We start from the raw sequence: 576,716 nt of genomic DNA, 5'->3' as shown, positions 1-576,716 counted from the left end.
CCCTCCCTCCCCCCGGCTGAGACGGGCCAGGCTTCTGCACCATTCCCAGCTCCCGGGAGACAGGTGGGGCCCCACAGGTGGTGGGAAGCGGGGACTGCCCGGAGCCGGAAGTGCACTGGGGTCCGGCCAGGGGGTAGAGAGGAGCAGGGGGGTGGGGCCGAGGAGGCAGCAGGGGGCAGGCCAAGACGAGCAAGTGGTGGGTGGGGGGGAGCCAGAGGCGTCTCGGGGCGCAATGCAAGTGGAGCAGGCTGGCTCCGTAGAGCCACTGGAGCCATTGTAAACCCAGGACTGATTAATACTGGCCCTGAACGTAAGTATCTACTTATATGTAACTTATATGAGCATGATCTAAAGCCCATTGAGGTCAATGGGAGTCTTTCCAGTGACTTCAGTGGAGTTTGGACCAGGGCCTAAATGTCTTGTGACCAACTATTCATAAAGTTTTGGAATCAGGCCAGAGTAGCGCCTCGTCACTGTCTTCTGTGAGCGACAGCTGTGAGCAAGGGGAGTTGGCTCAGGGCTTGTATGTGCTGACCCCGATCTGCCTGCGTGGCTGGCAGAGGGCTAACACAACCTACAAAAATGTACAAAACCTATAAAAGAAAAATCAAACTACTGTTTGATGACAAATGCATCTGAGGCCAGTAGCTTTGCAGGTCTGGTTTGGCTGAGGCTTGCCGGTTTCAGAAATGCAAAGAGACTTTCTTTCATATCTGGAAAAAATTGCTTTCAGATCTGATTGCATGTGCCAAATTTCAGACTGAAGGGAATATTTTACAGCTGAGTGCATTCAGTAAAGTTTGGGGCAAACAGCGTTTGGGATATTTAAAAAGAAAGAAAGAAAGTCAAAAGGAATTTGACCTCTATTTTGGCTGGACTGCTAGCACTGCCTTTGTCAGATGTTTGCAGTGGCATCCCATGCTGCTTACACTCCCTGGGCAATTTATCACAAGAGCAGAAAAGCCTGACTGACTCAGTGACTTGTACCTTCTTTCTGTGGTGTGAAGCCCAATGGTGTGGCTTTCCAAGTGCTCTATGGTTTCATGTGCAATAGCTGGTTGTGAGAGGGGCCAGATCTTGGCTCTCTGGATCTCTAAGAGGTCTTATTCATCCCCAGACTAATAAAGAAAATGTATGAACAGAGGAGCCAAGAATGTTAGAGGGCAGAAGCTTTTCCTGAATTATGCGTTTAGCATAAGTTTTGGTATGCAGGCTGACTGGCCTGGCTGCGGGGGGTTCTTCAGGGGCATGGACGGAGATGCCGGGCCACAGAGTAGCGACCTGCTATTCTCCATCCCTCAGCATGCAGTAGCCTCCTCTGTTCCTGTGCCCTGGGAAAAGTGGGCAATGGCTGGTGAAATCATGCAGCAACAGGACTGCTATCCCCATCCCTCCTCCTCCCACTGCTCTGAGGCACCCCTCTTGCATGGGCTCCCCACACATGTTCACTCTGTGCAGCACGACCATACGCATTCCAGTGCAGCTGGGGTCCTGCACAGCCATGGAGGTAGAGTCAAGATTCCCCCTTCCACACCGCGATTAGATAGTTTCCAGGTTTTCTCTCTCTTTTTGGAACAGCATTTTCAGGAAACAGTTTACATATATTAACAACTAGGGCAGACTGTGTGCGCTGACTTCTGTTTATTACACTAATTCTGGTCTCATTCTTACCCTGTGTTCCCACCCTCCCACCTTTATCTGTCTGTATCTACCTGTTTTCTCTCATATTGTAAGCTTGTTGGGGCAGGGACTCCCTTTTTGATATCTAGTCCAATCTTATTTAGCCCAATAGGGCCCAGAATGCTGCGAATAAATAATAACAAGCCAATAATAATCTCTCCAAATGATTGCCCTTGTGTCTCTCAAACGCAAGGATTGCTTGGATTTCCAGTCCTCGACAGCGGTGCCTGGAGCAGTCCAGTGGGACTCCTAATGCTCTAGTTCGGACCATTCCCCTTTGCCCCCACTGAGAACCTTTGTTTGCATGAGTGAGCAAAATATCATTTGTTTTCTCTTGCTGTGGGAAGGATGGGAGAGAAGATTTTGTAAATCTTGCACGGCCTGGTAAATTATCGTGACAGTTCTGCATGGCTGATTTACTATCCAATTAAAAACATTTTCATTTCCCCTTGCAATTAGCATGAAGACAGCTAATTCATGCGGGTAGTGTATATGCTGAGGACCTCATACTTACCTAGAAATACCAGTTGTTGTAATAAAATTATTGTTAGTGCAGAAAGTAAATGCAGCATTTACATACTGTAAATAACTAGCTTGAGAAATATAACTGTAAACTTAAAAAAAAAACCCGTTACCTCTTAATAATAAGTAATATTGTAATGCTACATTATCTCTTGTACTGACTACTGCTCACATCCTGCAAACATTCATGCTTGTGCTTAGCCTTACACAGGTTGTTGTCCCTGCTCTTGATTTCAGTAGGTCTACTCACTTGTGGAAAAGTAAATGTGGATAAGTGTTCTGGGGATTAGGGCATGTCTGTGGCTGTGTCCCCCTCCCACCCTTTGTCTGCCTAGTCTAGCCTGTAGATTCTTCTGTGTGTGTGTGTGTATCTGTGTCCATTCATACGAAGAGTAGCCAGTGCAATGGAATCCCAACTGGGAGACTCTGTGCACTGTTGGAATACAAATAAAGTTTCACTGAGACCCTGGGTTGGCCCTTTATACCACTAACATTGCATTGGTTTTAAAAAGTGTGATGTAGTAGAGTTTCTCTGAGCATGTATTTCTGATCTGGATTTATTTTTTATGGTTCTTCAGATTTTGCTGAGTGTGTTGTTGGGAAAAGAGTAGTTCTGGGACATTTACCTGGCGGGGAATCAAAATTATTATTGTATCTAGACTCCAAGTGGGAAAAGATACTCTTTGTTTGACTCATTCATCCCCATCACAGAAGCTAACAGTGTGTGAGTGGGTGAATTCAAATGCAGCCCATCTATGCAAGGAAAAAATACAAAGAAACACCTATTTTGCTACAGCCTATGTATTGAAGTTTGAGGTGGTGGTCATCTGCTGCAGAAACTAACCTGATAATTAAAGTACATGTAGATTCGGTTTATGCTATAACTCTGTAAAGTGGTGTTGATCATTGGAATCCAGATGACCAGTGGCCAAATTCTCCTCTGACCAGCGATAGCTTCTGGTGGTCTAATGCCGTTGGTGGGTGAAGGGCAGTTGAATCAGAGCCCAGACTAATTGTAGATGTGAGTTTTAAAGGTGAATTTTGCCAAACAAAAATTGCAGGACTAGAAGACTGTAATGGGTAGACCAGATTTGGATACATTTTAACCAAGGGTTTTAATGAGGCTTTTATGTGAAAAAATATAGTAGTTGTCAAGCAGAATATCCTTAAAGCCAATATTTGCATAACTGTGTACTGAGATAGCGTAGATCAATGCAAATAGCACTTCCGCTTCCCTTTACATGACATTTCTAGTTTTCTCTCCTATTTTCATAGCTATAACAAACGTTTTATTGGCCCCCAAATTTACACTTTTATTATCATCCCAGGGTGCATATCTGGTGTAGAGTCACCCGTAATGCTGTTAATTAGACATATCAAGTATTACCTACCTTCTGTACTACCCACCCCCTTGCCCTCCTTAGCCATAGCTGCAGTGGCTTTGACTGGCTCAGGTCTATATAACAGATTGAAACGCCCCTTCCTCTTTCCCAAAGGCCACAAATAGAAAGAGCACCTTCATGCCTGGGAATTAAAAGCTGGAATCCCATTGCTAATTAATGTGATTGTAGTTCTTAGTCCAGCTGACATGGAATGCTTCTCTCACAAATGAACTAAGATTCCACAATCCAACTTCTTGCTGAACCAGTGCACCAGCTGCTTCTTTTAATAGTATCATCTTATTACCACAAGCTTTATGACCTTGAATAGTGGGACATCTTAGGTGAGCTCTCTCCTGTAGGCAGAGGAGAACAGATCTGTCGCTCTTTGTTCACTAAAAATAAACAAACACTGAAATCCTAAACCATGACAAGTAATACAATCAGCTTGAGAAATGCATTATACATATAACCGAATAGCTGAACATCAAGCTTCACTTTCTCTCGCTTTGGCCACAGACATTCTGTAATACTTTGGGAAAATATGAATCTTGCTGTTGGTTTAGGCAATGAGTCATTAAAAGCAACTGGAGACTTTATTTTCATTGCAAACTTTTTTTAAGGCCCTAAAAGTTTTCAAACCAAATGTAAAGTTAAATTTAGTTCATAGATACTTAAATATTCGTTTTATGGGCTGGGCAAAATTCTTTCCCCCAATATTCACTCACTACTTGAAAAGAATTTGCTCTAGCAGTGCTCATGTCTTTTGTGCTCCTTTCTGCATGCGTTTGTCTGACGCAAGTTTCACTGGCAGGGATTCACAGAAAGAGAATTGCAAAGGTGTCTGTTTGAGCTTGTACAGACACTAAATTTTAGTTTCTCACATGCAAATGTTTCAGCAGGAAGAGCTTGCACACTTACCCAATCTGACAAAAAGACACATTTACGTGAACGTTTGGACTGTGCTTGGAACACCCAAAGGGCTATTAATGCTGAGAATCATTTGAAAGTTCTCAGCTCTTTGAATTTCCAGCATTTTATGTATTACTGTAGCTCTAGGACATAAAGGATGTGGAAACTAATAGCACTTCAAAAGCATTCCTATATGTGGTGCTCTCTATTCAAAATATTTGAGTTACACCTGTGTGAGACGCATGCCTTTTTGTACAAGAAATAGCTAAATCACTGCATGACTGGCTGGCATCATTACAGATTATTTTAACATAGGCGTTTTATAATGCTCATCGTTGTGGTATTAGCCATCAGTATAGAGCCCTATTGTGCTGTATAAAAACACAGGAAACAATAGTCACTTCCCCAAACAGCACACAGTTTAAAAAGCAAGACAAAGCATGTGTGCCAGTGCCACTTCACTAATTAAAAATCTTTCCTCAGTATCCCAGGAAAATGCGTGTGGCTGAGCAAACCGATTGCATGTCGTGTTGTGTGTGTGACACTGGGCTGAATTCAAATGTGTTGCATGCACAAGGTTTTGTTTTTGTTTTTCCCACACAAGGCTTTTCAGCTCAGCGAGAGAACATGAGACCCCTGAATAGGGGGTGAGATGTTTTCAGTTAATAAATGGCTAATATATGCCAGGAACCAGAGTGTCACAGGGGGGTCTGACCCCTGTAAATGAAGCAGGCCTGGTGTCTTTGTGCCAGAACAAGTGTGCTCAGGTTGGCCAATTAAGAAGCCAGGGTGACACCGGGGGCTATAAAGGATCAAGGAGCATCTGAGGGTGGCGTAGATCCGGCGAGAGAGAGACCTGGAAGGCAGGAGACTGGTGGCAATCTCTGAGGAAAACTGCAGAGAGCACAAAGAGGGAGGAATTATTGGGAAGCCAATGGAAGATCTGGCCAGCGGACTCTCAAGAGCCAATACCCGTGGCTAGGAGTCTGAAAAGGGCTAGAAGCCCATGGAGGGGCTAGATGGCTGACTCACAGCCTGACTCACAGCCAGAGGGTGAGAAGGGCTGAGGGGGAGAGGGAATCAGTAGAAGGGCGGCTAGCCATAGCCAGCTGCCCTTTCAGAGGCAGAATGTCATGGCTGAAGAGGGCTGAAGGCTGAAACCAGTAGAGGGAGATGCCTGCTGGTGCTCAGCACCTAAGGGCTGAAGCCAGTGGTCTAGGAAGGGCTGAAGACTGGGAGCGAGGCTGTATCGGAGAGCTGGGGCATGGCAAGGGACACTGGGGCTGTACCCAGGGCCAGATTAACTTTTTTGTGGGTCTGTCCCTGAACATATTTGTGCGTCCCAATGGGGAACGACTGTACCACACGGGAGATGGACACAGAAGTTGTCTTTCACACAGCACACAGCTGCATAGGCTTAATTTACAATATTTACAAGTTTAAGTTGCAGATGGATGGAGGTGGCTGCCACCAGGGAACCAGCAATGGGAGCCCCAGGGCAAAAAAAACACGCACACAAGTATACATCAGATACATTATAAAAGAAAAGATACAAAATAAAACACAGTGGGTAAAAACAGCTAACGAAAGCCAAAGCAGCCAAAACAATGGCCATGTGCTGCTCCCACTGGAAGGGAACCACCACACTAGCTCACCCGACCCATTTCGCATACCAACTACCAGGGCTTGAATTAAAGGTTTTATGAAAATAGGACAGATTTAAAAGATTCTTTCAGAATAAAAAATATGAAAAACTGTAATACATTTTATGTACAGCATCATTATTCACACTAGTCTTGCTAGTCCTTCCATCCAGGCAGAGAGGCACAGAGACTAGGATCAGAACCAGCTTTGCCCCCAAAAGACAGAGCCAACCCTCCAAAACAGATTAGACCCACATCCCTCCCCAGATCGAATCCCCTGACTGAACCGGACCCACATCCCTCCCCAGACTGAACTCCCCAAACTGAACTAGACCCACATCCCTCCCAAGACTGGACCCTCTGAACTGGACCAGACCCCCTTCCAGCCTGAATGGGAACAGACCCCTCTGTGAACTGACCCCTCTCGACTTGAGCTCCCCACTGCCTACCTGAACAGGGCTCCTCCCGAACCTCTATTCCTGAACCAGACCTGCCCCCCAGAATCCCCAGGCAGACTGTTCTCAGGAGAGCTGGGGCGTGGGGCAGGACAGCGGGGCCGTGCCGGAGAGCTGGGGTGTGGGGAGGGACACCGGGGCTCTACTCGATGTACTGTCTGGACTATGGTTGTTGTGGGCCTTGGCATTGGGACTTGGTGCACGTGCCCAGGGCTTTCTCATTTAATAATAACCCCACATGGGCCTTTGTGCTCAGAAACCTGCTTGGATTATTTCTGGGGACTGTGAAGGGTGGAAACCTGGGCCGTGAGCTGCTCCAGGTGGGGCTGCCTGTGTCCCTTCTCTTAAAAGGAGAAGTCTTATTCTGTGGCCTGGCTCTGAATCCACCGTGGGGTGTGACTCAGGGGCTGTGAAGTGGATCCACAGGTGTAGCATCCGTCTTTAGCTAAAGGACAGGCCCCAGGACACAAGCTGATGCTGTGGAGGCAGAGAAGGGGTGAGTCTGTGGCTGTTACTCCACTGGGTGCCATGGGAAGTCAGGTGATCGCAGTCTCTTCTAGGCTTGTCGACCAGGTGTGGCTTCCTGAAGAAACAGAGCTTGACTCATCAGGAAGTTGATCAAGGAGCTGATGCGCACGCTAGAATTGGCCTGTACAATCTGCCCATCTTGACCTGTACAGTCCAGCATTACAGCAACCCAACTTCACATTGGGATGTGGCTGTAGTGTAATGCTGCGTTCTGTTTCCTCTTAGCGGTGGGCTGCAAAGGCTTTACACCACCTGTCTCTGTCCCAGCCTCCGCGCCCCACTCGCTGAGCCACCTGTGCAGCAAAGATGCACTCAAGGAGCCGCTCCAACAAGTGAGATCTTCTCTTGCGTCAGCGGCCGCCCATTCCAGTTGGTGCTGCTCTCTCTCCTTGTTGTGTCTTGCTAGGGGTGTGACCCTGCCGCAAACACATGTTGAAATGATGCGCTGCTTCATTTTAGCAAGCTCCTCCCCCTCCCTTTTTGCACTGTGAGCGTCTCGTGTCCCTGGAGAGCTAAATATAAGACTCTTATTTCAGGGCCTGCTTACGGTGCTTAAAGCTGGTGTCAAAAGCAGTTCACGGCCTGGAGAGAAATTACTGAGTGTAATTCCAGAGTGCTGATGAGGCATTTCTCTGGGTTCCTAGTCATGTGGGCAGGCCTGCTGCTGCTGCAGAGTTCAAGTAATCAAAGTACAAACACATAAGAACGGCCCTACTGGGTCAGATCAAAGGTCCATCTATCTCAGTATCCTGTCTTCCAATAGTGGCCAATGCCAGGTGCCCCAGAGGGAATGAACAGAACAGGTAATCATCAAGTGATCCAAGTCAGTCAGATGGAGCCAGGAATTAGCAGTGACACACAGAGAGGAAAAGTGCCAGGTAAGATAATGGTGAGCAATTCCTGTGGCACTCAGACCTCAAACCTTCCTGCTTCCAGGCCAGTTCTCACCACCTCATTACAAAAAGTCATCCCTGACCTAATTTGAGCCTATGATGCGGTATAGCCAGTACTTAGATCTCAGGAACAATCATTTAAGGGTGTATCATATAAACCTCTGCTTATGAACTGTTAATAGCGGGACAGTTACCTTGAAGGGAGCCGAGCCACTGAAAAGTCAAGTGACTTCCCTGAGGTCACACAGCATGGCGGTGGCAGAGTCAGGAATCCAGATTTCCAGCCTCCTGCTTTACTCTCTCAATCAGCCTGGATAAAACCTTTTCACTTCCCCACTCCCTGCAAAAAAACACCCTTCTGTCAATGTTCATCTGTTACATTGTACATAGACACTCAAATCCGCTCCCTGGCTCCCTCCTCTGTGCTTCAGTTCCAAGTTGCTGTACAGCCCTGCTCTGGCTTTTTGAACTATGCCCTTATTTCCTCATAGGCTTCTTCCAACCTCCATCTAGGTAACTCTTCATACCAGCCCCTGCAGCTGGAGCTGCCTCCCATTCAAGAGTAATCAAGTAGTTAGAGGGGACTGGGAGTTAATAAACCGGTAGTAGCCCCTTGACTATTTACCAGCTGTGTGACTTCAGGCACATCCCACAACCTCTCTCCTTCAGTTTCTCTGTAAAATAGGTATAATACTTCAGCATCTTCCATAAAGTGCATGGTGCTCCTCTGATGGAAAGTGCTGGGTAAGCATGAATTTTTTATTTGATTACTCCTCCATCGAGCCCCTCCTGAAAACACACATTTCCATCTGCAGAGCTTCCCAGGGCCCTTCTCCTCACCAGCAAGGACTGCATCGCGGGTTAGAGTTTGGGTTGCTGGGTTCAGTGTGCATGGTCTGCGCTATGCAGGAGGTCAGCCCAGGTGAGCTGGCCTTGAACTCTGTGATGCTGTTGTGTGCATCTCAGCTACTGTAAGCACTGAGGAAAACATTTTGAAAAGCACCTAAGTCACTTGGGAGCCTTTGTCCCATTTTCCAAAGTGACTTCTACACTTACGGCCCTGGTCCTTGGAGACAGGTGCCTAACTCCCATTGATTTCAATGGGAGTTAGTCGGCTAAATACCTTTGACAACATGGGCCTAAGTGCCTAAGTCACTTTTGGAAAATAGGGCTGTAGATCCTTTTCAACCCCATTCCCTTGTCATGTATATGTATGTGTGTGTAGAAAGCACTATGTAAAGTAACAGGTAATCTCCCCACGCCCATTCCTTGAGCGGCTTCAAAATGAGCTTTTCCCGGGTTTGCCCAGAATCTTTTGTGACAAAGCATATTCACGGCACAGGCACTACCTGTCAGCCACCTCCATTAGCATGATTGAGGTTTCCCTCCTGAAAGGCTAGATCAGTGTGTGTGTATCACAGTGGGGCAGGGAAAGAAGGAGACAATGTTACCAAAATCTGTCTCCCCATTGACCTTACCATAATGGCTCAGAGCTGTCAGACCTGCTGTCACTGTTCAGATGTTCTTTGTCAGCTTTGTTCCGTTGCCTCGGAGGAAATACTCCTGTCATATGTTACAATATGCTGTGTAACTAACTGATACATATTTCCACAGGCTGTTTTATCTCCTCCTGTGTCTAATGCAAAACAAAAGCTGCTGTATACAAAAGTTTTCTTAGCATTTGCTCGAGAGGACATGAAACAATGGCTATTTTATGGGGTATATAAATTCTCTTCTGAGTTGTGGGCCAACAGGCTGCCAGTGGATCCATTTCTCTCTCAGGGAGAAATAAAAATTGCACTTCTGAGGGTCATATATAATAAATGGCCAGTCCTTCATTACTAGAATCATTGCTAAAGGAATAGGCCTGCTTGGTGACTTACATACACACCACTGGAGACAATTAACTTAAGCTTGAATAGAGACTGGGAGTGGATGGGTCATTACACAAAGTAAAACTATTTCCCCATGTTTATTTCCCCCCCTCCCACTCCCCACTCTTCCTCAGATGTTCTTGTCAGCTGCTGGAAATGCCCACCTTGATTATCACTACAAAAGGTTCCCCTTGCCCCTCGCCCCCGCTCTCCTGCTGGTAATAGCTCATCTTAAGTGATCACTCTCACTCTCACTTCCCACCGCGAAGATAAAAGGCCAAGACAGCTGATGCATATTAGTGGTCTTTTAATTTAAATACAACATCTGCTGCATAGTAGAGATAGATCTTTATATGAAGGTTGAAAAAAATCGGAGAGCTACTTTTAAAGTTGCCCCTTAAGACCGAGGGCTCCCCATTACGGGGGACAAAGGGGGGCGCTATTCTGGAGCAGCTTTCACTGAAAATAAATTATGAAAATTATTATGTCACATGCTTTATAAGCTGAAACTAGAGTTTGTTAAGAGCATGCCTGTTTGAAGGAAGGATGGCCTGGTGCTTGGAGCATTGAACTGGGACTTGGGTTCATTTCCTGGTCCTGCCACAGACTCCTTGGGCAAGTCATCAGGCTGCATCTCAGTTCTCTTTCTGCACCATGGGCTGATCATACTCACACGGTGAGGCTTGCGCAGATGAGACAGTGGTAAAAAGGGAGAAGCTATAACCATACTTGAACTGACGCAGACCATGCTGGAGCTGCCCCATTGGAAAGGCACATGTTTCCGTAACGATGCTGCTTAAGGCATCTCAGTAGGGAACGTAGCCAAAGATTGCACCGGTGTCGCAAAGGCAGAGGTTCCCTTTCAATGTAATAGGTTAAAATGACCCTCTTGGGGAGGCAGGAAATCCCAGGTGGATTCAAACCTGTGTGGATAGGCGATGTTGATTGGCGCCAAGCTGTGGCTGTCACAGAAAACCTCAGCACCAGATGGTAGCGTGCGTAGCGTATGGTTAAGAGAGGCAGACGCCGGAGTTTGAGGAAAGCTGTGTGAGACGACAGCACCTAAAGCAGTGAACAGTCTGAGCTACAGACAGTCTGTAGCCTCTTCAGACTTAACTAATGATGGATTCAGGGAGAAAACTAATTCCCCGGGAGGCTCGGCTCCCAATCTTTTCCTCCATAGTTGGTGGCTGGGTCATTAAGTGTTTGATTTGGCCTGGAGCTGGCTTGGTGTGGGGGCACTGGTCAGACCAAGGCAATGATTTTCTGAGGCCACTCAATCCAGTACCCTGCCCGTCTTCACAGCCATTGGCTACCACTAGCCTGTGGCTGTATTAAACCTTTGTGTAACTGTTTCACAAAGCCACTATCTGCTCTCAGCTTTGCCTGGAGTGGGTTTTACAGATATAAAACCTTTGGAAGCTAGCAGACTGCTATGTGGCTGTGTCAATTTCAGGAATGTATGTCTGCATGCTGCTTTGAAACTATAAAGGAAAACCCTTGGGTTGCTTTCACTATGTCAGCCCCTAGTTGGGCTGTCAGCAAGGGCGTGGTCCCATCGCTTCCTGATGGACTTCGGGTGCATTCTCTTTGGATGAAGGAGCCTGGCCGATGGCTGGGGATCAGCACTTTGGGCATAGGTGAGAGTGTACCAGACACGTCCATGGGAGATGCTTAGGGCATGGGTAGAATTGCTTATGTACAGGCAGGAGAGTCTGGTTCTCTTGTGCTTGGACTGGAAGGGGATCCCAAGGCAGGAGACAGTGCACTGTTAAGTGTGGGTGGGACTTTTTGATTGTTCTCCACTGGAAGGGGATGTTTGCGCTTTGAGGGACCTCAGCAATAATATGTGATACCTGTCATGAGAGTTGTACGTGTCATGCTGAGCTATAACTGAAGCTGCAATCGTTCCTCCCAGTACTGCTACAGGGCTGGCTGCAGTTTGAAAGGAACTCACCTGCCCTGGGTAAGAGCGTGTGAACACAACTAAAAATGGGTACATGTCTGGGTTAAAATGCCTGCAACTCATACAGCTCATATACAGCTGCTGAATAATCTCAGAGTGGCTTGCACAGAGCCAGCCATCAGCTACTGTGGCTGCTGTCACTAAAACGTTCCAAAACCTGGAGTCATTCTAATTCACACCTGACTAGGGCCTCAGTGAGTCAGCCAGTGAGTGACTGCACTGGCCTGAATTCAAATGTGCCTTTTAGGTCACAAACAGGGAGGAGGTTGCTGTTCTAATTTGAGTCTAAAGAGATGCTTGGGCAAATCACAACCCCTCCTCCCCCAACCAATTTATCACCTCTAGCAGCTTCTACTCAGAAGTATTTCGGGTCAGGGGAGCTAGCACAGTGGCTCAAAGCTTAGCTCACAGAGCTGCTGTCTGCAATGCACCTGTCTCTTGTGAAAACGGACTCCAAAACACACCACCAAGCTGCGTTTTTTTCCCCTCTCCCTTTGAACTTATTAAACTATGGTCTGACGAAACGTGTAAGTAGAAAACCCGTGGGCATGCTACCCCGCCATTAGCGATGCCTGCTGTATATGTTGGATGAGCAGCATTGGCTCACCTTTGCACTATGCTCTGAGCCAAGGGACCATCTTACCAGGCCAACAGGCGCTGCTATCGACCAATGTTTCTCAATGACTGGTCCGTGGACTGGCGCCAGTCCCTGAGATCTCCCTGACACTATTTAGGAAGGCAGCAAGCCAGTCCCTGGCATCAGAAAGGTTGAGAAACACTGCTATGGACAACAGTAGCATTTTCATTCCCCTTCTCTGTGGTGACCTGCTTGGAGAGAGCCATGTTCTCATGAATCAGTGCTAGTCATCAAAAATGTTTAAAGAACTCATCTAAAACATACGGTGGAGTGGGAAAAAGAACCTCAGCTGATCTCCAACAGATCAGCTCCATTGTCCTGGTGGAGTGAGTGGAAGCTGCGGTGCAGCCAGCAATCTCTGACCATGGAAGGGCCCAGCGATGTGAATTGTAGTAGGGCTGAAATTTCCAAAGCCCCCTTGAGGATTCGAAGGCCAAAGTCCCATGATTTTTATGTGCCTAAATCCCTTAGATAGCATTAAGGAGTACTTGTGGCACCTTAGAGACTAACAAATTTATTTGAGCATAAGCTTTCGTGAGCTACAGCTAGCATTGAAACTACACTTTTAAACGGAGATTTTCCCAAGAGTCCTGTGGCTCACACTCTTCTGCCTCCCAGGAGCTGGGACTTTCAGTCCATAAAAAAATACATTTACTTGCTGGGGGTTGGAGTTGGGAATGGAGTGGATTACGATTCTCTGACCTGGGGAAGCTCTCGTACTCATGACATGCAGGTACAGCAGTTTGTCAGAGCAAGGAAACTCTTCCCCTCTCACCCCATGTGGCTGACAAGAGACTTGGGGCCCTCTTTAAAGGGAAGTCCCAGGGATTGCTTTAGTTATTTTGAGGGGCTCTTTTTGGTAGAGGGCTGAAGTCGTTGTCAGGGGGAAGCCCAGGAGGAGGCCGAAGGCTCTGCATTGCTTGGGAGGAGGGATAGTGGCAGAAAAGTTGGAGTAAATGCAGCGGAATCAGCAAATATTTCCGTTTTTCCAAGTCAACCCCCTTGAACCTACCTATAGTTCATGTTAGCCTCTGCTGATCCTTCAGCCTGGCTAATCCCCCAGTCAAAGCCTGAGTAGTAGCACACAAACAAGGGGACATTTTGCAGAAAGTTCCCTGTGCAACAGACGCAAGGCTAGGATTGCGAGTTGTTCCTCCTCTTGCACTCCTCCCAAGAGTGCAAGGGCCCGGAACCTCCCCATCGCAGAGAACGAAAATGTGCCACCAGTTTGTGACAGCTGCAGTGGTTTTGCTGACTGAAACTGTAGAAGTTGAGCATATCCTGTAAGTCCGTGGGTGGAGTTCACAAAGCTTTTCTTGCCTTTTCTTCTCGGCAAAGAGAACACGACGTTTCTCTGACTAGATCTAATCTGAGCCTGCCTGCACTATGTGAAAACAGCTCATGCTCAAAGCTGTTCTTTATAGGCAAGGAACGAATGTAATGGTTTCTATATTCTTATTTTGAAAGACACACATTCATATCAGAGAGACAGCCTGGCCTAGCGGGGAGGGCACTAGACTGGGACATGGGATAGCTGGGTTCTCTTTCCAATTCTGCTGATGATCTTGGGGAAGTTGCTTCCATGCTCCGTTTCCCCTCCCTCTGTCCCTCTTGCCTATTTAGAGTGAACATGAGAATGGCCCTACTGGGTCAGACCAAGGTCCATCTAGCCCAGTATCCTGTCTTCCGACAGTGGCCAGTGCCAGGTGCCCCAGAGGGAATGAACAGAACAGGTCATCATCAAGTGATCCAAGTGGAAGCTCCTTAGGGCAGGAACTGTCTTTTATTATGTATAAGTACAGTGGGACCCTGATCTCCGCTGGGGACTCTAGACATGACTGTGATACAAATAATAATAAAAGCCAGCCCAGCAGAGCACTACGTTATGGGACCTAATGCTGAAATGGCATCCACAATCTCTGTAAGATGATCTCAGGGTAGCTTTCTACAGTAGCCCAGAAAGCACCCTACCACCACCTGATAATATCTTGGAATGCTGATGGAGACTTTGATTTACAGAACTTGGTTTGCACTTGTTTAAAATTAGTTTCTGTTCCTCGCTTGTTCGACGGGGCAGCTGGCCATTGCTGAATGGGATAATGAAGCCACCCAGCAGCTGGGAGCTTCAGCCCCACTCATGATAAGGGAGCCCTGCCCAGGTTGCCGGAGTCACCACTTATGCTAAAGGGCTGATGTCTGACGCCAGGCTCTGCTATAGGCAATGGTGGTGGAGGAAGATGTGGCTAGCCTGCTTCCCTGCCCCGGAGACAGAGGGACCGTTTTCGGGGAGGGTCACTTGGAGAGCTGCCTCCTCTGTAAAGTAACATCCCCCTTCTCAATTGCTGTCCACTGCAGGGACATGGACCCACTGTCTGCACTCCTCTCCCCTCTCACTAGGCCACACTCTCCATGCAGCTGCAGGACCCTCTTCTGGGACCCCCCAGCCCCTCAATGCATGCCATCCAATGCACCTGGTCCCCCCACTGCCTAGCTGAGCGACACCCCTCTCAAAACCAAGGGAAAAATGGGGGTGTCCTCTTGCTGTCTGGTCTTGCCTCTGAGGGTCCGAGCCCTACAGCGTGTGTTTGTAACGCCATCTGTTCCACTCTGCACTGCCAGCGAGACCATGTTGGCTCCAGTCCTTCGAGGGAAGCTCTCCCGGCATCAGCCAAGCATGAGGGGGGTGTATGTGTGTGTGTGGAATTGCTCCCAGGCCAGGCAGAGACGAGGAACTGTGCTCCCCCTGCACTTGCTGTGAACCTGAACTAGCATCAGGCTAGCCAAACCCATGTCTACCCTCTGTAGTTCTCAGGAGTGTGTAGTGCGGGGGGGGGGGGCATTGTGGCCCAAGGCTGTCTTTGTATAGGCCAGAGAGGAAGGGTACTTCTGGGGTTGGGGTGCTGACTGGTTCAATTCCTGCACCAGTGCAGGGTTCCTGAGCAAGTCACTTCCCAGACCCAGCTCCTCAAAGGTATGTGGGTTCCTAACGTCTATGGAAGTTAAAAATCTAAATACCTTTAAGGATCTGGGTCTTCGCTGCTCTGTGCCTCAATTCCCCACCTGGAACATGGAGATAGTAGCAATGCCCTACTCACAAGGGGGTTGTGCGGATCAATACCTACAGATTGTGAGGTGTGCAGCTGCTGCCTCTGGGGGCTGTATATGTACCCGAGATAGCTACAGCCTCACTTCACTCAATCTCGTCTACACAAACATTTAGCTCATGGCAAGCTGGGGTATAAATCAACTCTGTGTTAGCTTGCTGCACACTAACTGTCTGTGTAGACCCTGCTGCCATGCACTAACAGTTCCTAGTCAAGTGCACTTTGATCTACTCCTGATTCAGAGGGGACAGATCACCACCGAACTGTTAGTTCGTGTCAGCAGGGTCCACATAGACACTTAGTCCATGGGAGGCCGGTGTGGGGGAGATTCACACCCCAGCCTGCTCTGACGAATTGTTTGTGTAGACAAGCCCTCAGTACAGCTACCTGAGAAACCTAGAAGCAGAGCCAAAGTATTACTGAACCAAACTGAAGCCGGAGTGAGCATTCCTGGGCCCCAAGTTATTGGGGGATAACGAAACCTATCAGGAACAATTTTCCCACTCACTGGAATAAACCTAAACATATAAGATTTCACTAATTTTGAGTTCAGAGGAACATTAGCATTCCCAGAATGACCAAGGGGGAAAGCAATCCCCATTAAAACTTAATCCAGAAGAAGCACTGTATGCCCTGAAATGATCTTGAGAAAATGTGAGTAAGCAATCAAAAATGTCTGGGAGGGAAGCAGTGCATTTCTGGGAGATTACAGCTGGCTGTGTGGCTGTATTGTATAATAGGGACAAAGGTGAAATGTCTGGAACCACTAGAGAAGTATATTCAGTTCTTTACTAGAAACTGGAACTGTGAGAAAGTTAGGAGAAAGAGAGGGGAAAAGAGAGAGGGAGTGAACATTTTTGTCATTTGATTTTTTTGTTCTATTAAAAAATAACCCAAAACTTTTGTTTTTCAGGCCATCTCAGCAAGAATGGCCATATCCCCAACACATTTCACAGTTTCATAGGTTTTCAATACAAATCAATTTCTATGGAACGGCTCCCATCTGAAATTACAGAATTGCCATTGTTTTCTTTGAAGACAGGGCCATTTTGAGTGAAATGAGGCATGTAAAACCTCTGCAGACTGTCACAGTGTTCTTGTGAAAATAGACCACTTTTTCCTATTCCAAACACAATATAAAGCCTTTCATTTTCAAGGATTTTTAACTTAACCCCCCCCAAAAAACCCATGCATCTCTACTAGAACTGCATTGCCTGGAGTGCTTAGTGCTGGCATCAGACAGAATTAGTAAATGCAGATTAGAAACACCCAGTGTGTATATTTAAGGTGGTATTGAGGTGGATATATGCAAGCACAAAACCCAATGATAAAGCCATTTCAGTCCAGGATCTTAATGTCATTCCTGTTGCAAGAATTGAGCCTACAAGTGTAAAAAGTGAGTGAACTTTATAAATTGTCACAACGACCTTGTTTAAAAAAAAACTGTAAGAAAGAGACAGAGTAAATTAGCCCAGAAAAAAAAAAGACCTCATAATATAATTCAAGTGTTAAGATCATGCCTGGTAAACAAGAACAGCGTGGGATTGGAAATCAATGAACCAAAATTGGTGTGTTGGAAATTAGGCCTAATTCGTGGACAAATAATGAGGGGATGGGCTATTCCACGCATCGCTGCTTTTTGGGTCCTTAAGGAAAGAGACTTTAGGAGAAAAACTGGCTCCTAAAGCAAGCTTCACCATTCTGGCTGCCATCCCCAATGTCTCATGGGATCCTGGACTGTCTGTATTCTAATCCTGAGTGATGTCCTGAACAGACCAGGCCAGGGAGAGGGAGCCACTTCCAACAGCTTTAGCTAAATCCCAGTGACCACCTGGGATGTGAGTTCTTTTCCTCCCCGCCCTTAGGTCATCTCTTTCCCATTCCTTTCCTTTTCCCCTCTATCTCATGAGAGTCTGGCTTAGCCAGCCAAAACTGTGCCTTTTGCAACACAGCAAAACCATCTCAGCTAATTTCTCTTTTCCCCAAAAGGACCATTCTTACCATCTTTGATGCTGTGTAAGAGACTGTTAAACAAGGGGATTTTTTTTCCCCTCTGAAAATCTCTCCAGTTAAAGAGAGATGGAACAAGGGATGTGTTAAAACAAAAGCCTTACTTAGTTCTTTACTTTTCAAATGCTTTACCTGCTTTTCTGTATCTTTAATTCAAGGTGAACAGAGTTTTTTATGGTGTATTTGCCATGGTGCTAAGCAGGCTGAGGTTTCTGTGTGCCAAACCCTGAAACTTGTGTAATGTGGGACAGTTTGACACTTTGGGCTCTTTTATTCTACGTTTGTCATCCTATCCCTCTATTCTGACCCATACTCTGCGTGTTTGCTTAAACCCTCCTGGGGCTGATTGAGTGGGTCACTTCCATGAATGAGAAATGAAACCTCTCTGCTCCTGGGCTGCTATGTAATGCCAACAGATTTTTTTTTCTCTTACATTCCTGCAAGCCTTGGGTCACACTTTACAGAAGGTGACGGAGGAAAGATTTTGTTTCCATTTAGAGGAAGGATGGTCTTGTGACTGAGACCTGAGTCCTGTACTTGTCTCTGCCACAAACTTTCCATGTGATCTTGGGCATATCCATCAACTCCCTCAGTAAAATGGAACAAACATTTCCCTACATAGTTGGCATGTTTGTGAGGAGCTTAGATTCTCCAGTAGCTGAAATAGAGAAATGTCTGTAAATAAAATGTATGAACAATTGTATTGAATATTAAGTAAGTGCCAACGGGGTGCTTAAAGTTAAGCTCCTAAATCTATATTTAGTGGGAGATTTTCATGGGGGCATAATAGTCTCTGAATGAGAGTTTAGCACACAAATACCCCTTCGTGCCTTTGAAATCTCCCACCTAAGATCCTATATAAGTTTGGCACCAACTGACTTCAGTGGAAGCTACTGGGAACTAAGAATGTTTGCAAATCAGGCCACTTATTTAAATGCCTAAAAATGGACTTAGGTTTTTATTTTTGAAAATCTTGGCTTCATTGAATAGCTCCCAATTGTGTCACAATGAGAATAACACTCAAGTACTTGCAGGTGACAAGTGCTGATTGTGTGAATAGCTGTACTTTTCCCTGCAATTCTCGGCTGCAGAAATAAATAGAACTTTTGCGTAGTTAGCAAGTCAGTGACAGGGAAGTTATATCTGAAAGACCATTAGATATACAACTTTGCTTGCTTGGGTCCTTATTCCCAGGGCAAGAGAGTCTCTTGTAAAAGCTTTTCTAAAGGTCGTACCATATTGCAAAAATTTCTGCCTTCAATTTAACTGCAGCACATTTCTGCAAACTTGATCTAATTGTAATAATACTTAACTCTGAAACAGCACAGTGCAGTTTCGTTATGCTGCATTACAGGCCCTAATTCATTTTTATGAACATTTACTCACAGGAGTATTCCCAATGGAGTACATGGGACTACTTGCATGAGTAAATGCCAGGCAGACCAAATGAACATTCATTTTAACTGAGGCCCTCACTAATTAATACATGTCATATGATGCTAGTTTTGTGGAAGGGTTCAGTTCCTTAGAGGCTGTGAATTGGATTTCAAAGTCTCAAGATGTTTGTTAAAATGATATTCTGTGTGAGGTGGAGGAGAGGGGTGCAGTGTGTGGAAAGCCAAAGGCCCAACTTTCAGAAAGAGCCTCTAATTTGGGGTGTTTCCGTTTTTGGGCATCCAATGTGAGACATTCAGGGTCTGATTTGCAAGGGCACCCCAGAACTCCAGAAAGTTAGTGGGTCTTGCAAGGGCCCATTGCCTCTGAAACCAGACCCTAGATGGCTCAAACTGGGCACCCAAATATCCAATATATTGATTGCTTTTGACAACGGGAGCCTAAGCAAATCTGTTGATCAACATGAAAACTTTCCCCAAAACCTTAAAAGACTTGTCCACCACCAAAAAATTAAGACTTATCTTCCAGACTCATCGAAAGTGTGTAGTATCTGGACAATAAAGTTATCAGTTTATTTTGTTTGGCACTAATCTTCAATGCTGCATAAAGGAGCCTAAGTTTAGAATTACATTTGTGATGATATCCTTTATTTACCCAGGAAGGAAAATCTATCTGAGACAAGAGCCTTGTTCCAGGTTCCAGCCAAGAGAGTGGTTGAATACATTTTACCCTACACATTTTTACAATGCACCATGTGGGTCTGTAGGTCAACAAAAACAATAGAACATAACATTAAGTTACAGCAACAGATTAAACCAAACACTGGAAATGACATAAAATCTCTGTAATGCCCAAGAACAATCTTCAGCAACAAAAGAGTCCAAGGTTGATGTCAAGCTTCTACCAGTAATTCCTTTCAAACTCTCTAATCTCAAATCCTCGTGTTGCAAATTCTAAATCCAATTATTCCCCTCCCCGCTAAATTCTAGCCTAAGTCTGTGAATGTAAAAATGGAATACAACTGGGAGCTGAAAGCACACCTGTAAATCCTCCAGGTCAGATCCTGAACCCCATACACCAGTGAACAGTGACTCAAATAGGAATTTTGCCCTATTATGTACAGCAGGGGCACTGGAATGGGGCAGGGGCAGAGAGCATGGCCCTATCACTTTTAGCAGTCATAATGGTGAGCGGGGGGGGAGGGAGAGGAGCAAGTGGGCAGGCAAGGTCTTGACAGGAAGGGGCGGGGCAGGAGTGGGTCCTTGGGGGAAGGGGCAAGGCAGGGGCGGGGCAATGTGGGGGGCAGAGTCATGGTTCAGGCACCAGTGAGGCCCCTCCCCACATTTTTAGGGAACTTCCACTGTTCCTTTGTTTAAAAATGAGGACTTTCAGCTAACGCATCTCTGACAATAAATGGCCTGTGATGTCACCCAAAAGTAGGTGACCCTTCAGAGGTTCACAGGCATTTCTTGGTTTTGGCTATCTCTGTGAGAGATGCCCCAAATTCACCATCCATTTTCATGCCACAGACTTTCCATAGACTTGACCTGAGAAGAGCTCTGTGTAGCTCGTAAGTGTGTCCCACCAGTCACTGACAGAAGTTGGTCCAATAAAAGATATTACCTCACCCACTATGTCTCATCTTTATAATGTCATTATAGATGTTCACCATACAAATTCAAAGCAATACAGAGACCTCAAATCATCCAGAAAGGTCTCAGGGGATATTAGACACCTTTGGACAGCTAGGCCAGGATTTTCAAAAATGGATGCATGAATTTTGGCTCCCAAGTTGAGTGCCAGGCACTTAGATGACCTGATTTTCCAAAGTTTTGCACATCCAGCAGTGCTCATTGGCTTTAGTAGGAGTTGGTGAGTTGAGAAGAGAGAATGATTCATTTTTTTGGTTTGGTGCGTAACAATTGGTCCCCCCAAATGGAAATTCTAAATTCTTAGTCCCCAAAACAAAAAATAATTAAAAAAACCTTTTTGTTTCAGATTGAACAAAACATTTTGTTGGACCTGAAACAATCTGTTTTCAGCTTTTCGTTTTTGGATGTTTGGGTGTTTTTGACCCTTTTTTGTTTTGTTTTTCTAATTAAAGTGAGCTAAATTTTCAAACAGAACCATTGCAAAGTGAAAGATCAAAACATTTCATTTTGAATTTCTCATTCTTTCATCTGAAACTATTGTCCAAATTTGATCCAAATTCATGAATTATTTTGGTCAACTCAAAACTGATTTTTTCAGCAAATAAACTAGTCATCTGAAAATATTCATTCAGTTCTGCTGGTGAGTGCTCAGCACTTTTGAAAGCCATGTCATTTCGGTGCCTAAAGACAGACTTTAGAAGTCTAACTTCATTGACAGAATAAGTAGCCTAACAGGCTATACTCTTATACACTGATGTATCTGAAGACTTATGCATTGACAACAAACCTGGGAGATTTATTCAGCTATCCAATAACCTGGAATTTTGGTTAACCAGCCTTTTGGTAATTAAGGTTTGAATGCATTTGTGACAGTCTGTACCCGGATGTTCACCACATTTATGAGACTATGATAAATTCTGTACAAAGTATGCCTTGTGAGGTATCATTTGAAAACTCATAATTTGTTGATTATTATTGTCCTGGTAAAATATGTGTGGCAACATTGTATGTAAAGTTATAAGTCTACTCTCTGATGTTACTAAGGCATATCCCAAATCTGGGGAAGCAGCCCAAGCTAGTTCCTCAGAGACAAAAGGCAGACTGACTCCTCAGCCAGGTGTCAACAAAATCAAATAAACTATCAAATGGCAGGAAAAAGGGTGAGAGCAAGAAATTTACATCTTGGCAATGAAACAGCTTGAAATTCCCATGCAAACAGACTTTCTGTCTCCTGAACTCGGCTGGAGATGATTTTCAAAGAGGAAAATGACTATAAGAAGTAAGAACAGAGGACACAAATGATCTGTCCCTTCATCTCGACTCATGGCACCGACAATGCTTGAAAGACAAAGGAAACATCATTGAACTGGGGAATAATCCTGGCTGAAAGATTCATCCAGTAAGACTGCTGGAACATGTGGTGAGAGAGATCCTTTACTTTGAATTCATTTTAGTGTGTTAAGTTAGGTATTAGTTTACACTTTGCCTTTTATTTCCTTGTAGCCAATTCTGACTTTTATGCCTCATTACTTGTAATCACTTAAAATCTATCTTTCTCTACTTAATTAACATTTTTTTAGCAAAACCAATGGGTGTTAGGATTGAAGAGTTTGGGAAACTCCATTTCAGAAAACAGGGTTTGTGCATATCATTCATTTCGATTAATGAAATGACGGACTTTATGTGAGCTTGTGTTGTCCAGGAGGGTGCTGGGCAGTACAAGATGCACATTACTGGGGAAAGTCTGGGACGTGGAATTTGCTGATGTCACTCTGCAGTATAATTCAAGGCTGGCTGGCTGATGCACTCTTGCAGTATAATAGGGGGTAATTTACATGCTGAAAGCTGTGTGAGCTGGCCAGAAGTGGGTGCGCTCATATCGAAGGAGTGCAAAAGGCCGCCCTGGTTGGACAGGTTGGTCCATTAGTCCAGATTGTGCCCTGGGTAATGTCACAGCATTGCACCTGGAAAAGTAAAACATAGGTGGTTCAAACATGACTACAGACGTGTATGTCTGACTGTGGTCACATTGCTTACCTCTGGATATCACATCAACTTGGCTAAATCATGGAAATAACATGGGTCACCCCCATTTAAAATTCATAAAGTGACTGACCCAGACACATTTCTGGCATTGTAATGAATGAGTGCAGGGAGATCCAGTTAATTTTATAAAGGTTTAAGACTGTGCAATTAATGTAATATTTAACACAAATCTTCTTGCAGAAAATTGTATTGGATTCTGGTTTTTAGAGACACTCATATGCAGGTGGGTGTATCTTCATTGCCAGCTGGCATTATGACAAATTTGTTCATTTCACAATGCCTCTGCAGAGAAAATTCATCTACGTGCAGTCATCAGTCATCATTTACGCCGACTATTCGTGATCATATAATTCAATGTGACTTTCCAAAATTCATGTAGGGCTTCATCTTGCTTGATACTGGGGGCAGGAGGAAGATCCATATGGGAGAGGAGGCACTGCTAACTGACAGGCCCCACCCCTTCCCAACTGCAGGCCATGTCCCCTGCCCCCTGTCCCCGAGCACTTAGCCAGTGGCAGGTTGTGAATGGAAGGGATTGCCTGCTCCCAACTCCAGCGGCCTCTCCAGAACTTTTCAACGGCAATACAGGACTGTGGACTACTGTAAAAATCGGGTCCAGCTTTGGGATGTCCCACACAATGCAGCACCCGTGAGAGAAATCAATGGGAGGAGCCCTTATTACTAACAACCCCCCATTCACTGTAATTATTATTTATTAATGTATTTGTATTGCGGCAGCACCTAAGATCCTGATCATGGACCACTGCACTAGGCATTGTACAAACACAAGTTGTATTAATATTCACTCTTTCTGCTGGAACAGGTTTATGGTGGTTTTTCCTCTGCCCAATCAGAGAAAAATTCAGCCCCGCTCAATAATGTTTTCAATGTTAAAAAAAAAGGGAAAAAATGTTTATTTTTCATGTATCTAATAAAAAAAATTAAATATCTATAAAAGGACCATTTTTGGTGAAATATGAAACGATGTGCCAAAGTAGACAAATATTCTACAAAAAAATTCAGTTTTGAAAGCAAAAGGTCATTTTTTATTTTAAAAAAATTTGGTTGAAAAAAATCTGGGCCAGCTCTCGCCAACACAAGGCCACATTTAACTCCCACTTCCACTCTGTTCTGAGGGCTTCAGTGGTGGCTATGAGTATGTCTACACTGCAGTTAGAGACCTGTGGCTGGCCCATGCCAGCTGACTCAGGCTGGAGCCTGGGATTTAGGACCGTGAGAGGAGGGAGGGATCCAGAACTGGGGCTGCAGCCCAAACCTGAACGCAGAGACCCACATGCACAGGCCAAGGGCAGGTGTATAATTTCAGCGTAGATGTTCCCTTTGCCTTGTGCCGACTCTCTGCACAGGGGCAAATTTCCAACCACAGCAAATGATACAATTTTCTTCTGTTAAGAACCCCAGTTAATAATGGACTTAATATATAGAGTTTTATGAAATCCTGGTCCTTATTATTGTATTTTCGGATAACAGACCCATCCTTTCACTACCATTTTGAGACCGATCTATGTAGTTTGGACTCCAGTTCAGCAAAGCACTTAAGTATATGTTTAAAGTTAAACTGAATATGTTTAAGTGCATTATCAAACTGGGGCCTTAGCTGCCAAGCTAATAAATAACATTTGCATAATCAAACTGTTCTATAGATAATTCATAGTCAGCTGTGGCTAGATAAACACTTCACACATACAGTAATAATTGTATTAAATGCAGGATTTAGCTGTTCCATACATCTAAATAATACTTTAATCGTTCATTCATCCACTGATTCGTCTAAAATTTTGCAGAGAAGAGAGTGATTCGGAAGTGGAGGATTGTTGTTCACATCTGTTAGAATCATAGAATCATAGAATATCAGGGTTGGCAGGGACCTCAGGAGGTCATCCAGTCCAACCCCCTGCTCAAAGCAGGACTAATCCCCAACTAAATCATCAGCCAGGGCTTTGCCAAGCCTGACCTTAAAAACCTCTAAGGAAGGAGATTCCACCACCTCCCTAGGGAATCCATTCCAGTGCTTCACCACCCTCCTAGTGAAAAAGTTTTTCCTAATATCCAACCTAAACCTCCCCCACTTGCAACTGTTGGATGATCTGATTTAAATAAATACAGAAACAGGGACAACGGAATTAAATTTCCAACAGAAATCAAATTGAAATTATTACTTGACAGAGAAGTTGCTAATGCAGCCAACAGTGCAAACTACTGTAGTTCCAGCGGGTTTTTCAGAAACATGGGGACCTAGCAAAGTATTTATTATTATTAATAATCATAATTAATTAATGTTCTATTTCCTTAGAGGTATGCTAGAGACTCTGCAGGGGCTTTGCCTGCTCTGGTGGGGAGGAGATTATACTGCACAATGGTTTATGTTAGCACCTGTGTAGATTAGTGCAAAAGGAGTTGGCATGTGGTGTATTTGCATTCAGTAGTTTTTATTGGAATTCAGCGGGAATACTCCCAGGTTTAAAGTTAGGCATGTGCTCTAGTGCTTTGCTAAATGAGAGCCTCTATGGTCTCCAGACAGAGCACAGATGGCAATGTATTTAAATACAAATATTTGGCATGGGATGGGGGCACTCTGCCTTGTTACCATTACCCCTTTTCAACCCAAATGTCTGGGAGTTTGGGGCTTTGCAGGTGTGCCCCTGGGGATAGAAATTGACGACGGAATCTTGCCCTGTATTTTCTTTGACACAATCTTGTTTATTCATAAGGACTGTACAAAGTCCCACATCTCTGAATGCAGGGGGGACCCAAAATCAGGGGATGACTTGTTTGTGCACAGCCCCAAGACTCTTTGCCAGCACATGACCCAGGAGGCCTTTCTCTAGTTTCTTGCAGGGTCATGCGCTTGTCCAGGCTGTCCCTCAGCCTGCCTTCCTCTGGCTTGTCCCGTCTCCCTCCCTCAGGCTCACCTCCCCCCCACCCAAACAGTTCCACCAATCAATGCCCCAGCACCACCATTTTAAAGCCCAGCAGTTACACGACTCACGTTCAACTCAAGGCTTCCATGTGCCTGTGTTTTTGGAAGCTGTTGCCATATTTTCATCCACCTGATTACAATGGCTTCTTTACATTTATGCTGAATGGAAGGCAGCAGGGACATTTCACCCATAACAATGTTCACCCATAATATTATGGATCCCCTGTCAGGTGTATTGTTGTACGTTTTCAGTGCCATATCGCATGCAACCTCAGTCCAACAACAAAACAATCAAAAATCTCCAGGAAGCCTGAGCAAGGTGCTGCAGAACTGACAGTATTTGCTGTAGATTCATTTTCTGCTGTACATGCTGATTGGAAGTTGGTAAAAATGAATTGACAGTGATTGTTTCTAACAAGTGGCATCGCTGCACAGCAGAGGCGGTCCAGGGGCAAATAAATAAATAAATATTGACTTCAAATACAGAATGTGCCGGCCTCCTTTTGCACTAAAACAAACAGGGGCTAAAACGAACAGTTCTGCAGCCAAGTACATACCTAGACCTACTAAAGCTAAGTTAATAATAAATTAGTAAATGCTTAATACCTTGAATCAGGGCCATAATCTCTATAGGATAATAATAATAACTAGCATGGAACAAACAATCCATACTGGGGACATGATTCTGGTTCCACTGATGTCAATAGGAGATCTGGCCCCTGGCTTGCATGTTACATTCTTTTCCCTTTTCCTGCATTTGTCTCACCTATGTAGCCCCCAGTCCTGCAATGCAATGCTTGCGGGCAGACCCTTGGACCTGTGCAGAGCCCTATTGCCTACACACATCACATTGCAGGGTCAGCGTCTTAGACTATAAGCAACCTGGGACAGGGACTGTCTTTTACTATAGTCTTGTACAACATCTGCCACAATAGGGCCCAGATCCAGACTGGCATCATTCAGAGCTACTCTAACACAAACACCACCACCAACAATAATAGTGTGTTTTGGATGCAGACTCTCCTGCCCATACGGCCACCTTGCAAAACAAAATTCACAGCGGCAAGATGTTCAAACATGCATGTGTACTATCAGCCAAAACAGTGGGAATGAAGTCCTGACTGGGACGGTAAATAAAGCATTCAAATTCTCTCTAGTGACTTAAGGCAAATTTTATATGCCACTCAGTTAATTGTGAGGTCTGAAGTGCTTTGGATCACAAGCATTGTACAACAATTGCCCAAGAACCAGAATACTGTTGTCTGTATCTACTGTGAAAAAAATGTACCTAGTAAAAATTGGCTTGGTTTTCTCTTTGATAAGCTAAGTAGATTGAACTCTTTCAATCTCTCCCTGTAAGGAATTTTCCCTAGCCTCAAATCAGTTTTGTCGATCTGTTTGCCAATTTTTCAACATCCTGTTTAAAATGTGGCCTTTAGCACTTGACTCAGTATTTAGTATCAGGCTCATCAATGCCACACACACAGAAGTTCAATTACCTTTCAACTCACTACACCCCTGTTTATGCATCCAAGGGTCGCATTAGCACTTTTTACCATAGCATCCCCACTGGGAGCTCATGTTGAGTTGTTTGTCCGCTATGACCCCTAAATCCATTTCAGAATCCCTGCTTGCCAGGATACAGCCCCCGCATTCTGTAGGCATGGCTGGCATTCTTTGTTCCTAAATGTATTTTTTTGCATTTGGCTGCATTAAACTTACCTTGTTTGAATGAGCCCAGCTCACCACGTGCTCCAGCTGACTCTGACTATCGACCCTGTCCTCATCACTAGTCACCACTCCACCAGTCATTGTGTCATCTGCACATTTTAGCAGCAGTGCTTTTCTATTGACTTTCTGATAGAAATGTTAAATAGCCTCAGGCCTACTACGGGGACCTACAGACGCTCCAGTCGATGGGGATTCCCATTTTACAACTACTTTGTGAGCTCTATTAGCTGGCCAGCTCTTCATCCCGTTCGTAGTTGCTCTGTTGATGTTGTATAGTGCTACAGAGTGCGTGCAGCACCACGTCAAATGCCTTACCAACGTCTAAGTCTATTACATCCAGGCCGTTACCTTTATCAACCAAACTTGTAACCTCATCAAAGAATGAAACCAGGTTTGACTGACAAGACCTATTTTCTATAAAACTGCATTGACTGGCACGAATTATATTCCCATCCTTGAATTGTTTAGCAGTTGAATCCCATATCAGCTTTTTCCTTATGTTGGCTGGGATTGATGTCAGGCTAAACGGCCTGTAATCAATTCAGGTCAAACGTTAGCCTGATACCAGGTTCCTGAAATACCCCTCTCCCCTAGAAGATAGTGTCTGTCAACAGGGCGGAAAGGAGAACTCGGGTGCAGTTGTGTGTCCTCCTCCTCTTGACTATGCCACGTTTATGCCTTCCTGATTCTGGGCAGTCCTGGGGAGGAGAGGGTTAGGAGAGCCCAGGGTTAGGGTTAGCCTTAGGGTTAGGAGAGCCCATTTCTGGCTGTCTATGGGTGGCAGTGCTGCCCAGAATCTCCACGGGGTAATATTCTGTGGCTCTGCCCCACCTGTTCTGGCTCCACCCTGCCACAGCCCCTACAGCAGGCTGGTGAGGGGTTCCCACATAAGGTACTTTCTGTGCTGGGACAATTCTCCCCAGGCCAGCTCATGGGCTTTTCCACTCCCTCTACATTGCCACAGCCTCAGCTTGCAAAAAAAGCTACCATCGTTCTGGGGTGTGTGAACAGGCATGACGTATGTAAGACCCAGGAGGTAACTGTTCTGCTGTCCTCAAACCACTGGTGAGGCCGCACTGTGACTGTGTCCAGTTCTGGGTGCCGCACTTTTGGAAAGATGTGGACAAACTGGAGCGAGTCCAGAGGAGAGCAACAAAATGGATTAAAGGGTTAGAAACCCTGACCTGTCAGGAAAGGTTAAAGAACCTGGGCATGTTGCATCCTGAGAAAAGAAGGATGAGGGGGGACCTGAGAACAGTCTTCCAATACATGAAGGGCTGTTATAAAGAGCACAGTGACCAATTGTTCTCCATGTCCACTGAAGGTAGGACAAGAAGTAATGGGCTTAATCTGCAGTAAATGTGATTCAGGTTAGATATAAGGAAAAATTTTCTAAATTTATGTCTTCACTAGAAACGCTGCCACAGCACTGCTGGAGTGCTACCTACTTACGCCGACAGGATGGGTTCCTCCTATCAGTTTAGGCCAGTGGTTCTTCAAACTTCAACCCCCTTCTGACAACAAAAATTACTACACGATCCCAGGACGAGAAAGTGAAGCCTGAGCTCGCCCAAGTCCCGCAGCCCTAGGCGTGAGGGCCAGGGCCAAAGCCAAAGCCTGAGCCCTACCGCCCCGGGGAGAGGGCCAAAGCAGAAGCCCAAGGGATTCAGCCCCAGGTTGGAGGAGCCTGTAAGCTGAGTCCTGCCACCCAGGGCTGAAGTCCTCAGGCTTCAGCTTCTGCCCCAGGTGGTGTGGCTCGGGCTTCAGCCCTGGGCGGTAGGGCTTTGGCTTGGGGCCTCAGCAAGTCTAACGCCAGCCCTGGTGACCCCATTAAAAAGGGATCACAACCCACTTTGGGGTCCCAACCCACTTTGAGAATTGCTGGTGTAGGTAATCCACCTCCAGAAGAGGTAGTAGTTAGGTTGATGGAAGAAAGCTTCCATTGACTTAGCGCTGTCTACACTGGGGGTTAGGTTACCTTAACTACCTCGCTCAGGGGTGTGGATTTAATTTTCTTGTGTAGACCAGGCTTAAGTGTAGTTAAGCTCTGAAACAGGCTTCAGAGGAAGGCTGTGGATTCCCCTTTAAAGATCAAGTGGACAAACAGCTGACAGAGCTGGTCTAGGCTTACTTGGTCCTGTCTCAGTGCAGGGGGCTGGACTAGATAATCTCTCAAGGTCCCATCCAGCCCTACAGTTCTATGATTCTCCAGCCCAGGTAGGAGAATCCCTCCCCTAGTGCTTTAGGGGATCCTGCTTATGGATGCTGGGTGAGCCTGCACATAGTCAATTGCAAAGTTAGAGCCGTAGCAGGGGAATCACTTATTCAGGAGAGCAGTTGCTGCTTTTATACTTTAGGCCTCAATCCTGCAAGGATCTCCAGTCAGGTGACCCTCCGCCCCTGCATGGAGCCCATTGGCCTAGTCTGTGACCCCTTCACAAAAGAGGGTGTTGGCCTTTGGATACAGACAACTGACCTGAACGTGGCCCCCAAATGGAGAGGGCTGTTGATAACATCAGCAGCTGGCAGCAGCCGTGGGCAGGAGCTGCTGTTGGACTATATACTCCAAGGACCAGAGGTTTCTTAATTATTTTCAGTTTTTTATGGATCCATTATTCTTCCCTCAAACACTAAGGAACAAGGGTCCCCCAGCCCAGATAACTTGTACTGACACGCTACTTGTCTATAGCTAAAAATCTCTCTCCTGGTGCCTTATTAACAGCAAACACATTAAATTACTCTGCGTCACACCATCTCTCTTGTTCTGTTTTCATGGTTAATTTTGGCAGACGCTTTAGGTCAAGTGGTCCCAGCGATGATGGCTCTATTAACCTCACCACTGAAAAGCAAATTACATCGCTCTCGCTGAATGTTCCCATGACACTTAACGCAGACAGCGGCTGTTCGGCTGCATCAATAAACTGCCAATTTGGAAAGCACTGGGCAACTGCCACGTTAAATGTCAAGCTCCTGAGCTGGCTTTGCATGAGCGGGCCTCTAATCTTCCAGACCTTTTGCTGCTCACATACAGAAGATAGAAGAGGGCTGGGATGGAACTGATGTGCCACAGAAAGGGGCAGAATACCATTCTAAGGAGAGCAATAGACGATGAGGGCTTGAATGAGCCTATCACTATGCTGACATCAATCAGACTACCTGGGTGAGTAAAAGCTCATATTTGTGCATACGGATTTGGTTGCACAACCTATCCCTGAAGGTGTGAACCATAGTAAGAGCATGGCGCACAAGTGAAGTAAAACACAAGGTAGTTATTACTGTCCAGCCTTGCCGCCATTGAAGTCATAGACTTCAGAAGCAGCAGGACTTGACCCCCTGCACTGACAATGATTTCTGATACATGTGGTATATGGAACAGGTGTGAAAACAACATAAGGGCAGTGTGGGAATTTGATCTGAACTCAGCCTGGAAAGCCTTGGTTTGACAGCATGGAGAATAACTGACAGAATAGAAGAGTCCTAAATCCCAGTGCTGTACTGGCAGACCCCTGTGCTCCGAGGAACAGAACTTGAGTGACTCTAAGGGGACTCTGGATGGAGTGAGGTTCATTGTGAATAAGCGTATTGGCATCTGGCGCCAGATCTGTAAATTATAATTCAGTGATGTAGTTAAACACAACTAAACGGCAATCGCAAGCACAATGGTCACTATTACACTGTATATTTTCTTATCAAACATTATATATTGGGCTGGGTTTTAAGTGTGCGTATGTGTGTGAGAGAGAGTGAGTGCACACTTCCTGTGCTTGTCTAAATATCCTAGGGTGGACGTTACATTTACAATGGTGATTCCAAGTTTTCTTCTCTGGGTCAGAGCCCCTTATCGCCACTGTAAAGTTGCCTGGCACACAGGAGACACTTGCCCTGGGTCAAATGGAAAGATTCAGGAGCCCGACAATGCTGGCTTGGATGCTCAGAGCCGAATGCCCTGCATACCCGGTTTGATTTCAGACTGTGAAACAGAGGGATTTTCACCAAGAGCTCTGCAAAGCGAGCCTTCTTAACCCTCATGCTGCTGGAGCCTAGCACTCCAACTGCCTTTCTCACCTCACTCCAAAGAGCTCATTGTCAGTTAATCACCCTGACTAGCAAACTGGAAACTGAAGGCAAAAGGCAACACTAAGCCCTCTCGCTCCAGGATGTGTTCTGGAGGTGACACCACCAGGCAGTGCTCTTTGTGACAGTCAGCGATGACGAGCCTGCGACATGAACAGATTGGGCCTACCGTGCACATAGGGGCATGGGATGGGGGGGCCAAGATCATGTCTTACCATTACAAAGCAGCATCTGAACTCACTCTCCTGGCGTTTCTCCAGCATCACATACCCGCCAGTGACATCAATCCCTGCGGCCAGTAGGCTGCATTTTAATTTGACACCCCCTCCCCAACATGTGCCTTGACAGAGGATTCCTGAGTTCTAATCCCAGCTCTGAGAGTGGCTTGAGCAAATCAGAGAACTCTGCCTTTGTTTTCTCAGTCGGAAAAAGGGGGAAAATAATCCCTACCTGCCTTGTGAGGGGTGGGGGGAGGGTTAAATAATTATCACTTTTAAGTGTTTTGATGCTGCAATGTCCTCATTATAATGACTACTCCTCTGGCCGGGGAGTAACCATACAAGGACCCCTCAAATAGCTGTACTGGTGCTTTTCATCCTGACTGAAAAGTTGGAGGCTTTCTAGTGCTCTTAGAGATGGATGCTTGGGGCTTGGCTAAAGAGGCAGGATGGGCTTTTAGTTAAGGCAATTGACTAGGGTCTGGAATCAGTTCTTGTTTCTGCCACCGACTTCTTCTGTGCCCTTGGGATGTCACCTCATCACTCTGGGCCTCAGCGCCACATCTGTAACATGGGGATAATAATGCTTCTGTTGTGTTTAGACTGTAAGTGCCTCAGGGCAGGGACGGCCATCTCCTGCGGGTATGTTCGGCACAATGGCATTTATATTATATAGCCCTAATTTGGGCTGGGGAGGGCTCTAGGTGCTACCCTAATATAAATAGTGCGCTAGTGCCTGCTAGCCTCTGTGCTCTTCAATTTGTACTGCGCACTAGAAATTTTAGCAAGCACTTTTCTCTGCCCGGCCGGGGAGCGTCTCACGGGTGTCCTCAGAGAGCCCAGGCATTCTGAGCACGTGCCGATGTTTACCTTAAACCTATGAAGCAATGTCCTGAATGCTGAATACTAAAAAGATAGCAGTTCCCCAGGAAGAAGCAATGGATTTTTGCCCCCCTCGTTGAGCACAGTGCAGCCATTCAGCTTGCTGCCACATTGTTTTAATCAAACCCTGCAGTTATTGTAACCCACTGAGCAGCATTTACAGTAGTAATAACCGCCATGGAACGGGTCTTGTCACTCCAGTTAATGGTGGGCTTGCCTTCACGGAAAGCAGTTATCAACAGCTGGCAGCAGTGGCTTTCCCAGAGTGGTTTGCTTAAGATCGCATCATTGAAATGCTAATAGACGGCTTTATAATAGGTTTTGTTTTCAACTTGACTTTTTAATACTGATCATTGAGCTTTAAAATGGTAGCAAATGTTTGCAGCGGTAGAAGTCACGCCGCTAACGTGGCAGCTTTTACTGAACGCACAGATCACTTTTAATCCAGGGGATTTGGGCCCATGGAATGTCCCCTCTTCTGGCTGAAGGAGAGACTTTTTCTTTGTAGTGGATAGTTTGTGCAGCAAAACTTTAAACTGCTGTTTCAGTCAAAGATTAGTGTTATTATGCCCCAGCCACCCTGGGCTGTGGTCTCATTGTGATGTGCACTGTACAAACCCAGATAGACAAAGTGCCTGCCTGGGGTGGCTAGCAGGCAAGAAGCTATCTCATTATTCTGCCTTATCCAGCTTTAAACAATCTTGAGCAAGAGTACAGATAGCTGTTGGAGCCCGAGCCTGTGCGGTGCTAGTGGAGAGTGTAGCTGGAAAACATTACCCCTCTGTTTTCTGTGCAGGACCCATTTAAATGTCTCGGCACTCTTGTGCCAAATCCACAAAGGGATTTTAAGGCACCTAACTCAGTGCCTATAGACCTTTGAGGACCTGGACCTTTGTCTGCAGAGACCACAGTCATTTTGTCCACACAGTTGCTGCAGCACGTTACACAGGAAATGTGTTCACGCATGTGCACACACAGACACATCCTTTCTTTCTGTCATTCTACTTCATCTACAATAAAAGTCATTTATTGCACAGGCTGATTGATCTGTCTATGGAAACAGAACCGTGCTGACTGTCTGAATGCACTACTGACTTCAGTGGGAGCAGAGCAGAGTCCTTCGGACCTAGTGCTGAGAGATGTCAAGCACCTGTAATTCCCAGTTACAGCTGGCTGTTCAGCATCTCTATGGAGATGGATCTCAGGCCATCCAATTTGGGAAGTCTGCAAAACTGGGCCAGCACTATCCTGAGCTGAACAGGCTCTCGTGTGAGATTTCCTGCTTCCCCGGAAGTGGCATGAGACAAGCCTGTCTCGTCCTACTTCAGCCCTTCTGCTCCAAGTGCCGACTGAGGAAACAGCAACTAAAAATGTTTCATGCCTCCAAAGAGACATAGATTATTGCTTATTTTATCCTCCCTGATGTGTCCACCTCATTGGTGAATCAGCATGCTGCAGGATCATACAGAGATGGGGCAATCTTCCATTTTGATGCAAATAGCTGAGCGCTGTACTATTCTCTGCTGCTCAGCCCATGGCTAGACATTAGAGCCAGCCCTAACATCTTTGGGGTAGGGATGCAAAACCATGTGTATGCCTCATCCATCCCAAATATAACATATCCTTTCCCACCATGGTCTTAACAGTCGGCCGGCCTGAGGGTTTTGGTGAGGGTGAGTGAGAAGAGCCTTTGGAACACACACCAAATGGAACTAACAAAGTACGTAGATACATACATATGTACGTATGTGTGTGTGTGTATGAGTGTGTGAGAGAGAGACAGAGATCTAAGCCCCGCTTCTCCACCCCCTGAGCCCCACCTCTCTGATCTATGAGCTCCAGTCTGAAATAGAGCCCAACTACCTGGTTCTTTAACGCCTTGCATTCTGTTTTCATTGGTTGACAATTTCCAGGCTGTCTCCCCAAGGGAAAGGCCTAGAAACTTTTTAGTAGAAAGAAAGGTGGGAGTATCTTTCAAATTTCTAGTTGCCTTAGGTTGGCTGGGAGGAGTGGAGCAGGACCGCAGGGTTTGTAAAGCCCCAGCGCTGGCGCTGTGGCCTGTGATTACTTCCCATGGCCCCTCCACTGAGTTCTGCAAGACTGCATGTCTGGAAGCGAAAGCAGAGCTTGGCTGGGGGGACTGTGATCTCAGTCATGCACTTGCTGGCTTTAGTTTGTTCTTTAAAGCAGGAAATGCACTTGACGCTCCTGGCAGGCGCTGCTGACGGCACTCAGACCATCATTCTTGTTTCGTTTGTGGCTAACACAGGGAATAGGTGCTTGAAGACAGGAAACAGCAAATCTGTATGATTCACCCTGCACTTTAGTTTGCTGGGGGAGGAGAGGCGGAAACACTTATTTCTCTCTTAAATGTTTCTCTCTCTTTTGGGGCCCTGATGCCTCTTTTTACGGCCCTGAAATAGATGCTGGGCGAGCAAATCAGGGCCCTGACACCACCCGTTCCTTTGTTGGATGTATGAGCAGTATCACATGGCATCCGGCCCATCTCTGACCCAGAGACAGAACTGGGAGTTGAGCCATGTATGGGTGAAGCATGCCTGATCTGCGTTCTCAGCATTCTCCATTGGCTACATCCACTTTCTGCTGCTTCCCCTGGAGACAGAGAGTGCAGGCCTAGCCGTCCCATGGCTGTTTCATAGCTTTCAGGCTAATTGTCTAGTACGACAGTTACGATCGCTTTAGGCTGCTGGTAAAAGAACATGGTAGAAAAAGAGACAGGGAATGTACAGGAGAGTCCAAGTCCTTGTCCTGCCTCTCACAATGAGTCAGCGTGAAACTTTGGACGAATCATGGACACACTGTAAGCTCTGTTTTCCATCTATAAAATAGTAACCCTACCTCCATTCTAGATCCGTGAGACAAGTGACATGCAAGGCTGTCTACACTAGCACTTTTGTCGGTATAATGCATGTTGCTCAGGGATGTGACAAAAATACCCCTCTGAGCGGCATAAGTTACACTAACAGACATGCCAGTGTGGACAGCGATATGTCAGTGGGAGATGCTCGTTTCGGTGGTTAATTATGGTGACGGGAGAGCGGCTCAACGAGTGATCTTACAGTGACTCAGCTGCATCATAGAATCATAGAATCATAGAATATCAGGGTTGGAAGGGACCCCAGAAGGTCATCTAGTCCAACCCCCTGCTCAAAGCAGGACCAAGTCCCAGTTAAATCATCCCAGCTAGGGCTTTGTCAAGCCTGACCTTAAAAACCTCTAAGGAAGGAGATTCTACCACCTCCCTAGGTAACGCATTCCAGTGTTTCACCACCCTCTTAGTGAAAAAGTTTTTCCTAATATCCAATCTAAACCTTCCCCATTGCAACTTGAGACCATTACTCCTCGTTCTGTCATCTGCTACCATTGAGAACAGTCTAGAGCCATCCTCTTTGAAACCCCCTTTCAGGTAGTTGAAAGCAGCTATCAAATCCCCCCTCATTCTTCTCTTCTGCAGACTAAACAATCCCAGCTCCCTCAGCCTCTCCTCATAAGTCATGTGCTCTAGACCCCTAATCATTTTCGTTGCCCTTCGTTGTACTCTTTCCAATTTATCCACATCCTTCCTGTAGTGTGGGGCCCAAAACTGGACACAGTACTCCAGATGAGGCCTCACCAGTGTCGAATAGAGGGGAACGATCACGTCCCTCGATCTGCTCGCTATGCCCCTACTTATACAACCCAAAATGCCATTGGCCTTCTTGGCAACAAGGGCACACTGCTGACTCATATCCAGCTTCTCGTCCACTGTCACCCCTAGGTCCTTTTCCGCAGAACTGCTGCCGAGCCATTCGGTCCCTAGTCTGTAGCGGTGCATTGGATTCTTCCATCCTAAGTGCAGGACCCTGCATTTATCCTTATTGAACCTCATTAGATTTCTTTTGGCCCAATCCTCCAATTTGTCTAGGTCCTTCTGTATCCTATCCCTCCCCTCCAGCGTATCTACCACTCCTCCCAGTTTGGTATCATCCGCAAATTTGCTGAGAGTGCAATCCACACCATCCTCCAGATCATTTATGAAGATATTGAACAAAACGGGCCCCAGGACCGACCCCTGGGGCACTCCACTTGACACCGGCTGCCAACTAGACATGGAGCCATTGATCACTACCCGTTGAGCCCGACAATCTAGCCAGCTTTCTACCCACCTTATAGTGCATTCATCCAGCCCATACTTCCTTAACTTGCTGACAAGAATGCTGTGGGAGACCGTGTCAAAAGCTTTGCTAAAGTCAAGAAACAATACATCCACTGCTTTCCCTTCATCCACAGAACCAGTAATCTCATCATAAAAGGCGATTAGATTAGTCAGGCATGACCTTCCCTTGGTGAATCCATGCTGACTGTTCCTGATCACTTTCCTCTCCTCTAAGTGCTTCAGGATTGATTCTTTGAGGACCTGCTCCATGATTTTTCCAGGGACTGAGGTTAGGCTGACCGGCCTGTAGTTTCCAGGATCCTCCTTCTTCCCTTTTTTAAAGATGGGCACTACATTAGCCTTTTTCCAGTCATCCGGGACTTCCCCCGTTCGCCACGAGTTTTCAAAGATAATGGCCAAGGGCTCTGCAATCACAGCCGCCAATTCCTTCAGCACTCTCGGATGCAATTCGTCCGGCCCCATGGACTTGTGCACGTCCAGCTTTTCTAAATAGTCCCTAACCACCTCTATCTCTACAGAGGGCTGGCCATCTCTTCCCCATTTTGTGTTGCCCAGCACAGCAGTCTGGGAGCTGACCTTGTTAGTGAAAACAGAGGCAAAAAAAGCATTGAGTACATTAGCTTTTTCCACATCCTCTGTCACTAGCTTGCCTCCCTCATTCAGTAAGGGGCCCACACTTTCCTTGGCTTTCTTCTTGTTGCCAACATACCTGAAGAAACCCTTCTTGTTACTCTTGACATCTCTTGCTAGCTGCAGCTCCAGGTGCGATTTGGCCCTCCTGATATCTTTCCTACATGCCCGAGCAATATTTTTATACTCTTCCCTGGTCATATGTCCAAGCTTCCACTTCTTGTAAGCTTCTTTTTTATGTTTAAGATCCGCTAGGATTTCACCATTAAGCCAAGCTGGTCGCCTGCCATATTTACTATTCTTTCGAGTCATCGGGATGGTTTGGTTTCAATTCCGCTGTGCTGCTATGAGCTCACTAGTGTAGTCATGGCCTAAGTCTAGAGGCTCGTCTACACTTGAAACCCTCTGGTGGCACAGCTGCTGCACTGTAGTGCTTCCGTGTAGACACTACCTAGGCCATTCTAGGTGACGTGGCCAGTTACCACTTCTCCAGGGGTAGGAGGGAAGGCGAAAATAAAAGCTAGGGGAGGAGGTTTGTGGGTTATAGCTTATTGTAATAAGCCATAAATCCAGTGTCTCTATGAAGACTATGATTTTTAGTGTCCATCAAAGTTATGAATTTAATGTCCCAGGCTCAGCTTTTGAAAGCCATGTTCAGGTCTCCTTTAAGGATGAGGACTGAGGTTAGTTATGAAAAGTGTTTGGCTGCCGGGCATTTGGCGGTTTTGTCTTTCATCATTTTTGTGTGCAAGTTCATCTGAGTGTAGTACTCGTCTGGCTTCATTCACATGTTGTGGTAGCCACATGTAGGATCCATGGATCTCAAAAGGTGTGTCATGGGTGGTTTTGATCATCAGAGCAGTGGAGATATGTCTACAGGTTTTGCATCTGTTGTTTTGGCTGGGGCTGGTGCTGCTTTGAGTTGGTGTGCCCTGGTCTGTGGGGAGCTTGCTTCTGATGATGCATATAAAGAGGCTGGGGGATTGTTTGAAGGCCAGAAGTGGGGGTCCAGGAAAGATTTCTTTTAGGATGTGGTCCCCATTGAATTTGGGCTGTAATTGTTTAATGATACACCATATGGATTCCACTTGTGGGGTGATAAACAATATCCCCTCTAATTTTTTACATCCATGTGTAGAATGAATTTTGTTATGTGCACCAATATGGAGGTGATGTGTGGTGGGGGGTGGGATGAGGGGTTTGGAGTGTGGGAGGGGGCTCAGGGTTGGGGCAGAGGGTTGGGGGCTCTGGCTGATAGTGAGGGCTCTGGGGTGGGGCTGAGGATGAGGGGTTTGGGTTGCGGGAGGGGGCTCAGGGCTAGGGCCGAGGGTTGGGATGCAGGGGGGTGCAGGCTGCCCTGGGGCTGTGGTGGCCTCCCCCCAGCCTTCTCTCACCACAGCAGCCCAGGGGAGAGGCGCCTCTCCCCACTGCACTCTTGTGCAGCCCTTGATAGCTTGCTGCACAGCCATGCAATTTAGAGGGAACTTAGGTGGTAGGTAACAAGTAGGGGTGTGTAGTCAGGGGGTTTTATTTCCATATTGAAGCAGGTTCTCTCAGTGTATTTGAGTGGCCTGTTCCACGATGCAATCTACTTCTCTGGTGGAGTCTCCTCATTTGGTGAAAGTGGTTTTAAGTGTGTTAAGGTGTATAGCCCGCAATTCCTCCTCACAGCATATTCCGGGGTATCTGAGTGCCTGGCTGGAGGGAACAGATTTCATAGTGGATTTGGGGTTGTTACTGGATCTGTGAAGGTAGGTGGGGTGGTCCGTGGGTTTCTTGTATATAGTTAGCTATAGGGTTCTATTGGGTGGATGCTTTCCACAAAGTGATCACACTATATCTGACCTATCAGTCCTCATCCTCAAAGGAAACCTGCACAACACCTTCAAAAGATGAGCTTGGGAGCTTAAATTCATACCTTTGCTAGTCACTATAAATCACAGACTGACCAGAGTCACTCGATTTTTGGTTTATTACAGCAATCTAGAACCCCATACCCTGCCCCCCTCCTATTTTTTCCTCACCCTCACCTTTCCCCCTATGTCTGGAGAGGTGTTAATTAGCCACTTCACCTTAATGGTTCCTTAAAATGTGTGTTAACTTCTTATACTAAATAATCTGTTCCAACCTGTACTAAGCTGTGACACCGAGTACATTTCCCTGACCTGAAGAAGAGCACTGTGTAAGTTCAAAAGCTCATCTCTTTCACCAATAGAAGTTGGTCCAATAAAAGATATTACCTCGTCCACCTTGTCTCTCTCTAATATTCTGGGACCAGCACGGCTACAACCACACTGCCTACAATCATCAGCATTTCTAAATGCTGTACTATAGGAGACACTGATACATGGCTGAGCATCAAAGTGAAATCAGTTCAAAGTAGGACTAAAGTCCCTTCCCTTATTCTAACCCCGAGTCTTTTACACAAATGTGACTTCACTCCCCTTCCACTCCATTATTTAGGGGAGACTCAGGAAGAGATGAATGTTGATAGGAACGGGTAGGAATAAATAGTAAATTTTCAGAATGGAGAAGGGTAACTAGTGGTGTTCCCCAAGGGTCAGTCCTAGGACTGATCCTATTCAACTTATTCATAAATGATCTGGAGAAAGGGGTAAACACTGAGGTGGCAAAGCTTGCAGATGATACTCAACTGCTCAAGATAGTTAAGACCAAAGCAGACTGTGAAGAACTTCAAAAAGATTTCACCAAACTAAGTGATTGGGCAATAAAATGGCAAATGAAATTTAATGTGGATAAATGTATAGTAATGCACATTAGAAAAAATAACCCCAACTATACATACAATATGATGGGGGCTAATTAGGCTACAACTAAGCAGGAGAGAGATCTTGGAGTCATCGTGGATAGTTCACTGAAGATGTCCACGCAGTGTGCAGCAGCAGTCAAAAAAGCAAACAGGATGTTAGGAATCATTAAAAAAGGGATAGAGAATAAGATGGAGAATATCTTATTGCCCTTATATAAATCCATGGTATGCCCACATCTTGAATACTGCATACAGATGTGGTCCCCTCATCTCAAAAGAGATATACTGGCATTAGAAAAGGTTCAGAAAAGGGCAACTAAAATGATGAGGGGTTTGGAACAGGTCCCAGATGAGGAGAGATTAAAGAGACTAGGACTTTTCATCTTGGAAAAGTGGAGACTAAGAGGGGATATGATAGAGGTATATAAAATCATGAGTGGTGTGGAAAAAGTGAATAAGGAAAAGTTATTTACTTGTTCCCATAATATAAGAACTAGGGGCCACCAAATGAAATTAATGGGCAACAGGTTTAAAACAAATAAAAGGAAGTTCTTCTTCATACAGTGCACAGTCAACCTGTGGAACTCCCTGCCTGAGGAGGTCGTGAAGGCTAGGACTATAACAGGGTTTAAAAGAAAACTGGATAAATTCATGGAGGTTAAGTCCATTAATGGCTATTAGCCAGGATGGGTAAGGAATGGTGTCCCTAGCCTCTGTTTGTCAGAGGGTGGAGAGGGATGGCAAGAAAGAGATCACTTGATCATTACTGTTAGGTTCACTCCCTCTGGGGCACCTGGCATTGGCCACTGTTGGGAGACAGGATACTGGGCTGGATGGACATTTGATCTGACCCAGTATGGCCATTCTTATGTTGATTATTCTCTGACCATGGCAAGATCAGCCAGATCCTCTGCTGAGACAGCTTCAAAACTTGGGGCCCAGAGTTGAAGAACCTGCCCCTTGGACCCTGGACTCTGTAACAGTAATAGCAGGAGCTAGCGTATGCTGACCCTTGCCATGTGCTGGGGGCTACATAACCTTCTGTAACCCTGGCAGGCGTCAGGTATCTGGAGCCAGGAATGAAAGTAGAGTCTCTTACTCCCATTGCTGTGTGTCACACCTTTACTATAGGCCCCGTGGACTGCAGTGTGCCAGTCAATCAGAGCTTCCACAGCATGACACAGAATATAGTCACCAGCCTAAAAATAGCCCTGCAGGCTCACACTAGCTCATCGTCTCACATGGTACTGTCCCCGTGAAGTGCATTCATGCCCCCCAGGATTCCACCAGAAAAGGCTACTGCTATCCACTGGGGTTCTCTTCATTCATACTGGAAACATTGGCTACTCTCTCCCCCTGTCCCATGCAACACCCAGTGTCACAACTACAATCTCCGCAGTCAAGAACCACCTCTGGCATCTATCTGCACCACTGCTGGGCCAGAGAGGACATCCTCTTCCTAGAGAGCACCGGTACCCAGCCCTGGTGGCCCATGCCATGTGGTCCCACACCAGGCTTCTTCTACACCATTCTTCCCATTCTGTGTCCTCCTCCCATCTCCTTTATTTCTCCTGCTTGTCAGGTTGCTCCTCTCCTATTGTGCTCCCATTCTTTGTTGTTCTCTGCCCAGGTCTGTTTTTCTATTTCCCTGGCTCCCTCTTCTCCTCTTGTCCTGGGGGGTCCCAATGCTGCTTTCCTCTCTTCCTCCCATTCTATGTCACCTGCACCTGCGGTCAGACTGAACCAGCGTAGGTGGGCACTGAGTAGCAAAGGGAATCTTACGGGATTCCCAGCCCTTGAGAGTTTTGCCACCAGCAGAAGGAGGAGAAGGCTGATGGTTTTCTTGCTTCCTGTCAAATAGGCCTTATTCCAAGCACAATAAGTGGTCATGGATCACAATGTGAGCCAAGACATGTTCGACCTAGCTCTTATTTTCCCTGACCTCTCATTCTGACTGCAGGTGGGGAACAGGCAGAACAGCTCCTAAGTACTAAAGATCCTGTTTACAGGCAAAAGTCCTTGGTACCAAACAGAGGAGACACACAGAGCATGTTGATATAGCCGCTGAGTTGTCTGTAAATAGAAGGTTTCTCTAAGTTTTCCATGACTTGTCAGTTGCTCCGTACCATCCTCTCCAAGCCTGACATTAAATGCCGGTGTGGCCATGTGAGGCAGTGCCGTTACACACCAAGGCAGTGTTTCTTTGCTTCTAAAACAAAAGCCTTTCAAAACACTTGGCAGCCTCGACCTTCAAGGAGAGCAAAAGAGAACAGTTGGTTTTATCATGTAGTGGGGATGAAGAAAATTATTCTGCTCAGCGTACCCTGTCAGTGTCAGTGCAGTACGGCAGCGAGCCTGTAAGATTTGTTAGCCGAGGCGAGCGGCCTTTTACATGAAAATATGCTGAGAAAGGTGGGTGTGTAAATTGCAGAAGGAAATACAGCAGTTTCTTTGCTAGCCCTTTCTAGCCAGGGTCCTGCTGCTCCCTCCAGCACTAGCCCACTGCTAATGAATAATACTTGACACTTCTCTAGAGCCTTTCATCCAAGGATCCCAAAGCTCTTTACAAACATGAATTAATGGCGCCTCACAGGTGATCGACAAGTATTATTACGCCTCTTTTACACATGGTAAGTAAGTTTACAATTGTCCAAGTCAGGATTCGGGACTCCAGGTCATCTGCTCTGGCCACAGGGCAGCACTGCCGTACAATCCAATGACGCCTCAAGGCTTTAGAAGGACTTACAGTATTTGGTGTTGTACGTAGGGCACCAGTGGAAATGCATTTTGCCCATCATATTATGCCAGAAGGCAATAGGTAACTCAACTGAGCTGTAGCTCATGAAAGCTTATGCTCAAATAAATTTGTTAGTCTCTAAGGTGCCACAAGTACTCCTTTTCTTTTTGTGAATACAGACTAACACGGCTGCTACTCTGAAACCTGTCAACTAGACTTTGCACATGTCATTGCCTTCTTCACTTGCACCTGATAGTGGGAAGGCTGCCTGCTCTGGGGAAGGTCGCTATCCATCAGTATCTGTAGGATGTGGGGATGTAGTGAGGGGAAAGTGACATGGCTGGAGTGCCATTGCACTCCAGCACTCCCCAGCAGCTGAATGGTCCTCTATGGCTGCTCTGAGTTACACCAGGAGCCAGATTGTGCCCTGGCTGGCCATGAGATTCGAGAAGAGCAAAGATGGATCAAAGACACTTTTGTGCCCTCTCCAACCCATTCGGCTGCACTGATCAGAAATCCCGCAGAGCGGAGGATCAGGCTGTCTGTACAGACAGATCACTGGCAAATTCTTGGTCTGTTTTCTAGGATTGTACAACTCGACAAGCATATACTCAAGTAGCAGAGCACATTCATTTTCATCGGCTGACTTGCTGAACTCCAGCTGGTAACTCCACTGTCATTGTGCAGCTATCAGAGTAGCAGCCGTGTTAGTCTGTATTCGCAAAAAGAAAAGGAGTACTTGTGGCACCTTAGAGACTAACAAATTTATTAGAGCTCACGAAAGCTTATGCTCTAATAAATTTGTTAGTCTCTAAGGTGCCACAAGTACTCCTTTTCTTATTGTGCAGCTAGACTGCTTTCATGGTTGGATATGGAACTGGGAGCCAGGAGGCCCAGCTACTGGTCCTGGCTCAGACTTTGGACACATCACTTAGTCTTCCTGTGCCTCAGTTTCCCCTTCAGACATAAAACTTTGAGGAAGAGAAGAGAGGGAGGATGGGTCAGCCACTAACTCAGCCACTCTACCTTCAATTCCCTGCTTTGTCACAGACTTCCTATGTCATTTTGGGTAAGTCCCTTAGGGTTTGTCTACACTGCAATTAAAAACCCATGACTGGCCCCTGCCAGCTGACTCAATGCCACGGGGCTCAGGCTAAGGGGCTGTTTAATTGTGGTGTAGATGTTCAGGCATGGGCAGGAACCTGAGCCCTAGGATCTTGCAAGGTGGGAGGTCCCAGAGCTTGGACTGACACCAAACCCCAACAGCTACACTGCTATTAAACAACCCCTTAGCCTGAGCCCGCTGGCAGGGGCCTGCTGTGGGTATCTAATATCAGGGTAGACATACCCTTAGTCTCTGCACCTCAACTCCCCCTCCTATAAAATACAGATAGTAGTACTGCCCTATCTCCAGGGGTGGGGTGAGGTGGGGTCATTGGATGGATGAAGACATTAAAGATTGTGAGACGTTCAGGTACTACAGCCTTATAAATAGTTTTGAGGTTGTTGGTTGGAAAGGCATTGCTCATGTGCAAAGTATTAGTGTACAACGCTGCTTAATTAAATCAATACTGGCCAATCGATGCAGCACAAAGTGCAACAATATAAACACAAGCTGCTCCTCTGATGTTACAAATACCTGGCCAAATACCTGTAACCAATGTATTTGATATAGAGGGTCTGTCAGGTCTGAGACAAGAGCTGTTTGCAAAGAATGGGGGATACTTTGCCAAGTGGCCTTGCGTCACAGTTCTCCACTCACATTTCCAGGCATACTTCATTTTGCAGACGTGTAATTAATGAGCAGATTTTGCAGGAGGCAGGCTGGGCCTTAGCCCTTCTGAAAATTCAGACTCTGCAGTATGATCACTGCCCAAGCAGACTATTGCTCATGCAAAGCAGGCTGTTACCCATCTGCCTGCTTGATATGGGTTTTGCATACAGGAACAAAACTTGTGGGCCCAATTCTAGAGACTAGCATTAAAAAAATTTAGCCTTTATTGTTGTATTTTATAAAATATTAGCAGCAAAGTGTTTAGGAGCAAAGCTCATTCTGTTCCATGAGTCAGCATACAAGCATGAAAAAGTGCTTCCTCTCTTCCCCTGGGTTACTGCCTTTTCTGCCTCAAGTGGATCTTTCCCTAGAGGAGTATCAATTTAACATGACTTGTTGCCATGAGTGACGTAGATTCAAACCCACCAGTTTTATCTCCCTATGAGGCAATGCATGCCACACCAATTCAGCCTGAAAAGAAAACCATCAATCCAGCCACTAATCCTTGGCCAGCTAACTCAGTATCTCTCACTCCCAAACCACCAGGCTTCTACTGGCATCCTGTCATGAGACGTGTCCAGGAAAGAATCCTTTCAGTGAAGCTCCCTGCCCTGACTGAACACTGCAAGCACAGGTTTGAGTCACAAGCAATAGGTGCCTTGCTAGACTGGTTTCTTTGTGAGGATCCCTTGGGAACAATCCCAGTGATTCCCCCTCCCTGCCTCTTTCACTGCTAAAATCCTTTAATTTCTGGAGTTTGTCAAATTCCAGCACATCAATCATGTAGATTTAGTGTAAAAAGCCACCTCATTACTCCAGACTCAAGCCAACTGGGCTGTTTACATTGGCACAATGACAGGGGGCTAATCTTGCGAGTCTGAGACAGTTTCATCTGATACCATTACGTGGCTTGGCTGCTGGTGCTGCAGCCATTACATTGCTCTGCCATGGAGAAAGGGGTATACTTGGGCTGGAGACAGACTCCGAAGGAACAGACTGCAGGGATGACCACAGCGTGCTCGGGTGGGGGCGTGGGGTGGAAATAAGATAACAGCTGCGGCCTTCTCCAAACATACCCTCCCCGGCCAACCCATTGGCGCTGGGGGTTAGTAGAATTCCATTCTCCAGCAGGAGCCAAAGGAAAGATGCATTTTCCCTTCTTTTCCAGCTCACTGCACTATGGAGTGCAAGGAAGAGCAGAGTGGATGGGTGTGGGGAGCATTCTAGTTGTAGTGAAGCTGGGTTTAATGGGAAAATTTACAATCTCCACCTGCCATGCAAAAGGCTCATGAGCTACCTATTGCCTCAAAACAGAAAATAACCTCCCCTAGCAACTGGCCAGGGCTCACAAGCCTGCAGATTGCTTCTAAGACACATAAGGAGTGTTTTCCTTCAACAATTTGTCATTGAGGTAATGCTGGCTTGGAACCCAAAGACATCATTGCACCAAGATCACTCCGCTTTCCAACCCACGCCCGAGCTTTGTAGATTTCATGCAATGGCTATTTATCTTGATCCCAAGAGAAGTCGATAGGACTGCAATTATTTATCTTCTAGTACCCAGAAATGAGCTCGGCATTTCACAGGGGGCCAACAGTCCCTACTTGAAAGAGTTCACCATGCGCATCCTGGCACCAGACATTATAGCAACGGGACTACTCCCATGAGTAAGGATCGCAGTACTGAGCTAGACCACCCTCCCCTATTTTCCACCCCAGCTACAGTAGACACCAGCCATTCCTGAGCCCTGCACCATTGTTAGAGCAGCTCATTCCAGAGAGACGGTAAGAAACCAAGACATCTCTTTGACTTTACATCCATCTAGTGAGCTGTAGCTCATGAAAGCTTATGCTCAAATAAATTTGTTAGTCTCTAAGGTGCCACAAGTACTCCTTTTCTTTTTTCAATCACTATTTACTGTACCAGAGCGTCTTCAAAAAAGCAAACCGTAGAGACAGCTCTTGACGACGTGTATGCTTTATCCCATGTTGCAGAGGCCTTAAGGTCCTGCCAAGAATAACTGAAGGGCTCCTGCAAGACAGAGCACAGTGGCAGGTGCGAATGATCTCATTTGTGAGTCGCACGTCCAGGCAGGATTGAGCTGCAGCTGCCAGCACGGCTTGAAGAGTTTCATTGAGCAGGACATCAGTGAGTAGAGTGAAGTAATGTGACTAGAATGAAGTGGAGTGAATAAGCAGATTGGACATTTACACACATTGTTAACCTCAGGAAAGAGAAAAAACAGGGGAGGTAAAATGAAAACAACCCCATTGTGATGTAACAGCACACAAATTATTTACCACCCAATCATTCAAGTGTTTAAATGAAAGTGAAACAAACTGCAGTTAGACCTTCATTTAGGTGTGAACCCCCGCCTCTTGACAGAGACTGTGCCCATCTCGGGAAATGAAGACTCCGGCTAGTTAATTTCCTGTCTGGTTGCTACAATAAGCTGACCCCATGCCAAAGCATATGTCCGACTCCTGGTCTGATCAGTCCTCATCTCATCCTGTTTTGCTACTGGGTATGTGGGGTATTTGGAAAGAGCTCTGCATTGAGCACTTTGGGCCAAGAAACAGTCAATCTAGGCATAGTCAGTGAGAAAGAGAAACTGGATACATTCCTCCAGACATCCTGCCAAGGGGAATCAGGCTTTGCCGAGTCCATTAAGCTGGGGCCCCTCTGTCTTCTGTAAAAAGAAAAGGAGTACTTGTGGCACCTTAGAGACTAACAAATTTATTAGAGCATAAGCTTTCGTGAGCTACAGCTCACTTCATCGGATGCATTTGGTGGAAAAAACCAGAGGAGAGATTTTTATATATATATATATATATATATATATATATATATATATATATATATATATATATATATACACACACACACACACACACAGAGAACATGAAACAATGGGTTTATCATACACACTGTAAGGAGAGTGATCACTTAAGATAAGCCATCACCTCTGTTTTTTCCACCAAATGCATCCGATGAAGTGAGCTGTAGCTCACGAAAGCTTATGCTCTAATAAATTTGTTAGTCTCTAAGGTGCCACAAGTACTCCTTTTCTTTTTGTGAATACAGACTAACACGGCTGCTACTCTGAAATCTGTCTTCTGTGTGAGTCTCTATATTGCATGTTTCAGAGTAGCAGCCGTGTTAGTCTGTATTCGCAAAAAGAAAAGGAGGACTTGTGGCACCTTAGAGACTAACAAATTTATTAGAGCATAAGCTTTCGTGAGCTACAGCTCACTTATCTGAGTGCCAAGTCTTGACACTATTGGAACTGGGGAGGGAGGTCTTCTGTCCCCTTTGATGCTGCATTTTCCGAGTCCTGTTTCAAGCAGCCTTCTGTTAAACTTTCTGAGATGCAAGAGCAAAAATCTTTACATTAAGGAGGCGGCACTTGCTCTGTTGCCAATTGTCAATAATGCTTCAAGTTCATTGCACTGGAGGAACATTAGAGAGAGCTAGAGGCATTGATCTAAGGCCCCAGGCATTTCAAAGGCCCTCAGAAATATTCATGGGAGATGGTAACATTCTCTTAGCTGATTAATGTAAAGAGCAGACAGGCTTGCAGATACCTTGGTGAAAGGGAGGAAAAAACCCTTTGCCAGCATGTCAGGAAATAGAGGCTGTAGGCTGCCATTAATCTTCCGAGAGACAATAGAGAGGAGCTGAGAGGAAATAGAAGCATTTGACTTGGAAACAATCTAGCCTATATTTTCCCCTCTTTCTTCCTTCCTTTGGACAGTATGGGCAATCACATGCCAGTACGGTTTTGTTTCAGTGCTTATCTACCCCTCTGCTGCTATCCCAATTCTCTGCTTACAGCTTCTTAAATGACAGGTTTCAGAGTAGCAGCCGTGTTAGTCTGTATTCGCAAAAAGAAAAGGAGTACTTGTGGCACCTTAGAGACTAACAAATTTATTAGAGCATAAGCTTTCGTGAGCTATAGCTCACTTCATCGGATGCAACCAATGAAGTGAGCTGTAGCTCATGAAAGCTTATGCTCAAATAAATTTGTTAGTCTCTGAGGTGCCACAAGTACTCCTTTTTCTTTTTGAGAAGGGTTCTAGTTGCTCTTGGGTGAAGACCACGCCAGAGGTCTATGTGAGGCTGGTGTCATTCCATGGGCATTCATCTACTGTCCTGAAATTCCAGACTACAGTATTCAGCACCCCAAGGGACTTAGGTATTTGGGCTGTAACATACAGTGCAATAAAAATAACTCACTAATACTGGGGCGTTTAGGCTAGATAACTGAAGGGCACAAAATTATTGCAGTTTCATTTCCAAACATGAGACCAATGCAGAGGGTACACGTGTGGGATGCCAGGGCATAGCTCATACCAGCAGAGAGGAATGATGGGCTCACGGCTAAGCACCTGCTGGTAATAGCTCATCTTAAGTTTCATAGATACTAAGGTCAGAAGGGACCATTCTGATGATCTAGTCCGACCTCCTGCACAGCGCAGGCCACAGAATGTCACCCACCCACTCCTATGAAAAACCATACCCATGTCTGAGCTATTGAAGTCCTTAAATCATGGTTCAAAACTTCAAGGAGCAGAGAAGCCTCCCTCCAGTCAACCATGCCCCATGCTACAGAGGAAGGCAAAAAAAAAAAAAAAAAAAAAAAAAAAACCTCCAGGGCCTCTCCAATCTGCCCTGGAGGAAAATTCCTTCCCGACCCCAAATATGGCAATCAGCTAAACCCTGAGCACATGGGCAAGATTCACCAGCCAGATACCCAGGAAAGAATTTTCTATAGTAAATCAGATCCCATCCATCTAATATCCCATCTTAGGGGATTTGGCCTATTTACCCTGAATATTTAAAGATCAATTACTTACCAAAATCCCATTATCCCATCATACCATCTCCTCCATAAACTTATCAAGTAGAATCTTAAAACCAGATAGATCTTTTGCCCCCACTGCTTCCCTTGGAAGGTTATTCCAAAACTTCACTCCTCTGATGGTTAAAAACCTTCGTCTGATTTCAAGTCTAAACTTCCTGGTAGCCAGTTTATACCCATTTGTTCTTGTGTCCACATTGGTGCTGAGCTTAAATAATTCCTCTCCCTCTCCTATATTTATCCCTCTGATATATTTATAGAGAGCAATCATATCTCTCTATAAATATATCAGAGGGATAAATATAGTGATTTAAGTGATCACTCTCCTTACAGTGTGTATGATAAAACCCAATGTTTCATGTTCTCTGTGTGTGTATATAAATCTCCACACTGTATTTTCCACTGAATGCATCCGATGAAGTGAGCTGTAGCTCACGAAAGCTTATGCTCAAATAAATTTGTTAGTCTCTAAGGTGCCACAAGTACTCCTTTTCTTTTTGCGAATACAGACTAACACGGCTGCTACTCTGAAACCTGTCACTAGGACCTAGGTTCAATTCCCCGCCATGCTTTTCTTCTGTGACCTTGGGTAAGTCATTTAATCTTTGTGTGCCTCAGTTGTCCACCTGTAATGTGGAGATAACAATGCTCCCTTTCTCCCACACGAAGATTGTAAGCGCATCGGGGCAAGGACTCCGTCTGTGCAGCACCCAGCACAATGGGGCCCTGCTCTTGGCTTGAACTTTAAATACTACTATAAACACAAATAACATAGCGTCTGATCCTACTTAGTGGGTATTTTGCTATTGATTCCAATGGGGGTGAACAAAGGGTCTTTTCTAACCTCCTTGGCTGTGAGAATAGGGACTGCAGCAGGCAGCCAGGTGGTGGAGGACTGAAACACGCAAAAAAGGGTTAATTGTCAGAGAGCCAGCAACAATCCACAAAAATTAGGACACAGCTCTAGACAGGAAGCCGCTCCTTACACTCTCTAGCTTAACATACATAAGCAGCTAATTGGGCCAAAGTAAGTGGCTATTTTAGGGCTGAATTTTCAAGTCACACTCCCCAGACTTAACATTTATATGGAATAGTCATATTCAGATTCCAAGGCCACTGTGATGCAAGAATAGGATTTGTGCACACAAATATGGGGGGTTGCCAGTGTAACAGATGTGCGCACAAGTGTGCGAATGCTCCAACCATATTATGCTGTGGAATCTGGGCCCGAACAGACACACCGTCAATAAGGGGAAAACTGCTTGGATTCATCCTTCCTCTGAAGCCTAGACATTACAGGATAAAGTACTTTAGAGGAGACAGATTCTGCCAGAGTTCCAGCTGGCAGAGATAATACATATGATTGCAACTAAAAGTTTCTCCACTGCCTGATCGCAGATGGAAGATTTAGATAACCGTCCTCTGCCTTCACATCAAAATCCTCCAGTTGCTACAGACTTGCTGTAAAATTGATTCCCTGCTTTGTGTTTGAAAAGCCTCACGTGAAATCCAAGAAGTGCTAAGTGCTGACTAAGTTGGAGCTGCTTGGGTGACCTGCAAGACACAACCGGATTTCCACCATTAATTAGTTCTTGCATCTGTTTATCCTGAAGCCATTAATAATCCCAGCTTCATAACAAGAACAGCAAAGCTGAGAAGTATCCAAAGGGCAGCTCATGACTTGAGGGACATCTCATGACCGTTGAAAATAAACAGCCAGGCTAACTTCTGAGTTACTCGAGTACTAATGATCGTGCCAAGATATTTGATGCAGAGGCCTAACCCATGCCCCTGTCGAGGTTCTTGGAACTTGTGTGCATCCGCTGGAAGCTTTGGGGATCCTATGCAGGGATCAGCAGCACCTGAATGTGCCATGCAGCTCCACTCTGTGAGCCTCTCTGCAGAGCTGTTGGAGGCAGGACCATCCTTAGGATTTATGGGGCCCTATGCAGTATTATTATTATTAAACGGGTGCCCCTATACCCAACGGCTGCGAGCCCGGGGTGGGCGGGTGGGGGAGGGACAAGGTAGCAAAGACACCAAGCTGCCCGGCCCACCTCACGGTGGCGGAGCATCACAGTTTCCTGCAGAGAGCCCCGGACCCTCTCCCTCCCACAGAACGTGCAGCACCAGCGCATTCGGCTCTGTAAATACGACCCCTGCCTAAGGCCACTGCAGTGCGCGCTAGGTGTGCGGGAGCCGACTCGCTCTTACCTGCTGTCATGGGCAGTGGGTGAAGCTGCCGCTTGGAGAGACTAGCTCCCCGGCCCCCTCTTCTGCCTGTGGCCCCGCCTATCCTCCACCCATGCTCTGCCCCAGGCCCCACCCCCACTCTGCCCAGGCCCCGCCCCTCCCCTCCCCACTGTCTCCCTCCTCTCTCCCCTCCTTGCTCACCCCCTTCCAGCCAAATCCCCGAACCAAAATGAAGCAAATGACATTAGAAAGAAATTGCAGAAGGGTGGTTTTTTCAAAAAAAAAAAAAAAAAAAAAAAAAAAAAAAAGGAGCATGTTTCCCACTGCGTGCCAGAAGGTGAAAACTAGATATACAGAAGGTATCTAATTAAAAGCACTAAATTTAGGAATAAAAAAAAATGTCAGTCACAGGTATTTTGATATACCCTGAAGTTTGTCCGAGATTTATTTGCAAAAACTCTGTAGTAAGGGCAAGCCAGCTGTCCTGCTAAATACAACATTAATTATGGAATACATGATGCAGCTCTTCTCTGTTTTACATTTTTTTAATCAGTATTTCTAAGCTGATTTTATATTTTAAAATGTACTCTTAAGCCTTCATAAAGTAACCATTCCAGATTACTACACTGAAACAAAGACATTATTTTAAATTAATCCGTCACGGAGGTTTAGTGTGTTCATAACAATGTTCATTGCTTTTAGAAAAAGTGAACATTAATTTTCTGTGTTTGATTTCCATAACAGACATATTTATGAAATTTCACCAACTTTAAAAAAATATATGTTTCCAAAGATTTTAGGCATAACAAATGTCTTACTAAAGGTACTGATTTTGCTCTTAAAACTAGTTCATCAAATAGTCAGAAGTAAAGAAAGGGAAACTCGTTTGTCCAGCTATCTGGAAGGAAAGGGGTGTTGTCCCTTTAAGGGCTAGACTCTCTTCAACAGGGGAGCGAAAGGAGAAAGGGATGGACAGAAAGGAGAGGAAGACTTCGGAAGCAAAGTTTTTGTACTATAATAATTAAAATTAAAATCTGTATTTTAGATAAGAGTGGTCTTTTGAAGGATTTATTTAAAAAACTGCATGTCCAAGCATTTAAGGCTAAAGATGAATACTCAGATTATGGATCTAAAAATCAATGCAAAGGTATTTTAACTCCTATGCAGTCCTGGGGCAAGTCATGGGAAAGAAAGGTGAGAGAAAAGGTTTGCAGATTCTGCCATTGCGGAGAAATTCCCCACTGCAGCCATTAGCCGTTTAAGAGATGGAAAGAAATCAAATACCCAGCTGCCTCCCTGGCTATGTCCCTGCTGGGTTTCTTGGGGTGAAATGAATCAGCAGTCACAGCTGGGACAAAATACAATGGTATTTCTTTGACATCTCAGCACAAAAGGTATTCAAGGGTGTTTGCTTGTTGGTAGGGGCTATGGAATAAATATCTGGGGAGCATACAGGGAGGGAGGTAAAATCATCAGTTCCCCATGGGACAATCGCTGTGTATGAGCCACATTCTGATCGCAATACTTCAGTGAGAACCTGGAGTAAGATCATAGATCTCAGTAGAGTTATTGACCTCCAGGTTTCAGGATAGCAGCCGTGTTAGTCTGTATTCGCAAAAAGAACAGGAGTTCTTGTGGCACCTTAGAGACTAACAAATTTATTTGAGCATAAGCTTTTGTGAGCTACAGCTCACTTCACTGGACCTCCAGGTTGTTCTGTGGGTTGGGTCCTTTGCCCCAATACAGCTCAGCCAGCGGAGAATCCCCCTGCCATAAGGAAAGCCCCAGGAGGTGAAGAACTGGGGTAACTGGCTCTCTGCTGCCCCGCCTCACATCCCCTGTTGCAGGGGGCATGGTGGGGGAGGGACTGGTTAGTGCTAGTTGGAACAGAGTAGAGAGTGTTGTAACTTATGCTGTGGGGTCATGCTGCACCTTTGCCAGACTCAGGCTAGTGGGGCCTACAGGCAGGTATTACGAGGGTCCCGTCTCCTGCACAGCTCAGCCGTGGATCAGGGCCACCAACTTCAGTGGTGTTGTCTGGATTTACACCCGGATGAGGATCCTGTGATTTGCAGGACACCAAGGGGACTCCACCTGCTGGGACAGTCAGAGTCGAACCAGGAAGGATGGTCTGTGCAGGACTCAGGAGCACGGACCTCCCCAAGGCACATGGCATTTGTGCCGAGTTCTCCCTGCCATAGACACCGACTCGATGGGTGCTCTGTGGCTCAAGCATCCATCAAAAAAATAGGGGGGGGCTTAGCACCCGCAGGGCCAGATTAATCTTTTGTGGGCCCCAGGACCTGGACTGTGGCCTCGCCCCACGCTCTGCCCCAAGGCCTTGCCCCCAATCCCGCTCAGCCTCTTCCCCCCCGCTGCTCTGCCCCAAGGCCCTACCCCCACTCAGCCTCTTTCCCCCAAGGCCCTGCCCACTGCTCACAGGGGGGGGGGGGGATGAGGGGGCGGAGAGGAGCACCCACTGGCAAAAACAAAAGTCAGCCCCTGTGCTCTCCACGCTGGGCCTTTCACCGATCTGGGTGGGAGAACACCGGCTGCTGAGCTCTCCCATCTCACTCAGCAAACACAGCGGGAGCCCGTCGGAGGCCTAGCCTCATGGCTGGCCTTGGAGTTTGCTGTAGTGCGGAGATGGTGCTGCACCCCAGAGTCCTGCCCTGGCTGCGCTGTGCTGTGCTAGCCATGGGCTCAGATACATGGGATTGTTTAATGATGCAGACCCAGCCCTTCCTCCTCTTTTCCTCCCTGCCCTAGTATTTGTCTCTGAGCTCCTGGGGGGTGGGGAGGCACCTAACTACCACCCACCGTTTGCATTGTCTGTGCCTGCCACGAGTCAGTTCCCCAACTCCACCAGCCTCTGGCAACACAAGCCCTGCCTTGCTACTCTGTGGGCCCTGCTTTCTGTATCTGTTAGTGACAGGCACACTCACTTCCCCACCCAGAGTCCTCCAAGCATCTCCCTCGGGCACCCAGCCCTGCACACTCAGACTTCCCAGATCCTGCTCCCAAAGGCAGCACACCCCAGCTTGCCAGTTACACAGTAGATCACAGCTCCCCTTAACACACTGTGCTTATCCCCGATTCCTTTATTAACACATCTAAGTTTATTTAACAGAGATTCAAGTGGTAGCAAGCAGAAATATTAGAATCAAAATAAAACCATAACATGCTGTAACAGGGTGGGACTCACCGCGCCAGCACCTTCTGCTGGTCATCTTGCAGATCAGCTCCACAGGTCAGTCTGCCGACTCTCGGTGGTGTCTCGCCCACTGACACTTCTGCTCCTGGACCCATGTTGTTCCAAGGACCACGGTGTCCTCTTCAGGACACAGCCCTCCAGCTGTGCCACACTCTGTGCTCCCTCATTCCGGGGGACTGTACCACAGTCAAATGGTCCAGACATTTCCTCAGTGGCACATGGGGGTGGGGGACCCAGTCCCTCCCATTACTCCATGTCCCAGCCCAGGGACCCTGTATATGGCAGTTACACACTGTGTCCCCTCCAACCTCTCTATTTCCCTGGGCCACTTCTCCACAGCCCCAGCACCTTCTTCACCTTTGCCTCAAGGCCTCAGCTGGCAACTCCCAACCACCAGCCAGGAGCTCTTCCCTAGCTCCCCTGGTCCTTGCTAGCAGCACAGCTTTATCCAGAGTGCTGGCTTTCTTCTGCCTGCAAGGCAGCTAGTCCTTCCTTCTTGAGCTCCAGAGAGCAACAACCTACTCTGTACTGCAGCTCTTCTTATATGGGACTGCCCGGCCCCTGATTGGCTGCTCCTTGCAGCTCCTCTCATATTGGCTGCTTTCCATGCAGCCTCCCTAGGGCTCCATTAACCCTTTCCAGGCCAGTGTGGGGCGGATGCTCCATCACACATGCCTACTAGATCCTATGCTTAACTCCCAAAACACAGTCATGTCATATAGAGCAAAAGCTCAGCCCAAATCCTTCCAGCATATTACAGCCTGGGTTGGCTGTGGTCCTCAGTTCAGAGACAGCTATGCTGTCCTCTTGCACCCTCCAGGAAAAGAGGCAGAGTTGGTCTCTGTCTCTACAGAGATAGTCCACAAATCCTGTGTGTTCGCATGCAAACAGGAGAACCCTCACAGCTTGTGTTGTCCTGTCTCTAGTCTCCCTGAAGGCTTTGCAATCACTTGATTAGCATTTTGCTCAGGCTTTCGCTGTGAAGTATACAGTACTCAGTTTACATGTAGCCTAGACCAACAGGTGAACATCTTCTGCCTGCCATCTTCTGAGCTTGTTTATTCTCTTCTGGGGACTGGCCCCAGCTCGGACCTTAAAACACGATGTTCAGTATATGTACACACAGTCCCTTACATATTATCTGTACAGACATTTCACAATGATTATGACAAGTGTGACACAGGCTTTTGTAGAGACCTTCATGCTAGTTTGCCAGAAAATCATGTAGATACCAGACCAGGGGATCTGTATAGCCCTTGTTCATCTTTGTGCCCTCTGCCAGTGGGCACCAGGAGCTCCCTAATCACAGCTCCCTCTCCTAAAGCATATGTTGGAGCTTTGCTATTGCAATCATGCCAGCCCAACCCAGACACACACATGCACCCCTTCACCCATCTAGCACTCCTTCCTTCCCTAGGAGTAAGGAGAGCAGAAGGGAGAGGTAGGATGTGGATCCATGCCCTAATCTCACGGTCAGCCTGTCGTGTTCACAGAGTTATAGACTAGCCCCGTGGCTTCTAGTGGCAGCAGACTGTGCTGAAAGGCAGGGGATTGGAGCTTAGGTCCCATATATCCCAGGATCCAGGACTGCTGCAGAGACACTGTCTGGGCCTCATTCCCCTCTCTCTTCCACCACCATAAAGCAGGAGTAATTCCAGTGAAACCACAGGAGTTACAGCAGTGTAAAAGCCAGAGGAGAATCAGGCCCCGTGTGCCCAGCTCCTCAGAGGGTGATAAAGCACCATATGTCCTCACTGGCGGGGATGAGCTGCCTTCCCAGGATCAGGAACAGCTGCAGCCACATGGCCTAGGGAGGCCGTAAGGGCAATTCAAAGGGATGGAAGGTGGGGAATATTCCTCTTCCCCCAGAAGAAAATACAAGGCCATTTATTTGGTCAGATCTCTAGGCGACCCCTTTAATAAAGGGAGACCCAGCTGGGACGGTCCAAAAGAGCAAGGGTGATTTTAGACACCTGGGACGTGACTTCTGAGCACCGTCTGCCTGAGCGATGGAGAGATAAGGGCAGCGCACGGCTCCCTGCCTTCAGACTCCACCTCCTCAAACACATTCATGCTGTAGCCAACACCACGAGCAGCCTCCAACCTTCCAGCTCAGGCAGCCTGTAATGATTTACCGAGCCCTTCCCCTCTTTGGGGCTGGGTCAGTTACATTATCCCCCCATCAGAACTGTCTGGTAGCCTATGACAGAGGTTCTCAAACTGTGGTCCACGGATAGTTCCCTCCAAGGTGCATGCCTGGGGGGGGCTCATACAAGAAAATGGAGGGCCACCCATCTAACTAGTGGCAGGCAAGGTTCCACTAATTAGGGCCTGGACAAGACGCACATGTAATGTGAGGTGGTGGCCATGGGGGAAAATAGGGGGTAGGTGGGAGGAAGCAGTGGGGTGAGAAGAGGGGATGGAGGGAATTTGGGATGTGCAGGGCTGCAGCAGCCAGAGAAAGAGGTGACTTTCCCCAGCTCCAGGGCTGCAGCTGCCGGTGAGAGACAGCCCTCCTTCCCAGCCTCAGCTCTGTGGCTGTTGTGGTGGGGGAGAGACCCTCCTTCCTTCCCAGCCTCAGCTCGGGGGCTGCTGCGTTGTGGGAAAGAGGGCACATCCATCACATTAGAAAGGTAAGATGACTGACATTAAAATATGAGTTGTGTGCTTTTATTTGTAGAACAAAAACATTAATTATTATTAATGTTTTTAATATAGCGCTTTTATCCAAAGCACTTTACAATAGTTAGCTAACGGTACAAACAACATTTGGAAAGATCGTTAAGTGGTCCACCAAGACACTCAGCAATTTTCAAGTGGAAAAAAGTTTGAGAACCACTGGCCTATGAGATATGTAGGTGATCCTAGGCTGGTCCCAAGAGGACAAGTCTCTATCTCCCAGAGACTGCCACTACAATTAGCACTCACAATGGAGAGGAAGAGTGGCTTGTACATCAAACTGGCATTCAGGAGGTCTGCTCTGGGTTCAATTCCCAGTACTGCTCCAGATTCCCTGTGTGACCAGGGTCAAGTCAATTAGTTTCTCTGGGCCTCATTTCCCATCTGTACAATAGGAATAATAATCCTTCCCTCACTGAGCCCCAGGGGGGCTGGAAGGATAAATTCATTAGTATTTGCCAAGTTTCTGGATACTAGGGTGGCCAGTCTAAAGCAGACTGTGAAGAGTTCCACGCAGTAACTCACAAAGTTGTGAGTCTGGGCAACATGGCAGATGAAATTCAACATAAATGTTAAGTAATGCACACTGGAAAAAATAATCACACATATAACAATGGGGTCTAAATTAGCTGTTACCACTCAAAAAAGATCTTGAAGTCACCATGGAACAGTCTCTGAAAACTTCAGCTCCATGAACAGCAGTGGTCAAAAAGGCTAACAAAAAGTTAGGAACTAAGAGAAAGTTAGAAAATAAGAGAAAGTATCATAAAGCCACTATATAAATCCATGGTGTGCCCACACCTTGAATAATGCGTGCAGTTCTGGTTACCACATCTCAAAAAGGATATAGTGTAACTGGAGACAGACAGGTAACTGGAGGCAGCAATGATTAATCTTGTGACTTTGGGGGGGTTAGATTCTTGAGCTTCAATTCTTGGGGTTGGCCATGTTGTGTACCAGAAAGCCGCTGACTGATGTGCTATTCATGGGGGGGCCGGACTGAAGTAACAAGCTCCAGTCACAGAAAAAAAAAAAACTTAAAAATCCAAAATTTTAAATTAACTGTATATAAATTAAAAAAAAAAAAAGAAGAGAGTAAAAAGATCCAACAACAAAGATCTTCCATAAAGTACCTCCCACAGATCCCAGTCTGTCCAGGTGACTCTTCCTCCTATAACTCTGATTTCTGACTGGAAGCGAAGGATATTTATAGAGGGCTTCCCGAACCAGAACCCTTTGCAGGAATGGGAAGTCCCGCCTCTGTCTCTCTGGATGATTGACAACCCAACCAGCCAATCAGCTCTCTTTACCTCACTCCTTGTTCTTTAAGAGCTTCATCTCATTACAGCCAACAACATGCTGGACTCTGTACCAATGCAAACAGGCAAAGGAGATACAGTTCCTATCCAAAGAGTTTACAATCCAAGGGCCTGATTCTGATCTCACACCACACCACTGTGAAATTGGCATGACTTCAGTGATTTCAGCTGAGTTATTCTTGATTCCTTAAGCACCTCTTTGGCATGTTAGGAATGCATGGCTTTGTCACAGTGAAAACTATTCTCTCAATACAGGAAATACCGTCCTAATCCAATGCTGTGCTCAGTGCAAGACTCTAGGAGACGGCGGGGGGCGGGGGGAGGATTTTATCACGAGACTGGTGCAGTCCCCCCTAGGTGAAATCCTCAGGTGGCCAGTCAAGCCAGTTTCCAACCTTTTGTACCCCAGCAATGATGGGAGCAAAGACCAGGCACAAACACCCATGTCCTAAGAAAGTTCAGATGTAGCAGTTAAAAACAGCAGCATAAGAATGGATCTAAAAGCCCCAGCAGTGATTCCAAGTTCACCCTGCTGTACTCAGGGGTTACAGACCTTGAAAACCACAGCTCCCTGAGTGCTATTATACCCTGGCACGCCAGGCTGAGGTGAGAGCAGAAAGAGATCCTTCATTTGGAATCAGCTCCCTTCGATTTGGTGCAATAACACCAGTTTAACAGGAGTGTTTATACTCACCTGCCCAGCCCTTCCACCCCCTAACCTGCATGGCGAGGATGGGAGGCTTGTGGGAGCAGAGGAAGGTCTGGCCATGAGACCTCCAAGCCCTGTCAGTGAGGGTTTGTCTACAGTGCAATAGAACACCCACGTCAGCTGACAGGGGCTCAGACAGGGCAATGTAGACATTCAGGCTCAGATTGGAGCCAGAGCTCTGGGACCCTCCCTTCTCACAGGGACCCAGGAGCTCAAGTCTGAACATCTACATAGCAGTTTTTTAGCCCTGCTGCAGCCCCAGCCTGAGTCAGCTGACGGGGCAGCCGCGGATGGTTTCTTGCAGCACCAAGATGACTCCTACCATCCTCAGATGGTGAATTCCCTGAGTTTGCTGGGTCTGTGTGTGATGGAGGATGGCAGCCCCACTGAGCAGGTGTCATCTCTCCTCTCTTTTTTTCTGTCCAGCACCTCTCAACCAGCCAGTCCTGCCACATCACACACTGGGCCTTAAGCTACAAACCTCCAGCAGGCTAGCTGTGCTCCTTTTCTTTTTGCGAATACAGACTAACATGGCTGCTACTCTGAAACCTAGCTTCTGGGAGTCGCTCTCTAGATCCACAGCGCTCAGAAAAGAAGTGGATTTTACTGTTTACATGGCCAGTGATTCCAGCCATTCCCCTGTGTTGGTCCTCGGTGCTGCAAAGGCAGTGCGGACACCTGTGACTCATGCAACTCTCTGCTGGGTGTTCAAAAGGAAAGGGCACAAACCGCAAAGGCAGGACCAGGGAGCTCTCACCCTCCAGGCTATGCTGGAAACACCACACGTTGCGTGCGCGCGTGTGTGTGTGTGTGTGTGTGTTGAGCTAATTCTTGATCCAACCCCGGCCAAGCCCAGCTCTCCAAAGCAATGCCACAAATCCCCAGAAAACCTAAACAAGACTAAAATAAAACAGCCTTGCTCTGACCTCTGCAATAGGATTTCTCTCACTGTGACATTCCAGAGTCTTGCAGCTCTCAGTTCTCTGTGATACCCAGCGACAGCAGGGCAGGGCAGGGCTAATGTGGAAGTAGCTGTGCATGCAGTGGCAGAGGATCTTAGGTCTTCTTCTTATGGTGCAGTTTTTAATTGTTACATCAGAAATTTCTTGGAGTAAGACAGTGTGGGCCGGATCCTCAGCCCAGTCATTCCTCTGGTGGAAAGAGGATGGAAAGCTGGCTTGACTGGCTACCTGGAGTTTCCTATCAGGGTGGTGGTGGGGAAATCCCTGGGAGGTATAGAATTGTAATGATTCTAAACTCTCCCATCACACCCCTGGAGAAGGGGGCATGTTTGAGGCAAAGGAAGAAGGAGCAGAGCCTGGCTGCACTCCAGCGATCTCCACCTGGCCTAGCAAAGGGAGTGTGCTGGATCATGGATCTTTGGGGAGAGGGGGGAATCTTACCCACTGCTTATCCAAATTGCACTGAATCAGCACCTGCTGCTGACCCCAGGATTGGAGATCACAACCTTTGCCCCATTGGCACCTGGGCTAAACATAGTTTGGCTGCACCCATGGATTGGGACTTCTTTTTTCCCCCCTAACTGGCAGCCTTATAAACTCAGCCCGCAATCTGAGCACCCAGGGGGGTTCTTCCCTTCTGTTCTCTCTCCTTTCTCCACTTCCCTTGGGCTCAGAAAAACTGACCTTTTTGCTTCAATTGTACCCAACAATATCCCCTCACGCAACCCACAGTGATATCAATCATCATGAGAAAGGGAATTTGTCATAAGACAGTGGTTCTCAACATGACGAGTGCCTGCATATTAGATAGATAAAGGGGTGTGTATATATATGGAGAGAGAAGGATAATGGTTGACCAGACAACTCAGTTCAATGTATATTGAACATCAATAGCAGTTAGAGGGTGGGACCAATCGAGATTGCAGTCTAGGGGACGTATGCGGATCCATACAGACATCAATGAACTTTTATGAAGTTTGGCACCAAATGGGAAATGACTAAAACTCCCAAAACAAAAACAAACAAACAAACAAACAAAGTGTTTGTCTCTATTGGTCTACACATGGGCCTCCAGGCATCCTTTGTTTCCCTGCTGTAATGGGTGGAGATGGATGCCGGCACCTAATGAGGCTCCTGTGTTATAACAAAAGTTGTCAAGCTCTCCCCAGTGATCGAAGGAACTTTGATCGACTTTCTCAAGCTGCTGCTACTGGATTGATTTCCTTGCGGGAAAGCTGAAGCAGGTGTACAGAATGATGGCAGTTCACGCACGTCTGCAGATCAGGCCTTTGGGCTGCTGGAAGGGGGAGAATCATTATGTTCTATCCCCCCCGCACAAGGGCACAAGATTTGTATAATTTTTGGTGGTACCCAGAATGCGTCCAAGCAGAGTCATCCTGTCCATAGGGCGGACTGGGGCAACCTCCCTGGGCCCTGCGCTTTGGGGAGCCCCACACTTCAGGGGGATGCAGGGTCCAGGGTTAGCGGGGGGCCTGGTTCCGGCAGCAGTGAGGGACCCAACCCCACCCCGCCCCACCAGCTCCCGGCATCACTTGGGGGAGGGGATGGAAGCCTTGGCCTTGGAATCTATGAAATTTATTGAAGTCTAGATCACAGCCATTGACAGGCATGTCGACCAGGGAAAGTTGCAGAGGATGAAGAGTTAAGAGCTACATCACAGAACGTAAAGGCCAAAGCTTCTAAGGGGCCCCAGCACAGCTTTTAAACTTGCACTCCTCAATTTTGCACACTCAGACCCCTGCATATGCATGCTCATAGCAAATGGTGCAGTAGCAGAACACCTCACTAGTTTACCTGCATCCACAACTACTCTCCGCAGCTTCAAAATAGCAAAGATGGGGCTGAACCAAGCCCCCAGCTCGGAATGCTCCCATGCTATCTAGTTAATGATAGAAATTACAGTGCATGGTGCTTGCAGAGAAAAAGTCAAGGGGGGAATGCAAAACTGCAGGGGACGCTCAGATTTGTTAAGCATTTCCCAAAGGTTTTGCAGGATGCATGTGCAAAGCTGTGTGGTTACAAGTCTATTCTCACTACCCAACAGAGACACCTGCATTCTGATTGGCAGATGAACTGTCCCTGCAAGTCAGCTGGGAGAGGAATTTGCCATCTCTTTTGTGGACTCTTCTTTTCCCTTGGGATCCACATGCATGCAACTTAAATTAGGATGGAGTGTTCCCAAGTGCTCAGCGCAGGCTTCAGGGGGGAGCAGAGATAGGCCAACTATGTGTGATTTGGAAAATCCCAATTTAGTTCTACAAATGTTTCACTTTTTGAATTCTCTGATGAAATGGGAGGAAGGAGTAGGAGCCCCATCGCTTGGGCCAATGAAACTAGACTGGACAAAGCATGTGAAAATGTTCTATAAGAAACAAATCAGCTCTGGCCGAGGGATGGCCTAGGAGACCAAGTAGGTGTCCTCAATCTCTTGTTTCAGAGTAGCAGCCTTGTTAGTCTGTATTCGCAAAAAGAAAAAGGAGTACTTGTGGCACCTTAGAGACGAACAAATTTATTTGAGCATAAGCTTTCGTGAGCTACAGCTCACTTGTCTCTAAGGTGCCACAAGTACTCAATCTCCTGTGATAGCAAATGTAGGAATCCACTTGTTCTTTTCCTCTATGCTCATCCAGGATAACTATTTAAAGATGGAGAGTTTGATTTCCGAAGGCCTGGGGGAAGTGGGAACAGAGTCCCACATGAAAGCATTCCACACAGCATTCTTACACTGAGCTGTCAGGGCACGGCTAAAAGGAAATATCTAGCGCATGACTTAGCGCCTGGGGTGAGATCTGACTCTTCATTTCCTCAAGGCCAGCTTGGCAGATGGTGCTGCCGACATTCAGAGTGAGGTGGGCAATGGTTAGTCAGAGAGCGGGGAGGAGAGAAAGGAATCCTAGTTTAATGTGAACACCTGAAACATTATAAACCTCTGGGACCTGGACAAAGCTTCCTATTTAAAGCTGCTGGTTTCACACCAGCCTCAGAGTTAAACTGCTCGCATGGAGCAGGGCAGTAAGATCGCGTCTCTCTCTCGTTTCCAGGCCCCGATGCTGCACCTGGGTCTGATCTCATGCTCACGAGTGGCAGAAGCAGCTGCAGCCCAGCCTCAAAGTCCTCAGAGACGTGCCTCAGCAGTGTGTGAAAATTGCTGTTTGCTCTGCAGCCACGTGACCCCCCCTTCCCCACATTATTCTGAGACAGCTTGGCTGTGCCAAGGGGAAAGCAGTTTGGCTGGATTTCCACTCATAAGAGAGCAATTGCTACAGAGGCTCCTGCAGGTCTCCTCTGGGTAAAGGTGTCTGCGTCTCTGCCCATAGGAAAACAGAAGCACCAGGCTTTCCAGGGATTCCCCTGGGCTGGAGTCTGCGAACACTGTATGGCAAATTGAGTGCAGACTGCACATGGCTCACGTGCACATTTACATGAGCTAGCTTGCCTGTAGTCACTCCCATTCTGTGCATTGGGCTAGTAAATAGACCATTATATTCAATCCACGTGTTAGCCCAAACTCAGGGTGCTTGGGCTCTGCTCAAGTCAAGCAAACTGCTATTTTTGAATCCACAAAAACAAGCCTTCAAATCAGGGACAGTGCCAGGCTGTGCCGGCTCCTTACTGCAGCCTTTGGAAAGTCCCGGTTTCTGCAAAGCTGCTAACGTCCCAGGCGTGGGGCGATAGGAGGGTGAGGGTCTGGCTCAGGCCCACTGGTTAAAAATGAGTTTCTAGGAAGATTCGGCAGGTGTCGTTCACAGACCTGTCGGGCACCCCCTCCACCATGCAGGAATGTATTCATGGGGAGTGGCTGCAAGCACTGGACCGGTGCTGAAATATCCTTGCCCAGCTGAGTTCACAGCGAACCAGGGAGCAGCTCCAGAATACTCAACCACATACCAGCTTCTGGCTGGACGTAGCTCACTGAGTAACTGTCACGGAGTCCCCGGGCGATGCTCTGGAACTGCTCCCCATGAAGCCAGACAAGACTCTGGGGAAGTCTCCTTTCTGGGAGCAGCCTGTCTGCAGGACACACAGCTCACCCGGCTTCCACCTTCCTGGGTCTGACCTCGGAGCATTCAACATGCTCTGCCCCTCCGTGCGCTTCCCACAGCGAGTCTGCCCAGGCAGGGTCCTGGGGAAGCTAGAGGGTCCTGCACCCCAACTCTACAGTCAGACGTGACTCTCAGCCAGCCAGTAAAACAGAAGGTTTATTAGATGACAGGAACACGGTCTAAAACAGAGCTTGTAGGTGCAGAGAACAGGACCCCTCAGCTGGGTCCATTTTGGGGGGCAGTGAGCCAGACAACCACATCTGCACTTCACTCCATGTCCCCAGCCAGCCCCAAACTGAAACCCTCTTCAGCTCCTCCTCCTCTGGGCTTTGTCCCTTTCCCGGGCCAGGAGGTCACCTGATTCCTTTGTTCTCCAACCCCTTTAGCTCTCACCTTGCGGGGGGGTGGGGGTGGGGGGGAAGGGGCCAGGCCATCAGTTGCCAGGAAACAGGGTGTTGGCCATCCTCTGTGTCCAGACCCCTGCACACACCTGCCCTCTAGGGCTCTGCAATGATCATACACCCTTATCCACCACCTAGATACTTAAGAACTGCATAGGGGAAACTGAGGCATCCCCACACTATTCAGAGGAAACATTAAGAACAGTCCCACTTCGTCACAGTAACTCAGCATGTATTTTCCACCTGGGCAAAGAAAAGCCCTTCTTTCATCCATTAGGGCAAGCAGGAGCTGCAGAAACGTCCTAAAAGTGAAGTGGTCACCAGCACCTGAACCATGGCCCCACCCCCCCATGCCACCCCTTCCTCCGAGGCCCTGCCCCACTCATTCCTCTCTGTCCCCTCCCTCCCTCGCTTGCCCTTACAGCTGGTGAAAAGTGGGAGGGCCCTGGCCCTCCCTGTTCCAGCACTCCTGAGGGCAAGCATCATAGTCTTCAGATGCACTCGCTACTTTCAGTGGCCCAGATCCTCCAGACATTTAGGCACATGCATAACTTTGCACATAGTGGTTAATAGGTTCTCTGGCCAAAAGGACCATTATGATCATCTAGTCTGACCTCCTGCAGAGCACAAGCCAGAGAATCCATCCAGTGGTTTATGACTAGTTCCCTGAGACTTCAGTGGGGTTGCTTACATGTTTATAGTTATACATGCTCCCAAGTGTTTGCAGAATTGGGACAGATATAGAGAAATACATAGCAGCTCCCATTAGTGCCCAGTAGATAGGCAGATGTGGGGCAGCAGAGAACACAGTCTGACTGCTCCAACCGTTCCTCTACTGCTGCTCACTTGCTTGTACATCCCCTGCAGCTGGCATGTCTGCAGATTCTCAAGCAATGGCAGCAGGTGGCCCTGGAGGAGGAGGAGGACCTGAGAGGTACATTTGCTAAGAAGTTGCAAATCAAATTCAAATCCTCAGGAGAGAGAGAGCTACCCGTGCAGAAGTGAAGTCATCCAGCTAAAGGAGGTTGTATGAAAAGGACAGTGTTGTGGAACAAGATCCCCACTTTAATAATTAACACCATTACACATATTTCACAGGTACCCCTTTCTGTACCAACCGGATGTCACGGCATCCATTCATAGGTACATCAATTGCGTCAAAGCGAAGGAACAAAGCTCCCCTCCCTTTTCCCACATGCTACTTACTTTAGAGGAATCAAATCTAGTCGATTTATTTCCTCCCTCATGGAAAAGTCCTTAGAATTTAGTAGAAAACGACCTTTTCTCTATAGGACCAACCTGCAGAATGGAGGGAAGAATGAGATCCCTGCTATAGAAAGCTCCCCTCAATCTCTACTCAATTCCATGGGTTTGAAAAATAATTTGTATAAAACCATGTTAAGTTTCAATACAATCCTCATGGCTTAGGGCCTGAACCAAAGTCCATTGAAGTCAACAGAAAGATGCCCATTGGCTCCAGTGGTATTTGGATCAGGCCCTGAAGGACTTTTGCATAAGAACTAGAATGGAGCCATTTCCCAGCACCATCCTTAGGAGAAGCTGTGCTGAAAAGGACGAGTCTTGCATTGCTGTCTAAAGGGAGAAAGCCCTGAGGGGGCTAGCAGGAGCGTGATATCATTGCAATGCAATTCAGCAGCCCGCACTGATGTCCACTGGTTAGCACAGAATTCTGGTGGGAATCGACCTCTTGAACACTCCGCAGTTAACCAGTCTGTTCAAGGGGAAACAACAGGCTTGGTAAAGATGTGCCTGATGTTGAGGAAAAGCTTGCTTGTGCTCCATATAGCTCGAGAAAGAAAAAGCTCAAGCTCAGTTCAGCCATCTGAAAAATAACCCCCTATCCTTTCATGAAGGTCAGCCCAAGGTGAGGGTATCGGTTCGGTGAATACCAATAGGGTGACTTAAATCTGCCATGGGCCTCATCCCATTTGCCACCAGACTTGGCAAGACACCTGGTATGTTTTCTCAAGCCAGATTTGAGCGTCTCTGCAAGGTGCAGCTGGTTCAGGGACTTTCCCTTCCATTTAGGTAGCACCCTGGGAAACAGCTGCAAGAGACTTCGGCAATGCAAAGTACATGAGAGGAGCCATTCCGCGGGGCATGACTCAGTCATTAATGGCAGCCTCAGCATTATCACTCAAAACTATCAGATCAAAAGCCCACACTTCTCTTGCCCTCAGTGACTCTTGCTAGTCCCTGAAGTGCCCCAGATGGATGGCACATAGTCTGTGAAAGGTCAGCTGCGTGGGCCTGTGAAGGTACCTTGAGTGTCCCAATGCGCCATGGAAAGAATTGCCCTGCTGTTACAGGATGTGACCCTGGGTGAGCTGCTGGAGGCATGACACACATGGGGGAATTTATAGCTTTGCTGGGTCATGTTTGTATGTACTGATTACACAGGCAGCATGAGCAAATCCTTCCAACCTGGGAGGTCTGGGGCCTCTGACCTCTTCCCTGACAGATTAGCCAGAGAAACCTCAGTCAGCTAACTGTGATGATAAAGCTTTCATTATAGAAGCCAATTTATTAGTTGCGAGGGTTCACAGTGCTGCAGAGAAGATAGAGGAGACAGTCTTAACTCCAAGGAGCTTGCAGTCAAAATAGACAAGAAACTGACTGGTGATACGTAAGGCACCAGAGCTCTGTATTTAGGAGCCTTATTCCCATTGAAATCCATGGGAGTTAGGCATCGAAATACTTTTGAGGATCTGGGTCAAGGTGATCAGAAGATAGATCTGGTGCCTCATCTTGGTGGACCTTACAGAAGAGGTGTGCCCATGAGCGTCTCAAGTCTATCCTCACAAATGGGACACAGACTGGATCAACCACAAACTTACCATAGGGCCTGTTTTGTTTGAAAAAGGCCTTAAACCAGCCTCATTTTGTGCATCTGCAAAACACCTGTAGGTGCAATAATTATTTGTGGGTGCAAACGAGGACATGCCAGAGGTGTCTCTACCTGATTTGGGGGGGGCAGTTGGGTAGTGAGTCTATGTCCCCTCACTTGCTTCCTCAAACAATTCTCCCCAAAATTGTGCCCCCCCCCCCAGTTATTGGCAAGTACAACAGGGAGGCTAAGCTTTAAAAAAAGATTAAAAAAAAAAAAATCAGGCCCTTCAAGGGAACACATGGCATTAGCAGTGCTGTGGAAACATGCCGTGCTCAAGAAATCAGATTCTAAGACAAAGATACCTTAGACCATGAATGGGAACACTGAGGTCATGAATGGGGTCACACTTGACACTGCTTGGGTGATGGGCTCCGATGACAGGGGACCTGCATCACTGCTGTCCGTACACCCCACATCCATTCTCACTCCTCTACCTTCTCTTCCCCACCCGCTCCACTTGTCATTCTCTCCCACTTGCAGGTTCCCCAACCTCCCCATCACCTCATGCCATGGGAGCAGCCTCCTGGTTCCAATGCATTAAGTCTTTCTTCCTTCAAAACTTTCCTTAAAAGGTATTTTACTCCATGAAGTTTCCTTGTGCCAAACTACTCTGAGACTCTGGTGTTTTGGTCTGCTCTCCACTTTACTGTATTTTCATGAAGTATGTTGGGGCTAGCAATTTGTCCTTTATCTGTTCTGCACTGTGCCATGTTCCCTTATGGAGCTATAGCAAATAGGAGACTCCTTACATTTAAAATGCAACCTTGTTAGGAGAGGGACTGTGAGACAATGGAGAAAGCCCACTGCAAGAAAGCGTAGTGCACTAATCCTTTGGACCAGTCACTGCAAGGGGTAGAATCATAGAATCATAGAATATCAGGGTTGGAAGGGACCTCAGGAGGTCATCTAGTCCAACCCCCTGCTCAAAGCAGGACCAACCCCCAACTAAATCATCCCAGCCAGGGTTTGTCAAGCCTGACCTTAAAAACTTCCAAGGAAGGAGATTCCACCACCTCCCTAGGTAACGCATTCCAGTGTTTCACCACCCTCCTAGTGAAAAATTTTTCCTAATATCCTTGGTAGACCCATATACTAGCGTGGTTGGTATGGAAGCAAGGTTCATTCTTTATAAAGATCATCACCATCCTTATCACAGCAAATCCCAAAGGGACATAGTCTCCTTGCAGATGGCGCATCACCTGGATCGATATTTAGCTAGGTCCTTAAAGTGTTCTGGCTGAATATTCAGTTTTTGTCCATCATTGGTGATCTTATCTCACCACTGAAGCTTTTGGCGTCTGTGATCACCATCCATGAAGCATCACTCCTTGGTACACGCACTTTGGAATTTGTTGGTCTTCTATTCTAATAACTTGCCGTACTAAGAAAGCCACCAAAACTGAACCAGGGATGACAGAGGTGGCTGCTGGGTTTGTCTATGAATATTCTCATTCTTGATCTTGTCCTGCCACTTCATATGGCTCCGTTGATGAAGATGATATAATTAAAAATGTTAGTCTGGGGCTCTTTAGCCTTCCTCAGCACCCATGTAATCAAGTTGGTAAAGTTCTGCAGCTTCCTAGCAAGCCTGGTGTCATGACGTCCACACAGAGACATTTCTGTAGTCATTTTAAATTAATATTTAACCACTCATTTTTTGTTTTGTAAAGAGCAGAAGACAAACTAGCAGAAACTAGTTTCCTGGGAACTGGAGATTTTCCCATCACAAACCTTAGAAGTTAATTCCAGCTTCATTTTATCCAAAACATAACCCCAGGACCCTACCATGTCAAAAGAGCCACGCTTTCTCAAGACACACAACTGCCCAATCAGATTAGCTTTCACCAGAAGAAGGTCAGTGTCATAGAAGAGGCGTATACTAAGCATGAGACCCAACAGTCATCCGATGTCCTAAAAAACGGTGTTTTTTAATGTAATGTTCTTCAGGATTTCCTTAGAATGCCGACTGATCGTAGAACTCTCCTCTAATGCTTTGCGAGTGCTAATCCTGGATTAGTACGAAAGGCTGCAGCTATTGGGCTGCTTTGCTACAGCACGTTTATTTCAGTGTTGCGTCACGACGTGCCTGCCCTGGGGAATATTAAAGAAAGCATGTATGTCCCCGGTGGTTCATTAGATCCCTCCTACTTCAGCCTCACAATGAAGTAACATGCCCCAGAGTTCTGAATCTTCCAATAGCTCAGGGCTCAGATTCCAACTCCGCCCCCTAAAACAAATCTGAGATCATTCTCCAACTTCTTGAGACATGGGCATTTCCTCATTGAGGGCTGGTATTCTAAGTAGGCCACTCTGCTTATCCGCCCCCTTTTCACACATCCTGTCAACTGTCAAATCACCTGAATTTTCAGCTAAAAAGAGGCATGATGACTGTGAAGGAAACCACCGTGCCATAAGTGCAAATTTCTAGGAACTGAAATGCACAGAAACTATGGCCAGTGACACTGCAACATGCAGCAAAGTGAAGGGCACTGAGAACTCGTTTCAAAGTGTGCGCTCCCTGGTAGGACAGCGGCCGTGCTCAAGCATCAACCTTCTGCTTGTAAATTTCATCAAGACTGTAGAATCCCCCTGATAATTGGCATCCTGGCTGCCAGTCTTGGGCAAGGGGGAAAGGCCTCAGGTCTGATCTGCACTGATGTCACTGGGACCTGAGGGTGCTCAGCACCTCGCAAAGAGAAGCCCTGGAGTGAAGGTTGAATCACCCGCTCTCTCCTTAGCCGCTCTTCACTGAGTCAAGCCTCATGCTGTCTGCTCTTTACATAACATACATCACAGGAAGGAACCACATGCGCACAGTGGGGGCCAAATCATTTACTAACTAAATTTCACTGGAGGACTCGCAAACGATTTCAAAGGGGTACTTCCCCGTCCTTATCCACTACACTCCCCATGGTTTTCATGGGCCTAATGGCAGTACTGTTCCTTCTCCTCCTGAGTTCCCAGTGACTCTGTCTGCCATGTAACTGACCCAGGACATATACATAGAACATATACATGCACATATACATATAACATATACATATAACATATACATGCTGCCCCTTAGGAGTCAGATTCTGGGCCCAATACAGCCTCTTCCAGCTTCCCTGGCAATGCAAAAGGGCCATGAAGTTGCCCTAAGGAGACAACTGCAGATTTCCCCTGCTTGGAACCAGCGCTCTGCCAGCCCCACAGAGGTAGCATGCCAGGGGGAGAGATGGGCCTGGAGTGCTTCTGTGCTGCAGTAATTTCTAGCTGGCATAACTGAAACTGCTCTAGAGTCTGCCGGGGGTCAGTCTGGCAGTCCCAGGGATCAGAGGAGAACAACCGTGGCATAAATGCATCTTAGCCTCCTCCCCTCTCAAGTTGCACACTGAGCGCAGCTCGGCTGCGCTGCGGGATCAGGACCCGAGTCTCTGTCGTGAAGGTGCTCGGTCATTGCCAGTCCTGCCAGAGTGGTTTGATAGGACAGATCTGCCTGCTGTTGAAGCGGGTGCAGTGTCACTCTGAGCATGCCCCAGCACAGGGAGGGAAGGGCTTGCGAGCGGCAGAAATGAAAAGGCCTCCAGGAGGAGCCAGTTGACGAGTGTGATGGATTCATTCGCTCTAGACCCACCAGCTCAGTTCATTCACACCCAGGTTCTGATGTCAGGATCAATTCCCCCCTGTAGTTCATCTGCTGAGCAGGAGAATAAGACACTCGGTGACCTCTCTGATCAGCAGGCTGCTGCCAGCCGCGTGTGACCTCAAGCAGAGTTTTATATACACACTCTCCCACCGCCTCTAGCTCTCCACAGCACCATGAAATCCCGTTGGGATGCAGATGAGCAAAACCACCAACATCTCCATTGTTTTCCTGGCGAAGTTTGGGCATCTGGCATGCAAGTGCCCATTTATGAAGGCCATGGGGGCTGCTGCAATCCCACCAGGCAGCTTGTATTCAGCGGATAATGGAAGGTAGGAGAAAAGCAGCCTGAGCTTGATGGGACACTAGGAGGATTTATTCATTTAATTTGCTTTATCTTCCTTTCAGTAGGAGGAGTATCAAGAGCCTGGGATTGCTTTAGGACAGCTGCCCTGCATGGGCAGGAGGTAACTGAAGCCTGGACCAAAGAATTCACAAGGAAAGAAATCTAAGCTTTTTATGATCTGGGGAAGTTAACAGGGACTACAGAGATCCCTTCCCAACCCCATTTCCTCCTTATCGTCTCTTCTACCAAACAGCGGAGGTTTAAAAAGTAATGAGTAAGGACAGGGTTTGTTTGCTTTAATCAAACACCCTTTCCGGTTAAAGCCATGCCAGAAAGAAGAAATTTCCATGCAAATGCTCCAACAAGCAACTCTCTCCCTCTCCCCCCCCGCCTTCTATACATTCCCCCCCACAAATTGCATTTGCTTTTTTGTATTGATTGTTTGTATGGTGAAAGTGATGAGAATAGCATCCCACCCCCTGGTGCTGGATGCTGTGCATACACAATCAAGTATCAGCCCCTCAGAGCTTACAGTCTAAAGAGATGAAGCACACAAAGGAAGCATCATTAGTCCCACTTTCCTGACAGGGAATTGAGGCACACAGAGATTACGGGAGATTCTCAGGGTCTCACAGGTAGTCTGCAGCAGCATCAGGAACTGAATTGTAGTGCCATAGTCACACGACCATCCCTTCTGCCAGCAGGTTCCCAGAATTCAGCAGGCAGCATATAGTTAGCAAAGGCTTTAAAAATGCAAAAATATTCTCTTTGATTCATTATCTCCATGGAGTACACTATCCAGATTGGACATAATGCCAGAAACCCAGGACAGCCAATGATTGTGTCTGATTCTACCAGGTGCATAGTTATAGAGAAAACCCCCTCTTGCCCCCTCTTCCTCCTTTACCACTGCACAGCTTGATGGAAAGCTTTTACTAAAGTCCAACAGCTCCTGGAGGATTTCTTGACTATTAACAATTTGTTGAAAGCTGAAACAAATCAGACTGCAGTCCTGTCCTTGAGAGAAGCAGGCAGGCAATTGAACTGCCTTGCATTATTCTTAGGAAAGGCTAGATTAACAGAATGCCTAGTGTATGGGTGGGAGGAGGCCCATTGGGGCAGATAGAGAGCAAGGTGTTTACAATCAAGAACTAATAGTGTGCATTTATCCTCACAATGAATCTCCAAAACGGAGATTCGTCTCTCTCTGCATGAGGCTCTAATTCTAAAGGTTGTTCCATTAAGTGAATTTAGAGGTAGTGGAAAGCTTGTTATGATTACAGTGGCGGCATTTACAGGCCACAACTGGGATCAGGACCTCAGTGTACCTTGCAAACAGTGGGCTGGAGGTGCAATTCCCAGCTGGGGTTGACATTCCCAGGCTAGCTCTGCTCGAGCGGGTACACTAAAAATAGAAGTTTTGCCAAGACAGCGCGGGCAGGGCTAGCCGCCCAAGCACATCCCTGTGATCTCAGGCAGGACAGTAGTGAGACAGCGAGTCCATCCCACCACAGCGACACATGTATTTTTAGCAAACCAGTTCGCTCAGAGCTAGCACCTTCCAGCTCCAGTGCAGACGAGAGACGGGCCCTGTCCTGAAGAGACTGGCCTTGCCTGAATAGCCCTGGAGACTGCAGGGCTCTGCCACACAAGAACAGCAGTGGCTGTGCGAGCTTCCCTACCCCCCTGAGATGAAGGCAGGGTATGAAGCAGACAGACATGCACTATACCGAGTTACCCTTATCCAGTCACCTCTTTTTCTTTGCAGCGGCAAGTTGGATGCTCCAGGAAAGAAGGTGGTGACCCACCGAGATTTCGAAGGGACTGTGGAGCTCAAGCTCTTTAAATTCCTCCGGAGGAGGAGAAGCCAAATCACCCTCCATTTCTAGACACCCTTCAGCCAGAGGCCTGGGGAACATGCAAGGAGTTACAGGAACAATGGGATTGGGGGAATGTCGTTCTAGCCAAGGACACGACTCGTTCTATATCTGTCACATGGGCTAGGCTAACTTCTCAAAGGTTGAAGCAAGAGTTGCTCTTTTAAAGGAGTGTAACAATTGAAGCAAGGCAGGTCTTGGTTTTGTACAGCCCCCCCATTCCTCGAGGCTCCATGGTGTGGCCAGGACAGGAGTCCCAGCACAGGTACTGTCCCATGGTACTGGGTTTGATTCCCAGTCTGTCCTTTCTCCCACAGCACAGGGATGTACAGTAAGACAGCGTTTGCTTACAGCTTGTCTGCTTGCTCTCTCTCCTTTCCCATACACATTTGTAAAACATATCTGTGATAGAGAATCCACATAAATCAGCCCCACCAAGTGGAAGCAATCACAGGCTGTCATATTTGCATTAGTGTTTAATAGCCCAGATTTCTCTGACTCATGTGAGGAATCTTGGCAGCTCAGGTTGTTTTCTCAGATCTGGTTTGAATTCACACAAATGTGTTTAAGCCCCACATTGTCTATACAATCAAACTGCACATGTCCCCCATCTCCCACAGTCGTACAGGGTGCTGTTCAGAGAACCCTGGAGCTAGTCTGTGTGCCCAACCCAGCACTGCTCAGGACTGGAATCACACTCGAGCTTGGAAACGCAAAGCAAGGGCCTGCTCCTGCGTGCTGAGTGTAACACATGCGAGGCAAGCGTGGGTCCTCGTTTCCCCCTAGCCACCGGCCCACTGTTACGGGGTTCACTACTCACCGCTGAGGAACCTCCTTGTGGCTGGGTCTGGGGATTAGCTCCACTCAGGTCTGATGTCCCCGTCCGACAGATTGTTCATGATGCTCTCCAGGACTCGCAGAGCAGTGCTTCCTCTTCGCGGTGCAGCCCCCCAGCCAGATCAGCCAGTGTAGGCTGCCCCTTCCGGGGTATCACTGAGTCAGCTGTCCACATGCCATTTCAGCCAGTCAGCCAGTCCCAGGTCACTTCCTGCACCTCTTCCCCAGCAGCTGGTAGGGGAATCCTGGTCCACCCACGACTGCGGGTTCCAGCCCATGTCCAGCAACTCCAATGTGCTTGATCCCAGACAGACCCTATCACTATTTCCCTGGGCTCCTTCCTACTTCCTTTTTCTGTCTTCTAGCCCCCTCCCCGGGTTTACTGGCTCAAACTCCTTCCTCCCAGGGAGTGACTGCAGACCACTTCCCTGACAGCCCCCTTCTGGGCTCAGCTTGCTGGCTTTATACAAGCTCAGCATCCCCCTTCCCAGCTGGACTTCATCAGCCATTAGCTTTTCAGGCCCTGGCTGTCCCCCAGGTGCAGCCTAGCAGGTTAACTGTCCTAACACCCTGCTCCTCCTGCCATCCCCTCACGCCCACAGAAGAGGGTGAGAGTCCAGCATGGGTGGAAGAGGTGCACCTTCAGCTTGAGTCACAGAGGCTTGTACTTTTAGCACGGACAGTCCCAGGTTCAGATGTGCCATGGGCCCAAGTCAGGTCGTTGTGTGAACACCTCCTGGGAGGTGCTAAGGATCCAGCCTTGAGTCGGTCACTGGTCTCATGTTTCAATAGGACCTGAGGCCTCCAAGCATCATTCCCCTTCATCAAGTCACGGAACTGCATTGTTGCCCTTCCCTGCTATTCAGGACTTATAGTTTCTCTGTTTTCTTTTCTACCACCTACCAGCTAGGTGCTATGGCACGTCTGCAGCTCCTGGAGAATGGGGCAACTAACCATCCCCATCAGGAGTGTCTGGTATGCAGCTGTTCCGTGAATTCTCTGGCATGAAAGGCTGAGACTATCAAATTCACCCTCTGTTACCTCTGCAAGTTGCCCTAGATTTTGGCATCTGATCAGATACTGGGGACCGGGAGATGCTCTCCCACTATAGATGTTTTATTTTATGGGATTGCTCAGCATCTCTCCCTTTTATCTCCCTATGTCGGGCTCTCCAGGCTTGGGGTCCTTGGTCACAACCCCCCTCCTCATGGGTGAGGAGAAGCGGATGGAAATGACCATCTATGCTGCTCCTTAGTTGGCTGGGTGGGTCGCTGCTGTGTGGTGGGTCATGGCACCAGAGACAGCCTCGGGTTTTGTCGTGCCCTGTGCACAATAACACATTCTGGGCTCCAACCAACTCCATCCCCACATCCCTCTGGGTCTCCCCCCACCTACATCCCTGACTGCCTCCTGACCAGGACTCTACACGGCCTACAGTTACACCTGTCCCCTGCCCAGACCAGGAGGTGGAGACACAGTACAACTTTGCAAGTGGGATGCGGGAAAGAGCAGTTTGGGAGCTGACTCTTCTGGGCCCTGCTGACGCTGGGGGCAGAGGGTAGAGGAGATGGGGGCAGGCAACGGCATCGTGGATGGTGATTTCGGTGCGTGCACGTGGTCTGGGCCTATACCCATTCTTGCCCCGGTTCTGAGTGCCCGTGTGTCCTGGGAGCAGACCTTCCTACCACATCTAATTAACAAACCTAACTTGCCTAACATCTGCCATGGGGCCAGCAGTTCTAGCTGGGAACTTCCTATCGTTGTCCTGCTTCTAAGGCCGAGTCCCACAAAGAGTTGTCCCGGCCCGTGGGTGAGTTCTGGAGCAGGAACCAAGGAGGAACAGCCAAAAATAAATCCTGAGGGAGAAAGTAACTCAAAGCTTTGGCAAGGCGCTCTCCCTGACAGATTCTTCCATTGTACCTGTCGTCAGCTATTTCACTCTCATTCCATCACATACATAAGATGCCCTCTCACATTCCTTATGCGTGAATCCTCCCAGAGAGATCTCGCTCCCTTCAGGCCTCCACCCCGGGTAATTGGCTATTTTATAAGATAAAGGCCAGGGCAGCCCCCGAAGGCTCTGTCCGTTCGTCCTGATGGGGGCAAAACTCCCATTGGCTCACACGGCATTTGTGCACGGACAAAGCTAGCAGGTGATTATGGTGGACTCTGATCATTCCTAGTGGGTGACCCCTAAGTGACGGGACGCGCTGCACACAGCCCTCCCTGATGGTGCAGGGAAGGAAGCAAGTTGAGGAGGTGACACAGGCAGGAGAGAGTCGGTCGTAGGGAGTGGTCTGTGCATTGCAAAGCCTGGAGAAGCACTCACCTCGCTCAGCTGCTCTAGCTTGATCATCTGACCCATTTGAACCCCAGTAGCACTACGTGTCAGCTCAAAAGCTGGTCTCTCTGCCCAGCAGAAGTAGGTCCACTAGAAGCTATGACCTCACCCACCTTGTCTCTTTGGAGAACGGGGCCATAGACAGGTGCCCAGAGCCAGTGATGGGGAGCGGGGTTCACCTGTCACGAGCCCGCACACTGGAACCTTCCAAGCCTGTGCTGAGAGCCCTGCTAGAGCGATGACAACAGCTCACATCAGAGATGCCTTCACCGGGAAAGCAGCAGAGCCTGTGGCTCGGGCGTAGGTGACACTGGGGGAGAAGGCCCTGGTGGGATACGCTCCCTCGGAGACGTTCACCCACATGCTCCTAGGCCCTAGACACCCCCATCGGATCACGCCTGCGTTCCATTTTGTGGTGGAGTCCAGTGCTGTTCTTCGGTATGTGGGAGGCTGCTCAGTGAGTTAAGGAGCTCACAGTGAGGTCCTTACAAAACCAGCTGCCTAACCAGGGGAACGACACGAAGCCTTCCCCGCGTCCCGGCTAGGCTCAGCCAGGAACGTCGCTAACAATGGAAGCGAGGCTAGTAAGACCCGGAAAGCGTTCTCTGCTTCTCTAGCATTATCCCCGCGGCTGTGAGGGTGCCTGGCAGTCAGTGGCTGGTGAAACACCTCAGGCAACTCTTCTCGGAGAAGAATTGTTTTCTCCAAAGACGACCCTACTGTGAATAAAAAACTCCCAGTTGTCAGAGGCACACTCCCACCGGGGCTGGAATTTGCACGTGGCAAGGCACGGGAGACGAGACGACCTTTTCACAGAGATTCACCAGACACCGGCAGCTTCTTCCAATCCTACAGTTGTTTCATTACAGCTGACTTGCACTCTGTATTTTCATACAAAACCGATGCTTCTGGGAACCCAACTCATCTCACTGTATCACTGGTCAAAACGGAGCAAACTTGCACCAGGGTATTTGTAAAACCTCCAGTGTTAAGCGCGTCCCCAAGGTCATTAAAGTTCAGCAGTTTAGCCCTCTGTGTATCAAGCACTTGGTCACAATTTTCCTTGGGCTGAGGTTGACTCAGAGGGCTTGTCTACATGGGGAAACTGACAGGCAGAACTATAGCTAACCTGGTATAACACCCCATGTGTCTGCTCCAGTCTGGAAGAGAAGTGACTTTATTCTGAGATAATTCTCTGCTTCTGGTGTATCCCCATGCAAGCAAGTCCTAAAAGGGCATTAATGGGCGATTGGCTTTGCTTTTTGTTCTTGCAGCTCAGCAGTGGACTAGGCCCAGCAGCTGGCTATCAGTGTTGGGTGAATGTCAGCATGGAAGGAGAATTTTAGGAACAACTGGGGATTAAGTTTTCCCCTCGCTTCTCATGAGTGAATAGACTCATGTCCTTTCTCCTCAGTTGCACGGGGAATGTGGAATGTCCTGCACTTTTGGGATTTTTTTTCTGGAAAACTCCAGTGTTTAGTCAATAAATAAATACAATGGAATATAACTTATATAATGAACAATTTGTTTAGCTGACTAAAGTATTTACTACTGGGTATTTGATACTACTGTATTAGATATTATGGTGAGGGCTTATCGGGCGTGATTAAAAAACAAAAGGAGTTTAAAAATATTTACTACATAAAAATGTACTCTCCTACCAAAACTTCATTCTGGTAGAGTTATGATGGCAGGCACTCAGCAGTACCTTGGGCTCTTCCTGAATACACACACTGAATTCCCAGACCTCGGAGCAATGAGAAACCAGAAAATGCAGAATTAGCCACTTCCCCGCCCCGTCCCCCAAGCATGCCTATTACAAAAGTATTACGGTCACAGTCAGAAAAAAGAGACACTGGACCATGCAAGGTGAAGGCAACTCTTCCCACATGCACAGCTGCTCAACCCAAACTCTGCCCCCTGTGGTACAACTGCACCTTAATGGTGAAGCTCCCGTTGGACTGGTGGGTGTTAAGAGCTGCATCTAGAGCAGGTACACTGTACAAGCCAACAACAAGAAGTTTTAGTGGTCCTGTAAAACCCAGGAACAGTGATGCATATTCGTGAGCACCATCTACTGGCATTTGATGTATTACCTATCTCTTTACCTAGGTACAGGCCTCTCTCTTTTACAGAGCACTCCTGTAACAGTGGAGACAGAGAAAATGGCAGCTGTTTTGTTAGGGAGGGGAAGATATTGTGCTGTTCCTAGTTCCTTTGGGCAGAGTTAAGGTTACATGGGAAGTGTCATCTTAACTTTGCATTCCTGTTGTTTCAGCCCTGTCACCTTAGGGTACAGCTACTTAAGCTCCAGTTTAAGAGCAAACCTGCTTCCCCTCTTATAAACATCCAGGGGGATAGTAACAGCTGATGGGCCTTTCTCGCCAAACTACTGAGAAGCAGTCCGCCTCTGGAGGGTCTCTCTGCAGGAACATCTCCCAAATGTACTGCACTGAGCCATCATAACTATAGAATGGACGTGCTCAAGAATCCACTACTCACTATGTGGGCAGTTATTGTTATACAAACCAATCAATAAAGCGCTTAAACCAGAAAATGCCACAATAAATCCTAAAATAATATTCTGTGGAACTAAATTGCTCACAAGCACAACTTAACTTAATCACCGAGCCATAGCAGCATTGTGTAGAAAATGGACTGAATTGCCCAGCAGGGATGAATAGCAGAGCCAGGCCCAGGGGAGATTTAGCCACCTGAGCAAAAACAAACCAGAGTGGTTCAAAGGTAAATGGGAATGACATTTTTTCTGCTTGGATACCATCTCACATTCCAGTACCTTCGCTGTGATTCCTCAGTGGGCCTGTCGTCTCAAGATAGCTGAGAAGCACCTTGTTGGAGAGATCTTGCCTGCAGCAAAACACGACATGTACACGTGGATTAGCTGCCATCAGGGCTAGAAGAACTAGGGACCATGAAAGGTGGAAGCATCGTCACCTCCAGCTTGAGCTGAAGACCCAGGCTTGGCAACAGACTCACATCCTTTGTGAGCGGACACAGGATGACATAGCTACACGTACACACACGAAAAGCATCCTTTGGTGCTACCTTTTTTTCCCATGAGCCTTTGGTCAGACACCTGGCTGGTAATACGGAGCAGTCCTAGAGGCTCCAGGCAGAACTGCATTCTGGGGGGGGGGGACGGATGCAGATTGGTTGGGTTTCTTTTATAACCCCTGTTTCTCCGGGAGGGCATATGCATGCTTTGGGGAGGAGGGGGCCTAAACTTGGCACGTGTGGGGGGAGGATGTTTTGTCACAACAGGCATGAGGAAGACAAGCCTGTGCTGTCAGAGACAAGTCGCTGTTGAGGGTGAGCGCCGGGTTCACAATCTGACCCTAAGAGAGCCAGATTTACCCTCAGCTGGACAGCACCTGTGTTCTGCCACCAAACCCCATCGCTGAGATCCAGTTCCTTTACGTGCCCCAGCGCTGCCCCACACAGACAGCTTTAGCCTGTGTCTGGAACAGCCCTGTATGGGAACTGAGCACTGCTGGCAACACTCCTCACTTGAGTTTCACGCCCTACAAGGTGAGGGCTTGATCACATGGGGTGGGTGGGGGGGACGACACATTCCCCTCCAAGCAGCAGCAACCCAGTCTGGGGTCTCTCAATTCACTCTGTGGAGTAGGGGCTGATACCAACTTTTTGCTTCATTGCCAGCATTCAAAGAAGCAGCTGCCGCTTTCCCCTTCACAAAGGCGTTTGCTTCAGCCCACGGGTGTGGCAGCAGGAAGGGCTCAATTAGCTCATGCTGTAAGCGTCGCCTCCACAGGAAGGCTCAGCTTCATTCATGGAACGGTGCCACCCAAATACTATCTCTGACAAGGCTTGCTATTCTCAGCCACTTCTGGCCCTTGCCACCACAGCTGAGGGGCGAACAATGCAAAGGATTATAGCAAGCATGTAATCTGACGGACGTCCGGGAGACGGCCAAGAGCAGACAAACAAACAAACTGATCACTGCGCATATTGTATCAACAGACTTCACTGCAAGGTGGTTACAGCAAAGCTGCCATTACCTATTGTCTAATGCAAACAATTCCTGTATACAAGCTGGTCAAGGGCGCTTGCATCACAAGCCTGATTTTCAGCCTGGTTTTAATTGAGCCTCTGTTTTCATACCTACAATTACACAGGTGCAAACAGTTGCAGGTGGCATTTAGAATATTTAAAGGTCTGAGGCCATGTCTATGCTACAGCTACAGCTCTGCAACTGTGCAGCTGTAGGATAGACATTTCCTACAGTGACGGGATGGGTTTTTCCATCAACGTAGTTCATCCAACTCTCTGAGAAGCGGTAGCTAGGTCATAGAAGGATTCTTCCATTGACCTAGCTGCATCTACAGTGGGGGTTAACTCGGCCTAACTACGTAATGCAGGGCATGACGTTTGTCACAGCCCTGCTAGGCGGATTTCATTTTCGGGTGTAGACTAGGCTTAAGTATCAGAGCACAGTCACATAAAAGCTAAGATTAGCTAAATGTCTTGTGCCTGTCCTAGATATGGACGGGCTACAGACCTTCTGCCTTAGGCCGGTGCACACCAGATGTGTTCACCACAAGATCCTTTAGTGCTCTGCTATGTCTGGCTGAGGTTAGCTTCAATAAGGTATTTTACACACAGTGCCACCTCGTGGCTGATCTATAGAATGCCAATTAACATTCCATTACATCTCCCCCTTTAAGTTCTACATTCCTACCATTTACAGTATCACGCTTTCTTTGAAGATCAGTATACATCAGTCTGGTAAGTGTTCCTGAATCATACTGGTTTTCTAATGACACGACCCTAACACATAACAACTAGCTGTCCATTAGTTGCAACAACTGGCTGTAGCTGGTCTACAAGTGAGCTGTAGCTCACGAAAGCTTATGCTCTAATAAATTTGTTAGTCTCTAAAGTGCCACAAGTACTCCTTTTCTTTTTGCGAATACAGACTAACACGGCTGCTACTCTGAATCCTTGAGTTGTCATCATCTTGTTCTGCATCTGCCAGCTGTAGGATTTGCTCTGATGATTATTCTTTCTGAGGGATAAACTGTAGATGTTGATGGATTCTGTTGAACTCTCCACCGTCGGTCTCACTCACATAAAATCAGAGCGCTGAATTTTTTTCCCTCTGAAGCTGGAGTTGTCCATCCTTTTTCTCCATCCAATTTGACACAAACATGGTCACCAGGTTCTAGACCTGGCAGTTCTGAGTGATGTCTGTTGTGAAAGTGTTCATAAGCTCTTTTAGTCTTTTTATCCTATTTAGTTACTCTCTTCATGTCTGGAAATAAGTTCTTTTCAAAAGTTGGCACAGTAGTTCTGAGTTGTTTTCCCGTCAGGAATTGTGCTGGACTATATCCAGTGGCTGCTGTTGGTGTCAATCTGTAACTCAGAAGAGCAAGGAATGCATCTTCTTGCAGCAGGATTTTCTTGGCTGTCTGTACAGCTCTCTCAGCCTCTCCATTCACTTGTGGGTAATGTAGGCTGATAGCAGAGGTAAAGTAAGCCGGTACTGTCCGGTATGCTTCCCAGGTAGCAATTTAAAGGGCCTGGGGCTCCCAGCAGCAGCTGGAGCCCCCAGGCCCTTTAAATCGCTGCCGGAGCCCCGGAGGTCCTGGCCACCTACGCTACCTGGGGGCTCCGGCAGCGATTTAAAGGGCCCAGGGCTTTGCTGCGGTAGCAGCAGCCAGAGCCCCGAGCCCTTTAAATGGCCCCTGAGCCCTGGGGCTCCCAGCCACCTCCGCAGCTGGTAGCTCCAGGGGCGATTTAAAGGGCCCAGGGTTCTAAAGGCCCCGCTCCTTCCGGTTGAGGCCCCGCCCTCCTGCTCAGGACTCCGGCATACCAGTAAGACCTTTAAGTTACTTTCACCCCTGGCTGTTAGTAATATGATCAAAATCATATTTTGTAAATAAATGCATCCGATGAAGTGAGCTGTAGCTCACGAAAGCTTATGCTCTAATAAATTTGTTAGTCTCTAAGGTGCCACAAGTACTCCTTTTCTTTTTGCAAATACAGACTAACACGGCTGCTACTCTGAAACCTATATTTTGTTCAGAAAGACTTACATTCTGCTGCAGTAAATTGTGGTCTGTTGTCCATCACTAGTGGTTCTGGAACACCAAAGTGAGCAAAAGTGTTGTCATAAATATAAAGGGAAGGGTAACCACCTTTCTGTATACAGTGCTATAAAATCCCTCGTGGCCAGAGGCAAAATCCTTTCACCTGTAAAGGGTTAAGAAGCTAAGGTAATGTCACTGGCACCTGACCCAAAATGACCAATGAGGGGACAAGATACTTTCAAATCTGGAGGGGGGGGGAAGAAAGGCTTTTGTCTGTCTGTGTGATACCTTTGCTGGGAACAGAGCAAGGATGCAAGCCCTTCAACTCTTGTAAAGTTAGTAAGTAATCTAGCTAGAAAATGCATTAGGTTTTCTTTGTTTTGGCTTGTAAATTCGCAGTGCTGGAGGGAATGTGTATTCCTGTTTTTGTGTCTTTTTGTAACTTAAGGTTTTGCCTAGAGGGATTCTCTATGTTTTGAATCGGATTACCTTGTAAGGTATTTACCATCCTGATTTTACAGAGGTGATTCTTTTACCTTTTCTTTAAATAAAATTCTTCTTTTAAGAACCTGATTGATTTTTCATTGTTCTTAAGATCTAAGGGTTTGGGTCTGTGTTCACCTATGCAAATTGGTGAGGATTTTTATCAAGCCTTCCCCAGGAAAGGGGGTGTAGGACTTGGGGAGATATTTTGGGGGGGGGGGGGAAGACGTCTCCAAGTGGGCTCTTTCCCCATTCTTTGTTTAACACGCTTGGTGGTGGCAGCATATTGTTCAAGGACAAGACAAAGTTTGTACCCTGGGGAAGTTTTTAACCTAAGCTGGTAAAAATAAGCTTAGGGGGTTTTTCATGCGGGTCCCCATATCTGTACCCTGAAGTTCAAAGTGGGGAGGGAACCCTGACAAGTGTGCTTCAGTTTCTTGATAACACTGCAACAAGTTATGTCATTCAAGTACATTATTTCTATATACCTGGAAAAATAGTTCACAATGACCAGGTAATGATGTCCTCTGAATTCACATAAATCTGCAGCTATCTCTTCCAAGGTCTCTCTAGTAGGGGTGTTTGTACACTGTATGGTTCAGCATTGTCTCTTAGGTTGATTTGTACTGGATCTCCTCTCAAAAGTCCAATATCATCAAATCGTCCATTGAGTTCTTCCCCCTTTCTCACTAGATCAATCCTGGCTCCCACACTCCAGTTGAAAAGGTTGTTGGTCTTTGATCCTTTGATCACATGCACTCCGAATACAAAACTTTTGTCTTTGTAATATGTTTCTGTGGTGAACTGGCCCATGCAGTTCAGAATACCCTTAGGGGAAGTCAGAGCTGTGTCCAGTGACTTGAGCTCTGGTAGGGGTTGAAGGATGGTAAATCCCTTCTGAGATGACTGTGACATCAGCTCCTGAACCAATTTTAGTCAGCAGCCTTGCCACAAATATTCAGTTTCACTCTTCAAGCTCTGTGTGGTCACAGTGACTGGCCCCAGAAACAATGGTTCTTGAATGTCTTTAATATGAGTCAACTCCCTGACTGCTTTAGTGCAGCAAACAGCTGCAAAATGTGCTGTGTGTGTCAGCCTCTGAACAGGGGGATGGATGTCCGTCCTGGCCGGGAGTCAGAATCGACTGCCCTGGGCTACTTCCTACCAGTCTCTTCAGTTTGGGGCATGGCCCCTCTAGTTCAGTCTACTGGGCGACTTGCTTCCTGCAGGAATCCCTCTGGGATCCAGACCAGGACCAGCTCTAGGCGCAAGCAAAGCAAACACGTGCTTGGGGCGGCACAATGCCAGGGCGGCATTCCGGCCACCCTTTTTTTTTTTTTTTTGCTTTGGCAGTTGCGCTCTCAGAGCTTGGGGCAGCTAAAAACCTAGAGCCTCCCCTGATCCAGACCACGCCCCAGGCTTCTTTGGGTAAGGCAGCCACCAACTGGTGAGGTCAAGCCCCACAATGTCTCTGGAGTTTGCTCAGTCAGTTACTTCCTGTGCTGGGGGTTGTTCTGCAGCCTCCCTTGGCTGGGAAACCCGTGCTTACTTCCAGGTGGCTGCCCTGGCTGGCAGGCTGGTGCTCCATACCTTCAGGCAGGCAGACAACTAGCTCCTGCTTCTTCACCAGTCAGCCCTAAACTCAGGCTCCCTTCTTTTATCCCCACTCCAGGCCTGGCATTGGCCGCAGGTATAGTGGGCTGGGTCTAGCTGGGCTCAAAGTCTTTCTTTAACCCCTGCTGTGCTGGCTGGCAGTTTCTCTGTTTCATCACAGGGTCTTTACATATGCTTAAGCACTGTCCAGGAAAAGGATGGATTTAAGCACATGCTTAAGTGCTTTCTTGAACTAGGCCAATGATCAGACCCTTTAAGATTATACATCGGACCCTTGCTAGAACGTGGGATTTGGGATCCATGTGCAGGACTGCGTTAATGTGGGGACCGCAACACAGGGACTGTGTTGAAATGAATTCCAATTAAATTTGGGATCCATGGCTGCGACTGCATTATATGTGAATTCGCACTATATAGACACATGTTCTAGCGAGGGTCTGGCGTAGTAACATTGAGCACCATGTAGTCATAGTGGATACAGACCCAGAAACTGGTCCAAGGGAGAATGAAAAAAAGATCAATACAATTAGAATTCTTATTTGCAGCTGCCAAAGGAAACTGGCTCATCCTGAAGGAGGAGGAGGAGGAGATCAAAAAAAAGCAAAAACACAAGGAAAGTCAGAAAACTAGGGAACCTTCCTGTTGCTTTGGTAACACTATAGTTTTAAAAGATGAAGAGGCATGGGGAGTTTTCATGTAGTCACTTGTAGTGTTCATTTGATAAGAACTTGCTTTAAATTATTCAGTGCCAAAATTGAGGAGACTTTATGTTAAGAAACAAAATTCCCCTTACACAAGTGGGTCCTGATTTGTGTATCAATGTTTTTTTTTATGTTCCTTGTTTCATTTTTGCTTTGTAGCACTTTGTCTAATAAAGTCTGGATTGACAGATTAATTGCCCCTGGACTGTAAATTGCAATCGGAAGTATGCTGAGTGCAAACTGTTTCCGGCCTTTGTTTTGAAGTTTAGAACCACCCCTATTTCCTAGGTGGGTGGGTGTGGTTATTTTATAAGGGTGAGATTCATCCCAGGGCAGAGGATTTGCCCACAGCCCTTAAATCCCAGGCTATGGGCTCAAGAGGTCCATTGGGTCTTGAGTAGCTGTGCATTGAGATGAATCCCTCGCCCCCTACCTCCCATAGCAACCTTTCTCAAAAGCAAATGACAGGAAACCCATTGAATCACTAGCAAAGAATGGTACTGCAGTTTTCTAACTTCAAAACACTCTGTTAATTGGGCACTGCAATTAAAACATGCTGATCAGGAACGAGATGTCTGAAAAGGCCCATCTGAGGCACTTCTTCATGTGCAGCTTCTTTGGACTTTGCTTGCAAGCTGGGTCTTTGATCCTCCTCCCGACTCTCAGCTCTTTCTACCATCCGGTTTGCCTGTCCAGGCAGATGGGATCAAAGCGTGGTGGCGATTCAGCACCGCCAATCCCCATGCAGACTCCGAAGGCGTCTGAAACAATGGGACTGGCAAACAATTTGGCTGATCTTGTCGAAAATTAAACCACAGCACTAAACACTATTCCTCAGAGATGCGCCAGGCAGGAGGGGAGCTGGTTTTATTCAAGGTGAGCCAGCGGGGTTATTTTGAAGAGCAAGAGTACAATTTAACCAGAGCTTAGTTTAAACATTTCTGAAATGGACGGGGACAAAGACCCCAAGTGACACCTGCTCTTTAACCCTTCGGCTGCTGATTTCCCGAGCCCTGATTCAGCAAAGCACTCAAGCACATCAAATCAATGGGTCTCAAGCATGTGTTTAAGCACTTTGCTGAATAGGGATGGTTTGCTTTAGATTTGAGGCAATGCATTCCCTCCCCCCCCCCACCAGTAGCCTCATGCTGTCCACTAGCCTCTCTCTGTTGCTAGCCCTCCCCAATCTCTTCAGCTCCATGCCAGTTCCTCACACACCCCTACCATGACCTCCCAACATGACTTCTCTCCCTACTCTGCTGGTTCCCAGACTAGGGGCAAGTCAGGAAACAGCAGCAAGGAGAAAACAGGTCACATCAGAAGGGAGGGCCCAGGGAAAAGAGAGGGGCTTCCCAGCAAGGAGAGACAGTGAATAGAATCAGGATTGGGTCCTCCAAACCCCCCCCCAGCCACCATAAATCCACCTCTCCTCCTCTGGCACAATGCCTTCTGATGGTTCACAAAGTGACATGGGCCTGGGAATTACCCAGCCCCCAAGGGTTAAAGCGATTCCTGTAGCCAGCCCCAGAGAAATGTTCCTTTAACAGTGCGGAAAGTTTGCCAGGAAGTGCCTTGGCTAGAAAGGCCTGAAACAACGTCTTCAAACTCCTGCTGCCATTCTGAAATGGTCCCGCTCTCCCCCTCGATTGCATCTGGGGGCCAGCCACCCCCAGAAACCGGAGTATGCAGCTGTGAGTTCCAAGCACAAGGACAGACCTGCACCCCCCATCCTCTTCCTGTGGCTTCTTGCTAGCCTCCTCACTGGCATTTCTGAAGGGCAGATTTCTACCCAAGAGCTATCAAAAGGAGCTGCCTAGAACCCCAGGCTCAGTGAAACAACTCGTGCCGCGGGTCTCAGCACCCGGGAAAAGGGCGCAGCAAGCCAGCAATCAAAGCGGCCGTCTCTGCTTGCCAGCTTTTCTCAGGATGTTCATTAACTGGCACAGCTGAATAATCTCACATGCTGCTGCACCAGTGGCTCAGCCAGAGCTATTATCTCGGCTGTACTGGCCGATCATGAGACTGCGGGGTTTACTATCTGGAGCCCAAGGAGCAGGAGTCAATAGGGTCTGTTGAGTAACAAAGTGACCTTAGGGAAGCCACTCATGGGGGTCCAGGGCTTGATTGTCTACACTGCAATTCACAGCCCCACAGCCCAAGCCTGAGCCCGAGTCAGCTGACTCAGGCCAGCCACCAACCACGGGTCTTTTACTGCAGTGTCTAGTGGTCTCCTTGCACTTCAGTCAATCCCACTGTACAGATGGGCAAAGGCAAGCCTCTCCCTGGAAGACAGAAGCTGCCTCTGAGCTGAGCTTTCGTGGGAAAAGAAACAACAAACCTATAAACATGCCTCCCTGTGGCAGCGTTTTAGTCACTTCGATCACACTCGGGCCAACGGCGTCAGCATGATCCTATGATTTTAGGGCTCACATAACAAAATCTGATTATGTGGTGAGCTAGTCTGGCCAGACTCCTGTTACGTTGTTCTCTGGGTACCAGGCAAATCATTAAAACCAGAGATGGCCAAGCACTGTGGTTATTTGCGATCACAATAACCCAGGCTGCCTGAAGCATGGAAAAGTCCACATGTCCCTCTGTTCTGGCCTCAGATTTAGGGACTCGCCCATCTCCATTCAATGAGCACTCTCTTTTTCTGCTGCACAGAGCACTAAGGAAAAATGCCTTCTCCACACCGATTCACGAAGGAGCTGCACACCCATTTTACTTTGGCTCCTCTGGGACCCCTTCTCTATCATCAGTTTTTAATTCGATCTTTGCTAGTATGCGTGCAAAAGAAGCTTTTATAAATCAAACTGCAACACTCTATTACATTTACAACCCCTGGGCCTCCCTGCTCGCAGAGGCAAGTTTTGATGAAGCTGTGTGATCACAGAAGGCACAACTGAATCAAGTTTATTAGGAACATAAAACATACTCTTCTGGGATCCAATGGCATAATCCTGGGCCTGATCCTGCTTCTGTGAAGCCAGTGGCAGAACTCCTGCAAAGGGACCGGGACAGGGCCCATTTAACCCTGCCTTGCCATAGTCAGCAGCAGCAAAAATAAAGATCTCAAAAGCTGAGTGGGTGGTCTCTGCACAGGATTGACATGGCAAAAGTAGGGTTTGGGGCCTTGGCTTGCTGCTAAGAAATGTGAGTTGTTTACCTCACGGTAATTACCACTTGTGATGAGGTAAAAATACAGCCCGGACAAGTTTGTGTTTTACCTCAGGTCAACAGCCCTACACGCAGTGTCAGATTAATGCATAAGCTAACTAAGCTACAGTTTAGGGCCTCGCAATATGAGGGGCCTCTGAAAAAGAAAAAAATGACTTCATTCAAATTTTATCAAAATCGGTTGATAAATAAAGGAGATACGGGAAAAAAGATTCTCTCTAAATATAGACATTTTTGTCCAAATATGTCAAAAATATACACATCTGGCTACACAAATACCCTTACCCTATCCTTACCTCTCACTAATTATTCATTATTGACAGGCGGGAGGCCAGGGCTCAGAAAAAAAAGGATAATTGCACTTGTAAAATTAGTATTTCTACGACTAAGTCTGCTATCGGTCTTCTAAGGCAGTGTTTTGTTGGCCAGCTGCTACTGGTAAAATTCTGACCGTGCCTTCAGAACATTTAAATAAATAAATAAATAAATCTCAGGGCTGACAACATCAGGAAAAACGTGAGGTCGGAGATGGCAGTGTCGTGAAGCCATCCTGCCAACCCTCACCTCCATGGTCTGCCCCCAACAAACAGGGCAGAATCTCCTTTGGGCACGACCATGCAACCCTCTCGGGGGGAAGGTGCTGCTTAGAACATGCAGCAGGTTAGAACTCAGCCACATGCAGGGGGACAGGCCTCAGCTGCTTTCAGAGCTGCCGGGGATTTCTCCCAGCACAGCACACTTCTCAGTTTTCAGAGCCTGCACCATAAACAGCACGGCTGTTCAGCAGCCCGTCTGAGCTCTGTAGGCTGCTCACGCATGCCCCTTCCCACAGCTACAGTTCTGTCTCAGGTGCAATTTAATGTTTGCTGGTGGAGACTGCAGAACGTGCCAAGAACAGGGGCTCTGAGCAGAAGATCCAAGGGACTAGAGGCCTGGAGGGGACATGGATCTTCAGGACATTTGCCTTTGCGATGTGAATCAGTTTTCAAATCTTCAAAGGGCAGTGCTGCTCAGCCTCTGGGTCTGCTTGTGTTTCCACGCCTATGTTCACAGCACACAAACAGAGAAGCTAGATGAAAAAAAAATCAAACACTTTTGCTGGGAGGCTGCAATGTAACATAATTTATTCTCAGAATCCAGAACGACACCACACAGGAATCAAAAAGAGAGAGAGAGACAAAGCAGGCTGCTCCCTAAGGTAGAGGCACAATTCACTCCACCTTGCTCGAGGCTGGCTCTTTGCAGACTGCTGAAGAAAGACGCAGATCACATGATTGTCTCTAGCCTGCAAGTGAGAACAGGAAACACCCCCATCACACACACACACACTCACTCTTTTAAAATAATAGCTTGTAATTCCATCAAAGTCCTCAGCACACAAGGAGCATAGGGAAGGCTCTCTCACTTTCTAAGCCCTGACACTCCCTGCTAGCTGTAAATCAGCATTAGAAGCTTTTTGGATCCATTTAACCTCTAAAGCAAGTGTTTTTCTGAGTCTTTTGTGGCTGATCCAGGCCTTTCTTTGCTGGCCTTTGTGTTTCTTTAGTGTTCCTTGTATAAGGAAATTATAAGGGAAGTTTAAACTGATAAGAGACAAGGATTTTTCATGGGAATATTTACTTGCAACTGTCTTTAGAGAAAGAGAACATTGTGCCATGAGTTGCTCTAGTCTGCAGCCCAGGGAGGAGACAGGCATCCATTCTCTGGGCTGGAAGCAGCTGGCATCAACAATTTAAGCGTCCAATACATCCCACACTAGGGCAGAAAATACTAAATGGGAACAAACTCAGAAAAGTGCATCCTAATGCAGCAGGGGCTTAATGATCCTAGACAAACAGGGCTCGGGGCCACAGCCCTGGGATGGAGCAACGCTGCAGGACAGCTGGGGGCAAGGGTAGGCAGGGAAATAGACTGGAGTTTGCAATGCAATATGGCTGCCATGAAAAAAAGCCATCATGTTGCAGGGTCATAGTCCTTCTCTACACAGCTGTGAGGCAGACTGCACCTGGAATAGTGCATGCAGCCTGGGGCACCAGGACCTTGGTCCTTGGCTGTGACCCTAAAGCTGGTTTAATTGGACCTGGCGAATCACCCTATTGTACATGCTCCTCTGGGGGCCCAGAGCTGGTGCGGTCGCTCCCATACCAGCCCTACCCCTGGAGCTGCTATGGCCAGACAAAGGTGGATGTTACTAGGGTTTCTTTCCACCCACCAATCAGCTGCTGTCCAGGGTCAATTAGAACAGCCCGCAGGCAGCTCCGAGTCTTGCCAGGAGCCCAGCCCAGGATCAAGGGAGCACACCAGTGGTATAAAGCTGCATCACCCCCCGTCTGAGCTGTGCTGTGTGGTGCACTCCTGGGCCACAGTCAAGGAGCAGGGAACCACGCGGCTAGAAACAGGCTGTCAGGCTTGGGAAGGGCGAGAGGGTTCAGCGAAGAGCAGCAAGAGCAATTGGGGATGGGAGTGTTAAAGGAGCGGGGGATGAGTAGATGATGATTGGGCCTGGAGGAAGCGAGGAGGTGACAACCCACAAACCCCCGGAGGGCATCAAGCCCAAGGAGAGAGGAGTTGTTGGGGGCACTACAAGGAGGTGCGTTACTAAAGTGCGAGGACAGAGTTCGGAAAGGGAAACCTAAAGCTGGATATTAAAAGCAGCTTCCTGACGGGAACCAGATGGGGTCCGCCAGGAATCATCCCCCAAGGAAAGGGGGCTGGAGTCAAGTAAATGTCCTGTAGGGAACATTCCTGTATTGGTCAGGAAGGGGCTTGATGCTCTAAGAGACTTTTCCCACTGTCGTGTTGGGTTTCTAAGGAAGTTGTTCCGGGGATTCCAGCACTGAGATTAACACTGGATGGCCCAATCCTGCCACAGCTCCAGGCCCCATTCACTGTGATAAAGCAATTGCAGTGCAAATGCCTTCAGTCACTCTCATTCATGACTGACCTTTCAGCTCCCAGGGCAAATATGCCTTGTAAACAGCTTAGTGTATACCCCAGCCCTGTCACATGAGATCAATTAGCAGAACTCCTGGGCTAGAAAGCAGCCACAGGGGTCAGGTGGCCTTGTCCTCCATTCATCTCCTTTCCAATTGCTGGGACGGGGAATCTGAATGAGAAGCATAGCTCTCGGGCAGCAGCGAGGACACAAAGAAAGTGTCTGAGGGTAACTTGTTCTCTCTCTCAGCCCACAGCCAGTCCATCCCACCTCACAGCGATAGTGTGCCTGTGGGAGGATTTCATAAAGCAATAAAGTAAAGAAGCAGCCACATCTCTCTGTGCCAAGCAAGTCAGGGAGGAGCTCTCCGTGCCCTGACAATGGCAGGAGTTATTAGGCACTCAAAGAATGCAGCTTCATTCTGCAACGTTGTATAAACCTGTTTCTGCCTGAGGAAGCACAAGCGAACTGCCCTTCGTGCGAGACACAGCAGATGGTGAAGGCAGGGGAAGATACAACACTCATTTCCTGCTTACTCGGTGGGGTATTAATTTCTGTTAGCAATGAGGACTAGGGCTATGGGTACTAGACATCCTAACATGCACATGAAAGCTATTTGCAAAACTGTATATTAAGACGAGCTCCCAGACTTTCATTGTCTAGGCGACTTCTCCCATATGCATCACAAGTCAACAATCTAGATACCATCCGACCGCTGCATAATCAAGGGTAGTAAGACGTCACAGTCCACTCTCTAATCTTCTAATTGTGCACTCCTCCACCACACATCTGACCGGCTGTGTCTCTACCCCGCAGTCATGCTGCAAAGATTGAGCTAAGCCAGTGGTTCTGAAATGTTACAGGAGGTTCTCAGGAAAAAATTCCCTAATGGTGGACAGAGCTGTCCCTAGGGACCCCAGCACAGGGCCAGCAGCCCAGAGCCCCTGGACGTCCAAGAGCTAAGCAGATCAAAGCAGGCACATCTATCACACTGAGGAGATTTAAACTTCAAGACTCCTTATAAGAAATGGAAAGGGAGGTGGATGTTTTTTGCTGTTTTTAAAATTAAATAGGCAGCTAGTATTGTTTTTCAAATTATTATGAAGAACAAGTTTAAGCTTTGTTGTAACGTGAGTTGTTTGCCTGGACTGCTCAAGATCTGAATGCTTGTGTAGGAGGAACGATTTGAGTTGGCTTCTTAAATCCCTTCATGCTGTTTCACATCTGATACTCCTTGATGAACCATAGGAGCCTTGTCTTATAACAGGCTTCATCAAAGTAATACAAGCTACAAAAGTGAGATCTTGGAAGAGAGTTGCCATTTTCATAATGTAATAAAAATACTGTAATGACAAATAATAATAAATAGTGTGTAATGAGCATGACATAAACAAATTTTGTATTTCCAAGATCACTGCTTTTATAATTTCTACTCAGGTAAAGGAGAAAATCCCTGGAAATATTCATTTTTAGGAGGGGGTTTGCAAGACTTGACATTTTAGTGAAAGGGGTTCACAGGTTGTTAAAGTTTGGGAACCACTGGGCTAAGCCAAACTTCCGCACTGGGATGGGCTGGGTCTAGACTCACGGACAGAGACTCACTGGGGCAGCATTGAAGGCAAAAATCACCTTGCAATCACAAGTGCCTCTTGGCTTTGGAGAGAAGAGACAGTGAAAGACCTTGGGGTGTGGAGCGGTATCTAAAAAGTGACTGGGTTTGCTGACATGCTTCCCAGCTTTGCCATTTTCCTAACAAACTAACAGCTGCACAAATAAATAGAAACTGGCAACATTCTGTCCTGACAATAGCTACATTTCACCTACATCAGAGATTGCCCATTTAGTCCAGGGTGGAAGTTCATCAGTGTTCCCAATGGAAACCTGCCTTTTGGCACTTCACAAGCGTGTCTTAAATGGGTGAATTGTCTTGAAAATTTCCATTTTTGCTTTCAACGTTTCTTGACTGAAAAAAAACTTTTTTCACCCAAGTGTCTATTTATCTCATGCTTGGGAAGAAAAGGCAATGGGGCTGCCATCAGATTCTCTGACTTTCCTGACCATCATTCCTAGATGGGTTTGGTGGAGGAGTCGGGATATGCTTTCAGACAGTGTAAAATTAAAATCATTTCATGAGCCATGCTAAATACCTTACCACATCCTCATTCATTGCTACAGTTTGTCAATGCACTTTTGTTGCAGAGGGTAAAATGCATTAACAGTTTTGCATTGGTAACTACATAGCTAGCTATCACGAGTAGCAAACTGCTCACCATCAATCTTTCAGTGGTGGTTGGATAGTTTCCCATCAGGAATTCCATACACAGATACAGCTATCAGCTCAGTTTTGGCGTTCAGCGTTCTCCCTTTCAAGCAAGGCACATAAGCAGTATAGGATGCTGTCCTCATTAGAGAAGCCTGGCTGTAACAGAGCTGTAGACTGCACACAAGCGGCTTGCGATGTCAGTGTCTCTCACTTAATCATTTTGCAAGTTCCATGCCATTCTTCTGCTTCAATTTATTAGGGCTCCCCTCCCTGTTGAAAAACAAACCATGGGATCTTCAGTCAAGTGGCCTGGATTTTGTTTGTATTGATTTGTCAAATTTTTCTGTCCCCCCTCCCTTAAAAAACACCATAAAGATCAAGTAGTTATGGCAGTGACCTGGTAACTTGGGAAATGTGGGGTCAGTTCCCAGCTCTGTCAGACTCTCTGGGTCACTTTGGGCTAGCCACTCAATCTACTCTGTGCTTCAGTTCTGCATTTGTAGGGGGTTAATACTTCCTTCCTCCCACCCTTTGTCTGGTTAGATTGGAAGCTCCTTGAGGAAGTGACTGTCTGACAAAAGGAAGAAAGGAGAGCAGCCGAATATGGATCCAGGACTTCAGAAAAGCAGACTTTGACTCCCTCAGGGAACGGATGGGCAGGATCCCCTGGGTAGGCTAATATGAGGGGGAAAGGAGTCCAGGAGAGCTGGCTGTATTTTAAAGAAGCCTTATTGAGGGTGCAGGAACAAACCATCCTGATGTGCAGAAAGAATAGCAAATATGGCAGGCAACCATCTTGGCTTAACAGAAAAATCTTCAGTGAGCTTAAACACAAAAAAGAAGCTTACAAGAAGTGGAAACTTGGACAGATGACTAGGCAGGAGTATAAAAATATTGCTCGAGCATGCAGGGGTGTCATTAGGAAGGCCAAAGCACAATTGGAGTTGCAGCTAGCAAGGGACGCGAAGGGTAACAAGAAGGGTTTCTACAGGTATGTTAGCAACAAGAAGATGATCGGGGAAAGTGTGGGTCCCTTACTGAATGGGGGAGGCAACTTAATGACAAATGATGTGGAAAAAGCTGAAGTGCTCAATGCTTTTTTTGCCTCAATCTTCACAGACAAGGACAGCTCCCGGACTGCTGCACTGGGTAGCACAGTATGGGGAGGAGGTAAGCAGCCCTCGGTGGTGAAAGAACAGGTTAAGGGCTCTTTAGAAAAGCTGGACATGCACAAGTCCATGGGGCCGGATCGAATGCATCTGAGGGTGCTGAGGGAGTTGGCTGATGTGATTGCAGAGCCATTGGCCATTATCTTTGAAAACTTATGGTGATCGGGGGAGGTCCCGGATGATTGGAAAAAGGCAAATATAGTGCCCATCTTTAAAAAAAGGGAAGAAGGAGAATCCAGGGAACTACAGCCCGGTCAGCCTCACTTCAGTCCCCAGAAAAATCATGGAGCAGGTCCTCAAGGAATCCATTCTGAAGCACTTGGAGGAGAGGAAGGTGATCAGGAACAGTTAACATGGATTCACCAAGGACAAGTCATGCCTGACCAACCTGATTGCCTTCTATCATGAGATAACTGGCTCTGTGGATATGGGGAAAGCAGTGGATGTGATATACCTTGACTTTAGCAAAGCTTTTGATACCATCTCCTACAGTATTCTTGCCAGCAAGTTAAAGAAGTATGGATTTGATGAATGGACTATAAGGTGGATAAAAGCTGGCTAGATCGTTGGGCTCAACAGGTAGTGATCAACAGCTCGATGTCTAGTTGGCAGCTGGTATCAACCGGAGTACCCCAGGTGTCAGTTTTGTTCAACATCTTCATTAATGATCTGGATGATGGGATGGATTTCACCCTCAGCAAATTTGCAGATGACACTAAGCTGGGGGGAGAGGTCGATTCAATGGAAGGTAGGGATAGGGTCCTGAGTGACCTAGACAAATTGGAGGATTGGGCCAAAAGAAATCTGATGAGGGTCAACAAAGACAAGTGCAGTCTTGCACTTAGGACGGAAGAATCACGTGCACCGCTACAGGCTGGGGACTGACTGACTAAGCAGCAGTTCTGCAGAAAAGGACCTAGGGATTACAGTGGATGAGAAGCTGGATATGAGTCAACAGTGTGCCCTTGTTGCCAAGAAGGCTAACGGCATATCGGGCTGCATTAGTAGGAGCATTGCCAGCAGATCGAGGGAAGTGATTATTCCCCTCTATTCGGCACTGGTGAGGCCACACCTGGAGCACTGCATCCAGTTTTGGGCCCCCCACTACAGAAAGGATGTGGACAAATTGGAGAGAGTCCAGTGGAGGGCAACAAAAATTATTAGGGGTCTGGGGCACATGATTTACAAGGAGAGGCTAAGGGAACTGGGCTTATTTAGTCTGCAGAAGAGAAGAGTGAGAGGTGATTCGATAGCAGCCTTCAACTACCTGAAGGGGGGGTTCGAAAGAGGATGGAGCTAGGCTATTCTCAGTGGTGGCAGATGACAGAACAAGGAGTAATGGTTTCAAGTTGCAGTGGGGGAGGTCTAGGTTGGATATTAGGAAACACTATTTCACTAGGAGGGTGGTGAAGCACTGGAATGGGTTACCTAGAGAGGTGGTGGAATCTCCATCCTTAGAGGTTTTTAAGGCCCGGCTTGACAAAGCCCTGGCTGGGATGACTTAGTTGGAGCTGGTCCTGCTTTGAGCAGGGGGTTGGACTAGATGGCCTCCTGAGGTCTCTTCCAACCTTAATCTTTTATGATTCTATGATTCTTGCTATGTCTTAGTACAGCACCTCACACAATGGGGCTTTGGCTGGGCTGGAGCTTGTGGGTGGTACCACAACACAAGTTATATCAGTAGTAACCAGTATCTTCACCACATGGGGCTAAGCCACCTAGCTGATGAGACGCTCTGCTAGCGCCCTGCCACGGATATTTATGCCAGCCCTGCCACCGAGGTCACAATCAGAATTCACAGCACTAGACCCTCATTTGCAGGTGTTCGGCAAGGCTGTCTCTGCTGAAAGCAAATGCTTGAGGACCATGAATACAACTGGCAGGCTCAGTTCATGGTGTGGAACTAAAAGAGCCATTCCTCAGGATGACCAAAGCGAAGCCCGCAGGTTGAATGAACTTGTCAAGGATGCCCGAGACCATCCACTTCCCACACAGAGACATGGCATGACCTTCATTTTAATTACACACATTTATAAAGTTCCTGTCACCACAGCACAAAGTTACATGATTTAGTATGAAAGCAAACAGCACGTCCCAGTCAAGACAGCAAACACGACTGCAATCTGTAGCCTCTCTGGGGCACGCCCCTTTATTAAAAGATAAGCCTGGCTGTATTCGGTTCCATATCATTCGTTATGGCCCTCAGGCTACTGATTAGTTGTCATTAAAATTGTCAGATGAACACAATTCCAAAACCCCTGCTGTACTGATCTAGCCAAGACAGCCTGAACTAGCTTCACCAATCAGCAGCAGTCATAAATCAGGTCAGGTTAGCACCTCCCAGTTTTATACTTAGTTCTGATCCTTAAACAGTGAAGTAAATTGATTTTTAGGAAGTTGATCAAAGATAAGAGACCGGTAAGAAAAAACAAGAGAGATCAGGATTGAGACAGTAATTGACTACTTTCTTCTACTGGAGGGGGAAATCTATGCCCTGGGAAAATGGCTGCAGATACTATGGTGCAAGCAAGAAAGTCACTCCAGCGTTTAATTAATTAGGATAAGTGTATATGAGCAGCAGAGACTTAGAATTCATAGTCCAACGAGTGAAGTTAATGGGCAGGGGCAGTGCTCCAACTATCTGAAACTATCTGAAATGTGATTATTTGCATTTGTATCCAAGCACCATCACAGCACATTAAATTGTGTACTATGCACTTTGTCAGCCTGCTTCAAGCCAGATGAGTCAGAGATTTAATACAACAATACAATACATTTAATACAACAATTAGAACCACAAGCTCAGCAGGCCCCACCATGGCGAGGGGCCACTTCCCTGCTTACCTCCTGGGAAAGCTCCCTTTCCTTGCCTGGCACTTTCTATTATTTACTATTTGCTTTGTGGCAGAGCCTAGAGGCCCCAGTGTCCCCCCGTGTTCTGGGCACTGGACAAACATGACAAAGAGACGGTCCCTGCCCCAAAGAGCTTGCCGCCTAGATAGTGCTAATATACATCCCCGCAATGAAAGCATTCTCCGAACACGGGCGTGGGAGGGTTAGAGCAGGTGTTAGAGCAGGTGTAGAGCACCTCAGTTCACAAACAGAGGCAGCCCTCCTCCCCCACAGAGAAGAGGCGGGCGAGGGGAGAGAGGCCAGGAATGCCCAGACCTGGCCAGGAGGTGAAACAGGGAGAGGTGCTGGTCCTGAGGCAGGGCGAGAGAGGAAGAGTTACTCAGGAAGGGGGTGCCACCTACTGTGCTATTTCATTTCAGGGAGCACAGCCTGGTCTCAGGTCATCTCGAGCAGATCGAGGGATGTGATCGTTCCCCTCTATTCGACACTGGTGAGGCCTCATCTGGAGTACTGTGTCCAGTTTTGGGCCCCACACTACAAGAAGGATGTGGATAAATTGGAAAGAGTACAGCGAAGGGCAACAAAAATGATTAGGGGTCTAGAGCACATGACTTATGAGGAGAGGCTGAGGGAGCTGGGATTGTTTAGTGTGCAGAAGAGAAGAATGAGGGGGGATTTGATAGCTGCTTTCAACTACCTGAAAGGGGGTTTCAAAGAGGATGGCTCTAGACTGTTCTCAATGGTAGCAGATGACAGAACGAGGAGTAATGGTCTCAAGTTGCAATGGGGGAGGTTTAGATTGGATATTAGGAAAAACTTTTTCACTAAGAGGGTGGTGAAACACTGGAATGCGTTACCTAGGGAGGTGGTAGAATCTCCTTCCTTAGAGGTTTTTAAGGTCAGGCTTGACAAAGCCCTGGCTAGGATGATTTAACTGGGACTTGGTCCTGCTTTGAGCAGGGGGTTGGACTAGATGACCTTCTGGGGTCCCTTCCAACCCTGATATTCTATGATTCTATGATTCTATGATCTCATCACCTATTGATGAATCAGTGACATCTGTCTATCTAGATCGGGGCGGCCAACCTGAGCCTGAGAAGGAGCCAGAATTTACCAATGTACATGGCCAAAGAGCCACAGTAATATGTCAGCAGCCCCCCACCAGCTTCCCCCCCCCATCCCCCAGCACCTCCCACCCAGCGACAGCCCCTGATCAGCAGCTTCCCCTCCTTCCCCGCACCAACTGATCAGCTGTTTCGAGGTGTGCAGGAGGCTCTGGGGGGAGGAGGAGGGAGGAGTGAGGGCACTGCAGCTCAGGAAAGGGGGCGGGAAGGGGTGGAGTAGGAGCAGAGCCAGGGGTTGAGCAGTGAGCACCCCCCGGCACATTGGAAAGTTGGCGCCTGTAGCTCCAGCCCTGGAGTCGGTGCCTAGACAAGGAGCCACATATTAACTTCTGAAGAGCCGCATGTGGCTCTGGAGACACAGGTTGGCCACCCCGATCTAGATTCTTACCCTGGTGATAGACATGAAGACTTAAATGAGGCAATGCATCCCAGTGGGGGCTGTCCAAGACTAACTTGACATGACTGGAGTTCCCTAGATCATAACGTGGTGTGGTGCCTAGAACACATCTGGGCTTTTAGAAGAGAACAGCTGGAGAATGAGCACCAATGGCTGTAGTGCCATGGCTAGGAGGCCTTCGCATTATGAAGCCAGCTAACCGAGAGCATGAGCAGGGGACATTTGCGAATGGCATTAGGTGTACTCCGTCATGGCCTGGCTCACATGTTTTGCAGCCCCAGGGTTATGAACTGTAACAAATTACAGCCTGGTCAGAGCTAGTATTGGGCAGCAATTTAATTCAGTCTGTGACAGCACATCAACGCCAGCCTATCCATCGCCAGAGCTCTCTTTCAAATCTTAAGCTGGACAGCGATGCTCTGGAGGAGTTTACGCAAGGCCAGCACCCCGCTTACCTCAGTTTGTGCCTGCATCATCTCCAGGTTCACTCTAGAGCTCAGTGAAATTCAGATCAATTGTACCATCACGCAGCCTGCCTTCCTTCAAACTCTGATTGCCTGGGAATGCCGTGTCCAATTATCTACCACGCGGCCTGCCCACCAGTCACATGGCACAGTTAGACGTGTGGTCAGGGCCTGGGAACCAGAACTCCTGTGTTTTAGTTCTGGCTCTGCCACTCAAGTCTCAACCTCTCTGTGTCTCAGGGAACATCTACACCATAAAATAAAACAAACAAAAAAACCCCACCGCAGCAAGTCTCACAGCCTCTCCCCTTGCAGGGTCCTAGAGCCCAGGCTGCAATCCGAGCATCAACACCGCAATTGAACAGCCCTACAGCCTGCGCCCCGAAAGCCCGAGTCAGCTGGCACAGGCCAGCTGCAAGTTTTTACCTTCAGTGTAGACAGACCCTGTGTCCCCATTGATAAGCTAGGGCTATGGGTACACGTGCCTCCTGCATTTGGGGAGGCTGGCCCGAGTGCAGGAAGCCCCCCCAGCATCCAGACAGTGGCTCCACACTGAGGCCCCACCCCCACTCAGCCTCCTCCCCCAAAGGCAGCGCCTTCTCCCATAGGTTCCCCCCGCCCGCCGAGTCCCGCCTCTCCTCCACACCCTTCCCCGGTGAGGCCCCCACCACTCGCATCCCTCCTCTTCTCCATGCCACCTTCTCCCAAGACTCCTGCCACTCACCCTCTCCACCCCTCCCCTGAGCCAAGCACTCCCCCCGCCCAATTTGAACAAGTACAAAAACTTGGGGGGAGCATTCACTGGGGGAAGGGGCACAGCAGGGATGGGAAGAGGTGGAGCACAGGCGGGAGCACCATGCCCAGGTGGTCCACACTGAAAGGCGGTGGGTCTGCAGCTGTGTCACAGGGGAGGCTTAGCCTCCCCAGCCTATTATACCCGCTGCCTATGCGTAGGATAAGAATACTCACGTCCCTCCCAGGGTGCCTGTGGGTTTAACTGATGTTTGGAGAATATTGGGAGATTAAAGAGGGGTCAGGGTGCTAGGTATTATTATTTACATCTGGCTATTTGTAACAGGCAGGGCTCTCTCTAGCCAAGGCCAGAAGAAATGCATGAAATCAACGCCCTTCCCAAGAACATTGGCATTCTCGGATCTCCTCTCCATTGTGCAAAGAGCATTCGCGCACACCTCTCTTTGCAAACAGAGTGGTGATGCGAGCACTGGTGCTGACATTGTGTTTTATTCACACAACAGTTACTCAGCTCAGGTTCATAAGATCACATACATACGCTCTCATGACAATCGGGAGCCAGCGTGTCCCGGAGTTTCATGCCTTCGGCTGAACTGGGCTACCTCCGGGGGTGCAGCTGAACTGCACTCAGGGCTGCCTGTTAGCCCCCTGCCCTCCCCACTGCCAGGCCTAGTCTAGGGGCTTGGAAGTGCTCAACATTAAAAGCCATTCAGAGCTGGGCAGTTAATTCCCGGCCTTGGTTCACAACATTTACATTTGGCAAGCCCGGCCTCACCTGCACCCAGACACATTTGTGAGCAGATGGATCCTGATGCACTGATCCTTAGCTTGCAACACCCAGTCTCACAGGTGGCCTTTGCCAGCTGGTGCCTCTTGGAGAACTGAAGACGCTCCTTCTTTCCATTTGGTCAGTATTTCCTTAAAAACAAACAAACAAACAAATCCTTAAGAAGTTAATGCAACCCCCCACCATCCTGATGCAACCCTACGTTGCACAGCTAAGTGCTCGAAAGCACCTTTCCCGGAGTACACTTGTGAGCCCCCAGACAAACAATGGAATTACAATAGCTACTTGAAAAAGGACCAAGGCCTTGCTCCCTGGAATAGATGGACTATGTACAAACAGGACCTTGTGGAGAAACCTTCAGAAATAAACATGGAGAAGAACCCAACTGTCAGACTAAAAGGCACTTGGAAGCAGGCCCCAGACACATCCCCTTGGTAAGGAATTGTTACCATGCTGTACAATTGCTGCCATTACTGGTTACAGTTTAACCATATCTTTGTTTCCTTTCTGTAGGAAATAGAAAACATATTGCATGGGAGGAGGCGACCAGGATTTTAAGAAGTGGCTAGTGACCCAATTACTGGTGGCCCAATTTGAGACGCCTTGAAGGGCCCCGATTTTCAGGCGATGTGTGCTCAGGACCTCCTGAAAATGGGACGCCATTCAAGGTGTCTCAAGTTGGGCACCCAAAATCACGAACCATGTCTGAAAATTGTGGTCTCGGCGAATTTACCTTGCCACGGTCCAAGCAAGTAACAGGCGAATTCAAGTCCTTGTGTTTGTGTGTTTATTGTGGGAGGCTCTTGCAGTAACGAATGGTTAGTTCTTCATCAACAGAGAAGGAAACTTCTGAAAAGGGGAAAGGAGATGATGAAAGTTGAAACGTGAAATTTAAGTTACAGGGGGGCAGTATGGCCTAGTGGACAGTGCACTGGACTGGGCCTCAGCAGATTTGGGCTCTATGCCGGGCTCTGCACTGATCTGCTGGGTGACCTTGGGCAAGTCATCTGCCTCCCCGTGCTTCAGTTTCCCCATCTGTAAAACCGAGGTAATACCACCACTCTCCTTTATATCACACTTTGATCTCCTGATGAAAAAGCATTGTAAAAGAGTTGTGTAGTATATCATTATTAAGTCTGAAAGCAAGAGGCTTCCCCACCCCTCTGGGAATGAAAGGCTATTTTGGGGTTAAGCTTTCAAAAATCTTTTAGCAGATTGTTCCTACAAAGCTTTAGAGGGGGACATGAAGGGACCAGTCCTTCTCATTGGACTCCCATGTTTTTGCAGTTTGAAGGGGATGATTTGAACTCTTCACAGACAAGAAATTACACAGAGCTCAGAGGATTAGAAACTCCCTCCTTTCCCCTGCTACTTCTAAAAAGCCACAGCTGTCACGACTGCATCTCTCACGACGGGCAATCAGGCCTTCTCGAAGCAAGCAAGCAATTGACAAAGGACAGTTTCCACACGCTGCTGATACAGAAGCAGTGAGACACACAACCAGGAGGTTTTTGATCAAGGGAAGGGACCTTGGGGCAAAGGAAAGATAAGAAAGAAAAATGTAGATACACTCAGATGGTTGTTCCCAATGCTGGCATATCAACATGGTAAGCAACACCTTCATTTTGCTGCACTTATACCTGTTGGCAAGCCAACCACCTTTTTGGCCTGAATACATACACGCTCATCGCAGGGCTTGTGAAACTCAATAGTCCACTCTTCACTGGTTAAGGATCCATGAAGTGAGCTGTAGCTCACGAAAGCTTATGCTCTAATAAATTTGTTAATCTCTAAGGTGCCACAAGTACTGCTTTTCTTTTTTAGAGAGAAGAATAAAACAGTATACTTGCTAAATTATGTAAGTAGGGATTACATGTAGTACTGAGTTCTCTCTCAAGATTTCAAACACAGGGTATTATTTGTTTCTTTGGTGAGCTCGTGACCGACAGTCATGAGCCCATCAACAGTGAGGCAAAGACCGGCCCACACAGTCACCCCAGAACCACACAAGAGTAAAATCACAGCTGTACTTCTAATAAACCCAAAGCACTTAGAACAGGGCTACCTGTTGCCCACAGACAGACAGAGCCTGATCCCGCTTCCACTGACATCAGTGACTACACTGTCCTTGACGTCAGTGGTGCAGGATCAGGGCCTTAAAGATGGGAAGTGGTTTTTAGTTTCTTTGGTGAAATGATTCATCTGCATTTGGAGCTAAATTTTCAGTAAAGACGACAATAAATATGAATCAGACTGAACATTCAAATTCAACCAAATAAATGCATCAGCATTAAATACTAGCAGTATGGTTTAAATATCCATGCAGCAGCCTCTTTGAAGGACAAACACCCTGGATTCCAAGTTCTTCACCGACCTGCACTTCAGCATTACAAGATTCTTCTGCATTTTAAAAGACTTGTAACAAAGCCGAAAGGTCTAGTGTGACATTTTTTTACGTCGGCGGCCAAACCCATACACCCCCAGACCTATACACTGCTTTTCATCCTGTTTTATATATTCTTTTTCAGGAAATATGCAAAAATGTTATCATTTATTTAAATAGAGGACATAGACAAATGTGCAAGCTGTGGTCATTATATCGCCCCTTTGTTTCAACACATCAGACATCGTTGGAACCCTGCAACATCTGGAATACAAATACAGATTAAAACCTTAGCATATGTAGATGTTTTTATAACAGTGGGTTCCCTGAAGCAGTTACTGTGAGATGTGTAAAAATTCCTCATTGGAGGTACAGGTCTTCTTCGGCTACCCCTTGACACGAGTACGATTTCTGCCGAGGGGTTTCACTGGTGGGTTTTTAAGTAGCTGAGGAGCCCAATTCATGCTGTGCAGGTTTTCCCACAGAAGTGACAGGTGTGATCTTGCAGGAGACATGGTTGGTGGCTGGAGCATTGTGCCCCTTCTTTCCTCCTTTGTCACGTCTGTCTCATGAGCATGTCTGCTCTCCTCAAAGTGAGCTATGGCTTGGAGTCTGGTGTGGCGTCACCGTGTTCTGTTCCGCGCTGAGTCCTCCCGGTTTGTTGGGTTGATGACTCCCTTTTTAAGATGTACTTTCAATATGTCTTTGAAATGCTTCCACTGCCCTCCACGAGCCCCTCTTCCCTGACTTAACTGAGAGAAGAGCACTTGCTTTGGGAGGCAAGTATCAGACATAACATAGTGGCCAGCCCAGAGGATGTGTGGTTTCATGACCTGTGCTCCTATACTGCTGATGTTGGCTGCAGAGAGAACGTGGATGTTAGTGCGTCAGTCTCCCCAGCTGATCCTGAGAATCCTCCTGAGGCCGTGCTCCTGGAACCTGCTGGCAGGGTGGGGATGACAACTGCCTTCAGATCCCTATCACTGAAGACTCGTTTGAGTAGTCTTCCAAAGGATGTGCTGGCACAAAGGATCCTGTATTCAATTTCTGTGTCTGTGCTGGCTGTTTGGGAGAGGTGGCTGCCAAGGTATGGAAAATGGTCCACATTTTCCAGGGGTTCTCCGCTGATGGTGATTTGTGGAGTACAAAGAATAGTTTGTGCAGGTGAGGGCAGGTAGAGTACTCTTGGTTTTCCCGATGTTGAGAGAGAGACCCAGGCTGTGATAAGCATCTGCAAAAAGATTTAAGGCACTTTGCAGGTCAGCCTCCATGTGTGCGAGGATGACACAACCATCTACATACTGAAGGTCAGTGATGCCAATTCTCATGATCTTAGATTTTGTTTGGAGACATCGGAGATTGAGGAGTTGGCCATCCATACAATACTCAATCCCGAATCCATCAAGAAGGTAGTCACAGATGAGAATCAGGATCACAGCAAGGTAAATGGAGAAGAGTGTTGGAGCAATGACCGAGCCCTGCTTGACACTGGTGAGAATGGTGAATGGTTCGGTCTCTGAGCTGTTGCACAGAATGGTGGCAGTCATCCCATCATAGAGTAGTCTGATGATGGAAATGAATTTCTGGGGACAGCCAAACCTACACAGCACCTTCCATAGGGCATCATGATTGATAGAGTCAAAAGCCTTGGTTAGGTCGATAAATGCCATGAAAGAGGTTTAGGTAACGCCACAAGGAAAGCAATAAATTGCAATCTTTTAAGGATGTCCACTGGATATAAATTAAACAAGCACATACATACTAACCCATTTTTCTGTTCACAAAGGGCCTGATCTTCTAAGTAAATCAATGAGCTGCCTTCAATGGAGCACAATCAAGCCCTTCTTGACAAATGGTCTATATTTCTACAACCTTGATGCCCAAGGTAAAAAGCCCTCACTCCTAACATAAAACTGTATCCATCCAAAAGGACATGCCACAGAAAAAAATTAAGCGACAGAAGACAAACCCCCAAATATACAATTATCCCCTGGAGCTGCCTCTTTATTAATGTCTATGAAGCACAGTCCTGCCATGTTAGTATTTTTGATACATTCACACATGGTTCTGAACTGTTAAGTCATGGAATTTGCAAGTTAATTTATCACAGGCAGTCATATGAGCAGAGTCCAAATTCCAGCCCTTAGCATGTGGGAAAGAAATCTCTCTCCATCCATCCTGGCACTAAGTAAAGCAATTGTCACCTATTTTTGTACTCTCCCTGTGTTCCAGCAATGGAAAAAAAAATCACACAGCATGATGAAATGTGGCTTTCCTCATATTTTGTAGTCTAATATCCTGAAATTCTTCCCCAAAAGACATATTCCAACCTAACTTGTCACATTTCTGGCATTCACAATTCACTTAAGCTACAGCCATAGTGACAGAAAAGCATCTGGTAAATTCTACAGAATAGTTTGGACTGCATGAGTCTGGATTCCATGCCATGTATGGGGAAATTAAAAGCTCCATTGTGGGCTACACTGAACGTCTATGATCTCTTTTCTTTGTTTTAACTAACTGAAAGTGAAAGGTACATTAACCGTAACAGCAGAGATTAAATGTTATGGCAAAGGATCAGAAATATGACATGAGAAAGCCATTCAAATTATCCTCACTAGGAGACAATGCTGCTGTTGCTTGAAGGGAATGTATGTGAATGAGCTACCTGCCAGCGTATACTTCGATCTGACTCCAAATTGCAACATTAGCTATAGGTCTTTCATATACTGATTGCGCAGTCTTAACACCTGCATCCCACTGAACTAGTTTTTCTTTCATTTTTAATTTCAACTTATACCAAACAAGTGAAGAACGAGAGTGTTCTGGAAGAATTTTAACCAACGTACTGCAGTGAGTTGGGCCACATTTCTCCAATAAGGGCTTGTCAACACTACAAAATTAAGTTGACTTAAGTCAACCTACAGCCCCAGTGGTAATTAAAGCAGCGTTTCACGTCCACACTATGCTCCTTCTATCAGTGGTGCATGTCTTCACCAGAAGCGCTTCCACGAACAGAAGTGGAGCACTGACAGCTGGAGTCCTCCTCACCCTGGGGCTGTCAGCCCAAGCTGTCAACCTGGCATGGGGCTCACAGCCAGAGTGCGGGGCTGGCAGGTTACCTGCAACATAGCAGCCAACCTGCAAGTGCCCAGCTGGAGGCAGGGTTCTGAGGGCTGACAGGCTCTCCACACCGCAGCAGCAGCCCTAAGAGCCCCAGCTGCAGGGGCTGCTAGATTCCCAGCACCAGGACAGGGAGCCTACAAGCAATGAAATTCACATTCTTGTCAGTTTCATGGTTGCTACTATTTCTTCTCCAGCTCTGGCTGTCAGCCCTGGGGCAGTGGGGCTCCAGCTGTGAGCCCCACATGGGATTGACAGCCAACAGGCAATATAAGTAATTCAGTGCCTACAGGGACACTGCGTCGCCCTAACTACATTGACATAAGTGCTACACCGCTCGCGGAGGTGAAGTTAAGTCGATATAGTGGGCGACTTACAATCAGTGGGAGCTACATTTTAGTGTAGACACTTACAGAGTTAGGTCGATGTAAGCTGCCTTACGTCAACCAATCTCTGCTGTGTAGACCAGACCTGAAACTTTTAGTAACCCATCCACAAGCTATTTGTTTAGCCCAACAGAGTTGGTGTACAAACAGGTACCAAGAAACCTGTTTGTCTTGCCCAACAGGTTATTATTTATATCTTTGTTGAGCTCATAGTGTATAGTCATTAAATGATCAACAATCATGCAAAAACCACCCTAAGCTGGAACCATATATTAATGATAGTAGTACTTTCTAATAAAGCCAAAGCACTCGGGACAGGGCCACTTGTTGCCCACAGATAGATATCCAGGTAGTTAGAACCTGCTGCGGCTTCCACTGAAATCGGAGACTACGTTCACATTGACATCAGTGGTGCGGATCAGGGCCTTAAAGATGGGAAGTGAGTTTTAGTTTCTTTGGAGAAATGATTCATTCATCAATGCATTTGGAGCTAAATTGTCAGTAAAGAGCAAACTGACAAAACATTCAAAATAAATATGAATCAGACTGTGTTCAAATTCAACCAAATAACTCTCTCAACATTAAAAGCTAACACCATTTTTAAAATATCCTTCCAACAGCCATTTTTGAAGGACAAACACTCTGGCCTCTAAGTCCTTAACCCACCTGCACTACAATTTTTTTCTACATTTTAAAAATAAATTGCAACAATGCTGAAAAGTAATGACGCCATGCCTTTGCATTGGTGTGCACACCCATATATACATAGAGACAAAGTGTTTTTCACTTATATTCATCTTGTTTTATAAATCGTTTTCCAGGAAATCATAGAAATGTAGGAGTGGAAGGGACCTCAAGAGGTCACCTAAAAATGCTATAATTGATTTACTTATAGGGAACAGATGAATGTGAAATCTGTGTTGATTATTAGTGCCTGGTGTAAAGACTATTTTTTATAAAATTCATGACAGTGTAAATGTCAAAGTACTGAACATCATAGAGTTTGCACAGAATGAATTTTACAATTAAGTTTAGTCAATTTAAAAGGGGGGTATGAATTTTACAAGTAAATTTAGTCAATATTAACATTACTTGTAAAATTCATTCCCTCCTTGAACTTGACTAACTAAAGTAAACTTTGCTATTAAAGATTTTGTTGTGGCCTTTTTCCTTTTTAAAATAAAATATTTAGAAGATTGTGGTGTGTTGGCATTCTCATGATTTCCCCGCCCTCTGTGAAATCATGATTTACACAGTGCCCTATTCATTATAGCTCCCCTTTGTTTCAACACACCAGACCCATAAACACAGATACAAAGACAAGGTCCACACCCACAAGAGTTTACAATTGCCAAATTAGCCAATACTTGATTAAAGAATCTTGTTTTTCATTTGTATTTTAGTGGGTCCCTGGGGTCTAAATCAGGGGTCAGCACCCCATTGTGCTAGAGTCTGTATGAACATGTAATTAAAATAATGTCCCTGCTCCACAAAAACTTACCATAGAATATGAGCGGGAACAAACAGATGCAACTGTCAGCTGTGGGAAGCACTAAGGTAACAATGAGACAGATTTCTCTGCATAGCATCCTGCTGCAAGATTTTTATTATGAAGATGTTGAGCAACTAGTGACAGCAGGCCCCAGCATGGTAAGGAATCATTAAGCCTAAGGAGGCTCAGAATCATAGAATCATAGAATCATAGAATATCAGGGTTGGAAGGGACCCCAGAAGGTCATCTAGTCCAACCCCCTGCTCAAAGCAGGACCAAGTCCCAGTTAAATCATCCCAGCTAGGGCTTTGTCAAGCCTGACCTTAAAAACCTCTAAGGAAGGAGATTCTACCACCTCCCTAGGTAACGCATTCCAGTGTTTCACCACCCTCTTAGTGAAAAAGTTTTTCCTAATATCCAATCTAAACCTCCCCCATTGCAACTTGAGACCATTACTCCTCGTTCTGTCATCTGCTACCATTGAGAACAGTCTAGAGCCATCCTCTTTGAAACCCCCTTTCAGGTAGTTGAAAGCAGCTATCAAATCCCCCCTCATTCTTCTCTTCTGCAGACTAAACAATCCCAGCTCCCTCAGCCTCTCCTCATAAGTCATGTGCTCTAGACCCCTAATCATTTTTGTTGCCCTTCGTTGTACTCTTTCCAATTTATCCACATCCTTCCTGTAGTGTGGGGCCCAAAACTGGACACAGTACTCCAGATGAGGCCTCACCAGTGTCGAATAGAGGGGAACGATCACGTCCCTCGATCTGCTCGCTATGCCCCTACTTATACAACCCAAAATGCCATTGGCCTTCTTGGCAACAAGGGCACACTGCTGACTCATATCCAGCTTCTCGTCCACTGTCACCCCTAGGTCCTTTTCCGCAGAACTGCTGCCGAGCCATTCGGTCCCTAGTCTGTAGCGGTGCATTGGATTCTTCCATCCTAAGTGCAGGACCCTGCATTTATCCTTATTGAACCTCATTAGATTTCTTTTGGCCCAATCCTCCAATTTGTCTAGGTCCTTCTGTATCCTATCCCTCCCCTCCAGCGTATCTACCACTCCTCCCAGTTTAGTATCATCCGCAAATTTGCTGAGAGTGCAATCCACACCATCCTCCAGATCATTTATGAAGATATTGAACAAAACGGGCCCCAGGACCGACCCCTGGGGCACTCCACTTGACACCGGCTGCCAACTAGACATGGAGCCATTGATCACTACCCGTTGAGCCCGACAATCTAGCCAGCTTTCTACCCACCTTATAGTGCATTCATCCAGCCCATACTTCCTTAACTTGCTGACAAGAATGCTGTGGGAGACCGTGTCAAAAGCTTTGCTAAAGTCAAGAAACAATACATCCACTGCTTTCCCTTCATCCACAGAACCAGTAATCTCATCATAAAAGGCGATTAGATTAGTCAGGCATGACCTTCCCTTGGTGAATCCATGCTGACTGTTCCTGATCACTTTCCTCTCCTCTAAGTGCTTCAGGATTGATTCTTTGAGGACCTGCTCCATGATTTTTCCAGGGACTGAGGTTAGGCTGACCGGCCTGTAGTTCCCAGGATCCTCCTTCTTCCCTTTTTTAAAGATGGGCACTACATTAGCCTTTTTCCAGTCATCCGGGACTTCCCCCGTTCGCCACGAGTTTTCAAAGATAATGGCCAAGGGCTCTGCAATCACAGCCGCCAATTCCTTCAGCACTCTCGGATGCAATTCGTCCGGCCCCATGGACTTGTGCACGTCCAGCTTTTCTAAATAGTCCCTAACCACCTCTATCTCTACAGAGGGCTGGCCATCTCTTCCCCATTTTGTGTTGCCCAGCACAGCAGTCTGGGAGCTGACCTTGTTAGTGAAAACAGAGGCAAAAAAAGCATTGAGTACATTAGCTTTTTCCACATCCTCTGTCACTAGCTTGCCTCCCTCATTCAGTAAGGGGCCCACACTTTCCTTGGCTTTCTTCTTGTTGCCAACATACCTGAAGAAACCCTTCTTGTTACTCTTGACATCTCTTGCTAGCTGCAGCTCCAGGTGCGATTTGGCCCTCCTGATATCTTTCCTACATGCCCGAGCAATATTTTTATACTCTTCCCTGGTCATATGTCCAAGCTTCCACTTCTTGTAAGCTTCTTTTTTATGTTTAAGATCCGCTAGGATTTCACCATTAAGCCAAGCTGGTCGCCTGCCATATTTACTATTCTTTCGACTCATCGGGATGGTTTGTCCCTGTAACCTCAACAGGGATTCCTTGAAATACAGCCAGCTCTCCTGGACTCCCTTCCCTTTCATGTTAGTCCCCCAGGGGATCCTGGCCATCTGTTCCCTGAGGGAGTCAAAGTCTGCTTTCCTGAAGTCCAGAAGACCCCCTTCCAGGGATGTCGGTGTAAGCACAGGCTTAGAAAGCAGCAGAAAGGGGAAGAAGTGGTGGTAGTCCCAGGAAGCTAGCAGTGGGATGGGATGATCCCAGGATACTGTCACTTTAAGGGCCCAGGATCAGGAGCCTTGTAATATAGTATAGGGTAGGGCAGGGCTCCTGATCCCTGACCCTTAAAATGAGTATCCTGGGATCTTCCCATCCCACTGCTAATTCCCGGGGACAACCTCCTTTCTTCCTGGTTCGTCCAGTTTCTGAGCCAACCTGGCCACCCAGCCAATCAGGATTAGTTTTCACAAGGAGGGTAATCTGTACGTCACTTTTCCTCTCAAAACAGGGAGCACGCTGAAGAGGTAGGAAGCCAAAGCTAGAACTCGGCTAACCTGCTGAGCAGAATAAGGTCTGCGGGGATGACACCATTGGAGTTAGATATGAACTATGGGCTTAGTATGATGGACCTTGTCTTTGGGGTACTAGAGAGTATTTTGAATGACTTTGGGCTACTGACCCAGTTTCAGGGGAAGGCTGAGGATAGTCTACAAGGTATTCCTGAGGAGAGGGAGCAGAGGGAGCTCTTTGGAAATTCCTCGGGCCCTAAGCAAGTGCCTGGCAAATGGCAGTAAAATGTGAAAAATATAACACCTACCTGCTTTAAACACTGCTAGAAATCTGCAGAAGAAGATATTTGATATATTCTATTTTTATATTTTACATCAAGGTTTCACAGCGGGGATTTCATGACGACACTTGAAGCATTGACACCCCCTTCTACGCAATCCACCAGAATATAAATAAAAGTTACCCTGTAACAATAAACCTAAAAAAAAAAATTCCTTTTAAAAGATCAGAACCAAAATCCACTCTTGGCAGATCCAGAAAAAAGACTAGAGCAGCGTGGAGGCAGGGTGGGTGGAGTTCCAGCTGGGGTATAAGTGACATTGCACTCCATATAAACATATTTTTATAAAGCATAAGTGTGAATATGATGTAACTGGAATATGCTTCATGCAAAAGGTCTCTTGTAAGGTATCATTACAAAGCTTATGATCTACTGAGTGTGGTCATCCTAGTTGTATGAATGTATCATTCTTGTAACTAAAACTAGAAATATGAAGTATTACTCTGAAGTTCTATTGTAATTATGCAAAGTGTGGGCCATTAATGGTGGCTTGGAATCTTGAGGCTCCAATTAACTAGGACAATTGGTTGTGAATGGCTCTGTTGACTTGCAAAACTTCCTGGGTACGGGTGAGCCTTGGAAGAATGGAGACTAGGGGTCTCACAGGATATGTGACCATGTCACCTGATACTGAAGTCCATCTTAAACCTGGTGCTTTTCCATGTACAAGGGGTGAGAACCCAGAAAGAGACAAAGGATTCCTGCCTTGTGCCAAAGCTATAAAAGGGGGTGGAACAGAACAAAGGGGTCCCAGTCATATGGAATCCCCTGCTTTTTACCTAAGATGCCTTCTGAAATTAATGACAGATTTCAGAGTAGCAGCCATCTTAGTCTGTATTTGCAAAAAGAAAGGAGTACTTGTGGCACCTTAGAGACTAACAAATTTATTTGAGCATAAGCTTTCATGAGCTACAGCTCACTTCATCGGATGCATTCATGGTCACATATGCATTCATCCGATGAAGTGAGCTGTAGCTCACGAAAGCTTATGCTCAAATACATTTATTAGTCTCTAAGGTGTCACAAGTCCTCCTTTCTTTTTGCTGAAATTAACAAGATCTGTATCAGGGGAAAGGATTGGGCCCACACTAAGAAGGAGTCTAGTCTGTGAAAGAAGCTTATTGGAACATCCCAGAGTGAGATTTGCCTGTGTTCAGTTTCTTAATGTATTAGGCTTAGACTTACGTGTTTTGTTTTATTTTGCTTGGTAAGTTACTTTGTTCTGTCTGTTATTACTTTGAACCACTTAAATCGTACTTTTTATACTTAATAAAATCACTTTTGTTTATTAATTAACCCAGAGTAAGTGATTAATACCTGGCGGAGCAAACAGCTGTGCATCTCTCTCCATCAGTGTTATAGAGGGCAGACAATTTATGAGTTTACCCCGTATAAGCTTTATACAGAGTAAAACGGATTTATTTGGGGTTTGGATCCCATTGGGAGCTGGGTGCTGGAGACAGGAGTACTTGCTAATCCATTTTCAGTTTAGTTTGCAGCTTTAGGGAGTGGTTCAGACCCTGAGTCTGTTTGCAGCAGGCTAATGTGTCTGGCTGAACAAGGCAGGGTTCTGGAAGCCCAAACTGGCAGAGAAAACGGGCTCAGAGATTGTCTCAGCACATCAGGTGACAGTCCCAAGAGGTCTCTGTGACTGAACCCATCACAGTTATATTGACTGTAGGTTGTAAAAACACTCATGAAAGTTTGAGACTGCTGGTTGAGGAACAGTGGGGATGTCTACCTGCTCTGTCATCAGGGCATCTTGGTCTGTCATAGTGCTAGGCATTATTTCCAGCCTGACAGACAACATACACAAATGTTTCATGGTACTAACTCCCAGTAAACCCAATCCTGTGAGGTGCTGAATACTGGAAACTGAGAGTACCTAGCACCCCATATGATTGGCCCCAAAACCAACCCCAGGTCAGCAGAGCACTTAAGCACATGTTTAGTTTTAAGCATGTCTTAAGTGCTTTGTTGACTTAAGCACACACAGGCGCTTTAATGAATCAGCCTGTCAATAAAAATATCGTCAGATTGAATTCATTGGGTGATCCAAAATTGGACCAAGGCTTCCAAAAAAAACAAAACAAAGCCACAATCCAAAAACAAAAGCAGGTCCACCATTTTAATTCCTTCCTATGCTCTCAGTGCAACTCTTCATTAAACTAAAGTCCAGAAAGTAATCTTGCTAAGCAGACATATTCTTATTGCTTTCACAAGTCACACTGTGTCTTAAGGGTTGCATTTTCTCCAATACCTATTACCAAGATGGCATAAAACCAACAGCATCACCTACTGCATAAAATAAGGGTATTGAAACGAAAGGCAGTGAGGGCACCTGCCAACTGGAAGTTTATGAAAAGCAACTACAAGCAAGGGCCTTGTACATTTAATTAAACATTGCCATCATGGTTTAGCATTGGAACGAGAAGTTACAAGAACAAGATCATATCCTTTAAAAATAGACACTGCTGTAATTGGATTGGCTGGATTTTAATTTCTTCACTAATCTGGCTGTTGTTGGACTGGACACAGGCACATGCACTTAATGGGCAGGAGGTTTCATTAAATGCTCATCGTTTAAAAAGGGAGCCAGAAAAAACAGCAGGGACAACAATCTAAGGCTTGGGGTGGGAAATGGGATTATTCTGGGTGGTAGAATCATGTATGTATTAATTACCATTGGCTGGCAGAAATACTGAGAGTTTTTTAAACTTTGCTAATCTTTAAATGTAACTTCACCTTATAAAGTAAAAACAGCTGATGATCCCAAGTCATTAACAGACCACTTGTATATTTCAGTTACAAATATATTTTAAAGCTGCCCTACAAGTTATTGTGTCTGTTTTGTTTTTTAAAGATTTACCATGACCTAAATTCATTTGTGCATTTGTTCAGCTACTTCTAGCATCAACCGTTGTAGAGGAGCTGCATTGCTGTGTGCTCATGAGGTCATCAGGTGTAGTAAGGGAAATAAAGCCAGAAGGGTCCTGGTAGGTAAATGAAAAAGGAATAATTTAAAGTAAGCTTAAACATTAAAATGTGTGTTTGTGTTTAATACTACGCAAATGCAGTCTGCTGTTAATGATGTGGATTGTTAAGAATTGATCGTAAATTTTTAATACTTCACCTCACCTTTAAATGTAAAGTTCGAACCTATTTCAAGAGTAGAGCTGTTAAAGCGATATGAACTGATTATAAAATCAAAGAAAAGCAATGCCATCTAGAGGAGAAGCATTGTCTTACAGAAAATCACGATCCAATCAGTGGCCCAGTCTCAAAGAAGAGGTGCAGTGCATGTAAAAGGGCTGTATTTTGGGTTTACACTTTGTTGAAATGCACAGTACCATTCTGAGGGTAAACAATTCAGTCTCTTTCCATGACTAAATATAATTAAACATTTACAATTCGATGCATATTATTTTGTTGCAAAGGAAGCTGACAGCTACACTAAAGCTATTGCTTTTACATTGTAAAATTATGCATCCAGCCACTGCTTTAGATCCAAGTATATTAAAGATTTTCCCATCAACAGAAGCTAGAGGCACAATTCTAGGCCAGCCCAGTTGTTTGACAAGATGCTGAGCGGATGGACACTTGAGTTTGAGCTGTGGGATTTCAGATTAGAGGAAATACTGTACTGGCTCCTATCTGCTGTGGAGAAGACACTCGGCCTCATGGTGAGTAAAGGATAGAGGTGAGTGTTCACATTATCTGCGTTCTTTGATAGGCAGCATAGATGAATGTCTTGCCATCAGCTCAAAAACTAGAGACCAAATTTGACTACTTCATACCCAATAAAACATGCAATGGAATAGAGGGGTCAGTAGTAAGCAAACTCCATGTCAGCAACAATTATAAACTCTTCCACTTCCCACAAAGTTTTAATGTCCTTTCACCCATGTGGAGCAGGGGCCAACTTAGACTCTTGATTATGATCATCTACCTTTTTATCCTCTTGGTGTAGGGAAGAATCCATATTTACAAGCACTGTGGAAATCATCCAATAGGCACCTTCCTCTCATCTTTCCGGATATATCACACTTGTTTCCAGCAGATTGAACTGACACTGCGCTAGTAAAAATGAGTCCAGCCACTGCAGCCCTGCCTACAGCTGAACTGGTAGATGACACCTAGTATATACAAGGTGCTGTGACGAAGCAGGACTATTCTTAATGTTTCCTCTGAATATTGTGGGGTGCCTCAGTTTCCCCTATGCAGTTCTTAAGTATCTAGGTGGTGGGATAAGGGTGTATGATCGTTGCAGAGCCCTAGAGGGCAGATGTGTGCAGGGGTTTGGACACAGAGGATGGCGAACACCCTGTTTCCTGGCAACTGATGGCCTGCCCCCCCCCGCAAGGTGAGAGCTAAAGAGGTTGGAGAACAAAGGAATCAGGTGACCTCCTGGCCCGGGAAAGGGACAAAGCCCAGAGGAGGAGGGGCTGGAGAAAGTTTCAGTTTGGGGCTGGCTGGGGACATGGAGTGAAGTGCAGACGCCGGTTGTCTGGCTCACTGCCCCCCAAAATGGACCCAGCTGAGGGGTCCTGTTCTCTGCACCTACAAGCTCTGTTTTAGACCATGTTCCCGTCATCTAATAAACCTTCTGTTTTAATGGATGGCTGAGAGTCACATCTGACTGCGGAGTTGGGGGGCAGGACCCTCTGGCTTCCCCAGGACCCCGCCTGGGCAGACTCGCTGTGGGAAGCGCACGGAGGGGCAGAGGATGCTGAACGCTCCGAGGTCAGACCCAGGAAGGTGGAAGCCGGGTGAGCTGTGTGAACTGCAGACAGGCTGCTCCCAGAAAGGAGACTTCTCCAGAGTCCTGTCTGGCTTCATAGGGAGCAGTTCCAGAGCATCACCTGGAGACTCCGTGACAGGTGCCCTTGCCAGCAGTGAGACATTTTTATCATTATGTCAATTAAATCTGCTGAAAGTGAGTTTCAAGAAAGGGAATGCAGCACCAATGAGTCTGCCTTTCTGGGGAACCCACAGCAAGAGCTAGCCAACAACAGCAGAGTTACCAGTCCCACACACCACAGTTGCCGCAACAAGGCAACAACCAGCTGCCTTTTAGGGGGTATACTTTTCTGCCCCCTCTTGAGAATCGCCCCCAACTCATCTCTCCAGGAGGCAGGAGTTGGGAATAAAACAGCATTACGTCTAAGACTGGGCATTGACTCCAGATGGGTTAAAAAGTTTCCTCTACACAAAACTGAAGGAGTGTCAAGAAGCCATGCAAAGTAGCTGAGTTTTAACATCTCCCCCTCTTCGTGGGTGGAATCAGCTGTAGGTTACCATTTAAATAGCGTGGGGAGTATGAAAGGGCTTTCCTGCTCTCCTTAAAGGAGCACAACTCAGATATTAGAAACATACAACTAAAGAGTCCAGGTAGTGAAAAGAAGGTAATTAGACAGGTGGATTATAATTTACAGTAGCCACCGTAGTTCCTTCTAATAAAATTTTTAAAAAGCTGAACTCTTATGATAAGAAAAATATTGAAAGTTTAAATCTCAAAGTCAAGAAGTTCGGTTACTTTACGTAGATACCCATGGTTGTTGGAAATACCGCTCCAAGGCCTACATTAGCAATGGAAACTCATTGGCCAGACAAATTAGAGGGTGGCTGTGATGACTGAATACTTCTATGGGAGGCAAAGACAGGGAAGAAGCAACTATCCTTCCCCCAACAATCCCTTCCCCGTTAGCCTAGCCAGAGTAGGGAGGATTTTCAGTGACTTAATTCTGCTCCCACTCAGCTCAATGGGAGCTTAAGGGTTGTCTACACAAGAAAAATTTCCAGCATAGTTATCTATACTGTAAAACTCCCCACGTGAATGCTTATTCTAGAAAAAGAGCGTTCACACAGAAAGTTATCAGTATAACTATAGCGGTATAATTATGTTGGTAGATTTCCCCATGTAGGTAAAACTGAAAAGTTACCAAATTCCTTGCATCATAGGTTAACACAACAATTACATCTCAACGGCAAATTCACAATTGCCTACTAAAATAAGAGTACAATCCATGCTGGCCATGCTTCAGAGCCAAAGACTATGCAGTGAAGTGCAAGGTTTACAAGGAATGCTAAGAAGGGTCATTAAACAGAAGCCAGAGTGCCAGAATTTAACAAGCTGACTCAATAAATGCCTTGCCCTGTATTGTTAAACCTTAATCCCTATAAAATAATCCATGGCTGAGGTTTAAGTAATGTTAACTGGCACCAAACACATAAGCTTTTGAAGTTTTAAATATTGCCACATTTTATAATATGTAACCAATATAAAATTATGGGACACACTCCGTATCTTTTTCAAGTAGTCCCGTTGATCTCAAAGCAACCACTCATAGATACAAGATGACACAATCTCACCATATCTGATTAAACTATGGCACAGAAGCAAGAAAAGGTTTTCTACCAAAATTAAATTTCATTAAATATTCATTTAGATGGACTGTAGCAATCAAAGCTGACCTGACTAGTGTATTACAAGGACTATTTTAAACTCATCAGAAAGTCATATTTTGATATTTCAATTACTAACATTGGAAATAAATATACATACAGAGTTAAGGAGAACAATCTAGCCTATGTCAGGGGCCATCCTGTTGTTTGGGGTTTGCATCATGCCTAGCACAATGGGGTGCTGGTGTATCACTGGGGCACTCGGAGACACCACCGCCATATAAATAATAATGTACAAATTGTAGCCGAGGATAAAAGGTATCCGGTATATTTAGTATATAGAAGTGAAGCAAGTATTAATTAATAGTTTAACACAAGGCCTACATGCCTCAGGCCTGTAAAATATTTAGCTTAGCCAAATTAGGCTTTAGTATAAATTAAGTTAATAATAAACCTGCTGAGCTTGTGTTTAGGTTTGTGATACGCTGATGTTTTGAAAATAACTGCTGAGTGATAAAGTGAGGTAAATGCTAATAAGTAGGAGAGGAACTTACAAGTTAGCCTGTGCAAAGCAGGGAACCCCAAATACAGTGAGGTGTGGAAGTGCAAATAAGGAAAAGGGGTTAAAACCTTCATAAATACATATGAACACTAGTGGACATCAGCCTATGATGTCAGAAAAGCTGTCTCCTGGCTCGTGCGCCTTGGTGTGGGAAGACAACAAAATGATGACCACTAGTGGTGGTGATGACAGCGAGGATGAAGAACAACACTTCAGGCTTTTCCGCAAGGCCTAATGTGAGTAACGCAAATACCATCATTCTGGATTGGTTGGTCTCTCCTTTACCAGACTGCAGTGTGTGTACTGTTTGGTTAGCTAATAAAAGTAATTAGTATAGAAAAATCACTGTTGCATCTCTGTTGTGCACTATGGGGTGGGCTCTCTTCTACTGATAACCTCTCTACTATAGTCAATCTTGGGGGCTCAACTATCCCAGATTAAAATAGGTGTAAACCTCCATCTTTAGGTGGGTAATTAGTTAAAGCAACCCATAACTATAGATAAGTCTACAAAACTACGTGCAGAACAAAAGCTAACCAAGAACCATCTCAAGTACAAACTCTTTATGAAGTATACATAGATATCTGTTCTTAAATTAAGGTGAAATTCAAGATAAGGAGTTTCCTCTTTGGGAAAACTGGGTGACCTTCAGCTTCCTGCATGCCCTCCTGTTCAGACAGGCTTTGTTATGGAACTCTCGGATCTGATTTATTTGACACTGTGTCTCTGATTCACCAGTGTGGCCCTCCCATCTATACAGATGGCCCATGCAGATGAATGGAACAGGACATCAATCTAGGTTACATTTCAGTCCCATTTTTAGCTCTCTCTTGGTGAGGCTGCTTTGTCAATATTATAAAAATCGAGTTTGTCCTCTAAGGCGGATACTGATTGTGGTTCTATAGCGACTGACCCACTTTCTTCTTATGTCTCATCCCCAATCCGCCATCTAGAAGAATTCTGTAGATGAGCCATGAACAGCTTTGGAGACAGCCTCTTTGAATTAATTGACACTCTCTCTCTTCTCTCCAGAGGATCAGATAACATGGTCAAAGATCTCACGATGGGAAATTCTGTTAAAAGAAGATTTAAAACCTCAAAAACACAAGCTTTTAAATGGCCCACTTGTATTTAAACACTAGCTCTAGATATGTTCTGTCACTATACTCTGCACAATATATTCTCCATATTACATCATATATAAAGAACATGACCTAGCTAACATGAACAAAGTCTCCAAGGACCTGATCCATAGACCAGCATCAGTGCTAGGCTGTGCATTAGAATGTTTGTCACTACAACAAGCTTGACATAAAACTGTATTGAGTTCCTTCCCCTGACTCTTATGCTTCACAAATGTCAGACAAATGCAGATGGTCTTCAGCATTATTCCTAAAGGGAACATCATGAAATTCATGGTAATGATTAGCTCTAATAGGTAATTCCAAGTTAGAAACCACGTATCCTTAAAGTTTTCAGTACAATGTTGTTACACCTAAGATATCCAACAGTAACTCAATTGTCCCATTGAGCAAAACATCCCCACATCAACTATTCGTTTTTCTGTAGTGCTTTTTCAAGATGCACCCTTTTTTGAAGAGTTTAAGCAGTTTTCCGATCTCCACTTTAAATGCTGGATCTATTGATATAAATGTACAAAAGGCCTAATTTCATACAGCCTTGTGACACTTTTCTGTTTCCAGCACTGAAGAAAGAGTAGTAGGCTAGGGAACTGTTTCTGTAGGATACTTTTATCAAGTTGGAATTTGCTAGGTTTGGAGTAAGAGATTACAAGATAGCTCCTGAAAATGTCTGTCCTCTGAAATGCTATAATGAAACTATACTGCCTTATAATTCGCCATAAAAGCATCTGTACTATGCTTTTCAAGTAAGTAAAATGTGGAAGATATTAACTAAAGCATTTTATTCCATGAGTGAACAACTCGGGGCTTGCCAGCTATTTTTTTCTTCCAAACAATAAACAGACAATTTTACCATAAATCATAGAATCATAGGACTGGAAGGGACCTCTAGAGGCCATCTAGTCCAGTTCCCGGCACTTACGGCTGGACTAAGTATCATCCAGAAGACCATCCCTGACAGGCGTTTGTCTAACCTGCTGTTCTTAAAAATCTCCAGAGGTTAAGAACAACAATTTTTCTCCCTCCTCTTTGTAACAACCTTTTATGTACTTAGTACATTTTATGTACTTATGAAAAGATATCATGTCCCCTCTCAATCTTCTCTTCTCCAGACTAAACAAACCCAATTTTTTCAATCTTCTCCCATAGGTCATGTTTTCTAGACCTTTAATTATTTTTATTGCTCTTCTCTGGACTTTCTCCAAATTTGTCCACATCCTTCCTGAAATGTGGCGCCCAGAACTGGACACAATGCTCCAGTTGAGGCCTAATCAGCGCGGAGCAGAGCAGAAGAATTACTTCTCGTGTTTTGCTTATAACACACCTGCTAATACATCCCAGAATGATGTTCGCTTATTTTGCAAGTTTAACACTTTTGACTCATATTTAGCTTGTGGTCCACTGTGACCCCCCAGATCCCTTTCCGTAGTACTCCTTCCTAGGCAGTCATTTACCATTTTGTGTATGTGCAACTGACTGTTCCTTCCTAAGTGGAGTACTTTGCATTTGTCCTTATTGAATTTCATCCTATTTACTTCAGACCATTTCTCCAGTTTGTCCAGATCATTTTGAATTTTAATCCTATCCTCCAAAGCACTTGCAACCCCTACCAGCTTGGTCTCATCCACAAATTTTGTAAGATGAAGATATTGAACAGAACCGGACCCAGGACAAATCCCTGCAGGACCCCACTGATAAGCCCTTCCAACTTGACTGTGAGCCACTGATAAACTACTCTCTGGGAACAGTTTTCCAACCAGTTATGCCTATAATCTTGTAGTAGCTCCATCTAGGTTGTATTTCCCTAGCTTTTTAATGAGAAAGTCATGCGAGACAGTATCAAAAGTCAAGATATACCACATCTATCACTTTCTTCCATCCACAAGGCTCATTACCCTGTCAGAGAAACCTACTAGGTTGGTTTGACATGATTTGTTCTTGACAAATCCATGCTGTTACTTATCACCTTATTATCTTTTAGGTATCTGCAAACTCTTTGCTTAATTATTTGCTCATTATCTTTCCAGGTGCTGAAGTTAAACTGACTGGCCTGTAATTCCCTGGGGTTGTCTTTATTTTCTTTTTATAGAGTGGCACTATAACTTCCCTTTCCAGTCCTCTGGAATCTCTCCTGTCTTCCCTGACTTTTCAAAGATAAAACGCTAATGGCTCAGATATCTCCTCAGTCAGTTCCTTCAGTATTTTAGGATGTATTTCATCAGGCTCTGGTGACTTGAAGACATCTAACTCGTCTAAGTCATTTTTAACTTGTCCTTTCCCTATTTTAACCTCTGATCCTACCTCATTTTCTCCAGCATTCACTGTTAGACACCCAATTGCTACTATTTTTTTTTTAAATGACTAAATCTGCAATTCTTTTTCTTCATAAATATTTCAACATACAAGCTTCCTTTTAAAGCCTGTGTTGTTCAAGTGTATTTGCAGACTTGGGGCCTTATTTGATATCTATTTTTAAAACTTTTTATTTCACATTTAAGCTTGATGTTTTGGAAAGTTAAAAAGTCCCCGTATCTGGCACAATTAAAACAGCCCATTCAGACCCACCCTACACTACAAAATACAACATCAGGGAATCTGATTCCAGTTAGCTTGTCCCCAGCCTGTTTACAAATGTAGGTCCAGTTCAGTTTGCAATGTGGATTGGACGTTAGCCTTGTTTCCTAACCAGTCTAAAGTCTTGCTCTCAGAATCTATGGACAGTCTCTACGTAAAAGAATGAATGGACACAAATCAGACATCAAGAATTATAACATTCAAAAACCAGTTGGAGAACACTTCAATCTCTCTGGTCACTCGATCACAGACCTAAGAGTGGCTATACTTCAACAAAAAAGCTTCAAAAACAGACTCCAACGACTGCTGAATTGGAATTAATTTGCAAACTGGATACAATTAACTTAGGCTTGAATAGAGACTGGGAATGGATGAGTCATTACACAAAGTAAAACTATTTCCCCATGGTATTTCTCCCTCCCACCCCACCCCCCACTGTTCCTCTGATATTCTTGACAGGTTTCAGAGTAGCAGCCGTGTTAGTCTGTATTCGCAAAAAGAAAAGGAGTACTTGTGGCACCTTAGAGACTAACAAATTTATTAGAGCATAAGCTTTCATGAGGAACACACCCCACCCCCCACTGTTCCTCTGATATTCTTGTTAACTGCTGGAATTAGCCTACCTTGCTTGTCACCATGAAAGGTTTTCCTCCTCCCCCCCCCCCCCCCCCCCCCCGCTGCTGGTGATGGCTTATCTTAAGTGATCACTCTCCTTATAGTGTGTATGATAAACCCATTGTTTCATGTTCTCTGTGTGTGTGTGTGTATATAAATCTCTCCTCTGCTTTTTCCACCAAATGCATCCGATGAAGTGAGCTGTAGCTCACGAAAGCTTATGCTCTAATAAATTTGTTAGTCTCTAAGGTGCCACAAGTACTCCTTTTCTTAGTATGTATCTGTAACTGCTGCATACTGTAACGTTGGGAATGCTGGCTGAATATTACTTCTGTCTCCTAACACTCACCCACCAGCTCAAATTATGCTAGGTAAGCCACAGTTTTGTGAATTATTGACAATCTACAATATGCCAATAAAAAATACCCTGCCATTTTTTTCCTTCGGATGTTCAAGATGTGAATGTCCTCACTCCGATACTCCTCATCGTGTTTCTCCAGTGGAACCTTTTCCAACTCAAAGTCCATCTGGAGCAGCTATTATTAAAACATAAAACATAGTAAGCAAAATACTTCTAGCAATGCTGACATTTTAACAGACCTTTAAGTGCATTTGTTTCACTGACGGTCCTAAAATATTCTGCATAAAGCAGCTATGCTTCAGGTGGTAAGATAGCACAAAGGATCCCCCTCTACCACAAAAGTTTGTTGTTTTAGGTAATTAATTTTATTTTTTTTTAACACCACGCAGCACAGTTATTTTAATTTTAACTTATTTGGTGCTAATCCAGAGTCACACACACTTCCTAAAATTTAAGAACCAACAGGAAAACCTAAAATCAATCAAAATCATGTTTCAATTCCTCAAATCTCCAGTTCCTAAATTCCAGTTAAAAAGCTCTTCCACAAAAACTAAAGTAGTAGGCCAAATCACACCATACCACCACCCATCCTTCCCCCAACCTCCCTAAATACCAGTGAAAAAAGATGGGCGTTGCAGCGTGCTTGGGAAGTTAACAAATCTGGATTCTGGCAAGCCAAAGAAGGAACCTCATGCGACCACCTGACCCGCTGTTGTTTATATTGTGGGAGCACTGGCTCCAGCACCAGCACTGATCTCAACTCTGGCAACATGGCAGTATTCCTCAAGTAACCAGGTTCCAAAGCATTCAAGATATTGTTAGGGCCACTACCATGAAATATACCCAAAGCCAATGCAATTCTCAGAGTATTGGTAATGCTGGCATACACAGACATTATTCTGAAATCCTTGCCCTCTTCCCCAGCCCATACTAGGGCATTCTGTAGGTCCCAGTGTTCACGTGGAACGGTTGTACTTTGCAGATGCAGGGCCAAATTTTGGACTGACTAGCACCTCCACAACTTCTGACTATTTGGCCTGCAGTACCTCAGAGGAGCTGTTATCCATGATTTGGTTTTTCCACCAGCAAAGAAGTACTATGCTGTGACGATGACACTCCCAGAACAAGATACAATTCCTCTATGCCATCTACTCATGCTCTAATATTGACATACGGGGAAAAATTTTGAATGTCTACACAGCAGTTAAACACCCATGGCTGGCCCGTGTCAGCTGACTCAGGCTCACAGGGCTCAAGCTGCAAGTCTGTAAAATTACAGTGTAGACTTTCAGGCTTGGGCTAGAGCCCAGGCTCTGGGACCCTCCCACGTTGCAGGGTCCCAGAGCTCGGACTCCAGCCCAAGCCCAAACATCTACACTGCCGTTTTACAGCCCAAGCCCTGTGAGCCCAAGTCAGCTGACACGGGCCAGCCGTGGGTGTTTAATTGCTGTGTAGACATACCCTGAGTGACTTAACAGCTTAAACCCAATTTTCCAAGCTCATTTAGGCACTTCAGCTCCTAAATCCCACTGAATTTCAATGAGATTTATGCTCCTAAACCATTCGTGAAAATGGAGCTTAGGTTTCTAAGTCCCACTGACACTTCTGAAAATTGTACTTATATTCTAAATATACCAAAAGCCTATTCTTTCAAAAGAACATTTTGAAGAGATTTCTTTAAAAAAAACTGAAAGGACTAATTTTGAATCTCTGAGACCCTGTTTGGGAACATCAAGCCAGCTTCAGGGGTGGGGGGAAGCAAAATGCTAATGTACTCATGTCTACAAAAGTGACCGCATTATTCTTTTTGCGGATAGCGACCTATATATGTGGTGCTCTTTCATTAATTTGTAAGATCTTTCAAGCAGCACAGACAACTATTTGACTTCCTTTGTGAGTCTGGTTTACTATGCTCACAATGAATGTGAATTATCAAAAGCATCAATGCAGAACTAAGGTGTTAAAAAAAATTATTTTCCCAAAAAAGGAGGAGATTATTAAATAAATGCATAGCTAGCATTTGCCAATAAATCAGAAAACACAATTTAAGCAACTGGTGATCAACTCCTTCCCTGCATCTGAAAAAGTGTTCTCATCCAAAGTCGCACGAAATTTTCCCACAACAAAACATACTTGACTTGTACTATGCATTGTACTTGCACAGAGACACAGAAGGGAACTGACCTGATGATTTTAAGTGAACCATTACACAGTCCTCATATACACAAAGCATGCGCGACGGCAAAGGACACTTACCTCAAAGTATTTTCTCTCTATTTCCGGATTTTTACCCATAGTCCTTTGTTCGTAACAGCACAGGATACAGGTATCAGGACCTGAAAGTTCTTTCAGGGTCTTCAGTAATGGCTCTAGTGACTGCCCAAAAGAGATCAAGTATTTGCCACTTAGACTTCAAAGTTCACTTTACTACTACTACATTCCGTAACTAGAGACAGGTTTCACTAAACTGGACACTTTCTTATTTTACTTTTTAGACAGCTAGTTATATTTAGTACAGTAACTAGGACAAGTGACATGTAGCTAGCAAAAGGATAAATGGAAAAACAAGTTACAATATGAGATTGCTTAGAAAAAATGGCCTTTTACACATTTTACATGTATAGGTCAGTTTTATCTATAAGCCTCTATGTCTGTATCATCTAAGTCAAGGATATACTACACTGCTAAAGTAGCCATTTCCTTGAAATATGCCAGATTATTTTTTCTTCACAGCAATACATTGGATTTACAGACATCCGTTTTCAAAAATTAAAAAATATTTAACCAGACTTAATTTTAAGATGTGGTTTAGGGCTAGAGATTGTCCTTTAGGAAAAAAGGGCTCTGAGTTGTAGGGCAGAGGTTCTGGAGGCTGGTGAGAAAACTAAAAGGAGGATCAGGAGGACTAGTTCCTAGAGATTGCTCCCCCCAACCCAGATCTTGTGCTAGCCTCAGCTCAGGTGTACCACAGGGAGAGAGTTGTGCAGAGGGGGATGGAAGGGCCACTTTCTGAAGCATGGTTTCTCCTCCCAACAGACCCATCAGGAATCCCTGAGGGAGATAATGCTGAGCCTTTCAGCATCATCTTATACAATGTCCACCGATACACAGTGAAACTCTCCAGTATCAGCTAGCAGTATTTTATTTCCCTACAACTCCATGGAAAAAAAAAATTGGGCACAATTCTGAACTACTGCTCTCAAAAGACCTGATTCAGGCCTCATACCACATGACCCTAAATGTGGTGTTTGCTCATTTTTAAAACAACAGCTTTTAAAATTCATCATTCAGTACTCAGCCTCCAAGTAATGTTCTTCTGAGCCACATAGATTGAAAACTAGTGGCAATATTTATTTAAAGATTTTAATGCCAATTTCAGAGTCTCTCACACCAAATCCAAAATTCCCAGGTTCTTTCCAATCAAACTCATTATTTCTACAGTTTTCAAATAGTTACCTCCTCATAGTAAATGCAGTCTGCCATAAGTATATAATCGGGTGCAGGCAGAAATTCTTTTACATCTTCACCCCTAGAAAAAGAGAACAGGTAAATATAAAATGCAAACTTTAATTATCCCCCCCCCCCCAAAAATTATGTTTTAAAAGTGTAACATTTAGTGCAAAATCTATACGACTTTGGACTAAGTCCTCCACTACTTATTCCACTGTATATTTTAGGGGAATTTCCATTTTTACAAGTAATCTATCATACCACAATTTCCAAACATATTTGGTAGTTTAGCATCTGTTATCTCTTGCGTTAAACTTAGACTGTAAGCTCCTTGGGGTAAGGCTCTCCTTTTGTTGTGTTTGTACAGTACCCAGCCCAATGGGGTTCTGGTCTGTGATTAGGGCTCATAGGTGCTCTGATAAAACAAATATTTATTTTCGTTCTATAGCAATTGCGTATAAGTTAAATATCAAGATTAAAAGATTATACAAACCATTTCAGTACCTTGGCTTGAACTGAGCCTGTGACAAGATGCTTGTTCTTTTCAATATTAACATTCAGCAAATCCTGAAGTTCCTCAAGATCAGTGACCGTAACATCTGCCCTACAAAAGAAATATTTTTAATTCATACAAAGGAAGCCCCAGAAACACAAATTTAAGACTCATTAATATTTGAAAATAGACGCATCTGTAACCTCTTTCATTCCTTTTGGAAAGCTACTGCAGACTAAAGTCATGACTTAATACGTGCTGAGTTACTTCAGCAATTCTTGCTAATGTTGTGATGGAAAGATGACTTGGCTCACAAAATGCAACTTGCCATAAGAATTTAAGAAGGTTAGACCAAGAAACAGGATTCTACTACAATTCCTACAAAGTGGGATCCTTGTATAAAAACAGAGTGATATTTCCAGTGAACGCCCCACCCTTACTTTAAACTAAAGCACCCCCAGATGAGTTCCAATATAAATTTGCATAACTTCAGTTAAAGGCCCATCTTTAAAAACTGGCTGGGTTTTTGTTACTCTCTTTGCTGGTAGTCACTCAGCATAGTTTACACTGCAAAAAAAACAAAAAAAAAAAACAAAAAAACCCACCAAACAACCACCACCACCCTGCAGCATGGCCACAACCAGCCCAAGTCAGCTAACATAGGCTCACGGGGCTCGAGTGCAGGGCTAAAAATTGTACGGGCTCGGGCTGGCAGCCAGGCTCTGAGCCCCGTGCCCCTTGTTAGATTTCAGAGTCCAAGCAGGAATGTCTACACTGCAATTATTAGGCCCAAGTCAGCTGACCAAGGTCTGAGACTTGCTGTCATGGGTTGGGTTTTTTTTACAGCACAGATCTACCTTTTGGGTACGTCTACACTGAACCCTAAGCCCAAGTGGGTGGAACCCGGGCTTGTGACTAGGCGTTTCCAGGCCTGTGCTTGAGCCTCCACACTGCGCGGTAAACCTGGGGTGACAATACCGGACCTGGGTCCCACAGCCGCGCTTCACACGTCCCCACCGCAGGGCACAGACCTTCTGACTCGGGCCCGCGGCTTGAGCTGCGTCCGCACTCCAGAACGACGGGGCACAGACCCGAGCCACAGCGGGACCCAGGGATCCTGGGACCCAGGCCCTGGCTGGCTGGCTACCCCCCAGACTGACTCCTGTACACACAGGAGGGGGGGGCTCGGGCTCAAACCCGACTCCCAGCCCCCAGCCGGGTGTGCGGCCCCGACCTCGGGGATCAGCAGCGGGGCCCCTCCCCATCCATTTTTTTTTGCGGGGAGGGGGGTTAAGATCTAGCTCCCAGCGTTACAAGTGACCCCCCCTTTAAAGGGGCGAGCTAACGCCCCAGGTCCGACCCCCAGGACTTGGGGCTCGCTTGAGCTCGGATCCGCCGCGGCAGCCCCAACGCCCGCCCCGCCCCGCCCCGCCAGGCGAGCCCGCCGCCGCCCTACCCCAGCGTGGCCGCCATGATGCCCACGGCGCCGGTGCCCGCGCCCAGCTCCAGCACGGCGCGGCGGGGCAGGGCCCGGGCCCCGCTCTCCAGGAACTTGGCCAGCACCAGGGCGGCGTCCCACACCACGCAGCCCACCCCGCCCGCGCCGCGCTGCTGCAGCCGCAGCGCCGAGCCGTCCCGCTTCCCCAGCGTCCGCACGAAGCCCGGCCCCGCCATGGCCCCGGCCCCGGGCCCCGCCCATATCCCCGGCCGGCCCCGCCCCCCTTCTCCCCTATCCCCGGCCGGCCCCCGCCCATCCCCCACCTCCCCTATCCCCGGCCCCCGCCCATCCCCCACCTCCCCTATCCCCGGCCGGCCCCGCCCCCCGCGCGCCCTGCCCATCCCCCACCTCCGCTATCCCCGGCCGGCCCCGCCCCCCTTCTCCCCTATCCCCGGCCCCCGCCCATCCCCCGCCCCCCTTCTCCCCTATCCCCGGCCCCCGCCCATCCCCCACCTCCCCTATCCCCGGCCGGCCCCGCCCCCCTTCTCCCCTATCCCCGGCCCCCGCCCATCCCCCTTCTCCCCTATCCCCGGCCGGCCCCCGCCCATCCCCCACCTCCCCTATCCCCGGCCGGCCCCGCCCCCCGCGCGCCCCGCCCATCCCCACCTCCGCTATCCCCGGCCGGCCCCGCCCCCCTTCTCCCCTATCCCCGGCCCCCGCCCATCCCCCGCCCCCCTTCTCCCCTATCCCCGGCCCCCGCCCATCCCCCACCTCCCCTATCCCCGGCCGGCCCCGCCCCCCTTCTCCCCTATCCCCGGCCCCCGCCCATCCCCCTTCTCCCCTATCCCCGGCCGGCCCCCGCCCATCCCCCACCTCCCCTATCCCCGGCCGGCCCCGCCCCCCGCGCGCCCCGCCCATCCCCCACCTCCGCTATCCCCGGCCGGCCCCGCCCCCCTTCTCCCCTATCCCCGGCCCCCGCCCATCCCCCGCCCCCCTTCTCGCCTATCCCCGGCCCCCGCCCATCCCCCACCTCCCCTATCCCCGGCCGGCCCCGCCCCCCTTCTCCCCTATCCCCGGCCGGCCCCCGCCCATCCCCCACCTCCCCTATCCCCGGCCGGCCCCGCCCCCCTTCTCCCCTATCCCCGGCCCCCGCCCATCCCCCACCTCCCCTATCCCCGGCCGGCCCCGCCCCCCTTCTCCCCCGCCACAGGGACGGGGCCCCCGGCCCCCGCCCATTCCCCACCTCCCCTATCCCCGGCCCCCGCCCCCCTTCTCCCCTGCCACAGGGACGGGGCCCCCGGTCCCCACCCTCCCACCAGAGGGACAGTGCCCCCGGCCCCTGACCGTATCCCTAGGTCCTTCTCCCTCCCCCAACTGTGCCCATCTATGATGCCCACGCCCACCACTGTTCCCCCATCCCCTCCTCCTTGCTGTACCCCCAGCTGGTGCCCACCTACCCTCCCTGAGCATCCCGTCACCTCCCTCCCTGATACAGGGTCTCCACCACTTCCCGCCTCCTCCCCCAACATCAGCATCCCACCTCCCCTGCCAGATGGGGCCCAATATCCATCTCCCTCACCCCAGTGGCATCTCTATCCCTGCCAAACCACGCTCCTGTCCCCCCAGCGAATACCAGGCCCTGGCCCCTTTACCCCACCGCCCTGCCCTGCCCAGCAGCAGAGGCACAGCTGGTGGGGGAGGGAGTAGGCTGGTGCGCCCAGTTTTGAAACCATGGTCCCCCAGAAGACTTGAACGCACAGCAGCGCTAGCCCACACTTGTCATCGATTTGGGCATCTCACAACCCACTTGATATTTTTCCTTGTACCGTTCACCGCGTGTCTGTCGCACAGTGAGGCTTTGCTAGGCTGAAGCTCCTTCCTCTCCATCTTTCCAATTCTCTCCTCCCCTCCAGTCTGCTAGCAATTGTTCTGCATGTGAGCATAAAAAGAGAGAGCAGCAAGACCAGGCAACATTCAGACTTTATTCCAGTGGTTCTCAACCTGCGGCCCATGGGCCAATTGCAGCTCAGTCAGCACACAGCTGCAGCCCGTGTGACATCCTCAGGGCCATACAGGTAGTATTTACCCACGCTGGTAAATAGGTTGAGAACGGTTGCTTTCGCTGCATATACTGTCCACCATCAAACACTTCCTGAAAGTAGAGTTCTCTAAGGCAGGGGTTCCCAAACAGGTTCCTGAGTTTGATGTTCCATCAATTGTCATGGCACAACAGCTTTTTAAGAAGATGATAACTGAGGCTCCTAAACATGACCCCATGCATAACTGTACTAGAAGGCCCCCTTTGGGAAATTGTGTATCAAAACCTTTTCTCTGCCTACAGCCAAAGATCCAGAGCAGCTGTTACCGGAGAAAGGAGAAACCTGATTGAACCGGGGAGTAACATGACAGGTGGAGCAGAACTGCACCAACTTAATTGCTATTTCTGGTTCTCCCAATTTGATATAACTATGTATTGAGCACCAACAGTCTGCTCAGCCCTGTGCAATACAGAACCTACAGTAAACAGGCAAACCACACAGTTCAGGAAAGGAGGTGCTGTCCATATTGTTTATTTACAATCCCACCAACAATGCAACAGTAGTCTTCTCATCAGATTGACAGGTTTCAGAGTAGCAGCCGTGTTAGTCTGTATCCGCAAAAAGAAAAGGAGTACTTGTGGCACCTTAGAGACTAACTAAAAGCTTATTTGAGCATAAGCTTTCGTGATTTACAGATTGATGTGGATTTTAAAGAGGGACTTGAATGAGGAGTGGGTGGATGCTTGGCAGTGCATGCTTTATAATGATAGCTTACATCTGTCACAGTAACACTGCAGTGGTGAAAACAAAATTTCCTTAGGCAATTCTGTGCTGTACCAGTTACAAGTGACCATTTAATTAAAACAGGAGTGTCCATCAAAACCTCTTGTTTACTGCAGCAGGTTTACATACTGCATCAAACATGGAAATGGTACCAGAAGTTGGAATCCATAGAACTATGGGAGTATCATCCTGCCCCCTCTGAAGTGCAAGGGAGTTTTGCCACTATCCTCAATGGAAACAGGTTTGAGCCACAGGAAGTCCACCATTGAGAGGTGTGGGAGGGAAATATGTTTATCATCCAGACAAGATATGCTAGAAATGCGACTGCAGCTTTGTTCTGTATTTTTAAGCAGTTTCACATGCATCCTGGAGAAACATAGACAAGCTCACCTTATCACTCAATTCATGCATTTATGAATGCAGCCTCAGAAACAACTCTGACATCATAATCAAAAAGGCTGACAAAGGAGGTGCTGTCGTCATCATGAATAGGTCAGAGTATGAACAAGAGGCTACGAGGCAGCTCTCCACCACAACTTTCTACAAGCCATTACCCTCTGATCCCACTGAGAGTTACCAAAAGAAACTACAGCATTTGCTCAAGAAACTCCCTGAAAAAGCAGAAAAACAAATCCACACAGACCCACCCCTAGAACCCCGACCTGGGGTATTCTATCTGCTACCCAAGATCCATAAACCTGGAAATCCTGGACGCCCCATCATCTCAGGCATTGGCACCCTGACAGCAGGATTGTCTGGCTATGTAGACTCCCTCCTCAGGCCTTACGTTACCAGCACTTCCAGCTATCTTCGAGACACCACTGACTTCCTGAGGAAACTACAATCCATTGGTGATCTTCCTAAAAACACCATCCTAGCCACTATGGATGTAGAAGCCTCTACACCAACATTCCACACAAAGATGGGCTACAAGCCGTCAGGAACAGTATCCCCGATACTGTCACGGCTAACCTGGTGGCTGAACTTTGTGACTTTGTCCTCACCCATAACTAGTTCACATTTGGGGACAATGTATACCTTCAAATCAGCGGCACTGCGATGGGTACCCGCATGGCCCCACAGTATGCCAACATTTTTATGGCTGACTTAGAACAACGCTTCCTCAGCTCTCGTCCCCTAATGCCCCTACTCTACTTGCGCTACATTGATGACATCTTCATCATCTGGACCCATGGAAAAGAAGCCCTTGAGGAATTCCACCATGATTTCAACAATTTCCATCCCACCATCAACCTCAGCCTGGACCAGTCCACACAAGAGATCCACTTCCTGGACACTACGGTGCTAATACGCGATGGTCACAAACACCACCGTATATCGGAAATCTACTGACCGCTATTCCTACCTACATGCCTCTAGCTTTCATCCAGATCATACCACACGATCCATTGTCTACAGCCAAGCTCTATGATATAACTGCATTTGCTCCAACCCCTCAGACAGAGACAAACACCTACAAGATCTCTATCGTACATTCTTACAACTACAATACCCACCTGCTGAAGTGAAGAAACAGATTGACAGAGCCAGAAGAGTACCCAGAAGTCACCTACTACAGGACAGGCCCAACAAACAAAATAACAGAACGCCACTAGCCATCACCTTCAGCCCCCAACTAAAACCTCTCCAACGCATCATCAAGGATCTACAACCTATCCTGAAGGATGACCCATCACTCTCACAGATCTTGGGAGACAGGCCAGTCCTTGCTTACAGACAGCCCCCCAACCTGAAGCAAATACTCACCAGCAACCACACACCACACAACAGAACCACTAACCCAGGAACCTATCCTTGCAACAAAGCCCATTGCCAACTCTGTCCACATATCTATTCAGGGGACACCATCATAGGGCCTAATCACATCAGCCACACTATCAGAGGCTCGTTCACCTGCGCATCTACCAATGTGATATATGCCATCATGTGCCAGCAATGCCTCTCTGCCATGTACATTGGCCAAACTGGACAGTCTCTACGCAAAAGAATGAATGGACACAAATCAGACGTTAAGAATTATAACATTCAAAAACCAGTTGGAGAACACTTCAATCTCTGGTCACTCGATTACAGACCTAAGAGTGGCTATCCTTCAACAAAAAAGTTTCAAAAACAGACTCCAGTGAGAAACTGCTGAATTGGAATTAATTTGCAAACTGGATACAATGAACTTAGGCTCGAATAGAGACTGGGAATAGATGAGTCATTACACAAAGTAAAACTATTTCCCCATGTTATTTCTCCCCCCCCACTGTTCCTCAGATGTTCTTGTTAACTGCTGGAAATAGCCTACCTTGCTTGTCACCATGAAAGGTTTTCCTCCTTTCCCGCCCCCTGCTGCTGGTGATGGCTCATCTTAAGTGATCACTCTCCTTACAGTGTGTATGATAAACCCATTGTTTCATGTTCTCTGTGTGTGTATATCTCCCCTCTGTATTTTCCACCAAATGCATCTGATGAAGTGAGCTGTAGCTCACGAAAGCTTATGCTCAAATAAATTTGTTAGTCTCTAAGGTGCCACAAGTACTCCTTTTCTTTTTGCGAATACAGACTAACACGGCTGCTACTCTGAAACCATGCATTTATAGTTACAGTTGGTTAGATAAACCAAGATCAGTAAATGATACATATTTACTTTCTCACCAGCAGATGTCGCTGTCTCAGAAGGAAAATAGAATTGTTCACTAAACCAACTAGAAATAGTTAGGGTTGTCAAGCAATTAAAGAAAGGTGGGGTCTTTTGTGGTGTTTGTCCCTCCTTTTTATAGTTTCAGTCCTCCCATTTGAAAAACATTTCCAGCTGGCTACCAGGAGACAAAAAGTCTATGTTGAAGGATGTTCCCTGCTGCATTTTTCTAACCTGTTTGAGCTTCCCTTGTTCCCCCTTCTTGGTTGATTACTCTGTTTACTACTTAAATGCAAAGTAAGCTGAGCACACATTGCTTTGCGTAAGACAGTCCTGTTTGCCAGCCACAGTTTGGAACATGTGTTAATAACACCATACAGTAGAATTTGTTGCCACACATTTTATCAGGACACTATTGACCAGCAAATTATGAGTTTTCAGATGATACCTTACAAGATATACTTTGTACAAAGTAGGGCTGTCAAGCGACTAAAAAAAATTAATCACACAATTTAAAAAATTAATTGCGATGAATCGCACTGTTAAACAATAATAGAATACCATTTATGTAAATATTTTTGGATGTTTTCTACATTTTCAAATGTATTGATTTCAATTACGACACAGAATACAAAGTGTACAGTGCTCACATTATTTTTGATTACAAGTATTTGCACTGTAAAAAACAAAAATAATTTTTCCAACTCACTTAATACAAGTACTGTAGTGCAAGCTCTTTATCATGAAAGATCAACTTACAAATGTAGAATTATGTACAAAAAATCTGCATTCAAAAATAAAACAAACAATGTAGAATTTTAGAGCCTTCAAGTCCACTCAGTCCTACTTCTTCTTCAGCCAATTGCTCAGACAAACAAGTTTGTTTACATTTGCAGGAGATAATGCTGACCGCTTCTTGTTTACAATGTCACCTGAAAGTGAGAACAGGTGTTCTCATGGCACTGTTACAGCCAGTGTTGCAAGATATTTTTGTGCCAGATGCGCTAAAGATTCATATGTCCCTTCATACTTCAACCACCATTCCAGGGAACATGTGTCCATGCTGATGATAGGTTCTGCTCAATAACAATTCAAAGCAGTGCGGACTGATGCATGTTCATTTTCATTATCCGAAAGCTAGTCAGACTACAGCAGAGCAGGGGAAGGAGTTCAACCCTTCAGATGGTTGTGTCAGTCACTGGAAAGCCTGACACAGTGTCGGTCAGTGTAAAGGGAGCATGGTGAGAAACAAACACTGATCTTCTGGCAAGTGCTGAATGGCGTGCAAACACCCTACTCAATATTCTCGAGCAGTTCCAGCAGCGTGACATCTTTAAAGACTGGTCCTCTTTTACTGGGGCTTTCCTGACCGAAGCCTTGGCATGCTGAAAGAAAGGTTTGCATCTGGGAAAAAAGCTATGGACTGCATCACATTGCTGTATTGTACAAACATGGATGGGGCAGAGAAATAGCCTTTTATGGTGATCGGAAAGAGCAAGTTTCCCTGAGGACCACTTAAAGCTGCCCGTGATCTGCAGAAACTCAGCCAATGCATGGATGACAAGTTCACTGTTCAAAGAATGGCTTAAGTATTGGAATAGGGAGCTATGGCTACAAGACCAACACGCATGCCTGGTGACTAACAATTACCCAGCTCATTCAGCTAACGTAGAGCTATCGCACATTGTGTTAAAATTCTTACCTCTGAACACGACCCCAGTCATGCAGCCAATGAACACTCGTGTCATGAGAAACTTCAAAGGTCAATACTGTGCTTTTCTTCACGCGCACGCCATCACCTCTCTGGATGCTGATCCACATTGAAGAGCAGTTAACAACAGAAAATATTGGCCTGGTGGACACTGATGTGCTGGCCAATTTTGTGTGCCTGAAATATAACAGCAGAGGAATTGGAGGCCATTGTTGACTGACAGTCATTTGGAGACAGAGGGTGAGCTTTCTAATGTTGGACTTCTGGAGACAGTATTGTCGATAAAGCACCAGCAGGCTGGTGAGACACAAGAGGATAGTGCATTGATTGGATGATGAACCTGAAGATCCTTTGCTCACAGAGCAACTACATGGGGTGGACATTTCTCGCAGGATATGCCGGAGTCATGGGTTTAAGAACAGTTACAAGGCTGCACGCAAACCTGAGAAGGATTTACAGGCGGAGATGGCAAACCGTAGAAAACAGACAACACTGGACAAATTGTGTTCTTTAAAATATTATTTATTTATTGGCAAAATCTTGTGCTGCTTTAATTTGTGTGACACATAAGGAACACCAACAGTAAATACGGTACTGGTCAGCATACTGACACATTATACTGAAAGTGTTTTATAAGTTTTCTTTGGTACTTTTAAAATACTTTTTCTTTGTAGAATTGTGTGATGCTGTAATCCTTTTGACACATAGAATCATAGAAGATTAGGGTTGGAAGAGACCTCAGGAGGTCATCTAGTGCAACCCCCTGCTCAAAGCAGGACCAACACCAACTAAATCATCTCAGCCAGGGCTTTGCCAAGCCTGACCTTAAAAACTTCAAAGGAAGGAGATTCCACCACTTCCCTAGGTAACCCATTCCGGTGCTTCACCACCTCCTAGTGAAATAGTGTTTCCTAATATCCAACCTAGACCGCCCGCACTGCAACTTGAGACTATTACTCCTTGTTTTGTCATCTGCCACCACTGAGAATAGCCTAGCTCCATCCTCTTTCGACCTCCCCCCTTCAGGTATTCGAAGGCTGCTATCAAATCCCCCCTCACTCTTCTCTTCTGCACACTAAATAAGCCAAGTTCCCTCAGTCTCTCCTCATAAATCATGTGCCCCAGCCCCCGATCATTTTTGTTGCCCTCCACTGAACTCTCTCCAATTTGTCCACATCCCTTCTGTAATGGGGGGACCAAAACTGGACACAATACTCCAGGTGTGGCCTCACCAGTGCCGAATAGAGGGGAATAATCATTTCCCTTGATCTGCTGGCAATGCTCCTACTAATACAGCCCAATATGCCTTTGGCCTTCTTGGCAACAAGGGCACACTGCTGACTCATATCCAGTTTCTCGTCCATTGTAATCCGCAGGTCCTTTTCTGCAGAACTGCTGCTTAGGCAGCTGAGACACATAGCAAGCTGAGATTTCCTAAATTTGCTCCAAGGATTGTGGTACATTGTATCCATTACCGTGTAACATATTCAGTTCTCTTCCCTAGTTCTGAAAGTTATTAAACAGCTTCACAACTGCTGTTCTGTACAATGAATAGTTGTTCCACTCCGTTTTCTATCCCCTGTGAAAACAGTGCCTTCCTCTTATTGGCATCTTCTGGATAGTAGCAACTATTTTCAGGGAACTGAGAGGCTCCTATTAAGTGGAATCTACTATAAATTCACCTTTATTACTTCATAGCATATACTTCAGAATGACTAGCGCTGCTCAATACCCATGAATAGGACCACAGAACTCAAGTTCAATAAGAAACATAGTGTAAGAATTATAAATATACAGTAAGCACCACATAATTCATAGATCCATTAAAAGAGAGGGTAATATTCATAAATGTCCACCAAGCACTACAAAATTCCTAATCAGCCCAAAATGTCAGGGCCAGACAGAGCACAATACAGCACAGCGTATTACTGTGGCTGACCATGGCATGCTCTTTCATCCTCTGCCACATAGTTATGTGTTGAGGTCTTCTTCACATCTGCCTGCGAAAGGTCAGACAGACGCACCACTTCTGCCCTCCACCCTGGTGGCAATTTTTCCTCCTTTGTCTCACAGATATTATGCAGGACACAACAGGCAGCTATAACCTTTGGGATATTTTCTCACTCGTATCTAAAATAGTGAGTAAACAGCACCTGTGCCCCTTCAATCTACAGAGAGCACATGCACCTACTAAATAAAGGTGTAACAATTCTGGGATAAGGATGGCATTACAGGATGGGAAAAGTTGCATGATGGGAACTTGACCCCTTGCTCCCAGCCCCCACCAACTCGTGTGTGTCCCACAACACATTGTGAAAATTCCCCAAAAGGCATTGTGCCAGAGTGTGGGTGCATGGCACACTGGTATATCTGCCCCAGGTGCACCGCACTGTGCAGTGACACGAGTACTTCTAGTGAGTAGACGAAGCACTGACACAAGCAGCCAAGTGTGCATGTGTACAAATGGAATGCTAATTGCGGTGGCCATACACCAATGTAACTTGTGTTGACCAACGTTGTAGTATAGACATGGCCTTAATTTTACCCTTCAGAACTATCGCTAAGTGTTGGAATTGTAAGCGGCTTCACCGCCCGCTCTTCCAGTTCTCTATCCCAAACACTTTGTGGTCAGGACAAACCTGGCTAATGACCGACTGCATGTGTTGTTAACGATTTTGCATGAAACTTTACCGGGCTTCCCTATAGCTTTAACAATTCACTCATACTGGGTTTAGTGCTGTGGGAGCCCTACTCTAGTCAGGCCATGGCAGGTCTATCATCATGCCAACATCATCTGCTCTGAACAGGTCTCCTTTATTTTACTAGAGACCGGTTAGCGTTATCAATCAGTAATTGTCAGGATTGCTTGACTTTTTTTTTTAATTGGGGCCCCACCACTCATTCTTCTGGGTAAATCGCCACTTTCCAGCTTTTTGGGTACAATTAGGAGTTCAATAAGTGTGTTCATTAATCCCAGGCTGCTCACCATGCAGACCATGGATTTGAATGAATATATTCACATTTTCAAGCAACTTTTTACCAATTATTCATTATGAACTAAGGCTGCTATCCTATGAGTATTTATGCACATACACAGTTCCATTGAATGCAGTAGGACTACCCATATGTGTAAAGTTACTAACATGCATAAGCAGCCCTAATCCAACAGTGTTCAAACTTCTAAAGAGGTGTTTTTAAAAGCAGTTCAGTATCAATCGAGCCTTGTCAATTCTCCCTTAATAGACTTCTTTTGCTGGTATTTTTCCTTGGACATTTGTAAAAAGCCATTCTTATTTCCTTTCACCTCTCTGTCTAGTGATAATGCCTCTCTTTTGCAGTACGCAAGAGCTACCGCATTTATGAAAGATTTTGACACTCAAACTGTGGTTGTATCTTCTTGAAAAACAGAAGTGATTTGGAAACCTTTTAAAGAACTGTAGTAAAGATTGAAGGGGAAAAGTCCAGATGCCAGAAATCATTCCAGGTCAGTCAAATCCAAGTCACATCCTCAGGAAATCATTCAGGTTTCAGGAATAACAGGAAAAGCCCAAATCTGTTGATCCAAAATGGGAGCACTGAAGAAGACAGGGATAGATCCTACACTTCTTTTGCTAGTAAAATGCTTTCATCACATTCCATCTGTTTTTCTAACCTTTTCTGGAGGAGGAAACTGCCTTTGACCTCAATTTCTCCCACAGAAACCTAGATGTGGGCTTCAAAGCCAGCAGATTCACCTTCTTCCGATGGCATCTTTGCTGCTTCTACTCTCCCCTCTAATTACAAGCAATTTGAAATGCTAATTTATTGCTATCTTGGCTTTCCCTTGATCCCTTCAGGCTGGAGCCTAAGCTGCCTTCAACCACATCTATAGCTAAACGGTGCTGCTTCGGGTAACAGTCACTTCCGTACTCTAACCACCACAATTTCAATCTGTAGACGTCATTGGTGTTACCCTATTTTGGAATGTTTCTTTGTTTTCTAAATGTTCCCTCTCACCTTGTGCTTTGAAAAGAGTTTAATTGTGTAAAGAGTCCTCCAAAAGTGAGAGATTTTCTCTTGAATCAGGCTGCAATTTACACACTACATATGAACACTGGGCCCAAATCTGCAAACATAAACATAAGTAATTTGTAATTCACGGGTAGTCCCATGTGGGCTTCCCAATGGGACCACAGCACAAGACAGAGCAACCTCAAAGCTACTTGAATCAGTTGCTAGTACATAAGCAACTCTCAAGGAGCTGCTCATTCAGCCAGAATCATGCCCTTGTGCTCTAGAAAAGCAGTTCTTAATCAGGGGTCCGAGGACCCCCGGGGGGGCTGTGAGCAGGTTTCAGGGGGTCCAATCAAGCAGGGCCAGTGTTAGACTCACTGGAGCCCAGGGCAGAAAGCTAAAGCCCCTCTGTGCAGAGCTGAAGCCTGGGGCCCTGAACTCTGCCACCTGGGGCTGAAGTTGAAGCCTGAGCTACTTAGCTTTGTGGGGCCCACTGTGGCGTGGGGCCTAGGGAATTGCCCTGCTTGCTACCCCCTAATGTTGGCCCTAGCTTTTATATGCAGACAATTAGTTGTGGAGGCACAGATGGGCCATGGAGTTTTTACAGCATTTTGGGGGAGGAGGGTGGTCTCAGAAAGAAAAAGATTGAGAACCCCTGCTTTAGAATATCCTATTATGGCAGTGAAACCCTATTATGGGAACCCTCAATTGCTGCAATGGTGACCTACCAAGGGCTAATGATCTTGCTCTTTATTGTATCAGGATTTCCCCCAAAGGTTTTATCTATTTAATTTCCTTTGGGGGGAAGCTCGGCATGATAAATTTCAGTCCAAGAGCAGTTTCTTTTTCACAAACAAACCTAAAAAAATAAATGAAAAATCCCCTCCCTCCACTCCGAGAATTTCCTCCCATATTTTTGCAGGTTGCCAGTACAAAATCTGTAGTTGGCATTTCAAATGTATTTTCTCAACCCCTCAAAAACCAAACCAACCCCCCTCCCAAAAAAAAACCCACAAGAAGTCCCAAGTCTATAACTTGAAAGTTAGCTACTATGCATGCACAAAAAAGAAAAGGAGTACTTGTGGCACCTTAGAAACTAACAAATTTATTAGCTGTTTTGTGAACTCTGCTTATTGCACAGATTTGTGTTCTTTATGAGTATTGAAAAAGGAGAGTTCACTAAGGCCTTGACTAAACAAAGCATTTAAACATAGGCATGAGTCCATTCCTAGTCAGCAAACCACTTGAGCACCTGCTTAATTTTAAATCAGTGGGATTTAAGCTAATACTCAAGTGCTTCACTGAATCAGGGACTAAACAGAGATGTATGCAGTAGATCATCAAAACTTTAAATGTAAAGTATTTTAAAAACATATTTCCAGGAAAGTCCATAATCCCAAATTTACATACGAACATAAAAATGGCCACACTGGGTCAGACCAGTGGTCCATATATCCCAGTATCCTGTCTTCCAACTGTGGCTGGTGCCAGATGCTTCAGAGGGAATGAACAGAACAGGGCAATTAGCGAGTGATCCATCCCTTGTCATCCTCTCCCAGCTTCTGGCAGTGAGAGGTTTAGGGACACCCAAAGCATGGGGTTGTGTCCCTGATCATCTTGGCTAATAGCCATGGATGGACCCATCTTCCATGAACTTACCTAATTCTTCTTTGAAATCAGTTATTCATTTTGCCTCACAACATCCCCTGGCAATGAGTTCCACAGGTTGACTGTGCGTTGTGTGAAGTAGTATACCTTTTTATTTGCTTTAAACCTGCTGCCTATCTATTTCATTGGGTGACCCCTGGTTCTTGTGTTATGTGAAGGTGGTAAATATAAATTCCTTATTCACTTTCTCCATACCATTCATGATTTTAAAGACCACTATAATATCCTCCCACCCCCCAATCATCTCTTTTCCAAGCTGAAAACAGCTTTTTAATCTCTCCTCATATGGAGGTTGTTCCATACCCTTAATAATTTTTGTTGCCTTTCTCTGTACCTTTCCCATTTCTAATGCATCTTTTTCAAGATGGGGCACAAGAACTGCATGCAATATTTAATGTTATTTATATAGTGACATTATGATATCTTGTGTCTTGGTATCTCTCCCTTTGCTAACAGTCCTAACATTTGGTTAGATTTTTTGACTGTCGATGCACATTAAGCCGATGTTTTCAGAGAACAATCCACGATGTCTCCACGATCTCTTTCTTGAGTGGTAACAGCTAATTTAAACCCTATCATTTTGTATGTATAGTTGGGACTGTGTTTTCTAATGTACATTACTTTGTATTTATCAACATCAAAATTCATCTGCTATTTTGTTGCCCAGTCCCCCAGTTTTGTGAGATCCTTTTGTAACACCTCGCAGTCTGCTTTGCATTTAACTATCTTGAGTAATTTTGTATCAGCTGCAAAGTTTGCCACCTCACTGTTTACCCATTTTTGCAAATCTTTTATGAATATGTTGAACAGCACTTATCCCTGTACAGATCCTTAGGGGACCCAGCTATATAACTCTCTCCACTGTGAAAACTGACCATTCTTACCCTTTGTTTCCTGTCTTTTAACAAGTTACTGATCCAAGAGAGAACCTTCCCTCTTATCCCACTGCTGCTTACTTTGGGCAAAAGCCTTTGGTGAGGAACCTTGTCAAAGGCTTTCTTAAAGTCTAAGCACACTATATCAATTGGATTACCCTTGTCCACGTGTCACAAATATAAAGGGAAGGATAACCACTTTTCTGTATACAGAACTATAAAGTCCCTCCTGGCCAGAGGCAAAACCCTTTCACCTGTAAAGGGTTAAGAAGCTAAGATAACCTCGCTGGCACCTGACCAAAATGACCAATGAGGAGACAAGATACTTTCAAAGCTGCTGGGGAAGGGACACACAAAGGATCTCTGTCTGTCTGTGTGATGCTTTTGCCTGGAACAGATCAGGAATGCTCTTCAGAACTCCTTAAGTTAGTAAGTAATCTAGCTAGAAATGCGTTAGATTTCCTTTTATTTAATGGCTGATCATTCAGCACAGCTTATTTTGAATGTATATTCCTGTTTTTGTGTCTTTTTGTAACTTAAGGTTTTGCCTAGAGAGATTCTCTATGTTTTGAATCTAATTACCCTGTAAGGTATTTACCATCCTGCTTTTACAGAGGTGATTCTTTTACTTTTTCTTTAATTAAAATTCTTCTTTTAAGAACCTGATTGCTTTTTCATTGTTCTTAAGATCCAAGGCTTTGGGTCTGTGTTCACCTATGCAAATTGGTGAGGATTTTTATCAAGCCTTCCCCAGGAAAGGGGGTGTAGGACTTGGGGGGATATTTTGGGGGGGAAGATGTCTCCACCTGGGCTCTTTCCCTGTTCTTTGTTTAACACGCTTGGTGATGGCAGCATACGGTTCAAGGACAAGACAAAGTTTATACCTTGGGGAAGTTTTTAACCTAAGCTAGTAAGAATGAGCATAGGGGGTCTTTCATGCAGGTCCCCACATCTGTACCCTAGAGTTCAGAGTGGGGAAGGAACCTTGACACCATGTTTGTTGACCCCCTCAAAGAATTCTGATAGACTGCTGAGGCATGATTTCCCTTTACAAAAGCTGTGTTGTCTCTTCCTCAACAAACTGTGTTCATCTAGGTGTCTGATAATTCTGTTCTTTACCATAGTTTCTACCAATTTGCCTTACTGGCCTGTAATTGCCATGATCACCCCATGAGACTTCTTTAAAAATAGGCTTTACATTAATTATCCACCAGTCATCTGGTACAGAGGATGCTTTACGCGATAGGTTACATGCCACAATTAGCAATTCTGCAATTTCATGTTTGAGTTCTTTCAGAAGTAAATACCCTCTGGTCCTGGTGATTTATTAGTGTTTAATTTATCAATCTGTTTCAAAACCTCCTCTATGAACATCTCAATCTGGGACAGTTCCTCAGATTTGTCACCTAAAAAGAATGGCTCAGATGTGGGAATCTCCCTCACATCTTCTGCAGTGAAGACAGTTGCAAAGAATGCATTCAGCTTTTCTGAAATGGCCTTGTCTTCCTTGAATACTCTTTTAGCACTTCAATCATCCAGTGGCCCCTCTGATTGATTGGCAGGCTTCCTGCCTCTGACGTACTTAAAAAATAAATTGCTCTTAGTTTTTGTGACTTTTGCTAGTTGATCTTCAGTTTTTGGGGGGCCTAATTATATTTTTACACTTGACTTGCCAGAGTTTATGCTCCTTTCTATTTTCCTCAGTAGGATAGGACTTCCAATTTTTGAAAAAGATGTCTTTTTGTCTCTGCCTCTTTTATTCCTTTGTTTAGCCATGACGACATTTTTTTGGCCCTCTTGCTGTTTTTGTTTTATTTGGGGCATACATATAATTTGAGCCTCTATAGTGATGATTTTAAAAAAAGTTTCCATGCAGCTTGCAGTCATTTCACTCTTCTGAAGTTCCTTTTAATTTCTGTGTAACTAACTTCCTCATTTTTGTGTGGTTCCCCTTTTTGAAGTTAAATGCTACTGTGGTTGGTTTCTTTGGTATCTCCCTCCTTCCTCCCAGCATGTTAAATTTAATTACATTATAGTTACTATTACTAAGCTGAACTGCCAGCCTGAACCTCTTGGGCCAGATCCTGTGCGACACATAGGACTCAAGAATTGCCTCTCCCCTGGCAGGTTCCAGGACTGGGTGATCAAAGAAGCAGTCATTAATGGCGTCTATAAATTTTATCTCTGCCTCCAATCCTGAGGTGACACGTTACCAGTCAATATGGGATAGTTGAAATCCACCATTATCGGGGCTCTCTGTTTTTGTAGCCTTTCTAATCTCCTTGAGCATTTCAATTTACAGAACATATGATCAATAAAGGATTCCAAAATCTGGAAGGATTGTTTAAAAAGCAAATATTGTAAGTAAACCTGAATAAATGCCTTGAAAACACTACTGGTAATGAGTGGTCTGATGTCTTAACCGCTCAAAACTATTTAAATCTGGATTAGTAAAGTGAATTTGACTAGCCATTCTTGTAGAATATCATAATCCTTTCCTCCTTTTAATCACCCAAGATCTCTTTAATCTATTCATAAAATAGCAGACTTTAGGATTCAGATGCATTGATAAATCCATAAACTGCTTGTACTTTTGTTTTAATTTCGGAACCTTTAAGAAGTTATATAGCCTATGAGAACCTCAGATTGTTGCTGTAATTATGAAGAGTATATAAGCAGCAACCTCTATCAACATTAATTTACGATTAGTGGTGCTTTATAATGATTAAAAACAAAGGCAGCAAAGAAAATGGAAAATTGTATTACCTGATAATTTAATTTTCCAGATTGCTGGGTTTGCTAATCCTGCCAAAAGGGCTGTCTTCTCTGCAGACAGACCATGGACAATTCAACACTATGAGTGACAGCCTCATTTAGGTAAAATTCACCGACCTACCAACCGGTAAACTCACCAGAAAAGTTTTTTCCAAGAGTTCAGGAGCTATTAGAATTATTTGAGTTCAGGAAAACATGACTTACAGTGCAAAGCTAAAGAAATACAATCTGTTTAGTTTATCCAAGAAAAGGTTAAGAGACCACCTGATCATGGTCTACAAGTACCAAATAGGGCAGGGTTCTGATAGTAGATGGCTCTTTAATCCAGCAGGAAAAAAATTGCATAACTAGATCCAGTGGTTGGAATCTGAAGCAAGACAAATCCTGAAATAAATCTTTCCCGAACTCTCTCTTCTGGCCTTCAGCCCTCCAACCTCAAACTTGCCAGCTCCCCGCACCCAGGAACAACCAACTCAAAGCGGCACCAGACCCTGCCATAACAACAGATGCAAAACTTGCAGACATATCTCAGCTGCTCTGATCAAAACCCACCAAACATCTTTCAGGATCCAGGGGTCCTACACATGCCCATCACATGTGCTGTACTTCCTCCAGTGCACTGAGGATATGTCTACACAGCAATTAAACACCCACAACTGGCCTGGGTCAGCTGACTCGGGCTCATGGGGTAGTAAAGTTGCTGTGTAGACATTCATGCTTGGTCTGGAGTCTGGGCTCTGGGACCCTGCGAGGAGCGAAGAGTCCCAGAGCCCAGACTCCAGCCTGAGCCCAAATGTCTACACAGCAATTTATAGCTCCACAGCCAGAGCCCCACAAGTCCAAGTCAGCAGACCCAGGCCAGCCACAGCCATGAGTCTTTTATTCCAGTGTAAATGTACCCTAAATGCCCCAACTACTACTATGTGGGGAAAACAAAACAATCACTACGCTCTTGAATGAACGCTGACAGAAAAATGATAGAAGACAAAAGACACTATCACCTGCGGGCAAACAGTTTTCACAAAATGATCACTCCACATCTGATGTCTCAGCCCTCATCGTCAAAGGAAACTTGCACAACACCCTCAAAAGACAAGCCTAGGAGCATATATTCATAACTTTGGTAGACATTAAAAATCATGGTCTTAATAAAGACACTGGATTTATGGCTTATTACAACGATCTGTAACCCACTGTGAGACAGTCTGTATCCTATGTTCACTCCTTTTTCAAGACTATAACTTTTGTACCAACTATGCCTTGTAAGGTATCATCTGAAAACTCATGATCTACTGATCAATATTGTTCTGGTAAAATATATGTGGCAACACTGTATGTAAAGCTAGAAGATTCTACTGTATAATGTTAAGACATATTCCAAAACTGGGGAAGCAGCCACAAACCAGTTCCTCAATGACAAAATGCAAACTGACACCTCAGCCAGGTGTCAACAAAATCAAAGGGGCTATTACCTGTGTAAGTGGCCATTCTTTGGCTGGAAAAAGGGTGAGAGTGAGAAATTTTCATCTTGGCAAAGAAACAGCTGGAGTTCCACATTCCCACAGACTTTGTCCCCTGCAGATGATTCTCAAAGAAGAGGAAAAAGTATAAAGAATGGAGAACAGACACCCCAAATCACCTCTCCCTTCATCTCTATTCATGGTATCGATAACAAGGACAAGGAAGCATTACTGGGCTGGGGAGGAATCCTGACAGAAAGGAATTCAGCCAGTAAGACTGCTAGAACATGGGAGAGACTTTTGCTTTGAATTCCCTTAGCTTGTTAAGTTAGGCATGAGTAGCTCTTTACCTTTTATTTCTTTGTAACCAATGCTAACTTTTATGTCTCATTACTTGTAATCACTTAAATCTATCTTTCTGTAGTTAATAAACTTATTTTATTGTTTTATCTAAACCAGTGAGCTAGGATTGAAGTGTTTGGGAAACTCCACTTGAAAACAGGTTTTGTGCACATCATTTTCTATTAATAAAATGATGGACTTTCTGTGAGCTTATGTTACCCGAGAGGGCTGGGCAGTACAAGAGACGTATCTGGGGGAAAACTCTGGGACTGGGAATTTGCTGGTGTTGCTCTGCAGTGTAATTCAAGAGTAGCTGGCTATAGCGCTCGTACTGTATAGCTGGGAGTGATTTACATGTTGGAGGCTGAGAGAGCAGGCCAGGAACTGGTTGCTCTCACAGCAAAGCAGTGTAAAAGGTACTTTGGGTTGGAGAATTAAGGGGACACAGCTGCTCAACAGTTCAGATTGTACCCTTGGTATGTCACAGCCACTAACCCCCTTTTTTTGTTCTATGGCTGCAGAGTTGTTATCTTGCTACTTCACCTTGAATGGTCTTTTACAATGTGTTAACTACTTATGCTAAACAACCTGTTCCACCTTGTATTTCGCTGTGACACTGAGGGCTAGTCTACAGTGGCTTGTGTAGTTGCGGCAGAGCACTGGGAGACAGCTCTCCCAGCACTCTAAAAAAAAAAAACCCACCTCCACGAGGGGCATAGCTCCCAGCGCTGGTGCACTGTCTACACTGGCATGTTACAGCACTGACACTTGCTGTGCTCACGGGGGAGGGGGTGTTATTTCACACACTCAGCAAGAAAGTTGCAGTGCTGTAAAGTGCCAGTGTAGACAAGCCCTGAGTACTGTGATGGAAAATTAACCACGCATTGTGTTTGATTCAGAACAAGCCTGAGGCCAGTTTTATTCAAGCATTCGCATACAGGGAGAGTCAGCTGGAGCTGCTCTGGCGTAAACAGAAATACAGGAGCCTATAAAGCTGAAAACCACAATTTGTCAAGCCCACTTCCTTCAACAGCATTTTTCTTATTTAGTGCATAGTACAAGCTTCAACAGTAGCTTTGCCTTACTTGGAGTTTAGCAAAACAAGCTTTACCTGTTATTGACAGGTGTTTCCTTTGCGGTTAACGGTCCTTTTTAACTTCTAGCAGTTATGGTTACATTTCTTAAGCTGTGCTGTTGCAATTGCCCCTCAATGGAATTTTCCTCACTCTCTTCTTGTGCTTCATATACACCAGTTAGCTTGACCAAAGTTCTAGGCCTATTAGTTTAGGCCTACTAGATTTTTCCTTCACAGTACCTTCCCTGCCTGAAGAAGAGCTCTGTGTAGCTTGAAAGCTTGTTTCTCTCACCGACAGAGGATGATGACTGGGAAGCAGCAAAACATAAGGAGGGAAAGAGATGTGGCATTAGGCAGCAAGGTGACAGACAGTTCACTCATGGAGTTCTGACTATCCTTTAAACTATTAGGGACGATTTGTATCAATCTGCTTTTAGGTCTGTTTTCCCCTCCCTTTTACATTATTTATTCAAAATTAGTAACAATGCTGGAATTATTAATATTTATGCAGGATATTATCACATTAATTTAACCATAAATGCCTTTATTAAATCCAAAGGCCTAATGGTATTTATATAATTTCTCTAAACTTGCCTAAATAATAAGGAATTTACTATATCCAGACAGTAACAAAACCTTTATAAGCTTTTGATCAAGCTACTTACGAATGGAATAAACCCAGGGGTGTTAAGACACATATTGGTCAGCTCCAGTACGGTCAGGCAGCTATTAGCAATGAACCTTTTAAGAGTTTTTTATATCCTTTAACAAGTGATGCCATTGCTGATTACCAACTTCAGCTAGAACCAACGGGAGACATTTCACCCTTATTTCCAGTCTTCATCCAGATAAGATTTACAACCTCCTATCCCCCCAAGGCTTTTCCTCCGTCTCTTTCCCCCTCCTTCTTGCTGACCAAGTTTTTCCTTTCCACCTGGGTTCATATAGGCCCTAATTTTTGACATAACACTGGTAATATGGGGTGGGAAGGGCCATATTGACTCTTTTGAAGACAGATTCTGTCTTATTTAAAACCATCTGCAGTCATCCCTATTGGTCAGAGGCCTTCTTTTTGCGATTTCATTAGTTATTCTTTGACCCAGACATCCTCTACTTCATTTCTTCTAGCTTTGTAAGTCACTACTTTCAAAGCCTCTCTTTTACTCGCTAGTTAGGGCCTTTTACAACATGTATTTCTTTAACCTAACTTAAGATAACTACAAGATGCCTCCCACCCCACCTTTACATTACATAAGACACTGTCATAGAACACCATCTTACTGATATGATCCTTAACATGGTGGTGAAAGTACAAAAGGGCTAATCTTGCTGCTCTGAACTCTAATACGATTATGTTTTCTTTTTCTCTTTTTTGGGACAAAGATCGTTGGGATGTGAGGCGATCCATGTGAGCTCCACATTGCAAGCCATCAACCATTATAATTATTTAGTAGGTAAGATTGAGACTGGTCAAAGCGGTATGAACCAGAAATTTGGATTCCTTAAATCACCAACTGAAGACCACTGGTTTTGAACCTGAGTTTTTTGGTTCCTTGTTTTGAGAGTGCAGTTCATTTTCTCAGTAAGAACCAATGGAGATCTCTTATATGCAGCTGCTTTATTAGCCAATGATTTTACATCTTTCCCACCAAGAAGCCATTTTCCTTTGAATCTGGAGGAACACAGGATCTGTACTGGACACATCTGCCATTTAGGGATGAGCTGGCTGAGCTGAACGTCAATCTGAGTAGCAAATCTCATGAGATCCAGGGATTAATCTATTATAAAAGCTGTAACCTCATGACTGTTAAAATGAACTACTCTCTGCTTATAAGGTCCAATGACTTGAGAGCATCACATCAAGTAAAACAAATTGTGAAAAAGGAAGTTGCTGAAGCTTCAAAATCTATTCTTAGAGCGGCCTCTACTTTTCAAGCCACTGGGTGCTTAAAAGGAAGATATCCTCCTCTGATGGGATGGATAACCTTCGTGTCTAGAGACACGACTTGGACACCTCTTTTAGGTACACAAAGCAAGGAATTTTGGGGTTCTCATAGCTTGTAGAATTTGAGAGGACTGACTGCCTCTTCAAATTGTCTAGGTAGTCCTACTTCTAGTAACACCCTCGAAAGAAAAATGGACTGGCAAACTTGAACTGGAATTGACCTGAGAGGATAGGGATTTTGCCAGGAGATTTGGAGCCCAGCTTTTCAACAGTATTGATGGCACATCTAGAGGAAAAATCCAGAGGAAAAATCTTTTCTAATGTCTCTTTGTCAGAGTATTCAGCCCCAGAAGTTGATAAATGTGCTCTAATTCAGTGGGAAGCTATGGTTTGATTATTGCATGAAATCCTATGGCTTGTGTTATGCATGTCATAATAAATCATAATGATCTCTTCTGACCCTAATATTTATCCATATATAACTCACATCCTTCCTCAGAGGAAGAGTTGGACTAAGAGATAGGAAAGGGAGAGTGGTTTGGGGTTTTTTAAAGAGATGTTGTGTCTTCAGTTTGTTTCATTCTTCTTGAACTTAATTTTTTAAAGAAACCTTTGATGTAAGATTCTCCCCTCAAATGTTGTGACTTCTCTGCTGGAAGGGGTTAAAAACTCCTGGTGGATTGCCAGACGGGTAGCACGTTTCTGCCTGGGGCCCTCTCACAGCATTGAAATGGGCCAGGTAACTGCAGACAGGAACGCAAACCACTTGTCAGGCTTAGCAGAAGTGGCATGAAAGAATATAGGAATCTTGCACATCCTTGCAGATATTGTATTCCCCTCCCCTCATCCTTACAAGGAACACACACTGATCAATCTCTTAAAAATTAAGACTGGGGTGATTTATTAATCTTGTTAAGAACTCTGATACAAAGCACAGTAAAAGGCCACAGACCAGTAAATAAAATGTGGCTTTTGGCCACTTTTTACAAATTCTGCTACAGTACTACCAGTAAAACAGACTCACTCTCACACCAGTTCAAACAACAAGTAGTTCAACTGGCAAAGAAAAGTTCCATTCACTTTTCAGTTTAAAAAGTTTAATAAAGCTTTAAGTGTTTGCTGGTTTAAATGCTACCAATTTCCAAAAGGGAATTTGTAATTAAATGAAGTTAGAGCTAAAGAACGATATTAGGTTTAGAAGGCAAGACTTTGATCCTAAGCCATAAGAAATGCTTCTGAATGTATAAGATTGCAAGAGTAGCAGACTGTATTACAGGCCTCAAGTCACTTAAATTTATACAGGTTATTAGCATTATCTGTAAATATACAATATAAACAACTGTACATACATGGCATATAGCTTTGTTCTCCGAAACAGTAGGCAACTCTTTAGCTTAAGACACCTTTGCCTGCCAAAACAAAAAGGCACATCTGAACAAGATGCATGCTAAATACTATGGATTCTTTTCAATAACTGGGTTAGGTAGTCCTAGGTTATACTTTGTCAAAATAATCAAAACTAATAGTGCATTCTGATATCTTCATTTAGATTTTCAACCCATTTTTCTTTTTCATCTTCAGCAGCAAATGACTGGACATTAAGACATGGCATTAAAAATTTGAGAACAGTAGTTGTCATTCACAAACTTCCTAGATTTACATAAAATTAGAAGGCAAGTAGCCAGAGGTTTAAAATCAGTAACGCTATCCATCCTTATGCTTGTATAGTAATTCCACTGTTCAGTTTTTTTTTGTTTGTTTTTTGTTTTGTTTTTGTTTTTAAAGGCCACTAGTGCTCAAATTTGAAAAATTCCATAAACGCACCTTTTTTCGGCTCAGTGCAATGAACTGATAGTTTAAATTCATGTAGTGTAGTTTACAGTGCAAAATATATAATCTTTATACTGGCATAGCTGTCGGCACTGAGGGTCTGAGACAAGGCAATGCTACTGATCACCTGAGGGTAATGCTGTGGGAGTAGACAAAGAGTAGAGGGTGTGTATTCTTATTTTTCTAATTTTTAACTTTTTTTTTTTTTTTTTTTTTGATCAGCAGCACTTTTGTAAGAGCATTCTTCGTGAAAGTACTAAAATACACTGCCTTTTTTTTGAATAAATAAAAAGGAACTTTACAAATACTATTCCAGTGTCAATGACTAATATGGCTAAGGTCATTGAGGAACTTCTGCGTTTTCTAGCAAAGACGGTCTGTCCAACGGAGGATGAGAAAGCTCCCTTTTGTAAGTCTTTGGTGGCAGTTTTGGTAGCTGAGGGCTAGAATTTTGCCTTGGTGGGACGGGGGGAGCTGGAGGATGGGCAAGGTTGTTGTGACTCGAGCTGAGCACACAGCAGCGACGCAGGACCCTTGGAGAGGGTGTGCTTGGAGGAGTGTTTGGTGAGCTTGGGCATGTGCTGGCTTCCCTGAACCGATCTGGATCTCTGTGAAAGCGTCCCACTGGCGGCGGCTGGAGGTTAAATGGACAGTTTATGAAGTGTTCTGGAGGCCGAAGTGGTACTGGTGGAGGGGTATCAGGAAGAGGGTCTCTTGGAGGGGGTGGTGGTGGACTATGCAGCAGTTGATCAAATGGATTATTGTAAGCAGGAACTCTAGGTTGTATCTTTGGAGGAGGAGGTTGCCTGGGTGGAATAGCAGGAGGATCATCATCAGATTTTAAACTTCCCTGAAATACAGAAAAAGAAATTATCCAAAGAACCTTACATTTCTTATAAAATGACAGGTTTCAGAGCAGCAGCAGCCGAGTTAGTCTGTATTCGCAAAAAGAAAAGGAGTACTTGTGGCATCTTAGAGACGAACAAATTTATTTGAGCGTAAGCTTTCGTGAGCTACAGCTCACTTCATCGGTACCACAAGTACTCCATTTCTTATAAAGTAATATATTTCCTGACATGCACTGAATGAAGGTGTAGAGTGAAGCTTTTGCTAGTTGAAAAAGTGACAAAGTGTAGCCTTTAACGAGCAAAACATCAGGTTGAGAGCACTGACTACTAGAAAATAATTGTTACAAACCTGGTGGTAAGAGTTTTCCCCCAAGATTAAAATCATTCTAATATGTATACACACCCACACAATAAAGAGTAATGATCACAGTGTACTGTGTTCATATAGTTTATTTGCAGTTTAATTATGCTACTTCATCGTGTATTATGACTAGTATTGCCATGTATTTTGTAACACTAATGAAGTCTTATTAATATGAAACCTCATTTCAGCTCTCTGCTATTAAGTTTTTGCTAAGAAGTGGGGAAAACAGAGTAAGGGTGCTGGCTGTTCTGTGAGATTTATTAGGTTTGAAGATTAATAACGTGTACGTGTCAAAGACCAATGTTTCATAAAGCTTATCAAATCCATCAACACATTTACTAACAAGATGATTTAACTAACACACGCACAATCACCTTAGAGTTAGAAGCATCCTGATCAAACTTTTTGCGTGGAGGAAGTGGAGGAGGAACCAGAGGCTCTTCACTTAGTTTATGTATACTACCACATGAACTGAAGAAAGATTCTAAAGAGAGATAAGGAGAGTTTCAGGTGGTGCACAATACTGTAAAGTCAAACACTCTGAAATTTTTTTAGACAAAACTAGAAGTAAACAAACAAACATTCTTACAGACACAAGGTGGGTGAAGTAATATCTTTTATTGAACCAACTTCTGATGGTAAGAGAAGCTGATCCAAAAAGATATGACCTCACCCACCTTGTCTCTCTAATATCCTGGGACCAGCATGGCTACAACAATGTTGCACAAAACAGATTCTTGGTATTCAGTGGCATCCCTAATTGTTCAGCCCAGCTGAAGGAAGTTACTTTACCAGTCATTTTTGTAATTATATACTGCATTTCACAAAGCAGACTTCTGTATGAAGTACAACATATACTCATACGGCAGGTAATAAGCAATATTAAATGCCTCAATTTGACAGTCTTCCTATGCTCTCTGTATTTAGAAGATGAAAAAATGAATGCCTGATAAGAAAAAAGATGGAAGACAATGAAACTGTTTCAGTTGGAAGCTTTTTCATGAGGAAGAATTCATTGTCTTTAACTGGAACCACACAGTGGTGTATGTGGTTTTGGCATATGTTTAAATCAAAAACTGGCATGGAAAACATCCTCCTTCTGTCCAAAGAGAGATCACACGTGCACAATGGGAGTTTACAGGGCTACTTATGGAATGTAACAGCAGTTCTGCTGCAATCCCACAGCAGAAAAACTGGTAGAGCAGACAAAAATAGTACGCAAGACCCCAACTGTTACAACTTCTTTCATCCCCTTCAAAAGTTTCCAAGCTTTTTCCCTTCGGAGGAAAAAAAAGGGATCTTTAAGATTTGTTCAGAAAAATATTATTTGTTAGGCATTTAAATAAAAAGAACACTGGCTCTTGCTATAGCTTGTTTCTTTTCCATTTATGTGCATGATGCAGATCAGAATATTAAGTGGATTTGTTTTCCCAATTTCGTACTATATTCTACAATTCTGGATTTTCATAAAATCAAATTGCAAATAAAAATGCCTGCTTTTATTCAAGAGGATAGGCACAGGTGGCAGCACTGTTCTCAGTTGTATATCAGATGTACTAAGCATATGAATACAGTGTCAGATCACCACATATGGCATGGAAAGCACCTTTTCTCTCCCTAATAGTAGAGCAAATACTTGCATGAGACTTTAATGCCAACCACCATAATATCTAGTTACTTTATCTGTGCAGTTAGCCAGTCCTTAGGCTCAAACCCAAGCACTCCTTAGATTTTATGTCTATGCTTTACCTAATGTGAAAAAAACCCTTGAATTTTTTTTTAATTAACTAGTCTAACATTTTATGCCTTTATTATGAGAGTTTCATTATTCTTAGGCTCATATGGTACACAAGTACACTTAGAAAACGGAAAGAATTTATTAACCAACTACAGGAGTCAGGGTACTCACTTGACTGAGGCAAATGGACAGGAGCAAAGATGCTATTGTTACCTAATAAAATAAAAAAAATCATCAGAAAAGAAATTTTGCCACCACAACAGTGTTCCCCCTCTCTTTATCTAGTTATAAAACATCCCAAAGACCAGTATGTACTGGGGTGTATCTTTAAAATACCTCTGATGTACTATCAAACCTAGTGTTGAAACAAGGTACATTCTACTATGTAAATATTTCTAGGCCAAAAACTTTGAAAGTTATTTTGAAGAATATATGGCTTTTTAAACAATATCAATAAAATGTTATAGTTAAGAATATACTGCATAGTAGAAACTTAGGAAATTACAACTGAATTTTGACACTAACATCAACCACCCTGAGTCATCTTTTACCTACAGGTTGGAGAACCTCACTGTTTTCCACATGGAACACAAGTTTGTCAGGTAATCCCCTTTCTGGTGTTTAGTTTTATGGTGATACGTGAACATAACTCTTATCCTTCCATCCCAGCCCATGCAATATTACTGAGAGGGTATCACAGGGTAGTTATTGTATCCTTTGGATCCTGGCATCCAAATCTGTCGACAGGTGAACAAGCGTGAATGGTCAACTGCCCACTGACAGCACAACACAGAGCAACCAGATTGAGAGGGGAGGGGAAGTACCAAGGGCGGACCTCACTCCAGCGCAGATGACAAACACACAACCTATGCACTACTTAAACCCTCAAAATAAGGCTTAAGTGGTACATAGGCCATGTGCTGACCTTCTGTATAGGAGTTAATTTCACCTGAATGCTCTTCACCCTCATCAGGTAGTCATAGGACTGAACTGAATGGGTAAGTAGCATTCTCCCAGAGACAACGACTTCCGTGGCTGTGCCTGAGACAGCTGTTTTAAGGGGGGGGGGGAGGAAAAGGCAGAGAGTTTACATTCTTTTGTGAACAACATTAGATGTTGACTTCCATTATGTACTTGGTGCATAGCTTCTACAGGCGAGGAGTGTGGTAGAAACACAGTTAGTTCAGTAGTGCTAATGAAGAAGGTACAAGCTCTGCTGGCTGAGCTTGTAACTTTCATGAACACTCACATGTCCTTTTGTGGGAGAAAGGGAAAACATTACAGGCCTGTGTTTGGAACAAGTTTCCCCAAGTATAACCTCAGCAGCTGGCAACCACCCTATACCATTTTAGGCCTCTCTGAAGTTTTAAGGTCCCATCATCCTGTGCCACTCCCAGCAGTAACAAACTGCTGAAAAGGTGCTCGTGGGTTTCAACTTTTTAGTGAAATTCAGGGTTGCTCTATTTTCTCAATTGTCCTCATCCCCTCTCTTAAGAAAGTCTTACAATTTATTTCCAAAGCTGCTTTTGGTAAAAACAAAATATATCCCATCACTATCAAAATCCAGTACATTAGTTTCTTCTATAAATGAGACTTGCTTTGGCATTGTAATAAAGACGATTTGCCATCTTAAACAGCAGCACATTCTTGTTGGTGCCCCTTCTTTCAACACCAGCATCCCTTGTGACACCAGTGTTGCCCCTTTGCCAAACAGTACTAGACCTGGCTATGTCTAAGCAGAAGCAATCAGTGACACAGAGTCTGGATATAACTTGATTTTTACACACACACACACACACACACACACACACACACTCAACAGAAAGGCAACACCTTCTTTCAGGAATTACAGCTCAATATCCTTGCTTGGCTCCCAAGAAGCAACTATGCCTCAAGAATTGACCCTATCAAGCCCAAGGCAAAAAGCAAACTCTCCTGTTACTTGTACAGCTCCCTCTATACAGGACGTTGTAAAAACCAAGAACTAACACCACCAAGTGCATTTCTTCCAAGACTAAAGGACTGCATGCAACTAGAAAAAGAACATAGAAAGAAGACTGTTTAATAGCACAACATGGTGTCACCTGCCCTAACAAAACATTTTTTAAGGAACAAGAGCCTACGCAGAGGTGAGATGGAATATCAAATGAAAAAACCCCAGGTAAATATAAAATATATTATATACATACCATAAGAACTGTTGAGATCAATATCTAAAAATACACTAAGTTCTGAAGAGGCAGACACTGGTGGAGTAGATGGCGTATTCGGAGAAGTCGGGGCCGATATTGCTGACTCATGCTCTGCTTCGGTAATTCTACTGAAACTTATTTTACATGGTTCCCTTTCCAGTGGTGTTGGGTGACCTCGCAAGGTGCCAGAGGTGGAACCATGTCTGCCAGTATTGGGCCTTATTCCAGGAGATTTTAGAGGGTATGTTGTTTTCCTAGGCTAAAGGAAGTAATCAAGATTAATATTACTAGTATTTAGTACAGTAAACTAATAATAAAAATGCCAACCCACTAACCAACATCTGAGGGGAAAAAAAGGAATTGAGTACAACACACTGAACAAAAATCATAATTTTGTTTAATGGTAGATGATTTTTATAACAGGTCTATCACTGTTTTTTTAAAAGCTACTCTTTATGGGGTTTTAATAAAATTGTGAAAATTGGCTCTGCTCAAGAAATCTTCCTTTCAACAATTCCAAAGAATTGTTAGTCTGGAGTTTCAGATGTGTGTCGAGCAGCACAAACCATGGGAGTCAGCAAGTGGTGTCCTAGGGGAGCTCTTTTGCAGCCTTTAGTCAGAAGGAGCCGGAGTACAGGGCAGTCAAATCAACTCACAGTAAGGGTGACGTGACAATCCTATTGCTTATACTGTAGAAATTCACCAGGCCCTTACCCACATGCATAGATCCAAGAGTCAGAATCCCATGAGATGGGAATCTTTAAAGAAAAAAAACCTATCTTTATTCATTTTTATATACTCTGGTGTCTGATTCTCTCTCTGGTATATGATTTAGTCCATATACAATTCTTATGCATAAGAGTGACAGGTGTGGCTGATATGACATTGCAGTCAAAAGAAGCATGAATTAATCTTAATTGCACTTAATTCTAATAAAACACAGATAAACATTATCTGAAAGGTACCTATGTTCTTATATCACATCCACCAGGGTGGTATCAGAGTGCCTCCAGAACACATGGCTAACTGGAATTTCAGATAAACAAAACTCAATTCTACAAGAAGTGGAGGTTACTGACTTGTAACTGAAGGTTCTTCAAGATGTGTGGTTCCAGTGTGCCTGAGATCAGAGATTGCTAGCAAGTAGTAAAAAGAAAAAGAAGGAGTACTTGCGGCACCATAGAGGCTAACAAATTTATTTGAGCATAAGCTTTCATGAGCTACAGCTCACTTCAACGGATGCATAAGCTTTCGTGAGCTGTAGCTCACAAAAGCTTATGCTCAAATAAATCTGTTAGTCTCTAAGGTGCCACAAGTCCTCCTTTTCTTTTTGCAAATACAGACTAACACAGCTGCTACTCTGAAACCTAGCAAGTAGCGTCCATTGGTCCGCACCCACACAGATGTTCTCCTTGTGCTCCAACTGAAGGTACAAGAGGCAGGACGGACAGATGCTTCTTCAGTTCCTCTCTTATCACCAATCAGAAGAATTTGAAGACGACGGAAAGAAGGGTAGGGTAATGGAATAGAGACAGGGACTCCACATCTCAAAGCATCACCAGTTACAGGTCAATATACTTTTGTCTTCGAGCGCTGGTCCCTATGTGTATTCCACATGTGAGTGATTGATAAGCAGTAGTTAAACAGGAGGGGTCGGGATGCAGTATGTATAGATGGTTGTAATACTGCAGTTCCACCAGCTACATCTGCAGAGGAGGCCTGAACTAACGCATAATGTTTTGTGAATGTATAGCCACTCTACAGATGTTCCATATAGATACACCTCTCAAAGGGATGCGGCTGTGCTTGCTTGTGCTCTAGTGGAATAGGCTGTCACCTCATCTGGAGGAGGAATAGAATGATGCAGCCAGAGATTCATTCAGTCGGATAGGTTGATTTATGTGGAAACTCAAATTACTTTTGGGACAAATTTTGGGTGAAGGTGAAGGAAAATGAAGTGTCCTACTGGAGGACGGAAGGCTCTGATTGCTGCTAGATGAACTGCAGGGGAACTATGAAAAGCCCTGAACTATGAAAAGTTTTCAGGGACAGGATAACCCTCCTGTTTTGGACTATCTGCAGATTCTGGAGGACCGATTACATTGTGCCCAGGAAGAGAAGCTTCCATTTATCCAGATAACATGTTCTGCTGTACTCTTTCCTTCTTTGGTTGAGAATAAACAAACAATCTCCAAGCATGAACATTCTAGATCTGATGCCCATCCAAACACCAGGCTGTAAGGTGAAGGGGCCCTGGGTTGGGATACTTGTTGCTGTTCTTCCGAGGTAGTAGATACGTGAAGAGTTGGATGCTGATGAGAGGATGGGCTGACATTCACAGAAGGACCAGAAACGTCCAGAGCCTCCAAACCTCTCCAAAGAGAGTGCCAGTTCTTGTTCAACTAGCAGAACTATCGGAACCAGTGAGTGAAAGCTCCTGCCTATGGACTGAGGAGGGGAACGTTCCCATCTCCTCGAGGTAGTTTCCTCCTATGTTACCTCATTTTTCATGTTCAAAAAAGAACAGACTATGAATAAGAAAAGGTGAAGATATCCTCCCATGAAGTGTAAGTTTAGGTTTGTCTCAAGAGTCTGGGGCAATCCAGTAATTGGGACCAATGAATCCAGTGCAACCACAGTCATTATGGACAGCAGGTCGGGGACAGGTTGGTAGCACCAAAGTGTGTACTCAGTAGTTCTTAAATGGGGTTGGCAGGTGCCAATCCATATGCTTAAGAATTGGCATTGATGTCAGTACCAGCAGATCCTCTCTCTTTTGTATCTTGCCCTCATAATCAGAAAGTTTAAGTGAGCTTAAATCTTTAGGAACTGTTTGAGGACTCACTGGACTTGGACAGTCAGGGAAGGATCCCTTCTCTCAGAAAAACCACCTGGAAGAAAAATCTGTCCTTATGCTTAGAGTGCCCCTGACTCTCATGAGAAGCCCGGTATGGCAACTCTTTGGGCTCAGCAGTTCTGGCTTCCTTTCCTGTGCTTGTTGGGACACTGCTCATTGGTTGAGGCCAATGTACAGTTGGGTCTCCCTGGCCTGGATCAGATGGCCATCTCGTAACATCTTACAGAAAAGTCTCTCTCAGACAGAGTTCTAATGTCTCACGGTTTTGAAGGAAAACGAGCAGCAAATACTGCATTTAGCTGAGACGTGCCTCTCCCATATAATAGAGGCAGTGTTGGTGCTCATTGCTCACAGAGAAGGAACCCGGGGGGGCAGGAGACGCATTTCTTAAACCCAGGACTCTGGGCATAATCTCTGTCCATGAGAAGAGACTCCCTGAGGTGGGGAGAAAGTATATTATCAAATACACTAAGATTAAAACTCTAAACTACACTAAAATACTAAAAACTATTTATAATATATTTACAGGTTTGAAGAAGAATGAAGCATGAAGAAAATCTGTGGACAATGAGAATTCAGACTCAGGCCATGTGACGGTAAAAAGGAACTGGAGTAGTGGCAGTCTGCACTGCCCTTTATATCCTCATTTGGAGCAAAAGGAGAACAACGGATCAAAACTCTGCAATCTCTGGCACATGGTGCACATGTGTACACACATGTGGAATACCCATAGGGACCATGTTTTTAAGGAGGCATTACTTTAGCAGCACTTCATCTGATTCTCTTGGTAGATGAGGAGTATAACCGTAATCACCCTTAAGACACAAAAACTGTTAACTGATTTATGGTTCTCTTACCCCAGGAAGAAGAAAAAGGCACTCCTGATTTGCCAAGAGTTACAGCAAAGATAATGACATAACAGTAAGTTTTCTATGAGGCAAAACATCATTGTGAAAAATCACTTCATGCTTCAGCAGCTGTTATTTTAAAAATAAAATGTTAATTAAAATGACAAACTAATCAATACTATCTGGCTTTACAAGAAGATTGTACCTCATTTTAAATTGTGTAGTATATATTTCAGTTCAGCACTGAAGTGAAGAGTATTTCCATTTAGCTCTGAAAGTGAACTTTATTTTTGAAAATATTCCTCTGAATGTCAGAGAAAAATATACCAATTAACATTTATTTCAAAATGCTCTTACAAAGGTCTCTCCCTTTTATTTTATGCAGGTTTTTCCACATTCTGAAATTAAAAGCGTCTCATAATGCTATCAAGTCATTTTACAAGTTCTAAAGAGAAGAACTACACAGCATAAAATCAAACTTTTAAAGCTATTCTTTCCAATATTTAATTGTAAAACACAATTTGCCTATAAAGCCAAAAGATGTGTATTTTAAGGAACTAAAATGATCTCTAAAACAAAAAAAATCTAACGGTTTCAGAATAAAAAGTCTTGTGACAAAAACGCAAGAAACATCTATAATTTAAAAGGAAGTAAACATACATTATTAATAGTAATATTCATATTCATTTATTAAAGTATTAGTAGATTTAAAATACTTTAAAAAATTACAAGAAAAAGACTTACAAATCTAGGTGGCTGCTTGCAGTTTCGAGGTTCAATTTCTAATGATTTGTTGAACAAGTAGTCTGTAAACTCTTTTTCTGGTGAATTTCCCATAGGATTGAGATTTTCAAAGAACCGCTAAAATGAGGTAAACAAGTTTCAATAAATAATTGTATAGGATCTTAACAACATATGCATATATAGAAAATACAAAAAACTGTTCAATGAAATCTTAACATTTCACTGGCTGCATGCAGCTTTTATATTACTGTTAACTCACTCCTGGAAAAATACATCAACAAGTCCTGATGCAAATGACAGTAAAAAACATACATTACAAGTTAATGATAACTAGGCTTGGAAGGATTAGATTTTTACCAGTAAATGTCAATTTCAGCACACACACACACAAACCAACAAAAAATATTTCCATTGATGATAATCAAAATTTACAGACAGGCGGAATAAGAAAAATGCTGCTTGAAAACTTTGATTTAAGGATATTTATTTTGTATATTTTGACATGTAATGTTGAAAATTTGTGTTTTAAGGGTTATAAAAAACTTAACTTTTTGAATCTCAGCAGCTATCATTACATAATTTTTGTCTGACCTCACCTATTCTGACACCCCACCCATATTTTCCTGCAACTGTGAAAATTTAAATAGATAAAAGGCTTAAAATAAACATCAATATTATCTGTCAAAATTATAAAAATTGAATCCTGCCTACTCTAATGATAATGTAAAATTTACTGATTAAATGAATTATTTTAAATCACATGAACTGCGTTATTTTAAATATAACAATATTCTGTAAAATGCTTTGTAGTTATGTTGATGATTTACCAAATATCTCAATGCAGTCACCAAGATATTCCAGTTCCTTCATTTTCAAACACATTCATTTTTTTTTTTTTACCATCGTCAATACTTATAATCTATAACTTAAGATTACTATATTTCTGTCTTTTCTTCATTTGTTTTCAAAATGCTCCTCTTCATAATTTTAAAATTATATCACAACCATTTTCCAGAATTGTTCTCAATAATGAACAGCACAATACAAAGAATGCTGTCACTCAGCTACAGTTTTTGAAGTGACCAGAACTGTACACATTTCAGGTGAGAGCATATTGTTGATTTAAATAATGGCATTTTGATATTTTCAGTATTGTTCTCATTCCTTATGCAGCCTAACATTGTGTTGCTTCTTTGACTGGTGCTGTAAACTGAGCAGACATATTTATTTAATTGTCCACAAAAGAGCTGAGGAGGTTACAATTAATTGAGTGGTTACAGTTACTTAACAACCCATCACTGAGTATAAGTAGTTTAAATTATTCCTTCCAACGAGCATTCCCTTACATATGCCAACAATAATTTAATCTGGCATCACATTGCCCATTCACCTTGCTTTAAGGCTTTCTGGAGTTCTTCAATATTATCGATTGTGAGGCTAATCTAATTCTGTGTCATCTGCAAATTGTGCCACTTAACTGTTCACCCCCTTTACAATTCATGAATATATTACACACTGCTCGTAGTGAAGAACCTAGAGAAAACCATTGTTTACCTTTTGCCAGTTGAAAGATGACCATTTATTCCTACTTATTGTTTTCCTTCGTTTACTTTCAAATCCGTAACTACTTGCCCTATGACTATTTAACTTCCTTAGTAGCCTCTTGTCAGAAACCTTGTCAAAGGAGTTTTGGATTAATTGGATACATACAAAGGATTCTAATATATCAGACCAGCACACTTTTTATTCACAGAAACTGTTAGTTTCTCATTGTATATTCATGTTGTTTTATAACTCTTTTCTTCCTCTTGCTCTAATCCTATTCACTCCTCTCCAGCTAGTGAAGTATAGCAATAGCAAAATCAGGGAGTATCTGTTATATAGTAGGGAGCAGATGAGATATATATGTGATGAACTATATTAAGGATTTGGAATTAACATACGCTTTGGTGCACCCTCTTTTCTTTGCCAATTATGTTTATTGCGCTATTAAGACAATCACCCCCACATCTACCACTACCTCAGCAAGAATATCAGGAAAGTATCTGCCACATTTTTTTTTTTTAAATCATATGTATACATATATATACACACACATACATAAAGTATACGCCTATTGTATTTGTTTTGATTACCCGTATTTCTGGTTCTATCCGTAAACAGTAAGGTTGGTTTTGATACTGCTGAATTTCGCCTGTAATTTCAGCCACTTTTCTCCTCTTACTGAAGTTGATTAACTCTTTCCCTTGTCTTTTAAGAAAGTCTGGATTCCCTTCTTCTGTCTTCAGAATATTTGTCAGATAGATTCCTAGTATATATATATATATAAAAAAAGAATTTTGATTTTCACATTTCACCCCAACTCCTGTTTTCATTTTTTCTGATAAATGCCAGCAAAGAAATCCTCACCATAAAAAGAGAGCAAATCATTTCCTTCAATGCACCAATACTGAATGAATCAGAAAGAGGAAACGAGCTATGCATTCTCTCTGAAAACTAAATATATTACAGAGGGAACAAGTTTTATCTGCTTATACTGAGGTCATGGTCTGTAGGTCACATGCCAGCATGCTTAGGTCACCCAGAAAGGAAGTGTCAAGAATGTGAGATAAAATTAAAGTTTAAGAGAAACCCTATTTTATTTTCATTGGAACTTGAGTCTGCATACAACAGGCTATATCCATGAAAACCAAGTTTATAGAAAATATATTGCAAAGGAATATTAAAGCTTCTTAGGCAAATAACTAGCAAAAAAAAAGCAGTAATCACAGCCTCTACAAAATTGTTCTTGAAAACGCAAGAATTTTACAGTGTACCAAGAGAACAAAAAACATTTAGTATTTACACAAAATGCAAACACTGTGTACCCGAGGTTCCTGAATTTAACTATTCACAAACACTAATGTTAAAAATCTAATATATCAAAAGTTACGCACAGCACAAAAGCAATTCTTCAGAGTACAGAATGTAATACCTTAAAAAAAACTCAATGCATTTGCAGCATCTTAATTTGCTGCTCATTTTAACGTTAAAAGAAAGCCAACATAAAAAACCTTATCTCCAACCCCGTAGTATAACTTACCAAAGAAAGGCACGCAGGGTGGGTTGATTGACTTAAGTTTAGCTAGGTATTTCTTAAAGTGATCTTGACTTAGTTCTACTGCTTCATCCAAAACTTTCTTTTTTCTCTCCTGTAATGCCTAATTTATTGAAGAGGAAACAAAGCAACAATGTGTCTTTTGCATGGTTTGGTTAGTGAAAACATGGTACCTTCATACTTGTATTATCTACCTATAAATTAACAAAATCTTGTTTCTCACAATATTTGAATTTAAGTGTGTTTTTAAATGGTTTCCAATGTACTACATCAACTATCCCTGACTCTATGGCTTAAAACTTGCCAATGAAACTCCCAGTGTAGATGCAGCTATGCTGACAAAAGGGGGCTTCCGCCAACATAGCTAATGTTGTCTACCGACAAAAATAAAATTAAAAAAAAAAAAATTCTGTCAGCATATGCTGCTTCTGTACCAGGGGGACTATTCCAGCATAAACTCTGTAGTGTATACATAGCCCTAAGATACATCACGTGGAAGTGTCAAACTACTGTAAATACAGACTATTATTTTCACTTCACTTCCATCAATTTACAAAAATAATCCCAACTGTTTTAAGTATGACTTATTTCAAATCTAAACAAACTAAATTTAGTTATCAGCATCTAGCACTGATACTAGTAAAAATATTTTTCTACATACAACACAAACTCCATCCTTACTGTGCAAAACTGTCTTCTGAACTTCAATAGTTTACTTCAGTGGAATTTATTAGTTTACTGAACACTCATTTTCAGTGAAAAAGTAACCATTTACACTTTTTCCTCCTAAACCCACCAATGTTCCCCAATGTTTAAACTTTTCTCCAGAATCTGCTAAAACTGGCCTCCGATTCTTGAACACTTACTCTGACCAAAATACAGGAAAGCATCTCCATTTGGGAAAGCAAAGCTTAAAAACTGCATTCCTTGATAGCAATGTTCTTAAGTATGTGCTTAAATTCTTTCCTGAGCATTAAACTCTCTGTAAATGTTCAAACCTATGCATGGATCATCCTTGGTCAGCAAAAGAAGAAAGGAGACACCCACACCTCTGACAGTTTCTCTTCCCTGCCCCCTAGCTGGAATTTTGCAGCTCCCAGACAGCATTCAAGGTACAGTAAAATTTTTTAACCGATATGCCAGGGAAACAGGGGGAGTCAGTAAATAAAAAATGCCGGTTCATTCAGAGGGAGAGCTTTGAAGTGCAGGGTGGGGTGGGGTGGTGGAGTGCAGGGCAGGGGCGTGGGAGTTTGGGTCTGGGGGTTTGGGCAGGTGAGGGGGCTTGTGGTGCTGGTTGGAGAGGGGGCGCTCATCTCTGGTGGCTCCCTGCAAGGGGCTCCCTGTCCCTGCTGCTCCTGGAAGAGGCGCAGCCAGGTGGCTCTGCAAGCACACACTGCCTCTGTTTATAGGCGCTGCCTCCCACAGCTCCCATTGGCCATAGTTCCCAAGCTCCTAGTAGGAGGTGGCGGGGGAAACCCCTGAGCTGCCTTCTGCTGGGGGCATCAGGGGAACCCCCCAGCTCCCTGCCTCCCGGGACAGCGGGGGAACCCCCCAGCTCATGGCAGGAGGCGGCCACAAACCCCCAACTCCCTGCCACTGGGGTGGCGCTCCGGAGGAACCCCGAGCTCCCAGCAGGAAGTGGCTGGGGAAACCCCCCAGCTCCTTGCCACCAAGGGCAGTGGTGGAGGAAACCCCCAAGCTCTCTGCCACCCAGGGCAGTGGGGGATCCCTCCAGCTCCCTGCTGCCAGGGATGGCACTGTGGGGAACCCTGAGCTCAGCAGGAGGCAGCGGGGGAACTCCTGAGCTCCGGGCTGCCAGGGACCCCCCGAGCTTCCTGCTGCTGTGGCAGCTCCTGGTCTCCGTGGGTGGCGGGGAACTCCGAGTTCCCAGCCCAAGCAGGGAGTGGGGGATGCCTGGAGCTGCAGGTGGTACCCCGCAGAAACCAGCTGCTACAGACAGCTCCTAGTCCCTGAGGCTGCCCCTCTTGAAGTAGTATGGGGATCTGCCGATCCCCATTTTGTCTAGGATATTTTTAGTAAAAGTTAGGGACAGGCCATGGCTTCCGTGAATTTTTGCCCGTGACCTGTCCGTGACTTTTACTAAAATATCCGTGACAAAATCTTAGCCTTAGTTATGATATTCAATCATTACTGTGCTGGATTTGAGCTGGCAAGGTACAGGTGAAAGACTCCAGATGCCATTACAAATCCCCTGTGGCACCCAGGACCCTTAATATGTTACTTTTGATAACATTCCTCACAAGTATTTCACATTATACTTATAAAGTAAGTAACTGTAAAATAACAGTGTTTATTCAAAAAAATGGTATAGGATTTGTTTTTCTTGATTCTGGTTAGTCTCTTAAGAAGGATGCAAAAGTCACTGAGAAGACTTACCTCAAATGTATGATCTAGTCTGTACACCGACACAGAATTCATTGCACTGACTATCTCCAACACACCATTGAAATTATTCAACTCTTGAAAAACTTGCAGGATTTCAATTATCCTACTTAACACAGCCACTCGCTCCTCAAAATTCTCTGTTTCCACAATGCACCTAGTCAAGAAACATGGTATTGGGAAATGTTGGAATTAAAAAATTCACATTGCTAGGCACTGAAATATACTGTTTAGACACCATAAAGAACATGAGTTCAAAATGAAGACCATTACCCTACGCTTATCAGTGTTTTCACCGAAATAAGCAGTTTAAAACTTAAAAGGAGTAGGCTGCCTTGCAGATATTTGGTTTTGTCCTGTACTGTGCCAAGCACAAAATCAACGCTCAACTATGGTAGCGATTACTGGAATACACAACAACTATTTTATAATTCAAAATAAAGGAATCTCCTTTAAACTGTAAGAAAATCTGAGCGATCCCTGAACTTCAACTTGATTCCATGGTAGTACGTGAACATCCCCAGTACTTACTTTTCAAACCAAAGAGTAAGATTTGTAGTGTGCCGAATCATTTTCAATAGATTTGGGGAGTTAATTTCCTTATCTTCTTTAGTCCACACACTCCCAACAAGTTCAGACGGCTGCACTGCCCTATTGAAAGAAAATGTTAAGTATGAGGCAAAGGAATGTTTGATACTTAATGTTCATATGTTCCAGGTTTGCAGCAGAAGACTTATTACATATTTCTTCCCCCTACTTGTGACATGACATTTGGTACAGATTATTCAATATAATCCATTATGGAACAGTCATTCAAAATAATCATTGCACTGGTATTTCAAAATGCACACTAATGGACTCTGGAAAATGCCAGTCTCTGTTAAAAGAACATTAGTGGTGTATTTTCAGATTAGAAAATTACTAAGGACTCAGTTTTGTCTTCTGAAGGAAGAAATAAGCATCCTGAACAAAGAAAACGTCTCGTTGTCTAATGGGTAAATGCGAGTAATGTGTTGCTGAAATGGGGAACAACAAACCCTGTAAAAGCCTGATGTGCAAAAAGAAATATTTTATTAGAAATCCTTCTGCCATTGTAGCATGCAAACCTTTCAAAAAATTCCAGTTTAAATACCTTAGTTTTTATGAGGGCCCCTAGAGAATAAAGTTATTTTTAGGATGCTACAAGCATTTTTTATAAGATACCCCCAAACTTTTATTTTGAGAATTCACATACTATATCTCAGTTATGTTTTAGTGTTGACTACTCACTGCAGCATTTTAGTGTCCTAATTATTAACTGTAGAAGTCTGGTTTTGTTGATACAAGGCTAATATGTTGATGCATAAACACTTTGGTATAGGACAGAAGGTGAGCAAACTTTACTTGGCATATCATAAAAGAGAAGAATATAGTTCAGGTTGATTCTACAAATTAAAGATTTTTTTCTTGCTAAAGCTGAAAGCAATTTGATTAACTCAACATTTCAATTACAAATGAAACCAAATATAGGGGAGGTATTAAAAGTGATTGCAGAGAGCATTATCATTTCCCATTACAAACCCGTAAAATGGGATTACATATGGCAACGAGCCCTTTTTTTTATTTTTACAAATAAAAGCAACATACTTTTAGATTTCCATATTAATCCTCCTAGTTTTCTCCTGTCAGAAAAGGAAATTCATGCTTCTGACTAGTGCAAACAGTGTGACTTATGGAGCCAACAAAAAGCTAACTAACTAAGGAACGAACAAACAGTTTTTGAGTAACTACCTGTAGAGATCAGATTCTAGAAGTGTTAGCTGACGAGCAATTTCTATTGGGTGTAGTGTCATCAGGTCCATCTCAAACTGTCCAAGATGGCAAATATGCCATTCAATTGGGGGAGGTTGGCTCTCAAAGGTAATGTTATGACTAATTCCATTTGCTTGACATTGTTTTTTTCTTTTGATAATTTTAGCAATGGATTCTACCCACTTCTTCATGGATTTGCCTGTAAAAAAAACAACATTAAAAACGTTCACATTAATAGTTTAACAGCTTTTTCAAATAATTTTGTTAGATGTACACTTCTGCTTGTTAACTTGTTAATGATGTGAAATAAGGTTAGCATTCATTACTTAAGGAAAAGATTAACAAATTTGTTTAAATTTTATAGAATGGGATAGAAAAAATTCAAGTTCATGGGCCAAATTATTTTCTTTAACAATTTGTGCACCCACCAAAGGCTACATTTGTATATGCAAATCAGGAAACTGCATATGCAAAGAAGTTAGGTGTGCAGTTACCCATTTCCATATGCAAATATGGGCACAAAGAGTGCACATTTTTGGGTGCACCTGTTTTGTGTTTAATTTTGAGAGTCTAGCCCTAAACTTGTTCAAGTTTACAGTTTTTAGTTGTGTGATGACTTTACAATATATTGTGTTAGTTCATTAGAGAGACATGAGGGTGAGGTAAAATCTTTTATTGGGTCAACTTCTGCTGGTGACAGACAAGCTTTTGAGCTACACAGAGCTCTTCTTCAGGTCTGGGAAAGGTACTCAGGTCTGGTCTACACTAGGAAATTAGGTCGGTATAACCAGGGTGTGAAAAATCCAGATTCCTGAAAGACGCAGTTAAACTGATCTAATTTCCTAATCTAGACAGCAGTAGGTTGATGGGAGAATAGCTACCGCCTCTTGGAGAGGTGGATTACCTACGCCAATAGGAGAATCCCTCCTGTCAGTGTAGGTAGTATCTTCACTGAACTGTTACAGAGGTGTCAATGCAGTGTGTTAAGTGTAGACAGACTCTCAGGGAGATCTACACTAGGGAGGAAAGTCGATCTAAGCTATGCAATTTGAGTTACATTAGTAGCGTAACTCAAGTCGACATAGCTTAGATCTACTTACCATAGTGTCCACACTATGCTATGTCAACTCCCCTTACTCTTCTCATTCCGGTGGAGTAACAGAATCAATGGCAGAGTGATCTGCGGTCGATTTAGCGGGTCTTCACTAGACCTGCAAAATCAACTCCCAGCGGATCGATCGCCGCAGCGCCAATCCACTGGTAAGTGGAGACAAGCCCTCAGTCTCGCAGCTAAACACAATACTGTTTAACATAAGTATTTAACACCTATTGTAAGAGACCACTCAAGGTGAAGTGGCCTGTTAAAAACTCTGCAGCATAAAGAGTTGAAAAAAACTTTTATAAATGTTTACTTTTGAACACTAAGATTGTTTAATAAATGTAGAGTACATAAAACACATCCTGGGACTGAGTGAGTCTTTAGACCAGGGATTTCAAATCAAAATCCTTTCAAGGAACTGGCCAAAATAGTCTCTCTTTAATCAGGAAAATCTTACACAGTGACTATCAACCCATTAGGGGATCAACAATTTGTAACTCAAAATTGTACTATAGAATGGCTAATTTGGTAATCTAAAAGTGACATCCAGGCATTGCCAAGAAGTCATCTAGATTCAGTTGACATCAACGTTACTCTCCACGTGGACTGCAAAGGGAGTTTGCTCTTGTCTTTAGGGCAGTGGTTCTCAACCATGGGTACCTATACCCCGGGAGATTTGCAGAGGTCTTCCAGGGGATACATCAACTCATCTAGATATTTGCCTAGTTTTACAACAGGTTACATTAAAAGCACTAGCAAAGTCAGTACAAACTAGGGCTGTTGATTAATTGCAGTTAACTCACCCGATTAACTCAAAAAAATTATAAGCAATTAATGGCAGTTTTAATTGAACTGTTAAACAACAGAATACCTATTGAAATTTATTAAATATTTTTGGACGTTTTTCTACCTTTTCAAATAATTTGATTTTAATTACAACACAATATACAAAGACAACGACAATGCTCACTTTATATTGTTATTACAAATATTTGCACTGTAAAAATGGCAAACAAAAGAAATAGTATTTTTCAATTCATCTGATACAAGTACCATAGTGCAATCTCTTTATCGTGAAAATGCAACTTACAAATGTAGATTTTTGTGTTATATAACTGCACTCAAAAACAAAACAATGTAAAACTTTAGAGTCTACTTCTTGTTCAGCCCATCACTCAGACAAACAAGTTTGTTTACATTTACAGGAGATAATGCTGCCCGCTTCTTATTTACAATGTCGCCAGAAAGTGAGAACAGGCATTCGCATGGCATTTTTGTAGCCAGCACTGCAAGGTCTTTACATGCCAGATATGCTAAACAATCGTATGCCCCTTCATGCTTCGGCCACCATTCCAGAGGACATCCCTCCATGCCGATACTCGTTAAAAAAAATAATGCATTAATTAAATTTGTGACAAAACTCTTTAGGGGAGAATTGTATGTCTCCTACTCTGATTTACCAGCATTCTGCCACATATTTCATGCTATAGCAGTCTCAGATCATGACCCAGCAGGTTGTTCATTTTAAGAACACTTTCACTGCAGATTTGACAAAATGCAAAGAAGGTACCAATGTGAGATTTCTAAAGATAGCTACAGCACTCGACACAAGGTTTAAGAATCTGAAGTGCCTTCCAAAAACTGAGAAGGATGAGGTGTGGCGCATGCTTCCAGAAGTCTTCAAAGAGCAACACTCTGATAGGGAAACTACAGAACCCGAATCACCAAAAAAGAAAATCAACCTGCTCCTGGTGGAATCTGACTCAGATAATGAAAATGAACATGCGTCGGTCCGCACTCCTTTGAATTGTTATTGAGCAGAACCTGTCATCAGCATAGACATATGTCCCCTGGAAGGATGGTTGAAGTTTGAAGGGACATATGAATCTTTAGTGCACCTGGCACAAAAATATCTTACAACGCCGGCTATAACAGTGCCATGAGAACGCCTGTTCTCACTTTCAGTGACATTGTAAACAAGAAGTGGTCAGCATTATCTCCTGCAAATGTAAACAAACTTGTTTGTCTTAGCAATTGGCTGAACAAGAAGTAGGACTGAGTGGACTTGTAGAAGCTAACGTTTTACATTGTTTTATTTTTGAATTCAGGTTTTTTGGGTACATAATTCTACATTTGTAAGTTCATCTTTCATGATAAAGAGATTGCACTACTGTGCTTGTATTAGGTGAATTGAAAAATACTATTTCTTTTGTTTTTTACAATGAAAATATTTGTAATAAAAATATAAAGTGAGCACTGTACACTTTATATTCTGTATTGTGAGTGAAATCAATGTTTGAAAATGTAAAAAAATCCAAAGCTATTTAAATAAATGGTATCCTATTATTGTTTAACAGCAATTAATCATGCAATTAATTGCGATTAATTTTTTTAAACGCTTGACAGCCCTAGTACAAACTAAAATTTCATATAATTACTTGTTTATACTGCTATATACTTGTATATACTGCTACATGATATACTGAAATGTAAGTACATTTATATTTCAATCAATTTATTTTATAATTATATGGTAAAAATGAGAAAGTAAGCAATTTCTCAGTCCTAGCATGCTGCGACACTTATGTATTTTTATGTCTGATTTTGTAAGCAAGTAGTTTTTAAATTAAGTGAAACTTGGGGGTACACAAGACAAATTGGACTCCTGAAAGGGGTACAGTAGACTGGAAAGGTTGAGGACCACTGCTTTAGGGAATGTTATCACAGTGTTCAACTATAAATAAGGTTATATTTTAGTCACGGATATTTTTTGTAAAAGTCATGGACAGGTCATGGGCTGTAAAGAAAAATTCACGGCCCGTAATCTGTCCATGACTTGTACTATATACCCTTGACTAAATTTTGGGTGTTTTGGGGAGTGGGGGGGTGGCCCAGGGGTGCCACGGGGGTGCCTCTGGGAAGGGGGAAGATTGGTGGCGCGTGGCCTGGGGCCCCCGCACTGCTGCCAGGGTATGTGTATTTGACAGGGTTAGCAGGATCCCTACCTGGCTCTGTGCAGCGACATGTCCCTCAGCTTCTAGGCAAAGGCGCGGCCTGAGGACTCCATGCATTGCCTCCAACTCGAGCTATGGGGGCAATGCCTGTGGGAGGAGGCAGCGTACAGAGCCGCCTGGCCACACCTCTGCCCAAGAGTCAAGGGAGGGACATGTCGCCACTTCTGGGGAGCCCCCTGAAGTTAGCACCACTGGAGCCCTCACCCCCGCAGCCCTGAGCCCCCTCCCACATCCAAACTCCTGCTGCTGCTGGGGTGGAGGAGGGGCACCACAGTGGCCCAAGACTGCCTCAGCAGTGGCTGGTGCAGCTGGCCCAGAAGCTGCCTGAGCTGCTCAAGTGTCCCCTGGGCCAGTTGCACCAGCTGCTGCGGAAGTCATGGAGGTCCCAGAAAGTTACAGCAGACTTGCAGCCTTAACTACAAGACCTACAGGAAGTAACTAACTGAAGCTAAAGGGTTTTTATATTGTTCAGCTCTCCTCTTCTGGAAGAGTAATGGTTGTTGTGCAGGGTCTTCAGGACAAGAATAGTAAAATGAGAAAGGATCAGTGTTCCAACAGGGAAGAAATTTTTTCCTCTCCCTGAGGAAAGATTTTCCTCTAGGAACTTAAAGTGGGGAAGAGGCAGAATTAAATTTAAAAAATTAGATTATACTGGTTTATTTTTATTTATTTAAATTAGCAGCACTGTGCAAAATTATGGGTGTTAAGTCTTTTTCCAATTTTTATCAATTCAAACTCTAATATAATCTCAAGCACCATTTTTCTAGCCTATCTGTAAATTTCGATCATCATCAATGGAAATATTTTTTCATTGGTTTGTGTGTCTGAGGAAATTGATATTTACCAATAAAAAAAAACTAATCCTTCCAAGCCTAAAGTTGTTTTGAATTCTAGAGAGACCATACTGGTTTCAGAAAATGACAATCTTAAATATTTACTGCTAAATAAGCTTTAATAGAACAACATAGTAATGTCTGAAATTATTTAGGTTTCGGATTTAATCTTGCAATGTCTATGCACATGAGATTTGACTTCAACTGGAGTAAAAAGAACTGCTCATGTGAGTAAAGTTACTCATGTGTGTAAGAGATAGCAGGATTAGACCCCCAGAATGTATTAGAAAGTAAAAAGAACAGATGGATTGCAACAATTACTGTACCTCTTACACTTGAAATAAATGTCTCCAGTCTATTGAGCAACTCCAGATCTCTTTCAAAATCATAAAAGTGATGTTCTACCCAGTGTCGAAAAACATTTAATATCCTGAAAAATAAGGGGGGAGGAGAGGGAGGAAAAAAATCTTTTTAATTTTTATTAACCCTCAAGTGCAGCCAACCTGCAAATTGATGAAGCATGGGTTCTGCAGAAGTTACAGTATGCAATCATGTAATTAAGGACTATCACAATGCATATGCACAACAGGTTGGACTCACAACTGAGTGTGGAACCTTAACTTTGGTAATCCTGAAATTTTGAGAATGTAACTTTGCAGCCTTAATCATAGTTTTATTTAAAAAGAGGAGGGATTAATGTAAGTGTACCCGAAAGAGTAAACCATAAGAATGGCCATACTGGGTCAGACCAAAGGTCCATCTAGCCCAGTATCCTGTCTTCCGATAGTGGTCAATGCAAGGTGCCCCAGAGGGAATAAACAGAACACGTAATCATCAAGTGAACCATCCCCTGTCACCCATTCCCAGCTTCTGGCAAACAGAAGCTAGGGACACCATCCCTGCCCATCCTGGGCAATAGCCATTGATGAACCTATCCTCCATGAATTTATCTAGTTCTTTTTTGAACGCTGTTATAGTCTTGGCCTGCACAACATCCTCTGGCAAGGAGTTCCACAGGTTGACTGTATGTTGTGTGAAAAAATACTTCCTTTTTTTAGTTTTAAACCTGCTGCCTATTAATTTCATTTGATGACCCCTAGTTCTTGTGTCATGAGAAAGAGTAAACACTTCCTTATTTACTTTCTCCACACCAGTCATGATTTTATAGACCTCCATCATATCTTCCCTTAGTCCTCTTTTTTCCAAGCTCAAAAGTCCCAGTCTTATTAATCTCTCCTCATATGGCAGATGCTCCATACCCCCAATAATTTTTTTTTGACCTTTTCTGAATCTTTTCCAATTCCAATATATCTTTTTTGAGATGGAGCAATGACATCTGCACACAGTATTCAAGATATGGGCATACCATGGATTTATATAGAGACAATATGATATTTTCTGTCTTCTTATCTATCCCTTTCCCAACAGTCTGTTCCTTCTTTTGACTGCCACTGTACATTGAGTGGATGTTTTCAGAGAAGTATCCACAATGACTCCAAGACCTTTTTCTTGAGCAGTAACAGCTAATTTAGACCCCATCATTGTATATGTCTGGTTGGGATTATGTTTTCCAATGTGCATCACTTTGCATTTATCAACATTGAATTTCAGCTGCCATTTTGTTGCCCAGTCACCCAGTTTTGTAACATCCTTTTGTAGCTCTTCGCAGTCTGCCTGTGACTTAACTATTTTGAGTAGTTTTGTATCATCTGCAAATTTTCCCACTTCACTGTTTACCCCCTTTTCCAGATCATTTATGAATATGTTGAATAGGACTGGATCTAGTACAGATCACTGGGGGACACCACTATTTACCTCTCTCCATTCTGAAAACTGACCATTTAGTCCTACCCTTCTTTTCCCATCTTTTAACCAGTTACCAATCCATGAGAGGACCTTCCCCCTTATCCCATGACTGCCTACTTTACTTTATAGCCTTTGGTGAGGGACCCTGTCAAAGGCTTTCTGAAAATCTAAATACACTATATCCACTGGATCCCCCTTGTCCACATGCTTGCTGACCCCCTCAAAGAATTCTAGTAGTTTGGTGAGGCATGATTTCCCTTTACAAAAACCATGTTGACTATTCCCCAACAAATTATGTTCATCTATATGTTTGACAATTTTGTTCTTTACTGTAGTTTCAACCAGTGTGCCCAGTACTGAAGTCAGGCTTACCGGCCTGTAATTGCCGGGGTCACCTCTGGAGCCCTTTTTAAAAATTGCTGTCACATTAGCTACACTCCAGTCATTTGGTACAGAAGCTGATTTAAATGATCAGTTCCAGACTACAGTTACTAGTCCTGCATAACAAAAGAATAAAGTAAAATCCAACATTCTTAGATCATTAGCAAATTTCTCAAGCGAAAAAGCTAGTTAACATTTACCATTTTTAAAAGGCAGAGGTTTTCTAATGGTTTCTCTTTCCTATTTACATTTTTCATTTTAAAAGCTGATATATCAAGTCAGTGTTGTAATAATAATAGAAATTTTTTATACCCTTTTATTTACATGAAAGGAAAGGAACCATACAAGATCCACTTTTTTCTCTTAAGATCAGGAAATACAAGTTTTCACCTGCCTTCTCTCTACTTTCTTAAACATTAAGCATCAAATTAACCTTTAGAACCAAAATACGATTACACTTGTCCTTTGAACTCTTAGGATGAGAAACTTTGCTTTTTTCGCCTCTCCTTCAGGCAAAAAAACCCCCCTGAGCTGATGCCTCAAACTTTATTTGATTTATTTGGGCCTACTGCTTTGTTATCTAGATGCATGACAAATTAAAATTGTCCATATCAACCCACACAAACAAATCTCTCTCCATACTACTCTATAAGACCATAACTTGCAGTGGCCCAGATTAAAGGTGCACTTTGCACCATTCTCTGAAAGCCAATAAACTCAAGCGCTGCTAAAGGACCAGAAAAAGCAGGTGCCGTAGCTGGGGACCCTCCACCAAAATCAACTTATCTCCATTTAAGGGTTTCACGTAGACTTTGTCAACAAAACACCTCAACTCATTCCAGCAGCTATCAGTTTGCATGCAGAAAACACGCACTCCCTAAAACTGCCAAATTCAGCACCATAAAGGGATGGATGTATTAGAACTAAAACCTTGAACTACACCCAAAGCAGACCACACCTCACACACAGCAGAGATGTAATCAGCTCATGCTGGCCCACTCCAATAAATAGAAAAGCCATGCATTCTGTGCTACCTGAAGCTACCACTTCAAGTAAAGTCCCAGTCAGAACAGTGAAATAGTCAAACCTGAAGGTGACAAAGACTGATGACTTAGGAGAGTTCAATGTAATATTTTTTTTAAATTAGTCCGCTAACTACAGATGGGGAAAAAAGTGACATTCACTGCTGAGTAGAGCAATCCATTTGTTTATCAAAGAGGTTAAGGACAGCTTTATTACAGCTTAGGCAGTGTTGTTGTAGCCATACTGGTCCCAGATGTGAAGAGCAGCTCTGTGTAAGCTTGAAAGCTTCTCTCTTTCACCAAAGTAAGTTGGTCCATAAAATATATTACCTCATCCACCTTGTTTCTCTTTTCAATCCCAGTAGACAATTCAGTTTCAAGCTATTAGAAGCCACAGACAATTCTAATGTCTCCCAAGAACAAAATTTTAACAATAAGCCACAAGAGTGTGCAGTAAATGGCTGTTTTAAACTGCTCCTCCCCACAAAGCCTAAATGCTGTTTATGTGCAGTCTATGGCCCTTGGATCACTTTCTGTTAAAACCACTCTTAAGAGTATTTCATATCCCCAATGTGGCTTGTATAAGAAGCAGCCAAAAGTAGCCATTCAGGCAACTAAGTACTGCTGAAAGGTAGAGCACCAGAAAATCTTTCAATAAAAACTGGATTTCTATCTGAACAGATAGAAATCCGGGCTCATAAAAAAGGACAGACAGACAGACTCCAAACAGTTCATCAAGCCATAAAAGAAGGCAATAAGTCACAAAAATGATTTTACAGAAGTTAGTAGCAAGAAACTGCTTATAAATTTCCCACTCTATTTCATTTTCTATTACAAATGATTTATCAAAGTAGAAAATCAAATTGCATGAACTCTTGAAAAACAAATGTAAAAAGGTTATTTTAATAGAAAACAAAGTTAGGGATCCGCACTCTAAAAGCACTATGCCTAATCAGGGTGTACATTGCTAAGCTGCTTACCACCAGAAGGGCAAGATGAACAAGGCATTCACCAACAGGATAAATCTTAAATGCAGCTTTAGTTCTTTAAAGTGTTAACCTTAAAAGGCTGAATTAAGAGCCTTAAAGTAGCCCCCAATTGAATTTATTATTGTTAAATAGCCTGGCTGACTCCACAGCACTTGAGTGACTGGAAGTACTAATGGAGAAACAGCAACATCTCTCTGAAGTACTACCGTAAACATTCCTACAGATTAGACTTCAGAGGGAAACCAGTTCTTCTCAGGCCAGTCATGGTGATCAATAGTGCTGCAGAGAACTGCGCAGCTATGAGAAGCTACCTGTGTACAAACACATCAACTGGGCTGGAACAGGGAGTGAAAAAAACAATGCAACTGAAGAATGAAAAGAAAGAGGGTTACCAGCTTAGGCTACCTTTGTGGTTATAACCTATTAAAACAGTCATTCAATATAAAAGAGGAGTAATTTTAATTGCACATACCTCACCTGCACCCATTTTAACACAATGAGCAACAGGCTTTTTGTAGGGTGTTCAATTTTCAGTTGTGAGCAGCATGGAACAGATATATGATTGTAACAACCAACAAAATCCTAAATGACTAATCATAACATGTTTTTGGATTATCATTGTCCATAGCCTAGCCACACTAACAACTTAACACTTGATACCACTCTTCACAGTAAATTGTGTTGTCAGAAACAGGATACACAAACTAAACTAAAATTTGGATCTGATGCAGGAAATATAAAGGCACCCAAACCTGAGTTGTACTGGCTGGACATATTCCTTGCGAAATCTTTTCAGGTCTGCGCTGATTGGCTGCTCTCCTTTCTCTATTGCCAACCTATCTGCTTCAGTAGGCTCAGGCTCTGGGATTTCAAACCTATGAACAAAAGCACAAAGCTGGTTATTGAACAAACCTTTTTAAATGAAATCAATTAAAAACATAATTAAAATGGTTTAAGTACAGTGAAAACTCCTAAGCAACGCATGAGTGGGTATATGCTGCTCTAATTCCAGGTTTGATTTACTTCAAGACTATTTTAAAAGCCACACCTTTGGTGCATTGATGAAAAGTTAAGGAATGCAGTAATGATCTTTTCAAAGCTTATAATTTTATTACCCTTCATTTGTGTCCTGACACTAGCCATCAAATTAAAGATCTTTATCTTCAAGGTCCTACAAAAATGCAATCCACATCTACATCTCAATTCATCTCTTAGCCTCCCTCTCTCCACTATTCCCTTTTGGTCTTGTCAAGTGTATCATTCATTTTAATTGATCATTTCTTGCCAACCGAACAAACCCATTTCATCCATGAATCCCTCCTAAATTATTGTTACCCTACTGATTTCACTGCACACTGTGTTACCTGAGAAGTTCCATACCCTGTGTTAGACTGCAAGCTCCTTTTGGTAGGGATCATATCCTCTATATAGCTTTAAAAGCCCTGTGTATGTTTATGGGGCTATACAGTTCATAACAGTAATTTTTATCATCGCTGTTTGGTAGCAGGGTAGTGCCCAGAAGCCTTGGTCAGGATGGGACCATTATCGTACTATAAACACATTGGCCCATGATCCAAAAAACCTTATATTAGAAACGCAAAAAGACAAAGGGAGGAGGAGGCGGTTACAAGCACATGACTTTTTTTTTTTTAAACCATCTTTATTTTTAATTCTTGTGCCCCGGAAGACAGGCAACATACTTCAAAAATAGCCAAATGGATCAAACTTTCAAAAATGCCATCACAGCACGAACAGGCATGAAGTTTCAGTTTAAAATTGTAGCTGAAAATATGTGTTTATAATGGCAGTGCTGTTTCAAGCACAACCATTGTGCTGCCAGTACTATTATGATTTATTTGTATCCCCCCCAGCACCGAGGAGCCCTCAGTCATGGACCAGGACCCACTGTGCTAGGTGTTGTACAAACACAGACCAAAAAGACTGTGCAGTTATATTATTGTCAGTGAAACTGATGTAGCATCTTTCATTTCAAAGGATCCCAATAACGCTTCACAGACACAGCTTCACCACTGGGACAGAGGTAAGCAACCCACAGCACAGCACACTGCATAACAATGAGGGTGGAGGAACTGTTGTACCAAGGAGGCACAGACCTGTGCTTGGGGCCCCATTTCTCAGAGTCACACAACAGAGGGCAGTAGATATCCACTTTCCATTTTTTAGAAAATCATGCAAGTTTTTAGTCTACATGGCTGCAAGCAAAAAGAAGCTTGAAAAGGTAACCCAAGCGTAATCTATGCTGTGATGTCTGCAAACAATTTAAAACAACAGCTTTGAAAGATGTGACATCTACACAGATGTTAATGCCAAGATCCACCATCACCACTCTAGCAGAGGACTATGTATGGCAGATAGAAAAAAATGCAGCAGGCCCCAGCCTCCCATGTGGATACCCTCCTTGTGCTGGATTAAGAATTGGGCTGCCCCCATTACCATCCTGGCCTCTCCATGAAAAAAGGGACCCCTGCCGTTGCTCCTAGGGGAAAGAAGGGAATGGCCGGACAGGACCAGTGCCTCTGTTTGGCAGAACGATGCCCCGTGCCTCTGGCACTCCAAGATGGGGGAGTTGTTGAGGTGAAGCCACGGTGGCCCCATGTCATGGCACACCTAGAACCCTGGATGGTTTTAATCCAGCCCTGCACATGCCTAATTTTAAAAATGTGCTTTAAGTATTTACAGGATCAGGGTCTAAAGCTTAGACATCAAAGACATCTACAAAACACTGAAATGTAATTTAAAATTTAAATACAATTTTAATACACAAGGAAAAAACAGGGTTTGTAACTTTTAGCTTCATGATTTTTTTAAAAAAACTTTTCAACCTTTTTAGAAAAGTGTTTTGCCTTTTAAAAAAAAGGCATTAGTTTAGTCTAAAAGGCTTTAAAAAAAATCTGTATCAGAGTCAGGGGAAACTTGTATTTTAAGATAATAGCCTCTATGATATACTTTAACCAGCTAACGTACAATTTAAAAACCCCACCTTTCGTCCAAGTCTAGACATACAGGAACTCTTCACTTAAAGTCGTCCCGAAACGTTGTTTCGTTCTTACGTTTCTGATCAATTAGGGAACATGCTCGTTTAAAGTTGCGCAATGCTCCCTTCTAACATTGTTTGGCAGGCGCCTACTTTGTCCACTGCTTGTAGAAAGAGCAGCACATTGCAGCTAGCTGGTGGGGGCTTGCAACCAGGGTGGACCGGCAGCCCCCCCGCTCCCGTAAGTTCCCTGTGCAGCAGCCGCCCAGCAGGCTATCAATTGAGGGCAGTTCAACTGTCCCTCCCCCCACTGCCATGTGCCGCTCCTGCCCTCTGCCTTGGAGCTGCTCCCGGGAGCCTCCTGCTTGCTGTGAGGGGGTGGGGGGAGGAAAAGGAGGGGCAGGGGAGCTAATGTCAGGGTGTTCCCTCCCTTCCCCCCATTTACCCCTTCTCCATATAGAGCAGGCTGGGGACATGGACAGAGGGAGACAGAGGGCTTGGGGCAGCAGCTGCTGTCTCAACTTCCTGATCCACTTAAAAATGAGATCAGCTTACTTAAAGGGGCAGTGCACATCTCTCTCTCCCCCACACACAGGGTGTGCGTCTCTGTCTCTTGTCCGCCATGCTTGCTGTGTCCCTTCCCTCCATTCCTGCTGCCTTGTAGCGTGAGGCTACATTAACAACATGTCAACCCTTGAGGGCTCAGCCAAAAGCTAGTTCATCATTTAGCAGTAAGGCATTCCCTGGGAAATGTCCCACCATCTTCCACCCTCTGACTCCACCACAGTCAGGCAGCTGTCCTGCTGCAGCCACACTGCTATATTTAGCATGCTGGCTCAAGCAGAGCTCGCATGTATCTGTCTACCCATGTTGGGAAGCATCCTCCCAGCTGCTGTGTAGACAGGCCCCCAGGCTTGTGCTTGTTACTATTTTAGGGGTGTCCACATTAGGGATTTGCACCAGTTTAGCTACATTGATTTTAAACAGTGTACTTTTCTAGTATAAATATAGCCTTCACTTATTTGTATTTTTCTAGTATTCACGTGGCCTACAGTCATTTGTATATTGTTTATGTTAACATCTATTTAACTTCAATGACATTTAAAATTTTGGAAAAAATAAGTCGTTAAAATTTCATTCCCCTCTTCTTCCTCTCCCTTCCTTTTAAAAAATAATAGTGTTTTAAGACAATTCATGGCTTTTAATAAAGTTTTCCTATATATGGGACAGTTAAATGAGACCAAAACATGCTACTACATTGTGGGGAATGATAGCTCAGTGGTTTGAGCATTGGTATGCTAAACCCAGGGTTGCGAGTTCAATCCTTGAGGGAGCCATTTAGGGATCTGGGGCAAAAATTGGGGATTGGTCCTGCTTAGAGCAGGGGGTTGGACTAGATGACCTCCTGAGGTCCCTTCCAACCCTGATATTCTATGATTTTATGATTGCACTGCAATCATCAGAAGAGAAGGAACAAGTAATCTAAACTGAAACACCCCAGTGTCTTCAGAAGAAATGTTTGTTGTTTACCTTTCAATCAACAAGCTCAGCAATTCCTGTGGTTTACAAAAGGAGCGGTAGGTAGTAAGGAACGTGCGAACAAAATTAGGATCTGTGAAGGGAAAACAAGAAAATGAAAAGAAATTTCAACTTTCATTGATGATAAAAAATGGTTGAACTTTTTTTTTTTAAAATTGCAGCAAAAAAAGTTAGCCAGAGGCACTCAGCACAGAACATTCCTGCCTAAAATTTCAGCAAAATGGTTAGAGTTGGGCAAAATTATAAGCAACTGAAAATAGAGTCTTATATAATGGGAAGTATCATGCAACCTTAACTATAGGCATTGCTACTTGTGCCACCTATATTACAACATATAGCAACTTAAGTTATTTTTACTATTTCAGCTTAACCATAAAGGTTTGGGTTTTTTTAAACTTATTAGTTGTAATTTTTGTATGCATAAAGATCTTCTAATATGCCTACCATTTTGTGTAAGGCTGCAGCATTGTTTCATCATTTCAAATCATACAAAAGTCAGACACTTGCAGGATTGCTCCATACAGTATATTTTCTAAGCAGCAGCTTCTAAACTTTATTGTTTCATGTTTCACCTTCTTAGCCCTGGTCTACACTAGGAGTTGAGGTCGAATTTAGCAGAGTTAAATCGATTTAACCCTGCACCCATCCACACGATGAAGCCCTTTTTTTCAACTGAAAGGGCTCTTAAAATTGATTTCCTTATTCCACCCCCAACAAGGGGATTAGTGCTGAAATTGGCCTTGCCGGGTCGAATTTGGGGTACTGTGGACACAATTAGATGGTACTGGCATCCGGGAGCTATCCCAGAGTGCTCCATTGTGACCGCTCTGGACAGCACTCTCAACTCAGATGCACTGGCCAGGTAGACAGGAAAAGGGCCGCAAACTTTTGAATTTCAATTTCCTGTTTGGCCAGCATGGCAATCTGCAGGTGAGTGCAGAGCTCATCAGCAGAGGTGACTATGATGGAGTCCCAGAATCGCAAAAGAGCTCCAGCATGGACCGAACGGGAGATATAGAATCTGACTGCTGTATGGGGAGAGGAATCCATGCATCAGAACTACGTTCCAGTTTTCGAAATGCCAAAACATTTGTCAAAATCTCCCAGGGCATGAAGGACAGAGGCCATGACAGGGACCCAAAGCAATGCCGCGTGAAACTTAAGGAGCTGAGGCAAGCATACTAGAAAACCAGAGAGGTGAACGGCCGCTCTGGGTCAGAGCCCAAAACATGCCACTTCTATGATGAGCTGCACGCCATTTTAGGGGGTTCAGCCACCACTACCCCAGCCGTGTTGTTTGACTCCTTCAATGGAGATGGAGGCAACACAGAAGCAGATTTTGGGGATGAGGAAGATTATGATGATGAGGTTGTAGATAGCTCACAGCAAGCAAGCGGAGAAACAGGTTTTCCCGACAGCCAGGAACTGTTTCTCACCCTGGAGCTGGAGCCAGTACTCCCCGAACCCACCCAAGGATGCCTCCCAGACCTGCCAGGCGGAGAAGGGACCTCTGGTGAGTGTACCTTTAAAATAGTATACATGGCTTAAAAGCAAGTATTTTAATGATTAATTTGCCCTGGCATTTGCCGTTCTTCTGGATGTACTCCCAAAGCCTTTGGAAAAGGTTTCCGAGGAGGGCAGCCTTATTCCATCCACCATGGTAGGACACTTTGCCACTCCAGGCCAGTAGCATGTACTTGGGAATCATTGTAGAACAAAGCATTGCAGTGTATGTTTGCTGGTTTTCAAACAACATCCGTTCTTTATCTCTCTGTGTTATCCTCAGGAGAGTGATATCATTCATGGTCAACTGGTTGAAATAGGGTGCTTTTCTTAAGGGGATATTCAGAGGTGCCCATTCCTGCTGGGCCGTTTGCCTGTTGCTGAACAGAAATGTTCTCTGCTGCTAGCCACGGGGAAGGGGGAGGGGCTAGCCACACGGTGGGGGGAGGCAAAATGCGACCTTGGAACGAAAGCACATATGCTATGCATGTAATGTTAACAGCAAGCTTTACTGTGAAAGAGTGTACCCACTGTTCTATAAAACGTGTCTTTTTAAATACCACTGTCCCTTTTTTTTCCTCCACCAGCTGCATGTTTCAAGGATCACAGGACCTTCTCCTTCCCAGAGGCTAGCGAAGATTAGAAGGCGAAAAAAACAAACTCGTGATGAAATGTTCTCTGAGCTCATGCTGTCTTCCCACACTGACAGAGCACAGACGAATGTGTGGAGGCAGACGATGTCAGAGTGCAGGAAAGCACAAAATGACTGGGAGGAGAGGTAGCGGGCTGAAGAGAGGGCTGAACCTGAAAGGTGGTGGCAGCGTGATGAGAGCAGGCAGGATTCAATGCTGAGGCTGCTAGTGGATCAAACTAATATGTTCCAGCGTATGGTTGAGCTGCAGGAAAGGCAGCAGGAGCACAGACTGCCGCTACAGCCCCTGTGTAACCAACCGCCCTCCTCCCCAAGTTCCATAGCCTCCTCACCCAGACGCCCAAGAACACAGTGGGGGGGGGGGCGCCTCCGGCCACCCAGCCACTCCACCCCAGAGGACTGCCCAAGCAACAGAAGACTGGCATTCAATAAGTTTTAAAGTGCTGTGTGGCCTTGTCCTTCCCTTCTCCACCACCCCACCCGGTGCTTCTCTCCTCCACCACCCCTCCCGGGCTACCTTGGCAGTTATCCCCCTATTTGTGTGATGAATTAATAAAGAATGCATGAATGTGAAGCAACAATGACTTTATTGCCTCTGCAAGCGGCGATCGAAGGGAGGAGGAGAGGGTGGTTAGCTTACAGGGAAGTAGAGTGAACCAAGGGACGGGGGGTTTCATCAAGGAGAAACAAACAGAACTTTCACACCGTAGCCTGGCCAGTCATGAAACTGGTTTTTAAAGCTTCTCTGATGCGCACCGTGCCCTCCTGTGCTCTTCTAACCACCCTGGTATCTGGCTGTGCATAACCAGTGGCCAGGCAATTTGCCTCAACCTCCCACCCCGCCATAAATGTCTCCCCCTTACTCTCAAGTATTGTGGAGTGCACAGCAAGCAGTAACAACAGTGGGAATATTGGTTCGCTGAGGTCTAACCAAGTCGGTAAACTGCGCCAGCGTGCTTTTAAACGTCCAAATGCACATTCTACCACTATTCTGCACTTGCTCAGCCTGTAGTTGAACAGCTCCTGATTACTGTCCAGGCTGCCTGTGTATGGCTTCATGAGCCATGGCATTAAGGGGTAGGCTGTGTCCCCAAGGATAACTATAGGCATTTCAACATCCTCAACGGTTATTTTCTGGTCTGGGAAGAAAGTCCCTTCCTGCAGCTTTTGAAACAAACCAGAGTTCCTGAAGATGCGAGCATCATGTACCTTTCCCAGCCATCCCACATTGATGTTGGTGAAACATCCCTTGTGATCCACCAGTGCTTGCAGCACCTATTAAAAGTACCCCTTGCGGTTTATGTACTCGCCGGCTTGGTGCTCCAGTGCCAAGATAGGGATATGGATTCCGTCTATGGCCCCACCACAGTTAGGGAATCCTATTGCAGCAAAGCCATCCACTATGACCTGCACATTTCCCAGGGTCACTACCCTTGATATCAGCAGATCTTTGACTGCGTTGGCTACTTGCCTCACAGCAGCCCTCACAGTAGATTTGCCCACTCCAAATTGATTCCAGACTGACCGGTAGCTGTCTGGCGTTGCAAGCTTCCACAGGGCTATTGCCACTCACTTCTCAACTGTGAGGGCTGCTCTCATCTTGGTATTCATGCACTTAAGGGCAGGGGAAAGCAAGTCACGAAGTTCCATGGGAGTGCCCTTATGCATGCGAAAGTTTCACAGCCATTGGGAATCGTCCCAGACCTGCAACACTATGCAGTGCCACCAGTCTGTGCTTGTTTCCCGGGCCCAGAATCGGCGATCCACGGCATGAACCTGCCCCATTAGCACCATAATGCCACATTGCCAGGGCCCGTGCTTTGAGAGAAGTCTGTGTCCATGTCCTCATCACACTCATCACCGCACTGATGTCGAGTACTCACCCGGTTTCGCTTTGCCAGGTTCTGGTGCTGCATGTACTGCTGGATAATGCACGTGGTATTTAATGTGCTCCTAACTGCCAAAGTGATCTGAGCGGGCTCTATGCTTGCCGTGGTATGGCGTCTGCACAGAAAAAAGGTGCGGAATGATTGTCTGCCGTTTCTCTGATGGCGGGGGGGCGACCAACGACATGGCTTACAGGGAATTAAAATCAACAAAGACAGTGGCTTTACATCAAGGAGAAACAAAAACAACCGTCACATAGAATGGCCCCCTCAAGGATTGAACTCAAAAATCCTGGGTTTAGCAGGCCCATGCTCAACCCACTAAGCTATCCCTCCCTCTGATATTTCAGGCAGGACTGAATCTCCATTAAAGTTTTCAAGATGCCCCTGACAGACCTCACCAAAACGATTGTCGGCGGTTGATTTCACAGAGGGAGGGGGGAGAAAATGAATACAAAACAAATCTGGTTTATTTCTTGTTTTGATCCACTCCATCTATCTTTTACATCTTTGGCTGGCAGCAGACGGTGCAGTAGGACTATAAGCCATTCACATCTCCTGGCTGCTTGGCAGAAGATGGTACAATAGGACTGTCTGCAGGACTAAAGAGAATGACTTGGTCGAGTCACTCCTAACTTAGTCCCTGCACCCATATCTGCCCAGGCGCTCCTGACCGACCTTACCAAGGCAGCCAGGAGCACCTCGGACATGATGAGGATGGTTTTCAGGCCTATTGTACTGTCTGCTGCCACAAGGCAATGGGTTGCTGCTGCTGTGTAGCAATGCAGTACCGCGTCTGCCAGCACCAAGGAGACATACGGTGACAGTGAGCTGAGCGGGCTCCATGCTTGCTGTGGTATGGCGTCTGCACAGGTAACTCAGGAAAAAAGGCGCGAAACGATTGTCTGCCGTTGCTTTCACAGAGGGAGGGAGGGAGAGAGGGCCTGACGACATGTACCCAGAACCACCAGCGACAATGTTTTTTGCCCCATCAGGCATTGGGATCTCAACCCAGAATTCCAATGGGCGGCAGAGACAGCAGGAACTGTGGGATAGCTACCCACAGTGCAACACTCCGGAAGTCGACGCTAGCCTCGGTACTGTGGAAGTACTCCACCAAGTTAATGCACCTAGAGCATTTTGTGTGGGGACACACACAATCTACTATATAAAAACAATTTCTAAAAAACCGACTTCTATAAATTCAACCTAATTTCATAGTGTAGACATACCCTAATCTTCTATGATTTCACAGTGCTTTTTTTAAGGGTTGGAAGAGATCTCAGGAGGTCATCTAGTCAAACTCCCTGCTCAAAACAGGACCAGACCCAAGCCAGGCCTTAAAAACCTCTAAGGATGGAGATTCCACCATCTTCCTAGGTAACCCATTCCAGTGCTTCACCACACTCCTAGTGAAATAGTGTTTCCTAATATCCAACCTAGACCTCCCCCACTGCAACTTGAGACCACTGCTCCTTGTTCTGTCATCGGCCACCACTGAGAACAGCCGAGCTCCATCCTTTTTGGAACCCCCTTCAGGTAGTTGAAGGCTGCTATCAAATCCTGCCTCACTCTTCACTTCTGCAGACTAAATAAGCCCAGGTCCCTCAGCCTCTTCTCACAAGTCATGTGCCCCAGCCCTCTAATCATTTTCGTTGCCCTCTGCTGAACTATCTCCAATTTGTCCACATCCTTTCTGTATGCAATACTTCAGATGTGACCTCACCAGTGCTGAATAGAGGGGAATAATCACTTCCCTCAATCTGCTGGCAATGCTCCTATTAATGCAGTCCAATATGCCATTATCCTTCTTGGCAACAAGGGCACACTGTTGACTCGTATCCAGCTTCTCGTCCACTGTAATCCCCAAGTCCTTTTCTGCAGAACTGCCACTTAGCCAATTGGTCCCTAGCCTGTAACAGTGCATCGGATTTTTCCGTTCTAAGTCAAGGACTCTGCACTTGTCCTTGTTGAACTTCATCAGATTTATTTTGGCCCAATCCTCCAATTTGTCTAGGTCACTCTGGATCATATCCCTACCCTCCAGAGTATCTACTTTTCCCCACAGCTTAGTGTCATCCACGAACTTGCTGAAGGTGCAATCCATCCCATCATCCAGATCATTAATGAAGATGTTGAAGAAAACTGGCCCCAGGACTGACCCCTGGGGCACTCCGCTTGATACCAGCTGTCAACTAGACATCGAGCAGTTGATCACTACCCACTGAGCCCAACGATCTAGCCAGCTTTCTATCCACCTTATAGTCCATTTACCCAATCCTTAGTTTTTTAACTTGCTGACAAGAATATGTATCAAAAGCTTTGCTTAAGTGAAGATACATCATGTCCACTGTTTTCCCCCTATCCACAGGGCTAGTTATCTCATCATAGAAAGCAATCAGGTTGGTCTGGCAGGACTTGCCCTTGGTGAATCCATGTTGACTGTTCCTGATCACCTTCCTCTCCTCCAATTGCTTCAAAATGGATTCCTTGAGGACCTGCTCCCTGATTTTTCCAGGGACTGAGGGGAGGCTGATCGGTCTGTAGTTCCCCAGATTATCCTTCTTCTCTCTTTTAAAGATGGGCACTATATTTGCCTTTTTCCAATTGTCCGGGACCTCCCTTGATCACCACGAGTATTTAAAGATAATGGCCAGTGGTGCTGCAATCACATCAGCCAACTCCATGCATGGAACACTGAGTCAAAGGAATGCATGGAACAACAAGCTAATGTACCACAGTTTGGGAATGCCAATCTAATGGTTTGCTTAGTCTACTTTTAAAAGTCCTAAGCAATGGGACCTTCCATCACTTCCCTTGTGAGATTATTCCACAGGGTAATACATTTGACAGTCAGGTTCTCTGACAGTGTACATTTCCAACTATACTTTCCTCTAATTTCATCCTATTATTACTAATTACATGTCAACATGTATCTAAATAATTTTTTTATATACTTGGGTCATGATCCTATGTCATCTAGCAAGCCCAAAGACTGCTGTGCCTAGACAGAGCTCCATGACTTCCGTGGGACTCTGAGTGAGCAGTCTGGTCATGGGCTACATATTGCAGGATGCATTGCTTTAGTGTTTACACCCTTCATGCATCTATAGATATATGCTCCAACTTTGTGATTTCTTAGCCAAGGTATACACATCACTTAGTTCTTTCAGTTTCTCATAAATCAGGTCCCTGATTTTTTTCCCCCCTCTTCTCTAAATGGCTTAGAATTTGTCAGCATCTTCCAAGCATTAATAATGTGGTGCTTAGGACGGAAAGCTATGTTCTAGGTGCAGTTACCCAGAGCTAGAGAGAGCCTACTGTCTTCCAACACTTTGGCCCAATGCCTCCAAGTATGCACCCCAGTATTGCATAAGCCTCTTTTGTTGCCACATTATAATATGGAGATAGGTATCTCAGAACTGAAAGGGACCTTGAAAGGTCATCGAGTCCAGTCCCCTGCCTTCACAGCAGGACCAAGTACCATCCCTTATTTTTGCCCCTGATCCCTAAATGGCCCCCTCAAGGATTGAACTCACATTTACAGGCCAATGATCAAACCACTGAGCTATCCCTCCCCCCATTGCATTGTGAATGTTTCTAATTTACTCTGTTTGCAGAAAGAAAAGGAGTACTTGTGGCACCTTAGAGACTAACAAATTTATTAGAGCATAAGCTTTCGTGAGCTACAGCTCACTTCATCGGATGCATTTGGTGGAAAAAACAGAGGAGAGATTTATATACACACACAGAGAACATGAAACAATGGGTTTATCATACACACTGTAAGGAGAGTGATCACTTAAGATAAGCCATCACCAGCAGCAGGGGGGGGGGAAGGAGGAAAACCTTTCATGGTGACAAGCAAGGTAGGCTAATTCCAGCAGTTAACAAGAATATCAGAGGAACAGTGGGGGGTGGGGTGAGAGGGAGAAATACCATGGGGCAATAGTTTTACTTTGTGTAATGACTCATCCATTCCCAGTCTCTATTCAAGCCTAAATTAATTGTATCCAGTTTGCAAATTAATTCCAATTCAGCAGTCTCTCGTTGGAGTCTGTCAGCTCTCGTCCCCTAATGCCCCTACTCTACTTGCACTACATTGATGACATCTTCATCATCTGGACCCATGGAAAAGAAGCTCTTGAGGAATTCCACCATGATTTCAACCATTTCCATCCCACCATCAACCTCAGCCTGGACCAGTCCACACAAGAGATCCACTTCCTGGACACTACGGTGCTAATAAGTGATGGTCACAAACACCACCCTATATCGGAAACCTACTGACCGCTATTCCTACCTACATTCCTCTAGCTTTCATCCAGATCATATCACTCGATCCATTGTCTACAGCCAAGCGCTACGATATAACCGCATTTGCTCCAACCCCTCAGATAGAGACAAACACCTACAAGATCTCTATCATGCATTCCTACAACTACAATACCCACCTGCTGAAGTGAAGAAACAGATTGACAGAGCCAGAAGAGTACCTAGAAGTCACCTACTACAGAACAGGCCCAACAAAGAAAACAACAGAACGCCACTAGCCATCACCTTCAGCCCCCAACTAAAACCTCTCCAACGCATCATCAAGGATCTACAACCTATCCTGAAGGACGACCCATCACTCTCACAGATCTTGGGAGACAGACCAGTCCTTGCTTACAGACAGCCCCCCAATCTGAAGCAAATACTCACCAGCAACCACACACCACACAACAGAACCACTAACCCAGGAACCTATCCTTGCAACAAAGCCCGTTGCCAACTCTGTCCACATATCTATTCAAGGGATACCATCATAGGGCCTAATCACATCAGCCACACAATCAGAGGCTCCTTCACCTGCGCATCTACCAATGTGATATATGCCATCATGTGCCAGCAATGCCTCTCTGCCATGTACATTGGCCAAACTGGACAGTCTCTACGTAAAAGAATGAATGGACACAAATCAGACGTCAAGAATTATAACATTCAAAAACCAGTCGGAGAACACTTCAATCTCTCTGGTCACTCGATCACAGACCTAAAAGTGGCTATACTTCAACAAAAAAGCTTCAAAAACAACAGACTCCAATGAGAGACTGCTGAATTGGAATTAATTTGCAAACTGGATACAATTAACTTAGGCTTGAATAGAGACTGGGAATGGATGAATCATTACACAAAGTAAAACTATTTCCCCATGGTATTTCTCCCCCCCACCCCACCCCCCACTGTTCCTCTGATATTCTTGTTAACTGCTGGAATTAGCCTACCTTGCTTGTCACCATGAAAGGTTTTCCTCCCCCCCCCCCTCCGCTGCTGGTGATGGCTTATCTTAAGTGATCACTCTCCTTACAGTGTGTATGATAAACCCATTGTTTCATGTTCTCTGTGTGTGTGTGTATATAAATCTCTCCTCTGTTTTTTCCACCAAATGCATCCGATGAAGTGAGCTGTAGCTCACGAAAGCTTATGCTCTAATAAATTTGTTAGTCTCTAAGGTGCCACAAGTACTCCTTTTCTTTTTGCGAATACAGACTAACACAGCTGCTACTCTGAAATCTGTTTGCAGAGTTGCAGTAGCCATGTTGGTCCTAGGACAATTACTACATTCTTGAATGAACTCGCACAGAAAAATGATATCAGACAAAATATATAATATCACCATATAGAATCACAGGACTGGAAGGGATCTTGAGAGGTCATGGCAAGACTAAGCATTATCTAGACCATACCTAAGGTGTTTGTCTAACCTGCTCTTAAAAATCTCCAATGATGGAGATTCTATAACCTCCCTGGGCAATTTATTCCAATGCTTAACCACCCTGACAGGAAGTTTTTTCTAATGTCCAACCTAAACCACCCCTGCTGCAATTTAAGCCCATTGCTTCTTTCCTATCTTCAGAGGTTAACAATAATAATTTTTCTCCCTCCTCCTTGTAACAACCTTTTATGTACTTGAACACTTATCACATCCCCTCTCAGTCTTCTCTTTTCCAGACTAAACAAACCCAATTTTTTCAAACTTCCTTCATAGGTCATGTTTTCTAGACCTCTGATCATTTTTGTTGCTCTTCTTGTGGGCGAAATCTTTTCACAAAATGATCACTCCATATCTGACCTCTCAGTTCTCATTCTCAAAGGAAACCTGCACAACACCTTCAATGTTTCACCTTGTATTTAGATGTGACATTGAGTTCCTTTCTCAGACCTGAAAAGTTCAGTGTAAACTCAAAATCTTGTCTCTTTCACCAACTGAAGCTGGTCCAATAAAATAGATTACATCTCACCCAACTTGTTTCTAATTCACTCTTACCTAACACTTTTAAAATTACTGCTTTTGAGTTCCCCCCTGCCCCACTGAGCATGTGAGTACTATTCACTGGGTCCTATTGCCCTTGTTTCTAATCCAAGTTTCTTTGTAATTACTTTTGTCCTGAAGGATAATCCCAATCCCTCCCAATTTAGTGGAGTATACAAATTTTAATATGCTCTCATTTCTTACAGCTCAGTGAATATGTTAATTAAACCTGGACCTACCAATCACCTCCTTTTGTACCCCATGAGACCAGTGTCATTTTGAAAGTTCTTTAGTAACCAGGACTCTGGAATTGAATCTAGAGCCAGTCTCAGAATCTGAACTGACCACTGGAACAAAGCCTACCTAAAACTAATTTAAAACCACAATATCTGTAACGAGCAAACATATAATCTGGAAAAAGAAAAGGAGTACTTGTGGCACCTTAGAGACTAACAAATTTATTAGAGCATAAGCTTTCGTGAGCTACAGCTCACTTCATCGGCCAACACACCCAAGATAGAGCACTCTGGACATCCAGTGAAGGTCCTCCCCCAGAGCTAGCCACTGCAAGGTCCTGTGGCTCCACACACATAGTGCTGTGAAAGGCTGTTTGAGTAGTTCCATGGGCACTGCTATTCTTGAAGATTCCTGAAGCTCACGGCATTGGAAGATGCATTACGCAAATTGAAATATGCAGAGGCCACCTCAAACAACAATCACTTTAGTATGTCAACAAGACAGTAATTGTAAGGTTTGATTTACTAAACAGCTACTAGCTCAAGGACTATGTTTACTAGCTAGGGTGATAAATGACTGTGCTGCCACAACTCCCACTGCTACACTGTAAGAACTACTATTAATGCACACCAATCTATTCAGAAAGATGAATATTTTTGTGAGTCAGAGAAACACCACCATATTTTAAAAGTGGGGGTCATTTTGCACTCACACAAATGATACAATGACTAAAGAAAATGTGTGTCACAGGTGGTAACTGCCCTTTGGAAGGAAGAGGCCAGCGCACCTGTGACTCATTGGTTGCCCCCTCAAATTGGGGTTAAAAGAAGGCATCTGGGCCATATAAAGGGGGAGAGACTGAGACAGGGGAAGAGTCAGTCAGGAAGAGGGCAGGTGCCAGCTGCCAGAGACCAGGAGACTTGTAAGAGGTCCTTGAAGGAAGCTGTAGGTGGTTCCTGGGCGAAGGCTGAAGGCAGGAGAGCAACAGAAGGATTTGCTGGCTGATCTCCCCAAGCCAGAGAGCAGCAAAGGGAGCTGCCTGCTGACTTCTAAGCCAGAGCCAAAGGCTGGGGAGGGCTGAAGGCAGGCCAGCAGCAGAGGTGCTTATCCACTGATGTCTCCACCTAGAGAACTGGAGCCAGTGGAACAGTGGAATGCCCACCTGCTTGCCTGTCTGGGGCATGAGAGGTTAGTAGTATAGAAGAAGTGATGGATGAAATTCCAGCAGAGAGGCTTTGGGGGAAACAGGGGTGGAAATCGCACCAGCTGAAAGGGCTGGCGTGGCTGTCCTGGAAGAAGGAGAGGACTGATAAAGAACCCAGGTGTGGCAGAAGATACCAGAGCGGGATATGTGGGGCATCAGGGACTGGATGTCTTGGGATTTTAAGACACATGCACTGGGGTGATAGATGGACTATATTTTGGGACTTGTCTCAGACTATTTGGACTATGTTCTTGTTAAAAAAAAAAGGTCCAAAGGAGGGCTATTATTGAGGCAAGAAAGCTGACATGGAATTACTGGAGACTCTGAAGAAGGGAAACTGAGGTAGAGGCATACCATTCTGCTGCAACCTGCTGCTGGAAGATGTACCAGGCAGCACCGCCTTATGACAAGGTTCAGGCAGATTAAAGACATTGGTATTTTAACATGTCATCAATATTAAATACTGCTTTACTTGTCCACTTCTAAGATGTGTTACTCAACAAGATCCGATTCACAGTTAATTCTAGCTGTGAAAAATAGGGGTGAGTTTTGAAGGCTTACTATTTGAATTCTGTACCAATTGTTGCTGGAAAAATCTGAGTATTCAGTAATATTTTAAAAGCTGCTAGAAAGAGAACACCTAATCAGAACCTACAATCCAAGCTGACCGTCTTATAAATCAGAAAACTTTGTATAAATATTTGAAAAATGTTACAAAAATCCGACCAGCATTAAGTTTTTAACTTCCTTAGCATTTCGTATTAATTTCTTTCATTCTTATCCCTTAACTGAAGTGTTACTAAAAAGTTACCTAATAAGCTAACTGGTGCTCTTTTTCTGCATGCATTCTAGGAGGGTTTTTTTTAATATCTCCTTCCTCTGAAACATCAAGGATGGCCACAGCTGGAGTTGGGACATGGGGTGGGCCAGGGCTCTGAGACGGCATCAACCATTCTCTCTCTCAGGTGCGTGGCTGGCTGGTTCTTGCTCAGTCAGGAAGGACAGGCAAGTCAATCTGGAAGTGTTTCTGGGGGTTTGTCATATTCCTCTGCAGCATGTGGGTATGGGTTGCTTGCAAGGATTATTGGGGTATCTCTCACTATCATTTCCCTGCCATCATTATCATTTTTCGAGCACTGATGTACCTCAGTCCCTCCTAGTCTCTGCCTCTGGCACATAACAATCCACTCTCCTGTGAGCTGTAATACTTGGGTCTCATTTTGGTTGTTGGGTTTAGTGTGTGGGTGCTGGTGGCCTGTGATACACAGGAAGTCAGACTATATGATCTAATGATCCCTCCTGGCTCTAATCTATCACACACATCTTGACTTTAAATAGCTCTTCAGTGGGAAAGCAAGCAAGAGACAAAAAGATTCATCTTATTGGCTAGACAAACATTACCTAAATAATTTGTAAGATATTACAAAATGTGCCAAATACAGAAAAAATAAATAAAGCATACCTGCATACATATGGTATGTTAGCCTTTCAATTAGTTTCACTACAGTTCCTCCTTTGATGATCGGGATTCCATTCCTACTTTGCAGATTGTCCTCAAAAACAATATTTTCCTCAGAGTCTTCCACTACAAAACGATACACATTTGGGCTGGGCAGCCTCAGTGGCTGTTCATTTTCTTCTTGCAGTAACACTGAGTCAAGCATTCGATCCAGTGTACTGCGATACTGAAGGGAAATCAGAGCTGCCATCCAATTGTTCTTCTCTTCAGCAGACTTGGCAGCAAACACTATGCTGTTTTCGTCTTTAGACGCTAGCTCAAAAGCATGTTTGTATTCACAAGTGTCATCTTTGTCAATGATCTGCATTTTCCTCATAATAATTTTTTCCTTAAGTCTGTACTCTGTATTGCTGTAACCTGGAAGCCGCGATTGTCCATGATTAGTTTTACAGCTGATCAGTAAACCATCAAAGAGAAATATGTGGCGTTCATGTTTGGCTCCTATCCTTGTCAGCACACCTTCCATTATGAATTCATTGCAGCACTGGCCAATATCTTTGCCTTCCCAACCATCAATATTTTTCTGGATCTCATTCATTTTTTTGATGGCCAAGTGCTTGCTTCTTACTTGGCGGTTGTAAAAACGACAAACTGTCTCCCTAGAAACAAACAATTTTATCTGGTTAGCTTCTTCCATATTAATTGCCAGAGACTGAAAAAAAACCACCACTAAATTTAACACTCTATGCTATTTTTTTTCCCCAACCTAAATATGCCCTAATCATGCTTAACCACAAATGTATAAAGGACAGTGAACTGCCAGGGAAAGACTAAGGATATGTATTCTCTAGCAACATTAATGTAGCTGTGTAGTCGTGGCACCGGCGCTGGGAGGGCTCTCTCATAGCACTGTAAAAAACCCACCCTCATGAAGGGAGTAGTCACCAGCGCTGGGAGCACGGCTCCCGGTACTGGTGCACTGTCTACACACTGCCACTTTACAGCACTGAAACTTGCAGCTCTCAGGGGGGTGTTTTTTCACATCCCTGAGCAAGAAAGTTGCAGCGCTGTAAAGCGGCAGTGTAGACAAGGCCTTAGACTATTCAAAAAGGGGGTATGGAGGGTTGTAAGTGAATACTCTTAGAACAGCAACAGATTGAAGTCTGCTAGCTTTGATGTTTGGCATGTGCAAGTGTCGAACAAAAACATGCTGCTTTTTTACATTAGTCAATGAAGGGGGAAATAGGGAAACACTGCCACCCCTAGATATCTTCCTTCTAACTTGCTTTGGGGTACAAGAGGCTTCCTTGATTGTATTCTTACCCCGGCCGCCGTCTAGGTGAATGTTTATTGTAAATGCGCTCCATGCTGCACTGGAGATTTAAAAGTGCAGTAATGGCTTGTTTCAAGCACTCCCCGTCTTCTTCATCTTCACTGCATTCCTGCAATTGCTACAATGACAAAACAAATCCATTTCTGTCCAACTTAACAGTTTCTTTAGAGATATATACAGACAAAAACAAATATATTCATATGTAGGGTCTTTTTCAAAAGCACTCTGTGTTCGCCTGACTTTGATCCCACTGAAGTCAATAACCAATGCTGAGTGATTTCGCAAATCTCACCCATAAGACCACCAATGCCTGTCAAAGTAGTTACTGAAATGAAAACACATCTGTCAGATATCCTGAAAGATAAATAGTTAGAGAATGAGCTTGTGTGTGAAAGGGAAAGATTCTGAGATAGATTCCCCAATTCTATACTGGATAGCCTTACCGTGAGTTGTCAAAAAAACCCTACAGGATATTATTCTTGAAATCCTTTCACTTAAATTATTCTGTTTCATAACGATCATTGGCCTTTGAAGTTAGTTGTGTTCATTAGTATAGCAGCTTGGAACAGTCCTGAAGTTGTATGTCAGTACTACATCAACTGCACCCTTTTTTAGTAGTTTAATAGTGTTTCAACTAACTATGCAGTGTAGTTGTAGCCATGCTGGTTCCAGGATATTAGAGAGGCAAGGTGGGTGAGGTAATATCTTGTATTGGACCAACTTCCGTTGGTGAGAGAGACAAGCTTTTGAGCAGCACAGAGCTCTTCTTCAGGTCTGGGAAAGGTACTTGGAGCCACAACTAAAGGTGGACTAGATTGTTTAGCACAAGTAGTTAGCACATATTCTAAGGAATCATTCCAGGTAAAAAAGAAAAGGAGTACTTGTGGCACCTTAGAGACTAACAAATTTATTTGAGCATAAGCTTTCATGAGCTACAGCAACCGATGCATCCAATGAAGTGAGCTGTAGCTCACGAAAGCTTATGCTCAAATAAATTTGTTAGTCTCTAAGGTGCCACAAGTACTACTTTTCTTTTTTGCGAATACAGACTAACACAGCTGCTACTCTGATTCCAGGTAAAGTGGCCCATTAACAACTCTGCAGTCATAGGGAGGAAAGAAAGGGGAAGGAAGCAGCCAAGGAAGCGTTATTAGGCTATGTCTACACTACAGCCTAGGTCAGCAAAACTTATGTTGCTCAGGGGTGTGAATATTCTGCCTCCGAGCAACACAAGTGACACCAACATAGGCTGTAGTGTGCACAGTGCTATGCTGGTGAGACAGCTTCTCCTGCTACATAGCTTCTGCTGCTCACAGAGGTGGTTTTTTTATGCCAACGCAACGGGAGAGCTGTCTCCTGTCAGCATAGAGCATTTTCACAACACAAACTACAGCTGCACCGCTGCAGCACTGTACGCATAGACATGCCCTTAGTGGGTTATAGATTATTGTAATAACTTCAGCCAAGTCCAACAGATGGGTAAGAGCAAATGTCAACTTCATATACCATTCTCTCTATTAGCAAAGATAAAGTTTGAAATCCAGATTTAATACTAGCAACAAATGATCAAGTCCAGTGATAAAGTTTGCTTCACTTACTAGGGAAAACAAGATTTTTCCTTCTGCCCTATGCAGAAACCCATTGATTTACAAAAATCTAATTAGCTTTCATAGTCAATATTCATCTAACACTCACTTGTAAGAAAAAAGGGGTTACAGAAAACTTCACATTCTTTAAGGTAATGGTTCATAAAATATTAACAGCATAAGAATATTATGATGAGTGAGTAATTGAAGAGTCTATACAATTTTACCTGTTAATTCCTCTTGTACGTGAAGATTGCATGAAAAACTTAGTAGACAAAAAAATTCAGGCAGACTGGTCTCTTGGGCAAAATCAAGCCAATTTGCCACCCACTATGGGCTAACTCGTGTTTGCCCTGTATATTTTAAGAGGAATCTTACCCACAATCACTCAGTATGGCAGTAGTCTTCTTTTTCTTTCCCAGTATGCTCTCTCAGCAAGCATATTTAGCTGGCTCTAAAAGTAATTGAGACAACAGGATTGACCAGATGGGCCCTCTCCCTTTATGTAATTCAAAGTACAACCACCTATATTTTCCAGATGGCCAAACATTCTCCAGTCTGTACATCATGGAAATCAAAGAATTTTTATATCTGAGAATTTGAGAGGATTATGCATGCTGAGAAGAGTATAGGGAAGAGAAAATAAGGCACTTGCCATGGTGAGTAACCCCTCTTTTCCACCTCGTCAGCAGAGACTCTAAAACAGCAAAGGGAAAAGGAGGGAGAGCATAAGACTGGGTCTGAAAAAAATGACATGAGGTTTATGAAGTCCTAAAACATGCATATAGCTAAGGATTGTGTCAATATACTGATTCTGCTCCTCAGATTCCTTGGGAGTATTTCTTCCAAACTCTTTCCAAAATGAGAGATCATCTCTGGCATCATCATCACTGACAAAAAGGTTATATTTAGCTTAGTGAAACAGCTCCAGAAAATAGTCTAAAACTGTAGTTAGTGGACATTACATAACATCTATTTTCATTTTGTGTAAAGATATAGGGAATCGCTTCCATTTCTGGCTTCCAACATATTGAGTTTTCGGAATCCACTTCAGGCAACTTATTCTGGCAAACTTTACTATCTCAAGTTCTTGCCCTTTACAGCCAAGCTTTCAGACTAAATCAACATAGAAGTGCAATTTATTTCCTATTCACAGGATAAGAAAAAAGGAACATGTTTTTGCTAAAGATGTGACAGAATATTAATACTGGTAAATTGACAATAACAGTTTTGTCAACTTTTTTATTCTTTTCTGAAGAAAATGACTGACAATAGAAATGAAGGGCACTAGAGTTCTTCTGACCACTGATAAACACAACTATTGCTTGTGAAGAACTGAATTGTGATATTTAGTCCCTTCCTTCCCTCTGGTATTCTAAAAAGAATGATGTTGTGTGGATCTAATCTCTTGGAACATCCTCTAAAACTGTGCAGAAGTCCCCATGCAATTGTAGAATGAGTTCAATGAATTGTCTTTCTGCTTTTGGTCTCATATCTTGGCACCTGAACACATTTTGGTGGCAATGTTTGCAGAGTATAGTTTCTGTAGTTCTTGACAAATGTTAAGACACTCTTCCTTATTTATAAAAAGAAAAGGAGTACTTGTGGCACCTTAGAGTCTAACAAATTTATTAGAGCATAAGCTTTCGTGAGCTACAGCTTATGCTCTAATAAATTTGTTAGTCTCTAAGGTGCCACAAGTACTCCTTTTCTTTTTGCAAATAAAGACTAACACGGCTGCTACTCTGAAACCTTCCTTATTTATGTAATAGAATGCCAAAAGACAATACTACAATAATATTATCTTATTGTGTTGAAGCATTTTTCTGTTGTCTTAGGTTTTAGATGAACTAATCTGCTGGGTACAGATTTACTTAAGGAGCCAATCAACCTGTGGTGGTGAAGGACTAGACTACATTTATCTCCAAAGGTTGTCCCATCACAAGATTATTATGCAATTTTGCACTAAATTATTATTCTGCTCAGGACAGATCAGAGAATGGATTAGCAGTGGCGTTTTGTGATTTATACCCTCAAACTATGGAGCACGAAAACACACCACGCTCAACATAAGAAAAATGTTGTGTAATGTGGTGAGGAACTATATTTTTGTTCATATGTATTTCTCACTGGTGACTACAAAAGATAAGGTGCTAGAGTCTGTAAAATGCTGCTGTTCGTTCTCTACATCTATTGCTAATGATTAAACAATAGTGAAAGGGAAAAAAGACAGAATTTAATATCTTTTTGGTTGTTTGGCAACTATGTGACAGGCATTCTATGCAAGAGATCTCTGAAGTGAGTGGATTTGAAGATAAATATCAAGAAAAGGATAATTCATAGTCTGTCCCTCAGTCACAGTTTAAAAGGGTGGAGAATATGCTAGTCCATCAATAAAGGAAAGTCTTCATGGACTCGACGCTGAGGTCACATTCCTTCCTTACTTGAATGGCTCTCAACGGTTTTCAGAGTAGCAGCCGTGTTAGTCTGTATTTGCAAAAAGAAAAGGAGTACTTGTGGCACCTTAGAGACGAACAAATTTATTTGAGCGTAAGCTTTCGTGAGCTACAGCTCAATGCATCCGATGAAGTGAGCTGTAGCTCACGAAAGCTTATGCTCAAATAAATTTGTTAGTCTCTAAGGTGCCACAAGTACTCCTTTTCTTTTTTCTCAACAGTCTGAATCCGGTTGGCAGCTTGTCCAGGATTTAGATAAATTCTTTGACCCTGAGTTCCCTGAAATAGATCTAGCTGGTCTGGAAATCTGATAAACAGTATATTTATAGTAGATGTCTTTGAAGCAAGAGAGAGGTTATAATCCCCTTGAATTTGTTATCAAGGAAATCAATCTAATGTGCATCTGATAGAGTTTTTCATTAATTACAAAAGTTAATGACAGAATTTTGAAACAGAGAACATTCTAAGATTGATAACTAGTTGCAGAATTCCTGTGCAAACTATACTTGGCTACCTGTGTTTCTCAGCATTACTGCAAGATCAAATACCTTTATTACTATCAACATTCCTTCTCTTAGAACCTCTATGACAAGCCTGTAGTATCTTTTGAGGGGGGTCCTGAGTGGAATGGCTATACAGGTGGGCTTATGCACAACAGTGCAGGATTCTGCAGCTTAAAGAATGCAGTAGCCCAAAACCTCTGCATGAAAATGGAGCACATGGAAATTCAAACATTGCTATTCTAGTCCACAGGCTGAAACATCAACCTCAGACAGGCTGCCCCGCAGTCCTTAGATCTGCCAGGGAACATGGGTAGATTTATATCCCAATGCAGAGTTCACGGCACACAGGATCACACCAAAACAGAACCACAGCAATGGCTTATCTAGTACAATGGTCAGTACCAGATACTTTAGAATAAGATGTAAAATTCCTATTACAGGAAATTATGTACAAATATGCCACAGGGGAAGTTCTCTCCTCACTTCAGTCAGTTAAATAGTTGCCTTATATCCTGAAGCATAAGGCTTAACATCCCTTATATTTTATCTTCTATGAACAACAAGCATATCCACAGTTCCATGAAGTGCCCATTCCTTTTCTGAATCCTAGTAAGCTCTTTAACTCACAAACACCTTAAGACAGTGAATTTCACAGGGTAATTAGACAATTATGTAAGAAGGGATTTCCTTTTAGTGCTTTTGAATTTATCACCTATTTATTTCGTTGTCTCCTCTTAGCTCTCGTATATATGAACATAAGAATGGGCCATACAGGGTCCATCTAGCCCAGTATCCCGTCTCCCAACAGTGGCCAATGCCAGGTGCTTCAGAGGGAATGAACAGAACAGGTAATCATCAAGTGATCAATCCCTTTGCCTATTCCCAGCTTCTGACAGACAATACAGTCACTTCAGAGCGTGGCTTTGCATCCCTGTCCATCCTGGCTAATAGCCAGTGATGGACCTATCCTCCATTAACTTATCCAGTTCTTTTTTGAACCCTGTTATAGTCTTGGCAAAGAGTTCCACAGATTGACTGTGTGTTCTGTGAGGAAATACTTCCTCTTGTTTGTTTTAAATCTGCTGCCTATTCATTTCAGCTGGTAACCTAGTTCTCGTGTTATGAGTAAACAAACACGCCCTTATTTACTTTCTTCTCACCAGTCATGATTTTACAGACTTCTATCATATCCCTCCTTAGTCGTCTTTTTTCAAAGCTGAAAAGTCCCACTCCTATTAATCTCTCCTCACATGGCAGCCAGTCCATACCCCTAACCATTTTTGTTGCCCTTTTCTGAATCTTTTCCAATTCCCGTATGTCTTTTTTGAGATGGGGTGACCAGATCTGCACACAGATGAAAGGATAAAGAGGAGTGTCTGACTGACCTTCTCTGGAGCAGTTGTTGTTTTATATACCATTATTCAGTTGCTTTTTTTATCTTCTCCTCTTGAGGTTAAGTAGTCCTACTCTTTTTAACCTCTCTTCATGCCTTCAGAAACATGAAACCTCTCTTTCATGCCTCCAAGAGTTGCTGTACTTGTCTAGACTGTTTCCATTTTGCCTACATTCTTTCTGAGATGAAGTTACTACAACTGAATATAGCATTCAAGGAGAAGGAATACCAACAACTTATGCAATAGCATTAACATATTGTAAGTATTGTTCTCTGTACCTTTCTTAATACACACCAACATTGGGGATTTTTTTATAAAGCACTGAGCAGAACTTTTCACAATGTAATATGAAGTTCAAATTTTAACCTGGAATTATTCATTGTCACCATTAAAGACATTTCCCAGAAGAACGGCCATACTGGGTCAGACCAAAGGTCCATCTAGCCCAGTATACTGTCTTCTGACTGTGGCCAATGCCAGATGCTTCACAGAAAATGAACAGAACAGGTAATCAAGTGATCCATCATAGAATATCAGGTTGGAAGGGACCTCAGGAGATCATCTAGTCCAACCCCCTGCTCAAAGCAGGACCAATCCCCAATTTTTGCCCCAGATCCCTAAATGGCCCCCTCAAGGATTGAACTCACAAACCTGGGTTTAGCAGGCCAATGCTCAAACCACTGAGCTATCCCTCCCCCCATCGCTCAGTCCCAGCTTCTGGCAAACAGAGGCTAGGTACGCCATCCCTGCCCATCTTGGCTAATAGCCATTGATGGACCTGTCCTCCATGAATTTATCTAGTTCTTTTTTGAACATTTACTATACAATGGTATTCAAGATTTCAATGTTTCCCTACCTATACTTACAAGGACAAATAACTGGGTAATTGCTGATTTTTTTTTGAGGCAATCACTGTAGCTCAGCTAGAATTCTGCCCCAAAGCCTTGTACTCTGTTCATCTTTGCATGTAAATCAAAATACATCATACTTAGTAAATAAGCTTTGGATTTTTCCTATAATCAAGAACAAATTTGCCAAAGTATTGCCAAGGTATCATCTTGTGGCTTTATCATTATAAATTATAAATTAAACCAAGAACATTTTATGTAAAATTAAAAAAAACACAGCAAAATATTTCTGCAGTTATTTACAAGCTTCTACACTTAAAGGTAAAAGACAAAATTAATGATACCTAACAGTCTGTTCTTCCATTCACGAGAGGATGTGTGTATGTAGTTCCCACTAGCATTAACAGGAGTTATTGGTGTGCTGAAGGTCTCTACAGACAAAAAGTCTCTTATGAGATTAGAAAGACAAGACCGAGCTTATCTAAAAAAGATTTAAGTACCTTCTCTGTTTTGCATTTTGGAATATAAATACCAACAAGTCTTCTAGGATCATGAAACAAATAAGATCTAGCAAGTTTGTAAATGAAGCATGTAATCCTCAAATGCACAGAACACCAAAGTGAAAAAAACACACTAAATTAAACACTAGATCCTGTAGCTGAAAACTGTCTAAACACTGTAGGGCCCTACTCTTCCAGAGATTTGTTTGTATTTAGCCTTATGCACTGTGAGTACTTCCACTGACTTCAAGAGAACATTCAGATAATCAGTTTTACCTCCTGCATCACACAGGCCACTAAATTGGTTAAGATATTCACACTTTAAATAAAAGTACTTCAAAAAATGTCAGAGAATTGTCACATTTAAAAAAGCATTTTGCTGTGAGGGAAAGAACAGCGGTCAATGATTAAGTTCTGCCTCTGGTTATTTTTCTTTGAAACAAACGCTGTATTTATACATCTGTTAGTGCTGACCCCATACCAAGGGCTGGCAAAAGAACTGCAAAAGTATAGCCAATTGAGGCTACTGATATGAAGACTTAGGTCTTCTGAACTAACAACTAAAGCAGGTCAAGCTACTCCAAGAATCAAGAATGATCTGTATTTTGTTTATCTTTTAAGTCTCACTCAATAAAATTATAAACTTCATTAAGGCAATTTACACTTTGGATGCCTTCATTACAGTACATCTTCTAACCACAACAAAGCTCAGGTGTTTGGAACCAAAATTTTAGGTGATTAAAAATGTTATTTCAAAATTTAGTAACAAACAAATATTTTCACAGATTAAAAATACAAGGAAACCACTTGGATTTAAACGTTACTCCAGGCTGTTGGCAACCCAAACATTATAGCCCTGTGCTAAAACATGAGACTAAGTAAAACCAACCATGTTTTTGTTATACAAGTTGACTGAACTGCAAAAAGTAAACAGCAAAAAGATTGAAAATTAAACTAGCGTTTACAAATGTTAACATTAACAGAATTAAAGACGTGAAAAACCCAGTATAGTTAACCTGAGTTTTTTCACTGTTAAGTAGATTTTAACTTGTCTGAGTGCTACAATGTTATACACGTTTTAGGTTGCAAAGTTTGCTATTTCTTCCCACACATATTAAGTACATCCTTGGAACTGTACACAAAGACCAGCTAGCAATATAGAACTGAAAGGCTGTATTAGCTGCATGACAATACAAACTGACTGTACGCTGAGGTAAGCCCCATACCGCTGCAATATGCACACAATACATTTTAGGTAATGTAATTTTCTTAATTGTGCGCTTAATTAAAAAATTCTTAGCAGTCATGCAATAATAAAATTTAAGAAATAACCCAATGTCACTTCATTCATTTAAATGAAGTATTTATAGTTTAATCAATTATTCACTTGTTCACATATGTGTTACAAATCTATTTCTTAGCACCACATCTACTACCCCCAAATATGGGCAAACATTTTTGGCACATGGTGTGCAATCATTAAAAATCTGAGGCTACAAGTGTCCCAAGATCACTCCCTGTAGCCAAGATAAGAAAAGGAGTACTTGTGGCACCTTACAGACTAACAAATTTATTTCAGCATAAGCTTTCGTGAGCTACAGCTCACTTCATCGGATGAAGTGCTTAAGCTTATGCTCAAATAAATCTGTTAGTCTGTAAGGTGCCACAAGTACTCCTTTTCTTTTTGCGAATACAGACTAACACGGCTGCTACTCTATAGCCAAGATAGTGCATTGTCCCTAGTTACAATTCTGTTCTTTGTTTACTCATTTATGCTTATCTCATACTCACAACAAGAGTTGTATTTCTGCTTTTTGATGGACCCTCTATCCCGCTTGGGTCCCTGTCTCCATTACTCAACTCAGAAGCAAGCAAATACAGACAAACGGAGGTATGCACAACTATTACTATGCTATTTATCAGGTGCGATGAACAGGGCTACCTACAAAAACATATGCTGCCCTGTGGACTACCTTGCCAAGGCATAAAAGCAGTACTAGACACACAGGTAATCTTTGGTCCTACCTGCAGATTACTTATTGTATAATTTGTCCTTCTTGATTTCCCAATACGCAGAATTACTTATAAATCCACATCAGTTCCCAGCCTATGCAGTTTTGCTCTTGGTAACAAAGCTATTGAAAAAAAATGCTACAGGAATATAATTTAACTACCAACTAAATCAGGATTCCACAAATCCTTGCAAATGCCCTCACTTCTTAAGATACAACATATTAGGGATAGCTCAGTAGTTTGAGCATTGGCTTGCTAAACCCAGGGTTGTGAGTTCAATCCTTGAGGGGGCCATTTAGGGATTTGGGGCAAAAATTGGGGATTGGTCCTGCTTTGAGCAGGCGGTTGGACTAGATGATCTCCCGAGGTCCCTTCCAACCCTGATATTCTATGATTCTATGATTCAAGCCTGTCCAAATTTACTTTTTTTTTTTTTTTTTTTTTTTTTTAAAAGGAGTGCTGTGGATGTTCTCTTCTTCTATCCTCAGTATGGAGGAAGTGTGCCGGGCTCTCAAAGATTCTACTTTATTTCTTTGTCTTGTCCACTTGGAATACACAGCAACTACTGAATAGTCAAAATAGATGATTCTGATTTTGCTGAGTGTGAAATACCAAGTTTTCCAAAAATAAGAAGATGGATTTGCTTTGCCTTGAGCTGAGAGGCCCGGACATTGAGTTGAATCATCTTTTACTGAATTAGGAAAAGGTATGAAATAGAAGTAAACAAAGAATTAAAAGCAATGCACACGGTCAAATTAATGTAAATTTCACTTAAATGCCAGTTCAATTTAATAAAAAAAAATAGACCTACTATAAAAGGTTTAGCCTGCCACAGCACACAAGCAATAATCAAAGATTTATGGACGCTCTGAGGCCTGGAATAGTTTGAATTTTGCATGATTTAATATTGATAATATATTGTAACCATCAGTTTACTTTCTAATCATGCAATCACTGCTGTAAAATTTATGCTTAACTATATTCACATCCTATCTTCAAGCATAGGAAATAAAAATTAAATTCCCTAGTTAAACTAAAATTACTCATGCTTTAAATGAAACTGCACTACTGTCTTACCTGCAATAATTCAAAATAGTGCAAACAATGATAAACTGGGATCAGCATAAGTCGTGGAAGGACATATTGTACAGCTTCTTTAAAACCTTCAGCAATAGACTGGAAAAAAAAAAAGCGGCATTATTACCACATAAATCAAAAAAAGGAGGGAAGAAGTTGAGAGGTTTTTCAAGAATTTTATTAATTTGTTTGTGAGAAATATAGTGAATCTTTAGAAGGGCTTGAATGAGTAAGGTGTGGTGGGATGGTGCGCCAGGAGGCAGAGGGCATTGCAAATACTGGAAGCACACTTTTAAAAGCAGGACAGATCAGAGGGTAGTGCACACATACTCCCAGTTTGCTACTAAAAATTCACCCATAGCTTGCAAGATACACCATCCTCAACTCCCTTGGTGAGAATCTGCAGTGGCAACCTCATTTAAATAGGCAACTTATCAGTTTCACTGTGATTACCTCTATTTTCACCAGAAACAACAAATCAACAAACAATGTGCTGGAACAAGTTAACTACAAAACAATTTACAAACAGCTCTTAGGTCACACAAAGCCATGTGGAACTTTATCCTCAACAGACCTTATACTTCAGCAAGGTCTTCAGTACCAGCCACAAAACTTAAGTTTTTCCTCAATCAAGATTTCCATTGCATTAACAAAATATTCCACAGGAAAGCCTATATCATCTAGTTTTCATATCTACACAAAAAACTAGTTATGCATTTCCTTTTCTTATTAATTAGCACTAGCTCAAAGAGCCAAAAATTAAGAACATGCAGAATTCTATAGTGAAACCATATTCATGACTAAGCAGACATAATCCTAAAACACACAGTCATGTCTGGGAAGTTAGGGTATTAAGGCATAAAGCTTGAAAAACATTATGATCAGTCAGATACGCTCAAACCCACTTCTTTAATGGATATTTTACTATGAGTAACAGAAGAAATTTCAATTTCCTGCAGAATTTGGTGCTAGAATACAGTGGAAGCTTAAAAAGACTACTTGGGACCCAGAGACAATCTGACCAAAGGGTACCGCACAAGAAATTCTAGTACCCCATCTCCTACCACCCCGCAAGAGGGTTTGTGGCACTCACATCTCTCTTCTGTCAATGCTACCTCCTGCTCTCCAGATCTCAAAGTGCACTGTCTTTTTCCTTCCAGATCCTTGGTAGATGCATAGGCCCAGATATTTAGATTCTGCCTTAATCTACCCCTCCGACATGCCACAGAAATGAGGAGATCTTATTCAATACATGGGACAATATTATTAGTAATAACTTTGGGATTCACATTTACCTAGTCAACCAAAATGATTTTAAAACTGTTTCGCTTTTCGATCAGTTAACTAATGCAGTAACTCAGAAACCAAGAAGAGGAGAAAATTTCCAAGGGATCCTGGGAAAGGAACATGACTTCTTGAAGCATGGATCAGAAAAAAAGCAGAGAGAAATCATGGACACACTTAAAATGAAGTAACTGTGGAATGGAAACTTATTTATCCAATGTTTTACTTTCTGGAAATAATCTGTCAGTCTAAGACATCTAGACTGGACCTCTCTTTCTGCAATTGCCAGAGGCAGCTCATGGTTGTCCATGGGACTTCAAGGCTTGGCCATACCTCTTCATAGAATCATAGAATATCAGGGTTGGAAGGGACCCCAGAAGGTCATCTAGTCCAACCCCCTGCTCAAAGCAGGACCAAGTCCCAGTTAAATCATCCCAGCCAGGGCTTTGTCAAGCCTGACCTTAAAAACCTCTAAGGAAGGAGATTCTACCACCTCCCTAGGTAACGCATTCCAGTGTTTCACCACCCTCTTAGTGAAAAAGTTTTTCCTAATATCCAATCTAAACCTCCCCCATTGCAACTTGAGACCATTACTCCTCGTTCTGTCATCTGCTACCATTGAGAACAGTCTAGAGCCATCCTCTTTGAAACCCCCTTTCAGGTAGTTGAAAGCAGCTATCAAATCCCCCCTCATTCTTCTCTTCTGCAGACTAAACAATCCCAGCTCCCTCAGCCTCTCCTCATAAGTCATGTGCTCTAGACCCCTAATCATTTTCGTTGCCCTTCGTTGTACTCTTTCCAATTTATCCACATCCTTCCTGTAGTGTGGGGCCCAAAACTGGACACAGTACTCCAGATGAGGCCTCACCAGTGTCGAATAGAGGGGAACGATCACGTCCCTCGATCTGCTCGCTATGCCCCTACTTATACATCCCAAAATGCCATTGGCCTTCTTGGCAACAAGGGCACACTGCTGACTCATATCCAGCTTCTCGTCCACTGTCACCCCTAGGTCCTTTTCCGCAGAAAAACTTCTCTTCTCTCTCTTCTGCCGACACTCCAATTTGCTCGGAGACAAAATGCTAGGGAACATCCCAAACACAGTCCAACTCTTCCTATTGGGAGAGAGCGTCAAGAGAGGATGCCAGCTTCCTTCCCAAGTGACTCAGTATCCACTTGAGTATCTGGGATAAGACTCCAGAGGTTTTCCCTACAGAAGTGGACCGGCCATGGGTTTGTTTTGTTTTGGTTTTGTGTTTTTTTTTTATGGGGGGGGAGGGAGAGGGGCGGGGAAGGGGTTTACTGCCCTGACCAAGGAATCAGGTGCAGGATGATGGTCTTGTTTACTGAGTCCCAAAAGGTGAAGAGGACTGACTCACCCTTGAAGAGATTCTCGGGAGGAGTCTCAGCTGGCACGATGGGACATAAAGACCCTAACAAGCTGTCCAAACTGAGTCCTTGCCCAAGCAGGGTGTGTGGGATAGGAGCAACTGTGGCAGAGCTCTCCTTCTGTGGCTCCTTTGAGTCTCCTTCCAGATGAAGGACTCTTAGCCATTTGTAGGCTCTGTTTAGCAGGATCTGCCATGCTGGGGGGAGGGGGGGAATAAACAAGGGAAGGAGCTCAGTGGGTGGTCCTGTTAAGGAATGGATCCCTGAAAAAAGTCAACCATTGGATGAAGGACAAGGTGTAGGGAGAGAGAGAGAGAAACACTGTTCATTGATTTGGTATTAAAAACGGGGATGGCAATGGAAAAGACAGGAATGCCAAGTCACCACTTTGCTGGAGGCAAAGAATCTAGTATGAGGGCTGAAGGAAAGTGACCAAGACCCACGGACATGTCTGAGCTGCCTCCAGTATTTGCAAGACCACCAGCACAGCCCAAATACTTTAATCTGAGGAGAAATCATGATCCAGGATACCACTAGGATTTCCCTCAACCCCAAAGAGTGATTGGGAACAGGAATACAGAATGGATCTTATAAAAGAAATGTGGTATTTCTTGAGTGAGATTTCATACTTACCTGAAAATGTAGCGCAACAGCTGGTTTAGCCATCAAGTTATTAAAATGCTCATGAAACCGTGGGGAAAGAATATCCTGGGACAAAGTTTCATATGGATCAAAGGCTTGTTCCTAAAGAAAGGAGGAAATAATTAGGTATATACAGAAAAAGGATGTAGGACATCTTTTGTGCTCAGCTATACAATTTGTTTATTGAGATCTGATGTGTTAATGTGATTTTTCAATAAAGTTTCAGTTTACTCAAAAATAATATAAAACTCAGTATATCCCATAATTCATTAATGTATATTTTAATACATGCACAAACCTTTTGTGAGCATTGCTCGGCATCACCATATTTGTCATTCACACAAATTTTAATAAAAAGAAAAGGAGTACTTGTGGCACCTTAGAGACTAACAAATTTATTTGAGCATAAGCTTTCGTGAGCTACAGCTCACTTCATCGGATGCATTTGGTGGAAGTGAGCTGTAGCTCACGAAAGCTTATGCTCAGATAAATTTGTTAGTCTCTAAGGTGCCACAAGTACTCCTTTTCTTTTTGTGAATACAGACTAACACAGCTGCTACTCTGAAACCTGACAAATTTTAATGAAACGGTGGCAGCCAAGAGGCAAATTCTTATTTATAGTCCAGTAGTGATCCCACCACCAAGTCATGTTCTGAAAAGGCTTCTCTAACACCTATGAAAACAATGATTACTTACCCCCACAGTAACTTTGGTTTTCTGAGCTAATGTCGGTGTGGATCCCACTGTAGGAGCTCATGTGCCTCACACGTTGCAAGACCTGATTCCCTATGAAATCTCATGCAAGAAAGATCAGTCTTAAGTGTTTGGGGTTCACTCACTCTCCTGGCCAAAGTGCTTGCAGCTAGGAAAACGGTCTTCAGAAAGAGCCTTCTTTTGAGTCAGAGTCTTGAAAGGATGACACGGAGTTCTGAGGCAGGAGTCATCTCTTTGACCAGTGGGTAAATATACATATCATCCTTGAGGAGCTTCAAAACTGCTGGGTGAGAGAAGATGGAGCACACACATACAGGCAGATTGCAAACTGAGATCAGAACTGGATGGACCTCAGTGGAGCTGAACAAAAGACCAGAGTGTTTCAGATGCAGCAAGTAGTCAAGGATCTGTGGTACCTGCATAGAAGCCAAGCCACGTTAGGCCACCAAGATCAAGAACCTTTTCCAAGTTGACAATCAAGTCCTCCTGGTTGTTGGGTTTCTACTCTGTAACCACATCTCCTGGAGTTGTTTAGGGCAGTCCCTGACCGTGGTACTTAGCCAGCCAACATCCAGGCTGTCAGGTGCAGAGACTTAAGGTCCGGATGAACTATCTGGCCATGATGCTGCAAAATCAGGTCCAGGCACTATGGGAGCCGGTTCAATGGCTGAATGGACATCTATAGCAGATCTGTCAATCAAAACTGTTGCAGCCAATATGGTGCTATGAGAAGCATCATGGCTGTGACTCTTGGATTTGGAAATTACCATGGAAGATGTCGGAATAGGTGGAAAGACAAAGGAGGCCTTGGGTTCCACTGTGGAAGGAAGGTACTGGGCAATGAGCCTGGAACAGAAATGAGAGTGGGTACTGCCCTTGGTGGTGAACAGGTCTAATACAGGAACCCCCCAATGATGGAATACTGGCACTACAACATCTATCCCTCAGTGACCATTCATGACTGGCATGGTTATTTTCTCACAAAGTCTCTAGGTCAATGCTGACTCCTGGGAAGTGAAAAGCCACCGGGGTTACTCGTTGCTAGCACCATATCTAGAATTTGATGGCCTCCAGGCAGAGTGGCAAGAAGCACACATTTCCTTGTTTCTGCAGTGAATCACAGATGTGGCATCCATCAGGTTCTACACTGTGGAATTTCAGAGGACAGGCCAGAACACCACACAGACCAGCCTTATGGCCCTGAGTTCCAGGATGTTTGTGGGAACTCCCATGTTCTCCGGGAACCAGATCCCTTGCATTTGCAGGTAGTCCACGTGGGCTCCACAACTTTTGCCTGATGCATCTGTGACTGAAGTCTTTGTTGAGTAGGAGAAACAAAAACGGTACCCCCACTGCTTAATTTTTTGGAATCTAGCACCATGTCAACTCTGCAACAATATGAGGTGGCCCCAAGTCCTTACTGTCCATCCGATGTCTTGGAGGGGAATAGATGAACTTGACCCAAAGAAGTAACAGCCTCAGGTGAAGTCTGGCAAGCACCATCACATACATGTCATGTTGGCATATGGTTGAACAATCCAAGTCAAGTCTGTAACCACTGCAGTCTGATCTTATCTCAAGTAATAGTAATTGCAATGACAGAACCTGAACTCTGATAGGTATGCCCACTCTGACCTGGAGTCTATCATAACTCCAATGGACTCTATCCTCTGCATCACAGTTCACTAGGACTACCCCCGGTCAGACAGAAAGGGAGAATATTCTAGGTTCGTTGCAGTCTATTGCTGGGATCTGCCTTTGACCAGCCAAAAAAGAAAAAGGAGTACTTGTGGCACCTTAGAGACTAACAAATTTATTTGAGCATAAGCTTTCGTGAATTACAGCTCACTTCATCGGATGCATCCGATGAAGTGAGCTGTAACTCACGAAAGCTTATGCTCAAATAAATTTGTTAGTCTCTAAGGTGCCACAAGTACTCCTTTTTCTTTTTTGCAAATACAGACTAATACGGCTGCTATTCTTTGACCAGCCAGTTATCCAGGTAAGCGTAGACATGGATGCCCTGCCTCCTCAGGTACACTGCAACTTCGGCTAGCCAGGTTGTAAAGACTCTCAGTGCTGTGGAGCGTTTGAATAATAGTACCTTGTGCTGGCTGTGATTTGGCCTCACTGTGAATCTCAAGTACTTCCTATGAGCTGAGTGGATCTTTGACAAGACCCTCTCTCAGGTAAGGAAATTATATTTCATGAATAAGGTGTGAGATTTGGCCACCCAGGGGGGCATCTCAGTTTGGTCGCGGATCTCAATATGGGTTCTGAGTTGGTGCCAAAGTCCTTCACCATGTGCCGTTCCCACCTTGGCAGACTTGGGGGCTCTCTCCTTGGAATTAAGTTTCACAGTCTCCTTGTGGGACGATCCCATGTGTTGCTTGGAGCGCATGCTCTATGCAGGATTGTCTCAGTGTTGTCCTTCTGCTCCTGGGGCACAGGTTCCAATGCTGAAGCTGTCAGCACTGAGGTCGCTGGTGTTGAGGGCATCAAAGCCGATGGTGCCAGTTTTGACAGTGTCCTCTTAGTTGCCTCTTTCACTAACTGCTCTTGGAGTGTGGTGGCTAATGCTGACTCTTTCTGTTCCACTTTGGTAGCTGTCACTTCCTCTGGGTCTGAGGTGACCCACATGAATCGCTCAAGCAGATGTAACTTGACCCTGAATCCCTACAGTTATAGATTCTAGAGGAAAACAACTGGCATGCCAAGGACCTTGGGATATGGCTCTCCCGCAGGGAGAACAGGCAAGAGCTAGGTCAATCTTCTGTCAGTAGGGAGGATGAGACCATCATATGATGGGCAGGGTTTGAACCCTGATGGTTTAGAGCAGTGGTTTTCAACCCTTTTTATTTGTGAACCACTAAAAAATTTCAAATGAGGGTGCAGACCCCTTTGGAAATCTTAGTCTGCAGACCCCCAGGAGTCCACAGATCACTGGTTGAAAACAACTGATTTAGAGTCTGTCATGTGGGTGCAAAATACCTTGCCCCGCTACTGGAGGTACATCAGGGCCTCCTCTCTATTTTTTTTTATTGGAATGTCCAAATTAAAGGAAACAAGGGAGAAGAGTGATGAAGACCTTTCTCTTCACTACACTATCCAAGAAAGGGTGAGTTTGAAGCCTTGTAGAAGTAGCTGGTCAGAAAGTGGCTGGGTTCCATCTCACTGTCATGGGTGGTAAGCGCCAACTGAAGGAGGGCCGTGGTTGCTCTGCCCTTTCTGCCATTGCACAAGGCCCAGACAGACACTGCTATTCAGAAGAATCCAGTCTCACATGCAGGAGGCATACGAGCACCTACGACAGTGGGATCCACACAAATATATTGGAAGACGTATGTTTCTATACTTACTGTCTGGTTATGACTGCTCTAGTTAAGGCTGCATTAGGACATTCTGTATTGATATGCTCATAATTTTCTGAAATTTTCACCGAGGCATTTTTCCACTCATGGTCTCTGCCCAAAAGTGATTTTTTTTTAAAAATTTGGGCAAAATTCCTTCAACTGTTTTTCTGCTAAGAAAACAACCAACATAACTAACTGTTTTACTTCATAATAAAACAACAAAGAAGAACTATATACAAGCAAACGAAAGTGCTCTCGTAACGAAACCACGACTGGGAGGAACAGGAATTTCAACTCTGACCATGTGGCGGTAAGAGGGAACTGAAGAAACGTTGACCCACAGAAACTAATATAGCCTCGCCTGAGACAACAGGAATGTGGGTCCACTGACTCCACTATGAAAATCGTCTGGCTCTGGCGCACATGAAAACCCATGTCTGGAATACATATAGGGAACACCACTTGAAGAAGAATCATAAAATGCAAGTGTAAAAAAGCTGCACGCACTTTTGGAGCCAGACTACTACAAAATTAATTGGTTTCAGAGTAGCAGCCGTGTTAGTCTGTATTCGCAAAAAGAAAAGGAGTACTTGTGGCACCTTAGAGACTAACAAATTTATTAGAGCATAAGCTTTCGTGAGCTCCAGCTCACTTCATCGGATGCATTTGGTGGATGAAGTGAGCTGTAGCTCACGAAAGCTTATGCTCTAATAAATTTGTTAGTCTCTAAAGGTGTCACAAGTACTCCTTTTCTTTTTACAAAATTAATTGATATCTGAAAGTTACATTCAGCATTACAATGGTCATGGTTGTTTTGGAAAAACTAGTTTTGATTTGACAAAGTTATGAGAATTTGCAGCTTGTGTACCAAGCATACACAGTAGAGTTTTACACCATCACATACATGCTCTGAAGGCATGTTTTATTCAATATCCACGAGACACAAATGACTAATTTAAGTTCCACACTCATGCATGCATACGTCAGCCCTTTTTTGCTTTAGAATATTTGAAAATATTACATGTACTGTAATTATTTTAAAATCGTTGTGGCCAAAAATCAAAAAGAGGTTTTCACCAGGATACTAAAATGTCACCTGTCTAGAAACTTTCCATACCAAACCACCAAGATATTAGACCTACAGGAAAAAAAAAAACAAAACGAACTTTTTTAAATGGAAAAGCTTGCTTTCCTCTCTATTCATCTTCATGCTACCCCATTTTTGCAGAAGAAAATTTACCTTTAAAAACAGACCAGCCCAAAACGTGATTTAACTTTATGAGCAAATTATAGGGCTTTTATAATGGAAATACTTAAGACAACTTTAAATATACTTGCTGCTGTATGATCTAGGTATTTTAATTTTTTATCATTAAGCATCTTTTTATATGTTTTACACAAGAATGGAAGTATCATAAAATGTGTGAGACGTTCAGACAACAGGTCTAGCCTACCAAGTGACCTTGCTCTATATTACCTACCTACCACTAAATTCAACACTCTCCAATATAGAACCTGCTTTTTTCCTAGATGTAAGTTTCATAATTACTTCTTCATTGTCTATTAAGAACTTTCAGTTAAATGAAATATAAAAAATCCAGGCTGTATTTCATTGAAAGGGCTTTGATTACTGAATAAATCATAAGAGGTCTTTATGGCATATTGGTAAGTGAAAGGAACCATCTCTGCTCTTCATAAGACTGTTGTAACCTCATTTGACTTGTAACTAGATATATTCCGTTTAAAAGCATAGAAGTGCAAAAGAAGTCAGCCTAAAATTATCCTGCTTTGGAAGATAATGGCAAAGAAGACTAACTATAGGCTGAAATATTTAGTATGTTTGAAATGTATTCATTCATAAATGTATTCACTGATTTTTAAGACCAGAAAAGACCATCACCTCCTAGTCTGACTTCCTGGCTAACAAGGGCCATAGAATTTCACCTAGTTACCTCTGCATTAAGCACACTAACTTGCATTTGACTAAGGCATCCAAAAAAGACATTCAGTCTGGATTTGCAGACATCAAGGGACGGACAATCCACTACTTCTCTTGGTAGTTTGTTCCAACGGTCAAACTCCCTCTCCCTGTTAAATTTGTGCCTTATTCCTAAATTATATTTGTCTGGCTTTAATTTCCAGCCACTGGTGGTTGCCATGGCATTCGCCCATAGACTACAGAGCCCTCTATTGCGCAGTGTTCTGAAGGTACTTACACACTAATCTAGTCACCTCTGAGTCTTCTTTGTGATGAACTAAATAGATTGAGCTCTAAGGGCTCATCAACATGGGGACACTCAGGAAAATTAATCTGAATTAATTTTCAAAGCAGATTAGTTAAACCACATTAAATCCCTGTGTGGGCACTCTCATTCAGAATTAAAGCAGCCTTAACTCATCTTAGGGCTTGTCTACACTTCAAATGCTACAGCGACAGCAGCACTTCAGCGTAGACACTACCCATGCTGACAGGAGGAGTTCTCCTGCCTGTGTAGGTAATCAACACCCCCCCCACCTCCCCAAAAGGTAGTAGCAAGGTCGATGGAAGAATTCTAGCTCGATCTACATTGGGGCTTAGGTAGGTACAGCTATGTCTCTCAGTGGTGTGCATTTTTCACACCCCTGAGGGACACAGATATACCAACGTAAGGGGAAGTTACCTATCTAACTGGAGCTTTTTGAGACGCGTGATCCTTATCTGCATTCCACTAAGGGTAATGCACCTGAGCCAGAGCTTTTCAAAGTAGTAGTATCCGCCAGTCCACACATGCGCCCTTGCATTGCCTTGTAGTTTTGCCCAAGTGATAAAGGGCAGGGTGGGACTGACTCTGTCTTTAGTTCCTTCTCCACCAGAGACCTATCAAATCCACAGCAGAGGGGAAGGAAAGTGTGTTTGGAATACAGATAGGGACCACACATCTCAAAGACTTCCACAAAGGCCTTGTCCGTTGTAGATAAAAGGCCAGGGCTCTACGTACATCGAGGAAGTGAAGCCACCATTCCTCATTTGAGGTGTGCGGTTTGGGAAAGATGATGGGAAGGTGTATGGATTAATTGAGGTGAAAACGAGAAACCATCTTTGGTACAAATTTGGGATGCAGGCACAGGGAGACCGTGTCCTTATGAAATGTGATGAAAGGGAGGGTTGACATCATAGCCCCCCGTTCACCAACCCTTCTTGAAGAAGTAATAGCAGGAAAGCTAATTCTTGAGAGAGAAAAGAGCAGGAGGCCAGAGGCTGAAAGCGGGTGGGGTGAGCCTTAGTACTGTGAGGACCAGGTTGAGGTCCCACTGCGGAGCCACAGTTTGGATGGGAGGGTATTTGCGTACATAACCCTTCCAGAATCTGGCAGTCAGGGGATGGGTGAAGATGGAATGCCCCTCCACAGGAGGGTGGAAGGTACTAAGGGCCACTACATGCACTTTGATGGAGCTGAAAGTGAGTCCCAAAGCCTTCAGAGAGAGAAGATAGTCTAATAGCACAGGAATGCCCACAGCCTCAGGGGAAAGCCCTCTGTGTTGGGTCCAAGCAGTGAAACGAGCCACTTGGCCTAGTATGATTGCCTTGTGGAGTCCTTTCTGCTACTGAAGAGGATGTCTCAGACCACTGACAAGCATTCCTGCGCTAGCGGATGTGTCCATTCAAAAACCAAGCTGTCAGGTGGAGCACCCTTGTGTTGGGGTGTCTGAGCCTGTCATTGCATTGTGAGGAGTAGACTCTGAAACATTGGTAGTAAGAGTGGAGGATGCTTTGATATGCGGAGAAGAAGAGGGAACCAAAACTGGAGAGGCCAATATTGGGCGATCAGGAAGACTGTCGCCTTCTCCCATCTGAGTTTGTGAAGAATGCATGGCAGGAGTCACAATGAAGGGAAGGTGTAGCTGATCTGCTCCAACCAGTCAGTGATCAGGGTGTTCCCCTGTGAGCAGGCCCCAAGACCTTCCCTTGAGCAGTACTGGAGGCACTTAGTGTTGGTGCGAGATGCAAAGAAGTCCCTGATCAGGTTCCCCAGTGTTTGAAAATGTCTGGAACTACCATGTTGTGCAATTCCCATTAGTGGTCAGTAGTAAAGTGCTTAGAGCGAATCAATAACATTCTGGGTTACCAGGAGGTAGGCTGCTGACAGGACGATATGATGTGACATGCACTATTTCCAGAGGCGTACCGCTTCCGCGCACAGCCCTGGGGACTATGTGCCCCCTTGTTTGATTATAGCAAACTGTTGTGGTGTTGTCCAACAGGACAAGAATGGATAACTGTTACAAATGCATAACATGCCTTGTGTACCGCTTAGAGTTCCAGGATGTTGATGTGTATCCTGGTTTCCCGGACCGTCCAAGTACCTTGGATTATGCGATCTCCTATGTAAATGCCCCAGCCTTTGAGTGACTTATCCGTTGGAATTTAAACACTCGCTATAGATGGGAGAAAGGGCATTCCAGAGCAAATTTGGAGCAGGTTTGTCCACCACTGAAGGGAGAGATGACTTCTGGTGGAATGGACTGGTGCATGGGGGAGTAGACTCCCTATAGCCAGAGTTGTAGATGGCGGAGATGCAGACAAGCGAAGGGCGAGATGTACATGAATACTGCCATATGATCAAGGAGGGAAAGGCAAGTTCTGGCTGAGACTAGGGGACCAGAGGTGACTAAGGCGATCAAGTCCAATAAGCTCTGGAACATGTCTTTTGGCAGATAAGTGTGTGTGCACCTATGAATTCTAGGGATTGCGTAGGGTGTAAAGTCCAGTTTTTGATTTTGATGCTCACTCGTAGGGAAAAGAAGAGGAGAAGAAGCTGGGATGTCGATTACAGAGCTTCTTTTCTGGACCGTGCTGCCAGCAGCCAATTGTCTAGATAAGGGAAGACAAGGACTCCTTGTCACCAAAGGTGGGCTGCTACCACAGAGAAAACCTTTGTGAAGACTTGTAGGGCAGTGGTAAGTCTGAACAGGAGAACCCAGTATTGGAAGTGTTGGGGTCCCACTGTGAACCTGAGGAACCGTCTCTGGGTTGCATATATGCTGATAGGGAAATAGGCATCCTGCATATCGAGAGCTGTAAACTACATGCCTTTTTCTAGCGAAGGGATGATAGCCACAAGTGTGATCATGAGGAACTTCGCTTTGCAAATGTAACGACTGAGGTGTGTCAGACCCAAGACTGGTCTCCCTTCTTCTTGGGCACCAGGAAGTAGTTGGAACAGAATCCCATGCCATGAAGGGCTGCAGGGACTAACTCCACTACTCCTCTCTGTAGGATGGTATCACCTCTAGGGTAAGAACACTGTAGTGGGAGTGATCCATGGAACGGAATCAGGGTGGCGGATATGGAGGAGATAGTGCCATAAACTTTATGGCATAGTCACGTTGAATGATGTCCAGGACCCACTTGACCGTTGTAATCATGCTCCACACAGGCAGAAAGATTTTGAGATGGCCCCCAAAAGGTTGATGACTCTTTAGTTGAGCTCAGAAATACTGCTTAAGCACATAATGAATGTGTTGTGTGGAGGACTGCACTATCAGAACAGGTGGATGGACTCTGTGATCCCTAGGACAATTCTGAGAAGGTTTGTGGCCGTTGGTGATAGAGCTGGGAAGTTCTGTAACATTGTGTAGGCAGTGGGCAATAAAACTTTCACTTTGGCAATGATGTGTATATACCTAAGGATTTCAAGTTCGTTTTAGAATCTTTTAGTAAGTGCAAGGAATCATCCATCTTTTGACTAAAGAGGTGTGATTCAAAGGGCAGATTTTCAATTGTGTTCTGTACTTCTCAAGGGAAAGCTGAGGAGTGTAACCAGGGATTCTCTCCTCATAACAATTCCAGTTGCCAAAATGCGCAAGCATGTATCTGCTGAATTAACCACAGCCTGAAGTATGGACTTTGCAACCAACTTTCCTTCCTCTAGATTTGCTCGGAATTCAGAACAATTCTATGAAGGCAGCTTATCCATGAATTTCACTATCTGTCCATAGTGTAGGAAGTCGTATTTGGCCATCAGTGCCAGGTAGTTTGAGATCTGGAACTGTAGGCCAGCTGAGGAGAATACCTTTCAGCCCATAAGATCCAATCTCTTGCCAACCTTGTCAGCTGGGATGGAGCATGGGTGCTACTGTTTAGCCCACTCAATAGAAACTCTGACCCCTTTTGGAAGGGGGATGACATATTAACTCTTTTCTGCCTCTTTCGGAGTGGGGGCACATGTGGCTGGGGTATGCCACACAGTGTGCGCCGGTTGGAGAATGTCCTTGCTGATCGGTAGGGCCACCCTGGCAGGTACTGATGCGTGCAAATTGTCTAGTAGGTGGCACTGTTTGTCCTGCACCTCTTCCAATGGTATCTCAAGGGCTTGAGCTATCCTACACAGCAGCTCTTGGACCTGACTGTGGTTATTAGGGGAGGGGAATCAACAACAGGCTCGTCTGGGGAGGATGATGTAAATCCCTCCATGTCCTGATACTCATGTCCTCAAAACAGAAGTGGTGGGCAATATGTGATGTCTGGGCCCTCAGATTCTGAGGAGGAACCAAAGTCCTGCATTGGTGGCGGCACTGACGAAGCCAGCAACGTTGTATGAACATGGCCAGAAGGTGGAAGATCCAGTATGGGAGGTAGTGCCTTCTTGGTAGGTGAGGGTACCGGGACATGTGGAGACTACATTTTTTCCAGGGCAAAGAGTTTCATGCTGCCCAGGAGCAGCTGAGAGTCTTCCCGGAGTCAAGGGCAACCAATCTATGGATGGGACAGGGTGGTAAGCTTACTTGTTTTGGGACCGGCGATTCCCTAGATGCCAGTGGGCCGATGCCAGGCCGTGCAGGTCTGTAACGAGGACCAGTGGATCCAGTGAGAAATGTGACTTTTTGTCACTATTGTGGGTCTTAGAGCATGGTGCCCCTCCTTGGCCGGAATTAGTGGATAGCATGGCATCCCTCTTAGACCTGGAGGAAGACTTACTGCCATGCTAAGTGCATCTTTCATGACTCATGGCTAGGCCCCAATGTGGGATCTGTAGCACTGGTATCAACGGAGCCGGGCTGGGTCACTGCAGCAGGAGGTGCACTCTTGGGTCATTCAGGCTACATGGGGATTCCCCAGCCAGGATCCAATTGTGGCCCCCTGGTGACTTCCAAGAGGCACTCAAGTCAAAGAGCTCTGCCTTCCACGTAAGGGCAGGAAAGAGTGGTCAGACGTTGGCTGCATAGATAGTGGAGATCACAGACCTCAATTAAATTGACCAATAAATTCACAGACTTGGTTTTTAGCGAAGGTATCTGGTCAGATTTATTGTCAACGAAGCATGGTAATAGCACCTGGCAGACTCTATGAGAATACTAAGACATACATGCTCGTGACAATGGATGTAGCTTAGTCAGTGGCGGGACTTTTCACTGCTCCTTAGGCTGGTCAAAGATACATCTTTATACTCCAATACAAACAAGTTAGTACTGCCCCTTTGACATAGTTACTGCCCCCTGACGTCGCTAGTTATTACCCACCATTTTGCACGTTGGTTTGATTAAAACATTTTTATTACGTACTGCTTTCCTGACCTTCTTTTAGAAGGAGTCATTGTGTTCCTGTTATTCTTGGGGAATGTTTCTGTACCATCCTCGTTATTAGGATGTTTTGGTACCATTTAATATCAGGATGTGTTTGCATGAGCACTTTGTGACTAGCACTTCTTAGGAATGTGTATTTTTGCAATATTAGCCCTGATCTTGCCAAATTTTGTGAGTAGGTCCTGCCTTATTCCAGGCCTTTAATAAAAGGGCTTATGTTTTAGTATCTCTTCCTACTACAGGAAGGAGAGACAGATGCTGCACCTGGATGTAATGTGAGCTTCACCCAAGCAGTAAAGACACTGTTGGTCTCCTAGGTGAGGGAGAACAAACGAGGGCAGGAAGCCCATACTTTGAATCCCAGCCTCTTCATCATACTCCAGTACCCAAACACGGGTGAAAGAGGAAATCTGGGGGAGGAGGCAGCATCATTTGGTTGGGAACCGTCAAGGCGGTGTCCTGAGTCCTGTGACTTACAGAACTTTCAGAAACAAGAAAATTACTCCTGAAAACCAAGCAAAATCCTAACTAACTCCAGTACGCAGATATGGGGGGAAGAGGCAGATTGTTTGGCAGGAAACACCAGAGTGGTTTCCCCAGTCTTTAATCCTATGAAACTTTCAGAAACAAGAAAACTACTACAAAAAAACAACAAAATCCTGACTAAAATAAAGAATAAAAAACAGGTTTTTATGGAGAAAAGTTTGGAAAATGTGTCACCAGGGATGAGAAGACAGCGGAAACTCTGACCTGGGCCATGCAGCGATGAGAAGGAACTAAAGATGCAATCTGTCTGACCTGATCTTTATCACCTCAGGCAAAATCACGAGGCAATGCAAGGGTGCATGCACGGACCTGAGGACACTACTACTTTGAAATGTTCTAGCTCCAAGCACATGTGCATCACCCTCAATGAAATTCAATAGGGACCATCACTCAAAGAAGTTTCTAGTGTAGCCAGCCCTTAGTTTAATTTAGAAAGTGAATTATGCTAAACCGAATTATTGTCACTTGAATTCTGAATAAGGACTTGTCTTCATTACCGGAGTAAGTCAACCTAAGTTATGCTACTCCAGCTACGTGAACAACATAGCTGGAGTCAACGTAGCTTAGATCAACTTACTCTGGTGTCTTCACTGCGCTGCGTTGATGGGAGACGCACGCCAGTCGACTTACCTTACTCCTCTCAGGGACCTGGAGTACCAGAGTCAACCAGAGAGTGCTCTCTTGTCTATTTAGTGGGTCTTCACTTGGACTGCTAAATCGACACCTGCTGCATCGATTGCAGCAGCACTGATCTGCCCGGTAGTGAAGACAAGCCCTAAGAGTGTCCACACAGGTTTAATGCAGTTTTGCTAATCCACTTTAAAAATCACACTAATTCAGATTAATTTTCCTGAACGTCCCAGAGTAGACAAGCCCTGTCTCTCACTGTAAAGAGCTTTCAAATAATTTTTGTGGCTCTGTTCTGTACTCTTTCCAAATTTCCAACCTCCTGTTTAAAATTTTGACACCAGAACTGGATGCAGTATTCTAATATCCATCTCCTCAATGCCATATATAGAGGTAAAATCACCTCCTTACTCCTACTCACTTGTTTATACAACCAAGGATTGCATTAGCCCTTTTGTCACATCATTACACTTGGAGCTCATGGTGAGCTGCTTGTCCACTATGACCCTTAAATCATTTTCAGATTCACTGCTTTCCAAGACACAGCCTTCCATTATACACACATGGCCTGCATTCTTTGATTCTGGATGCATGACCTTGTATCTGTCTGTCTTAAAAAGGCATGTTTGAATGGGCCCATCTTACCAAGCAATCTAGATTGCTCTGTGTGACTGCCCCATCATCATTCTCTGTTCAGAACCTCATAAAAGCTTCGTTTTTTTTTTTTTTGGGGGGGGGGGGGGGAGGAGCAGAACATGCTCTCTATTGTCCATTCCACAGAGATATAGAATCATGGACACTAGCTTAATATGAAAATACAAAATATTCCTATGAAGTGATTTTAGAAACTCACCTCTGCCAGATCTTCAAAGCAGCTGCCAGCCAAAGGATGAGGACTACTTTCATCTGTCATTTCAACAGTATCCTCAATTAACCCCAAGAGCTTCACAGTCAATTCATGAATATCTGAAATGTTGCTAAAGATCATGTCGATATCCTGAGAAAACAAAAATTATGCTTTAGTAATATTTGTTACCATTTCCTTTACTCTTTTGCAGACATCCAGGTGTTTCAGATAAAGTTTGAGCTAAGCCCTGTCTACACTGGCAGCAGGGTGTAGGGCACACGTAGCTTACATGTTGCAGTGAAAACAGGCTGCATCCACCCTGGCAGAGCCTCTCCCCACTGCTGGAGCTTTTGTGTGCTGCCTCCATCATGCCAGAGCCTTTCCCTGCAGCAGGGAAAAGCTCAGGCAGCATGGATGCAACTTGACACTGCACTGTAGATGGAGAAGGTACTTCCTGGGCATATCGAGAGTCATGTAGGGTATACCCACAGGATACAGGTCTGTCATTGCTTGCCTAAGCAGTGTCTCTACTCTACATGCTGCCATAAGGAGTGTGCAGTGTAGACGTATTCTAAATAGGGACAAGACAACAGAAAGAGGGGAAAGGCAGGCAAGTTATAGGCAATTCAGGCCGAGTGATCATGCTTGGGCATATTCACTTTGATCCAACATTGCACAATTTTTACTTTTAAATGTCTGAGAGCATGGTGCAGTATCCAATCCAGCCTTCGAAAGCAGCGTTTCTTGTGAGAGAAGCTACGGGTTATTCACTGGGTAGGACAATAGGGTCCAACTTTTTTAGCCTATACTCTAACAGGCCACAATCAGCAGGGGAGGAGCAGTTTAAAGCTGTCATTATTTCCCCTCCATCACCCTCCTTGCTCTTTTCTGTCTCTGAACTTAACCTGAAGTGAAAATTTAAAAACAACCCCCAGCTCAGGTCTCAGTAACAAAACTTTATCGGATGCATTTATCAGAATGCATCCGATGAAGTGAGCTGTGGCTCACGAAAGCTTATGCTCAAATAAATTTGTTAGTCTCTAAGGTGCCACAAGTACTCCTTTTCTTTTTGCGAATACAGACTAACACGGCTGCTACTATGAAAAATAACAAAACTGTATGATCAAAGCTATGCAGTCACTTTTTCAGAGTACCAGCTGGGCTTGGAGAGGGAAGTGGCAGCTTCCTTTTTCAAGTCCTGCTTTTAGTGTCCCATATCTCAGAATCACACCCATCTGGGCAGTCTTCCCCAACCCATCATCTGGAAAGCACCCTTCCCTTGACTCCAACCTATCAATGGCATCCGTTTCTTCTCCAGTTACCTCCAGCCTTGCCCCACTCCATCCAGTGCTCAGGAATTCATCCCATCTCTCCCTGCCCACACCCTAGCCCCCAAATTTTTTCCTCCCCCTAATCAATTTTCCCCTTTCCCTGTCAATTAAGGGTAAATTACCGAAGTTTCACATCTTCCTCTTTTTGAGGGACATCTGCAGCCCCTCTTCCTAGCACTCTCTTTCCTAGGAACCCCAGTTCCTCCATCTGCTGCTATGTTGCTTGCCTGGTAAAGTGCAGGTGCATAATTGCATAAGAATCAGGCTTTCTACCACATGACCATCTGGCACTATAACTATTGTTTGCATCCAAAAAAAAACCCTTGCTTTTTAAACCTTGGTCTGAGAATATTCATCTAAGACTGCTACCTGCAGTCCCTTCCTCTTATTTCAGGCACCAGTCACCACTTCTGTTATACACTAGAATACTTCAAACCAAATTTCACCTACTCTGCTACAATCAATGTAAATTTGCTAAGTTATGGTTGAAAATGGATATGCAAGTATTTAAGCATTAAAAGAGTAATTAAAAAGGGACTTACATAAGGTGTGAACAACTTTCTGTTAGACAGGAAAGCTTCCCGAAACACTTTTATTATCAGATTCAACTCCCGCAGATATTGTCTTTCTTCTGCAATTTCAGTTCTCACTAGCTCATAGTAATTGAGTTCACCTGAAGAAGAGGGCTCATCTTCACACAGCGAAACCAAACCAATAACATCCTGATCAAACATATCCATCAAAACCTAGCAAAGAGTGAAAGTCAAGTTTTTATACAAGTCTGATTTCTATCCTTCATTCAAACTCAATGGTCTCAATTTGTTCAAAAACTAGTGAACTGTATTTAACACAACACTTTCTGTAATAACAATCACAAGGTAGTAAAGTTGAATCTTTGGCAGGATCAATTGCCAATGCTGTGGTTTTTATAATTTAGTGCAGCAGGAAAACAAGTTAGGATTTGAGGAAGAAGGATTCAAAAGAACACAAGACATCTTGCAAAAGCTTTTGCCTGATAATGAAGATAACTGAAATTCAACAAAAAAGGTTTCTGAATTTAATAAAGATGAAACTAGAAAGAGAGAGTGAAGAATCTACCATTATTAAGAGGTGTTATAATAATGATAATCTTAACAGTATGATGCAGTTGGGAACTAAAGCAAAAGGTTTTTAAATAAAGTGTTAAGCCATTTAAACATCAGTATAGCAAATCAACTATTTCTTACCTTATCAGCACACATAGACACTTTAATGTCTTGCTGGGAGATTTCAAAGTGTCGTATATTGAAAACATAATTTCCAGCCAGTTTCAAAATGTCAGCTGAGATATATTCCAAAACAGCCACAATATAAAGAGAGACATGATAATCTACTTTATAGCCTAGAACCTCCTGCAAATTAAAAAGAACACAAACTAAAACCATAGTCATGCCTGAAAGTTATTGACGTTGAGCACCATATTTGAAAACTAAGATATTTGGCATTTTTACCAAAAGGATTTTTGCTTTGAGTTACCAGCTAACACACAACTGCAATAGCCAGAGCACAGAACTGAAAACGGGTGTCTGTGGCCAGCAATATTTACCAAGGAAGAGCTTAGAAACACGCCACTGTCACATTTTGCCTGCTACAGAAACATGGCTTTTCAAATCCCATTAAAATTAAAGGACTTGAGTGGGACCATTCATGTGCTTAAAATTAAACAAGCCTAAGTCCTTGCAGGATGAAAGCCTACACATGGAAATTGGAAATAAAAGGATTCTTCCTTTTACATTTTTAATGCAAAATGTGTTTGCACCTTTTGCAGAATTAAAAATTGTATGCTCTTAATCTCTTGCAGGCTGTAATTCACGTTAGCCTGTCCATTATCCTGGAACATTTGACCACTATCGAAAGACAGGCTACTGGGCTTGATGGATCATTGGTCTGACCCAGTATGGCCATTTTATATAATCTTAAATAGGAATTAAGTGAAGTGTTCACACAAAACGTGTGCAACTGAAGAAATCACATACTTATACTCAAATTAATATGAAGGGGTTAATTAAGCTTTGGGAGGAAAGAAAGTGGAGTAGAAGAGAAAAACAGGGAAGACATTGTTCCACTTCTGAAAACATTTCAAACAACAGGATGATATTTTTCATATTCTGCTGAGGGTTTACTTCACCCCACATCTTTTGCCTGTTACATATTTGTGATAGGACCATCAGGAATAAATACAGATAGGCTTGTGCATTTTAGTAATATTAACCTTGTATTATGCCATCATCTATTTTGGGATGCATCATTTAAAACCAGCTACTACGGTCCTATATACTTGCCCACTAGCTGATTTTACTGGTGTAAAGAGTAAGGCTATGATTTAGTCATGAAGGTCGCAGAAGTCACAGAATCCGTGACTTCCAGCAAGCTCCGTGACTTCAGCCTGTGGTGGGCAGGAGCTGTAGGGTCCCCCAGTGCCCGCAGGGGAAGGGAGCTGCAGGGTACCTGTGGCACCTCTGGCAGCCCCTGGAGCTCCAAGCCGCCATGGGCAGTGGGGAAACCACCCCCAACCCCTAGCCGACACAGGAGGCAGGGGACCCCCGGAGCTGCAGGGAGCAGGGGTACCCTGCAGCCCCCCAGCTGCTGCAAATGGCTCCTAGCCCCTGCACAGCTGCCCTGCTTCAGGCGGTGTGGGGACCCTCAGATCCCATTTTGTCAAGTATATTTTTAATAAAAGTCACAGGTCACGGCTTATGTGAATTTTTCTTTTTTGCCCATGACCTGTCTATGACTTTTACTAAAAATATCCATGAAAAAAAATCTTAGCCTTAGTAATGAGTAATCTCCAGAAAGAAAAGCATTATTCAGAGCTGCTAGGTTTTCCTTCTCAACAGCCACCCCCAACCACTGTCGTAAACTAAGATATTATACTCGATAGATAGGAGTCTGATTATTCCAGAGAGAAATACTGAAAAGGCCTCAAGTCTACCTGGTATCGAATACATATCTGCTGTCTGTCTTCTTTTTTTATGCTAGTTGCTAACTTTATTCAGCAATGCTACCATCTGACAGAAGGAATTTCCTTTTACATTTTGGAAATATGAAGCATGGAGAGAAACAGATGCACATTATACCTTAATAGAAAGAAACTTTTGCATTTTTAAAGACTGACTTAAAGATGAAAAATCAGTGGATATTGTAAAACTAATTCAGGATAAACCTATGCTTTAAAAAAATCCCATTTCAAAAATCAACAGTATGCCCAAGAAATTGAACTTCCAGGCTTTCATGGTTTCTTCAAATTTAACCAGTGGCACTACTAGTTAAGAAGTGAAAGCCAAACAAGAATTTTTCCTGCCATTAAGTTTGATGTGAGAATATGTTAGACCAGGGATTCTCACAACAAATTTTTTGGTGGCCACGGTGACAATTTTTCCTAAAATTCTTAATTAACTTTAGGAAAAACAAATATACATGTCCAAAAAGATTCAATAAATTACAATAATTTGAAGACAATAATAAGAATAAATGTACAGTTGTCTCTATTCTTTACTGGACACACAAATAAGGTGCTCTGAAGGTTCTTGTCTTTTTTGTTGTTGTTTCTTTTGCTTTTTTAAAAAGATTTGCTAGCTAGTAAGTCTGCTGCTGTGAAAAGTGATATTAACAAACATACAAATATCACTTTTCACAGTAGTAGACTTACTCAGTCCTAGCAAGCCCGGGGACAAATTAAGCCTTGGATGGGGAGGTTGATGGGGGGAACTGGGAGACGGGGGGAATGCATGATGGGCTGGTGGAGGCCAGAGGCGATGGGCGGAGGGGAGCCCCACAGCTGGGGGCTTGGAGCTCCATGGCCAGAGCCTGCTATCTGCCACCCCAGGAAGGTGGGGAACTCATTAGCTGCCTGTTCCTCCAGCATGTGTATCTCGGGGGTGGGGAGGGGCAGGTCCAAGCCCTGCTGTTGGCCCTGGGGGTGGGACTATCGCTTTGCCGCCACCCCAATCACTGCCCAGGGGCTGTGGCCACAAGAAAAGCCCCGATGGCCGTATGTGGCCACAATGGCCATATTTGAGAAACACTATGTTAGACAAACCATAAGAACTTGACAGCTAATTCTTTCTTAGAACTGTACGTATTATAGCACAAAGTCTTAATTTTTTTAAAAACCCTTTGAAGTAATTTGCAGCGCTATAAAAGAATGTCACCACACGTTTTCTAAAGAACGCATCTTCACATGCTGACACATAATTTTGTATTTAAATAATATTTCCAAGCAGAGATTTCTAACATACATTTCTCAATAAAGGAAAAGGAGAAGGAACTTTAAGAGCCAGACCTGGAAATTGAGCCAAACCTAGTTCCCTTCAAAGCAAATGAGCACTTTGACACAAATTACAAAAAATAAAAAATAAATTGTTTACTGTGACCTTAAAGAAGCTAACTTACTAAACTGAAGACTAAGCATGTCAATGTTGCAATACCAGTTACTTCTTTACTTAGAAAAATATGGCCCTTATTCTACATTTCACTGTAAAAATAATATCTTATTATACGTACAGATCAGAAATGCTTCCCAGACCTTGCTGATCTTTAATAACGCCCTTCTAAAGTATACCTGTAAATTACCATATACTACAACGTTCCAAAAGCAACAGCCTTTTATTCCCTCGTTGATTCTGTGGTCTCTTTATTTAGAGCTTCCTGGTCACTTACTGATACTTGGTCACATGGAACAAGTATGAATGAGTAAAGGAATATTGACTTACTTTCCTCTTCCCAAGGCTATGGGCAGGAAGGTTGAATAAGGAATATCTATCCCTCTTCCATTTACACAGGCAAAGAAGTGAACTTAATTCAGCTATTGCTACAGCTACACTGATCTGAACGTTGGAAATGCTATTCTGCTAAGAAAAATGATACTAAAAATAGCATTGGGGGATTAAATGTTTGTGACTCAACGATTTCCATTTCAAACTTGCTTAGTTTGAAAGTAAAATGTATCTGCCAGCTCTATACATCTGAGTGTCAAGTTGGCTAGTTTCCTTCTCAACCCCCGCGCCCCATAATACACGTTTTGTAGTTCAAATTAGGACTTCTGTTTTGCCTTGGAAAACTCACTGTTGTCAAATTATGCCTCAGTGACACCTTCTGACTCCAACGGGTCTGCACAAATGTAATTGATTGGAATTCAGTAAACATTTCTGTTGTTAATATATGAGGAATAGTATCCAGCTCGATCCCTCTTAGCTGTTTTGCCTCCACAGTGCCAATACAGCAGTAAATACAGATACTAAAGGTGACCAGGTAGAACTCTGAATACATAAAGGGAGCAGATATGTGGGGTAATATTTTTTTATGTAGTTAACTTTTCAGAGTAGAACTAAACTTTAATAAATGAAGTCTACAACAAGAGAGATTCAAAAGTTTGGTTTAGTGCTACATTTACGTAAATACAGTATACTAAAATGGCTACTTTTACTCTTCCAACCAACATCAGAAACTGATCTGGATTTGTCTTTTCTTTTCTACAATAATTTACACACAAATTAAAAAAGAAATATTTAAAGATACTATGCTAAACAAGCAAAACATAGCATAAAGTAAAAATTAACTCTGAGACTTATCTAAAATACCTTTAATAGGGGATGTATCTTGTCCACAGGTAGTAGGAGAGGGTTTCTTCGTTTTCGTTTCTCTATAGCAGACTGTGCATCAGCAATAGCCCACTTGTCAATTGGATGAGGAAATGTCTTTTGAACTCGCTCCTGTCCAAACATAAGAAATGCAGGTTAACCAGTCAGCATACATAAAAACTTGCAAAATAGTCACTCACCTAATTTCCCTATTGATGTTTGTACCCCATTGCTTCTCCACGTCTAACTGCTCCATTGCTCTTTCTCTTAGGCTTTTCTCCTTTCATGCAGCCCCACCTCTAAGGCTGGAACAATCTTCTACTCCCAACAGAACAAGCATCCTTTCAAATCTCACCTCAAAACAGTCCTTCCTGCCCTTTATTATTTGCATTATGACAGGACTTAGAGGTTTCAACTGAGATGGGGCCCAATCATACTGAGCACTGTACAATCACAGTGAGAGAGGACACTAAAGAGCTCTCCGTCTAACTGGAAAAGACAAAGGGATATTGTTCCCATTTTACAGATGGGGAATTAAGGGTCTGTCTACAAAGCAAAGTAAAACCTGTGGCTGGCCCATGCCAGTCGACTCAGGCTCGTGAGCTGCAGGGGTGTTTCATTGTGGTGTCAATGGTCAGGCCTGGGCTGCAGCCAGAGCTCGGGGACCCTCCCACCCTGTGGGGCCCTACAGCCCGGGTTACAGCCCAAGGCCAGAAGTCTATACAACAACGAAACTTCCCTGCAGCACAGGCCCCATGAGCCCACATCAGCTAGCACAGACCAGTCACAGGTGGCTAGTTACTGTGTAGACATACCCTACTAATGGCCGATTCATTAGCATTTTGTCATCACATTTACATCATTTTAGTTTACACAAGGACGCTGTTTGGCCCACACAAGCTTGTGCTTAGGTCAGTGATGCCCCAACTTTTCAGGGTCATGCCCCCCCTTACCCCTGTCCATGCCCCCACGAGCCCGGGTTGGGAGGGGGCAGGCGGGGTAAGGAGGCCGAGGCCAGGGCTGCATCTGGGAGTAGGTCTGGAAACAGAGCCATAACCAGGGACAGAGGCTGGGGGCAGGGTGTGGAGCCACAGCAGGGGTAGGAGGTGCTCCCTCCCCATCCCTATGGGGGCTGGCCCAGGTCCCACCACGCCCCCCACAAAGGTTCCTCCGCTCCCCTCAATTTGGAGACCTCTGGATTAGGTTTATGTGCCCCTCCTGTGTAATGAGATTGGGCACCACTACCCTAAAGCACAGAGAGAAGATGCAACTTGCCCACAGTCACTGAGAGTCTGTGACCGAAGTAGGAACTGAACCCAGATGACAAGCTCTGTTCCTTTCTCCATGGGCCCAGAAGGTAGTCATGGACAATTGCTCTTCTTCCCCAAAGGCCTTCAAGTGGGGTGCTACAAGGTTCTATTCTCATCTCCCTCAACGTCAGATGCGACACATGGTTTGGGTGGTGCCATCATACAACTCTACTTTACAACTGTCACCAGAGCTGAATAGTTCAGTTTTCCCAGTGTATAGTCAAGACTGACATCTAGATGAGGGCTAGATGGCTGAAGCTCAATTCAGACAAGACAGAGATTTTACTCATTAGCTGCAGGAATCATCCAGGAGATGGTTGAGTTGATGTGTCCCCTCAATAAAGGGCTTTTGCCCACAGGAAGGTGTATAATTTGCTTTTGACAGGAAGGTGTATAATCTGGCGGTCTTGCTAGATTCAAAGTTCTCGTAAATGATCACATGGCAATACTAGCTAACAGTCCTTTTTGTCATCCTACACCAAATAAACAGATTGCAACCTTTCCTCTTGGATGCAAGCCTTGCCGCAATTATTCACAGCTTCGTGACCTTTACACTGGATTACTGCAATCAACTTCACTTGGACTGCACCTGAAAGTCACCCAAAAACAAGGTAATGTGGAACATAGCTGTCCACTGACTTATCAGTTCATCTCACAGAGTGCATATGACACTTGGGCTTAATACTGCACTGGCTTCCTGTTTATAGTTGGAAACAATTCAAAGTGTTGTTTCTAACCTATTAAACCCTTTATGGTTTGGGTCTTGGGTACCTTAGGCTTGCTCCTGTTCACACTTACACACATACTTAACTTTACATGCAAATAGTCCATTTATTCCAATGGGAGCTACTTGCATGTGTAGATATTTGCATGAACAGGATCTTAGATCACTGATCTCCTTGTGTTCTATCATGACAACTGAGAACAGCTGAGGTGTACAGCAAACAATCTCCAGATTTAAGCTTCAGGGTCTGGTGGCAGAGTGATCTCCATGAATAGACCTTGACTCATTCCTACATTCATCTGGTAGAGTTTAAGTCTGTTGACCTTCAAGGTGTACCACTGTTTTTGGGAACTTGCAGTTACTCTTTAAACATACTTCCTAATTTTTAATGAAATAATTAAGTCTAGTTAGGTGACATTACTAAGTGCTTTTATCAATATTATTGTTTCACTACCTAAAAAAAGCAATTTTTTTAAAAAAGATACAACTAAAACTATAGCTAAAATCTTATGTGCTGAGATATCTCTTTGCTCAGATAAAGTATTGGCAGTTTTATAAAAGGTTAGCATCTCTCTTTTCTCTAAGAAACAATGTGTGAGGACTTGGGAATCTTATAGACAAAGTTTCTTATATAAATCAATACTGGTGTAATTGTTTAATAAAATACATACCTAAAATCTTTAGCTCATACATGTGGAGTATAATTATACCCAATAGGAAATTAATACTCACACAAACTTATTTTAGCATTCCTTTTGTATTAGAAGACAGAAATTACAGGGCTAGCGAGCAGGTGACAGTCTCTGACATGGCATAGCATTGCTCTATATTCTAGAGGACTGGATAGCTTGGGGACTGGAGATAGAACACAGAGCTTTTGACCTCTACATATAAAGTTTAAATCCAGACTCTGCTGGTGGTAGCTAGAAGTAATAAGGGCTATTAAGGGACATCTAAAAAATAAGCTTATTTAGCTTTATACAAATCTTTGTACAACAATATAAAACAATCATAAACCAATATTAAGAATTAATCAATTGACTCAATGTCAAGTAATGTATTTAAAAACACTATACACAATAAGAATCTCAAACCCTCCAGGAGATCAGTTTTGTAAACAAACATATTTTACATTTTTATAAGTACTCACAAATTATTCATTTCCATAACAAATCTGTAGAATATTAGATGAGACCATCAGTTTGTAGTGGACTGAAAGTGCCTTACATACACAGCTATAATTTGTCCAATATGCTACAAAACCAGTCAGGCTGGTTTTTTAACCCTCCCCCCCTCTTTTTTTTTTTTTTTTTTTTTTATAAAGACAGTCAATTTTTCTAATGTGAAAGATAACAGCTATTTAAAACTATGACATAACTTTGGATATGTCTGTTAAAAAGTGCAGCCCACTAAGGTCCCAATTCTGTAACTGACCATGCATAGACAGATAGCTGCAAGAATATAGAGCCTCACTGAGTTCAACAACCTCCCCACTCTATCAGTTGCAAGATCAGGACCTAAATCGGTAGTTTAAATTCATTACATTAAAATGTTTATGTTTTGCTTTTGGGGATTAACTAAAAAGGAAGATTAAATCCCTGCAAGCTTTAATTCTAAAGTTCAAGGTCTATTTTAACTAAAGCAATACAAAACATTCGCAGCTAGCTATGCTTTTCTGTACTTGTTAAATACACAATAGATTTTGTTTTAAATATTACCAGACAGTTATGAGACTTCTGAACAGAAACTGCAGCGCAAATAAAACTCCATTTCTGAAAGCAGAACAGACTAATCTTTTAGAAAAATGCCCTATTTATATTCTACCTTGTTATAAATTAACATTAGATTACTTACAATAGTTGAGTACAGTCATTTTGTAAGCAAGCACCTGTTTTCCAGTATTAGATAAGACAGCTTTGCCATTCTCACCTCAACATCTTGGACAGTCCGTGGCTGTGCAATGCATAGTTTGTTTAGCAGCTGAAGTATCAACTCTTCAATGTAATAGAGGGAATCTTCTTTTGCTGAAAAACTGGGATGAACCTGTTGCTGAACCTGCACAATAGAATTATTTTCTTCAGTCAGAAGCTGCATTGAAGGATGTGTGGAGGAGCATATGGTAGCAAAAACAGATTAAAAATACTACATATTTTATAGTCTTGCAAATTCCCACACACATGAGGTGAGTAGGAAGCTTTCCTATGTAGTACATATAATGGCATCAACTCATGCCATTATAATGCTTTCATTTAATGATAAAACTAAATACAGATGCAAAGAAGACTTTAAATATGTGAATCAAAAGCAGACTAATGGTACAGCTGCCTGGACAGTGAGAAAGAAACTGTAGAGGTAAGCTCCCCGTACCCTACCACAGGTTCAGCAGCAGAATGAGTGAAGGAAGAGCAACAATGGTCTCCATTAAAAATAGCAGTATTGATTAGTTTAGCTGAGGGGGGAAGGGCAGAGATAGAATTAACAGACTGGAGAAAGACCCGAGGAGCTGGGACGGTGAGAAAAGAGAACTGATGAATTTGACAGGAACAGAATTAATTACTTGGAGAAAAGGCCAGGGGTGAATGGACGTAAGAATGGGGTGAAGTAGCTAGTGAATTGCTGTCCGGTATGTGAGAAAAACAAATGTGAAGTGTGTATTTGTGAGAGATGGAAAGATCAGCGTGAAGTGTGCATGGATGAGCAAGAGAATAAATGAGTAAGTGTCACTGCACTTGTCTAGATTAGGCACAAATTGAGGGTAGCTAACCCTAACCTTTTTCCTAGCATAGTCAAAAATTAATACCACCTTTTACCTCAATTCAGCTCGGTGAGATCAACTGTAGGCTTCCTCTCCCCAAGGTCAACCTCAACCAGCTACACTGAGGTAAAATACACTAACCTGCGTCTACATTAATGGAAAGGTCGTGGTTAGCTAACACGGTTTAGCAACTCTGATTTATCCTGAATCTCTTTTCTCAAATTTCACAAACACTGAGGGTATGGCTACACTTGTAGATGTAGAGCACTTTGAGTTAAACCAGCCTTCATAGAGTGCAGCAGGGAAAGCGCTGCAATCTGTCCACACTGACAGCTTCAAGTGCATTGGCATGGCCACATCTGCGGCACTTACAGCAGCATTGGGAGCAGTGCATTATGGGCAGCTATCCCAGCATGCAATTGACTGCAACATGCTTTTCAAACTGGGGGGGTGGAGGTGACAGGAAGTGTGTTGTGTGTATGTAGGGGGAGACAGTGGGTTTTTGGAGGGCTGAAAGCATATCAGCATGCTGTCTTGTAAGTTCAAACAGCCGCAGACCTCACCCTCCCTCTCTCTCTCCCACACAGCATTCCACAGTAACGGCTTGCTTTGTCTTGGAGCCAGCTGTCAGCTTTCAAAGGGCATAATCCCATTCCTAGGCGAGTTCAAAACAATGAAAAGAGCAGCCACTTGACTTAAGGGGATTATGGGACATTTCCGGAGGCTGATCAGAGCGCAGTAATGAAACACCTCGTTCACACTGACGCCTAGGCGTTTCAGCCACTAGGCAACAAGCATTAATCTTCTTGCCGAGGTGGAGTACCAGGATTGCTCTAGCAGTGGAGTCAGAGCACTCTACGTGCCTTGCCAGTGTGGACGGGAGAGAGTTAGGGTGCCCGGGGCTGCTTTAATGTGCTCTAACTTGCAAGTGTAGCCAAGCCCTGAGAGACCACCCAGATTCCCAATTTATCTCAGCAGGATATGAATCAGAAAAAAGCAATACTTAGATTTAAATTATAGCCTCCCCATAAAAAAGCCACACAGTACACAATCAAAAAGGGAAATTCCCCATTTTTCCATGCAAATTACAGATTAAGCCAACTCAATAAGTGACTTTACACTGTTATTTATTTATGGCAATATTCACTAGGTACTTTCTAGACACAAAAGACAGATAGTCCTTGATCTTAAGAGCTCACAATCTAAAGATTACATCAGTGAGGTCAAGTTCTGTTCCTCTGATCCATGCAGGTTGCTCCTTCTGAAGACAAAGGGAGCTCCCTGTTCACACTGAAAGATTCTGACCTTCAAAAGGGTTTCTCTCAAACAATACCTAATAAGATGATGGATTACTGATACTTAATCATTCCATATTAATATGGACTTTTCAGAGGAGGGATAGTAACGAAAGATGTACTCCATGGCCTGGGCCAAGGATATCTAAAATACCATCAAGCTCCAGGACAAAGACCATGGTTAGAGACACAAGATGGGTGAGGTAATATGTTTTATTGGACCAAACTTCTGTTGGTGAGAAAGACAAGCTTTTGAGCTACATAGATCTCTTCCTCTGGCTTCTTCCTTCGGGGGCAGTTCGAGACTGGGGAATGAATTCTCCCAAGAACTAAGGACAATCCCAAACCTCACCACTTTCCACTCCAAGTGCAAGGTGCATTTATAGATTCATAGATACTAAGGTCAGAAGGGACCATTCTGATCATCTAGTCCGACCTCCTGCACAGAGCAGGCCACAGAATATCACCCACCCACTCCTATGAAAAACCTCACCCATGACTGAGCTATTGAAGTCCTTAAATCATGGTTCAAAGACTTAAAGGAGCAGAGAAACCTCCCTCAAGTCAACCATGCCCCATGCTACAGAGGAAGGCGAAAAACCTCTAGGGCCTCTCCAATCTGCCCTGGAGGAAATTTCCTTCCCGACCCCAAATATGGCAATCAGCTAAACCCTGAGCATATGGGCAAGATTCACCAGCCAGATACCCAGGAAAGAATTTTCTATAGTAACTCAGATCCCATCCATCTAATATCCCATCTCAGAGGATTTGGCCTATTTACCCTGAATATTTAAAGATCAATTACTTACCAAAATCCCATCATACCATCTCCTCCATAAACTTATCGAGTAGAATCTTAAAACCAGATAGATCTTTTGCCCCCACTGCTTCCCTTGGGAGGTTATTCCAAAACTTCACTCCTCTGACGGTTAAAAACCTTCGTCTGATTTCAAGTCTAAACTTCCTGGTGGCCAGTTTATACCCATTTGTTCTTGTGTCCACATTGGTGCTGAGCTTAAATAATTACTCTCCCTCTCCTATATTTATCCCTCTGATATATTTATAGAGAGCAATCATATCTCCCCTCAACCTTCTTTTAGTTAGGCTAAACAAGCCAAGCTCCTTAAGTCTCCTTTCATAAGACAAGTTTTCCATTCCTCGGATCGTCCTAGTAGCCCTTCTCTGTACCTGCTCCAGTTTGAATTCATCCTGTTTAAACATGGGAGACCAGAACTGCACACAGTATTCTAGGTGAGGTCTCACCAGTGCCTTGTATAACGGTACTAAAACCTCCTTATCCCTACTGGAAATGCCTCTCCTGATGCATCCCAAAACAGCATTAGCTTTTTTCACAGCCATATCACATTGGCAGCTCATAGTCATCCTATGATCAACCAATACTCCAAGGTCCTTCTCCTCTTCCGTTACTTCTAATTGATGCGTCTCCAGCTTATAACTAAAATTCTTGTTATTAATCCCTAAATGCATAACCTTACACTTCTCACTATTAAATTTCATCCTATTACTATTACTCCAGTTTACAAGGTCATCCAGATCCTCCTGTATAATATCCCGATCCTTCTCCGAATTGGCAATACCTCCCAGCTTTGTATCATCTGCAAACTTTATTAGCACACTCCCACTTTTTGTGCCAAGGTCAGTAATAAAAAGATTAAATAAGATTGGTCCCAAAACCGATCCCTGAGGAACTCCACTGGTAACCTCCCTCCAACCTGACAGTTCGCCTTTCAGTAGGACCCGTTGCAGTCTCCCCTTTAACCAATTCCTTATCCACCTTTTGATGTTCATATTGATCCCCATCTTCTCCAATTTAACTAATAATTCCCCATGTGGCACAGTATCAAATGCCTTACTGAAATCTAGGTAAATTAGATCCACTGCATTTCCTTTATCTAAAAAATCTGTTACTTTTTCAAAAAAGGAGATTAGGTTGGTTTGGCACAATCTACCTTTTGTAAAACCATGTTGTATTTTGTCCCATTTACCATTGACTTCAATGTCCTTAACTAATTTCTCCTTCAAAATTTTTTCCAGGACCTTGCATACTACAGATGTCAAACTAACTGGCCTGTAGTTACCCGGATCACTTTTTTTTTCCTTTCTTAAAAATAGGAACTATATTAGCAATTCTCCAATCATTCGGTACTATTCCTGAGTTTACAGATTCATTAAAAATTCTTGCTAATGGGCTTGCAATTTCAGGTGCCAATTCCTTTAATATTCTTGGATGAAGATTATCTGGGCCCCCCGATTTAGTCCCATTAAGCTGTTTCAGTTTCGCTTCTACCTCTGATATGGTAATATCTACCTCTATATCCTCCTTCCCATTTGTCATGCTACCATTATCCCCAAGATCCTCTTTAGCCTTATTAAAGACTGAGGCAAAGTATTTGGTTAGATATTGGGCCATGCCTAGATTATCTTTAACCTCCACTCCATCCTCAGTGTTAAGCGGCCCCACTTCTTCCTTCTTAGTTTTCTTCTTATTTATATGGCTATAGAACCTTTACTATTGGTTTTAATTCCCTTTGCAAGGTCCAACTCTACTTGACTTTTAGCCTCTCTCACTTTATCCCTACATCTTCTGACCTCAATTAGGTAGCTTTCCTTGCTGATCCCTCCCATCTTCCACTCCCTGTATGCTTTCTGCTTCTTCTTAATCACCTCTCTAAGATGCTTGCTCATCCAGCTTGGTCTACAACTCCTTCCTATGAATTTTTTCCCCTTTCTTGGGATACAGGCTTCCAATAGCTTCTGCAGTTTTGATTTAAAGTAATCCCAGGCCTCCTCTACCTTTAGATCCATAAGTTCTTCAGTCCAATCCACTTCCCTAACTAATTTCCTTAATTTTTGAAAGTCAGCCCTTTTGAAATCAAAAACCCGAGTTGCAGATTTATTTTTGTTAATCCTTCCATTTAGTTTAAACTGAATTAGCTCATGATCACTTGAGCCAAGATTGTCCCCTACAACCATTTCTTCTATGAGGTCCTCGCTACTCACCAAAATTAAATCTAAAATGGCATCCCCTCTAGTCGGTTCAGCAACTACTTGATGAAGGAATCCATCAGCTATCGCATCTAGGAAAATCTGAGCCCTATTATTATTACTAGCACTGGTCCTCCAGTCTATATCTGGGAAGTTAAAGTCTCCCATGATCACGCAGTTTCCATTAGTATTTACTTTAATAAAGACATTAAAAAGGGCTCTATCCATATCCAAATTAGATCCCGGAGGTCTATAGAACACCCCAAGCACTATCGTAGGAGAAGCTTTACTAGTTTTCTTCCCCAATGTAATTTTTGCCCAGACGGACTCTGTCTTATCCATTGCATTGCTTCTTATTTCTTTACATTCTACCTCATCATTGATAAATGATTTCTTTGACCTGGACTTCTCTAACAAACACATTACAACAAAAGAACATTTATTAAAATCCTGCCAAAACAAGATACTCCACTGCGCATGTTTCTCCCTTTGAGGAGAGGTTGAGAGAACAAACCTCACCTGACAGATAGGCGGTCACACTGCTTAGTGCAGGACTTGAAGCCGCGCAGATCACAGGTGCAGACTTTTCAAACGGCCGAGGGGTGCTCAACCCCCGGCCCCGCCCCTTCCCACCCAGCTCTGCCCTTTCCCCCCGAGCACACAGCATCCTCGCTCCTCCCTGCATGCTGTGAAACAGCTGTTTGTGGCAGGCGGGAGGTGCTAGAAGGGGTGGGGAGGAGCTGATTGGGCGATGCCGGTAGGTGCTGAGCTCTCATCTCACTACAGTAGAACTCTATTATCACCATGAAAAGGTATCTCAGTTGAGACTACATATCCTTGTCAAATCTAGTATAAAAGTGCATCAGTTCCTAGTGTTAAGATCTCTTATTTTACAAACTGAATGCATAGCTCAAACAGAGCTTTCACCTGCTTTGTCAAGACCACATGGATACCCCATGACACAGAAGACTAAGGCAGAGGATGTCTGAATGCATCAGGCTCCCCATTAATCTGATCACATAGGGCGCAGGCAATGATACTTTTGATAGCTCAGAATAAATGTGAATGTAATCAGTTTGGGGGCGAAGTAAAAGGGCTCCCATGGCCTTGTTTCCATTATGACACAAGCCTTTTCAATTTACAATATGAAGTCTATTCAGTGGATGGTTCTCAAGAGGCCAGGACACAAACCATCTGTTCAGATACACCATACCTCAGAGCTCTCGCCTGTCAGGAGCCAAGCTGTCAGAGAGAGGAACCCGGGTTGGGATAGAGCAAGCTACCCTAGTTATGGGTGAATAGCTAATGCCAGATACTCAGCTTGATGGATAAGATGTGGTTCTCAACTGTTGCAGATGGCAAAACTTGATGGGACTAGGAGAATCACTGAACCTTTGGTCTCTCCTGCCTTGGGATCCAAACAGCATTTTTAGTCAAGAGATCCTATCCCTGTCACTATAGGGCAAGAGAAATTACCTGAAACTGGTACCGTGAGGCTACAAGGAAGCCTACAGAGGACTAGAGGTGAACAGGCCAGGTTGCTATACGAGTCCAGTATGGAAAAACCCAGCTCAGATTCTGAACTGCCTGTATAGTAGGAAGCTTTGACAGAGACAAATCATGGAGCCTGCCTGCTCCAAGTACCTCCTGTCCCAATCCTTTGCAACAGGGGCTCCCCCCGCCCACCATGTGTTGGAACCCAGGGTAGAAGGAGGGACTGCATTCCCCTACAGCATCCCTGAAAAGATCTCAGACACGGGGGGCTAGGAGAACTACTGGCCCTGCACCGGGGCCAGGTGTGAGGTCCTGGGACTACTGGATGAAAACCCTCATTTACCCCAAAAAAGGTGAGACCAAAGGTGACCTGGCTTAAGGGCTGAGTCACAAGGCAAAAGGGGACCACCAGCAGACCCAGTCAGCAAGAAAAAACTCAGGTAGTGAGTCACTTGGCTACACCCTGGAATAAGAATTCAGAGCAGATCTTATCAGAGAAGCAGGAGATCTTGTCCCTTCCCACTAGGTCTGGGGGACTCAGAGCAGACTCCCTTGAGTCACATGGAGGGGAGGCTGAGATTAATATGTATGGCTATTCTACTGCCTGTCCTTGGTGCAGGATGACTCCCTTCTCAGAAGTTTACTGTTTCCAAGGGTAGGGATGAAAAAACAGATATACCTTGAGCCTGGCCTGAAGTCCTTTCTTGGGCTGGAAGACCATGCTTTTCTTTTTCATAGGGTATTTTTGAACAGCTCTTTTTCCCCTTCTAATGCCTCCTCAGGAGTTTATCACTTGCAAATTTAAGTGAGTCCAGTACTCCCTTCACGTGGATAGTTCCTTTCAAGGGAGTAGTCTTTAGTTAACGACAGGCTGCCTCATAGATTGCCGGGTTCTGGTTAAGATTTTCACTGCATCCATGGAAGCACTAGCTAGGAAAGGATTGCTATAGAGCTTAGAGATGAATTTAGACATTTTATCCCTAACTCTGCCTGATAGGTCACTACACCATGCAAGGATTACTCTGGAGAAGTAAATCAAGGAAATGGGCAGCTGCCTAGATGAAGCAAAGCTTCAGAATTCCTTCTTGATGACACTAACATTTCTGCTGCTAAATGCTTGGAAAAGAAGTCATCTCAGAGAAAATCATGGTGCACCTATTCCAAGGATGAAACTGATGGTATCAAATTTAGGGACAAACTGGGTTTCTCTTTTGGGAGTATGTCCAATTAAATCCTGAATATTGAACAAGAGGCAACAATTGTCTCTAAAAACAACAAAATTTAAGAAACAACTACTAAGAGTAAAAGAAGAACTGAAAATAATTTTCTTTTTAGCCTGGATTATTAAAATGTATTTTGTTTGCACTGCCTAGATATTTTTCACATCACAACAAGGTCTGGCAAGACAAGGTCCATAACCACTTGCTACAAGGGTCCCTTTCCAAAACTAACATATCACTGTCAAAAAAAACTAGCATTGTAGTACTTGTGGCACCTTAGAGACTAACAAATTTATTAGAGCATAAGCTTTCGTGAGCTACAGCTCACTTCATCGGATGCATCACGAAAGCTTATGCTCTAATAAATTTGTTAGTCTCTAAGGTGCCACAAGTACTCCTTTTCTTTTTGCGAATAAAGACTAACACGGCTGCTACTCTGAAACCTAGCACTGTAGTGAGAACAAAAACAAAACAGGAGTTCATTGTTTATAACAAACTAAAAAATGCTATCTAAAGTTCCAATATCAAACACAAGTGTTTTATAAAGAAATAATGCTAAAAATATGAATTTATTTTCTTGGATGGCTAGACTAAAATATCCCACTTCTCTATTTGCATTCAAACAATCACTTGCTTTTTCAGAAAATTGCATCCTTCTGTTCATCTGAGATACTGGAGAATTATTTTCCTGTTTCAGAGGAAAAAGAATGCCTACCACAAACCCGTTAGTACAATGGCAAAAAGTTCACACATCTGTTTATGGAAGAATATTTAAATAAAACACCTTTGTTAAATTTTACAGCCTTGCAAGATTGTCACAAAAGTTTACCAGACCAGGCAGAGAAATTCTACTCGCCCACCTTTTCCGATACTGACTGATTATAATTGAGAAATGAATGATATTTTACTTATTTCACAAAGAAGTTACTCACCATAAATAAGTGGGTGAATAAAATTTTGCAGTGCTACTTTAATGCTTTTTGATTAACTTCAAGAACCGACTTTATAAATGTGGGAGCCAGCAAAGTGATTAAAATATTCAAGTTACATATTTACTAGTTCAAGCAGCGTAAGGTCTTGCCAACACTAGTCAGTATTTCCATGCACTGTGTACCGAGTCAAAAAAAATAAACCACTGCCAATAAAAGAAGCTCTTGACCTGCCTGATACCAAAATGTTAAAACCCAGGAAACAGAGCTCTAAAGCAGATTCATTCTCTCTCTCGCTCGCTCTCTCCCTCTCGTTTTAGAGTGTGTTCCCATCTCTTCATAAGGAAAAGAAAGATAATGGTGCCCTTTAATGTACAGAAAGAAAAGGAGTACTTGTGGCACCTTAGAGACTAACAAGTTTATTAGAGCATAAGCTTTCGTGAGCTACAGTGAGCTGTAGCTCACGAAAGCTTATGCTCTAATAAATTTGTTAGTCTCTAAGGTGCCACAAGTACTCCTTTTCTTTTTGCGAATACAGACTAACACGGCTGCTACTCTGAAACCTGTCTTTAATGTACAGGAAACTCTACCTCCCAACCCATAATGTGTCTCTCTCTCCAGGTGATTTAAACTTATACTTTGGGAGGGAAGGTGGGAGGAAATAAAGTAGTCAGTATAAAGTAATAAATAAATAAATAAATAAATAAATAGATAAATAAATAAATAAAGTAGTCAGATGCTGCCGTATTAGTGATTGTCTTTCACTGAACAAGGGTCTAACAAGTCTCCATAGCACCAGTTGTCCAGTTTAGCTGGAAAATGGTCACGGCTAATAGCCAACTAAAAAGGAGATTTGGACAGTTAAGGAGTTAGGTATATAAATGAGTTATAGACATTGTCAACTTGATATTTTTTTTTTTACATGACAATGCTAATTTTTAAATGCAGTTTCTAACACAGCACCTTTTAAAGAAAATGTCCTTTTACAAAATTTAACTATTTTGCTGCTCCCGTTAGCATTTGTAAGGGGCTTTTCAGCAAAAAAAAAAATTAACAGATGATCTGCCTATACAACAATTTTTTAAATTTATTTTTAAAAATGTTTTTAAATGGCTTGAGACAAGGTTAGCTAAAAAGTTAATATCCACAAAACATTTGGTTAGTCAGTTAACAGGAGAATCTTAGCAGTATGCCAACCCTCCTACCTGCCTAGTCTGACACAGTTTGATTCCTGAAAGTAAGCTATGCATAGTGGTATTATGCTGCATGAACAGGACTTAACCAGACTAACTGTACCTCATAAGCAAGTCTACTCCTCCTTCAGCTCCTAACTGTGCAGGCAGACACCCAAGACACATGGTGGGTGAGATATCATCTTGTACTGGACCAACTTCTGCTGGTGAGAGAGAAGTTTTTGAGCCACACAAGAGCTCTTTTTCAAATCTCTACAACTACACTGCATTCAGGCAGACATCCCACATTTTTGCACTGTAGAGATTTTTTAAAATATCCATACAACGTGGTGCAGAGACCCTGAGGCCTGGTCTACACTATAGGGTTAGCTCGAATTTAGCTGCGTTAGGTCCATTTAAAAATGACTGCATCCACACAACCAAGCCCATTCTGTCGGCCTAAAGGGCTCTTAAAATCGACTTCTATACTCCTCTCTGACGAGGGGAGTAGCGCTAAAATCGACCTTGCTGGGTCAAATTTGGGTAGTGAGGACGCAAATTGACGGTACTGGCCTCTGGGATCTATTCCAGAGTGCTCCATTATGACCGCTCTAGACGGCACTTTGAACTTTGATGCACTAACCAGGTACACAGGAAAAGCCCCAGGAACTTTTGAATTTCATTTCCTGTTTGCAAAAAGAAAAGGAGTACTTGTGGCACCTTAGAGACTAACAAATTTATTAGAGCATAAGCTTTCGTGAGCTACAGCTCACTTCATCGGATGCATTTGGTGGAAAAAACAGAGGGGAGATTGATATACACACACAGAGAACATGAAACAATGGGTTTATCATACACACTGTAAGGAGAGTGATCACTTAAGATAAGCCATCACCAGCAGCAGGGGGGGGAAAGGAGGAAAACCTTTCATGGTGACAAGCAAGGTAGGCTATTTCCAGCAGTTAACAAGAACATCTGAGGAACAGTGGGGGGGGGGAGAAATAACATGGGGAAATAGTTTTACTTTGTGTAATGACTCATCCATTCCCAGTCTCTATTCAAGCCTAAGTTAATTGTATCCAGTTTGCAAATTAATTCCAATTCAGCAGTCTCTCGTTGGAGTCTGTTTTTGAAGCTTTTTTGTTGAAGGATAGCCACTCTCAGGTCTGTAATCAAGTGACCAGAGAGATTGAAGTGTTCTCCGACTGGTTTTTGAATGTTATAATTCTTGACGTCTGATTTGTGTCCATTCATTCTTTTACGTAGAGACTGTCCAGTTTGACCAATGTACATGGCAGAGGGGCATTGCTGGCACATGATGGCATATATCACATTGGTAGATGTGCAGGTGAACGAGCCTCTGATAGCGTGGCTGATGTGATTAGGCCCTATGATGGTGTCCCCTGAATAGATATGTGGACAGATTTGGCAATGGGCTTTCTTGCAAGGATAGGTTCCTGGTTTAGTGGTTCTGTTGTGTGGTGTGTGGTTGCTGGTGAGTATTTGCTTCAGGTTGGGGGGCTGTCTGTAAGCAAGGACTGGCCTGTCTCCCAAGATCTGTGAGAGTGATGGGTCATCCTTCAGGATAGGTTGTAGATCCTTGATGATGCGTTGGAGAGGTTTTAGTTGGGGGCTGAAGGTGATGGCTAGTGGCGTTCTGTTATTTTCTTTGTTGGGCCTGTCCTGTAGTAGGTGACTTCTGGGTACTCTTCTGGCTCTGTCAATCTGTTTCTTCACTTCAGCAGGTGGGTATTGTAGTTGTAGGAATGCACGATAGAGATCTTGTAGGTGTTTGTCTCTGTCTGAGGGGTTGGAGCAAATGCGGTTATATCGTAGAGCTTGGCTGTAGACAATGGATCGTGTGGTATGATCTGGATGAAAGCTGGAGGCATGTAGGTAGGAATAGCGGTCAGTAGATTTCCGATATACGGTGGTGTTTATGTGACCATCGCTTATTAGCACCGTAGTGTCCAGGAAGTGGATCTCTTGTGTGGACTGGTCCAGGCTGAGGTTGATGGTGGGATGGAAATTGTTGAAATCATGGTGGAATTCCTCAAGGACTTCTTTTCCATGGGTCCAGATGATGAAGATGTCATCAATGTAGCGCAAGTAGAGTAGGGGCATTAGGAGACGAGAGCTGAGGAAGCGTTGTTCTAAGTCAGCCATAAAAATGTTGGCATACTGTGCGGCCATGCGGATACCCATCGCAGTGCCGCTGATTTGAAGGTATACATTGTCCCCAAATGTGAAATAGTCATGGGTGAGGACAAAGTCACAAAGTTCAGCCACCAGGTTAGCCATGACATTATCGGGGATGCTGTTCCTGACGGCTTGTAGTCCATCTTTGTGTGGAATGTTGGTGTAGAGGCTTCTACATCCATAGTGGCTAGGATGGTGTTTTTAGGAAGATCACCAATGGACTGTAGTTTCCTCAGGAAGTCAGTGGTGTCTCGAAGATAGCTGGGAGTGCTGGTAACTTAGGGCCTGAGGAGGGAATCTACATAGCCAGACAATCCTGCTGTCAGGGTGCCAATGCCTGAGATGATGGGGCATCCAGGATTTCCAGGTTTATGGATCTTGGGTCGCAGATAGAATACCCCAGGTAGAGGTTCTAGGGGTGTGTCTGTGTGGATTTGTTCTTGTGCTTTTTCAGGGACTTTGTGACTTTGTCCTCACCCATAACTATTTCACATTTGGGGACAATGTATACCTTCAAATCAGCGGCACTGAGATGGGTTAAAAAAAAAAACCCTACCCTGCTTGTCACCATGAAAGGTTTTCCTCCTTTCCCCCCTCCCCCCCCCCCCGCTGCTGGTGATGGCTTATCTTAAGTGATCACTCTCCTTACAGTGTGTATGATAAACCCATTGTTTCATGTTCTCTGTGTGTGTATATAAATCTCCCCTCTGTTTTTTCCACCAAATGCATCCGATGAAGTGAGCTGTAGCTCACGAAAGCTTATGCTCTAATAAATTTTTTAGTCTCTAAGGTGCCACAAGTACTCCTTTTCTTTTTGCGAATACAGACTAACACGGCTACTACTCTGATTTCCTGTTTGGTCAGAGTAGTGAACTCAGCAGCACAGGTGACCATGCAGTCCCCCCAGAATTGCAAACGAGCTCCAGCATGGACTGAAAGGGAGACACTGGATCCGATTGCTATATGGGGAGAAGCATCTGTGCAGGCCAAACTCCGATCAAAAAGAAGAAATGCAAATATATTTGCCAAAATCTCACAGGGCATGTTGGACAGAGGCTACAACAGGGAAAAAGTGTGAAAGTTAAGGAGTTCAGGCAAGCCTACCAAAAGACAAAGGAGGCAAACGGTCGCTCCGGGTCAGAGCCCCATACATAGAGCTTCTATGATCAGCTGCATGGCATTCTAGGGGGGGACCCTACCGCTATCCCACCGTGTGGACACCTGCAAGGGGGGAGTCTCACAGAACATGGAGGAGGAAGAGGAGGAGGAGGAGAATGTACAGCAGGCAAGCGGTGAATCCATTCTCCCCAGCAGCCAGGACCTTTTCATCATCCTGAAGCCAATACCCTCCCAAGGCAGGATCCCCGCCTCTGAAGCTGGAGAAGGCACCTCTGGTGAATGCACATTTGTAACTACAGTACAGGGTTTAAGGGAACAGTAAAAGGACCCTGTTCATGCTGGGCTATTTGCACTTGGCTAAAAGGAATCACCCCAGAGAATAGCCATGTGGCGGGGAAGAAGGAGTGAAGGGATCATCCCGGAGAATAGCCACGCGGCAGGGTGGGGTTAAGTGTGTGCTGCACATCCACCCGAAAACCGCAGCCCCTCCTTTTAAATGTGAAACCCAAACCATTGCTTGCTCTGGGAAAATAGGGCACAGCAGTTTGAAAACATTCCCACGTTATGAAGGTGTAAGAAGCCAACCCTGCGTACCAAAAGGCACACCATGGCTGCCTGGATACCGAATTCTGTTGCCCAGCCGTGTGTGATGTGTCACCATACCAGCAGGCGCTCAATATAGAAGGCAAAATGTGACCTTGTACCTAAAGCACGTGCTGTCTGCTGTGAATTGCTTGATTCGCTGTGAAAGTCTCCCTTTTGTTCTCAGAAATGTATCATCTTAAATTTTACTCTCCCTTTCTATCTCCCCGCAGGTGCAAATGTTTCTACATTCTCCCCATCATCTCCGTCCCTGAGGTTACTGCAGATTAGAAGGCGAAAAAAACCGCACTCGCGATGACATGTTTTCTGAGCTCATGCAGTCCTCCCGCACTGATAGGGCACAGCTTAATGCATGGAGGCATTCAGTGGCAGAGGCCAGGAAAGAATTAAGTGAGCGCGAAGAGCAGAGGCAGGACATGATGCTGAGGCTAATGGGGGAGCAAACAAACATGATGAAGCGTCTGATGGAGCTGCAGGAAAGCCAACAAGAGCACAGACCCCCTGCTGCATCCATTGTACAACTGCCTACCCTCCAGGCCATGTTGGAAGATTGGGCCAAAAGAAATCTAATGAGGTTCAATAAGGATAAGTGCAGGGTCCTGCACTTAGGATGGAAGAATCCAATGCACCGCTACAGACTAGGGACCGAATGGCTCGGCAGCAGTTCTGCGGAAAAGGACCTAGGGGTGACAGTGGACGAGAAGCTGGATAGGAGTCAGCAGTGTGCCCTTGTTGCCAAGAAGGCCAATGGCATTTTGGGATGTATAAGTAGGGGCATAGCGAGCAGATCGAGGGACGTGATCGTTCCCCTCTATTCGACACTGGTGAGGCCTCATCTGGAGTACTGTGTCCAGTTTTGGGCCCCACACTACAAGAAGGATGTGGATAAATTGGAAAGAGTACAGCGAAGGGCAACAAAAATGATTAGGGGTCTAGAGCACATGACTTATGAGGAGAGGCTGAGGGAGCTGGGATTGTTTAGTCTGCAGAAGAGAAGAATGAGGGGGGATTTGATAGCTGCTTTCAACTACCTGAAAGGGGGTTTCAAAGAGGATGGCTCTAGACTGTTCTCAATGGTAGCAGATGACAGAACGAGGAGTAATGGTCTCAAGTTGCAATGGGGGAGGTTTAGATTGGATATTAGGAAAAACTTTTTCACTAAGAGGGTGGTGAAACACTGGAATGCGTTACCTAGGGAGGTGGTAGAATCTCCTTCCTTAGAGGTTTTTAAGGTCAGGCTTGACAAAGCCCTGGCTAGGATGATTTAACTGGGACTTGGTCCTGCTTTGAGCAGGGGGTTGGACTAGATGACCTTCTGGGGTCCCTTCCAACCCTGATATTCTATGATTCTATGTTCCATAGCCTCCTCACCCAGATGCTCAAGAACGCGGGGGGGGGGGGGGGTACACGGGGAGAAGAGAGGCTCCGGGTACCCAGCCACTCCATTCCAGAGGATGGCCCAAGCAACAGAAGACTGTCATTCAAACAGTTTGATTTTTAGTGTGGCTACAATAAACAATGTGGCCTTGTCCTTCCCTCCTCCCCCACCCCACCCAGGCTACCTTGTCCGCTATCTTTTTTTTTAATTAATAAAGAATGCATGGTTTCAAAACAATAGTTACTTTATTTCAAATGGGGGAGGGTGGTTGGCTTACAGGGAATTAAAATCAACAAAGGGGCCGGGTTTGCATCAAGGAAAAACACACACAACTGTCGCACCGAAGCCTGGCCAGTCATGAAACTGGTTTTCAAAGCCTCTCTGATGCACAGTGTGTCTTGCTGTGCTCTTTTAACTGCCCTGGTGTCTGGCTGCTCAAAATCGGTCACCAAGCGATTTGTCTCAACCTCCCACTCCGCCAGAAACATCTCCCCCTTACTCACAGATATTATGGAGTACACAGCAAGCAGCAATAACAATGGAAATGTTGGTTGCGCTGAGGTCTGACCTAGTTAGCAAACAACACCAGCAAGCTTTTAAAACTCCAAAGGCACATTCTACCACCATTCTGCACTTGCTCAGCCTATAGTTGAACTGCTCCTTACTACTGTCCAGGCTGCTTGTGTAAGGCTTCATGAGCCATGGAAGCAAGGGGTAGGCTGGGTCCCAAAGGATAACTATTGGCATTTCAACATCCCCAATGGTAATTTTCTGGTCTGGGAAGTAAGTCCCTTCTTGCAGCTGCTAGAACAGCCTGGAGTTCCTAAATATGCTAGCGTCTTGCACCTTTCCTGGCCATCCCACGTTGATGTCGGTGAAACGACCCTTGTGATCCACTGGTGCTTGCAGCACCATTGCAGTTCATGTACTGGTTGGCAAGGGGGTCCAGTGCCAAGATGGAGATATGCGTTCCGTCTATTGCCCCACCACAGTCAGGGCCGGTGCAAGGATATTTTGCACCCTAGGTGAAACTTCCACCTTGCGCCCTCCCCTCCTTCCCTAACCTCCGAAAACTAGTAAACTTAGCATTATAAACAGCCTGTCAGAACAGGTAATGGCTGTTTTTGTTTGTTTTTTGTTTTTTTTAACCTTTAAGGCATTTCAATTGTTTGCCATTGCCTCTGATGGTGTCCCATTCAAAGTCTTACTATTGTTCAAAGCTAAATAATTGAGCCTTGCATTGCATCACCATCCAGGTTAGGCAGGGTGACAGATCCCCCTTGCCCCAAAGGGCCATTATCCCCTGGTGACTAATTTCTACTCCAAGTTTATAAAGCAGACTTTTAAGGTAAATAAATTATTCCTTCAATATTACCCATGCACACATCTCACAAGGATTCTCACTCTTGACAAGTTACCAGCCTTGTGTAGATCCCTTCCACGTTCCTCTTTGTGGGGTGCAGTGAGTTTGTCAGACCTGCGGTGACAGCTGTTTGTGAAGATCAGGGGGTCCTTTGCCAAAGAGGTGCTGGTGTCACAGTGAGCTTGGGGTGGCTGACAGCATGGGGCAGGGCACTGAGGCTGGTGGGGCAGGTAACAGGAGAACAGGGCCAGGAAATAGTAGCAGCAGCGTGGGCTCTCCAGCCCCATGGTGGGCTACACTCCCCGCCTGCTCTTGCTGCTGCGGAGGCTGCCACCGCTGAGCTGGGCTTGGGCCACCCGGCTCCCCCCGAGTGGCACCCGGTTCCTGCTGCTCTCAGCCAGCAGGTGCAGGGCCCCAGCCGAGCCCGGCCCCTTGCATCTCCTCCACGGTGGTGCCCCCTGCCCGCGTCGTCCTGGGCGACCACGGCTGGGGAGCCCGAGAGGAGTAGCCGCCCCCAGGCAAGCAGGGGAGACTCCGAGGTGAAGAGGCTACTGGCCCTGGAGCAGCCTGAGTGCTGGAGACTGAGAGGTACCTGCCCCAAGCAACAGTGTAAAAAAAAAATGGGGGGGGCACTGCTTTTTGGTGCCCCCAAATCTTGGCACCCTAGGCGGCCACCTAGTTTGCCTAGTGGTTACACCGGCCCTGACCACCGTTAGGGAACCCCATTGCAGCAAAGCCATCCAGTATGACCTGCACATTTCCCAGAGTCACTACCCTCGATAACAGAACGTCAACGATTGCATTGGCTACTTGCATCACAGCAGCCCCCACAGTAGACTTGCTCACTCCAAAATGATTCCCGACTGACCTCTAGCAGTCGGGCATTGCAAGCTTCCACAGGGTTATTGCCAGTCGCTTCTCAACTGTCAGGGCAGCTCTCATCTTGGTATTCCTGCACTTCAGGGTGGGGGAAAGCAACTCACAGAGTTCCAGGAAAGTGGCCTTATGCATGCGAAAGTTTCACAATAACTGTGAATCATCCCATACCTGCAACACTATGCGGTCCCCCCCAGTCTGTGCTTGTTTGCCTGGCCCAGAATCAGCATTCCACTGTATCAACCAGCCCCACTGCCGCCATGATGTCCCAATTGCCACAGCCCATGCTTTCAGGAACATCTGTGTCCATGTCCTCATCAAAATCCTCCTCGTGCTGGCGTCTCTTAGCCCGGTTCTGCATATACTCCAGGGTAATGTATGCGATGTTTACAATGCTCACAACAGCAGTGGTGACGGTGAGCTGAGTGGGCTCCATGCTTGCTGTGGTATGGCGTCTGCACGGGTAACCCAGGAAAAAAGGCGCAAAACGATTGTTTACCTTTGCTTTCACGGACGGAGGGATGACTGACGACATGTACCCAAAACCACCCACGACAATGTTTTTGCCCCATCAGGCATTGGTAGCTTAACCCAGAATTCCAATGGACAGCAGAGACTGCAGGATCTGTGGGATAGCTACTCGCAGTGCACCGCTCTGTAAGTCGATGCTAGCCACGGTAGTGAAGATGCACTCCGCCAACTTAATGCGCTTAGTGGGGACATACGCAATCGACTGTATAAAATCGATTTCTAAAAACCGACTTCTATAAAATTGACCTAATTTCGTAGTGTAGACATACCCTGAGTTACCATGGGACAGAGTCCCAGAAATCATTCCTACAAATACAATTAGACAGAAGGCTAGGTGTGAATGCAAACATGAGGACAGAAAATCTGCTATACGGACACAAGCCAAGCTGTATAACTTGTTACCATTTAGGTTGACTGTGCTTCTAACTAGTGATAAAATCCTGCATAGCTGTAGCATGAATGGTAGCTGACTCTGCAGGGTTTAAGGAAACTGACTCCCTAGACTACTGGTATTGCAGCTCTGGAGGAACCAGGGCACCAGGGATGACCACTCCTTCCTCATTGGGATTCACCCTCTCCCAGACTGTTCCCCAAGACTTTCATGGATTCATTCCCCAAATAGTGGCATGCCTCTTTCCCTAATGCACATGCCACTTTCCCTTTACCCACCCATCTTCCTCCCCGTGTTTTGTAATCCATCATTCACCAACACCCCTCCTGGCTTCTCCCCTGCCACAGTCCCTGCACACTTATACCCACTACTCACATTTACAAAACAAAAAATAGCTTCTTTTAAAAAGGAGGAACTTAAAAGTTCTGGAACCATATAGCTGCGCAGTTACTTAGGCTATGTACATAATCTTATTACTGTTGCCCTTGTCTGCCCTCCAATTGTTTTTCATACGCACTTGTTTATGCCACATCTTAAATTAAGCCTCAAACCTGCAAACTGGATCCACATGTACAGCATTTTATGTGCCCACAAAATCCTACTGTAGTCAACTGTGCTTCATATAAACACAGAGGTCCACCTGAACTTATCAGCTTGAGGGATCAGAGTCTCTGATTATAAGATCTATATGACAGGCAATGTGCTTCCCTATACATTTGTAAGACTGGATTCTGACTGGGGATTTGGGCCCTATTGCAATTAAATGACGATGGACAAAGTTCTGTCAAATGCAAATTGAAGATGCAGGGAAAAAAAATCCACCAAATTCTTTCAGTTATAGCAATGTTAGGTGTTATCTGTAAATACAGTAGTCAAACATAACTGATTTTTCAGCTAATTGTATTGCATTAAACAGGAGATCCAGAAGACACTCAACAAAAGCCAGGCATCTTAAGAGTGGCTAGAAAAGTAAACATCCAGAAATGTTAAAAGAATTTATATAAGGTCTTATAACCTATAGTAGTGCCAAACTGTTCTAGGCACAGATCCTGTTCCAACCTAAAAAACAAACAGAAGGGTGAGAAAACAACATACAAGCAAAAAGAACAGGAGTACTTGTGGCACCTTAGAGATGAACAAATTTATTTGAGCATAAGCTCTCGTGGGCTACAGCCCACTTCACCGGATGCATGCATACAAGTAGAGTGATCATGATGATAGGCACATATCTTAACTGCTTTTTAGAAAAACAGCATGTTCTTCTCGCCACTTCATCCCACTCTGCTTCCTCAACAGCAATCCTTAACTCCAAATTCAGCATATTCAAACTCCTTCCTCCCAATATCTGACTCCTTCCCTGCCACATAAATGAACAATTCACTCAGAAAATAAATTAAATAAATAAGTAGTCAGGTAGTTTTTTGTTGATGCTGAAGAAGAAATGGGGCCTTCAAAAGGGATTTAAATAAGAGTAGTGCTTTGCAAACCAGCTTAGAAAGGGTATTCCATGCACAAGATATGGAAGGTAGCAGAGAGTTGTGAGACAAGCACACAAAACAGGCTGGAGGTTATAATGACTGATAGAGCAAAGGGCACAGAGGCGGCCAGGTAGTAAGAAACAATAGTGGATAAGCAGGGAAAAGCAGAGTTACATACCACCTTAAATACAATCACAAAAAATCTGAACTTGATGCAGTGAAGAAAGGGAAGCCAGTGAAGGGTTACAAAGAAGTGAGTGGTGTGGTTGGAAAGGAAACAGTGTCAAACACTACTGGGAGAGTGAGGAGGCTAAGGATGAAATAGGTTTCAGAGTAGCAGCCGTGTTAGTCTGTATTCTCAAAAAGAAAAGGAGTACTTGTGGCACCTTGAAGTGAGCTGTAGCTCACGAAAGCTTATGCTCTAATAAATTTGTTAGTCTCTAAGGTGCCACAAGTACTCCTTTTCTTTTTAAGGATGAAATAGAGGCTCTGAGATGTGCCAAGGACAAGGTCATTAGTTATTCTGATGAATGTGATATTAATGGAGTGGAGGGTGAAGCCAGGGTGGAAGCCAAGCCGGAAGGGCAGAACTCAAGGCAATGACTTGATGTATCTGGAGACAAAGGAAGTTAGGGTGGTAGTTACAACAGGCACACAGTGGGGAATCAAGGGACACAGTTTCCAAAATGGGGGAGACTAGAGAATGCTTGTACTATGAGGGAGACAGAGAGATGCAAGATTAAGGAGAATGAAGGAGAGGGTGAGAGTGGGAGAAAGCAGCCAGGTGGGAATTTGGGGTACTTTGGCAGGTGACATGGTAGGAAACCTGTGAAAATGACAAGAAAGGAGGGAGATTACCACAGGTCCTGTCAATCTTCATTGTGAAATCAGCAAGATCCTACAAGGTGAAGAGTAAGGACGGTAGGAGGGAGTGGGCATTAAGGTTATTTTTGAAAAAATCAAGGGTTGCAAGTGAGCCATGGAGGTTGTGGAAAAGTGATTCAATGAGGGTGAAGAAGCAGTATTGTGGCGGCAGGAAAATGGCAGAACTAAGAAGGGAAGAGAATGCACTGTAGTGAGGGAAGCTGGTGTGGTTTTGGGACTTTTTTCCCCCCAAGACATTCAATAGTTCAGGAGGAGAAGAATCAGATGTGGGGAGGTGAAAAAAGTTTGTGGTTAGCAATGTGGATTACATGGTGTGACAGAAGCAAAAGGATCAAGAGGGGAGGAAACAGACAAAACAGCAGAGAAGAGAAGACAAAGTGTCATGGAAGAATCAAGTGAAGGGGCATTTTTGTTTCACTGTCAATAACTATAACTCTACAAATTTGACCTGGCACTTGTCTACAGAAATTAACATTCATGTATGTGTATTTTAACAAAACAAATATGAAATGTATCTTGTACTCACATTGCCAAGTATTCAAAATAAGTTCTTCCTACCATTTCCAAATACCTCAAATCCAAGTATAATCTTAGTTTCATGTTAATGACTGAAGATAAAATAGTCAATCAAGCAAAAAATTATGCTGTCATTACCAAATTATTTGCTCATCTGAGCAACAGTTTGAGTTAAATAACCTATTACTAACACAAAGCACAACAGCTTAAACACAATGAAAACAGGCAGATGAAAAAACACTGAGACTAATCCCTTTGTAAATATTAGTAAATATTAATGTTAATAGTATATAGTAAATATTAATCAGTGCATAAATGATTTTTATGCCCCAAAAAGTAAATTTCAGGAAGGTTATAAATAAAGCAGAAAACTACTTGCAAAGATAACTTAATACCAGTGTGGAAAAGAGGAAATGTAGAAAAATTACTTAACAGTTTAAAGGGGACAATCTTCACATTAATTTACAAGAGCCTAGTGTTTCCCATCACACCTCTGTCCAGAGACTTCACACTTTCACTATGGGTGCAGAAAAAACAGTGTTGTAGTGCAACACCTGAAGCTTTGCTAAGAACTTCCTTGTAAATTTATTAGCAATACATTTCTTGGGTAATTTCAAGTTAAAGTATTCTGATCACTTTCCATGTTCTATGCATCATTAAGGGCAGGTCTACACTACGGCAGGGATCAACGCTCTGAGATCGATCCACCGATTAATTTAGCCAAAGTAAAGTCCAGTAAAGACCTGCCAAATCAACTGCAGTTCGCTCTTCAGTCGATCTCTGTACTCTACCCCCAACAAGAAGAGTAAGGTAAGTTGACGGGAGATTTTCTCCCGTCGACTCCCCATGGTAACTCGACCTAAGGTACATCAACTCCAGCTACATTATTATGGTTTTACAAAAGGTAGATCGTGCCAAACCAACTTGATCTCCTTCTTTGAGAAAGTAACAGATTTTTTTAGGCAAAGGAAACGCAGTGGATCTAATTTACCTAGATTTCAGTAAGGCATTTGATACCGTGCCACATGGGGAATTATTAAATTGGAAAAGATGGGGATCAATATGAAAACTGAAAGATGGATAAGGAATTGGTTAAAGGGGAGACTATAACGGGTCATACTGAAAGGTGAACTGGCAGGCTGGAAGAAGGTTACCAGTGGAGTTCCTCAAGGATCTATTTTGGGACCGATCTTTTTATTGCTGACCTCAGCACAAAAAGTGGGAGTGTGCTAATAAAGTCTGCGGATGATACAAAGCTGGGAGGTATTGCCAATTTAGAGAAGAATCGGGATATCATACAGGAGGTCATCTGCATGACCTTGTAAACTGGAGGAATAGCAATAGGATGAAATTTAATAGTGAAAAGTGTAAGGTTTAGGGATTAATAACAAGAATTTTAATTATAAGCTGGGGACGCATCAATTAGAAGTAACGGAGGAGGAGCAGGACCTTGGAGTATTGGTTGATCATAGGATGACTATGAGCCGCCAATGTGATATGGCTGTGAAAAAAGCTAATGCAGTTTTGGGATGCATCAGGAGAGGTACTTCCAGTAGTGATGAGGTTTTAGTACCGTTATACAAGGCACTGGTGAGACCTCACCTGGAATACTGTGTGCAGTTCTGGTCTCCCATGTTTAAGAAGGATTAATTCAAACTGGAACAGGTACAGAGAAGGGCTACTAGGATGATCTGAGGAATGGAAAACTTGTCTTATGAAAGGAGACTCAAGGAGCTTGGCTTGTTTAGCCTAACTAAAAGAAGCTTGAGGGGAGATACGATTGCTCTCTATAAATATATCAGAGGGATAAATACAGGAGAGGGAGAGAAATTATTTAAGCTCAGTACCAATGTGGACTCAAGAACAAATGGATATGAACAGGCCACCAGGAAGTTTAGACTTGAAATTAGACGAAGGTGTCCAACCATCAGAGGAGTGAAGTTTTGGAATAGCCTTCCAAGGGAAGCAGTGGGGGCAAAAGATCTATCTGGCTTTAAGATTAAACTCGATAAGTTTATGGAGGAGATGGTATGATGGGATAACATGATTTTGGTAATTAATTGATCTTTAAATATTCATGGTAAATAGGCCTAATGGCCTATGATGGGATGTTAGATGGGGTGGGATTGAGTTACCCAGGAAAGAATTTTCTGTAGTATCTGGCTGGTGAATCTTGCCTATATGCTCAGGGTTTAGCTGATCGCCATATTTGGGGTCGGGAAGGAATTTTCCTCCAGGGCAGATTGGAAGAGGCCCTGGAGGTTTTTCACCTTCCTCTATAGCACAGGGCACGGGTCACTTGAGGGAGGATTCTCTGCTCCTTGAAGTCTTTAAACCATGATTTGAGGACTTCAATAGCTCAGACATAGGTGAGAGGTTTTTCGCAGGAGTGGGTGGGTGAGATTCTGTGGCCTGCGTTGTGCAGGAGATCAGACTAAATGATCATAATGGTCCCTTCTGACCTTAGTATCTATGAATCTACGTAGCTGGAGTTGCATAGCGTAGGTCGACTCACCGCGGTAGTGTAGGCATAGCCTTAGGCTATGTACATACTACAGCTTAAGTTGACATAAGTTACGTCACCCAGGGGTGTGAATAAGCCAACCCCCGAGTAACTGAAGTTACACCAACGTAAGCGCCAGTGTGGACAGCGCTATGTCGGCAAGCTCCTCCCGCCGACATAGCTACTGCCGCTTGTAGGGGCTGGAGTAATTATGTTGATGTGAGAGCTCTCTCCCACTGGCTTAGAGCATCTGCACTAACAGCACTACAAGCACGTTACTGTAAACTCTGCAGTGTAGCTATAACCTAAGCAGCATCTTGTAGTTTTGTTGCAAGAGCACCAGTTTATTTATCTTCATGCTTCAAATTTGTAAAGATGTAGAGGTTTAAGATTTGTTTGTAACCAAGGATGCCTCAGAACTCATTCAAAACACAAGAATGGCAGAATTATCATTTTAAAATTTTGTGATATAATTCCAACTGTTAAATATTTGTTCACCATAATGCTTTCAAACCCATAAAATTAACCACAGGCCCTGATCCTGAAAAGGCCCTGACCCACCACCGAGCCCACAAAGCAGTTACTGGGGTTTCACCTGCACCCATCCCATTGCAGATTTAGGGCCATGGTTAATATCCTTAAAGTATCTGCTACCTAGTTTTTCCCTTGGCATGTTTTTTCTTACATGAAGTAGCATTAATATATGAACTTTCAATACTTCTTCAAATTTGCCATTTATACTTCTGAATGGAGCAGAAGAGTCTCCAAGAATAATCCCTTTAGGCATACTCTAGAAATCTGATGAGTCATCCAGAGCAACAGTGGACTTGTTTTGGAAAATGCAATTCAAATATTGTGCAGTAGTATGTACTATGTAGTAGTAGTAATATTATGTAGTGCTTATACTGCATGCATCTCCCACCTGCTGACACACCAGTACCAATAGTTTAAAGATAATGGCAAGCCTCATAAGTGAAAAGACTAAAACATCTACAATTATATAAAATGCTTTTGATTTTGAAAAACTTGTCAACAAACAGAGGAAAGTTCAAAGCTTTTGATTACAGATATGCATTTAAATACATCTTTATAGTTAGCCAATGAACTCTCCAAACTTGATATCTGCTAGGTGAACATTTAAATGCATGAGAGATTTTTTTTTTTTTTAAGATGAAATCAAGTATGTACGGCCAACTGCACATTGTTTCCTCTTCCAATGTTTATTTCTCCTACATAAGAACATAAAAATGGCTATACCAGGTCAGACCAAAGGTCAATTTAGCCCAGTATCCTGTCTTCTGACAGTGGCCAATACCAAGTGCCTCAGAGGGAATGAAGAGAACAGGTAATCATCAAGTGATTCATCCCCTGTCGCCCATTTCCAGCTTCTGGCAAACACCATCCCTGCCCATCCTGGCTAACAGCCATTGATGGACTTATCCTCCCCTACATTTATCTAGGTCTTTTTTGAACCCTTTTATAGTCTTGGCCTTCACAACATCCTCTGGCAAAGAATTCCATAGATTGACTGTGTGTTGTGTGAAGAAATACTGTCTTTTGTTTGTTTTAAACCTGCTGCCTATTAATTTCATTTGGTAACCCCTAGTCCTTGTGTTATGAGCAGTAAATAGCATTTCCTTATTTACTTCCTCCACACCAGTCATGATGTGATAGACCTCCATCATATCCTGCCTTAGTCGTCTCTTTTCCAAGCTGAAAAGTCCCAGTCTTATAAATCACTCCTCATACGGAAGTCATTCCATACCCCTAATCATTTTTTTTTGTTGCCCTTTTCTGAACCTTTTCCAAATCTATCTTTTTTCGAGATGGGGCGACCACATCAGCATGCAGCGTTCGAGATGTGGGTGTACCATGGATTTATATAGAGGCAATATGATATTTTGTCTTATTTTTCCCTTTCTTAATGATTCCCAACATTGTTTGCTTTTTTTTGGACAGCCGCAGCACATTGAGTGGATGTTTTCAGAGAACTATCCACAATGACTCCAAGATCTCCTTCTTGAGTGGTAACAGCTCATTTAGACCCCATCATTTTATACGTATAGTTGGGATTATGTTTTCCAATGTGCATCACTTTGCATTTATCAATATTGAATTTCATCTGCCATTTTGTTGCCCAGTCACCCAGTTTTGTAACATCCTTTTGTAGCTCTTCACAGTCTGCCTGGAACTAAACTATCTTGAGTAGTTTTGTATCTGCAAATTTTGCCACCTCACTGTTTACCCCCTTTTTCAAATCATTTATGAATATGTTGAATAGGACTGGTCCCAGTACAGACCTTTGGGGAACACCACTATTTACCCCTCTCCATTCTGAAAACTGACCATTTATTCTTACCCTTTGTTTCCTATCTTTTAACCAGTTAACAATCTATGAGAGGACCTTCCCTCTTATCCCATGACAGCTTACTTTAAGAACCTTTGACAAGAGACCTTGTCAAAGGTTTTCTGAAAGTCCAAGTGCACTATATCCACTGGATCCCTCTTGTCCTCATGATTCATAGATACTAAGGTCAGAAGGGACCATTCTGATCATCTAGTCTGACCTCCTGCACAGCGCAGGCCACAGAATCTCACCCACCCACTCCTATGAAAAACCTCACCCATGTCTGAGCTATTGAAGTCCTTAAATCATGGTTTAAAGACTTCAAGGAGCAGAGAAGCCTCCCTCAAGTCAACCATGCCCCATGCTACAGAGGAAGGCAAAAAACCTCCAGGGCCTCTCCAATCTGCCCTGGAGGAAAATTCCTTCCCGACCCCAAATATGGCAATCAGCTAAACCCTGAGCATATGGGCAAGATTCACCAGCCAGATACTACAGAAAATTCTTTCCTGGGTAACACAGATCCCATCCATCTAATATCCCATCTCAGGGGATTTGGCCTATTCACCCTATAAATATAAATGATTGTTGACTCTCTCAAAGAATTCTAGTAGATTGGTGAGGCAGGATTTCCCTTTAGAAAAACCATGTTGACTATTCCCCAACAAATTATGTTCATCTATGTGTCTGACAATTGTGTTCTTTATTATAGTTTCAACCAGTTTGCCCAGTACTGAAGTCAGGCTTACTGGCCTGTAATTGCCGGAATCACCTCTGTAGCCCTTTTTAAAAGTTGGCATCACATTAGTTATCCTCCAGTCATTTGGTACAGAAGCTGATTTAAATGATAGGTTACAAACTACAGTTAGTAGCTCTGCAATTTCACATTTGAGTTCTTTCAGAACTCTGGGGTGAATACCATCTGGTCCTGGTGACTTATTACTGTTTAGTTTATCAATTTGTTCCAAAACCTCCTCTATTGACACCTCAATCTGGGACAGTTCCTCAGATCTGTCACCTGAAAAGAATGGCTCAGGTTTGGGAATCTCCCTCACATTCTCAGTCGAGAAAGACCAATGCAAAGAATTCATTTACTTTCTCCGCAATGGCCTTATCATCCTTTAGTGCTTCTTTAGCATCTCGATCGTCCAGTGGCCCCACTGGTAGTTTAGCAGGCTTCCTGCTTCTGATATACTTTAAAAAAATTGCTATTACTTTTTGGATCTTTGTCTAGCTGTTCAAAATTTTTTTTGGCCTTCCTAATTATATTTTTACACTTCATTTGCCAGAGTTTATGCTACTTTCTATTTTCCTCACTAGGATTTAACTTCCACTTTTTAAAGGATGCCTTTTTGTCTCGTACTGCTTCTTTTACTTTGTTGTTTAGCCATGGTGGCACTTTTTTGGTTCTCTTATGTTTTTTAATAATGGGTATACATTTAAGTTGAGGCTCTATTATGGGTGTCTTTAAAAAGTTTCCATGCAGCTTGCAGGGATTTCATTTTTGGCACTGTACCTTTTAAGTTGTTTAACTAACTTCCTCATTTGTGTGTAGTTCCCCTTTCTGAAATTAAATGCTACAGTGTTGGGCTGCTGTGGTGTTTCCCGCATCACAGGGATGTTAAATTTAATTATATTATGGTCACTATTACCAAGTGGTGCAGCTATATTCACCTCTTGGACCAGATCCTGTGCTGCTCTGAGGACTAAATCGAGAATTGCCTCTCCTCTTGTGGGTTCCAGGACAAGCTGCTCAAGACACAGTCATTTAAAGTGCCAGGAAACTATCTCTACATCCCATCCTGAGATGACATGTACCCAGTCAATATAAGGATAGCTGAAATCTCCCATTATTGAGTTTTTTATTTTTATAACCACTCTAATCTCCCTAAACATTTCACAGTCACTATCGCCATCCTGGTCAGTAGTATATCCTGACTGCAATATTCTTACTATTAGAGCATGGAATTACTATCCACAGAGATTCTATGGTACAGTTTGGTTCATTTAAGATTTTTACTTCATTTGATTCTACACTTTCTTTCACATATAGTGCCACACCCCCACCAGCACAACCTGTTCTGTCCTTCCAGATATATTTTATACCCCTGGTATTACTGTGTCCTATTGTTTATCTTCATTCCACCAAGTTTGTGTGATGCCTATTGTATCAATATTCTCATTTAATACAAGGCACTCTAATTCACCCATCTTACTATTTAGACTTCCAGCATTTGTATATAAGAACTTTAAATACTTTTTACTTTTTAGCTGTCTGCCATTACATGATGTAATTGAATGGGACACTTTTTCATTTGACTGTTTCTCACCAGATCCTACCCATATCTTCCATCCTCTCCTCTTTACTAGGACACGGAGAATCTCCTTAATAGATCCTCCCCTAAGGGATGCGTCTGTCCAAACCACGTGCTCCTCCGCACCTGTCGGCTTTCCCCCAGCCCTTAGTTTAAAAACTGCTCTATGATCTTTTAAGTGCCAGCAATCTGGTTCCTTTTTGGTTGCAGTTAAATGCTCTAGTTAGGATGCTTTCTGTGAATATCAGAAAAGAAATAGATTCCTGATAACATTTAAAAATAAATTCAGTATCAATGGGAGTTTTCAACTACAGCTCCAAACAGTTTTATACTACAATGCATTTATTATGAATGCATTAATAATGGGATTTGCGGAGGGGCCTGACTGAGTTAAGCCCCCAACTGCCACTGAAAATCAATGAGATTTAGGTACCTAACTCTCCCAGTCTCCTTTGAAAATCACAGCCTAAAATGTTAACTGATATTATATTAAAGCACAGATAACTTGGAAAATAATCTCAGTACTGCAAGATTTCATTCTAGAAAGGGTTGACTATCAGTAGGAATGGGGGCTCTGCAGTCATAGTGATAAACACCAGCAAGTTCACTTAGAGGACTGGGACCTTAGTTTTAGAGTGTGTTTCTTAACTAGACACCTTCCTTACAAAGGTCAGAGGGGAGACTTTGAAATACACAGGATCATTCATAGAATCCAAGGCCTGAAGGGACCATAGTGATCATCAGGTCTGACCTCTTATATAACACCCGCCACAGCACTTCCCCAAAATAACTCCTAGAACAGATCTTTTAGAAAAACATCCAATCTCGATTTAAAAATTGTCAGGGATGGAGAATCTACCACAACCCTTCGTAAGTTGTTCCAATGATTAATTACTCTCACTTATTTATGCCTTATTTTCAGTCTGAATTTGTGTAGCTTCAACTTCCAGCCACTGGATCCTTTTTCTGCTAGATTGAAAAGCCCATTATTAAATAATATTGTTCCCCATGTAAGTACTTACAGACTGTACTCAGGTTATCCTTTAATCTTCACTTTGTTAGGCTAAATAGACTCAAGGAACTCAAGCACTATAATACATGTTTTCTAATCCTTTCATCATTTTCATGGTCCTTTTCTGAATCCTCTCCAATTTATCAACATCCTTCTTGAACTGTGGGCACCAGAACTGGACACACTATTCCAGCAACAATTGCACCAGTGCCAAATACGGCAGTAACATAACCTCTCTACTTCTATTGGAGAGTCCCGTATATACGGGCAAGAACTGCATTAGCCCAATTGTGGATACCTAACTAACATGGCTACCCCTCTGATCCTTGGTAATTAGCCCTTTTGCCACAGCATCACACTGGGATCGCACGTTCAGCTGATTGTTCACCACAATCCCCAAATCTTTTTCAGTCACTGCTTCCCAGGATAGAGTCCCCCAGCCTATAAGTATGGCCTATATTCTTTGTTCCGATATATACATTTACATTTAGTCATATTAAAACACATACTGTATACTTGCACCCAGTTTATCAAGTGATCCAGCTCACTCTGTATCAGTGACCAGTCCTCTTCGTTATTTACCACTCTCCCAATTTTTCTGTCATGTGCAAACTTTATCAGTGATGATTTTATGTCCAGGTCATTAATAAAATTAAATGTTAAATAGTATAGAGTCAAGAAGCGATCCCTGCAGAAAGAACCCCACTAGAAACACACCCATTCCATGTTGATTCCCCATTTACAATTTTGAGATCCATCAGCCAACTTTAAATCTATTTAATGCGTGCTATTTTATATTTTTTAATTTTTAATCAAAATGTCATGCAGTAACAAGCCAAATGCCTTACAGAAGTCTAAGTATATTAACTTAACTCTATTACCTTTACCAACCAAACTTGTAATCTTATAAAAAAATTACTTATCTATTTTCCATCAAGTCCCATTGATTGGCATTATTTATATTGCCCTCCTTTTATTCTTTATTAATCAAGTCCTATAAAAGCCACTCCTTTGTCTTGCCTAATAGAACTGCTGGTGTAGGAGCTTCAAAAACTATTTAAAAAGTGATACTGTGGTCAAATTTAGCTCTAGATTTAGCGGGGGGGGGTGGGGTTTAAAGAATCTTTTACTAAACATAACGAGCCTTGTCAACTTAAAAGAACACTTCTCTTTGAAATGTTTTACTTATTAAAAGCAACACTTAAGATTGTTATAACTGAAATCAGCATGCTGGAAACCTTTATTTAAATCTTCTATTTTAATCTTGTTTTGCATTTGTACTTCAATTATTTTCCTAAAGAAAGGTGTATACTCATTGGTAGATATAATTTTGTATTATTTGCTAACCAGAAAGATAAACTATATAATTGTTTAAATGAATAGAGAGGTAGTGTAACACACATTTATTCAAATTCTTGATTTTTAACATTTATGTTAGAAAATGGTGAACATTTATTCCTAGATAATTTTTTATTTATGACTCGTATCAAGCTGCATGTGGATGGAAATTGGAATTCAAATAAAATGCACAAAATATTTAAAATTGTTTAAAATAAAAATACCTTAAGTGTGCTGATACGTAAGAAAAATGTTCATGAAAACATATGTTGCATTTAAAAACTGATATATTAAGCAAAGGAAATATCTTTTGTTAGTGATTTTACTGATTGTTTCTGGTCACGATGTCCTACTAGTTCTAAAAGATCTAAGATCTCTTTCTCTCACAGCTTATTTTTATTCAACAACAGGAAGAGAAAAAACAAGCTTTCCTGCTTTTTCAACTTTGAATGAACTAGTAATTGATATGAACTTGATCAATAAACTGAAATGAAAAAAATATTCTCTTTACACCTGCAAAGAGCAAAGAGGCTGTTGCTGTCAAAAATTGGCTTAGCACTTCAATAAACTCTGGTTCCATGCGATTAGCCAGGGACTTCCACCAGTTCAGTGGTTTCACAGTCTTTAAAACGCCAACAGGAAATATGCAGTTGATTTTTTTATTTAAATTTATTAATTAATAGATTTAGGCCTTAAAGTCAGAATTTCAAATTTTAAAAATAATTATTTTTAAGAAAAAATGTATTTACATAAAAAAATCCAGGTTTTGATTTGTATCCATTTTTTCAATTATGAATTTTTATCCCCCTTGACAGCTTCTTTTGGGACCAACCAAGTTTTAATGCATTTGCATTTAGTTTCAATGGAAGCTTTTTAAAAAACACTCCGCTTTAAGTATTTGGAACCCAAGCCTGGCAGAATCCCAAAGCTGTCTGTTTTCATAGTTTAAAGTGAAATAAGTTCAATATGTAAACAGCACAGTGACACATTACAGTTTTAAAATTTTCTGTTTTAAACACCTTCATTGCTGTGGTTTTAAACCTGACGTTGCCCGTTAATATCCTGTCTGGGATTACAATAATTGGAACACTGATACTATTTTACTTTGACTCATTGACATTTCATGCTTATTAAACAAATGCACAACACAATAGGATTGCTTCATATTAAGGGTGGGTATGGCAGATCAGGAACTTTCCCTGGAGGGGCTGGGGGGGGGGGGAAGGGATCTCTAGAAGCAGCTAAGAATCCTTTACAAAAATTCACACATTCTCTCTCTTTTAGAGAAATTCCAATACCAGTTCGGTTTCCTCATAACAAAACCAAGTCTATAGCAGTAAATTGGCAGCAACAACAACATTAACCAACTACAGACTGTATCAATATTTTTTGTTTTAGGATCTCAAGAAAAAAAATTTCAACTCAATGAAATTTGAAATTAAAATACATCCTATCCTTTTGGATCGAACTGGTAAAGCTGCACCTTATGTCATTTTCATCCAGGGGGAGGGGACAGAGGTTTATCATCTTTAAGTGTAATCCTGAAACTGGAGGGATATAGAAAGAACATGCATGGAGAGATGCCGCATGCTTTAAACCCCTGGCAAGCATATGGGGGTGGAAGCTGGGCAGTGTGGCACACTCCAAACTTCGGACTGATCCAAAGAGGAAATTCAGGGGCAAAGAGCAAAGCACCCAGGATTCTTACTACAGACAAAGATGCTCTTTTTAGGTCGGCCACAGGAGCATTTATCTGAGTTCAGTGGCCTTTGATAACGAGAACCACCCCCCCAGATATACACAAGAGGCAAAGGGTGCGTATCCCACATTTACGTAGTCTACCGATCTGATGCCACTCTTAAAACTGCTTTTGGAAAAAAGGAACACAGTCTCCCCTTCCTTCCTTAAAACACACACTAGCATCTCTCTAATTATTATGATTCATTATTTGTATGGCATCCGTAGGCACTAGCAATCCTAGACCAGGACCCCACTGTGCTAGGCAATACACAAACTCCTATCCAAATGACAGACCCCTCCCCAAGAAACTTACAATTAAAGCAGTTTCCCATATACAGCTTCTTTCCCATTTATGCACTGGGGCAATTGTGGGAGTATATAGTAGATAGGTAGATGCATAGGTGGTGGGGGTATATAGGAGGTGGGTAGACGTGTAGAGCAGGGTAGATGGGGTGGTGTATAGCAGCTGGTTGGCTGGTGTGCACGTAGGTGGGTGTGGATATGGTGGTGGGGTGTACAAGGATGGCTGGATGTATTATAAGTGGAGGGCAGGTAGGTGGGGGGTACACGAGGGAGGAGGATGAGGGGACAGGGACATATGGGGGGGCTGCACCAGGGATTGGGGGAGGGGGCGAAGTGCAAAGGGGTGTGAATGCGATAGGTGATGTAGAGGGGATGCAGACATGGTGCGGGGGGGGTGCAGAGGGGACATGGTGGTGTACAGGGGATGTGTGGAGGGGTGCACCAGGGATGAGGGTGCGCAGCAGATAGGGTGAAGGGCGTAGCGGGGATGCGGTGGGAGGTGCAGAGGGGATGCGGTTGCACAGGGGACGAGGTGAGGGACGTGGTGAGGATGAGGTAGGAGGTGCACAGGGGATGCAGCCGGGGCATGCCCAGCAGCTGTGCACAGGATGGGGGACGCTGGGAGGGTAAATGCCTGCAGGGGACAGCGAGGAGGGAGGTGCACAGGGAATGAGGTGAGGGGTGTAGCAGGGATGAGGTGGGTGGCGCACAGGGGATGTACATGGGGTGGGGGTGCAGCGGGGACGCAGTCTGGGGGTGCACAGCAGATGTACACAGGACAGGGGCGCGCAGGCGGCAAGGGCCCGCGGAGGGCAGCGGATGAGGGAGGCGCACAGGGGATGCGGGGGGGGGAGGGGCTGTAGCGGGGGGGGGCGCACAGGGGAGGAGGCGGCAAAGGGGGGTGCGCACAGGGGAGGGGGGGGCGCAGAGGCGATGAGGGCGCACAGGGGAGGGGCCCGCGGAGGCCCGAGCCGAGCCCCGCCCGGCCCCGGAGCCGGCGGCCGGCCTGACCTTGCGCAGCGCGGGCACGAAGAGCCCCCGCCATTTGGGGCCGTTCTCCTCGCTGAAGAACTCGTAGGGCTGCGGCGGCGGCTGCATGGCCCCGGCGGCGGCCCCCCCGCATCGGGGGCGGCGGGGCCCGGAAGGCCGCGGGCGCGGGGCGGGGCGGCGCGGCAGGGACAGGGACAGGCCGGCCCGGGCCCGGAGGCGGCCCCCGCTTGCCCTCGGCTCGGCCCGGCCGGCGCTGGCCGCTCCTCATGCGGGCCGGGCTGCGCAGGCGGGGGGGGGAGGGGGCGGCGCTCTGCCCCCGCCCGGCCAGCGATCACATCCGGAGGCCCGGGGCCGTGGCTGGGCTCCCGGGCGGGCGGGCGGGCGAGCGGCTGCCGGCCCCGCTGCCCCCGCCTGGCCACTCGCGCGACCTCGCTCTGCCCGCCGGGGCCGCCTCACGCCGCCCCTCCCTCCGGCGCGGCACTGCGCAGGCGCCCGGCCCCCCGCCCGCCTGGCCACCGCGCCCCCTAGCGGCCGCCTGGGTGCTGGCAGCGGCGCCACAGCGTCCGTGCGATCCAGGCCCGACTCCTCCTCCCGGGGCTAAGCACCGTGTGAACGCTCGTGGCAGGCGGTCGCCTGAGGCCCGGCGTAAGAAGAGGGAGTGAAGACACGGGGGCAGAGGGCTGAGCTTATCCAGCAGCGCGAAGTTTGCCTGAAAAGGGGCATCAGCCCCAGCCCACCCTGAGATCCACTGACCCATGCGCTTCAGAGCCTGGGCGCCCAACACGCCGCCCGTACGTCCCTCGTGAAAAGCTCCCCGGGGGGGTAGACAGCAAATCCAGCAAGGCGTGTAGGTTGCCCCTCGGTAAGTGAGAATTTAGGGCAGCGCTTCCCAAATTTTAAACCACCTGTGAACCCCTTTCACTAAAAGGTCAAGTCTCGCGACCTCCCCCCCCCCCCCCAAAATGAATATTGCCAGGGGTTTTCTCCTTTCCCTGAGAATAAATGATAAAAGCCGTGATCTTGGAAATATAAAATTTGTGTGGTATGACATGCTTATTACACACTCTTCATTATTTCTCATTACAGTATATTCCCTACCTTACGAAAACAGCAACACTCTTCCAAGATCTCGCTTTCATAGCTTGGTATCACTTTGAAGAAGCCTGTTATAAGACGAGGCTCCTGTGGTTCATCAAGGAGTATCAGATGTGAAACAGCATGAAGGGATTTAAGAAGCCAACTCAAATCGTTCCTCCTACACAAGCATTCAGGGCCTTGAGCAGTCCAGGCAAACGACGCACGGTACAACAAAGCTTAAACTTGTTCTTCATAAAAATTTTAAAAACAATACTAGCTGCCTATTTAATTATGAAAATAGCAAAAAACATCAACCTCCCTTTCTGTTTCTTATAAGGAATCTTGAAATTAAATCTCCTCAGTGTGATCGATATGCTCGCGTTGATCTGCTTAGCTCTTGGAAGTCCAGGGGCTCCAGGCTGCTGGCCCCGTGCTGCCCGGGGTCCCTAAGGACAGCTCTGTCCACCATTAGAGAATTTTTCCCCCAAACCCCCTGTAACATTTTGCGAACTCCAGTTTGGGAACCACTGATTTAGGGTAAGTTGCCCATTAGAAAATACAATCCATCAGGGAAGTATTTCAGTTACTTTCCTAACTGTAAAAAAGAAAAGGAGGACTTGTGGCACCTTAGAGACTAACAAATTTATTTGAGCATAAGCTTTCGTGAGCTACAGCTCACTGCATCGGATGCATTCGGTGGAAGTGAGCTGTAGCACACGAAAGCTTATGCTCAAATAAATTTGTTAGTCTCTAAGGTGCCACAAGTACTCCTTTTCTTTTTTGCGAATACAGACTAACACGGCGGCTACTCTGTTTCCTGACTGTGCTTCTCATCCGCACTCCAGCTCCTCTCTCCTGGTATGGCTGATGTCCGGTGATGTGTTCTAGGTAGACGTCCCTCAACCACCTGATGGCATCCAACACCATGAGTTGCTGCATCAGTCGAGCGAAGGGTTGACCAATTCTGCATTCCCGCCACACTTGCTCGTTACTGGGGTCCCAAGCACCCAGGGCTCCGATGATCGGTTTGAGCCTGAACCCAGTAACCCTTAGCTGGAAAGTCAGTCCCAGTTGTGCCCTACTGCAACGGATCCTGATTCCTGCCCTGTATCAGCTGAGCCGGAGTCCCAGCTAGAAACCAGGCCAAGACTGACAAGGCAGATTCCCTGGATGGAAAATGGGCATGTAAATACCTATTCTTACAATTATTTATTATTATTGTGCTACACTGCTGTTCTGGCTTCGGTTCTGAGTGCCCCATGGCTGCAGCCTTTGAAGGTGAATGTGAGCTAGGAGCCCTTCCAAGTATCCAGCCCCACCTCTCTCAGCCCACCCTGTTTGTTCGGCCGGTACATGTTTCCAAAATGGCAGCTGCTCTGCCTGCGCAATCGGCCTCTGTGACATGCTAAAGCCATGGCTAGCAACCGCGCATGGAGAGCACTTGCCCACACGCCTACTGTCCTTTCCCCTCACCTCAGCAGTCCTGGCCAGCAAACCCTTTCTCTGCCATCTCAAAATGGTAACCACCAGCAGGGACCAGCCACAATTTCTACCCTGCCCCCACAGTCAATTCTAATAATATTTGTGCAAAATTCAACAGGATATTGAGCAAGTGGCTACCGGAAAAGAAGTCGGGTTAGTATTTGTAGTTTACATGAGGGATGAATGGACAATGTATGCCCAGTCATGGCACAAACAGTACTGCTCCCTGCTAAAATATAAATGCCCTGTACACGGTTGTAGTCAACATTTATTGCAGGGTCCTATTAATTTTTCTCTGCACCTTCTCCATCTCTGCAGGGGAGACAGAGCAGGACTTAAGCCTGAGAAATTGCTCTGTTTTGTTTTGCCCATTATAGGGAATGGTTGTGCGCCCTTCCCTCCGGTATGGCTTGCAAGCCTCTTCCATCCCTGCAGCATTTCTGGGGGAGGGACCACCTTGGCAGCAAAGCTCTCTGGACAGCCCTTTGCCTTTTTGAATATGACCATTCTTTGCCTCCTAGTCACCTGCCTCAGTGTAAGGTCATTGAAAGCGAGGACCACACAGAGGGGATGGAGCGGGGATTACTATCCACTTCACCCCATCCCCACCCCCCTCATGACCCCCATAAACTCCCCTTAACACCTCTGAAGCCATAGAATTGCCTCCAGCATGCAAATAAAACCAAAAACAAACCTGGCACATTGCTCCAACCACCCCCCACCTCCACCCCTAGCAGCATGAAAGCAGACAGAGTAGATTGAAATCCAAATGCTCCAGCACCCTCCGCACATGCAGACGACTTGCCATCTGTGATGGTCCCCTAAGAACGAGAAGAGTCCCAGGGAGGTAAAATCATAGATGCACTAAAAGAAGCTATCATAGGATATGAACAATTTGCAACTGGTTTTTTCCCCCCTACTCCCACAGCAGCTGCAACCACCAGACTGCCAAGGCTACGACTTCTATCTATGGCTGACTGACTGGACAACCTGAGGGGGTGAAAAAGGAAGACCTGGGACAAGATGTTTGCAGAACTCATGGTAGAGTCTCACACAGGCCAGCTGAGAAGTGGAGGTTGTACACGAGCATCCAGAGGGAGGAAGAAATGCAGCTGTCTCAGGAGGTCGTGGCTGTGACCAAGAACAGCATCACCATGGCCACGGAGAGCATGGAAAAAAGACGGGGAGATACAGAGGCTGCTCCTGGACACTGTGCTGCATGTGAATGCTCTCCTTCACAACATGCTCTTGCTCAGCCAACAGGCTCTGCAGCACCATAATCTGTGACTGAGCCATGTCCTTCAGCCCCTGGACAATATCGGGTACTGGGACCAGTCGCAGTTCTTCCCCACCATACTCCTGCAGTGGTGCTCCTTGGGAGCGTTCCCTTTTCAAAATGAGCACTGAGACCTCTGGTGCTGGGAGCCCAGCTCTTTTGAGACCCGCAACACCCCTGACAGTTTTGAGCTGCAGCACTCAACTCCAGAACCCATGCGGACAAGAAGAGCCAGAGGGAAATCACACATGTGCCTTCCCTGTAACTCTGAGCACCCCCCTGTGGAATCTTCACAAGGATACCCGCAGTTGAGAGGCACCAATACCACCTACCCTTAGCGTGAGGAAACTTGGTGTATTCCTGTTGTAGGTCAGCTCCCCACTGCATCAGCACCTGGCAACACAAGCACTGCCTTCCTACTCCACAGGCCCTGATCGCTATACAGGTTAGTGATAGGCATACTCTACACCCGAGTCCTCCAAGCATCCCCCTGGAGCACCCAGCCCCAAATCTACTGGACACTCACAGAATTCCCAGATCCAAAGGACAGCACACCCCAGCTTACCAATACACCTTAAGTCACAGCTCTGGATAACACCCAGCACGTCAATAGGTTTATAGTAAAACCAAGAAGTTTATTAAATAAAGAACAGAGATTTGAGAAGAAACAAGTAGAATTACTAGAAACAAATGGTTACATATAGAATAAAATCACAATGGGCTTTCTAGAGCCTAGACTTAACTAACAAAACTTTCCCATGTTTCATAAGGGTCAGCTCATCCAGAGCCAGATTGGCTATGATACTTCATTCATAAGACAGGCCAGCTGGCAACTCAGTCCCTCAGCAAGGGATAACTGGATGTCACCCTGCACCCCCAGCTATAGTTCCAACGATACATTGTCTTCACCTGCAAACAGGGTAACCCAAGGAGAGACTTTGCAACCACTTGATTAGCATGTTGCTCAGACTGTAAATAGGTAGTCACTGTGAAGTGTACAATACTTCCTCTACATATAGCCAGACAGGTAGATAAGCATCTCCTGCCTGAACGAAATCTTTGAAGCCCCCAACTCACGGACACTAAGAACATAATTTTCAGTATATGTACATAACTCCTTACATATTATCCATGCAGACATTTCACAATTATTATGATGACCATTGTGACACAGGCTTTCATAGAAACCTTATATGACACTCTTTGGCAAACTAGTATGTATATACCAGACTGTGTGATCCTTGTAACCCTTATCTAGCCCTAGTGCCTTCTGTCTGTTGGATCAGGATCACACCTCCCTCAACCCAAAATTATTCTATTTGCAGTGTTCTTACTGTTCAACTTTCAGTTTTGTTTTGCATTGGTGCTTCAATGAAAGTTGTTGTCTATAGTTGTTTGCTTAGCACATTGTTTAGCTAAATGTATTTGCACATATGAAACTATTATTATTTTTCCATTGGTTCTATCAAAAACTTTACTTTTAGTTTTTTATTGTTCTTCCATAATCAGAACAGTTTATAAAGCATCAGTTATGAGTGATCAGTGCATTTATCTCAGCCATTCCTTTAAATAAAGCTGAAAACGTTCATAGGGTTCACAAAAGTACAGAGGGAATGTTCCATTTCCTACCCAGTACCCCAGTGCTCACCCTGTATCTTTCCCAACTCCCTTTCCATGGGCTAACAGCGGCACATATTCAGGCCTAAGACTCAAAATATGAACAATGGGGCCCTCTGAGCACATTCCCCTGTTTTCTGTGGGACTCCTCCTGGCTGCTCGAAGCACCAAGCAAGCCTCTGCCGCCCACTTATCATTAAGGCTTTCTCCCCTGCTCTCACAAACATTGTGCAGAACACAACATGTAGTTATAACAGTCAGAATGTTTGTTTCTGCTGCTTCCAACCTATTCCCTAAACAGCCGTCTGCCTTTCAAACAGCCAAATGCAACCAGCATTCTGCAACTACTCAGACAGAGGCGATACATGGGGGGAGGCATGCAGGGTCACACCCTCACCCCCAGATTGCTCGGTCACATGAAGTGGCTGGGCCCCCTCCCTTCGGAGCAGCTGAGCCACGAGCTGCGCCAGGCAGGGAGAGGCAGAAGCAGAGGAGCAGCTGGGAGCTGCACAGAGAGGCTGCTGCTTTCTGGGAGTGGGGATTGCTGGACGGAGGGCATGGCTCGAGCTGTTCCAGGGTGGTGCTCCTGCACTGTCACCAGGCACAGGTCGTCAGTGCCCTCAGGCAACAGTTTAAATGTTCCTTCCTTCTGTCCAAGTGGGGCGTGTATGGCTTTGTTAGCCAGGGCATCAGAGGATAAGCCAGGACTCCCAGAATAACCAGACCGACGTCCACACCATTAATGTCAACGGTGGTCCTGAAGGAAACGGTTCTTTGTCCATTATTCTAAAAAGAACTGAGTTCCGAAAGATCCTAGCATTGTAGACCCCTCCAGACCACTCTGCATTTATGTCTGTTAATCTGCCACAGTGGCCGACCAGTCATTGGAGCACCCGGGAGAAATACCCCTTTCTGTTTATGAGTTCTGCACCCTGGGTGGGGATGTGAGAATGATAGGCACATGGGGTCCATCAATAGCCCCCAAGCGGTTTGGGAACCTCTGGCATGCAAATCTATCAATAATCTCCTGAGCACTATGCAGTTTTACGACTCAGTTGGACAGCACCTTATCAGTGGCATAGCAGACCTGCATGAGAGTGGGCCCCCAATAGTTGATCGCCCCACAACAAATTGGTTAGTTATGGACCAGTAGCATTCTGTGGTGACCAGCTTCCAGATGGCAATGGTGACCCCGTTACTCCGTCGGTAAGGGGCACTGCATGTTGATACACTGTCGCTGCAGCTCCAGCATCAGTTCTGCACAGATCTCAAAAAACGTAACCCTCCCCATCCTAAAGTTCTCTTGCCACTGCTGGTCGTCCTATGTCTGCACAACAATCCTCTCCCACCACTGGTTTCCTGGGTCCAGAATCGGTGCTGAATGCTGTGCAAGTGATCCTGGAACTGGGCCTCTTGTTCCAACAGCTCAGCATCATCCTCTTCCTTCTGGCTGCCATCGCTTCCGAGTATTCTCCTGCCATTGCAGGAGCTGCAGCTGCTGGCATAGGACATTTTCCTGCTTCTGCACAATCCACGTCATCTGCTCAGTGATGTGCCGGATGAAGACCAGTGTCAAATTCGTCCAGCTTTGACTACTGTAATATAGCCCAAGCAGCTGGTGCTTATTCACACTCCTCACCATAGCGCTGCGGAGCAGTTGGGTCCATGATGGCCAACAGCAATTCAAAAATGGCACAAGGTCACCCCAAAGGGAAACATATGGGACAGAGATGGTGGAAATGTTGGATTATATTAAAGAAGTTCTGTATTAAAATCACAAATGAGTTTGATTCCCCATAGTTTAAATTCCAGGGTATTACTATTAAGAGGTCTCTTGGTTTTTGGTACTGTTTCTCTCCCTCTCTGTGTGAAACTTGCAAGCTACTAATTGTGTTAGTACATCCTAAAACAGAGTCTGTTCTCAAAGCAATACTTTGTAACAACAGAAACAGCACACAGAGACTCCACACCCTTTTGTTGTATTTATCTCGCTTTGTTAACAATTGTGATTAAAATAGAGATAGAGGATGTATGTGGATGGATGCTTGGTGTGGATAATAACTGAATGATCAGTGAGGTGCCAGCCTAAGAATCCAGTGTCCATTGGCCGAAGAAGGCATCAAGTGGAAACAACCAGAGGACCCCCGGAGGGTAGACTGGAATCCACCCAACAGCCTCAAGGATGGGAGAACCGAAAAACAACACGGAGCTGTCAGGAATGTGCCATCTGCTGATTGATTCAGCAACAGCATGATGAAGCAATTCCCATAGACTGGCATAGGAATAAATTCCTATAAAAATGGACTCTAGAAACTGAGAACTTTGGGGTCTGATTCTGCAAACCAACTTCCAGGAGCGTCAGATGTGCATCTGACAAGGCCGTGCCCCCTCCTCGTGTCCAGGCCACCTGACCAGTGGCTTGGCATGAGCAACTCTAAGGCTGGTAACTATGATAACAACCTTGCAGAACCTGTGTGTGTGTGTGTGTGTGTGTGTGAATGAATGTGTGAATAAATATGAAATTGAATGGAATGTTATAGCTATAACTAACTGCTTACTAGGACTCTTTCTGTATTCACAATAAATATGGCATTTTGCCTTTTCCCCTTTTAATAAGATCCTGCTGGTTTTTATTTTATTGGTATAACAGAAACATGGAATTTAAAAAAAGATCTACCTGGTTTCCCACAATTCATAGCAAAAACAATCCCAAAATGCACACTGCTCAGCAGTGAAACAAAAGACCATGGGATACCCCCCACCAAGAACACCACAGTTTGCAGCACCACTGCAGTATGTTCATACGCTGCAAATTGAAAATGCATCACATGTTCTGTGTGCATGCTGTTGGAGTGAGTTACCTGACATGCATCAAACAATTTTGGATTAAACTCCCCCCACCTCCATAACCACACCCTGAATCAGAAAAAAACACTCATTGCAGAATAAGAGTGTCCATATGTGGAGCTATTGTGGAATAACTAGTCTGGGCAATTTCCATCTATAGACAAGCCCTCACATATGCAGTTTCTTCTGCTCCTTTGGACCCACATAACTTTAGGAGGGCATCCCTGGCAATTGCTACTTCCCTTTCACTGCTGCCAAAACTATGGCAAAGTGTCAGTAGTCTACACTGGGAGCAGTTGACCACAGCAGTCTGGATACTTTATCCTGGGCGATGGGCACAGCAGCAGACAATATAGTTTCATCATGTGGTGATAACACTCATTCCATTCCACTAGTATCTCTAGAGGATGTTAAACAGAAGTTACTAAAGTTAAACATTTTAAAATCAGCAGGTCCAGATAACATCCAAGAGTTTTAAAAGAGCTGACTGAGCACTTGCTGGACTGTTATTGTTGATTTTCAGTAAGTCTTGGAGCACTGGGGAAATTCCAGGAGACTGGAAGAAAGCTAATGTACCAATTTTTAAAAGGGTAAACAGTATGATGGGGGTAACTATAGGCCTGTCAGACTGACATTGATCCCAGGCAAGATAATGGAGCAGCTGATACAGGACTTCATTAATAAAGAATTTAAGGAGAGTAAAGTAATATATGCCAATCAATAGGGATTTATTCAAACAAGACTCTGTCAGACTAACTTGATATCTCTTTTTGATGCGATTACAAATGTGGTTGATAAAGGTATTAGTGTTGATTTAATAAACTGACCTCTGTATGGCGTCTGACTTGGTGCTACATGACATTGATTAAAAAAATGACAATATAAAATTAACATGATACACATTAAATGTATTAAAAATTGGCTAAATGAAAGGTCTTGGAATGCAATTGTAAGCAGGGAATCATCGCCAAGCAGGTTTCAGAGTAGCAGCCGTGTTAGTCTGTATTCGCAAAAAGAAAAGGAGTACTTGTGGCACCTTAGAGACTAATAAATTTGTTAGTCTCTAAGGTGCCACAAGTACTCCTTATCGTCAAGCAGGTGTATTTCCAGTGGACATCAGTTCTTGGCCCTATGTTATTTAACATTTTTATCAATGACCTGGTAGAAAACATTAAATCATCTGTGATAAAACTTGCAGATGACACAAAAATTGGGAGAGTGGTAAATAATGAAAGGACAGGTCACTGACTCAGAAAAGGCTTGATTGCTTGGTAAAATGGGTGAAAACAAGCAAGATGTGTTTTAATACAGCTCAATGTAAATGTATGCATCTAGGAGCAAAGAATGTAGGCCACATTTATAGGCTGGGAGACTCTATCCTGGGAAGTAGTGACTGAAAAAGTGGGTCAACTTTTTCAAAAGTGGGTCAAAAAGTAGCTAATCAGCTGAACATGAGAGCCCACTGTGACTCTGTGGCCAAAAGGGCTAATGCAGTTCTTACGTGCATAAACAGGGGAATCTCCAGTAGAAATAGAGAAGTTATTTTGCCTCTGTATTTGGTACTGGTGCAACCACTGCTGGAATAGTGTGTCCAGTTCTGATGCCCACAATTCAAGAAGGATGTTAATAAATTGGAGAGGATCACGAGAATGATTCAAGGATTAGAAAAACTGCCTTATCGAGAGTTTGCTCTTTAAGTCTATCTATTTAGCTTAACAAAGAGACGGTTAAAGGGAGATTTGATTACAGTCTATAAGTATCTACACTGGGAACAAATATTTAATAATGGGCTTGTCAATCTAGCAGAGAAAGGCATAACATGATCCAATGGCTGGAAGTTGAAGCGAGACAAATTCAGACTAGAAATAAAGCGCAATTTTTAATGGCAAGAGTAATTAATCATTAGAACAACTTACGGAGGGTCCTGGTGGGTTCTCCATCACTGAAAATTTTAAAATCAAGATTGGATGTTGTTCTAAAAGATCCACTCTAGGAATTATTCTGGGGGAAGTTCTCTGGCCTGTGTTACACAGGAGGTCAGACTAGCTGATCACAATGGTCCCTTCTGGCCTTGGCATATATGAATCTCTGAACCCTGCCCAGAAATGCATAGCAGGAGATAGCCAGGACCTCATGTTTCCAGGATACTTGCCAATTCCTGATAAATCATGACTTTTTCAAACCCTATTAAAAGTGATTGACATTTGGTTTGTGTATAGTCTTGCTGATATCAGAGTCATTATGCTGGCATATTTAAATGCTTGGAATTTAACTAACAGAGGCACTGCAGAAGGACAAGCAGTTTCCCTTTTGTTGTCCTTGCTGTGCAGTATGTTCCTGGGCTTCAAGCTCCTGGGTGATCCTGAGAGGAAAGTGAGTGCATTTAACCAGAGCCTCCTCAGAAGAAACATTCAGCTCATTCTTATAGGTGGTTCTGGGTAATCCTACTGATCACACACATTCCTATGTGGGAAAGAAAGAACTCTCTCTTTAAGGTTTCAGAGTAGCAGCCATGTTAGTCTGTATTCGCAAAAAAAAAAAAAAAAAAAAAAAAAAAGGAGTACTTGTGGCACTTTAGAGACTAACAAATTTACTTGAGCATAAGCTTTCGTGGGCTACAGCTCACTTCATCCGATGCAACTTCATCTGTAGCTCACGAAAGCTTATGCTCAAATAAATTTGTTAGTCTCTAAGGTGCCACAAATACTCCTTTTCTCTCTTTAAGCAAATTTAGGTATTTCTATACACAGAGCCACTGACTGCCTGAGATCAGTGTTTAACTCTACAGGCCATCAACAGTAGCTTTCCTGCAAAGCAAGAACAATTTGTATGCCTGATTCAGTTAGATGGGGGGGAAGAGTTAATGTAATATTTTTAACTACAAAATATAAAAGGACATGATATTGGAACAATACAAGTGAACTGGACATTTTATTCTTTTCACACTTCTTGGACAAAGCTTCACTTACATGCTAACACCACTATTGTAGCAATTTAAAGAATTTTAAAATGTTTCCTTTTAAAAAAAAGTTGTTTACAACTCTCAACAGAAATAAAGACTATTTTACAGAATTTGATAAAAGATTCAGAGCTAAAAAAGACATCTAATAAGCTTTAGCCTAAACAGTTATCGCCCAGAAATTTAATTAAAAGAGAATTCCTTATAAAACTATCAGGCTGTACATTTAAACTCCCTGATTTAAGAATCAAAGTGCATGACTGGTTTACTTTTTAACATTCTTTATTCTGTTAATACATGTTAGAGCCACACCTCACGTAGGAGGAAGTTACTTTGCAATCTTCTTGTATTTACTGTTGATAGGCAACACTTGGTAAGAGGACTTATTTTAGCTGTGCAGCTATGACTCTTGCTCAACTAGACTGCGCTAGTGTTTGAAGCAATCCCATTCTAGCTTTATTTCGGTTAAAAATAATGTGCATAAAGATTTCTCTTCAAGAGGCGAATTATTTGGGTTTACAAATTGACATATTAAGTTTAGTGGGAGTTCTCAAATATTTTTCTGATAAAGTACATTTCATCAGAAAAGCCAAGTAAGTGGTTAAGCCCCTGCCTTGAGAACTTCTAGCCTATTGTATACCAGAGACGTAGAATCTGTTTATGTACCCGAACTCCTGTGCTAACACAATGCAATGTACGTATATAACAGAAATCTAGAAGGTAATCTTAAAAAAAAAAAAAAAAGGCCAAATTGTCTGGTAGGCAGCTAACCACCCTTAATTATCTACATTTCCCAACATCTCCTGCACACATGCTTTTAAAGTGTACTTTGCAGCACTATGTCCCTGGGGCCATACAATTATCTTTTTTGTAGTAGTTATGCTGTACATACTAAGACACTCATAGTTCAGTTAGGAAAGAGCTTTTTTTTAAGTCCCCAGATTTTAATGAACATTCTCTGCATTCCAGGGAACAGTTTCACTTCCAGGCACACTTCTGAAAACATTTCATAGTGTTTGAAGCAGCAAGTGTCAGAGGAAATACAAAGTTCCCAAGTGTGTCTTTCAGTGATACCAATCAGTACTCTCGAAGGTCCCCTCCTACCAACAGATGATTGGAAGTGGGAAACTTTCATGACTCACTGCCACTTGGACTCAAAGTGAAAGTCGTGCACAAAATGACTGAACTAAAGACAGGTTTCTGTAATTTCCTCCCTTTCACATTGTTTTTACGAAGCAGATTTTCATCTGATTGCTCAATATGCTGCATAAAAGCAAGTTCATATTGCATTATCTGTTTTTAAGAATAATTATTTGCTCTTCACTGACCCCCATGTTTTGTTTTTATGAAAAATGGCATTTATTTATCTCTGATCTCAGGTAGGCAGACAGTGCTGGTCTAGATCATCCAGACTATGAATGACTGTGTGCATATGTAAATCAAGTAAGACATCCAAAGGAAATATAAAACCAGTTGCTGAGCTTGGGCCTATCTCAGGTACTGTGCGTTAATGGAGAAAGCAATGAATGTCAAATAACATTTTCAGCAGCTCCCCAATGATGCAATGACAAAGGGTTGTTTACAGTACTTCCATATTTACATTCTTTAAAGGGTGTTCACCAATTTTTCCCAGTGAGGAGGTGAATTCCTCAATCTCTTGAAAGAGGGAGGGACCATCACAGCCTCTCCCTGGCCATGATGCCTCAAGGAGCCACCCTGCTGCAGTGGAGATGCTGGGAGGTCCTGTTTAAACCAGAGAACATGGGAAATCAGAGTGCGGGAAGCCCATTTGGCAATAACTCTTTCTGTTCCTCCTACAGCCCTCTAGTGACCATCGAGCAGCAGTTAGTGCTAGCACCATGCGCAGAGAGGCAGCTCTTTTGGGGGGGGAGGGGGGAGATGTCACTGCCTCTGCAGTTGAAGGTGGCTCTTTTCTCTCTTCCAGCTGGGCACTCACTGATTCCTGTCCCCCCATCAATAGAGTATTTTGGGGGTGCCCTCCATTCCCCCAGGACTTATCTGATCTCACAATTCCTGTTTAGTAAGTAGAGAAGTAAAGGCTTATGGAGGCAAACAACCGACATGCTAGTTTTGTATTCAACAGCCTAAATGCCAGTGTTCATCTGCTGAACAAGACGACTTCCAGTTTATCTTCACTCTGACAAACTGCAGACTTCATTCAGTGCAGTCACACAGCTAACCAAGAGGGGATACAAACAGTGCGGTGCTGGTTCATTTCACAAGCCAAATCTTTGCTCCACTTCATCTGCGATCATTTTTGCAATGGCAAGGGAGGAGGTAGCGGCAGGAGATGGGGCATTTCTGACATGAAGAACTCTGCTTCCAATATCACCAGTGCCTCCATCGAATACAAAATCATCTACCAAATTTCCATCCCGGTCCAAGGCCTGGGCTCTTACTCCAGCTGGACCCCTGCAAAAACAAAGGAAGACTTGGTAATTAGAAAACATTAGCCCATGCTGTTTTCTATTTAATAAACCACGCCAAGTTGTGAGAGATGCTAAACAAAATGCTGGCAATTCCCTTTAGGGCATTTAAAAGTGAAGCAGGACCTAGGAATAAGCAATGATCAGTTACAAAACACGCAGGTTTATAACAGTGTTAGCTTGTGAATCCCCTTGAGGTGAGATGGGGAACCCTAGAAGCTTGTACATCTAGCAGGCCACAGAAACAAGGAAGCAGACCAGAGCTAGTCTATTTCACCGAGAGAGATGTGGTCTAAAAATACAGCTACGCTAGATCTAATCCAAGAACTGACACTTACCCGCCCCCTGAGATCTGGGCAAGTCATTTAGCATAAACACCACTAAAATATCTCAGGTTTCAGAGTAGCAGCCGTGTTAGTCTGTATTCGCAAAAAGAAAAGGAGTACTTGTGGCACCTTAGAGACTAACAAATTTATTAGAGCATAAGCTTTCGTGAGCTACAGCTCACTTCATCGGATGCATTTGGTGGAAAAAACAGAGGAGAGATTTATATACACACACACAGAGAACATGAAACGTGTGTGTGTGTATATAAATCTCTCCTCTGTTTTTTCCACCAAATGCATCCGATGAAGTGAGCTGTAGCTCACGAAAGCTTATGCTCTAATAAATTTGTTAGTCTCTAAGGTGCCACAAGTACTCCTTTTCTTTTTTTAAAATATCTCTGCCACAAATATCCATATTTTGTCCAATTTTCTCTTGTCAATAAGGGAGACGGATATTAGCTCACAGCCACCATTATACTTACCATACATACATACTGTTGTACAGAGATTTTGTTACTAAAGAATATTTGTACCATTTGGGGCACCATGCCCTTCCTATGGAAAGCTGCAAGTCAGATGTGACATGGGGGAAATATTCTGCAGCTGTGCAATGTGTGTAGGCTGTAGTCATAGATAGCTATTTCATGCTGACATCCCAGTAGTGAAACATGACTATAAGGTTCAGTTATTGTATTTCCCTCTCAGTGGAGCTTCCTGGAGGGCTGTTTGCAGGCAGTGCCGAATGCAGACGCATACCTGCTTACTGGATTGATCACATCTATCATTGGTATTGTATGGCCTCCTTTACCACTGTATCCAATGTCTCACACTCTTTTCATGTGTTCACCCTCACAGCACTCCGTGAGATGGGGATAATAGGAGCTTTCCTATTTTACAGATGGGGAACTGAGGCATGGAAAATCTAAGGGCTTGTCAACACAAAGAATTTGACTGGTATAATTATATTGCTGTAACTCACTGTTATTCCAGAATAAAAATGCCTTTTCCCAGTTTGGTTTATGTCACTAAATGGGAAAAGGGCACCCTTAGTCCATAATAAGTGTGTCTACATAGGACATGGTTATGTCAATAAGTTTCCCCATGTAGACAAGCCCTCAGTGACTTGCCCTAGGTCACACAGGCAGAGCAGGGAACTGAACCGGGTCTCCCAAGTCCCAGGCGGCTAGGATCCTAATCATTGCACCACCCTTAGGCTTACCCTGCAGTTTTTGCACTGGATGCTAATGTAAGCCAGCCATGTTCATTTAAAACCCCTTTGAGCAGGGAGAAGGCTACATGCAAGACTTCATCTTGAGCTTACCCTGATGATTCTCTGCATGCCAGTAACATTAGCCATTTAAGGATTCTTCACTCAAGCCTCAGGGTTTGTCTACACATGACAGTTAATCTGGAATAAAGTAAGGTGTGAATTTACAGCGTATTAGCTATTCCTGATTAACTCCATGTGTGGACGCTCATACTCCTGAAGAAGAGTGTCTTATTCCAAATTAGCTTAATCCACTGTTATAATCAGCATAATCAGCAATATTCTATTCCAGAATAATTTGCTTTAGACAGCCCTTAGACTGGGAGTGGACCACACTTTTCTGTAGCAGCCCTTAACGAAGCATACAAACTGTTCTATATCATCATGGTAATTGAAACCAAGGCAAAGTATTAGTTTAGTTTTGGGCTGTACACCTGCACCTAGATTATCTTTAATCTCCTTCCCATTCACTCTGAATAGTGACTCAACCTAATCCTTCCTTATTCTCTCTTTATTTATATAACTAAAACCCCTGTTATTTATTTTAATTTCCTTGGCAAGAGCTAATTCAGATTGACTTTTAGCAATTCTCACTTTATTCCTACATTTTCTAATCAACCCCTTTTTCCATTCACTATAGGCTCTCTGCTTACTCCTAATAACCTTTCTGAGGTGGTTATTCGAGCTGAGTCTGGAGCTTTGCCCTGCAAGTTTCTTCCTCTTGGGATGCAAATTTCCGATAGTTTTGGTATAGCTGATCTGAAGAAGTTCCAAGCCTCCTCTGTATTTAAGTCCTTGTGCTATTCAAGCCAGCTGACTTTTTTAACCAAATTCTTTAATTTCCCAAAGTCTGGAATTAAAAATAATAGTTGATGACCTGGTTTTAATTATCCAATCTCCAAAATACACTGGAGTACAGTAGGAGTTCTTCAAAGGTCCTCAAACTCAAAAACCCTCTTGTGGCAAAAAGTAATTACTACATCTTTCCGATTGCAAATCAGTCTAGGAATTGCTCTTGAATTGGACCAACTTCTGTTGGTGAGAAAGACAAGCTTTCGAGCTTACACAGGTTGTCCCCCTCACCAACAGAAGTTGGTCCAATAAAGATATTACATCATCCACCTTCTCTCTCTAATATCCTGGATTCTATGGCTACAACAACACTACATATAGGAATGCTTTGCCTGCCTACCCTTTCATACAGGTTTCAGAGTAGCAGCCGTGTTAGTCTGTATTCGCAAAAAGAAAAGGAGTACTTGTGGTACCTTAGAGACTAAAAAATTTATTAGAGCATAAGCTTTCGTGAGCTACAGCTCACTTCATCGATGCATTTGCCAATGAAGTGAGCTGTAGCTCACGAAAGCTTATGCTCTAAATAAATTTGTTAGTCTCTAAGGTGCCACAAGTACTCCTTTTCCTTTCAATACAGACGCTAATGATTTGGTTCTCTCTTTTGGAACTCTCTAAGGATATGTCTACACTGCAATTAAAACCACAACTAACCCATGTCAGTTGATTCAGGCTTGTAGGGCTTGGGGCTACGGGGCCTGTTTAACTGCAGTGTAGCTGTTTGGGTTTGGGCTGGAGCCTGACCTGGGGACCTGCCCTCCTTGCAGGGTCCCAGAGTATCTGCATCGCAATTAAACAGCCCTGTAACCTAAGCCAGAGTCAGCTGACACTGGCCAACCACAGCAGCGGTTCTCACAACAAATTTTTTGGTGGCCTCAGAGTGTGGATGATGATGTGGGTGGTGAGCCTGGAACCAGAGCCTGCTATTGCATGGATGGAACCCGAAGCCCCGTGGCCAAAGACTGCCCACCTGCCCTCAGGAAAGTGAGGCATTCACCACCTGCCTCCATCTCCAGCGTTTGTGTCTCTGTAGGGGGGGCAGGGCTGAACCCCCACTGGTGGCCCTGGGAGAGGGGCCACTGTCCCCACCCTCCAAATCACAACCCAGGAGGATGTGGCCCCAAGGAAAAGCCCCTGGTGGCCGCATTTGAGAAACTGCATTAGGGTATGTCTACACTGCAGTGTAAACCCAGGGTTAGAAGAACTCAAGTTAAAAGACCTTGGGTTTGTTAACTGAGGGCTTGAGTGTCTACACTCATTGAAACCTCCAGGAATTACTGAAATTTAGGGCTTTGGGCATCTACATTGCATTATAATATGGAGATACCTATCTCAGAACTGGAAGGGACCTTGAAAGGTCATCGAGTCCAGTCCCCTGCCTTCACAGCAGGACCAAGTACCATCCCTTATTTTTGCCCCCGATCCCTAAATGGCCCCCTCAAGGATTGAACTCACATTTACAGGCCAATGATCAAACCACTGAGCTATCCCTCCCCCCATTGCATTGTGAATGTTTCTAATTTACTCTCTTTGCAGAGTTGCAGTAGCCATGTTGGTCCTAGGACAATTACTACATTCTTGAATGAACTCGCACAGAAAATGGTATCAGACAAATATCTGCTGGCCCGAGTCCAACCACCTATGTCCCAGACTTCCTAGCGCCCTCCCAAAACGTGGCTGCTCTAGCCCTTTGTTTGTGGTGCAGTGTGGGAAAATTTGATTGTCCAAAGGACAAAGAAAGTTGGCTCATGGCACTGTGGAATACTTTTGGCAGACTTGAGAGCACAAGTCTAGTGGGGCTGTGTCTACATTGGCAAGCATTAGGGCTTGAATGCTTGACTCAGGCTTGGACCCTGCACCTCTGTGGGATCCTGAGTCCAAGTCTGGGTTAGCATGATTTCTGTGTAGATGGGAGGGGGTTAGGCTTGAGCCCAAGTTGAATCCTAGGCTTACATTGCAGTGTAGTGTACCCTAACATTCTTCCCCTGGCTACCAGAAAATCAGAAGGTTGTTACTAGTTTTGTGTCAGAGACGAGAACCACTAAAGCTGCTTTACTAGGTGGGAAACAAGCCTAAGCACAAAAAGGAGATTTCCTCTTCCATCTTGCACCTCAGGGTTCTTCCTCTAGGATCCTCTGACCCCTTACATTTTCCAACCATCCCCCATTTTCATCTCCCTGCAAGAGCCCCACATTCCCACAACATTCTCCTCCATACGGAGGGCAAGCTGTTGCTCCCAGACCCCATCAATGCTGCTCCTAACAGAACAGGTTGTTAAAAGCCAGAGCAATTCTCCCTAGCAGGGTCTCTTCTGTGCAGTGTCTGCAGCACTCCCGCTACTTGGGATCATAGACTCTACCAACTGAAGAAACCTATCAGTGTCTCTAGTCCGTCTCCTGCCAGTTGCCGTATATGGCTTGCTTCCCAGTGTGCTAAGTAATGGGGCACGTGCCACTTCCCCTAAAGAAATTATTTCTTGGCCATCCTAACAGATGGCCCTGTGAGGAAGGTTATCCTGATATTTAACCTCAGTTCTCCCCAATCACTTTCACCTCATTACTCCTAGTCAGACCTTGTGACAGAGTACAGAGGCCAACCAGATTTCCAAGCACAGTCTGTTCATACCTCAAGCAGCTGCTCTGGGGGAGCAAGACTGAGGACTTGAGGCTCAATCAGGTTCTTGAAGGAAAGCAGGAACCTTCAGATCTGCTTGCGAGGCAGAAGGGGAGGACCCTTGGGGAAGGCTAGGTTCACAGCCAGTGGGGCATGACTGGGGTGATTATCAGGCAGAAGATTTTCTGTTTGTTTCTGGTTATATAAAGAGTATATTGTTTCATTTTTCTCCTTACAAGAAAAAACATGGTCCGAAACAAAGAAAACTCTGTCACACAGACAACTTTTGGACAGAGTGCTATGGCAGCTATCTATTCCATCAGTTTGGAGCTCTCACTTTTCTTGTGCTAGATTTCTTTCCTTTCCTTTCCTTCTTGATTTTTACACCCTTCAAATATTGAGAAGCATATGTCCCCTTCAGCCAAACTGAGCATATTTTAGCTACTTTAATTTTCCTCCTATCAGTCTCTGCAGCTTCCTAATAATTTCTGTTGCTACTCTCTAAACTCCTCCCAACTTGTCCATCTTTCTCACAATGAAGGACAACGAACTGAACAGGATTTTGTAGATGTGATCAGACTGGTCATACAGAGGGACTATTATCTCCTCTTGTGAAACAAAGCTTTTGAGTATACAGGCCAAATGGCATTGGCCTTTTTCACTTCTCTATCACATTGCAAACACTCACCTATAGCCCCTGTCAACCCTAGTTCTCGTCCAACTTTACTATCTCCCAGATTTCTCCCCCTCATTGAGTATCAGTGTCGAATTTGCTCCCTCTCCAAGATATATTAGCAGTTTTCCAAGCTAAATCTCAGTTGGGAAGGAGGAACTAATGTCAGATTTATGAATCTGTACAATAAGGTTTAACAAACAGTTAATACTAAACAGTGTTTTTACCTGAGTATATCACTGATGGTAACTTCAGGGATGAACTTTTGAAGTTGCTTCACCTGTGCACTAAGGAAACATGCTCTGTACATTTCACTCATTCCGTAAGAGATGTTTCTGAACACCAGTTTCCATAAACCACTAGAGAGTGAGACAATACAAAATCTGTAGATAACAGAATGTCATCCTGCACACTAAGTGCAGATCTGCACCTTTGATAACTTACTATATGAAATCATTACAATCTAAACACAGTATTAAATATGGATTGTGCAATCAGCTTCCCAGCCCCACCATCCAATGACCTTCTTGTATTGGCTAGGAGAATTACCACATGGCTCCTTCTGCTTCTAAGGACATCACCCTTTCCTCCAGTGTAGGATTCCTTCCCTGTAACAGGTTGGACCTCAGAAACCCCCTTGGGACTGCCAACTGATGTGCCGAGACTACCTCTGAGCCTGTTTTCCCTGGCAGCTTGGGACTTCAGAACCCTGCCTGGCTGTGCCAGACACGCTAGTCTGCTACAAACACAGACCCAGGTCTGAACTATGTCCCACAAATTGCAGGCTTAACTGAAAACAGCTCAAGAAGCGTTCCTGTCTCCAGCACTCAGATGCCCAGCTCCCAATGGGGTCCAACCCCAAATAAATCTGTTTTACCCTGTATAAAGCTTATACAGGATAAGCTCATAAATTGTTCACCCTCTATAATGCTGATAGAGAGAGATGCACAGCTGTTGTCCCCCCCCCTCCCCCGTATTAATACATACTCTGGGTTAATAAATCAGGAAAAACTGATTTATTTAACACAAAAGTAGGATTTAAGTGGTTCCAATAGTAACAGACAGAACAAAGTGAATTACCAAGCAAAATAAAATAAAACACGCAAGTCTAAGCCTAATACAGTAAGAAAACTGAATACAGATAGGTTTCAGAGTAGTAGCCGTGTTAGTCTGTATTCGCAAAAAGAAAAGGAGTACTTGTGGCACCTTAGAGACTAACAAATTTATTTGAGCATAAGCTTTCGTGAGCTACAGCTCACTTCATTGGATGCATTAGTGAGCTGTAGCTCACGAAAGCTTATGCTCTAATAAATTAGTTAGTCTCTAAGGTGCCACAAGTACTCCTTTTCTTTTTGTGAATACAGATAAAATCTCACCCTCAGAGACGTTTCAATAAGTTTCTTTCGCCTTCCTAGTCTGGGCCCAATTCTTTCCCCTGGTACAGTAGTAGCGTAGCTGGGGGGGAGTGGGGCAGCGGCCGCTCCCCCACTGAGCAGAACTGGCACCTTTTTAATTCTTTGGCGCCTTTTACATTTTTACTCACCTGGCGGCGCTCTGGGTTGTCAGCAGCACTTCAGTGTCGGGTCCTTCACGTGCTCCAGACTCCCCCCCTTGCGATGCCGCCGAAGACCGGAGCGCGTGAAGGACCCGACGCCGAAGTGCTGCTGAAGACCCGGAGCGCCGCTGGATGAGTACCAGTGGGTGGTGCCTTTTTTATCTCCACTCCCCCTGTTTTTTCCACCTGGCTACGCCACTGGGTATGGTCCTTGTTCCAGCTCAGGTGGTAGCTAGGGGATTTCTCATGACGGCCGCTCCCTTTGATCTGTTCCACCCACTTATATATCTATCTTCTGCACAAGGCAGGAATCCTTTGTCCCTCTCTGGGTTCCCACCCCTCCTTCTCAATGGAAAAGCACCAAGTTAAAGATGGATTCCAGTTCAGGTGACATATTTCTAGTTTCAGATACAAGAGTAATACATTTATACAAATAGAATGACCACACTCAGTAGATAATAAGCTTTTTAGTGATACCTTACAAGAGACCTTTCGCACAAAGCATATTCCAGTTACATTATATTCACACTCATTAGCATATTTTCATAAAATCGTATAGTGTGCAACGTCACAATCACTGTTTCCTCCAGTGAAGGACACCTTCCCTACACTAGTCAGTCTGAGTTTTAGAGCTCTGTGATGGGCTTCACAGACCCCACTCCAAGGTCCCAGGAGTGGTGAAACATATTGGGCCAAGAAAGCTCTGCCCCTCAGCAGCTGGCAGGCATGCTCCCGGTGGAGGATCTGCTTAAGAGAGAGCTCTGGTAGTCCAGCATGGGGGAAGGTGGAGAAGAGACTGGCTGCAAGAAGACAGGCAGGCTGCAGCTGCTGAGGCAGAGAAGTCTACAGGGGAAGGACCGGGACTGTGAGTAAGGCTCAGCCAAGAACCTCTTTCCCCCGACTAAGTGAGGGAACAACTGGACTCTGAGGGTGAGCTAGGAAGCATCCCCTCCCCCAGCTGATGCCCTGAACTACTGAGACTGTAAGAAGGTGGCTGGGGCCATGTCCCAAACTGAAGGGAAACAGGGAAGGTAGGAAATAGCTCAGGGGAGGCTGATCTGGAGTGGCTGCCAGATAGGACTGATCCACTCCTCGCCTCTCTCCCTTTGGGTCCTGAGTTGGACCCAGTGGAGAACAAGGGCTCGGGTCCCCCTAGCCTTCCCTCTTCCCCCAGCCCCCTGAGAGTTCCCGGAGGACTCTGTGAGGGTGACAAATTGTGGCTTGGCTGCCAGGCCCCTGGACTGCTGAGAAACTGTCTGCAGGCCTGGAGAAACTGTTTGGCTGAGGCCTGACCACTAGGGCAGCTGGCCCCTGAGGGAAGCCTGCTACAAGCTCATGTAAGTTTTAAAAATGAAGCTATTTCTGTGGACGTTAGGAGGAACTAGCGTCCAGAGATAACTTCGGGATTCCTCTTTGGGAGATCAGAGGACAAAGGATTGAAAAACCCTACACACATTTGGAGGAGGAGACAGAAACCACTACAGAGACATCTTCCACAACCATTAGGAAAAGAGCAATGAGCTTCTGAGGAGGGGAAGATTTATCCTCTGCCTGATTTGTGTGCATGAGAGAGAATTATTAACCATTCCACACAGCTAAAATCCCTCTGGTCACCTATACAGGCATGTTGCAAACTGTACCCTTAAAGAAAGGAAAAGTAGTCACATTTGCTCTTTCTGTTGAGCTCCCTCCGGGATAATGAATCATACAATATTAGGATTGGAAGAGACCTCAGGAGATTATCTAGTCCAATCCCTGCTCAAAGCAGGACCAATTCCCAACTAAATCATCCCTGCCAGGGCTTTGCCAAGCCTGACCTTAAAAACTTCAAAGGAAGGAGATTCCACCACCTCCCTAGATAACACATTCCAGTGCTTCACCACCCTCTTAATGAAAAAGTTTTTCCGAATATACAACCTAAACCTCCCCCACCGCAACTTGGGACCATTACTCCTCGTTCTGTCATCTGCTACCACTGAGAACAGTCTAGATCCATGCTCTTTGGAACCCCCTTTCAGGTACTTGAAGGCTGCTATCAAATCCCCCCTCACTCTTCTCTTCTGCAAACTAAATAACCCCAGTTCCCACAGCCTCGCCTCATAAGTTATGTGCCCTAGCCCCCTAAACATTTTTGTTGCCCTCCGCTGGACTCTCTCCAATTTGTTCACATCCCTTCCCTTTAGTGCAAACACTATCAGATACTGTTTGGGTATGTGGAATGGAAAATAAAGTGCCTTGTGTCACTCAACACTGACCTCCTCTACACAATCAGAGACAGTCTCATTCATTCCTCTTCCAAAGGTGGCAAATGAGATGCGGGGCACTCAGAGTGGGGGTGTGACAAAAGTGGGGAGCTTCTGACAGAGAAGTTGTGGACCCCTTCATTCAGCAAAAAACAACAACCATCCATTGAAATGAAGATATTACCTGTATACAACTGCATCTATAAAATCTCTGGCATTGAAGTCATACAGTTTATAACCCTCTCGCTTAAAGGCTAGCACTGCATTAGGACCAAGCCAAACATTGCCATCCATCCTCGGTGTGAAATGAACTCCCAGAAAGGGAAACCGAGGATCAGGAACCTGCAGCAGAAAACGAGAACTGTAACCCCATTCAAAACAGATTTAGAGACAAAAATGCAATTGTTTGATTCAATAACATTCTCAGGAATGTGAAAGTCAGCCACTTTCCAGGAGACACAGAGAAAACATTTATGATTTACTGTGGACTTAGACGTTAGTCGAAAGATAATAACAGAAGAAAAAAAAGTTTATTACAGCCTTTCAAGATTATCCTTACACTGGCCAAATAATTATTATCCTCACACTGGCGAAGTAATCACTTTGGTGGGTGATAATAACTATCATTTGTTGTTTTGTCTTCAGCTATCCTGGTAAAAGTCAAGTGAATATATTGTGTACCTGGGCATCTCTACATAAAGTCGACTGCCATAATTCTAATTTAAACAATTCAATACTTAATTTTAAAAAAAAAAAAAGACTACCCAAAACCGTGAAGTTGTGTCAGCAGCACGTATTTCACATTGTGAAATACGCAGAATATTACGTACTGGATAAATGTTTCCTTTAACCATATAGCATTTTTCTGGCTTTAACACCAAGTAGTCTCCACGGAAGGGCACAATGCGAGGCTCAGGGCTGCATCCACTGATTTCGGACAGGCGGTCCGAGTAAAGTCCTGCACAGGTCACGATATGTTGACAGCGGATTTCCTCTCCCTGCCAAAAAACAAACCCCACAACTACAAATTCAACACATGAAGAAGATGAAGAAAAATTAACCTATAAACCATAAAAAACAAGCCAGGATCAGAAAGAACAACAATCATGCCTTTGAAAGATCAGGTATTTTGCATGCTGGAAGTGGATAACATTTTTGTAGTTTATTTTTATTTAACTCTTGAAAATATTCTTTCTTCCTTCCCCACCCTGAAAGAGGGGGCAGTGAGTCTACATCTGGCTTCCTAAAACGGTAATACAGCAAGTAGTTTACAAAAAGTTGGAAGAACTCTTATAGGGAAAAAAAAAACTAATGTATCAGTTGTTGGATTGCCTTCCTCAAGTGCAATGCATGGAACACAGGGGTTTGCCCTGTAAAATAAATGTGCGTGTGTATAATACACAAAGACCCATCATGCCTAAATCAGAGATTTAGATCCTCCAGGTAACTGAACTTTTCCTCTTGGAATTTCCCTATTTCACTCAAACATCAGGAACACTTGTGGCACCTTAGAGACTAACAAATTTATTTGAGCATAAACTTTCGTGAGCTACAGCTCACTTCATCGGATGCATCTGTAGCTCACGAAAGCTTATGCTCAAATAAATTTGCTAGTCTCTAAGGTGCCACAAGTACCCCTTTTCTTTTTTGCAAATACAGACTAACATGGCTCCTACTCTGAAACCTGTTATCAGGAACACTGGTGCCATTCCAGCATGCAACTCCCTGACAGATTTTTGTTGCTGGAATCTATTTTAGCAGTGGTGTATCTAACCAACCATCAAAGAGTATGCAAAATATTTTAATATCATTACCAAACTACAGTAAAATCTTAACATGATCCTAGCCATCTGTGTACCATGTCAGTTTGCCTTCATAAACAGCTATTGTATTATCTAGCACAGCACGTCCAATGTTATCAATGTTTTAGTGGTTTTTGAATTATATAATTCGTTTTTCACAGCATGCCAGTAACTCCCAAGAAGAAAAGCAGCAGATTTTTTTCCTATTAATCAATTCAATATTAGGCTTAGTTCTTACCTTAGAGTTTCTAACAATAACTGGATATTTCATCCCTGCAATAGAATTAGATATAAAGAGGTTAATGGAATCCATGCTAGGAAAAGAAAACAAACAGTATAGCCAACTTTTCAGGACTGGAGTCCAATTGGGGAACCTCAGACTATGGAGCAAGCATTGTTCTGATGGGATTCATAAATAGAAACCTAATCATTTTCTGTTTCCTTCGTGTATTGTATTACCTCTTTCCACATTCTGAGGGCTTGGCTACACTTGCGAGTTACAGTGCAATAAAGGAGCCCCGGGCGCACTAGCTCACTCCCGTCCACACTGGCAAGGCCCGTAGAGCGCTCTGACTCCGTGGCTACAGCACTGCTGGTTCTCCACCTCAGCAAGATGAACGTTTGCTGCGCCCCTGCTGGAGCGCCGCAGCGTCAGTGTGAACGAGGTATTGCATTACTGCGCTCTGATCAGCCTCCAGAAACGTCCCATAATCCCCTTAAGTCAAGTGGCCACTCTTCTCATTGTTTTGGAATCGCTGTAGGAATGCGGATATGCCCTTTGAAAGCTCCGTTTCTGACAGCTGGCTGCTTATCTGCTCCGAGACAAAGCAACCATTAGTATGGAATGCTGTGTGTGAGAGAGAGGCGGGGGGGAAGATAGGAGCGGGGGTCTGCTGCTGTCTGAACTTACAAGACAGCATGCTGACATGCTCTCAGCCCCCCAAAAACCCACTCTCTCTCCCCCCACATACACACAACACACTCCCCGTCACACTCTACTCCACCCCCCCACTTGAAAAGCATGTTGCAGTCACTTGCATGCTGGGATAGCTGCTCATAATGCACCGCGCCCAATGCCGCTGCAAGTGCCACAAATATGGCCATGCCAGTGCGCTTGCAGCTGTCAGTGTGGACAGACTGCAGCGCTTTCCCTACTGCGCTCTACGAAGGCGGGTTTAACTCAAAGTGCTCTACATCTGCAAGTGTAGCCATGCCCTGAGATCTGTATCTGAAGTAGACCCAGTTTGCTCTCCAAGACAGAAGCAAAGAGCACTGTTATAAGCATGTGCACCCAATATTCAGCTGCCGGAAACTATCCTGAGAGAATAGCTTGTTTCACCTAAGAGAGAGTCCTATTTTACTGGACATTTTTTCTATGTCCACTTGAAAATTATAACTTTTCTTCTTAAAGGTGATCTGCCCTGGAAAAAGTGGGTTGTTCAATTTGATGAAATATCCCAGCTGACATAATTTTGTCATTGGGCTAAATAGATCTTTACTAAAAGGAGAGTTTCAAAAATGTGTGAGAGAAAAGTAGCTACAGCACTTTCAAGTACTTTTAGTTATAATAAAGGCCTTAGGACAAAATTTGTTATGAAAATAGATTCCAATGTTACAAGAAAGAGAGAAAAGGGAGTGCTTACCATCTTCACTTCTTGAAGGACTTTCTTTAGCCATCTCCATGTCTGTTACTTCAAAATCAGTCACGACTGCGCCACCCACTTCCTGGAAATCTTCCGCATAGGACAGGGCCACTTGTCTATAATTCACAATGCCAGTGTATGGGGAATCAAGGGCCATCACACCCTGAAATGGTATTGGATGAATTACAGAAAAAAAATAGTTGGGTGGGTAACTAAGATGTGTGCCTCTAAATGGCTCTGAGTTATAAATCAAGTTATATAACCCTTGCTTCCAGGGTTGTATAATCCTGTACCACAGATAGTGCAATATAATGTGCATATGGCCACACTGGGCGTTTCCCTAAAGTGCAGTTGTTTCTAGTGCTTCCTGTCACTAAAAGTCAATCACATCACCTCTGCTGTGAGTTACTCCCTGAACTGGATGTCAGAAATACTAGTCTGTTCCCAAAACTGGTCTTTCCTAAACCAGAGAATAACTAGCCGCTACTCTGTCATGAGCCCAGGCAAGGCGGGTGAAATTCTTATGTCACTCACTGGCACACTTACCTTTGCATCGAAGGGACTGAGTTTCCTGCATGACTGATTTCTTTCAGTGCACTGGTAAGGAACACATCCATGCCTTAGCTCCCCAATTGTAAAATGGGGATAATAGCACTTCCTACCTCACAGAGCTGTTGGGATAAATATATTAAAGACTGTGAGGTGCTCAGAAACCTTAGATATATAAATAGAATAAGATTCAAAACCATAATGCAGTTTTAAGTTCCTTTTGATGAATTTTGTTCATATAGTTAATACACAGTGCAATGCGCTCTTTATAATGAATGTATTGTGCCAGTTCTCTTCTATTCAGGATATTGGAAATCAGCTCAGGATAATGGAAGTCAATTCAGGTTACCAGAGTGCACTGAATCAGACCCACTTGATTTTAGTTATTTGCAGAGCTAAATGCTTAGCCAGATTATTAATGCACACATATATTTCTATACATTTTACACAATAGCCAGAAAAGCTAAATTAAGGTAATACTAAAGGTAATACTACCTTTCAGACAGGTTTTTGTCTGTCTTTTTTTAGCACATAAATCTAGATGGCTACAGTAACTTCTAAGCAATCACCCACACACACCACTTCAACAGCAGAAAACTTTCAGATGAAACTATACAGAGATGTTTCCCTCCCAATTTTCCTTTCAACAAAAGAAACAGTAATAAAAACTAACAGGTTGACCACATTTCTGATCTCCTCCTACTGTAAAGAAATACATGAGAGACAAAGTGTTATGTAAAGATTCTAGCACAAAAACTGACTACATTCAAATTAGTCTCAATCAGCACTGTGTGCTTCCAGCCGAACAGAGATTTGCACTTGCTACGCAACATTCACTGATATTGCACATGATTAAGGCCCTACTTGAATTGCAGGATGACTGTCAAATAATTGCAGCTGAGTTCTGAACAAGATATGGAAAATCACAGAAAAGTAATAATGGATCCGTATTATTTGTGGTAATTCGGAAAAGCTGACAGCAGGAACCCCCGCTGTCAGTCCCAGGGTGGCTGGCAGTCCCGCTGTCAAAACTGTGATGGAAGCTAAATATTGCAGGATCTGCAACATCACAAATTAAGTAGGGCTTTAAACAGGACTATTATATAGAGAAAAGATCCTATCAGCAAAAATTCACACATGGGAGCTCTGAACTGGGGAGAGGAAAGCCTAACTACTGATTGGTAACCATTCCCACTCCCCAGAGAAAGCTTTCTCATCCCCATTGGTGATTAGAATCTGTCCAATCCTGGGTACATCAATATTATAGAAGATTCTATTTGGTCTCAAGTCACTAATTGAGACTCACAGTTTTAGGCTCTAGGTGTGGGACCCAGGAATTGCTTGGTGTCAACTGGCAGAGGGCATGGGGGATGCATGTGGTGGTACAGGGATCCCCATAGTCAGATCCATTCATATTTAGTTCTCCAAAGGGTGGCATGTAAGGTCTCTACTGAGAGCCTGTAGCTCACTGGCCATTATAATTGTTTTGAAATGTATGCTATGGATAATATTTAAGGAGTTAGGTATCTATACTGGAAATTACATTCTTAAAATCTTTTACTCCTTGGGGAATTCTGCGTCACTGCACAAGCGCAGAATTAATGTGCCCTGCAGATTTCCCCACCCCGCAGAATAACTGATTCTGATGGGGAGGCAAAAGAAAGCTGCAAGAGAGGTCACGATTCAATTACACCTTTCATCCACCAGGGGATGCTGTGGCACTAAAGGGCAGCTGGCTCATAGGCCTGAGCAACCAGCCACAGAGACGGAGGAGGAGAAACTGCCTTCCTCATAGCACCCTGCCTATGGGGCCAGGTGAGGAGGCACAGGATATGAGGGGGACGGACAGAACAGGACACATGGGGTTGCTGGGGGGAGGGTCACACAGACTGGAGTTCAGAAGGGCTAGCAAGGGGAATAGACTGGGGCTGGGGCATGGGCACAGGAGCTAATGGGGTAAAAACATTGAACCAGGGGTTGAATAGGAGTGGGTGTGCAGGGCCACATGAGGATGGGGGGGTGCAGGAATACACACGGACAGGAGCAGCTATGCCTGGCTGAGTGAGGATGCAGGGCCACAGGGGGGACAAGGGAAAGTTGGGGGGGATAGGGGGACATATGCAGATATGCCTGGCTGAATGGGGAGTGGAGGGGAAGGGACACATGGGGACAGTGACAGATGTGCCTGACTGAATGGAAGAGGCTAGGGATCAGCCATGGTCTGCATGGATGAGGCTCCCCAACTATCCCTTCTCCCCAAAAAGCTTGTTCCATACTTCTCCAACCCACATCCAACAACCCTTCAAGTTCACTCCCAGGCTCCTTCCCAGCAATTACTTCCCTCTTCCTCAGCTCCTCTGTTACCCCTGACTCCCCCAAGCCTTTGCACTGCTTCTGAGGGGTGCGGGAAACATGGTTCTGTACTGTAGGTTAAAAGAATTATTACTCAAAGTTCTGTATTAATATGTCTAGTAAGGAATCAATTTGTCAAAAACATTTCCTGAATCTTTTTTGTTTTCTGTATTGTTACAGACATACTTGCTGACAGATATTTTGAAATAAATTACGAAAATAATTGAAACCAGCGTGATTATATTGTTATTTTGACAAATAAAATATGCAGAATTTTAAAATATTGTGTGCAGAATTTTTAATTTTTTGGTGCAGAATTCCCCCAGGAGCTGAGGCAGGCAACATGCTTTGGACAGATTCCTTTCATGTAGGGGGTAACTGACACCCTGTCTGGCTATATGTGTATTGTCTGCTTCACAATGGAGGCTTATTTGCATACTGAGGTACAAGGTAATTAAGATTGTGAAATCAAAAAGAGACTGCAAAATCCAGGATGGAACAAGGAACAGGAGGGTGTCTGGTTTATGAATAAAGGTCAAAGCACTGTGTTGATATATCTGGGGTTGCAAAGAGACACCCAGGATTCTTCACCTAGGAAGCAAGCTGACAATGTGTTTGCCTTCTGAATGGAGGGTCACAGGCAACCTGGCTGTAAAATGCTGTAAGGATCTTTGGGTGAACAATACTTAGACATGAGAGCACCTTGTTAAATAAGTGTAGGCTCTAGAATGCAGGTTATGATTTTATTTTACATGTAGCAATTTGTTTCCAATAATTATCTTTGCTATCATTTGAACCTCTACCCTTTGTTAAAATAAACCTTTTCTTGTTTTCACTAGAGCCATATCTAAATGCTGTATATTAATTGGAGTGATGATTTGAGGTAAAACTGGTAAGCTGGGGTGTACTGCCTCCTTGGGAGCAGTGAATATTATGACTGTCCAGTGGAGAAGGGCTCGAAACTCCTGGGGCATGCTCGGAGGTTCTAGCGTGCCCATCGCTAACCTGGAAAGCGGGGCCTGCGGATGCCTGGAGGGGAGAGCTTGTGTTCCCCATGGCTGGTGGAGCCTTGAGCTGATCCACAGCAAGCACGGACAAGGCATCCTCCCGCCAAGGACAGGTGGGAGTGAGGTGCCTCACAACCCTGGGTACCCCCGGGAAGCATCACAAGGTGAAATGATACTTGCTTTCTCTAATGTAAAGATATTGTCTGGTGTGACAGAACAGGTCTATCACTTACAATTGGAACAGCAGCAGGTCCATATCATTGCTCAAACTATAGTTGGGAAAGAAAGCAGCCTACTACGTAAGCACCGTAACTTCTTTCATCACTCGCTAGTGGTTTTGTTTTTTTATTGTCTTCTCTCATCCTTGCTTGGTAGATGTGTTTGGAGTCACTGAAGGTAGAGCAGAAAGTCCAGTTTTCCTGGGACAATATGGACCACCAGTTTGGAGCAACTGGGAGGCATCATGTTGGCAGGACGAATAGAGAGATGATAGGATGTGTGGAAACAGATCATTGAATTTGGAACCCCGGAAATAACTTTCTCAACAGGGATCTAACCCCTTCAAATGTCACCTAAAGAAATAAAGATGATCTCTGGACTGAAGAAGGCACACAGGGAAAGGTTTTGATTTTTTTACCCAAGGAAGAAGGAAATATTATGAGAGGCAGGATAAGAATAGGTATCACAAGGACTGGTGTAGAAGGTGGTGGGAGAAGTCAGGTCCCCTTCTCTATTCCAGTCAAATCCATCTATCTTAGGGGTTTATACTGCCACCCATCACCACAGTATCTGAGAGCCTTCACATAAACTCCATAGCCATAGCGAAGTCCCAAGAAGATTTCATGGAATTTCTCAAAAAGAAAAGGAGTACTTGTGGCACCTTAGAGACTAACAAATTTATTTGAGCATAAGCTTTCGTGAGCTACAGCTCACTTCATCGGATGCATCCGATGAAGTGAGCTGTAGCTCACGAAAGCTTATGCTCAAATAAATTTGTTAGTCTCTAAGGTGCCACAAGTACTCCTTTTCCTTTTGCGAATACAGACTAACATGGCTGCTACTCTGAAATATGGAATTTCTGGCACTTTTCCCTTTTTGGGGCAAAAACTCTAATTAGGGAAGGGTGTTTTTGGGCAGAGTTTTGTAGGGGGGTTTTGGGTGCAAGAAGGTGTCAATGGTGGAGGTTTCAAGGAGGAAGGTTTTGTAGCATCTCCTAAAATTGCGTTAGGAGAACATTTCCTAAAAATACAGCTAGTATCATTTCTTTAAAGAGGTATACATACGCAGGGTTGGTTTTGTGCTAAATATTTCTGTACTATAAATTAATTCCTTTTTGCTGGCAGTTTTTATGCCACTGGGATTTCAGGCAGGCATTCCTTTGAACAGGTTTCAGAGTAGCAGCCGTGTTAGTCTGTATTCGCAAAAAGAAAAGGAGTACTTGTGGCACCTTAGAGACTAACAAATTTATTAGAGCATAAGCTTTCATGAGCTACAGCTCACTTCATCGGATGCATGAAATAAATTTGTTAGTCTCTAAGGTGCCACAAGTACTCCTTTTCTTATTCCTTTGAACATATCACCCATTGAGACTGCCACAGGGGCAGCGTCATCTAGGATTTGTATTTAAAAGAATGTAACAGATCACTTAGACAAACTAACGCTTTTCATTCCATTTAACAATCATAAGCAACTTACCCTGCAAAAAGGCTCCTTTGCTTGTATTTCTTTTGCACTTATCAGTTTCAGATCTCTGACGTTGTTCAGCAGCCCTCTCTCATACAGTGCCCTGAGTCTTGGAATTTCTTCTTGTTCAACAGCTACTATTAGCTTCAGAAGCGATGACATAGTTCAAGAGAGACATCAACATGGTAATAAATACATTTGCAGTGCATGAAAATGCGAAGGAAAAGCTAGTGTTCATCAATGCACTGAACAGAAGATCTAACTAAGCACATACAGTAACTCCTTGCTTAACATTGCAGCATATGCATATGTTCCTGAAAAATGCTACTTTAAGCGAAACGATGTTCAGCAAATCCAATTTCCCCATAAGAAATAATGTAAATGGGGGGGTTAGGTTCCAGGGAAATTTTTTTCACCAGAAAAAGACAGAGTGAGTGAGTGAGAGTGTGTGTGTTAGAGAGAGAGAGAGAGAGAGAGGCGCATTGCCCCTTTAAGTACACTGACACCACTCTAAGTAAACTGCCTTTTTAAGTTGATCAGCAAGTTGAGACAGCAGCTGCTGCCAGCAAGCTCCCTCCATCCAGAGCCCTGTCATGTCCCCCCCCCCCACACTTTGTGGAGATGGGGTACAGGAGCAGGGGGAGGAGGACACCCTGACATTAGCACCCCTGTTCCCCCCTGCCCCTGCACAGCAAACAGGAGGCTCCCGGGAGCAGCCCCAAGGCAGAGGGCAGGAGCGGCACACGGCAGTGGGGGGAGGGATAGCTGAACTGCCCAGCAATTTATAGCCTGCTGGGCGGCTGCTGCACAGGGAACTTAAGGGAGCTGACGGGGGGCTGCCGGCCCACCCTAGTTCCAAGCCCCTCCCTCCCCCCAGCTCACTCCAACGGGCTGCTCTTCCTGCAAGAAGTGGACCAAGCAGGCGGCTGCCAAACAATGTTATAAGAGAGCATTGTGCAACTCTAAACAAGCATGTTCTCTACTAGATCAGCAACATAACAACAACACAACATTAACCAGGCCAATGTTAAGTGAGGAATTACTGTACCAATACTCAGGCTTTGTCAACACCAGCACTTTTGTCAGTAAAACTTTTGTCGATCAGAGGTGTGAAAAACAACAATCCCTGACCGATGTAAGTTTCACTGACAAAAGTGCCGGTGTGGACAGTGCTATGTCAATGGGAGACACTCTCCCGATGACATAGCTACTGCTGCTCATTGGGGGCGGTTATATTATGCCGGTGGGAGAGCTCTCTCCCTTCGGCATAGCGTGAAGACACGGAGACCTTACAGTGGCACAGCTGTGCTGCTGTAGGGTCTGTAGTGTAGACATAGCCTCACAGAGCACTGCCACACTTCAAGGAAGTGTAAAAAAAAAGAGGTGTTTAGAAACAATTTAACTGACCCTCCATGGAAGACATTTGCAACTAGTGCCATAACGCCAAAGCTTAGAGTGTGAAGGAGGCAGGGGAATATGTTTTTAAATCCTGTTGGGACGCTTTTAAAAATAACGTTTAACTTAACCCAGCAGCAAGAGAGTTTGAGACATATATGGAAGGGAAGGAAGAAAGACACATAGTGGGGTATCCTAATACGGAGTCTACACTACAGACATTGTCACCTCACCTCAGTAGGTCATTGCCTTCCAGTGTATGGGCCCAAGGGAGGAATTAATCTGAATTCCTGCAAAAAGATGGCAAGGGCACACTCATCTTGCAGGATTTAACCGTGTCCGTGTACACTTATGTTCACCCCAAAATATTGCCTTGGTGAAACTACCACAACAGCGTGTGTGGTAGTGCTACATTGTATACATCAGACAGTCATAGTTCCCAAAGTTAGAGAGAGAGAGAGAGAAGATGCAGCAGCTACTGTACCTTGCCACACTGTTTGTATGGAATTCCCTTTCGGTCACAGTACTCATAGCATAAGGCTGCACCCTGTACGCACAATTTAGCTTTCAGAGACCCAGGTGTGTAGTAAATTCCACTGTGAATAACACCACTGTTACGTCCACTCTGGTGGCAGGCTAAATAAAGAGAGAAGTTATGCTATTAAAATACATGCTCCACATATCTTAGATTCATACACTACCTTCATTCTTTCAGACACCAGAAAAATGATCAATTTAAGCCTGTGCCCTAGTTAGATTCTACAATAATAAATATCTGAATGCAGTAACATACCACTCCAGGAGATTCCTCCCTTCATTCTCCTCCAAGCTGCTTAGTTGGCTGTGTAGGACACAGTCAATGAGAGGGGCTGCAGGGAGCAGTCAATCAGGGCCCAGCAGGCTCATATAAAAAGGAGCTGAAAGGGCTGAATAGATAAGTCTGCTTGCAGGGTCCAGAGGAGCAAGAGGTGCTCCTGGCTGGCTGAAGGGACTACAAGGGCTATGGCAGGTAGTTGCTGGCAGAGAATCGGGGAAGCAAGGGAACAGCTTCTGGCTGGCTATCAAGACTCAATTAAGATGGACTACAAGGAAATGGCCCAGGGAATTGCAGTTAGCTAGAGACATGGCATGTAGCTGCTACTTAGAAGGTCCCTGAGCTGGGACCTAGAGTAGTGGGTGGGCTCGGGACCCCCCCTCCCACAGCAACCAGTGAGGAAGTGGTTGTAGACAGGCCCAGGGAAGGGACTGTACGTGGAACTGTTACCCCCTGGAAGGGGGCTGAACTGAGACTGAGCCAGCTGGACAGTCGGGCTCAGAGGACTACAGGGCAGGTGAAGAGCCTCAAGCGAGGAAGCCCTGGGGCTGCAGTGCCATCCCAGAGCAGGAACCTTCACACATAAGCTGACCAGCTAGAGTACTGAGATAGGCCCTGTTGGTCAGACTGAAGACTGGAGCCTGGGGAGGGCTACAGAGACATTGCCAACGGAGGGGTACCATGATAGACCCTGCTGGACTGTGAAAGGACAGAGTCCAGGGAGCGCTACAGGACACTACTGAGGGCTTTGAGACACACCCGGTTGGACAGTGTACTGCAAAAGGGGTTTGTTCTGTTTGCTTGCACATAGATTGTGGGTGACTTGGCTGAAGGGCTGAGTCACCAAAGACCCTCTTGACAAGTGCAGAAGTGGATAGTGAGCACTGTGAGCCAGGAAACTGAGAAAACTGCAGGCACTCATACACTCGACCAGGGGGCGCTCACAAGAGATGGGTGCTACCCCCTTACAAGCCACACATCAGTCCAGACTTTCTAAATGTTAACAAAAAGAACAGGAGTACTTGTGGCACCTTAGAGACTAACAAATTTATTTGAGCATAAGCTTTTGTGAGCTACAGCTCACTTCGTCGGATGCATTCAGTGGCTGCTACTCTTGAAATCTGATATATGTTAACACTAATTCTTAAAATGAAATGATCCTATAAAGCCTCACTGTACTCCACTACCAGTATGATCCTGAATATCTCACATACTGGCAGCCCTGCTTGTCTCTATGAAAGGCTTTCAAGCATTTATGAGCTAGGCCTGACTGTTACTTTTTCTCTTTGGAAGTGAAATGGAGGAGAGAGAGGCAGGTTCCAAGAGTACTTTTATTGACCAAATTTAATTTCTTATTCAAAAAAGGTTATATAATCTCCCCCTTAAAATGTTGGTGCCCATATCTTATGCCCATTCACTTACCCACACAACTGATACCATGAGTCTTAAGAGAGGAGGCTAAGACAAGGGCATTAAATCCTTTAATATCTAAATTGCCTATATAGCAACAATGACTCAGCTGATGTGTCTATTTAAGGCATTCAGCTGTTTAAGCATTATCCACACACATTAGGTCACACTATTCTAAGCCAGCAGTTTGATTTTACCCTCTTTGGAGTCCTCAGGCCCTATGCTACGTGTTTGGGGGTTCTGCATAAGCACTTAGTGGCAGGAGATTGATCATTAGCAATGCAGCTATATTTGCAAGTTCTTCTTACTTAGCTGAAGAACAAACAGCAAAACAAAGGTGCTTGGTCTTTCTTGTTTCAAAGCCTGGATAGAAAACAGGCCCTGGTGTGTCTCAAGGTTCCAAGTGTCCCTATTTACCAGCTGTGGTGTAAACAGGCACAAGTCCCATTGGCAGCACTAACCAAACCGTGCAAGTAGTCACTGGAATAATTATTTTAGTTCTTGACTTTCAAAGTGAGACTACTGCATGGACCACCTATGTTAAGAGCCAGGAAACTGGTGAAAATTACTAGAGAGTTATCACTCCCAGCTGTTTGAGGAGGCGCCATAGGTATGGCCGTACATTTGTTGTAGCATTTCTTTTAATCAAAAATCATTTCCCATGATTTTTTATTAAAAATGCCATGACGAAGAGAGGGGTCCCAAGCGGGGGAAGGAGGCTGAGAGTGAGCCTGTCCTGCATTCACCCGTGGGACGGAAGGCCTGAGTGGTACAACAACACAGTAGGCCAGGTCGCAATGCCACTCACTCAAATTTGGCCTGGCTGGCCCCCCATCGTGATGGCGGGGCAGCTGGGCCAAACCTGAGTGGTGTTGCGACCAAATGCACCAGGTCAAAATTCCTGGGCCCAACCCTGTGGGACAGGGGCCACAGAAGCTGCCACTGCAGGGTGACTTTATTAAAAATCACAAACACAAGTCACGGACAAACAGGAAAATCATGGTATCCATGACGTTTTTCCCACCGTGACAAAGCTGCAGACCTAGCCATAGGCCTTCCTAGATGTATGATTTTCCAGTCACGGTGGTAGATGTAGTGGTACATCACAGGGGTAGGCTCCACAGATACAAACAGCAACTTTACCTTTTGCATCAATTCTGCTGCACTGATGTCATTTACCCCTTCACATAACACAAGACCTAGGCAGCAGGTTTAAAACAAACAAAAGGATGCATTTCTTCACACAACACACAGACAACCCATGGAACTTGTTGCCAGGATATGTTGTGAAGGCCAAAAACATAACTGGGTTAAAAAAAGAATTAGTTAAGTTCATGGAGAACAGGTTCATCAATGGCTATAAGCAAAGACAGTCGGGATGCTCAAGTGTCCCTAAATCTCTAACTGCTGCAAGTGGAGACTGGATGACAGTGGATGTATCACTCAGAATTGCCCTGTTCCGTTCCTTCTCTCTGAATCATCTGGCACTGGCCACTCTCAGAAGACAGGATACTGGGATAGATGGACCATTTGTCTGACCCAGTATAGTCATTGTTATGTTCTTCTGACTAGTTGGGGCAAATCCCCAGTCAAGACAAGGCCAAAGACTCATCCAAGGGAGCTATTATGCTCTTCTTCCATAGTCCCTTGACAGGACTGCACAGTGAAATTATTCCAAAGGGGAACCCTTCATTCATTTCAGATAGATGGGCAGATAGATACTGTTTCCCTCTCATTAAAAGAGAGTATCCCACTTTTTTTTTGTTAATTTTTTCTCAATTCAATACCCTAAAAATTGCTATTTTAGTGTGTATGTGTTTTTAATTAAAATATCTTACAGACTGACACCAGGAAACCAGAAATAAGCAAGGGAAGAAAATGCAAACTTCTTTGTCACTCTCTGATCCAGCGGATATCATGGATATCATACCTAACTCCTTCTCCTTTTCCAGCACACTGAACGTGAGCGATGGGTGTCGCAGAATGAGCTCTCTGGCAGATGCAAGCCCCACAATTCCACCGCCAACAACAACCACGTCAAAAGTGCTATTAAAAAAAAAAAGCGTCATGTTGTAAATGCTCGCTAGCAACATGCTTCACATTTACATGGAAAGAAGCTTCATTTTAGCAAATGAACATTGGACCCCTTTACAAATGTCTTCTTGAAGACCCACTTCTTCTGAAATGCATACAAGAAGCCAGCTGACTAAGTCATCCGCTGATTTACCTTTGAGTGGCCCGCTCGTTTATGCTGAGGAAAGGTGCAGAAGATTAGGAGGAAAGAGGGGTGTGTCTTAAACAAAACAAAACAAAACAAAAAAACGCACCTGGAAGTGAAGCTGGAAATTGCTATGTGAGGAAGAGTAGGGAATTAAAGGGTGACAGGATACGCAGAGAAAAGGTATAGTTCAGTGTAAAAAATAAATTAAAAAAAAAAAAGATAAAAATCTGTAACTAACAAAGCATGTGTCTATATTCACCCTGATCACAATACTTGTCTCATTTTGTCCAAGCTTCATCTGCCTTAGTGTTTTAGATTTTATGTCCTCCAGGACAGGGCCTGTAGGTGGAAAAGCGCCTAGCACATTTTGAGTGCTAGCACAATAACTAATAATGCTAAGAATACAGTAGACTGTCAAACTGTTTGCTCCTCCCTATTTTGATAGATGCAATTTTCCCTTCAATGCCCTGGAATCAGCAAGTCCATGGCTCCAACTTGACAGTGTCAAGTCATTCTTCATGAGCATTTAGGACATCCAGATTCTCTGTTCATAGAATAGCTACCATTTAGCCAGGCAGGAACTTTAGAGCAGACTCACAGATGAAGCCACAACCACAGATCTTGGTCCAACGCTGAGACCATCTGAATTTAATATTGTCACATTGTTTCTTTGTACCCCCCGATCTGTGTGTACCCACCTGTGGTCTCATCTCATACTAAGATTGTAAGATCTTCAAGACACTGTCTTTTTTGTTTGATGTTTGTACAGCGCCTCGCTCAAAAGAGCCCTAAACATGTACTAGGGCCCCAAGGCACTACAATAATACACATAATAAATAATAATAATTTTAGGACTGTGTCCCCATGTTAAAAATGTTCATTATGAACTCAATTAACAAGGTTACTCTACTCTGACTCACAACCCTCCTGGACTCTTTCATAATTCTCTCAGGCAGCAGAATACAGTATAACCATTTCTTAAATTACATACAAAGTATATGCAATACAAATAGTAAACTCTTCAGAGGAAAGAAATGTCCTGATCAAATATTTGTTTAGAGTTTTCAGTGTTGATAAATGCAAAGTGATGCACATTGGAAAACATAATCCCAACTATACATATAAAATGACGGGGTCTAAATTAGCTGTTACCACTCAAGAAAGAGATCTTAGAATCATTGTGGATAGTTCTCTGAAAACATCCACTCAATGTGCAGCGGCTGTCAAAAAAATCATTAAGAAAGGGCTAGATAAGACGACAGAAAATATCATATTGCCTTTATATAAATCCATGGTACGCCCACATCTTGAATATTGTGTGCAGATGTGGCAGCCCCATATGGCTTCCGTATCAGGAGAGATTAATAAAAGACTGGGACTTTCAGCTTGGAAAAGAGACGACGAAGGGGGGGTTATGACTGGGGTCTATAAAATCATGACTGGTATGGAGAAAGTAAATAAGGAAGTGTTATTTACTCCTTCTCATAACACAAGAACTAGGGGTCACCAAATGAAATGAATAGGCAGCAGGTTTAAAACAAACAAAAGGAAGTATTTTTTTCACACAACGCACAGTCAACCTGTGGAACTCTTTGCCAGAGGATGTTGTGCAGGCCAAGACTATAACAGGGTTCAAAAAAGACCTAGATAAATGTAGGGAGGATAGGTCCATCAATGGCTATTACCAAGGATGGGCAGGGATGGTGTCCCTAGCCTCTGTTTGCCAGAAGCTGGGAATGAGCGACAGGGGATGGATCATTTGATGATTACCTGTTCTGTTCATTCTCTCTGGGCCACTTGGCATTGGCCACTATTGGAAGACAGGATACTGCGCTACATGGACCTTTGGTCTGACCCAGTATGGACATTCTTATATTCTTAGAGCCATTCAAGTTTACAGTGTAAACCCTTACTGACACTGAACTCTTTAAATCAAGATTAGCTTTCTTTCAAGAAGATATGCTGTAGCTAAACCAAAAGGTACGGTCTTGATGCAGGAATTACTGGGTGACCTATGTTATGCAAGTGGTCAGACTAGATGACCAAGATGGTCTCTTTTGGCTTGAAATCTATGAATCAGCACTTAAGTGGAGCATGCAGGATAATGTGATTTAAGCAAAAAATTGATGTACTGTAAAGGGGATACTCTGGTGGGAATAGACCTCATTCTAAAATACTGTACCTACTTTTCTTTTTCAAAATCCACTCAGTTGTCAAAAAATTGTAGGAAATCCCAACCAAAGCTACTATTTTTGTAGGACCCGTACAAACAGGTTTTGTGTTTCTGTACTTACTTTGCAGCATCAATTGAATAATAAACACCATCCCCACAGCTACAAACGTACCTGCTGACACTGACAGAGCCAATCAATAGATAAGCAAATAATGTCCTTTTGGAATCTACCACATTAGAAACAGGAAGACAAATGGTATCTGAGGGTAGCCAAGATGAAAATAATTTTGTTCAATGTATTTTTATTTTGTTTAAAAATACTGTCTCCTGTGATGCTATGGAGCTCACTGCAGCTCATCACCACAGGATCCATTTCCTACCTAGGCAAAGACACTTCCTGTGTTCACATGTAGGCACCTGGGAGTTCTGGGGAAGACTATTTGAAAAGGTACTTAAAAACTGGGAAGGTGTCTGGATATTTGCATAGTGGAGCATGAGTACCTTTATCTTACAAATTTTGGGGAGAAGACTATGGACACGGTCCTTTCAGCAGCTAACGTAAATGCATTATTGGATTAAATGGAAGGCCCTCTCCTGCTGTCTCCGGACTGGTGGCCCCTGTTACTGAAATATATACAATGTGAAAAGTGCCTCACATTAAACAAGGATGAGTCGAAATTCAGATCTAACCTCAAGATATGGAAACATATTTATGTCCCAGTGTCATGTTTCTGTACTGCATGTCCATGGACCAACAGCAGGTATTACTTTACAGCAGTGGTTCCCAAACTTGGCTTGCAGCTTGTTCAGAGTAAGCCGCTGGAGGGCCGTGAGATGCTTGGTTTACCTGAGCGTCCGCAGGTACGGCCACTTGCAGCTCCCAGTGGCCACAGTTCGCTGTTCCTGGCCAATGGGAGCTGCGGGAAGCAGCGCGGAACGGGCTACCACTTCCTGAAGCTTCCATTGGCTGGGAACCGCGAACCGCAGCCAGTGGGCGCTGCTAGCGGCCACACCTATGGACGCTCAGGAAAACCAAGCATTTCACGGCCTGCCAGGGGCCTACCCTGAACAAGCCACAAACCAAGTTTGGGAACCACTGCTTTACAATAAAATTCTATTATGTGAATATGATAGAGTGAGATATACCTGTATCAAATTGTGACCCCATTTATTCTGAGAACATAATTTTGATGCAGAGTCACCACTTTGTATTGTAACCTTCATGTTATATTGCAATCCACATTGTGTATTAGAATGTGGCGTACTGAGGACTGCGCTGGAATTGCAAGCTATCAATTTAAGAGTGAGGAGGGTTTCTGAATCCAGCCTGCAGCCTAGAGCCTGGATGGCTCTGTAGCAAAGCATGAGCACAGCAGACAGAGAATCTGAGAAGAGCCAGGTGGGGTGGGCTGTGCCTCAGTGACTAAGAGAGCAGCCTGTTTTCTCTCTGTGTGTTCTGAGGTTCTTGTGTGTTACTTGTTCTGAATTCTAAGAAATAAAGTAGTGTTACACTGCAACTGTCTAGCAACAGTATTTATGTTTTCTATCTCATTTCTGGTTGCACGTTGTGAACATAACAAAGCATCCATTTTGTAATACAGAATTGATGCCTAATGGAATGACCATTTCTGAGAAGCTAAGACTAGAGCCCTGTATCCTCATCCATCTGCGATCCGCAAAAATGGTCCACGGATATCTTCAGATGTGGATATAAAGCAGATATCCGTGAATTTACAGGGCTCTAGCTATGACAGAGTAATCTAGAGCCATCAACTCCAGGTATACCTGACCCCCTGCAACAACGATGAACTTTCTACGCAGTAGCTGGCTGGGAGCAGGGACTGGAGTTACTCAGACGATAGCAAATGGCTGGGAGAGGTGCAGTTTCTTTTACTAGCTACATGACCAAAGAAGCCAGTGACTAACATTAAGAAGGGATGCCTCTGAGCAAGGAGGCTGTCCGTGTCCACGGCCATATGCCAAGAAACTTGTCCAGAGAGAGATGAAAAGCAAGGAGGAGTCTGCCTAGCCTAAGGATGCTGACCAGGCCTCAGGTTCACAGAAGGGGAAGGATCAGACTAAAGCGGGGTGGGGGAAGGAATCATCTCAGGACTGTTTGTGGTTTCTTCAAAGATCTGTAACTCTATGCTGTTCAGAATAAAGTGCCTATAATTAATACATTACTTTGCTAAGCTTGCATTCATTGGTTGCCAGCCACATTGTTCCCGTTAATCAAGAAGCTCAGTGGACCCGGAGCAAGGTGGAACTCAGGAAATGTGTGTAAGCAGCGGGGGGCTCGGGAGGCTTGTGATACTGATTCAGAGGGCTAAAGCAGCTAGGCTGCAGAGCTCCTTGTCTAGGGTGACCAGACAGCAAGTGTAAAAAATCGGGACAGGGGGTGGGGGGTAATAGGTGCCTATATAAGACAAAGCCCCAAATATTGGTCACACTACCCTTATCAAAGGAAGAGGTGCAGACATGATGTCTGCAACTGGGAGCGTGCCTTAGAGATCAAGAGCTAGAAGAGACCTGGCTGCCTTAGGAACTCATAGGATCCAGCCAATGGATCAGCTCACACACTGGAGTCTGTCCACAGAAGGGGACTGGGTCAAACCGTGACACCAACTTGCAGTGACATTTATTTTTTAAGTGACAATAGTTTCAGTTTTTAGTTCCCATATTGCTGTGCGTTCAACATTCCTGACCCATCCATTCTTTCGTGAGACTCAAAGCGCCTCGGTTTACTTCACTAGTGTTAGGCCCACAAGGGCTCTAAGGTCCCAATTCTGCAAAAATTCATGCCCTGCCTGCAATAATCCCATTAAATCAGCGGGACAACTCACGCTGGGCACAGGTAAGCACATGTGCTTAGGGGGTTTTGCAAGTTTCGGTCCCAGGTGCGCTGTACTCTGCCTACTGCCAGTCCTCCAACAAGGAGCTGAGGGCACTGGCCCGTTATTAAGCATCACTCCAGGAACAGGTTTCAGAGCAGCAGCCGTGTTAGTCTGTATTCGCAAAAAGAAAAGGAGGACTTGTGGCACCCTAGAGACTAACAACTTTATTGGAGCATAAGCTTTCGTGAGCTAGTGAGCTGTAGCTCAGGAAAGCTTATGCTCTAATAAATTTGTTAGTCTCTAAGGTGCCACGAGTCCTCCTTTTCTTTTTACTCCAGGAACAGTTAAAGCAGACCCGCAGCAGATCTTTCCAGCAGCGGGAAACTTGCGTCTCAACCAAATTTCACTGGCCTAAGAGAAGCGCGAGCGGCCGCTGAAGGGTCACGGAGCAGATTTCGCCGCTTAAGTCTTCCCTGCTCCGGCAAGGGGCAGGATCACGAACATAAACCACCCCGCGGCCCCAGGCCGGCCTCTGCCCCTGGCAGGCCCCAGCTCGGACTTCCCCCGCCCCCCGGCAGGCTCGCCTGCTTCGGGCCCAGCCTGACCGAATCCACTTCGGCTCCGTCTACTCCCAAGTCAGCGCGTCCACACGCGGCCCGTCCCCCGCCGCCGCCAGGTTAGCGCCGGGCCGGGCTCCCGCGGGAAGGGCTCGACCCCGGCGGCCTCACCTACTGCGGCGGCGCGGGTGCCCCGCGGCCCGGCCCAGCCCGGGCAGGCGCGCCCGGCCCCAGGCCCGGCCCGCCCGCAGCAGCGGCGGCGGCATCCTGGGCTCGTCCCGGCGGCGGCGGCTCTCGGAGCCCGGGCCCGCCCCGCTCCTCCCACAGCCTCGAGAGGGGGAGGCGGCCCGGCCCGGCCCCGGCCCCGGCCCCGGCTGTCAGAGCGGGCCCAGGGCTCCTCCTCCAGCCCCCGGGGCAGGGCCCGCGCCGCCTCAGGGGGGCGGGAAGGCCGAGCCCGGCCAGGGCGAGCTCAGGGCAGCCCGGAGCCTCGCCGGGCCGGGCCGGGCCGGGCCTGCCCCTAGCCGGGGTCTGAAGGCTTCCGGCACCCAGCAGCGGCCCCGGCTCTGTGGCTGCCGTGGGCTCTAGCCCCCCAGGGCGGGCTCTCGCCCCCCGAGTGCCGCGGGGTCCCCAGGGGAGCGGATTGGGCTAGAGCAGGGGGGGCTGAGGGCCCGTCTGGGCTGGGGCTGGGGCTGCTATGGCGGGCCATGAGCGCTCGCAAAATTGGGGTGGGGGGCCAGAAATGAGGCGTGTGGGAGGGATCCGGCTGGGGAGGAGGAGTTTGGGGTGTAGGAGGGGGCTCTGGGCTGGGACGGAGGGGTTCAGATGGCAGGAGGGGGATCAGGGGATGGGGGTGCAGGAGGGCGCTCTGGGCTGGGAGCGACAGGTTTGGAGGGCGGGAGGGGGATCCGGGCAGGGGGTTGGGGAGAGGCTCAGGGGTGCAGGCTCTGAGTGGCACTTCCCTCAAGCGGCTCTCAGAAGCAGCGGCATGTCCCTTCTCCAGCTCCCACGCAGAGGCGCTGCCAGGCAGCTCTGCGCGCTGCCCTGTCCGCAGGCACCGCCCCTGCAGTTCCCATTGGAGTCCCGGAGGGGGCCATTGGAGCGTGTAGGAGCCAGAGCGGGGCCATGCCGCAGCTTCCGGTAGCCACATGGTGCGGCCCCTGACCCCGTGCCCCAGCTGGAACACCGGAGCGGGGCAAACCCCAGACCCTGCTCCCCAGCGGGAGCTTGCTGGGCGGCTTAAAACAGCTCACAGGCCATAGTTTGTCCACCCCTGTGCTAGAGAGCCCATTTAGGAGACTTTTCCGGCCTGCACTAGCTCTTCTTAGTGGTGTGGCCTGACTAAATTAGATCAACAGCAGGTGGTGTGGCTGTGAATATAAACTACTTAACATTTATTTACATCTGAGTGCAGATGCCATGTGTTCAAAATTTGAAAACAAAACTGATCTTTGATTCCAAGTTGCAGATTTAACTGACATTTCTTTCTTAGCACTTCAGCATTTTTCAGGCTGCCAGTCGAATGGATGCATCTGATGACATACATTCCTATCTGTAATTGCTAAAACATTAAAAATATCCTCCCATTAAGTGACATAGTGTTATTTAAAGAAAACAAAATACCTGTAATATATGTTTTCTTTGTATGTGACTAGTGGCAAGAGGACAGAGGCACCAAACTGAAATTTCAGTAAACCTCTCTTTCAGTTCTATGATGCTGTTGGGAAAGTTCATACAACCAGTGCACAGCTTAAAGAAACTGTCAGCCCCAGGTGCATGCAGGCACTTCTGGGGATGGCTGAATGCAGTTTTTAACAAGTAAGAAAAACAGATGTGTTTAATAGTTCATGTGCTAGTTAAAAGCTCTGATGCACATTGCTATGTAGCGTGGATAATCAGTTAATGCAAAAGCAACTGTAGCCAGTTACAAGTCACAGAACAGGAGAGAGCTTTCTCCAGTAAAAGTGTTTTTTCTTTTCAAATAGTATACTGGTGTCAGATATTGGTTGTTTCTTACATTTTCCAGTAACAAAATCACTGATTTACAAAGGAAAGTGTGTGCTTTAATCAGTATATTGTGGGGTAATTTTATTTATCTTGGTTGAGACTAGTTAGAATTTAAATTCTAGCTTCATAAATCCCCATCTTCCTTTGGCCTTGATTCCATTAGCATTTAAATTCTGGTTCTAGCATTCTAAATTTCCTTTATGTATTCAGAAGGCGCTCTAAAGAAATATCTTTCCTAATGTAATTTAGTTGAACTAACAGGTTTTTTTTTTTTATAAAAAAAAAGTTAAAATGTAATTATTTCTCTACCAATAACAAATGTCAGACATTTATAGTCTGCATTCAGTCTTCTTCAGCATTCTCCACCAAGTCCTAAGAAGCATCCTCACAGAATAGATCCCAGGATTTTAACTAATTCCTGGGCTGTGTCCCTTTGTAGTACTAGTAAATCTTGAGGAAAGAGATGTCAGGAATGACACATATGTAGCAATCTGGAATGGAATCAAAACTGACTCGGGAGGCAAAATCCCAAACACTGTTGTAAAGCCTTATCCTGGGCTGATGCTGGGTATCTCCTGTATACACACCTCTCTGCTTAATTCATGCTTTTGCAATACTTGTGTAGCATTTTCATGCCTATCAAGTAGTTTTGAATTAATAAAGTAGAGCAAAATGAGCTTAATGAGTGCATGGGTTGGCAGAGGTAGAATGCTGAGCACAGTCAGAAGGAGAGAATTAGTTCGAGAGAAATACAAGTGACAAATCAGCTAGCAATATTTTTCTTCATTACATTACCAAAATTTATTTTTCATTTAAAATATAAATTGACACAGGTTACCAGATTTAAAAATAGTGCGGACTTAATAAATTGATGTAAACCACTGCCCTGGGACTCAATCCTATCTTTCTCTTTTTCTTTCATCATACACTTAAAAATATTTATTGTGCAGTAATAGGGCTGCAAATGTGATAAAGCTGTACATTGGTATAGGAAGATCTAAATGTTTGTTCTACGTTGACAGGGTAGACTATGAACGTATACAGGCTGTTGGCCCTGATAGAGCAGCTTCTGAATGGCTTCTGCGGTGTGGGGCGCTGGTTCGTTTCCAAGGCTATGATAAATGGCAACATGACTACAATGGTCTCCCAACAGGGCCTTTAGGAAAATACAAGATACAAGCAATCGATGCCACGGAGTCCTGCATCATGTACAGAGGATTTGATTATTTGGGTAACCAAGACGCAGCTTTGCAAATTATATATTGTCCTTAAAATTCATCCATTTGCATCAAAGACTGAGCAGTTGTCTTTTTTTGTTTCTTTGTGAATCATAGAGAAGGCTTGATTTTTAAAAGAAAAATGTTTGTGTTTTAATTGAGAAATATCAGATTGTACATTTGTTTTTGCTGGAGGTCTCCTTTTAGGATTCAGATGGATTGGGAGCTTTGTCAGCCATTACTTGAAGAGCGAAGAGCATTAAACAATTGGAACAAAGATTTAGTAGTTAAATAAGTGCATAGTTCAATATGCATTAATGCAAACCAGGATTTTAAATGTTCTGAATAAAAAAGAAATCTAAATCGTGTCAGTTTTTGGTATTTGTGAAGCCATAGTCTTTTCTAGGAAAAGCCACATAAGTAAGCTCTGAATTTCTAATTTAAAAGAAGCAGAATTTTTAAAAACCTGTTGCCTTTCAGTCATCCTTTACACAACAAAGAACAAACATGGGACACACACTCTTCTTTTTTCTTTGCAAGTTATCTTAAATTTCTTGCATAATTGCATGGTTAGTTCAGCACTTATCAGTCATGCTGGAAATGCTGATTTTCTGTCATTTGCCTACTTCCGCGTACAAGCCCTGAGAACCTTAGTCATGCTTTTGTGATTGTGAAGCCAACAATGGGATTGCTGCAGAGTGCAGTACAATAATTCATGCTGCATTATGGCTCTTCCATATGCAGGCGTCTGTTGCCACCCATTTATGGAAGCATGAGAATCAGAACTATAAACTCGTTGGCAGCATCTCATACAGTTTGCTCCTTGCATTATGATTTTTCTCTTTTCCAGATGGTCTCAGACAAGTTGAGGAAATTAAGCTGAGCAACTGTATTTATATCCAGGATGAATGTCTGCAGAGGATCAGTGAGACTGAGAGCTTACAGAAAAGTCTTCTGCGTCTGATGATAATTTCCTGTGGGAATGTCACAGATAAAGGCATCATAGCACTCCACAAACTAACGTGAGCCACTGAGGGAATGTCTTGTAGAACACGGCTTTTCTAGCTGTTGCCATATTTGTATGTTTAGAATAATATTGGATTACTGACGTTCATTTTTTTGTTTACATTAGATTTCAGTAGTCTTTGAGGTACAACGAAAGCAAAAACGGTGTGGGCTGTTCTGAGAAATCAGTTTTAGTAGTTTGAATTAACACACAAAAATCTAACAAACCCATTAACCTAACAGCAATTCAGTAATAGAACTGTAGGCTATGGTGCTGAAAGTAGAAAGCCTAAGAGTATGTGAATCCTGAACTGAATCATGTCCCCATTTGTAGGTGAGATTCAGAAATGTTGGTTGCTCAACAGATTACAGCAGATCATGCTGTCTGTGTGCTGAGGCATTGTCTCTGCAAGTGCAGTGGATTAGTACATTTACCTGCCATCTTTGGACTACTAGGAACTAACAACCCACTTTCACCTTGCTTTCTGCCACTGAGCACCCCATCCCTTTCTCCTCAATGTAAAACAAAAACAAACAAAAAAGCCCAACCTTGGCATTTACAACACACTGCACCTCCTATTATCTTTGTTTTCTTTAACCACTTTCCTTTAGCTGTGTCCGATGTAGCTCCTAAGGTCTTTGGGATAGAGGCCTTGTTTGTTTTTTAAACCCTGCATGGGAAGCAGTGTGCCAGTGAAGCCCCTATTCAACAGAGCACTTCATAGAATCATAGAATATCAGGGTTGGAAGGGACCCCAGAAGGTCGAGCAGCACTATACTCTTTGTTTATTATACAGGAGTATAAACACTGATGAAGTCCTTGCTAATGGTGAAGAGGAATTAGTTTGGCTTTCATGGCTTTAGTAAGTTACTAGGAGGACTTCAGATAGCATCCTGCTCTTTTTACATTACTATGTGGGGCAGGGGTCTTGTCTTCATTTTTGTCAGCAAAGCATCTTGCACACTTTAAGAAATGAATCAATGGAAGCTTGTAGCTACTAAGCACCTCTGAAAACTTTAGTCAACCAATTTTGAAAATACTGGCTCCTTATTAAAAATTCTTTGAAACACCTACACCCCCCAGAATCTCATCGTATGTATAATTAATTTAAGCGTGAAAGTATCTGTGCTTTTGAAATTAATCACTCTGTCTTGTAAAGTAGCCTCTGACTGACTTTTTATATATTTATAGGAACCTTGAATATTTATTTCTGAGTGACCTTCCTGGGATAAGAGAGAAAGAAACTACTGTTCAGATCCTTAAGAAATCAATGCCATCACTGGAGCTGAAATTAGATTTAGAATAAAGGTATCTTTACATAATTCTGAGGTGTCTTATTTCATAATAATTCTCCTTGAACTATGTGGGTTATATAGTTGTCACTATGCTTATATTTCCTCATGGAAGAAGATCTCTCATCTATAACTTTGATTTTTTTTTTTTTAAATAGCTTCAATCTCAATGAAATGTAGTTGAACTTAATTTGTGCTTTCACTTAACTACAGCGAATGCAATTCTGTAAACATGTTACCAATGTGTATGGTGAAGTTTTAGTAAACACTCTTGAAAACCAATTTCAGTCAAATCCAAATGGAAAGAAATTCAGGGTAGTTTTTTCAAAGACAGGCTCTATAATTTTTCCAAGGGACTACAGCTGGTAGGCTGAGCACGGTTGTCCTGTGAAGAAGCAGGTTTTCTGGTGGATGCCCTTGCACCGGCTATTGCTTTAAACCACTTTGGGCTTAATTAGGCCTAGTACCTACCACTGAACAGGTTTGGGTGCACTTCATGAAATGACTTAATTAGTAACAAATAGTTTATACTTCTGCCAAGTTGAAAGAGGTGGTCTGTCTTCAAAAGGGTTATAGTGCTTTTATGAACCCCTTCCAGGATTCTGTGGGGAGGGCAAAGAAGGGCTTGCAGGGAATTGCCAGGACAGGGGAGCAAGGTTCTTGCTAACTCCACCATTGTATGTTGAGAGTTCCCAGAAGGGGAGAATGAAAACCTCTATTCAGTCTCTTTCATGACAGCCCTGAATGTTTCTTTTTCTCTCTTCCACTCGGGGAATCTTTTCTGGGTTGTACCTATGGCTTTTTCCCTCTCCTTTAAATCCTTTCTCCCACAAATTTAATACAGAGCAGAATGGAGAACATCCCTTTGTGTCCCCTTTGAACAACCTGCCCATTCTGAAAGACTCACTGACCTGTATCTTGGAGGGTATATGCTTAGCAAGTTGGAGACAATAAAGCTGAGCTGATATTTATTTTAGGATAAATATGAAATGAAAGAATTAAAGTTAGCTTAAAGAACAGCCCTGACTAGTAAGTAGAAGGAAGGCCTTGAAAATAGTGAATTATAAGGCTAGAAGGAATGAAGTAGGTAGCATGTCTGGTTCAAAGAATAACTAAAACTAAGGAAAGGTTTCTAAAAAGGCCTCTGACCAACAGGGATGACTGCAGATGGTTTTAAATAAGACTGAGATTCTGTCTTAAAATGACCTGCATGGTCCTTCCCACCCCACATATCAGTGTCATCTCAAAAATTAGGGCCTGTATGAACCCAGATGCAAAAGAAATACTATCGGACAGCAAGGAGCAGGGGCAGAGAGAGGGAGGAAAGGCCTTGGGGAGAAATACAGTCTGATCTGGAATTAAGGATGAATTGTTCCAAATTGTTTTTTTAGCTAAAGTCAGTACTTGGCCATGCCATCATTTGTTTGTTAAAGCGCATAAAAAGTAAACTCTGAAAAGATTCATTGGCTGACCAAGATGGGTCTAAGCACCCTGGGGTTTAGCCCATTTGTAAGTATCCTTATCAAATAAGTGTTTTGTTACTGTCTGGATATAGTAAATTGCTTACACTTCAGGCATGTTTACACTTTATTTACGCTTTAGGCATGTTTAGAGCAATTGTATAAATACCATTTGGCCTTTGGATTTAATAAAGGAATGAATGGTTAAATTAGTGGTGTGGTAATATCCTTCATAAATAATAATTCCAACACTGGGTGTCTCTATTAGTGAACTCTGCTACTCAACTAGAAAGCTCTTCAGGAAGAAATATGGCCACAGAGGAGCGCTGAGTGGGAAGGGGGAATCTTTGAGGAAAAAATATAATCAGTATAATTTTTTTAAACAGGCTATCATGTAGCCCCCTACAGCTGCTGCTCTCACAGAATCCACTGATGGCAGGAGATAGTTTCAGTCTCTGCACTTCAGCTTTTTCCTTACCAGTGAGTGGACTTTTTCTACTGGAACGGGCCTTGGGATTTAATTAAGTGACATATAGTGATTAGGGAAAATTAGAGAGACTGTTAGGGAAAGCAACAGCCTAAAGCACTTAAAAGAAGATGCAAATAGAAGTGTCCCACTAATCTACTGTTATGTGAAGCGTACTAGCAATTCCACCTACTTACAAGAGCGCTGCTGAAGGCGCCTTAGGACCCAGCTAGTTGGTGTCAGAGTGGACCTGGTTTTTGATCTTACATATGTAGATGTAACTTGACTTTCACAGAATTACTTATACTTCATCAGTACAAATGAGAGCAGAATCAGGCTCTGTGAGTTCCCTTGGGGTTTGTACTATTGGTCTTAGGCCAATCTCTGACTATTAGAGATCAGGATGAGGTGGGGCAGATTATCTCACATCTGCCTTCCATGGAGTGCTCACATCTTCCTCTGAAGCATCAGACACAAGATTCGGGACTAGATGGACCTCAGGGCTGATCCTGTGGCAATACCAATATAGCTACTGTTCAGAGGGTGGTAATGGCAGGAATTGTGCTTGGAATATGGAACTCCAGTACCGTCTACAGTTCACAAGATCAGGTCCATGATCTGACACACAGCCTACGTGCTACTTAACTATACAGCATAATTGCTGTTATATCACAAAACTGCAAGGCTGGATGATTTATTCCTATATAAAAAACACTGAAATTTAATTTTTCCCTCTGAGAAAGGACATAACCAAGCAAATACATAGGGGACAATGCTTGAGATTAAGTGATATAAAATGTATTAGTCCACTTATCTGAACATTAAAGTATAAAACAAATACGTTAATCTGTCCTCACAAGACTATGTCTGGCTATCTGCCCCACTAAAACAATGTCAAGTTTTTGAACTGCATTATACCTCTGATAGTATTCAGAAGAATAATACTTTCTCTGGACTTCAAAACAGTTGTGAATACTTCTGAGGTTGTACTACCAATATTAAGGACATACACCATAATCAAAACATTGACATACAAATAGGAAGGTGAACTACATTAATTTTATTCAAAACCGATAAAGTATTACATCGTGAGATTATACAAAGAAATGAGATTTATCCTAGTATAGATATTTAGGAGGCCTTCCTGCCCATTCCCTTCTAGTATTATAAACCACAGGTGAGCGGTTTCTGGTATTGATCAAACAAGTGAAATCTCTTGGTAATGCCAGAAAGGGAAAGGCAGGGGAAACCTAAAAGCAACAGCAAGGTTCTACTAAAAGTGTGTGTATCTATTTTATTGTCCCCGCCATCAGTGACAATGCTGTAGTCCATTGGGCATTCCATTACATTTACCTGAGGCTTTTCTAATGTTCCTAACACCTTATTTGCATTTTAAAAATATATTTTACCATGTTCAGCCAATAGAGTGAATGCTCAATTAGCTGAACAGTCTCTAGCCCCATTCTTACAAACTCACACAAGTAATTTTACTCACATAGGAAGTCCCACTGGTGGGCCTGCTCATGTGAATTAAATTATGCATATGCATAAGTGTTTCAACTGTATATTTTTTCATTATTTTTAATGCTTTGACACAATAGGACTTTCTGAAACAAATGTACTTGGCATGCTTGTGACTTTACTGCAAAGTCTTGAATACAGGCACTCAATGTGGTTTATTAAAGTCACATGCTGTAAGCAGTGGTTCTTGGTAATGCTGAACCACAATATAATCACAAAACAAAAACAAAACACTTATGTTCTCCTTTATACATAGAATACTGATTAGCATGCAGCTCTGAACTCTCTATGGTGACACACCATAAACTAACTTCAGAGATCACTTATGTGTCTATTGTAAAATTTCCATTAATTTAGTTTTTCACCGTAAGTCTTCCTTTTAGAAACTATTGAAGGCTTGCACTTTGAACAATAAATAGCTCTCTCTTAGTAGTGACTTGCTGTCTTGTTAGATGTTGGGGAAATGGTAGTTTAATTTTCTTGTGTTGCTACAGTACTTCTTGTTATCCAAAGCTGGTAAAATGTTACTGCTGGTTAACTGAGGCAGGTACTGTAACTAAAGCAGAAATCACAGTTTATACTTTCACAGGAGTTTGAAGTAATTTTATGCATTTCATTTTCTAAATGATACTGTAAGCCATTTGAAAATATTTGCGCTACATAAAACAGTTTTGCACTTCCCACATTTAGAGACCCAGAGCAGACATGCATTTGTTCATGTGATTATACAACTTGCCTTGGAACAGCTCTTCAAAATTTTACTCAACCCATTTATCTTGGGCAAATAATTTATGTTCATATTGGGTTCTGGGGAGGTGGATGGGTGAAGCCTGCCCATGGCAAAAGGACCTTCCCCCAGCCTAAGGGGAGGATCCACTGGGCCCAGGACTCAAATAATTACTGATGGCAACAGAAAAAACAAGGACGGGTGTGAGAGTCAAAGGGTAAAAAGTGGGGAACCTGAAGGGGACACCGAGCAGAGTTGACAGGAGGCAGGTAAAAGACTAGTATCATCATCAGTTAGTCACATGAGAAAGGGGCGTTGATTTGATCCATGAATTGTTTCCATCAGTCTTAACTTCAGCAGATGTGAGGGAAATTCCCACATCTTAGCCATTCTTTTTTAGGTGACAAATCTGAGGAACTGTCCCAGAGTGAAGTGTCAGTAGAAGAGGTTTTGGAACAGACTGATACATTAAACAGTAATAAGTAGGGCTGACAGTGTGATTGAAACTGCGATGAATCACGATTAATTATTTTGAGTGAATCGTATGAGTTAACTGCAATTAATCAACAGCCCTAGTAATAAGTCACCAGGACTAGATGGTATTCACCCAAGAGTTCAGAAGGAACTCAGATATGAAATTGAAGAACTACTAAGTGTGGTATGTAACCTATCACTTAAATCAGATTCTGTACCAGAGGACTGGAGGATAGCTAATATGACACCAATTTTAGAAAAAAATGCTCCAGAGGTGATCCTGCCTGTTACAGGCCAGTAAGCCTGACTTCAGTAACAGACAAATTGGTTGAAACTGTGTTCTGTTCTTTGCTAATCAGCACATAGATGAACAAGATTTGTTGGGGGAAGAGGCAACACGGCTTTTGTAAAGGGAAATCATGCCTCACCAATCTATTAGAATTCTTCAAGGGAGTCAACAAACATGTCGACAAGGGTGATCCAGTGGATATAGTGTGCTTGGACTTTAAGAAGGTCCCTCACCAAATGCTCTAGACTTAAGCAAAGTAAGCAAGTCATGGATAAGAGGGAACGTACTCTCATGGATCAGTAACTGGTTAAAAGACAGGAAATAAAGGGTTGGAATAAATGGTCAGTTTTCAGAATGGAGAAAGGTAAATAGTAGTGTTCCCCAGGGATCTGTACTGGGACCAGTGTTTCAACATATTCACAAATGATCTGGAAAAAGGGGTAAACAGTGAGGAAGAAAAATTTCCAGATGATACAAAATTACTCAAGATAGTTAAGTCCAAAGAAGACTGAAGAGTTACAAAGGGATCTCACAAAACTGGGTGACTGGGCAACAAATTGTTGATAAATGTAAAGTAATGCACAAGTGAAAAAATAATCCCAACTATACATACAAAATGATGGGATCTAAGTTAGTCATTACCACTCAAGAAAGAGATCTCAGAGGAGGGATAGCTTAGTGGTTTGTGCATTGGCCTGCTAAACCCAGGATTGTGAGTTCAATCCTTGAGGGGGCCATTTAGGGATCTGGGGGCAAAAATTGTTGATTGGTCCTGCTTTGAGCAGGCGGTTGGACTAGATGACCTCTGAGATTCTACGATCTTGGAGTCATTGTGAATTGTGCTCTGAAAACATCTGCTCACTGAGCAGCGGCAGTCAAAAAAGTGAACAGAATGTTGGGCACCATTAGGAAGGGACTAGGTAACAAAACAGAAAATGTCATAATGCCACTGTATAAACCCAGGGTACATCCACATCCTGAATATTGCATGCAGATTAGGTCGCCCCCATCTCAAAAAAAGATACAGTACAAATGGCAGAGATACAGAGTCGGGCAACAAAAATGTTTAAAGGTCTGGAACGGCTGCCGTATGAGGAGAGATTGATAAGACTGGGACTTTTCAGCTTGGAAAAGAGACGACGAAGTGGGGGATATGATGGGGTCTATAAAATCATGACTGGTGTGGAGAAAGTGAATAAGGACGTGTTATTTACTCCTTCTCATAACACAGGAATCAGGTGTCACCTAATGAAATTAATAGGCCACAAGTTAAAAACCAAACAAAAGCAAGTATTTCACACAATTCACAGTCAACCTGTGAAACTAGTTGCCAGGGGATGCTGTGAAGGCCAAAACTATAATGGGGTTCAAAAGAGAATTAGATACATTCATGAAGGATTGGTCTAGCAATGGTTATGAGCCAAAATGGTCAGGGATGCAACCCAATCCTCTGGGTAGCCGTAGCCTCTGACTGCCAGAAATTGGGAGTGGACGACAGGGAATCATTTGATGATTGCCCTGTTCTGTTCATTCCTTCTGGATCATTTGGCACTGGCCACTGTCGGAAGACAGGATACTGGGCTAGATGGACCCTTGGTGGGAGCCAGTGTGGCTGTTTCAGTGTTCCAGTGGAATGCAGCTGTTGTGGAAGGTCACAAGGAAAGATGAACTCACAGATGGCTAGTGCAAATCCCTTGGAGGACTGAGAGCATCAATATTAGAGACCTTGGGCTGTACTGCGTTTCAACGGGAAGCCAGTGTAGAGATCAGAACCCCTAGGTGATGTGTTCATGGCAACCTGTGTTGCCAAGCAGAGAGGCAGCTGCATTTGGTACGTCAGAGTTTATTCAGGGTGTGCAGTTTTATTGGCCGAGCGAAGCAAAGATCCCGACACTTGGCTTGACGGCATTTCTCTCTTTGTGTGTATGTATTGCAAGCCCTTTGGAATGCCACATCTGATGAATTCCAAAATGTCAGCGAATGGTCTAGGCACCAAGGGGCAGAACACTAGCGATTTTGGTAAAAATCGGAAACTGGAAGGAGGAAAGGGAAGCGGGGGCGGCGGACACAGAGCCCCAGCACCTAGTTAGTAGAGCCAGCAGTTTCGGTCATCTCTGCAATTGTCTATAGAGAGACAAGCCAGCTGATGGCAGCTCTTACATCTACCAGCATCACCACCATCCCCATCTCAGCTCTGCCCAGCCTCCAGTACAGTTTCAAATGCTGACACCTTGAATGACTTATCTCCCAGCCAGAAAGAAAGGAGTATGATAGTAGGGAGGGCACAGAGCCTCTGTTCCGGTGGCAGGAGGGAGTGGGAATAGTTTCAGGGAGTCCCTGAAATAGAAGAGGGTGGAACACAGGAAGCTTGTGGGGGAGGGATGCAAGGAGCCCCTGGGTTGTGCAATGAGCTTACCCCACAAAGCAAGAGAGCATGAGCTAGTCTGAATCTAATAACTCTCATGACAGTGTTCTGTCAGGCATCTTCATTTCTAACTGGCTCTGGCTAATTACACTTGTCTCCTGTTCATCCCCCACTGTCTCAATGAAGATCTGGCCTAAAGTTCAGATTGCACTGGGCTGGCTTGTTAGCAAGGCAGGTAATTGTCTTCTTGGATTACAAATCAGAACCACCCATTTCTGCAGCCCACTGCTGGTCTGATCTGGGGGGATCCTCATCTCCCTGAAAACTGCAGGTGTAAGAACTCCAGCTCAACCTGCTGGAAGCTACAAAAGGGAAACAAGCTCCTACCTGAGGCTATGGGGCACTGAACACTACAAAGTAAACCTTACCCCTGGCACGTGCTTTCGAGTTGTCCGGGTTGGTTTCCGAGTGGCTTTTTCATGTTCCCTTCCCAAATCTCCTGTTTCTCTCATGCTGTCGAAGTATGGATGTTGCAGTAACTGTTCACATGTGAGCCTCTCAGCAGGGTCCATATGAAGGCAGCCCTAAGCACATGTCATACAACTAAGGATCACACAGGTTGTCTTTTTGTGTACAGTGGCATTACAACATTACAGATGTTAAAAGCAGCTGGTTTTAATGAACATCTGTGGGCTCTGGGGTTTTTTTAATGGATCCTTGGAGTCCGGGTTTTCCAGGGTTAAGAGTCAACATAGAATTCCCCAAGCCATGTCACACACGCAGGTGGCTAACACTGAATTATCCTTCTCTTGGATAACCTACATAGAGATTAAGTCTGAACTCAGTACTTCACACAGACTGTACTTCACTTACCTTCATTAGTCCTAGTGCAGGATATGAAATGTTAGGAAATTTCAATTCTAGTGGCTCCTGGGGGAAAAAAAAAGTATATTCACATTAGTAACTGTTTCAATTATCAGGATGTCATCACGAACATGCTTTCCACACCACATGATTAGGGCCCTACCAAATTCATGGTCCATTTCGGTCAATTTCACAGTCCTAGGATTTTAAAAATCATAAAATGTCATGAGTTCAGCTATTTAAATCTGAAATTTCACAGTGTTGTAATTGTAGGGGTCCTGACACAAAAAGGAGTTGGGAGGGGTCACAAGGTTATTGTAGGGGGGGTTGCAGTACTGCTACCCTTGCTTCTGCGCTGCTGGTGGTGATGGCGCTGCCTTCAGAGCTGGACAGCTGGAGAGTGGCAGCTGCTGGCCCTGGGAGCCCAGCTCTGAAGGCAGCGCTGCTGCCAGCAGCAGTGCAGAAGTTAGGATGGCACGATATGATATTGCCACCCTTACTTCTGCCCTGCTGCCTGCAGAGCTGGGCCCTTAGTCAGCAGCCGCCACTCTCCAGCCGGCCATCCCTGAAGGGAGACCAGATTTCACGGTCTATAATGCATTTTTCATGGCCATGAATTTTGTAGGGCCCTACACATGATGCATTCATCATCTCTTTTCACTTCCAACTCAGCCTATTTCACACTCATCAAGCATTTTAAAGATACTTGAGTACACAGTTACTGAATAAACACACACTGATTGAATAACGATTTGTTTATTGTTTTGTTCTGTTTGTTCCTGGCATCCACATTTTTCTGCAGTCATGGCTCATGATGTTCTGAATCCAGTATATCCAGTGTTAGATAAACTGAAAGGAATTTTATAGAGGATTAAAGACAAGGAACAACAAAATAACAAAGGTCTGTGAGGATTAAACCACGAGAAAATATTAAAGTAATTACACATGAATTGATTGTATAACAATAACTAAGATGGAATAAGATAACCATCTGCAAGTATCAGATGCAAGTAAACAGCAAGAAGAAGAATTGTTTCGAGGTCTGAGTGAGTCAGATTAGGGGTGAGAGGATAAAAATGATCAAAGGAAAGTTTAAACTGATCAGATTAAAAAATCAACCAAACAAGACATGACTGAGCTAAAGTCACCTGCAAAACAGTCTCCCAGTGGATATGGCAAGAGCCCTCTTTGGGTCACTTAACACTGGACTGGACAGACTTTCAAGTACATACTGCAGGGAACAATCCCAAACAAGCAGAGGGACAAGCAGAGCTGGTAACAAGGGGCTTTTCCATCTCTGGTTTCTGTTGGCCTGACCCTACAAAGTAGAGTTCTGCAACCCAACCCAACCCAAACCTGATGGGACCCCAATGCAAACAGCAGGTTGTGGTTGGGTTGGGTCAGAAAACAACCTGACCCTCTCGGGCTCAGATGGCAGCAGCGGGGCGCGCAGCTAGGGGTGCTGCCAACCCCATGAGCAGAAGGTGGCAGCAAAACTGACTCAAGTTTGGGAGAAGAACCAGACCTGGGTCAGAAAATGACTTGGCCCTCTTGGGCCCACATTGGGTGGGTTTGGGTCCGGTCAGGCTTAAAAATTAAGCCCATGCAGACCTCTCCTACAAAGACTCATGCTCATGAGTTGAATGGCACTACTCACATGCTTAAAGTGAAGCACATGTTTCAGTTTTTGCAGGATCAGGGCCTACGATGTGTCCGCATTTGGCGTTTGCTGTGTCCAATAGCAATGATCGCCTCGGTGTAGCACTTTTCATGCAGAATACCAACGGGCCAGGATCAATGGCTTTTAGCTGTGCCACAGGCCATCAGTTCCTTCCATCAGGTCATTAATCCCTAGGAAATGCCTTGAATCTCAGTCAGTTATCGCTTAATTGTAACCCTATACGCAGCTCTGTGAACAACAGCCTAACTATACACCCCACGAGAGTCAAAGCAAGAACACTTCTCTATCCAGAACACAACCATCTCATTTGCATAGCATACAAATTGCTGATTAGTGTTGGACTCAAGTTAAGTGTGTAGGGCACTCTCACCTTGTTCTCTGGATCTGGAATTCGTACCCCGCTGAAGAACTGATTAGTGCTGAATACTTGCTGATGCCTAGGAATAAGATCCCCTTTAATCAAAAATAAAAAGCCAAGTCAGGTGAATTAGATATTTTACTAGCCTACATTTTACAAGCTTATCCTGTAGCAAGGCTGAAACTACACTCGAGAAGATTTTTAAATAGATATCCTGGCATCAAGAGAACTAATTCAACATTCACTTACAAAAACTAATCATTCATCTTGACTTCACTGATTAAAAGTCTTGATCACTTTTAAAACTATCACTATGTTGCAATGAATTGGCTAGTTCATGCTACTTTACTAGATGGAATCAGAACTGCTCGACTGTGTGTCACTGGCCCTATACTGCTAATAGCTAATGGAGATTCTTTTGTAGCAGAAGTGATAGAAGCCTGTGCTTTTGGAGCAGGTGATCCAACTTCAATCTCCACTGCTACCACCAGGGTCTGAATTTCCATGCTTTGTGTGTAGTGACAATCAAGCCATGGTTGCCTTGGGTATTTATTTTTCAATATTAATGCCTGGTTAGTTTTTTCCCCCTCACTGTTTGGCAGTTTACATCATGCTGGCAAATTGTGAGTCCCACAGCCTAAAAGACACTTTACTATAGCAGCAAGGAGCATACCGTGCAAGAGAAAAGGCATGCCCACTTTTTACATAAATAAAGCCTCTCCATGTCAGCACCATACTGGTATCCCTAGCCTGGTAGTATTCTAAAGGACAAGTCTTTGGTTGGTTGAATATAAACATAGATGCGTGTCCAAGTGTGAGAGCTAGAGGGTGCTGCATGAACAGCCGTGAGATCAGGCTGCAGGACTCGAAAGCGAAGCCCTGCTATCCTGATGCGTACGGGACACTCTAACACAAGGGAACACTGGAGATGCTGCGTATTAAGAAAACAAATCAACCAGTAACTCCCCTGATCAAATCTAAGAAGATGGAACAGTCCACTGCTGTAATGAATGACTGGCAAGAGCTACTGTTTGTTTTGGGCTTTACTGCATCGTTGGCATAAGAATATGCTTTGTTCACAATGGGGGCTAGAAAGGTTATGCCAGCCCAGCGCTCAGATTAATGCTGTGTTTCAACACCTTTAAAGACAGGGGCTTTGCTCATGTTGTTTGTGACAATGGGCCCTTCCTTTATGAACCCTTTGGAAGAGGGACAGGCTAGGGAAGATGGTCAATCTGTTATTAAAATTTGATTTTATATTTATAACCTTCCTTTTGGATAGCCCTGAGCAGACGATCATTGGGCAAGAATGGGCTGAAATGCAGTAACAGGCATATGTTAATGCCACGCTCCAAGAGGGTTTCATAAGCCCTGTCTGCAGCCCCCGTACTTATGAAAGAGCAGCTGGGATTGATCTAGATGTGAAAATCGAACCACTAACCCAGGGTTAACGTCGTAATGACACCACTGTAAGAACATAGCTTTGATCAAGTAGCTCTCCATGGCAAATCATTCCTTAACCTGTCTTCTTTCCACAGCCTGCATCAAAAGGAAATGTTTCTGAGCTGAAAGCCCATTCTTACAATAAATTGTAACTTTCCTAAAGCTTAAGGGGGAGCATTCCAGAGACTGTAGCAATCAAACCATGACTATGATTGGTTTTACCTGTATTGGATAACATATTTTATCTATTAAAAGGACTAATGGACTTTTACATGATTTTCTAAGTTACTCAGTAAGAAAATATGAAACTTGATCTATCCAAGAATCACATACGAAAAAGCAGGTTTGTTTTTTCCCAGAGCTGAGAATCCACTCCATATATTACATACTAATGTGAAACAAAAGCAGTAAGAGCTGGTTAATTCCCACCTAAAACTTTTAGGTGTCCCTAATGAAACACATGAACACTGATCTATTAAAATCCCAAATGCTAAATCCAAACCAGACTAATGATGCCTTTGTCGCTAAGCAATCGACAGCTACGAGAATCTCAATTCACTGTTTGCAGTGTCTTCCTCTGGATGTTCTGACCCTTTTACAAAATACATTTTACTGAGACTTCTCCCTAACTGTAATTAGCCAAGTCCAATTAGTCCTTACACAGAGGCATGGCGCTTGCCACAACTGCTGGAAAATAGTACGGCTGTTTCAAATCTTCATGCAGTCCAGACGGGATGATGAAAACGGGAGAGATTCACATTTTCCAGAGAGTTTGCGGTGCAGAAGGAATACGTTGTTTTTTTTAAATAAATTTTAAAAGGCTTCTATAAAAAAAGCTTTCCCTGGATAAAAACAAAGAATCGGAACGATGGCAAAGGCTACAGCTACTGCAGATGCAGCTCAAGGGGAGAGCAGTGGTGTACAGGGAACAGACATCAAAATAACTATAAAAAGAAAAGGACTTATGGCACCTTAGAGACTAACAAATTTATTTGAGCATAAGCTTTTGTGAGCTACAGCTCACTTCATCGGAGAGACTAACAAATTTATTTGAGCATAAGCTTTCGTGAGCTACAGCTCACTTCATCGTGTAGCTCACGAAAGCTTATGCTCAAATAAATTTGTTAGTCTCTAAGGTGCCACAAGTCCTCCTTTTCTTTTTGTGGATACAGACTAACACGGCTATTACTCTGAAACCTGTCAAAATAACTATGGCTCACATCAAACTGCAGCAACCCCTATCAAAGGAAATCCTCCCCGTGGACTCTCAATCAGGTCCACGGTGCTCAGATACCATGGTGATGGGCATGCTTACAAATCTACATGGACTAGAACACAGGGAGTCTCGTCCAGAGCCCTGGAAAGACAAAACACAGTGGCATGAGGCCTGTTCTAAACCTGGGGGAATGGCAGTGGGAGGGCTCCCTGGAGAGGAGCGAGGGAGATAAGGCCTTAAGCAAATAATTCACAACAAATAATCTGTCTCATTTCCCCTTTTTATTCCTGTTCGGGAACAGATGGCGAAATTCTCAGCTCTACTTGTTCCAAGTCAGGTCCAAGTTTTGCCCGAAAATACAGCTCTGCCGATGGCTAGTAAGCACTCCCTGCTCTCTGCAGCACTAGTCATTTACACAAATCATACGCTACTGTTTCTGTCCCCAAAACTGGGCCACATAGCTATCTGAAGGTCGCACTCTAAGGGGCAGATTCTGCAGCAGGCTCCATGCAGGCAAACCCCTGTGCCCATGTGGGGCCAGCTGCTGGTTTGGGGGCCTGACATACTAATGTGTGCTTGGAGCATACAGCTGAACTTAAAATTCGCTGCCGGTGAGTATTTGCTTCGGGAAAGTTCAAATCTCAAAGTTCAATGACTGGGAGGTAAATATGAAAGACTCACAAATGCAACTGAATCAGAATTGGCTGTCTTCCGGTTTTTCCACTATTCACATAGCTCAATAAAAACCACCACCACCTCCGTATCCCTAGTCCATGGAAGTGTCCTAGAATGACTTAGCAATTGGATGACCAACTTAAATCCTGGAGAAAGACGGCAGGAGCCCCTGGGTAGCACCTGCGACCTCTTGCAAACACACGCATGGGGACAGGGCCCGTTCCCAATTAATGCTGGGTAAACCTAACTGCCACCGAAATCAACAGGAATACAAGGGACCCGAGTAACATTCTTCTTCTTCGGAGGTTCACCCGTGCTCCCATTCATTCCAGTGGGAGTTGTGGGGATCAGGCCCATTGTGACCAAGGCAGAGTTAGACAGCTGAAAAGTTATTTACTTTCTCTTTATTTGCATACGCCTTGCTGCTGTTCTGTTGGGACTCCAAAGTGCAATTTGCTGCTAAGCTCGGGACTTCTAAGTGTGTTTGCACAGTGATTATTGTGCTGAACTCTGACATACCATTTCCTGCTGTGACTCAAAACAGACCAGTAACCATTGCATTAGTGTGAAATAAAGCAACGCAACTGGAGGACGACTTAGATCTGGGCTCTGAACTGATAATTGGAGGCTTTCCTAATATACAAGCGTTGGCTGGATTCTGATTTGCATAATAATCAGGTTTGTCCAGTACTTGCACTGTTTCCATTATTGGTTAAACAGGATGATTAGAGAGGAACATGGCTGAAACCTCACTGCACGGGGACAACTTACCCAAGGTTCTCCTTATTAGGTATAGCTGGTCCACATCTGATTTTCCAGGCCACAAGGGGACACCTGACAACAACTCTGCAAAGACGCAGCCTATTGCCCAGACATCCACAGGAGGGCCATATTGAGTATCTCCTACAAGTAACTCAGGAGAACGGTACCATCTGGTAGCCACATAGTCTGTGTAATAATCACTAGGTCCAGCTAGATTGTGGTCAGGAAGGACAGAAATAAATAGAAATCTGGGATCAGAATTATTAAAGGAAAGGTAACAAGCATGTTGCTTATCATCTCTCTCAGACATTGCTACAGTAATGGTCCTGAAGGTCATCCTTGCAGCACTGCTTGGTAGAAACCAACATGGGTTACTGCACTTATTCAGAACCCAACTTTGCAATGCTCATGACCCGGTGCAATCAAAACAATATTTTCCTGAAATCAGGCAACGCACCACTCCTCCGAGAGGGCGCTGCCAGTTCTCAGCTCTCAAACCCCAGGTCGTTTGTCTGGAGAAATGGGCAAACCAAAGGGTAACAAGATTATTATTATTATGGGACAAGCGAAGCCGCCATTCCCAGGGCAAGGCCCTTTTGCAAACCAAGCCCCTCCTGCGATAATAAGACTCTGCCTTAAGTGGAGGTTCTCTGTGGAAACAAACAACACTGCAAGAGGGTTTTCATGTGTGTGTGAGTAACCCAAAGACAAAGTGTGCCTGTCACAAGGCGGCACTGGCTCTTCAAGAGGAAAAAGGCTAGTGCCCTTGCAACTCATCTGCTGACCCCAGCTGGGCTCCAAAGAGGACACCTGGCCCCAGGCAAGAGATCCCTGAAGGAAGTCAGGAGGGGCAGGTGAGCGCTGGCTGAGGAGGACAGGAGACCCAGGAAGAAACTGTACCGGCTCTTCACTGCTGCTCCTGAAAGCCATTGGGAAGAGCCAAAAGTTGATGGCGGGGCCTGGCCAGAGCTGGAGATCCCCTGCCGTGTAACAGGAGAGCTCGTGCGAAGACTTGTGGGAAGAACCAGCCTGACTAGGTGAAGCTGAGGCGAAAACAAGAGGGCCAGTGCTGGAGGGTGGATACTGGGAATCGGGGCAGAGAGGCCTGGGTGAGTGTAGCCTTGTTTTGCTGGGGGAGGTTTGTGAGGAATTGCTTTTACTATGAGGGATTTGTGGACCTTGGAATTTTATATGAATAAAACGGCTTGAATTTGCTGCATGAGAGAATATTCCTTTGCATGGGTTGTATAGAGGGGAAATGGAGGCAGGGAAACTGAGGCAAGTGCACTTGTTGTGCCATAGCCTGCCACAGGAGGGCATTCCAGGCAGAACCGCTCTCAGAGTCCTTAATAGAATGTAAATAAGAGGTCAAACACTTTGTGTTTTAAAAGCACATACTACATGGAAGAAGTTACTTGCACTTACTTAGTATGCGAGCAAATCCAAAGTCACAAAGTTTAATGACAGCATGCTTAGTTATTAGGATATTTTCTGGCTTCACATCCCGATGTATGCACTGGAAACACAAACAAGTGAATCAGGAGCAAGTATCTAAATCTGGAACAGGTTAATTCTGCCACATTCCCATTGCTGAGTGCTCCATCGGCTTTAACCCGACACGTATCGTTTACAGAAGATGAAAAGATTCTTCAACTGTTAAAGCGGCATCCTGCTGGGTCCTACAATAACCTGGTCTTTCACTTCACACTTGGGATAAGATACTATGCACGTCCACAATTTCAGCTGCATAGTTCTGCATCGCTAGACAACCCCCATTCGACTCAAGTGGCCTAGTGTGAAATAATGGAGCAGCATGATGGACATTCACAGAGCTCTTTACGTGTGCAAGGTTCACTGTGCTGACTAGCACCAAATACAATACATCAATTTAATGGTGGAGGGATGAAAGGAAGAGAGAGAAAAAGAGACAAAACAACAAATTCTGCAAGCCAGCTAGGCAGGCTGCCAAGTTTCTGTGGCTCGGTCTTACGCGGTTCTACTAGTGGAAACAAAATATTTGTTCAAAAGAAGTCTCCCTCCCACCTCTTAAATCAGTCCTCTGCAGATAAATAAAAACAAAGAAAATATCAGCTAAGCTCGCAATAAGAAGCACCTCTGATAAGCAACTCTCCCACTGAACCAGGCTGTGTATGGGGAGCTAAAAGCATGCCTTAGGTTTCCTGTACAATTTTTATTCAGCCTAACACTACGATCCACCTCCCGAAAGCAGAGGTTAGCTGGTCCCTTAGCACAGATCTTAGCATGTGTAACTTTTGTAACTTTTCATTAGGGGCCTGATCCAACACCCACTAGAGTCAATAGAAAGACTTTCACTGCATCCAGTAGGTGCTGAATCAGGCCTTGACTGACTAGATATTAGGTCTGTTTTCTGCACATGGCTGCGATTGGTGACAGTTCTCACAGAAGGACACATAAACCTATTGTTTAGGTGGGAAGCTCACCTGAAGTTATTAGCATAAAATCACTCTGACAACGAACCTCAGGGATCTACATAATGAATAAAATATTCCAGAGCTCATGGCAACACTGAAGATGGGTGTTTTCTATAAAAAAATGACAAAAATCTTGTTGACTCCCCTGCACAGAGTATACCAGACCTGGGAGATTGTGACAGGATCTGCATCTGCTTCAAAGCAACACTCTGATATACAGTGCTAGTGTTTATGGGACTTACATTGTGTTTATGGCAAAAGTTTACAGCTTGGAGGGTCTGCCAAGTTATGCTCTTCACGAGATGCTCTGGGACCCTGTTTTAAAAAAGCACACGGAGTCAATTTATTTTTAAACTGAAATTAGGAGAAAGGAGTTAAACTTAAATGCCAGCAAAATTTAATGCCATCTACATCCAAAGCAGTCAGGAAGTACAGCTCCCCCAGCCCAACACTTTGGGACCATTTACACTACAGACTTCACTTAATAGAGACAAGTTACAAGAAATACAGATTTAATCCTCAGCCTAGCCACTTTATAAGTATGGGAACCAGGAGGAAAGTCCACCCACATTACTGACAACTGAGGCTTTTTCTATCTGTTGCCCGTCTACTCTCCCCACATTTCTATGCTGCAGACAGAAACTCTTTATGGAGTTCTACAGAGACCTCTTCTGGCATGTAAACCTCTTTTATAACATGATGTTACAAATATAGCTGTTAAGTCTATAGCAGATTCAAGGTCTGTCCTGAAGGGCACGATGTACTTTCCAGTGCTATTCCAAGCACTGAACAGATTCAGACGAGCGCTGAGGGGCCTTGTGATTTCAGTTTACAGTGACAAGACACAAAGATTTATACCAGCTGAGCATGATCCAAGGTTTTTTGGGCCATTCACATCTAGCCGACATTGCGTCTGCCCCCTGGCAACCAGACACTGATGCGGGCTGGTTACTGGCGCCTCCTGTCCTGTGGCTAGTCTCATCATTCACATGTCCTGCACCATTAACTCTTCTGACATTCTACGAACAATGCCAATGGCCAGTCTACAGTGGCTCTCCCCACTGTAGTGGTGCCGGAGACAGAGAGACAAATCACAACACGGAGGCCACCTCTGACTTATGATACCATCAGATCACTAGGTCACCCACGCCAAGAGAGCGAACGTTGAGCAAAGGAGAGAGGAAGGGTTTGCCCTGTTCCCTCCCATCTCTTTAACTTCAATGGCAAACCAACATTTTAGAGAGGGGACATCTTTGTTAAAGATTCAGCACCCGCCTCCCCACAGTTATGGAGCTGACAGTTTGTAATACACATCCAGACATTCACGAGGTCCCCCAGCCACACCAGGCAGGGCAGAGCTGACAGTCCTGAGATTTCAAAGGCCCAACACAAACGTTTTATGCCTTTCAAGCCTTTTTCATCCATCCTAAAGAAGCCAGAAAAGAGGGGGAACATCCCCAATTTTTCACAAATCCTTTGCATGTCACCTTTATGGCTCTTCTGCCAATGCTGCTGTATCAGGGCTCGAGTCGTGCTCAGGAAATGGTCTCAGAATGACATGACAGAGTGCTGCCCTCCGACTGCAGTATGAGCTGACATCAGGTTAACATTTGGCAGCGTTATAATTAACTAAAATCAAGGTTTTAATATGGAATGCCAGGCAGCTTTAATGAGAGGCAGTTCCACCAGCCCTGCCTGCAACTGCAACGGGACATTCAAGTGTGAGATGTTGTGTTTTAATTCTTGTTTCCTTCTGCATAAACCCTTCGCTATTACAAATAACCGTTCCCTTTATACTCCTGCTCTGGAGGACTGAAGCTTCAGCTCGGATTCCTGGAAACATCCATAAAAAGTATTTTCAAAGTGAACAAACACTAAGGAACTCAGCAGTGACAAATCATCTCATTTATTTCAGTGCTGGCTATTTTGAAAAGCATTACATTGTTCTGGATGATTCAGAGACTTTAAGGGCAGAAGAGACCAATAAATCATCTAGCTGACTTCCTGGATACCACACAGCCCTTAAATGTCACCCCGTTACCCCGTGTATTGAGACCTCTCACTTGTGTTTGGCTAATGCAGGTCATCCTGAAAGGCATCATGTCTTGACTTCAAGACACCAAGGGATGGAGAATCCACCACCTCCCTTGGTAGCTTGTTCCAGGGGTTAATCACCCTCATGGTTAAAAAGTTGTGCCTCATTTCAAATTTGAATTTGTCTGGATTTAAAGTCCAGCCACTGGTTCCTGTTCTTGCTCCGCTAGAATAAAGAGCCCTTTGGTACGTGGGATTTTCTCCCCGTGAAGGTACAGATACACTCTGATCAAGTCACTTTTGAATCTCATTTTGGAAAACTAAACAGACTGGGCTCGCAGTCAGTCACTGCGAGGCATTTTCTCCCGCTTTCAAATAATGTCTGTGGCTCTTCTCAGCACTCTCCAATTTTTCAATATCCTTTCAAAAATGAGGACACTGTGTTCTAGTGTCGCTCTACCGATGCCACGTGCAGAGGTAACGTCACCTCTCCTGCCCTACTCCCATTTGTACACCCAATGATCACATTAGCCCTTTTTGCCACATCACTACGCAGGGAGCTCACCAGGAGCTGCCCATCTGCTATGCCCCCAAAATGCTTTCCAGAGTCACTGCTTTCCACGACAGTCCCGCACTCTGTAGGCATGGCCCAAATTCTTTGTTCCTAGATGTATGACCTGGCATCTGGCTGTATTAAAAAGCCCAGCTTACAAAGAAATTCAGACAACTCTGTGTAACTGCCCTGCCATTGCTTATTCTGCCAGTCTTTGTGTCACCTACAAATTTCCATCAGCAGTGATTTTGTATTTACTTACCGAGCATTGATGAAAATGTTGAACAGGGTCAGGCCTAGAACCAATCCTTGTGGAACCTCCCTAGGGACAGGCCATTTGATGGTAATTCACTATTGACAACTACTTTTTGAGATGCATCTTAATCCATTCTTCTTAGTGGATGCGCAATGTGTCTCAGCATTCATCACTGAACTGGGTCCGCTGGTTGGCTCATTAGCTTTCCCGGCCCGACCCGGGTACTGACGGGCAGTGTGACGTAAATGCTGATCCATGCCCCCTAATCTATTCAAAATATTAGAACTATCCAATATCAAAGCACATGTTAATCCATTTAACCTGTGCTTTATTGATATTGGATAGTGCTAATTTTTTAACCAGAACAGTGTGTGGTTCTAAGTCAAGTCTATCACATGTATGTATTTACTTTTATCAATCAAACCTGTAATCTCCTCAAAGAAGGAAATCAGGGTCAACAAGACCGATTTTCAATAAAGCCAGGTTGACTGGCATTAATTATATTCCTAATGAGGATCTATGTCGTGGTATTTATTTGTATTGCGGCATGAGTCCCAATCACAGACCAGGGCTCCATTGTGCTAGGCCCTGAACGCACGGAGAACAGGTTCGATTATCGAAGCACACAGACGCTCCAGTCATGCTCCAGGCTCCATCGTGCTAAGTGCGGTACAAACACATACCTACGGTCTGTACAAACACAGCCCCCGATCTCAGGATAACTGTCCGTTCAGAGTAACAGAGACCAAGATTATTCTAATTAAAGCATCCAATCTATTTAGCCTACAGTAAACTTATTAGTTCAAACTGGAGTTGTCTGGAAGGAAGAGACAGTGAAATCAGGGTCTTCCCTGACAGGGACAATGCATCCCCTTTCCTGACTCCAAGTTCACAGACTCTAGCTAACATGCTAGGGAAGCTGCTGCCTAGCTTACAAACCTTATCTCCCACCAGCATGTCCAATTCTTCTGCTGAATTCACTCGCCCATGAGAACAACGGCTTTTGTTCCGCCAACCCCTCAATCAATTAGCTTCCTACCCAACCATTCATCTAACGTGAGGCCTGCAAAATGATTTATAAACTTATGCCGAGTATTTCCATAGCACCAAATCACCAGGAATAACTCCCGGTCATACATGTCAGTAGAGCATCGTTTATATGACGTCACAAACCAGACAGACACCAGAAAGGAGAATGTTTACTTTCCTCTATACACCCCGCTCCGCTTTGCGCAGATGGCTGCTTGAAGGGAAGCGCTGAGAGCTCTTGGGGGCACGCACATAAACACAGCGGAGCATGCATGGTACATGCCAGGGTAACTCTCTGCCAAAGTCGCGCCCAATTCTGTTTGTTCAGCGAGCGAGCCAGACCACAGAAAGCCATGAGTTCTGCCTGACCGATCATGCCCGTCACATTATTATTATAATAACTGCGCATGGGTTGGGTAACTGGCTTTACAGGCTACAGATTGAGCCGAGTCAATGTGCTCTGCGCAGTAGAACTGGGGGGGTCGGGAGAAGAGACAATAGCAAAACCACAGCGAGTTCTCATAATCCAGTCTAAGCAATCAATAAGAGCCCAGCAGGGACAGGCTAGAGGGATATTTTATGGGACCCACCAAAAGTAAAGTTGAGTGCAATCACCTGGGCCTGAGATTATTTTAATCTCTAAACAGGAATTGGATGCTGGGTTTATCACAGGAGCTAGAGTGAACATAGTCCCGGACAGCAAAGCCCTCTAGACTCTCCATCAACCACAAACAGGCAGCTGTGCAGGCTGCCCTCCCCCTTAGCTCAAATCCAGACCCGGAGCGTCCATCTTGGTGAGGGTGGGAGAGAGAATTTCAGGCCGATGCTCACTTCACATCAGAATGGCTGGCAAGCCAGGCCAGACTGGGTTATTATTTCTTCTCATCTAAACAGTGTGGCTGCAGGCCAAGCTCATCTCACGCCTGGGCACCTCCCCTAAGGGGGGCACACAAAATAATACAGACAGGCGGCCGGAAAGGTGGGCTTTGTGGGGTGGCTGATAGACAGCAGTCTGGTAGGAAGCCAGCAGCCGTTGCACTTCTTGAGCCACCCACAAGTTGATTTCATTGCTAATCACAAGCAATCATGGAGGTGGAAGTGGAAGGCGACTACTCCTGCCCCAAGTGAAAGCTGCAGGCTCTGGGCCTGGGGGCTGTTTGCAGCATTAGGATTTCAGGTCTCTCAAGCCCTTCTCTCCGCTTCAGTTTGCTCCTGTCAAACAGGCAAGCTATTACTCTGAATGCTCAGGCTGAGCGACATTATCTCCTTGGTGAGCAGCTCTGTGCAGCACCACTCCCAGGCTCTTTGGGCAATTCTTTCGGACAGCATTGCTAAGCCACAGTAACCGAGAGGGTCAAGTGCACTGTGCTGGGCAGCCTTCATGTCACCCCGACAGTTATTAATGAGACCCTCCCAAGAGCGTTCTGGGGCAGTAAGCGACTCCCACGAACTTTCCTTTCTAACACAGAAAATATCATCTTGCCTCTATATAAATCAATGGTACGCCCACATCTTGAATACTGCGTGCAGATGTGGTCGCCCCATCTCAAAAAAGATATATTGGAATTGAAAAAGGTTCAGAAAAGGGCAACAAAAATGATGAGGGGTATGGAACAGCTTCCGTATGAGGAGATTAATAAGAGTGGGACTTTTCAGCTTGGAAAAGAGATGACGAAGGGGGGGGATATGATAGAGGTCTATAAATTCATGACTGGTGAGGAGAAAGTAAATAGGGAAGTGTTATTTACTCCTTCTCATAACACAAGAACAAAAGGCCACCAACTGAAATTAACAGGTAGCAGGTTTAAAACAAACACAAGAAAGTATTTTTTTTTTCATGCAACGCACTGTCAACCTCTGGAACTTGATGATGGCCTGTTCTGTTTATTCCCTTTGGGGCACCTACCATTGGCCACTGTCAGAGAACAGGATCCTGGGTTTGATGGACCTTCGGTCTGACCCAGCATGGCCGTTCTTATGTTCTCCCACGCTCTCCCCCAAACCCCACCACAGCCCAGAGGTCGGCTACTCACCCCCGTGGGTACTTGTCCAGCTCATGGAGAACTGTGTGGTCACAGTAGTCAAAGACCAAGTGGAGCTTCCGTTTCCTCCTGAAGACTTCCAGCAGGGTGACCAGGTTGGAGTGTTTCAGTTGCTGTGAACACACAATGGAGCGATCTACTTAGTAACGCAGCCTGGACGGCTCACCATCCCACCGTGCAGCTTGGAACGGAAAAGTGGGGGGTGGGGCAAAGGGGGGGGGAATGAAAGTTTTTATGTGATGAAAGTTCTGGTTCTCTGGGGGCAAAGAACACTTCTTACACAAAACACCTTGAATCAGCCAGCTTGTACAATAGTGGGACCAACCAGCCACAACCAGGGCTGGAAGAGGCTAGTGGTTAGTTATTTTTGGAGACAGCTGGGGGCCACAGATAAACTTGGCTTAAACAGCCACCTACTAGAGAAGATGTTGGTATGCAAAAAATAATTTCTGTGCATCACAGGTATTTCTGCATCACCCAACACATAGTATCTAGCCTCTGACTGTATCACAGTGAAAGAAGAGAGTCTCCTTAGACAATGGCTTGGAAATACACAAAATAAGACCTTAGAGCTACTAAAAAACCTTTCATATAAATGTTAGAAGTCTTTTTGGGACTAAGACATTGAGAATCTCCCCCAATGACAATGAAACCTCCCGCTCATTTCTTTGCTAATTCACTGTCTCAACTTTTGAGGGAATCATTCAGAAATGATTTTTTGTTTTTGTTTTGCTTGGTATCAGGAGCTTCCTTATCAAAGAACTTCAGACCAAGATTCTTAATGTGCGTATTAAGATCGGGCACATCTAGATCTTTTAGGCTGTCTGTCGCAATATGAAATTGTTATTCCACTTCCTGGTATCGTCAACATTTGATTTTTATTTTGGTTGTTTTTTAAAGCAAGGTGCATGGACGAGTAAATGGTAAAGGAATAGAAAACAGAGCTGGACTCCGATCCAGCAGCACACTTAGGCACATTACTCACATGCTTACAAAGACAGACATCCTTAAATTTTGTGCTGGATTGAGTTTTAGAATAAACAATGAATTTTCAACATAGGAAACTGACAACAAGGCACCTCCAAGGTTCTGTTCTAGGCCACCCTTTAATATGTGAACAAACTATTCAGAAAAGGGAACGAGCAGCAAGACAGTGGAGAAAAATTATTTAAATTAGCCAGCTTATTGTGGATTAAGTAGAGCAGTGCAAGGTAAATACGAGTGTGAATAGTTCTTTCCAGTGTGATGGATTCTACATAACCATACAGGTTAAAAGCCGCACTGCAGACAGCTCAGTAAAAACATATGCTCAAAGAACAACAGCAGCTAGAAGAGATGCTAGATTATGTTAAGAAAGGACACAGAATGATACTGAAATGATACTACCACTGGGTATGTCAATGACTTGCTCTCACCTTGAATACTATGGTGAGTTTGCTCATCTCCTCTCACAAAGGATGTAGCCTTGTTCGAAAAGGGCCACAGCCAAAGGGCAGGAAAAGCGATGCAAGGCATGAAAGGGTGTGTGTGTGTGTGGGTGTGTGTAGAGGTTGAGAAGATCGGGGCTGTTTAGGTTACAGGCAGGGGTGGAGGGAGATGAGGTAGAAGCATCGGAGATAATGAGCGATGTAGCAAAGCTCTTATTCACCTGCATCAGGGGTTCTCAAATTTCATTGCACCACAACCCACTTCTGACAACAAAAATTACTACACAAGCCCAGGATGGGGGACCGAAGCCTGAGCCCGCCCAAGCCCTGCTGCCGTGGGTCGGGGGTCCAAAGCCAAAGCCTGAGCTGAACCACCCCGGGCGTGGAGGGGGGCCAAAGTCAAAGCCCTGGCAGAGGGCCTGGGACCTGAGCCCTGCCGCCCAGGGCGGCTTCAGCCCTGGGCAGTGGAGCTTGGGCTCCGGCCCTGGTATCCAGCCCTGGCGACCCACTTTGGGGTCCCAACCCACGGTTTGAGAACCTCTGACCTACATCATAATTCATGAGCCAGGGACCACTCAGATGAATTACAGAGGTGACAGATGAAACTCAGGAGCTTGGATGAGACCTTCCAGTTTTAACCCTCCCCACGCAAATATACGTCCTTTATCAAAACACAGGTATACACCCACCGTGCCCCCCCCATATTTAGTTATATTTCTGTCCGTGGGGCAGAAGATGGAATCTGGCTGGCCGAAATCAAGAGAACTGAAAACACCCCCCGCCCGGCAGGCTGTGAGTTCTTAAGGAGAAGAGCAGAGGTGAGCTCCAGCCTATTCGAATTATTACTGTCTGTGTGCTCCACAGACAAGACATAGTGCAGCAGAGGGCAGCAGTAGGTACCATTCATCTTTCAGGCCTTGAAACAGCTTCACTTACACCATACAGACAGGTTTCAGAGTAGCAGCTGTGATAGTCTGTATTCGCAAAAAGAAAAGGAGTACTTGTGGCACCTTAGAGACTAACAAATTTATTTGAGCACAAGCTTTCGTGAGCTACAGCTCACTTCCAGTTACCCTTCAAGAGCCACAAACTGGGTCCCCACCCTGCCTGATGCAGATGGCAGCACACGACTCTGAAATGCAATTGGTTCTGCCGATCAGAGCGCAGGGGTGCAGGGCAGTTATTAATGGACACACAGCTGACTCCGGTTATGCAAAACTACTGCACTCTGAATGGCTGTGGAGAGCCAATTTGCCTAATGATTACCCGGTGAAGTTGCAAGTCTCTCTCACTGGTGCCTCTGCTGTGACTGGGGCCCCTGTAACACAGACTCTGGCCACCCTCAGATTATTAGTCCCTCCATCTGAAGTAACACCACCAAAATGTACATGAAAGAAAAAGGGAGGGATGGGGGAAGTGCCGCAATGCGGCTGTCAAACCACAGGAAGGACACACATGTATGTCCCAAGGTAAATCCATCCATTCTCCTTTCCCCAACCCCACACCTTCCCCACTCCACCAGCATCCCTATTCTTGTCTCTAAAATAGCTTCCATATGGACCATGATGCCGCTGGGTGGGTTGTCAGCAGTGGGCACTGAACTCGTTATCTTCAGATCTAAGAGCACGAACCTTTATTGCTGGAGCTGAAAGGCCCAGCTCTGTGAGCAGGTGGAGGTTTCTGGGGCTGCTGCAGCCCAGATGGTCCAGCCACCAAAGGGAGCCAGAGAGCCCTGAGTTTACTGGGGTGAGCCTAGTTGGCAAGAACCCTGGACCCTCGCTCCCAGCTTGGTTCTGAAACCCACTTTAAACACAACCATATTACAGCCCTTCCAACAGCAAGATCCTTGCTGACCAGTAGGTGGGAAGGGGAATACAGTGGGGAACGGGAATAAAAGGGGCAGGCAGGGTGACTGGAGGGAGCACAGAATGGCCAAACACTGAAAAATATGTATTCACCTTTCAAGAATTTTTCTTCCCAGTCATGTGAACGTTAGCCCGGGCTAAGATTTCAGAGGTACATTACTACCAACAGGAAACACCCTCAAGATAGCTGGGAGATTTAAATTCAGTAACCCAGCCTCTGGATGCAAGGGTTGCACAGACAGATAACAACCCAAGGGATTGCTGGAATAAGTCCAGGTCTTGCCCAGCAATTAGAAGTCTTCCCATAACACTAACTGGCCAGTATTTCTCCCAATCATAGGGTCAAATCATTGAAATGCAGCAGGCTTTAAAAACCCGAGCAGCTTGCATGTGTCAGACTGGCCTGTGCCCACACATCCAATGTTGCAGTAAAACACAGACCCAAGGCGAGACTCTCCCAAATACATATATATATATTTTTTATAAGTAACAATTGTGTCAACGCAACACACACAGGAAAGAACAAACAGGCTGTGGTCACCACTGTTTAGAAAGCGAGACTGAAACTCAAAACTATTTAAAGTTTCAAAAGTGCTTATCCGTACCTAGTCCTTAATGCGGAACAGCCACAGTGTGTGTTTGAACTGGAGTTTGAAATAAAAGTTAGGATATTTTTAATATCATGTATCCGGATTTACTTTCCCCATGGAAAGCACCACAAGAACAATGTTCTGAAAACCAGTGCTGCAGGTATTTGATTACTCTCCTAAGCTCTACAGACTCCACCGGGGACACCAAGGAGAGGGATGCATGGTTAAACTCGGCTAGTAAATTACAGCTTATGTGCAGAATTTTAGTAGGCTGCAGCTAAGATCATTAATTTCTAGTTGAACAATACAGCTCTGGGCAAAGAACGTTCAGATCTTTAATGCATCAGTCAGTCCCCAGCCACAATTGTGAACTCAAAGGCCCCATAAATCTGCCATTACCTCTCACAGTGCCTTTGTGTGTTGCTGTAGATGGGGTCTAGCTAAAGAAAGCTGTGTTCAGTTTTTTAGTGCCACCACTGGGTGTTGTCAGGCAGCAGCAGAGAAGATTTCCCCCTCCTAATCCCAACACACTTGGTACTGTTTGTGGTCACCTGCTGCAGCTACATATACTATATTTAGTAAGTTGGTGGCATGGATGACAGCTTTCGGTTATAGCTACGCAATCCTCTACTAACCTGATAGGGAAAAGATCTTATTTTTCCTTCTGTTTCTGAGAAATAGTTGCACTGAATTTTTTTTCTCACTCCCTTTGCAATGCCAGAGCTGAGGTGCCAGGCAGGTTCAGTAATTGTTCTCTAGAGAAAGGAGTAATGTTCATGCAACTGCATTGCTGTGTGGTTCATAAACTGGAATTCTATTCTTCACCTTACGGTGCAGGTTGGACCCTACATCAGGACATTTCTGAACACTGTAGCAGTTTGTAGCCAGCGTTACAGGGCACAAGTTCTAAAGTAGGTGACGTTAGCCACACAAGAGGTGCACTGTCTGGAGCAGAGGTGGGCAAACTAAGGCCTGGGGGCCACATCCAGACTGCTGGACCATCCTGCCTGGCCCCTGAGCTCCTGGCCCAGGAGGCTGTCCCCCGATCCCTCCTCTGTGCTAACCCAAGCTCTCTGCAGTGTGGACGCGGCTAGTGCCGTTCGAGCGCCGCTATCTCTCCAATGCCATCCCACGTTTTCCCCTGTGCACCCAGGAAGCGAGAGAACTTGCCGGCCCAATTCACTGGGAAACAACTCAGAGCGATTCAGCTCACTGCAATGCTATGGACCATATGATGTGCCTGCCCCCAGAAGCCTTAGTCCTCCACGAGTGTGGCTGCAGCACCAGTGTGGCCACAGCAACCCGAGGGCTGTTTTGCAACGTGGCCACTCCCCCCCAAGCTGGGTTAGCAAACTTGAGTGTAGATAACTTGCTTTATCCCTGCAATACAGATATCCCCTTGATCACACTTGGGAAGGCTTAGATTGGTAGGTGATCGGCACTAGAGAAAACTCCCAAGACAGCGTTGAAGATAAAGTTCAGCATTTCTGGGGTCGGTCACTAACCCCAGGTGGGATACAAAGGCCCATGGGGGAGTGACGATGAGGACTATCGTTCCTAATAAGGGCCAATTACTAGACAACTGGAAGGAAACAGTCAGCAGTAGGCACAGACAGTCGCGTGACGTCAGTTGCAGCCAACCACTTCCACTTTGTTCAGCGGTAGTCATTTCACACACAAACCCACCTCATTTCAGTAGAGCCTTGGAGAGGTCCATGAGTCAAGATTATTTTCAGTCACAATGTAGCACTAATGAGACATGACTATTCGAATCGCCAACTATAGACGGGTCTTTCGGCCTCCACCCCAGCACCCGCTGCATCACCTCCTCTGCAGAGCAAACAGGCGTTCATCAGTCACCCCAGATCACTGGCAATGGGGGAAATCCAGCCTTCCTGCCAGCTGGGACAAACCTGGCAGCTGCTTGTGGTCGTCGTTTTCCCTTGCCACTTGGCCAGATCAACAGATTAGAAGCGAGTCGGCTCTCGCTGCCATATCGATGTCAGAGCAGGAAACGAGGTGCCAGGCCCTTTGTCCGAGCTCCTAACAGGGCTGCAATTAGACTCAACCCTCCACCTGCAGCTCAGATGGTCTTTGCAGGGGCCGGAGATGAGGGTGACAAGGGGCCACTGCCCCCCACTTTTGAGAACCTGAACTTGGCAAGGGAGCAACGAGAGAGGGCCCCTCCCCCTCCCGGCCCCAGTCCGGAGCTGGGTGGCCTAACAGCTGGGTCCCTTTCCCTGCTGACACGATGGCGGGGCAGCCAGGCCAAATCCGAGCGGCACCACCACCCTGTGCATCAGGTCACGACGCCGTGACGGGGCAGCAGAAACGCCCTGATGGAGGCAGGGCCTTGCCAAATCTAAGTGAGCGGCGTCGCACCCTGGCGCATGGGGTCACACCACCACTCAAGTTTGGCCTGTTTTGGTTGCTCCCCCAGATCCAGTTCTACAGCCCTAGGACTGTCTCCGGGCTGTGGGGAAGGGCTCGGTTCACTGCTGACAGAAGAGATGAGGGGTCATCTTCTGGCGCCCAGGGTCCTGGCCTTACAGTTGTGAGGGAGGGGACAGGGAGAGTTCTCTCTTTACTCTTCGGCCTAGGCTCCACTGTTCCCTCGTTGGGAACGGCCATTGAGAAGGAGACGGGGATGCAGAGCTAATCCTACCTGAAACTCTGGCATCTCTCTCTGGGAATTCAGATCAGCTCGCGACCTGACCAGTGTGAATCGCCTGAGGAAATCGGTTCTTACTAATGATTTAGAGCTGTCAGCAGTTCTTGGGAGCCGAGTGGCATTTGGGGGCTGGTGGTGGCCCCCAGTGGAACTGTCCTTTGGCAACTGAGCTCACTCATTGAAGGGGATACGTCAAAAACAGTTCCCGCATGCCCTAGTCAGCCTTTACCAGGGAATTTGGTGTTTCACTTTCCAAGGGAAGAGCAAACAGGAGACACGCTAGCACCAAATTCACCTCTAGTTTGTGTAGTCAAGTCCTCAGAGGGTTGGTTGCTCTGCTGCTTTCTCTGATCTGATAACAGCACATTCAAAAGGGTGTCACATTAGACCTCTCCCCCACGTACATACCTCGTTGGTGCTTAGCATACCAAACAAACACTGCCCAGGAGTGGAGAAACAGAATACACTTGTTCTTAACTCTGACAGAAAAGGTTATGTCAGAGGCTCACAGGGGGGAAACTAAAACAGGAGATGAGCCATAAAACAAAAAGCAAAAACTTTGTTCAGGACAATTCTTCAGCATTTCCACACAAACAGATCATGAACTAGGGATCACCCAATGAAATGAATAGGCATCAGGTTTAAAGCAAACAAAAGGAAGTATTTCTTTACACAGCGCACAGTCAACCTGTGGAACTCCTTGCCAGAGGATGTTGTGAAGGCCAAGACTATAACAGGGTCCAAAAAAGAACTAGCTAAATTCATGGAGGATAGGTCCATCAATGGCTATTAGCCAGGATGGGCAGTGATGGTGTCCCTAGCCTCTGTTTGCCAGAAGCTGGGAATGGGTGACAGGGGATGGATCACTTGATGATTCCCTGTTTTGTTCATTCCCTCTGGGGCACCTGGCATTGGCCACTGTAGGAAGACAGGATACTGGGCTGGTTGGACCTTTGGTCTGACTCAGTATGGCCATTCTTATGTTAGCTACACCTGCTGGCCAAGGCTTAGTTCACCCAAGAGATCTTCTCTTAGGAACTTCATGCACTTTGGGGAAGTTCTTCACCCCTTTAAACTCTCAGACAATTCTTCCGATGCAGTGGGGAGAGGGTGAGCTGAAGGTTGGAGGCCCCAGCTTCTCCCTCTTTACCTCACCACTGCCTCAGTGAGTCTGAGCAGCCTCCCTCGCCCCCAGTTCAATGTGGTTTCCAGTTCCCAGCTGAACTCTTCAAGCAGTTGGCATCTTTTCACTGGAGCCTTAAAATGTCCATCCCTGGGCTGCTTTGGAGATACCATGCAAACATCTCTCCAGAGTTTTCAATGCACCAGTACAGCATTCTTATAACAGAGGCCGCAACAGAGGGCGGCACTTGCCCATCATCAGCCAAGAATCTTCCACTGAACACAGCAGGCTTCTAATGCAGCTCAAGGCTGAGGCATCCTTGCAGCCAGCTGTGGATTTGAATGAGATACAAGTGGCTTATACCCAGCCTGCAGAAGGGTCCCTGAACCAAGACACACCAGCCCATGAGCATTTTCACAAATTCACCGAGTGGCACGACTGCCACTAGCCAAACGGAGAAGATTTAGGGTCATCCCTGGATTTGTCCTTCAACATGGAAGGCCACATTGAAGCAGTATCCCAGTGGCTAATCCCACCTCCCGATCTCTGGAAAATCGGCACTTTTCTCCAGTGGGGACTGTGCTATGGTCATTCCCGTCTTCATCTCCAAGGCTCGACTATCATAATTCACTTCTACTTGGGCTTCCTTTAAGTTAGCCAGCTTCTGCCAGGCTGTCTGTCTGCAACTTGGTACAGGAACATGTGGCCTGGTGCCAGCCTCTCTCCACGAACTGCACTGTTTGCCCGAAAGCAAAGTGAGCCAGCTGACGGCTTTTTCTCCCAAAGGGTCCAATTCTGCAGGCAGCCTCTACTTCCATTAATCAGTCAGAGTAGACCTCTCAGCACCTTATAGGATCAGGTCCAAAGTCTTCAGTGACCCTTTTTTCCTATGTCCACCCAAGCCAAATGAAATCAGCAGAGCTGACATAAGAACATAAGAATGGCCCTATTGGGTCAGAACAAGGGTCCATCTAGCCCAGTATCCTGTCTTCTGACAGTGGCCAATGCTAGGTGCTCCAGAGGGAATGAACAGAACAGGTCATCATCAAGTGATCCATCCCCTGTCACCCATTCCCAGCTTCTGGCAAACAGAGGCTAGGGACACCATCCCTGCCCATCCTGGCTAATAGCCATTAATGGACCTATCCTCCATGGCTATCCTTCTTGCTGTACATGCCACCGTTGTGGCCAGGGCAGGGTCTTCTTGACTCCAGGGTCGTTCCAGTGAAACCCCAGCCCCGACTAAGTCTAACCAAGTGGACACCGAGCCCATACTGCTTGGTCAATTCATTGCCGTGCTTTCCCACCCCGCTTTTCACACAGCTCTTCCTTTGAGCATTATTTAAGCTCTACTCAGTTTGTTGGCTTCGCCTGAGTGCAGTACTATTGGGAACATGTGTTGGGCGAGGTTCCCCGGGATCAAGGTTTTCCAACAGACTAAGTCCCACACGCCTGCTACAGGCACTTTACAAAGCAACCAAACAAGATTTTCCAGGCAGCCCCGTTGCCGTGTGAAGACTAAAAGTTCTGGAGCCTTGAGAACCGCACACAAATCTCTGTGGGATCAGCAGCAGCGGGGCTGGTTGTACATGATGAGATGACAGCTGCCCTGCTGTCTAACCTTTGGCAAGCCGCGACCCCTCTAATCCCTCATCTGTCTTGTCGATTTAGGCTGTAAACTCTTTGGGGCAGGGACTGCCGCAGACAATGTATTTTTAAAGTGCTTAGCGCAAACAGGTCCTGATCTCCACCAGGGCCTCTGTAATGCAGAATAATAATAATAATAATAATGAATGTGTTTGTTTGCAATCTGCTAGTAGCTCTTTGTCAAAGGCCCGTTCTTCATCTGAAGCTTGCATCTCCAGAAGCCATACACCCTACAGAGCGGGATTTTTTTTTAAAAAGCCACGCCCGCCTTTTATGGTTTTGTAATATATGCCTTTGAGCGTTTTGTGAATTGAGGCCCCACGAACAGCACTATATCAGCTGGCAACATTAAAATTCATCCTTCTAGAAACAGCAAGTGTCGGGTTTCTATTGTCGGGGATACGGTTTATACAAAGACATACTACTGTGAAAACAGGGTCACTTTTGTATATTTCAAAGCCATCACACACAATGGTAACTCCTTTAAACTCTCTGCCTACTCTGGCTATCTCTCTGAGCCAGCCACAATAGCTTGTTAGTTACACAAGCCTTTGTCCACAAAATATTTACTCTGCAGAACAACTATTTATGGGGGGGGGGGCTACCTTCGTCACTGATGAAACATCATCTCATCTGATCTTAGACAAACAGTGTGTTGCCTAAGCCAAGAAATACCTTAATTAATAAACATACAAACAATCTGTTACTATTTACAAAGAAAAAGTTTAAAAGATAGTGGAGCAGGTCTCCACTTGTTAAATCAACATCAGTCCAAACACAGATATTTTCCACTGAATGCATCCGATGAAGTGGGCTGTAGCTCACGAAAGCTTATGCTCAAATAAATTTGTTAGTCTCTAAGGTGCCACAAGTCCTCTTTTTCTTTTTGCGGATACAGACTAACACGGCTGCTACTCTGAAACAGATCTTTTGGTGATGACCTGCAGTTTATTGGGTTCTTTATTATTATGGGTGTGGGGAAGACACATTTATCATCCATACTTCTGACAAATAGCTTCTGTAACTATTATGTTTGTTTGCAAATCTTTCATATCCACATAATGCTTCATGCAGTTTGTTAGGAAGAATTATGCATCTAAACAGATAGAACTGCAGTTTCCCAGTTTGTTCCTGGAAGGGCAACAAACCCATATTCTCCATCAAGCCTGACCCTGCGCCAATGGGGCTTTTTTCCTAAAATGGTTCTGGAGTCGCTACCATGACTGTAAACAGGGATCGGATCCTGCTTCAGCTGAAACAAATGGGTCTTCTACCATTGACTGTGATGGAAGCAGGACGAAGCCTCAGCTTCGTTTATCACAACCTCTCTCGCATCAGGACCCCACACATTTATATAAAAACAGGTCATAAAATACCAGAATAGACTATGGTTTATAACAAAAGCAGCTTTGGGGACATTTTCAAAACTATTGTGACACACTGAAATCTCATACTTGCAGCAACAAAAACGCTATTTGGTTCCCAACAAGCAAATTAAGATAATGGAAAAGAACACTGATAGCGGATAATGGTCTCCTACTGCTCCATAAATGCCAAGCAGAAAGTGGAGTCTGGGAAAAATGCCAGGCAGAAACCAGAGACTGGGGGAAATGCTAATACTGGGGAAGAAATCTCTAAACATTGATCTTTAAAGAAAGAACATTTTTAAAAAGACCTTTCACAAAATATTTCCGTGTTTTCTGTCAGGCTTTTTGGACTAAAACATCCTAAATTCTTGACTTTCAGCTTATATAAATGACAACGTTCCAGAATGTCGATATTCAGCTTTAAGTGTCTGAATAGGAGGTGAGTTTTTGGGCCCGTGGTGCCCGAGCTCCACCAATATATAAGAACGTGGACGCAGCTCCACCAGTGTTTGGGCTTACCATGCTTTGGGGGCCCCCGTGCTTCAGTGGGACGCGGGGTCCAGGGCTGCCTGGGGGAGTTAGCGGGGGGCCTGGTGCCAGCAGCAGTGAGCGAACCAGCCCCAGCACATACCGCTCCACTCCGCTGGCTCCCAGCGTCGCTCAGGGGAGGGGGCGGAAGCCAGAGAGAGGCAGGGTAGGAGCGGGGGCTTGGGGGAAGGGTTGGGATGGGGGCGGGGCAGAGCAGAGCGGGCTGAGGCCGGGTTGCTCGGTGTTGCTGGCGCCAGGCCCCCTATAAGCCCCAAGGCCTCTCTGGACTCCGTGTCCCCCTGAAGCGTGGGGCCCGGGGTGGTTGCCCCAGCCCATCCTATAGATGGGACGGCTCTGCTTGGACCTATTCTGGGCACCACCAAAAATTATATAAACCTGGCGCCCATGTGAATAGAAACGGGTTTGGTTGTCTGGGAGTTTCCCTAGGGGTTTTTGTTTTTTAATATGTGCTAAATTTAAGTGTACTAACAAGCACCGTTTCTGATGATTCTTGCACTGTTTTAAAGTATTTATTGTATTTTATTGTGAAACATACAGAGATAAATAAACCTTATTAATTTACATACACTAATTTAACATGTGCACACGGGTAGCCCAGAGCAGGATCGACAGAGCAACGAGTTTCTCCCCCAGGAGACCTGAGGAGCAGAAGCTACAAGGCCTCTTCTCACTCCCTAGTTAACTAGTGAGCAGGAGTCACTGGGTGTCTCCAAACGAAGAGCCCAACACTGCAAGCCCTTCGCAAACAGGCAATTTCAAACACAAGCTGAAGCTGAATGTTACTCATATGGGCAGGTCTGCAGGGTCAAGGCCCAAGAGAGGAGTACTTCCACAACTGAAGTGGTGGACGGGGCATGGTCTGCACATGCTCCACAGCCCAGCTTTGCCACCTACCATGATCATTGCTACTCTAGGAAGAGACAGCCTGGATGGGGAAAAGAAGGCTATTCCTTGGGCTGCTGCCGACCAACCTATGCAACTCTGGTGGGCTTGTAGCAAGGTATCTTGTACACACGCTCAGGGCCAAAAGGATGGCTTCCCTACCAACGAGGCCACTCGCAGAATAAGGTCCTACTCAAGACGAGTAAGCACAGCACCATCTGGCCTCGGAGCCAGATTTGAGAAAACAGCGATGTTCTTACAATGCCAGTGCATTGACGTAGCTAATCTATTCCTCTCTAGGCCACACTGGTTGTTAGAACAAGTCCAATTTACATTTTAAGCGAGACATGTATTCGCGTTGGATTGAGACGACACATTCTCCCCATCACGCGAATTTCAAGTTCCTCCAAGTGCTCCAAGTCTTAATTCTCAGACCTCCCTTAACATCAGCAAGACTGTGCATTTCCCTACTGCACACAATCGCGTGTAAGGATGACCCAGCGGCATGGGTATACAATTGCATCAATCAATTGGCTATTTAGCAAATCTTACTTCCAAAGGTACTTTCTGAAATCGACCACACAACCTCCATATAACTGTCTCAGCAGGGGCTTTGTTGGCTACCCCAGTCGATCTACCCACTGTAAAGACTGCTTAGGAAAAACAAATGTTTGGAACATTAGGCCATTGTATATTCAAGAGCAATTCAATCATCATCTAAAGCCACAAGAATTATATACATTTCCCCCCTTCTAATAAAAACTCCTGATAAAGGAAGAGATTGTTGTTGCACTTTTCTCCCCAGAATTCAAATCAGCTCTGTTGGGATATTTATACAGAACAGTTATAACCCCCGCAAACCAGCAGAAGTGGAAATAGTTGCTAGATTTTTCCAAAATCACGAAGGCTGGCATTTTCAAAGAGCAGAGGGGAATTAGCTCCTCAAATCCCACTTTTCAGAGTAGCAGCCGTGTTAGTCTGTATTCGCAAAAAGAAAAGGAGGACTTGTGGCACCTTAGAGACTAACAAATTTATTAGAGCATAAGCTTTCGTGAGCTGTAAGCCAAGGGGATTCCTTAGGATGCTTTGGGAAATACCAGGCTAAATACAGAGACACCTGATTGTTGTATCTGGGTTAGCGAGGTTTGGGGAAATTACCACCGCAATATGAAAAGGCGTACTTGTGGCACCTTGGAGACTAACAAATTTATTAGAGCATAAGCTTTCGTGAGCTACAGCGTAGCTCACGAAAGCTTATGCTCTAATAAATTTGTTAGTCTCTAAGGTGCCACAAATACACCTTTTCTTTTTGCGAATACAGACTAACACGGCTGCTACTCTGAAACCCGCCGCAAGATGTTATTTGAATCAGAATAAGCAAAACCTTGGAGAGTTTAAACCCCAGCCAGGCTACCCGCAGTCACAATGGGGCAGGGTCAAGACCTGCAGGGCTCACTGCCAGCCCGGCAGTTACCTTTAACATCCGGATCTCTCGAAGGGCGATTTTCTTTATAACAGGATCATCTTCCGATTCTAGGAACTTCTTGATCGCCACGATCTGGCCGGTGTCTCGGTTCCGGCATTTGAACACCACCCCGTAGGAGCCTTCTCCGATCTTGCCAAGTTTCTCATACTTCTCCATGGGCCGCGGAGAACCTTCGCCGAGGGGCGGCTCGCAACTCGGGCCCCGCGGGGACCTTTCGCGGCACCTGATCGAATAGCCCGAGCGCCCCGGGGCCGGGAAAGCCGCGCCACACGCCGGGGCAGGGAAGCAGCCGCTGGCCCGCAGCTCTCCCCCGGTTCGCGTCCTGCCCTAGCTCGCCGGCGGCGCTTGGAAATTACAATTTAATCCCCCCGCTTGCCGGCTGCCGAGGGACCTGCCTCTGGCGGGGGCGGCGCGGCCGGGCGGGGAGGAGCCGACAGGGGAGACTCCGGTGCCCGGCCGCCGGCTCCAAGGCACCGCGCCCCAGGGCCGAGGGCGGGGCGCAGCGCGGCGCCTCCAGCCCCGCAAGCAGCAGCGGGGTGGCCCCGCCGGGCAGGGGCTGGCCCGGGGCAGGAGCGTCTCGCTCCCCGCTGGCCGAACGGGGCAAGGCGGCTGGGGCTCGGAGCCGCCGCACCAGCAGGCTGCTAGGCGCTTGGCTTCAGTGGCATCATGCAGCCAGGAGTTCCACAGCTGAACGGCGCAGGGGGAGGATGTACCGTATTTCCTTTCATCGTTTTAAAATCTCGCCCCCTTTTCTTGGCATGAAAACTCGGCGTGTTCTGGGTGCTGGAGAGAGAACAGACGTCCCTGGCCTGCCCACGCTGGCCCTGGGGCGCTAATGCCAACAGCGCCGAGGCCGGCCCCAGCCCCTCCGGCATCCCTGCTCTGCAAAGACAAGACCCAGACCCCTGCACCATCCGCAGCTGCGACTGTGCCCGCAGCGGAGCCTCTCCGGCCCATGGAAATAGCTCACCCCGCACCTTAGACCTCCAGGCGATGTCTACAGCACATTTTGGAACAAGCCCCCCACCCCAGTTTACAGACTTGGGTTAATGCTCTCAAAATAGCCGTGTAGACAGGGCTTTGAAGGTGCAGCTGGGAGGCTGAAGCCTAGGGAGGCTTTAACTTCAAAGTGCTGCCCACACAGCTATTTCCAGAGCGTCCCCCCCTCTGGCTCCGGCTGGGGTCCCAGGCTGGCTCCGAAAGCCCGGGGAGAGATACCATTAGAGACTCATGTTCAAAAAGCAGCAGCTCCTGTATGCTCCAGGGGTGGGGCGGGGAGAGCAGCATATTAGCGTGACAAGTGGCTCCAGGCACAGGGCACTCCTGCTCCCCTTACACCCACGTTGGCCTACAAATCCAGATGAGAGGCCTTCACTTCCCTTGCCTTCAGCCAGGAAAGTGAGGCCCGTCTCCTGCCTTCCCTAAAGTCAGTTATCAATTTACCTCCCCCTGTTCCAAACCACCCTAGAACACGGCTTCTAGGTATCAAATGAAGAGCAGGGGGCCAGGAGGCTGAAAAGGAAGAGAATTACAATATAAATGCAGGGTTGTTGCAGCTTTGTTGGTCTCAGGCTATCAGAGACACAAGGTGGGTGACAGGTTTCAGAGTAGCAGCCGTGTTAGTCTGTATTCGCAAAAAAGAAAAGGACTTGGGGCACCTTAGAGACTAACAAATTTATTTGAGCATAAGCTTTTGTGAGCTACAGCTCACTTCATCAGCGGGTGAGATAATATGGTGAGACAAGATTTGGAACGTACCCAGAGCTCTTCTTCAGAGCTCAAGAGCAGCTCTGCGTAAGCTGGAAAGCTTGTCATCTCTCCCCAGGAGAAGCTGGTCCAATAGAAGATATTACCTTACCCACCATTCTCTAACAAAAACGAACATGCAGGAAAGTCAAGCTAAACCATCTACATGTCCAGTCTCAGTTGCAACCTAGTGGAAATGCAAGAGTTTAAAAGCCAGCATCCACATTAGAAAGTTTCCTCAGTAGCCAGCTGCCATCCTTTGGTTGTTTCTGGATGCTCTAATGGCATCCTTCCAGGGCTCACATCTCCGCTTGGAATCACCTTCGGGCTTCATTGATGCGTTGCAACTTTCCTCCTCAACCAACTCAGATGTCAATCTCATTAGGGCTGTTTCTCTGTTTACAATACATTTGATCACATTAATTAACCCCTTTTGCTTCCCTAATCCGCTGTTTGCACTTCAAAGAACTAGGGGAGCCTTTTTAAGTCTTAAATTGAATACACAAAACTTGTTGACAATAATTAATACTTTGGCACCTTTCAAAGGTACTGAGAGTGTGAGCGAACCTCATATTCAGTGCTAATAATTGCACCCTAGGATATTTTATCCTGGTTGAAATGTTACAGAACATACATGGTATAGACAGTATTAGAGTCAAATGTCTATAGCAGCTACAAGTCATGTGGGAAGAGACCATTTATGTCAAAGTGATGTATGCTGTATGGCATTTCTAGAGCTGTACTTTTTCTTCTGCTCTTTTAAAGCATGCCACACTAACAGATATGTCCTACTTCTAATACAGTTAGAATAAGATTACACTAAAGCCACTGCAGCTGTACCACTACAGAAGAATTCTTCTGACAATCTAGTCATGTTGACACTAGGGGTTAGGCTCACCTGACTACAGCACTCAGAATATGAAATTCTGCACAGTCCTGAGTGATGTACCTCGGTAGATCTCATTTTAAGTGTAGACCAAGCCTTAGTAATAAATCACCTTTACATATGGCATTTCTATACCTGAAAATATAGGTAACTACCATTGAAAGTTTGTGACTTATTTTACCTCAACAAGCCAAGTGATAATACAAGGATGTACTGACACCATCATCTGTTAAAACTTTTCATTTGAAAAAAGTCAGCCCAAAAGTATCTTAAATGAATCCCCTCTTGCTCAAATACATAACACAGCTGAAAAAATATCTGCAGAAACAAAATATTTTTATCTAGTTTGCTTTGCCATTTGGAATTCTGTTAAAAATCTCAATAGCCACAGACTTTTTGTACATTCAGTTATTGGAGGACTGGAGAACCTCCCACTCCTAGAGAAGACTACTTTAGAACAGTGTTTCTCAACAACCAGACCACGGACTGGCACCAGTTCCTGTGATTTCCCTGACACAGTTTAGGAAGAAGTCAGCTGGGCCCTAGTATCCAAAACACTGCTTTAGAAAACAAAAAATGGACTTTTATAATGACACAAACTTCTTTCCAATTCTTCAAAAATACAAAACTTGGGTGCTACTCTTGTAATATTTCTGATACAATTATAATTAGTCACATTATTTCAATGTTATCCAATCTTCAGTGTACTGTTTGGGAATATTTTTATAAATAAATTTATAAACATTTTTTTTATAAATAAATTTTTATAAATATCTTTATAAACTTCAATACAATTTCTGAACTAAAAACAGTGACTTGATTTAACTGTCAAATCAATGCTATAGAACTAGGTTTGAATGACAACTTAAGTGGACAAAGTGTTTAAATTTATGCAGTTCAATCTTCCAGCCAAAAGATCAGAACAATATGAACTCTAGATGCACCAAACAAGACCTGACACTCCTGATTCCTCAGATTCACCAACTACCCATTGTTAATTTCAGCAATATTAATTAATTATGAATCAAGCCATTTGATTTCCAAAAGGAAAATGAGGCTCTTCATTCTCTCAGCGGATCAGAGGACATCAAACCACTCATATTTGCCTAAGAATCTGTCACCACAGCTTAGCAACAAAGCCTTTTGGTATTGTTACATTTACTCTGTTCTGTTATTGAAATGAATTGTGAAGGTTCGAACCTATTTTCCCCCTATTAATTTAGGTATTGAGATTGAATGGGACACCCCAGTATACAGTAGAATTAAGTGTTAAAATAAACCTTAACTTTAAATAACGGCTACTGCATCAGCCTCTGGACTGTTTCTGCTTACATCACGGCTAGTGTGTTATTCTGAGGTAGCAACACCCCTTATATAGGATATGAACAGCAGTCTATCTGGTAGTGTTTAATTCTCCCAGGGTACCATCGGAAAGTTAATTAATGAGCACAGACAATAGGAAGCAATGTGACTCTTTAATGGAGGAATAAGGTGATAAAGTATGGATGACAAACTAAAAAAGGGGGAAGGGGTAAGACGTGACCCAAAGCTTTATTATAGAATATTGCTTCTTATAGATATTTATACTAAACAGCTGGGAAACATCCATCACTAAATGACAGTCTGACAAGTAACAGTGTGAGCAACTATACATACAAAAAGCTTAAAAGCATAGTTGCCCTACAGGCTTCCCTCTGGAATAGTATAAATAAAATACACGTTGTGGGCAGTTGGATACGTTATTTTCATTCCTTAAGGATGACCAGGCACAATCCACTTACGCTTCCATTTAATTTCACACAGGTTACCCCTAATTTATGAAAATAAAGCATGTATATATTACATATCACTGCCTGTCAATGACACACACACACACACACGCACGCACGTATACTGTACAAACCCACCCGCTAATAACATTTCAGGTGTCAATATTACATTTTGTATATACTCTACACCCATTATTTCAGTAAATATCAAACTCCCTTTTATAGCAACTCTGTAGGCAAAATGAATACAAAATACTTTGTTGTATAAAACTGCATTTACACAGGAACAACAACATTGTACTATAACCCCCTTCAACAACGCACTACATCGCTACAAGGACCAAGAATCATCAACTCTTTATACAACTGTAAAAATGCTAAACTGCTCTGCAACCTTCTTTTGCTAAAAGTGAGACACATTACACCACTCTAGCAGAAGATTAATAAATAAAGATTAAATAGTCTATTTTACAAAGCCATACGGAATGGCAGATTTAAAAATGAAAAAGCATTGTTGATCCTTTCACTTCCTACGCAAATCATCTTTATTAAGAATAAGACTCAGTATAAAGGGGGACTGGCCAGCACTATATTTATATCTACAGGATACAAGGACAACCCAGAGGAAGTATTTACCTAATGTTTTATGGCACCTTTTTTGCATTTTTTTAAAGGCTCTGTTTCCCTAAGATTAACAAATAAAGGACTATTTTTCTCGTAGCTTTTATTAAGCAAACTTGATCTAACCAGCCACACAGTGGCAAGAGACAGAACTAGCCGTTTCCAGCTGTGAAAAGTACAATATTGATTTCTACCCTACAGACCAGATAATTAAGATATCAAGAAGAGAAAAAGCAAGTTACAGTCCAGCTTGTATTTGAGTTTCCTTAATGGTTCTTTTTTCCTTATGTGATGGATTCATTCTCTTGTTATTTGCATTGGGTTACTGTTGCTTAGTAACTATTTTCATGTCCAGCCAAGATGTAGAGATTGCTGTGTGCAGTCGGGTTTTCTGTCGGCCTACTTTCTAACACTACAACCCTGTAAGTAAACACAAGCACAAAACAGAATGGGGTTAGCTGGAAAACAGAGAACCCACGATTTAAATACTAACATCAAAGAGGAACAACTCCCATTGTTCACAGGCTCATAAGGTGACAGGTATTTTGATAGTCCTTTAATGCCTGTTTAACCTATGTAAGCAGTGTTGTTGTAGCCATGTTGGTCCCAGGATATTAGAAACACAAGGTGGGTGAGATAACATCTGTTATTGGACCAACTTCTGTTGGGAGAGAGACAAGCTTTCGAGCTTACGCAGAACTCCTCTTCAGGTCTGAGAAATTAAGACCATGTCTAGATGTACAGCTGTGCCGCTGAAATAAGTGTGGTGAAGATGAGCTCTCCTGTCGGCATAAAAATCCCCCATCTCCGTGAGCGGCATAAGCTATGTCGGCGGGCCTAGAACACAATCTCTTGACTCGTAAAAGCCACGTGGCTACATGGCACAAAGCCTAGAAGGCTGAAGCAGCCTCGGCTAATGTGACAAATCTGGACTCAAAGAGCATCTCTCTTGAGCTGGTGGCTCCAATCAGACTGTACCTGTTCCCTGCTTGCTTTTGCTGAAGAGACTCAGCTGGATGTTTCAGGAACGGAGATTAAAATGAAGCTTCGTGCGTTAAAACAAAACAAGTTGCTTAGGTTTGTTGCTATCTTATTGCAGACTTCAAGTCCCACAGAAGGAAAAAACATTTACAAGCTGGTTATCTGGGTGATTCATGAATATAATTCTGCCCTGAAAATCCAAGCCATGATTGCCAGAACCAGGACTTTCCTGAAGGGCATGGAGCAACATGACTACCATCTGTCACATGTGGTTCGTTCTCTCCCCACAGGTATATTGTGTGGGGATTTATATAGTCTAGGTACACTGTGTTCATATTACTAAACGCAATGTCAAAGTATGCCTTGCACTTGGACTGGAAGGTGGCACCAAACTCACTTTGGTTCTAATCACAATTACTTCTTAAAATCAACTAAACGTGGTGGTGTTGAGCAACAAGCGGCATTGCCATTCATCTTTCGCCCCCCACACAAGCGTCTGAGAGAACTGTTCTGGACTGTAGTTGAATTACAACTAGTTTTCAGCTAATTTATTTAAATTAATACAAGATTTAAGTTTCTTTAATATAACTACCTGTCTGATCCCAACAAGCGGAAAACCCTGGTTTCATCTGAAATCTCTTGGGTAACCTGCAAAAGAAAAGGATTAGTGGAAAGCTCCTTTGTATTGGTAAAATAAAATGCATTAATCTGATTTAGAAGAGAAAATAGCCAGCCAGTTTCTTAAAAAAATTAGTTTTAAATAAGATTTAGTGCAAAATCTAGAACCTTATACAGGCACTAAGTACAGCTTAGTGATTAGACCTCACAAGATTAATTTTAAATAGCTTGTAATAGTCATGAGTAGCACACTTCAGGATTAGATGGTGGATTTGAGGGTACTTTGCATAAATCTCAACAGAGAGATTGAAATTCATCTACCACTGCGCAGAGTTAAAGGGACACTGTCAACTTGATTTTTTTTTTTAAGATGAATTTTCATTAGAATTAAATTTTCTGAGCCAGCCCTTCAAATCATGTGTCCCGATTCTGGATAAAGGTTTTAAAGGCACACATGTATAAAGGGTTTTTCTGAACTTTTAATGATGTTTAGGATGGGTGCAAGAGCAGCAGGCCTCATATAATATGTCCTTATAGCAACAAACTCAAAGAGCTCAAACTATTTAGCTTAAAGGGAACATTCAGTAGTGACTTGATCACAGTTTGTAAGTACCTACATGGGGAACAAATATTTGATAATGAGCTCTTCAGGCTAGAGGGGGAAAGACATAACACAGTCCAATGGCTGGAAGTTGAAGCTAGACAAATTTAGGCTGGAAATACAGGTGCACACTTTTAACGGTGACAGTAATTAACCATTGGAAGAATTTACCAAGGGTCATGATGGATTCTCCACCACTGACAATTTTAAAATCAAGATTGGATTTTTTTTTGCAAAAGGATCTGCCCTAGGAATTGTTCTGGGGAAGGTCTCCGGCCTGTGTTACACAGGAGCTCAGACTAGCTGATCACAATGGCCCCTTGGGCCTTGGCATCTATGAACACCAACATGCTTGGGCCCATCCCTCTCCATTCTCTGGACACACCAGCCTGATGCCTCTTTAGTTTCAGGTTGGTGTCGAGCTACTAGTAGATGCCCTTTTGTGCAGCCTGGGAAAAAGCCTGCATGCCATTTCCCGCGGAGCAGAGCGGGAGAGCCATGTCAGAACACGCAGCTGACCAGCCAAACAGTGACACTGACTAGCCACACACTTGTACAGTAACTCCTCACTTAACGTTGTCCTGGTTAGTGTTGTTACGTTGCTGATCAATTAGGGAACATGCTCATTTAAAGTTACGCAATGCTCCCTTATAATGTTTGGCAGCTGCCTGCTTTGTCCACTGCTTGCAGGAAGAGCAGCCCGTTGGAGCGAGCTTGGAACAGCTCCCCACTCCCCTAAATTCCCTGTGGATCAACCGCTCAGCAAGCCATCAACTTCCGGGCAGTTCAGCTGTCCCTTCCTCCACTGCCATGTGCTGCTCCTGCCCTCTGCCTTGGAGCTGCTCCCGGGAGCCTCCTACTTGCTGTGCGGGATGAGGGGGGAAGAGAGAAGAGGGGTGCTAATGTCAGGGTGTCCCCCATCCTACCCCCCTGCTCCTTTACCCCATCTCCACAAAGTAGTGGGGGGGACACACGACAGGTCTCAGGCCGGTGGGAGCTTGCTGGCAGCAGCTGCTGTCTCAACTTGCTGATCTACTTAAAAAGGCAGTGTATTTAGAGTGGAGTCAGCATACTTAAAGACAATGTCTCTCTCTTTCTCTCTCTCTCTCACACACACACGGTGTGTCTCTCTGTCTCTCTTTGCCATGCCGTCACTCCTCCCTCCACTCATGCTGCCTTGTAGAGTGTGAGGCTACCTTAACAACAATGTGTTAACTCTTGAGGGCTCAGCCGAGTGCTAGTTCATCATTTAGCAGTAAGGCATTCCCTGGGAAGTATCCCACCCTCTTCCACCATCTGACTTCACCACCTCAACCAGCCTCCACAATCATCATTGCTGTGTACAGTATTAAATTGTTTGTTTAAAACTTATACTGTGTATATGTATATATAAAATACAGTCTTTCGTCTGGTGAAAAAAACTTCCCTGGAACCTAACCTTCCCCCCCACTCCACATTTACATTAATTCTTATTGGGAAATTGCATTTGCTTAACATTGTTTCGCTTAAAGTAGCATTTTTCAGGAACATAACTACAACGTAAAACAAGGAGTTACTGTATTATGGTAAAAAGAAAGGAGTACTTGTGCAACCTTAGAAACTAACAAATTTATTTGAGCATAAGCTTTCGTGAGCTACAGCTCACTTCATCGGATGCATGGTAGCAACTTAGGGCCCCAATCAGAATCAGCAACCTGGAAGCAGGTGCAAGGGGAAGACGAGTAAAAATTAAATTAAATTAAATTAAATATGGAAAGACCAGGTGAGTACTTACTTCATCTGACTTAAAGCTTTTTCCCTGCATGCCATGTTTCCAGAAAGCCAGCACACTGTCTTGAAGGCACACTACAAAGAAGAAAAACAAAATTAAACCAGTAGGTTGAAAGGAGTTCTGTTGTCTCTGATGAAAGACAGCATTGGTGGGTCCAGTACAGGAAGCATGTTTGAGATGTTAATGCACAATTTCTGGTTCTAGGAAGCACTAAGTGAATATTACACATTTTACACCCATGTTATTTTTCTAGGTCCTGTCTGCTTTGCCGTGTGATCTCTCAGAGCCTAACGGGGCATGCTGCTCAGTAGCTGACGCATCTGGCATTCAGTTAAGTCAACTGAAACTTATAAACTGTAGTGACTGGGATTTTCAAACACATCAACAAACTCTACCTTTTTCTATGCAGAAGGTATGTCTGCACTGCAACTGGTGGTGTGACTGTAGCTTAGGGAGGCACGCAGCTTGGGGAGGCGAGCTTTAATTTAGCTAGTGCAGCTAGCAACAGCAGCAAGGAGATGGCTGCATGTGTTTCAGCATCAGCTGCACAAGCCCACCTGGAACTCTGGGTATGTATTCGTGTTCCTAGCCCAGGCCAGGATCCGTGTGGCTGTGTTTTTACTGTTGTTTTGAGTTGTGCTAGCTGGATTAAAGTTGGCATGAGTATGTCTACCCAAGCAGCAATCTCACTTCTGACTGCAATACAGACATGCCCTTAGATTCATGTGCACTTGCTCCTCCCCTTTTCCTGTCATAAACCAGGAGGAGCTACTTATTCCTATTCCTATCCCTACATTATAAAACCGAGGCTCCCCACAGCCACCTAGAGTGTAATAAATTCCTTAAACCACTCACTGAACAGCCATCTGCAAAGTGAGCTAGACAGTGAGCACAAGAGGCCTCGATACATCTTTCCATCTATTCATCCCTTCAGAGTTTCGAAGGAAAGCTGTTTACGCAGTGTAGTTGCATTATAGCATAAACGACAGTGTATATCGATTGCTGGGAATGGAGGGAAAATTTTCTGACTGAGTAATTATAACATTCCATGATTTAGGAAAGAACCACGTCAAATTAAAAAAAAAATACTGCAGTACCCCTTCACAGCCTGACCAATTCTGGAATTCTGTTACACAAGACCCTGTACTGCCTGGACAGATAAACATGTGACATTCATTCTTTTTAAAAAGCTACCCCAAAAATCTGTTGCCAAAGGGAAGATGCCTAAGGAACCCAGTGCTCCAAATTGAAAGGAACTGCTGAGTAAGAGCGAGCTGATCTTGAAGCTGGGATTTTTATTAAAGGCTTTTCACGACTGACTCTGGTTCCAGAACAAGTTTAAAGAATTCCAGTTCTGCAACAATTAACGTACAGTATACTAAATATTCACTTTTGGGACAATTTATCATGGCAGGAACACTAAGCATAACAGTGCGCAAAGCTGTAGATATTATGGCACACCTTTCAAAAACAAGACTGCTATACACCATGTGAGAGCTATGCATTATTAAGAAGGTATGGGTGAACTAAACTGGTTATCTGCAGGGTTTCCTTAAGTAAAATCTCAGCTTTGTTAAAAATTGCTCCAACCTAATTTATTACTACAATAAAAACCCTTTGATAAAAATGTTTCTTACTCCTCTGGAAAGGAAGAGGAACAGATAAGAGCAATTTTTTCATTTTTAATCAAGATAGGATACATTTTATTTAAAAACAGCAGGAATTACACTAGAACGGAATTTCCAAAAACAGGCTCAGTCTTGCAAACAGAACCTGGCTTATAGCCTATTCCCTTAAGTAGTCAATGCAGTCAAGGAGACAATTCACCACAATAAGCACTACACCAAGTAATAAGCTTTTGCAGTGTCAGGCAATAAACTAACCTTGGCCAGGCAATTTGAAGATAAAATCTTCTCTGCTCAAGGCTCAGTTCTTAAGAACCAGTTCGGAGATTTTTACTTACCTACAGATTCAATGCAGAAATCAAAACTTAACTCGGAGGCCAGCTTCTTGCTCGATTTCAGCTTCCCTTGTAAATTCACAATTTTCACAAATTCTCAAGGAAAAAAAAAGTATAAAACCAAGCTCAAAACCTCTTGCTGAAAAGGATTATAGACAGCTTTATATATAAAATGCTAACTACAACCGTCACATTTAAGAATATTTTATTCCAATGTCTGGCTTTTATAGTTTGTACAGAATGAATCAAAGAGCATGTTTCTATTAGTGCACAAGTAGATAAGACTGTATGTGTTTTGTATGTTAGGAAGATTTTTAGTAAAGTCTCAAAAGAAATACAAAATATATGACTATTCAAAGAAAAAATACCCAGTCACCCTAACATGAAGGTTTGTATATTTAAAATACACAAAAGTCATGACTGGGTTGCTACTAAAACCATTAACTTTTCAAAAAAAAAAAAAAAAAAAAAAAAAAGAAAGAAAAGGAGTACTTGTGGCACCTTAGAGACTAACAAATTTATTTGAGCATAAACTTTCGTGAGCTACAGCTCACTTCACCAAATGCATCCGATGAAGTGAGCTGTAGCTCACGAAAGCTTATGCTCAAATAAATTTGTTAGTCTCTAAGGTGCCACAAGTACTCCTTTTCTTTTTTGCAAATACAGACTAACATAGCTGCTACTCTGAAACCTGTTATTAACTTTTCAGCCACGCTTCTGTGCGTACAGATTCTTGTATTGCCATGTGCATTGTACAAGTTCAATTTGTGGTAACAAAGCTCTGACAATTCCTGATTTGTGTGTATTCTGTTCTCAATCATAATTCTGCATTAAGTTTAAATGATGAAAATAAAAGACAAAAAAAGGATATATGTATTTTTTTAAAGAAGGATGCAAAACTGAGGGCTGCAATCGAACTGCCACGTGTCTAACCCTTAACTAAAGCCCTGATATTACAATGCTAGAGTATAAAAGAGAATCAAAGAGCTGACATCTAACAAAGTAGCAATTGTGCCAAAGTAAAGGTTTCTATCACAGCTCCAACCATATAGACAATACTTACTGTCCAAGCAGACTAGAACGGTGTCTCTTTCCAGCTGTGTTACATGAATGGCATCTAACTGCTGATTACCTTGTAAAAGGAAAAAAGAAGAGTTTACATTATACCTTTAAAACCTGATCTTAGGTCCCCACACCCTATATTCTACTTAGTTTGTTTGCCGTGCTGCATCTTTACAGTTAGGAATTTCTATTCTTGTAGAGTCATTTTTATTTCTTTTAGTGGTAGCAATGTTAAAGACACCAATTCTCCAGCTGAGGTGAGTCAGCTGCTTTCTGACCTCTTTGTGTTATGGGAGAGGAGCTCAGGATCGAAAAATTGGGCTTTTAAAAAAGAAACCATAACTCTGAAGGGACTACTGTCTGCTTGTGACAGCTTGCCAAGAACACATCAAATCCGCTTTAGAGGGTGTTCGCAACAAGGTACAATAATGAGTGGTGGGGATCAGCACAGGATATTTCCCCCTTGGACAATTCATGTTTGGAGATGACAATCTAGGAAGCCCAGCGTGACTGATAAGTTAGTATTCAACAGTTTATATAGCTTTAATTCATAAATGAGCTAGCCCACTAGTGTCGTTAAAAAGAAGCCTTTAAATGTGGAAAGATGCGTCTGAATCAGCCTAGCGGAGAAAAAAGTAAGCAATGGTAGCAAATAGCTGTTGAAGAGAAAGGAGAATTTTTTCCATGGCATAAATGGGCAACTGATTACAAAAACGGTCTATGCGGGGCAACAAGAGAGAGGTATGCACTCCACTGAAGGTGTCTAGAGAAGAAAAGGGGGAACAGCACACAGACTGGCCCCATGGAGGGCCATGGACCATGTAACCACACACTGAGGTCTTAGCTGAGTGGGTCATGTTCTGGTTTTCAAACATCCAGTTTAATACATGGTGCTTTTAAAATGAACCCTTTTAAAAGGTAAATTAAGCTGGGCAGAAAACAGACTTGGAAAGGTCTGCAGGACCAGCCTCCTATGTGATGAGTAAGTAGAGGGAGTAAAGTAATTTTAAAACACCAAAAGGGTTCCCCCAACTTTTCTCAGGAAGTGATTTTATATCTTACTACGAAAGTTATGCTCAGAAGGCCAGAGCACAGAGAGGAAGATGCAATCCAGGCAGGCATGGCACTGCAAGGCCTATATCTAGATATGTATGCGTGCCTCAAAAATGAACTAAGATGAAGGAATCAAGCTGGTAGAGAAAGTGTTTCTACGTTACTTAGAATGCAAGGTTCAAACACTAGACCCCCAAAACCTTACCTGCACCAATTTCTGTAAACCATGAAGAAGCAGAGTTCAAGTTGATTGTCTCAAACTGAACTACTTGATTTGGTTCTGGGCCCTTACTAATAGCCACACAAACCATGGGGTATTCCTGCTCTGGTATCACTAGCATTTCAAACACATTCAGAGGGGTTGGCAAAGGAAAATCAAAGTGCTGAAAAAAATTAAGATAAATCAAGTTTAGAGGTTATTTTTACCTAGCATGTAGGTAGGCAGCCTAAAAACTGACATGCACAGATAATGAGAGATACTAATGAATATCAGAACCTAAGAACGGCCATACTGGGTCAGACCAAAGGTTCATCTAGCTCAGTATCCTGTCTTCTGACAGTGGCCAATGCCAGGGGCCCCAGAGAGAATGAACAGAACAGGTAATCATCAAGTGATCCATCCCCTGTCGCCCGTCCCCAACTTCTGGCGAACAGAGTCTAGGAATGCCATCCCTGCCTAATAGTCATTGATGGACCTATTCTCCATGAATTTATCTGGCTCTTTTTTGAATGTTGTTATAGTCTTGATCTTCACAACATCCTCTGGCTAAGAGTTCCACAGGTTGACAGTGCGTTGTGTGAAGAAATACTTCCTTTTGTTTTAAACCTGCTGCCTATTAATTTCATTTGGTGACCCCCACTTCTTGTGTTGCAAGAAGGAGCAAGTAACACTTCCTTATTCACTTCCTCCACACTGTCATGATTTTATTGACCTCTATCATATTTTATTGACCTCTTAGTCGTCCCTTTTTCAGGCTGAAAAGTACATAAAAGGTTGTTACAAGGAGGAGGGAGAAAAATTGTTGTTCTTAACCTCTGAGGATAGGACAAGAAGCAATGGGCTTAAATTGCAGCAAGGGCAGTTTAGGTTGGACATTAGGAAAAACTTCTTGCCAGAGTGGACAAGCATTGGAATAACTTGCCTAGGGACGTTGTGGAATCTCCATCATCGGGGATTTTAAAGAGCAGGTTGGACAAACACCTGTCAGGGATGGTCTAGCTAATACTTAGTCCTGCCTTGAGTGCAGGGGACTGGACTAGATGACCTCTCGAGGCCCCTTCCAGATCTATGATGCTAAGTCTCAGTCCTTTTAGTGAGAGTTATTCTCCTCTCAATTGCCTATGTAATTCAAACTACTACTCACAATCAGGGAGAGTATATCCCCAAAAGAATAGAACATTTCACATAATTCATGCTCTTGGTTTTTGGAGGTCTGCTACTGCTAGCACTGGGTTTGATCCAATATCTTGTGAATCAATGCAAAGACTTTCACTGATTACCTCAGGCACTGGATCAGCCCTACAGCTAGTAAAAGCTTGCAGGGGCAGATTTTCAAGTGCTTAGCATCTTCAAACAGGACAAAAAAAGGATACACTTTCTATCATAAAAATCTGGAATGGTTCACACACTTTCAGAGAGCTTTGTTTATTTCTAATAATAGTTGAATGATTAACATTGTGCAACAGGAAAAAGACATACCTTGTAACTGGGTAAAGCTTACCTTTATTAACATGAATTTCTGCATTGGCTCATACCACTGAAGTAAAACAATTCCAGACTGCAATGCTCCACAAAGGTATTTATGTCCTGTGTATGGATTTCTTACTAGTAAACAAAAAAAAAAACAAACAAACCCAGAACAATCCACACATTTAAATCAAATAGTGTTGGATTTAACAAGCAATCATGTTTCAAGTAAAACTGAAAAGTAAAGCTATTTTTACAGAGGATTCAAAATTTAAAAAACTAATCTTTTTGACCTTAGGTTTATTACTTGGTGCTGTATTAAAATGTTTGTTCCATTTATTATTGTGCTAACTTCCAAATAAACTAGACAAAAAATTATCTATTTTCCTACATATTAGCATAACCTATCCTGTGGACTAACTCATGGAATGTTACTGAAGCAAACAGCACACCTGTGCTAGACAAATATTTGTTTCAAGAGAAGCAAAAGAGAGTCGGGGCCGGTTGAAATAGAAGTAAGATGGGAACAGCAAATTAAAAAAAGAGCCAACAATGTCAACCAAATCACCTCTTCCTCTTGCAAAATTCCTCATTGCCCCAGCGTTATTCTTTGTTTGTGTTGCTGCAGCACCTTAGAGGCCCCACCTAAGACCAGGGCCCATTGTATTATGCACTGTACATACACAGTGACAGAGAACCCCCACATTAGTCAGTGCTATAATCCTTGCGCTACTAGTCAGTGTCATCCTCATAATATGGTTCTCTATTATGGATGCTTTTCCTGATGCTTAGCAACCCCCTTCATCATGCTGACATCAACAACGGCTACAGCTCCTTTCTTTTCTTTGATCACACAGTCCCATTGTTCAGGAACCGGGGACTGATGACCTGAGCTAGTCTGTGCCTCAGATCCACATCTGTACAATGGGAATACTTCCCCACCTCACAGGGTGCTATGAAGATAAATACATTAGAGACTGAAATGTTCTGAGAGCTACTCATGAAAAATGCTATCCAAGAGCTAGTGTAATCCACACATCTCCTGGGTATGGTGTTCTGTCCCATCTAGTGGCACCGAGACCACTTAGAGGGAGAGAGATAAAATGAGTCTGCTCTACAGCCTTATCTAACAGCGAGTTGGCTTTTAGCTCATGCGGTAGAGCAGGGGTCCTCAAACTGGGGGTCGGGACCCCTCGGGGGACATGAGGTTATTACGTGGCGGGTCGCAAGCTGTCAGCCTCCACCCCAAACATTTGCATCCAGCATTTATAATGGTGTTAAATATATTAAAAAGTGTTTTTAATTTTCGGGGGGGGGGTGTCGCACTCAGAGACTTGCTATGTGAAAAGGGTCACCAGTACAAAAGTTTGAGAACTACTGTGGTAGAGGCTCATCCACTAAGTTCCAGAGGTCCTCGGTTCGATCCCGACCGCCGACCACCCGGGTCTTTCGGCGTTACACTAGGTATTACGGCAGAATCCTGTTTATCTGAGCTAATTGGGAGAAGGGCCAGATCAGATAATCAAAAATCCAGCTATTCCAGAGAATGGGAACATGAAATGCTGCATCGCCATCTAGTGTTCACAGGAGAGATCACCCGCTTCTGGCCCTGGAGTCCTGGTTGTTAGGTTAATGTGGAGAGCAGGATAATGGAGGGTCATATAAATGGGGTTCCGCTATATTAATACTTGTTTATTAGATGACTCTTCTCTTCCGGCTAATGAAGGCTATTTCCCTGGACAATTACTTACCAAGTACAATCAGAGAACACATGTGGATTTTAAAGCACTTTCAAATATTGGCTCTTAAACCAAAAACTTGGCTCTCAGGATAAAAATCTTCCCACAGGAGCCCTTGGAGAATCAGGGAAGAGAGCAGTGAATATGCACAACAAACGTTCTCAGAAAGCTGCCAAGAGTGGCACTCAAACTCTCAATCATATCTGGGTTCAATGGCCACAACATGTCACCTTGAGTCAGCCAGTTACCGTGATATCAGGCTACCTGCAAACTCTGGCTTACAACAGAGCCCCAGGCCAGTTACACATATGCAGATGACTTTGGCTTATCACCTTGGCTTGAGCCACTTTGTAGAGCCCCTAAATACATTTTAAAACATTGCTTCTCCAGAAAGGGAAGAGGGTGCCGAACAGTAGGTGAAATCAATCCCTAGCAGGCAGTATCTATCTTGGGAAGATAAGAGCCATAGTTTGAACTCCATGTGTCTGCGTGAGGGAGGGGATATTTTAAGACAACAACGTTTTTACAGTTCTTAAGTTCCACTGATTTTCAATGACACAAGCTCTTAAGTGCACAAGTCCCTTTGGAAAAATTTACTCCGAGATTTAAAAAAATATAGATTTTTAAGCAGCACACACAAGGGTTGCAAGCTTGCTTGTCAAATACAGCTCAAAGTGATATTTAATAAGTTGAACTATAGCCCACCCCCCATATACACCTACAATTAATAACTGGTCCTTTACCATTGTGTTTGATAGTTTTCCATCTTCAACCCATGATGCCCTATGCTACAACCTTACCCAGAATGTGCCACCTTCCTAGGGTCAGAGGATATTTCATCTTTCCCCTGACCAGTCTTTGGCCTCTTTAGTGAGGCTTAACAAGAAGTATCAGTCAGTGATAGTGGTTACTGACAGGGACACTTGTCCACTTGACTGAGATCTATCACCACATTATAAAATATAGGCCTCTGTCCATCCCACAGGTAGTAGTGACCGTGGTGCCACCGACCAAGGCCAAGCTGACTGGTGATTTGGGGTGACATACTGGCCCCACTGAAGTCAACAGCAAAACTTCTCTTCACTGCATTGGGGCCAGGATTTCACGTGTGGTAAGGTAAAGCTAGATTCACAGGGTACATTTTAAAGGGTTCAGCGGGTGATTCATGTTTACGGGCACTAGACGAGAAAGCTGATGGTAGAGGAACAGTCGGCAGAAAAAGAAAGATCTTGGATGGATGGACATTGTATCCTGCGTGGATCAAAAGGACTATTCATCCACACAGATTAGCAGAGGATCGTATCGAATGGACTACCAGGGTTGCAAAGCTCCAGTCATGAGAGGTCACATAAGAAGAGGGTAAAGCTCAGTAATTCATCACCAAGCTCCTGAGCTATCCAGGACCCACATTTTTACTATGTTTATGTATAATTAAAAATAAATCTGAGTGCGAACCACGCTGTTCCAATAAAAAAAACCAAGAAAAAAAAATAACCAGTACACTGAATGTTCACTCACCTATGCAGCATTTGTGGCATCCTTTTGTATCAGGAATCTTTGTTGTTAAGGCAAACTTCCTGGAATAACAGAGTAAGTTTAACACCACACATCAGTGATGGACACTGAAAGCCTTTTATGTTACTGATTCACACAGACATATCAGAAGCATACAGGATAAAGTAGTTTAGAAATTGTGTTCATTTTTCAGAATTACCTAGAAAATAAAGATATTTTTGTACCTTGGTAATATTTTATCAGGGAACCTATGAGTCTGCATATGAGCAGCAAATCCTGTTTTTTTGGCTTGTTCAAACAAAGCTATTAGGTTATGGGAGTAGAGCTGGAACGTTTTTCCTGTAAGACAGAAAACTGGTTTGTATCGTACATACGCAGATTAGCGAGAGGTAATTTATGGTAAAAATACATTGTGATAATTACCTTCTAAAAAGGCGATCCAAAGACATGTCAAAAATAGAAGCCAAATCAAAATGTAAAGAGAAACAAATCATGGTTAAAAATGACAGTGCATCAAGTGGGGACATAATTCAACTGTTACAGTTAAGGTATAATAAGAACATTTAAGAAAATGTGTAAAACAAATGCACACTAAATTCTAGGTTGTTCTTTGATACTATATCAAGGCACTGATGTGACTGTATCAGGCCACTACACTTTCATTTAATTTATATGAATATATTTAAATATAAATGATTAATATTAAAATACCAAATTGATATTGATCTATGTACAGATACCTGCAATCACTCAAATACAATGCATAAACCTAAACAATCTTGAAAAAACTTTTATGGCCTATATAAGCTTCCTCCGGTGCCTGGCAGTAGAAGCATTAATTCACAAGGGGAACAAATATTTGCTAATGGGCTCTTCAATCTAGCAGAGAAGGGTATAACGTGGACCAATGGCTGGAAGTTGAAGCTAGACAAATTTAGACTGGAAATAAGGTATACATTTTTTAACAGTGAGGGTAATTAACCACTGGAACAATTTACTAAGGGTCATGGTGAAGTCTGTGTCGCTGGCAATTTTAAAATCAAGATGGGATGTTTTCCTAAAAGATCTGCTCTAGGAATTCTTTTGGGGAAGTGCTATGAACTGTGGCACAAAGGAGGTCAGACCAGATGATCAGAGCGGTCCTCTCTGGCCCTTGGAACCTATGTGCCACCAGCCATCCTGGACTATATTCGTATCATCATGTGACTTGGATTACACACAGAATCCTATGTCTAAAGGCCTGATCCTGCAATCCGTCTGCACTCAAAATTAAGATCGACCTTGGGCAGCTGTTCTGGATGCAGAATTCTCTTTTGTCAGGACAGAAGGGGAAACCCTTTGTTTCAAATCATCTACAGTTAGGACGAATATAATAGATAAGAATGACAAATTCATTATTATTTACATGCGCACATGCACTTAGGTCATTCCTCCTTAACTCAGCACTCTTCTTGTCCTCAATCATATCTATTTTCTGAGTAAGTAGGATGTATACTGAGGATGACACAGAAGTTCAGAGCCATTAAAGATGGCATCAAACTGCAATGCATCAGGGGAATGATTAGACATTGCAGCTCAATTCTTAGAAGCCCTTTCCACCCCTCCCCAGTAGAGTTGAATGTTGGCTTGATACTTATTTTAATAGCGGAACACTGTCCTGAATTTGGCACTGCAATCTCAGAGACCAAAAGCAGGAAAAATTCAATATCCTTCTCCTGCTCAAACTGGGCCCTTAGCATTACTCAGAACAATACTGTATTGTGTGGTCTAATCATCAAACGCCTAACCTTTCAGGGAAAAAACAGTGGGAGGTGACAGGTGCATTTAACCTAGTCTTTACAAGTTTGATTTTATAAGCTTCCAGCCCTACAATCTATGAAAATTTCTTGTGTAAAGCATTCTTAAAGTAAAACTTCCTATACGAAAAAGGGAAATAGAAATACAGGAAACAGCACATTATTCTCCTATTTAGTATAATGTTACCGATCTGCATGGAGCACACAGGAAAATATCCTTTAACAAGTGAATGTTTTGTGTATTTTCCCATTATTTACAGTGGCTTTTTTTTTTTTAAACATATACATACCTGACAACGACATTAAAGTATTATTGATAACATACAGCCAGGTACACTTTCGGGGAAATAACTACAGGAAGAAGAAGAAAATATTTCTATGTAACAGAGAGAAACTGAATTAAAAAATAAATATACATGGGTTAATAATGCTGAGTCCCCCGATCCATTTCCTCAGGCCCTGTTCGTGCCCTGCTAATTGACTCTTGATAAAGTCTTATGATGATGCTGACTTTCTCCATGTCAGGTTCATTCTTCTGTATCCTAGCTGTATCCCTTCCCCAGTCTTTCTAAAATGGTTCCCCCCTCCGTTACACCACCAGCACCCAATGAGGCGCTTCCATCTTTAATTCTTCTCCTTTAACGTGGCTGATTCAGAGATCCCACTTCCAATACCTGCCTCTATCCTTGTAGCTCACCTCCACCCTTCCGTGTTTCTGTTCATTCTCAGTTCCTACTCTGTCTTACCTCCCACTGTGCTTTCAAGCATGTTCTTGTATACACTAGCCCGAGAAAGCCTTCCCTCTGTTCTGACTGTATTGACTTCAAGTTCCTCATTCTTACCATCAGATCCTACATACTCTTCCTCTCATATCCTTCTGCTTGCCCAGCGCCCCCAAATCATCTGGCCAGATTGCCGCTTTGTCTCTTCGATCATGCTGCCCCCATGGAAAAGACGGTTACTCACCTTTGTAACTGTTGTTCTTCGAGATGTGTTGCTCATATCCATTCCAATTAGGTGTTTGCGCGCTGCGTGCACGATCGTCAGAAGATTTTTTACCCCAGCAACACTCGGTGGGTCGGCTGAGGCACCCCCTGGAGTGGCGCATGTATGGCACCGGATATATGCCCCAGCCAACCCAATGCCCCCTCAGTTCCTTTTTGCCGGCTACTCCGACAGAGGGGAAGGAGGGCAGGTTTGGAATAGATATGAGCAACACATCTCGAAGAACAACAGTGACAAAGATGAGTAACCATCTTTTCTTCTTTGAGTGCTTGCTCATATCAATTCCAATTAGGTGACTCCGAAGCCTTACTGAGGCAGTGGGGTCGGATTGAGATGTCGCAGAGTGAAGGACCGCTGAACCAAATGCAGCATCATCCCTGGACTGCTGAATTATCGCATAGTGGGCGGCGAAGGTATGCACCAATGACCAAGTCACTGCCCTACATATCTCCTGTACGTGTGCCAGGAAAGCAGAAGATGAAGCCTGAGCGCACGTGAAGTGGGCAGTAAGGTGCGTAGTTGGGACATCAGCCAAGTCATTACACGCAGGGATGCATGATGTAATCCAGGATGAGATGCGCTGGGAAGAGACCGGAAGGCTGTTCATCCGGTCTGCCACAGCAACAAACATGTGCGACGTTTTCGTGAAAGGTTTTGTTCACTCGATGTAGAAGGGGAGGGCCCTGCGAATGTCCAGGGAGTGCACCTGTTGTTCCCGTCGAGAGGCGTGCGGCTGCGGGTAGAAGACGGGGAGGAAGATGTCCTGGTTGAGATGGAAGGCAGACACCACCTTAGGGAGGAAGGCCAGGTGGGGTCGCAACTGTACTTTGTCCTTATGGAACACCATATACGGTGGTTCCGATGTGAGTGCCCTGGGCTCAAACACATGCCTCGCCGAAGTGATAGCTATGAGGAAGGCTGTCTTCCAGGAAAGGTACAGGAGCAAGCAGGTGGCCACTGGTTCGAACGGGGCAGCCATGAGTTTGGGGAAGACCAGGTTAAGATCCCACGTAGGGACTGGTTGTGGAATTCATGGGAACAGGCGCTCCAACCCCTTGAGAAATCTGCTGACCATGGGATTGGAGAAGACCGAACACCCATGTTCGCCCCGGTGGAAAGCCAAAATAGTTGCCAGGTGCACTCTGATGGATGATATTGCCAAGCCCTGCTGTTTTAAGGACAGGAGGTAGTCCAAAATGATAGGTACCGACACCTGTAGTGGGGCTGTATGACTCTGAGCACACCAGCAGGAAAAATGCTTCCACTTGGCTAAGTACGTGGACCTGGTAGAGGACTTCCTGCTACCCAAAAGGACCTGCTGTACCAAGCAAGAGCAGCACAGCTCAGATTGAGTTTGCCATGCAGCATCCATGCTGTGAGGTGGAGAGATTGCAGGTCGGGATGACAGAGTCATCTGTGGTCCTGAGTGATCAGGTCTGGCCACTGCGGGGGTGGAATTGGAGTTTCCTCCGACAGCTCTAGGAGATTGGTATACCAGTGCTGTCTGGGCCACACCGGGGTGACCAAAATCAGATGGGCCCTGTCCCTGCACAGCTTGAGCAGGACCCTGTGGACTAGCGGGAATGGAGGGAAGGCGTAGCACAGGTGATCCTTCCACTGTATGGGAAGGCGTCTGACAGGGAACCTGGAGAGCGTCCCTGTAGAGAGCAGAACACTTGGCATTTCCGATTCTCATAAGAGGTGAATAGGTCTATCAGGGGAAAGCCCCACTTCAGGAAGACAGAGTGGATGACGTCTGGGCGAACCGACCACTCGTGAGTCTGAAATGATCTGCTGAGGTGGTCCGCTAAGGTGTTCTGGACTCCTCGGAGAAACAACGCCACCAGATGGATCGAGTGGGCTATACAGAATTCCCACAGATGAGTGGCCTCCTGACAGAAGGGGGACGACCGGGCTCCCCCTTGCTTGTTGACGTAAAACATGGCTGTTGTGTTGTCTATGAGGACTGCAACATAATGGCCTTGAATGCGCTCTCAGAATGCCTGACACGCCCGGCGCACAGCTCCGAGTTCCTGTATGTTGATGTGCAGGGATAACTCTCCTGCCAAACATAGCCCCCGTGTACGGAAGACCCCGAGATGGGCTCCCCATACCAGGGATGACGCATCAGTGACTACGGTCACGGAGGGCTGCAGGGTGTGAAATGGCACCCCTTCGCACACTGATTTGGGGTCCAGCCACCAGTCTAGAGAGGCCAATATCCCTGGTGGGACGGTAACCACCGTGCTCAAGCTGTCCCGACCTGGGCGGTATACTGTTGATAGCCAGGCTTGGAGTGGACATAGCCGCAGCCTGGCATGCATGGTCAAATACGTGCAAGAGGCCATATGTCCCAAGAGGCACAGGCATGTTTTCAGGTCGAGGCTGGGAAGTTTTGCAGGCTGTGGACGACGTTCGCCAGGGATTGGAAACGTGTTTCCAGAAGAAGTGCCCGGGCTAGGCTGAGTCTAAGGCTGCTTCTATGAATTCTACCCTCTGGGTTGGTACCAGAGTAGATTTTGCGATATTGAGCAGGAAGCCAAGTAGACTGAATATGTTCATGGTGAGCTGGACATGAGACTGCACCCGATCCCGGGAGCAGCCCCGAATAAGTCAGTCGTCAAGGTGTGGGAACACTTGGATCCGTTGTCGACGAAGGGAGGCAGCCACAACAGCCATGCACTTGGTAAACACCCTGGGGGCCGTAGACAGGCCAAAAGGAAGGATGGTGAATTGAAAGTGCTGTTGATTGACCACAAAGCGAAGGAAGTGTCTGTGCGCAGGGTAGATTGCAACGTAGAAGTACGCGTCCTTCATGTCGAGGGCGGCATACCAGTCTCCAGGATCTAAGGAAGGAATAATGGTCCCTAGAGAGACCATGCAGAACTTCAACTTTACCATGAATTTATTGAGTCCGTGTAGGTCCAGGATGGGCCAAAGCCTACCTTTGGCCTTGGGGATTAGGAAGTAGCGGGAGTAAAAACCTTTGCCCCTTGACTCTCTTGGAACCTCCTCTATCTCCCCCACAGCTAGGAGTGATTGGACCTCCTGTAGAAGGAGGTGCTCGTGAGAAGGGTCCCTGAAGAGAGACGAGGTAGGAGGATGGGGGAAAAAGCAAATTGAAGGGAGTAAGCCCTTTCCACCATGCGAAGGACCCAACGGTCTGATGTTATGTGAGACCACACACAGAGGAAATGGGAGAGACAATCTTGGAAAGGCGGGGAAGGATCCTGAATGGAGACTGGTGCCCCGTCCTCGGGTGCACCTTCAAAAGTTCTGCTTAGGCCCAGCCGATGGCTTGGTAGGGCCCTGGCTTTGGCTGGCTTGGTGGCCAGTTTGTCATCTTCTACCACCTCGGCCACGTCTTCTAAAGAAGTCCTACCTTGGCTGAGGGGGAGGGTAGGACCTCTGAGGCTGCGGTCTGAAGGGCCTTCTCTGCATTACTGGGGTATGCATTCCCAGAGAGCTCACAAGTCCTTCAGACTCTGCAGCCTTGAGTCTGTTTTGTCTGAGAATAGGCCCTGGCCATCAAAAGGTAGGTCCTGGAGGGTCTGCTGCAACTCTGTTGGTAAGCCAGAGACCTGCAGCCACGAGATGTGGCGCATGGCTATGCCTGAGGCCAGGGTCCTAGCCACCGAGTCCGCCATGTCCAGAGAGGCTTGCGGAGAGGTTCTGACCACCTTCTTGCCTTCCTCCACTAGAGCCCCAAATTACTCTCTGGACTCCTGTAGAACCAACTCTTTGAATTTCTCCATAGAGTGCCACAAATTATAATCGTATCTGCTCAGGAGTGCCTGCTGGTTGGCCACCCTGAGCTGCAAGCCTCCGGCCGAGTACACCTTGCACTCCACCAAGTCTAGCTGTCTAGCATCCTTTGATTTGGGCACCAGGGCCTGCTGACCGTGCCGTTCCTTCTCGTTGACTGAAGCCACGAGAAGGGAACACGGTTGGGGGTGCATGTAGAGTTACTCGTACTCCTTTGAGAGGACAAAGTATTTCCTTTCCACCCCTTGGCCATAGATGGAATAGAGGCTGGCGATTGCCAGATTGTCTTGGCATTGGCCTGTATAGTCCGTATGACTGCGAGTGCCTCCGAGGACAGAATGTCGATCACCGGGTCCTCTACCTCCACCACCTCCTCTAGCTGGAGGGTCAAATTGTGCACCACCCTGTGGAGCAGCTTCTGGTGGGCGCGGAGGTCCATAGGAGGAGGGCCTGAAACCGTAGTCCTTGCCACTGCTTCATCAGGCAAGGACAAGGAAGATACCCCTGGGACTAAAGGGATCCTGGCTGGGGTCCTCATGTGGAGGAACTTGTTGCCCAAGGTCCACCACGCTAGGGGCATGGGCCTGTGATGGTGCTGGAGCAGTCCCCTCAGAACCTCCTGGAGGAGGGGGCGAGAAACAGTGGCCTCCGGTACTCGGGGCGCCGAAGGGAGGGAACAGGAAGCCTCCGAAGGAACCCCTTGGGCCTGATGGTATGCCCAGGGGGTCCAAAAGACCACTGTGGAGGTCCTTGGCCCGGGTCCTGGCCTTCGTCCAGCCACTGTCCTGCACCATCCTCGCCCTGGTCCTGGGCGTGGTGGCCACCTTGTGAGCGAGACAATGTGGAGGCGGAGCGAGATGGCCAAGGCGGCGTTGAACATGTTGGCGCAGAGTCCCCCGGTGCTGTACGGTGCCGTGAACCAGCGGCGAGATGTAGAAAAGTACCAAGATATCGATCGGTGCCTGCGGTCATATTGGTACCAAGAGCCTGATCTGGATCTCGACAGTGACCTTCGACGAGACCAGTGCCGGGATCGGCTCCGGGCCGAGGGCCGCTCTGACCGGTACCAGATCGGTACTGGCCGATCGGTACCAGCCGTACCGCAATTCGGATCTTCGCAAGCTGGAGTGGCGTTGCGAGTACGACCAGCGCCGAGAAAGGGATTGGTGTCGGGACTGCGAGCGACGCCGTGAAAGGTGCCAGGACCAAGATCGGGACCAGGACCGATGCTGCCCTGCTTCACTCGGTGACAGCAGTCATATCAGGGACAGTTTTCCCTTTGATGCACCACCTGCCCTGGAGGTGCCGCTGGCTGCAGAGGAGTCGCACTCACAAGTGAGTGCGATCAAGTCCCGCGCGGTAGAGAAGGTCTCCGGCGTGGAGGGCAGCCTTAGCTCTATCACGGTGTGCATCGGGGAGCTAACATGCACCAGACTCGACGGCCCTTGCGGCGTCAGAGTCGACAGTACAGGATTTGTTACTTGTCCTGTGCGCTCCAGCAATGGACGCGGCTCCGGCTGAGGTGCGGGAAGTTTCGGTGGCTGTCAAACTGACAAAGAAGAAGCAGTTGGCACCTGCTTGGGCTCTTTCTTCTTCTGGCCCGGAGACAGGGACTGGCACCATGATGGTGGAGGTGCCGGGGGGGGGGGCTGATGCCACAAGTCTTTAGCAGAGTCCAAATGTGGTGCCAGATCAGTCAGTGCTGCAGGGGCACTCCGCACCGAAGACAATGCTGAGTCCCGGTACGCGGAGGAAGGGACTGGGCCAAGTGCCGCCTCCATAAGGAGCTGCTTGAATCTAAAGTCCTGCTCCTTTTTGGTCCTCAGCTTGAAGGCTTTGCAAATGCAGCACTTGTCCCCTTGGTGGGATTCCCCCAGACACCTTAGGCAAGAGTCGTGGGGGGGGGTCTCCCGCTTGCATCGGCTTCAGGCAAGCCGAGCAGCGTTTGAAGCCCGGAGACCCTGGCATGGGCCCTGGTACCAGGATGGGGGAAGAGGGGAGAAGACACCACTCCACCCTACTCACTACACTAACTATTAACAACTACTAACTATAAACAACTATTAACAGGTACTAAGAGAGAAAAGCTGGGGAGAGTGGAGATCAGCTACGCTGCGCTCCACAGTTCCAACGATCATCACGGGCGGTAAGAAGGAACTGAGGGGGCGCTAGGTCGGCTGGAGCATATATCCGGCACCATGAAGACACCACTCCAGGGGACGCCTCAGCCGACCTACCTAGTGTTGCTGGGGTAAAAAATCTTCCGACGATCGTGCACGCAGCGCACACACACCTAATTGGAATCGATATGAGCAAGCACTTGAAGAACAGCCTCTCTTTTCCAGTCTGCTGAATACCCTCTCTACCTTACCTCCTTCTAACCCACTCAGTGCTAGAATCCTTCCTGTGCTCTCCTCATCAAAGGCCCACATTCTCCTTTTCCTCTACTATCAGCCTGTGGTGTGTTTTGCGTCTCTGGGAGAGAGACTGCATCCTTGCTATGTTTGGAAAATGCTCTAAAAACCTACAGCTCCATATGACAATAGCGCTAACACCATCTAGATCAATTCTACTCCAGACAGAGGGTTCTTACCTTTTCCTCCCTCTTCTGAGAGTAACAGTAGCAAAGCCTAAAAATACCTTACAGTAAGTCTGGCAAAAATTGTCTCCCTGTTAAGGTCTGGAGGCTATTCCCCACTAGATAACTTCAGATAGGCCTAATATGGGGCCTAAATGTATAGTTCCATGAGGCCCCGGCTGAGGGTACAGCAAATCAAAGAAATAAAAAGGACTATTAACATCTTCCTGATTATTTTTAAGTTAGAGGAGACCAGTGACCTAGGGACATTTGCGGAGCAATGGGGTGCTGAATGACAGTAAGCAGAGGGACAAATCCAGAGCACAAAAGGAGATGGGGTTTGGAAGGAGCGAGGCAGCCAAGCAGGGGAGAAGCAAGAAGGGGAGCTAAAATAGCAAAGAGACTAGAGGAGGAGCAGCTGGCCAGCCCATAAATATTTACCTGCTGAAGTTGTGCCAGCCGGACTAACCAGCAGCAGAGCTGCAATTGCATACTGGTCATGCACAGCGGAGGAGATGTGTGCCATCTAGTGGAATCAAGATGGAGAAGGAAGAGGCAGGCTGGGTAGCAAAGGAGAGGAGGCAAGCCAGAGCAGGGGGATACAGAGCCAGTTCCGAGAGAAGAGGGCTTAGTACAGGTGGAGAGCTCCATGCTAACCTTTAATCTGAGCATCCCATCAGCAGTGTCAAAAATACTGATCGCACTCACAGGGATTTCTAATGTTAGAACCAATGGGGCTTGACTTGATGTGCCCTGCTTACACAACAAAGCAGAGCATTCCTATCAACCCCCACTAAAAATTTTTCCAGTGTTTCGTAGTATCTGTCAACTATATTCTGCCTGTATGAGACATTGATAATTACCTGTTCCATTGTTGCTTCATGAAGTTCATTCAGATTCAACGTATAAATACCATCTTCAGTTCCAAAGATAATATACTGATCTACAAAAGGAGAGAAACTGGTTTAATCCAAAAGTACAATACTGCTTTTGTAGCAGGATTTAAAATACAAAGGGGAAAGCGAACCTACCTTTAGTATCAGGATGTATCCATGATGTTGCACAGTTAATCCTCAAAGGGCAACCATCAAAAACTTTTGAAAAACATGCTCCCATCTAAAAGAAACCCAAATTTAAACCAGAAACAAGTTTGCAATATAAAGAGTTTATTTAATTAATTGTCAGACACATGAACACATTAGTCTTCCTTTCTTCAATCACACAAACCTGTTTTAATATCACTTGATGCAAAAAAAAACCCTTCATCTTCCCCAAGAACACTACAATACATCCTCTGAAACTTCTTTTGTTGGGCTGAATTTCTACAGACCACCACAGATACAAATCCAGAACAACATGAAAGATTTTTAGTGGCTGTTACATTGACAGCAACACTGAATTCTTTTGGTAATAAACAAATTACTAACAGTATAAAGGCAAAGCAAGCAGATGGATAAATAAAATTGTGCTCCCAGTTATTCCTATTTTAAATGAGATTTCTTACCAGCACCTTTGGTGTTGGCGGTAGACCATTGATTGCTGGCTTCTGTGGAGAAAGAGATAAGTTGTAAAATGATTCACACTAGTTTAAAACTCTATACCAGACATTCATGTGCATGTAACTATACAAGTCAAGTCACGTCACTGACCAATATTTAACAGCTACAGTATCAAATACTTACTGGAAAATCTCTTTTGTCTTTTTTACGTGGCAGCTGGGGGACTTGTCCAGAACCTTCTGCATTTTCCTCAATGAGTTTCAGCATACTATCCCCATTTCCTAAAACAAATCCCACATGCACTTTAATGCATATCTGATAACCAAATTAAGTACAAATAATTTTGCTGCCTACATGCCCTGTTCTCTTCTCTGCAACAGAGATAATTAATCCTAAAGAAGAGGGAGGCATCGCTCTGAAGTTAATCTAAGCTAGCTGAACCTTTTCAGAGGGAGTTGCAGAAAAGGGGCCAGACCAGCTGCCCGATGGTTAGGGCTCTTCACTATCGAGAGAAATCCGTGTTTGTTGTCATTGCAACCCGCTCAGACTGGCGGATGGGAGCACACTGGGCCAACATAGCGATGATACTGATTGGCTGCAAAAGAGATTCCATTCAGCATCCCTGTGCCAGCAGGAAGTTCCCTGACCTAGGCCTTTAGGGTACGAACCTCCAGGGCACATAGAACGCCCAGCACATGTAAGAAGGAAAGTCACACTTCAGGAATTACTTCTATTACAATAATGTTTTGCTTAAAGTCAAGTTAGCTCCAAAACGTATTTCTTTTTACAGGAAAAAAGAAACTTTCTGAAAATGTAAATTTAGAGAGACAAGATGGATGAGGTAATATCTTTTATTGGACAACTTCTCTTGGCAGAAGATGAAAGCTGAAGAGTAACTCTGCACCGCTCAAAAGCTTGCATCTTCAATCAACAGAAGTTGGTCAAGTAAAAGATATTAACTCACCCACCTTGTATCTCTAATGTCCTGGGACCAACACAGTTACAACAATACTGCAAACAATATAATTTAGGTTATTTACCCAAGTCACTGTATCTAGCTGTAAGCAATCCAGGGCTGCTGAGACTGCTAGTCATACCAATGGGGGATGGCTCAGCTTGAGGCCCACAAGCTGGAATACTCTGTCTCCTATGAGCTGGCAGCGCTCTACTCTGTGAATCTGGAAAGTGTTTTATTGTCTGAGACTTCTCATCATCCGCAAGGCTTTCTTCAGGGTAATTGTTTATCTTTGGCTGTAATAAATAAAATAGGTGGGGCTTTATAAAATAAGGTGAATGATGATTTTTCAGAGGCATAAAATTATTACATGCTAGCTTTTATGTAGAAAATGTATCATCATTCTAACAAAGAACATTGACAGCAGGATAATCTATTAGCAGAATTATTCTTTTCTTGATTGATTTTGGAAAATAATGGCATAGTGCAAAAAAAAATAATGGTCAACAGGACATACCACACACATATGACGTCCTTTCAAGAGGGAAGCTACCTAAAGACAGCTGCAGCGGCACAGGAGCTAGCAAACAGAGCTCTAAACAGGGGAGTTTGAGTGGGAGTTTGGAAGGGGGGTTTGATTGTGGTGCTTGTTTGGGGTTTGCTTTTGCTGGGGGGTTGTGGTCTTTTTGGTGTGGCTTGTGTTTCCCAGATTAACAGGATTTAGGTGGGAAGGAGATGACAGATACAGAGGCAGCTGTGGGAGTGACTCCTGCAGTGAAAGACACATTGAGGATGACTGGATGTGGAAGCTGTGGTATGTACATGATCCTGGAGGGGGGAACCGGTAAGAGTTTTGTATGCATGAAATGCCGTCTGATAGAGCTGATGGAGGAAAAGATCCGAGGTTTGGAGATGCAGGTGGGAAGTCTGGTTGAGTTTAGGAAGGAGTTTGAGCAGATGATGGAGCAAAGATATGAGGTATCTGAAGGGAAAAGCTCAGACTCACGGATGGAAGCAGGGCTGGGGAATTTTGAGGGGAGACTGGATGAGGAAAGTGGTCAGTGGAAACATGTGACTCAAAGAACCAGGCAGAGAAAAAGATGGGCTAGTGAAGGAGAAATAGAGCTTAGGAACAGGTTTGCAGAGTTGGAAAATGAAGAAGGGGCTCAGCAGGTAGTCGCTGAAGGTGGAAGGGTAAGGAAGAAGAGAAGAGAGGCTAGCCCTATAGAAAAAGGGGAAGAGTCAAGGGAGACTACACCAAATATGAGCCCCAGGAGGATACAGGATGGGTTGAAGAGGATTGTAAGGGAAAATAGGAATGGAAAGAACTTGCAGCCAGAGGGAACAGGGGAGAGACTGGAGAATAGCACTGTCACCAGGAAAAGGCAGGTCTATGTGATCGGGGACTCTTTATTGAGAAGAATAGACAGGCCTGTAACTAGAGCTGATCCTGAGAATAGAAGGGTGTGCTGTCTTCCGGGTGTTAAGATACGGGATGTAGACCTGAGGTTGAAAAGGATCCTCAAGGGAGCGGGAAAGAATCCCCTAATTATCCTTCATGTGGGAACAAATGATACAGCCAGATTCTCGCTGGAAAGTATCAAGGGAGACTATGCTAGGCTGGGGAAGACGCTTAAGGAAATTGAGGCTCAGGTGATCTTTAGCGGGATCCTTCCTGTTCCTAGAGAAGGGCAACAGAGGTCTGACAAGATTATGACTGTCAACAGATGGCTTAGGCAGTGGTGCTATAAGGAGGGCTTTGGGATGTATGGCCACTGGGAGGCATTCACGGACAGAGGTCAGTTCTCTCGGGATGGACTTCATCTGAGTAGGGAAGGAAATAGACTTCTAGGATCGAGGCTGGCACAACTGATAAAGAGAGCTTTAAACTAGGAATTGGGGGGAGATGGATGGGAGATGTCCAGAAAATCTCCACACCAGATTTTAGCATTGAGAGGGAAGAAGATGAAGTAAGAAAGGATACAGCCATGGGTAGGAGAATGTATATAAGGAGCGAGGGCAGTGTGGATACTAGTCTAATAGGTTATACTGGCTGTAGAATGACTGTGCCTAATAGGGTACAAAATGTGAGCGAGGCCAAACAGCAAAAATTAAGATGTTTGTACACCAATGCGAGGAGTCTAGGTAACAAAATGGAGGAACTAGAGCTACTGATGCAGGAAGTGAAACCAGATATTATAGGGATAACAGAAACATGGTGGAATAGTAGTCATGACTGGACTACAGGTATTGAAGGGTATGTGCTGTTTAGGAAAGACAGAAACAAAGGTAAAGGGGGTGGAGTAGCATTGTACATCAATGATGAGTTAGAATGTAAAGAAATAAGAAGCGATGCAATGGATAAGACAGAGTCCGTCTGGGCAAAAATTACATTGGGGAAGAAAACTAGTAAAGCCTCTCCTACGATAGTGCTTGGAGTGTGCTATAGACCTCCGGGATCTAATTTGGATATGGATAGAGCCCTTTTTAATGTCTTTAATCAAGTAAATACTAATGGAAACTGCGTGATCATGGGAGACTTTAACTTCCCAGATATAGACTGGAGGACCAGTGCTAGTAATAATAATAGGGCTCAGATTTTCCTAGATGCGATAGCTGATGGATTCCTTCATCAAGTAGTTGCTGAACCGACTAGAGGGGATGCCATTTTAGATTTAATTTTGGTGAGTAGCGAGGACCTCATAGAAGAAATGGTTGTAGGGGACAATCTTGGCTTAAGTGATCATGAGCTAATTCAGTTCAAACTAAATGGAAGGATTAACAAAAATAAATCTGCAACTAGGGTTTTTGATTTCAAAAGGGATGACTTTCAAAAATTAAGGAAATTAGTTAGGGAAGTGGATTGGACTGAAGAACTTATGGATCTGAAGGTAGAGGAGGCCTGGGATTACTTTAAATCAAAACTGCAGAAGCTATCGGAAGCCTGTATCCCAAGAAAGGGGAAAAAATTCATAGGAAGGAGTTGTAGACCAAGCTGGATGAGCAAGCATCTTAGAGAGATGATTATGAAGAAGCAGAAAGCATACAGGGAGTGGAAGATGGGAGGGATCAGCAAAGAAAGCTACCTAATTGAGGTCAGAAGATGTAGGGATAAAGTGAGAGAGGCTAAAAGTCGAGTAGAGTTGGACCTTGCAAAGGGAATTAAAACCAATAGTAAAAGGTTCTATAGCCATATAAATAAGAAGAAAACTAAGAAGGAAGAAGTGGGGCCGCTTAACACTGAGGATGGAGCGGAGGTTAAAGATAATCTAGGCATGGCCCAATATCTAACCAAATACTTTGCCTCAGTCTTTAATAAGGCTAAAGAGGATCTTGGGGATAATGGTAGCATGACAAATGGGAAGGAGGATATAGAGGTAGATATTACCATATCAGAGGTAGAAGCGAAACTGAAACAGCTTAATGGGACTAAATCGGGGGGCCCAGATAATCTTCATCCAAGAATATTAAAGGAATTGGCACCTGAAATTGCAAGCCCATTAGCAAGAATTTTTAATGAATCTGTAAACTCAGGAATAGTACCGAATGATTGGAGAATTGCTAATATAGTTCCTATTTTTAAGAAAGGAAAAAAAAGTGATCCGGGTAACTACAGGCCAGTTAGTTTGACATCTGTAGTATGCAAGGTCCTGGAAAAAATTTTGAAGGAGAAATTAGTTAAGGACATTGAAGTCAATGGTAAATGGGACAAAATACAACATGGTTTTACAAAAGGTAGATCGTGCCAAACCAATCTAATCTCCTTTTTTGAAAAAGTAACAGATTTTTTAGATAAAGGAAATGCAGTGGATCTAATTTACCTAGATTTCAGTAAGGCATTTGATACCATGCCACATGGGGAATTATTAGTTAAATTGGAGAAGATGGGGATCAATATGAACATCAGAAGGTGGATAAGGAATTGGTTAAAGGGGAGATTGCAACGGGTCCTACTGAAAGGCGAACTGTCAGGTTGGAGGGAGGTTACCAGTGGAGTTCCTCAGGGATCGGTTTTGGGACCAATCTTATTTAATCTTTTTGTTACTGACCTTGGCACAAAAAGTGGGAGTGTGCTAATAAAGTTTGCAGATGATACAAAGCTGGGAGGTATTGCCAATTCGGAGAAGGATCGGGATATTATACAGGAGGATCTGGATGACCTTGTAAACTGGAGTAATAGTAATAGGATGAAATTTAATAGTGAGAAGTGTAAGGTTATGCATTTAGGGATTAATAACAAGAATTTTAGTTATAAGTTGGGGACGCATCAATTAGAAGTAACGGAAGAGGAGAAGGACCTTGGAGTATTGGTTGATCATAGGATGACTATGAGCTGCCAATGTGATATGGCTGTGAAAAAAGCTAATGCGGTTTTGGGATGCATCAGGAGAGGCATTTCCAGTAGGGATAAGGAGGTTTTAGTACCATTATACAAGGCACTGGTGAGACCTCACCTAGAATACTGTGTGCAGTTCTTGTCTCCCATGTTTAAAAAGGATGAATTCAAACTGGAGCAGGTACAGAGAAGGGCTACTAGGATGATCCGAGGAATGGAAAACTTGTCTTATGAAAGGAGACTTAAGGAGCTTGGCTTGTTTAGCCTAACTAAAAGAAGGTTGAGGGGAGATATGATTGCTCTCTATAAATATATCAGAGGGATAAATATAGGAGAGGGAGAGGAATTATTTAAGCTCAGCACCAATGTGGACACAAGAACAAATGTATAAACTGGCCACCAGGAAGTTTAGACTTGAAATCAGACGAAGGTTTTTAACCATCAGAGGAGTGAAGTTTTGGAATAGCCTTCCAAGGGAAGCAGTGGGGGCAAAAGATCTATCTGGTTTTAAGATTTTACTCGATAAGTTTATGGAGGAGATGGTATGATGGGATAATGGGATTTTGGTAAGTAATTGATCTTTAAATATTCAGGGTAAATAGGCCAAATCCCCTGAGATGGGATATTAGATGGATGGGATCTGATTTACTATAGAAAACTCTTTCCTGGGTATCTGGCTGGTGAATCTTGCCCATGTGCTCAGGGTTTGGCTCATTGCCATGTTTGGGGTCGGGAGGGAGTTTTCCTCCAGGGCAGATTGGAGAGGCCCTGGAGGTTTTTTTGCCTTCCTCTGTAGCATGGGGCATGGTTGACTGGAGGGAGGCTTCTCTGCTCCTTGAAGTTTTGAACCATGATTTGAGGACTTCAATAGCTCAGACATGGGTGAGGTTTTTCATAGGAGTGGGTGGGTGAGATTCTGTGGCCTGCGCTGTGCAGGAGGTCGGACTAGATGATCAGAGTGGTCCCTTCTGACCTTAGTATCTATGAATCTATAAAAGCCACTTTTACAATCATAACATATAGGGCTCAGTGACACACAGTATAATCATAAAGTTCAACAGGACTGTATAGGGTGTAGGTCAGCGCAAAATATGGCCCATCGTGTGAAGTCCAATAGCTATGTTTCTCCCCAACTGTTAGTAAATTAGCTTCTAAATTTATGAGCAGCTAGAAAGCATCACACTGAAGTATTTCACAGAGTGTCATTTATCCACAAACTCTTCTTTAAAACACAGCAGAAATTTACCTTAGGAGGCAGTGGTGGTGGTCCTGCTCGCTTTAGGGTTGACCTAAAACAGAAAGGTGCAGTAGCATCTTGGTTATTTATACAAGCACAAAAAACACAGGTAGGTTTGGCTGAAAATATGAAGTTTGTAGACATAAGATGAGCTATGTGCATAGAACAAATTGTCTTTTCATAGCTTGACACAAAAACGGGTTAAAGCAGACATACAATAAAGGAGGATCAGAAAAGCAGGTTAATATTTGTTAGTGGTTTATTTTTTACTTGAATTATGTTCTTTCATAAAGTAATGTTAAAGACAATTGCGCAGTGAAGACTACTTGAAATTAGCAGAATTAAACAGATGTTAAGATAGCTATTCCTTTGGGGTGATTACCCACACTCCCTTAACTCTCTTTGTTACTCAAGAAAATCCCTCCCAACAATGAAAACGTTACATTGCAAGATCAGTCAGTAGGTTAGGACACAGGATACATCCTCCCAAATTCCTTAAAGTGACAAAAGAAATTGACAGCTGTCTTCTAATAATCATCCTAACACCTACTGAAGGTGTTTGGTTCAAACAACAAAAAACCCATAGCTATTTGACATGGCTTGCAGTTTTTGCTCAAGAATGATTAAATACTCAAATAGCAGGGATGTCATAGGGCGGGGGGAGGTGCATTAGCAGAGCTCTGTAGGGACCCTTGCACATCAGCTGTCTGTCCTAAGCCTGGCTCATCATAGTAATATTATCCTCTCATTATCAACACACAAAATCCCCCTTAAAAAATAAATCAGAAGCTTCCTTGCACACCCCATAATATTTTATTGGGGGGGGAAAGAGAAGAGAGGATAGCTATTCTATCTACATAGTGCTTTCATATGTTCTCTTGACGCTTGTGTACACAGTGAAGGGTGCATTACATTTATGAGTGCCACTAGCCCTTCAGTCATGTGGGATAAATATAACATTTTAAGAAAAGGGATTTTGCCAGAACCTTAACCACTTAAAGAAAGAGCTATGGAGAATACAATTGAAAATGAAGGAGGTTCACTCACTCTTCAATATCTTCACTGCCATCGCCAAATTTTGTGAACGGTCCCCTAGGTAAAATGTTCGTAAAAATAAGAGGCCCACTCTTAAGTTGTATGAAGATCAATGCAGTCAAAATTTGATTACTAATCACTTCACTTTGACATTATAGTATCTACCAGCCCATTACAAACACAGAAGTACCTTGCTCTTATTCATTGTGTTAAGCCCTTTTTTCTTTGTGCACTTTATTTTCCCCGCAAACTAAGGAATAGTTATTTATGTTCTCTTATGCTTGGTATCATACACTAGTCTCACACCTTCATCTACTAAGGATATTTAGGCACTGCTGCAATGTCCAATTATGTGTCCTAACAGAAACAACGGAAAATGGAGAAAGTTAGTGAAAAATGCAGGAATATAGTAAAGAGTCTCACAGATGGTTTTTTTGTTACACCGTTAAATAGTTTTCTCTGTCATACCTACTGCAGGGTCAACAGAAAAGTCAGATTTTTAACCAAACGTTTAGATTTCTGAAAATCAGCAACTTTCTAGCTAATTTTACAGAGTAGTAACTTCAATTTCATTTCACAGATATGGTTCTAAATAACACTACATTGTAAACATTCAGTTGCTCAAAATCCATCAACACTAATGCTGCTCATGCGCTCAGGGAGAGAACTATTTTGGTGATGGTCTGTTATGATTAGCTAATCTCAATTATGCCAGTGAGCTCAGGGAAGGACAGGTCCTTTTTTCTGGAGGTGGAGTTGAGAGTCACAACTTGCCTATCACAATTTTATTTTTTTAATCATCAGATACAGATTTCTGCAAGGCTAGGGGAACAGGCTGGCAATCAGAATCCATTGGAAAGATACAGTTAGCACAGGGAAATGCTAGAGGTTTGTTTGTTTATGATAAAACATGGTGGCATCTAAAATTCCGAACAACGATGGACAGACTCCAATACCACAGGATCCATCTTTCTGTGTGCCTAGCTCTCTAACGTGCCCACTAATTAGTATGTTCTGTAAGGTTCCATGAAATGCCATGTCAACAGGAAAAGAAGATTACAGGTCCATTTACATAACTACTGAAGAACAAAAGCATATTAATAAAAACATAGCACTCTGTATACTAATCAGTTTCCCTTTGAGCTGCTTCTTCTGAGGGGTCCCAGAACAGCTGCTAATGAAACTATGACTGCTGCCCCAGACACTTCCGGTGGGTGGGGGGAGGAATCAGTTACCCCCAAGTCATTATCAGATGTGAGCACTAAAAAGTTACTCATGCATAAGGCAGAAAATAGTGCACAAAATATTCATTTTAAATAGTTAAATGATAGATTGAGAAAGAATCAAATCAGTTCCCATCTTCTGTAAGCACAAATGGCATTTGTCTTGTTTACATAAAACTAACCTGAGTCAGCATATAAATCAGTGTTATCTCTGGCATGGGCCAAACCACAGAAAAGCAGCCCACCCCCTCTCTCGAGCCAGCCTTTTCTTTACCATTATGGCACTATCCAGAATTCCCTAGCTCAGAAGGGCTAAGCATTTCCTGTTTACCCTTCCGAGAAGGAACTGAATTCCAAGAGAATGCCAGACAAACTCACTGTCCTGGGACTTTACGACTGACCCCCTTCCAGTCAAAAGCATCACTTCATAAACATGTATACTGATTTATAGCCCTTGTTACAGCTGTTCATAGCTGCTTTTGATGCAGTTTTATATATACAGCCTACATTATACAAAAAGCCACAGCATTAAAGAACCAAATTCATATCCATGGGTAGTTTTGAAGAGGACACAAAAATCCTGGAGATTCCAGCTGCCCACAGAACAGCCTTGTCAGTAACCTGTAAGGCTTTCCAGCTCTACTAGCCAGTGTCACAGAAGCAAAACAAGAAAAGGGTGAGGAAAAGGAGTTGTTCCTGTTTCTGGGGAGAGGAGGATGGGCCAGGCCTACAAAACCATCTTAAATTTTCACTATTAAAAGAGCAAAGATGAGAAGAAAATAAATTGAAGGATAAACTGTCACACATTTAAAAACAATGGATTTATTATACATGGCATGACATGACCGGTTGGATTGCAGAAGTGTAATGTTGGAAATGAGCTATATGCTAAAGGTTATCTGCAAAATTTAAACACAAAAGCATATTGTGCACTGACTGCCTCCAAATAAAGAAAGGAGCGAGGGATTTTTCAGCCTGGCAGTAATTTAAACTTGGTTAAAATACTCTCTTTTCTGTTTAGCTGGATCATTCAGCGGGTAATACAAAGCCTGCTTACTTCATGTTTTAACTTCAAAGATCAGCTTTAAAGCAGTTTAGCAGTGTGCAGTAACAGGAAGCCCTGTGCAACTACGTGGTCATATTCAGGCCTGGCTTCAACAGAGTTGTGCTCACTAACTTCAGGATTATCTTTGATCTACAGTAAATTGGGATTTAAAATGTTGGGGAGGTAAAAGCTAAATTGTTAACTGACTGTACTGCAGAATAAACTGCACCTATAATGGACACATACCACAAACACTTAAGTAAACGTATTTGCAACTTTTAAAAGCCAAGTATTTGAAAGTCAGTTCCTCCTTTACTTACTTGCAAAGACTGCTCGTCAGCATTCTGCATGCGCCTTGCAACACATGGTGACATCACAACCACTCACCAGTGCAGGGAGTGTTGCAAGGCCAATGCAGAATCCTGAACGTTGAAAGGCAAGTAAAACAAAAACTGATTTTAGTTATTTTATTTTAATACATACTCTACATATACTACACGTTCCCACACTGACTGGGGAGCATAACTGATCCCCCCCAAAAAAACACTGTTCATCTTTCACAGGGATCAAAACTGCACAGAAGTGATTATCCTTGCCTGGATGAGCTGACCAACTGGATCACAAGAACCGCACTGCAATATTGTACAGAAGGTGAAGTCCAAATAATTTTTACCTATACTTTGGCCTGTCTTACTTTATCAAGGGACATAAAAAACAGAATTAATCAGTTCATAGTTTTTAGGTTTTTTTAAACACAATTCTGTTTTTCTTTTCACATAATCAAAACTATGAAAATGCTATTAAACTATGTACGTACTTGTTGCTGCTTCCACCATCAACAAAAGGATTCCAGTGTGAAGCAAAGTCTGTGCCTGCTGCCACAATCTGAAGATGCAGAAATTTCAGTTCAACAATTATTTATTTATTTAATTGAAAACAAAAAATATTCTCTAAACACATTTCCAGAGCATCCTGGGGGGCTTGGGAGATAGAGAACTGCAGAAAATAATCAGCCATAAGCAGGGGCACTTCAGTTCCAAAGTTCGAATGTTTTTTAGAGTCTGATTATTGAAAAAAAAAATTAAAAAATTCCAACCTTCCTTTAATTTGGGCTTGAAAACAACACCTGGAAATGGCGAAGCGCCCAGGTTCAACAGATGAAAAATGACTTAATTAAAGTGTTCTGGTACAAACTTGATAAGGAGAAAGCTTTTCTCCATGGGTACTGGTGTAACAGACCACTGCTACTCTTGGGGACCATGATCCCCGAATGAGATCACATTGTGACTCACGGAACTACAGCTCTCTGAGGGCTGTTACCCCGCACCCTGGACAGCAGGCATTACACTGCATTCTTGCTGAACTCCCAGCCCCACCAATGCCTTTTCACCAATAACTGGTGGAGGAGCTCCTGGTGAATGCTGTTAGTGCAGCACTCATTAAAGTGACCTTAGATTTGTTACAAAATTTAAAATTTTCCTTGGGAATCAAGTCAACCTGCCTCCAATTCTGCAGTTCTTTAAAAAAATTATTGTGAGCTGTTGCTGCTTTCTGTAATCGGCTTGGGTCAGTTGCTTCCCCACTAACTTCCCCTTCACAGGTGCTGTTAACATCATGAGTGTAGAGGTTTTTTTGTCCAGCGATTAAGCCCCAAAGAGACCAAACTGGAAAAGGGTGCAAAATTTTGACATGAAAAAGGCCCATCTGGCCAACAGGAATATGGCTTTAAACATCCAGATCCTGATTTTCATAATGCTGAGCACCTATGTTTCCAACTGGAGTGAGTGGGAGCTGCTGGGACAGAGCACTCATGAAGAATCAGGCCCATTGCATCCACAGCCGCACTCTGCTCCAGATGAACGTGAGCTGGTTGGTGACATTCCATTAATCTGAAGTAAATATAACTGCTGAGAGTTAAAACAAACAGCAAGTGGCACACAATGGAGCAATGTGGCTGTGCTCTGAGTAACAGAGTAGAAGAAATAATATTGGCTGGTAGAGAGATCTAAGGGAATCAAATTCAAAATCTCTTTTCACATTCCTGCATTAATTGGTGCATTTCAATTTGCACATGAAGAAGATCCTCCGCATGAAGCATAGAGAGCAATTCATCTTCTTCAGAATGTGGCGACTTTCTGAAAACGGGTTTCAGAGTAGCAGCCGTGTTAGTCTGTATTCGCAAAAAGAAAAGGAGTACTTGTGGCACCTTAGAGACTAACAAATTTATTAGAGCATAAGCTTTCGTGAGCTACAGCTCACTTCATCGGATGCATTTCTGAAAACGGATAGTTGTCTTCTCGTGACTCTCTTTATACTCTGATACATATTACTTAACAGAGTTAAAGTATAAAACAATAAGGACATTATTATAATCACAAACGATGAAAAACCAAGTCCTACCATTTCATCCCGAGCTTCTGTTTCTTTCCGTAAGGGAGGCTCAAATTGCAACTTGTCAACTGCAAAACATCACATTTTCAACTTTACATGTAACATTCTATTGACAGCCTCTTATGGCCAGACTATTAAAGCAAGCAGCATGCTGTAGCATATAAAAAACCAAAGTGCACACTGCAATGTTAAGTAATGCTTCATTTTAACTTGCCTATAAAATTCTAAACTCTTTGAACCACAAACATTTGTTTTTATGGAAGTCTTCAATGTCTAAATGTTTGGACTTGCAATGTATTTGTTATGAAACAACCTACAGAAAAGGAAACTGAGAAAAGAGCAGTAACAATCCCCATTTAAAGTAATCTAAATGATAATTATTTAGTTTGCGTGGGCACTTCTCCAAACACAGAGAAAGCCAGTTCCTACTTCAAAGGGCTCCAAAATTTCAGCACTTTTCCCCCACTCCAGCTGAAAAAGAGACTGAATAGCGTGTCAACATTGCATGGAGTGTAAGGACTTGCATTCCTTTTGAGTTTAACATACACCATAGTCAGTACAGCAGATGTGACCATAATATTTATCGTCACATATCTAACAATAATTTAGTTTGCTTGGGCACTTTATTATGGTTACATATCTAATAATATCTACTAAATTATTTAGTTTGCAAGGACACTTCTTCAAAACACAGAGAAAGCCAGTTCCTGCTTCAACAGGCTCCAATATTTCAATATCCCCCCCCCTTTGGAAAGTGACTGAGTAACGTGTGAATGCTGCATGGAGAATAAGGACTTGCACTCCTTTTGAGTTTAACCTACACCAGATAGTCAGTACAGCAGATGTGACCATAACAAGTGGAGCATCCTCCAGTGGTTACGATGAGGTTCAGCTGACCATCAATGTGAAAATTAGCACAAAATCAGGAGTGGCACCAAATTGCCATCTACTTTTCTATATTTTCCCTCACCAGTGAGGGCCAAGACATCTGTGTGTAAGAACATGCTCTCCCACTACAATAATCAACTTGGTCTTCCTGTTTAATGCTTCTAGTAAATCATTATTTTTTTTAACAGTAGGCATTCAAAGTTTGGCACCACATCATGGCAGAGAGAGGCTGATTACAGAAGAAACAATACCCTGGTTTTATAGAAATGTTTGCATCCTGCAATGACATGAAATGAAGTAAAAGAAAAGTATTCAAGTTTTAATTTTGGTTTTGGCAAAATATTGTAGAGATTTTTTTGTTGGTGTTTTTTTTCCTTTCAGTGCACCAATGGTAAAACTGGCTTTCTAAGGTTTGCTATAGAAGAGTGACATGGACACACTGTATAAGGAAGAATAAACCAGCACCATAAAATGGGAAAAAGCACATTAGGGACTTACAATTTATCTCTGATGCTGTTCTTTCCGCTCTAGCATTCCTGTTTGTAGAGCGAATGGTGTGGCGAATAACAGAGTGAGGCTGTTAGAAACAGAAACATTACAATTCAGTTATATTACCTTCACCTTAGATCTCATACCATAATTAAAGGGAAACTATTACAATGGGACACGCTCTTTATTTCCTAACCATGATACTTTTATTGCCTGCGCACAAGCCCCTGGTACCTGACAGCAAGCTTAACCTCAAGTCTGTGGCAAGGCATCCTGGTTTCTACTGCAATGCTGTGCAGCAGAGTAGAATAATTTTTCAACCCCTCTCTGAAGTGAGAATCTAAGTTTACAGAGGGAAAACAGGAGACGATTTTTAAACATCGGCTTTTCAAAACAGGAAAAATACAAGTATGTTCTCACCTCAAAATCATCATCATCAGCTTCACTGTAATGTGTATGGTTGTCAGGATTATTTACTTTGTCCAACAGCTCAACTGCTAGAGATCTCGAGAGACCGGGTTGTCCTACAAAACTATGCTAAAAATCACAAAAAAACCAACATGTTACAGTAGGTTTAACAGGAGGCATATATTTAATCCTGTACGTCTGGGCTTCAAAAGATTAGCCTTCTTGTTTTGCAAAACTTTAAAGAGATTTTCTGAAGAGCGTCTCCTGAGCAAGTAGGCCTCTAAAGCATGCATCTGTTTCGGCTTGACCACATTATGCGTCATTTGCAATTAGAAATTAAGATCTTAGTTGTGCAAACATTGATGCATTTGCTTAACTTTATACATGCAAGTAGTTCCATGGAGTTCAATGAGACTCTTTAGGTGAGCAGAATTAAGCATTTGAGTAAGTAAGTGTTTTCTGAATCAAGGCCTAATTTTGCCTTATGGGGTGACTAGTAACCAATCTATACAGCTAATTCTACCAAACTGGGGCACACGGTTACAAAATGCCTATTTTTGGACAATTAAAGCTGGACTTATCTGGCAGTGTAGACAGGCATCTTTATAAAATCTTGCCACCAAATAAAACTTTTGTATATTCCATGAGATTCCAATTTCACTTTTGCTGTGTTTGCACTATTAAGCACACTTGTATGAAAACAGTGTGAAACATAGCCCATTTGGTGCACTAAGGACTTCTTTCTCTGTGAAACAATAGATTTAATGGTGACATTGCAAGTTCTGACTTTTCTTTTTCGACACTTACAGTAAGGAGTCTTTCTGCGGTTGGTCTCTTCTTTGGATTTTTTGTAAGTGCTATTTTGACAAAATTATGGAATGTTGATGACCTTTACATAAAAAGACAAAGAAAAAATTGAATACTTAAAATCAAGTTAAGTTTTTCTGAAAAGGAAAAAAATAACGGTCACTTTCAGTGTAACTGCTATATAAATGGCAAGACATCTGCTGAATTAGAATCCTGCTCAAATATCCCACGGCATTTCAGATTTATACCATTCTGCTGCTGAGTTAACTAGCGGGAGATTACTACTACTGTCCCCTTTGGAAAAAACAGTCAAAAGATCAGATTCCATTTGAAGTCTTATGGCACTATATAACAGAAATAAAAATAAAAAAGTGAATTAGATATACACTACAGCAAACCCACAAAATCCAGGCAAGTCTGACACTCCACTTTATCTCATGTCACCAAGAGGAAAATAAAATGCACAATGGTGTAAGATCAGGAGAAAGCATCAACCTCCTCTTTCAAATACATGGCTGAGATTTTCAAAGCAGTTCAGATGATTTAACGACACCTCTCGTCTTTTATGTTATTGCAAGATGTGAGGCTAAGTCTCATCCTACAATTTGAGAGTCTCATCCTACAAGTTTTACTTGTCTTTCTTGCAAGTGCTTATTTTAATGTATCTTTCAAAGGATATTTTAATCTGAATTTGATGACTTTCAGGGCACGCTGCAAAACTTATCCCTCAGGTATTTGAAAACAAAAAGGAATTGGACCGGTAGAGGGCGGGGGGGGGGGAAGAGACTGATTATCTGCTTCTTGGAGGTGGGTTGTACTGAACTGTACTACTGCACCTGGAGTTTTATTTGTGATGTGCTTTTAAGTTATGGCAAGAATGCCTAGAGTATAAAGATAGGTACTCTTAGCATGTGCACAAATCTCAGGGGGCGGGGGGGGAGAAAGAGGTGCAGAGTGCAAAGTTTAGTGCAGAATGCAATTCACAGAAGGAAGTTTTTCCAGATGATAAACAATTTTAAGTATCTGCCCGCAGCAATACTAGCAGAATCCCCCTCTCACAGACTTAAGGAGAAAAGGACAGTTACTTGGCCACTAGTAGCATTCTAAGTACATAAATGGGATTAACTGCTTCACTACCGTGAGTCAAAATCACATGCACAGTGTCAAACTAATTGCCAAATGTGAGTTCTGGAAGGAGATTTCTCTCTCTCCCGGCAGCAGACCAGAGGGAGTTTTCCTTTTTCTCTGGGCCAGCAGAGGAGGAGCAATTAGCATTATGTGGGCCTGTCCCACACAGTCAGTTTCCTGCCATAGCAGAAGTATGTGCACTGCTGGACCTGGGTCCTCTCTGTCGCATGTGTTTCTATGTTCCTATAAAATCAAATCAATTACAAAATATAAAAAAAATAAAAAAATAAATCTATCTTGTTTGCTGGTACATACTGCAGATGTCTCAGCCTAAAACACTTCATCCTCAGGGAAATCATATTTCAGACCACTGGAATGAAAACTAACGCACCACACTTTTAGCAATGATTTTCTTCTTCCACAGAGCAATATGAATTAATGTCCCATTTTTAGAGATAGATTGTTTTAAAGCATGGTTTACCAGGGGTGAATTATGTTCCAATAAAAACTTCTGAGTTTGAGCAAATAATGAAGACTTTTTGGTCACTGCAGAAGTCAGAGCAATTTAAAAATTCATGACCTATACTAAATTTAGCCCTGATCCCGCACTGAGAGCTTCACAGTTCAGACTGCCCTTGATTTAATGAGGTGCTGCATGAACAGGGAATCTGTTTGCATGGTTCTCACTTCAGGATCAGACTCTTTTGCTGTAATTAAGTATTTTGTTTAGCAGTAAAAACTGAATTTGAAGGGACAACTCATGTATATAAGTCCCAAATGTGCATATGTGTTTGCAGGTTCAGGGCATATGCTTATGAACTGCTGACATAAATAATCATTCACATGATCTTTAAAACATGCACTGAACAAAAGGAGAAAAAATTTGACTTACCATTTTGCTTTTTCCTTGAGCTTTGGAGGTTGAAAGTTACTTTTAGACATTAGAAATAAAGCCCTAAGATAAAGAAAGCATAATAATAATAATAATAATAATAATAATATACAATATGAAAATAATTCATTTTATTCTAATATCTTGAGATTGAATAAAATACTGTACACAGCAGTTCTATTACCCCACAAAAGACAATATGAGCTGATGAAAACCCAAATGAGTTCTGTAATATGTAACATAAAAGATCTTGTAAGAGACAAATTAAAGCCGTTGATTTCTTTAATTATGGACAGTGTTTTTGAAATAATATCTGTTTATTTTCTTGTGCAACCCAGCTAACTATAGGGCTACTATAGAGTTCGGGAACTGAAACACTTACAAAATGTTACATCCTTAAGAATCAGATTCCGGAATCTGAATTGACATCTTTAAATCAAGACTGGATGACTTTTACAAAAGGTGTGGAGCACTAAAACAGAAATTATGGGCTTGATGTAGGAATCCCTGGGAGAGGTTATAAGGCCTGGATTATGCAAGACAGACTAGATGTTTATAATGGTCCCTTATGGACTATGATTTAACAAAATGCTTGAAATGAGTGAGTCTCATGAACAGCAGACCTCATTGGATGAAGGTCAAACATCGGTGGTTGAAGTTCTCCAAGTTCAATTGCTGTTATGCCAACTGCCCAGATATCACAGAGTTGGTTGTAACCGCCATTCTTTTCCACTGCTGCAACTTCTGGGGCCATCCTTTAAATGTAAAATCATCATTTGATTACATACTATAGACCATCACTTCCATAACACCTCCTTCGACCTGAGGATCTCAAATCTCTTTACACGATTACTGTAGAATTTTCCAAGGCAAGGGGCCTATGCAAAGAGTGTAATGGGGCCTGATGTGATCCTCTGCACGGGGATGAATTCCTTCCATTAAAAGAACAAAGACACAAAGGGTAAGTGTCTTGGCCAAAATCATGAATTCTGTAGCAGAGCCAGGAATAGAACCCAAGTCTTGTAATACCCAGTCTAATCCTCTAACCCCAGCACAATCTTTCTTCCCCCAGTCTGTTTTTTTCTAATATGAGGCAGAATACAGTATGCAATTTAAAAAAAAAAATCTATAATTTAAGTATTTTGTCTATATTCAATCCTCATTATGGCTATTATGCTAATGAGGGATCTCTGTATTAAGGCAGTACCTCAATTCAATGCAGTTAAATTTGCATTTTTATACAACCTAAAAAGTATGAAGTTGAAAATGTCTGGCATTTCAAAGCCTTAAATAGCAAAGACTGTGTTGAAACAAAAATAGCTGAAATGTGCTTCTTTACACTGTAATGTCCCCTGCATGAGGGAAACCCAGATGCCTGTATAACAAACAACATTCAGCACTGTATTAGATTGGCATAGGTTGCTGTTACAGTGATATTACAAAGCAACAAAATGACAATGTCATCTCTTGCCCAAGCACATTACTAAATCAGAAATAGTTTATATAACAATATGATGTATGTAGTTAAACATATCTGTATTTTAGAAGCTTAAGTATAATTTGTAAATACTGACTTCACTTTGCATGTAGTCATTCTATGAATCAAAGCAATTTATTACCAGTAAGGGGTACCAATAAAAGATTTTCTCTTCGCAATGGTGGCTGTTATTTTTGCTGCTACACCAAAGTCAGCTGTAAAACAAAATTACATCATCATTAAACATTTCCTAAAGATTGAATGTTCAATGAAACAAACAATAATACTCTAGGAAGTTATTATAAATCAACAACATATGCACATTCCTAGGTAATAAAATTAAGATAATTGTTTACAATGTTAATCTCTCAGGTAAAGAAGAGCAGAAAATTCTAGCTGGACATTTTTTTTTGAATGTCTGGAAATTGAAAGTTAGGTTTCTCCAAACTGCCTTAAAAATGACCCTGTTTCACTGCTTACTTCCACCTGTCTTATCATACCATGACTGTATCGTATCAGGACAAAATGTTATGTATTCTAATTAATACATACTGGAGGGAAGATAGATTGGCACTATAGTTATACGAGAGTGCGCTGTGTCAATGAGGAAACAACGGGAGATGTTTTGTTCTTACTGTTAAGACAAGAGACGCAGTAGGGACTCTCTAAAGAGGATAGAGCTACATTGAACGCATGGTATTGCAGATAATCATCCTATGTTCCCAGAGCCAGAAATCATGCCAGTCTAGTTTTGTTTTACTGTATTTACACTATAGTACCTGAAGAATTGTAGTTCATATTGTAGGCAAAGGATGGCTGGCCAGTAGGTAGAAAATGGGTATCCATGTGTGATCAGAGTTAAAGTTGTTAATGGAAACTCAACTATGAGGTTTCTAGGCTTTCAATTAAAAAAAAATATCATGTCCTCCTAATACATTGCTTCCGCACACCCACAATGGAGAAGTGCAGTTAGAAATGAATGTGGCCACATGGCTATGTGCTTGCTTTACATATCCTGTTTAGCAAAAAAAAAAAAAAAAAAAAAAACGAGGAGTACTTGTGGCACCTTAGAGACCAACAAAATTATTTGGGCATAAGCTTTTGTGGGCTAAAACCCACTTCATCGGATGCATGCAGTGGAAAATACAGTAGGAAGAACTCTCTCTCTCTCTCTCTCTCTCTCTCTCACACACACACACACACACACACACACACACACACACACACACACACACACACACACACACACACACACACACACACACACACACACACACACACACACACACACACACACACAGAGAAAACATGAAAAAAATGGGTGTTGTCATACCAGCTGTAACGAGACCAATCAATTAAAGGTGAGCTATTTTCAGCAGGAGAAAAAAATCTTTTGTAGTGATAATCAGGATGGCCCATTTCAAACAGTTGACAAGAAGGTGTGAGTAACAGTAGGGGAAAAATTAGCATGGGGAAATTGGGTCATTACACGAAGTAGAACTATTTCCCCATGCTAATTTTTCCCTTACTGTTACTCACACCTTCTTGTCAACTGTTTGAAATGGGCCACCCTGATTATCACTAAAAAAGGTTTTTTTCTCCTGCTGATAATAGCCCACCTTAATTGATTAGTCTTTTTACAGCTGGTATGGCAACACCCATTTTTTCCATGTTCTCTGTGTACATATATATCCATCTTCCTACTGTATTTTCCACTGCATGTATCTGATGAAGCGGGTTTTAGCCCATAAAAGCTTATGCCCAAATAAATTTGTTAATCTCTAAGGTGCCACAAGTACTCCTCGTTTTTTTTGCTGATACAGACTAACTCAGCTACCACTCTGAAACATATCCTGTTTAAGTAAATACAAGACAAGAGAAAGGAGTATTCATATCTCATACTCTGTTGATAGTTCTCGCCAGAGCGAACTGTTGTGTAGCTACAGTGTAAGTGCAAACGGTGTCTCACTGAAACAAAGCATCTGAATTGATACTTTACCTTACCACATTTTGATTGGTTCAATTAAAAAACCCTCATTCATTTTCTATTTTACTAGTAATTTCAACTCAACTTACCTAATTTTATGTCTCCATGGTCTGTTAGCAGAATATTTGCACCCTAAAACAAAACATGCAAAAAATTAATATGCTAAAATAATATTTGGAACATTTTAATGCATTACAAAGTATTAAATTAGTCCCTGCAGTTTTAAGTGACCTTACCTTAATATCTCTATGCATTTTGCCCTTCATGTGCAAATAAGCAAGACCCTACAAGTCAAAAATAAATCTGTAACTCAAGTTTGCCATGTTAACATACTACAAAACACAACATTTCAAATTCAATTTTTAACAGTTTAAACTCAATTTGTAGTTTTAATTAAAAAGTGAAAAAATGAACATTGAGATTTTAAGAAAAGGAGTCCATGGCTTCTGCTCCTCACCACTCCAATACCAACACACGTGCAGACTTTTTTTTAAACAAGTTATATATGTAGCATTTTTGTTAGATATATTTTTAGCTTCAAAATGCCCTCAAGAGGCAAAAGATTGATGACTGAAGCCAATAAAGTTTATTTACTTCTCAAATCTAGAAAGCTTTCAGCCAAAATTTGCAAGCCTGGGTGCCTAAATCCACATTTAGCTCATAAATAAAAGTGGACTTGTTTTCAGAGGTGCTTAACACTGGAATCTCTCACTGAAAGTCAAAACAAGTTCTGCAACTCCAATTCTTCTTGTTAACAAAATATTAGCTAAGAGGTTAGGAACAGAACTGCCCTATCAGACAAGTTTGTTGGCCCATTTAGTCTACAATCTGCCTCTGGCAGTGACCAGTTCACCAATGTTTCATAGGAAGGTGAAAGTGTCTTCTATGGTTCCCTTACACAATTATACATGGATATATAGAGCATGGACGGTAGAGTCCCTTCCTGACACAAAAATGTCATGATCAGCTTACACAATGAAGCATGACGTTTCACCATCTATGTTGTGTTGGCTTACATTTCTGTAATTAATTATAATAAAATGAACCAGAATTTTAGCTGTCCAGCCATAGAATTTTTCCCTCTACAAAACATTAGAATTCACTACCATAGAAGATTGATTATACATCGCTAAGTATTTCCTTTTATCGCTCAACTACTCACCCTCTCTTACTAGGGATTAGCTGTCTTCTGCAATGAGATTTAGAAATTTATCCTAAAGGACAGCTGCACTGAACCATCAGGTCAGTTGTACGGTGTATGAGGATAGCCAGATCAATCTAAAGCCTCAAATCTCACAAGATTTACACACGATTAAAATAATTGCATTGAAATCAATGGGACTACTCCTGTGGTTAAAGTGAAACATGACCAGTGCTGGGGCTTAAGATTCTGACCCTGCTACACAGGCAGACTCTTATAGCTGTATAAATCCCTTTGCAGGATCAGGGCATATGGGAACTGACATATGAAATGCTGCATTAAAATGATGTAATAAAGTATTTGTTCCACCACATTACTGTAATATCCTACCCATTTATACTAATACAGGAAATCTGAAAAATGAATTTGTTAACCCTAGCAAACTGGTCTCATTGAAGCTGTATTCCCAGGTTTACAAATGTAAGTGGCAGCACAGCACCTCCTTCTGAAATAAGGACAGGTTTCAGAGTAGCAGCCGTGTTAGTTTGTATTCGCAAAAAGAAAAGGAGGACTTGTGGCACCTTAGAGACTAACAAATTTATTTGAGCATAAGCTTTCGTGAGCTACAGTTTACTTCATAGGATGCATGAAAGCTTATGCTCAAATAAATTTGTTAGTCTCTAAAGTGCCACAAGTCCTCCTTTTCTTCCTTCTGAAATAGTTGATCTTCCTCATGTGTATCAAAAAAGAGGCTTTGTTCTCTATCTACAGAAGTACAGTACCTGTAACGTTTCTCTGCATACATATGCAATTTGTAACTCTGACAGCGGTCCAGTTACTGAAAACAGAAAGAGAGAAACAAGTCTTTGGGTTGTAATGCACACTGTACATATACCATTGTAAAACAGTCAACAGACTAGGGTAATATCCAACCTGCAAAAGTTCAAGGGACACTTTCAAATTAAAATATAGTTTATTTCAAAAAAGCAAGTTGAAAGCCATTTTAGGTGCTACTCTGACAGTGTCTTTCTAAAGTTTTCCAGCCACATTTTTCGTTATTAAATCAAAAGAGGGCTACTACCCAACTTCTCCAATATGAACAATGGAAGGATACTGATAATACAGGGGAAACAGTCAAACTGGGTGTACCAAAACCATCATCAAATGCACAAAATAAAGAAGCTGAAAAAGAGAAGGAACATTTCCCACATCTCTCAGGTATAGTAATCCTGTGTAGTATTTGCAACAAGAGGTAAACATTTGCCAGAGAACAGAGAATTAAAACATTTTTCAGACAAATGTGATTTTTAAGTTGATGACAACAGGGTAATAATACTGCTTGTGCTCTTCATAGAGGTAAAAAGCAGCAGAGATAATTTCTGTTTGCCTTTTTAAAATTAGAAATTCAGATCTTTTACCCTGGATGACTGTGGCACCTGAAGATTGTTTAAAAATTTGCTTGCATCGACAGCTATTTATATTACACTAAATGACTGAGACATACATAGATGAAAGGATATCTTTGCTTAAAATTCAAGAACTCCATCCCTTTAGTTAAGGTCTGAGAAAGCCCACAATCTGCTTTCCAAGACCTCCAACAAAAGTCTTCCAGCAAAACCAGTGAAGACCAAAGCTAACATATATGAAATAAAAAACAAGCAGAATTGTTTCGAAAATACCTTTTTAGTCTTTATTCATCATAAAGGAGAACAAAATGACACACCCTTTATTTGTCCTTTTAAGATCACATTCAGGGTTCTCCTAGCAAAATTAGCTTGCCCAGATTGTTCACTATATGTTTAGCCTACTTTCACAGGACTAACTTGTAATCAAATAGTACAGCTGCAATATGAGGACAATGTTACTTTAAGAACTTTGATTTTTACATTCCATGACTTACATGTTTCAATAAATGCAGTATTTATTACTTAATTACTTCAGTTATTAACATAACTTTTTGAATTTAAGTAGCTTGGGGTTTTTATTTTGTTCATTTTTTCAAGGAAAGGGAATAAACTACTCATCCATGTTAACATTTTAAGTGTTAAGATAAAATGTTAACATGGATGGGATGGATTACTTGAGGGCTTTGAAAGTCACATTTCATTGAGATGAACTTCTGCAATGTGTCTCAGAAATAGTTTCCAAGCCTATTAAGGGTAATAGACATTGTGATGTCACAAAAGGGGGCACGGTTTCATTAGGAAATGTTAATTTCTAGCAAATGCCACTAAACATGATCATTTTCCAGTCACTTGTAACTAACTTTTCTCTCCCAGGACTGACTTCTCAATAAGGACTGTTTACCTGCAAGATTGAAGGGTTTTCTTCAGGCTTTTTTAGAGTTAAAGAGCAAAAATATCTCAAAGCCTTAATGCTGAAAAAGTGTATTTTGTTCACTTCTCCAAAACTAAAAATAGCTAAAATATATTTTAACTTAGAAAACAAATAAACCCATAAGCTCCTCATCTCTACATTCAAACCATGCAGGAAAAATTTGAGTCCCCTAAAGAATTTATCAGAAAGCTATGATGATGTGAAGATGGGAAAATAAGCTTTACATTAACTAGTAGTTTAAGGGTTAACTGTTCAATATAATATGGAGAGATTTAGGTACGTATTTCCATTATTTTTAATAGGCATATGTACTCATCTCCTATTCATTACATTGGAAATATTCCTCAAAATACCTTGTTGCCAAAAAGGGCTCCATTTATTCCTATTTAGGATCTATTTAGAGTAGATGTACTTATTTATTTTGTAACGTTCAGTGTAAAACAACAGGATATGAACACAATATAATAGTCACCATGTTTATGAAAAGTTCTTGATCAGTTATGTAGAGACCTTAGCCAAAACAAAATAAGGGTTCACTTGCAGCAAACGAACGGTAAAATGCCAATGGATTGCCATTAAAATGACTCTCTATTGTTGTGTCATATTTTCTTTGCTTTCCACTTCGAAAAGATGCAAATAAATACCAAAATAAGTTTCAAAATACCATGGTAAATGTCCTGAAGTGATCCACCACCACAGTATTCCATGCAGATCCACAGCTTTTCACGGCTATTTTTAAAAAGTTAAACATAACCATTAGCAGTTGACAGATCTATATACAGTAGCTGCAGTCAAAAATTATCATGATTTTATTATTTAACGGATGGTTATTCGATTGTTATGTTTTCCATTTTCTTATACCCCGAGGAATTCTAAAGTGCTGATGTATCACGAAATCCAGATATACATTTTGCATGCATTTTAATACATACAAAGCAGGCTAGTAAATATCAATTCTCACTTAGGGTGAAACTTCTTACGTGTCAGATTCACTGACAAATTACTCTGTTGATCAGAACTGTAATATAATTGCCATAACCATGAGTTTTTCTCTAAAATAAAGTTCATGTAAAAATACAACTGAGGCATACATTCTATTAACCGAGATAATTTTATGCTATCTTGTAGTTTCAAAGCTCAAAAGAGCGTTCCTCAAAGACTCTACACCTCCGTTTTTCAAAGACATGTTGGCTTAAGGATTTAGCCATAAATCCAATTAAAGTCAATTTGAGTGGCTCCTTTCACTTTGAAAATGCAACTCCCCAAGCAATTTGGAGACCAGATCTCCTAGAACTGTGTAGCTAGGATAAGAGCCAGAATATGGAAAGTGATGATATATATTCCCACAGAGCTCACTGATAAACTGCAGAACTCCACAGAAATGGAAAATATTCTCCAACTTTTTGTATGGTATTTAACGTGTATACCTGAAAACACCGCCAGCTGGCCTCACCTCTTCTCTCTCTTCAATATTTCACAGCTGTAGCAACACAGCCATGAAATCTGATTGTTGCCAACAATTCAGATTTAGAATATTTACAAATCACAGTTACCCAGCTATACTTTTGTAACAGCAATACCTTGAAATAAAATACCAAGAGGCATAATTCTTTGGGTAAGTAACTAGCCTTTTTTATTTTAAAGTTACTAGAATTTCAAACCTCCCCACCAACTTGGTAGAAAACCAAAACTCCCAAAACATCAGGCTCTGAGGCTGGATGCATTGCAACAGTCTCCACGGAGAAGGCTTCTGACTAGCAGAGATGGTGCAATATTAGTCACTATTTTAAAAGGCAACTAGGAATCAAGGGACCAAATGAGAGGGGGACTGGGGCGCGAGGATAAAGATGGTACTCACTGTAGAGGAAGAGTTGTAGAAATGCACACAATTAAACACGACTTACTTGAGATAGCTCCCAAAGTAGGCTACAATGTTGCAGTGTTTACATTCTTTAACCATATAGATTTCTTGCTGTATCAATGAAAAATCATCTCCTGAAAAAACAAGAGATGGCATGGTCACGCCAACAACATACATAAAACACAGACCTATATGTAAATGAGGGAAGTGGGCACATAGTGACCAAGAGCTTGAAAAGGTCTGAAAGCATGCATATAATTATGAAACCCCAAGCCACTGTATTTTGATAACTGCTGACCCTTTTATGAGAGTTTCCAACACATCATCCTATTCAATATCAGTGATCCATATATATCCTTCTTTTCACCTTCCTATCTTTTTTACATGCTTTGCATGACACCAAAATGTTTCTTGAAGACCAGTGGAGAAGAGCTGGCCTGGCGTCTAGAGGTAGCCTGCAATATGATCAGTTAAGACACTAGATCAGTTCACTCACTACCCAGCAAGCAATGGGAGTGCTCTGGAAAGACAGTACTCAGAGGGATGGGAACATCATACAATGCTTTTCAGCAGCTCTTCTGGCTACTTTAGGAAGGGAACTAACTGGTTCTGTAGGGGATGGGGAAGGGAGGGTGTATAGTACCAGTGATTCAAGAGCCCCGAAGGTGGAAGGAAATGGTCCCTCCCAAAAGCAGACATCACAAAAACTATTTTTTTAAATATTCCATTTCCAATTAATTCTGGGGGACAGTATTGCCAGCACAGCACTCTCGGTCACTGATGACTAAGAGAGAAGGCCAGAATCAGAGTCCCAAACGCTGATCTCCTTGCTACAGATGTCTTTTAAGATGATGGATCATAGCAGTTATATAAGTAGAATTATGCATCCTCAGCAATGTCTGTCTTGAACACAGGGTAATTAAAAAACACTTAATGCGGCTGTTCTCTGTCTTTGGTATTTCCACCATTTAAATATAAAGGGATGCAAAAAGAAATTTGTCCCATAATTTTAATTTTATAAAAAAGTTAAAAAAAACAAACAACAACAAAACACAACTAAGAAACAATAAAACTGTTTGCTTAATACTAGGTCATTCCAATGAACAATAATTTTAAAACAAACACTCCCGTGCAGCATTTAGAACCCAAACATTGCAGCACTAAGGCTCAGACTCTCAATCAATGGGAGTTAAACACTTAAATCCCTTTGAAGGTCTGGGCCCAAGAATCTGAAACTGAGTGTAAACAAACATTAGACAGGTTGGTTTGATTTTCAGCGTCCAAGCTCAGAAACTTAAACACTAAATTAGAAGCGAGAATCTTAAAAATCCAAGGTGTTATTAGCAAGATGGGGGTGGGGGTGAAGAAGCAGCTAATTTATAGCATACGACTTCAAAACACCCCTTTAAAATAAGGCAGAAATACTGATCTACATCATGGATTCACTTCAGATGTTCTTTTTAGATAAGAGGCATGAAGAGGCATTACCTAGGGAGGTGGTAGAATCTCCTTCCTTAGAGGTTTTTAAGGTCAGGCTTGACAAAGCCCTGGCTAGGATGATTTAACTGGGACTTGGTCCTGCTTTGAGCAGGGGGTTGGACTAGATGACCTTCTGGGGTCCCTTCCAACCCTGATATTCTATGATTCTATGATTCTATGATTCTAAGACGAGATATTCAAAATTTCAATTCTTCCCTATGTGAGAATTTTTAGTAATAAATCTTCACAGGTTTAGATCATGTATGCCAACTTTCACTCTAAAGACATCATAACCCTCTGCAAACAGGTTCAAAATGGAAAAGCTGAGTGAAACAGTAGACAGGTTACACGCATGTAATTACATTTAACAAAATATTGTTTCTAAATGAGTATTAACAGTGTTCCCCAAGTATATTATATAAACTTTTTGTACCTTACTGCAATCTAAAATGTTGACACTAGAAATTAATATCTATTTGTCTTCTCTCCCAAACAAAACAAGCCCTGTAGTCCACCACTTTAGGTTGCTCTGCTCACAGATTTTATTCAACAATAGCATATTATGATATCTGCCGGAAGGACCTGGTCCAGCTCCAATTAAGTCAATAAGAATCTTTCCACTTACTTCAATAGCGGTTGGATCAGACCCTAAATGATGGGGCACCAACATTACTATGGTAATTTTCTTGCAACGGAAACCAGGAAAAGAGGGCACAATGGGGCTTAAGGAAGAGTGTGATTGGGGGCCTAATTTTGGAAGGTAAATTTTAAATGCATGTTCTGCAGCCAGATGCTTCTTTGGCAAAAGATGCTCATTTAAATTCCAAGGCAAAACGACATTAAGATGGAGTCAGGGTTGAGAGAACATATCCATAACGAGGGTAAAAAGCATTACAGGTATATTGCAGTTATCTCATAGCCTAGCATTACAAACCCAGGAAATGAAGAGTTAAAGTTACACTTAAAAGAACTGCACAGTTAAGGTACCCAAACATCCTTAACTTTGCCCTGTAGTGACATCATGTAACAACAATGATGATGATTAAGGTATCTGTACCCAGAATTTAGATTTAAAAAAAAAAAAGGCTTTAAAAGACATCAGGGTATTTTTTCTTTGCTTTTCCATGGTGCCACTACATGCAAAGTTAAGGATACAGCAAAGAGCAATAGCAAAAATACCAACCCTGAAAAGGAAGGTTCTTTGAGGGGTTTTTAAGACACCACCAGGGGGTATTTCCTAACAACTGAGACAAGGCACAGGTATCCTCTGAAAAATGCAAGCAAATGGGAAACCTTCAAATACAACTGGACAGTTCGAATAATATCCCAAAAGAAAAGCTTTAGGAGACTAGAGTGTTTGGACTCCCCTCTCATCTATCCAACACACTGAACCTAAGCAATAATACTTAGCAAATGTATTGAGTGAGTCCCACATGGCTATTGATCCAATGAGCATTGATATGGCCAGTCAGGTCACAGCAATCTGAAATGCAGCCAGACAGCTATTTAGACATAGTCCTACTGTTAACAGCATTGCTCAAGGAAGTGGTGTGAGGTGAAACAAGAAGTGGAGAAGGCTGTCTAAGAGCCTTAGTCTGCTTCAAGTAAAACCACAAGGATTTTTGAATGTTGAGTATATGGAGAAGGGCCTCACTGGGGTGGGAAAGCAGGCATGGAAAAAACATTGGCAGGCAGCACAATGGGTTTCTGGGAAGGTAGAACTCAAAACGTCACATTGGAGAAGACTCTGAGGTTCCTGAAGCCGAGCACATGGGATAACCATTCTTTTTTGTTTATACATTGCAAGCTAAATAAATATAATAAAGCAGTTTCTATAAACCAGATGATTAAGTTCTGCACACATTTTGTACTGTACAGGAGAGTTACCCCATGATCATACTGAATTTCAGCATGAATTCACGCACCTGCCTGAAACTATTATTGTGAACAGAATAATTTTGGGTTTGAGTTCAGGTGGATTAATTCACTCCAGTTTCTCTGACAAATTTTCTACTGGAAACTTTTAAAACACTTATGTATAACAGACCGAAGCATTTCAAAATTAATGTCATTTTTAAAGAAGGTCAATATCAAATCCAAAAGAGTAAGTCTAAAGGAAGAAATCAGCACCAGGAAGGCATTAACTTTCACTAGATAACAATGTTTGCAGTGTCGTAATACCCTTGTTGGTTCCAGGATAAAGGAGAGACAAAGTGCTCTTTTACTGGATCAACTTCTGTTGGTGAAAGAGACAAGCTTCTGCATGTCACAGAACTTTTCTTCAGATTATGAAGCTTGAAAGTTTCTCTGTCACTGACAGAAGTTGGTCTAATAAAAGATATTACCTCACCCACAGTGTCTCTATAGATGATAATATCAGTTCTTCAGCTGTTTGCATCACATCAAATGATGCCAAATCCCTTGTTAACAGAAATGTCCTCACTTCAGAGATCGTCACTAAGTACTGTCTATTCATGTACAGAGACTTAATATACATGGCACTTTTATTCCAAATAGATGATCAAACCAGGTCCCAGCCCTAAACGCCTCACAATCATAGGTAGGAGTCTGAGTTGCCCTTACAGAGACCTTGCTTAGCAAAGAGGGTTTTAGACGGGATCCAAAGGAGGAGGTAGAAGGTGCTTGCTGGATGTTGAGAGAGGTTGTCCTGAGTGTAGTGGACAAAGAGAAAGGAAGTGGGAAGAATGGAGCAGTAGGGAAAGAGACTTGGCTGGAGTACACAGAGGATAAAGAGAGGTCACATGTAGAACTTTAAAGGGAGGAGGAGGTGGAATTTCAAAAGAATAAGGGAATTATTGCAGAAGTTTAAGGGAGAAAAGCAGAAAAGCTGCTAGAATAGTGGGAGAGCAAGAGGCTCTAGGTGCCAGTATCTTGGACAGACTATGAAGAGGAAAAGATGGGGAGATCACAATTCCTTAACCTCATACTGGAATGAAGTGAAGAAAATTATCAATACCACATAACAATAATACTTGCTCTCAACATTTCATTTGGAGGAAGACAGCAACCAAAAATAAGAACCTGATTTTAAACAAAGTAGCTTGCAAAACAATTTACTTCTGGTTTAGTCATCAGAGACCACTTCGTGCTAAACAACATGTTATCGGAAAAATGTACTTTCGTCTACGCATATGTTTGCAATTATAGGTTATGCAGCATGCTGAGCAAAAAGCCGGTTGGGGAGTTGTTGTAAATCATGCAAGCAGCATGGTGACTCACTGCAGCTTGCTAACATTATGTAATTGTATCTGTACAGTTAAACGTACAACATACAGAAGAGAGGCTGTCACAATATAAAGTACTTTATAAGTACTTATAAAGATCAAAACTGGTGGTTGAACCTGCTCCATTTGGCTCAACAACCTGCCCTTTTCCCTGCCAACTGTGCTACAGAATAGACTATTATAATCTGTCACCATATCACCTTGCACTGCGATCCCATCCAGAACTCACAAGCTAAGCAAGTTCGGGCCTCTCCAAGAATCACTAAGGCCCATCTACACTAGAGAACGATTTCAGTTGCAATTAAAGTTTTAAAATTAGCCCAACTAACCAGTATTAGTTCTCACCAGCCATCCTAGATCTGGTGTTGGTCCATCCTGGATCCACATACACAGAGCACATACCTCTTTCAAGCAGGGGCATAATGTCTATGGTTTACAGGGTATATTCGCTCTTGATCACATTTTCATTTGTTCCACTGCCCTGCTATGAATGGTATCATCCTGTGTAAGGAGCCATTCATGCATCTAGAGAAGCCACAGATACACCTACACCCTTGCAGCCCCTCCTGGACTGACTCTGGGTCACTTTGTTTATTTTTCAGAGATTTCCCCTGGGACAAATAGATAGTTATTGTTTTAATAAAATAGTATTTGCATGATCTCAGTGCTGCATCATGGAATTAGGGGTGTATGTGGGAAGAGAGAGATGGGATGGACAGAGCTGAGAAGAGCCACAGCAGCTCTTGGGCCTGCATGCAATTGAGAGGAAAGGGGTTTGACTGAGTTGCCAAAGACATTGCTCCAGATTTGGGCAGGAGCACTGGGAGACCAAAATGTACCCTGCCAGCTAGTTTGCCAGCAATCCTGATCTATGCTAACACTGTAAACTGTAAGCTACACGAGTTAGGAACCCATATTAGACTTGCTGGCAGCGGGATAACAAATGATACAAAGCATGTCTTAAAGTCAGAAGCAGCTACACACAAACTTGCTGCATAACATTATTTGCCTCATGGGTGTTATCTATTTTGCCGCAAGATGCCAGTGTTGACGGGGTTTCAAAGGTGCTGGAAGAAATGGCATTTGCAGAACCATTGTGCCAGCATCAAACTCAAGGCAGTGAAATGCAAGTGAGCAGTTTGCACCATTTGCAGCCGTTAAAGATATCTCTTGTGTTTTATCAACGTAAGGGTCCCCTGGCTAAATTCCAGCTCAGGAACTGACTAATGACTTGAAATGTGCCATTTTTCAAGTGTTTGTATTTGAACAATTAGAGCTCCCAGAAAAAGCAAGGGAAATGTCTTGGGATAAGTTAACAATTCCTCTCTGTATGCAAACTCCACAGCAAAGCTGCCCAAGGTACAATATCCAAACCTCACTAAACCCCTAGAGAAATTTACAGAGATCTCCTCATCCCATTCAATATTAGGAAAAAAAATCATTCCAAATCCAATGTGTGAATCCAATCAGGGGTCTGATCTGTGCTGATGACTGATATAGGTTTCACAATGTGCAGCTTTTTATTTTAAAATGGAATTTAGTGCTTTGATCTCCCCTCGCAGAGTTTTGTGCAGATATCTGGCTTCTGAGTGGTAACCACATTGCTCGTCATCTAAGCCGACAAAAAATCTGTTCAGAACTGATCAATACAGCAGCTTTAACTTTTGCTCTGTGTTGCTCGAAAGCTTGTCTCTCCCACCATCAGAAGTTGGTCCAATAAAAGATATTATCTCACCCATTTTGTCTCTCTAATATCCTGGGGCTGACACAGGTGAACGGTGAACCTACAGGGTCAGGTCAGAAGAGGCTCAGGGAACAAGCAGCAATGAAGTGAATCAAGCATTACATGGCTGCGTTTATAGGGTCCTTGGGCTGGAGCCGATATTAGTGGTGGGCCCGGGCTCCCCTTCTGGCCACACAAAGTGGCATAAACCCCAAGAAGGGGATGGAGCCTATTTGGGAGCCTGAACAAAGGGCTGAATTTAAGTGGCCCAGAGCCAGGGCTGAAGACCCTAGTGAGAGCAAATAGAATGTTGACTGACTCTAACGCCCTGGAGGGTGTCAATCAGACTGCAATATCACTCCCAGCCACAATGAGGCACTCAAGAGGTGAGTGCCCCTTCACACAGCCAGTAAAAGGTTAAGCTGAGAACAGAAAACATATAACCGAGACACCCAGCTATCTGACATAAGAATAGTTAATTATGAGAACACTGTAGAAAGATGCATAATATGTAATAATCAAACTAATAAAATGACACTACATTTCAAAGAAATGGTTTCACAGCACTTGGTATTTTTATTGCATTAATGTAAATAAAACAGTGCATTACCACATGCCTTCTGCATCATAAGTAGCAATTAAAAACACTATGTTGCTTCTCTTTTGCTTTCTGTATATCCTGAAGACAGGTTTGTTTATTCAAAAGCTCATGAATATGATGCTCATGAAACTGAAAGTTACGGTCATAGAGATTAAGGCCAGAAGGGAGCACTAGATCACCTTGTCTGACCTACTGTATATCACAGGCCACCAATCCCACCCAGTGCCCCATACTAACCCAACAACATAAATGAGACCAAAGTATTACAGCCCACAGGAGACTAGGCCACTATGTGCCAGAGACAGAGAATAGGAGGGACCGAGGGGCATCAGTGCTTGAGGCCCCCACATGCCAGGGAAATGGTTATACCCAGATAATCCTGGCAAGTGACCCACACCCACATGCTGCAGGGAAGGTGGAAAAATCCACAAGACCACTGCCAATCTGACCTGGGGGAGAATTCCTTCCTGACCTCGTATATCGCGACCAGTTAGGCCCCTGCCTATGCAAGAAAGAATGAGCCAGCCAAGCCCTTGAGAGAGCGAGAATGTTCAGTGCCAGTTCAAAGCCCTGGCCCACCCTGACAATGAACCACCTCCAACCATATCGATCAAATTGCTTACACGACACCTTACTCTAACGCGCTGTCTCGTTCAAACTCCTCCAGTATGCCCCTAAAACTGCCATTCAAGTTCTGGGTGTGTCATAAGCGAAGAATGATCTATCATGTCAAATTGCATAGTGATCTTGTTTAGTGAAATGATATTGACCAGGGTTAGAATGGGACCAGACTAAGAGTCAGCATTTGAATCCAAGTGTCAGAAGTGAAAGGCTACAGGGCCAACACCAGACCACTTCACAGCTCATGAAGCCTTTAAAAAACAACAAGCAAAAAACAAAAACCCTAACATGGTCACACACTATGGACCAGATTCTTAAGTACAGCGAGGTTGCACTCAGCACAAGGTGGTGGTGGAGAGTTAAAGGTAACAAAGTCATTTTCATACTCCTCCGATCTCAGGGACCGCCAGAGCCCGTTCAGCCGCATGTTAAATTAAAGCAATCTGAGGGTTGCTCCTACTTACACCATCTGGTAATGGCCCCCTAGGGGCCACTATAAAGCCAGGGATTGCCAGAGTATACAATGGTTGTTCCAACAATATCTCCCCACCCTCTTTCAATCCCCAACATATTCCTTATTAAGGCAGCTTTCCAGCTCCTACATACTGCAGAATGGGCCAAAGAGGCCAGAACAGTGGTTGAGGATCTGGCTGTAATACTTCAACAGATATGATCAAATACTAAAAAGAAAGTGACTTCAGAACGGGAATCACAAAGTGCAGAAACTAACATTGAAAACAAAACACCCTGTTCTGAATTTATGAAAACCAAAACACCACACGTGTGTACGGTTATTTGCTATGGCAGTAAAATCTCCGAACTTCTAACTTCAATCAACATAGTCCAAGATACATCAATAGTCCAACTTCACATAGAATCATAGAATCAAGAATATCAGGGTTGGAAGGGACCCCAGAAGGTCATCTAGTCCAACCCCCTGCTCAAAGCAGGACCAAGTCCCAGTTAAATCATCCCAGCCAGGGCTTTGTCAAGCCTGACCTTAAAAACCTCTAAGGAAGGAGATTCTACCACCTCCCTAGGTAACGCATTCCAGTGTTTCACCACCCTCTTAGTGAAAAAGTTTTTCCTAATATCCAATCTAAACCTCCCCCATTGCAACTTGAGACCATTACTCCTCGTTCTGTCATCTGCTACCATTGAGAACAGTCTAGAGCCATCCTCTTTGAAACCCCCTTTCAGGTAGTTGAAAGCAGCTATCAAATCCCCCCTCATTCTTCTCTTCTGCAGACTACACAATCCCAGCTCCCTCAGCCTCTCCTCATAAGTCATGTGCTCTAGACCCCTAATCATTTTTGTTGCCCTTCGTTGTACTCTTTCCAATTTATCCACATCCTTCCTGTAGTGTGGGGCCCAAAACTGGACACAGTACTCCAGATGAGGCCTCACCAGTGTCGAATAGAGGGGAACGATCACGTCCCTCGATCTGCTCGCTATGCCCCTACTTATACATCCCAAAATGCCATTGGCCTTCTTGGCAACAAGGGCACACTGCTGACTCATATCCAGCTTCTCGTCCACTGTCACCCCTAGGTCCTTTTCCGCAGAACATACAATAACTAGCTTCTTTTGCCCCAAACAGAACATTTCTACAAGAAAAATAAAGACATCAGACCAATTCTCCCTAAACCAAATGAAAACCAGCAATTAGATACTTCAGTAAATTTGTAAAGGGGTTTATTTAGAGCATTACAAACATAAGTCAAATATTCCAAGTGTTTTTATTTAATGGTACAGCAGTACTTGCAATGTAGATTCCCATTAATTTCAAAAGTAATTTTTACTGTATTTTCCTAAAGAGAAGGCTCTGCAGAGAAGAATCATACTGACAAATAATTGTCCTTCTGCATCTACTATTCCTTCAGTTCATCTGCTAAATCCATACAAGGAAGTGGCTTTTGTGTTTCACATAATTTTGGCTTCTGCACAGGTCTCCTGAAAATACTGAGTACAGTGAGAATTAGTTTCTGAAATCGAGCTGGCTCTCAAGTTATGTGAAGCATTTGAACTCAGTGAATGTTGGGAAATGTCACTAGCATGCCAGAAAATTTTTGGCTAAATGCTCTCCAAAGTCTGTGCCAAAAGAAGTGAAAAACACTGTCTAGTCCAATTTTATTAGTACGGTCTAAGTGATGGGTAGCTGAGCTAGTACATTGCACAGAAGGTCAAACAAATTCAGGACTGAAGCCTTCTAAACGGGGGGATGAAGGCGGTGGTTAGTTTCCTTTGTTTAGAGGAAGGGAACAAGCCAGGTGGAAGAAGAGATTTAACAATTTTGCAACCTTAGTTTTACTTCCAAGTTTCTTTTGCCCACTAATCCATTTGCCACCATTAGATTGGTAATGGGAACAAAACACAAACCATTCCCATCCTAAAATTAAGCAGTTTCTTTCTCTGGGTTGTCTTCTCCATGGGTCCCATACAACAATGAGAATTTCTCAGCTATCACCTGATTTTGGGCAGCCTTTTTTCACCTCTGATTCAGTGCACATGGCTGGAAGTTAAAGCTAGACAAATTCAGACTGGAAATAAGGCATACATTTAACTGTGAGAGAAATTAACTTTTGGAACAATTTACGCAGGGTCGTAGTAGATTCTCCATTGCTAACAATTTTTCAATCAAAATTGGACGTTTTTCTAAAAGATCTGCTTGGGAAGTTCTCTGTCCTGTGTGATACATGAGGTCAGATTAGATGATCACAGTGGTCCCGGATTCTATGAATATATAAATCACTTGCTCCATCATTCTTTGTTTTCCTCAGTTGATCCTTCCTCTTCTCCGAGGTCCCCTATTATGGTGACCATCCCTCTCAGCTGAAAAGGACTGTACAGAACTCAAAGTTAGCTAAGTTCCTTCATTTCTCTAGCGTCAGCAACATTCAGAATTTTTAACAGCATATTATCAATCTCATCTCTAGCTGTGTCCTCTGGTCTAAATGCAAAGACGCGCCCTCTACCTCAACCACCAAATGTTCCATTCTGCATGCTTAGATACTCAAATGTCTTCAACACTGTACTGAAGATAGCATATTTGCTACACTCTGGGTTTGGGTCGAAAGGAGTTGTATTCTCTGCAAGAGCTCCAAGATTAATTGGAAAAGTTTCTCACATTGACCTGATGCCAGGGCTGCCACTACTACAGCCTGACTACTGTTTAATCTGAAACACCCCCAACATATTGGACAAAATCCATTCAAAACTTTCAAAATAAGTAAAAACTTATATAAATACAAAATCTCCCTCAGAGCCAATGCAGAGATTTTTAATAAGATGAGTGTGATATGTTGAGACAGCCACGTCTACCTGAAAGGATGTGAGCTGCTGCATTCTAAACAGACTGCATCATTGAGGCCATGTGAGCAAACACTTCAGAGAATAAAGAAATACTGTAATCCAGCCTTAAAAATACCACCCCCACAAGGTCCTCACCAGCAGTCTGTGCAAGCACCTCCTAAGAAGGAACTCACGCTAGCAATGGTTTGTAATCATCTAAAAAACGTGAATAAAAGTCACTTGCCTGAGGCAAGTCAGGCTAGCAGTACAGTGAAATTTACAAAGCTATAATCACCATTGCTAATTACAGAAGTGTTCTAAGCAGCAGGGAAATGGGTCACATGATTGTATGTTTCACTCTGCTACTCAAAGTGAAGTGCACAGGCAGGGACAATCCCTAGCTTCTGAAGGTTCTTTCCCTCCCCACACCTCCCTCTAACAGCAGAGGATTAAGTCCCTGCCTCACAGCTTTCCAGGCAGCACATAAAAACATACAAGCATCTGGTCTATTTCATCTGGATCAGGAGCAGAAACCTAAGGGCTCAAGGGGGGCAGTTTTATTGCATTCATAGTAGGTGAATCCACCCCACTCTTCTTCGTAAAAAACATTGCCCTGCCTTCTACTTGCGCTACATTGATGACATCATCTTCATCTGGACCCATGGAACAGAAGCCCTTGAGGAATTCCACCATGATTTCAACAATTTCCATCCCACCATCAACCTCAGCCTGGACCAGTCCACACAAGAGATCCACTCCCTGGACACTACAGTGCTAGTAAGTGATGGCCACATAAACACCACCCTATACCGGAAATCTACTGACCCTATTCCTACCTACATGCCTCTAGCTTTCATCCAGACCACACCACACAATCCATTGTCTACAGCCAAGCTCTGAACCGCATTTGCTCCGCATTTGCCCTCAGACAGAGACAAACGCCTACAAGATCTCTATCAAGCGTTCTTAAAACTACAATACCCACCTACTGAAGTGAAGAAACAGATTGACAGAGCCAGAAGAGTACCCAGAAGTCACCTACTACAGGACAGGCCCAACAAAAAGTAACAGAACGCCACTAGCCGTCACCTTCAGCCCCCAACTAAAACCTCTCCAACACATCATCAAGGATCTACAACCTATCCTGAAGGACGCCCCATCACTCTCACAGATCTTGGGAGACAGGCCAGTCCTTGCTAACAGACAGTCCCCCAACCTGAAGCAAATACTCACCAGCAATCACACAACAAAAACACTAACCCAGGAACCTATACTTGTAACAAAGCCCATTGCCAAGTGTGTTCACATATCTATTCAAGAGACACCATCATAGGGCCTACTCACATCAGCCACACCATAAGAGGCTCATTCACCGGCACATCTACCAATGTGATATATGCCATCATGTGCCAGCAATGCCCCTCTGCCATGTACATTGGTCAAACTGGACAGTCTCTATGCAAAAGAGTAAATGGACACAATCAGACGTCAAGAATTGTAACATTCAAAAACCAGTCGGAGAACACTTCAATCTCTCTGGTCACTCGATTACAGACCGAAAAGTCGCAATATTACAACAAAAAAAACTTCAAAAACAGACTCCAATGAGATACTGCTGAATTGGAATTAATTTGCAAACTGGACACTATTACATTAGGCTTGAATAAAGACTGGGAGTGGATGTGTCATTACACAAAGTAAAACTATTTCCCCATGTTTATTCCCCCCCCCCACCGTTCCTCACACGTTCTTATCAACTGCTGGAAACGGCCCATCTTGATTATCACTACAAAAGATTTTTTTTCTCTCCTGCTGGTAATAGCTCACCTTAACTGATCACTCTCGTTATAGCGTGCCTGGTAACACCCACCGTTTCATGTTCTCTGTGTATATAAAATCGTCCTACTGTATTTTCCACTGCATGCATCCAATGAAGTGGGCTGTAGCCCACAAAAGTGTATGCTCAAATAAATGTGTTAGTCTGTAAGGTGCCACAAGTCCTCCTGTTCTTTTTGCGGATACAGACTAACAGGGCTGCTACTCTGAAATTTAGCCTTGAACTCTCTCACTACAGGCTGGCAGTACCTGTTGGAGCTCATCTGCCAATCCACAGGCCTTGTGTTTGACAGCAGAACCTGTTCTCTGCAGTAAGTGTGACGCCCCCAGCTGAGGTTACGATTTAGGGTACATCAGCTGAGAGTGTAGGAAGAAAGATTTACTGCCTCTTGATATATTATCTAAAAGAAAACATGAGTGAATAAAGCTGACCAGAATCTATGTATAAACTAATGTTGACTCTGTTTTCCTCTCCTTTAACATCACATAATTAGAAAGAGCCCTAACTGCATTTTACATGTGTAAACAAGAACTTCCTATTTTGCCAATGAACAATTGCTAGTAGCAGCACATAACTACAGGCCCCAACTGAGATCAAGCCTCCATTGTGCTGGGCACTGTATAGACACAAAATATGAGAGCGTCCCTATGCCAAAGAGCTTACAGTCTGAACAGAGAAATCAGCAAGAGTTGAGAGGACAAGAGGCACAGAAAGGTGAAGTGACTTGTTCAAGGTGACACAGCAAGACAGAAACAAAACTGGGAAAAGGACCCAGGTCTCCTGGGTCCCAGTTCTCTACCTCTCCAATATCTAAGCAGGTAATTAGCTCTGGTTTGGGATAAATGGGCTCCGAGAGTGCGACTACTAGAATTAAGGTGTTTATGTAAAAAGTGAGTCAGAGCCGCAGCCATTGGAATAGGGAGTTTTCTAATCAGCTAAACCTAGTCAGACATGCGCTGGGCTGGATTTGCAGAAGACTCAGACTTTAAGGTCAGAAGGGACATAAAGAACGGCCATACTGGATCAGACCAAAGATCCATCTATCCCAGTATCCTGTCTTCCGACAGTGGCCAATGCCAGGTGTTTCACAGGGAACAAACAGAAAATCATCAAGTGATCCATCCCGTCGCCCATTCCCAGCTTCTGGCAAACAGTGGCTACGGACGCCATCCCTGCCCATCCTGGCTAATAGCCATTGATGGACTTATTCTCCATGAATTTATCTAGTTCTTTTTAAAATGCTGTTATAGTCTTGGCCTTCACAACAACCTCTGGCAAAGAGTTCCAAAGGTTGACTGCATTGTGTGAACAAATGCCATCTTGACCATCTAGCCTGACCTCCAAGAAGGCCTTATTGATTTTTAAGATGGGTTCTGCAGAGAAATACATTTTAATTTCTAGATATCCATTGCTCACAACTTGTGGGTACCTTGCAGTTAAAAAAAAAAAATCCAGGAAACAACAAACATAAAATCCACATCTTACTCACAAGCGCGAGCATGTGCTCTCTCTCTCTGTCACTCACTCACACACGTACTCCGCCCCCTCCCCGTCACCCACCCTCAAGTCTGTATTCCTTCCCTGAAGAAGGCCACAAAAACACTGTGGTGTATAGGAAGAGCACATTGCAGAGGTGCAGCCTTCAACAAAGAAGGTCCTGCATCCCACACAAAACAAAGGACAAGAGATCAGGCTGAGCAAGTTGTGGAGTGACAAACATAGAAAGGATAAGTGGAAGATAATTATAAGGAGGGATCTGAAAGTGAAGAGGGGAGCAAGAAGTGGAATATTAACACTGCACACTCAGGGGTGATACAGATTACATTTTGGGAGAGGAGTTGGAATTCTCTCACACTCCAGGAATAGGTTAATTGTCCCATCCCAATTTCCATTGTGGACACCCTTCCTGATTTCACCTCTCCTTGCAGGACTTCAAGGTCAGTCTTCAGATCAACAGGTATCCTGGGCAGTGACTTATCTTTTCTCCTGCACTGGGATAGGATGGTGATAGGAGAAAATCTATAGTGCTCTCATCAGCCCAGGATAGAAAAATGGCAGCAGATTAACATGCAGGGGTGAGAGAGACTGGCTTTTCTAACATAGCTAGATAGGTATTAGCCAGTTCCCTCAATCTGAACTTGCACTGCCCCTTACCTCTCTGCTCTTGCACAATGACTCATGCAGACCATGGAAACGGAGGAGGCTGAAATCAAAGGAACTGGGACAGGGAGTCATCACTGCCTAGGAAAGCATCCCTAGCAGGAAGCTTGGTGGAGGTGAGGGACAGGAGGGAAAGGACAAGAGAGATGGAAGGCGGCAACACTGCCTGTTCCTCTCTGCCTCTCCCATAGAATATTTTTTTGGGGAGGCGGGAGTGTGCCTGCAGGAGAGGTATGAACACTAGCTCTGTAAACAGACATTAAAACATTAATGTACAGGCTACTCTATAACAAATTATGGGGGGGGGGCGGGGAAATGCCTCTTGCCTTTAAAGTAATAAAACAAACCGCACTGTTATAAATTAAAAGCTGATAGATAAAACAGATAAGAAAGAAGGAGAAACAACAAAAAGGAAATAACCAAAGGTAATTGTGTATCATGCTTTAAATAATCTGTAGCGTTTCCTGAAGCCTGACCACTGAAACTACTGCAACTACCATTTTTTTTTTCAGTGAATGGTAATAAAATGCAAATGCCCTATTACTGCTGTGTGAAAACAAATATACAGGGGAACTGGCAGTGTTTAATGACAGAGTACATGCCTCCCAACAGTACTTGGAAAGAATGCAAAACTTACCTGGCTCTAACTTGATAATTTTTACAGCAGCCAACTCTCCTGTATGAAGATTTCTGGCCTAAAATAAGAAAGTTAAGACATATTTAATCATAATGCAAGGGCATCCGACATAGCCTTATAAACAATGGCCTTTTACTTAGTGAAACCTTGTATTATAGTACAGCACAATGCAATTAATTGCAAGCCCTCTGGGGCAGAGATTGTCTATTTCTGTGGTTGTACAGCTCCAAGCACAATGGGCCCTAATCCTGGCTGGGGTCTTGGGGTGCCACCCGTGTGCTAACATTTACCCTAATCAAGCTCAGAAAAATACAGTTAGTATTACTGCTACTGCTGCCTCTACACATTCATGCTTGTGAGATGTACTCCTCAGGGCTGCTGCGGTGGGACCCTTCTGGAGCCTGTCCGGACTGCACCAGCAGCCTCTTGCAGCACCAATCGGTCAGAGGTGAGGTTATAAAGGACTGTGCAGTCCCCACTCCCTCATTTCCTACTACTAACCCACAGAGCGTTGTGTAAGTAGAACTCATACGAAGAGGGGAAGGTAGGTGAGCAGTGAGACTATGCAGAGGCAACATTCTTAAAATAGCCACCGTTTCTTATAAGTAATCTTAATCTTCACTCCGCGGCAGCCTCTGCGTTGTCCTGCTTGTCTGAGTCTAGCCAGCAGTTCAGCCCTCAGGGAAGGTAGGCTGATGAGTTCTAATTAATCATGGATCACAGAACTGCTGTCTCATAGTATAAGATCTAGATGCCAAGTTAAGAGAGTAGTGCTGCAAAAGATATGATTAGAACCCCAGGGATGAGCCTTGCAGATTTCTATACAGAAACATTTCACAGGGTTTCATTAATGTTATCTCAGCTCTAGTAAAGTGAGCATCAAATCACGCAGGTGCCATCATCCTCGCTAAGGTATATTATTTTTGACGTACAGCCTAATTCACTTAGGCAGGTGCTGAATGGAAGTGGCATCTCCCTTCCACCGATCATCCAAAGGTTACAAGAAAGCTATTCCTAATTGTTTTATCCCCATCCAAAATAGAAACACACATTTCTCTGGGCACCTTGAATATGCAGTTAAGTTACAGGAGGAATCTGAGAAATAAATCACCTGAGATAGATGTTATTCGGATACTGCTTTTAGCAAGAACTTAGGATGAGGATACAGAGCAAGTTCATCCCCCTGGAATGAGGAGAAGGTAGGATCAACCCTTGAAGCACACAATGCACTCCTCCCCCAGATTAGTAATGCTGATTTTAACACTAGGAGGAACAAGGAGCAGTAGACCAAGGACTCTAAAGCTGAATCCCTCATCTTTGTCAGCACCAAGTCAAGGTTCCATGTCAGGACAGATCCTCTAACCTTCAGAAGACAACAACCAGCCCTTTCAAAATCCGGTGGTTGTCAGGCAACTGGAGGTCGCAGAACTATCCACTGCAAGTGACATGCTTAGATGGCAGACAGGTGCAGCTCAACTGAAGACAAGACGACGCTGAGCGAATAGCCCAAAAGAAAAGATATGGAGGCGGAACATAGATTGTTATCCACTGCCCATAGAGGAAAACTTTCTCCACTTCTGAGAGTAACCTAACAGAACCACTAACCCAGGAACCTATCCTTGCAACAAAGCCCGTTGCCAACTCTGTCCACATATCTATTCAGGGGATACCATCATAGGACCTAATCACATCAGCCACACTATCAGAGGCTCGTTCACCTGCGCATCTACCAATGTGATATATGCCATCATGTGCCAGCAATGCCCCTCTGCCATGTACATTGGCCAAACTGGACAGTCTCTACGCAAAAGAATGAATGGACACAAATCAGACGTCAAGAATTATAACATTCAAAAACCAGTTGGAGAACACTTCAATCTCTCTGGTCACTCGATCACAGACCTAAGAGTGGCTATACTTCAACAAAAAAGCTTCAAAAACAGACTCCAACGAGAGACTGCTGAATTGGAATTAATTTGCAAACTGGATACAATTAACTTAGGCTTGAATAGAGACTGGGAATGGATGAGTCATTACACAAAGTAAAACTATTTCCCCATGGTATTTCTCCCTCCCACCCCACCCCCCACTGTTCCTCTGATATTCTTGTTAACTGCTGGAATTAGCCTACCTTGCTTGTCACCATGAAAGGTTTTCCTCCTTTCCCCCCCTGCTGCTGGTGATGGCTTATCTTAAGTGATCACTCTCCCTACAGTGTGTATGATAAACCCATTGTTTCATGTTCTCTGTGTGTGTGTGTATATAAATCTCTCCTCTGTTTTTTCCACCAAATGCATCCGATGAAGTGAGCTGTAGCTCACGAAAGCTTATGCTCTAATAAATTTGTTAGTCTCTAAGGTGCCACAAGTACTCCTTTTCTTTTTGCGAATACAGACTAACACGGCTGCTACTCTGAAACCTTTCACACTGACTGGCTTTCTAGAGTGCAGGAGAATCCCTTTGCACTTCTACAGAGTGAATCAGCGCAGAAGTAGTCTGTGTCGAAGCCAGAAGGTAGAGTGACTTGGTCAGAATACAGGATAAGGGTCTTCCTGACATTGCAGGCCTGACAATACCATTAGGAAATATGGAGATTCTCATTAGAGACCAAGGACAGATTTGCTCACATTGACTCATGAAGCGCTTACTGGTTTCCCCAGAAAGATGGCTGATCACATAGTGTTGGCTTTTCCCTCTTTGCTTCCAGCTGTTCAATTGCATTTTTTAGAAGTTGAAACATACAACACACTATAGCCTTTCCCAATACTACTTTTCCATGTAAGCAATAGCTGCCATTGCTACAGGGACGTTATGCAAATGTCAAGTAGATAGGATGCAATATGCTAACCTTCTTTGGCATTTTAAAAATACCTGGCACTGATTCACAGCTTTTAAGACCAAAAGGATCATTGTGATAATCTAGTCTGACCTCCAGCATAACACAGACCACAGAACTTCCCTGAATCCCTGCTCAAATCCAATAGCTGTGGTTGAACCAAAGCAGATCTTTTAGAAAACCATCCAATATGGATTTAAAAAATTTTCAGTGATAGAGAATCCACCACAACCCTTGGAGTAAGTTGTTCCAAATGGTTAAATTACCCTCACTGTTCAAAATTTGCACTTCATTTCTAGTCTGAATTTGTCTAGCTTCAACTTCCAGTCATTGGAGTTTTTTATACCTTTGTGTGCTAGAATAATAATAGCGGGCTCGTCAGATTTCTGTTAAATTACATAGATTGAGCTCCTTGAATCTCTCATTATAAGGTACGTTTTCTAGTCATGCTTGTGGCACTTCTCTGAATCCTCTCTAATTTTTCACCCTCATTCTGGAATTGCAGACATCAGACCTGGACACAATATTTCAATAATGGTTGCATCAGTGCCAAATATAGAGGCAATATACTCACCCTACTGCTACTTGAGATTTCCACTTAAACATCCAAGGATGGTATTAGCCCTTTTGACTTCATTGTCGTACTGGGAGCTCATGTTCAGCCAATAATCTACCATGCCCCACCCCGGCCTTTTTCAGAGTCTCGCTTCCCAGGATAGAGTCCCCCAGCCTGTAAGTAAGGCCTGCATCTTTGTTCCTAGACATACAACCTGACATGTGGCCATACTGAATTGTATATTATTTGCTTATGCCCTGCTTACCAAGCAATCCAGATTGCTCTATATCAGTGACCTGTCCTCTCTATTATTTACCACTCCCCCAGATCATTTACAAAAATATTAAAAAGCACAGGGCCAAGAACCAAACTCTGCAGAAACCCACTAGATGATTTCATGTTTACAACTGCATCTTGAGACCTATCACCTGTTAACCAGTTTTTGAACTATTTAATATGTTCCATATTGACTTTGTATTGTTCTATCTTCTTAAGCAAAATGTTGTGAGGTACCAAGTCAAACACCTTACAAAAGTCTAAGTATATTACATCAACACTATTACCATTATCAAATAAAACTGTAATCTTCACAAAAAGATATCCAGTTGGACAAGATCAAAAATAAACGACTTGCCTTTACTTTCAAGGCACTTCACAAGCTGTCCCAACCCTACTTATCATACCTCATTCAGTATCAAAAAGTTGATTCCCGTCTCTGACCGGCCCATGATCTCAGCCTTCACAGACCTGCCTCGTTATCATCCTTCAAAATGCTGCTTCAAACTCTCTTTAGCTGCGAGGCCTACAAAAAACCTGACAGCAGTTCAGCTGCTGATGTATGGAGAGTCATATTGCAGTATTTCCTTGTACTTCCCCCCACCCCCATGGGTCTGTCTGTATTCATTTGTTGTCGCCTGTCTTGTACCTAGATTGTAAGCTCTTTAAGGGCAAGGACTGTCTTTTTGTTCTGTGTTTGTACAGCACCTAGCATAAGGCAGTCTTGATACATAACTGGTTTCATCAGGAATCACAACATTCAAAAACCAGTAGGAGAACACTTCAATCTCTCTGGTCACTCAACAACAGATCTAAAAGTGGCAATTCTTCAACAAAAAACTTTGAAAACAGACTCCAATGTGAAGCTGCAGAAGTGGAATTAATTTGCAAACTGGATACCATCAGATTAGGCCTGAATAGAGACTGGGAGTGGTTGGGTCATTACAAAACCTAAATTTAATTTCCCCAATACTAATTTCTCCCTACTGTTACTCACACCTTCTTGTCAACTGTCTGTAAGGGGCCACTCTCTTACCACTTCAAAAGTTATTTTTCCTCCTTTGGTATCCTGCTGTTAATTGATTTAACTCATTAGACTGACCTCAGACTTGGTAAAGCAACCCTCCCATCCTTTCACATATTTATACTTGCTCCTGTATTTTCACTCCATTCATCTGATGAAGTGGGTTCTAGCCAACAAAAGCTTATGCCCAAATAAATTTGTTAGTCTCTAAAGTGCCATAAGGACCCTCGTTTTTTTTGATCCAATACTGGGGCTTGGCTCTAGGGTGCTATGATAATACAAATACATTTCCATAACCCTATCTTGTCTGGCATTATATTACCCTTTTATTTCTTTATACTCGAGTCCCATATCTGCTGTTCCATTATTTTGCTCAGGATTTAAATCACACTGAACAGAGCTATAATTACCTAGGTTGTCCATTTTACCCTTTTTAAAAAACTGTAACAACATTCTTCCAGTCCTCTGGAACTTCCGCAGTATTCCAAGATTTACTGAGAATCAACATTAACAGTCCAGAGAGCTCCTCCACAAATCTTTTAAAATTCTTGAATGCAAGTTATCCAGACCTGCTGATTTTTAATGTCTAACTTTAATAGCTGCTATTTAACCTTCTCATCAGTTACTGTTGAAATGGAAAGTATTTAATTATCCTTTGTTTATATTATTTATCTTTTTCACAAATACTGCACAGAAATACTTATTGAACATTCCTGCATTATTGACAGTTCTACCATTTCCATCAAGAACTGGGCTAGTATCACTATTAGGACTCCTTTTGTTCCCAATATACTTAAAAGAACCCTACTCTTTATTGTCCTTGACTCTGCTGGCCATCTCCTTGTGTCCTTTTGCATCCCTTACCAATGTTCTACAGTTTCTGATGAAAAGTCTTTTAAGATCACTTAAAAGCTGAAGTCAGCCTTAGCACATCTGTGCTGATGCTTTGGTTCTTGGGTCCTCAATGTTCTGCTTGGTAGCAGCCACAGATTTCAGAACTACAAGTATGATAATCTGGAAGCAAGTTCCCAACTTGTCCAGCTTTGAAGCCCAAGGCAGCCTACTGAATCCTTTCACAGAGGCAGAACAACAAAATGGCAGATGAAATTCAATGTTGATAAATGCAAAGCAATGCACACTAGAAAAAAATAATCCCAACTATATGTACAAAACGATGGGGTCTAAATTAGCTGTTACCATTCAAAAAAGATTTTGGAGTCATCATGGATAGTTCTCTGAAACCAACTGCTCATTAAGCAATGATAGTCAAAAAAAAAAACTATCAAAGTTAGGAACCATTAGGAAAAGAATACAGAAGACAGAAAATGTCATGATATCTCTATGTAAATCCATGATATGCCCACACCTCTTGGTCATCCCATCTCAAAAAAAGATACATTAGAATTGGTAAATAGAAAGAGAAGGGCAACACAAATGATAAGGTTTATGGAACAGCTTCCACAGGAGGAGAGAGTAAAAAGGCTAGGACTGTTCAGCTTAGAAAAGAGACGACGGAAGAAGAATACAACAGAGATCTATAAAATCATGAATAACGTGGAGAAAGTAAATAAGGAAGTGTTATTTACCCCTTCACATAACTCAAGAACCAGAGGTCACCGCTTAAATTAACAGGCAGCTGCTTTAAAACAAACACAAGGAAGTACTTGTTCACACAACACGTGGAACTCGCCATCAGAGATGTTGCGAATGCAACACTATAACAGGGTTCAAAAGAGAATAGGTCCATCAGTGGCTATTAGCCAAGATGGCAGGGGGGCAAATCCATGCTCTTGGTGTCCCTACACTTCCGACTGCCAAAAGCTGGGACTGGATGACAGGGGATGGATCACTCGCTAATTGCCCTTATCATTCCCTCCGAAGTATCTGGCACTGGCTGCTGTCAGAAGACAGGATACTGGGCTAGATGGACCATTGGTCTGAATTAACATGGCCATTCTTATGATGCTGAGCTGCTGCCAGATCCAGAGACTTGGCTCATAAGGCCTTTGCTGTGAAGACGACATTGAGCCTCCACTCCACTTGCTGTTGGTACAGGCCCAAGACACGATTACATTCAGGCAGCAATCCAGGGAATGTGGTTCCGCAGGCAAAATCAACAGTGAGTGTGTGATTCAACCTAAGGGAACATGAAGGAGTATGACTCATACCACTTAAACCTGACCTTCACCAGATCCTTGCAAAGTGGATCTGCCATAGCTAACTGATCTCTGGATCACTGGAAATATTTAGCATGCTATGGCGCAACTTAGCTGAACTACAAGGATAGATAGAAACTCTTGGTTTAAAAAAACAAAACAAAACACACACACCAGAAGTCACTCTATGCACAGAGAGCGACAAGCCCTACATCTGCAGCTAGCTGCTGAAAGGAAGAAACTGGAGTTACATAGGTCTTTTCAACCCTCTGCTCCAAACATCCAGTGTCTGCTGGTAGCTCATGCAGTACCAACAAGTACTGTCCTTCTAGAAGGGCCCCTTGGCTCAGCAACACAAATGGGAATACACCGAGGACACAAAAGAACCACCAGTTTCCTTTTTTACGGCTGTATCTACACTGCTACTTTCAGCGCTAAAACTTTAGTCGCTCAGGGGAGCGAAAAAACACCCCCCCGAGTGACAAAAGTTTTAGCCTGAAAAGCACCAGTATAAACAGTGCTTTATCGCCAGGAGCGCACCGCTCATTCGGGGTGGTGGTGTTTTGTTTTTTAAAATCGCTGGGAGAGCTCTCCCCCAGCAACAAGGAGTGTCTACACTGCCCAAATCACAGCGCGGCCATGCTGTAATGTGAGCAGTGTAGACATACTCTTAGTAGCAGTGATTTCAGAGTTGCCCTGTGACCAAGTAGTGGGACAACATGCTACCGGGTACAGAAACCCATTTACGCAGTTTTTCTAATCCTTGAGAAGAAACCGAGAATCATGCTAAAGCATGTGATGACTTTTGTAATGTAGACCAATTCTGACCACAGCCAGGCTTAGGATATAAATCCAGGGAAAGGACATTTTCCCATTTATCACTGAAACTGTAGCTATGCCCCCCCAATATAATTCTCAAGGCACAAGGTACTGTTCCACATAGGTTGTTTGTGGTTTTATTTTGTGGTGTTCCATATTGCCCACCCAAATTACAAGATTTTCACTGTGGCTAGAAAAGCATTCCTCGGATTGGCATTAAAAAGCTGTCAGAGGATACTGGAAATCGCAGACATGATAATTCCATGTAGGACATTCCCCGCAAGCCTCACACAGGGAAAAATAAATTATGTGTGGGGGTCTCGGGACACCCAACTATCAGAAATAAATGGGGAAAAGATGGTTTCAGAACCAGTTATGTATACAGCACAGCAAGTGTACGTAGTGCCTTACAAATAAGACAATAAGACAATCCCAGCACAGATGAATTTACAATCTAAATTACTGAGCTATGGGAGCTGACAAAATCAGGAGGAAAATGGGGCAAGTAATTCACTTGCTGAACATCACAGCTACAGCTGCTATAGTCTTTATGTTCCTCATTTTCCTGTTACACTATCTTCCACTTTAACATTGCGAGGAGAGGAAATGAGGGAGATCCAGGTGTCAATCTCCCACCCTCTGCTGTGGCAACAACTTCCATGTAGAGATCCCATCTGAAAAACCCTAACCTCCAACCAACTCACCGTTTTTGATCTCCAACTTTCGATCAACTGCCCCACTCACTAGAATGGCCGCTTGCTTGATCTGTTCTTCACTAAATATTGCTCCTTCCACAATATCTCAGTTTCCAAGTTCTTTCTCTCTGACCTCTACTACTCACCTCCTTTGCCTCTTTCACAACCTTTAATCTGTTAAGGCTCATGACTTTTTTTTTTTTTTTTTTGACAGTCCAAATCTCCACCCTGCTCTCTTCTTTGTTGCAGACTATCCCTCGAGTCTCTCCAAGATGCATCTTCGATCTCCTCCATCCTCTTGTCACCAACATGTAGGTTTCTCATCTGCTCTCCACTTCTAACCTCCCCCACCTCCTCATCCTGCTTACCCCCACTCTCACCATTTAAAACCCCTCACACTCTTTGGGCTCATTGCCCTGACAAAACAGGCATGCCCTCATCTCTCCTAGCCTCATAAAGCAGCCCCTCAACTTCATTTCCCCCTCCATCTTTTACTCTTCACCTCCAAACTCACAGAATAGGCCATCTACAATCACTGCCTTGAGCACCTCACCAGCTCCATCCTGGAGCCTCACCACTCCAATGAAACTGTTCTCAGAGCTTTTAAACCATCTCTTCTTGATCAAAGAGCAAGTCCTTTATTCCATCCTCATCAGCCTCTGCTCTGTTACGTTTGACACTCTTGACTGCACCCACCTTCTCAACATCCTCTTGTCCTTTGGCTTCCATTACTGTCCCCTCACTGGTTCTCCTCTTACCTCTGTCCACCCTTCCAGGCATCTCTTTTTATAGGTAGCTGTCCTCTCCTCTCAACTTCTGTAGGGCTTCATCAGGAATCCACCCTCAGCCCCTTACTCTTCTCCAGGTAACCACAGCCCTCCCATAGCTTCACCTATCATTCCATGCCAATGACTCACAAATCTATCTTTCCACCGCAGCCCGTCTTCCTCTATCTATTCCCACATTACAGCCTGCCGTCGCACATCTCTGCAAGGTCAACTTGACATGTTGAAAAGTCATCTGGGTCACTCTAAATCCAGGAAAACAACTTCCTTCCGCGTATGCAGGAAGTACACGTACTTGTGCCAAACCAGGGTACATTCAGTACTTTAGCAGTAATCAGGTTAAAACAAAAAATGTAAACACATTACAAGGCATTGAGCAGAAAAAAAAAATCAGAATGCGGAGACAAGTCTGTGGTGCTAGATATTTTCTTATGAAGAAGACGGGTATGTACGTGGAGAGTCTTCATGGGACTGGGCCTGGAGGCCTACGGGACCTTGAAAATTTAGAGTCCTAGCTCATCTCCCTGAAGTAAAGCTGCTGTGCTTCGTGGGAAGCAACTGCTGCAAGCTGGCACCATCCCCATGGCCTTCTGTGGGACCACACACCGAACTGCCTGCCTTCTCTTTGACAGAGGACTTGCTTCCTGCAGCATAGCTTCTTCCACAGGATGAGTGCTCTCTGCAGCGTGCCACTGGCTCTCATACCCACCTCTTGAGTTTCAGAACTGAGTGGCAATGGCAAAACTCCAGGACTAATCTGTGCACTCGCATACCATGCACAAGTGGCTAGCTAAGCATCTAACTGGTCACCTGTATGCATCATCTTTGTTACTGCACAGGCAAGTTAAATGCACAGTTCTGGGAAACCAGGCCGTTGGTTTCTTACTGAAGTTACTTTCAGGTTAGGCAAAATCCTCAAGAGCAAATTCAGAGGAGAAACATAGTACCTTCCTCTGGCCTGCGCGCGAAGTAAAAAGAGAGTATCTGTCTTGAAGGCGAGTGGTTCCTTGCTTGCTCGGGACTCTATAGCAAGCCAGTGAGAAATGAGGGTACGGAACGAGTTTCCAAAAGAATCAGAGATCTCAAAGGCAAGAGAAGCGCCCCAGGATCGTAGGAATCGCCAGACTGGAACAGATTCAAGGGCCACCAAGTCCAATATCCTCTCTCCAATAGTGGCCAGTACTAGACCCTTCCGAGGAAGGTGCAATAACTCTGCAGGAGCAGAGGTGATCATCTGCCCCTCACATTAGGCCTCACCCTGATTTCTAACAGTTATGGATTGCCTTAAGCCCCAGAGCATGAGCTTTAATATCCCTTCCAAATTTTTTGCAAGCATAACAACTCTAGATATTCTTCATACCCAGATAAATCGATTTATCAGTGTTAGAAACGTCTCTTCTGCGAGGAGAGGAGGGGTAGAGAGCTAACAGTTAAACTGTGAAGCAGGTGCCCAGGACATGTTACTATTAATATCTGCCGAGGAGGTGCCAAGAACATCAGCAACGCTGCTGCCTCCTTAGTGGGTGAACCTAACCCGATAGCCAAACCACAGGTCGTTGGGTAGTTGTTGTGAGAATGCAACTTGTAACTAGAACCTCTTCACAACTATCAGTTTGTAAATGGGGAGAATTTATTCTCCCTGAGTGAGCTTGCAGAAGTGCTGTGCTTGGAAAAATGGGGGCTGCTTTCTTTTACACGGCTTTGTGCCATCTGAGGAAAGTACGTTCTTTAGAGAAATCAGGTTCTCCAAAGAAAGAAAAGGAGTACTTGCGGCACCTTAGAGACTAACAAATTTATTTGAGCGTAAGTTTTCGTGAGCTACAGCTCACTTCATCGGATGCATTCAGTGGAAAACTCCAAAGAGTTTTTCCTCTACTTTGTTAAAGGATTTGCAACCAAAGGTTAAAATGTAACTTACACCCTGTAGCCAGGCTTGGAGCCGCTTTCTGACCTCCCCAGCTGCTCACCCAAGCAAGACTCTTCAAAGAAAATATACAACCTCTCTTCTCACCTAGGGACAACTCCAGAGGCCAGTTCAAAGCCAGAGCAGGGGGTGGGAACTAGAGACCACAGGGTGGCTTCACAGCTCCTCTGCACAAGCTATTAAGATCAGTACCTGAAGTAGTCTCTGAACGCAGACTCTGTATTCTGGTTCCCTCCCACCCCCAATCCTATTGCCGTTCACAAATCCTCAGAAGAGCACAGCATACTGCAAAGGAGGTGAACATATCAGTTGTCTGTGCAAGGAGTCCATGTATCCCCCTCCCTATCCCTGAGCAACAACATGATATGGGTTCCATTCCCATGGAGCCTCTTTAGCAGCAGGGGATGGGGATGGATGTGCAAACTGAGCATGTCTATAACAGATGCTGAACAGCCATTTTTGTCTGCCACATGGAGACTATCTAGGAACAGATGAACATGAGAAGTGGAAACAGACGTGGATGGCTATGAAAATGATACTATGATCCTGCAAAAGATTAACACAAATCCTGCTGGATGGGTGCACCTTTCAGAACAGAGCTCTGCCAGACAGAAGAAACTGCACTTCCGCTTCTGAATCCCTACAACACTGCATTCATGAGCTGGCTCAGATCACATGGGCACAGGTGAGGCACACTTGACACTAATCCCAGTCACTAAGAGAGACACCAACCAGCAATTTCTAGTTTTCAGAGTTCTTTTATTTTTACTGACAAAAATACCCAGAAGCAATTGTTCCCGCCATAATTTCCAGCTGGATTTCTAAGACAGAGAGCAGTACCAGGCTCTTTTATAGTGAAGAGCACAGAGCCTTTCAGAAAACATTGCCTAAACAGAGACGTCACAGCTTCTACACACTAAAGAGGTTAGTCTCTCACAACTGTAGCTATTACTTCTTTTCAAGAATAATAAGTCTAACAGAAGTAGATTAATGGGGGAAATAAATATACTTCTACATCTCTTCTTTGTCACTCTATATTATGATAGTAATTAGACACCAATCAGACTGGAGCACCATACTGCAAGGTCTGTACAAACAGATGATAGCCCCTGCCCAAAGACTTCAAACCGAAATACTCTTTCCTCTAAACCAGAGACGATGTGTAACTGTGTGTGGGGGGGAGGGGGAAGGCTGGCGGCAGTGCACAATTTAAAGGTTCTGGTGGTATGCAGCAGGGCTCAGGGCAGGACGTATAAACCCTGCCAGAAATCTGCGGCTGCAGCTGATCCTGCATGTCCTCTCCCCCACACCTCTGCTCTAAACATTAAGATCTGCCAGTACAAAACAGAAGTTATGTTGAACAACTGACATGCTCACTCCACCTGCTTTTTGTCTGCTGGGCACGGGGGGATAAGGCCCAAAATACTTACAGGTAGTGAGGCTCTAAACTTCTATCACTTAAAAAAGATCCATATTCAGTGTAAAAGGCTATAAGCACCAAATATAAGAACTTGAATCTAAACTGTTAACTCTGTAGGGCAGGGTCTGTCATCTTGGTACAGGTGCGTACAGCACTTAACACAAAGGCTATATCTACACAGCTCCCAGCCCAGGTTGACAGACTGGGGTTCACGCTACCACACTAAAAGCAGCCACACAGACATTTTGGCTTGGGCTCTGAAGCCAAAGGAGAGGGCGTGGCTTTCAGAGCCTGAGCTCCAGCCTGTGCTGCAACTTCAAAGCACTGTCTGTGCAACTATTTGTAGAGGGCTAGCAGGAGCCTCAGAGGCCCACGTCCGCTGAGCCAGGCTGCGAGGCTCACCGCTGTGAACTATGTAGACATACCCAAGGCGGTCCAATCCCCCAACTGTACGGGGAGAGGTCAGCAAGCCCATAAAGTGCCTGAAACCACTATGGCTTATTGCTAAAAGCAGCCAAGTCAGCAGGCTATAGATTGGTCAAGTCAGCAGGCTTAGCTTAACCAAGGCAGGAGGGGAGGGGGTCTTTGGGTGCCACAGAAAGGGCAGCTTGATCCCCTGTCCTTCCTGATAAGAACTGTGTTGAAGTGGCTGATACATGCATTTTAGAAGAGCAGGATGTGCCCCAGGAATGTCTATTGGGGTCTCAAAGCTGCAGACTCTGGAAAAACCCACATCTCGTTAATCAATAATCAGAAGGAACCTCTTGCTTGGACCATTAAACTGCTTACTTAACAAGTTTTCTTTAAGGGACATGTATAAATAAGGGGAGAAAGTCTGAGGTAGTGGGACTCTTTCTGGACTCTCCCTCTGGATACATCTTGCAGTCCCCACCAGCAGACGGAAGATTTGGCCGCCGGAAGCCTGCCACTGTCACTTGAGAGCCACACTCAGTTTTGGTAATTATCAAGGGTTGGGGTGTTTTACTAACCTGTTGCGCACATGTGTAAGTAAAGTTTAGCTTTAAGTGAAAGCACTCATGTTGTCCCGTTTGTGCCAGCCATCTATCGATCGCACAGCCGTGTCTCCCCTGATTTATTTCCTGACACCACCTTGCACAGAGTAAGAGTTACCAAGAGCTTTGGGTTGAAAGAATCCCAGGTAACACAATGGGGCCTCCAGGCATTACTATAGTAAACATAAATAATATTTAAATGTACCAGCAACCAGTTAAAGTGCAAAAGTACATTTGCTAGTGTGAAAATCTGGGGGCGAAGGGAGGGAGAAAAAGTACCCTTTTCACTCACAAGACAAAACGCTGCCATTTAAAAATCATGTTTTAAACAAATAGAAAAACAAACCCCAAAATTTCCCACTTGTATTAAGCCTCCTTAGATTCTGTTAAAGAAATTTACAAATCCATTTACTTTTCACTATTGATGGTGTTGGTTTACTTTGTTGAATTTACTAGAATTTGGGACAACGAAAATAGCCTAGTCAGTTTTGCTTTCTGGTTCCCTTGCAAGGCTTTCATTGCAAACACAGAACTTCTTCCCATGCCCTCCCCTCCCCAAAAGTACCACCCCCACAATAAATACATTAGGGAAAAGTTTTTATTCATCTTCCGTTTTGTGAAAGTTTGTTTATTCACAATGTAAAAGAGTTGGATTAACTTTGATCTGAATGCCCCTTTACCAATTAAAACCAAAGAACTGGTTGTGTGTGTTTTGCACAAGATACATGGATTCCACTCATTTAAATTCTCTTACAGGTACTGTGTGCCTTCCTAAACCAAACACATACCTACAACAGATGTTTTGCTCTGGCTCACATGAACCCATTTATATAATTAAATACCAAGCTGTTTTTTAAATAAAGGTTATTTAACCTATAACTGCAGTTCTTTGCGCTGTCAGTACAGATCCACGCTTAGTAGGCCAGGGCACTAGGCTCCAAAGATGGCACCTTTGAGAACCCTCTTTACCCTTGAGGCTACACACGTGCTCCCTTGAGGTACCAGACTCCCAGGCCCAACAATAAGGACCTATGACCCCCAAGCCTCCATCAGCTCAGTTTCTTTGTCACTATCTGTGAGAGAGAGAAAGAGACAGAAGCAGCAGGGCTGACGGTTCATAGATTCCAAGGCCAGAAGGGACCATTACGATCATCTAGCCTGCCCTCCTAGATAACAGGTCAGAGAACTTCCCAAAATAATTCCTAGAGCTGATCTTTTAGAAAAAGAGCCAATTTTGACTTAAAATTTGTAAGTGATAGAGAATCCACCACACACCTTGATAAATTGTTCTAATGGCTAGTTACCCTCACTGGCAAAAATGTATGCCTTATTTCCAGTCTGAATTTGACTAGTTTCAACTTCAACAGCCATTGGATCATGTTATACCTTTCTCTGGTAGACTGAAGAGCCCATTATTAAATATTCGTTCCTCATGTAGATACTCTTAGACTGTAACCAAATCAGCCTCAATCTTCTCTTTCTTAAGCTAAATAGATCAAGCTCCTTCAGTCTATCACTATAAGGGCATGTTTTCAATTCCTTTAATCATTTGCGCAGCTCTTCTCTGATCCCTCTCCAGTTTATCAACATCCTTCTTGAACTGTGGGCACCAGAACTGGACACAGTATTCCAGCAGTGGTCGCACCAATGCCAAATTCAGAGGTAACATAACCTCTCTACTTCTACTAAAGAATCCCGTTTATGCGTCCCACGATCACATTAGCTCTTTAGCTCGTCTTGCCACAGCATCACACTGGGAGCTCATGTTTAGTTGCCTATCCACCCTGATCCTTAAATCTTTTTCAGTCATCGTTTCCCAGAATAGAGGCCCCCAGCCTGTAAGTATGGCCTACAGTCTTTGTTTCTAAATGTATACATTTACATTTAGCTGTATTAAAACCAATATTGTTTGCTTGCACCAGTTTGCTAAATTTACCACATCACTCTGAATCAGTGACCTGTCCTCCTCATTACTTACCATTTTCCCAATTTTTCTGTCAGGCGTAAAATTGATCAGTGATGATTTTAGGTTTTCTTCCAGGTCACTGATAAAAATGTTAAATAGAATAGGGCAAGAATAATCTCTGCAGGACTACACTGGCAACACACCTGTTTGATGACGACACCCCATTTACAATTACATTGAGACCTATCAGTTAGCCAGTTTTTAATCCATTTTATATTGTTCTAGTGCTTTAATCAAATATAGATCTACGCTGACGACCTACTCCAGGAAGTTGTTACCTGTAAGTAACACCTTTTTCTTCAAGAATTGTCAGCATACATCCCCAAACAGTAACAAACTCAGAGAAGGAGAGTTCCAATATTAAAATGAAGAAGGCAGGTCTACTCTTGTGAATTGGGATCAGCTCTGGAAGCCAAGATAAAAAAGTAATGTTGCATAAACAGATCAACTGTGCTCCAAGTGGTAGCTTTACAGCTCAGCAACAGCAACGTTTGAGTCATTCTGAGCTACTTGGGACCCATGTGTTTCAACATCTTCAAGTAGAGATATTCTTGCAAGGTCATAACCATTCTAAAACCAAGCTTTGTTTCTATACTTTGATAATTCCCCTTGCTTCCTGCTTGACAGGCTCTGGAAGCTGATCCAGGAAGCAGAGGATTTTGCCCCACAAGAAGTGGTGTCAGGCTATCAGAGCTTGATGATTTGCTATTTGCGGATGACTACAACTTCTGTCCCAATAAATTTTATCTGGTTCTCATCTGGCCCTGGTTCTCGTGCGGGACTTCAATCACCAACATGTGCTGGGAGAGCAATACATCAGTGCACAGATAATCCAGGAAGTTTTTGGAGAATATTGGGGACAATTTCCTGGTGCAAGTGCTGGAGGAACCAATTAGGGGCCATGCTTCTCTTGACCTGCTGCTGCTTCAGAAACAGGGAAGAATTGGTAGGTGAAGTAGAATTGGGTAGCAAACTGGGCAGCAGTGACCACGAGATGATCAATTTAGAGGAGCAGCCATGTTAGTCTTTATCCGCAAAAAGAACAGGAGTACTTGTGGCACCTTAGAGACTAACAAATTTATTAGAGCATAAGCTTTCGTGGGCTACTGCCCACTTCATCGGATGCATAGAATGGAACTATATATATCTTCTTGCTATAATCACATACAGAGAAGATGGAAGTTGCCATACAAACTGTAAGAGGCTAATTAATTAAGATGAGCTATTATCAGCAGGAGAAAAAAAAACTTTTGTAGTGATAATCAAGATGGCCCATTTAGACAGTTGACAAGAAGGTGTGAGGATACTTAACATAGGGAAATAGATTCAATAGGTGTAATGACCCAGCCACTCCCAGTGTCTATTCAAACCCAAGTTAATGGTATCTAGTTTGCACATTAATTCAAGCTCAGCAGTTTCTCATTGGAGTCTGTTTTTGAAGCTTTTCTGTTGCAAAATTGCCACCCTTAAAACCTTTACCAAGTGGCTAGAGAGGTTGAAGTGATCTACTGGTTTTTGAATGTTATGATTCCTGATGTCAGATTTGTGTCCATTTATTCTTTTGCGTAGAGACTGTCTGGTTTGGCCAATGTACATGGCAGAGGGGCACTGCTGGCACATGATGGAATATATCACATTGGTAGATGTGCAGGTGAACGAGCCCGATTGCGTGGCTAATGTGATTAGGTCCTAAGATGGTGTCACTTGAATAAATATGTGGACAGAGTTGGCATCGGGCTTTGTTCCAAGGATAGGTTCTTGGGTTAGTGTTTTTGTTGTATGACGTGTGGTTGCTGGTGAGTAGTTGCTTCAGGTTGGGGGGCTGTCTGTAAGCGAGGACTGCTGTGTCTCCCCCAAGATCTGTGAGAGCGGGGGATCATTTTTCAGGATAGGTTGTAAATCTTTGATGATGCGCTGGAGAGGTTTTAGTTGGGGGCTGAACGCGAGATGGTCGAGTTCATGATCCTGACACAAAGAAGAAAGGAGAGCAGCAGAATACAGACCCTGGACTTCAGAAAAGCAGACTTTGACTCCCTCAGAGAACTGATGAGCAGGATCCCGTGGGAGGCTAATATGAGGGGGGAAAGAGTCCAGGAGAGCTGGTTGTATTATAAAGAAGCCTTATTGAGGGCGCAGGAACAAACCAATGTGCAGAAAGAATAGCAAATATGGCAGGTGACCAGCTTGGCTTAACAGAGAAATCTTCGGTGAGCTTAAACACAAAAAGAAAGCTTACAAGACATGGAAACTTGGACAGATGACTAGGCAGGAGTATAAAAATATTGCTCGAGCATGCAGGGGTGTCATTAGGAAGGCCAAAGCACAATTGGAGTTGCAGCTAGCAAGGTATGTGAAGGGTAACAAGAAGGGTTTCTACAGATATGTTAGCAACAAGAAGGTGGTCAGGGAAAGTGTGGGGATCCTTACTGAATGGGGGAAGCAACCCAATGACAGATTATGTGGAAAAAGCTGAAGCGCTCAATGCTTTTTTTGCCTCATCTTCACAGACAAGGTCAGCTCCCAGACTGCTGCACTTGGCAGCACAGTATGGGGAGGAGGTCGGCTAGGCCCAGATCTAATGTAGCCGAGGGTGCTCAGGGAGTTGGCTAATGTGATTGCAGAACCAATGGCCATTATCTTTGAAAACTCATGGTGACTGGGGGAGATCCTGGACGATTGAAAAAAGTCAAATATAGTGCCCATCTTTAAAAAAGGGAAGGTGGTGAATCCAGGGAACTACAGACCGGTCAGCCTCACCTCAGTCCCTGGAAAAATCATGGAGCAGGTCCTCAAGGAAACCATTTTGAAGCACGAGAGGAAGGTGATCAGGAACTCACCAAGGGCAAATCATGCCTGATCAATCTGATTGCCTTCTATGATGAGATAACTGGCTCTGTGGATAAGGGGAAAGCGGTGGACATGATATATCTTGACTTTAGCATAGCTTTTGATACGGTCTCCCACAGTATTCTTGCTAGCAAGTTAAAAAAGTATGGATTGCATCAATGGACTATAAGGTCGATAGAAAGCTGGCTAGATCATTGGGCTCAACAGGTAGTGATCAACGGCTCGATGTCTAGTTTACAGCCAGTATCAAGCAGAGTGCCCCAGGGGTCAGTTTTGTTCAACATCTTCATTAATGATCTGGATGATGAGATGGATTGCACCCTCAGCAAGTCTGCAGATGACACTAAGCTTGGGGGAGAGGTAGATATGCTGGAGGGTACGGATACGGTCCAGAGTGACCTAGACAGATTGGAGGATTGGGCTAAAAGAAACCTGATGAGGTTCAACATGGACAAGTGCAGAGACCTGCACTTAGGACGGAAGAATCCCATGCACTGCTACAGGCTGGGGGCCGACTGGCTAAGCAGCAGTTCTGCAGAAAAGGACCTAGGGATTACAGTGGATGAGAAGCTGGATATGAGTCAACAGCGTGCCCTTGTTGCCAAGAAGGCTAATGACATATTGGGCTGCATTAGGAGCAGCATTGCCAGCAGATGAGGGAAGTGATTATTCCCCTCTATTCAGCACGGGTGAGGCAGCATGTGGAGCACTGCGTCCAGTTTTGGTCCCCCCATGACAGAAAGGATGTGGACAAATTGGAGAGAGTCCAGTGGAGGGCAACGAAAATGATTAGGGGGCTGGGGCACATGACTTATGAGGAGAAGCTGAGGGAACTGGGGTTATTTAGTCTGCAGAAGAGAAGAGTGAGAGGGGATTTGATAGCAGCCTTCAACAGCCTGAAGGGGGGTTCCAAAGAGGATGGATCTAGGCTGTTCTCAGTGGTGGCAGATGACAGAACAAGGAGCAATGGTCTCAAGTTGCAGTGGGGGAGGTTTAGGTTGGATATTAGGAAACACTATTTCACTAGGAGGGTGGTGAAGCACTGGAATGGGTTACCTAGGAAGATGGTGGAATCTCCATCCTTAGAGGTTTTTAAGGCCAGGCTTGACAAAGCCCTGTCTGGGATGATTTAGTTGGGGTTGGTCCTGCTTTGAGCAGGGGGGTTGGACTAGATGACTGTCTGAGGTCTCTTCCAACCCTAATCTATGATTCCATGGTCTTCTGCATTTTCTCAAGCAGATGTGTATATTTTCCATAGGCAAGCCTTGAGCCAGATTCCATTAAGGAATGTGGTTGGGAATGTTGGAAAAAATAACGAAAACTAGTCTGAGGGACTTGCTTAAGCCTGTCTGCAACTCAGATTTGGTTGTTATTTTTCTGCCTCTATCCTCCTCCGCTCTGTACAATTGATCAGGGCTGACGTGCTTAAGACCACCCACCATTGTTCGGAAGTTCCTTCTATTGAGGAAGACCTCAGAGAGATGGCCATGTGCTGAAGTCCTCTAGGTCCAAAGAACAATTAATGTTTCTCCATCACTGCTGCATACCTCATCCCTGACTTGCAGCTACCATATCCAAGAACTGATGCAGTTTCCATGCCTATTAAGTCCTTAGCCTTTTTTCCTGTGAAGGGCACCACTGCAATGGAGATGATGTGATTTGAAAGCCTGCCTAGTGGGAAAGTAACTGAGACCACAAAATCATTTCACACAAAGTAAAATATTGGAGCCCTGTGTTTTATCTGCAACAGTAGCCAAAAAGCAAAGAATGAAGGAAAAAAAGCTCCATAAACCAAGAGATTAGAGCCACAGCCTTTAAAAAAAATGAAATTATTGTGATTTATATGTCTAAGGTAAAGCATTCAACATTATCATTTCTTGCAAAATATCCTGATGACACTACACATTTTGCAAACCTGTTCTGTATGCAAAATGATGCTTTAGAAATCAATATTACCCATCTCTGCACAAAGATGCTTAAGCATTGCAGTATTTAGATGACAACTGTATGGGGCATTCGTAAAAAACTCGATTTAACCTTTAAAAAAGAAAAATATAAACATATGAGATTTAACAAATGCAGTACACAAGAGAGACTAACGGGAATACAGGAAGATGTTTTTAAAGACAAGATATACCCCCAAGTAGCCAATAAGTCCAAGAGTCACAGGAAAAGACAATGCAGGAGAGGAAAAGGAGTGCCCCATACCTCCGATGCAGTTTATTCTGTACTTTGAGTTTTTGGAAAACACAGTTCAGGCAGGAATCTCCAACTGCTGGGATGCTAACAGCTGCATATTTGAGTTGTTAGAATGTACAAATACAAAGGTTTCAGAGTAGCAGCCGTGTTAGTCTGTATTCGCAAAAAGAAAAGGAGTACTGGTGGCACCTTAGAGACTAACAAATTTATTAGAGCATAAGCTTTCGTGAGCTACAGCTCACTTCATCGGATGCATCCGATGCATCCGATGAAGTGAGCTGTAGCTCACGAAAGCTTATGCTCTAATAAATTTGTTAGTCTCTAAGGTGCCACCAGTACTCCTTTTCTTTTTACAAATACAAACTTGCTGAAGGCTTTATGATTGAAGTACCCCAGCTCACAGATGTAAGGATGCATCAAGATTACTTACTGAGACTGCTCCCTTTGTCTCCTTTCTCATATCCCCTTTCCTCTTTCAAATCCCACCCCAATCAAAAATCACAAACCCATTGTACTACATGGTGTGCAAACAACAAAGATGGTCCCCGTCCCAGAGAGCTCACAAGCTGGGATTCAGACAAAACTCAACAAGCTACTAGAAAAAGGTGCATATGTATAAATTAATCCTAAGAGTGACCTCAGTAGTCACAAGTGATTGCAAGTTAAACCAATGCCAGGCAGTGGCACCTTAAATCCTCCTCTTCAAGCAATCCCTCCCCATTCTCAATAATTCCCACACATCCTGACTCTCCTGATCTGTTGTTCTGGGTCTCATTTAAGTTGCAAGGTCACTGGGCCAGGAACCCTGCCTTGGTGAGGTTTTTAATGCACCATGTTAATTGACAATCCAGTGTAATTTTTTTTTTGGTAATTATCAGTGTCCCTTCACAATCATCAAGCTGAGAAGCAGAACTTAAAGGAGGGGCTTTTAAGGTTTAAAGCAGACCTGTCTGATAAGAGCGCTCATTCACCTTCCAGCAGAACAATCAGATCCCACTCAGGTACAAACCCAGGTTTCTCCTAATCTGCATGCAGAGACAGGTATTTTGCCTATGTCAATACAATTAGTAAGTGCAATCAGTGCAGCATAAGAAACCCTCTCCCCTCAAGAGTTACAAGAGTCACAGAATTCATGCCAGCATGGGCAATAATTTGAATTCAGATCCTATATACAGGATCATGCCATGTTATTGCTACATTACTGGGACAGGCTCCTTGCAAAGATTTTGGTTTAAAAAAATTTTTTTTTTAAAAAGTTAAAGATCTCAAATTTGTAACAGAATATATGTTTAAATGTGGAATTACTCCATCCCTAAAACACTGCATTCAACACAAGTGACATGCAGACACTCCATTATTTCCGCTATGCACCTCAAACACCAGCAGAACATCTCCTTGTCAAAATGTCATAGCTATATGCACATTGCTAAAACATCACTTTCCATTCCCATGGCCATCATTAAAATCCATCTTAATGTTTTATCCAATTTCAATTAAAGAATAAAGTGTATAACTTCCTTTGTGCCTTCTTTACTATCATTTTTATTCTGTATTAATTAGTAGAGATTTCCAAAGCACTGTAGTGATATTGGTGTTTACCTGTGCTGGAATTTGGTCAGGATACTGGGGTTATTACTTTCTGTACCTAAATTCTATCTGCAGTTTCCACTGGATTTTTTTTTTTCCGTCTCTTATCCTAAAATGTTGGGCAGCAATGCTGTGTGATAGCCAAGAGCTTCTGTGTTCACCACAGATGAAACGCAGCCTTTGTATTCCCGATCTACTCCAAAGGGTACTGGGAGGCTTGATTCATATTTATGTAATGCTTTGAGATCCTCATATGGAAGATACTATGGAAATACTGCAAGGTGGGTAAATTGGAATTTTTCCAGGAAGGCAGAACTAACATCGACCCCTACTCTTTTGAGCAGCATTATGGGATCTTTAACAGGATCGCATCATGCAAATGATTTGACAACAACAAGGGGAGAGGGGGCACCAAGGATAAGACACTACCACACTGTTCAATGCCATTGAATATCCCAGCCTCATTATTACAAGCTCTTTTCTAAGTTAGCATGTAGGATATCCTTTATAAAGAACTGTAATAAGGGAAGTTTATAATGTCATTAACATTCAATAAACAGTGCTATGTTTTATGCAAGCACTAATGAACAAGCAGATACATTCCTAATATAAATTAGGCAATTGATGCATTGATATTTTACTGAAAAGGGCACTTTCAAGGCTGGCAGGCCCAAATTTGGATCTGTGTACACACACTGTAAATAGATATGAAAATAACTTATTTATAGGCATTTCTCCTCCACCCTAAAATGCATTCTGGAATTGAAAAAAAAATCAAATCAATGCCAACAACTCAGCACTCATGAGCAACCCTACAATAAACCATTGTGCACCATGTGGTGAAGAGCGAGAGGAAAAAAAAAATCACTAACAAAACAGATTTCAGTTTTAAGCTTCCAAGTAACAGTTCTGAACAGCAATGTGGGTAGGGTGGAGGATGTAAAATAATACCTTAAATGTACTGCTACAATTTAATGGTGAACAAAAATATTTGCTTAAATCCTCCATCACCTGCCCCTCCAAAAAAGACTAATTGTGCTAGAAGCTGCTGAGTGCCCAGATTTGTGCCCAACCACAAATCATTTTATTTTCTAGGTTCATAATGCAGATCTCCCTACAATTAGTTTCTCCCTGTTTATAAGGGGTCTTTCATAAAGGAACAGAGCAAAAACCAATGGCCCAGGAATAAATGTAGTATCTGAAGCTATTTGTAACTCATAGATTTTAAACTATGTATTAAGTTGATGGTGTCCCTTTCAAAAATTGGGGGTTTAATTTTGTCAGGTGACATTACAGAGAGGTTTTGATTTTATCCCTGTTTGGGATCTCTGCATGGGAAGCTGATAAACTTCCTTCAAGTTCCTGAAAAATTTAAAAGACCAAACACTTGTTTAAGGTGGGTTTCATTTTAGATCTGTTAAGCTGAACTGGCCTTTTCAGATGCTCAGAGCAAAATTCACTAGCAAAGGTACTTAGTGGTCTCTTGTAAAGTCCTCTGGAAAATACTTGTTTTTAGTATTTATGATTCTTAAATATTCTTGAGGTAGTGACTGTGTGGTACAGTGAAGAATACACTAAAACACCTTCCCATAGCCAACCTCCTACTTTCAGCAATCACTTCAGAAGTGCCACAAAATTAACCTGTACAGTTTTATTTGATCTGAGTTAAAGACCCATCTCAAGTAGGGGCTCAATTTTTGTTGGCCCCTCATATGGTGGCTTAAGATAGGTTTCACTATATGTTGTATTGTGCCAGTTACACTTTTGAATTAAATGTATTCTACAGGATTCCAAAGTAAAACACTTCAGCCTCCTTTCCCAGGAGTTAAGAGCCCCAGTTTGCCAACAAAGCTAAAAGTCTTATGCACTATTTCCAAGATGTCCTGCAAGTTGTTGAGCATCCTCAACTCTCATTGGCTTCGCAGAAGGTGGTCAGTACCTCACCAGGTAAGGGTCTAGGAATGGAAGTGTAATATGAATAGCTTTTATTTGACATGGTTTTGTTTACAGTGTTTCCCAGGTCAGTGTGGTCAGGGCCTCCAAGAGTATCTGCAGAATATACAATACTAACTAACTCTATAGTGACCCGAAACTCCACATAAGTTTCTGAAGAGCTGGCATAATCTGCTTCTGAAAGCTATTATTAACTCAGGGATAAACTTATAACCTTTTAATCAGGTACTTTAAATGACACATTCTCAAAAGTAATTCAGTGAACAAATAACCCTACGCTCCCTAACCCGTTAAAAGGATCAACAAACACTGAAGGTAGCAGGTGATGTATCCATCAATTCAGACCCTTTGCAGTATCAGGACCAGCGAGAAGATATTTTGTCCCATCCACCCCAAGTGTCAAGGAACCTTTTTATTTAAAAAGAGAGAATGTGCAGGCACATGCGCAAGGGTCGCAGAGGAATCTCAGCCTGCCAATACTGTGCCAGGGATCTGAATGGGCCGTGATTTTTAGGAAGTCACCATCTCCCACTTCCACCACTAGTGGTCCCTTTGTGCTCTGAAGTTCGGTCACAAAATAAAAAGAGCTAATAAGTGATTTCTAAAAATGAAAGCTGATTACCATAATATTTACGGGGAGTGGGGGTGCAGACAAAGAGTCATGGATGTAAATATATCACTCTCACCTTATAGACATCTCCATATGTGCCACTCCCCACCCTCTGGATGAGCTCATAGTCTTGCTGTGGATTCCGCCTCAGGATATCCCCACTCGGCCGAGCCACAGGGTCCATCCTCAGTCAATACAGCCCCAGAGGGGGTGCAAACAGGAACTCTTTGCAGATGCTTCTCCCTTCACCACCCTTGGGAGTCCACTCCCAGGAGGACAGATGCTCTAGATGACTAATCAGAGGATCTGTTCTTTGCACACATGGCTTCTGCTCCCACTTTTTTGCCTAAAACACAAACCAAAACGACCTATTAGGGCTTTGGTTTCAGTTAGGCTTTGTGTTGCTGGCTCCCATGAGATTGGGGGAGGGGACTCAGATCTCAAAAAAGAGAAGCCTGCACTCACAAGTGCTTCTACGCTGCATTCAAGGAAAGGGTCTCAGCTTCTGTTACAGCTTAATTGACAACACAGACAAAAGTGGTGGAGGCGGGACTGCTACGACAGCAGCTGAGCGGGGCAGCTGGGCGTCCCCCTCACACAGTGCTGGGGCTGAGAAACAGCAGCTCCGTTCCCAAACTCTTCCCACCGCTGGTCCAAAAGCAGAGGGAAAGGAGAGGCAGGGTCAGTTCCCTGCCTGGATGCTCCCCACAGCACATGACCTATGTGCTGCTGATATTTTAAATACCCCCTCAAAAATAATGCCAACTGGCCTGCCGTAGGCCCAGAGGTAGATGTTCTAGCAGAGAGGGAGCTGAGGTGATTGAGCATCTATTTGGTGCTGCCATTTAACCCAGAGATGCTCTCTCATAAACATACCCAAGGGGACCGGCAACAGCACCTGGAGGCGCGCTTACTGTAGGTGCCCTTGCTGCAAGCATTTATACTTTGCTCCTGGAGAGAGCATTGACAGAACAACACAGAGCTCAGTGTGTCATCTGCAGGGTGGGGAGAGTTGGAGCTATTCCAAAGGCAGGATCTTTGCTCTTCAGGGGAATTATTGTGGGCCCCAGCGTCAGTCACCTGCGGCCGGGATGCTGTACAGGTAGCCGGAGAAGGGTGGGAGGGGAGGGGAGTCTGCCTTTGCCACCCACCTGCGATTGGGGGGGCTGGATTTAACAGGGGGCTGGTGCTGAGAGCCAGTGACAGCCCCCCCCCATCTCTTCAGGGACCACTCCCACCCCAGAGGGACATCGCTGATGCCAGCATCCCCCTCCCCACCCCACCCCGGGGTGGTCCCTGTCCCCCATCATTAGCCTTCAGAGGCCCCTCCCCACTGCATGGGGCTAGGCACTGCCCCCCATCGCTGTCCCAGAGCCCCCTCCATCACATCACAGGGGGGTGGGTTCTGCCCCCACTTTCACCCCAAGAGCCCCCTCCCCACCTCACAGCGCTGGTCGCTGCCGGCCCCCCGGCCCGGGCCTCCCGGCCGCTCCCCGCACAGACGCAGCCCGGGGCCGCCCCGGCGGGCAGGCCCAGCAGCCGGGGGAGGGAGCGCGGCGCCCGCCCGGCGTCCTGCCTCGCCCGGCCGCTCACTGACAGCGCCCGGGCCGCCGCCCGCATCGAGCCGCCGGACGCCGCTCACCTCTGCCCGGCCCCCGGCGCGGCCCTTTGTCCCGCGGTGCGAGCCGGAGAGCGGCGGGCCCAGCCCGGGCCGCCCGGTCACGCCAGCCGCTGGCCCGGGCCTTCTCGAGCCCGGCTCAAGCCCGCTGCGCCGCCCGACCCCCCCCGCGGCCCCGGAGCTGCCCCCCGCCGCCGCCGCCGCCGCCGCGCTCCGTGTCCGCTGCTGGCGGCGCCGCGCAGGGCCGGGACGCGCCGAGGGGCCGGGCGGCAGCGCCACAGCGCCGCGCGGCGGGGAGACGGGGCGCTGCCCGCGGGCCCCGCCGGGGCTCAAGCCCGGCCCCGCGGCCAGAGCCCCCACCCATTGTCCTGGACCATTGTGACCCCAGCCTAGGGGCACCGGACAGCGGGTGTGAAAAATCAGGATGGGGGTGGGGGAGGGGGATAAGACAAAGCCCCAAATATCAGGGCTGTCCCTATAAAATCGGGACAGCTGGTCACCCTGTACCCTGTAAGTCCAGGCCCGGTCGCTTCACCCGCTGAGGCCAGAGACCGGCCAGAAATGGAAATCAGCCCAACTTAGCCCCAGCACCCAGACCCACCACCGACTCCGTCAGCACCAGACCCTGTTAGAGCAAGAGATGCAACACCTGCAGCCAGCGCTCCGCCCGCAACCCCCCTTTCGGGATCCCTGGCTCCTACACAGGCCTGCGTAGGAAATGCTCCAGTAACAGCTTTGTGGGGGAAACCAGATAGCCCCCATGGGCTCAAAGAACTGACGCAGGAAAACGATAAAGGCCCAAAACGCTCCAGCGCCTGCGGGTGATCACTTTTCACCCAATGATCGCTCCGTATCTGAGTTCCTCAAAGGAAACCTGCCCAACTTCTTAAAAAGACGAGCCTGGGAATTTAAATTCACAACATTGCTAGATGCTAAAAATCATGGCCTTAATAAAGGCTCTGGGTTTATGGCTTATTACAGCTATAACCCACTAACTCACCTTTGTGTTAACTGCCCACTTCACCTTGAATAGTCTCTTACAACATGTTAACCCTTTATGCTAACCAATCTGTTCCACCTTGTATTTAGCTGTGATATACTGAGTACCTTTCCCAGACCTGAAGAAGAGCTTTGTGTATCTCAGAAGTGTGTCTCTTTCACCAATAGCAGTTGGTCCAATAAAAGATATCACTTCACCCACCTTGTCTTTCTAATCTTCCAGAAAAGCCTCCAGCCTTGACTTGAGACATCAAAGGATGGAGAATCCATCACTTCCCTTTACAGTGGTTAATCACCTCCTGGTTAAACAGTGGTGCCTTTTTTAAGCTGAATTTGTCTGGGTTTAACTTCCAGCTATTGGTTCTTGTTTTGCCTTTTTGTGCTAGATTAAAGAGCCCTTTAAGTACCTTGTATTGTCTTTCCCTGGCGTTATTGATTCACTGTAACCTGAACGCCTCAATCTTTTTGATAAACTGATTGAGCTCCTTAAGTCTCACTGTAAAGCATTTTTTGCCTGCCCTTGAATAATTTTTTGTAGCTCTTTTCTGTGAGATAAGCTCATACATACAGCTTTTATAAACCTATGTATGTCAGCAATTTTTGGTGGTTATTGTAAACAGATGAAGTAAGTCTTCCCTGGATGCAGCAGAGGTTTGGGGGATGGAGGGTGGGGTGCAAGGAAGATGGTTGTGGCTTCCACTCCTGGGATAGCTGTAGGTCAGTTCAGACTCCAGCATAGTTAAGAACAGCCTCAAGCGTCAAAGGACCATCTGCCAGCCCCTCCCACCACAAACCTGCACCCTCTGCTGGGGACTGGAAGGGGGTGGTATAGGACTGGCTTTATTCCACCTTACACTGGGGGAATACCCAGTTATCTGTTTTGTACAAGTGGTCAGAACTGAGCCCATTCTCTTGGCTATAGCAGACAGTCCTAATACAAATTGTGATTGTAATTCACTGGCCTATGCATCTGGCTATACTCATAATTAGAAATGGACCCAAGCTGCAAAGTTCAGATATAGAGCCAAGCTTTCTCCAAGTTCCAGAGGGTTCAGCAGTCTGGTGTTTCAGTTTGGGCCCATCTCTGCATATTACTAATTTTAATGACAACTAATTGAAAAAATACAATTTCAGAAACAGAAGTCCAGATCCAGGTGCTTTCCTGCCATTTCCCACCCAGATGCAGTTCAAAGCAGCCAAGGCTGTCATAAATGACTGCTTAGGGACTCCCATTGTATAAAAGGAATCCCTGAGTCTCACAGTCAGTGTCATCACCCCAACCCAAGCTCAATTCCCTGCATCTATAGCCATCAAACTAAATAACTCTGCCTCCCTGTGCAGCCATCCTGCACATTGAATGAGGCAGGGGCACTGTGCAAAAATAGCATGTGGTCTTGTAATTAAAGACTATCATAGTGTATACACAGAGCGGGATAAATTACAGTTGCACAGGCTACTTTGTAGCTGGTATTTCCTAACTTTTTGAGTACTTGACTTTGCAACCTTTGCAGTGTTCTTTCAGTGTAGTTTTTTGCATGTCATTTCTTAGTGTGTTTTTTTAAAGACAAAACCAAATTCTATCATGTGCAACTCCCCATCATGTCTTCAGTTTTGTCACACAAACCACCATCACCTGAGCTACAGCACTAATTACATTAGCCATTGTGGGGAACGTGATTTACCTCAAGCAATGAACACGTTAAAACTACAACTTGCCTTGTCTACACTAGAATTTTAAAACATGTTCATTAGCACGTGTTAAAAATACACCATTTTTCCTTGTGAAGACAAGGCCTCAGAGAAGGCAATCTTTAAATGCAACAGTCTGTGCTCAAGAACACACCTCTCAGTGTTAATGATCTTGCTAATTACACCTCATGTCCCATCTCTCTATCTTGGAAAAGACAATGGTGAAGGAGGTAGCATACCAACTCCAGAACCGGAGCCAACATTTTAGACCTCCTGCAGTCAGTTGACAGACTTTGCTTCTTGCACAGCGATGGAACTAACAGCAGTGATTGAAGATCAAATGTCCATGATAATATTGTCAGATTTGTTGGCAACTTTGGCACAAATTAATCACAAGATACTTCTGACTCACCTAAAGAACCTGGTAGAATGTTATGAAATTACTTTTAGCTGGCATTGCTCATTCCCCTTCCATAGATCCGAGGACATTGAGATGAGCAAACTCTTGGACATCTCAAGAACCCCCCCCCCCCTCACAGAGCTTCTTCTTGTCACTTCCTTTATGCAATGTTTTTGTGAGATTGGTAGGAGAGACTCTGGGATGTTAGGGATGGCAGTGCTATCAATACATGATTGATGCCCAACTATATATCTCCTTCTCAATAAAGGTGGTCAAGATGTATTCCTGCTGACAAAGTCTGTGAATTAGCTGGAAACCTGAATAAAAAGTACCTGGCTTGAGCCCAATTTAGGATAGATGGAGGTGGAATTGGTTGGCAGGTGGAACTGACTGCCATGTGACCTCACCTATTATTGAGAGTTTCTGCTTTCTGTGGATCAAAGAAGTGCACAATCTCAGGGTACTATTCGTAGCCTTTAAGGCCAGAAGGGCCACTGCAATCACCTAGTGTGACCTCTTGTATATCCCAGGCCATAGAACTTCCCCGAAATAATTCCTTTTGAGCTAGAGCATATCTTTACAAAATACTATACTGAACTCATCGCTGCACATGGGTGCCCAGATAGCAACTTGTGGCTAGAAATATCTTGTTTCCTCATCTTCTAAAAAAAGAAAAGGAGTACTTGTGGCACCTTAGAGACTAACAAATTTATTAGAGCATAAGCTTTCGTGAGCTACAGCTCACTTCATCGGATGCATTTGGTGGAAAAAACCAAATGCATCCGATGAAGTGAGCTGTAGCTCACGAAAGCTTATGCTCTAATAAATTTGTTAGTCTCTAAGGTGCCACAAGTACTCCTTTTCTTTTTGCGAATACAGACTAACACGGCTGCTACTCTGAAACCTCATCTTCTAGTTACTCATATGTGTCCGTCTTTTCAGATACAGGTCTAACCCTGGTGATCCATGGTCTTGTTACCTCCAGGCTAGATTACTTTAATTTGCTGTACCTAGGATTGACCCTGAAGGCCACCTAGAAGCTATAGCTGGTACAGCGTGCAGTAGCCTACTTCTTAACTGATACAAATCAACAAACCATATCACTCTAGTACTTCACATTCTACATTGGCTGCCAGCTCAGTTCTGGCACAGCTGTCTCAGAGATGATCTATCTCTTAGCAACCTAGTATATCATCTATGCTCATGGGGAATGCTTTGGTTTTCAGAGCTCAGGTTTCAACTTATAGATTTACTGGCCAATACATTCATTTCAGAGGTCCTTCAGTGGTCAAACTTGCTAGCACTAGAGATCAGGTTGAGTTTAAATCTTTCCATGCTCAGAGCATGACCCTGGACATATTTACACAGGTGTTTCCCAATTAACCATGTCATAAATTACTCTGGCAAAGCTCCCTTGGAAACAGAACATTGGGGTCTGAACATTTTAAGAGAGCAGCTATTGATGTGACAGTAGAGGGGAGTTCTCAGCATCAGAGGGGATGATGAGATATCTCTCAATGTTGTGGGACATCCAGATACAGTGATGGTCACATTAGAAATGGGTACACAGTTTGTCAGGATTTATCAACACTTGCGCCCTTGAAAAACTGTTTTCAAGCTGTTTTCAGGTGAAAGTCAATGGCTGAAGGTTTGTCTTCTAGATCTGTATATCACTAGTTGAAGAAAAATCAGTTTCAATGTGGCAACTGAACTTCTGATCAAAAACTGTGTGTGGCTCTATGGCTTAGAGCAGAGGTGGGCAAACTACGGCTTGCGGGCCACATGTGGCCCGCGGAACAGTCCTGCCTGGCACCTGAGCTCCCGGCCCGGGAGGCTCGCCCCTGGCCCCTCCCCCACTGTTCCCCCTCCCACGCAGCTATGCCTCCGCATGGGCAGTGGGGCTGTGTGCTCCTGCTGCTTTGAGCGGCATGGTAAGGGGGCGGCGGCAGCATGCATGGCGGTGGTGGGGTTGGGTAGCAGGTTCTGGGGGGCAGTCAGGGTACAGGGAGCAGGGAGTGGTTGGATAGGGTGGAGGTTCTGGGGCAGTCAGGGGTCGGGAAACAGGGCGGGTTGGATAGGGTGTGGGAGTTCCAGGGGGCTGTCAGGGCGTGGGGGTGTGGATAGGTCAGGGCAGTCAGGGTACAGGGGGGATTGGATGGGGGTGGGATCCCAGGGTGGCGGTTTGGGGCGGGAGGTCCCAGGAGGGGGCAGTCGGGGGACAGGAAGTGGGAGGGGGGTGAATAGGGGGCAGGGGCCAGGCTGTTTGAGGGGCACAGCCTTCCCTACCCGGCCCTCCATACAGTTTCGCACCTTGATGTGGCCCTCGGGTCAAAAATTTTGCCCACCCCTGGCTTAGACTCTTTCAAGAGCACAATATAAAAAAACCCATGGCGTGGGTGAGAGAGAAATTAGGGTTGGCAATAATGTGCATAACACAGTAAAAGCATCCAGACAAAAATAGCATGTAATTTTCCTTCCATTTGGTGCAAGAAATATGTTTTAAAAAGATTAGGTGGAATAAGATAAAATGAATCCTGATGTATCAACCCTGCATGTGTCTGGAGCATTGACTGAATTAAGAAGTGTGTGTGTTTTATGTATGGTCGTACCCTCATACATATCCATCACATTATACTGGCTAAACAAAACATTTAGGACCTGATTTTCAGATTGAAAACAGGATTTATGTTCCTATCTCCTTGGGTGCTTTTGAAAACCCCACCCTTAAGCACCTGAAATAGTGTTACTGCTTCCACCAGCCATCCTAAGGAGAGTGAGGACCATGGGACTGACTGTTTTGGGTTAAACTCATAGGTGCCATAGCTGCAGTCTAAGGTGTTATGGTCTTACCCAGCCCTAATTGTTTTCTATTTAGATGCTCACTTTAAATGAAAAGTGTTTTGCTTCCAATGCAACACAGCTTATGTGCACTAACTAGAAGAGGTTCACTTTTAATTTCCTCTTTGCTCTATAAACCCTTCTGCATCCTGTGTATTCTCTCCAACATAAATACATGCTTCTTCCTGCACATCCACCAAATAAGAGAAAGAAAAAACAATTTACCCTTTCAGGAGTTACATTTCCTGAAATAATTTTAAACAATTAAATATGACCCAGTAAACCAGGGGCCTACACTCCTAGCTTATGGAACCTGCCTACACTCCTAGGTACGGAACCCCTTTTACCACCCTTCTGCCTACACTCTTAGGTATGGAACCCCTTTTACCACCCTTCTGCCTATACTCCTAGGTATGGAACCCCTTTTACCACCCTTCTGCTTACACTCCTTGGTGAAAGTCACAAAGACCAGTATTAGTTTTCTGGTATTAGTGCTCACGGAAGATAGTCAGATGATGGCATGAGAAACAGAACATTTCAATTTCCAGTAATAGATAATACATTAATGCTTAGCCTCATATAGAGCTTTACATTTACACTTTCAAATTAATCCTCTCAAAAACTCCATGTCAAAATTCACAAAGCCCTATCACCGCCTCTTTTAACCCTGTGATGAATACAAATCATTACTGTGAGGCCTGATTCCAAACCCGTTGAAGTCATCGGAACGAGTCCTGTTGACTTGGGATTAACATGTTGGCTAGCCTGGTGGCTACCTGTGACTACTGGCACCACTGTGACTACAAACTTAGGCAAATGCAGATTCCCACAATTCAAGATAAATTGGAGAGTGTTCAGAGAGGAGGCATGAGAATGATGAAAGGATTAGAAAACATCCCTTATATCGATCGACTCAAAGAGCTCAATCTTAACAAAGAGAAGGTTAAGGAGTGGCTTGATCACAGCCTATAAGTGTCTACATGGGGAACAGATATTTAATAATGGGTTCTTCAATCTAGCAGAGAAAGGTATAACATGATCCAATGGCTGGAAATCAAAGCTAGACAAATTTAGACTGGAAATAAGGCGTAATTTTTAGCAGTGAATAATTAACCATTGAAGCAATTTACCAAGAGTCCTGGTGAAGTCTCCAGCACTGACCATTTTAAAACCAAGATAAGATGTTTTTCTAAAAGATCTGGTCTAAGAATTGTTTTGGGGAAGTTCTCTGGCCTGTGTTACACAGGAGGTCAGACTAGATGATCACAATGGTCCCTTCTGGCTTTGGAATCTATGAAAACTGTCTTGACTGTTACCTTGTCCTCCCCACATCATTCTTCTCCCTGTAACATCTGTAAATTCATTCCGACATTACATATTGCCAGAATCCAAGATTATGCAGGGACTGCTTTTGTGATACCCGGCTGTACAATGCCTAGCATAACAATGGGTCCATAGGCACTAGTGCAATAAATCAATAATAACAATGCCACCACAACAGTCCCATGATAACAATCTGAGGCAGGTAGGTCTGTATAATTATCCCCATTTTGTAGCTAGGGAAACTGATGTAAAAAACGTAAGTGACTTGCCCAAAGTATTTGAGTGTGGCGTATAAGAGTTAGGAATATTAGGACCCATGAATTCCCTGATTTCCATTACTATGCTCCACACATCGAATGATACCACTTCTTTGACCAGGTAATAATAAAGAAATTATATTTTATGTTGCACCTTTCATCCAGATGCCTCCCAATATTAAATGGAAGATTAAGTAGTTTTACATAGGGTATAATTTAGGATTAGATAACATGAGCTCTTTGCATGGCAGTCTTCTGTGAAAGAACACTGGAGGTTATTTTTATAACAGATACCCAGATTTATTTAGTAGCTGTAGTTACAAGAACATTTATGCAAATTTCTATCTGAGCAATACAATCGAAGGGTGTTTTTAAAAAGCAGTGTAGGATTTGAATGCACTTTTATTTTACAATCAGAAGCAAAGAAAATAGTCTACCTCTATTCTTAATCAGAACGCTAGGAACTCTTTGTTTTGGAATGTTTTGACTGACTCTCCCATTGAAGTTGTTCAAACCATTAGGAAGGCTCACTTTATTCCTATAGCGTATTTGGATAATAAACTATGTTGGAAGCCTGGCAAATGCAGAGCTTAAGGATTCATGAATCAACAGCAAAGCCTGCAGCTTTCCCAGTTATTGGTTCATAGACTCATAGATATTAAGGTCAGAAGGGACCATTATGATCATCTAATCTGACCTCCTGCACAACGCAGGCCACAGAATCTCACACACCCACTCCTGTCTCTCACCTATGTCTGAGCTATTGAAGTCCTTAAATCATGGTTTAAAGACTTCAAGGTGCAGAGAATCTTCCAGCAAGTGACCCATGCCCCATGCTACAGAGGAAAGCGAAAAACCCCCAGGGCCTCTTCCAATCTGCCCTGGAGGAAAATTCCTTCCCGACCCCAAATATGGCAATCAGCTGAACCCTGAGCATGTGGGCAAGATTCATCAGCCAGATACCAGGAAAGAATTCTCTGTAGTAACTCAGATCCCACCCCATATAACATCCCATCACAGGCCATTGGGCCTATTTACCATGAATAGTTAAAGACCAATTAATTGCCAAAATCATGTTATCCCATCATACCATCTCCTCCATAAACTTATTGAGTTTAATCTTGAAACCGGATAGGTTTTTTGCCCCCTCTGCTTCCCTTGGAAGGCTATTCCAGAACTTCACTCCTCTGATGGTTAGAAACCTTCGTATAATTTCAAGTCTAAACTTCCCGATGGCCAGTTTATATCCATTTGTTCTTGTGTCCTCATTGGTACTGAGCTTAAATAATTCCTCTCCCTCTCCGGTACTTATCCCTCTGATATATTTATAGAGAGCAATCATATCTCCCCTCAGTCTTCTTTTAGTTAGGTTAAACAAGCCAAGCTCCTTGAGTCTCGTTTCATAAGACAGGTTTTCCATTCCTCTGATCATCCTAGTAGCCCTTCTCTGTACCTGTTCCAGTTTGAATTCATCCTTCTTAAACATGGGAGATCAGAATTGCACACAGTATTCCAGGTGAGGTCTCACCAGGGCTTTGTATAACGGTACTAACACCTCCTTATCTCTACTGGAAATAGACTCTGCATGTGGACTCTGCATCGAATTTCAATATCGATGAGGGCAGAGTTAGCTATAAAGAAGGGCCACAGCATCTTCCCCAAGCTCCACAATGTGGCTTTTTCCAAAGATTTTTTGGTTTGTTTTTAGGTGGGGTTTTCCTTCTTTCCCTCAGTTTTTGTGCTGGTCCCCGGAGGGCTCCTGGCAGTTGATATGAGCTGTGGATCTAAATGCCAAAAGGCAAATGTGAGAATGATGAAGCGGATATCGTCAGGCTCTCTGCACTAAGCCCCCAGCCCTTGGGTCCCATTCTACACACAGTGAGCCAGATTGTCTACCTGTTAAGCCTGCTTTATGCCACTGACACCATTAAAGCTGGCTTAACTAGACAATTGAGGAACCCCATTGTCTAGGGGAATCCTCGAGTGTGTACAGCCACCATAGAGGTTCTTATGCCACTCCGGGGGCATACCCAGGGGAAAGGAGGTGAGGCCAGGTCATGTCTACATCCTGATGATCCTTGGCTATTGGAAACCTTAGAGCTCTGGAAGCTGCAGCACTGAAGAGCGGACATGGTTGCTGGGGTCACATACTTCCCAACACAGAAGGTGCTGAGAAGAGACCTAAAAAGCATCCTGATGCCAGGGAAAGGGACCTGAAAGAGGGGGTGTTGCTTTCACTAGAAAGCCAGAGAGAGCAAAGTTAAGGGGACCACGGCAGAGCAGAGGAAGCAGCCCCTGGAGAGGAAAAGCAGGGAGGAACTAGCAGCCAGGCCTGGCACCTGTTTCACTATCTAGGATCCCAAAGCTAGAGCTTGGAGAAGAGGGAAGGTGCGAGTTCTTTTCTGACTGAAGACCCCCAGAGGGGATTGTGACGGGTTGGATCACAGAAACCCCCTTGGGGTTGCCAACTGATGTGCCAAGACTACTTCTGCCCCTGCTTTCCCTGCCAGCTTGGGACTCCAGCACCCTCTCTTGTCGACACACCAGTCTGCTCCAGCACAGACCCAGACACCAGACACGCCAATCTGCTCCAGCACAGATCCAGGGTCTGAACCACGTGCCCCAAAGCTGCAGGCTTAACTGAAAGCAGCTTAAGAAATGTTCCTGGTTTTAACACTTAGATGCTCAACTCCCAATGGTGTCCAAACCCCAAAGAAATCCGTTTTACCCTGTATAAAGCCTATACAGGGTAAACTCGTAAATTGTTCACCCTCTATAACACTGATAGAGAGATATGCACAGCCTTTTGCCCCCCCCCCCCCCCAGGTATTAATACATACTCTGGGTTAATTAATAAGTAAAAAGTGATTTTATTAAATACAGAAAGTAGGATTTAAGTGGTTCCAAGTAATAGCAGATAGAACAAAGTGAATTACCAAGCAAAATAAAATAAAACACGCAAGTCTAAGTCTAGTACAGTAATAAAACTGAATACAGATAAAATCTCACCCTCAGAGACATTTCAATAAGTTTCTTTCACAGACTGGACACCTTCCTAGTCTGGGCACAATACTTTCCCCTGGTACAGCCCTTGTTCCAGCTCAGGTGGTAGCTAGGGGATTTCTCATGATGGCCATCACCTTTGTTTTGTTCCACCCACTTATATATCTTTTGCATAAAGTCGGGAATCCTTTGTTCCCATCCTGGGTTCCCACTCCACTTCTTAATGGAAAAGCACCATGTTAAAGACGGATTCCAGTTCACGTGACATGATCACATGTCACTGTAAGACTTCATTACCCACTTGCCAGCCCCTAGGTATACAGGAAGACTTACAAGTAAAATAGAGCCATCTACAGGTAATTGTCCTGGTTAATGGGAGCCATTAAGATTCCAAACCACCATTAATGGCCCACACTTTGCATAACCACAGTAGGACCTTAGAGTTATATTTCATATTTCTAGTTTCAGATACAAGAGTGATGCATTTATACAAATAGGATGACCACACTCAGTAGATTATAAGCTTTGTAATGATATCTTTCAAGAGACCTTTTGCATGAAGTATATTCCAGTTACATTATATTCATGCTCATTAGCATATTTTTATAAAATCATATATAGAGTGCAATGTCACAGGGATGTTGCTGCTATACCCTGGAGAGGGGTGAAGATTGACAGACCCTCAGGGGAGGGCTGTGACCCAGAGAAAAGCCTGGGTGATAGTTTGGGATTTTTGTTAACTCCAGTGAGGGGTGGAGTTTTTGGTGTAGTGAGAGAGCTAAACTACCCAGCTAGCTAGCAAGGGGAAATGGAGTTGGAGGCACTGTCAGAAGCCAGTGGGGAAGGTCAGCCACGGGCATTGATCACTGAGGCAAGCAGATGGTCTGCATGTCCATATTGGAGATATCACATACAGCAGCTGTGGGCAACAGGATGTACAGGATTAAGTACTCCTGATTCAACAGCTTACTCAGATGCAGAGGAAGAGAGGTATTTGGAGTTGCCAGTGTTGATTGGACATATTCCTGGAGGTTTCATCAGATGGCAATCTTCCTGGAGACTCCAGGACAGTCCTGGAGGGTTGCCAATCTAAGAGGTATTCTGTAGGGTTGCAGGCATGGGAGTTATACCAGTGTAAGACAATGTGCGTGAGATCACAATCATGACCTTTGCATCAAGAATTATAACGTTCAAAAACCAGTTGGAGAACACTTCAATCTCCCTGGTCACTCGATTACAGACCTGAAAGTCGCAATTCTCCAACAAAAAAACTTCAAAAATGGACTCCAACAAGAGACTTTTGAATTGGAATTAATTTGCAAACTGGACACCATTAAATTAGGCTTAAATAAAGACTGGGAGTGGATGGGTCATTACACAAAGCAAAACTATTTTCCCATGCTTATTTCCCCCCCTCCCACTGTTATTCACACCTTCTTGTCAACTGTTGGAAATGGGCCATCCTGATTATCACTACAAAAGGTTTTTTTCTCCTGCTGATAATAGCTCACCTTAATTGATCACTCTCGTTGTAGTGTGTATGGCAACGCCCATTGTTTCATGTTCTCTGTGTATATCTATCTATCTTCCTACTGCATGCATCCAATGAAGTGGGTTTTAGCCCACGAAAGCTTATGCCCAAATAAATTTGTTAGTCTCTAAGGTGCCATAAGTACTCCTTGTTCTTTTTGCTGATACAGACTAATGCGGCTACCACTCTGAAACCTTTCCAGTGAAAGGATCTGGTGTAAATCTTTGCCTTTTTCTAAAGGAAAATTAAGACACCAATGAACATAAATTATGTTTGTGTCATATCATTTATGCAAACCTATCTCAGGACACTTTGCAGCTGAGTACAGCATTTGCAATCAAATGCAAGTAAACCATCTAGATTACAATATCTCCCACAGGTAGGACCTCCATGTATGGCAGAGCATTAGGTGAAGAGGAATACAACAGGCAATTTCAGGGAGAATAACTGAGCTCAGGGAAACTGCTCAAGGAAATTCGCTTCTTTGGTTAAAACTAGCATTAGGAATCTGAAATAGACTGGAAGACTCTAGGACCCTGCACAGGGATATGTCTTTGCTTCCTGTTACCAGGTGCTTGAGCCCTGCTGGAACAAACAGTGCAATTATTGCAGAGTCATGCCAGCCAGTGCATTCAGTTAGTTGCTGCCAGGATACAAAACAGGGTTAGAGCCTTTCCCATGAGCTATCTGCAGGAAAAATCCTAGAAACAAACAAGCCTGGGAAACAAAAGGCTTTGGTGTATAGTTGACAGTTGTTACTGACTAACAATATAATCAAACTGTAGGAAGGGGATATGTTTTGACTATAGTGTGTGTGTGTGTGTGTCAGAGCCAGATGGGACAGAGAAAAGGAATTAAAACCATAAGGATCAAGCCATAAGAATGGACTATCCTTCAGGTCTCAGAACAGGCACCACCTTTTTGACCTTGGGTCTCTGTTCTGGTAGGAAGGATTAGGCCAGGAGAAGCACCTGTGATCTCTGGTGTGCTGGTGGGAAATCAGGCTGTGAGACCGTCACTCCCCAGTGGCTTCCTTACAGCAGGGTCTGGTTGCCCATACCACCTCACCTCCTGTGAAGTTACTTTAAATCCTAATCCTGGCTGTGATGTCATACATAGTTGCTGTGGAGAGGGTTATGATGTCACAACCACAGTGCAACTTCATGTGAGGAGCAATCTGCACGAGTCGATAAGCACCTAAGCAACAAAGATCTGCTTTTCATGCAAACATTTTTAGTAAGAAAAAACAGGGGCTGAGAAATCTTATGAAGGCCTCAGGGATCACGAAATGCAACAAACATACAAAAACTGTGTCTGCCTGGAGTGCTTTTCAATGTTTCCCATAAACCTGACCCTTTAACACTGGGAGTAGGAATGCAGACGTGAAAGGGATCCATCAAGGGATTCCTGACAAGGGATCCATCATCTATACTACCATATCAATCACATGAGAGCAGAACTACACAGGTAAAGCTGTCACAAAAAGCTCTTTGAACTAGGGTCATCAAGATCTATCTCCAGATATAAAAAAGTCACTTTTGTAGTTTCTCACACAGCAAAGCAGAAGTGATGAAAGAGTAAAAGTCGACAAAGCAGAAGTGATAATGTCCATTGAGAAGAAGGAAGGAATTAATTCAATCATTCTTTGTAGTTAAAATGGGGATGAATATATGACCACGGTAAGAACTGGGGCTTGCATAGTTTTCTCTCAGTTTAATGTCAAGAAAATTTTAATGCCAGCAACATTTTCATCAGCAGCAGAGCATACTGAGTACCGTGCTATTGCTGGGAATTAGTATATTTTCAGGCAGACCAAACAGAAAATTTTCCGCACTTGGGTCTTTCAGGCATCTTGTGGAAGTACTGCATTGTGCACTTGGTTAATATGTGCAAAGATGCATGAAGATGTAAAGCAACCTGGTTGAGTACAGTCTTTTTGTTCTGTGTCTGTACAGCGCCTGTACAGTGGGGTCCTGGTCAGTGATTGGGGCGGGGGCTAGCTGCTACCATAATGCAAATAAGAATAAACAAAGGGGTGTTTTTGTAGCTCACTAATTAGCAAATGAGTCAGTCAAATCAAGGCAAAATTATGAAACTGCCCCAGCAAAGTCAATGAACAATACATTATTTATTTAATGCAAATCTTGGTTGTTTCTCAACCCCAGGGATCCTGCTGTCTCTGTGTCCCATCATAGTCTTTTGGCAACTCACATTTGGTAGCATCTCTCAACACCGCGTTCATTCCTCAGCTCAGTGTTGCTGTTTCTCAATAACCTCTCCATTGTGTGATTGGCCGGATCTTTACCCCCGCCCCATTGCCTCACCCCCTGCCTCTCTCTCAGTTTCCCTGTCTCCCCATAACCTGGCAACTCAGAGGCCAGGCACATTAAATAACTTGGCAGGAGAGAGAGTTGCAAACCAAGTGAATGAAGAAACAGACCACAGCAGATGAAGATGTAGGGGTCCTGAGTCTCCATCTGGAAAAGAAGTCACTTCGTAAGCACTCTGAGATAAACCTGTTCCCTGATATTCCTCCCATCCCAAGCCCCTTCCATTCCTGAACCCAGCAGTCAGAGTGGAAAGAAAAATAAACAGAAAAGCTTCTGAAAGGCAGCAGCATGAGCCTGACCTAGTGGGAAGTTCACAAGGGGAATGAGGGAACGCGGGGCTTGCACACAACTCGATCTAATCAGATGTTCCAGTGAACTGATCTCCTTTCCCTTCCTCCTTTTTTCTCTCCAATTTCCAAATGTTATTTCCTTTCATTTTCTGTTTCAAAGGCTGCAGTCCTCCAACAGTCTCCAGCACAAAACACATCCCAGAATGCCCTTTGCTTCTTGGCCTCTTCAGAGGAGCAAGAGGTAGATGCAACTTCAGGCACTAACTGTAAAAATCTAAAGGGAAACTTGGAAAGGGTCTCAAAGCATGTTATACACTATCACCCTGTCCTGCTCCTCTGAGATAGCCGCACGTGGCCTTCTAGGGTGCAGCAGGATTTAGCTGCCTGACACGTGAGCCAATGCTTTGGAGAGCTGAAGGGCTGTACGTTTCACTGGAATGCCATAAATACAGAAGGGAGAACACTGGATAAGGTATTGCTAATGAAGTACCAGTACGTGAATGGGAGCACAACAAAACACTGGGTTGGCACATGCAGGTGGCCTGAGCAGAACATTAATTTACTTTTGATTTTTTTCTCTTCCTCAAACTGAAGTTGGATGCACTAGTTCACCCCACATACAGCATGACAGATGGCACAACAGTCGTAAGTTTCCCTTTAATGTCACAGATTGTGTCACAGAACTCAGTCACCCTCTCCACCACAAACCACTTTGCACAATATCAGTCTGGGGCTGAATTCCCTTCTCCTGCCTCCAGATTCCACCCATCCTCATCCTCTCATTTCCCTGTCACCCCGCTACATTTCCAGGTTGCCCTTTTGTGCTCCAGAGTGGTGGTATTATTATTGATTGTTTGCACTGTCATAGCACCCAGGAGCCCTAGTCATGGAGCAGGACACCATTGTACTAAGCATCACAAACACAGACCAAAAAGACAGTCCCTGCCCCAAGGAGCTGACAATCCAAGTATAAGACAAGACATGGGAACAGACACACAGGGCCATATAAGGAAGCAGTGAGACAATATTGGTCAGCATGATCAGCAGTGGTCTCAGCAAGCCAGCAGCCTAACCATTGTTGAGATTTTTTGTAGGCGTCAGCACAAAGGACAGTTATAAGGAAGAATTTGAAGAACAATGAAGTGGCTTTGGGGATGTTTGCAGGGAACTCCTCCCAAATGTGATGAGCACTGCTACTTCCAAGGAGCGGACACCAAAGGAGGCTGTAGCTTCAGGATTATTTTGTTTTTAAAAAGGTAGGGTGGGTAGGCAGGTTGTATCTGACAAGATGGCATTGCAGGGCACAGAACAAAACCAAGAAAGGACATTACCCCTTTTTTCTGGACAGATGGCAAACTGACACTGATGAATCAAGTCACTCCTGCTGTAGCCCTGCCATCCTTAGTGCCCATGTATATCACCGTGCAATGCAAATGAACTTGTTCATAAGTTGTGAGTTGGTTTATAGTACGTTGGGTCTCAGTGTACATTTCCACGTGTGTTCTGTACATGGTAGAGAGTATTCCTACGTTTACATTCCAGAATGTAATGCCATTGTGACAAGTATATGGACAAGTCTATACGTATACACTCATGAGCACAACATATGTAAGAGCACTTTAGATCCAACATGAACCACGACCCTTCATCACAGCCACTCAATATCCTGGAATAATCCTTGGAAAGCAGATAGTGCCCAGAAGATTAAGAGCCCAATTCACCACTTTGTTACATATGTTTTACATCACGGTGACTGCACTATTTTCATCCGAGTTAGCCCAGCATAAAACTGGTGTAACAGGGTGGTGAATCAGGTCCTAACTATTAGGGGACTCAAGCGCCCATTGTTACTAGAAAACCCGGCAGGAGAGATGCATCTTACATGTCACCCTGAGGTTCAGATGTCTTTTTGATGGCATCAAATTCCAGGGTGAGTGAGCTCCACATCCAGAAGTACCCTTTCCCTTAGGCTCCCGTGAACTGGCAAAAGAGGTCCTTCACCATGTAGTTCTCAAGAGGGCAGTGGTTTCTGAGGTAGCTGGGGTCCTGATCAACTGGAGCTTTGTGGTTATTGTGTTGATGTATCTTTCTCTCTGTGTGTTGGGGATCATAGAATCATAGAACTGGAAGGGATCTCGAGAGGTCATCTAGTCCAGTCCCCTGCACTCAAGGCAGGACTAATTATCTAGACCATTCCTGACATGTGTTTGTCTAACCTGCTCTTAAAAATCTCCAATGATGGAGATTCCACAACCTCCCTAGGCAATTTATTCCAGTGCTTAACCACCCTGACAGTTAGGAAGTTTTTCCTAATGTCCAACCTAAACCTCCCTTGCTGCAATTTAAGCCCATTGCTTCTTGTCCTAGCCTCAGAGGTTAAGAAAAACTATTTTTCCTCCTCCTTGAAACAACCTTTTACATACTTGAAAGCTGTTATCATGTCCCCTTTCAGTCTTCTCTTCTCCAGACTAAACAAACCCAATTTTTTTCAATCTTCCCCCATAGGTTATGTTTTCTAGACCTTTAATCATTTTTGCCGCTTTTCTCTGGACTCTCTCCAATTGGTCCACATAATTCCTGAAATGTGGCACCCGGAACTGGACAAAATACTCTAGCTGAGGACTAATCAGAGAGGAGAAGAGCGGAAGAATTATTACTTGTGTCTGGTTTACAACACTCCTGCTAATACATCCCAGAATGATGTTCTCTTTTTTTGCAACAGTGTTACACTGTTGATTCATATTTAGCTTGTGGTCCACTATGACCCCCAGATCCCTTTCCGCAGTACTCCTTCCTAGGCAGTCATTTCCTATTTTGTATGTGTGCAACTGATTGTTCCTTCCTAAGTGCAGTACTTTGCATTTGTCCTTATTGAATTTCATCCTATTTACTTCAGACCATTTCTCCAGTTTGTCCAGATCATTTTGAATTTTAATCCTATCCTCTAAAGCACTTGCAACCCCTCCAGCTTGATATCCGCAAACTTTATAAGTGTACTCTGTATGGCATTATCTAAATCATTGATGAAGATATTGACAGACCCGGACCCAGAACTGATCCCTGCGGGACTCCACTTGTTGTGCCCTTCCAGCATGACTGTGAACCACTGATAACTACTCTCTGGGAACGGTTTTCCAACCAGTTTTGCACTCACCTTATAGTAGCACCATCTAGGTTGCATTTCCCGAGTGGGTACTTCCCCCAGGGAACTAGGATAGATCACTGATGGCATGACTGGGGAAGCTGGAGGATTAGCTGCCCCATTTAAATGATTTGATTGCAGGGACTGAAAAGTGGTCTGACATCAATGTATATGACAGTGTGTTGGCATGTCTCCCCACACATGTGGGTCTGGATCTGTGTGGTGTGTGTTTCTCTCTGTTTGGGGGAGGTGTCTCCACAAGGTGGTCTCTGGCTTTATGTGCTGGGACTACATGTGTTAGAGGGTGTGGAGCTGTGCTGTGTATCTTTGAGCTGAGCTCTGAGTTGTGTGTGTGTATTGGGGTGTGTGCTGGGTGTGCCCGGCTCTGTGCTCTGTGGTGAGGTGTGTAGTTGTGCACATCATTTCTGTGTGTGTGTTGTGGTGTGCAGTTATGTGCACTCTATGTTGTGGTATGTGCCTGTGTGTGTGCACAAGCTGGTGAGTGCACTGTATGTGTGTGGTTGTGTGTGTTGGGGTGAGTGGTTCTGTGTGTGTGTGTGATGTGTGTCTCTATGTACTGTATGTGTGTGTTTGAGTTGAAGTGTGTACCTCTGCTGTGTGTGTTGGGGTGAGTGCTTGTGTGTGTTTTTTGGGGTGTGTGTCTCTGTGCTGGGTGTGCATGAGTGTGCTGGATGTCTGGCTCTGTGTTGTGTGGTGGTGACTGTGGCTCTGTGTTGTATGTGTTGGGGCGTGTGGCTCCATGTGTGTGTTGGTGAGTGTGAGCTTGAGAGCTCTGTGTAAGTATTGGTGTGCCAATGAGGTTACACTCTGTGTGTGTGTGCATCCTGTGTGTCACTGAGTGTGTGTGAGATGTGTGTGTTGGGACCTGTGGCTCTGTTTTGTGTGACTGTGTGTGTGTCCCCTGGGTGTGCAGTGTGTGTGTACTGGGGTGTGGGGATTTGTGTTGTGTGATTCTTAGTGTGTGTGTTTTGTGGCTCTGGGTGAGTGTCACGGAGTGTGTGTGATGTGCATGTGGGTAGGGGTGTTTGGCTTTGTGTTACGTGGCTCTGTGTGTGTTGGTGAGTGTGCATTGTGTGTATGTTTTGGGGTGTATGGCTCTGTGAGTGTGTTGCGGTGTGTGGTTCTGTGTTCTGTGGTTCTGGGTGTCGGTGAGCATGTGCAGTGTGTGTGGGCTGGGGTGTGTGTGTACCATGTGTGTATATGTGCATGTAGGGGTATATGGGTCTGCGTCTGTGACTTTGTGTGTGTGTTGGTGAGTGCATGGTATGTGTTGGGGTGTCTAGTTTTGGGTATGTGGCTCTTGGTGTGTGCTGGTGAGTGTGCCCTATGTGTGTTGTGTGGCTCTGTGTGTGCAGAATGTGTGTGTGAGTATGTCTTGGGGTTTGTGGCTTTGGGTGTGTGCAGTATGTGTGCATGGCTCTGGATACATTGGGGTACGTGGTGCTGGGTGTGTGCAGTGTGTATTTGGTGTACATGGTGTGTTGTGTGGCACTTGATGTATGCAGTGTGTGTGGGTGTGTGCAGTATGGTGTGTTGGGGAGTGTGGCCCTGGGTGTGTGGCTGGGGTGTGTGTGGGACTGGGTGTGTGCTATATGTTTTGCGGTGTGTGTGCAGGGGGTGTGCAAGGGGTGTTGTGGTGTGTGTGCAGGGGGTGTGCTCAGAGGTGCAGGGGGTATTGGCGGGTTGATGCAGGGGGTGTGCCCAGGGGTTGGTGCAGGGGGTGTGCCTGGGGGTGTTGGGGGGTGAGTGCAAGGGGGGTTCGGGGGAGGCCTGGGGGGGTGAACGGGGTGCTGGGGGGTGGGTGCAGGGCAGGTGCCTGGGAGGTGCAGGGGGGTTCCCGGGGGTGTTGGGGGTGGGTGCAGGGGGGTGCAGGCGGTGTTGGGGGTGGTGCAGGAGGGTGCAGAGGGAGTGCCTGGGGGTGCAGGGGGTATTGGGGGGTGGGTGAAGGGAGGGTGCCCGGGGGGGTGCAGGGGGTGGGTGCAGGGGGTGTGCCCGAGGGGGGTGGGGAGGGGTGGGTGCAGGGGGAGTGCCTGGGGTGGGTGCAGGGGGGGTGCCCAGGGGGTGTAGGGGGGTATGTGTAGAGGGTGTGCCCAGAGGGGATGCAGGGGATTAGGTGCAGGGGGGTGCCCGGGGTGGGTGAAGGGAGGTGGATGCAGGGGGGGTACCCAGGGGGGTGCAGGGGGGGAGGTGCAGGGGGGTGCCCGGGGTGGATGCAGGGGGGTAGGTGCCCGGGGGTGGGTGCAGGGCGGTGCCCGGGGGGTGTAGGGGGGTATGTGCAGGGGGTGTGCCCGGGGGGATGCAGGGGGGTGGGTGCAGGGGGGTGCCCGGGGGGATGCAGGGGGGGTGCCTGGGGGATGCGGGGGGGAGGTGCAGGGGGGGTGCCTGGGGTGGATGCAGGGGGGTAGGTGCCCGGGAGGATGCAGGGGGTAGGTGCCCGGGGGTGGATGGAGGGGGGGTGCCCGAGGTGGATGCAGGGGGGTAGGTGCCAGGGTGGGTGCAGGGGGGGTGCCCGGGAGGATGCAGGGGGGGAGGTGCAGGGGGGTGCCCGGGGTGGATGCAGGGGGGGTGCAGGGGGGTAGGTGCACGGGGGTGCCCGGGGTGGGTGCAGAGGGGTGGGTGCAGGGGGGATGCCCGGGGGGGGTGCAGGGGGATGCAGGGGGGGAGGTGCAGGGGAGGAGCCCGGGGTGGATGCAGGGAGGGGTGCAGGGGGGGTGCCCGGGTGGGTGCAGGGGGGGTGGGTGCAGGGGGGTAGGTGCCTGGGGGTGGATGCAGGGGGGGTGCCCGGGGTGGGTGCAGGGGGGTGGGTGCCCGGGGTGGGTGCAGGGGGGTGGATGCAGGGGGGGTGCTCGGGGGGGTGCCCGGGAGGATGCAGGGGGGGAGGTGCAGGGGCTGCCCGGGGTGGATGCAGGGAGGGTGCAGGGGGATAGGTGCCCGGGGGTGGATGCAGGGGGGGTGGGTGCCGGGGGGGTGCCTGGGGGGATGCAGGGGGGGAGGTGCAGGGGGGGTGCCTGGGAGGATGCAGGGGGGAGGTGCAGGGGGGGTGCCAGGGGTGGGTGCAGGGGGAGGTGCAGGGGGGTAGGTGCCTGGGGTGGATGCAGGGGGGGTGCAGGGGGGTAGGTGCCCGGGGGTGGGTGCAGGGTGGTGCCTGGGGGTGTAGGGGGGTATGTGCAGGGGGTGTGTACGGGGTGGGTGCAGGGGGGTGGACGCAGGGAGGGTACCCGGGGGGGTGCAGGGAGGTGCCCAGGGGGTGCCCGGGGGGGTGCAGGGGGGTAGGTGCCCGGGGGTGGATGCAGGGGGGGTGCCCGGGAGGATGCAGGGGGGGTGCGGGGGGGTAGATGCCCGGGGGTGGGTGCAGGGGGGGTGCCCGGGGTGGATGCAGGGGGGTCGGTGCCCGGGGGGTGCAGGGGGGCAGGTGTCCGGGGCGTGCCCGGGGCGTGCGCGCTGCGCGGAGCCGCCCCTCACCCCCGCGCTCCCGCCCGGCGCCGCCTCCTGCCGCTCGCTCAGACGCGGCGCCGCAGCCCGCCCGGAGCTCCCGAGGCAGCGCAGCCGGAGCCATGGCCAGGAGCCGCGCGGGGAGGAACAGCTGGGGTAGGCGGCGGGCGGCGGGCGCGGGGGGGCGGCCGGGGCTGGGGCCGGGGCCTCCCCTGCCCCGATCCCCGGCCCGGCCCGGCCCGGCCCCGCCCCGCCAGCATTTGGACAGCAACCGGGGCCGGCGCGGCCGGGTGCCGGCTCCATCCGCGGGCCGGGGCCGGGGCCGGGGGGGGGCGGGCAGGGCAGGGCAGGGCTCGGCTTTGTTCCCCGGCGCTCAGGCCGGGCTGCGGCGGCGGCGTGCGCAGTGTGGGCACAAGGGGGGGCCTCTTTGCTGGGGGGGATCCCCGACGCTCCCGCCCCCCCCCGCCTGTTCCTGTGCTGGGGAGGGGGGGGGTCTTTCCTGCCTGGCGGAGCGGGGGGGGGGCGGCCGGAGCCCTGGCAGGGAGGAGGCTGGAGCTGTCACCCAACTCTGGCCCAGCTTCCTTCTGTGCTGGGGGGCAGGTCACCGAGGGCTGCCTTCACCTGTCTGGCCCCGCTCACCCCCCCCCCGGGGGCTCTGTTTGGCAGGTGTCCCTGGTGCACTGGCCTTCGCACGGGGGGTGCATTTCTGACCCTTAGGCCTGATTTGCAGAAATGCTGAGCAGGCCCCCGCCCCTCCAGCTGAAGTCGGTGGGAGCTGCGGGTGCCCAGCCCCTCCCGAAATCAGGCCCTTCATCTTCCTGCCACGCTTGACCAGCCTCCGCAATGGTGAACTCCCTACCTCGGCTGCCTCCAAAGGAAACTGCAGATCGATGTATCCCTCAGGTGCGGGGCTGGTGCAAAGTGCGAGGTGCAAGGAGGCTGCTCTGGGGCTTTCCCTCTCTCGGCTCCAGCTCCTCTCGTCCTGTGCCAGGGGGCTGGGGTGGAGGAATCCCTCTGAAATTCCTTCCCAAGCAATCTGGGGAAGCCCCACCCCGCTGCAGATATAGGTTTCAGGGCCTACAGTTTGGGGGGTATCTCCCTGGGGTCAGAGGCTATTCCTTTTACTCCCTCTCAGCCTCCATCCCTTCCCCGTGGGGTCCCCAGGGGGTTGTAGGATGGTGCTGTGGAGGGGGCTGACTCTTCCTTCTGTGGGGTATGGAGATCTGTGTGCAGAGGGGACTCTCCGTATGTGGAGCGTGGAGGTTGCCGAGGGGCACCTTTCAGATCTAGGTCACCTATTTCAATCCGGTGGCCAGAAGCTGGAAGCTGTTCCCAACTGACAGGCGCTCAAGTGGCCTCTGTGAAAAGACTCCAGTGATCTCAGTACAGTTCTGCGTGGCCAGGTCACAGAGTCACCCCACCTGGCCGTAGCTAGCCCCTCTGATGGCATCGCACTTTCAGCCGAGAGGTAAATAATTAGACGTGAATACTGAGCTCCCTGCTCCCTTGAAGTGGCCCCTGTAGCCCAGAGACAAGGCTTTGGGTTGGGAGCCTGGCCCTGATGCTCCAGCTGTTCGGTGAATGGATAGGAGCACCCTAGCCAGGCTGTCAGTCCTGCACCTTTCAATAGGCACTAATGTCACACACCATTTTAATGCACAGTCATCCCTCATTACAGAAGGGCACGAGCTGAGGAATTGCGTCTCCTCTCTTTTCCTGTTGTGGCCAGTTTTACAGAGGGGCTGGTTCTCTGGGCTGTCCTCTTCCCAGTCTGCCTCAACCAACAGGGCTTGTTCTCAGCATGGGACACCAGGTATCAGGCCAACCTAAGTAGAATCTGTGAGCTTCATTTAGCCCTCTCGAGACTCACCCTTGGTCCAGCCTTCTCCATGGCAGCCGCCTCCTCCTCTCTTTTTAGGTGGGGGGTGGGGGGTGTGTCACAGGATCATACTCGGGGGACTCTTTCCAGCTGCTTCTGGGTTGTGATAAGACCCAGCACTTTCCCTCAACCCCTCTGCTGCCTGGGGACGTCACCTCGTCTCCCCCTGCCTTCTTCGCACCCTGTAGGACAAGAATCCCCGTCTCCCATCGTGTCCTGCAGCTAACTGTGCCGCCATGAGAAAGCGCAGCGATTGGAGAGATTCTTCCTGTGCAGATTTTTACAGCTCTAGGGCACGTAGCATGGGGGAGTTTTCACCCTCCTGGGGAATGCAGCTTTCTCTGTGGTATCAGAAAATCTGGAGATTGATCATTAGGGTTGGATTGGCACTTTCCAATCTAGCAGCCTGAGAACAGGAATGGGGCTGGGACTGAACTGTGATCAGGGAGGGTCAGCATTTAGTCACTGCTGCTGACTGGGTCCAAGGGGGGAGGAATACCCTTTGCTGAGAGCAGCTTCCACCTCCCGCCACCCCATGCTGGCTAAGCTGACAGCTGACTGCATTGGTGGGGCGGAGTCAAGCCCCCCCTGTGCTGGAGGAGGAATAGCAGCCTGGCAACTGCTGCTTTCCCCCTCAAGCAAGGGTTGGTGATTCAGGACCCTGCACAGGAGAGTAAAGGAGACTCCTCCTTTCACCCCGTTCCTTCCTTGTGCAGCTGGGCTCATGACTGAGCCCTGTTTGTTCACCTTGAGAGACATGTCTTGCCATTGTTTAATGCTGCTGGAGAACAGAACTTCTCACCCCCCTGAAAGCTACTCAGAGCTAGTGGCATCTGATCTTTGGGAATGTTCCTGTGTGGCAGAGCTGGGTGAGAAGTGCTGTATTGGTTAGATATACAAATTATGCCTTCATTCGAAAAGCTGATTGTAAGATTTCCCGTTCCAATGAACTACAAGCTCGGGAATTATTTGCTGAAGAAGCTGGTGTAACCATTTGAATAATGAAAAGGAGTAACAAATTTATTTGAGCATAAGCTTTCATGAGCTGTTAGTCTCTAAGGTGCCACAAGTCCTCCTTTTCTTTTTGCAAATACAGACTAACACGGCTGCTACTCTGAAACCTGTCATTTGAATAACAATGGAGGATTGTTACAATGAATATACAAATGGAGGATTTGGGCATCTGGTTTGCAGACATCTTGGGGAGAAAAATGGGCAAAGTCCATGAAATCAATCCTTGGTTTAACTGCAGCTTCAGGGAAGGTATTGGGACCCTCACTCTACCAATATTCCCTGTAATTTTTTACATCCATGTCCGGAAGGAATTTTGTTATGTGCACCAATATGGAGGTGACGTGTGGCAGGCGTGGGGCCGAGGGGTTCGGAGTGTGGGAGGGGGCTCAGGGCAGGGGCAGAGGGTTGGGGTGCTGGGGGTGTGGGCTCTGGGGTGGGGCTGGGGATGAGGGGTTTGGGTGGCAGCTCTGGGGCTGGTGGAGAGGCACCTCTCCCCAGCGGCAACAGCTCCAGGGTCAGGGCCCGGGGAGAGGCACCTCTCCCTGCGGTGCGCCTGTGTAGCCCTAGAAGGAACTTAGCACTCTACCATGGGGAAGAGCTTCTGATGAATTTTGCAATAGCTCTAAATTGTATCTCACTAAATTGTTCCTATTACTTGGTGTCCCATTGCAATATTGCACAAAAAGATATGTCATTTCCATATGTTCTTTTCACTGATGGCAGTGGAGTGAAAAGAACATTCAAAGGAATGTACAGAATTAAATAGAATTAAATAATCAGATTCTTAAGAAAAGCCTCAGTCCAGCAAATCCATTAAATACGTGCTAAACTGTGAGCACGTTCATAAGTTCCATTGAAGTAAATGTGACTTAGGCTCATGCACGAGCATTTTGCAGAATCAAGGCCTCAGTTGGGGTCTTGGAAGTTGGAAAGTACCCAGTACCATTTATGAATCTAAAGGGATCTTTATTGTAGAAGTGGGATCAGTCATCTTTTGCTGCATTCCAGTGACAGATCAAAATCACAACCTAAGAGACCCACAGAGGCTGGTATGTTCCTAGACTATGATTTCACGCACACTCAGCCTTGCATGCGGATATTGCAGGCATAACTTGAGTGTTAAATGCTGGGGCTTTTTATTAGAAGAAGGTCCCCTGAAATAAAAATGTACATTTAAGCAATAAAAACTGTGACCTGTCCCCTGCCCCCGTGATGTTCTTTGACTGTGTGAGTGGCTGTAATATTGTGTAGTCACATCACTCTTTGTAATGGCTCCGCCAGTGCCGGTTTCTTTAGCCCAGCTGCCAATGCAGGAGACTGCGGCTCTGCAGAAAGGTTCTGGCTGTGTTTAAAATGTGCTTACATGTATTAAAAAAGAAAAAAGAACATGATTTTTAAATAGCATAAGCTTTGTTCTAGTTAGCTCCTCTTTGTCATGACTGATAATTCCTCAGCTAACTGCTTGGTATAAACCTTCCCTTCTGGTCTCTTGGTAAAAAATATGTTCATTTAAGAGATTAAAGAACAATTTTAGGAAAACAATTGTTCAGAACCCAAAATAATTACCTCTCATTTGCTATCAAAACTAGCTTCCTGTAACTTACATGTACCCCTGAATACACCTCTCAACATAATGCTTTCATGAAGGGTGAAATTTACCCTGGGCAGAGGGCCAACACAAACTTTATGGGTCGCTTGAGCATATAGTGTTAAGTGGTGGATAGACCTCACAACTGCTGTCTGCTATAGGGTGAATTTCACCCTTAAGAAAGTGCTGTGTATATAAATAGCAGACATATTTTTTCTTTAAGTAACAGAATACAGTCCTTGGTTGTGCCTAAATAATGACTGCTAGTCTGAGCCCTAATGGGTTCTGTAAAACTCAGCAAGCTTGATTTGAGTGTTACAGGGGTTACATATCCTTCTTTTGAAACCTTTTGTAGTTTTCACTTGCATATGTTCAGCAGTGCTGCCTGGCACTAGGGTAAAGTCATTAGAAATCTCTGCCTGTAGAGACTTATAATGCACTCAAATTTTTAAAAAAACAACACAGATCGGAACATATCATATAAAGGACTCAGTTCTGGAATAAGAAAGGCCCATATTGAAATAATTCAGTGTTTATAACTATGAAAGGGACAAGCAGGTTCAGGCTTCTTGGCCAAGATTTTCAAAATGGACGTGGACTTGTGATTTTTTCTGAGAGCCCTTAACAGGGTCTGATTTTCAGAAAGTGCTGAGCACCCATCCTCTGAAAATTAGGCCCCTTCAGGGTGTCTCAAATGCTGACCCAAGCTTTCAAAAATCATCATTAAAAAGTCTTATGATCTTTTAAGCCAAAGTAATAAATATTGAGTTCTTTTTCTTCACCTTCTGGCTTCTGGGGAGCATTAGGTCACATGTTCAAGCATTTCCCTGCAACAATGATGGATAGAAACCTACTTCCCCCCACCCCCCATGCACAAAGAAAGCTGAGATTCACAGGCAGTCTTGATTCCAGCAGCAACAGCTTTAAGAAAAACACCAAATATTGCAAGTGTGAAAGGGTGCTTGGTGGGCCAGGCAGTCTAGCAGCTAGCGCACCTGACCTCCAGCCCCTTGTCTCTCTGTCAGAGCAGTAGAGATGCCTGGTTCCCAACCTTAGACCTGGACTGTTTTGGCTTCCACCCACATCTGGGCCTTTGCCATTAAAGGGGACATGGTAGGGGAACCCCCAGATCCTCCATCTTCACTGGGGGGTCCCATCCAAGGCCCTGTGGGAAGCAACATCAGCAGGGTCCTTCCTTCAGAGAGTCTAAGTGCACTGCCCTGGGCTATTTCTTACCCATGTGCTTCTTCAGTTTTGGGTGAGGCCCCTATATCCCAAACAGTCAATGCCTTAACAAAAGAGTCAAAGTGAGCAGGACCTTCTCCACCTGAAAGGGGAAGTGTGTGTGTGAAGGATCTGCCTGGGGGCCTTACCTGCTCTGTGGTCCACTCTCAGGCTCCATCTTCTGTCAGGCACTCCAGGGAAGGTCTGTCTCTCCTGTAGCCTGGGCTTCTGAGCTCCTTTGAACCAGCTCCTCCAGCTGGAGCATGCTGGGCAGGGCTACCTGGGCCCGGTATTGCCTTTTAACCCCTTCAGGCCCAGTGTGGGGTTTGTATACACCACCACAGCGAGAGTCACAGGAAAACTGCAAGAGTTGACAACACCTCTGATGTCGGGCGCTCAGAGTTAGCAGGCACTCTTGACAATCCTGGTTCTTGTGCTTCGTTGTTGTTACTGCGCAACTCTAACGGTGGGTGTTGGGGCAGGAACATTTGGCTAAGAATTTAACCAGAATTTGATGACATTAAAAATAACCAAGGGCTAGATCAGAACCTCTGCTTCTATTGGAAAAGTCCAAGGTCTATTGGATTGGCCCAGTGGCAGGGGTGGGGAGCTGGAATTCGTGGCATCATCCCCTAACCCATAAAAGCTCCTCCCTTTGCTTGCTGCATGATTTGGGGTGGGGGAGAGGGAGTGGGACATAGAAGCAGCTACATTCTACTGTGTCATCCTCTGCTGAGCGCACAGGTATCAGGGGCAGCATTAATAGTCCTGGGCCCCTCCACAGCTGTGGGGTGAGTCAGCCAGTGGTAGCGTGGGAAGCAACAGGGCAGAGGCGCTGGAGGTCCATTGATTCACCTTCAAAAGCCACTTGGATCTGGAGAGATTGGGGCAATTGGTAAAAATTGTTCCAGCTCCAGCTCTAGCTGTGGCAATCGTCTGAGGATCTGGCCTCTTGTGGTGCAGGGCGCTGCCCCATGCTCCCTGCTCTGTGGGGCTGGCCAAGCCTCGAAAACGGATGTGGGAATTCCAGGAGAGTTTCTTGCTTGCTTTGTGGGCTTCTCCCCTGTGAGGGAGGTGTTAGCCCCATGTTATTTCTTTTTGGAAATCCTTGCTGCACATACTCCTTTTAAAAAAGACATGGCAGTTCTTAGCCTAGTATAGCATGCTTGAGAAATATATGCATTTCATAGAGGCTCTGGTATGACAGTAATAAAGTAGCTAATCACAAATTTCCCCAACAGAGTAATGACTCTAGAGAGTACATTAAGATCTGTCAAGCCGGTAAAATATATTTTCAAACAAAACAACCAATACAAATACATATTTACTTAAAATGTATTTCGTGCCATCTCATGCAATTTCATGGCACATTTACCAAGTGATCTAGTTTATTTTCAGCAGGTGGGAGGGTATTGAAACAACAAAAAGGTAAAAAAAATCAATTAAAAACAAAGGACTATGGAGGTTTGCTGAGAGAGGGAGAAGACCTAGTGCCTGATGGGAAATATACTCACCAGGAGGCAACTTTTGTAGAGCTGTGACTGTTGGATATGGATTTCAGTTGTAGGGTCAGACCTAAATTTATTTAGGCAGAGGGTCCAGGGTTTCCCACAGTGATCTGAGCTTCCTGGGCAGCTCTGGCCCGGCTCCAGCTTCCGGCCTGGCCAGGGCCCCAGAGGAAAGAATAGGAGCAGGGTGTGGGGCCACAGTTCCAGCACTCCTGGGGGCCCCCAAATTGGCTGGGGCCCCTGGGCACAGGCCTACGTTAATCTGCCACTGAGGCTGAGACATGGATTCCAATTAATATCCCCAGCATTTGCACTTCAACAAGACACTACCCACTACCATGCATAGCCTGAGTGCCCTCCTATATTAGCCCTCTGTTTTAGTGGGGTTCCTTTGATATCAGTGGGTGCTAATAAAGTCCTCTCTTTCTCCCTTGCAGTGGTAATCACTGGCATTGACTCTTATTTTGAAACAAGATACGGGAGTGGCCACAACCCTTTCAGAGCCAAGGCCAGTACTCTTTTCTGAAATTGGTTTTGAGAGGTTGCTGAAAAGTAGCGTAGCTGGTGGCCATTGACAAGTGACAGAACCCTTTCACTGCCTCCTAGGAGGGAGATCTGCTTTTCTGTGCCAAAGTAGCCCTTTCCGGCGACAAGACTTTAAAGACATCACCATTGTCACCATATACATCTCTAAAATGAGATGGGCAATGTGTACCTAGTCATGGTAGAATGTATTCTACAACTTGCTACTGTGGTTTCAGATGCTGTTAGGGTTCTGTTGTTTCACATAACGTGCGTTCCCAGTGTCTGAGTGACACAGGCTGCACAACGGCAGTTTATATCGACAGAGGCTAGATTGTGTAGGTTCACAGATGTTAAATCATTGCACGTCAGTTTTTGCCATCTAAGCAGTGTATGGTGAAACAGGCAAATATGGTGGCCACGAATGGTTGAGCCAGGCTCAGGAACGGGACTCATGCACCAGCATGCTGAATGCCAAGTGACTATGTAACCACACGTTTTGGAACTCAGGTAGGACAAGCAATCCTGTTGGAAATCTTCTTTTTTAACTGTTCCAAATTTTTTGCCATTCTTCCTTTAAATTTTTCTGTACTCGGCTTTTGGGATCTTGTTTACTCAAGGGTATTTCTGTGTCAATCCTTCCATTTCTTATAGAGCTTTTAGTTGCTTTGTCTGCTAGTTCATTCCCTGTTATCTTGATATGTGCTGGGATCCAGGCTAATGCTATTTGTATCCCTATCTGTACTAACTCTGTTATTAGAAATGTAATTTCACCGATTCAATCACTTTTACATACAGAGACACCCTTTTTTATTGCCATAAGTTCTGATACTGAGTCTGAAAAAATGACCACTATGGCTGGTGATCCAGCCTAGATCTAGTTTAATTATTGCTACTAGTTCAGCTGTCGTGACAGCTACAAAATCAGATATTCTTTTAGACAAATTTTGGTAGACAATATGCTGTCCCTACTCTTCCTATTATTTTTCTTTTTTGGATCCGACTGTATATATTTGACTAAAATGACTTCACTTTTCATCTATATGCTGGTACACTTCATTTTTTATACCTGTTGTCTCCTTTTTACATGTAAGTTTGTAAAATAAATCCAAATCCACACTCAGATGTGTAGCTTCCCATCCATTACTAATTTCCCCATGACTCAAAGTTTTGACTTTGTTTAGCTTTTCCTGATCTTTCAACACATACGCATACATTTTAACTCGAACGGCATGCGGAGTTCTAGAATTGCGTGCTATAGGGCTCTGTGGGCTGGTGTGCTGATGCGACAGCGCCCCCTTTGGTCAAATGGAGTGTTGCACAGGGTTTGCTCAATCTGGCGGGGTGGCCAGTCAGTTCCTCTTGCCTGAGTCTCGATGTTAGCCCCGTTCTGGGCTAAGAAGGGTGTTAGCATCAGTCCTGCTGGGGGTGTGTGTTCTCTCCTTATACTGGGGGGCAAGGGTCAGCTGGTCCTGGTACTCAGGGGAGCTAGAAACCCCTTCGGTTCTTAAGAGGGCTCCGTAGAGGAACTTAGGCCCACCCACTCCACTAGGTTCCAGCTCAGGGCCCTGAACTAGACAGGCAGAATCAGGTTTTGGTAACTCCTGCTGTGTCCTGAGCTCCTTCCTATCCCACAGGGCTCTGTGGGCTTCTCCAGCCTGTAGATCTGGTAGTCCCTGCTCTGGGGGCTGTCTCAGGGCAGTTTTCCAGCAGCCTGCTGGCGGCACTTTCCTTTGCTAGCCTGTTTGCTCCTCTGGTAGCTGCCTTGTCGTTCTGCTTCTTAGCTCTTTCATTCTCCCAGCTGCTGTGAGGCTGCCCATCAGCGCTGGCCAACAGTTCCTGCATTAACCCCCTGGTTGCCAGGGCAGCATGGGGTAAATACATCCCGTGGCACGTGCCTATTGACTTCCCAACAGTCCTCATATAGTTCTTTGGTACTTTCATCCTTCTAATTCCCATTAACTTTGGCCCAGAAAGTTAGGTCCAGTAGTTTCATTCATAGTGTAACTAGCATTTCACTAGCAGCTGTGTGTAGCATGCATATGGGTATTTTAATAAATGCACCACACGCAACTCACGGTGCCTGGGCTTGTATTAAATTGAATTTTTTTCAGTTCTTATTTTAATGCTGACCCAAAAGTTTGGCAGCCATAGTCGATAACTGGGCTGATTAAGGCTCTGTATGCCAGCAGCAATGCTTTCTTTTCCGCCCCCACCCCGCAATGAGTCCCAGAAATACTTTTCAATCGGCTGATCCTTCCTTTGCATTTATCTTTAACATACTCTAACTCAATATAAAATTATCAAATACTACCCCATGGAATTTAAACCTTTTAACTTTATCTATTTGTTCTCCAGACTGATACAGTTTACATCCTTTTGTAGCTTTCCCTTTCACAGGCGCCAGACTTTACAAAGTGTTGGGGGGGCGCATGACCCCCCCGGCTCTGCCCCAGGCCACACCCCCACTCCATCCCTTCCCCCACGGCCCCACTCTGCCTCGCCTCTTCCCGCCCCCATTCCACCCCCAGACCCATCTCTTCCCACCCAGGTCTGCCCCCTCCCCCGAGCGCGTCGCATCCTCGCTCCTCCCCCCTTCCCCCAGAGCCTCCTGAATGCCGCAAAACAGCTGATCGCGGTGGGCGGGAGGCATGGGGAGGGAGGGGGGAGGTGCTGATTCATGGGGCCTGCCGGTGGGTGCTCAGCACCCACGATATTTTCCCTGTGGGTGCTCCAGCACCCATGGAGTCATCTCCTAAGTTCCCTTTTGTAAAGGTCAATGCTTTTGATTTTAGTAATGGAGAACTTGAAACCCCCAGCATTTTCCCAGTCTGAAGAAACTCGTAATGCTTTCTTGATTCTCTTTTCTGCCACCTCAGTATTCCTGCTCCTAATCCACAGAGCACAATCATCTGCCAACTGAGTGGCACTTCCCCAGCACTTATTTGTTTGGGAAGATCATTTATCATAATATTAAAGAAGGTTGGGCTGATAACCCTTCCCTGAAGTGTGCCATTTTTAATACTATATATATTTGACATAATGACCGGTTTCAGAGTAGCAGCCGTGTTAGTCTGTATCCATAAAAAGAAAAGGAGGACTTGTGGCACCTTAGAGACTAACAAATTTATTTGAGCATAAGCTTTCGTGAGCTACAGCTCACTTCATTGGATGCATACAGTGGAAAATATAGTGGCGAGATTTTATATACACAGAGAACATGAAACAATGGGTGTTACCATACAGACTGTAACAAGAGTGATCAGGAAAGGTGAGCAATTACCAGCAGGAGAGTGGGGGGTTGGGGGGGGACCTTTTGTAGTGATAATCAAGGTGGGCCATTTCCAGCAGTTGACAAGTACAGTAGGAGGGGAAATAGTTTTACTTTGTGTAATGACACATGCACTCCCAGTCTTTATTCAAGCCTAAGTTAATTGTATCCAGTTTGCAAATTAATTCCAATTCAGCAGTCTCTCGTTGGAGTCTGGTTTTGAAGTTTTTTTGTTGAAGAATTGCCACTTTCAGGTCTGTAATCGAGTGACCAAAGAGACTGAAGTGTTCTCCGACTGGTTTTTGAATGTTATAATTCTTGACGTCTGATACGTGTCCATTTATTCTTCTACCTAGAGACTGTCCAGTTTGGCCAATGTACATGGCAGAGGGGCATTGCTGGCACATGATGGCATATATCACATTGGTCGATGTGCAGGTGAACGAGCCTCAGATAGTGTGGCTGATGTGATTAGGCCCTATGATGGTGTCCCCTGAATAGATATATGGACACAGTTGGCAACGGGCTTTGTTGCAAGGATAGGTTCCTGGGTTAGTGTTTTTGTTGTGTGGTGTGTGTTTGCTGGTGAGTATTTGCTTCAGGTTGGGGGGCTGTCTGTAAGCAAGGACTGGCCTGTCTCCCAAGATCTGTGAGAGTGATGGGTCGTCCTTCAGGATAGGTTGTAAATCCTTAATGATGCGTTGGAGAGGTTTTAGTTGGGGGCTGAAGGTGATGGCTAGTGGCGTTCTATTATTTTCTTTGTTGGGCTTGTCCTGTAGTAGGTAACTTCTGGCTACTCTTCTAGCTCTGTCAATCTGTTTCTTCACTTCAGTAGGTGGGTATTGTAGTCGTAAGAACACTTGATAGAGATCTTGTAGGTGTTTGTCTCTGTCTGAGGGGTTGGAGCAAATGTGGTTGTATTGTAGAGCTTGGCTGTAGAAAATGGATCGTATGGTGTGGTCTGGATGAAAGCTGGAGGCATGTAGGTAAGTATAGCGGTCAGTAGGTTTCCGGTATAGAGCGGTGTTTATGTGACCATCGCTTATTAGCACCATATTGTCCAGGAAGTGGATCTCTTATCTATATTGTACCTACTTTGTACAATAAGCCTTCCCTGGATGGCATGTCATATGTTTTTTCAATATCTAGAAAGACAGCTATCATGAAACCTTTGTGTCTCATACTTCTTGTATTTCAGTTTCCAATTTAACTATACAGCTGATGGTTCATCTTCCTCTCCTGAAATCATTTTGCACCTAGAATGCCATTGTTTTCAAACCAATCCTTCACTCACCATTCTTGCCATGATTTTACCCAGACAGGACGCAAGAGCAATCGGTCTGTAGGCCTCCATTTTTGTGGGCAATCCCCCACTTTCTACAGCCACCAGCTGCCCCTTATAGGGAATTTCCTGATCGCACTAAGGTGGGGCTCATCTTTAATCAGGGTTAGCTTCGTCCCATGCTCTCCAGCCCAGGGGGCAAGCCACCCAGTCAGACCCACCATCCAGGGTTTAAACCAGTGGTTCCCAGATTTGTTCCGCTGCTTGTGCAGGGAAGGCCCCTGGCGGGCCGGGCTGGTTTGTTTACCTGCCGTGTCCGCAGGTTCGGCCGATCGTGGCTCCCAGTGGCTGCGGTTCGTTGCTCCAGGCCAATGGGAGCTGCCGGAAGCGGCGGCCAGTACGTCCCTCAGCCCACGCTGCTTTCCGGCGGAACAAGTTTGGGAACCACTGGTTTAAACAAAACTCTGAAGACCTCCTTCAACCAGCATTTGGAATGAAAACCAAACAGGAAGGCTTTGTGCAACCAAAGCTTGAGACCATCAAAAAGAGAGCTTTACTAGCCAGTCCTTTCTGACTTTCTCAACCACCTCACTGCATCCCCCTCCCTGAGGGAACTGAGCAACTCAGCTGTCCAGATCACCCACCCCTTTCTCTCCCTCCTCCCCCCATGCTGTCCAGTAGTGTCTCAATTTAAGCTTCATTTTCACCATTTTGCTTAAACTTCCAACCAAGCTGATAAAATGCAAGATTCTGGGCAAGCATCCTTCGAGGAATAGGACATGAGATTTCTGCTACTACTCAGCTCTGCCATAGGCTCAAAACGAAGCTGCCGCTTCCAAACACTTGAGGACTCACATTACAGTAGCTGACTGGTTGGCTTGCTTTGTGTTCGTTCAGCATGAGCAGAGTGAGCAGAACCCCGGCAGCAGCAGCAGGGCTGAGTAAAACACGTGCAGTTAAAATGGGGGTATGCCAAGTTTGAGTAAGAGCCCTTCATTGATGTCATTTGTAAGGGCCAGATTCCCTGTCCTAGAGCCTGAAGTCCTCCCCAGAAGGCTCTTAGAGAGATCACACCTAGGGGGAGGAGTTTAATTTTGTTCCACTTGATCATTTAGTCCTAGGCCTGTCTGGTGAGGCCACTCTTAGTAACACAGTGGTGGTTTCTCAATGTAGACAGTCTGGATAAAGACCGTTTCAAAGAGGACTCCCAACCGTCATCGCTACTGAACTGGGCAGGATTCAAACTAGTCCTCATGTGTGAAAAATCCTGCACGATGAGCAGTGTGAGGCAGTAGTTTCATGTTTGAGTTCAGAGGAATAAAGACAGACTGAAGAAGTGGTTCACTGAAGTTTTCCCCTCACTCTCTTTGCTTATTTCCAACCATCTTTCCAGTAACATGATTCAACTGACAGGAGGCCAGAATAGGAGCCCTAGGTTCAATCCATGGGCCGACCTCAAATGTTGCTAATTAGGTTCCAAAGGCAGAAGGCCCAGTCCTGCAAACTCTTACTTCTCTGAGGAAGGGCTTAGTCATGCAGGCAAGGACTCATGTGAGTAGCGCTTGCAGAGTAGACATGCACAAATTGGTTTTCTAAGAGCCTGGCTGTGGAACCTTTGCTCACGGGATCGATCTCGACTCAGACTGTTCCTGTCAGTACAGGCTACAGGGCGAGGCTCTTTCCAAAGAAACAAACAATGTTGAATTGATTACATTTGACTGCTTTCCAAAGACCCATTTCTGTAATATGATCTCTCATAGCTGCATGCACATGCCAAGCTTTTGCCACAGTGATACACAATTTATCTAAAAAAGAAAAGGAGGACTTGTGGCACCTTAGAGACTAACAAATTTATTAGAGCATAAGCTTTTGTGAGCTACACCTTGCTTCATCGGATGCATTTGGTGGAAAAAACAGAGGGGAGATTTCCACCAAATGCATCTAATGAAGTGAGCTGTAGCTCACGAAAGTTTATGCTCTAATAAATTTGTTAGTCTCTAAGGTGCCACAAGTACTCCTTTTCTGTTTGCGAATACAGACTAACACGGCTGCTACTCTGAAACAATTTATCTAGTTTTCTCGTCTGCAGACACTGCATTTGCAGCCGCATATCAGCATTTCGGAGGAATGTGGAGCATGTTGCATTTTAGTTTATTTTGATTTGTAGAAGTTCCTAACACAACTGAAAATGGATCTTATTTTTTTCCTTAGATTTACAATAATGGAGCAGCAATATAGCCCATTCTATGGGCTGAGTAGGTGAACCAGATATCCTTCTTGTAGGCTGCATCTCTTAGATGACTTTGTAAATATGGCTCTGCTTAAGTCTCAGCTCCTTCATCTTCCCATATTCTGTCCTCCTCTGGGAAATTAGGCCTGACTACCACCTGGCTTTGGAGGAACTTGTTTTAGTCACATCAATGGTAATTATAATATCAACAAGAAAGGGGAAGTCCTGGCAGTTGACTAATGAACAGCTTGACAAGTGACGCAGTTGCAAGGGTGGCCAGCGAGAGGCTGACTTATAGCACAGAGAGAAGAGTTTAGCTTGAACATCAGCAAAAACAAAAGTGCCATTAGGGAAACTCAGCTCTCTTTCCGTTACTGCCAGAAATGAATTTCTTGGAGGTTGATCTATGAGATCTTGGAAACTGGTCCATGCCAAAAAGACCAGTTAGAAAAGTGTGATTTCTAGCAACACAAAACCAGCCCACAAAATAACATTTGACTCACCAATCTGGTAAATAATCAGTATCCTCCAGCGAACAGGTGAAGGGAGTTCTCTAGGGTTCACAATAAACAAGGAAGTACTTAAAGTTTTATCTTTCAGGTGATAGGAACAGAGTGTTACAGCTGAAATTTGCACAGAGAAGCACTTGATATAATGTTTATTCTGTACTCAGATCTACAGAACAATGGAAAACCAACCCAGGCAGCTCTTTGCACCTTAGTAGAGACTCTGTACTTTGTCCCTGATGTCCAGAATATCTGCAAAGGAAAGCTCTGCACACTTCCCCAGGTGTTTCCTGAAATACCAACCATGCTGTTTGGGCTGGCACTTCTGAAGTATCCACATGGGCTGGAGGATCACTCTGACTTCTGGTGCTAGGGAGAAGGAGAAGGCGGCAAGTGACTGCCAGATCTTCCCCATTCACAGCTCCTGGATCAGGGGACCCTAGTGGAAATCCGTTCCAAATGCTTCATCTGGACTCTGCTGGTTTCCACTGGAAACCAAGACCCAATAGCCCAGTTATACACTGTTTCTTTGTTCTAGGACCTAGCTGCCATATGAAAGCCATAGCAACAAGATGCAGTTTTCAATGGGAATTTCCACCCCCTTTCTAGCAGTTGGACTCAAGGGAGGAGGAGATACTTTGGCCCCAATCCCTATTCGAGCAGTCGATTGGACAGTGGGGAAATTTGTCACCCACTACCCCCAGGACTGGCAGGGGAGGCAGCTCATTCCTTGTCAGCTTGGGGTCCCACAATTTGTAACTCTGGGCCAGTTACTGACAAGGTCAGTCAGTTGTCTGAGCTGCAGCTTCACTGGCAAGACACCTCCTCCGTTGCTGGGCTTAGCACTTCCCCCTCTGGTGTGATAGGGCCTGGAGTAAATTATCCCCACTCCGGAGGGTGTTTGTCTCCCCCTTCTGGGTTTATTTATCAGTGTTTTCAAGGTAGGCCTGGGGCAGACCCAAGGAGCACTCCTCCGCCAACCAAAAGAAACAAATTCACAAACACAAAACAAAGAGGGTACCTTTTCCTGCCCCCTGTTTGGGTGTTGCCCTGTTATTGGTTCCGGGGTGTCGGTCATTCCCCATAACAGGCACTCAGTTTTGGTTGTTTCCCCTGTAGGGAGGAGAGCAACCTCTCACCCTGGAGAAGCCTATCTCCCTGCTAACACTAGCCTTGCAGCAGCTTGTCTCTCCCTCCTCTCTCTCACCAGAGGAGGAGTTTTAAAGGTCTCACACAGCCTTTATTTGTACTCATTGACTTTAAGGCCAGAAGGGACCATTGTGATCATCTAGTCGGACCTCCTGCATATTGCAGGCCACAGAACCTCACCCATTCCTGAAATAGACCCCTAACCTCTCGCTGAGTTGCTGAAGTCCTCAAATCGTGGTTTAGATCATCCCTGGCAGGTGTTTCTCTAGCCTACTCTTAAAAACCTCCAATGACGGGATTCCACAACCTTCCTAGGCAACTTATTCCAGTGCTTAACTACCCTGACAGTTAGGAAGCTTTTCCTAATGTTTTACCTGAATCTCCCTTGCTACAAGTTAAGCTTGTTACTCCTTGTCCTGTCCTCAGTGGTTAAGGAGAACAATTTATCACTCTCGTCTTTATAACAACCTTTTTCGTACTTGATGACTGTTATCATGTCCCTCCTCAGTCTTCTCTTCTCTAGACTAAACAACCCAGTTTTTTCAATCTTCCCTCGTAGGTCATGTTTTCTAGACCTTTAATCATTTTTGTTAGTCTTCTCTGGACTTTCTCCAGTTTGTCCAAATCTTTCCCAAAGTATTGTGCCCAGAACTGAACACAATACTCCAGCTGAGCCCATATCAGCGCGGAGTAGAGCAGAAGAATTACTTTTTGTGTCTTGCTAACAACACTCCTGCTAATACATCCCAGAATGATGTTTGCTTTTTTTTGCAACAGTATTCCATTGTTGACTCGTATTTAGTTTGTGATCCACTATAACCCAGATCTTGTTCTGCAGTACTCCTTTCAGTGCAGTCATTTCCCATTTTATTTATTTTTTATTTATATCTAGGGCACAAAAGAAGTGGGGGGTTGGGGTGGAAACAAGATAGCCTTTTAGTCCTTCTTTATAAAGAAGCACAAGAAGATTTTTTTCGGCCTTTTCCAGACCATCTTTAAGCATGTGAGAATATAGCTCCTATCCTTTGAAATCAATGGGAGCTGAGCACTTTTGAAAATCAGGCCACTTTTATAGGTGCCTAAGTGGGGACTCGGAGCCTAACTTTAGGCCTCCATGTTTAAAATTCTTGACGCAAGGGCATTAGAACAGCCCATACAACCTTAACCACGAACGTCTCAGAGAGGATGGAAGGATGTTTGGCTCGCAGGGTCCTTCCCTGCTATCCAGGAGAATTTACATGGCTGGAGGTGAGCGGAGGGCTGTGGCAATCACCCCAGATCTCTTTCTGTGGAGAGCAGCCTGTGGATGGTGAAAGAGGAGTGGCCAATAAGCTTCCATCTCACCATGGCCGTGTTCTCTGCAGATGGCTGTCCTGATAATGCTTCCTTCCCCTGAACTGCTAGGCATGTGCAAAGCATCCCGAGCAGACCGCTAAAAGCTTGTATTATCATAATGCCATTGTCTTGGGGATGGTGTATTTGGCGTGCTGCCATTTATCGAGCCTGCCCAGAAATGGTGAGTGCCCGTGTTTCTTGTTGAGCGCCTCGGCTGCAGCACGACTGGCCTCATCAATTCTCCATCTCTCCAATGGGTTGTTAACCCCAGAAGGATGGTGCAATGTTGCAAGGCTGGGTGGTGCTCAGAGCTTGACAGTACAGATGAAATTCACCTCTATACACAAGGCCCATGCACCACGTAAGTCCTGCTGTTTCAGAGGCCGAAATGGGACTGTCCAGGATCTGAGAAGGGGGGAGACCAAAAACCACACTAACAAAAAATGTGTCCCCTTTAAGAAGGCCTCCAAACCGACCCCAGCTGGCAGAGTTCCTATTTCTAGGCTTACTCCCTTTCCCATAGGCATCAGGTTGGGAAAGGAGCCATCTAATCCAGATCATAATAAGGCCGTTACCGCAGAGCCTTGAACCAGAGCAGCCAAATTTATAGTCAGAAGAAACCGAGGTATTTAGGAACCAGGTCAGGCGAGTGGCTGCTGGTTCCCTCTCCCTTTCTAAGCTTCCTTTTCCTGGTATAGAGCAGGGCAGGGTGCCCCTTGATTGCGCCCAGACTGTCCCTTAAAGGTGTAATCCACCCCCAGCACAGGGACTGAAGTGATGCATGTGCTTTGCTAAGGGCATTCTGCCCAGGGCTGAATTTCATTGCAGAAGAATAGCACTGGGTGGCTTTTATCAGAATTTATGTCACATCTGAGCAGCTGTGTTTCTAACTGTACCGGAGGAGATTTCAGGAGTGGTATTCGGTGTTTGGCAAGCCTGGCAAAAGTGTATTGGCCCCATCCTGGCATCTTTTATAGCTAGGGCCCTACCAAATTAACGGCCATGAAAAATGCATCATGGGCCGTGAAATCTGGTCTCCCCTCCGTGAAATCTGTATAGTATAAGGTAAAAGCACACAAAAGACCAGATTTCACGGGGCAGACCAGTATTCCTCAAATTGGGGGTCCTGCCCAACAGGGAGTTGCAAGGGGGGGTCACAAGGTTATTTTAGGGGGGTTGTGGTATTGCCACCCTTATTTCTGTGCTGCCTTCAGATCTGGGTGGCCAGAGAGCGGCGGCTGATTACCAGGCACCCAGCTCTGAAGGCAGTGCCCCGCCAGCAGTATTGCAGGAGTAAGGTTGGCAATACCAGACCATGCCACCCTTACTTTTATGCCGCTGCTGGCAGCGGCGCTGCCTTCAGAGCTGGGGTCCAGGCCAGCAGCTGCCACTGTCCAGCTGCCCAGCTCTGAAGGCAGTGTCACCTCCAGCAGCAGCGCAGAAGTAAGGGTAGCAGTTCTGCAACCTCCCCTACAACAATGCGACCCCTTTTCCTTTTTGGGTCAGGACCCCTACAATTACAACACTGTGAAATTTTAGATTTAAATAGGTGAAATCATGAAATTTATGATTTTTTAAAATTCTATGACTGTGAAATTCACCAAAATGGACTGTGAATTTGGTAGGGCCCTATCTCTGGCCAATGAAACACAGTTTAATTTCTGAACATGTTGATACCAGCTCTTGAGTTTTTATTTATTTATTTTTACAAGGTGGCTTTTCAGAAAAGAATTACGAGTGGAGCTCTGAAGAGGAGGAGGCTGTGAAGAAGGCAGGGCCAGTCCAGGTACTCATTGTTAAAGATGACCATTCCTTTGAGCTGGACGAGGCTGCGCTGAACCACATTCTGCTCTCTGAGGCCGTGAGAGATAAAGAGGTAGTTGCCGTGTCCGTCGCTGGAGCTTTCAGGAAAGGAAAATCGTTCCTGATGGACTTCATGCTGAGATACATGTACAACAAGGTACTAGTACAGCCACGATGTAACTAATGCCTCCTTATGCCGTCCTGGAGTCTTGATGTGTCTCGCTGTGCAGGGTTTCTCATTGCTCTGGTATGATTCCTCCCTCTCATGCAAACTGAAGAGGGGTCTGAGCCTGCATTCACTTTGGGGGCACTTGGGCCCCCTCTATAATGGGCCCCCACTGGGATTTGAATTCCCCATGACAGCGGGGGAGTTTGGATTCAGGTCTGTATCCAAACCTGAGCTCCGTGGTAGTCTGGGCTCCCAGCCGATGAGGCATTTTTCTGGAAGGCTGGTACCCCTCCCTAACTAGCGGGCTGGTGCAATCCCAGTGCATGCTCCCTGGTGGGTGGTGCCGGTTACTTTGGTGCAGCCGGCAGGGCCTCAAGATGTGCTATGTGCTGGAGCAGAGAACACTGTCGGGCATTGCCCTCGGCTGGCGGCTGCCCACTGGAGCTGCCAAGGGACTTCAGGGATGCCCATCCCTGTGCCAGCTTCAACTTTCTCCGTACTCTTGCCCTGGTAGGGTGAGTCTTTAGGGATCTGAGCAGGGGAACACAGCCTGTTGGAAGGGGGAGTAGAGGAAGGAGGACCTCCTGGAAGTTGGGTCTGGGATAGGGGACTGCGAGTAGGGGAAGAGCATAGCCATCACTCTGAGCCCAAGGAGCAATGGTGTAAGTTAGAGCACACCTCAGCTGTTCTAAATTCCTTCGGGGTCAGCTAGTGCTTGAGCAGGGACCCATAGTTGGCTCCCTGCAGCTCCCCTGTGCCTGACATCGAATGGGGCGCCGTGGAGAATCTGGCCCTTAGTTGTCATAAGTCCTGTTGTATACTTGCTATGGTGTAAGTGTACCACTGCCCTCTACTGGACAGAATCAGTACTGCTCAGGGGCATGCAGTCAGTACCGTACTGTTGTTGGAGAATCTCCGTTAGCTCGGGTGTCAGGGGCCTGTGATTTCGGAACAGGTGGATCTGAGTTCTGTCCAGTCTGGGTTCCGACTGGGCATGGCGTGGATCGGCGGCAAGCATGCAATCCTTGATGGCCACCGCTTTGTCACAGTGATTGGGAAGGGGCTCCTGGATTTGGGCCCATCCTTCAGATGCCTCTTCATGTCCAATGGATCAAAAGAACTGAATGGGGAGGCCGTGAAGTCTTTGCTTCCTGGTGGGAAACCTCCAGCATGAGTAACCGTGGAATGGAGGCAGCACAGGTGAGAGAAGAACCCAGGGGCGTGGGCTGTGGTGATCCTTCTCTCCCCACTCCCAGGGAACCATTGACTGGCTCGGAGATTACAACGAACCGCTGACGGGCTTCTCGTGGCGAGGAGGGTCTGAGCGGGAGACAACTGGCATTCAGATATGGAGTGAACTCTTTCTTGTGGACAAACCAGACGGTAAACAGGTACGCGGGGTGCCCGGTGCCAGCACATCCCTTTGTTCGGGGACTGCCTTTGGGTTCCCATGCCCCGAGCTCTAACATGGCTCCTCTGCTTTTTCCTAGATAAGCATCCCTTTAGATGGTCTTTGGTGCCATATGCCATAGATCTCAGCAATTTTTAATGCACCCATCACTACAGTATCTAAATTTCTATCCAAAAAGCAAGAACGGTCTCTGTTCTGCGTTATATCTCTACTGCTTTCAGGAGTCCCATGGCTGATCAAAAAAGCGAATAGAATGTTGGGAATCATTAAGAAAGAGATCAGTAATAAGACAGAAAATATTCTCTTGCCTCTATATAAATCCACACCTTGAATACTGTGTGCAGATGTGGTCGTCCCATCTCAAAAAAAAAATATTGGCATTGGAAAAAGGTTCAGAAAAGGGCAACAAAAATGATTAGGGGTATGTAATGGCTGCCGTATGAGGAGAGATTAATAAGATTGGAACTTTTTAACTTGGAAAAGAGACGACGAAGGGGGGATATGATAGAGGTCTATAACATCATGACTGGTGTGAAGCAAGTAAATAAGGATGTGTTATTTATTCCTTCTCATAACCCAAGAACTAGGGGTCACCCAATGAAATTAATAGGCAGCAGGTTTAAAACAAACAAAAAGAAGTATTTCTTCACACAACTCACAGTCAACCTGTGGAACTCTTTGCCAGAGGATGTTGAGAAGGCCAAGACTATAACAGGGTTAAAAAAGAACTAGCTAAATTCATGGAGGATAGGTCCATCAATGGCTATTAGCCAGGATGGACAGGGGTGGTGTCGCTAGCCTCTGTTTGCCAGATGCTAGGATTGGGTGACAGGGGATGGATCACTTGATGATTACCTGTCCTGTTCATTCCCTCTGGGGCACCTGGCATTGGCCACTGTCTGTCTGACTCAGTATGGCAGTTCTTATGATTCTTGGGTCCAGGTCCCTTGCAGAATACTGCTGCTCTCCTGTAGAACTGGCTGGAGAATGGCACATCTTCACTCACTAGGGGTCCAATCCAACACCCAGAGAAGTCAGTGGGAAGCGTCTGTGGGCGTTGGGTTGGGCCCTATACTGGGAGGGGGCAGGCTGCCATATTTGGCTCCTGAGACATGAAACTAATGGGATTAATAAGACAACACATCCATGGCTACAGGAAATGGTTTTAAAAAGTTCCTCCCAAAATGAAGGCCCACCCATCTTTGGGCTGGAATTAATGAAGCTCAGTTAGTTGTGTTCTCTTCATAATCTGAAGATCGAAGACACTGGGGATTGTGTTTCCCTCTCCATTCCAGGTGCTTCATTTCTTCCAAGTCCGAAGCGCGTGTCATGAGACAGCCAATGAGATGGCTTAGTCATGGTTTGGTTTTCTCCACCGCGGTTTGGCGCTGGAGAGCGATTTGATTGAAAAGCTCGGTTGCGTGCAGAGCACTAATTCCGACCTCTCTGCTCTGCAGGTCGTGGTGCTGCTGATGGACACACAGGGGACGTTTGACAGCCAGTCGACGCTGCGCGATTCAGCCACCGTGTTTGCCCTTAGCACGATGATCAGCTCAATCCAGGTAATACAGAGGTGAACCTGTGCATCATTCGCTGAAGGATGATGGGTGGGGATTTTTAAAAACTGCCGGCAGTTGGCTTAACCCTACTGCTAGTCACTGACTTCTCAGGGAGCAGAGTTAGCCAGTGCTGAGAGCCACCGACAGCCCCACTGATGGGGCAGTTGAGGGCATATGATTGGAGGAGGATGTGAGGAAAATCTAGATTGTGTCTCTCTGCTGGAACCATTCTGTACTGCAGCTACAGGAACCCTCTAGATATTAAGAACTGTCTCTTGTATTGGATAGCCAGGGAAGTGCACAAGGGGGGACAAGCAGTGGCCTGGGCCCCTCAGTAATCAGTGGGGGCACAGAACTCCTCCGGACCCGGGGCTGTGGTGGGAACTGACAGCTCCTCCCAACCCGGGACTACAGCGGTAGGAATGATGGGGGGAGAGCGAGCTCCTCCAGCACTGGGCTTTGGTGGGGGCACAGAATGTGCCTCTCCAAAAGGGGGTCAAATTTAAATTCCTGCGCACGTCCCTGTATATAGACCTGCTCATCCTGGGTGCACCTTGATAGAGGGCCACACCCACACCCAGTGCACCTTGCAAACTATGGGCCAGAATTCAATTCGCCGTTTTGACCCTGAAGCCAGGGCTGCCGCTAGCACCAGGAAGGAGTTGCATTTCCCCAAGATAGGGCTGATTTAGATGTGCTCCAGTCCCTGCTGACCTGGCTGAAGTCTGCCAGGTGCCTGGGGCTCTTACCTCCAACTGGGAGGTAGAGACACTCAGAGCACCGCAGGGCCAGGCCCATTGGCAGGAACAACAGCGGATGGCCACATAATCTTCCCCTTTAATGTGGAGGGATCTCTGCCAGAGCCACCCTGTTCTAGCACCCAGCCAGCTTGCCTGTGCAGATGTGCATTGCCCGGGGGTCCTGCAGGAGACCCATCAGAGGCGGGAGGACGGTGCTAGCTCAAACAATGCCAAGCTCAACTTCCCCAAGTCCGGGGTGCCAGAAGAGGGCGGGAGGGCAGAGGGCCATGGCCGCATCATTTTTTATCAGCCGTAATTGAGAGCAGGGGGGAGGGAAAGAAGAGGGGCGGGGAGGGCAGAGTTTTGGGGAGATGATGCGGGGGCAGGGCCTTGGGAGGAATGGGTGGCTTGAGGGTGGGGGGCTTGGGGAGAAGGGGTGGGGTCTCGGGGGCAGGACCTTGGTGGAAGAGAGGCATAGGGGGGCGGGGCCATGGTTCAGGCGCCAGTGGCCCCCACACACTTTTAGGTAGCTTTGGCCACTCCTGCCCCAAGTAATAGGAAAAAAGACCCGCCGAAGTGCCTGGCCCACACCTCTTGGGGCCCCAGCGTATGGCAGTCTGCTGGTACATTGTCCAGAGCAGAGCTACCCCATAGGTGTGTGTGTGTGTGTGTGTGTGTGTGTGGCCCTCTGTCAAACAGTAGGCCAGCAGCTGTTCTCCTGTGTGTTGGCTCTAGGAGCACCTGCTGGACGGGACGCTCGCTGGGACAGGAACAGTGTTGTGCTATGTCTGTACAGAGCCTCGCACAACGGGGCCCCACCCTGACGGGCCTTGGCTCTCGGCACTCCAGTAATACAAATAAATAATGTAATATTGGTTTTGAGTCAGAATGTAGCTTATTGAGAGGCCATTGTGAATGCTGTACAGGAAGGGCAGGACATTTTAAGTCCTCTAAACATTTCCTTTTAAATACAGGTGTACAACTTATCACAGAACGTTCAAGAAGATGATCTCCAGCACTTACAGGTAACCTCCTGTACTGGCACCCTTCGTGGGGCAGGAGGGTGAAAGAGGGGCATTAATCTATCATGCTTTCATTGGTGGTGCTTGTCCTAAAACTCCTCATTTTGGCCTGCTAGCCTTCTGCACTGGAAATGTGCATTTAAATTCAGAGTAACAAAGGGCTCTCATCTGGTATAGAGGTTATTGTTCTGCAGTGAATAATGGGCAGTTAGGAGCAGTCACGAAGGGGGTGGAACCTGTTTCCTCTAAGCTATTTAAGCCCATCTACTTTGGACCTGGTCCATCTAGCGTAGAAGTCAATGGCAGAACTCCCATTGTCTCGATGGGAACAGGAGCAGGTCCTGGCTGAGCCGGCAGATGGCGGGGTCTGCAAGGAGGCCTAGCTTTCCGACACAGCCTTTTTTGTATCTTGTCGGATGGGGTGTGTGGAGGGCAAACCAGGGCACAGGCTCAGGGCTGGAGAGAAAAGCCAGAAGATAAAACACGGTAACAAAAGACCAGAGGGAGCTGTTTGAATCCAGCCCTGTGGTCGTGATGTGCTTCTGCATTGGCAAAGTGGCACATTTCCCACCCTCTAGCTCTATGGGTACCTGTTCCTCCAGCCTTTTGCTGCGGAACTGAGGAGGGCCTTGGGCTTTGGATTTCTCTGTAAAAATCAATCCCAAGGAAGTGGAGGCCACTTTCCTCAGCTCAGTCTTCTTCTGACATGGGAACTGAGATACTTGTAGCTGTCTTTCAATAAACAGGGCACAAAGCTATCTGGGGCACTTGAGTGTACCCGCCCCAGACCTTGCTAAAAATGTGCTCTGTACTGGATTGTTCTGCTCATCCTGCAGCTACTTATTGGCAACTTCTAGCAACCAGCTGTGTTAGTTATAAATCCCTTGGTCTGAGGGGATTAAGAGCGTCTGTTGTTTAGATATCCATTGTTTAACAGTTAGCTATCGGCCTTAGGGTTTTATACTGCCACTGTTCACCATTGTACCTAAGAGGAGTTAGCACCGGTCAGATCAATTTGCTGAGAGGGAGACAAAGATTTATCCAGGAAAGTCTCATATGAGCAGATTGTAGCACCCTTATTTCTCTGAGTAGCCCTAGTGCAGATGATGGGGCTACACCCGGGAGCGGGAGCTCACCACCTCCACAGTCTTGCCCATAATGAGTGGAAAGTTGACCGCAGTCATACTGCTTACGTAGCACTGGGTGGCAGATTCTCCTTCTGATCACTGAAAGAGCCCAAAGAGGAGGATGGATATTGGTGTTATAACTTGAGAAACTGGGATCCCTAATTGTGGCACAGATGATGCTGGGCTGATTAAACTTTGGGCATATGGCCCTGGTTGTCGAGGGGCATGTATTAGTGGAATGGTTTAGTAATGGCTGCCTCATACATCCTCTGATGAAGTCTTAGGTAGTTTGGTGTGCTTGGACTTTCTTATTGAAAAGCTAAGCAGGGGGTGGAGAGAAAGAAAAGCAAAAATCAGCTTGGAACATCTTGGGTTTCTCTCAGGATGGTTTCTGCATTGTTTTGGCCAGCCCAGTTTACAGGGTAAATATCTGCTGAGGGTAGTTTTTAAAAAAATACCCCCTCCAAAACCTGCTCATTTTGAAATAAAATTTGGGGTGGGGGGGTTTAGCATGTGGATCCATTTTTAGGGACTTGTGATTTAGTAGATTTTGCCTCTGTTGAGAAGAAATAGCCCAAAGGTTGGAGAACTGCCAGATCTAGCTGATATGTCAAAAAAAAAAATCCAAACCAAAACCTGTGCAAGAGGTTAGGGGCTCACTGCAGTCTTTAGTCAGTGGAAGTTTGGAGCCAAGGCTGCAGGATTCAGTCCTCTCAGGGCAAATGCCTGTTTCTTAATCCCATTTCCATCAGTGTTCAAATGGTCAAATGCTCCAGGCTTGAAACGATTTGGTGTAGCATGGGAAGCCTTGGGGGATGCCAGCGCGCAAGCCAGCAGAAGACTCAATCCATTTATACATTAGCCCCCCGCCCCACTTATTTGGCAACTGAGAATTCTGTACTGAGATCGTCCATGTCAAGACGGAGCACAGCTGATATTAATAGCAGCTTAATGTACCTCGAAACTGCGAGCTGAACATGCAGAGCCAAGCAGACCTTAGCTAGGGCACTGTAAACGGTTGGTACCAAACCTAGAAACCAAATTAGCGATGCCGACCCTTGCATGGAGCAAGACCCGGCTGTACTGCATGATAGACTTGGAAACTAAAAGTTCCCTCCTTGTTTTGCTCCTTGGTTTAGCTCTTTACGGAATACGGCAGGCTGGCCATGGAGGAAACCTTCCTGAAACCTTTCCAGGTGAGTAACATGGCCTTCACGGCTCAGGTTATTCTCTAGCAGAGATTAACTTTGATAGGAACCTTTTGGCCTCGCCAGCGGGTGTCACTGCCATTTGCGATATGGGGAGAGAGGAAACCCAAATAAATCAAGGCACGGTGAGAACTTGCTGAGCAGAGGCACAAAGGAAAGGCAGCCTTGTTCCCCTGCTCTCTAGTAAAGTCCAAGATCTCGCTGTTTTCCCCATTAAAGTCTCCCCAACCTGCAGACCCCTGGGCACTATCATCATTCTGGACACGGCAGGCTGGGAGGGACCTGGACAGAGCCTATCGGCCCGTGAGGCTTTGCTCTAATGACAAAAGGCGCGATGGGTGGAATTCACCCCGTGCACCACTGGAGTCCCCACGGAGCCCTGTTTTAAGGATGTAAGTGGTGCAGAGGCCTGGGGATGAATTTTCCAGTGGCTGAGCACACTTCCCCTGCAGTCTCCCCAGCCAAGGGAGTGAGCAAGCAGGAACAGCAGTCAGAGGCAGCACAGAGTACCGTCCCTCAGCTGACGGTGTGATTCAAGGCTTTGAGATCAGGCTGATGTACTGATGGATCATCAGCGGGAACGTCATTGACAGCACTGCATAGCACATGGGCAGGATCCGAACACTGACTAGCTATAGAATATAACCCACTTCCGCGCTGTCCCTTGGTTCCAGTGGAATTTCTGCTGCCCTGCAGAACAAGGGGTATTACATTTAATAAACATTCTTCCCGATGACCGAGAAGATAGATCTATGGAAACGATCAATTTAAAGGCGATTCTGTTCACAGGTAAGAAACAGTTTTATTTGTACTTCCATTTCCCACTCAAAATAACGCAGGCACTTCAAATGGAGAACGTCAGAGGATGTGTCTCTAGCTTCTTTAGCTGGCAAGTGATGCCAGAGGAGTGAATGGCGCTGTGAGAGGATTACATACTTTCACAGGCCCACTCCGACTGGAAGCAAACATGAATGAATAAATAAAAAGCAGATGATACGGGGATGGAGAAGCTGATCCATCAGGCAGCTGCTGCAGATGCTAATAATGAGACAGTTGCTTAGCAGTTCCTTAAATCTGCAGCCCACCCAGTCTCTTTGTCTTTGAGCAAAGTCAGTCATATTGCCGTACACCTTTGGTTCCTGCTCTGGGTGAGCACAGGAACCTGCTTGTGTGGCTGGAAAGCGGTGCAGGAGGTGGGAGCAAATTTTTGTAGCAGTAGAGGTGGGGTGAAGCACTTACGTGGGCTGGGGCATAGGACAAAGATCAGGATCTAGGAGCCCATCAAAAGGTACCACTGTGTTGACATAATATGCTCAGGCTTCTGTAAGGCATTGACTTAGTCCCACAAGCCATTCTCATTGACAAAAATTAGCGCTATACAAAATAAGCATAATGCCTATTAACTGGATTAAAACTGGTTTGCTGATAGATCACAAAAAGTAATTGTAAATAGGGAATATCATCCTATGGGGGTGTTTCTAGTGGGATCAGCAGGGAGGTGTTCTTGGCCCAGTGCTGTTCAATATTTTCATCAATGATCTGGAAGAAAACGGAAATTCACTACTGGTAAAATTTGCAGACAACACACAAACTGGTGAGGAGAGGTAAATAAGAATGGGGTTAGGGCAGCTATACAGCTCGACCTGGATTGCTTGGTAAGATAGGCTCATTTGAACAACCTACATTTTAATGCAGCCAAATACCAGGTCATGCATCTAGGAACAAATAAGGTAGATAACCCAGGATGGGACACAGCATCCTGGAATGTAGTGACACTGAAAAGGATTTCGGGGTAATGGTAGATAATGAACTGAACACAAACTCCCCATGTGATGCTTTATGTAAGAAGATGAACGCAGCCCTGGGATGTGTAAGCAGGGGAACATGAAGCAGGAGTAAGGAGCTGGTGTTACCTCTGAATACGGCATTAGTGGGGCCGTTCACTGGAGACCATGTCCGGTAAGTTCCAGTGTCCACACTTCAAAAAGGATGTTGAAATATTGGGAAGGGTTCAGAAAAGAGCAACAAAAATGATTGAAAGTCTGGAAAACCTGCCTTACAGTGAGAGGCTTCACAAGCTGCATCAATGTGGTTCCTACAAGAGACAATTAACAGGGGAGTTGATCATGGTTTACAAGTACCGACATGGGAAGAGATTTCTGATAGCAAATGGCTCTTCAATCTAGCATTAAAAAACATAATTAGATCTAATGGCTGGAAGTTGATGCTATACAAATTCCGACTAAAAATAAGGTGCACAGTTTATTTATTTTTAATACTGAGGGTAAATTAATCACTGGAACAACTTAACCTAGAGATGTGGGAGATTCCCTATCACTTTGAGATTGTCTGTCTTTCTGAAGGCACTGGGAGAGGTTCTGTGGCCTGGGGTGCACAGATGGTCAGACTGGATTACAGTGGTCCCTTCTGGCCTTACAATGTAGGAATCTGTGCGGGAAGCTGTGGGAATCCGCGTACATAAGGAAATACAGGCAAGAATGAAGTGGTAGCTGAGAAAACCCTTGAGGCCCTGCCTGCACGGAGATGCCTGACTGACTCGCTGCCTCTGGGAAAGGCGTCACTCTTAGTAATCAGCTTGGGCTGGCCTGAGGTACAACCAAGGAAGGGGAAGCTGGGGCTCCTAGGCCACCCTGTCGCAAACATAAAATGACTTCTGAATCTGAATCAGAGGATAGAGCGTGTGTAACAGATTCGTGCAACCGGGTCTTGTTACAGAGGCGTGCCACAGGACCATCTGAACATGTCTATGCTGAAGTGAAGGTGACTGTAGCATGGGTAGGCAGATCCATGCTAGCATCAATTTAGCGCCGTTAACAATAGTAATGAGGATGTGGTGGCACAGGGTAGCAACTGGAGTCCAAGCCCACTGGGGACCCTCAGTACATACTCTGGTTGCTAGCGTCTGCTGCCATGGCTACATAGCTATTACCTGTGCTAGTTAGATTAAAGCTAGTGGGGGTATGCCAACCCGTGCTATACCTTCCCTTGCTGTGTCGACATAACCTTGGAGGAGGGTGCAGTGTGAAATAGACAGATACGTACATGTTCCACAGATTGTACTGTTCATAGCAGTTGTCAATTTTATGTCTCACTTTCTCTCTAAAGACAATGCTTTGTGGAGAGAGAATAAGGAGGGGTGGAGGTCTCTCTCTCTCTCTCTCAATATAATTTTTATTTTAAGCAACAGCCATTTTTTTTTCTGCATGTCCAATAAAAACATTTCCAGTTATTGACCTGTTTATTCATCTGTGCGAAAGCAACCCTGGCATTTGTGCAGGGCCATTTTTTGGCTTCCACATGCAACTGCCTGCCTCTCCAAACCCTAGTCACATAGTCTGTCGCTTAGGTACGTGCTATGTAAATTAGACTTTGAATGCAGGACATGCCTTGAAAATTATTTTTTGAAATGATAGTAACTTGACCTCATTGGCATTTATTTATTTCTTGAACAGAAATTTTGGCTGCCTCCAATAAAGATTACAAAACTGTGATTTCATATTTATCCTCTCATGCTACATATGTTTCTCATTATGAGGCAGCTTGGAAAGATGCCCAGTTGAGGCTGAAAAAAGAAAAATTCAAAGCTGTAAATTTCCCATAGGATAAAACTAACTGTGGCTGAAGTTAGGGATCTTGTTCCCTTTGTGCTGGTTAGCAAACTTCCTTTTAATTTTGCAGACTGTGCGCCTACCTACTGTTCTATCCAGATCCTCACATTCTAGGTAGAACAAGAAGCACCCAAATCATTGGCAGTGCTCTTCAATCTAGAGTCTCAAACGGCCATTAGATATATAGTATTGTATGCAAATTTGGGGCAGGGGGTTTTCATCTGTGGAACAGCTAATCACAGAGTGGGAGCCTCCCCTGTGTGGAGTCCCGGCACAATGGTCTGTGCACCACGTTGGTTCCCCTTCAGTCCCAAGAGCACCCATTGCACAGGGCAGTGTTTCACCCAAAATAATCACAAATTCAGGACCTGAAGAAGTTGCCACTGGAGCTGAGTGAGTAATTCACAGTGAATAATTATAAAATAAATGTAGCCTCCTTTTGTTCATCTCACAGTTTCCTTAAATTTATCTCTTGTTTTCCAATTCAATGAAGCAGTAACTTTTAAAATTGTGCATGTATTTTATATACGGTATTTGATATTTCTATGGCAGGATGATGAATATTCAACATTCAGGCAGTGTTGCTCAGTTGTGATTGGTGATACAAGTTGCATGGTATTTTCTTCTGTTCCTTGACTGAAGGAGCATGTGAGCACTTCTGCCATGAATATTTTGCATGTGACTTTGAAATTCATTTCTTTCAAGTCTTTTTTGCTAGTGAAACTTGAAGGCTTGAATATTTGTGGAACGTGAGCATAAAGTGGGTGTGAACATGGCTAAGATTTTTTTTATCTGTGAAGATAATCTGTAAAATTATTTTTGTATTATCCACCCCACTCCAGTTGTCATTTTTCTTGTGGAAGATGAGGCAAAAGGAAAACAACGTAGGGCCTGATCCAAAGTCCAGTGTAGTCAAAGAGTGTCTGGACTTAAGTGGATCAAGCCCATACTGGAGAGCACAGTTCTAAGCCCTCTATTTGTTTCCTGCTTGTGTTTTTTAGTCTCTCATATTCCTTGTTCGTGACTGGAGTTTCCCGTATGAATTTTCCTATGGATCTGACGGTGGTTCAAAATTTTTGGAAAAACGTCTTAAGGTTTGTCCTACATTTCTGGATGCTGTTTGGCATGAACTTGGCATGAATTAGTTCTGAGTTGACCTGGCCAAATGAGATGGGTTTGATGGAAAGGGGTTCAAGAATGCCTTAGAAAGCCCTTCATCTCCTAACCCAGGGAAACTGCTGCTCTCCACACACCACTGTACACATAGTACATAGGCTGGTCTGGAGACCCTGATTCTGCACAGTGCAGGTACGCAGAGTTGTGCATGTAAGCTCAAGGAGGATGTGATGAGCTGGAGACAGAGTACAGAGCAATTGGACTAATGAGAGCTCAGCTGAGTGACTACTATCTTACTCCTGCTTGGAAGTAGGAAGATAGTATGCAGAGACACCCCATGTGCACATTGAGACTCACACTCCAGAGTATCTCTCCACAGATACATCTGTTTTCCACCCACACCCTTTTTGGCCAGTGCTCTTGAAAGTAAAGGATTGGGCTTGCCTTTTACTACCATATCTTATGGAGGACCAAGAATAACCCATCAGAGCCTTTGCTCACACTTGCATAGAAACATAACCAGCTCTGCTCTCTCATGCACACCTTGCCGGATGACAGCCTTGGAGATGACTTAGCAAAGGCTGCATGGTGTACGTTTAAAGCTGAAAGACAAGTACTGCAATAGGAGAGGTAGGAGGGGGAGGTTCATATAGAAAAGTGATGGGTGAGCTCACTACCTCTCTAATGCTGGGAATGCCGCAAGTGGGAAGAGCAGAATGAAAACAAAATCCCTCCATGGCTCTTAGGAGCAATAATTAAAATACATGGAGAAGTATACAGAGTTAGCCTGTTCCACCATAGAGATTTCTGGGCAACATACATTTCAGGTGGGAAATAAAGGATAACTACATGATCAAGAAGAATTTAGCATTAATAGTTAGTTGTATAATAAAATGTATGGGAGAGGGCACTATTAGAAGTAGTCAGGAAATGTATGGATGATTTGATAGTGGAAATAAATGAAAAGGCCTAATTAAAGGGAGAATCAAGAAAACCCCACTATAAAATCCTGAGATGGTTTTGTATTCTAATCAGACTCATGCATGCACATTTTTCAGAGTAATAACACGCTCCAGGGCATGTGGTCAGAGTGAAACATAAATGTTACTTGGTTGCTGGAAGAGCTCTGTCTTTGGCCTCATAAAGCATGCATAAACCTCCCTCTGAATACACTTTCCTTAAACAATCAGTCCTCTTGCAGTATGTACTCCACACTTTAATGTTACATATCTGATGTCCACATAAAATATAAACATGCTAACATCAAGCCAATCTCTTGTAGGTCTCAGGAAATCAACATGAAGAATTGCAGAATGTCAGAAAACACATCCATTCCTGTTTCACGAACATCTCCTGCTTTTTGTTACCTCATCCTGGCTTGAAAGTAGCCACCAACCCAAATTTTGATGGAAAACTAAAAGGTTTGATGGAAAACTAAAGCTATAGCTTGATATTGAATCGGCTCATTTACCTTTGCAATTGAATAATTGCTTTATTTATACACATTGTCAGATATCCTATTCTCTCCCAAAGCCCTTTCAAATATTTTTGGTAAAACCACCTGTGGAAAGCAGTGCTGAACATAGATAGCCCCTTCTAAGTCCAACCAGCATTTCATGCCTGTACATTTCAGTGATTTTACCCTTACAAAGGGATGTGTTAGGAGCTGCTAACACATAATAAATTAAATAAATAAATAAAACAAGATAAAGTTCTAGGCAGATGGCTGAGAACAAAGTGACACCAGCAGCTGAGGTTTGCATTTTTAGATGCATCATTTTGCACCTATAATTAATTGATATTTTTGCTGGTAATTCAGTTCAAGCACAAAGTTGTGGAAGCAGCTCACTGTGCTTGTGGGGAAACGGAAGCCCAGTTTGAAAAATGGGTCCTTAAAACTGAGAGACTTTGGTGTAAAAAGCTTTCCAAAGCAATATTTAGTCTTCTTGAGTCAACTGATTAATGGTTTCCCTGGAGGGAAATCTTAGTAGCTCAGAGGCTGCATTTCTTTTCCAATGGATTTGTGGGCTGTGGATTTTTAAATTAACTTTATTTGTGGTTGCAAAGCATTCTCTCTGCTAGGCAGTCATTTAACCCATAGTTACGTGCTTCCAGAAATCTCTTAGAAGGAAAGAAAATGTTCTTTTAGCATCAAACTAAACAATTAGATAAAAGAACTTGTTTTTTGGCTGTTGTATGCTCTAGTGCCTGCTAAGGGGACCATACATCTTACTAGTCTGACACAACATGTGTATGAAATTGGAACTAGTTAAAAGAAAAGGGATATATAAGATAGTCAGTCTCAAATGTTAATTATCCTCTATAGATTTCACTCTTTAGTTCCAAGCAGAACTTTAGGAGTCAGCTAGAACTCGATGACTGTTTTTGAAAGAATTGGTATATGGAGCCTCATCATTCCAATTCCCTTTTCCTTCAAAGCTGCCCACTGTTTCCTCTGCTCGCTCAGAACTAATCAGATGAAATATATCACTGTTGTTACCCTTTGAATGCCCAGACAGTCCCTTTCGCTTGCGCTGTCCAGTTTCCTGCTGTTTCATAGAAAATAAGTTAAAATGACTTGGTCCTGCAGTTATGGGTGCAGTTATTGTCTGAATCGGTCAAGATGGCAACAGAGCCCATTAACTTCCAGCGACAACGCTGGCAGCTCTGGGGAAGATACCCTTGGTACTAGCAGGAGGCAATCAGTCTAGATAGTCTCTCATGTTTGGAAAGTGCTGTGATAGAACCTATCCCTGGAGGAGCAGGAAGGAAGACTGCTTTACACTGAGTGATCTAGACACTGTGCAGTAAAAATACCATCACCACCTCCAAATATATGTCCCCATGGCTAAGAAATGAAGGAAATGTGTATTCCAGGCCTGATGGGTACCCATATTAGATGCCACCTCCTAAGCCACTAGCCTTTTGAATTTGTTGGTCTAGCACAGTCCTTCCGTAGCAGTGTTTCTGAGCTGCAGTAGCATCTGTTTAGTCAGTCAATGTTATGGTGGAGCTACACGTTCTAGGCATTCTCAGTTTCTGTATTGTGAGTGGCAAAGACAATACTTTAGAAAGGTCAGCAATAAAAATCAGCAGTGAAGTGCCTGTGGGATTCAGAATAAAAGATTATCCAAAGGGCAAATTAACCGCCACTGAACCATTTAAGCAAAGTGAAGCCTTACTGGAGATGTCTTCCATGAAAACCTGGCTGCTTCACAACGCAGCAAAGATACTTCCAGCCGAGCAAGAGGACAAACTGGAGCCAACCAGCAGCAGGTGATGCCAGGACCCTGGATTTCCTAGTGCGACACGCGAATGCACATACAGTAGCTCTCAAACTCAGGTTCTAAGAGTCTCATGGTCCCAATAGTTTTCAAATATTGCCTATGAATATTTCAGCGTGCAGTATCCAGACAGGACTACGGTCTCAGTGTAAGAAATCTCATCGAGGGAGTGCAGTAAAAAGCAGGGAAGAACAATTCTTATTCTTTTAAACCTGTAGGCCAAATGTTTTCAGGTCCTAATGTGATTTTTTTTTTCAAAACAGGAGTACCAAAGGAGAGAGAAAAGAGCACAATATTTCCATATTCACGTTGCTTTTGCACACAGGCACTGGTTGAGCAAAGCATGTTACTTGCCCTGGGGCTGGGGCATGGGTGGCCGGGCTGGGGCATGGGTGGCCCGGCTTAGGGGTTAGCATCAGGTGCAAGCTGAGGAGTCAGGGGCCAGGAGCCAGTTATCAGGAATCAGGCTGGGTTGAATGCTAGCAGATCAGAATGGAGAGACAGACTGGAGGGTATCAACCAGTGGGCACTTACCTGAGTCAGGCTCAGTCAGGAACAGGTAAGCACCTGACTAGCAGTCCATGGCTGTATGAAGCCCAGTTGACTACAAACAACTTCCTGTTTCCGCCTCTGGCTTAAATAGGGGCTGTGGCCCATCAGGCGCCTTGGAACTCTCCCAATCAGAGCATAGAGACAGGACTTATGCCCCAGTTGGGCTTCATGGAACGCAGTCCCAGCTGCTGTCTGTGAGCTGCCAGGCAGAGGATTGGTGTGTGATGACTCACCCAGACCCACTTGTTCAAGACCTGCAGGACCTGACTCCATGCAACAAGGCGCTGATGGCCACAGTTACCAGTTCTGGAGGCATCGGTTACCTGCTTGATCATGCAAAAGCAGCTTTGTGCATGCAGATGGCTGTGGGTGCAAAAATTGTGGGTGCCATTTAGGAGACTGCTTTGAAAATGTATCATAATGCTTCAGTCAAGTAGCACTAATGCGATATTATCAGGTCTGAGTACAGCCATCATTCAATCAGAATGCCTCTCAGTCACAGGATGGCTGGCGTTAGCTGGTAACATTGCACGTGTGCGTATTGAAGCACAAGTCTGAACTGAGCTGCTCTGAACCTGACACGGGGTTTGCTTACAGAAATAGATGACGAGTTCATCAAGAACCTGAAGGTGTTGATTCCTTGGCTCCTTAGCCCTGAGAGCCTAGATGTTAAGGAGATCAATGGAAATAACATCACCTGTCGAGGCCTTGTGGAATACTTTAAGGTATTGGCTCCTAAGCCATGCGAGATCACGGTTATTCAGATGGGAAGTGTTTGCGTTTTTTCCAGATTTAAGTGAGAAGTAAAGGAAAGTTTGGGATACACAGACTGGGGAAAGTGCACCTCTTTCTAGCGAAGATATTTCTGTGACCCCCATAACCATAGGGTCTGAGTAGCCTCACCACTCTCTGGTGCGGTTATCCCCAGTGTACAGATGGGGAAGCTGCAGGACACAGAGACTAAGTGACTTGCCCAGGATAGCACAGGAAGTCTATGGCAAAGTCTAAGTCGATGCTTAAGGTGACGGTATGTCCTGTTTTGGCCGGAACAGTCCCCTTTTTAAGCTCTGTCCCGGCCGACCTGACTTTTTTGACAAAAACGGGCATTTGTCCCATTTGCTTTTCCCAGCTGATTAATTAGCATGAGCAAATGCCCGCTTTACAAAAAAAAAAAAAAAGCCATGTGGGCCCCCTGGGGGGGCAGTGACAAGAGGTGCCAGGCAGCAGGGCTCCGGGGGTCAGCCCGAGCCCCAGCCACTGGAGGCACTGAGCTTGGGCGCTCAGCCCCAGTCGCAGATGGCACGGAGCTTGGGGTGTGTGTGTGTGTGTGTGTGTGTGTGTGTCAGCCTGCGGGGGGGTCAGCCCCATCCCTGAGTGGCAGGAGGGTGGGGGGCTCTGGTGAGCCCTGCAGGTGGGGGAGTGGCCGTTTTTACTTCAGGTCACCCTGTCAATGCTGGGAGCTGGACATCTAAGTCCCTTTTAAAAATCTCCTTAATGGTGCATGTGTAAGATGTGTGTGTGTTTTGAATGAACATACTGTTAAATGTGATGCTATGTTTGTATTGTTTCCTAGGCATATATAAAAATTTATCAAGGAGAAGAATTGCCACATCCCAAATCAATGTTGCAGGTATTTGTGCCTTTTGCTGTTGGCTGGTATGAGCTTGTCTACAGGGATTCACGCTGATTTTCCGTGAGGCAGTCATTTGAGATGTTAGGCTCATGGAGGGCTTTGAGTTTGTTCTGTGCTGCTCGAACATGCTAAGCAAAGCAATATCTTGTTGGAAATCTTTTGCAGTTACTTGGGGTAAAATTTTCAAAAGCACCACAGTGACTTAGGACCCTGATTCCCATTTTCAGAAGTGAGTTAGGCACTCTGAGGTGTTTTTCACAAGGCAGAGGCAGTAGCGGTTTACACATGCCCGGTCATTTCCACTGTTTTCTTAACATTTCCCAGAGCTGCAGCATGAGGGGTTTTTACTGCCTTTGGCTTTGGATTCCTGCAGGAACTGGCTTCCTGTTTACTACTAACTACAGTTCAAAGTGCATCTATAAATCCCACTAGAAGGTTGGTTCTGCCTTCTTGAGACGGCACCTCTTTGTCCCAGTGCACCAATGGCAATTGAGATCAGCTGATTTCAGAGTAGCAGCCGTGTTAGTCTGTATTTGCAAAAAAGAAAAGGAGGACTTGTGGCACCTTAGAGACTAACAAATTTATTAGAGCATAAGCTTTCGTGAGCTACAGCTCTCTTCATCGGATGCATCAGCTGAGCTGCTTTTGCTGGTGGATTTTAATAGGCTGGTGTCTGGAAGCAGGGCTCTATTGGTAGAGGGCTATTGGCTCTGGAATTTGCTCTCAGAGCTGGTCTGTCGTCCATAAGGGTTTGGTGTAAGGCGCGTCTATTCGCTCAGGCTTTTGCAGGAACAGGCAGAAGTGACTGTAGCAGTAAGCGCAGAAATGAATGAAGGGCTGGGGTCGAGTTGTTACTAGGGGGAGGGTCGTGTCGAGCTGTTTATTATTTTTCATTTTTGTATGTGAGCACTTCATATACCACGGTGTATGTGGGGGGAGTGCGCATGCACCCACCCATGCAGGGAGATGGAGATGGAGATGTTACTAACACAGCCTGCTTCACTCCCGCCTGCCGCACCATCGGGTTGATCTGAAACTTGCATTGTGTTTTGTGCCCCGCTTGCAGGCCACAGCTGAGGCTAACAATTTAGCAGCAGTTGCCACTGCCAAGGACACCTACAATAAAAGAATGGAAGAGGTAAGGTAACAGCTCAGGTTGTCCTGGACATCAGATGTTTCCTCCAAAGTAATAAGGTTGCACGTGGTCTTCTTTACAAGGCAGTTTATGAAGCAGCCTCTGTGCCTGGCTGTGATTTATTCATCCAAACTTCTCAATAAACTTGGCAGGGATTTTAGTTTTAAGTATTTCAGCCAGCTAAAATTCTCAATGAAGGGTCCCAATCAGACATTCAGGCTTCTTCTATTTCTGGCTGCAAAAAGGAGCTGTTTCAGCAAGTTATGTGAGACAGCATCTGTCCCAGTAAAAGTGAGGATGGATTTGAGATTCTTTACCCCGGTCCCCCTAAACCCACGCAAAACCAAAATCATCTGAGCAGCTTTAAGTGAATTAAAAATAACCCCCTTACGCTAGTGAATAATGAGGAGTTTCCTTTTTCTAAGTCACTTGCTCTGGGGTAAAGATAAGATGCTCTGTGAAATGGAGGAAGGGCAGGTTGAGATTGCAGAAAAGTAACAGGCCGTCAGAGTAAGGTGTTAAATACTCATATTTATGTGGCCAAAAATAAAACGCTAAGTAATTATCTGTATACCAGTGCAAGGGGTTGAAGAGCAAAAATAGGTGCACTAGAATGGCTGGCAGTGGAAGGGGATCTGAGTCAAGCATCAACTGTTGGAATGTTTTCTTGAGTCTGCAGAGAGCCTGAACCAAATGTTCTGAAAGGGGTAAGTTGCCTCACCATTCATCTCAATGAGATGGGCTTTCTGAGGCAGACAAAGTAATATGCTGATGGAAAAATCTGTCTAACCTGTTAACCCGAGTGCTGGATTATGGCAGACTGGGCACACGATGACAACAGAGGGCTGTGTGTGTTGGAGCCCACCCCACCAAAACCATGAAGAAGGGATGGCAGCAGCAAGAACCGTTCCCATTCCCCCACCCACTGAGCCCTCTGCTGGGACGATGTTGGCGGGGGCCACCTCAGAACAAAGGGTGGCCACCTCAGAACAAACTGAAATGAGTGGAGCAGTTCATACCTCTCAGAGCCATTGTTTCAGGCTGTCTGCAGACTCCGGCAGTCTTCACTGTATCAATTTATACTCAGGGCTCGTTTCAAGATTTTCTGTGTAATCATGAGAGCTAGGAGCGTATATTTCTGAAACTATGACAGTTTAGAATATAATTTCATCATTTGAATTTAGGAGCTTGGGCCCCAATGCCAATAACGCCTGTGCCTTAATCCGGTCCTTGTTAATCTCTTAATCCTCACCCAGCCCCTACACCTCCCCGGGTGCCAAGAATCCAACTTGCTCCCAGGCAGCTGCCAAAGCCTCCAGCTTCCCCACCAACTTTTAGGATGCAGTTACACATTTTTCAGTACAAAAAAAATTGCAGCACATTGAAAATGTGGACGTTAATGAGACCCCCACCCCATGGACGGCTGCACGGGGTGTGCTGTTCAATTCCTTGTTTAAATCACTAAAGGCTCCACGTTCTGACTTTGAGAGAAGCTCCTGCAGAATTTCTAGTGGCTCACTGAAGTGCCACAGAATCTAGGGCCCTTGCTGCTCAGTTTAGGTCCAGTTTGCTCCATAGCCACAGGACCTTGCAAGTTAGTTCACAGTTGCTGACCAAATTAAATCAGGGAACTTGCCAAATCTCCTATTCTCTGCTATCCAGCTTCTCTGCCTGCTCAGTCAGCAGTCTGACTTAATTTGCATCTTTTGAAAGCTTCTTGAAAGGTTAGCTGAAAAGCGTTTACCAGCCTAGCTTTTAATACCAAGATGCTGGTTCACTGAGTTCAGAGTCCCATGCAACAACTGATCACACTGATAACACCAAGAGCGATGCAAGAAACTAGATTTCCTGAATTGCTGTAGGTGTGAATGTCATCACACAGCACTTCTGGCTGGGGAAACAGCATCTGGACTTGCCAGGTAAGCGGCGGAGACGCTAGTTTCCAAAGATTTTGGTGCCAAATCTTGCAAACTCTTACTAAGGGGTGTAGTGATCACTGCCAAAGAATATTTCCACTGACGCCTGCCCTAGCTTTGTTTATTTGTCAGCAAAGGGTAGGAGTAAATGGTCAGTTTTCAGCATGGAGAGAGGTAAATAGTGGTGTCCCCCAGTGGTCTGTAGTGGGATCAGTCCTATTCAACATATTCATAAATGATCTGGAAAAAGGGGTAAACAGTGAGGTGGCAACATTTTCAGATGATACAAAACTATTCAAGTGAAGCCCAAAGCAGACTGCAAAGAGCTACAAAGGGATCTCACAAAACTGGGTGACTGGGCAACAAAATGGCAGATGAAATTCCGTGTTGCTAATGCAAAGTAATGCACATTGGACAATATAATCCCAACTATGCATATAAAATGATGGGAGCTAAATTAGCTGTGACCACTCAAAAAAGATCTTGAGGTCATTGTGGGTAGTTCTCCAAAATCATCCACTCAATGTGCAGTGGCTGTCAAAAAAGCGAACAGAATGTTGGGAATCTTAGGAAAGGGATCGATAGTAAGACAGAAAATACCTTGCCTCTCTATAAATCCATGGTACGCCCACATATTGAATATTGCGTGCAGATGTGGTCGCCCATCTTAAAAAAAGATGCATTGCAATTGGAAAAGGCTCAGAAAAGGGCAACAGAAATGACGAGGGGTCTGGAACGGCTGCCGTATGAGGAGAGATTAATAAGACTGGGATTTTTCAGCTTGGTAAAGAGATGACGAGGGGGGGGGGATATGATTGAGGTCTATAAAATCATGAGTGGTGGGGAGAAAGTAGATAAGGACGTGCTATTTACTCCTCATAACACAAGAACTAGGGGTCACCAAATGAAATGAATAGGCAGCAGGTTTAAAAGAAACAAAAGGAAGTATTTCTGCACACAGTCAGCCTGTGGAACTCCTTGCCAGAGGATGATGTGAAGGATAACAAGGTTCAAAAAAGAACTAGATAAATTCATGGAGGATAGGTCCATATATGGCTATTAGCCAGGATGGGCAGGGATGGTGTCTCTACCCTCTGTTTGCCAGAAGCTTGGAAAGGGCGACGGGATGAATCACTTGGTGATTGCTTGTTCTGTTTATTCCCTCTGGGGCCCCTGGCATTGGCCACTGTCAGAAGACAGGATACTGGGCTAGATGGGCCTTTTGTCTGAGCCAGGGTGGCCATTCTTACGTTTTTATCATGTATCATCCGTACGGTGGTAGCACCAGCTCAGGGGGCTACAGTTGCTGTGATCTATCTTAAATATATTGTGAATAACAGAACTGTGGTCTCTGAATAGGTTTGTGGGGGAGACAAGCCGTTTCTCGCACCCAGTGATCTTCAGAACAAACACCTGGAGCTCAAGGAGGACTCAGTGAAGCTGTTTCGAGGCGTTAAGAAGATGGGTGGGGAGGAGTTCAGTCGCCGCTACCTACAGCAACTGGAGCATGAAATAGACGAGCTCTACATACAGTACATTAAGCACAATGACAGCAAGAACATATTCCACGCGGCACGTACCCCTGCAACACTCTTTGTGGTCATCTTCATCACATACGTGATAGCCGGAGTGACCGGATTCATTGGCTTGGACATCATAGCCAGTCTATGTAACATGATCATGGGGTTGACCCTTATCACTCTGTGCACCTGGGCATATATCAGATACTCTGGGGAATACAGAGAACTGGGAGCAGTAATAGACCAAGTGGCTGCAGCTTTGTGGGACCAGGTAAGAACATTAGCTTGTGATAAAAATAGACATTCTTTGGCCTTGATTTGCTTTGGGATTCTCAGCTCCTGTTGCAATAGCTTTTAAATAAGTGAGTAGGGCCCCAGGCCTGCAATTGGACCACCTGCACACATCCAGTTGCAGGATCGGGGCTTAAGTCAGCTATACAGTCATCCTCTAGGCAATGGCCTCTCCTGTAGCCTTTCAGAGCAACTTAAACACCATATTTTAATCCATTCCAGACAGTTTCTTTAGACCTGCCACACAGCAAATGCCCCTGCACTAGGTGCTGGGAAAGGCAAGGACAAGGGACTTATTTTCAGTCTAGTTTATTGAGATGATTGTAAGGGTGAGAATTCTGGTGCCAGTATGGGGGACCTGAAGAGAACACCCCCCTCCCCCCGCCCTTGATTACAGCTCATGTGAGTGAAGTAAAATGGAGGAAACTGGGACGCTGGAGCTAGTTTAATGCACGACACCACTAGCCATTAGGTCCAAAACTAATGCCTCCCACTCAAATTTTGTGTATCCTGCACAATGTAAATCCTGGGCCATAAATTGCGGTTGAGGACCTCATTTTGAAATGTGGACTTATAGGTCCTGGATACAGAGAGACAGGGGAATACAAGTCAGTGTGTTAGATAGCGATCACACAGGTTTTCAACAATCCTTTATCGTGTTGGCTTCAGTAGAACTATTCATGTGAGTTAAGCATCTGTATAAATATTGACAGGTTTCAGAGTAGCAGCCGTGTTAGTCTGTATTCGCAAAAAGAAAAGGAGTACTTGTGGCACCTTAGAGACTAACAAATTTATTAGAGCATAAGCTTTCGTGAGCTACAGCTCACTTCATCGGATGCATTTGGTGGAAAAAACAGAGGAGAGATTCTCTTAGTCTCTAAGGTGCCACAAGTACTCCTTTTCTTTTTGTATAAATATTGGCTCAGTCAGGACTTAAGCCAACAATACTAACTTTTAAAAAACATGGTGGCCTTTTGCTCTTCCAGTTGCCAGGGCTGAAATTAGCTCACTTGTTGATTTCACATTCGTAGCCCACCAACTGCAATGTACATCTTGTTACATTAGTGCTTAGAGTCTAACAAAAAACTGAAGGCATTTCTCATCAGGCTTTAGATTCATAGGCTATCTTTACATAGAAATCAACCGATTCAGGGTTATTAATATCACATAATTTACTTAATTTCCATTCTTTTCAGGGACCTAAAGTTGTGTAATAGCTTAAAAGACACAGTTTTGGGTGGAAAATGAAACTTTTAAGCTTCAAAGTGTTACTTTTGATAAAATACTCAACGCAGGCCCTTGGGTAGAGATCTTGAGCATACCATGACATTGATGCACCATTGCAAATGGATGCAAAGTCACAAATGGAAGCAGAAGTCAATGGATAGAGGGTTCCAGGCGGGTACAGGTTTCCACCTACATCATGCACTCATGAGGTCATGGTCTTCAGAAGTGGCTTAAACTTGCATGGTAGGTCAAATAAATGGTGCATTAAACACAGTATTTGGCCAGACACCTACTGTCATCAGTGGGAGTTTTACCATTGACTTCAACAGTAACAGGCGATACGACATGATTCAAGGGACACCATCCTCTTGAAATCTAGTCAGTTCAAGGAGGGTAAATACCTCTGTGTGTGGTTTTACAACTGTTTTCCTATTTTAAAAAAAACACTTTCTTCCCTGGTGCTCTGTGAAAGACCCACAAACCAGCAGGTGCAATAACTGACTGTACATCATGGGAACAGGGACACCTGATGACCATCCCAGTGTGCTGGCTTCTGTACTTCAGAGGCAAAGCTGCCATCCATTGGAGGCTCTTAGAGAGGGGCAGGGACAGGTGGGCTGCTGCTGCTCTGGAACTGAAAAAAACACATCAAGTCTACCTTTTTTTTTTTAAGTTTTTACAGCAAATTTACCCAAGTGCCTGTTACAGCCCCCTTGCCTCAAACTGCTAGCGGGGGTTTCCAATGGATGTGCTAATAGAGTGTTAACTAGGATGAGCAGGGCTGCACTATTAATTTTAACCGCCTTGTCCCTCCCCTTGAATTGAGCAAAAAGGAAATGATAAATTGAGGGGATGGAGGGTTAACCAGGCCACCAGGTCTGTGCACCCAGAGGGCCAGGCCATTAGGGGACAGCAGGAGGGCATTATTGTATCATGGTACTTTTGTGAGCAGAGGGGAAAGGCAGCAAGGACAGGCAAAGCAGAGAGACGGGGTTAGATAGCAGGCTTTTGTTGTGGGGACTGTGTGGAAGGCTGGGGTTAATGGATAAGGGCCGGGGGGAGGGGAGGGGAGTCTTACACTTAAGAAAGCTGTTTAAGCCAATGTAACAGACAATGACTGTGTAACTAAAGCTGAATGCTGTAACATTACCAAGGAAGTGCATTATACACAGAGATGCTATTTTTTCCCCTTTTCCAACTGCCTTTCCCACAGGGAAGCACAAATGAGGTAAGTGACTTTATTCTAGAGACGTGCCTTTGCCCTACTCTGCACTGGTTGCATGCCATGCCGCTTGCACTAGCTGCAAAACCAACAGCGGTATCACACTCAGCGAGGCTGGCGCCTTCACATTCACAACCATGCATTCTGCCGGGAGCCTTATTTTGTAACTCACTGCTCTTTAAGGAGGGTTGTATAGCACCTAGAACCGTTAAAGCATTCCTCAGTGGGGCTGGGATTTGCAAAAGGACCAACGGATTTGCATCCCATTCCCCAGCAGAGTTGGCTATCTAACTCCCTTAGGCATCTTTGAAATTCTCATCCACTGTTGGGTCCTGCTAGGGAGTTCACCAGCTAAGTCTCTTTGGAAGATGGCATACAAGCGTTTGGTCATGCAGAATTGCTTTTCTTGAGATCTATGTCTCTCCAGTCATACAAATAGAGGGCTCAGAGCCTGCAATCAGATTCACACAGACAGTCCAATGAGGCCTCTTGCACAGACACATGAGTCTGTGCATATAGATCCAATCCAAGGCTCAGGGCGAAAAGCATGAGGAAGAAGTTAGCTCTATAGGAGAAGAAATCCAGGATAATAGAGGAGGGAATCTGGGTTAATTTTGGTGTAAGTTTTTGCTTATGACGATGTGCTTATGCAAGAAATGTTTATTTTCGAACAGCCAAATCTTGCAGGAGTTTCACCTGAGTAAGGACCGCATCTTGCATTTTCAGAATGTACCCATTACACCCATTTCTGAGACACCAACCTAAAATAGAGATTTAAAAAGATATTTACATTCCCCCCCTCCATACCTCTTTGGGGCAAAACCTACTTTATTTTGAAATGGGAGTACATCAATGCGCACTAGGGAGGTTTTAGTGCACAGCAGAATGGTCTATGGGGATAGTTAGCATGCCACAGGCTAGCATGAGATGGTTTTACCCCTCAGCTTGCCACTCGCCAACTGTTTGTATAGACAAGCCAGTTTGCCTATCTGTAAAATGGGTAAGCTGTCGTTCTGTTTTACCAGGCTGTTCTAAATGGAACTGGTATTAGGTGTAGACACTGCACATTTGAATCAGAGACTCAAAGGAATGAACAAGGGTTTATTGTATCTTTTTATTGCTCAGGCATATCAAGCCTGAGGAGGAGCTGCTCTGGTGGTTCCACTCCTAGAAGCCTTGTGCCCTTTGATTTTTGGAACACATCTGTTATACGTTCAGCTGCAAATGCTCAGATACACCTCTAATAGTGGAACTCTGAGAACCAGATAGTTGCACCTTGCTGTTGATTTTTAAGCAGAACTTCCCCTTGAGTTGGCTAGGGTGTGCTGCTGAGAACTGAGTGCACAACCGGACCCCAAGTTATTAGCTCGTCGGTGCCATCAAGGCCCCAGCAGAACATTAAAAAATGTACAGTAGAAAGTTTTATAAACCAGAGTCAGTTTCCATATGGCTACCAGAAAATTTCTTCTCTGATCCCTTTAAGCATCTAAATTCTCAGCATCTAATTTAAAATTATTTTCTGACATGCATGTTTCTGCTCAGAAATCTGGGCCGGTGGCATTCATTCCCGAAGCCCAAACATGCTCTTATTAATGCAAGGGGCTCTCTAGAGTTCAATGACTCATCTCTGCTATGTAAAATAGAGTCTTGAAAAAGGACTATTGGGCAGGGGGAACCCCAACCCCACACAAGCATTAAGTGGTCCTCTTAAATGTTTCAACAATGGGGGACGGAAGAAGAGAACTATTTTCAAACAATTTAAGAAATGGCTGAATTAAAATTAAGACCTTATTTTGGTGGCTATCATATATTTTCAGCAGCATGGGTGTAATCCCCTTCTCCCCTCTCCTCCCCATAGAGAGGTGCATGGGCATCGTGCTGGTCTTATGCACAGCGTGACAGTAACTTTGATAAAAAGAAAAACCAACACAGATTCACACAGACCTTATGAGGGTGCTGTGGGCTGTGTTAAACCATTCCTCATCCATCAAAGAAAATGTATTAAATTAATATAGACCTTTGGGCAGCTACCATCTTTTCATCCCAACTATTTTTGCAAATAGGATATTATCATTCATGATCAGCGTTCTGCAGAAGCCAATGAAAGATTTGGTTGCTAGATTAGGTAGTTTTGTTTGTAACAATTTGTGCTGTCCCCTCTGAAGACAACAGCAAAACCCTCCACTGGTATGATAAAGGATCCCAAAGGCTAAAATCTGCATTTGTTTAAAGAAGTAATTTCTAGAAAGCCTGCATGTACATTTGATGATCAAAGGCTATTGCATGGCATGTTTTTACAACCACCTAGATGATCTTCACAAAAAGTGCATGAATATATTGAATGTTAACATTTGCATCTTAAACGTGAAATTTATATAAGAGACCACCCTTATTAGACAAGGAAGCATACGACTTGAAGCACCCCACAGTATCATTTGATTCAATTAAATTCTGCCATACAATTAAAAGAACAGCTGGTAGGTGAGCAGCGTTTATCAGTCCCTTGAGTTGTTGCTTAGGCCATACGATGGAACCGGTCGGTGTATATATGAAGCTGTAGCACTGATGAATGGGAAAGATTTTCATTCTTGCACATTATACGTAATCAAAGTAAGGTCTATGAAACACATGGGCCAGGTGTTGTCCGTCTCTCCCTCTAAAGGAAGGGACCTTGTAAAGGAATGTATTGATTGGCTACTCCCTTCATGCAAATTGAACGGGTTCTTTAGCTCAACCAATAGAAGCTTACGCTTTTAGACCTAGAAATCCTTGCTTCCATTACCACAGATAGTCCAACCAGCCCACCATCATAGTAAGTTTTACTGGACCAGGTCCATTAGCTTAGCGGGAGTAACAGACCCATGAACCTATTTCACTCTAGTGACTGGAGCATGGAAAGGAGGAGTTAGTTTGTTATATTTATTTTTCTAGACAGATTTCATAAATTACATTTAGCACAGATGGAAATTAAAGTATTAGAAGAAGTCAAGGTGTACATTGTGACTATTTTGAACCTGCTACTATAATATGAATGCAAAATAGATAACTTGCTCTATAAACTCACTGATCTAAGAATGTTTACATCTTTTGTAGGCTTTGTACAAACTTTATAGTGTAGCAGCAACCCACAGACATTTGTATCACCATGCGTTCCCTGCACAGAAATCAGACTCTACTGAAGATTCAGAAAAGAAGAAAATGTAAGACAGATGTTTTCATGTAGGTGCATGAATGAAGCACATACACCTCATCAGTTAAATACTCGCCTAGTTGTATTCATGTACAAGTTTCTGAAGCTCCTGAAATGAAACAGGGAGAACACAAAATAATTCACTTGTAAAGATGGTTTGATGTGTTTGTTTTAATTTTGACAACACGCTGTTTGATGGGAAGATGTAGGCATGTTTTTCATTTTGTTTATATGTACATACTTGATTTTGCTGCAAATATATACAATACTCTTAATTTTTAATATCAAGCATAATTCATGCCTGGTTTTGACTTGATTTATGAAATCTTGCTTTCCATCTTAAATTTAGTGTGCAATATTATGAGATCACTAACAACATGATGTGGTAATAAGATAAGTTTTCCAGATGTAAATCCTAGCATTACTCAAAAGAACCACCCTCTTATATTATTCCCAGATATGCTTGTTCAAGTAAATATCACGTAACCAAAGGTTTGATTAATCAACATTTTTCCTCATATCTGCCATGAACTACCCAATTACATCAACACTTTTTAAAAAAAATATGTACTAATGTGCTTTGTCAGAAATTGTAAGGCCACTTCTGCTATGGTATGTTTAATGATATTGTGAGGAAAGTATGCTTTTCCTTTGATAATTTTAATGCACAAAAAGATGACTTTGTACATGTATTTGAGAAAGTTTCACTGTTTTCTGTATATATTTTCATTTAGTGCATAGAAAGTGTGTTCACAGTTCTATTTTATTGTCAGAGTATTAAAGTTTCCTTTTGGTTCCTATGAAGTTGATCATATCGTGAACAATTAATTCATTAACTGGTGTTTTCTTAGATCTTAGTGTATCTAGGTTTATTTTTCTATCATTTATTTGATGAACATTGTGCTTTTCTTTAGATGTAATCCCTCAAAAATGTTAGCTGCTGTTTTTAGAAATGCACGGTGGAATTTGATACTGATCATTCAGAGGGTGGCGGATTTGTCATGACATTTTTTAAAATCAAAAATCACAGAGCAGCCACAGTACGTTTAGTAAAAGTCCTCACTTTAGAGGGAAATGGCGTGTAAAGTTGCACGTATGAAAATTCAACTATCTATGCCTCTTTAAATATAGTATACTTAGACTACTGAGGAAGGACTTTTATCTATAAACACAGGAAAAAAGGCATTTAAAAATTTGTTTTTGTCTTAACTATGTGAACTGAAGTGACTCATTTTTAAATATAGAGCCAGAGAAAGTGACAGGCATTTGGTGTGGTAGTTGTTTCTTTTTTTTAAGTTTATGGCGGCACAAGCCATTGTCCATAGAAAGGCTTAGATCAAGTGTGGGTCTTGAGGTATATTTTTGTATGTAGAAAATTATCCAATTTCTTTAACACCACTTTTTCCTGGCCCAGTCAAGCACTCTACACTATTTACAGCAAGCATTAGGAATCTTGTTTCCAGGTTTCTCCAGACCCGGTAAACACTGTCACATCGTTTTTCATAGACGGTTTCAAGGCAAGCATGATAGTCACACTGTGCTCCACTTTTTGAAGATAACTGTAATGGCCTCAAATGCTTCTCTCTCAGCTGTCATGAGATAGTTTTGCTTGAGTTGAGTCAAATACGTGAATGGCATTGAACAGTGCCACGGCTGGCTGACAAACTCCAGCAGTAGGGTGACACTGCATGGATGTTTCCCATGTTCCAGCCTGTATTAAGGAGTGCTTCTGTGCCAATCGCATACTCACATTCATCAGCACGGCTCTTTGCCCACGTGATGAGGTTGGGCATGTCACTGGTCACACTGTGTGAACATAGCACAGATCCTCCACATTTTGTCAAGTCGTGCATGACAGCAGGCACACACATCTACAAGACGATCAGCTGTTCAAGGACTTCTGGTGACTGGCGCAAATTGGTTACATCTACAGTGCACAAACTGCTAGAGCGATCCCTTATCTTCTTTGAAAAATGGAATGTAGTCTCCTCTGCGTGGGCTAAATGAAAAAAAGCAGCATTAAACCCACTGTTCCAGGGTGTTACAATGGGAATGGATGGAATACCTGGACTCTTTTTTTTTTTTTGTTTATCCTCCAAGAGCATACAGAAATGAGCTTTATGTGCATGGATCATTCCACAACTAAGTCATTTTTCAGAGTTTTTACGCCACACGCCAACCAGCCAAGTTTAACAGGTGAGCAACACATCACAAGCACAGCACTCTGAAACAACGGCTTCATGCTCCACTCCCCACGTCGTCTTAGTCTCCCTTGTGACACAATAGCAGCGATCTGGTCCAAGGAAACCTTGTATTTATCCAACATTTCCTGTATTGCTTGGCTAATAGGCTTAAAGTCCAAAACCACACAGTCCAACAGAAGCACGTTTACCATCAATCCACGTTCACATTGTCGTTAGCTTAAAACAGCCAACTTGTTGAGAATCTCTCTCTTCTCTTCTATCTGTGTGGTCTCGGTGACAATACCGATCCCATCCAAAACCACACAGTCCAACAGAAGCACGTTTACCATCAATCCACGTTCACATTGTCGTTAGCTTAAAACAGCCAACTTGTTGAAAAAAGAAAAGGAGTACTTGTGGCACCTTAGAGACTAACAAATTTATTAGAGCATAAGCTTTCGTGAGCTACAGCTCACTTCATCGGATGCATTTGGTGGAAAAAGCAGAGGAGAGATTTATATACACACACACAGAGAACATGAAACAATGGGTTTATCATACACACTGTAAGGAGAGTGATCACTTAAGATAAGCCATCACCAGCAGCGGGGGGGGAAAGGAGGAAAACCTTTCATGGTGACAAGCAGGTAGGCTAATTCCAGCAGTTAACAAGAATATCAGAGGAACAGTGGGGGGTGGGGTGGGAGGGAGAAATACCATGGGGAAATAGTTTTACTTTGTGTAATGACTCATCCATTCCCAGTCTCTATTCAAGCCTAAGTTAATTGTATCCAGTTTGCAAATTAATTCCAATTCAGCAGTCTCTCGTTGGAGTCTGTTTTTGAAGCTTTTTTGTTGAAGTATAGCCACTCTTAGGTCTGTGATCGAGTGACCAGAGAGATTGAAGTGTTCTCCAACTGGTTTTTGAATGTTATAATTCTTGACGTCTGATTTGTGTCCATTCATTCTTTTACGTAGAGACTGTCCAGTTTGGCCAATGTACATGGCAGAGGGGCATTGCTGGCACATGATGGCATATATCACATTGGTAGATGCGCAGGTGAAGGAGCCTCTGATAGTGTGGCTGATGTGATTAGGCCCTATGATGGTATCCCCTGAATAGATATGTGGACAGAGTTGGCAACGGGCTTTGTTGCAAGGATAGGTTCCTGGGTTAGTGGTTCTGTTGTGTGGTGTGTGGTTGCTGGTGAGTATTTGCTTCAGATTGGGGGGCTGTCTGTAAGCAAGGACTGGTCTGTCTCCCAAGATCTGAGAGAGCGATGGCTCGTCCTTCAGGATAGGTTGTAGATCCTTGATGATGCGTTGGAGGGGTTTTAGTTGGGGGCTGAAGGTGATGGCTAGTGGCGTTCTGTTGTTTTCTTTGTTGGGCCTGTCCTGTAGTAGGTGACTTCTGGGTACTCTTCTGGCTCTGTCAATCTGTTTCTTCACTTCAGCAGGTGGGTACTGTAGTTGTAGGAATGCATGATAGAGATCTTGTAGGTGTTTGTCTCTGTCTGAGGGGTTGGAGCAAATGCGGTTATATCGTAGCGCTTGGCTGTAGACAATGGATCGAGTGGTATGATCTGGATGAAAGCTAGAGGCATGTAGGTAGGAATAGCGGTCAGTAGGTTTCCGATATAGGGTGGTGTTTATGTGACCATCGCTTATTAGCACCGTAGTGTCCAGGAAGTGGATCTCTTGTGTGGACTGGTCCAGGCTGAGGTTGATGGTGGGATGGAAATTGTTGAAATCATGGTGGAATTCCTCAAGAGCTTCTTTTCCATGGGTCCAGATGATGAAGATGTCATCAATGTAGCGCAAGTAGAGTAGGGGCATTAGGGAACGAGAGCTGAGGAAGCGTTGTTCTAAGTCAGCCATAAAAATGTTGGCATACTGTGGGGCCATGCGGGTACCCATCGCAGTGCCGCTGATTTGAAGGTATACATTGTCACCAAATGTGAAATAGTTATGGGTCAGGACAAAGTCACAAAGTTCTGCCACCAGGTTAGCCGTGACAGTATCGGGGATACTGTTCCTGACGGCTTGTAGTCCATCTTTGTGTGGAATGCATTCCTACAACTACAGTACCCACCTGCTGAAGTGAAGAAACAGATTGACAGAGCCAGAAGAGTACCCAGAAGTCACCTACTACAGGACAGGCCCAACAAAGAAAACAACAGAACGCCACTAGCCATCACCTTCAGCCCCCAACTAAAACCCCTCCAACGCATCATCAAGGATCTACAACCTATCCTGAAGGACGAGCCATCGCTCTCTCAGATCTTGGGAGACAGACCAGTCCTTGCTTACAGACAGCCCCCCAATCTGAAGCAAATACTCACCAGCAACCACACACCACACAACAGAACCACTAACCCAGGAACCTATCCTTGCAACAAAGCCCGTTGCCAACTCTGTCCACATATCTATTCAGGGGATACCATCATAGGGCCTAATCACATCAGCCACACTATCAGAGGCTCCTTCACCTGCGCATCTACCAATGTGATATATGCCATCATGTGCCAGCAATGCCCCTCTGCCATGTACATTGGCCAAACTGGACAGTCTCTACGTAAAAGAATGAATGGACACAAATCAGACGTCAAGAATTATAACATTCAAAAACCAGTTGGAGAACACTTCAATCTCTCTGGTCACTCGATCACAGACCTAAGAGTGGCTATACTTCAACAAAAAAGCTTCAAAAACAGACTCCAACGAGAGACTGCTGAATTGGAATTAATTTGCAAACTGGATACAATTAATTTAGGCTTGAATAGAGACTGGGAATGGATGAGTCATTACACAAAGTAAAACTATTTCCCCATGGTATTTCTCCCTCCCACCCCACCCCCCACTGTTCCTCTGATATTCTTGTTAACTGCTGGAATTAGCCTACCTGCTTGTCACCATGAAAGGTTTTCCTCTTTCCCCCCCTGCTGTTGGTGATGGCTTATCTTAAGTGATCACTCTCCTTACAGTGTGTATGATAAACCCATTGTTTCATGTTCTCTGTGTGTGTGTATATAAATCTCTACTCTGTTTTTTCCACCAAATGCATCCGATGAAGTGAGCTGTAGCTCACGAAAGCTTATGCTCTAATAAATTTGTTAGTCTCTAAGGTGCCACAAGTACTCCTTTTCTTTTTGAGAATACAGACTAACACGGCTGCTACTCTGAAACCAACTTGTTGAGAATCTCTCTCTTCTCTTCTATCTGTGTGGTCTCGGTGACAATACCGATCCCATCATAAATCTTCAGCTTTTCTTTCAATTTTCTTTACATTGTTTTCAAATACTCTCGGCAAATAAAATTCCTGTAGATGGCTTGAACTTAGAATCATAGAATATCAGGGTTGGAAGCGACCTCAGGAGGTCATCTAGTCCAACCCCCTGCTCAAAGCAGGACCAATCCACAACTAAATCATCCCAGCCAGGGCTTTGTCAAGCCTGACCTTAAAAACTTCTAAGGAAGGAGATTCCACCACCTCCCTAGGTAACGCATTCCAGTGTTTCACCACCCTCCTAGTGAAAAAGTTTTTCCTAATATCCAACCTAAACCTCCCCCACTGCAACTTGAGACCTTTACTCCTCGTTCTGTCATCTGCTACCACTGAGAACAGTCTAGATCCATCCTCTTTGGAACCCCCTTTCAGGTAGTTGAAAGCAGCTATCAAATCCCCCCTCATTCTTCTCTTCCGCAGACTAAACAATCCCAGCTCCCTCAGCCTCTCCTCATAAGTCATGTGCTCTAGACCCCTAATCATTTTTGTTGCCCTCTGCTGGACTGTTACCAATTTTTCCACATCCTTCTTGTAGTGTGGGGCCCAAAACTGGACACAGTACTCCAGATGAGGCCTCACCAATGTCGAATAGAGGAGAACGATCACGTCCCTCGATCTGCTGGCAATGCCCCTACTTACACATCCCAAAATGCCATTGGCACACTGTTGACTCATATCCAGCTTCTTGTCCACTGTAACCCCCAAGTCCTTTTCTGCAGAACTGCTGCTGAGCCATTCAGTCCCTAGTCTGTAGCGGTGCAAGGGATTCTTCCATCCTAAGTGCAGGACTCTGCACTTGTCCTTGTTGAACCTCATCAGATTTCTTTTGGCCCAATCCTCTGGTGCAGTTCCAACATTTTTCAGGTTACATTCTAAATACTCAAGGGTTTTTTAGTGGCAGCTTTGCTACACAAAGACTCGGCTTAAAAAGCTCTGTCCATCTATGAAGTTGTTCCTGTTTTCCCCTCAAACATCTGAGTTTTTTGCCCTTTGCATTCTCTGCCCTCTTCAGATTTCAAGGCCGCTACGTTTGTGGGACGCTGTCTCCAAATATTTATCACAGCTTGCCTTATGACTCATCTAGCAGCAGGCTGCATGTTGAACAAAATAATAAACCTCCACTTTCATGGAAGAACTTGTTTGGATATTGTGCAGATCACTCCCTTGTGCTTATTACTGATATTTTTACTCCTTGTCACCCCCCATAGCTGTAGATTAAATCCTCTGCATTTATAATAGAGCAGTGTGCTTACATTGTTGCTAAGGAAAGCAGCCCACCTGTCAAACAAATTAGGTAATGCTTGTTTAAATGTTGCACAATTTATGTAACAAATTTGCTGCATAAGTCACAAAATGATGAAAAATACCTTCTTAAGCAGTCAAATTCAATGCACCCAATTACAGAGGGTCCCAGACTTTTCAATAAGGCAACCCACCAACTACAGGTTGTCTTTTTCATGTGACCCACCCAGGGTCCAAGTTCACGGAGTGGGGTCCAGTAGTCCAGCAACCTTCTCCTCCTTGCCCCACCGAAGGGGCACTGCCTGCAGCAGCACGCCCTGCAAGTGGCGGTTGTGGTATGGTGACAGTGTGGGAACGCCATCTCAGCAAAGCAGGCAAGCACAAACATTTACATATATATATCCCTTTCCACCACCTGTGGCCCATGCATGGACTGCACTGTCAAGGTCTCAGAGGAGGCAAAGCAATGGAGGTTTCCTGTGGGGTTTGGGGTGCAGGATTCACCGCCCAAGCCATGGCCAGTGCTCTATAGCAGGGGTCCTCAACCTTTTTCTTCCTGAGGCCCCCCGAACATGCTATAAAAATTCCATGGCCCACCTCCGCTGCCACAATTGTTTTTCTGCGTATCCAGTCGATTAAAAGCCACTAGCGTCAGGGGGTAGTACACAGTGCAGTTGCCCAGGGCCCCAAGGGGCTCCGTGAAACTAAGTTCTCAGGCTTTGGGTTTCTGCCTGGGGCCCCAGCAAGTCTAAGGCCGGCCCTTCTCTGGTTTATTTTGGCAGACCCCCGGAAACCTGCTCCTGTCCCCCCAGCAGGCCCCGGACCCCGGTTGAGAACCACTGCCCTATAGATTGCTCTGCCTCATGCAGACTGCTGGCAAACTAGGTACCTTGCAGTTCATGCCAAGAGGGTCTACACCAGGGGTGAGGAACCTTTTTTCTATCAGGGGCCACTGACCCACATTAAAAATCAGTCGTGGGCCACACAGCCCTGCGGGGTGGGTGCAAAGGCTCGGGGCCAGGCTCTATGCTCCAGGGTGGGGCCAGAAATGAGGCGTTCAGGGTGCAGGATGGGGGCTCCGGGCTGGAGGTTGGGGTGTAAGAGGGGGCTCCAGGCTGGGACCAAGGGGATTGGGGTGTGGGGTCTGGGAGGGAGTTAGGGTGCAGGACGGGGTTTCAACCTGGGGCAGGGGGTTTGGGATACAGGCTCTGGCCAGGCGACACTTACCTCAGGCTGGGGCTAAGGGAGGCTCCCTGCCTGCTCTGACTCCTAGGCGGTGGCATGGCCAGGCAGCTCTACATGGTGCACGCTGCCCCCACAGCTCCCATTGGCTGTGGTTCCTGGCCAATGGGAGCTGCAGAGCCAGTGCTGGAGGCAGGAGCAGTACCTGGCGCTTCCCTGATCGCCCCTATGCCGAGGGGCCACAGGGACATACCAGCCACTTCTGGGAGCTGCATGGATGCGACTGGACTTTTAATGGCCTGGCAACCCTAGTTTCCCTTCCTGCACCCTGAACCCCTCATTTCTGGCTTCACTCTGGAGCCTAGGCCTGTGTCATGGAGACTTGCCATGGGCCAGATTAAATTAAGCAGTGGGTTGGTTCCAGCCTATGGGCCGTAGGTTCCCCACCCCTGGTCTATACAGACAGAGTGCTTCTCTTAAATCACATCCCACTGATCACTGGTGAAGACTTTGGGGTTCAGGGGCATGTAGCCTTTTATTTTTATTTTAAGTGAATGTAGTGCTGTTGTATTACACCACTGTGGGTTCGGCTCTGGTGGCTACAGTCTCGAGTTTAACAGTTTTACCTCTGCCACTTGTTTCCAATCTAGAGATTCTAGGAACACAAGACGACCAAGGAAAGTAACAGACATTCACAAGAACAAGGTGTAATATCTTTTACCAATTGTATTGAAGTTACCAATAAAGTTATGAATATCCAAGCATAGATAAATCCTACATATATCCATAGCTACAGTCATACTCACATCCTCCTACATAGTCTTAGGATCTGATGATTCTCTTATGGTTTGATCATCAGTAGAAGGATGGTTCCTGCTGGAGTTTTCCCACAGGGAGCTCACTGTTCCCAATCTGGGCACCCTCTTTTTATAATGTAATTCTGACTATACCTCATACTTTTCCGCACATGTACGGGAAAGTATCAACCCTCTTCTTCCTTTTTTGTATTGTGTCCCCCAAGAATATTGGTGTACCTTGTTTTTCATACGTTATGCATAGTTCCTTTTATTTTCATTAGCATGAACACACAACCTGTATCCTGTGGTTACGGGACACGTTAGGAAAAAAAGAAAAGTGCCTCTAGAGCATTTTGTGATCTAAAATTAATCTTACGGCTAATTTTTCCTAAATATCATCCAAAGGCACATCTTTTTCCCTAATCTTATGGCATTGGGTTATTCTTCAATCACTTACTTATGTCAAAGATTTCTTAGCTTAGCCATATTAGCCCTTAAAGTTAAGATCTTACAAGCCTCAGCCTGTAGGCCTTGCATTTCAACCCTCCTTACTTAGATACCTAATCATATTTATCCCTTCTGACTACTGATCAATCTTATACTTCTATAATTCTAACATCACACAATAAATGAATAATAGAATAATTGGTACAGGAGAGAGGTCGGGGCAGCTCACGATGAATGAGGGGGCAGAGGGATAGAAGGGGAACTTGGCTGGGGGGTGCCCTGTGATCTCCCACCTTTGGTGCACACCAACACCCCCTTGGCCTTCCACCCAGATGCTGACCTGTCCCCCACCCCACCGGCTGGCACATGTGCTCAGAGTCCTGCCCCCACCCCAGTTGTCTCCGCCAGCTGTTTCCTACCTGCTTCCCAATGGCCAGTTCAATCTTATGCGCCCAGGCAACTGCTCCAGCCCCTGCTCCAGCCCCCCCTCCCCTCTTCTGCTCTCGCCTCAGTCACCCCTGTGGGAACACAAGCAGGTCCCACAAGATATTGTGGGGGTGGGGGAAACATCAGCACTCCAAATATTTCCACAGCAGGGCCATTCGACCTCCTGGTTCTGCTGCCACGGGGAGGGGGAAGAGGTCCCAGCTGGTCCAGGTCTCGGGCAGAAGGAAACGGTCCCGGTCTCTCCGGACGCTTCCTCCCAGACCGGCCAGACTGGGGGGATGGTTCAGCAGTTGGGTCAGGGTAGAGGGAGCTGGGACCAGAAAGGAGAGTCGGGGGGGGGGGGAGAAACCTTTTGGTCTGCGGGTTGAGAGAGATCCATGGGATAGGAGTTGCTACTGCCAAGTGAGCGACAGGCAGGATCCCTCCCAACGCTCCCCGCTCCTCACTGGGCCGGCAACACACCCACCTACAGCCTTCCTGTAGGAAGTCAGGGAGGGACTGAGAAATCAACAGTATCCATAACAAGCTTACAGCCTTGATCAGCTACAGCAGAGGTGGCCAACCTGTGTCTCCGGAGCCACATGTGGCTCTTCAGAAGTTAATATGCGGCTCCTTGTCTAGGCACTGACTCCGGGGCTGGAGCTACAGGCACCAACTTTCCAATGTGCTGGGAGGGTGCTCACTGCTCAACCCCTGGCTCTGCCCCCACTCCACCCCTTCCTGCCCCCTCCCCTGAGCCTGCTCACTCTTCTCCCTTCCTCTCAGAGACTCCTGCACACCACGAAACAACTGATCAGGTGTGGGGAGGGAGGGAGAGGCGCTGATTGGCAGGGCTGCCGGTGGGTGGGAAGTGCTGGGAGTGGTGGGGGGGAGCAGATGGGGGGCTGCTGATGTATTACTGTGGCTCTTTGGCCATGCACATTGGTAAATTCCGGCTCCAGCTCAGGTTGGCCACCCCTGAGCTACAGCAATGGTGTCAAGCATCCAGCCTGCAGGCCTGGCCTAGCCGAGGGAGGCATTTATCTGGCCTGCACAACAGATTCAGACTGTGCTGAATGTAAGCGTTACTTTTCAAGAAAGCTTCCTGCTCCTGTGGCTGTAAAGAAAACCTTCCCCATGTGAACTGATGCAAAGCCAATGGAGCGTTCTTTCCCTGCGTTTGCAACCATGCTCAGAGATACAAACCACATCCATTTCATCTCATCAGGAGGCTGCTGTTAGGCTTAAAAGCTTTAAACAGCAGATTTTAAAATTCAAGTGTAAATACGCACGGGATGAGCCCAATTACTTCACAGGGTTTGCACAAGGTGGGTAGTGCACACAAACAGCAGAGAGCATTGCTTCCCACGGACTAATGCTGAACGCAACAACAACTTTATTCTGTCCAGGACCTTTGTACAAGGCTCCTGTTCGCAGTGGGAGACCTGCTATGGATCAAGGATGGCATACTATCAGTTTTTGTAGACCTGCCTCACAGATAATTAAAATGTAAATTGGTCCAATCCACAGACTGAGTTTAATTCCTGAATTAAAGATAAAATCTTCCCAGAATCCGCTTATTTCTGATGTCTTTGTCCTCTGATCAAAGGATTTTCATGGTTTGGAGGAGCTCATTGGAAGCCATTTTCTCTGGTCTTTTAAAAAGGCAAAAAATATTTTTGCTATGTTTTGTTCAAATTTTAATCTCTGTAAATCAATGATATTCACACTTTCCTTATTTAAAACAAAAAATTGAAATTTATTGAATTGATGGGATTTACAGGAAATATATATTTTTATTTGCAACAGTATTTATTGCACTCAAAAAAGGAGCCATAAACAATTAATGAACCAAAGTACGATACTGGAAGGGGTAGTTGTGCAGGTTAAAAACTTCATGTGTAAAGAAAACTTCATTACAAGACAACATTTTTGCAAAAAATGCATCCCTGATTTTAACATGGAGATTTATGGCTGATAAGTCAGTTAGATAATTCTATTGCTTTCCAACTGCAGTTAGCTCAACATGCATGTGGAGCAGCTTGCAGGTCTTAGGGTATGTCTACACTGGAAATGCTAAAGCAATACAGCGGCACCGCTGTAGCACAGACACTTACTATGGCAATGGAGGAGATTCTCCCATTGGTATAGGTAATCCACCCCCCAGAGACGCACTAGCTAGATCGAGGGAGGAATGCTGCTGTTGACCTAGTGCTGTCTACGCTGGCGGTTAGGTCAGCTTAACTATATCTCACACCTGAGCAATGCAGCTAGGTCAACCTATATTTGAACTGCAGACCGGCCCTTAGTCTTGAAGATGTTGCAGGTATCTTGCCCCATGACCAAGTTCTGTGCAGATTGCTGGCAAATCTAAAGTGTTACAATGCATATAACATATTAAAAATATAAGGCAACCTCATACTTCATCAATGAAGCATTTTGTTCTGATTGGAAAAAAAAAAATCTATGCTTCTGCACTATTTAGTAATATTACTGAGGGTTACTGTAAAGTAACAGTGTCAGTGTTCTGTACATTAAAGCAGTAAACATCTTAGCTTAGATGTTGCACAAAGAACAGACTCTTCCCAGAGACACACAGGGCATCTGAAGGGAAATAAACTTATTAATTTGGATTTTAACAACATTGTTTTGCATCCATGACATTCCTTATAATTGCATCTATCACCATGTAAAAATATATAGACAGCTTCTTAATACAGCTGGCTGCTAAAAGGAGATACCAGAATCAAGGGTTTTTTTCCTTCATACTGGTTCTCAGAATAATAAACTAACTCTTTTATACAGAAAAAGAACAAACATGTTTTTCATTCTATAAACAATACCTTATAGATGTAGAAAAAAATTCAAGAGGATAATTATTGACAAAGGTGCAACATTGACAAAAATAAGCTGCCTTTTAAACCAAAGCACTTGTTCGTGGTTTAAAAAAAAAAAAAAATCTTTTAAAGCTTTGTGTCCTCATGAAATTCCATTTAAAAAAACCTGTTAGCTTAAAAATTCTTGCCATGTTGTTGTGCATACCACTGCTGCCTTAGTTTGCGATTCTCCAGCTCTGTGAGAAGGGCTTGCCTGTATGCTTCATACAGTTTAACAATTCGTTCCAGTTCTTTCATGAAGAGCAGCTTCAGCATTCCCTGGTATGTATCTAGATCAGCCAGTTGGAAGAGTTCCCACTTCAGAATGTGATCATATCTGTTTTGAGATATAAATACATGAGATGCATATTTACATTTCATTATGAGCAAATACATACATAAGACATTATGAATATAATTTTGTAATTGTGATACCACTGATGACATTTTTAGTAGTTGACACTGATGAACCTATTTCTGATAGCTGCATATTTCCACAATTAAAATTAGTCTGGTAAAAGTAATTTGTTTCTTAAAGGAAGAGGTAGAAATCCCATAAAGCTAAACTGAGGAATCACTCAATCACACTGTCTATTTATATTAATGTAAAAATACCAAATCATTTTATAACAACAAATATAAAATTATTTAAGACATTAGCAAGTAACTGCTATTAACCAAATGTAGTGAATACATTCTAGAGGCATTAAAAATTAAAAAAACCACAAGAAATCCCCCTAAGTAAGAGTAGTTTGAATTTTGTGTACATACGGGGGGAGGAAGGAGGGAGGGAAACATCTCCACCCCCACTCCACTGTGGACAGCTTCCGAGGTCAACAGAATAACTTGAAAAAATAAGCAAGTTTGTTAGCTGATTGACCCAGTACTCCCAAATGCCTGCCTCCTAGAGAGCAGAATTTCACAGGCTTCGCAAAGCCCCTTCTTCACCCACGGTATCAGTCTGCTCCTGAAGTGCCCGTCTTAATGACTACAGCTGGTGAAGGAGGGTACTGCAGGGCTCTTGGTTAATTCGTAGCTCTATTCTACCTGCTACACTTACAGTGCAGCCAACAGAGTTCACAAAGCGAAGCCTTCATTTTGCAATGGAACGGTCATCAGAGTGCTCTCCTGTTGGAACATTTGACCTACAGCTCAGTTTCACATTTCCACATAATCAAGCAAATGAAGGGTGCCCAAATTTATCTCTAAAGCAAGTCAGCACTATTGATCACTGAACTGTTTTAGAGTAGCAGCCGTGTTAGTCTGTATTCGCAAAAAGAAAAGGAGTACTTGTGGCACCTTAGAGACTAACAAATTTATTAGAGCATAAGCTTTCGTGAGCTACAGCTCACTTCATCGGAACTGTTTTACTGTCCTTTTATTAGAATGGTTACAATTGCATAAATGAGCAAGGCAAAATATGGCAGCCTGGGTCAACTAATAAGACCTTCTGCGTTTTGCAGGACTATACACTACATCACAGACTCCAACGAGAGACTGCTGAATTGGAATTAATTTGCAAACTGGATACAATTAACTTAGGCTTGAATAGAGACTGGGAATGGATGAGTCATTACACAAAGTAAAACTATTTCCCCATGTTATTTCTCCCCCCCCCCCCACCACTGTTCCTCAGATGTTCTTGTTAACTGCTGGAAATGGCCTACCTTGCTTGTCACCATGAAAGGTTTTCCTCCTTTCCCCTCCCCCCCGCTGCTGGTGATGGCTCATCTTAAGTGATCACTCTCCTTACAGTGTGTATTATAAAACCCATTGTTTCATGTTCTCTGTGTGTGTATATAAATCTCCCCACTGTATTTTCCACCAAATGCATCCGATGAAGTGAGCTGTAGTTCACGAAAGCTTATGCTCAAATAAATGTGTTAGTCTCTAAGGTGCCACAAGTCCTCCTTTTCTTTTTGCGAATACAGACTAACACGGCTGCTACTCTGAAACCTGTCAATACATCACTTCACTGTCTGAGCTAACCTGTATTATATCAACCAGTATAGTCCAAGTCCACTACACAGCTGCAATTATTGTTGAATATTTCCCTAAATATTCAGTTTTCCTTCCTCATGTTACTACTCTTTGTGCTACGATATTCTGAGACGTCAAATCTTCCTTCCTTCATTTATATCCTTATTATAAAAGTACATACAGATGATCGTACAGTGGAGGGTGGGAGATTGCCCAGTGGCAAACAGGAATAACTGCTGGGAAAGCTAAACTGTCATCCACAGAAAAACAGGGAAGCACGCAAAACAAAAGAAAGTGAAGAAAAAACTAAGGCTGTCGATTAATCACAATTAACTTACGTGATTTAACTCAAAAAAATTAATGGCGATTAATCGCAGTTTTAATTGCATGTTAAACAATAGAACACCAATTGAAATTTATTAAATATTTTGGATGTTTTTCTACATTTTCAAATATATTAATTTAAATTAAAATACAGAATACAAAGTATACAGTGCTTACTTTATATTAATATTACAAATTCTTGCACTGTAAAAATGATAAAAGAAATACTATTTTTCAATTCACCTCATACAGTGCAATCTCTTTATCGTGTTAGTGCAACTTACAAATATAGATATTTGTTACATAACTGCACTCAAAAACAAAACAATGTAAAATTTAAGAATCTACAAGTCCCCTCAGTCCTACTTCTTGTTCAGCCAATTGCTAAGACAAACAAGTTTGTTTACATTTACGGGCGATAATGCTGCTCTCTTCTTATTTACAATGTCACCAGGAAGTGAGAACAGGCATTTGCATGGCACTTTTGTAGCCGGCATTGCAAGGTATTTACGTGCCAGATAAGCTAAACATTCGTATGCCCCTTCATGCTTCGGCCACCATTCCAGAGGACATGCTTCCATGCTGATGATGCTCGTTTAAAAAAAAAAAAAATACATGAATTAAATTTGTGAATGAACTCCTTGGGGGAGAACTGTAGGTCTCCAGCTCCGTTTTACCTGCATTCTGCCATATATTTCATTTTATAGGAGTTTTAGATGATTGAGCACACATTTGTTTTAAGAACACTTTCACAGCAGCCTTTTGTTTTGTCAAATCAGATATCAATGTGAGATTTCTAAAGATAGCTACAGCACTCCACCCAAGGTTTAAGAATCTGAATTGCCTTCCAAAATCTGAGAGGGATGAGGTGTGGAGCATGGTTTCAGGTCTTAAAAGAGCAACACTCCGATGTGGAAACTACAGAACCCAAACCACCAAAAAAGAAAATCAACCTGCTGATGGCATCTGACTCAGATAATGAAAATGAACATGCGTCGGTCTGCCCTGCTTTGGATTGTTATAGAGTAGAACCCATCATCAGCATGGATGCATGTCCTCTGGAATGGTGGTTGAAGCATGAAAGGACATATGAATCTTTAGTGCATCTGGCATGTAAATATCTTGTGACGCCTGCTACAACAGTGCCATGCGAACGTCTGTTCTCATTTTCAGGTGACATTGTGAACAAAAAGTAGGCAGCATTATCTCTTGCAAATGTAAACAAACTTCTTTGTCTGAGCGATTGGCTGAACAAGAAATAGGACTGAGTGGACTTGTAGGGTCTAAAGTTTTACATGGTTTTATTTTTAAATGCAGTTATTCTTTGTACATAATTCTACATTTGTAAGTTCAACTTTCATGATAAAGATTTCACTACAGTACTTGTATTAGGTGCAAATATTTGTAATAAAAATAAATATAAAGCGAGCACTGTACACTTTGTATTGTGTTGTAATTGAAATCAATATATTTGAAAAGGTAGAAAACACTACTTTAAAAATAATTAAATAAATGGCACTCTTGTTTAACAGAGCGATTAATCACAATTAATTTTTTTAATCGCTTCACAGCCCTAAAAAAACCCAGCAACTACCATTCATAGCGGAGCATTCCTGAAGTAGGGGACTCAAAATGGGGCAGAGCCAAGAAAGGAATTGTTGTGTTGGCAATATGTTTTCCTTAATGGGGGAACAAGATAAAGAATAAAAGCAAGATGCATAATGTGGAAGTTTGTAAAATTACAGACAGATGCAATAAAAACTCAAAAGACTAGAGCTCAAACAGCCTGTTAGATGTCAGATTTGTCACCCAGCAAGATGGAGGGTGAGGCATATTAAGATAAAACCCTCAAGCAAGGTGGAGAGGCAACATCCATCAAGAGGCTGGAAGGGGAAGCATGTAGTGGAGTGGTTTTTGAATGTCATTGGCTACTAAGAATGAATACCTGAAGTTCACTATTTAGTAGGTTTTTAGCTGATTACATTTAGAAAGCTTATTCTTTATCACTTATGTTTTTATAGGTAGCCACTTCCATTACAAAGCATCATATTGCTAGCTAAAGATATCGAAGCTCAGTTACAGACAGCACTCCTAAGTTTATCCTTTGCATGTAGCAATTCTGTTTTACTGTTTAAACGTCATGATTTTCATCGCTTTTTGGGAATACATAAATATCTAAGGTTTCAGAGTAGCAGCCGTGTTAGTCTGTATTCGCAAAAAGAAAAGGAGTACTTGTGGCACCTTAGAGACTAACAAATTTATTAGAGCATAAGCTTTCGTGCATCCGATGAAGTGAGCTGTAGCTCACGAAAGCTTATGCTCTAATAAATTTGTTAGTCTCTAAGGTGCCACAAGTACTCCTTTTCTTTTTATAAATATCTAACTTTCCTGTGATCATCACAGACTCTCTTCGGCTTTTTAGTGTATTCCGAGCTGCCAACATTAGATGCATTCAAACCCCCCAATATGATCCAGCATATGTATTCACTCCTCCCACCTTTCACTAACCCAGCTGAACTTAACGAAAGTCTCCTGTATGTTTAATTTCATGTAAATACTGCCAAACAAGTCTTGTGACGAATCAAGACTATGCCAGTTCTCCTGCAAATAATTTTCCAGGCTCAGAACTAGCATTGTTTAGTCCTGGGAGGAAACTGGATAATGAGTCCAGAGTCCAGTTTTACTTCCTTATTCAATGTGTGGCCCTAGGCTCTATTTACCACACACTAGTCAAACCCTGCTCTCAATACAGAATGACTCATTTCCTCCTCAATGCTGCTTCTATGGCTCATCACTATAGTATGTGAAGGCTTCACAGAAGTGAATTTATTTTCACAAACCCTTGTGCAATGAGGGGTATCCTCACTTTACAGATGGGGAACTGAGGCACAGAGAGATCAAGGTCATTGTCTACTAATTTGGGGAGTCTGATTTGAAACATCTAAGAACCCATTTTCCTGAGCACATAGTATTATACATAACTTTGTATGTTCAAAGCACAGCTCTCACTGACTTCAGCTGCTGCTTTGAGAGCTCAGCACACCTGTAAATCAAGACTCTGGGTTCTCGAGCTGGGCATCCAGAAAATGAGGAACACACAGTTAGTGACCACCTATGAAAAGTTTGGTTTAAGTGACTTGACCAACATCATACAGGAATTCTGTGGCAAACGCAGGGGCTGAATTCTTCTCCAGGGCAGTATCCAACTGCCTTAACCACGAGACCATATTTCTCTTCCCGCAACCCTCTGCCTTATTCACTCCACACCTTCCAACTTCTGAAATAGATAAGGCTGGGGTTCTACAGACAACCAACCTCTTTCCTTACACAACTCTAATTCATCCGCAGTGCTTGGTCCATCCGCTGTACTGAATAAGGCAGGGTCCTGTGGAAAAAAGTATGTGATCACATAATTAAAGACTACCATCATGCACACACACAACCGGGCTGAATTAGGTGGCACAGGCAACCTTAATCTAGCATTTCCTGACTTTACAGTGCTTGAATTGCAATGTTAATGTTTTCAATGTAGCTTTTTGTACGTAATTTATCGGTTTAAAACAACAAACAACAACAACTGGCATCATATTGACACCCACATGCCAACTCTGCCAGTGGGGGGGTCTCAGATATTTGCCAACAGCAGAGGACTGACGAGACTCAGGAATCTTGGGTTCCATTCCAGGCTCTGGAGGGCAGTGCGTTCTAGTGGTCACCGATCCTTCTGCTTGTTCCACCCCAAGACCGACCCCCTTCTGCTCTTGTCCTCTCCAACCTATGCCTGTCCTAATCCTCTCTCCCGTCTCCTTACTCACTCTCAATCACCGGACTCCTCATCCAAGTCCCTCCCTCAGAGTATGTCCCATTGCAATTAAAAACCAGCGGCTGTCCCATGACAGCTGACTCAGGCTCGCAGTTCGGGTTAAGAGACTGTTTAACTGCGGTGTAGACATCTGGGCTCGGACTGGAGCCCAGGCTCCAGGATCCTGCGAGGGTGCAGCATAATCGTGAATGGCTACACCACAATTAAGTAGTGTGTCAGCCCAATCCCACATCAGCCAGCAAGGGCCAGCTGTGGGTGTCTAATCGCAGTACAGACATACTCTCAAAGGCCCAGTCTTCTCCACCCCCACAACCGTGGCTCCCAGTCTCGGAACCCTTCCAGGGGTTCCTTATCCCAGTTTCCCATCCAGGCCCCACAGGCTCCTGCCCAGCCAGTCCCATATTCCCCTTAACCACACTCTATCCCAGCACCTCCTCTTAGTCTCCTCTCCCTGCCCAGCTTTCAGTCCCAGCCTCCTGACCCAGGCGGTCCCTGTTCCCACCCACTTTTGGCCCTAAGGTTCTTTGTCCCAGCCCCCCTTCCATATTCTTTGGCCTAATGTAATCCCTCCACCCCCCGCAAGTCTTACTCTTGTCCTATCTGCATTTGATTCAGATAGCTTCCTCCTCCACGCTGTCTGCGTGCTAACAGAAGCAGCACTGAGAAATCTGGAGAAAGATTCTACCAGATCTCTGTTTTGGTGTTTGGTGCCACAGGGCACGTCTACACAGAAAAGACAAACCTGTGACACAGAGTCTCAGAACCTGAGTGAATTGACTTGGGCTCACAGGACTTGGGCTGTGGGACTAAAAATAGAAGGGTAGATGTTCAGGTTTGGGCTGAGACCTGGGGAGGGTCATAGAGCCCAAGCTCCAGCCTGAACCCAAACATGTACACTACTATCTGTAGCCCCGAAGCCCGAGCTCCGCAAGTGCAAGTCAATTGACTCAGGCTCTGAGACTTCGCACCTTGAGTCGTTTTTTCTTTGTAGGGTGGTGGCCTGCCGCAGCCTGGAGCGGCAAATGCAGGGAATCCTACTCAGACCCTGCAGCATCTTCAGTGCAGATAGAATCTATGGAGAATTTAGCTGCAAAATTCTAGGAAGTCTCTACTGAGCATGTGCAAATTTCAATTGTTCAAAGGCTTAGAACGTGGCCAGATTTCGGCATGTTTTCACCCGAACAGGAAACGCCACATCACTGACAATAAGGCCAACCACCCCGTGGCAAAATTTAAAGTCCCTGCTCCAAAGCATGGAATCAGTAGAACTTCTCAGTGAAATGGTTGTGCAAAGAATGTGGGATATTTGTGTTTTTATGAAGATTACATGTACATCTGTTTGATTGTTATGGCACAGTCTGCCATATGGTGACAAGGAGGTTAATTCCTGCAGGAGTTACTCACATGAGCCAACAAAGGAGTACCATGGCTTCAATCATCTACCAATACTTACAAGACAAAGACCATTGAAAAGAATAGTCCAGTCAATCTCCACTCTAAGGCTATGGCTACACTATAAGGCTTTTAGCAACATGGCTGTGCCACTACAGCTGTGCCACTAAAATGCATGCAGTGTAGTTGCCACTACAGCTGTGCCACTAAAATGCATGCAGTGTAGATGCTGTTTGTTGTTGCTCTCCTGCTGACGAAGCGCTATTCACACCAGCGCTTTTTGTTGGTAAAATTTGTGTCATGGGGTGTGTGGGGTTTTTGTTTGTTTTTTAACACCCCCGAACGACAAAAGTTTTGCCGATGAAGTGCCAGTGTATACAAACCCTTAGTGTCAGACAAGTTTGGCAAGAGGAGAGGGCCCCAGCCTGTGGACACAGAACAAAAGGGCCTGCCTGGTTTAAAAAAACAAAAACAAACCCACTCCCTGAAGCTCAGGAAAGACGGACACACACAGAGGCAGTGTCTATAGAGAAGCAGATGGAACACGGGTCTCCAGAAGCACGGCTACCTGGGCTGATTCGGGCTTGCCTAAACTTGGAGGGAAAAAAATAAGCTTAAGGTAACTAATGTGTATATAGGGGTTCTGTTGGTTTAATCCTTTTTTCTCCTATGCTTAAACAAACAATACTTTGTTTTGAAGGAGCTGTTCTGAGGCACTGCATTTACCTAGTGTATTTTATTCCCAAAAGGAAGTCTTGCAGGCGCTGAGAAAACAAGGGTGGTAAACATGGGTGTTGTAGCCCAGAGACAAGGTCTGCAAGTGGGATAATCACAGAATTCCACCCTGAGAGCGGTGACGGTGCGGAGCCTGTCACTTGAAAGGGTGAACTTGAGAGACTGGAGAGGGGTTAAGGGTGAAACTAACCTTGAAACTGGTACAGGCTGCATAATTGTTTTTTAAACAGAGGCAAAACAATGTATTTTTCTGTACTCCCACTCCCAGAACTGAGAGAGATCTGGTTTGAGTCTTGTTTTCTAGTTGCAGTGTAGTACTTTGTATTCTACTGTTTTGTATTTTACACAGCCTGTTAACACAGTTACTAGTGATATTAGAATGTCTAATCTTCCTTGTCCAGCAACCACATACAATTATTTAATTTTGTATTCTCAAGTGTAAATGTGCACCTACTTGCTATCAGTAAAACAAGAATGAATACAATTAGATAATCATCTAGGTCTGAATAAACTAGATGAGAAAATGGATGCATATATGCAGTAGAAGTAATACAGTGTAATACTTTAAGATGCTGCAAGCCAGGAGACCAGGAAGAAGAAAGGATACCACAGTAGAGTGTCTCCTGCAATTATAAATAACTACATTAATATTTTAATTATTAAAAAAGGGCAGTTGGCCAGAAGGGCTCCATGTGCACTGGAAAGTGGGAGAACTCAGAGGTGCAGCTGGCATCCAAAGAAACCTAGTTTGAAATATAAAGGGTTTAAGTTCAGATAAAGACTTTTCATTGCGTTTAATCTTATTCCATGACTTGACGTATGTACATTGCCAAACCCATTATTTTCCAAAGCAATGCACTATAAGAAAACCAGCTTTAGTTATTAACCACTGATTAGGGGTTTGGGTTTTTTTTGGAAAGCGTTATGGGGTCCCTGGTGTATGATAGGGCTCCTAAGCACTATGGTAATTAAACAACAACAAGGCAAGTTATCGACTTCCAGAGCTTTATGTGCTGATGCCAAACAAGTCAGCATGACTTTTTTTTTTTTTCAAAAAAAGGAACACCAAACACAAAAAAACAAACCACCAAAAAAAACCCCACAAAACAATAAACAAAAACAAAAAAACCCAGGCAGCTGGTTACTCCCAAATCAGTGCTAATTATAGATAAGGCAATGCTCTCCTTTTGTGTGTCTGGTGAACTGTGCAAAGGTGGAGCAGGGTCTCTGATTCATGATCCCTTGCCCAATGTTGGCAGACACTCATCAATGAACATCATTTAGGATTAGCAGCAGGCAGCTAAATTTGGCTCTCAGTGGAGGACCACAGTTTCTTATTTAATTGGCAACAGTAGGGAACAAAGCTGCATGCAACACACAGTGAAGCTGTGTCCAGAGGTGTTCTGTGACTTCACAGCTTTTATTTTATTTTTAAAGCGGGATTGTGGGTTGCTATAATTGGGCATCCTCTGGCAGCCTGCCAGAAATGAATCAGCAAGTTATGGCTGCTCATTGCTTTTTTGGTGCTGTGGCTTCAAATGTCAGCTCCCAACAAAAGTGCTAGGTAGAAGGTCAGGGGTCTGATTAAAGAGTCATTGAGCCACCAATAAGAATGGGAATGAGAGTTTACTTGTAGTACACTCAGTTTTCCAGATAAGTTGATTACACTGAGAATCCAAACAAGGCCTTCTATTTCTGGCTTTTTAAGCAATGGGTAAGAGGCTCTTAGTGCATCTGGCAACACTTCAAACATCTACAGAAGCAATCTGAACAAGAGTAATTTACCTTCACCAGCTCCACTGCACATAGACTGGCTGATGTAATGTAAGTATGGAACTGTCCTAATAAAAACTAAATGGTTGGCCAGTCCAAAAGGTGACTATATGCAAAGAATATCTTGCTCTGTCCTCTTAACTCTGGCTTTTTGATCCCCATAACCACCTCCATCATTGTGTAATTTATTTCTCTTGCACATTTTAATAACCTTTAATAAACTGAAGACAATCATATACAGTAAAAGATTTTTCTCTTTAGGTGGATGAAAAATGTTATTCCAATGTCATTTGGATCAGGTGCTTGAAAGACACTTCCTATCCATTTAGGCTATTCTTTTTCATTTCAAGGATGATCCTTGTGAGATTCCACACCCTGAAAAAGATCCCCGAAGTATTACCTAACACATATAGCAAATACAAGTATTACCTACACATATAGCAAATACATAAATTGAAATATATCTGGCCTTTAGTATTTGGCAGGTGATTCTAGTTCAGGACTCTCATGAATTTAGCAAGGCAAACGTCCTACATTTCTTGGAAAAACAATTTTAAACAAGGGGAGCTAACTTCCTGCTCAGTGATCCCTCCCCTATATTAATTTGGGCAAAATTAAAAAAATCTGATATCTGCTTTATCAATATTTAATTTGTTACATGATATTGTCACCGGAGACAAATGATATTGTGGGTGGCATATGGAATGAAAGTTTTGACCCCAATCTCTCATTGTTATTGCATTCACACTGGATTTTACATTCAAGAGGATTAAGCTACTGTTAAACTGAGAAAGACAAAGCAATTGTTCAAGGCAGGGGTGGCCAACCTGTGGCTCCAGAGCCACACGTGGCTCTTCAGAAGTTAATATGTGGCTTCTTGTATAGGAACCAACTCTGGGGCTGGAGCTACAGGAGCCAACTTTCCAATGTGCCAGGGGGTGCCCACTGCTCAACCGCTGGCTCTGCCACAGGCCCTGCCCCCACTTCACCCTTTCCCACCCCCTCCTCTGAGCCTGCCATGCTCTCGCTCCTCCCCCTCCCCACAAGCCTCCTACACGCCATGAAACTGCTGATGGGGAGGGAAGGAGAGGCACTGATTGTCGGGGCTGCTGGTGGGTGGGAGGGCTGAGTGGGGGCTGCTGATGTATTACTGTGGCTCTTTGGCAAATGCACATTGGTAAATTCTGGCTCCTTCTCAGGCTCAGGTTGGCCACCCCTGGCTCAAGGTCTCAGATGGACTGTGCACTGAAGCTGCATTAAAACATAAGGTCCTATTAAAGAAAAATTTCAAGTAGTTTGTCAATTAAAATCTAGTAAATCATATTCTAGAGATTCTACATAATATTTTTAACACTCTACCCCATTGTCAAAAAATACCTCTATTGGTTTAGAGCTTGACAGAACAAACATACAACGGGGTCTATGCTTTCTCTCTCTCCCAGTTTCCCTATCTGTTACCTGGGGAATAATACACAGTTGTCTTCTTCAGAGAGGTATGATGAGGATTCAATGATTGTGAAGTGCTCTGAACATATAAAGTGCTTATTAATATTGCTACCAAATCTACTCTAAGATGGAAAACCAAAAATTGACAGGATATTGTGTTTATGTATGAATTCATTATTTCTTCTGAACTATGTGAATCAGATTTTAATTCTTTGGACTAATTTAACTTGCTCTAATTTTGTCTCTTCATGGAGGATTTACAGATATTTCCAAGAATCTGAGATTGTCTGTTCCCAGCTTTCCACAAGTGCACTGACAAGAACCCATCCAACACTGAAACAGTTTGAAAACAGACACTGACTAGATGCTCTAAAAATCTAATTAACAGAACACAGTTAATGACAGCAACTAAAAGTGTTCATAGGAAACAATCCTTTTCAACAGGTTACTGGAACTGAACACATCCTTGGGGCATAAAAATATTGTTGTAATTTATGCCAATTTAAATCTTTACAGACTGGCTGGCACACCAGTAGCCACTTGTAGCTATAAAACCCATTAAATTATGTTACCAGAGGCTTCTTTAAAAAGAACCTGCTCCTGGAAACCACTGAAGATCATCCAAACCCTATGAATCTGCAACTGCATTCATTGCTACCATTCTACTCATTTGTCCAAAAATTGATTTCATATGGCAAAATATTAAAGCCACAATCCCTAGGTTCTCAGTTTCTTTTCGTGGTGGTGGTATTATTGCTCCTTGGTGAGTTGGGTCTGTATATCTCATGTGTTTCTCTGAATTGAGTAAAAAAAATGCACTCTTTTGGGACAGACTCTTAGCTCCTAAAATAGCATAATTTCTTCTAAAAAATAGTTATACATTTTTTCCATGTTATTTAGTAATGAAGATTTTTGAGCGGGGATGTAGTTGTCAACAGTCTAAATGCAAAATTCTTAGTTTTGTTGTGAAATTTGTGTAGGTTTGTTTCCAAAAAAGCATAAAGTTTACTTTAAGAAATTAAAAAGTAGTTAATAGGCTTGAAAAGATTGAATGAGATTACATTTCCTAAAGCCAGCATAAGTGTGACATTGCACCCCACAATGCTTTATAGAAATATGCTTATGAGTGTAAATATGACATAACTGGAATATGCCAATTCAGAGAAAGATCGGGATATTATACAGGAGGATCTTGATGACCTTGTAAACTGGAGTAATAGTATTAGGATGAAATTAAATAGTGAGAAGTGTAAGATTATGCATTTAGGGATTAATAAGAATTTTAGTTATAAGTGGGGGACGCATCAATTAAAAGTAACAGAAGAGGAGAAGGACCTTGGAGTATTGGTTGATCATAGGATGGCTATGAGCTGCCACCGTGATATGGCTGTGAAAAAAGCTAATGCGGTTTTGGGATGCATCAGGAGAGGCATTTCCAGTAGGGATAAGGAGGTTTTAGTACCATTATACAAGGCACTGGTGAGACCTCACCTAGAATACTGTGTGCAGTTCTGGTCTCCCATGTTTAGCAAGGATGAATTCAAACTGGAGCAGGTACAGAGAAGGGCTACTAGGATGATCCGAGGAATGGAAAACTTGTCTTATGAAAGGAGACTTAAGGAGCTTGGCTTGTTTAGCCTAACTAAAAGAAGGTTGAGGGGAGATATGATTGCTCTCTATAAATATATCAGAGGGATAAATACAGGAGAGGGAGAGGAATTATTTAAGCTCAGCACCAATGTGGACACAAGAACAAATGGGTATAAACTGGCCACCAGGAAGTTTAGACTTGAAATCAGACGAAGGTTTCTAACCATCAGAGGAGTGAAGTTTTGGAATAGCCTTCCAAGGGAAGCAGTGGGGGCAAAAGATCTATCCGGTTTTAAGATTCTACTCGATAAGTTTATGGAGGAGATGGTATGATGGGATTTTGGTAAGTAATTGATCTTTAAATATTCAGGGTAAATAGGCCTAATCCCCTGAGATGGGATATTAGATGGTTGGGATCTGAGTTACCCAGGAAAGAATTTTCTGTAGTATCTGGCTGGTGAATCTTGCCCGCATGCTCAGGGTTTAGCCGATCACCATATTTGGGGTCGGGAAGGAATTTTCCTCCAGGGCAGATTGGAGAGGCCCTGGAAGTTTTTCGCCTTCCTCTGTAGCATGGGGCACGGGTCACTTGAGGGAGGCTTCTCTGCTCCTTGAAGTCTTTAAACCACGATTTGAGGACTTCAATAGCTCAGACATAGGTGAGGTTTTTCGTAGGAGTGGATGGGTGAGATTCTGTGGCCTGCGCTGTGCAGGAGGTCGGACTAGATGATCAGAATGGTCCCTTCTGACCTTAGTATCTATGAATCTATGTTTTATGCTAGATATGCCACGTAGCATCTTTGCAAAGGTTATGATCTACTGAATATAGTCATCCTATTCATATGCAAGTATCATTTTTATACCTGAAGTTATGAGTGTTGACTCTATGCTTGTATTTAAAGCGTTTGCTGTAGGAAGCACATAAGGCAGATTTGGTCAACATAGCGTGAAGGGGTTATTCAAGTAATTGGGAGTACTTAACTAACAATGGACTTTAAGAGGCGCCAATCCACATCTGAGCTTTCCTGGGAAGGTTCAAACACGTAAACAATGGCAAAAAGAACGAGGAGTACTTGTAGCACTTTAGAGACTAACAAATTTATTTGGGCATAAGCTTTCGTGGGCTAAAACCCACTTCATCGGATGCATGCAGTGGAAAATACAGTAGGAAGATTACACACACACACTAAAAAAATGGGTGCTGCCATATCAACTGTAACAGTATCCCCGATAACGTCACGGCAAACCTGGTATAAATTTGTTAGTCTCTAAGGCGCCACAAGTACTCCTTGTTGTTTTTTTTGCTGATATAGACTAACACGGCTACCACTCAAACCTGTAAACAATGGCCTCGGCTTGCAAAAAGCTGAATCATTCATAGACATGTGACTTGCCCAGGTGGCTAGAGACCCTATCTTCCGGCTGTGATGTTGCACAAGAGACTGACTATATAAGGCCCTGGAAGCCCATCCATTTTGTCTTCAGCTGGCTCAAAAGATAGTCTTTCCACCCCAAACGGATGCCTGAAAGAAACTGGAACAAAGGACAGTTACTATGGGGGTGTGAGGGATTGCTGGACCTAGACTAGGAAGGAGTCTAGTCTGTCAAAGAAGCTTACTGGAACATCTCTGAGGGTGAGATTTACCTGCATTTAGTTTCCTACTGTATTAGGCTTAGATTTGCGTGTTTTATTTTATTTTGCTTGGTAACGTACTTTGTTCTGTCTGTTATTACTTGGAACCACTTAAATCCTACTTTTTATATTTAATAAAATCACTTTTTACTTATTAACCCAGAGCAAGTAATTAATTCCTGGGAGAGCAAACAGCTGTGCATCTCTCTCTATAGTGTTATAGAGGGCGAACAATTTATGAGTTTACCCTGTATAAGCTTTATACAGAGCAAAACGGATTTATTTGGGGTTTGGATCCCATTGGGATCTGGCTATCTGGGTGCTAGAGACAGGAGCTCTTCTTAAGCTGTTTTCAGTTAAGCCTGCAGCTTTTGAGGGACGTGGTTCAGACCTGGCCCTGTGTTTGTAGCAGGCTAGCATGTCTGGCACAACAAGGCATGGTACTGAAGTCCCAAGCTGCCTGAGAAAACAGGCTCACAGGCAGTCCCAGCATATCAGGTGGCAGTCCCAAGGGGGTTTGTGACCCAATCCATCAAAATAAGGAACTGCATTGTTCTTGGAATCAAACACATTAAGATGAAGTCACACACTCTTGGCTCTCTCTCATGTATTATTCGACATGTTGATGTGAACAGTGAGGAGCACTTTGCAACGTTTTTCTCCAGAGATGGATCTTCCTTTAAAAATTGTGACACTCATCAGCACAGTGTTCTTATATGCCATTTCACATACCTTTGTGATTAAACTACAGGACTATTGCTTCTTTGCCTTCTGGGAGACCATGGAAACAGGCATACTCCCATGGAGTGAGTTGCACATGTTGGTTATGAACAAACCTTGGGGAATGTCTACACTACAATTAAACACTCATGGCTGGACTGTGAGAGCTAATTCACGCTTGCAAGGCTTGAACTGTAGGGCTGTTTAACTGCAGTGTAAACTTCTGGGCATGGGCTGGAGCCTCGGCTATAAGACCCTCCCCTCTCACAGGGCCCTAGACTCTACACTGCAATCAAACAGCCCTGCAACCCGAGCCCTGTGAGCCTGAGTCAGCCAGCACAGGCCAGCCATAGGTGTCTCAACAGACCCGTAGCATTTAGTTTCAGGGGTTTAATTCCATTTGACAGCTCCTTATAGTGGAAAGAGAAAAACATACTTTTCCTAGAGAAAAACTGTATAGGAAATTCCTGCTAATTTACAAACAAACAAAAAGTAAAAATCCAAACAGAATAGAGAAAACTGTTCCATTTGGTGAGGAAAGGAATGAACTGGATTTCTTCAAGCTCCAACTGACCCTCTCACAAAAGGTTTCACAAAAGATAGCTACAATATTTTTTGAATTCCACATCTTGCTCTGCTGGTAGAAGGTCATATTACTACGGGTCCAGACCGACCTAATGGATAAATTTGGTCAGAGGGTGGAGGAAAGAGAATCCTTCCCTCAAGCTCCTGAGGCTCTGCAATGGGAGATTTCTGAGGCTCACAAGAGCTGCATAAACTACACACTCTCAGCACAATGTAGAGCAGCAACCATAACAGTGTGGATTGCATCAGACCTGCAATGTTTCTACAGTGCTGTATGTTTGTATTCAAAATACATTACTTCGCAAGATTAAATTGGGCCTGTTGCTTGGGCGCATGTTTTTATCCACAACCGTAACTCCTTCCTATGCCTATTACGGTCACAGCACTTACCCTCTACCTAAGGCAACACAAACCTCCCAAGACTGGATTTAATACCACTAGTGGGACACCCAAAGATCAGCAACCGCTTACTGTGAAATAAGTCTCCCCACATCCGACCAAATATGTTATCTTGACACCAATTCTGATTTAGCTGCAGAAAGCCTGATGTTAAACCTCTATCAGACACTGGAGGGTTTGGGGAGAGGAATGAAGGAGACAGACTCTAACCCCATTTCTTTAATATACTGTTGATGTCGCAAAGATACAGTTACAGGTCTCAAGCATCTTGTACCTGGTCCCCACAACTTTTGCACATGGTTGCACTTGTGTTCTGAATACTTGAAAATATCTGCTATAACTTTCTACATTTAAATTCTACTGCCAATAATAGTGCCTATGCAATGAAACAAATTTACATAATGCAAAAAAGGTGTTTTTCTTTCCAGTTATTGAAATACAGCTATAGAGAAATTTTTTTAAAAGAAAAGACAGAATATAGTCATTTTGAGAGGAATGAAAAAGACACTCACTTTACAGGAGCCCTGGCATAGACCTGTAGCCAGTCAGGAATCTCTGCAGTGTGGTACGGATTTGCAGGCACAAGAAGGGGCTGGCTTCTCTCAGCTTGCTGTGGCTGATAAGTCACTGGTGGAGGTTGATCGTAACGAGGAACACTGTACAAAGAACAGAGACAGAAATCTAAAGTGTATCAATTCAATAACCTCCAAAAGCAGCAAGTTAAATATACTAGTATAATTAAAATGTTAATTTTGACCAAAATGTTAAAATCTTAATAAAAACTACTGATCATTCCAGCCACTTACAATAGGAGTCATGTATGCAGACTGATGGCATCACAGCATACAGGTAGGTTGCATTTAATTTTAAATACTCTTTACTGGGAGCAAGGAGACCTTTCTGCAGTCATTTTTAATAATTGCGCCATGGTCTTTATTTTATTCTAAACACAAATGTAAACACGGCTGCATTTATCACATTGTATAAACTCATATCAGACCATTTTACCTGTTACCCACTGACTTTTACTAACATGGTCTGACCAAAAATTAAAAACTGCTTTTAACAGATAAAATAGACAAGCATCATTTAGCTGATCAACCCAAAATTCACTGGATTTAGAACAAATGTGTTCTAGTAACATTTAGTAACCTATTCCACAAGAACTTCAAGTTTCATCTTTAAAATGTTATCTATTGTTCCATATAGAGATTTTTCCTTCTCACATGAAAAAACAATAAGTAAAATAATACAGCAGGGACAAGCGTGTTGGAATATACTAACAAAAAGTTTATATTGTGTGAAAATGAAACAGGGACTTTCAGTTTAGAGCAGAACTAGCCCATGTTTAAGATGGCAAAGTGCCTCTTCATCAGTATTATTAAAGGTTATTTGTGAGGACAGCCTACTGGAAGGTAAGATTTAACAGCTTCCTTTCGACCTGTTACATTTTTCTCCTCCTGTGACCTTACTGACATAACCTGTGACCATAGAGATGATTGTTGCAACCACTGTTATATATTTCGGGCAAATATTGTACAAAGGTTGTTGTGTCTATGGAAAGGTTATGATTTGCTGATTATGATTATGCTATCTGTATGCGTGTATCATTTTTGTAGCTGAAGTTATGAATATTGGCTACGTACTTGTATCTTAATGTGTTTTGATTCTAAGAAGCCTCAGTGAAGCATTTGGTCAGCTTCGTAAGAAAGAACTATTCTCAGTAAGTGCCCAATGAAGAAGCACTTGGCTGACAAACTTTGGGAGACGCCAATCCACATCTGAGTTTTCCTGGGAACGTTCAAACTAACATGTAAATAATGGCATCGGCCTGTAAAGAACTGAATCATGCATGACAAGGGATAAGAGGGAAGATCCTTTCACGGATTGAGAATTGGTTAAAAAGACAGGGAACAAAGGGTAAGAATAAATGATAAATTTTCAGAATGGAGAGGGGTAACTAGTGGTGTTCCCCAAGGGTCAGTCCTAGGACCAATCCTATTCAACTTATTCATAAATGATCTGGAGAAAGGGGTAAACACTAAGGTGGCAAAGCTTGCAGATGACACTGAACTGTTCAAGGTAGTTAAGACTAGAGCAGACTGTGAAGAACTTCAAAAAGATCTCACAGAACTAAGTGATTGGGCAGCAAAATGGCAAATGAAATTTAATGTGGATAAATGCAAAGTAATGCACATTGGAAAAAAAGAACCCTAACTATACATACAATATGATGGGGGCTAATTTAGCTACAACTAATCAGGAGAAAGATCTTGGGAGTCATCGTGGATAGTTCTCTGAAGATATCCACGCAGTGTGCAGCAGCAGTCAAAAAAGCAAAAAGGATGTTAGGAATCATTAAAAAAGGGATAGAGAGTAAGATGAAGAATATCTTATTGCCCTTATATAAATCCATGGTATGCCCACATCTTGAATACTGCATACAGATGTGGTTCCCCCATCTCAAAAAAAGATATACTGGCATTAGAAAAGGTTCTGAAAAGGGCAACTAAAATGATGAGGGGTTTGGAACGGGTCCCAGATGAGGAGAGATTAAAGAGACTAGGACTTTTCATCTTGGAAAAGTGGAGACTAAGAGGGGATATGACAGAGGTATATAAAATCATGAGTGGTGTGGAGAAAAATGAATAAGGAAAAGTTATTTACTTGTTCCCATAAAAAAGAACTAGGGGCCAACCAAATGAAATTAATGGCCAACAGTTAAAACAAATAAAAGGAAGTTGTTCTTCACTCAGTGCACAGTCAACCTGTGGAACTCCTTACCTGAGGAGGTTGTGAAGGCCTACGACTATAACAGGGTTTAAAAGAGAACTGGATAAATTCATGGAGGTTAAGTCCATTAATGGCTATTAGCCAGGATGGGTAAGGAATGGTGTCCCTAGCCTCTGTTTGTCAGAGGGTGGAGATGGATGGCAGGAGAGAGATCACTAGGTCATTGCCTAGTAAGTTCACTCCCTCTGGGGCACCTGGCATTGGCCACTGTCAGTAGACAGGATATTGGGCTGGATGGACCTTTGGTCTGATCCAGTCTAGCCATTCTTATGTTCTTCCGTTCATGGACATGTGGCTTGCCCATGTGACTCCAGGCTCCATCTTGCTGCTGTGATCTTTCACAGGGCAGAGGATATAAAAGGCCCTGAAAACTCCTCCATTTTGTCTTCAGTCCTGCTTCTTGCCTGTGGAGGAACCTTACTGCAAATTGAAGCTCTGAACAGAGGACTGAATGACCCATCCCAGCTGTGGATGTACTCCGGAGACTTGATTTGAACCGGCAGCTTATTCCATCCTTGTTACAAGCCTGAACCAAGAACTTTGCCATCACTGTATGTAATTGATTCCATTTAACCAGTTCTAGCTCTCATCTATATCTTTTTCTTTTTATGAATAAACCTTTAGATTTTAGATTCTAAAGGATTGGCAACAGCGTGATTTGTGGGCAAGAATCATAGAATCATAGAATATCAGGGTTGGAAGGGACCCCAGAAGGTCATCTAGTCCAACCCCCTGCTCAAAGCAGGACCAAGTCCCAGTTAAATCATCCTAGCCAGGGCTTTGTCAAGCCTGACCTTAAAAACCTCTAAGGAAGGAGATTCTACCACCTCCCTAGGTAACGCATTCCAGTGTTTCACCACCCTCTTAGTGAAAAAGTTTTTCCTAATATCCAATCTAAACCTCCCCCATTGCAACTTGAGACCATTACTCCTCGTTCTGTCATCTGCTACCATTGAGAACAGTCTAGAGCCATCCTCTTTGAAACCCCCTTTCAGGTAGTTGAAAGCAGCTATCAAATCCCCCCTCATTCTTCTCTTCTGCAGACTAAACAATCCCAGCTCCCTCAGCCTCTCCTCATAAGTCATGTGCTCTAGACCCCTAATCATTTTTGTTGCCCTTCGCTGTACTCTTTCCAATTTATCCACATCCTTCTTGTAGTGTGGGGCCCAAAACTGGACACAGTACTCCAGATGAGGCCTCACCAGTGTCGAATAGAGGGGAACGATCACGTCCCTCGATCTGCTCGCTATGCCCCTACTTATACATCCCAAAATGCCATTGGCCTTCTTGGCAACAAGGGCACACTGCTGACTCATATCCAGCTTCTCGTCCACTGTCACCCCTAGGTCCTTTTCCGCAGAACTGCTGCCGAGCCATTCGGTCCCTAGTCTGTAGCGGTGCATTGGATTCTTCCATCCTAAGTGCAGGACCCTGCACTTATCCTTATTGAACCTCATTAGATTTCTTTTGGCCCAATCCTCCAATTTGTCTAGGTCCTTCTGTATCCTATCCCTCCCCTCCAGCGTATCTACCACTCCTCCCAGTTTAGTATCATCCGCAAATTTGCTGAGAGTGCAATCCACACCATCCTCCAGATCATTTATGAAGATATTGAACAAAACGGGCCCCAGGACCGACCCCTGGGGCACTCCACTTGACACCGGCTGCCAACTAGACATGGAGCCATTGATCACTACCCGTTGAGCCCGACAATCTAGCCAGCTTTCTACCCACCTTATAGTGCATTCATCCGGCCCATACTTCCTTAACTTGCTGACAAGAATGCTGTGGGAGACCGTGTCAAAAGCTTTGCTAAAGTCAAGAAACAATACATCCACTGCTTTCCCTTCATCCACAGAACCAGTAATCTCATCATAAAAGGCGATTAGATTAGTCAGGCATGACCTTCCCTTGGTGAATCCATGCTGACTGTTCCTGATCACTTTCCTCTCCTCTAAGTGCTTCAGGATTGATTCTTTGAGGACCTGCTCCATGATTTTTCCAGGGACTGAGGTGAGGCTGACTGGCCTGTAGTTCCCAGGATCCTCCTTCTTCCCTTTTTTAAAGATGGGCACTACATTAGCCTTTTTCCAGTCATCCGGGACTTCCCCCGTTCGCCACGAGTTTTCAAAGATAATGGCCAAGGGCTCTGCAATCACAGCCGCCAATTCCTTCAGCACTCTCGGATGCAATTCGTCCGGCCCCATGGACTTGTGCACGTCCAGCTTTTCTAAATAGTCCCTAACCACCTCTATCTCTACAGAGGGCTGGCCATCTCTTCCCCATTTTGTGATGCCCAGCACAGCAGTCTGGGAGCTGACCTTGTTAGTGAAAACAGAGGCAAAAAAAGCATTGAGTACATTAGCTTTTTCCACATCCTCTGTCACTAGCTTGCCTCCCTCATTCAGTAAGGGGCCCACACTTTCCTTGGCTTTCTTCTTGTTGCCAACATACCTGAAGAAACCCTTCTTGTTACTCTTGACATCTCTTGCTAGCTGCAGCTCCAGGTGCGATTTGGCCCTCCTGATATCTTTCCTACATGCCCGAGCAATATTTTTATACTCTTCCCTGGTCATATGTCCAACCTTCCACTTCTTGTAAGCTTCTTTTTTATGTTTAAGATCCGCTAGGATTTCACCATTAAGCCAAGCTGGTCGCCTGCCATATTTACTATTCTTTCGACTCATCGGGATGGTTTGTCCCTGTAACCTCAACAGGGATTCCTTGAAATACAGCCAGCTCTCCTGGACTCCCTTCCCTTTCATGTTAGTCCCCCAGGGGATCCTGGCCATCTGTTCCCTGAGGGAGTCAAAGTCTGCTTTCCTGAAGTCCAGGGTCCGTATCCTGCTGCTTACCTTTCTTCCCTGCGTCAGGATCCTGAACTCAACCAACTCATGGTCACTGCCTCCCAGATTCCCATCCACTTTTGCTTCCCCCACTAATTCTACCCGGTTTGTGAGCAGCAGGTCAAGAAAAGCGCTCCCCCTAGTTGGCTCCCCTAGCACTTGCACCAGGAAATTGTCCCCTACGCTTTCCAAAAACTTCCTGGATTGTCTATGCACCGCTGTATTGCTCTCCCAGCAGATATCAGGAAAATTAAAGTCACCCATGAGAATCAGGGCATGCGATCTAGTAGCTTCCGTGAGTTGCCGGAAGAAAGCCTCATCCACCTCATCCCCCTGGTCCGGTGGTCTATAGCAGACTCCCACCATGACATCACTCTTGTTGCACACACTTCTAAACTTAATCCAGAGACACTCAGGTTTTTCCACAGTTTCGTACCGGAGCTCTGAGCAGTCATACTGCTCCCTTACATACAGTGCTACTCCTGATTTGTATATTGACCTGGGTCTGGGGCTTCGTCTTTTGGGATTGGGAGAACCTTTTTTTCCCTTTTACTGGGGTACTGGTTTTCATAACCATTTGTCCCCATAACGAGTGGCACTGGTGGTGATACTGGGAAACTGGAGTGTCTAAGGGATTTGCTTGTGTGACTTATGGTTAGCTAGTCCTCTCTGTTTGGCTGGTTTGGTTTGCCTTGGTGTGCAAAGGAACCACAGCCTTGGGCTGTAACTGCCCCGCTTTAAGCGATTTGTCCTGAATTGGTACAGTCAGTTGGGTCCCACCAAAGCCAGCATCCTGGAGTATTCTGTCACTCTTAATGAATATTAATAGTGAAGTACAATGATGCATTGTTCTTTATTAGTTGGTAGCAATATCCTGTGCTCTGAATTTACGTTAAAATTAACACTGCTTAGGAAACAGAAGCCTTAAGGTTTACAATTAAAACAATTTGGACAGAAACCAGTAAAGTTCCATGTATAAAAATAATATACAACAGATCAGTGATATGCTAAGACAGAAAAAGTTAGAATTTAGCATTGAAAAATCTATCAGAATATAGTCTGCAACAAAATCTAACATTGATAGCCTACCTGGGAGCACAGGGATGTTTGTACTGAGCTCTTTTATTGATGTGATCTACGTAATACACTCCAAATTCTGCTGACTCAACTCTTTCCCATCCAGGAGGCAGCCCTTCACGCTCAAGTGGATGGCTCCAATGAGTTGTATTAGTGTTATGATCAATGTAGTATTTCCTTCCTCTAATAGTCCAGTCCACTGACCAGCCAGGAAGAAGAGGTAAATCTTCAGAACTGTGATTTGTTAAATTTCCTAGTGATGTAGCAGGAACCCTGCCAATACCTGAAAAAAACATGAGTTCAGCCAAGTTGACAACAATGCTTGAAATTGGTTTACTGACTTAAAAAAAAAGTTGTAATTACTTTCCTCGGGAAAGCAATAAAAGATTATTCATTCAGAAGATGACAAACTCAAGAATAAGGCTGCAGTAGATTTACAACTTCTATATTCACACATTTTTTCTCTCTACATGTTTCAAATTAGAACTGGTCAAATGAATCACTAATTATTAGGCAATTAGAACATTATATGTACGGTCTGACCAACAACAAGTAGAGCAATAATCCATTTGTAAGTCTGATCTCACTTCCTGAAAAAAAAGCACGGGCTCTGGGAGGGAGTTTAGGTGTGGGAGGGGGTGTGGAGTACCAGATCTGGGGGCCACTCACCTTGGCTGGCTCCCCGCAAGCGGCGACCTGTCCCAGGCTCCGGCTGCTCCTAGGTGGAGGCACAGCAGGCAGCTCTGCGCGCTGCTCCCCCACCCCCGTGCCAGCTGCACAGATCCCCTTGACTGGGAACCGCGGCCAATGGGAACTGCGGAGGCGGCTCCTGTGCCCTAGCCTGCTGCCCCAAGCCCCCACCTGCACCCAAACTCCCTCCCAGAGCCCACATTCCACATCCCCTCCCACGCCCCAACCCTGCACCCTCTCCCGCACGCAAACTCTCCCCCTCTTACTTAACCAGCATTTTTTTTTTTTTACTTACCAGCACCCTCTTCCCCCAACATGCCGGATAAAACAACTTTCACATGCCATAATAAAATACATTTTATTTGATTCCAGCATTCCCAACGAGCTGGTAAATGTCCTATTAATGCTATGTTTTCCTCACTGAGCCATATAGAGGAGCTTAGATTTTTTTCCTCTCAGAAGTTAAACAATTGATTTACCAAAGTAGCAATGTCTCCACAGATGTTGGAATAAATACTTCCTCAGCTTTGGCTCTTCAGAAATAAAAACGTGTGCAAGTGTACGAGAGAGAGATGGTACTAGCTGTATCGTCCAAAGAATACCCCTAAAAGAAATCTATCTATGCTAGCTCATCCAAAAAGCAGTACTGAAGCCAGACGAAACTTCACCATTACTCTTTCTCTGCCTAACCATCTGTTATAAACAGATATCACACATGCAGCTTCTCCTTTGTACTCATCCTTCCACTTCTGCTATCAGGGGAAATTGTGAACATGCTTTCCTTCTGACAGTTCACCCACAGATCAACACTGGCACATGAATGACATTCTTTTCGATCTTTTGCTTATCAGTTTAGATCTTGTACAGCACAAGTGCTGGATTAACACCTCACCTGCACTTCAGTCTGTGATAGTAGCTATTAGCAATAAGGTAACTGGAAATTATTCAAAGTGAAGAAACACAGGAAACGAGGGACTAAAGTCCTCTTTTCCCCGTCAGCCCCACTGAGCACTGGTCCTGAAAACATTTATATTTGTCAACAAATATATTTCTAACCCTGGCAGGTTATGAAATATTTGACCTTGGAGTACCTCCCTGTATTAAAATATTTTTGCTATTTCCGTAATTTAGCATGTGTACCAATGCTGTGGTTCCCTCCTGCAGGTCCTGATCCTGAAAAGGAATCTGCAACCTGGACCTTATTTCCCTGTGGAGTCCACAGAAGGCAGGGAGGAGAAAGGAGTTCCAGTTTCTACAATTTTCCAATTAGGCTACTTGAAAAGATACTGGACTTCAGATAAACAAGTCCAATATTTTCTCCCACTAACTGGGCTGTTATGATTGTGACTCTTCTTGGATGTGTAAACAAGAACTATTTATGGTGTCAGCACTAGCATGGGATTCAAATATTCTCAGATGTCACTAGAAGAAAGAACCTCAACATAGGAACAAACAACTTTCCTTTCGGTTTAAACATTTAAAACTAGCATACGCTCAAGTGTTTTGTTGTGTTTTTTACTCCCACTTCAATTACTGCATAATTTAGCGGTCAATATATCACAGAATCATAGAATATCAGGGTTGAAAGGGACCTCAGGAGATCTAGTCCAACCCCCTGCTCAAAGCAGGACCAATCCCCAGTTTTTGCCCCAGATGCCTAAATTGCCCCCTCAAGGATTGAACTCACAATCCTGGGTTTAGCAGGCCAATGCTCAAACCACTGAGCTATTCCTCCCTCAAGTGCTGTGGACAAAGGTTATTGCTTAATGAAGTTTCAAAGTTGGGATTACAAGGATTCAGATAGAGCTAAAACCCATTCTATGTATGATCAGTGAGGACTTATGTGGGAAGTTATTTAAACCCCGATATTTATCCCAGTATAACAGCCCACATGGCCACACAAAGGCCTAGTCTATTCTTAAAAGTTAGATCGACCAAGCAATGTTGCTAAGGCTGAGAAAAATGTTGTGCACCATATTAGATTGACTTAACCCCCGCAGTGTAGATGCCACCTCTTGAGAGATGGATTAACTAAACTGACGGAAAAACCCCTTTAGCTGATATAGGAAGAGTCTACACTGCGGCGCTACAGCGCTGTAGCAGCTGAAGTATAGACAAGGCCTTATTTAAGTACATTTGGTGCCACAAAAAAACAGGTAAGAGCTAAGAGGGGAAAGGGAAAATTGTAATCAGAACGATTTTCAGGTTGGTTACCCTGTGAATCACCAAGACTAGAAAAAAGAAAAGGAGTACTTGTGGCACCTTAGACAACAGTGGTTCCCGTAACCCACCCAGCAATATTGTTAATCTATTTTTTAAATCTGTTAGTCTCTAAGGTGCCACAAGTCCTCCTTTTCTTTTTGCGAATACAGACTAACACGGCTGCTACTCTGAAACCAAGACTAGAAAGTAATTGCTACACTTCATTGGAAAGGCAAGACTTCTAGCTTTCCTAGTTTCTATAGCGTTAAGTTATAGCCACAGACCTTATAACAGTCACTACTCCCTCAGAAAACCCAATACTACTTTGGCACCTTTTCTGGACTTAATATTGCAAATACCAAACCAGTGTAATTTTTTGATCCCTGGATAAACTCTCTTTTTTAAATATATAACTGAAGCGACCAATAGTTATGAAACCAAAGGCTAGATTTACAAGTAACAAAGGGGCTAGAAGAACGCAGAAAGCTGTAAAAGGCCACTTATAGTTTTATGACAGGTTTCAGAGTAGCAGCCGTGTTAGTCTGCATTCGCAAAAAGAAAAGGAGTACTTGTGGCACCTTAGAGACTAAAATTTATTTGAGCATAAGCTTTCGTGAGCTACAGCTGAATGCATCCGATGAAGTGAGCTGTAGCTCACGAAAGCTTATGCTCTAATAAATTTTTTAGTCTCTAAGGTGCCACAAGTACTCCTTTTCTTTTTATAGTTTTATGTATACCTTTTCCTTAAATCATAACACCATCAGTATTTTGAGGTTGCTGAAAATTATAAGAATTCAGAATCTATTTGTGAAGTACAGTTTCTCATACCCTTTGAATCGTTGTGACATTCAACTATAATTAGCTTAATTTAGACATTTGTTTGTATAATTAGAGTTACTGAATATCAAAATAAACCAAACACACTGCTTTTGCTTATAACATTCTTATGAAGGAAGTACCCAGCAGATGCTTCCTTGAAATGAGAATAAACAACAGGAATATTCCCTACTGTAGCTTAGAACAACAAGAGAGAAAAAAAAATTTGTTTTTTTAAACTCCTGTAAGTATCAATAGTAAGAGTAGGCACCTCTTCAAAGGCTAGATTACCATTTAATCTTTTACACAATTGCTGGTCAAAGAAGGCAGGGGCATTTAAAGTATTAACAAGGAAAATACAGTGTTATAACATAGGATATTTTACTAGACTGCAAAACAACTTGAAACACAGTAAGCAGAAAGTTACACTGTGTAATACCGCCTGACAGAAATATGCCTGGTAATTTACAGCCATGTAAGGTTACAAGAACCCTGTCTTGAGGAGCTGTGTCAGAATATTTATTATTTCTACTTCTACAACACCTGAAGGCCCGAAATGTGTATTAGTGCCCACTGTAAGGTGCTATACAAAAACACCACAAAGTCCATGGCTCAGAGCATTCAGAACTAGATTCAGATAATATAAAACACATTCTGACAAGAAGTTGAGGAACAAGTCAGAGTTCTTTCAGTAGAAGTGCGGGGGCAGATATTCAAAGCAAGATGGAACTTTGGCATGCCTATTAGTGGGTGGTATGGTCCCAGTTTAACTCCTCCACTGCAACTTTTCTTTTAAAACCTGCCCTGTATTATCCTGCCTAAAACTTCTCTTTTCTCCTGGTACTTTCTTGGGTTAGATCTCTGGTCATTGTATTAGTTGCCAGACAAGCTTTGCATTTCCTGCTAAGAGACAGAACAGCTTCTGCAAAACTGTTTCTGTTAGCACTGTCTCAGTCCTTTCCAAGTTATAACTCTTTTTTACTCTCTGCTTAAAGGTGGGTTCTCTCATATGAAAATGGCTTTCTTAATGAGAGTTACCAAATCTCAGGAGTGGTCACAACTGTATTCTCATTAACTGGACTGCAATCCCTGCCCAGACTGCATCACTTAAACCCTATAGTCTGGAACCTGTCTTTTCTCGTTTGCCATTTCTGTTTCTCTCTGACGCTGATGTTTTCTTTTTTGCTTTAACTACTGGTCAAAGGAATCTCAATGCTGTCTGGTTATTTTTGGCTTGGCTTTTCCTCTGTGGCGTAACATACTCTGAACTAATTGGCAACTAGCTTCTGAGTTTTTACATAGTGTTGAAAAGCAGAGGAATCCTGTTGAATCTAGTCTGCTCTCTTTAGGGATGCAACTGTATATTATCTCACTAGTCTGCTAAAAGAAAATGTAAATGGATATAGACCATTTTTATTACCCATACTTTACAATACTTAAGGTATTTCCAGGTTTTAAGCCAGGCTCTACATTAAGTCTCTTTTTGAAAACCTTCAGCAGCACAATGCTTCAACACTAGGATCCAAGCATTAGTTTTTAGCATTGTGTTTTACCATATATCATGGACTCCAGAGACAATGCAAAGGAGCATAGGACCTGTAATGCAATGATGCTTTTCAATTCAAAATAAAGTCTTTGTGAATATACCACAGAGAGAACAAAATAGATCTACTGCACAAAATGATTTTGTAATCCAGTCAAAGGGATCTTTCTGTGGGAATACCCTGCTTGGAAAGAACTGGTCACTGGAATCGATCCTGAGAGGAGGTCTCAGTTCTGCCATAGATCACCTCTTTGGCCAATCAAGTGGCCTGATGGAATTCTGTTGGACGAGAGCAGAAACCTCAGAGTGGCTAGAAAGAAGTGTGGGTGGGTGGGGGTAGAGGGCAGGGGAGAGGAAGGAACTGAGAAGGGAACCTCAGTGCGCTACCATTAATCTGACGCAGAACCAGAAAGGTGAAGCAGTTTTAGATCCCACTGTCCTTGACCAACATGAAAATGATTGAAGGACACGTACAGCCTATTGAATAAGACCCTCAGCCCTGCTTGTGTTTTGTTCTAATACCTTGAGCACCCTCATCCCAAAGCTGGTCTAGAAACCTGATGTGAGCCAATGTCCCCACCACCCCCAAAAAATGGGATGGGAAACAGCACAGACACACAAGAAGAATTGTTTAGTTTTGGGGCGGAGGCAGTAAAAGGTTTTCAAACTACCAAACCAACAATCACCATTAACCAGATTTGCAACCCTTAGATACTCAAATACCATCCTTTTCCCACCCATCCCTAAGTTGCTGACTTTACTCCCACCATGTACCTTACATAGGAGCACAGGTGGAACATTCCCCACTACAACCAGACAAAAATTAATTGAAAGTCTGGAACAAGATCAACAAGAACAAGCTGTGAAAACTGTTGCTATAAAATTATTGTAGAATCAGCATAGTTTAAAGAGATAAGAATAATGTAGAATTCAAACATTTTCCCAATTTTTTTCCCCTACAAACACCACCAGGCTTGTTAAAACAGCTTTCTGTTATTGGTTCCCAAACAAACCCTCCACTTGACCATTAACCTCACTGATTGTTTCTTTTCCTTTTTTTCCACATTCTATGAACCATGAATCCTTGTTTACAATTATAAAGAGTCATGACTTGACGTGAGCAGCATCTTTTGCTTTATCGTTCAGTGTGCAATGTTAATCATTTTCATCTTCTGACATCTCATACCTGAATGGCTGAAAATATACCTCTGAAAGTACCCCCATACAAGTGACTTCAAAGCTCACTAGTTTTCATGTACATGTCAGGCTCATCAACAATTACAAATGACAAGGGATATGATTATAACCCAGCTTCAATCTGAAGCACAGACAGGGCTTTAACCATGGACCTATCAAAGGCTTTTAACGCAGGAATGGAAAAAGAGAGAAGAAGAGGAAAGAGAACCTCTCAAATTGTACTTATGTTTCAGATGTCAGAGAGGCAGCTAAAGATAAAAAAATTAGGAGAGGGAAGGATCAGAGGTAGAGAGGTAGATTTTGGGAAACACCACCATTAAGGTGTCAATCAAAAACAAAGTTACTGAGAGCAAGAAAAGGCGGGGACTGAGAAGAGAACCTGATCATCAGATAGGAGGGAGACAAGGAACTCTGGGGGATTGTAAGGTTACGGTAAAAAGCATCATTAAAGAAGATAAAAATCAACTTTAAAAATCATGAGATTAGCTTAAATTTAAGCTAGAGATTTTTTTTTACAATAATTGTGGAATTCTTTCTATCTACCTTGTGGTTTGAACCTTTAGGGTTCACTTGGGTCATGTTTTCAAGCCTCTCTCTGGAATCATGAGGGCTAGAATCTTCAGGTAATCACTTAACTCTAGGAGCTGAAGCTTTAAGAAAAACACCAATATCACCAAAAAATAAACATGAGAATTGGCAACACTAAGATAATGAAGGAGTGGTAGGAGAATCAGGAAAGCAGAATCATGGAAGCCAAAAGAGGAGAGGAAATAGATTAAGAGCAGAGACTAACCACTACCGACGACCTAAAACAGTGGCTTGAGCATTGGCCTGCTAAACACAGGGTTGTGAGTTCAATCCTTGAGGGGGCCATTTAGGGATCCAGGGCAAAAATTGGGGATTGGTCCTGCTTTGAGCAGGGGGTTGGACTAAGTGACCTCCTGAGGTCCCTTCCAACCCTGATATTCTATGAATATCTAGTCTATGACAAAGAAAAGCCCTTGTAAATGGAGCTAGAAAGTAGTCATTTCAATAGGGCTTGAAAAAATACATTTTCCCAGTGCAAATAGTGCCATCAACTTCTGCAGAACTCAACCTTCCATTTTAAAAACTGCATGTTTTGAACCCCTAAATTACTATTGAAAAGATAGACTTCCAAACATGAATGGTGCATAAACTGATGCACCAATGTCTTCCTGAGTCGGGTAAGCCAGTTTGGATGAGAGAAGGGGAGCTTGGTGAGACTAGAATACACCGAGGTTCTTCTAGATGTGGGGTGGCCCAACGTTGACTGACTGACGTGGTGTGTGTTGGGGCAGCATTAACTGAAGAAGCAAAGTTCAGCCAGCAAGAGACTGGGTCTTCAGGCATAAGCAGATGGAGATAACCAAAGTACAAGGAACTCTGCTTGAGGCACATGTATATTTCAGCCTGATGAGCAGGTTTAATCCTTGAACTAGTAGGCATTCAGTAGTTCTTTTCAAGCCCTGGTCATTATGACGTTGATTGAGACAGTTTTGATTAAGTAGAGAGGTTGGAAGGGGAATAAAAAAAATGGACTGAGGTGAGGACATAATGTCTGCAAGTACAAAGCATGTGTCAGAATTCTGGAGACAAAGGAAAGACAAGAGATAGGACAACAAACCATACTGGATGAAGAAAAAGTTTTTTTTAAAAGATTGGGGAAGTGAGCCGGAGGAAAGGAAGCAGTTGAAGAAAGGGGAGGGGGGAATCAGAGGGAGCCAAGAACGATAAAGGAAGGGTGAATGGGGCCAAGGGAATAGGTTAAAGGATTAAAGACTGGTGATAACTCAGTCAAATAAGAATGAAGGAAGGTAGAACTGGGGTGAATTGGGGTGGAAGGAAGTTTCAGTAAAAAAAAAAATCTTGTCAAGTATTTTGTTTTTGAAAAGATTATTAGGGCTGTCAAGCAATTAAAAAAGTAATTGCAATTAATCACACAATTAAAAAAATTAATCGTGATTAATCATGCAATTAATCACGATTAAAACAATAGAATACCATTTATTTAAATATCTTTGGATGCTTTCTACATTTTCAAATATATTGATTTCAACTACAATACAGAATACAAAGTGTACAGTGCTCACTTTATATTTATTTTTGATTACAAGTATTTGCACTGTAAAAAACAAAACAGTATTTTTCAATTCACTTAATACAAGTATTGTAGTGAAATCTCTATCATGAAAGTTGAACTTACAAATGTACAAAAAAACTGCATTCAAAAATAAAACAAAGTAAAATTTTACAGCCTGCAACTCCACTCAGTCCTACTTCTTGTTCAGCCAATTGCTCAGACGAACAAGTTTGTTTACATTTGCAAGAGATAATGCTGCCTGCTTTTTGCTCAGTGTCACCTGAAAGTGAGAACAGATGTTCGCATGGCACTGTTGTAGCAGGTGTCACAAGGTATTTATGTGCCAGATGTGCTAAAGATTCATATGTCCCTTCATGCTTCAACCACTATTCCAGGGGACGTGTCCATGCTGATGACGAGTTCTGCTCCCTAACAATCCAAAGCCATGCAGACTGATACGTGTTCCTTTTCATCATCTGAGTCAGATGCCACCAGAAGGCTGATTTTCTTTTTTGGTGGTTCGGGTTCTGTAGTTTCCACATTGGAGTGTTGCGCTTTTAGGACTTCTGAAAGCATGTGCCACATCCTGTCCCTCTCAGATTTTGGAAGGCACTTCAGATTCTTAAACCTTGGGTCGAGTGTTGTAGCGATCTTTAGAAATCTCACATTGGTACCTTCTTTGCGTTTTGTCAAATCTGCAGTGAAAGCATTCTTAAAATGAACAACGTGCTGATTCATCATCCGAGACTGCTATAGCTTGAAATATATGGCAGAATGTGGGTAAAACAGAGCAGGGGACATACAATTCTCTCCCAAGGAGGTCAGTCACAAATTTAATAAGCGCATTTTTTTTTTTAAACAAGTGTTATCAGCATGGAGGCATGTCCTCTGGAATGGTGGCATGACGCATGAAAGGGTATACGAATATTTTAACATATCTGGCACATAAATAATGTGCCATGCCGGCTACAAAAGTGCCATGCGAATGCCTGTTCCCACTTTCAGGTGACACTATAAATAAGAAACAGGCAGCATTATCTTCTGTAAATGTACACAGACTTGGTTGCCTTAGCGTTTGACTGAACAGAAAGTAGGACCAACTGGACTTGTAGGCGCTGAAGTTTTACATTGTTTTGTTTTTGAGTGCAGTTATGTAACTCAAAAAAAAAATCTACATTTGTAAATTGCTCTTTCAATGATAAAGAGCTTGCACTACAGCACTTGTATGAGGTGAACTGAAAAATACTATTTCTTTTATCATTTTTACAGCGCAAATATTTATAACATACACTGATTTCAAACAACACAGAATACAATATATATGAAAATGTAGAAAAACGTCCAAAAAATTTAATAAATTTCAACTGGTATTCTATTGTTCAACAGTAGAATTAAAACTGCAATTAATTGTGACTAATTTTTTTAGTTCATCGTGCAAGTTAACTGCGATTAATCGACAGCCCCAATAACTACATCCTAGTCTGAGAAAGACGCAAAGGAAAAGGAAGCTGGGAAGGAACTGAAAATAAGGAACTGGGTTCACATTCTCATTAGCAATGAAACAGATCAAATAGTTTAAAATTGCAGGCTGGGGTGGCGGGGGGGGGAGAGAGAAGGCTGTGCTTTTGTGCGAAGGAACAATGTCCTTTTTTTGCCTCTCCCCTCACACTAAGTAGCAGCATATTTAATCCCTGATTCTACTACTGCCACAGGTGACCTGTAGAACTGACAAGTACCTAGTCACTTTTACTAATGCTCAGTCAAGCTAGGAGCAATAAAGATATGGGAATGATTGACCACAGAAAACCAAATTTAGAAGCTCTCTTCTGTTTTCCGGCAACCAGAGAGGTGAAAGGGGCAGAGAGAGGAAAGTCCTCTAATCAGCAGTTGTTTGTGTGGGTCTCAAATGTGACTGTAAAAATTACAAAAAGTTGGCAGGGAGACCCAGAGACAAGCAACAACTACCACCTTTAACTTGGTTTGGAAGTTAACTAGATTTCAGCTGACAGTGTCTCTTTTAATCACATCCAAAAAAACCCACAAAAAAAAAACAAAAAACCAGATTTCCATTTCCAGTGTATCAAAGACTGTAGCTGTTCCACTGAGCATCAATAATGTTTTCCAAAACTGTTCTGACCAGCCTATACTACTAGCACTTAAATCATTTTCAATATTGCTTTGGGAAAACTGTTTCAGCAAGGGTTCACTGTTTCCTACGATAGACAGGGTTTTTAAAAACTGATGGTTGTAATTTAATAGGAACATGTGACTTATATGGATGACACTTGTTCAAACAGATGTATTATGTAATATTTACCAAAGAAAACCAAAATGAAACTGCATAAAAGTCCTCACAGTGTTACTATTATTACTCTTTGGAACTCAGTTTTCCTGATTTATTTATTGATTTTAAGCTGTTACTATTATTTACTGATTTTAAACAGTGTTACTATTACTCCTCTTTGGAGCTCACAGTTCCCCCCTAATTATTCACCAAGTAAGAAGTTTTCTTTAACAAAAGCATTTCTCTGTCAAGTTAAAAATTCCATACATGAGGTCAGTAACCTTAAAGTCTTGACATTCTTGGTAGTAGAGTTGTTTTCTTAGAGAAAGCAGATTTACTATTTTGCTTATAGCTTACACGTAAAGACGAACTGAATGTATTTCACAGTGAAAACACTTAAGTTTAAAATAGTTTCTTTAAAATACTTTGTATAAGATGTTTTATATTTATCAAATGTTAGCACATAAATACACAAGTTCTCTCTTTTTAAGGTCACTTTTCTATGACTAATAGAGTGGTTCCACAGATGCTGTACAAGTTTCACAGATTCTCAGTAGTTTTCCATTGTAAATAGAAGATTCACAACAAAACACCACATAAAAGTTATTCAGGAGTGCCATAGCACACAGAGCAGAGAAATCTAGAATTACTGTGCTGTAATGCCACCAAGGTTTTGATTATACAAAGCACTCCCATCTTCTTTATTGTGGTATTTGACTTCAGATTGTTTATAAACAAAACTACAACCCACAATTTATGGCCATCAGTTATTCTATACATACTTAATGATGCAGCAAAAGTCTACTGCAAGTTGGCAAAAGCAAGCCAACTAATGGCTATGATGTTACCACAGGGATGTAAGAGTGCAGATATGATTCATGTAAATTCTCATAGCATGTTAACAAAGGGGAATAAAACGTGCGAGTGAGCCAAAATTAATTATGTGACAGTTTTACCTCATCAGTATTTTGAGTGAGCTGGTCATAATTTAAGGGGAAGAGTACTTCATAATCCACGTTTGGAATACCACTCACTTGGCTTCCATTTTGCACTCAATTAAAATACAGTATTTATTTTAACTCTTGAAATGTATAAGGAAAAATAGGTCACTTATAGTCAGATTGTACACATTATATACTTAAAATTATTTTAAAAATTCAGAAGTGTATCACTTTATTTAAAGAACTAAAGGCTATGTGGAGAATTCTGGAGAACAGTATAATCTGTTTAATAGATGTATTTGTAAAAAAAAAAAATACAATATTAAACTTAAGCCTGGACAAATATAAAATATCTCCAATTCTGTCAGGAGTTAAATAAGTTTAATATTAAAAAGCCATCCTACAAAGTACCTTTAAAAAAAATCTTAAATGTGAGGGGTTTTTTTGTTTTGTTTTTAAAACATGCACATTTCCCTTCCCTCTCCACAGAATATATGCAACCTATTTCCTGGTTGCCATAAATATAAGCAAGAAAACTTTGCATCAGAAATGTAATTATAATAGGAGAACTAGAGTATATAGAGCAATACCAATAAAAAAACATGACCAGGAGCATCATTAAGAAATATTTCCATAGCAAAAGTATTTCTTATGCATTCTTTAAAATAACCACTTGCCTGCAGTATGCCTCCCTTGACTATGTGACATCCTTTGGAAAAGATCATTGTTATGTCCATAATATCTATAGTCCTCATGTACACGATCGCTTAGCTGATGCCTCCTTTGACCATCATAAAAATCATAGTAATAGCGGGCACCAGCATCTCCATTTTCTGTCACACAGTTAGCTTCTGTTAAAAAGGACTGGGAGGAAGAGCCATATTCCCGAGGGATATCAGTCGAATTTCTTGCAAGATAGGAAGGCGCAGATAGTCTGTTGCTTTCTCGCCTCATTATTTCATGAGGTGGCCTCTGAACTGGATTTCTAAGGAAACTCTGGTTTCTAGAAACTATCCCATCCCCTCCTGCAGAGTAGGCAGAAGAACTCGAGTCGGGAACGCAGAGATCAGTTCGTCTTGGAATGGTCGGACCATGACGGATAAATGAAGGCATCAGATCTGTGAGAGTAAAACGTAATTTAAATACAAACTTTGCTACAACAGATGTCCAAATTAAGTGCAAAATAGCTATGCTAACTGGTTGACCATAATGCTAAATTAGATTGTAGAAATCAGGAAATTCAAAGCTAAGGTTTTCACAGTAACATTAACTCAGCCATTTTAAACAAACATACACAGTCAGAGTTCCAGGCCAGAAGGGACCATCAGATAAACTAGCCTGACCTCGGATATATCACAGGCCACCAACACATTGCAGCCACATCATGCACACTAAATCCAACATACGGAATTATACCAAAGTATTAGAGACCATAGGAGACTAAACTGTTGTGTGCCACTAAGAGAACACGAGGGACCAGAGGGAACCAATGCCCAAGGCCTCAGCATTAGCAGGGAAATTGATTAAATGAGATCCTGGCAAATGATCTGTGCCCTACACTGCAGAGGAAGGTGAAAAACCTCAAGGTCACTGCCAACCTGACTTGAGACAAAATTCTTTCCGCACATTGTGCTCCATTAGATCCCTGGAGCACGTGAGTAAGAAACAGCCAGCCCAACACCTGAGGGAGGTCTCAGTACCACCTCTGAGCACTGGCTCACCTTGCTTTTCATTTCTCTATATCAAATACCATGAAAGAATCTCAAAGCATCTAGTATTAAGCCTCAAAACATCCATTAAGGAACTTATCTCCATTTTACAGATTGAGAAATTGAAGCAAAGGTAAGTTAATTAGCTTGTAAGCTCTTTAGAAGAGAGGCTTTACTCTGTTTGTACAGTGACTAGCACAGTGTCTCTAGATACAAATGCAACATGCACAGATTTGTATTTCACTAGCTTCTGCAGACCCCAACTGAGACTGAAGCACCATATATACATATACTAAGAGGCAGTTCTTGCCCAGAAGAGCTTGCCATCAAAATACAGAGTTCATGTGTCTTGTCCAAAGTCACACAGCAAATCAGTGGCAGAACAGAACTCAAATCTTTCAACTCCCAATCTAATGCCCTATCATGAGGTCTGCATTTGTGTACTTACAGTGACTGAGCATGTAAGTGATTTTCCCACAGTCTCACAGGAAATCTGTAGTACATACCCAGGAATAGAACCTATACTTTACTGTATCTATATAACATGGTCTAGCTAGCAATGCTGTAATTCGGAATGCTTAATTTATCATAGCATTTAATAGCTCAGCTTTAAGGAAACTGCCATATGTGAACATTAATTGCTATACTGGTTCAGAATCGAAACCATTTTGCCTCTATCAAATTAAACATCAACCCAGAGTGGTAGGCCTCACTCAGAAGGAAAAATATGCCAATGTATTCAATAACTTTCTAAAGTCTGTCTTTTAAATTACACCTCAGTAGATGCAATGTCTAAATAATTTGCCATAAGAAGTGATATGACACTAGAGCACACAATGGATTGTTATTTCACAACAAAACACTGAAAACATTTCTAATGTATAGACAACTTTAAACTTTTGCAAGTTTAAAAACATTATACCTTTTATTCTGAAATCTAGTTTGTCTCCTCTCTCACTGGGAAATACAGTAATACCATGCTATTACTTTATATCTTCAGCCATTTTTGAGCTGTGCATGCAAAACTGGTTATCAGATTATTGTTACAGAGAGAATAGAATTTTTAAAACCCTTTTTACTAAGATGGCTGAAATGATTTAGTTCACACACAAATTCAGTATCATACTGTAAATTAACAGTTTTAAAATGTTAAAACTAAAACATTCCAAAACTCAAAGAACACAACCTAAAGAGTTCAAAGTTCATTTTCCAAAAGTATGTTTTCAGCTCTTGCAGTTGCAAAGGTAACCGTTCAAACAATATGATGCACTGCTGTCACACTGTCAAGCTTTGTATTCACTGCTAAAAAAAGATGCGTTTTTACCATAAGTTAAACTAACTATATTAGCTAGCCTGCTGTAAAATCCTATTAGAGATAAGTCATGAGATCGCCGACAGGTGGGGAGTACAGTGCTGACCTTGCTTAGGTACCTCCTCGTAAAAAAACTAGATGCCTTAAAAAGAACAGAAGTACTTGTGGCATCTTAGAGACTAACAAATTTGAGCATAAGCTTTTGTGGGCTACAGCCCATTTCATCAGATGCATAGAATGGAACATATAGTAAGACACACACACAGACAGAACATGCCTTGTCTCCACTAGGATTTTACAGTGAAATAACTATCACACAGTTATTTTACCATAACCCCTCCCCCGTTTGGCAATGAAGATATAGCCTTAGCTTGCAAAAAAAGAACACTAACTTTAGGAGAGTTGTGAACTGCTCCAATTCATATGAACAAGTTATTAAAGGAACACTGTGAACTTAAATAAAAATCACACTTTTATGTGAAGAAGATACTGTCTTCTACAAATAAACTATTAAGATTACTGGAACTGAGATTAGAGCAATTTGTTTACAAAGTGCATTTGACAACACTTGTGTATAGACAGTTACCCCTTTTCACATAGGTCTTCCATACAGCAACAAGGAAAAGAACTGTTTTTCTTATTTTATTTAATAGAGGGGAGAATATATTAAAACCATAAAAAGCTGGCTAGCAGGGTTGACAATTTCCTGGGAAAAACTAGTTTAGGAGGACCAGGTGTTAGTAAAAACTGGCTTAAACAAGGAAAAATGACTGCACCAGTGTCCATCAAGTTCTGCAAGCACAGAACGAGTCTTTTCAAATGTTGGCTATATCCACTGAAAACTGAGGAACAGTTGATCTATCTGCTACATCAAAGTTGGTCTTCTACAGAATTCTGCATGGCCAAATGGAGCTAGACCCGTAGTCTGAAACTCTGCATGTTTCTGATGGCTTAATGCTTCAAGCCCACAACTCTGCGTTATTGTAATTATGGTTTTTGACTTTTATTTATAAAATATTGAAAACTGACAATGAGTCACGACACACAACTTCCCTGAGAAAATATTAAAGCAAAACCTACATTCTGATGCTCAGTATTATAGCTACACACATTAGTATTACATCCACTGCAGTTTTACTTTTTGCTTGTACAACCCTAAATTAATCTCTGAATCTGCTGCCTTATGTAACCACAATTTTAACAGGTAACTAAAACGAAGTGTAATGTGGTGTGCATTAACAAACCAGTTTTTCAAAATGAAAATACCTTAAACTGGGACTAAAATTTTTCCCTGGGGCAGTAAAAAACATTATTTTAAAAACCATCTCTGGTAAATATGTCATCCCAGGGGACTAGAGGATTTATGGGCAGGCGTAGTACCTCAAAAGTTTTCACAGACTTTGTTTTTATTTGATCTATTCAGATTGTGGTAGTGCCCAAAGTGAGCTGTAGCTCACGAAAGCTTATGCTCTAATAAATTTGTTAGTCTCTAAGGTGCCACAAGTACTCCTTTTCTGTTTGCGAATACAGACTAACACGGCTGCTACTCTGAAACCTGTATTGGGACTGGTGCCCATTACACTCAGCAATATATAAACAAAACATAGGAGGAAAAAAAAAAAAAAGAGTCCCTGCCCTGAAGTGTATACTTAAAATAAAAGCAAACACTAACAAGCCTGGAAAGAAGGAAACAATTAAAATATGTACAACTTACGTACACAGGCAATTACTACTTGCCTTTCACATACAGCTGAGCTATCCCCTCAGATCCTACATATCAAGTTGATAAGGATCCCCTCCAATTACAGTCAAAGAACAGAACAGAACAGAAGGACTTGTGGCACCTTTGAGATTAACAAATTTATTTGAGCGTAAGCTTTCGTGAGCTACAGCTCACAGACTAGCACGGCTGCTACTCTGAAACCGGTCAAAGAACAGAGTTTTTACCTTCACATAAGATGGGCAGGGTATCACTATAGGCCCCTGCCCATCTCCTGGGGCGGGGGTTGGGGACCTTTTCCCCCACCCCCATCTGGGCTCCAGGCCCGGGGCACGCTCCCCGCTGCCCCCCCAGGGGGGCCGCTTCTCCCTCCCCCCCATCTGGGCTCCAGGCCCGGGGCACGCTCCCCGCTGCCCCCCAGGGGGGCCGCTTCTCCCTCCCCCCCATCTGGGCTCCAGGCCCGGGGCACGCTCCCCGCTGCCCCCCAGGGGGGCCGCTTCTCCCTCCCCCCCATCTGGGCTCCAGGCCCGGGGCACGCTCCCCGCTGCCCCCCCAGGGGGGCCGCTTCTCCCTCCCCCCCATCTGGGCTCCAGGCCCGGGGCACGCTCCCCGCTGCCCCCCCAGGGGGGCCGCTTCTCCCTCCCCCCCATCTGGGCTCCAGGCCCGGGGCACGCTCCCCGCTGCCCCCCAGGGGGGCCGCTTCTCCCTCCCCCCCATCTGGGCTCCAGGCCCGGGGCACGCTCCCCGCTGCCCCCCCAGGGGGGCCGCTTCTCCCTCCCCCCCATCTGGGCTCCAGGCCCGGGGCACGCTCCCCGCTGCCCCCCAGGGGGGCCGCTTCTCCCCCCACCCCTCCCCCCAAGGCTCCTGCCGGCGCGGCGCCGCCCCGGACACTCACTGCGGAGCAGCGGGCTGGTCTCCTTCTTCACGTACTTGCCCTGCACCTCGCCCGGCTTGGAGAGCTCCGTGCGCGTCTTCTTCCGGGACAGCATCCCCCCGCCCGGGCCCGCGGCCGCCTCACTCCGCACGGGCCCCGGCGCTGGGCCGCGCGGCTCCCGGCTGCATCCTCCCGCGGGCGCTCACCCGCTCGTAGGGCCGGGGGGCAGCTGAGCCATGTGCGGGGCCGCCCCCTCCGCGCACAGGCCTCTGGGACGCCAGCAGCGGCCGCCGCCGGGCAGCGCCCCCTGCGGCCGGGAGGCCCGCCCCGGCCAACGGCGCGGCGCGTTCGGGGGCCGGAGGGGCGGGGCCACACTCGGGGGGCGGGGCCAGCAGCCAGGCCCGCCCTGCAGGGGGCAAGAGGGGTCTGGGGCCCAGGGGGCCCTTCGCCCCAGCCAGGGCTGGGGGACAGGCGCCTCTGGCGGCGGGGGGCAGGGCCCGTCCTGAGGCTGGTAGAGGGGCAGAGAGGAAGGGGCAGGAATGGGCCAAGACATGGCAGAGGGGACGGAGGCCGGGAGACACAGAGGGCCAAGAACAGGCCCGGACAAGGGCTGGGAGACATAAGGGGCCTGGAACGGGCCCGGACAAGGGCTGGGAGACATAAGGGGCCTGGAACGGGCCCGGACAAGGGCTGGGAGACATAAGGGGCCTGGAACGGGCCCGGACAAGGGCTGGGAGGAAAGAGGCAGAAAGGGAATACACAGGATACGCATTTTATGTCAGATCACACGCCCCCTCAAGCACATGGTCCGAGAGCTGGGCCTGGGGGTAAGGCCTAGGGCCTCCATGTTTTTAGTCCAGTGGTAGGGCTAGTCACCTACTACTCAAGACATTATATTAAATAAGTGGGTTACCACAAACTCCCTCATGAGGCGAGCTCTTACCCCCACCGACCTGTTCCCATTCTCCTGCCCCCCGTCACATTCCTGATGGATCAGTCACCTAGAGGTTTCAGAGTAGCAGCCGCGTTAGTCTGTAGTCGCAAAAAGAAAAGGAGGATGCATTCATCGAATGCATCCAATGAAGGGAGCTGTCGCTCACAAAAGCTTATGCTCAAATTTGTACGCCACAAGTCCTCCTTTTCTTTTCACCTAGAGGTATCACACACAAACACTCACCCATGACAGCAAAAAGCACTAGGCTAATGGAAGTGCACGCTGCAAAGCTAGTTGAGGTGTGCAAGCTCCATAGTTGTATTACTGCAGCAACCAGGACCCCATTGTGTGAGGTGGGGGGACACTCACACAACAAAAAACAATCCCTACCCCAAGGAGATTACCATCTAAGTGTTAAACAAGGGACAACAAATGGATACAGACAGGGAAGCACAAGGAACAATGAGACAATGTTTGGTCAGTAGGATAAGCAATGGGCACAGCACACCAGCATCAAAAACAATATAACTGTTGTTCTTCGAGATGATTGCTCATGTCCATTCCATTCTAGGTGAGTGCGCACCCACATGCACAGTCGTAGGAAATTTTTGCCTTAGCGGTAGCTGTAGGGTCTTCTTAAGTGCCTCACTCATGTGGTGGTATATTAGGCGCTGCCAACCCTATGCCCTCTCAGTTTCTTCTTGCTGGGAACTCTGACAGAGGGGCAGGAGGACGGTTAGTGGAATGGACATAAGCAATGGACTTTTTTTTGCGAAAAAGTAGGTAACCGTTTTTTCTTTTTTGATTGCTTGCTCATGTGAGTCACCTAGAATGGGATCAACAAGCAGTATCCTCGGAGGTGGGCTCGGAGTGCACAGTTCAGCGGCTTGCCGTACTGCTTTATCAAAGCCAGCATTGTCCTGGGCCTGCTGGGTAAGTGCATAATGGGATGTGAACGCGTGAACGGACGACAAGGGGGCCGCCCTACAGATGTCCTGGCTAGGCACTTGGGCTAGGAAAACTGCCGAAGAGAGTTGCGCCCTAGTTGAGTGGGCAGTGACAATCGGTGCAGGTGACACCTTCACCTGATCATAGCGGCAGTGAATGCAGGCAGAATACTGAATCACCTTTCATCCTGTCGGCCACCGTGACGAACAATTGCGTCGACTTGCGGAATGGCTTGATCCTTTCAATGTAGAAGGCTTGAGCCCTCCTGATGTCTAGGGAATGCACGAGTTCGAGGGCGAAAGTTTTTGCAGATCCTGCACTTATCCTTTCTCTGGGACACCCCCAAACTTTAAACAGCTCTCGTGGGGTCACTAATGGGCATCAGCTGGGTGCACCATGAACATGGCTTAAAGCCTGGGGAACGGGGCATACCTGGCTTCGAGGCGAAGTCCCAGCCAGGACTAACTCCTAGACCTTTAAGTTGGAGTAGTTATTTAACTAAGTACCTATCAACTAACATAAAGGAGACAGAACAATGGACTGTAAGAACTGCTCACGCTCTTATGATCACAGACAAGACACTCCAACCAACCGTCATGGGTGGTAAGAAGAAACAGAGGGGGTAGGGTCAGCAGTGCCTAATATAGCAGCGTATGAGCGCGGCACTTAAGAGGGAGCTACAGCCAACCCTACAGGTACCGCTAAGGCAAAAATCTCCGACTGCACACACCTAGAATGGAATCGACGTGAGCAAGCACTCAAAGAAACCAACCCTTCAGCAGTGCAAATTAGAGGAAGCTCATTAACAGATTAGCAATAGAAAAGCCTATTTGAAGTCATACACAAACAAAACATCAGGTAAATTTAATCCTAAATTCTGAAAATTTTATAATTTTCACCATCAAATAATTGTGTATTAAAGATTAGCTTTTTAATAAAAATATTTAGACTGGTAACAATGATTAAGGTGGAAAACAATGGATGATGAGAACAGGCTAGAGTAAAAATATATTCAGAGGTAGGTTCATTATTGGCTTTTTCCTCCCTAAACTGCTTTATGATTTTTTTCATAATGGAAAATTCATATTGTTTTCATCATTAACTGCAAACCTGTCCATTTTTATTACTATTTTATCCAGTTAAAAATTTTGCTTTGATTAGTACCGGCATATGAATTACAAATGAATAGAGTTATTGGTCTGCACAGCAAAATGTATGAAAATATTTTCATACAAGGAAAAAACTAAAAAAGCAAGTAGTGAGTATTGTAATTTATATTTTTAATTTCAGTATAAACAATGTCAGTTCATCTTTCTGTTTTACATGATGGTATAAAGCTAACTGTTGTAATACAGTACATTATACTGATATAATACAATGCAAACTTGATAAAAAATACACCCTCTAGTCTTCATCTCTACAGAAGTTAATTATCATTAATTACAGCATTTGACATTTAGTGGGAACAGAAGCTATTAATGGGTGAGAGGGCTGAACATCACAAAGCAACAGAACGCAGTTGTAACAACGATGTCATTTCCTTTAGTTTTACCAAAGGATTTTGCTGTTTTTTGCTAAAGTACACTGTTCCTTTAAACCATTTTATGCAACATCCATAAATAGTGAATGTCAGTTGGGTTATAAAATCCTTTTGCTCTTACAAAATCAAAGAATTTCCTTTCTTTGAATTTAAATTCAGCCTCAGCTGGCTGAGGAAAAAGTGCTAATATATACTTTTTGCAATGTAAATGCAAATGCAAATTTGCCAATGCAAATTGACACACAGCTCCTTAACTGTGCAGATATAAAACCCCTCAAGTTCGGAATGAATTTATATATATATTCACCACCAAAAAAACCAATTCCAAAACGCTTACCTTCACAGTGATTCACACAACATGGTGTAGGAAACAATGGTAATATGTTTTCAAACACTGTTATATTATCTTTGAACTGGCAAGACCCATTGTTTTGATTGAGGCCTAGTACTTCAAGTTTTGTTGAGCATACATGAGTTTGCTATAAAAAATTTTGGCATTTTAAAAATGCCTATATGATATACCCAGGCTTCCAACATTATATTCAGGCATCAGAGACTATAAATACTTAATACCTTTCGTAAGTATATATCCATTGGCTCAAATGCAT

The 576,716-nt window shown here is 44.2% G+C and overlaps 8 protein-coding genes and 3 long non-coding RNA genes across 33 annotated transcripts; 4 read left to right on the top strand and 7 right to left on the bottom strand.

Annotated features, from left to right (window-relative positions):
- Positions 1-90,114: 90,114 nt before the first annotated feature.
- On the bottom strand, positions 90,115-103,040 carry LOC122460492. The gene is made up of 5 exons (XR_006281817.1): positions 102,494-103,040; positions 101,749-101,891; positions 100,212-100,467; positions 94,221-94,483; positions 90,115-90,300 (listed from the first exon to the last, which is right to left on the bottom strand). It is a non-coding gene; the product is annotated as an uncharacterized LOC122460492 (long non-coding RNA).
- Positions 103,041-114,185: 11,145 nt separating this feature from the next.
- On the top strand, positions 114,186-120,024 carry LOC122460491. The gene is made up of 2 exons (XR_006281816.1): positions 114,186-116,351; positions 117,082-120,024. It is a non-coding gene; the product is annotated as an uncharacterized LOC122460491 (long non-coding RNA).
- On the bottom strand, positions 119,717-129,515 carry VCPKMT (valosin containing protein lysine methyltransferase). 3 transcript variants are annotated; one of them, XM_038406413.2, is made up of 6 exons: positions 129,260-129,515; positions 127,804-127,914; positions 127,317-127,389; positions 126,117-126,236; positions 123,926-124,035; positions 119,717-120,241 (listed from the first exon to the last, which is right to left on the bottom strand). In XM_038406413.2, exons 1-6 carry the CDS (start codon positions 129,475-129,477, stop codon positions 120,205-120,207), a joined length of 669 nt encoding a protein of 222 aa, XP_038262341.1. In that variant the 5' UTR covers positions 129,478-129,515; the 3' UTR covers positions 119,717-120,204. The 3 variants fall into 3 exon arrangements, with proteins under 3 accessions (XP_038262341.1, XP_043371580.1, XP_038262342.1); XM_043515645.1 differs by having other exon boundaries at positions 123,931-124,035; XM_038406414.2 differs by having other exon boundaries at positions 119,717-120,246; positions 123,935-124,035.
- Positions 129,516-151,431: 21,916 nt separating this feature from the next.
- Positions 151,432-269,762, bottom strand: SOS2 (SOS Ras/Rho guanine nucleotide exchange factor 2). 6 transcript variants are annotated; one of them, XM_038405257.2, is made up of 23 exons: positions 269,615-269,762; positions 235,768-235,893; positions 231,805-231,936; positions 227,413-227,577; positions 226,729-226,932; positions 224,862-225,005; positions 211,197-211,307; positions 207,891-207,989; positions 197,504-197,631; positions 196,184-196,839; positions 182,936-183,017; positions 179,163-179,285; positions 174,539-174,642; positions 169,246-169,465; positions 168,007-168,126; positions 167,470-167,632; positions 165,058-165,175; positions 164,111-164,283; positions 161,976-162,092; positions 157,524-157,785; positions 155,506-155,547; positions 153,971-154,080; positions 151,432-153,234 (listed from the first exon to the last, which is right to left on the bottom strand). In XM_038405257.2, the coding sequence occupies exons 1-23, from the start codon at positions 269,699-269,701 to the stop codon at positions 152,725-152,727; spliced, it is 3,996 nt and encodes a 1,331-aa protein (XP_038261185.1). In that variant the 5' UTR covers positions 269,702-269,762; the 3' UTR covers positions 151,432-152,724. The 6 variants fall into 6 exon arrangements, with proteins under 6 accessions (XP_038261185.1, XP_043371577.1, XP_043371578.1 ...); XM_043515642.1 differs by lacking the exon at positions 211,197-211,307; XM_043515643.1 differs by lacking the exon at positions 235,768-235,893 and having other exon boundaries at positions 269,615-269,755.
- A 350-nt stretch (positions 269,763-270,112) lies between these two features.
- LOC119857022 lies at positions 270,113-276,910 on the top strand. The gene is made up of 4 exons (XR_005293475.2): positions 270,113-270,455; positions 270,680-270,895; positions 271,559-271,855; positions 273,081-276,910. It is a non-coding gene; the product is annotated as an uncharacterized LOC119857022 (long non-coding RNA).
- A 3,885-nt stretch (positions 276,911-280,795) lies between these two features.
- Positions 280,796-313,558, bottom strand: L2HGDH (L-2-hydroxyglutarate dehydrogenase). The gene is made up of 10 exons (XM_038406112.2): positions 313,436-313,558; positions 307,410-307,525; positions 303,740-303,891; positions 301,873-302,004; positions 296,270-296,432; positions 294,865-294,899; positions 293,655-293,822; positions 293,009-293,166; positions 289,254-289,385; positions 280,796-283,284 (listed from the first exon to the last, which is right to left on the bottom strand). Exons 1-10 carry the CDS (start codon positions 313,528-313,530, stop codon positions 283,089-283,091), a joined length of 1,347 nt encoding a protein of 448 aa, XP_038262040.1. The 5' UTR covers positions 313,531-313,558; the 3' UTR covers positions 280,796-283,088.
- DMAC2L (distal membrane arm assembly component 2 like) lies at positions 313,246-318,813 on the top strand. 5 transcript variants are annotated; one of them, XM_038406201.2, is made up of 5 exons: positions 313,246-313,383; positions 314,969-315,079; positions 316,291-316,499; positions 317,336-317,507; positions 318,683-318,813. In XM_038406201.2, the coding sequence occupies exons 2-5, from the start codon at positions 314,973-314,975 to the stop codon at positions 318,795-318,797; spliced, it is 603 nt and encodes a 200-aa protein (XP_038262129.1). In that variant the 5' UTR covers positions 313,246-313,383; positions 314,969-314,972; the 3' UTR covers positions 318,798-318,813. The 5 variants fall into 5 exon arrangements, with proteins under 5 accessions (XP_038262129.1, XP_043371574.1, XP_038262130.1 ...); XM_043515639.1 differs by having other exon boundaries at positions 313,267-313,381; positions 314,966-315,079; XM_038406202.2 differs by having other exon boundaries at positions 313,280-313,383; positions 314,917-315,079.
- A 2,936-nt stretch (positions 318,814-321,749) lies between these two features.
- On the bottom strand, positions 321,750-355,505 carry CDKL1 (cyclin dependent kinase like 1). Of its 2 annotated transcripts, XM_038406209.2 has the most exons (9): positions 355,047-355,502; positions 341,443-341,564; positions 335,780-335,852; positions 334,510-334,600; positions 333,094-333,294; positions 329,001-329,083; positions 326,959-327,015; positions 326,514-326,669; positions 321,750-322,786 (listed from the first exon to the last, which is right to left on the bottom strand). In XM_038406209.2, exons 1-9 carry the CDS (start codon positions 355,212-355,214, stop codon positions 322,679-322,681), a joined length of 1,059 nt encoding a protein of 352 aa, XP_038262137.1. In that variant the 5' UTR covers positions 355,215-355,502; the 3' UTR covers positions 321,750-322,678. The 2 variants fall into 2 exon arrangements, with proteins under 2 accessions (XP_038262137.1, XP_043372722.1); XM_043516787.1 differs by lacking the exon at positions 333,094-333,294 and having other exon boundaries at positions 355,047-355,505.
- A 3,641-nt stretch (positions 355,506-359,146) lies between these two features.
- Positions 359,147-451,427, bottom strand: MAP4K5 (mitogen-activated protein kinase kinase kinase kinase 5). 5 transcript variants are annotated; one of them, XM_038404680.2, is made up of 34 exons: positions 451,250-451,426; positions 449,684-449,953; positions 424,942-424,999; positions 409,391-409,481; positions 408,151-408,215; positions 405,932-405,987; positions 404,245-404,292; positions 404,098-404,140; positions 402,164-402,236; positions 401,168-401,299; positions 400,545-400,607; positions 398,525-398,606; positions 397,730-397,846; positions 397,319-397,397; positions 395,942-396,000; positions 394,359-394,426; positions 391,286-391,330; positions 390,248-390,290; positions 384,751-384,961; positions 383,894-383,991; positions 383,716-383,757; positions 383,243-383,327; positions 383,075-383,154; positions 375,154-375,214; positions 373,491-373,493; positions 373,292-373,406; positions 373,071-373,129; positions 369,848-369,951; positions 368,332-368,509; positions 367,075-367,143; positions 366,015-366,107; positions 364,055-364,125; positions 361,654-361,709; positions 359,147-360,500 (listed from the first exon to the last, which is right to left on the bottom strand). In XM_038404680.2, the coding sequence occupies exons 2-34, from the start codon at positions 449,789-449,791 to the stop codon at positions 360,413-360,415; spliced, it is 2,643 nt and encodes an 880-aa protein (XP_038260608.1). In that variant the 5' UTR covers positions 449,792-449,953; positions 451,250-451,426; the 3' UTR covers positions 359,147-360,412. The 5 variants fall into 5 exon arrangements, with proteins under 5 accessions (XP_038260608.1, XP_038260612.1, XP_043371865.1 ...); XM_038404684.2 differs by lacking the exon at positions 391,286-391,330 and having other exon boundaries at positions 451,250-451,427; XM_043515930.1 differs by lacking the exon at positions 424,942-424,999.
- A 21,091-nt stretch (positions 451,428-472,518) lies between these two features.
- Positions 472,519-520,551, top strand: ATL1 (atlastin GTPase 1). Of its 5 annotated transcripts, none has more exons than XM_038404677.2 (14): positions 472,519-472,636; positions 491,701-491,948; positions 493,217-493,351; positions 494,829-494,933; positions 496,645-496,695; positions 498,959-499,015; positions 503,658-503,750; positions 505,055-505,193; positions 508,206-508,333; positions 509,182-509,238; positions 510,308-510,379; positions 513,652-514,083; positions 516,544-516,558; positions 519,646-520,551. In XM_038404677.2, the coding sequence occupies exons 1-14, from the start codon at positions 472,603-472,605 to the stop codon at positions 519,754-519,756; spliced, it is 1,677 nt and encodes a 558-aa protein (XP_038260605.1). In that variant the 5' UTR covers positions 472,519-472,602; the 3' UTR covers positions 519,757-520,551. The 5 variants fall into 5 exon arrangements, with proteins under 5 accessions (XP_038260605.1, XP_038260606.1, XP_043371863.1 ...); XM_043515928.1 differs by lacking the exon at positions 472,519-472,636 and adding an exon at positions 487,174-487,191; XM_043515926.1 differs by lacking the exon at positions 472,519-472,636 and adding an exon at positions 490,109-490,169.
- A 10,492-nt stretch (positions 520,552-531,043) lies between these two features.
- On the bottom strand, positions 531,044-572,930 carry SAV1 (salvador family WW domain containing protein 1). Of its 3 annotated transcripts, none has more exons than XM_038407457.2 (5): positions 572,708-572,927; positions 567,749-568,189; positions 555,310-555,580; positions 549,094-549,237; positions 531,044-532,518 (listed from the first exon to the last, which is right to left on the bottom strand). In XM_038407457.2, exons 1-5 carry the CDS (start codon positions 572,799-572,801, stop codon positions 532,317-532,319), a joined length of 1,152 nt encoding a protein of 383 aa, XP_038263385.1. In that variant the 5' UTR covers positions 572,802-572,927; the 3' UTR covers positions 531,044-532,316. The 3 variants fall into 3 exon arrangements, with proteins under 3 accessions (XP_038263385.1, XP_038263388.1, XP_038263387.1); XM_038407460.2 differs by lacking the exon at positions 531,044-532,518 and adding an exon at positions 537,801-537,870 and having other exon boundaries at positions 572,708-572,930; XM_038407459.2 differs by lacking the exon at positions 531,044-532,518 and adding an exon at positions 541,556-542,583 and having other exon boundaries at positions 572,708-572,930.
- Positions 572,931-576,716: the final 3,786 nt, after the last annotated feature.

The sequence above is a fragment of the Dermochelys coriacea genome, chromosome 6 (assembly GCF_009764565.3).
Source record: "Dermochelys coriacea isolate rDerCor1 chromosome 6, rDerCor1.pri.v4, whole genome shotgun sequence".
NCBI lineage: Eukaryota > Metazoa > Chordata > Testudines > Dermochelyidae > Dermochelys > Dermochelys coriacea.
Note: the sequence above shows the minus strand (reverse complement) of the source record. Positions and strands in the feature narration are given on the sequence as shown.

Coding starts and splice junctions, on each gene's coding strand:
- SOS2 (XM_038405257.2), bottom strand. CDS start 269,701: ATGCAGCCGCCGCCGCAGCCCTACGAGTTCTTCAGCGAGGAGAACGGC. Junction 196,840..197,503: donor TCACCTAGACGGCGGCCGGG/GTAAGAATACAA, acceptor GTTTGTTTCTAG/GGAGACAGTTTGTCGTTTTT. Junction 174,643..179,162: donor GTCCAGCCAGTACAACTCAG/GTTTGGGTGCCT, acceptor CTTATTTTTCAG/GATATTAAATGTTTTTCGAC.
- MAP4K5 (XM_038404680.2), bottom strand. CDS start 449,791: ATGGACCCTGTGGCTCGGCCGAGTGGGGATATCCTGAGGCGGAATCCA. Junction 404,293..405,931: donor TATGCAGAGAAACGTTACAG/GTACTGTACTTC, acceptor TTTGACTTGTAG/GGTCTTGCTTATTTGCACAT. Junction 394,427..395,941: donor CAGAAGCTCGGGATGAAATG/GTAGGACTTGGT, acceptor CTGCATCTTCAG/ATTGTGGCAGCAGGCACAGA.
- VCPKMT (XM_038406414.2), bottom strand. CDS start 129,477: ATGGCGGGGCCGGGCTTCGTGCGGACGCTGGGGAAGCGGGACGGCTCG. Junction 127,915..129,259: donor ATCATGGCGGCCACGCTGGG/GTAGGGCGGCGG, acceptor TTTCTTTTGTAG/GGCAGATGTTACGGTCACTG. Junction 127,390..127,803: donor CAAGCCAAGGTACTGAAATG/GTTTGTATAATC, acceptor CTCTTTTTCTAG/GGGTGAAGATGTAAAAGAAT.
- DMAC2L (XM_038406200.2), top strand. CDS start 314,788: ATGCATCTGATGACATACATTCCTATCT. Junction 316,500..317,335: donor CAGAGGATTTGATTATTTGG/GTAACCAAGACG, acceptor TCTCTTTTCCAG/ATGGTCTCAGACAAGTTGAG. Junction 317,508..318,682: donor ATAGCACTCCACAAACTAAC/GTGAGCCACTGA, acceptor ATATATTTATAG/GAACCTTGAATATTTATTTC.
- CDKL1 (XM_038406209.2), bottom strand. CDS start 355,214: ATGGAGAAGTATGAGAAACTTGGCAAGATCGGAGAAGGCTCCTACGGG. Junction 334,601..335,779: donor ACTTTTGCCATAAACACAAT/GTAAGTCCCATA, acceptor TTGTGTTTCCAG/TGCATACATCGGGATGTGAA. Junction 322,787..326,513: donor CTCGAAAGCACGTGCCAGGG/GTAAGGTTTACT, acceptor TTTCTGCTTTAG/TTACAGTACCTGCCTCAGTT.
- L2HGDH (XM_038406112.2), bottom strand. CDS start 313,530: ATGCCGCCGCCGCTGCTGCGGGCGGGCCGGGCCTGGGGCCGGGCGCGC. Junction 302,005..303,739: donor CATACAAACAGTGTGGCAAG/GTACAGTAGCTG, acceptor TCGCTTCTGAAG/CTAATAGTAGCTGTTGAACA. Junction 289,386..293,008: donor ATAGATGCAGTTGTATACAG/GTAATATCTTCA, acceptor CTCACTCTCTAG/TGGTTTATGGAAACTGGTGT.
- SAV1 (XM_038407457.2), bottom strand. CDS start 572,801: ATGCTGTCCCGGAAGAAGACGCGCACGGAGCTCTCCAAGCCGGGCGAG. Junction 555,581..567,748: donor TCAAGGGAGGCATACTGCAG/GCAAGTGGTTAT, acceptor TGTTTTTTTCAG/GTATTGGCAGGGTTCCTGCT. Junction 549,238..555,309: donor AAACATCCCTGTGCTCCCAG/GTAGGCTATCAA, acceptor TTCTTTGTACAG/TGTTCCTCGTTACGATCAAC.
- ATL1 (XM_043515926.1), top strand. CDS start 490,124: ATGGTGTATTTGGCGTGCTGCCATTTATCGAGCCTGCCCAGAAATG. Junction 494,934..496,644: donor CGATGATCAGCTCAATCCAG/GTAATACAGAGG, acceptor TTTTAAATACAG/GTGTACAACTTATCACAGAA. Junction 496,696..498,958: donor ATGATCTCCAGCACTTACAG/GTAACCTCCTGT, acceptor TCCTTGGTTTAG/CTCTTTACGGAATACGGCAG.